At 40.7% G+C, this 491,144-nt stretch overlaps 2 protein-coding genes across 21 annotated transcripts; both read right to left on the bottom strand.

The window, feature by feature from the left end:
* Positions 1 to 29,799: 29,799 nt before the first annotated feature.
* SLC15A1 (solute carrier family 15 member 1) lies at positions 29,800 to 83,629 on the bottom strand (the record flags this gene model as incomplete). The annotated part of the gene is made up of 23 exons (XM_081304562.1): positions 83,308 to 83,629; positions 69,083 to 69,099; positions 68,625 to 68,706; positions 68,381 to 68,522; positions 67,726 to 67,845; positions 65,018 to 65,117; positions 64,708 to 64,798; positions 61,945 to 62,028; positions 59,999 to 60,081; positions 57,167 to 57,253; positions 56,565 to 56,654; positions 54,789 to 54,833; positions 54,631 to 54,663; positions 54,462 to 54,550; positions 53,891 to 53,972; positions 52,388 to 52,507; positions 51,077 to 51,223; positions 50,195 to 50,244; positions 33,180 to 33,287; positions 32,970 to 33,078; positions 32,071 to 32,214; positions 30,898 to 31,005; positions 29,800 to 29,991 (listed from the first exon to the last, which is right to left on the bottom strand). The coding sequence occupies exons 1-23, from the start codon at positions 83,309 to 83,311 to the stop codon at positions 29,800 to 29,802; spliced, it is 2,127 nt and encodes a 708-aa protein (XP_081160688.1). The 5' UTR covers positions 83,312 to 83,629.
* A 35,030-nt stretch (positions 83,630 to 118,659) lies between these two features.
* Positions 118,660 to 404,144, bottom strand: DOCK9 (dedicator of cytokinesis 9). Of its 20 annotated transcripts, none has more exons than XM_081290942.1 (55): positions 403,703 to 404,140; positions 278,674 to 278,790; positions 260,442 to 260,531; positions 256,227 to 256,309; positions 253,918 to 253,987; positions 252,046 to 252,141; positions 250,985 to 251,119; positions 237,952 to 238,126; positions 236,973 to 237,040; positions 230,056 to 230,130; positions 228,691 to 228,831; positions 228,013 to 228,213; positions 227,502 to 227,624; positions 223,544 to 223,626; positions 222,858 to 222,980; positions 212,956 to 213,035; positions 212,681 to 212,868; positions 212,476 to 212,541; positions 211,203 to 211,295; positions 209,752 to 209,875; positions 209,200 to 209,321; positions 208,339 to 208,425; positions 207,890 to 207,979; positions 206,336 to 206,451; positions 205,995 to 206,064; positions 204,999 to 205,124; positions 203,949 to 204,020; positions 192,667 to 192,813; positions 192,327 to 192,410; positions 191,540 to 191,651; positions 188,231 to 188,409; positions 187,882 to 187,995; positions 185,741 to 185,858; positions 180,953 to 181,086; positions 178,582 to 178,696; positions 175,292 to 175,358; positions 173,543 to 173,590; positions 170,918 to 171,054; positions 163,233 to 163,348; positions 156,378 to 156,515; positions 156,067 to 156,249; positions 153,857 to 153,970; positions 153,518 to 153,733; positions 150,734 to 150,791; positions 149,816 to 149,893; positions 148,300 to 148,406; positions 136,983 to 137,105; positions 136,253 to 136,366; positions 135,550 to 135,585; positions 134,571 to 134,717; positions 131,489 to 131,699; positions 125,000 to 125,190; positions 122,169 to 122,269; positions 121,911 to 122,049; positions 118,660 to 119,910 (listed from the first exon to the last, which is right to left on the bottom strand). In XM_081290942.1, exons 1-55 carry the CDS (start codon positions 403,829 to 403,831, stop codon positions 119,788 to 119,790), a joined length of 6,393 nt encoding a protein of 2,130 aa, XP_081147068.1. In that variant the 5' UTR covers positions 403,832 to 404,140; the 3' UTR covers positions 118,660 to 119,787. The 20 variants fall into 20 exon arrangements, 18 of the variants coding, with proteins under 18 accessions (XP_081147068.1, XP_081147069.1, XP_081147071.1 ...); XM_081290943.1 differs by lacking the exon at positions 403,703 to 404,140 and adding an exon at positions 298,090 to 298,409; XM_081290945.1 differs by lacking the exon at positions 135,550 to 135,585.
* Between the last annotated feature and the right edge of the window lie 87,000 nt (positions 404,145 to 491,144).

Below are 491,144 nucleotides of genomic sequence, written 5' to 3'. Positions count from 1 at the left end.
AAAATTCTTAGACATTCATTGAAGAAACTTTGGATATTTTAGAAAAATAGTTTTAAAGGAAAAAGTTTGTAATCCTAACACCAAAAGCAAGGCACTCATGTAACAGTGTTTTTTTCCCCCCTCAAATTTTCTTCCCGTGCACTTAAGATCCAACGTTGTGATTTAATTTTGTGTGCAGCCTCGTGCCCTGGTTCTTATTTTTTTTTTTTAGTTGTTGATGGACCTGTCTTTATTTTACTTATTTATTTATATGCAGTGCTGAGATTCGATTCCAGTGCTAGACAAGCGCTCTACCACTGAGCCACACCCACAGCCCTCATATCCTGATTCTTAGGCCTAATATAATGAAAACAACTTATCCTCTTAAGACTGGTGGTCTCAGCACAGTGACCCATCCAACAAAACACTGGGGAAACAATGTTGGACTTTACTCTCCGTATCTCTCAAGCAGGTAGAAGTGGAGGGAATGCTGAGGCAGGTACAATGAGTGCTCTATGGAAAACTAGAGCCACATGAGACGGGTTGGGGATGTTTTGTTGTGTTTCCATGATTGACTCTGCCTTCACAGTCCCTAGCAACAGTACCAGGATGATGACTCCTCCCTTAGCCTTCGGTGCTGGGTGTCCATGAACATCCATTCTGCCCTTGCTTGATGTGACTGGGATTATGGGTGGTGCCTATGGTGACTCTGCTAAAAACTACCTTTTCCAGAATGCTTTGTGGCCAAATTTGGGCCAATAGGGTGTGAGCAGAACTGCTACAGGGAAAGGGCATTTCCTGTTCTTCCCCTTCCACATTCTCCTTGACCTGAATGTGGGAGCTTGAACAATCCTGCACACTTGGGGCTGGGAGCTGTGTTGAGGATAGAAGGAAACTGGGGCCCTGCTGATACTGGGGTTCTCAAACAGCCTGCCTGATATTTTTCACCAGAAATACTAAACTTCCATCTTATTAATGAGAAGTTTCCTCACTAGAGCCGGCAAACCTATACCCTAACATACACTCCCCCACACGTCCCTATTCATTGGCTTCCCACTTGTTCAGCCCTTTGACCCACTGACCTGACATCTCTGAACACAGGGTTGGCCCATCCCCACCCTGCAGCCACCTTCCTCCCCCAAGCTCATCGCTGCTTTCCTTGTCGGGGTCTTGACCACAGAGCTCCTTTCCCTCTACCCTCAGCTCCAGATAGAAGGCCTGTTAAGCCTCTTATTATAATCATTAAAAACAGTAGAGATACAAAATTTTAGTGACTGAAAATACTCCAGAATGTTCAAATCAAAGCCTATCATTAGGTTTAGGTTGTTTCCAAAAGTTTGCCCTCACAAAAAAATAAATCTGCCCCCACCACTACCCACCTGCGTGGTCTGGGACAAGGCATTTCTGCTCTCTGGTGTTCCGTTTTCTCCTTCATGAAGCCAACGCCATAATGCCCATGTTCTGATCTGTTCTGGAGGTTAGAGACAATTACATGAATCACTAGCACGGCAGTGTGGTGGGCTCCACCAGGCTGGTCATCCACACAGGTGACGATGTGGTTTGCATAGTGTGATTTCTACACAGCATACTTTTTAAGTGATAAAATTCCAGAAGTAGGGAATTAGTAGTTCAGAAGATGGAACATTTTTTATATTCTGAATACATACTTAGTCATGAGTGATTGACTCCTGGATTTTGTTTTTTTGTTTGTTTAGTTTGGTTTTTCCCAAATGAAGAAATGAAGGATCAAAGAAGCTAAGCCATTCATCTGGAGGTTTAGTGCTCATAAATGGTAGAGATCAGATTAAATCCACATTTTCTTACTTTGGGTCTGGGGCAATTTCTATTAAAAGTCACAGAACCAGAGCTCTAACCTTACAGTACAGGAAATGGAATTAAACTCCTTTACAACAGGGCTGAGATTGTGGCTCAGCGGTAGAGTGCTTGCCTAGCAAGTGTGAGGCCCTGGGTTCGATCCTTAGTACCACATAAAATAAATAAATAAAATAAAGATGATATTGTGTCCAACTAAAAAATAAATATTAAAAAAAATCCTTTGCAAAAATCAGCTCTTACATAAGCTTTCTGTCTTAGTTCGTTTTCTGGAGCTATGGGTAATTTACAATGGGAAAAAAATTATTTCTCACAGTTCTAGAGGCTGGGAAGTCCAATGTCAGGGTGCCAGAGCTTGGGGAGAGCCTTCTTGCTGTGTCATAATATAGTGGAGGGTATCGCCTGACAAGAGTGAGAAAGCATGCGTGTCAGATCTCCCTTCTTCCTAAAAAAGCCACTAATGCCATCGTGGGAACCCCACACTCATGACCTCTTCTAACCCCAAGTGCTTCCCAAAGGCCCTGCCTCTAAGTGCCATCAACACTTGAGTCTGGGGAGTAGACTTCCCACACTTGAACTTGAGGGGAACATTCAAACCACAGCACTTCCTCTGTGACACCGCTGTTTCGTTCTGGCAGGTTCTTCCTCGGGATGGTTTATGGACCCATGGTAAAGGGGTGTTGTAAAAGCCATCAGCTTCCAGGGCTCGGGAGGCTGGGATTTCTCCCCATACCTGTCATCTGTACTTCCTGTTATCTTCAGAGAAAAGTCAACTTATCTGGGCCACGGTGGAGTTATCTGTAAAGTGAGAACTCTGGGTGATACCTAAGGTCACTTCTTGTTAAAGTCTCTGGATAAGTGGAGTGATGTGGACAGTTCTGAACACTGGAGTCAGAAACTGTCACCCCAGACACTCTCTGCTACCTTGCCACATCCAAAGATCTGTCGCCAACATGGGCGTTCACGTTTCCTCTCCACACACCACCGCACATCAAGAGAACATATGTGCTTTATCCCTTAAGTGTGTGTTTCGGGGGCTGGGGCTCAGCGGTAGAGCGCTTGCCTCTCATGTGCAAGGTCCTGGATTTGATCTTCAGCACCACAAATAAATAAAATAAAGTTATGGGTCCAACTTCAACTACAAAAAATAAATATTAAAAAAAATGTGTGTTGGAAGGTGGTGTTGAGAATTTGGGTCTATTTAAGAGGTTTGCTTTTTTTTTTTTTTTGGTTTGAGAAAAATATGTATTTGTGCAGTGAAGACTGGGAGGAAGTGAAATAAAGCGAAAATTACTTGATTTGGGAAGTTTGACCTAACAGTAGAAGTTTTTTTTTTTTCCTAGTTATCCTTAATGTCATTTATGCAGTGACGACGTCAACAACAGCAATACTTATTAAAATGCTGGTGACGAATCTTGGCATCGAGACCTTTAAAAAAGTAAAGTCTTATTCTTCTTAAAAAACTTCCAAATCCTGTTTAGTGTGAGTCAGAGCGAGCCAACCTTCAGGGGGTCCCTGGAATTGGCGGAATCTACCAACGGACAGAAAATCCTACAGAGAGCACATTTAAGAATTTGCTGCACAAACAAGTTTTGGGGATGCCATGGCAGGGGGTGGTCTGAGCCCTGTTTCAGGATAGACCTGTTGGCACCCACACTTCTCATACTCTGTCCTCACTCTCTGCACCCACTCGAAATCCCAGGTCCTGTGTCACCGCTTTCCTGTCCCCACCTCTTCTCTTCTAGATCTGTGATTCTGTGCCACGGGTGGCTTCGCCTGCCTTGCTCTCCAAGGCCTCACTGTTGGGAGACATTTTTGCCTGTCCTAAGCAGGGGAGGTATTGGCTAATGGCATCTAGTGAGCAGAGGCCTGGGGTCCTGTTAAACAACCTGCAGGTCACACAGCAGCCCCCCAGTGAAGAACCATCCAGACCCAAGTGTCAACAGTGCCCAGGCTGAGAAACCATGCTTTGGAGACAAGAGAAGCAAAGTGGGGAGGGGACTGCCACTCCAGCCCTCTATTGTTTACAAAGGGCACAGAAACTAAGCTAGGGTATTGCCAGTTGTGCAGCTCTGCCCAGCGATAGCAACTGCCCGTGAGCTTGGCTGGATAGAGACTGACCTTGCGGGAGTCCGCTCCACATGTGGACACAGGGGGTTGGACTTTATCCCAATTTGGTGCCTGACACGAATTCCTATCCTCGCCGGGCCTCTTCGTGCCAATCATCTCTCTATAAAGCCTCTTCTCACCGTAGCAGGCTTCCTGTGAAACCAGTTTCTCAGGCTTGCCAAGGTGAGAGGTGTTTGCAGAGCCCCCACGTGTCCAGATCTCCTCTCCCCGATTACATGAACTCAGGTGCAGACCACAGTCTGGACAAGGAGCCAAGTCCTGGGGAGAGGGAATTGGCAGAAAGGCCTAAAGAGAGCAGCTGCCAGCAACGACCCTCAGGATGAGGAAGTGCTACTAAAGTTGGCACAGAGTCAACCCAGACAACGACGGTAGAGTAAGGTTTCCATGGATTTCGTTCCGAGAGCTGGCTTGGCGCATTCATCGTAAAGGGACAGATGGAGAGAAAGGAATTGGTCAAAGACACGGGAATCAGAGAGGAAAAGGGTTCGTGGACAGGACAAGATACCATCCGTCTCTCAATAGTGGAGAACGGGAACGTGCTAGCTGACCAGGGCGTGGCGAAAATATTTCTTACAATATCTGGCTTTTTAATTTGGTATTCACCCTGAGGTTCTGCTCTTGATGTTTTTTTGTTTGTTTTGAAGTCATGTTTTCCTAGTGACCTACTACAATGAAGACTTGACTGCTTTTATTGTAAATTGATAAGTAAACGTGTTATTGAGACCTGACCATGTAAAAGGATGATTGGGTCATCAGAATTGTCGGAAGCGTAATGCTAAGGATTCTGGAGACAGAGCTGGAGGCTTCTGGCAACTTCCATGACAACGAGATTGGGGGGGGGCATGTTGCTTCTGGGTGAGTCCTTCAGAAACTAGTTTAACATTTTTTCAGCCACAGACCCACACATGGGTCTGTGTGGGCAGATTGGCAGCCCAGTCCTGCTCCTAAAGCCAAGGCCCTGATCCCGTCCTCAGGGGTCAACAACGTGATGGAGAAAAGTTGGAAGACTTGGGACTCCCTGGTGTTCTGTGTCTCCTTCCACAGAGGGTTTTGTCCTCCCATCAGTCCAACTGAGGACGTGACCATCTTATTAATTATGGAAGACAATAAGTAACTGGTTGGGGGAAAAGAGAGGGTCTTGTGAGTCATAGGAGTGGGCCACACAGATGAGCCTGAGCAGATCCTTGATATAAAGGCCCTTTCCAGGGAAGAACAAGCTAAGTGAGATTCCAAAGCAGCACATCCCGAGCGATCGATCGTCAGGGCTGGTGCGTTGCATGGTGGAACCAGGCCCCTGGGCACGGGCTTCAAGGAGGCTTGGTGGCCCCCTCTCTCCACGCGCTCACTCTCTCAGGGTCTTGCAAAGCAGGGCCTCCTGAGCTTTGGTGTACTTAGCACTCGCCTCAGCCTCCCCTCCCCTGGTGTTTGGGCCTTCCTCTTCCAGATGGTTCCAGAGGTTTCTGGAACACCTGACTTTTCAATCTTCTACTCCAGGATTTATTTGACTTTGCCTGGTGTTTTGAGCCTGCTCAGATCCTGGGTTCAATTTTCTACTCTGGATTTTCCCCACCACCCACTTGGCTTAGTCAAAGTAGGACTTGCCTGGAGAAGACGAATTCACTTTCAAGGTTCCCACAGAGGACATGACTGTACATCCCCTTGATGGAATGCTGTGTTTCTTTCTCTGGATCCCACACCCTTTATCTGAGATCAATGAAACCAGAGAAAGAATACCAGCTGGTTTGTCTGGGAAAATACCACCTTGCTGTGACAAGTGAATATTAAGATTTGGAAGCACAGTGGAGGCCAAATTATAGTTATGGAGCCGGCATAGCAACTGGGAAAGGTGCTTATGGCAAAAGTCCCAGTGAAATAGGGTCACCATGTACAAATGCCAAGAGTACAGCCCTGTATGGGAATTCCAGTCAAGTATGATGTTATCAAAAGTGTCTAGGTCTCCAGTCTCATGGTCCCCTCTGCTGAATCAGAATGTTTGAGGCTGGAGCCAGGAATCTGAACTTTAAATGAGTTTTCCAGGTGATGCTTCTGGACTCTAAAGAATTGGAATCATCATGCAAACAATTGTATGCTGAGGACCTCATTCTGTGGCAAAGATTTTCAGGAAAGTCCATCATACTTCACCAGATTCAGTGGGATTACTGGAGGTTCTGTCTTATCCCGTTTTCCTACTGCTGTTTCACCTTTACAAATAAAAATAAGGTAGTTTATTGTTTCGATCAAAAATAGAATGAGTGAGCTGGTGCAGGGGCACACATCTGTAATCCCAGCAGCTCTGGAGGCTGAGGCAGGAGGATCACAAGTTCAAAGCCAGCCTCAGCAACTTTAGCAAGATCCCATTTCAAAATAAAAAGTTAGGGCTGGGGATGTGGCTCAAGCGGTAGCGCGATCACCTGGCATGCGTGCGGCCCAGGTTCGATCCTCAGCACCACATACCAACAAAGATGTTGTGTCCGCTGAGAACTAAAAAATAAATATTAAAAATTCTCTCTCTCTCTCTCTCTCTCTCCCCTCTCTCACTCTCTCTTTAAAAAAAAAAAAAAAACAAAATAAAAAGTTAAAAAAGGGCTGGTGATGTGGGTCAGTGGTTAAGTGTCCCTGGGTTCAATCCCTGGTACCAAAAAACAAAAAAACAAACAAAAAACCCCCAAAAAACCAAAACAACAAAATGAGTGAACATTACAACAAAATATAAAAAATTAAAACTATATAAATAAAAAGGAGGAAAGATGAATGTCAAGAACTTGGAGATGAGGACACAGGCAGCAGCCACCTAATGGCCCAGGTGAGACATGCTGAAGACACCTTTGCAGTGGAGGTGTGGAAAGAGGGTTCTACCTAGACCCTAGGGAACTGGGTTCAATGCTAGCTCAGGGTTACTAGCTGTTAACTTTGGGTAAAATGCTGAGCCTTGGGATATTGTCCAGTCTGAATTTAAGTTACTGACATTATTAAGCACTTCCTATGTACCAGTCCCTGGTCTTAGTGCTTCACACATCATACAATCCTCACAGAGACCCTTTGAGATAGATTCCATTATAATCCTAGTTGTTCAGAAGAGAAAAGTGAGAAACAGAGAGGTTGAGTAACTTACCCAGTAACATTCAGATAGGAAGTGGCAGAGCTGGGAAATAAGTGTGAACATGCTTTGTGAAGTGCGTAACCCTATCCAATGTCAGGGGGTAGCATTTTTCTTTTTAAAGTGGTAGAGGAAGCCCTTGAGTCAAAAGTAACCTTTGGATTCTTTCCTGTGACGTCATGCAATGGCTGTATTCCCACCAGGTCACCCTTTTGGAGATCAGCACACGCTGAGACAGAGATACCGAAAGTGGATCAACTAGGAAAATGCTACGCTCACTGTGACAAGTCAGTATTGTCACAAGGAGGCCCAGGAGAGGTCAGCCTCCTGTGCTACCTGGGCCTTGTGATTCAGAGGTGTCACCTGTCCTTTGAGCTCGTAAACTGGTTCTGTGAGCCGGAGCTAGGGTTTCCCTGTCAGCAGATCTGGCAAGTCCCAGCCCTGCCACCTGCTGGCTGTGGGGTCACCTGCAACTCATTTTACCCTCTGGTCCTCAGCCCTGGCTGCTGAGCTGGGGTTCCAGGACCCTGAGCCCTGAACAGGCCTGTGGTGATTCTAGCCTGCGGAGCCCTAAGAACTCCAACCAACCTCTCTGACCTCTCCGAGCTTTCTGTGGGCAAACTATCCATGACAAAGCTTTTGGGGCAACTATCCCTAACAAAGACTTACTTATTAAGCATCTATATTGGTCATTTTCTCATTTTGCCACCAGAAAAAACCCAGGAGTCCAGAATTGTTCATGGTTGTTGCAGTTAGTTCGTGCCTAGCGCAGAGCCAACCCCAACCCTGCTCTGAGTCCAGGCCCAGCCTTTCCATCTGCCCCAGCTCATTCCCATCAACAGATGTTTACACACAAGAACTTCCTGAGGATCAACCAAGAAAATCCAAGTGCAGTCATGAGCCTGGCACCTGCCGCAGAGATGTGAAACACTAAGTTATCACGGGAGGTGAGAATTCTCCTAACTTCGGGCTCCAGGTGCCCTGGGGCTCATTATACATGGGTCTTTATTTTTTTTTGGTTTTAAAGACAAGGCAGTGTGTTCCTTTTCAGATCATAGGAAGCATACAGATTGGAAATCCAGTCCCTTACCTCCAGGCCTGTGTTTCCCGATCACCTTGACTCAGTCCACACCAGAGGATCCTCTGGGGTCTCTGCAGTGCAGTCTGTTTACCAGAGCAGAAGAGGACGAGGCTTCGCTGCTACCTGAGGAGGCCTGTTTGGTGATGCACAACAGCTGGAACCGAGCCCTTTGTCTTCTCAAAGGCCCTCTGCCAGGAAATCCTCTACGTATTGCCCACTGGTGTCCAGATGACCTCCAGACACAATCCCCAAGTCCCAGGGCTGTCCTCAGGACCTGTTGGCCTGAGGGCCCAGCTGAGGGCTGTGTCTTCTAGGGTGACAGTCTGCACCGCGGGGCAGTATGAGAAGGGCACCACAGGCCGGGGAAGCCTGCCCCTTTCCCTGGTGAGTACCAGAATCACCTGTAGACTCCTCAAAATGCAGGCAGCTCCTGGCTCAGGCCAGCCACAGGAGGGCCTGGCAGGGGTGTTTCTAACTAGTTCCCAGAGGCTGCTGACTGGGAGCTGACAGGGGCCATGCTCTGTAACATGGGGACTGGAGAGGCATCTGACCCCTCAGCTGAGCCTTGTGGGGTTGCCTCTTGAGTATTCCATGAAGTACCTGAGGCCTGGCCTGGCACAGGAACTCCTCCTCTTTGGTCACAGTGGAGGGACAGAGGAGCGTGGGGACAGGTAGGAAGCAGTAAGGTTTGGCAGGTGCGGGGCCAGGTCTCGGATTCCACCGTGTTGGGTCAGGTGATAGTATTTTAGCCAGCTTTCTGGCTGCGGTGGCTGAAGGACCCGGCCAGCACTACTATAGAGGAGGAAGAGTTGATTTGGGGGCTCACGGTTTCAGAGGTCTCAGTCCATAGAAGGCTGGCTCCCTTTCTTGGGGCTTGAGATGAAGCTGAACGTCATGGCGGAGTGCGTGGCAGAGGGAAGCAGCTCACATCATGGTGATGGAGAAGCAGGGAGGCTCCACTCTCCAGATACAGATAGAAGCCCAAAGCCACGCCCCAATTCCCACCTCCTCCAGCCACACCCCCCACTCCAGTTACCACTCAGCTAATCCCTATCAGGGATCAACTCTCTGAATGGGTTAAGACTCTCACAGTCCAATCATTCCTCCTCTGAACCTTCTCACACTTGAGCTTTTGGGGGAGGCCTCACCTCCAAACCATAACTCCGAGGCTGGACAGGAATGGTCTAGAGTCAGGGCAGTCTTACACACTGGCAGTGAACACCAGAATCCAGGGAGAAAAACAAGGCCCCAATGCCAAGAAAGTCCAGAGCCAGCCCGTGATGGCGGGGATCATGAATGGGCACTGGCACCAGGAGCAGGCTCAGCAGAAGGACTTGGTTTCTTGAAGTTTTTCACTTCTAGGTACAAAGGAGGGTGGGGTCCTGAGCTGAGGGGAATCACTGAAGCCCAAGGAAGAGTCGGAGGACTCCAGGTCATCCTGCACCGGATGGGGGCCGCAGAGGAGCCCAGAATCCTGGGACGCAACCCTGGCGCAGTCGTATGAAAATATCAGTGTGCTGGACATAGATTTTTGCCATAGGAAAACTAAAAATAAACGTCTTTTATCATGCTTACTGAAGCAAGAAATTGAGCTTGAGAAACTGGGTAAAGAAGTCTGACGTCAGTGCTTTTGCCCTCTGTAGGCACTTGGCACCCAGGTCTCTCTCCGGCTGCTCCAGAGGCAGCTACTGTGTTGTAACCACTGCTTCTGTCCCCACCCTGGAAGCATCCTCTTCATTCATTTTGAAATTGCGCTGTATTCTTCTGCAGTATGATTAAGAGGCAGCAAGATGGCAAAGCCAAGGTCGGGCAGGGCTAACTGCCTTCCCTGCAGAACACCACGAAGTCCCGGCAGAGCCCTGCGCCTCTTCCAGCTCTGCCATTAATCATCCAGGTTCCTCTGACATTTCCAGAGTAAATGAGGACACAAGGATTTAAATGAGAAAAGAATCTGACCTAGCCTAAGAGGCTTCATTTTTTATAATATAGGAAAAAACAACAACAACTGTACCCTGACTCATCATAATAGAAAAGTGTTTTCAATGAGCTGCTCTTCAACTGGTGAATCAATTGTCCTTGTTGAGCATCTTCATTTCCTTGGGCCACCATGTGCTCTGGCAGTCCCTGGTGTGCAGGTTAAGGGAGGCCCGTTCTCTTTATTAATGGAAAGAACCCAGGATCTGAATGCCCAGCATCCTCCATTACCAGGCAGCCCTTAGCTCTGTCTTTCATGGGTTTCTGCCTGATGCGGTTTTAATTGCACTGGAAACCGTATGGGCTAAAATAAGGTTCAGTAATAGACAGGAAGGGTAGGATGAGTAAGCACAGAAGAGGAACAGGAAGTGAGAGACTCACAGGCCAAAGCTGGCAGTGAAAAGGAGAGAGGCCCGGAGAGGCTCCCAGGGCTGACGATGGGCTTCACTGTCCTAATTATACTACCAGGGGCTTGGAGCACCATGGGAGAGATGGGGACTTTGGGAAAGTCAGCACTTCTCCCCGGAGGAATTTCTGAAAGCATTTTTTCTTGCTCATAAAAAAGGATCCATAAAGTGAAGTTCAGTGAGTTGGTTGAGTGTTCACGCGGGTGTTTTTCAGGGAACGTTCTCAGATAAGCCCATGTGTCTGTGGTCACCATCCGATGGGACAGCCCTGTGTCCACCATTGGCTTATTTCCCTGGTCAGTCTGAGGTGGGAGGAGAGGAGAATGACTAGGGAATCTGTCAGTTGCCAGTCCAGTCCTGGCCATTTGGGGCCCACTGTTAGAGGCCACTGTTGAGCTTCCTGCTGGAAGTGGAGGACTGACTTCCTACAAGTCTCCCTCAGGGACAGAGGTGGCCTCCTGAGCCAGCTGCTGCACACTGTGGGTGAGGGTCTAATTTTTATATGTGGTTTTGCCACACATTATTGCCTTCACCTTGTTGCCCCAGGTGACCCTAAGAAAGGAAAACAGAGACTGGGGACCACAGACACCAAGCTGAAGAGGTCCTTATCCCCCAACCCAAAGGTGCTGCCGAAGACACTGGCACCTGTGTCAAGTCATACAGTCTCTGGATATGAGTGACAGGCCAGTGTCAGCCAAGCAAGCACGGCCTGCTTTCACCTTAAATGGTTGTCTCTGTCCCTGCTGGTGGTGACCTTGCTTCATAATGCATTGCCCACAGGGATCCAGGATACCCATTCCCCGAGGGCACCCAGCCCTGGCATAACCCTTTCCCTCTCCAGCTTTCTCTAGTCCTCAGCTTCTCCCCCAAAGCCCCCTTCTCAAGGTGTGTCGTCAGAGTGGGCGTGGCAAAAACACGCTGACAGTTAGCCCCCAGTGCTTTCCCAGGTACTCTGATTTCAAAACAGTATGCCTTGGAAGGTAACAGCTCCCCTTCAGACAGTTCTGGGCTGTCATTCAGGGAAAATTCCAGGCAGGATGGGAGGAGGTCCCTTGGGGGCAGGTAATCTGTGTTCCAAGCAGTGGGAGCTTGCTAGAGTGAGGGCACCTTCAGCTCAGGGATCTGATGCCACCTGGAGGGGCACAAGCCATAGGACTTTGTCCACCAGCCCTTGCAGGTTGGAGAGCATTTGGCCAGCAACAGCTCTTCCAAAGTCCTGTGCCTGTGGATTTAGGCTCAGAGCTTCTCAGAGAAGCAGGCTCTTCCCACTGTGCAAAGTCTGCAAGTGGAAACGCTGCGACCAGTAATCTGGCAGAGAAGACATGGAGCACAGAGTCTTTACAGCCTTTGTTAGTAGAAAGGATCCTGTGTCTCTGACCTTGACCTTGACATGCAGGTCAGGTGCCCAAGGCTGCCTAAGGTGTTTGGGGAAACAGAATTAAAAACAAAATCCACTCCCAACCCAGAAACCGTGCCACTAAGGTAGGAGGAAAGACAGTAATTTAATTACTGCTTACGTATTTAAACCAGGGTGTGATGAGCACCTGCAAAGACGAACATATCTGCTCCTCAGGCAGGGTGGCCATATGGGTCCTGTCTCTTCCCAGGACATTGGACTGATGTTCTTTCTGGATGGTTCCATTTCTAAGATGTGCTCCCAGCTCCTTGGAGAAGAATTCTTGAATTGTAAGACTGCCAAGTGGCTTATTTAACTACTAAAAAAGTTCACATGTGTTTGAGAAGGACAGAAAAAGCAATTCTTCAACCAGAGGAATTTTGATTTGCCTGTTCAGAAGCCTCACCTGACTTCAGAGTCAGGGCTGGTTTAGGAGGATGCCGCGGGGACCTGTCAGACATCAAGCTTGGTGTGGATGTCACATGGGTCAGTTCCCTCCTTTCAAATGACTTTGTATCATTGCCTCTGCCTGCTGCAGTCCAGGGTCCTTGTCCTCGCCACAGAAGCCAAGAGGGGGAAGACTATGTGAGAGCCACTGTCACCCTGCCTTCTTCTCCCCACGAAGCCTAGTTCCCCCCACCCCCACTTCACCTCAGGTCCCAACTCGCCACACTAGGAAAACCAAGCAAAACCAGGTGTCAGGTGGCGAGTCAGAGCAGGACCGAGGCTACAGGAGCCTGCTCTCCAGGGACAGGGGCTGGCGGCGTTCCACAGAAGAACAAAAACCCTCAGGAAGGTCTGTGTTACACTCACAAGTTTTCTCCTCTCCCCCAAAGTAGTCTTTTCCCAATCTAGTCCTTTCTGGAAATCCAGCCCCTACCCTTCCTGATGCTGCCGGGTGCCGTGTGGAGTGGGTATCCTGCTATTTCTAAAACAGTCCCTAGACGCCTCAGGCTTCTTCTAGATGGTGGTGGGTTTCCAGCAACACTACCGAATATTGCAAAAAGATCTCAAAGCAGTCATGACTTCAAACCCTCTGCCCCTCACCTGAGGCCGTCGCCAGATGTCTTCAAGGCAGGTAACTCCTGGCCTTGCCCCAAACAACGGCCACATTGCCACAGTCCATCCACAATACACTCACTGACTGCCTCAGTCCTCTCCTGATAGCCCGCTCCCCAGGGATGTGCATGCAGGGCAGGTTCTGCCTGGTCCCTCTAGAGAAACAAACAAATATCAAGTGTGTGTTGGAGCCTTCCATCCCCAAGGATGCTTAAGTGAGCCCAGGCAGTGCCCAGTGACCCAGGAGTCACCTGGCCTGTGGTCTGAACCCTGCTGTACCTCATCTTCCCGAACTCCCCCAGTGGTGTCAGTCAGCTTTTTCACGGCTGCAACTAAAAGACCTGACCAGAATGATTGTAGAGAAGGAAAAGTTTATTTGGGGACTCACAGATTCAGAGTCTCAGTCCATAGACGGCTGGCTCCATTCCTCAGGGCTTGAGGTGAGGCAGAACATCATGACAGGAGAGTGTGGCAGAGGGAAGCCGCTCACATGATGATTGGGAAGCAGAGAAAGAAATTCCACTCACCAGATACAAAATATATACCCCAAAGCCATGCCCCCCAATGGGCACCGCCTGCAGCCACACCCTACCCACCTTCAGCCACCATCCAGTTAATCCCATCAAAAAAAATCAATTATGGGATTGGATTAAGGCTCTCATGGCCCAATCATTTCTCCTCTAAACCTTCTTGCATTGTCTCACACATGAGCTATGGGGGATCCATGACTTACGGGGGATACGTCATCCAAATCATAACAAGTGGAGAGACCAGGGAACCCTTCTTGAACGACGTCTGCAGCACGTAAGCCTACAGGAGGTTCAGCTTGGCCCTGGAGTTGGTGAGGCCTGTGCATTAGCTTTGCTCACCTTCAAATATGCCAACAACCATTTCACTGTCTTTTTGGACACCCTTATCTCATGCATCTAGGTTACCACTCACTCTAATCAGGGTAGTCACATAAACAGGAATCCTGTTTGGATCTACTGTTATACCTGAATTTATATCTGAATAACTGAGTTCAAATACGAGTGAATATTCCAGATAGATGAACGTGTACTGAAAACAAAGAACATGTTGTTAATCAATGCATGGGTCTCAGTGTGCGATGGCTCAGGAGCTGAAGAGTGCACCAGTCTTTACCTTTATCATTTGCCACTGGAGAGGAAGGGAAGGAACCTTCTTTCATTTCTCCTCTCTTTCCTTTGTGTGTGTATAAAATAAGAATGAAGATATTCTTTTACCTAACTACAGCAGAAGTTGTGAAAGTCAGGAGATTTAATAAGAATAATGCCATTCTATTTTCCAACCAAGTGTTAAGTAATGACCTTTATGGCATTTTTTTTTTTTTTAATCCAGGACCTGGTCCAGGAATAACTTGTGCTTAGTTGTCATGTTTCTTTATTTTGCTTTAATCAGGACCTGTTCCTCACCCTTTTTTTTCTTTCATAGTATCTTTTTATTGTTTTTCTTTAATGACATTGGCATTATTTAAGACTACAGGACATTTCTTTATAGAACATTCTCCCATTTTAGCATCGATTGTTTCCTTGTGATTACAATCAGCTTTCCTCTTGATTAGAATGGATCCTCATTTTGGGCAGGATTTCTGCTGAAATGATGCTGGATTCTTAGTACTTGGCATCGGGAGGCCGGTGACGTCACTGTGTCCCACTGTTACTGATTGCTCGGTGAAGGTAGTACCCTGCCATTCTCTCTATTGTTCTCCTGCTGCAATTAGTAAACTAATTGTGGGGAGAGACTTTGAAAGACAGATTGTACCTGTTGTATTAGTCAGAGGGTGGGAGGAGAGAGAGGTTTTTAGGAATCGGGTCATGTGGTTGTGGAGACAGTGGAACCCAAAGTGTGCAGGGCAGGCTGGAGGCTGGAGGCCAGGGACCAGCTGATGGCAGTCCAGGGCTGACTCAGCTGGGAGGAATTCTCTTTCTCTTTGGGGGGCCATGGACTTCCTCCTCTTAAGGCCTCTGTCTGTTTGGATGAGCACCTCTCTGCTATGGTGAAGGCAAATCTACTTTAAAAATCTTCTGATAGAAGTCTGGACCTCGTGTGAAAGATACTTTCACAGTGACATTCTGGTATTTCACCAAATATGTAGTCTTGCCAAGTGGACACACAGTGAGCCATGACACTGGTCAAACTTGCACCAGGGGCTTTAGCAGCTATGGATCATTTCAGCCTTAACCAGTCATTACCGTGATGGCTCAAAATGGGAAAGTTTGTAACTGTCCTGCCTTCTCACCTATCAGTCTTCCAAAAATTAGGACATTTTACATAAAGCTAAATCCCCACCACCACCACCACCATTTCCCAGTGGTACTGTACATAACAATTAATTAGTATTTTCATGTGTATAATTCCATATTGCTCCAATACATATTAGAAATCTTTGCTTATTAAATCTTTGTATTAAAGTATTTAAATCTTTCTTCATTTGGAACTTATTCTGTCCTCCAAGTAACCACCCCACTTTCCTATCACTGTTTGCTGAGAATTCCGTGTTTTCTCCCACTGATCCGATGACAGCTTTTTCAAATGCTAAATGCCCATGTAATTTGGGTCTGTTTTGATCATCCTGTTCCATTCTATTTGTCTTTTCACACACCCACCCACGTTCTCTGCCTCAGTGACGAGGTCCTACGACGTGCTGCGTCATCATCTCTTGGCAGACAGTCGTCTTTGGGTCTCCCACATTCTGCACCTCTTGTGACTATCTTTCCAAGGATATTTGTGTAGCAAACAGCCTTAAAACATGGAGATAGTGTCTCTCTGAAGCAAAGGGCAGATGTACATATGCCATTAACAAAGATTGGGGGGGCTGGGGGTATAGCTCATTTGGTAGAGTGCTTACCTCACATGCACAGGCCCTGGGTTCAATCTCCAGCATCACAAAAAGAAAAAACAAAAAAGAAAGAAAGACTGGGTTTTCCTAAACCAGATTCTTCCCCCTTCGTGAAACTTGGAGGGTATGTGGGGCTCTTCTATCAGGAAGCTTGTTAGAAGGATAAAACCCAGACTCCTCATCGTCCTTGACATGATCTTTTTTAGAGTTTTCCTGGTATTCTTACACATTTATTTGTCAATGTAAATTTAGAATTGTCTAGTTCAAAACAAAAACAAATCAATTAAAAACAAAAATGTCTAGTGTTCTTAAGTGCAGTGTGTAAACTTTATCAGTTAATTTAGGGAGAATCTACAACTTCATTGTCCAGTGTTGCTCTTTTCCATGTTCAGGGTCAAGTTTGTAATCCAGGTCCTTGTCAATTTATGCTTGAGTTATAGCCCTTCTTAAAATCAAATCTTGGATTTTGTTTTAAATAGGTGGTGAGAAAAACCCTTTAGCACTTAGGATGAAAATCATAATGGCCAAAATATGGTCTGTCATTTAACTGAGCTTGAGCTCCATCTGCACAATGGGGCAACAGAGCCAGTCAGGAATGTTGGAAAGAGTAAAAGAGTCAATGCATGTGGGTCAGGTGAGGCCAGCTCAGTACACAGTAGCTATTGTTATTGTAATTACCTCTCTCAGTTAATAGGATTGTTTCAGTCAGCTGTTAGTCACTGTGATCAAAATACCCTACCAGAATGATTTAGGGGAGGATAAATTTACTTTGGGATCACAATTTGAGAGACTCAGCCCATGGGTGGCCAACCCCGTCGCTTTGGACTTGAGGTGAGGCAGAACATCATGGCGGAAGAGAGTAGTAGAGGAAATGCTCATTAATGGTAGCCAGGAAACAGAGAGAGACAAAGAGGAGGCTGGGAGAGGGAGAGAGAACTAGGGACAAAATACGATCTCCAGGAGCACACCCCCAGAGACCTAGTTCCTCCTGTCAGGTTCCACCTGCCTACAATTACTTCCCAGTTAGTCCATTCCAATGATTATTCTAGCAAATGGATCAACACACTGATTATGTTACAAACTCTCATAATCTAATAATTTCACTTTTGAACATTACTGCATTGTCGCATGAGCTTTTTTGGGGACATCTCATATCCAAACCATAACAGTGATCTTTTACCTCAGTCACTCTTAAAAATCCCACTTCTAACCATTTTAATATGTTCAAATCTATACCGTGCAGAAACTCAGAATTCTTACAATATAGCACTATGATTTATTGCACCCCTATTGAATGTGGATTCATTAATTTGACCAATGTGGTTGTTATCAACTATAAATAAAGAACTCTCCCTCACATTTATCTTTTAATTGAAGACCCTTTTACATTTCTCATGGAAGCTACTATTTCATGGAATGAGAATGAAAGCCCTGCTTATTCAGAAAGGGAGAGTAATGGATGGTTTTGTTCTGTATCAGAACTACTATGATAATTCTGAGTCCTCTGTCCTTGGAAATGCTTGGTTCATAGATTAAAATTGATGGATGGCGGCACTGCACTTTTCAGATTTATGCTGGAATCTGGCTATTTGCTTTCTTCTAAGGTATATTTTTCAATTCTCTATATTTCATTTGGAATTAAAAGCCCTGCATTTTAAGTCATACCAGTGTCTGCATGATTTCCATGATAATATTTTTTAATCCTAAATCTGAAATGCAAGAGGAATCCTGAGCTGTTCAGAAGTTGCTGTGCACAGTGAACTTGTCCAGAGGCAAGAGAAAGGACCAGGCTATTTCCATCGGCTCAATCATTTACAGACAGGAAAAAGGCCTCTTCTGTTGGTGCTCCCTGCCACAGCACAGAAGCCCCAGCCTAAGCTGACCGAGGCAATGGGGGCATTCTGGGGGTTGGCATCACTCAAAGTCCAAAGGAAGACGGCCTTCAAAGTGGGTTGGCCTGGCGGTTCTGCAGTGGCATCTGTGACCCAGTTCTTCCGCCCCTCATTCTCTTTGTGTCCTTCTTCATCCACATGATTCTTGTCTCTTTCGGAGACTGATCCCCTTCGTGGTTAGGGAAGCTCATGCCAGCAACACTGCTTCCTAATCAGACCCCGTGAGTGTGAGGGTCGGGGTCAGCAACCCTGAGAGGCCCTTCACTCTGTTTGGGTGAGCGCATGTCCCGTACCCGCTGGTGTCTGAACTAACAAAGCTGTGAGCAGACTGCCACACACAGCTGGCTCGGGTCTGGGACTCAGTCAGTAGACCGAGCTGGAGAGGTGGCAATGGGACCAGGACCGAAAGAGTTTTCAGGGGGACACTGTGTGGAGTAATTGTGAAATAAGGAAGGAGAGAGCCTGATGATGGTGAGGGGGAGGAGGGCCTGGAGGGAGAGCAGGCATTATGTCCGTCAGGCCCTGAGGTGGGTAGAATGGTACTGCCACCCCCAACCCCCCAAAACTCCCGTTGAAGTCCTAACCCCTGGTTCTGTGAATGTGACTGAAGTAGGGTCTTTACAGGTATAATCAAGTTAAGACGAGGTCACGTCAGGGCTGCTGTCCTTATAGAAAGAGGAGAGACACAGAGGCAGATGTGCACGCCGGGAAGGAGGGCCACTCGATGTCGGAGGCAGAAAGCTCAGTGATGCGGCCACAGGTCAATGACTGCTGGCGACACAGAAGCTTCCCGGGCCCCTCAGCACAGCCCTGCAGGCACCTCAATCTTGACCTCCAGCCTCTGGACTTTAGGGAACACACTTCTGCTGCTTCAGGCCACCCAATTTGTGTTTATTTGTCACAGAAGCCTGAGGAAAGTAACTGAGGCCCCAGCAGAAAGCAGATCTTGAAAAGACTCTGCCAACCAAAGGCACAGAGCAAAGGGCTCCTCGATGCTGATCAGGGGGAGCAGCCTCCTGCACAGAGGGCAGGCTAGACTCGGGGTGGGTCCTGAAGGGCCATGTGAAGTGTCCAGCCAGGCGCTGGCAGGGAACCAGGTGTTGGCTGCAACCTCCTAGATGATCAGCAAGACCCAGGGTGCTTCACCTCCAAGGTAGGGTGCTGAAGAGAGAGAAGAAATGAACAGGAGCAATATTGGGGTCCCAGCCACTCCCACTTGTCTATTTCAGCAGGATTCTTCAGAAGAGAGTAGTGTCTGATTTCCCCAGGAGCACAGTACTGGGGTGAGCAGAGGGACAGGCTGCCGCAGTCTGGCTGCAGCAAAATAACCGGGGCGTGATGAGCAACTTGTGTACATTGATACAGCAGGCGTGGAAGCCGTTTATTGTAGGACAACAGAGGTATTTATACATTCCACACAGCTTATCTTAATTAACATAAACTAGATACAGCAGTCAACCAATAAGGAATCTCCACACTTAATGGCTCGCTGGCGTGACTTCACAAACCACTCCCTCTGGCATTTTGCCAGGTGTCATCCAGACTTGTTTACAGACTCTAACAACAGGCAGTGATAAGGAGGAACGAGGGGACCACAGAGGTTACCCTGGATAAGACTTGATGTCTCCCCAACTCTGATAACAAAGACAGTTATGAGTGTTCCTGTGGAGAAACGTGTTCTTCAGGTAGCTTATCATTGCTGACCAGCAAACAAATCAGAAAAGAAAGAAAAAGCAAATTTGGAAGAAACAGACTACACAAGGGAAGACAATTTACAATTATCTGTATCAAGAGTCTAAAAGTTTTAAGAAAAGATACTGTCGGGCTAGGGATGTGGCTCAAGCAGTAGCGCACTCGCCTGGCATGCATGCAGCCCAGGTTCGATTCTCAGCACCACATACAAAGATATTGTGTCCGCTGAAAACTAAAAAATAAATAAATATTAAAATTCACTCTCTCTCTCTCTTTAAAAAAAAAAGAAGAAAAGATACTGTCATCATGAACCACAAGCTGGGTATTATAATACAGAACAATTCAGATAATGAAAAAAGCAATTTAGATTAAGGCAGGATGGTAGAAATAACAAATACACAAGAAAGTCTGAAACACAGTTGCAGTCATCTCAAAAGAAAATTGAACAGAGGAAGAGGGAGGAGGAGGGTGGAGACCCAGAATAAGAAAATGTGAAAGCAGGTCAAAGAGGATTAACATCTAAATAATAAGAGTTCTAGAGAGAGCAGAGGAAATGGAAAGGAGAAATTAAAAATAAAATATTCATGAAAGTGTCCAACAATCAGAGGACATGAGTTCTCCATTTGGAAGGCCCCCTGAGCATCCAGAGAAATGGGCAAAAATGAACCCACACCAGACACATCATCATGAAATTCCTAATCACAGGTTGGACATCACTAATCCAAAACCCCAAATCTGGGGCTGGGGATGTGGCTCAAGCGGTAGCGCACTCGCCTGGCGTGCGTGCGGCCCGGGTTCGATCCTCAGCACCACATACAAACAAAGATGTTGTGTCCGCCGAGAACTAAAAAATAAATATTAAAAAAAAAATTCTCTCTCTCTCTCTCTCTCTCTCTCTCTCCCCTCTCTCACTCTCTCTTTAAAAAAAAATCTAGCTTTAAAAAAAAAAAAAAAAAAACAAAACCCAAATCTGAAATGCTTCAAAATCTGAAACACTTTGAGCCCTGACATAAGTAGGGAATTATGCCTCAAGTAGAACATTCCACGCCTGACCTCTCAGAACAGGTTGCAGTCTAAACACAGGTGCGTTAAAAGTGCTATATAAAATTACCTTCAGGGCACAAGTCATATATGAAACATAAGTGAATTACAGATTTAGACTTGTGTCCCATCCCCAAGGTACCTCAATATGTACATGCAAATATTCCTCAAACCCCACAAAATCTGAAACCCTTCTGGTCCCAAGCATTTTGAGTCAGGGATACTAAACTTGTACTAGAATCCAAGGAATGATCTTACAAGTGTCTAGAGGGAAATGATTTTCATATAATCAAGAAAGATGATATGGGATACAGAACACAGGAGGTGATAAAGTAGAGAGGTGAAGGAAATCCAAGGAGAGTATAAAAAGAATTTCTCTGAAATTCTGCTGTTTAACAGGCCTCCAAATTGGAGTCCTTGAAGAGGTGGCAGAAGAAACCTCTTCAGGATATCAAAGTGGAACACTTTCATGTTTGACTAAAATAGCAGCCTTCATTACTCTCTGTTCCGTTACTTTGTTTATTTTTGCTTTATAGCTTTTATCAACACCTGGCCTTATATTCTATATTTTTTAGCTTGGCCTACAACAGTATCTGCAAAATAGCAATGCTTGATTAATGTTTGTTGAACAAAGAAATGAACAGATGAGGATATAAGTAAAACAATGTAGACTCGAACCCTTGGGAAGTGCTCTGTAATTGTGAATCTCTTCCCTGAATCCTCCCAATTCTGTAGAGGCTGGTGACTGCCTCCTGAGCCTGGAGCCACCACCTGGAATCTTTGCCCGAGTCCAGGCAGGCCAAGTCCACTATGGTCAGTTCTAACATAGAAACTTATAGAAATATAAATAATCAGTATCTGATGAAGCCTTCTGATATGCATATTTTTGTGTATGCACAAAAATTCCCAAATATGATATTTCTGACATTTATGAAAGCCTTGTGTCACATTTCTCAACAAATGTGCTCTTCTGCCATCTTGTGGCCAAACCGGGGAACTTTGAGACAAACATTTGCCATGGCTTCAGTCAGAAGTTCAGGGCAGCTGGGACATTTGGCAAAACACCTGTGGTCATCTGATAGACCCTGGGGCTACCCAGCTTCTCAGGCTCCTACATTTTAGGAATAGGAAGACACCCAGGTGGCTGCTTTGTTTGGTGACTTCTGCTGGGGGACAGCTGAAATAAGTTTGAGGGCTCCCTCCCTATCGGACCTGTGTCCTGTTTAGACACAGCCCCTACCAGTCACCCAATCACAGACCCCAGGACTTGGTCTGGGTGCTCAATCAGTGTCTTTACACCCATGAAGGCAGGACTTTAACTCTTTGGTACCCTCAGTGTGTAAAACACCTTTACTAAATGTTTGCTGTTGAAGAAATGAAAGAACTACTAGAATGTACAGAGCACTTACTGTGTGCCAAGCACAAACCCTTTATATGTACTCTCACTAAATTAAAGCCACCAACCCACCCCAGTTTGCCCAGGGCTGTCTGGGAATCCCCTCAGTCCTGGACAAACGAGGAGGTTGGTCCCCTACCTTACATTTTGGTGACAGCTCTCTGAGGCTGACGTTACCATATGGCCCTATTTCTGATGAGAGAACAGGCTCAGGGTGTTAACAACGAGCCCATTGTCACACAAACTCCCAAGAAGCACAACGGGGACCTGGATGGAAGCCTCAGTTCCTCCGCCTGCGCTGGGACCTGGTCATGCTCTCCCTGGAAATGACGAGCAGGGCATTGTGGGCCTGGCTCCTCCTGCAGGCCTGTCTCTCGGGGTCTTCTCTGTCCCGTGACTGTGGAGCTGTGAAGGGGACTGTCTCTGTCCTTTCTGAAGAGAACTCTGAAGGTGGGCAGAGAAGGTGCTCCAGACGAAGTCCCTCCCCAGGGCCCCAGGAGACGGCGAGCTCGCACTTCTTTCTTGGGCCACAGCTCCTCTGTCTGACTGCGGACTGGGCTGGTCACTTGTCTGTTGGGAACAAACACAGACTCTCGGTTTCTCTCAAGTCCAGGTGTGGGCCCTCCCAGGATCTGGGAACACCGAGTCATCATAAAGCCCCAGCTGGGCTTGGGTCTGTGTCTGTCCCTTGCGGGGTGCTGGGCTCCGGGCAGGTTTCACCACAGATGTTCTGGTTCGCTCTGGATCTTGGGATGTCATTGGCGCTTCCCCGCAGGCTGCAGCGAGTATAAAATGAGATAAAACACTCGACACCCTTGGGACAGGCCGTGCTGGCCGCAGGCAGTCTCTTACCTCCAGTGCGCAGTCCACCAGAGGACGTGGGCTCTGTCACCTCCAGCACCCTGCCTCATCACCTCACTGCCCTCCCTGGGCTGAGCACCCTCTTGGAGGTCACCTGGGAGCCTGCTTCTACGCTTGGCCTCTTTCCATTTTTGGGGGGGACAGCAGCTGGAGGGACCCTGCCACAGCATCAGTCAGTTTGTGGAACTTCTCTGCCCCAAACCCTTGGGGACTTCTTAGAAGCCAGTGTCCTTCCCACTGCCCATGAAGCCCAGCATGCATGTGCGCACACACCCTTCCGGTTCTGCCCTCAGCAGCCACTGGTTGCGCCCTTGCTCCTGGCCCTGTGAGCTGGCCTCCTGCAGCTTCTCCAAGACCCCAAACATGCTCCCCAGTGGGCCTTTGCACGACTGTCCCCCATGTCTTACACTCTCTGTCCTCATCTCAAGCAGAGATGGCTTCCCTCACCTCCTTGAAGTGGTCACCTCCAGCCACCCTTCTCCAAATGGCACACCCTCCCTATCCTGCTGGATTTTTAAAGTCCATAGCCCCCAGCGCTTTCTCCCAGGCTGCACCGTTTCCATCATTTCTTTCTTTCTTTTTTTTTTTTTTAGAGACCACTAGCTCCCATTCCTAGGGACTTAGTATGGACTAACATCAAAGATATCAGGGTCTCTTTTTATTTTAAGAGAGAGAGAGAGAGAGAGAGAGAGAGAGAGAGAGAGAGAGAGAGAGAATTTTTAATATTTATTTATTTATTTTAGTTCTCAGCGGACACAACATCTTTGTTGGTATGTGGTGCTGAGGATCGAACCTGGGCCGCACGCATGCCAGGCGAGCGCGCTACCGCTTGAGCCACATCCCCAGCCCCTCCATCATTTCTTTATGGATCAAATTCGTTGTTTATGGTCCCTCTGCGGCTGCTAGAAGGTTTCAGATCTTTTTCTCTCTGATATATCTCAAGTGCCCTGGGTGGCGGCTGGCCCAGGTAGGTGATTCTAAGCAAGTGTTTAAAAATGGCACAGATTTGAGCTCCAGCAGGCTCAGTGTTGAGTGCCATAGATGTCTCAGGCCAGCCCTGGCAGGGGGCACTGTGGGTTCTCCCCTGGTCCAGCTTTCTAGCTGCTGACGCAGCCCAGGAGGCGGGGTTGCCCAGCTCCAGGAGCCCGCTGCCCCCAGCACAGTTACTGCCTCTGGCTCCTCCCGCCTGTGGCAGTTTGGCTCCAGTCACTTGCTCCTCGCTCTGAGTGCTCCATTTGCTTAGGGTACCTCCAGGGCCTCCCACAGAAAGCCCACACCTCCTCCGAGTCCCACATGGGCTACTGCTTGGCTTTGGGGCCACCGATTCTGTACCTTGCTTACCTTTGCTAGTGGTTTCTTTTGCTTCTCATTTCAACTTTCCTGTGAGCTCTTCAGGAAAGACTCTCTCTCTCTCTCTCTCTCTCTCTCTCTCTCTCTCTCTCTCTCTCTCTCTCCCTCTCTCTGCCTTTCCTTCATTCTCTCTCTCTGCGTGCTACAGGTCCTTAGAGAATAATTATTGGACAAACATGGGTTGTGACTTTTAGAAGCTGAGTGGGACCTATTATGAATGCTCTCCAGGTTTGCCAAGTGAGCCAAGGACCCAGGAAACACTCATGGCTTACTGGAGTTTTGGTCTTACATAAAGGTCATTTCTCAAATCCATCTTACTGAAAGTTGGTTTCTGAAGGTCAGTCTCTCTAAAGGTCAGTCTCACTGAAGGTCAGTCTAAAGGTCAATCTTCCTGAAGGTCAGTCTCTCTAAAGGCCAGTTTCACTGAAGGTCGATCTTCCTGAAGGTCAGTCTTACTGAAGGTTCATCTTATTGAAGACTAAAGTCCCAGCTGAACAGCAGGGGCTGCTAGAGGCTGAGGAGCCGATGCATAAACTGGAGACGAGGCTCTTGGTTCCACTTGGCCACTGCGCAGCTGGGGCTTGGCACCCATGGCCTGTGTTATGGGCCAGGCTGTGTGGGCAATGACCAGACAGACTCCATTTTGCCCTGAGACTCCACATCATGTAAGAAATGCTTCTCCTGTGGAAAGCCCAGCCTCTGCATCCATCAATAGCATGTTTGGCAACACAAAATGGCAATTCTTTTACAATGTAAAAGTGTTCTCTCTTTGGTTCCTGTTTTTCTTGGGCAATGTACCCTGTCAGAGACTGATGGTCTAGATGTTAGTAACCATCCTTTAACTTGTACTCAGCTAGGGACATTGTGGCCCACTCCCTTTTTTGCTTATGACTTTAGATCTCATGACATTCCTTTATAGCAACAGCCACTTATGCCTTAATATGGTTTGGGACTACAAAAGGTATGCTCAAGACCAGGAGGGGGTCAAAGGGTATAGACTTGCAGCCTACCCCTTGGCCCACCAGCTGGTGGATCCGGAATGCCAACTGGTGAATGAGATTCCGTCTCTGTTAACGTCCTTTAAGATCAACTTGGTGATTTATTGCAATCTCGCCTTAACGTGCCTCATTCCTTCTTTCCTGTCGGGAGGGAGACTGGAATCTTTGAGGAGGAACCTAAAAAAACAATTTCTATGAGACAGAAACTGTTCAGGGAACTTGACTCATCCCCAAGGACACACAGTTCCCAAACAGGGGGCTGTCCTCTATTTAGATCAGTCCTCTGATTCTCACTAAGCAGACAGCCACCACCACCCCTCGCTTCACCCCCCGGCCTCCAGAACATTCAGCCCCGGGAAGTGTTGGCTCTTTGTCTCAGTGCACCAAAATAGCAACCTACCAGATTCAGTTCCTGTTCCTTTTGAGTCTTTAAACACAGCCAGAGAGAGAAGGAGTCTCATTAGAACAAGCCACACTTGACGGCAAATAAAAACCCAAGTGATTCTGTACTGCCGGAGGGGAGCAGGGTGCTGGGAGACCGGATGAAAGCCCCTTGTCCTGCTGCAGAGGCTGGTGGTGGCCGTGGCCTTGCTGATGGACCCGGGAGCCCCTAGGCCCTGGTCTTGTCCCCAATTGCTGCCTTTGATCAGGGTTTGAGACGAAAGCCCCACAGACAGCCCACACGCTGACATCACAGGACAGGGCAGGTGGCAAGAGAATTGCCATTTTGTCTTTCCTACTCTGCTGGCCTCTAGGAGGAAGACGGATGGGGACTATTAGATGGGGCAGAACTTCAGTTCTGCAAGATGAAGAGTCCTGGAGATGGAAGTGGAGATGGCTGTCCACTAACTGAACGTACTTAATGCTGCTGAGCCGCACACGGACAAATGACCATTTTTCTCTTCTGTATATTTTGCCAGATTTTAAGATTAAATAAATGAAAGAGGCACCTCCTGTGGTCTCGCCCAGCCCTGCCTGCCAGCCCCTGCCCCTCAGCGTGGAGGCGCAGAGCTGTCACCGTGGCCTCTCTGGGGGAGCTACTGCTGGGGCCTCCTTGGTGGCACTCAGCACTCAGGTCACAGGAGGTAGCCCCTGGCTCCCTCCAGGAGGGCAAAGGAGGTTGATGTTTCCTGGTCTGTCCTTTGAGCCCAGCTGCGCAGCCTTGCCTCCCTTCACACAGGCCTCTAATCCTCTAGGCAGCCCTGGTGTCCAGGATGGGTCTCGGTGGACAGTCACCTCTGAGGCCTCTGGTGCCCACCTTGCCTTTCCCTTTTCCCCTCTCTGTGGCCACAGCCATCACAGGTTTGCTTTCTGTTATGGGAAAGGAGACATGTAGCCTTGGGTCCAAACCCTGGCTCAGCAGTTTCTGGGCCGTTGCTTTGGCAGCCTGCGTAGAGTGATTGTTCTTCAGTTCCCATCCCTCTAAAGTGGGCCTCATAAAGTGTCCTTACTATTGTTCTAGGATTGAGTTGATCTGTACTCTAGACTAAACACGGACAGAGAGAGGCAGCGGTGTATGGCTGACACCCTGGGCTCTGGAGCCAGATGATAGGGACAGCCTTGGGCAGGTGACTCCATTTCTCTGTGCCTATTTTCTCTTCTAAGGAATGGGGATAATAGTACCCTACTATTGCAGGATTGCATGCTCTACACTTAATTCAGAAGACTGTGAGCACACTTTCTGCCTATGTTTAGGGTTCAATACACGGTATTCACTATTGTTTATCATTAAGAAAAATGAGAATACAACAAAATTTCCAGTTAAAGAAATTGTGGTGTATATATACAAAATGGATTATTACTCAGCCATAAAGAAGAATGAAAAAAAATATGGCATTTGCCAGAAAATGGATGGAACTGGAGACTATCACATTAAGTGAAATTAGCCAATCTCCAAAACTAAAGGCTGAATGTTCTCTCCGTTATGCAGATGCTGACTCACAATGGGAGGGGAGCCAGAACAGAAGTTCATTGGATTAGACAAAGGGGAATGAAGGGTGAGGAGGAGGGATGGGAATAGGAAAGACAGTAGAATGAATCAGACATCACTTTCCTATGTTCTTATATGAATACACGACCAGTGAAACTCCACATCATGTACCACTGCAAATGGCATCCTAATTAAAATTCGTTACACTCCATGAGTTTCTCATATGTCAAAATACACTCTACTGTCATTCTATCTAAAAAGAACAACAACAGAATAAGCTGACATGAAAAGTATTTATAGGCGTATTGTAAACACTTTTGAAATTATTCTGGATTTTGGATATGAACTAGGAAATCTGTCCTAGAGGCTTCCTCCCCACCTGATGTGGAACTGTACTTAAACAGTCAATGTTCAAATCAGTGTGCTAGTTTCTACAGTAATCATCACGGGACTTAAAAAAGATGTAAAGCACACACACACACACACACACACACACACACACACACACACGCAGATCGACTGCCAGAAGGGAGCAGAAGAGCAGAGGATATGGATGTATTCCCCCCAACACCATTACCCTGTGACAACTGCAATTGTCCAAGATCTTGCAAATAGAGCACCCATGTTGGCATCTCTCAGTCTTGATTATGCTTGGAAAAGTGGTCAAACAAGAGCCAGGACAGGATGTTTCTGAAAAGTCAACCCTAAAGGGCAAAGTGTACGAGCTTTTCTCTGTGCCCTCCTTGTGCCCTTCCAAGGCCAAAGAAAATCCTTTAGGTGTCATTTTTTTTCAATCCATACACAAAACATGAAAAGTGTCAGTGTCAGATTTGGTTCATTCAAATATTTGAAGCCCATTGTATGCCAGACACTTTCAAACATGTCTAAGGCCTCAGATTACGTGGTATTTTCTTAATTCATAGAAGAAATGAGATCTAAAGATCAAGAGTCGCCCAACGTTACACAGCAGCTACAAAACAAGCTGGGATTAGAACCTCTCAAGGATTTAGGATCAGCTCTCTTTCAGTTATTGTCAAGAGTAGGACCATAGAAGTTGAGTGCTCCTTAATGCAACTTTTGGTTTCCCCCATGAAAGGTACAGTATGTAAACTAGGGGGTAGAAATCATCCAGGGGCAGAATTAGTGGTCCCTTACATCTAGTCTTCTACACCGAGTTTGTTGTTAGGCTCATTCAAATCGGACTCTGATTAAATTCCAATAAATTCGTTAGGTCTCTGCCTCTTTCATCTCATTCTCACAGTGTAAGATTTTAAAGCGTTTATTTAATAAATAGAAGAATGTCATGTTCTGAAGATGGGTGAACAGGTACATACAGAACTTTCAGTCTAGGGAAAGCTCGACAGTCACTATACATAGAGGTCCAAGAATCTTAAGGTGCATCATGGGAGTTCAGAGCAGAAACTCAACTGATATGACAGGGAGGGGTGGCAGGAAGAGTCCTGAAAATGAAAAGGGCTTAACCAGGAGGAGGGGGTGGAGGTGGTGGTGAGAGTGTGCCTCAGAATCTGATTTTTTTTCTTTGCCTTTGACTGAAAAGGAGAACTTGATATGTTCCAGGAAGAAAAGAAGCTCAATGTTGGCTGGATCCGAGTACGCAGAGAGAGTGAAATGTGGTCAGAGGAAAAAGAGCCTTGTGGGCTCTTGTTAAGGAATGGGACTTGATCCCAAGGCTGGAAAAGCGCTGAGCAAGGTTTGCTAATCACATCTGCATTTCTCACTCTGGCCTTTGAGTCTCCCCTTCTGTGAAGCCTCCATGGTGCCCAATGAGCCTGTGTATGAAGCATCTTGAGGTCAAACATAGACTGTTCCTCCTAATCTGGGAACCTGTTTCAGTCTTCAAGGGTGTGTTCAAGTTTGTTCAGGGGCTATCCCTTGTTTGTATAGGAATGCCAAAGTGAAATCGTTCTTAGTCTGATATCCGGGATGATTAAATGACCAGCATCTGTAGTATGAATTAGATTTTAATGTTAACAATTTTTTGGAAGAATTTTTACTTCGAGCAGAAAACCACTATGAGATCTATACATAAATGCACATAAAAAGATCCTAATAATAAAAGATACAGAATTTCCCCCTGGGAAAAATAGGACAATGAAGAAATAAACCTTGATGTTTCATGTCCCTGGGGTTTATCCCATGTGGGCACAGTTCTTGTTAATGCTTTTATCAACTTCTGGTGAAATTTTAGTGGACATACATTGCTTTTATAATTAGCCTGTTAAACAGCTACCCTACCCAAAGACAGGAATCTATTTCATACCATAAAAAACTTAAAAAATCATTACTGGCCTTCACTTGAGTGGTCTTTTGAGTTATATGCAATTTAAAAAGAGGTCGGGACTGGAAAAACTAAAGTAAAATCCAAAAGGTAAAGTTATTAGTTAATACCAGCTGGTGCTAACTCTATACCATTATGAAACCTGTGAATTCACTTTTGGCATTGGCCAAAAATTGGTCTCAGTTAACATTGTTTTTGTAAGAGTGTTGGAAAAAACTCTGTCACTCTTTCAAAATTGTTAGTGCAAACTACATTCATTTGTCAGGAGAAGAGATAAATGCAATGTGTGCTCTCCGAGTTTTTTAAAAAAAGGTGTGTTTTAAATAAGACTTCTTCTAGAGTTTTAGATCCATTGCTGGCTGCTTAGAAAATAGCTTTCTTGGTTCAGTTCACAATTCTGAAGTCTTCCCCATCAAGGGCTATCCAAAGGAGTGTCCTGCCCTGGGGACAGAGGCCAGGGCGCAGGCTGGGCGCAGGCTGGGCGCAGGCTGGGCTCAGTCCATCCTCGGCTTGTTTCCTGATCTTCATATCTGTGTCTGTGAGACAGGCCCCAGTGCGGGGTACAGATCATTCTTTTCTGCATCCTTTTTCTTTTCATCCTCATCAAACTGAGCCTCAACCTCCGCTGGATTGATGTAGGTGTAGAATTTAGCCATGATGGCAAATATCACACAGACGACCAGAAGCAGCGCAGCAAACAGAATGTACTCAGCCCACTGCGAAGGAATCAGAGTTGCAACAAGACAAAACCAAACAAAACAAGTCATATTCACGTGCATACTGTGCGAACATTTTCTTGCTATGTCTACGTAGAAGTTGCTATGGATTAAGTTGTTATGGGAAGTTGGTAGGAACCAATACAGATTCAGATTGGCCAGCTTTTCTTGAATGCTTAAGTGACTGACAACATTTTTCTAACAGCATGGAGGTGCAGAAACACAGGATTTTGGAAAGATGAAAGAAAATTTCTAAAATACTCAAGCCTTAAGATACATGGCTGGTGCTGGAAGGATGCGGACCAAGAGAACAGCAAGTAGCACCCTTATGGGGAAAAGGATGTGCTGAGTTTTACCAAGGTGACACCCTGTGTTCTTCCTGGGTGCACCCTGTGCTTGCGACCCTCCCATCCACCCCGATGGGAGCTGATCAGAAAACGATGAGGACAGTGGGAAGAGACAACTGTGATGCCCCAGTGCTGAAGACAGTGTTGCAGTGTCCAGAAAGCCCTCATTTTATTTTAGCTGAAAAAAAAATCAACCACTCAAAGATGGCTTTAACTTCAGGTATTATAAACATTTCTAGATAATAGGTCTAGTTTAGGGCTATTGAGCGGTATTAACTGAGGCTTGGAAAGTTAGTTTCCAAGTAAACCCCACTAAGGTGGTTTAACTCAACCTGGTTATTTCGGTTGTCAACTTCCAAAGTGTGGCACCAGGTGAAAATAAGAATCAGTACACACTTTGCCAGAAGGCCATTGATAGCAACCCTAACTGGTCAGTCTGGCCATTTTATCCAGCCACCAACCCAGTGACCACGTACTTAGAGGTGGCTGGGAAGGGTCTTGGGGACGATCATTAAAAGATTAGGCAGAGGTACATCCTCTTTCCTTTCCCGCCCCATACCTGCTCGCTGAAGTGGCCTGCCCCTGCCACAATAAGCACAATGATGTTGCCGAAAGCCACCGTCAACAGCCATCCGGCTTGGAGCACCGACTTCATGTTGGAAGGAGCCTGAGGAGACAAAGGAAAGAGAATCTCAACTGGATGTCAGCCTTGGAGCAGAACCCCGCTCACTGACTTGCTCCATGGGTGGTCTACTGCCCTAAGTGCATATTGGAGGCCAGCTCGCTTCATTTAACCATGAAACGGGTAACCAGGCACCCAGCCTCCCCGCTGCAGGAGCACAAAGAATCCCCGGGGTTCCTTCTCCTCCCGCACACTGAGCTCCTCTTGGTGAAAGGAGCAGAGCTCCAGGTGAACTGACTCAACCTCTGCAGGACAGTTTCCAGACCAAGCCACCCCTCGCACCCCTCCCCCCAAATGGAGGCTGCTCTCTGGGATATAAGCATGCTCTTTGCGGCTTCTTGGCCACGTCACCAAAACCTATCTCCCAAGTCTCATCACCTATGTTATGGTCACCCCGTCTGTTAGACTGTGAGGTCATCACAGAAAGGCATTATCCAGTTCACAGTTACCATCTTTACTACAAACTTAGAAGGCACTAGAAATTGTGGGTTACAGTGACTGTAAGTGCAGTTTTAAAAGTCTGGGACACTAAGCTCTGATGTGCATATCAACAAAATTTGCCTCATTTGGCTGCTGTGCTTAAAAGCAATATTTAAAACTTCTTAAAGCTAGGTCTTATTTGATGTTTTCACTGGTAGCCACAAAGAGATCTCAAATAAATCTAAAATATGATGAGGACACAGACCTGTAAATGAACACTTTCATGAATAGTTAGTAGCATCAGCTTATTTCAAATTGTAGAATCTGCCACCATGATCCTGGTAGCAGTCATGAATGTTGTTTTTTCCTACACAGAACTCATAACTTCTAGGGTGACCACAGGAATTCAGACACACAATGGACACACGCTCAAAAGCTAACAGCGTGGTGTCCTTACTCAGTGATCCTGTCAACCCCAAAGACCTTGGTCTGGGGAAAACATCATAATGCTTTCTAGAATTTTTAAAACTACAAACATACAGCTATTCCAGATTTAAATTAAGTTCCTGCAGCATTTTATGAATCTAGGGGCGGAGATGGGAGGGGTGGTAAAGACAATAGACAAGAAACCTGTGAATATGAGAACTCCAGTCCTGTAATGGAGAAGACCACCTCGCCACAGGTGAGAAGAAAATACTGCGGGATTTGCAGAGCCATGTTAACTGTGTTGGGTGGAATATCTTCAAACTCCTCCAGTTTGGGGCAGCCATTACCCTAAACCATGAAGGCAAAAGCAGGAAGCTGAAACTGAAGTCAGGTAGCTTCTAGAATAACAGTTCTTCCCACAGGCAAACTGGGCTCGACCTTCTAGGGTTCAGTCAAGCAATTTATGAGTAAGTATGTGTCTTAAATGTGCAAGTGAAGCATTGCCTGTTATGTTTGTGTGAAAATGGAAAATATGTTCACTAGCATTTTCCTTTAAAATAAGACAGGAGATTGGAAACCAGGTTTGTTTAAAACACTGCCATCCCTTTGAACTGCACACTTCTCAAGTCCATGTTAAATAGTCTGTAAGGAGCTGGGTGTGGTGGCTCTTGTCTGTAATTCAGCTACTCTAGAGGCTAAAGCAGGAGGATCGTGAGTTCAAGGCCAGCCTGGGCAATATAGCAAGACTGTCTCAAAATGAAAAAAATAAAAAGAGCTGGGTATGTAGCTCAGTGGAAGAGAGCTTGCCTAGCATGTTTGAGACCTTGGGTTTGATTCCCAGGAAAACGTAATAGTAATAGTAATAATAAGTCTATAAGTAAGCAATGGATACTGGCCAATGTGAACTTGTAATCAGTGTAAGTCAGTCTGAGGATTCTCTTCTAATGGTTGTCTTAAGTCAATAATTAATTAGAGAAATAACTGTAAGCCCATTTACAATACAAATCCTAATATTCCTCTCATTAAATGCATGTCCTCACTGGGAAGAGTCAGATCAGCACAAGGTGAGTAGAACTTCTCATACGATGCAATGAATTACTAACCTCCCTTTTGATCACATATGTATAAGCACTACCAAATTCAAGGTTGGAAGATTCAAGATCTTGTGTACAGTTTTGTGAAATCTCTGTTGAGTTCACTATGATGGTTTTTCTATGAAAAGAAAGAATAACATTGTTAATGTTCTTGGTATTAAAGCCTCAAAAAATACTTGACACTCTTGGACCAGGAGCCAAGTGTCTAGTAATACTTACTTGCCAGAAGGGAAAAACTGATATTCGCTGGCACTGTGACTGGTGATGTTTTCAAAAACTCTCCCATCCATTGTAATGCTGATCGTTTCATTAAAAGTATTTACAAATCTGAAACAGAAAACCGTGGTCTCATAACTGAACCAGATAGCAATTTTTTACAGTTCACAGGACACGCAACTGATATTGGTCTATGACCCTTTTTTGAAGAAATTGAAGATGCTTTCAGAAAATCCCTGGAGTCTAAAGACAGACAGTTTAGCAACACTAGGTTGCCCCTGCTTGCCCACTCATGACAACAACCTGGAGAGAATTGATTTAACACTGTATTTATACATGTCGGGTACTGTTCTAATTACTTTGTAAGTATTACCTAGTCTACGAACATTTGGGGATACCGAGGAGGCACCAAATAGGGACTGAGCTTTATGCTCCTTGCTTCAGAAGTGTTAAAGAAGTGAAGGGGGGTGTGATTATTCAGTGGTAGAGTGCTTATCCAGCATGCACGAGGCACTGGGTTTGATTCTCAGCACCACATATAAATGAATAAATAAAAAAAATATAAAGGTCCATCAACACTAAAAAAAAAAAAAAATTAAAAAAAAAAGAAGTGAAGGACCCCAAACAGAAGTTTCTCAGTACCTAGAACACAGCCTCCAAAAGGTTTTCTTCTGGAGGCAGGGAAGGAGACTTGTAATTTCAACTGCTAGGAGGCTGGCTGTGACAGGGAAGGGTCACAAGGTTTGGAGAGGAAGAAGTGGGACAACCCAGTAGACATTTCCCACGTGGCTCTGGAGAGACAGTTAGCACCCTGCAGGAGTGGAACAACTGATGAGCCTGGGCTGCCCCAAGTCTTCCAGCCTCAGCGAGTTCCCCTGCCTCAGCTTCATGTGGAGTCAGGTGAGTTGCCTGCCTTCCTGGGACCAGTCAGGTGGTGAACAGCAAGGACAGGTGATTAGAGATCACTTCCTTAGATGTTCCAGGCTACAGAAGATCCCAAAATTCTTGTACCACTCTAGGAATGAGGTGGGTGCTAGGACTGAGTCCAAATAAGATCAGCTCTTTTTTTTCCCAACAAATAGGTGAGTGAAGGTTTATAGCAGATTATCCAATTTAGAGGACAAAAAGTAATAATGATGTACATCTAAGTACTAAAAAGAATAATTCAAACTTTGTATTCCTAAAATACATAACCAAGTCTTATCAGCTTTGTGACACATATTGATTCAATACAGTAGTTTATATATGTAATTTATAAAGGATATAATATTCATATGTAGTGGGCTTATACTCACAATATTTTTTTATTTTATTTTTATTTTTTATTTTTTAATTTTTTTAATTTTTAATATTTATTTTTTTTAGTTCTTGGCGGACACAACATCTTTGTTGGCATGTGGTGCTGAGGATCGAACCCGGGCCGGACGCATGCTAGGCAAGCGCGCTACCGCTTGAGCCACATCCCCAGCCCCTACTCAAAATATTTTTATTAAAAGTGATCAAGAGTTTAAAGATCACCAGCCTAGAGAAACTTCCTACATTTAAACAAAGAAACAGGTAAGAATGTGAAGTAAATGTGAATAAATAAATTGTGGTATATCCATACAGTGGAATACTCTACAGTGGAAAAGTTAATGGATAAGAGATGTATATATCAATATGGCTAAATATTAAAATAATTTCATACTATATTTTATAATATTATAGAATAACATGCACAGGATATAACTTTTATATCACATTAAGCTTAAAAATATAGCAACAACATATTGTTTATGGACACTAGTATGGTTTAGATATTAGATATTAGATATCATTATATATATGGTTTAGATATTAGATATTAGATATTAGATATCATGTGTAAGACAATGCAAGGAAGTTTAGAGGAGAAATGATTGAGTTGTGAGAGTCATAAGTTAGGTGAATTGATCCCCTGTGGGATTAACTGAGTGGTGATGGAAGGCAGGGAGGATGTGGCTGGAGGAAGGGGGAAGGGGGGCATGCCTTTATATTTTATATCTGGTGAGTGGAGTCTCTCTTTCTGCCACTTCCCTCTACCACATTTTTCTGCCATGATGTGCAGTTTCACCCGGAGCTCTGAAGAATGGAGCTGGCGGTCTATGGACTGAGACCTCTGAAACTGTGAGCCCCCAAGTAAACTTTTCCTCCTTTAAAATTGCTCTTGTCAGGTCTTTTAATCACAGCAGCAAAAAAGCTGACTAAAACAGAAATTGGTACTGAGAGGTGGGGTTGTTGCTATAACTGACCTGACCATGTGGTTTAGAAGCTTTTGGAGCTTTATAGAATTTGGGGGAGGAATTTTGAGATGTTTAGCACTGCAAGCTGGAAATGCTGTAAGTGGACCTTAATGGACAATTCTGGTGGGAGCTCAGAAGACCAGAATGCCAATAGGACCATGGACAGTAGAGACAGGGATCAAGAGGGTTTGGAGGAAAGGGAGGACACTATTGGTAATTGGGTTAGAGGACATTTGTGTTATGTTCTGGCTGATAAGTTGCCTGAATCTTGCCTATTTCCTGAAACTTCTTGTGAGGCTGATTTAAAAAGCGATGGAATTCTTAACTGGTGGAAAAAATTTCTAGAGAGTATAGCATTCAGGTGGTGTCATGGACATTGCTGGTGGTTTTTAGCCAAATTTATTGTGCAGGAGCAGAAAGCAAAACAGAAAGATTTTAAAAACTTGGACTTGAAAGGTGGGAGTAAAACTGGGGCTAAGAAAGCCACAGTTTAAAAGAAATTCCTGTCAGTAAAGAAATGCTAAAGACTTTGCCAGAGACAGTAAGAAAGATGGCTTGAGGGCATCTCAGGAATTGGCAAGATCATATCCATCTCAGACTTACGAAATCACAAGTAAAAATTCTCTTGAGATGAGACCAGTGGGACACTCTTTTTGCATGAGGGGGCCAAGGAAGCTTTTTCAATGTGTTTACCCATCCAGGCACTCAGAGGCTGCTGCAGCTGTGGTCCCTGGAGGTTTGGCCACTGGTTAAGATGGCTGTAGACCTTGGCAGCAACCATTTTGTGCTGGTTCTGCAGGATTGCAGGATGCTGGAGTTAGGGGGTCATGGAGACTTCCACCAAGATTTTAAAGGAAGATCTGAAAGGACAGGCAAAGTGCAGCAGGTTCGGAGTCCCTGCGGGCACCCCTTGAGAGGGCAATGCATAGAGATGTGAGGAGGAAGCAGAATTGCAGTGGAGATGCCTAAGATTAAGAAATGCCAGTACCATGGAACATCTGCTGATGAGGCTGAAGGAATCAAGCTGAGATCAGCCAACAGAAAGGCCATTTGGGCTGCAACCAACAAGGCCACAGGAGCAAAGTGACACAAGCCCTTTGGACAGAACCTCACAATGCCATGTGCCCCAGATGCTGGACGTGGAGCTACTGGAGTTGTTTGTTCATGTGGATTTCAGTCTTGTTTTGATCCTTTTCCTTCTTTCTGTGCCCTTATTTTTGTGAATGGAAATATTTACTCTGTACCTTTATATATTGGATACCTGTAAATCACTTTTGGTTTTTATAGGATCTCATGACGCAAATTTTCCCTGGGTCTCAAAGGAGATTTTGGACTTGAACTTTTGGGCAATCTTGAACAACTGAGACTATGGGAACTCTTGGAAATGGACTAAATGTATTTTGCATTGTGAGATGAGCATGAGCTTTTCGGGGAGAGAGGTAGAATGTTATGGCTTAGAAATTAAGTGTCCCCTAAAAGCTCATGTGTGAGACAATGAAGTAGGTTTAGAGGAGAAATGATTGGTTATGAGAGCCTTAACCCAATCAGAGTATTAATCCCCTGATGGATTAACTGAAGGCAGATAGGGTATGGCTGGAGGAGGTGGGCCTTGGGGTTGTGCCTTTGAGGGATATATATATATATATTTTTTTTTTTTAAGAGAGAGAGAGAGAGAGAGAGAGAGAGAGAGAGAGAATTTTTTTAATATTTATTTTTTAGTTCTCGGCGGACACAACATCTTTTGTTGGTATGTGGTGCTGGGGATCGAACCCGGGCCCCACGCATGCCAGGCGAGCGCGCTACCGCTTGAGCCACATCCCCAGCCCAAGGGATATATTTTGTATTTAGCAAGTGGAGTCTCTCTCTGCTTTCTGATCATCACGTGAGTCACTTCCCTCCACCACATTCTTCTATCATGATTTACATCTCCCCTTGAGCCCTGAAGAAGATCTTGCTATTTATGGATTGAGACCTCTGAAACCTTGAGCCCCCAAATAAACTTTTCCTCCACTGCGATTGTTCTTGTCAGGTCTTTTAGTCACAGCAGTGAAAAAGCTGACTAAAACAGATGTATATAATATGTATCAATAGGTAATGTTAACAATGCATGAGAAGGATCAATATCAAACCCTCAACTAGTTTTGCCCTGAAGTATTATTATAAAGTTTCTATTTAAGGCAATCAATTAAGTCTTTCAACTTACTGATAACATGTGATCAAAAGGAGTATATTTGCTTAAACTTTTATATGTTCTTCCTTTAATTCACTTTCCTCAGAAGTCCAACTTGCTGAAATTCTTGAAGTTATCAGTTATTTTCTCACATTGGGTTTCTAGAGCTTCCTGTTTATTTTTTTTATGTGTTGTCTCTGGGACATTACTAAAATAATAAAACCCTTGATCCATTAAGAATTTTATATTTCCGGTTAGTAGAAAAAGGTTTCTCTTTTACCACGTGGTGGAGGTGATAGTGGGTTCAATATATTACTGATCTCATGTGTCTCTCTTCATTTCCAAGATTTCATCAAAGACATTTTTTTAAAAATAAGTTTTTATAGCATGGTACCAGATCAGGAAAGGATACCACAATCTAAATTTTCCAAAGTTTCCAAAATTAGGATGCTTTTGAAGAAATCAAAGCAAGGAAAACCATGGTCTGAGGCAAAAATGAAAGCCCAGAGGTGCTTCTGGCTCAGAACCAAAAACAGAGCCCAGGAAAGCACCAGGGGACTGTCCTCAGTGTATCTCCCTCCTGATCCAGGAGGGCCGCTGTGTGTATGTGCATGTAGGTAGGACAGAAGGACGTCTCCAGAGATCTGAAAGAAGGTGTTGTGTTCTGAGCTATATCCCTCCCAAATTCCCATGTTGGAGTGTGAGACCTCAGTACCTCAAAATGGGAGTATTTAGGGGGAAGGTCCTTAAAGAGATAAGATTAGGTCACAGGGTAGCCTTAATCAAGTAGGACTGGTGTCCTTGCAGGACCCGCAGAGCAGGACACAGGTATGCACAGAGGGAGGAACACATGAGGACACAAAGGCGGCCCTCTGCAGGCCAAGGAGGCAGGCCTCACAAGAAACCAACCCTGCTGGCACCTCCACCTCGGACTTCCAGCCAGAGGAACTGCTAGAACCCAAATTCCTGTGTGAATAAGGCACCCAGCACGTGGGAGTTTGTCATAGCAGCCCTAGAAAATTCAAATAGAAGAGAACAAAGAAAATGAAGGAAGAAATAAAAAGCTGAAAGGGACTTGTGTTGGTAGATGAATGACATTATACCCATTCGAGGTAATACTGCGGGGAATTGTGGGAGCGCCAAGAGGAAGAAGGCACAAAGAGCCGGAGGGGAATTTAAGTCAATTACAAGGACCAGCAAGTGCAAATTTTCTTTCTTTCTTTTTTTTCTTTTCAGTATGAGCAAGTGCCAGTAGGTAAGAAGCCATAGAAGCCAGCCTCCAAAACTCTGGGAGGAAATGGCATCCAACCAAGGAGCCAAATGTGAGAAGAGAAAAACACTTCCAGGTGAGCAGGGACTTGACTTCACCTTGTAGTTTCTGGTGGTGACATATTTGAGCATAGGCTGCAGCAAGACAAGAGCCCAAGAAAGGGACACAGAATCCAAGCAGGAATGTGCCCCCACCTGGTATACTGTGGAATAGCCGCTGAGGACCGTGCCACAGAGGGACACAGAGCAAGGGCTTCCAGGAAAGCTATGCAAGAGAGCATTCACCCGTCAGGGGACCTCGGGTGGGCCTGGTGGAACATAAGGGGAACAGGTGTGGAGTGGCCTGTAGGGAGCGGGGGTGGGGGGGTGGGGTGGTGGTGGTGGTGAATGCACTCAGGGCTTGGCCCAGGAAGGCTCTGCTCCCCAGCAGCAGTGAGCGGAGGACTGCCACGCCCTGCCCCATGACTGGATTTGGTGGGAGGCTCCTGAGAATCAGACTTGCAGAAGAGATTGGGTACTGCGTAGCCCTAGGGTCAATCTAGTCTTTCCAGAAAAGGCCCCAACCAACAAAGGCCCCAACCAACAAAGCCCCCGAGGACGAACAGACTTCAGGGCCACCTTCTGGACCTCTCCTCACAGACCACCGCAGAAACAGTACCCTGGAAGCGCACCCAGCTGGTCCGACTGACAGCACAGCCCAACACAGCCCACCTCACACTGTGAGAAGGAAGCTGAGTCTTCTACCAACGGCTTCAATCTCAGGCCACTACTACTGGCAGCTCAGAGAGCAACACACAAAAAGGAAGGGGTGCCCACCCCACCCCTTGCTCTCTCTATGGTTATGTAACACAAGACGAATTGGAAGGAGACTGTTGGACATAGACAGTGACCACCCAAACTGGGGAACTATTTTGGCTACCTTAGTGGAGACGGTTCCTTCATTCTTCATTAAGATTTTTTTTTATTCTTTCCTTGTGAGTGTGTGTGTGTGTGTGTGTGTGTGTGTGTGTGAGAGAGAGAGAGAGAGAGAGAGAGAGAGAGAGAGAGAGAAAGAGTGTTCTTGTTGTGCTGATTGGTTCAGGGACATATATAAATACACTTGTTATTTTTTCTCTCATTCTTAGCATTTTTAAAATATTTATTGTTAAGTTGTAGTTGGACACAATATCTTTATTTTATTTATTCTTATGTGGTGCTGAGGATCGAACCCAAGGCCTTGCATGTGCTACCACCGAGCCATAATCCTGACTCCTCATTCTTAGCATTTTTTAAGGTAATTATTTTTTCCTAGCATTGTCTTTTGAGGGTTCAGGAATTTGGGATTGTATATTTTAGTTTGGTTTTGTATTATTTTTATTTGTTTATTTTTCTTGTTTCTCTTTCTTATTTTCTCCTGCTAATGACCAAATTCTATTGTTTTCTTTCCCAATACTTTGCTTCTTCTAATCCCCCCCTCTTTTCATGTAAACATCACCTGCCACATCTCTTCTACATTCTCTGTTCACTTTTTGAAATTATAAATGCTTTTCTAACTTTCTAACATATTTTATTTCCCCCTACCATCTTTTACCATCTTTCAGAACTAATTGGCTTATAATAACTCCTACTCCCACTATTTTTTTCGGGGGGGAGAGGTACTGGGGATTGATTCAGGTGCACTCTACCACTGAGCCACACCCCTGGCCCATCCTGCCCCCACCAATAAGACTGATACACACATTACTGCTGTGAATGATAGAGTTGACACTTGCTGTTTGCTTTAAAGCCAGATCTAGTTTATGGTTATTATTTTTACTGTTGACAGTTGCTGAACGGGCCATTCCTGTTTATTGGTGATAATTAATGTTGAAGATGTCATCTTTGGAGCTGGGTATTTACTTTAATGCCATATATTGTTTGCAATGGTTGTTACTATTGTTTATTTCACTCCACTTCAGAAGGTTTGGGAACCTACATGGATGCTAAAAGTTCACAGATTAGAGACTGCTGCTGCTGAGCTGAGCATTCCCTGACATCACTCCAACTCAGAAGTAAGGGGACAAAAGCCCCCAACAACAACAGGATCCAAGGAGGAACAGAAAGGAACTTCAGTTCCCACCCCTTGGCAAATACTCATACACAAAACAGAGAGAAGTTCCAGAACAAACAAGGTAATTACTCACAGAAGGACATGTGCCAAAAAGAGGTAACGGAATCCACCTTAATCAACATGCAAGTCCAAGACCTCAACAAACATGAGAAAATAGGCAAAAAAAATTTTCCCCCAAATTCACAATCCCCCAACAAAGGATCACACTGATAGAAAGCCCAGAGAAAGACTATAAAAAACTGATTATAAGCAGTATGAAAATTTCTTGGAAAACTGCGAATGGAACCACCATTTGACCTAGCTATCCTACTCCTCATTCTATACCCACAGGACTTAAAAACAGCACACTATAAGGACACAGTCACAGCAATGTTTATAGCAGATTCACAATTCACAATAGCTAAACTGTGGAACCAACCTAGATGCCCTTCAATAGATGAATGGATAAAAAAATGTGGCATATATATATACAATGGAATATTACTCAGCAATAAAAAGAGAATAAAATTATGACATTTTCAGGTAAATGGATGGAGTTAGAGAAGATAATGCTAAGTGAAGTTAGCCAATCCCCAAAAACCAAATGCCAAATATTTTCTCTGATATAAGAAGGCTGATTCATAGTGGGGTAGGGAGTGGGAGCATAGGAGGAATAGATGAACTCTAGATAGGGCAGAGGGGTTAGAGGGGAAGGGAGGGAGCATGGGGTTATAAATTGTGGTGAAATGTGATGGACATTTTTATTCAAAGTACACGTATGAAGACACAAATTGATGTGAATACATTTTTGTATACAACCAGAGATATGAAAAATTATGCACTATAATAAGAATTGTACTGCATTCCGCTGTCATATATAAATAAAATAAATAAAAATGAGAATAACAGTGAAATTTATATCATGAGATTATTGTGAGGCTTTGATAACTCAATAAGTGTCAAGGGTGTGAAACAGACTGGTAGAGAACATCCAGTGGATGTGAGCTGCTGCCAGTATCATGACACCTCCTTCCTTTTCACCTTCCTACCTTCCTACCAAGTTGCTCTTCTCCGGAATAAATGCCCTTCACTTATTAGCTATAGCCGAGATGTGGTTTTGGCCTTCATGATTATGGACTCTCGTGTCTGTAAGGTCAGCATTTTAAAAATAATTGCTTTGTCCAAAAATAAACACAACTTTGGAAGTGTTGTCCAACTTAAAAAAAAAGTGCTTAATAAGCTACAAGAAGGTCTAAGGAAGAAATTAGGACAGCATATACAGGATGTGAAAGACCATTCTAATAAAGAAATAGAATAGTAAAAAGAAACCAAACAGAGCTCCTAGAAATAAATACATATAAAATAGTACCTCAGCTTCTCCAGGCCTTGAAGACAGGTTATGTGATCTTGAGTATACAGAATGTAAATTTATTACATTCAAGCCAGCCTCAGCAATTTAGCAAGGCCTGCAGCAACTCAGCAAGATTCTGTCTCTAAATAAAATAAAAATGGGCTGGGGATGTGGCTCAGTGGTGGAGTGCCCCTGGGTTTAATCCCTGGTACCAAAAAAAAAAAAAAAACAAAACGCAAAAAACTCCCACAAAAACCAAAAAACCAAGATCCAACTATATGCTCTTTACAAGAGACTTATCTTATAGGTAAAGACATGCACAAGCTGAAGGTAAAAGGATGGGAAAAAAAAAAATCCCATGCATACCGACCACAAAAACAAGCAGGAGTAGCTATTCTCATATCTAATGAAGCAGATTTGAAGCAAAAATTAATCAGAAGAGACAAAGAAGGTCATTATATACTAGTAGAGGTAAAACTCCAACAAGAATATATAACTATAGTAAACATTTATGCCCCAAATGTCAACGCACCCAATTACATGGAAAAAAATACTCCATGACATTAAATCCAATAGTCCCCAACAAAATAATACTGGGTGATTTTAACACACCCTTATCACCAATAGACAGGTCACCAAAACATAAAATCAATGAAGATATCTCCAACCTAAATAACACTAGAAATCAAGTGAACCTAATGAACATCTACAGAATATTTTACCCCCAACAACTGACTCTACCTTCTTCTTAGCTGTGCATGGAACTTTTCCCAAAATAGGTAATATTCTAGGGCAAAAAAACAAATCTTAGCAAATATAAAAAATTTTATATAATCCCATGTATCCTATTAGATTGTAATGGAATAAAGCTAGAAATAATAGAAACCACATAAACACACGGAGATTGAATAATGCTCTTTTAAATAAAGTATGGATCAAAGAAGATATGGGAATAGAAATCAAGAAATTCTTAGAAATGAATAATAACAGAGTAAACATATCAAAATCTCTGAGATAGTGTGATAGCAATTGAAAGAGGAAAATTTATAGCCCTGGTGTTATAAAAATTAGAGAGACTCAAAATAAGCAAGCTTATGTTTCACCTCATTGCCTTAGAAAAAGAACAAACACCCAAACCAGTAGAAAACAGGAAACAACTAAGATCAGAGCTGAAATCAATGAAATTGAGGATAATAAAACAATATACAGGATCAATGCAATGAAGAGTTGGTTCTTTAAAAGATAAATAAGATTTACAAACCCTTAGCCAAACTAACCAAAAGAAAGAGTGAGAATACACAAATAGGCAAGATCAGAGATGAAAAAGGAGATATCACCACAGAACCTTTTGAAATCTAGAGGATTATCAGAACCTATTTTGATAATTTATACTCCAGTAAGCTAGAAAATATGGAAGACATGGCAAATTTCCAGACACACATGACCTACATAAATTGAATCAGAAAATATATAGAAAACCCAAACAGACCATTATCAAGTAATGAAATTAAAACAGTAATTAAAAGCCTTCCAAAAAAAAAAAAAAAGCCCAAGACCTGACAGATTCTCAGCTGAGTTCTACCAGACCTTTACAGAAGAACTAACACCAGTCTTTCTTAGATTATTCTATGAAATTGACAGGGAGGAAACACTCCCAAATACATTTTATGGAGCCAGTATAACCCTGATACTAAAACAAGACAAAGACAAATCAAGGAAAGAGAACTACAGACCAATATCCCTCATGAACATTGATGCAAAAATCCCTAATAAAATATCAGCAAACTGCATTCAAAAATACATCAAAATGATAGTATACCACAATCAAGTGGGTTTCATTCCAGGGATGCAAGGCTGGTTCAGTGTATGCAAATCAATAAACGTAATTCAGCACATAAAAGGAATTAAGGACAAAAGTCACACGATCATCTCAATAGATGCAGAAAAGACCTTTGATAAAATGTTAAGGATCAAAGGAACTTACCTCAACATCACAAAGACTGTTATGATATACCAAAGCCAACATCATACTATATAGAGAAAAACTAATAAGAGAATTTCCTCCAAAATAAGGATCAAGACAGGAAGAGAAAATCAAAGGGATGCAAATAGGAAAAGAAGTCAAACTAAACTATCTCTGTCTGTTGACAATATGATCCTATATCTAGAAAACCCCCAAAATTCCACCAGAAGACTTGTAGAGTTTATACATGAGTTTAGCAGGATGGATACAAGATCAACACCCATAAATCAATAGCCTTCCTATACTCCAACAGAGATTCAGCTGGGAAAGAAATCAGGAAAAGCATCCCACTCATGATAACCTCAAAAATAAATAAATTAATTAAATAATTTAGAATTAATCCAACCAGGATTACCTTCTACAATGAAAATTATAGAACACCAAAGAAAGAAAATGAAGAAGACCTGAGACAGAAAGATAGACAGACATACCATGTTCTTGGATAGGCAGAATCAATATTGTCAAAATGGCCTTATTACCAAAAGAAATACACAGATTCAATGCAATCCCCATCAAAATACCAATGACATTCTTCACAGAATTAGAAAAAACAACTCTTAAATTCATTTGGAAGAATGAGAGACTCAGAATAGACAAAGCAATACTAAGCAAGAAAAGCGAAGCAGGAGGCATCACAGTGCCTGATCTGAAATTATACTATAGAGTTGTAGTAACAAAAACAGTGTGGTATTGACATCAAAATGGACATGAAGATCAATGGAGCACAAGAGAAGACAGAGACAAATCCACATACTTAGAGCCTGCTGGTATTTAACAAGGTGCTAAAAATATATTTTGGAGAAAAGACAGCCTTTTTAACAAATGGTGCTGGGGAAACTGGATCGCTATATGTAGAAAAATTAAACTAGACCCATGAATCTCACCCTGCATAAAACTCAAATTGAAATGGATCAAAGACTTAGGAATTAGAACAGAAACCTTACAATTGCCAGAAGAAAACATAAGGTCAATACTCTATCATATAGGTGCTGGCATCGACTTCCTTAACAAGATCTTCAAAGCACAAGAAATAAAAACTAAGAATCAATAAGTGGAATACCATCAAATTAAAAAGCTTCTGTACAGCAAAGGAAATGATTAAGAGTGTGAAGAGAGAGCCTATAGAATGGGAAAAAATCTTGGTCAGCTGCTCCTCTGATAGAGAATTAACATCTAGACTATACAAAGAATTCAAAAAACTTAACACCAAAAAACCAAATAGCCCAATCAATAAATGGGCAAAATAACTAGAGAGAAACTTCTCAAAAAAAGAAACACAAATGGTCAATAAATACATGAAGAAATGTTCAACGCCTCTAGCAATCAGGGAAATGCAAAACAAAGCTACACTGGGGTTTCACCTCACTCCAGTCAGAATGGCAAGGATCAAAACCACAAACAATAGTAAATGCTGGTGAGGCTGTGGGGGAAGAAAAGATACACTTGGACATTGTTGGTAGGACTGCAAACTAACACAACCACTTTGGGAAGCAGTATAGAGATTCCTCAAAAAACCTGGGATGGAACCACCGTATGACCCAGCTATCCCACTCCTTGGTATTTTCCCAAAAGATCTAAAATCAGCATATGACAGCAACATGGCACATCAATGTTTATAGCAGCACAATTCACAATAGGTTAATTAAGGACTCAGTCCATTCATCTATTGACAAGCATCTAGGTTAAGAAACTGTGATATATCATATATATAATGGAGCTTACTCAGACATAAAAATAATAAATTATGGCATTTGCTGATGGATGGAAATGGAGAATATCATGCTAAGTGAAATAAGGCAAACTCAGAAACTCAAAGATCAAAAGTTTTCTCTCATATGTGGAAAAATAAAGGAAAGAGGGAGGAAAGGATAGGATAACATTAGAACCACTCAAATACAAATCACTAGAGAAGCAAAAGGAAGTCTAGTAGAGTAGAAGAAGGAGAAAGGGAGGGGGAGGAGGGAAGGGAGGCGGAGGAAGAGGGAATCAAGAACTGAAACAGAGCTGAGCTCGGGTCAAGTGCAGTGGTGCAGGCCTGTAATCCCAGTGGCTCGGGAGGCTAAGGCAGGAGGATCACGAGTTCAAAGCCAGCCTCAGAAATTTATGGCGAGGCACTTAGCAAATCAGTGAGACCCTGTCTCTAAGTAAAATATAAAAAATGTCCAGGGATGTGCCTCAGTGGTTAGAAAGGTCACAGGACATAAAGACAACGACAACAAAAATTTCCATTACAAAATGAACAGCTGGAAACTGAACTTTAAAACCATATCATGCTAAGTGAACCAATCCCTGGGTTCAATCCTCAGTAACAACAACAACAAAAAAAAGGAACTGAAAATAGATTTCCATGCATGTATAAGTTTTTTGGGATGAACCCAACTACTATGTATAACTATGGAGCTCTAATAATAAACAAATAAATAAATTGGGCTTCACCAAAACTTTTTTTAATATTTATTTTTTAGTTGTAGTTGGACACAATCTCTTTATTTCACTTATTTATTTTTATGTGGTGCTGAGGATCGAACCCAGGGTCTTGCACATGAGAGGCGAGTGCTCTACCACTGAGCCACAACCCCAGCCCCACACAAAAACTTTTTAAAAAGTTAGATTACAGAACATTTTTAGTTTCAATGAAGTCTAATTTATCAAATTTTTATTCTATGGATTTGCACTTCTGGTTTAATATCTAAGATTTTTAATGTTTCTTACATAAATTTTGTAGTTTGGTATTTTAATATGGATCCATAATCAATTTTGAGCTGACTTGCATATAAAATGCATAAAAATTTCTATGTAATTTCTCTACAAGAATTTTATGTAAGACATGAGATTTAGTTCATTTTTTTTACATTTGAATGTCCAAATGTTTCAGTTCCAGCTGTTCTTTAATCCATATGATTATCTTTGCGCTTTTGACAAACAGTAGTTGGCTATACCTGTGTATATATTATATTATTTCTGGGCTATTTCATTGATCCATTAGTCTATTTCTTTGCCAATAATGTTTTGTTTTGAGTTCTGTAACTTTAGGTAGTCTTAAAATTAGTAGTGATGTGAGCACTGCAATTTTATTCTTTTTGAAAACTATTTTGGCTATTCTAATTCCTGTGTGTGTGTGTGTGTGTGTGTGTGTGTGTGTGTGTGTGTGTGGTGTGCTGGGGATCGAACCCAGGGCCTTGTGCATGCAAGGCAAGCACTCTACCAGTTGAGCTATATCCCAGCCCTCCATATAAATTTTTAATCATTTTGTTTATATTTACATAAATAATGCCATGTAATGATAGGGTTTACACTACACCTATAGCTCAATTCGGGGAGACCTGCCATCTTTACTGTTTTAAGTCTTCCCAGTTTGAATGTGGTGTTTCTCTCCATTTACTTTGCGGCTCCCTGGTTTCTGTTAGTTAAGTATTCTGCAGTTTTCAGCACTCTGAGGGGGGCCATCCTCAATGTGATTGGAGTTACCTCCCTGGCTGGGTGAGAGGCACTTAGGCACAGCTGTGTCAGAGCTTTCCCCATCCTTCTCCAGGGCTTGTCTGTGCAGAGGTGTGTCTGGCCACTGCCCTGAAGACCCAATCGTTGCCCCTGACCTCGGGATGCTGCCCCCCTTAATCTTCATTGGATGGGATTTTCCCCAGAATTTTTTGTTCCCCAATAAAAGCTCACTCCCTGGCGTGTTTTCTCTCTCTTCTCTTCTCTTCTCTTCTCTTCTCTTCTCTTCTCTTCTCTTCTCCTCTCCTCTCCTCTCCTCTCCTCTCCTCTCCTCTCTCTCTCTCTCTCTCTCTCTCTCTCTCTCTCTCTCTCTCTCTCTCTCTCTCTCTCCCTCCCTCCCTCCCTCCCTCCCTCTCTCTCTCTCTCTCCTCTTCAGTAACCTCACCACTGCATTAGGTGGCTGGAGGCTGGAGCTAGGAGGAGCCATCCTGGAGCTGGTTTAAAGGTAATTAGAATCTTGTCTCTTTAATTCAAAACTCCCTAGCGGTTTCTCACAACTCGAACCTTCTTTAATGAAGCCACGCTGGTCGCTTGGCAGAGCACTCAAATGCTGTCCATGTTTTGTTAGACTTATACTTAACGCATTTCATATTTTGAGGGGACATATTATAAATGATATGGTTTTAAAGTTCAGTTTCCAATTGTTCATTTTGAAATGGAAATTTTTTGCTGCTGTTGTCTTTATGTCCTGTGACCATTCCTAAACTCATGTATTGATTTTATGAACTTTTTGGGTCAAGTTCTGAGGTCTTTCTATTATAGACAGTAGTCAACTGTGATAGCTTTACTTCTTCCTCTCCAATCTAGATGCTTTTACTTCTTTCTTTTTCTTGTCTCATTGCTCTAGCATCCAGAAGGATGTTGGATGGGAGGGGAGAGTGGACAACCACCCTTGTTCCTGGTCTTGGGGGGAGTATTCAGACTTCCACTATGAAGGGCAACATACTTGAGTTTTTGCAGGTGTCCTGTTTAAGGGTAAGAGAGTTGTCTCCTATTCCTAGTTAGCTGAATTTTTTAAAATCATGAATGGATTGTGAATTTTATCAAATGGTTTTTCTGCATTAATTAATAAGAAGGTATGGATTTTCCTCTTTAGTTTCTTAAGGTGATAGATTATGTTGATTGATTTTTAAAACTTGTTCTTTTTAGATATATATGACAGTAGAGTGTATTTCAACATATTATATGTACATAGAGTATAACTTATTCAAATTAGTGCCCCATTCTATTTTGGGGGGCTATTAGGGATTGAACTCAGGGGCACTCAACTACTGAGCCACATCCCCAGCCTTATTTTGTATTTTATTTAGAGACGGGGTCTCACTGAGTTGCTTAGTGCTTTGCTGAGTTGCTGAGGCTGGATTTGAACTCGCAGTCCTCCTGCCTCAGCCTCCAGAGCCCCTGGGATTACAGGTGTGTGCCCTTGTGCCTGGCTAGGATCCCATTCTTGTGGTTGTACACGATATGGAATTTCACTGGTGGTGTAGTCATTGTGAACATAGGAAATTATGTCTGATTCATTCATTCATTCCTATTCTCATTCCCCCTCCCTTCCCTTCATTCCCCTTTGTCTAATTCACTGAACTTCTATTCTTCCTTCCCCTCTTATTGTGTTTTAGCAGCCTCAAATCAGAGAGAACATTGGCCATTAATTTGGGGGGATTGGCTTATTTTGCTTAGCACAATAGGCTCCAGGTCCATCCATTTACTGGCAAAATTCATAAAGCCATTCTTTTTTATGGCTGAGTAAGATTCCATTGTGTATATATACCACATTTTCTTTATCCATTCATCTGCCAAAGGACACTAGGTTGGTTCCATAGCTTAGCTATTGTGAGTTGAACTGCTATAAACATTGAGGTGGTTGCAGTGTTGATTGATTTTTAAAACTGAATGTTGAACTAGTCTTACATTCTTGGAAGAAATCCCATTCTCTCTTTCTATCCTGTCACAGCTGGGCTTCACTCTGGGTACACATTACTTCCATCAGAAGCTGCCAGAACTCAAAGTTTTAGAGAAAAACTCATACCAGTCCCCAAGAAAGCACGATTATAATTTTTTTTTTCTAACAAATTGAGTGGATGTAGTGTATTCTTGGTTATCAAAGATACTCATGTAGCTTTGGGATTTGAATTGGTGAATATTCATGACGTGGGCAAAAGCACGATACACACTACAATCCCAATCACACAAAATGTGATGCTGTGTCAGGCTTTTCCACATGCATGGCCTGAAGGGACTGTCCAACCAAGCTGCTGGTGCCTGGATAGCTTTTCTCTTTGCTTGTGTTTTTCTATTTCCTGTAATGTACATGGTAACTTTTATTTTAAAAATTAAAGTTATTTTAAAAAAAAAGAAGAAGAAGAAAGAAACACTCATACCTGATTCCATTTTCTCCTTTTTCTGGCTTCTTGTTAAGCCCATCCTTTACCTGAGAGAAAAAAAAAAAAAAAAAACAGAAAAACACTTCTCATATCTCAACCATTAGAAGCAATTCACGTGAACATTTCAGCCTTGAGGAGAAGGACACGGCCCTCATCCCGGGAATTAAGGCATCATGAGGACCGGGGAGGCTCCCTTCAGCCCTGCTCTTCTTCCAGGCTAACCTGTACCTTTAGGAGTCCTGATCCTCGACTGCCCATGGTGCCAAAGAACACTACTCCCAAGGATTTAGGACAAGCCACTCAACAGCTCCCTAACTAAGCCAGTGACCAAGGGAATCGGCTGCAGGTCGCAGTTTCGTGGAGGCTCACTTACACCCCTGTACAGAGGGCCCGAGTCTCCCTCTTGAGTTCAGCGCATCCCTCCTTTATGTGTTCAATGGTATCATGTGTGTGTCTCCATGTTCTTATCAGATATTTTATATGGATTCTATTGCTTGTATCTGAAATACTCTGTTTTTCTAGAGAATGCTCTAATTTGATGCAAATTTTTTTAAAAAAATGAAATTAAAGATATATTTAAAACTTTGTCTCAAAAAGACCCTGAGAACACCCCTATGTGCTATGTGTGACACACACAAATGTGCATACACAGCGCACACACATGTGCACACATACACATCATACCATGCCCAGTTCTTTTTTAGAAAATTAATTAATATTAGCCCTTCCTACCCACCAAACTGTTACAGGAAGTCAACTGACTTGTGTTCTTGAAAAGGGTAGAAGCTGAGGATTATCTGAGGTCAAACGAAGTCACACCAGTAGCAAGCTGTGTGGCCAGTATCGCAGTCACTAACAACATCAGTGTCAAGGACTCACCACTTGGTACTGACTAGGTGCCCACACTAGAAGGGTGTAGCGATGGCCCTTCTCAAAGTCCTGAGTTACTGTTGAGACTGGTGACCCGGTGGAAGAAATGTTGATGCTTGTCAGCTTGTTTACATCAAAAGGCATATATTCCTTGGTCTGAGGGTAGAGAGAGGAGTCAGAGTCAATACCAGGGTCCTGTTATGCAACATGCATTTGACTTTTGCGATAGCATGTTATTTGACATAAAAGTTTCCAAGTTCATGTTCACACACATCGAAAATGCCTTGTGGAGAACTGAAGTTTATTCCTCTTAGCCTCCCAATAACCTTCATGAACTGTCATGAAGTTTTTTAGTATTCCACAAGATTCTACTTTCCATCAAGCATTTTACTTATTTTTTTAATATTTATTTTAGTTGTAGTTGGACACAATACCTTTATTTTATTTATTTTTACGTGGTGCTGAGAATTGAACCCAGGGCCTTGCATGTGCCAGGTGAGCGCTCTACTGCTGAGCCACAACCCCAGCCCCTTACTTACTGTTTTATAAAAATAAGAGCTATGGAAATGATTTCTACCATTGCACAAACAACGGCATCAGGGGAGAAGCAAGAGCCCTGGTGGGACTCAATCCTGGCTATCCTAAGCATCGGGACTCAGACTCTTAACCTTCAAGGTTACTAGTTTGGCAGGGTCTAAGGTAATGGATCCAACCATGACTGATGAGGAATTAGAGCGGCTCATGTAATCTTGGGGTTAGGACCCAGGTATCAAAATTTTCAAAGCTCTCCATGTGATTCCAGTCTGGATTTAAGATTGAGAACCAGAACAATGCTGTCAAGAGCAGGGTTTTCTGACCTTGGCACTGCTGACCTTTGAGCGAGATAATTCTTTGTCATGGAGGACCATCTGTCAACATCACTGACTCCTACATATGAGATGCCAAGAGCATGTTCCTAATCACAATGACAAAAAGTATCTGTAGAGGTTGCCAAATGTTCCCTAGGGGAAAGTCACCCCTTTAGAATGTGGACCTTCCCTGCTTTTTTGTAGCAACAGAAGCAGAACCCAAGAGCTTGTGGGCACACAGCATTGCAGATGTGCTGACTTAGAACTGCGTTCTCAAGAGCTCCCAGGGCATCTGCACTTCCACAAAAGCTGGAGGCCTGCTGGTCTAGGGTACATGACATCAAGAGATTTGGACATTTCCCTCTTGGCTGGTCTCGGGTAGTATCCAAGGACCAAGAGAAACAGCTTCTCCAAATCCTATTATAACTCAGGCCAGAAGATGAAAAAGAAAGTGACATTTCCCTCCACTTACTTGAGACATTTGGCCAAGTGTCACCATCTCTCCAGGAAAAGATATATCCATGTTATCATTTCCTATATTCAAGACTTTAATTTGGACTTCGTTTCCTTGGGGGAAGACGGGAAGAGTTTTCTGAGGGGGAAAAAAAAGCAATAGACAGTGAGGTCTTTCTTCAGGGATCACTGAAGATCATCTACATCCACCTTCTGGGTCACTGAGGATCATCTACATCCCTTCAGCCCTTGAAAGCTGCACTGGCAGATACATGCCCTCACCCCACTACCCAAACTGATCATTCACTGGCCTCCTGGCAACCAGAGAAAAGGAGAATTTGGAAGTTACTGGAAAGATCTGCTCTTGCCTCATTTAGCCACCTCTAGGTCAGCAGATGCCAAGTTATGAAGCCTAATATTGGAGGGGGTCAGAGTAACTGCAGTCTTAAGGAACATGTCTCCATCAGGGCACCTGGGGTCTGCTCTCTCTGACTCCCGTGTCCTCTCTTACAGCTCTGGAAGCTCCATCCATGGCCTGGACATGGTTGGTACTTTGGCTGTCTTCTCACAAATGCTTTCTGTCCTTGTGCCTCCATGCCTGTGCTCATGATTTCTGGTCTTTTTTCTGCTCTGCTGTCTGTAAATGCAGCGCCACTGGGGCGATGCATGTCCACATCAGGCCTCGCTTCATCTTCCACCAAGCTAGCTATGGGCACGAGAGAAGGAGTACACGCATGCTCACAGCAGCATCTTTCACAAGAGCCAAGGGGTGGAAGCACCCAGGCGTCCATGGACAGATGAACAGATAAACCAAATGTGTGGTACCTACATGGTGGACTATCATTTAGCTTTAAAAGGAAGGAAATCCTGTTACAACCTGGATAAACCTGGAGGACATTATGCTAAGTAAAATAAGCCCATCCACAAAGGACACTTAGAGGAGGTGCCTGGAGACAGGAAGTGGGATGTGGTTGCCAGGACGCGTGGAGAGCTGCTGTTAATGAGTACAGAAGTTCATCTGGGAAGATGAAGTTCTGGAAGCAAATGGCAGGGATGGTGCTAATAGTGTGGATGTACTTAATGCCCCTTAAAAATGGATCAGATGATGTATTTCATGTTATGTATATTTACCACAATTAAATTTAAAAAAAAGAAATTAAAAGAGAAAGGTGGGGAGAGAGAGAGAAAGTAAAGACACAGAGATAGAGAGCGAAGCCCTCTCACCTCTTGTTCTGCTCACCACATGCCCCCCGCTTCTAGAACCAACGTCTGATCTCTTCTAACGAAGCCCACCCATCGACCCCCTTCCCAGCTGCACCCTTGCAGGGGTGAGTCCAGTGTTTATGGACTGACAGCGACTGTTCTGCCCCTTGCCTCTCACCATCTGCAGCTCCAGGGCTTAGACCTCCACAAAGCGAGAGATTCTGGTCTCCCCTAATCCTCTAGACCCAGAAGGAGAAGATCTGAGTGCGCTGCCTGAGCCTAGCAGCAAAGGACGCTGGAGACTCTAGGAAAAACTCACATCGATTTCCACCTGCACAATCGCAGCCACCACAAAGGCCATGGAAGCCAGGAACATCCCAACTGTCATCTTCTTCAAGGAGCTGATTGGGACAAGAAGAAAGTGAGCCTCAGCCAGTTCCACACGGATGCACTAAGGAGAGGCCCCGGGGGGAACGCTCCCCCAACAAGACTGGCTTCCTTATAGAGGCCCATGTGCTGGAAAATGTCTCTCCCCTTATTCCTACTGAGACTACGGAGGGCCCATGAAATGCAGCTTTTCATTCACGTTTTTACATTTAATTTCTAGAAACTACAGTTCAGGTGGTACTCGGAATTACAGTGAACATTTTGTCATCTACATACAAAGGAGAACCTTAATTAGAGGCCTTTTCAGGCTGCCATCAATACAATTTTGTTTTAAAAGATATTTTCAGAAATATCAGCATACAAATATCTGATTTATTCATTTCCTTTAAAACCCCGCCACTGAGGTGGCTGGTGGGAGGGACATCCTCCTAATGCGCTAGGGGGCAAAGAGGGCGCAGTCCCTGGAAGGTGTCTCAACCATCCCAAACCAACCAGGCACCTACGTGAAATTGAAGCCACATTTTGCAATCAGAGGGTACACCACAGCATCTACGATGGGGACCATGATGACAATCAAGATGGCATTCACAGTCTGCAGAGGAAGCGAGGAAAGATGTTAACAGAGGCTTGAGGGCCACCTGGATCTCTGAAAGCAACATGTTTTCTGCTTACCTGCATCTGATCCGGCTGAATTTCAATAACTCCCTAAAAAGAGGTATGAAGGGTCACATTAAAAAATGTCATGAAAGGGAAGGATGAAGAGGACAAAGGGACTAAAGCAGAAGAGCAGCGACCAGGGAAGGTGAACCACCACACGGGCCCAGACTTACAATTCTCCCGTTCATGGTGGTTGCTTGCAGTGTCCACCGGGAGCCCTAAACACAAACACAGTCACCGCATCAACCGGGAAGGTAGCTTTGCACATTTTACTAGTCATGGTGGATCTTTTCTAAATCAGGAATGAGGTCTGAAATGTTTAAAGTTGTTTGTAACATCAAGCCGGCCTCCAAGCTCCACTAAAACGCTAGGTACAAGGAAGCAAGAGCACTTCTGTTAACAAGGGACCCTGCACACAGAGCTCCAGCTCCTCGTGAGGGCGCAGCAAGCCCCACCCTGAGGTGAAGCCACCTGCAGCACATGCCAGCGTGCAGCACATGCCAGCGTGCAGCACTGGGCTGGAAAGCTCGGCCCACGGCAGGGAGGGCAGCTTTGTGCCCTGCACCAGTCCCCACTCTCTGGCGTCAGCATTAACAATGCTGGGATTGTTAAAAGCCAGTTTTGACAGTCTGGAAGTAGACCCACAGCAAGACAGTGGTGGGTATAAATTTGGGCAGCTGAGTTATAATCCACCTATTCTATGACTGTTTCAAGACTGAACATGCAAATGTTTCAATATGAATCTCAATTCCACCAGCAGGGAATCATGGAAAGCTGGGAAACTTGTCTGTTTGAGCTCTTAACACATCAGCCACTGAGTACTTTATAGACAGTCTCTAATTTGATCTCACTGCCTCGAGGTGGGCTCTTGTGACCTGTTCAGAGGGTTACAAGTTTTTACTGAGACTCCCAGCTACTGAAGTCTGATTCCAGGAGGCTCCTATCTAGCTGTGAGGCTGCTTCTCTACCCTCTATGGGGAGGGGGTCTAAACCTCATATTTACAAATAAGGAGATTAATGTGCATGTTCATTTTTTTTTCCAAGGGATGATTTACCCTTACAGTGATGCTTGCTGTACAATTAAAACATATATTCACAATTTTGTTTTTAAACTTCAGTTTCTAAAAGAAACAACATTTTATTGCTTTGGCCGCTGAGCCCCATGCACTGGGCTGACATTACTGTGCCAGGTTCCCGTGTATGTCCCACAGCTGTGGGACCAAGAGCAGAGCAACAAGCCACCCATCTGGTCTGGGTCCCTGCTCCGGGGGATGACTCTGGTATGGTCATTTCACATCACTGGTAGAACTTCTAGTTCAAGCATTCCATTTTAAAGTGGAAGATATCAGTCATCTCTCAGTCTAAATGTGCCATGAATCCTGTCAAAGGCCCTACCTCTTTTTGCAAGCTGCATCAGTAGGAAAATAAGCTCCTTTTCCCCCCCTCTCTTTCTTTCCCCATGGTACTGGGGATTAACCTAAGGATGCTCTACAACCGAACTGTATCTCTAGTCTTTTTTAAAAACTTTTTAAATTTTGAGACAGAGTCTCCATTGAGTTGCCCAGGCTGGCCTTGAACTTGTGACCCTCCTGCCTCAGCTTCCTGAGTTGCTGGGATCACCGGTGCGCACCAACACAATTAGCAGGAAAGAAAACTTTCTTAACCCTCAGTTTTGATTGGCCAGAGTGCTGGCTGCTCTGATGAAATCTTCCCCAAGGCTACTTTACTTGACTACACCTCATTTTCTTCGTTGTTTTGCAAGAGAAATGTGGACAGAAGCTTCCAGAATTTTTTTAAACAAATAAACTCAATGTGATCTAACAACTAAATAAAATGATACAAAAAAGAAATTGGAAGAGAATGTTTTTAGAAACTAAATACTAAGTATGACTCAGTACATGGTAGTGCCCAAAGTATGTTTGCTAAACAAAGATAATTGGAAGCATTACCTGCTGATCAAACAGGGCCCAGAACATCGGGAGCGGAATATACAGGAACATCACCCTCGTAACCATCTTAATTTGAGAGATAAGCCGCTCCTGTAGGGAGGGACAGATCAGCCACAACTGTGTCACTCAGAGTGTTCAGGCACAGCTTGGTTTCAGTGTTGAGATATTTGCATCTAGAGATGAGTGGGGAGGTGATTATTGTTCCAAAAAACACTAACACAAGTTTTGGGAAATTTCTAAGCTATTGAAAATATGAGAAAATATCTGTTTAGGAGGAAAACTCCAACTTGCTACATGTAAATCCCACCACTGCCATCACCACCCCTTAACTTCTATATTCATACGTAGGGTACAGGATCACAATCACCTATAACTACTGGCAGATTACATCAAACGGAAAGCCAATACTGCTTCAGATAAATTATATCCATCGTTTACCAAATTGTTAATTTTTACAAAGTAGTGCTCATGCCTACTCTTACTTGACGCGCTAACAAGGTTGGGAGGGTACAACTGGTCATTTTACCCATCAGGCTTCATGCTCTGAACTGTGCTTCTCGACACCCCCTCTCTGGAGGAGCTGTAGCAAGGTGGTTACTTACATCATATTTCTCCTTAGCCCAGTCCAGCCAGTGCTCTCTCTTGGGAAATTCCTTACTTCGGTGCCTAAACCTGTTTTTGATAGAAAACTAAAGGAAGAAAAAAATCAAATTTCAGAACAGAACCAACTACTTCATCAGAGGAATACAGATCAATTAATCTCCCCCCTTTAAGGGAAAAATATGTGAGAAAATCAAAATATAAAATTGTATATAGCAGGGCTGGGGATGTGGCTCAAGCGGTAGCGCGCTCGCCTCGCATGCGTGCGGCCCGGGTTCGATCCTCAGCACCACATACCAACAAAGATGTTGTGCCTGCCGAGAACTAAAAATAAATATTAAAAATTCTCTCTCTCTCTCTCTCTCTCTCTCTCTCTCCCCTCTCTCACTCTCTCTTTAAAAAAAAAAAAATAAAAAAAATAAAATAAAATTGTATATAGCAGCATAATGAGCACGTTGAAGACACAACTGATGCATTTGTTTCTAGACTTTTTTTTTTTCCCCCTGGAGATTGAACCCAGGGGTGCTTTACCACTGAGCCACATCATCCACAGCCCTTTTTATTTTTTTATTTTGAGACAGGGTCAAAGGTTGCTTAGGGCCTGCTGGAATTATAGGCATACCCATGGCACCTGGCTGTGTCTAGACTCTTTGTGATTAAGATGTTGAGTTGGGGTCAGCAGAGGGACTGTCAGGGTTTCTCTCCAGATCCTCTATAGAGGCCTGTTCAGCAGGAATACAATGCAAGACTCATTTGCAACTTAAGTTTCCTAGTAGCCAAAGCAACAAGTCAAAGTCAAACAGGCAAAATTTGTTTAAAATATATTTTATTGGGGCTGGGGGTGTGGCTCAAGCGGTATCCTCAGCACCACATACCAACAAAGATGTTGTGTCCGCCGAGAACTAAAAAATAAAAAAATTCTCTCTCTCCCCTCTCTCACTCTCCCTTTAAAAAAAGATTTAAAAATATATATTTTATTTAACTCAATAATCTCCAAGTATGATTTTAATATACAATATATTAAAAATTAATGAGAATTTTAAATTCTTTTTTCATACTAAGTCTTCAAAATTAGGGGAGTATTTTCTACCTATGGCATATCTCAATTTGGTTGCTAAATTTTTTTTATCAGAAATATGTCACCTATATTTAGATTTCATTAATTTTATGTTTGAAAAATTAGATTTACATACTAGGTTGTTCCAAACATACTTAAAAGCTTCCTGATAACTGAATTGAGCTTTGTTTTCAAATTTGAGTAAGAACCCACTACACAGAAATACATATGTAAGAAAATAAAGTAGGGTTGGGATGTGGTTCAGTGGTACAGTGGTTGCCTCACAAGTGAAATAGTGCAAAGTCCTGGGTTCAATTCCCTGTACTAGGAAGATAAAAAAGTTATAGTCAAACAAGTCAAACATATCTCATATTTATAGACGGTAACAGATCATAAAAACATGCTGACCCATCATGAAATGAGAAGCCACTGAGATTCCTCACCAGTGTTTCTCAAGAGAGCTCTTGAGGGAAAGCAAAGTGCATCTACAAGACACAGCAGGGAGGGGGGGGTGTCGCGGCCAGGGACAGGTGTGTGACCAAATGCAACAATCCAGACCTGTGGGCTGATTTTAGGACACAGGGCAGTACAGTTCTCACAACTCTAAGCAGTTCAAAGTTGTTCTTTGGAGGTTTAAACCAAGCTGACAGTTACTTTCCTCTTTGCCTGGAAAAACCTTTTTGGTGGGAATAGATGGAATGCTAAAGGAAATGGGAAAGCTGCCCCTGAGGCATTGTGTTGTTGTTGTTTTTTTTTTTTTTTTTTTTTTTTTTTGACAAGGAGGGGGCACACGGCAAAATAGACCACATAATCTAATGCAATAAGGCCAGGCAAAAAGGAAGAGCATGATTTCAAGTTATCTTAAGGCCACCTTTTCATTCAAAAGATAATCCACATATTTAAAAAATAATAAGTGACACATTTCCCCCCAGTTATACAAAATATGTGTTCACTAAAAAAGGAGGGTTCTATTGTGTAAAGATTCCTTTTCCCAGGACTGGGGATGTGGGCTCAAGTGGTAGTGTGCTCGCCTAACATGCATGAGGCACTGGGTTCAATTCTCAGCACCGCATAAAAATAAAGATTGTGTCCACCTAAAACTAAAAAATAAACATTTTTAAAAAAGATTCCTATTCTCAACATTTATTTCCTGCATATGAATGTACCTGAATGTACATATCTCATGTAGATGCATATGGAAGAAACCAAATTCTGCATATTCCCATCATTAAGTATTCTTTGAAAACAAGACTTGTGATGACTACATAAGATGTCAAAGATACACTGTCAGTTGAGCACCCTTTTCCTCTTTTCAGCAATTAGTTGTATATAATATTACAATGACATCCTTTGTATATGAATCTGCATCCATTTAAAAATTTATTTTCTTAGCCTTATTTCCTGAAAGTAGCATAACAGACCCTTAGCACCTGAGCACTCTTGATACACATTGCAAAACTGAGCCCCAACTTTGTTTTACTGCTCCTGAAAAAACAGAAGGTATTGTCTGCCAATTTGATGAAGAGTCATTTTATTGGCTTTTCTTTGACAACTTTATTTTAAAAGCCATTTCCATTCCTCCCTTTTTGAGTTCTGTTTGAGTGCTTTTCCATTTGGTGAGTTTCATAAAAAGTTTATGATTTAAATTAAAACTTATCAAAATAGGGACACTTAAAATATGTTTAAAGAAAGTCAAAGTTTAATTGAATTTTAACGTAAAGGATGTAGAAGGTTTGGGGGTGATTAAAATGTCATGGAGAGGTACTGAAATACTCACACCAATGCATTTGACCACTTTACCCATGATGTTGCCCTGTGGCTGGAACTTCTTGTACATTCTACTGCCGATGACAAATACAACTGGACAGGGGAAAAAAATAAGAACAAACACCAAGGCTTAGTACCATCTATCAACCTCACAGAACCTGGGGCAGCCTGCAGACACCCAGTATAGCTATCTGAGCCAGGCCCTGGCTGTTTAAAGGGAGACAATATGTGCAAGGTGAATGAATTGCTCTCAAAGACAAAGAACAGAGCTCTAATTTTCTGGCCACAGTGGCAAGTGAGATTTTCTTCTTATCATTATTTTTCTTTTTAATGTTAAGGAAAATAGAAATTAATGTGTTGAAACTTTTACTTAATCGTATGTGGCAGTTTTCCCCCTGTATTCACTGTACAGAAGCACAGTTATAATTAGGATCTGCAGTAAGTTTTGCAAAAGTTGGAAACAGCCATTTTTTCATGGATTTTCTTAACCAAAGCATAGTATGAAAATAATGTAGAAAAGAGCATCTCTACAAGAGATTCTGAAAACACAGTGCTTATGCTAGAATTGTTGATTATCTAATACCATAATTCAATAATTAAAAACACCAATGGATTCTTTCTATTCTTGCCCATGCCAACCTTCCTCAACACATGGATGGTAAAGATGTCCAATAGATCGTTGTCTACATGTTCTTTTGCAAAGGAATATTTCAATTTCTTAATAAACTGAAGCCTAACTCAAGCACAGAAATTCTAGAGATTGTGCTCATATATAGTATTTGGTTGGTTCTCAATTTTTCAATTAAAAAACAAGCATACTGGGGCTGGGGAGGTGGCTCAAGTGGTGATGCGCTCGCCTGGCATGCGCGGGGCGCTGGGTTCTATCCTCAGCACCGCATACAAATAAAATAAAGATGTTGTGTCCACCGAAAACTGAAAAATAATATTTTAAAAATTCTCTCTCTCTCTCTTAAAAAAAAAAAAAAAGGATAAACTTTACCTAAGAATGACCTATACAGACTCAATGAGAATTTACTCAAAGTGCTCAATACAACATCTGGTATAGTAGGATCTTTAAAATGCTCTCTCCTGCCCAGAATTTGAGAGGAGGAGCATAGACAAGCATTTTGGGGGAAGGTGGCAGTATTTGAGGATTATGGAAGAAAGAGCCATACTGAAGAGGGAGGAATTCTGAACTCACATAATTGTAACGACAAAGCAAAATTGCTACAGCACGAGCACAGGAGGTTAAAAAAAAATTAGCCTACTCAATTCTAGTAAGATCTGAAACAGAAATGGAAGAAAGCAACACCAATGCTGGCAGCTCCCTTGCTAGAAAGGAGAAGGTGCCAGGAAGATCCAAGACAGCATTTGACTATCCTGGCACTGCCATCTTCCTAGCCAGACCGCCCCTGTAGGAAACCTTCACGCTTCCTAAAAAGCCAATGCCAAGAGCCAATCTAACTGTATCTAATATGTACACCCCTTCCTTCGAGAGGAAGGAATTCCAGTAGAAGCATTTTGGGAGACTGGATTATGGAATTGTACATGCTCAGTGGAAGTATTTCAGTGGCCATTGAACCAGGTTGCCATTTCTTCAAGGGCAGGAGATGTGCACACGTTGACAGGAAGAAAAGCTTCTGGCCACAGGAACAGCCAGTCTAGCAGATTCTACCACCTTCACCTTCCTCTTCCTAATTGGTACCAAACCTTTCATGTCCAACTCAGATGGTTCATTTCCCTGCAAACCCTTTTTTGATCCTATCCACTCTGAAACGAGAGGCCAACTCTACTTCCTTCTCTCTGAGAGAGCACATTGAACACTGAATGGCAATGCTTCACACTATTTTTTTTTTTACAACTCATTACATGGACTTCAAAAATATTAGTCTCAATAATGAATGTGGGGCCTGATCTGGTTGTAGGCTGGTGTTAACTCAAGTAATTTCCACTTACTTAGGGAGACGGCCATGAGAGCAGCAGGAACCCCAAATGCCAGTGGGTAACATGCTTGCTGACTGTGAATTCCACATTGTTGAACTGGGGAGAAAGTATGAGATTAAAATTGATCATGGCATTGGTAATGCATGGATAGTTCCCATTTCTAAAAACCCCTCACTATTGAATTTACATAGTATATTTTTTTTTTAGAGAGAATTTTTTAATATTTATTTTTTAGTTTTCGGTGGACACACATCTTTATTTTATTTGTATGTGGTGCTGAGGATCGAACCCAGCACCCCACGCATGCCAGGTGAGCACACTACCGCTTGAGCCACCTCCCCAGCCTGCCCTGTTACATAGTATTTTCACTTAAGGTTCAAGACATCCATTTGCCTTACTGATGTCATTGCCAGCTGCATTGTAGAAAGAGCAGGAGATGGAGGCGGATTCTAATCTTAGCCCCTAAATAGATGTGTGTTTGCTGTATGGGTTTTCTAAGTGGGGGAGATAAATATGATCTGGGTACAATGACTCCAACATAAGGGACTCGGTCAATAAAAGCTATGTGCCCTGGAAAGTCAATATCGTATGTCCCTATACGTACGCCAAATAGGTAACAATTAGTTGATCTCGGGCAGGGGTTGACAATGCTTTCTGTGATATCTTAGGCTAGGTATCTTAGGCTTTGGGGACCATTTGATCTTGGTCACAACTCTTCAGCTCCAGTTTTTTTTGTTTGTTTGTTTGTTTGTTTTTGCTACTGGGATTGAACCCGGGGACACTTAACTACCGAACTACATCTCCAGCCCTTCTTTTTCTTTTTATATTTTTGTATTTTACTTAGAGACAGGGTCTCACTGAGTTGCTTAGGGCTTTACTAAATTGCTGAGTGCTGGCTTTGAACTTGTGATCCTCCTGCCTCTGCCTCCCGAGCCGCTGGGATTACAGTTGTGCGCCACTGTGCCTGGCTTCAGCTTTGCCTTTGTAGGAGGAAAGTAGTCAAAGCCAAACCTAAATGATGGTGTTGCCCAGATTTCTGGATCTGGCCCCAGGGCCATTGTTTGCCAGCCTCTGACTGAGGGTTATTTCAGCTCTGAAATCTTAGGATTGGTAAGGAAAACTATCAAGGCTTTGTAAGAAGCAAGAGAGATTACTAGAAATCCTTCCGTGGGAGGCTGTGGCCTCCACAGTGATCCAATCTTGTAGGGATTTTGACTCTGCCTAGCTATTTCACAATTCTTTTTTTAACTGTTTTTAGTTGTTGATAGACCTTTATTTATTTATTTATTTATTTATATGCGGTGCTGAGAATTGAACCCAGTGCCTCACACATGCCAGGCTAGTGTGCGACTGCTGAGCCCCAGCCCTAGCCCCGCTATTTCACAATTTTGTAGAGAAAAAAGTTAACTAGTAGAAAAGTTCTGGTTATGCCAATAATTCCTGTTTGTGGCAATGCAAAATAATTTCTCCCCATAAAGAATCAAAATCTGTTAGTCAAATCCTTATTTGAACAGATTGTAAGAAGTTCCCATTCCCTGATGAATTAATAAGTAATACAAAATCTCTGTCACATGCTCATTTTATATTTGTATGAGAGTCATCACTTTATTTCAGAAAATCATCCTTTAACATATTCCATTATTCAAACATGCATGTCTACTACTCCAGAAGAACCCGGAAGTGGGAGATGTATGGGGACATAACTCAAAAATGAAAGCTATTAATTCTTTTTTAAGTTGTAGATGGACACAATACCATTATTGTTTTATTTTTATATGGTGCTGAGGATCAAACCCAGCACCTCACACACGCAAGTCTACAACCCCAGCCCAAAGGCTGTTAAATCTTATATAAAACAAACTGGGGATGGAGCCTGAGCTTGAGGCTGGGAGCCCAGTGCAGTGGCACACACCTATAATCCCAGTGGCTGGGGAGGCTGAGGCAGGGGGATGTAGGCAGAAATACATGAAATCCTATAAAATATTTTATTTCATAACTTAATCTTATCCAAGTATGGACACCATGGTTTTGTTAATTTTGCCCTAAATAACACTAAATACTCCTTTCCATGTGGGAAATTGGTGAACTTTGCATTACCCATGAGCAAACACAGAGATCTGAGTGGGGCTGGTGGTTATTGACACTGTCTTGTTCTTTCTCTGGGTAGTTCCTTTTGTTCTTTGGAAATACTCAAGATGTCAGGAAAGTAAAAGGCAAAACTTTGCCTGCTAAATTCTTCCAGACTTACTGGGGAGCAAAGCTTGAGGGCTGTAATGCCAATCAGAGCCCACAGGCAAACACCTTCTATATAAATATATATTTATTTGTTTATTTTAGTTGTAGATGGACACAATATCTTTATTTTTATTTATCCATTTTTATGTGGTGCTGAGGATCAAACCCAGGGCCTCACATGTGCGAGGCAAGCGCTCTACCACTGAGCTACAGCCCGAGCCCGGCAAACACCTTCTTGATTAACCTCTCACCATGAATAAGGACGTCACATTAAGAAAACACTAAAAAGACTGATGCCTATGCTGGGGGTTTTAGTCTCTCCAGTGGTCACTGGAATACAGGAGGCAAATAAAATTAGGAAAGGAGAGAAACCTGAGAGAAAAGAAGCTCAGACTCTGGATTTTGATGTCCATCCCAGAATGAATTGCACTAGACTTTAAGGAGAGAAGAGACAACAGAACAACAAGAAAAGGTTCCCCTTTCTACCCGCCCCCCCCCCAATCAGTGAAGGGAAGACGGGCCCCGTTCCGATATTCTTACCCCTGAGTATGGGAGTGATGATGGTAGACAGCAGACTTCCAGCATTAATGGCCAAATAAAAGATGGAGAAAAATCTGTTTCTTTGCTTTTCCTGTCATAGAAAAGAGAGGTAAAACATGATGACCTGGGCTTGGGATCATCTGAGCAGATGGAGCTGTTATCTGACTTGACTTCTGACAGCTTTGGTCAGTGTCTTACTTTCAAGCATATTTGAAAATGATGGAGTGGAAACAGACTGAGTGCCCGTGGGTTTGATCCCTGGAGGGTTATTACTCATTGACGTGCTTTCTGCGGAGACATGTGTTCTTACCTGGCCCTCTTCAAATTGATCACCACCAAATGCAGACACACAGGGCTTGATTCCTCCTGTACCAAGAGCTATCAGGGCCAGGCCGATCATGGACAGCACCCTGGAGAGAGGAGGGTTAGGGCTAAGGTGGCAGGACTTTAGAAGAGGGAACCTGTCCCCTGATTCATATTTTATCTAATAACTTATCATCCAGAAAATTGAAAGCAATAGCTTGATATTTGAGCAAAGACTTATGTGTGGAGTCTTGTAGCCTTATCTCTTCTAGCAAAAGAATGGGTAAATGAAATGCTAATACAGGGACTGGGAGGATGCTCAGGGGTAGAGTGCATGCTTAGCATCACAAGGCCCTGGGCTCAGTTTTCAGTGTATATGCACACACACAGAATGTTAACTGGGCAAGTGTAAGCCCTGCATCTTATGCAATAAAAATGGACTCATAGTAGTCACTAAATGATGTTAGAAAACAGGATTTCATTACAAAGCAGAATATCAGTTTGTAGAATGATCTTAATTTGCTTACAAAGTACAGAAGACTGAAAAGAAATTGAGCAAAAGATTGACTATGCCAAGATCCCTGCCTATCTCAAGACTAGCAAAGATGCTATGTTCAGCTCCAGGGTCTGGACAGCAAGATGGTGCAGAAGACCCTATCTCAAAATAAAAATGAAAAGAAGCTGGAAGCCCAGTGCAGTGGCGCACACCTATAATCCCAGTGGCTGGGGAGGCTGAGGCAGGGGGATCATGAGTTCAAAGCCAGCCTCAGCAAAAATGAGGCACTAAGTAACTCAGTGAGACCCTGTCTCTCAATACAAAATAGGGTTGGGGGTGTGACTCAGTGGTCAAGTGCCTCTGAGTTCAATCCCCGGTACCAAAAAAAAAGAAAGAAAGAAAGAAAAAAAGGCTGGGATGTAGCTCAGTGGTAGAGGGTTTGCCTAGCACAACAATACCTTGGGTTTAATCCCTAGCACTGCAAAAAACAGAAGTTTATTTTTATGTCCAAGTAGTAGAATTACAGATTATTTTATCTTAATTTACTTTTGTGTTTTTCAGGTTATCTTAAGCATTTTGTTTCCCAAATTTAAAAAAATATCATGATATTTATCAGTTTCTTTGTAGTTTTATTAAATTTGCATTTGGGTACCACAAAACTCACATGACAAACATCAATCCTATATCTTCTTGTTGCTAGTGTGGCTTAAGAACACTTTTTAAAAAGTCATGAGACAGATATGGCATGGTGGTGCACACCTATGATCCCAGCCACTTGGGAGGCTGAGGCAGGACGATTGCAAGTTCAAGGCCCGCTTCAGCAATTTTTTTGAGGTCCTAAGCAACTACTGAGACCCTGTTTCAAAATAAAAAAATAAAAAGGGCTGGGAATGTGGCTCAGTGGTGAGGTATCCCTAGGTTCAACCCCTAGGACAAAAAAAAAAAAAAAAGAAAAAAGAAAAAAGAAAGAAATAGATAAAGTGAAGGCAGATATTACACAGAGAAAGAATCCTTTAAAAGTCATGCATCCCTAATTATTCTTCCTGAGTTCACTAACCCAAGTTCCTCTTTGAATCTGTTTGCCTCTTAATATAACTTATGTTTGAAGTGGTCATTCAAAGCATTTTAAAGATAACAAAACCCTGGTCAGTTGAATATTAGATCCTATTTTTACTCTTGTGAGAACTTTAGGGGTGTTCTAACACTAACTGCATGAAATAAAAAACACACAGCTAAGATCTCTTGAGCACCTGTCATCTCTAGGCAGTTCTGGGAGCTCTTCCTAGATTAAACCATGCAGCTCTAGCTGAGGTCAGTACTGATACAAGTGAGGAAACTGAGGCCTAGAGGGCCAGACACCTACTGAACACCACACAACTAGTAGGGCACCACCAGATCTGAACCCAGCCTGTCTCCAGTCTATGTTCTTAAAATGACAGTTTACTCAAGGTCATGTCCCTGCTCTGTGGGAGAGCTGGGCTCAGACCCCCAAAGTCTGAGCTGCCTACTGCGCTCATTGCCACTCTCCTCACCAACAACACTGTTCCTCCAGGCACAAGGGGAGGCTCCAGGGCCACCATCTGGTCTGGACAGCAATGATCAACTAAAGTCAGAGATGTGGGCATTGTGGATATGAACTTGAGTTTCAATTATATTTACCCAGCCCAGGAGATGGTTTACTCCTAGATCAAGGAGCTGAAGCGCAGGGCAGGAGACAATCTTCATAATTAGTCTCCAAGGCCAGGCAACAGAGAGGGGAACGAACCCCGGAGAGGAGCAATGTCCACACCACTTGCTATCAAGAGTCCAGAACAGATAGCTGGGATAAATATTTATAAAACGGAATTACTAAAAAATAAGCAGATATGTGGTACAGGAGAGGTACCAGAGTCTCAAGGAGACCTGTGGTGTCAAGGACCAAGGCCTGTGAGAGCCACGTCCCTCTAAGGAAACCCAGGGCAAACACAGGTACCCTGCCCACTGACCACGCATCAAGTGGGTTGTCAGGACCCAAGAGAGCCAAGTCAAAACAAGCAACTGTTAGGATGGAGGCATACTGCAAACCCAGCTCTCCATCCAAAACACAGCTTTTCTACACCACCAGAGGGAAGAGCAGCCTCCCTACTCTCGGGGGGGACTTTGAGGAACAAGATGAAGCATCAGGACACTGACGAGCAGCCAGTGGGAGGGCGGGGAGGCAGCAGCGACCCTCGACTCACACATGCACAGGGAGGCTGTCGAGGGTCCCGTCGTGGTTGTAGTCTGTGAGGTCATTAATTGAGCTGACTGCGATGATTCCTTGTCCAATTGTGTAGACAATGGATAATGATATAATTGTCCTGTGTTTAGAAGGGTTAAGAGAAGCCTGGTTAATGGTATGACGGCTGTCCATTTCCCAGCCTCCTTCCTTCAAAGTTTATAACAGCCCAGTCATGGACTCCTGTTTCTCAACTTGGGTAAAACTAGTCACCTCTCAGAAAGGTGTAGAGCAAAGTTTTGGCTAGAGGACCAAGAGAAGGGGAAAGTCGCATTGGCACACTCTCCGAACTCTTTCTGCAGGGCTGGGTAGGAGCTTGCCAAGGCTCCCTTATGTCATGGGTCAACTCAGCAGCCAGGGTGTGACCCAGGCAGGGTGATGTCCTCCCAGCCCTGAGCTCTGTGTCTCAGATCACTGATGATATACAGGACCCCTGCCTATCACAAGACTAGCAAAGACGCTGTGTTCAGCTCCAGGGATGTGGCGTCGAGCAGAATCAAGATTGCGGATGCTTTCCCCAAAGTCTGGATTCCTCGATTCTTCATTCCCCGATTCCACCATCCTAAACCACATGACTTACATTTTGGCTTGTTAACAAGAAAGTTCCAATCACTTACTTGAACTTCCCCAGCCATGAGTCGGCGATAAGAGCTCCGAGAATCGGCGTCAGGTAGCACAGGGCGACAAATGTGTGGTAGATGGCCGTGGACAGGTTGTCATCCCAGCCAATGAAATTTGTGAAGTACAGAATCAGGATTGCTTTTTGCAGAGGACAGGAAGAAGAGGAGGGAGAAACAGAGTCAGGACTGGCTACCACCACTCACGTCCTTCACCAAAGGGCAAGAAATGGCTAAGAGTTACCTCTCATTCCATAGTAGGAGAATCTTTCACAGAACTCATTGACCACGATGAAGAAGATGCTCAAGGGGTAACCAAAGCAACTCTGACAAAAAGAAACACAGTGGAGGATCCAGGTGTGCTCTCCCAGGCACAAACTAGTGCCAGTGGCGAGGAAAGTGGCCAGTGCATATTCAGTAAATTATCAGCGACTGTCCAGAGGCAGAAACTTGAATTTTATCATTTTTATTCCCTTAGATTAGTTGTTCCAGATAGAAATAGCAATGAGCTAAAGCAGCAAGGTTTACTGTTAGTCAAGCGGGAAGTACACAGCACTCCTAAGGAAGGCCAGCTCTGCTTGATGCTGGATACGCGATACATACATGTTTAGAGAATGAATCAAAGTAATGAAAAACTAGGAGTAAAATAGACTGTAAAATTAACAAAGTGAAGGCAGATGGAGAAGGAAAAAGCACACTCACCCATGGCTTGGACATTCCTAAAAGAAAAATGAAAGGCTGATATTAAATTTAAGTCAATACAATACTTTTTTCTGCAGCTTAACCCAGAGCCCTTGGCTTCTCGGGGCAGCCAGAAGAATGGTCCCCAACACAGCTGCAGCCCTCTCAGCCAACCCAGCCCCAGCCCCAGCCCTCATCTGGAGTGAGGCTGGGCCTCTGTCTTGTCTTTTAACGAGAGCCTCAGGCAATTCTCGTGTGTGGTTGGAAGAGAGACCAGAGCTCAAAGAATCCTGCCCAAACCATTTCCTCCCGAAAACACTTCAAAGAGCAACAGGGCAAAATGGAACCATTTTACTATGTTCCTTGGTATCTTACAAGGTCACCAGATACCTGTGAGGACAGTGTAGTGGAGGTGGAAAATGTTTTCAAGGGCCACCATGAAGGTTCAGCCATTGCTCCCTGTCCCCAGCCCTGCCTCCCTTCCAGTGACCTCGCCATGAGCGGACACTCCAATGACACTCCACTGAACACAGGCAGTGTGCACTCGCAAAGTCCTTGCCCTTCCTGCCCATGCTGGGGTCTAGCCTCTGAGGTCGTACATCACAGTGTGTAAACGGGCAGGTCACACTCTTGCCTCCATGTGGATTGAGTCCCTCACACCAGCGTTGCCACATCCCAGCCTTTTTCACAATGCCTCCCACTAGTAGGGGCTGCTGTCAGGGGAATGAATTCAAGGATCAGGAGGAAAAACTGGAGAATACAAGCGAGTCCAGGCAAACCCATAGACTCAACTGAGCCCTGCTTCTCTCTCTCTCTCTCTCCCCTGAGTTTTGACTAGTAGTGGCCTGAACCCAGAGTAGTCCTGGCACCTCCGTGCCCTGCTCCCTATACACATGTCGCCCTATATTTATCACTGCCAGTCACTGCTGCGCCCTTCCCCTGGGGGACCAGCCCCTTTTCCCTCCCATTGGTCTCATCTTAGAGTTCTGGAGCTGCTTCCATTAGGGATGTGTGGATCTTAAACAGAAGTGGGTCTTAAACTTGGGTGAGCCTCAGAAATACCAGGTGACTTGTGAGAACACTGCTGGGCTATGTCTTCACAGCTGCTAGCTCTGCAGGTCTGGGGTGGACATTTGAGTTTGCATTTCTAACTGTGAGCTCAGGCAGCATGCTGGGAAAACTACTACACTGGAGAATTAAAAATAATCCTTAAATCCCTATAGTGCCCCACGAGTTGCACACTGCAACAGAGTTGCCCATTTGAAGAGCAGCTTCCTTGGAAACCAGTGCCGGCCACCATGGCTTTTGCCTAAGGAAACTGACTTTTCTCTCTACTTAAGGATTGACATTTCTAATGAGTTCCAAGGAGGTGGGTGATACAGGTCCAGGGACCACACTGGGATTGAACCCATGGCCTTATACATGTGAGGCAAGCACTCTACCAACTGAGCTATTTCCCCAGCCCTAGGGACCACACTTTGAGAAGCATGTGTAGGCTGTGTTGTCCTGTTGCTCATGGATCTCCGTAAGTCAATTTCATCACTTCTCTGGCTCTGAGCACCAGAGAGACCAGCTGCCCAGAGCAGAGAGCAAATATAGAAGAAGGACACAGCTCCCCACCTCAGTTTCTGCACTGTTCCCATTTGGGGCCCTTCCTTGAAGATTTGTGCTGTATTTTCATTATGTGTAACTCCAGAGCCCCCATTCCACATAAACACAACCGCAGCTTCTCTAGGCAGCTCCCTTCTTACCCACGTGGCTCCGCACAGCTTCCAGACTGGTACCCACTCACCTCCTGAGCAGGAGCATTCCTGCCTGCCCCCGTCACACTGTGCTGGAGTTATCTTTCAGTCTCCAGCTCAGCATGGCCCCAGGGGCCTCACACCAGAGGGCCTCAGACTTTTGCCTACTTAGTATTTTAGGTGCAATCTTACTCCTTACTCTAAGGAGGGAAATACACTGTCCTGATCTCACAAAACCCTAATCCTCGACTTTTCCTGCTATTTAAGTTCTAGGTGGAGATTTCACATCACTACCAAACTGGTTTTCACCCTAGTTAGACTTCCTTGGGGGAAGGCATCTTCCAGTGACCACACATGAAGAATGAGGGCTGCTGACTCAGACTGACTCTCAGTTCTACTTGCCAGTTGTGGCCTTAGACCAGCCAGTCTTTCTTCTGAAGCCCAACAATCAAGAAGATCACACCGCCACCTTGTCGGGCTGCTGTAAGAATTCAGAGCTTGGTGCATCAGAATCAGGAGATGCTACCACCTCAGACTCTTCCACAGAGTGGAAATTAAATGCTGTTGAATAGGCCTCCAAAGAATCCACTCTATCAGTTACCAATCAAGGATCAGATTCTGGCTCTGCCACTCGCTGGTTCCACTCCCCCCATAGGGCCGACCTGCCTGGATCACAGCAGTGTCCCCATGGCCCACCATGGCTTCCATTAGGTTTAGCAATGGAGAATCCTGGGCAGATCAGAAGGAGGGAGGAAAAATCAGAGTATTCATTTTTTTCTGGCGCGCTCCTTACCAAGTCCCCTCAGACTGGCTGTGTCCTCAAGTGACAGTCACTGCTACTCTGAGGCTGTCCACTGCACCATGACTCTCTCTCTCTCTCTCCAAGTTTTCATGACTTCCTTTCCCCATCCCCCAGGTCTCAGGGTGGTAACAGGGAGACCCACTATCGTTTGTGGACCCTCACCCCACATTGTCCAAAAGGCCTTCTTTAAACAAACCGTCCTTTTGAGTATGCCACACGATTCCCAAGGGGACCCTGGTGATGCGGTGCACCAGCTGCAGACTCTACCTGCTGCCGTCTTGCACTATGAGACAGGAAGGAGTCTCCCTTGCTAGGGAAATTGGAAGGACCCATTGTGCAAACAGTTTTTTTAAAAAGCTGAACCATGAACCAGGCTATTGGTATCACTCAGAGCCCTATTTTGGTGCATTGGTTTTGTGCTTTCTCAGGACACAGCCATAGCCTGCAGCACCTGCCTACTTAGACTTCAGACACCCTGGCCTCACCATTGCCTCCAAGACAAAGCAAGGGGCGAGGCCCACACAAAAGCCTGCTCTGTTCTCACACTGGGCCATCCATGGCAAAGCAGGAGGAGGGCCGAAACCCAGCCAGGAGATAGCCAAGCTTCATCGTAACATCCTCCTGTGCTCCTCAGAATGTTGGTTCACACAGAAAGACTTCATTTCTCTGGGGTGACCGTGCTTTCTTGCTAAATATCACGTATCACCTAATATCTGCTAAATAATATTTACTTCAAACATAAATTGGAGTACAGAAAAGAGACCAAAGTGTTCAGGGAGCTTAGACCTTATGTGAACAATCATCACACTCAGAACCAAATCAGGAAAAAAATTCCTGAACTCACTCAAGCGTGAGCACTGGTCCTGGTCACCACTCAGGAAGTATTTTATGTTCTGAAAGGCAAGTATTACCGAGAACTACTTTTATTGTTCAGGGTGGAGGCTGCTGAGCTCATCTGTTATAGAATGCAGAGCTATCTGCTGGACCTCTGCTGCAGTCAGCGCTTCTTATCTACGAGACCTGCGACAACAAGGTTGCTATCTTGGAAAGGCCAAGTGCAGCACAGTGCACAAAATCCCAGCTGTTTACCTGGGTGCGATTGTGCTTGTAGCTGGTATCCTGGCAGTAAATCAAGTGGTCCCATGTGTTTGGAATGGCTCTTAGATCACTCAGGTTTCAGGACTGATTAGAGCCAAGCCTAGAATCCAGACGCCTTGTCTAGGGAGCTGAGCCGGCACCATGAACTCAGAACAAACGCTGGTCCTTACTGTTACTCTAAGCCTCGAAGTGGTTTTGCCTTTCTTTTGTTCAAAACAATTTCATAAGTGTATATTATACATTTCTAGATTATTGATTTGGGGGAGTGGTGTGCGGAGACAGAGAAAGCAGGAAGAAAATAAGAGACTCCACTGATCCCTACTACTTGGTAAAATCTCTCTATAATATGAATATTTCCTACTGTTTATAAAACAGCTTGCTTCATATTTTGAATCATTTAGGGACAGAATCTCCAGTTTTAGTGTTTTACTCCCTGGAAATCATTGGTCACGAGTGGACTAACAGTGGGAAGGTGTTGTGCGCAGTCAGCTGTCGTGTGAGGTTGGGGAGCGTATTTGCACAAACCAGGTGGGACAGCACCTAGGATCTAGGGACACCTTAGGGGAATGTATGCTCTGACATTGACCCGAACGTTATGTGGTACATGACTGAACTCCCTCAGCAGCACAAACAGCACAGACAGTGCGTTTCTAGGAGCTGGACTTATGGAAGTTGGAAGGAAGGAACGAGGCACTGTGCTGGGGCCTGAGAGTGCGCTCACCTTACCCTCAGGGGCAGGTGTCTCCTGTCCCTACCTAGCACCCAACTGAGGGAACAGCGTCCGCTCTGCATGTTTTAGGAATGGTTTTTTGAAGTTGTATGGTGGTGTAGACAGAAGAGTGTCCCAGAGATGTCCACATTCTAATCTTGGGAATTGGTGGTTACGTTTCCTTCCAGGGCAAAAGGCACTTGGCAGAGGTGGCTCAGGACCTGGAGAGGCAAAGTTGATCCTGAGCTACTCAGTGGGCCCGAGACAATCACCAATGACCTACAAAGAGAGAACATGAGGATGGAGGCAGGGGCGTGAGCAATTGCTGGGGGGCAGAATGAGCCACGGAATGTGGGCAGCCTGAGCATCTGGAAAAGACAGGGAAATGGACTCCCGAGAGCCTTTCCAGGGCAGCCCCAGTGGCCTCTTGCTTTAGTCCAGTAAAACCCCATATCAGACCTCCTGAGCTTTACAGGGCCATCGTCTGCCAAACCATACAGCTCGGCGGCACGATGGGAAGAAGTGGTTTTGGAGTTCTCAATGTGCCCTGCATCAGGAGGTGGAAGGATGCCAACCGCTGGAACTGGGAAGTGGAACTGGAGTGCAGAGACGTTCTTCCTAGCAGCGCAGCTTTGTTCCAAGTGCTTGACCCTGGGGTCTGCATTCCTTCACCCAAAGAAGGGACCACTTCTGCAAGTCACTTAACAAGACTTGTTATTTATGGCACTCACCAAGACAACAGTGTAGAGTTTCACCAAGCCTGGACTGAGGTTCAGAATGGACTGACTTGGAATTAAAAACAGACAAGAATTCACTGTGGGGTGGCTCTCAAAGAAAAGGCAGCTCCCTCCAGGGTCACTCAAATTGACCCAAAAGCAGAAGGGCCTGATGATGTCTCCCTGGGATGTGAGGCCACAGGATGCTGTGCCAGAGAAAGCCAGTCTTCCCCAACGTGGGCCACCTGGCAAACCTGGCACTTTCTGCCGAGCTGATCTCCAAGTGGACCGTGCTGCCGAGTACGACACGTGGATTCTGACAGCTGAGAAACGCCGCATGGCTTCATATCGTATGACCTCTCTCCCTCTCTCTTTTAAAGAAAGTAAAGTGTGCAGCACCTCAAGGAGACCCTAAAGGACACAAACCAGGCTAAACTGTGACTGACTGGAGGAGGGGGAGGGGGGAGGGCCTGAGGTCACTCACCACATTCAATTGTTTTCCAAAACACATAGGCTTTAGTCAAGTAATGAAAGGTGCTTTTCTTTCCTTAGATGGGCTCTTCTACCACCACAGCCAGGTCTGCTTAAGAATAAACGTGCATGTGTGACCTAAGTGCTTGCCCTGGACTGGCTCTGTGGACACTGTTTCTTGATTTAATTTTTTTTTTCCATGTTGAATTTGAACGTGTTGCCACCTTTCCCAGCCCCAAGGTCACTGCTAGTCCATATGGCATTTCTGTGTTTGGGAAGGCGTAACCTCTTAGGCTGATGCTGCCGGAGGTATGGCTTCACAAATGGACAGAGGCTCTGTCCTAGTAAGAAGAGGTGCCCCTTGGAGGCTGCGCTGCCTGGTGAATGGGGCAGGGGCTGTATCCACTCCCCTCCTAGCTCCGCCTGCTGGGACCTTCCTGTGGGGCAGGGCTTCCTGTGGGTTATATATTGTCCCTCCTGGAAGCACTGACCTCCATTCCCATTCGGGGTGCCTGTATTCCCCTGCTAGCTCCTCACATAGCCACTGAATGGCACATGCTGACGTGCCGTCTCCAGAGCACCACCTGCATCAATCTGCCCTTGGCACCGCCGCTCAGTGCCTGTGGATCATCAGGCTTTGAGGACAGGGAGAGTCGACAGAACCCACATGGCACGAAGTTACTTTTTAGAGCTACAGGGAAACCCATGCTAATGGAGGAGTGTGGGTCCTATTCAATGACCTTGGCATGATGCTACCAAGATCAGCTCAGCCCTGAGGACCCAGCACATGTCCACACATGCCACCAGGCGAAAGCTTGCCCATAGCTGATCTGAGTCTGGGTGGATGCCTGGTGGGTGAGAGGCCCTGGAGGGGCTCCGCTGACCCCTCACCAGCTGAGTCCTAACCAGGTGGGGCTTCCGCCAGCCCCAGAACTGCCAGAGAATGCAGAACATGCCACCACTTAGCTACCACTTTGCACCAGCTCCTTGGCAACACATTGCAGTGTGTCACTTACTTACTGCTTTAGGTCTCTGAGCCTCAGCACCCAACCACCTTTGGACATGTTCAGAATCTCACAACCCATTCATCAGCCCCTGTGAGGTTTTGGAGTCATCCTTTCCGTTATCTGGGGCAGGGACCTGGAGAGCTGGCATCTGGGGTCACTCCCCCTGCACCATATGAGGTGTGGGCTAGCGCACTGTGTCTTTTTCATCCATCTGTCAGGACTCGCTTGGTCTCATGTGCTCGTCCTTTCTTTCAAACACTCCCTTCCTCAACTTAGGCTGTCTGCTGGGCAGGGGCGGGGGGGAAGCTTTGGGTCAGTCAGTGCGTTTCCAAGGGCTGTCATGCAGAGTACCTTGAACTGGTGGCTTAAAACAGTACAGGTTTTTGACTCACAGTGCTTGAGGCTTGGAGTCTGGGAACAAGGCGATGGCTTGGTTGGTTCCCTCTGTGGCCTTGGGAGAAGCTGTTCCAGGCCTCTCTCCCAGACCTGGTGGTAGCATTCAGTCTCCGGCATTCCTGAGCTGGAGAAACAGCGCCCGCCTCTGCCTCATCTTCATGTGGCAACCTCCCCGTGCAAGCTTCCATGTCCAGATTTCCTCTTTCTTAAGGACATTAGTCACACGGGATTAGGGGCTGCTCCACTCCACTATGACCCATTTTAACTAAGTACACTTGCAACTATCCTATTCCCCAAAGAGGTCTCATTCTGAGGTTCTGGGGGGTTCAGGCTTCAAAATGTGAATTTGGGGGAAACACAATTCAACCTGTGACAGTCAAAGGCCATTTGCAGTGTGCTACTGATTGCTTTAGGTCTCTGGGGCCTCAGCACCCAACCACCTTTGGACATGTTCAGAGATCGCTTAATTTCAACCGCTCCACTGCAGGAGAAGGTCAGTCAGGCCAGAAAGCACTCTGGAGTTAATATGTAGCAAAACAGAAGGACCTGGGCAATAGTTCCAAGTTCTGCCTGGGTCTAGGTGGGAACAGGCGCGCAGATGAGATGATTTTCCTCAACGTTAGAACAAACAGTAACCCTTGCTCTCCCAGTTGGTTTCTTTATCTGCACTTGGGTATTTTAATTCTAGAACACCCTTAGCTCAGAACTTATAAACGCATGGCAGCAAAGAGCGAACGGACAACTATATTCTCAAGTTCAAGAGGACAGAGACCTTCCTCAGAGGAGTCCCCCAGAAGGAGACTGAGGGAAGAACAAGGTGGGCGGGAAGCAGCTGTTGGCCTCCTGACAACACCCTCCCTCCACACCAAGCTGCCCACACCCAACAGGAAGCAGAAACTCGCAGATTAGCATCAGTGTTGCACACTGATCCACGTGTACCACTGTACAGTATGACCCTGATACGGTCAAGGAGAAAACAATGGCAACCACACCGTGTTGCTAAATCAAAAGAAACCAATCTGCTGGTCTTTTGATTTTAGACACAATTAAGTTAGAGATCCTAACTTTTACACACCAAGACTTTTTACTCTTATATGATAAATCGTGTCTAGAAAAAAAAATGCTTTATAATCACATTAAGTATGAAGTTAGGCTACAAAACTTGGCTCAGCATGCACTTTTTTTTTTTTTGTCTAATTGATACTTAGGTTGAACATTCCCTATTGTTAACAGGAAAATATCTGTAAGAAAGCTCTAGAAGTAGAACTGATAACATTATGTGTATTTTAAATACTATTGGATATCATCTAATAGCCATCCATAGATGTTTTGGGTAATTTTTTTTTCAGTTTTTTTTTCTTTTTTTTAAAATAATTCTGGACTGAGCAAACAGAAAGAAAGTTATATTGGAAGAAGAAAAGGGGAAAAATGGTTAAACATTATGTGTAAAGAAACATACACAGAAACTTTAACCACAGATCCAAAGCACAGGGTCAGCAGAGTATGACCACAATCTTTGGAATTAATCCGAGGTAAACCGTCTGTGTTTACTATGCTACTTCAAGTGTTTCTGATCTTACCTGATTACTACACATGGGGGTTTTCTCCATACCACTTTTGTTACTAACTGGATTGTTTGGAATTGATTAGAATAAGACTCTAAATCCACCTGTCTTGCTGGGAGTCACTGGTCACCAAGCGCAGCACCTGAGCCCAGTGGCCTCAGCTTTGCACACCAAGAATATTTCCACCCAAGCCCACATGGAAGGGATGAGAACATCTCAGAACATTTTCTCGGTACCATGTGGAGGGGGTTCATGTTGTCACCTCCAAATTCACGTCCTTCCCAGAATCTCAGAATGTGACCTTTATTGGGAAACAAGGTGGCTGAGGATGCAATTAGTTAAGGTGAGTGGGGTCAGACTGGAGTAGGGGCCCCTAAATCCAGGGGAGTTAGAAGAGAGAAGAGGCCAAGGCAGATGTTCAGGAGGAAGATGGCCATGGGACAGTGAAGGCAGAGACTAAAGTGACCATCCACCAGCCAAGGAACAGCAAGGTCAGCCAGCATCCCAGAAGCTGAGAGAGGCCTGGAACAAGACTGAGAGCCTCCAGAGAGCATGCCCTGCTCACACCTTGACTTTGGACTCCGAGCCTCCAGACCAATGGGAAAATACGTTTCTGTTTGTGGTACTTTTGGTGCAGCAGGAAGCCAGAGCACTGTGTGAGTCGTATGTTTGGGTTTTTTCCCCAAGAATATCTCCACTTCATAAGTGTACCTCTCATATATCCTAGAGCTTATCATACAATCTTGTCACTCCAGACAGACTGTGGAAGGTCTAAGTGCTCCGGTTTGAGAACTTTGAATGGGCCTTCTTATCTAAGCACATTCTGTGAATTTTCTAGTCTTCAATCTGACTCTTGAACTAAATTTCCCTTGTGGGTACATGCTCATGATCATTTTCCCTGTGTAAAACTGGAGGATTCAAACCCCCACTCCAAGGAGACGCTCCTCCTGCTGCCTGTGGAGGCCTTGGGCATTTTCCGGTCTCCTCCCAGGAGGAACTAGATCTTCCTCCCTCTTGAGTCTCTGGGGAAGAGCTTGACCACCCTTAACTCAGATGTTGCACTTTCCAACTGCTGAGATGTCCTTTAACTCCGTCCTGCTTGCTAATGGCAGGTGTGCTTGTAAACCAAAGGACAAAGCCACAAAGCAGCGATTCCCAGGTCCTTCTGTTGCAACCCAGTGTTATGAGGCAATGATTCTCACTCATCTCCTGATGGCATTGCTTGCACTCTCTCACCAGGAAAGAATGTGCAGATGTTCCTCAGACCTCACCCTTGTTTTTATTTCCCTATCAGCTCACCTGGGATACCTACCCACTTTCTCCTCTGCAAGGGATAGACTCCAGATGCAATTGTGACCAGAGGCTTCTCCCACCCTGAGACAGAGCTGGCTAGGAAATCTTAGCCCTGTGCATGGTTTCATGTCATTCCCCATCACTAGCTACTCTACGCTGGGAACAGAATGACTGTTCCTTCTGCCAGCAAAGTTTCCTGGGGGCTCCACTAGCCAATGGAGAGAGCCATCCATCTGCTCTTCTCTGTTCTTCATGGAATGGTTCAGTAACTCAGAGAGCTGTAGGAAATTACTAATCAAAAAAATCCAAGTAAACAAAAAATTGAGTAATTCTGCTCATCCTTTTTTTTGGGGGGGGTATCAGTGATTGAACTCGGGGGCACTGGGCCACTAAGCCACATCCCAGCCCTATTTTGTATTTTATTTAGAGACAGGGTCTCCCTGAGTTGCTTAGCACCTCACTGTTGCTGAGTCCGGCTTTGAACTTGTGATCCTCCTGTCTTAGCTTCCTGGGTCCTGGGATTATGATTACAGGCGTGTGCTACCATGCCTGGCAGAGCCTCCATCTTTGACAAGTCACTGCTTGTTGCGTTCACAGGGGTCATTCACCTCCGCACAGCTCAGAGGGGGAAAGTTGTTTGTGGACTTAGATTCCTGCCCCCCAGGCTCTGATCTCTTCCAGGAAAGATTATTTTATTCCCGTGCTTGGGAAATAAACACCTGCATGAATACATGATTTAGGCCCACCCCTGCCGGCCTAGGCTGGGCCACGCTGATGGGGTACTGCTACCCATTGCTGTTCTGCCTGCACTCTTCAGGGAGCACCTACAGGCTCATTTTCTAATCCTTCCATGGATTTACTCAAAGCCTCTTCACCACAGACAAGTACCCACATGGATAATCCAGGGGCCAGGCTGTGTACTACAACCTACCACAATCTGACTTTTAGAGCATAGTAGTAATGTTTGGACAAAGGCAAGGGTGAGGAAGAAGAGAGTCCTGTCATTTACAGTCACTTAGGGTCATTTGGGTTTTCAAAATGTGGTTCTGGGACCAGCAGCAAGAGCAGCCTGGGAACTTGTCCAAATGTCCATCCTTGAGCCACGCCCCAGTCCTCCTGAACCACAGACTCAGGCTGGGCAGAAATCGGTGAAAAGAACATGCCCTCGGGGTGAGTCTGGTGCATGCAAAGTTTGAAAAACACTGGCTTAGTGCAGTGTCAGCCCAGCATCAGAAGCTCTCTCCTCTTGAAGCTGGCTGGAAGAGGTCAGCCCTGAGGTCACAAAACAAAGGTCCTCCAGTATGCAGCAACCTGGACTTCCAGCTGCATACTCTGAGCTTAGAGCAGGGACACCGGCTTCACCAGCACCTCAGCCTTCTCCTGGTTGACCCCCGAGCTCCTAGAGAGGGTGTGGGAGGACTTTCAAAGGGCCGGCTGTGAGTCACCTTCAAGGCTACTTTATTATCTAATACTCCAAAAAGAAGCTAACTTGGAAAACTCACTGGAAACACAGCCCGAGACACGGGGCACAGGCATAGCAGAGTGTCCTTTGCTAAGTAAGAACTTCTCAAATAAGCTGGAGGTCTTGGCAGACTGAGGCAGGAACTTGATTCAGACTTGACCCTGGTACCTCACTTTCAGAGTCAAATAGGTGGCAAGTGACATGGTAAGATCCATGGTTTTCCAAGACCAAAGTGTGAGAGCACCAAAGTCCACCAAGTTCCTTGCTAAATTTTGGATAGGGCAGGGGTGAGAGGAAAAATCTTCAGTGAAGTCATCACCAGCCCTCTGAAGGCATCAAGGCCTGCTCTTTCTTCTCTGAGGTTTCTCCTCAGTCTATAAAAATCTCTCTGTCATTAGGAGACTTCACCCACCCAGATGGCCCTCAGGAGAAAAGACTTCTCCACACTGGTTCTGAGAAACACACAGGTACCTTAAGGTAAGGGTTAGAAAACAACAGTGGCTCATGGGCCAAATCCAGTCCACTACCTGCCTTTGTATAGTTCACAGATCAGATTGATTTTATGGTTTTAAATGATTAGGAGAAAAGAGACTATTTTGTGGTGCATGAAATTCCACTGTCAGTGCCCACAAATACAGTCCTATTGGAACAGCTCCACCCTTGTGTTTACAGATTGCGGCTGTTTTCACAGTCCAAGGATAGAGCTGAGAAGTCATCGCAGACAATGTAGCCCACAAAGCTGAGAGTATCTATTACCTGGCCCTTTCCAGAAGAGACTACTGACTTCTGCTTTAAAACAGGGCTGGCAAAGCTAGGCACCTTGGTGCACACTTGTAATCTCAGTGGCTCGGGAGGCTGAGGGAGGAGAATTGTAAGTTTGAGGCCAGCCTCAGCAACTTTTGGGCAACTTAGTGAGACCCTGTCTCAAACTAAAAAATAAAAAGGCTGGTAAAGTGACTCAGTGGTTAAGCACCCCCGGGTTCAATCTACGGTACAAAAAAAATTTTAAAAAGTAAAACAAAACAGGGTCTATGGATCATGATGCCAACAAGATTCTGCAACCAGGTTTAGCGATGCATTGCCACATCCCAAGCAATAGTTTATCCTGTTTGTTGTTGTGGCTTCTCATTGCTTATGCTGAGTACTAAATTCCTTAATGGTACAGTTCTGGATCTCATTGTGTCCCTCCCTTTCCTAGTCACTCATCACCTTTGCCCCTCGATTTCCAGGGGGAGTGCAAGAACCTGCTGAGTTCCAGTTGTACAGTGCTGAAGCCCAGCTCACAGTACAGGTTTCTCTAAGAACAGGTTCCTGCTCTGTTGCCTCATTTGCCAAGTATTCCAAACATCACCTTATGGCACCCAGCACCTGAAACAATTTTGGCATAATCTATGTGCCAAAGATCTATTCTCAGAGGGCAAGTCACTACCACTTTGTTTCTTAAGAATCATCTTTTAAACTTTTTTATTTTTTGGCATTTACTCACCCTTGATATTGAAAAGTTGGGACTTTGCTAAAAATCAAACCAGTGTCTGAATGTACAATTGTTGCTATTCACATGCTATGCCAATCTCAGTTGCAAAAAACAAACAGACAAACAAACAAACAAGCACCAAAACCCTTAAGGACCAATTTGCAAATTAGAAAATGTTGATTGATTTGGAACTATGCCTCAAAAGCCAACTCGAATCATCTGCTGCTACCTTTGACAATTATTCCCATTTGAGCTGTTATGAGTGCTAAACGCATCTCACAGCATTCCAATTCAACACAGATTTGATATCCAGAGTCCAAGAAAAACACTTCAGAGAACCTCCCTGTTAACAGGGAGCCACAAGGGAACGGCGTTTGAGGATGGGACCCAGAACATCAGCCTAGGAATCCCCCCATGAAGCCGAGTGAGACAGGTACTCATGCTGGCAGTCTCCACCCAAGACCTCTTGAAGCAAGTTTCTGGAACAAGCACAATTAGCCACAATTAAATGTCCAAAGTGTGGCCCACTCACTGCTTCTACTTCCAAACTCTATGTGGCCTATGGCCTGGTGCAGTAGGAAGTGAGACCCCAAAGAGCCTACTTTATTGGGGCAAGAACGCGGGGGCAGCAAATGGCAAGGTGGAGATCAGAGTCCCTTCTCTCCCCCATGTGGCCATGTAGTCTTAAAAGCAAGAGCCAGGGCACGACCCTGGGGACCCACTGCCCCATCTTTAAGGGAGCAGAGGGTGTCCACTGGTGCTCTGCTCTCTGTCACTTCAGGAGTGGCTCTTCTGTGGCAGGTGGCAGCCAGGTTACCTCCAAGCTCTGACCTCTCAAGAACCAGCCCCTCTCTTTCTGTGCCTCTGCCTACAACCCGAGGACAGGGGCAGGATCTGAAGTCGGGCCCCAGAGAGATGACTCTCATTCCTCTAGGGCCAGCAATCCCTCCCAAACTCCAGGGCCGCCTCCCCAGCCAGAGGGAAGAGAAGTGTAACCCAGCTCGTGGCTGTCACCAGCTTCCTGACATCACAGTGTTGTGTCAGCATAACCAGGTCCCCTTCGAGGCCACAGCCCGCGCAGAGTGGGCGCACAGGGATCTGAGTTCCCACGGGTGGGCAGATCACGGTTACTGCATTCATTCTCCAAGCCTAGGACTCTGCGGGACTGGGCGCCCCAGCTCTCAGCCCACCAGTGACCACCGGGAAGGGGACGTGGAGCCCCACTACCTCCCGCGCTTGGCAGTCCCCGGTTGGCCTTTTCCCGCGGTGCGCACTCGCACTCGCACTCGCTGGCGAGGCCGCTCCCTCCCTCGCTCTCCCCGCCTTCGCCAGCCACCCCCCTGACAGCGGGGACGGGGGGGGGGCAGGGGGGCAGCCCGCTCACGGCCACAGCGCTTTGTCGCTGCAGCAGGAGCAGGACTGCGTGGCACCAGTGGCACCCCGGGCTTCCCCGCTGCCAGGACGGATGTGTCCTCGCTCCCCGGGGATCCCGCCTCCGCCAGCAGACTTACCCATGGTGGCGGCTCTGAGGGCTCCCGGCGGTGACCGGAGAGTGAGAAGAGTCCAGCACCACTGACTGTGGCAGGCCCTGCCGGGCTAGCTACCTGTGCGGCTGCAGGTGTGCGAGGCGGGGCTGCCCCGGGCTCCACCCTTGGAGGTGCCCGAACCACGCTGCAGGCGGCAGAGGTTATCACCCTTGATCCCCTGCAGGTGTCCGCTTGGGCGGGCAGGTGCCCCAGGCAGTCTAGGCAGGAACAGACCCAAGTAACAGGGCAGCAGAAGGGCTGTGGGGCCACCGGCTCCCCATGTGAGCCGTCATTAGTCACCTGGAGCGCTTGTTAAAATGAAGATTGCAGGTCCCACCCCAAGACCAGGATTGGGGCTGGAGCTGCATTTTTAACAATGCCTTAGGTGATGTGCGTGCTCCTGGCCACGCCCACACTTCCAAACCACCTTCCAGGAAACATGCACTGCTTCTCTGTGGGGGTGTGAAACTGGGTGGCACACTGGTCACTGTGTGTCTATGTCCTGTGTGTTTGTGCACATGCCAGGTATGTGCTTGTGATTGTTTTCAGAGAGAGAGAGAGAGAGAGAATTTTTTTTTAATATTTATTTTTTAGTTCTCGGGGGACACAACATCTTTGTTGGTATGTGGTGCTGAGGATCGAACCTGGGCCGCACGCATGCCAGGCGAGCCGCTACCCCGCTTGAGCCACATCCCCAGCCCTTCACCTGCAGTTTGAACCAATGCAAGCATTTATGAAGGATTCTACATCTCCACACAGAAAACAAAAACAAAAATGATGACCTAGCAATCCTCTTGGGATGACTGTTCTGTTTTCCTGTCTGACTTGTATTCTGCAAACAGAAAGGAACAGGGAAAGGGAGGTGCTCAGTGGTAGAGCGCTCGCCTAGCACACGCGAGGCACTGGGCATGATCCTCAGCACCACATTAAAAAAATGAAATAAAGATTGTGTGTCCACCTACAATCTAAAAATAAAATTTAAAAAAAAAGGGAAATGGAGGTGAGTTTCCACTCTTTTCTTTAAACCCTCCTTTCCCTCCTGGAGCCTCTGGCAGGACTGCTCCACCTTCTGCCTCTGAATTTGACTCCTTCAGGAGCCTCTGAGGTGGTTTGTACAGTACTGTCCTTGGTGCCTGGCTTCCTTCCCTTTGCTAATGTCCTCAGGTGCATCCCCACTGTAGCCTGGGTAGGAGCTCCCTTCCTTTGTAAGAGTGAAGGACATTCCAGTGAGTGGACACACCTCACTTTCCTTGTCCTCCCATCTGCCCCATTATTTTTGAGCTTTGGGAAGTCCCCAGCCACATGGTTGGGAGATGGTGGTGTGGAGGTGAAGCAGAGGGAGACGCTGCACCTGCCCTCTCTGGGCTTCTTCACTGTGTGTGAGGAGGGAGAAACCTCTTTCCGTCCTTGCCTAACTGATGCCCAGGGTAGCTGATGTTGGCTGCTGGGTCCTGCTGGGTCCTGTCAGGCAGGAAGATGAGCACTGACCAGAGGGAAGCCTCAGGGGCTCTGCAAGGCTTGGAAGCACTCTTCCCAGGTGTCACCTACTGTCAGCCAGGCTTGGCAGAGAGGGGAAGCTCCTGATAGCTCCTTTGGGTCCATTTTATCTGCAGGGTGGAATTTCTGTTGTTGAGTTTGTGAATCTTGGGATCCTGGGCCTGTGTAAATTCACTATTGTTCTGGACTAGAGGTTCTCGAAGTGTGGTCCCTGGACCAGCAGCATTAGTATCTCCCAGGAATGTGGGGGAAATGCAAGTTCTGGGCCCCAGCTCAGATCCACTGAATCAGAAACCAGACTTCTCAGTGGTTGTGAGGGAAATGCTGTCTCTTCCATATGCCTATTTAATCCTCCATTCAAGTACTATTGATTTATCACTTCAAGTGCTAACTACATGCTAGTGGCAGGGTTAGTGCCCTCTGTGTAAGCAGTGAAGGGACAGGCCTGCCACCACATAGCCTGCATTCTTTACTACCCTTTAAGCATGCCAGGAAGAGGCAAGATCCTCTAGAGAGGGATGCTTCAGGGAAGAACAAGAGCTAAAGGGGCAGAAGAAACAAGCTGTGCTGATCCTGAAGAGACCATCCAGTTACTGGAATCCACTAGAATTCCCAGGATAACGTGGCCCTGGAGAACAGGCAGTTCCTACTGGGCTGCTCTTTGGTATGTGGTGTGGGGGACAGCAGATCTGGGAACTTCCACGTCATCTACACTCCCTTGGGGAGTCACACTGGGTCAGTTTCTCTTCAATTCAATCTTTCCCCTCATTCCTCTTGATGCTGCTATGACAAATCACCACAATATTGGAGTTTAAAAGAACAGAAATGTATTCTCTCACAACTCTGGAGACCAGAACCTGAAACCAAGGTAGGGGCAGTGTGGCCTCTGGAGGGTCTACGGGAGAATCCTTCATTCTCTACTCCGGTTTCTGGTGACTCTAGGAAACACAGGCCTCTGTCTTCATACAGCCTTCTTCTCTGTGCCTTCTGTCCTCTTCTAAGGGTACTTGTCATGGGATTCGTGACCCCCCCCCACTCCAGGATACAGTCATTTTGAGGTGCTTAAGTCTACCTGCAGAGATCCTTTTTGCAAATAAGGCCACACGCACAGGTTCCAGGTCATCATATCATTAGGGGAGGGCACCCCTGAGTCTAGGACTGGAATATACAGAATTGACAATTGGTCCTGGATAAAGGGAACTGTCACTTGACCTCAAAGGATTGTTCTTATGAAAACCTTCGTGGGAGAAGCAAATGTCCCTAGTAATGGAGAGACCTGAGTCATTCGAACCTTGACCGTTCATTATTTTTGACTCCTAAAGCACTCAATGGCACAGTGTTCTGTTCCAAGAAGAGCATTGCCTTGAGAGGCGGCTTAAGAACTTTTTGGAGTAATTATGCCTCAGGTTGCTTAGCTGTAAAGACCTCTTAATTCTATCTCCGAGGGAAACTGGACAGAAGTGAACTATAAAGCAACTGGTATGGAGAGGTTGATGGTTAGGGGTAGATCTTATGAGTAAACAAGAACGGATCCTGCCGCCATCCATTGGAGGAGGAGAATCTGAGGGATGGAATGACTGGGGGTGGGGTGGGGGGGAGAGGTATAAAGATATGAAGATTATTTGGAAAATAGCAGAAGGAGAGGGAGGACCAGCAGCCAGCTCGTGTTCATTAAGTGCTACTTTGGAATCAAGAACTCGCAGGCAAATTTTACATGTCACCCACCAAGTTCTCAGAATATTAAGCAACTGAATCCAGGAAATGGTTGAGGACTCAATTCTGCCCCTGCCAGGCACTGGACTGTGCTGTCCTATTTATAGCCTCAAGATGACAAGGTGATAAATATATATGTTCATGTTTACCAGACTCACTTAAATTATAACTCATTTGGCAGATTTTGCTTTCAAATGTAGTTATCAACCTTAACTACCTCCAGTGTTGGGAGTGTCACAACAGTGCTCTGAATTGTCCCTGAGACTCAGATGATCTCAGTGCACTCTGCTTGCACCCCACTTGTACTCTACGGGCCCTGTGGTTAGACACTGCGCCACCATCTCGTGCAATTCCTTTCTCACCACAGTGCAGTGTGTCCTAGCATCAGGAGCATGCCTTTGTTCTGTTTTTGTCACAGAGAGTTTCAAAGACATGCAAAGAGGGACTATAAAGAGCCCTCGTGTGTCCGGTGTGTCTGCCACTGGCTCAGCTCATCTTCGGCATGTCCTCAGTCTTTGATGGGGAGCAGAAACTGCAGCAGTGCAGGCTGGTTAAACTGCCCAAGGTCATGCAGCTGGTGGACAGTGGACGGCAGGAGCAGGATTCTTCCCTCAGATGCCTGATTCTTAGCTATCAAGGGCTATCAAGCAATGGAATCAGATTATGTTTTTTTCTAGATAGTTCCAGGGTTACATTCCTACCTACGCCCCAAGGCCTATATTCTTGGTATCGCTGTGGAATGGATTCTTTTTCTAACTCTCTACCAGTTTGGGGCACACATTAGTGTGCTTTATACAACGGTCACATTGCTTTCTTCTTCTTTTCATAATTGGGCTTGCTTTCCCCTCTGATAGGATACATACATGCTTCCTTCTAACTCTGGGGGTCCTATGGCCTTCTGTTGTCATCTGTCCCTGGAATCCCTTTCTCTCTTACCTCTTGGTCCCTCAGGGTTGGCTGCCCTGGCAGCCAGGCACAGTCCATGTCCTCGGTCGCCGATGCCTTGGATTCAGATTCCTGGTCAGTCCCCTGACCTCCCTCCTTCCCTCCTTCCTTCTTCCTGTTCCTTTCTTCTTTCCATGTCCCCCCTCCACCCCTCCTTCTTCTCTTTCTTGGAGCACATCCTCAATAACATCACTAGAAAGGGGCTTGGGAAGTAAAATTCCTATGTTCCTGAAAACAGCATCTTTTTTTTCTAACTATGTTTTTTAGTTATAGACACAATATTTTTATTTTATTTTATATTTATATTTATGTGGTGCTGAGGATGGAACCCAGGGCCTTGCATGTGCTAGGTGAGCGCTCTACAGCTGAGCCCCAGGCCCAGCCCTGTCTTAAATCTTAAAGAATAAAATTCTTCATTGGAATTTGGTTTTCCTCAGGATGAAGATGTTACCTTTTGTCTCCAGCCTCAGTGTGGCTGGTGAATTTATTCCCAGTCTATTTAAAAATTGTGGGCTTTTTTTCTCTGTGGAAACTTGTGGATTTTTACCTTTTTTTTTTTTTTTTTTTTTGTGAGAAGGTGTCCAGATGTGGGTCTTCACCTTTCGCTTTCCTGAGTAGTTTTCATTTGATGCTTCGGGAGCTCTGGGCCACTTTCCTCTGTTGTTATCTCTGTATCAGGTCCTCCCTTCTATTTCTTGGTTCTTTTTCTTAGAAACCTGTTATCAAATGTTAGTCTCCTGAACTTCCTCTCCCTCTCTCTTCTTTCATGTCATGTTTTCTGTCTCTTGGTCTTATGGGAAACTTCTTTACCTTTATTTTTCATCCCTGAAAGTTTATTTAGCAAAAGTATTTTAAGTGAAAGGAGTATTTTTAATTTCTAAGAGATTTTTCTTGTTTCCTGAAGATGTAATCTCTCTCCTTAAATCTCTCTGAGGTGAAATTCAAAAGGAAATTCCCTTTTCTTGCCAAATCATGTTTTCCTCCAGGGTCTTCTACATTTTTCTAGGCCTTCTCTTTTAATTACTGGATTTCCTCGTCAGTTTGGAATGTTTTTTGGTTTGCCTTTTTAGAAGAAGGACAGCATATATAAATTCTTCCAGGCGCTGGCCTGGGTCTCCCCTGCACGGGCTTCTTTTTGGTCTCCTTCCCCAGTGGCCTTCCCTTTGATTGCAGAGGCTGATGGTGGCATTTGTGGTGCATGAGAAAGGAGCCGTGGCTGCCCGGCTGCCTCACACTGACCCACAGAGGTGACCTTGCATACCTTTTCCCAACTCCCAACTCCAGGCTGGTGGCTTGGTATCAGCCACCAGGGGGGACTAATTACAGAAATTAGCACCTGATGCTTGTCAGCACCTTTCAGGAGGGAGCTGCTTGCTACATATCTACCAGGACATCACTGGGAGGGTGACACGAAGCACTTGAGGATACGCGGGTGGGTTTCCAAATGACCGACACCACTGCGCACCTTTCCTGTCCACGACGGGTATTTGTATATCTTCTTCAGGGGAACACCTGCTGGAGCCTTTTGCCCATTTTTATTTATTTTTATTTTGTTCTTTTTAGATATACATGACAATAGAGTGCACTCTGACATATCATACACACATGGAGTAGAACTTCCCATTCTTGTGGCTGTACATGACGTGGAGTTGCACTGGTCATGGATTCATATATGAACACAGGAAAGTTATGTCCGACTCATTCCACTGCCTTTCCTATTCCCACTCCCCCTCCCTTCCCTCCGTTGCCCTTTGTCTAATCCTCTGAACTTCTATTCTCTCCCCCATTGTGAGGGAGAACATTTGGCCTTTGGTGTTTTGGAATTGGCTTATTTCATTTAGCACGATAATCTCCAGATCCATCCATTTACCAGTACAAATCATAAAATCATTTTTTTAAGGCTGAGTAATAGTCCATTGTGTATAATACCACATTTTTTTTTGCCCATTTTTAAAATTTGGGCTCTTATTTAACCGTTTTTTACATATTCTGCACACAAGTCCTTTATTTGCAAACATTCCCCCCCCCAGTCTGTTGCTTCTCTTTCTGTTCACTTAATGTGTCTTTTGAAATCCAGTTTATCAATTTTAAACAGAGCATGTTTTGTTGTCATAATGAAAAAGACTTTTCCTTTTTCAAGATCACAAACATATACTGCTGTGCATTTTTTTTTTTTTTGAGTACTAGAAATTGAACCCAGGGGTGCTACATCCCCAGCCTTATTATTTATTTAGAACCAGGGATTGAACCCAGGGCATTTAACCACTGAGCCACATTCCCAGCCTTTTTAGTATTTTTTATTTAGAAACAGAGTTTGCTAAGTTGCTGAGGCTGTCTTTGAACTTGCGATTCTCCTGCCTCAGCCTCCCAAACTGCTGGGATCACAGGCGTACGCCACCACGCCTAGCTGCTGCTGTGTTTTCTTTAAGAGGCTTTATATAATTCTGACATTTAGGTTAATGATCCATTTGAGTTAATTTTAGTGTATGAGGTAAGGTAAACATCTAAGTTTGTTTTTTGCATATATCAGATATCCTTACACCATTTGTTGAAAAGACTATTCTTTCTTTCATCAAATTGCAAGGGAACTTTTGTAATGAAATAATCTGTCATAAACATAAGGGTGATCTTGGAGCCTTTCCTTCTGTCCGTTGATCTGTATGTCTGTTCACCACATTCTCTCCAACTGTGTTCTTCACATACCAGATTGCTGTGGCTATTGTAGAGAAAGAGAGAAAAAAACGCCTAACTGGCAAGAATATCATAAATACCAATAGCAATATTTACATTAGCCTCAGACTATGCATTTTTCTTTGTTTTTGTTTCAAAAAGTAAAATCTATTATTCAAATTAAATTCTACCAATGTCTATGAAGACTGACTCATCTCTAGTATCTGCTCAGATAATTAGTCGAGTACATTTATTTCTTTGAAAAGAAAACACAGAATCAATTGTAGGAACCTCACAGGGTTAGGATCACCCTCGGGTGGAATGAGTCAGGCTCCTCAGGAGCAAATCTACGGAGTGGGCCAGGAGAGCCCGCAGGCAGCTGGCCCAAGGCCCAGGGAGCAGAACCAGGGCTGTAAATGAGTAACGCTGATAGGCAGCATGATTTTGTTACAAGGTTCACGATACACGTTTCTTTCTAATGATTACATCAGGCCTACAATCACAAGTTATTTATAAAGAACATTTTTAAAAACATGTTCTTTGTAATCCCAGCGGCTCAGGAGGCTGAGGAAGGAGGATCGTGAGTTCAAAGCCAGCCTCAGCAAATGCAAGGCGCTAAGCAACTCAGTGAGACCCTGTCTTTAATTAAAATACAAAATAGGGCTGGGGATGTGGCTCAGTGGTTGAGTGCCCCTGAGTTCAGTCCCTGGTATCCACACCCCGCCCCATAGCCGCAAAGTGTTTTCTTTAAAAACAACAGCAGTTCTGTTCTTCCACAATATCAATGTGCTTTACAGAGTGATCTGAAGCTCTTGCAAGGGATGAGAAGCACATTCTACCAACTGGCAAGCTTTGGCTTTCTGGGGACTGGAGAGGTTTGAAAGGAAAAGGAACTTGAGGTGGCTTTATCTTTATCATGCCATTGCTTTCAAGATAAGCCATTGCTGACCCAGGGGATTAACACAAGTAGGACAGGGTAGGACAGGATTCCCTGGTTGGTGGTGTTCTAGAACATTGTTATTTTTTCTCTACATTCAAAGAAAATTCTGGTTGAAATGGAAAGCGTGGCCCCTGCTGGTTAGTTAACCCAGTTGCAGATGTCACACCCCTACCTTGTCCTCAGTCACTGAATCCACCATCATGGGTCCACTCGGAGGCCCTGCAGACCGTGTGCCAGTGGGCAGCGAGGAATGGCGAAGGGCGTGCACCTGCTGACTCCTCTACTCACAAGCTGCTCCAGTGGCCCCTCAGACGTCACCTGCAAAACACAAACCGACAGGTTAACTTATTACGAATTCTAGGAAGGAGATGACAGAGCTTGGTGGAGTCCAGGGCTCTTCTGAGTGCCTGGTCCTGGGCGACGGCACAGGTTGCATGCCTGCCTGGCCAGCTGGGTGGTATTTGTCATCTAAAAAAGTATTAAATTGGGGATATAGCTCAGGTGGTAGAATGCTTGCCTCCTATGCACAAGGCCCTGGGTTCAATCTCCAGGAACACACACATACACACACACACACACACACACACACACACGTATTAAATTGTATAAGGGTAAATGGTTAAATTTAAGTGTTCTTTTTTTTTTTTTTCCTGTTACTAGGTTGTTTTATTACTGCGCTACATCCTTAGATCTGTCTTTTTTTTTTTTTTTTGAGAGAGGGTCTTGAAAGGAAAGTGACCACAACACTAGGAGTGACCAAAAGATCTTTATTGCAGCAGTGCAACAAAGAGAAAAGAAGGAAGGAAAGAGAGAGAGAGAGAGAAAGAGAGAAAGAGCAAGAGAGAGAGGGGCCTGGCAGGAGGGAGTTTTTATAGCCCAAATCTAATGGGGCCTCTGGGTCTGCAAGCTGCCTTGTTGGCCCAAGGGGGGTTGAGTGCTCAGCCTTGAGCGGGACTTGACACAAACAGGTGATAAAGGACCAGATAGAGGGGGGTTTGAGTGTGTGGGCTATCTTGCAGCCAACATCTGTTCAGCCTGCCCTGCAGACAACACAGTTCAGCCTGCTCTGCACCCAACAGGTCTTGCTACATCACCAAAGGTGGCCTTGAATTCGTGATCCTCCTGCCTCAGCCTCCTGAGTCACTGGTATTACAGGCAGATGCCACAGCACCCAGGAAGATTTAGTGCTTTAAGTTTAAGTGCCTCCCTGTCCTAACCTTTGCTAACAGCATGGCTGGTGACACACTGGACACCCCCCAGGTTTTAGTAGCAGTCTTAACTGATCGAGGTCTCAGTTTTCTTACTTTGTGTGAAGCTGGACAAGACACTCAACCTTTCTGAGCCTCAATTTCCTCAAATGTAACAATGTAGGTAATGACCCTCAATTCATGGTGGCTGGGTGGGTTAAGAAAAAGATCTTCGCCCCCCTTCCTTACAGCAGTAAGGAGTTCCCAAATTAGAGGGGGGAATGAAGCCAGATTTAAAGTTAGGTAGTCAGTATAGTTAGGTAAATCCGGTCTAATACCGAGTGAAATCTAAAATGGAGGCCATGCTGACAATGATTCCGGGGAAACTTATGGAATGTTAATGAAGTCCCGGAAAGGCCCTAGGCCAAAGTCCACCCCAAAGAAATGTTAATGGAGCCCAGAAAACAGCCCCCAACAGATTTGGAGATAGCCCATCCCAAAGAAGTGATAATGAAGTCCTTCCTGCCCAGATTACTTCTTTGGCCCACCTGTGTCCCACCCCTCGGGCCTTCCAACCTACATTCCATCACCAAAACTATGAAAAAGGGAGACAACTGCACTTCCACGGATTCCACCTCTTGGGTCCCCTTCTTCCTCTGGGAGAAGTCTTTTCTGCTGTCCTTTAATAAACTTCTAATTTCTACTCTGAAAACAAACAAACAAACAACAAAAAAAGAAATAATCTATGAAAGGTCTAGTTCTAGGAGTCCAACAGAATAGAGAAGTATTCAAAATGGCAGCAAGTTTTATCAAGAAGAGAGAATGATTTGCAGAAGCCTCCCCCTGACTTGCTTGCTCAGGATTATTCCTGAGGGAGCCATGTGGGAGACAGGGTAGGAGATAAGCAGGCCTGAAGACCTGAGACTGAATCAGCTCCACCAGCACCAGCTGTGTGAACTTGGGTAAGTCACCTTCCTTGTCCACATATGGGTTTCCCAGCTATAAAAACAATAATACTGCCCACTCATCAAGTTACAAAGAGGTTTCATGAGATAGCATAGATGAAAGTGCTCTGTAATACAGAGATGTTAAAAATACAGATGGAATAAGATTAACACACGTATTAGTCACTTTTTAATAAGAGACCATCAAATTTATTCAGCTGTGCTAGGCAAGATTGATTGATTGATTGAAAGATACTGGGGATTGAATCCAGGCACACTTAACCACTGTATCATACCCCCAGCCCTTTTTATTTTTTATTTTGATTCAGGGTCTTGCTAAACTTCTTAGGGTCTTGCTAAGTTGCTGAAGCTGGCTTTGAACTTGCAATCCCCCTGCTTCAGCCTCCTCAATTGCTGGGATTATAGGCATGTGCCACTGCGCCCCTCTGGGCAAAAATCATTTAAAAGAAGTTGGACTTGAGAAAGACATTTTGCCCACCCTTTTCTTCCCGATCTTTCACAACTGCTTCTTGCTTTGCTTTAGACGTGTCTCTTGCAAACAGCATGGCACTGATACCTGCTTTGTGAGCCCACAGGAAAGTTTTTGTGTGTTTTTTTTTTTTTTTTAAACAGGTAAGTTCATTTAGAGATGTTTAATTTTAATTCAATTACATTCTTTTATATTTTATGTTTTCATAATTTTAAGAAAGCTTCTCATTATGTGATCATTTTCCTTATATTTTAAAACAGCTTTAAAAAATACAGTGTACATACTACAAAATTCACCCATTATAAGCAAGCATTTCCATAAGTTTTCGATCTTTGCACTTTGGGGGACTTAGTTTTTCCTGATGGGGGAAGACCTGTATCCTTGTACTGGCGGTTACCTTACAAGTATAATTAGATAGCGCCCTTAGCCGCCCACCTCTTGAGGTAGTCTCCGTCACTCCCTAGGATGTGAGGCGGTGTCTTCCTCACCCCCCCCCCCCCAGAGTGGAGTCCTCCTTTTCAGTGTTTATGTGCTACCAACACATGTGCTTATGCAGCTGATTCTCCACATCTGTGGTTCCCCTTCTGTAGATTTAATCAACCATCGATTGACAATATTAGGAAAACATTGAACGTATACAGGGTTTTTCTTATCATCATTCCCTAAAGAACCCAGTGTAACAACTACTTACAGAGTGTTTACATTGTTTCAGGTATTATAAATAATCTAGAGACACTTGAAGTATATGGATATATGTATATTATATACAAATATTATGCCATTTTATATATGAGATGTGAGTAGCTTCAGATTTTGGTATTTGAAGAGGTCTTGGAACCACTTCCCCACAGTACTAAAGTGGTATGTTTTGACTCCCAGCAAGTAGCAACCAACAAATGTACCCACCCTACCATCCATCTCCTTTCCCGTGTTCTGGGAAAGGTTTCCGTCAGTGGTGTTACACATTCTGATCTGTCACTTCTCCTTACATTTGTTGTAGTTGCAATTTTATTCTTAAAGACATTAGTTCTCACCATTGGTCTTTTTGCCATAATTCCTCAGTTATCCTTTGGTGAATAAATTTCCTTCTTTTGTGGTTCCAGAAGTTTTCTTGGGAACTATAAATCTAACATTTTCTTTTAGATTTGAGAGTCTAAGACTAGAGAAGAAGAGTGGCTTTCACTACCTTAATATGTCACTGATCTCTGGAAACAAGTTTTTCTGGAACAAATCTTAGACCACTGTACCACTTTGGGAGTTCTACTTCCTGAATATCCTACAGATAAGCAGTAAAGCCAACACATGGACCATGACCCAATTAGTTTTACTTTTGATTTCACTGATCAATAAGTATAGAGTAAAAAAGAATTCTCTGGAAGTTTTCTTATCTGTAAAACAGACCAATACTAGTTTTTCATCTTTGGGGGAGATAATGTCCTAAGATCCTAATGTATTACCTTCAGTGACAATGAGCAGATCTAATCGAGATTAGAGAGGTATTAACACCCCTCTCCTGGCCAATTTAGAAGGTAGTATTTGCTCTTGACAGGAAGTGCCTGGGAAATTCTCTTTTAAGCATATACACAGGTTCTCTAAGCCCAGTGACTGGGAAAGGCTAACATCCTTCCTGGAGATAAGATAGTCATCCCCACATTATCAGCAAAATCAAATGGACATTTTTAAAAAGGTATACTTTGCCCTCTGAATGTGAAAGTAATATATTTTCATTATAAAATTCTTTATGAAAACTCTGAAAAGTGTTAAGAAAAAAATCTACATATAACTAACGTTGCCATTTTATTCTACTTCTTTGCAGAATTTTTCATCAAATAAATTAATAAACTGGGCAACATTGGCTCATACCACACATGTTCTGTGATCTTCCATTTTTATTCAGCTATATGTCATGAGCACTTCTCCACGTCTCAAAGTTGTCTTACAATTATTTTTCTAATGAGTGCAAGTATTTCATTGTCAATTCCTTTTATTTGGGCCTCTATGTTGGTTTCTACTTTGGGACCTCATCAACAACAATGCAATAAACATTCTGGTAAAGAAACATTTGTTTCTCCAGTGATTTCCCCAATATACATTCCTAGAATTGGATTTGCTTCATCAAAGGATATAAAAATGCTTTAGCCAGGCACAGTGATGCAGGCCTACATCTCAGTGGCTTGGGAGTCTGAGTGAGGCGGGAGGTTCACAAGTTCAACGCCAGCCTCAGCAACTTAGCAAGACCCGAAGCAACTTAGTAAGACCCTGTCTCAAAATAAAAGATAAAAAGGATTGCAGATGTGGGGATGTGGCTCAATGGTCAGGTGCCCCTGGGTTCAATCCTGGTACCAAAAAAACCAAAAAAAACAAAATCCATTCTCTTCATACACATTGCCAAATTACTTTCTAGAGAGATTTTTCTTGTACCCACAGTGTACAAAAGTAAGGAGCCAAATGTATTGAACATGCAGACAAATCACATAAACATAAGAGTATCTAATGTCATCACTGCTTTAGAGGATCTATTTCCAAGACTAGTAGTGGTGTCTGCTAATGGGGACCGTGCGGGCAGCATTACCCGGGCCCAGCCACAGATGAGACGTTCTGGACCTGAGCAAGAATCCCTCTGAGGCAGGTGCGGCTCTGCGGCCACCTGCCTTCCTCTTCCTTCATCCCCTGTCATCCTGGCGCCAATCTTGTTCCAGCTGGTGCTCCCGATACCACAGAAGGTGCGGCCCACCCTGTACACTGCAGCTACACATGCAGAGCACACAGCCACCGCCGAGTGCCCTCCAGCTGGAACTCCCAGGGCCACTGCTGAGCTTGTCAGCTGTGTCTGTGGTAACAGAGCCCCTGGATGGAGAAAGGGAGGCTCCAGTTTGGAGGACTCACAAGAAATCCACGCACACCCTTGGGCTGGAGGGGTGGGTGGGGGTAGCAGGGGGGTGTTCATATGAGGGGGAGGGGCAGAAGCCCACACATTTGGTCAACAGTGAGTGGCCCGGTGACTCTCTTGAACCCTCACTTTCTGTTCTCTGTAAACAGGGAAAATGATCTTTCATGCTATCAGGAAAGATGGTGTGTGTTCAGTGTGGGCATCTAACAAGCGGTCATGTCGTTGCTGTATTTAAGAAGGTGTTAATGGCTGAGGGGCTCTAACACCCCGGGTAGAATCAAGTCGAGTCACAGTTCTCAGAAGCATTGAGTGTCCCTGCCTGTCTGCTTGCCAGCTGTATTTCTCCATATCTAAGTTGCCAACCCTGGAGGGAAGCACCTTGGATCACCAAGGAAAGAACTCTCTACAATTAAGTGAAAACGTGAATCTTCCCTTAGATGGAAATGGAGTCTTAGAGTTGGTGAGTGCCAATTCACTGTGTTTTAACAGATCCTGGGACTTCTGGACTCTCAGGAAAGGTGCCAGGGAGAGGAGACCAGACAGAGGAGCCTCTGAATATCCAGCCAGAGGTCAAGTGGATGGACTGGGCAGTCTTTAACACGTTGCACACACGTGTGAACACACCCCCACCCTGAGCTGCGTAGACAAGTGGACTCTTGCCAGTGACTCCCCTCCATGTGTGCTGTGTGCTCAGAGATGGCGAAAGACATCTTTTTAGGAAGACCTTTTTTAAAACAGTGAAACATTTTATTTCAAGCAACTGGCAAACAAGTACAAATGCTATACATATCTTTATGAAATTCTTAAATTTTCCCATGTTTGACTTTTAAATTTTTTTAGTTGTAGATGGACAAGATACCTTTATTTATTTATTTTTATGTGGTGCTGAAAGGGTAAAGTTTCTAAGCTGCAAAGCCTGAGTTAAAATGTAAAGGACCAGGCATTGTAAACCTGCTTCTAAACTGCAAAGCCTGGGTTAAATTCCTGAGGCAGTTAAGACAATGCCCTACTGGCCATTTGGTTGTTTAATAACTTAGGGCTCTGTGTAGCCCGGCACGTAGGCTTCCAGGCCCCCAAACCAATCAGTTTGAATGTGTACCCCGCTTTAGAAGTGACCAATCACCCCTGCCCAGCCTGTTCCTGCCAATGAATGTACTAATCATGTCTAAGAGTTGTTGTTTGATTTTCCTGCACCTCATGATAATTTGTCCTGATGTATGCAAAGCTTCCGCCCTCCCCAAAAAGTGTACTTAATCACTGCTCAACCCCTGCCCGGGGATCTGGGCTGCTCTCCTTTCTTGAGTGGGCACGTGTCGGGAACTAGAAGGAAATTCTCCTTCAAAGATTAGCCTGACAGCCCCCTGGGAGACATCCTGCCCGGAAGGCATCCTGCAGCTACCTATCTCCCGGGAACATCCTGTGGTTATCAGGATCATCAGACATCTTGCAGCTGGCAGTTTTACCACCCACATCCAGCAATTGCGGAGACCTTCCCCATCCCCAGCATATGAATACCCGCCCAGCAATTGCTGATTAGAGAGCTTCCCCATCCCCAGCATATAAATACCCCTGTGTGAACAATAAAAGTTTGCAGCTTGATCAGAACTTTTGTCTTGCTGTCACCTTTCCTGTCTCTTGTCCCTTCATTCCTCCCCATCTAGGTTCGCTGCCCACGTTGATGTGTCCGGCAGGGACAGGCACGGAGCCCCAGCATGCTGGTTCAATAAATCCCCTGTTGCCAACTGCATGAGTGGTCTCTTGGTGGTCTCTTTCTCCGACGCTTCGCCGGACCCTTACAGTGCTAAGGATTGTGCCTCACACTTGCTAGGCAAGCGCTGAGCCACAACCCCAGGCTCCATGTTTGATTTTTTTAAAAGGATAATTTTATAGAAATAGCCTAAGTTCCATGTTTTCTGTCTTAAAGAAGTTCCTCTCTTTCAGTCAGTCATGGTTGCATGTGCCTGTCATCCCAGATTCTCAAGAGTCTGGGCAGGATTTTGTGAGTTTGAGAACTGCCTGGGTAACTTAATGAGACCTTGTCTCAAAAGGAAAAAAAAAAGTTCATCTATTTTATTCATTTTCTAATTCCTGCTGTCTGTTTACCATTTCCTTTTATGTTCTTTGAATTTACTCAGAAGTGGAAAATCTACTTTTTGGTATACAGTTTACAAAGATTTAAGTCATCAATCAGCTGTAAGTGCTATTAGAGGGAGGGGAGAGGGAGTGCTTAATGAGCAGGAAAAATTAAAGAGGGACATTGCCCACCTTACAAGTAGGTAATCTAAATGAAAAGCATAAATTCCTAGGAAGATACAAACTACTGAAACAGACTCAAGAGGAAATAGAAAATCTGAGTAGACAATAAATCCAGGAATTGAATTCGTCATCCAAGACTCCCTGAAACCGTGTGAGCACTCTAAAACCACAAAACAGAGACAAACAGAATATTCCCGAAACAAAGGCCTAGGCTCAGCTGACCTCATGGGTGATTCTACCAAACATTTAAAGAAGTAATACCAAAAAAAAAAAAAAAAAAAAAAAAGAAAGAAAAGAAAAGAAAAAGAAAAATAAGAGGAAACACGTAAACCCTTCAGAGGCCCGCTTTTCTTCAATATGAAAGCCAGGTAAAGAGGTCACCAGAAAAAAAGTTACACACCACTATCCCATATGAAAATAGAAATTTCCTCAACAAAACATTGGGTCTAGCAAAATATACAAAGGATTACCTGACACATCCAGGTGGAATTTATCCCAGGAACGTAAGGTTTAACACACAAAAATCAATTTAACAAAGTAGAATATAGGACAGCTGACATCATAATTTTGTTACCACTGTTGGCCAGTGACGAGTCCTTGCTTCCCCAATGTTGAAGAATAACACCAGAGAAGCACGCCAAGGCAAGGTCAGAGTAGAAATTAGAAGTTTAGTAAAGGACAGCAGAAAAGACTTCTCCAGGAGGAAGAAGGGGACCCAAGAGGTGGAATCTGTTGATGGGCGAATGTGTTCCCCTTTTTATAGGTTTGGTGATGGAATGCAAGGGGGAAGGGTTAGGACACAGGTAGGCCAAACAAGTAATCTGGGCAGGAAGGACTTAATTATCACTTTTGGGGATGGGCTTATCACTTCTCTGGGATGGGCTATCTCCAAATCTGTTGGAGGCTGTTTCCTGGGTTCCATTAACATTTCTTTGGGGTGGACTTTGGCCTAGGGCTTTTTTTGGGACTTCATTAACATTCCATGACTTGTCCTGCGTTTCCTGGAATCATTGTCAGCATGGCCTCCATTTTAGATTTCACTCAATATTAGACCCGATTTACCTAACTACACTTGTAGAGGTAAAATTTCTAAGCTGATTCTAAGCTGCAAAAGTCTGAGTTAAAGTGTAAAAGACCGGGCATTGTAAAGTTTCTAAATGGCAAGGCCTGGGCTAAAAAGTAAAGACTAGGTATTGTTAAAATTCCTCTGCTACCCCCGGAACCTGTAATCCCTGTAGCTGTTAGGACAATACCTGAACTGCCCAGTAAATATTTCTCCTGGTCCCCTGGTTGTTTAATAGCTAAGGGCTCCAAGTAGCTCGGCACGTAAGCATCTAGGCCCCAAAACCAATCAGTTTAAATGTGTACCCCGCTTAGGAGTGACCAATCACCCCTGCCCAGACTGTTCCCGCCAATGAATGGACTAATCATGTTTCAGATTTGTTCTGATGTATGCAAAGCCCCCCACCCTCTCCAAAAAGTGTACTTAAGCTCTGCTTGACCTCTGCTCTGGGCTCTGGGCTGCTCTATCTTCCTGAGTGAGCCTGGAACCTCAGCATGCTGAATTAATAAATCCCCTTTTGCCAATTGCATGGAGCCAGTCTCTTGTGTGGTCTCTTTCTCCGACGCTCTGCCGGACCTTTACACACTGACTACCTAATTTTAAATCTGGCTTCAATTTCAGTGGGCACAGAAGAAGCATTTGACGAAGTACATCTTCTCCTGTTAAACACACTCAACCACTTGGGAATAAACGGAACTTTTCAACAGGTCCTTTCTTCCTAAGATCAGAGAAAACACAAGGATGTGCCATCCAGCTCTGCAGCCAGCACTTCCACTCCTGGGTGTGTCACTAGGGAACTGAAAACACAAAAACTTGAACATGAACAGTCACAGTACCCTTGCTCATAGTAGCCAGGAAGTGAACGCTGCAAACATCCATCAGCTGATGGTCCTTCCACACCACAGAACACGATTCAGCCATTAAAGGAAGGACATGCGACACGCGCTGCAACCTGGACACTAGCTTAGTGCCTAGAACCACACGCACACCTAGGCCACATGCACACGAACCCGCCCACACAAATGCCCAGTTGGGCACATCTGTAGAGACAGAGTAGACTAATGGCTGCCAGGATCTGGGGGAGGGATCCGGGGTGACTCAGTGGGTACAAGGTTTCTTTAGGGAACATGAAAAAAAATGTTTTGCAGTTAGTGGTGAGGGATGTACAAGTTGTGACTATGTTAAAAATGATAGAATTGTGCACCTAGGTAAATTTTATGGTTGTATCTCAATGTTTTTAAAAAAATCTCTGAGTTAGAAAAATTGGAGGTTTTAACTGAATCATAAGCATACAGCTGGAGGGATTTTCACCCACCTGAGCCCATCCACCCAACCATCACATAAATAAAATCTAGAACATTCCCAGAGCCCTGAAGACATGCCTCACACCCTTCCCAGTCACTAATGCCAAAGATGAGTTTGCCTGTTTCTGAACTTGATGTAAATGAGATCACACAGTGTGTAGCCTTTTAGCATCTGGTTTCTTTCATCAGAATGATGTGTGTGTTGTTTGTGCACATGGACAGGTGTGCTCTCATGGGACAGCTTCCATGTGCAAATACTCCACAGTGCACTGTTTCAGTCAACCATGGATGGACATTTTGTGTTGTTTCTAGCTTTTGGTTATCAATGCTGTGAACATTGTAGATGCCTTTTTACAAACACCTGTAAAATATATTGTGCAGAATGCCAGGTTGTGAGATTGATTATATGTATGATCAATTTCACTGTGTAATGCCCAATAGTTTCCCTACGTATCTGTAGCAATCTATACTTGGTATAAAGTATAGGTATGGAACCATGATAGAGAGTACTATAGGGAAATAAGTGGTAAAATTCATTGCTAGAGGTGTAGCTTCCAGTTTTAGCTGTCTGCTACCTAGTGGGTGAAGAAAAGAGATGCAGGATCAAAAGCATTCACATTGTTTGTCTGATTTTTTTTTACTTGTTACATTTATTGTTAAATTTAACAGTACAAATGGGGTATAGTGTTATGATTTGATACATGTATACAGCATGCAATAATCAAATTGGGTAATTAACATTCCCTTCTTTCTAAACATTTAAAACATTTTTGATTAACATGTAATATTGTACTTATTTAAAAGAACAAAAACAAAAGCCAAAAATAAAATCATGCTGATTCACCCAGGGCAGTCCAGGCTTTTCTGATGTTAAAATAAAAGGGCTGGAGGTGTCCCCTGAAGTCACTGAGCCCAGGGCACAATGACCCTAAGTACAGCTCCTGAAGAGAAACAGGGAGAACAAAAAATCACTTTGCACCCTAGGGCTGCAGTGGAGGACAGCTCAGGAGCACAGCACCCAGGGTTCCTTGTCTGTGCACCAATGTACACAGCCGGCAGCAGAATATCAGAGCCCCAAGTAACAGGCACACACATAAAAACACGTGGACCTCAATATGTCAAGAAAGGCAGGACTGCAGCTGTATATTTTAACATGGAAGATAAAAGAGGCAGGAGGAGAGGACCGCATCCCCTGGAGAAGGACAGGCAGTCACAGAGGCCCATCTGCAGGAAACCCACGTGCTCCCAACTTCTGTGATATATCGTCTCCTTGTGAAGATGCCGCCGATTCTCTCGAAAGGGAATTCCTTTGTGTTAGTTACCTGGGTTGCCCTAGAATTCATCTCGGGCAGATATTCCTGCTGTGTCCACTGAGCCCCCAGCTGTGTAGGGCCCCCTATTCTGGTATCGGAACATGTTAGGAACAAGTGGTCCAGGAGGAGACCGGATGGCATTTAGGAATAGCAGAGTCAACAGAAATGAAACAAGCCCCCGCGTCCCATGACCTAGCCGGCAACATCCTACCTGACTCCTTGTGGGTTTCTCAGGCAATGAGTCGGAGTATGGGTCATAAAAGGCCCCACCGAGCACAGTGTGCAAAAGATGGGCCGGATTCCTAGGCAGAGCCATCCCATTTCCCAAGGTGCCTGCCCCGGAGCAGTCTTGGAAAAGGTTCCTAGGGAGAAAATGTGTGTCTGTAAAGTCTCTGCACCCCAGTCAAGATGGTCTGCGAGTCCATGCTGGGCCAGGCGCCACGACAGGTAGTTTCAGAGACACTGTCACACAATCTGTCCATGGGGTAGGGATTGTCTTCATTCTACAGTTCAGCAAATGGATAGGAAGACTAGGTGGACAGTCATGGAGACACCTCAGAGGTGGACCTGATTAGCATCCACACCCTCTCAGTTTTACTGAGGTGAACTTATTTTTGAGGACTCAGGGAAGGTCACATCCTTTATATCTCACCAGCAAGATAAAACCTCGCGGAGATCCCATTGGCCACAGGATAAATCTCAAATTCTGCATGGACACATAAGACTCTCCACACTTCAACGTCAGCTGCATGTACAGCACCAGGTCCTGTCATCCAACACACCTTCTCCCCAAATAACCATGTTTTATATATATATATTTTCTAGTTATAGATGGACACAATAACTTTATTTTTTAATGTGGTGCTGAGGGTTGAACTCAGTGCCTCACACGTGTGAGGCAAACACTTTACCACTGGGTTCCAGCTCCAGTCCAATAACCGTATTTTTGAGATCTTAGAAAGATGCAGAGGCTGCAACCTCTGCCAGGAATACCCTCCCCTATTTTGAAATGTCTGTCTTTGTTAAGTTGGTCTGACTCTCCTTGGTGCTATGTGTATTGTTCTGATTTGGACACTGATAATGTGGTATTGTCCAGAGGGAGTCCCCCATTGCAATACAGGATATGGCACATGTAGTGGAACCAGAAAAAGGACTTGGGGAGATTGCTGATGTAATCATGTGATCAGTTTGTCACTGTGCTGGTGTGGGTGGCTCCATTTTACTATGACCCAGGTGGTTTGTTCTCCTGATTTCCTTGTTTGCTTTTGAGAGAGGGTGGCAAACAGGGAGAGCTGCCAGGCGGAGTGATTTTAAGAGTAGCTCCTCCGGCCTTGAGGACAGCGTAGACTTTCCCAAATGATGGGAAATGGTGAAAATAGTTACTGAAAACAGTAGCATCTACGGTCATGACGGCAGGTTCTGTCTCATAGCCTCGGACGACTGTGCCCCGCTAAAACAGAACAAGTTAAAGTAAAACAGCTCACATCCAGTGTCACAAATTCATTGTCCATGGCCCAGAATTGTGAGAAAGGTTTTTACTGGGCTATGCGTTACTTTCCAAGGCAGCAAGTCCCACACCGTGCCACGCGCATGATGGCAAAGTCAGGGTGGCCTGGGAGGGGTCTCAGGCCTGGGAGTCAGGAGTCTCCGCCTGGGGGAGAGTCCCAGGTGAGGGGTGGCACGGGGGCCTCTAGGCGAAAGGGTCATATGGGGGTGGGAGAGAGCACAGGACCCCAGAGCTCCTGAGGTTCCCTCAGGCTGCAGGAAGAATTCGAGGCCATCAGGGTCCGGCATGAAGAGACAGGGAGCCTGGAGGGTAGGGAAGCTTGTTAGGGCACATCGCCTTAGGTTAATAGGGCTGCTTAAAAAGATCAAGACACGGCATGTCCTTCTGCCACCACAGAAAGGACCCTCAGCAGTGGCCAAAGAAGACACCCAGGGCAGCATCAGGGCAGCAGGCGCAGGCTGGAAACCATTGCAAGGCCTCAAGAAAGCCAGGGAGCCTCCACACTAAGGTCGGGGTGGGGAGAGAGGAGGAGAGGACGTGGGAGGGGTGGGACTGTGCACTGGAGGTTCAGGGAGAGCCACAGGAGACGCCCAGCTTTCTGGGTGATCCCTCTTCTTCCCAGAGTCTTACTAAACACTGTCACCATTGCTGATCTTTTGGGCTGCAGGTCACAGAAAACCTGGACTAAAAGTGGCTCAGCCTCTGTTGTCTCCCACCAAAAGGAGTGCAGCAGGGCTGGCCCTGGGTCCTCCCCTCCCTCGGCCCCTCACGGCCCGCAGCCACCTGGGATGGCTTCCCTGCCGCCTGGAAGCAAGCACTGCGGTGATTCCAGATGAAGGGCTGTGCTTCTAGAATCCCCAGTGGCCTTTTCCTCAGGACTGGCCAAGTGCCCATTCCCAAGGCCCTCACTGGCTGGAAGCGTGAGGCCAAAGTGACCAGCAAAGTCAGTCATGACCTCAACCCCAACCAGCAAAGCCAGGGCTCACCGCCCACTTCCTGGAGGAGGAGAGATACTTGGATGCAGCCTGAATTCCACTGGCAGGGACTGAGGAGGAGGAAATGGATGCGGGGTGAGCTCCAACATGGCTGCTGGCCAGGGAGTGTCTGGGTCACTCCCCGGCACTGACACTGTAGGTCCGCACCATCGACGTCAGTATTTCTTGCTGGAATTATGTCTTCTTTGTGCTATCAGGATTACAAACTTTATGGGGGCATGAACTAATCCATACTCAAGTCTTACAGTGACACAGGGACCCAGCACGGTCTGGGTGGCCTGTAGGTCCTCCTTAGTTACTTGACTGAACAAAGAAGAGTGTTTCTTGTCCACACCAAGAACTCATCAACAGTCTGGGAACAGCTGACATTAACTAGCCAGACGCCATGTCACACACCACGGGAACGGAAGCTCCATGAGGAAGAGGTGAAGGCCCCGCTGCACCCAGAGGCCTAGGACTAGGCCTGGCACATCACAGGAGCTCAGGAAGCGTTGGCTGATCGACAGCACCATCTCGTCTACTCTTCACCTGAGAACGGGAGGTGGACACTACCGCCAGCCTGCACTTGCTGAGGTGGAGGTCACTCAATCGTCCCAGTCACACACTCAGCAAGTGGCAGAACCAGGATTGGAGCCCAGGCCCCTCAACTTCCGGGACAACTTGCCTCTCATGGACAAATGCTTTGCTTCTGTCAGGGGCAGGGTGGGGAAGGAGGGACACTGGAGCCCTGGACGATGGAAAGCTCAAGGAGGAGTTGTTCCTGTGAGGTGGAGACTCAGAATCTTGGGCAACAGACTGGGGAGGAGGGGGCCAGCAGGTAGGAGATGGCCACGGTCAGACGTGGGCCTTTAACTGGTGATTCAGGTCTACCTTGGAACGGGCCAGACACACAGACAGGTGCCAGGATCATGTGGCAATCCCTCTTACAGGCTGGCTTTATTGTGCTGCCCTTTAATAGGCTGCCTCTTGGCTCTTGTTGATGCACAAGGTCAACAGGAAGTTTGTTACTGGGGTCACCATTCCTGGGGCCCCTGAGGAGAAGTCCATGTCCTTAGGTTCAGGATCACTTCAGCTTTCCTCCAGAGACTGTCTCATTCACCTACTGAAGATACTTTTTTTCCCCCACTGGCAGCTAAAAAGCCAAATGTGTGTCCTCTCCTGTGACAAGTGTGGGGTCTTAATTATGTGCACTGTCATCTCAGCCCACTCCTGCCTGTTTTCTGTCCCTGGCCTGGCTGTGATTTCTCCTCTCTTTCCACTTTCCACTTTAGACCTTACAACCTGCCCCAAATTATTTGTGAGGCAATGCGAAATGTGTGTGTGTGTGTGTGTGTGTGTGTGTGTGTGTGTGTAGCTGGGGATTGAACCCAGGCCATGTGCATGCAAGGCAAGCACTCTACCAGCTGAGCCGTATCCCCAGCCCTCAATGTGAAATATTGTGTGAGATGCATTAGCTACAAATTACTAAGAAGGAGAGATCTTTCTTTCCTCCTCAGCCCTGCAGAGCTGTTGGGGTTTCTCCTGGTGAAGGGACCACAGGTTCAGGGGACTTGTGGTTTTGGTCGTCACTCTGCCAGGGGTTCAGCTGCAGCCCCGTCCCCTGTTCCTGCCCCACAGCTCACTGGGATGGGAAGGGCCACAGGATGAGCCCAATACACCAAGCCAGTGTTCTGTCAGCATGGGGACGAGTGCCCACCGTGGGCTTTGGGCTCAAGTGTCCCCAAGGAAGGGCATCCAGAGCAGGCAGACAGACCAGGGACAGATTCAAGCTTGTGCTGGCTGATCACAGAAGTCATTATTCCAAAGGAGGAGTGCCGCTGTGGGCACAAAGGAGTCAAGCCCGCAGCCTACGACTTACAGACAGGCATTCGGAAGCAGTCCTGAGGCCGGAGAGACAGTGGTGGGGGCTGCCCAGCGCTGCCCACCGTGCCCTTCCCTGTTACCCTCTGAGAGTGGGAATGACCATGTGGGTGTCACACTTTACGGGCCTTATTCTCTTGGACTCCAGTTCTGTGGCCTGAATGTCTGGTGGAGGTAGGTGTCCTGCTTGCCTTTAAAGTATGTATGTTCTGAGATGAATCCAAAACATTTTAAAAAGAGGTTTTTCCATAGGAGAATTACGATTAGCTAGAGGGATAGCATAGAAGCTGGACCTCTTTCTGTGTCCCGCTTCCCAGGTGTGACTGACTTTGGAGCCCTGTGAATATTTTCCCATGTGCGGGAAGGACACTCCCCCCTTCCTCACCCTGGGTCCTTCTTTTCCACTCATTCAGCAGACGCCTGGTCTTTACTGGTTTCCAAGACTGTGCTGTGCTGGCCACTAAGAGAAACAGAATGATGACCAGGCCTCCTCTTTGCTCCTGTGCAGCTGGCTGCCAGCAGGTTATTCTGATACTCAGGACACAATCGTGGGCAGATGCACTGACCAAGGGCCACAGGGAGTCTCTGAACATCGGCGCACTCCTGAAAGCCTTGTGGAAATCCTCCTGTCTTGAGATTCAAAATCAAAATGATGGTGGCCCTTGTCTTTACATAGAGTATGTGTAGAATTTCATGAGGTCAAGCCATTTCTTGAAGTAAATATGTTGGTGCTATGAAAAGTATTTAGATAAAGAGCTTCTGTTGAGCACTGTGTTTAACTGGGATGCTGGACTTCTGTGCCGGGCCCCTCCTGGTGTGCCACACACACAGCTTCCCGCACCAGCTCAGAGCTGTGAAACCTGGGCCCATGTGTCTTTCTCTCCGTTCCCCATCTGCGAAGTGAAGCTCACGGGCTAATGGCAGCACTGGGGCAGGCTCACTTCACTGCTTCACCTTTGTAAAGTGCTTAACTAGCCTCTGTGCCATGGTGAGCACTCACTGCCATCAGCTCCCTGTTCTCTGCCACTATTCCTGCAGCTCCTCACTCCAGCTACAAGAACTGAGTGAACAAGCGCTCATAAGAAGGCACAGAGCACTAAGTGAGGCTAACTCTTTGTGGGGAGGCCCAGGAGGCTGACCACGGCTGAGAAGAGGCAATAGCAAGGGGCTGTGGGGGAGCCAGGCTGGGGTCGCTGGGCTGATGCTTTTTTCATTAGAGATGCAGGACCCTGAAAGGTCCAGGGGTGGGGGCGGAAGCAATAGTGACACATTCATTGGAACACAGTGGGGACAAAGGGGTTTCACGAGTTCTTAGGATGTTTCTGAAACTGCACCCTCAGGACAGTGAAGGGGCAGGAATAATGTGACCGTCCTAAGGGCTGACTATGTGCCAGGCCCTACATGCACTTCATGTAACAGCCCTCTGGGGTTGGTGTGACCAGAGAGTGTGAGTCACCTGCCCAAAGTCACGTTGCTGGTAAATGGTGGAGCCGGTGTTTGAAAGCACAGGCTATCGGTGTTGAAGCCCTGCGGGAAGCTGACAGGCTTTTCCCAGATCCCCCCTGGCCTTGGGAAACACAAATACAGCAGGTCCTGCATTCTGACTTTCTGACACGTACCTCATTTCCATGTAGTGATGTCACCAGCCGGCCCAGAAAGGCTCCTCTGGTGTGTTCTGACTGAACCCATTTCCAAGTGGAGCTGTTGAGCCGGTGGGCAGACAGAGGCTGGAGTCTGGAGTAGCCTGCACCAGGAACATAAATTTGGAAGTGGTCAGGTAGTTGGCATGTAGATGGCACAAGTCCTCACGTGGCAGGTCAAGGCTGAGGGAGACAAGGTCAGTGGAGACCACAGAAGTGAATGAGGCCTGTCTCAGGCACTCTAGATGGAGTCAGGGGGCAGCAAGCTCCCCCCAGAGGAGGACCAGTGAGTGGGAGGAAGGGAGGAGGGTGTGTCCAGGAGAAGGGACAGTATTAGGTTCAGTGCTGCTGATGGTCAGGTGAGGAGAGAATCTGGCAAGAGACAGGCAGCTGTGCTTTGCACCTCCAGCGTCATGTGTGACAGCTCTGACTTGGCAGAAGAGCAAGCCAGACAGAGCATCTCTGGAGAGCTTTGTAGGACCCACTCTCTGTCAGCAGCCACGGGAGACACATTTCCCAAAATGCCCCACACGAGAGAGGCTGAGATTCCTGGTGCGTTGCCAGGCTGAGGGCCTTGCCTACCGTGTCCATTGCTCCTCCCTGGAGTGGAGCTGAAGATCCAGGAACAGGCTAGTTGTTGGGGAATGGAGGGTGAAGGGACCTGCAGCGCACACCCGTTACCCTCTGCACCCACCATACCAAGGAGACCCTATCTCTCAGGGTGACTGTCTCTAAGAGTCCTAGGCAGGTGCCCCATGAAATTACATGGTGGCCCAGGAAGGGCAGCTGCCTTGTGGACATCTCAGGAGAAACAGGAGGCCAAGACCCTCCTCTCAGCATAAAGCAAAGGAGGGTGACCTTCAAAAGCAACCGGGAAAAGGAGGGCAACTGCTGGACTTCCCTGAATAGGGGTCTCCACTGGCAACTGGGCAGAGCAGGCCAGGCCTTCAACATCTCTCTCCATACTGTGTCCAGGGTCAGAGCCTCACTGAGGAGTCCTTCCTCCTTTCAGTTCCAAAGTGACTTCTCTTCTTTCCTTCATAGGTCTTCCTCTGTGCAGTTCATAACTCATGTGAGGGGGAAGAACAGATTGACAAGATTCCTAGAAAGATCCATTGATCGGATTTGTCTCAAGGTGGGATTTATAAAGGACATGTTTGTTTCTCTTGGTGGCAGAATTGCAAATGATGAAATAAGACAGGACAAGGAAATTCAGAGAGGTGAACTGGCCTCTTTGTGGAGTGGGATGGCAAAGCCTTTCTCAAAGCCTATGCTACCTCCATGGAAATGCCATGAAAGTAAGAATACATGTGAAAAAAAAATTACAGGGGCTTAGAACAAGGTTTCTCACTAGCCCAGAGTCTCCTGAAATTTGTAGAGTAGAGCCCATTGTGGTGTGGGCATTGGCAGAAGTGGACGCTCATGGGTGAGCTGTCCAGAGCCTTGTCCCTAGGACTCACTTGGGCAGGCAGGGCAAAGATGGCAGGAGAGATGGTTGCTCAACTCCTACGTTAAGGAAAATGTGCTTCAAGACTGGGAGAGGTTGAAGAGCTGGTAATTTGAGATGCTTCTACACCACATTTACCTGGAGCAAAAAAATTCTTCAGTTGAGGCAAGCCAAAATCCGTGGGTCAAGAAACAATGGGAGATTCAAAGGACACAGAGAAAAATACCTGAAGGAAGTCAGTGGAAATGGTGATGGCTGGTATCTGGAGGAAACTGGCAGGGAGGACTGGGGCATTTTTATTCTTACTCATAAGTATTTTTCAGTATTTTATTCTAGACTGCTTTTATAATTAGAAAAAAGTACAAAGGCTATTTTTTAATTGTAATTGGACACAATACCTTTATTTTATTTATTTTCATGTGATGGTGAGGATCAAACCCAGGACCTCACACATGCGAGGCGAGTGCTCTACCACTGAGCCCCAGCCCCAGCCCCACAAAGGCTATTTTTATGAAGAGAGGAGAAAAAAAAGTTGGCGGGTTTGCCTAGAACATGAGATTGTCTCTGGGAAGGGATGACAGTGATAAATTGATCTAGTCTCAGCTAAATAAGGCTGAGAAGTCTGGCACACCTAGAAATGTTAGGAATGTAGAACCTGGGTGTATTTTCTTCATATTTGGGATGTGCACATTGAAATAAAATTATCATTTTAAATATTGTATAATGTTTTACTTTAAAACAGTACAGTATCTTTTTTTTTTTTTAAAGAGAGAGTGAGAGAGGAGAGAGAGTGAGAGAGAGAGAGAATTTTTAATATTTACTTTTTAGTTCTCGGCGGACACAACATCTTTGTTGGTATGTGGTGCTGAGGATCGAACCCGGGCCGCACGCATGCCAGGCGAGCGCGCTACCACTTGAGCCACATCCCCAGCCCCAAAACAGTACAGTATCTTATAATCTTCAGTTGCCTACTGACTGATGTCAAAGTGTTCCACTTTTTTTCTTGGCTGCCAGGATGGTCAGAATGAAATTTTAATTTACAACCATCTCCTTGATCCTTTCATTAACTCCAATTATTTTATAGACGATTTTATTTATGTCTTTATCACAAACCTCCTATGGTCTTTTGGTGGACTAGATGAAAGCATAATAATAAATTACCTCATTTGAGGGAAAAACTGTGAAGAAGTAGACTTTGCTCACAGATGTCAAAGGCGATGTGTGGAGATGGTGATGCCCAACCTTTCAGACTCCTCATCCAAGGCTTCTTTCACTATGCCAGGCTAAGCTGTGGGCATTCGGGTGGCTTTGACACCACTTGTCTGGGATGGTGACAAGAAGGGCTGTATTACCTTCCAGTCGCGGTCACTAGCCCATCTGGAAGGTGGAAAGTAGTTTACTATGCAACATGTAACATGGCTGGTCTTCACCCCGAGGAAACACACTATTAAGAACCAGTCCAACAAGCCTGCCAGAGACAATGGTAGCAATTATTATTTCCCAATCTTGGTTTCACAGCAAGGGTTAGTTCCTCCAAAGACTTGTCCTCTTCCCTTTCCTGACGCAGTGACATTTCTTTTCTAACATTTTGTCCCCTCCCCTTGAGGGTCCTAAGTTGCCTGCATGTCTCTGGGGAAACTGTGGCTGATGGCCCTCCATGCTGGGAATTTTGCCACATTAGTTTGCTCAGGCTACATTGCAAGGCATCACAGATGGTGGTTTAACAAAAATATATCGTCTCATGATCTGGAGGCCAGAAGTCCAAGATAAGTGTATTGGTAGGATTGGTTCCTTAGGGGCCATGAGGGAAGGATTTGCTCTAGGTTGCTCTTTTTAGCTCATCAATCACTGTTTTCTCTGTCTTACATGGTCTGCCCTCCATGTTCTACTCTCCTTTTTTTATAAGGACATTAGTCTTACTGGACTGGGGCCACTCTAATAATCTCAGGTGAATCCGCTCAGTAAAGACTATCTCAAAATACACTCATATCCTGAAGTATTAGGGGTTCATATTTCAACATATGAATTTTGGGGGAATACAGTTTATTCTAAGAGATGGAATAATGTGGAGGCAACAGCCTCCACATTACTATGCGGCCCTCAGCAACCTAGGCTGAGGCTAGAGAACACCCTTCTCTCTTGATCCAGCGGCTGAGTGGGTCCCCAGGTCAGTCAAATCCCAATGTAACCCCAGCTCTCACATTTACTATGTGACCTTTGGCAATTTCCTCCTTTTCTCTGGATTTGTTTTTTTCTTACAGAACCACTTCCTATCTGACAGGATTGTTTCAAAGACTAAGAGTAAAAATGACAGCAAAGTGCCAGTCCCTGGGAGGAACACAATAAGAAGCCATGACATGTTTACACAAATCCATCAGCTTATATAGAGGATGACCCCAAGCCTGCTCCCCTCTCAGTTGACAGGTCAGCCATACCTAGAACAAAGGTTTGCCCAGGACTGTCTTGGGCCTGCTGAGTGACACACTAGCATCCACTGAGCATCTTTCAGAGCTCAGCTCAATGTCTCATTCCTCAACTTTTCTTGGCTTGGTTCCAGGCATTGATTTCAGGGGCAATGCTGCCCCAATTTCTAAGACCTAGCAAGTCAGTGTCATTTCTTCATCTGGGGCTTCCCTTACAAGGTTTATGTAGATAAATCCCAGGTGCCAACCACCAACACACCTAGAGATGCCACCACCCCCATCTCAACCAGAGGGACCACATTCCAGACAAATGTTAGCTGACTTTGACATCAAGGAACTGTTGTAACCATTGTTCTTACTTCTTCCAAATAAGAAGAAAGCATGCTTCTCAGCCTTGATGATCCCATGGATTGGGTCCCCATGGGGAAGGAGGTGAGTGGCTTTCTCACTGACTCACAGAGGGATATGCAGAGAGAAAAATAAATTTGCTTATGTCACATGTGGGACAAGGAAGGTGTCAGTTCAAGGCTTTCATGTTGAGATGCTTGTTCAGTGTTTGTGCAACATGACAAGGTCAGACTCTCACCAGACACCAGGCTGCTCTGTGACAAAGTGCCTTGCATCAAAAGCACAGGCTTGGCCCAGTTGGTGGGAGATCCTCTCCCTCTTTAGTCACTGCGTCTGGGCCAGGGAAGTGAGCAGATGACTCCAAGGTAGAGGAGAGCCCACTATCTCTGCTGTGGATTCTGGACCAGCATGGCAGAGCCTTCTCCATGCAGTACATGGGAGATCACATCTGATGTGGTCTGCAGGGGCATTTCTGTGGGACACTAGTTCTGGGATAGCTGCAGAGAAACAAGGGTGTCTCATCAATAAATGTGGGCAAATACCTCTTAGAAGAGACCTTTCTTGGGAGGCTCGGGGCTCAGAAGATGGCATCCCAAAACATCCTGCTATGGACTTCAAACTGAGCACACCTGCAAAGTAGTGGCTTTCTCTGAGGTTCTTTAATCTGCCTAAAGGCCATATCTGCCACAGGGGAACAGAACTTCCATCTTCCCACGGGCTTACTGGGAGCCAGTCAATAGTACCCAATTCATTGCAGCCTGGAGACCACTAGGTGCTGGGGACCATCATTATCCCCATTTTACAGGTGAGGAGACAGGGGTACAGGAAAAAAATAGTCTAAAGTCAAATAGCTAGCAAGGGTAGAGTGAATTAAGAGAGTCCAACTTTGGTGGCTTTATGTCCTCATTTCTCACTTTGCTCAAGACCAAATAATAGTGTCAAACCTCAACCAGGGGGATCCTGTAGATTGTAAATGCAAAGTGAATTGTATTTGGAGCATTTGTCAGAAAACATTCAAACATCACCACTAATCCAATAAGGAGGTGAAGTTTTAAAGTAGACCTTTGCTTTTGCCTCCATGTTGTTTCTTGGAGAACAGCTTGGTGATGTTGGTCAAGTTTGATGTATGCATTCCCTTTGACCCAGTAGTTCCATCCCCAAGAGCATATCCCTTGGGGATAAAGAGACACATGCAAAAATGAAGATACAATTTGCACGTTCCTTCTCTAACCCAAAGCACATATCACTTCACTAAAGTCCTAAACTGCCTCCACTTTGACAAGTTCTATGGCCAGGCTCGGGCCTCATTTTAGTCTCATTGGGCTGAGCTGATCTTGTCCTCCTTGAGCTATTTTATTCACAGGGCTTCCATGACAGCACTCTCTATTGATCCATTTACACCACTGGATTCTCTTTCTTGATCTTTGTTGGTTTCTCCTCATCTCTGTGTCCTCTTTACACTGGAGGGTGCTAACGTTCAGTCCTTGGACCTCTTCTCTCTCCACTCACCCTGGAAGCTGGATAAGCCTCCACAACTTTAACTGTCATCTAAATAGTACTGTCTCCTCCAGCCCAGACTTTCCCCTGGATCCAACGGTGTCTCTGAAAGTACCATTTACAGAACCCTCTCAACACTGCCATATCCAGAGGGGAGCTGCTCAGTTGCTGCTCCACTGTCTTCTGAATTTCACCCCCTGTCCCTTTAGGGGCCGAGGCCCAAATTTTTTTAGTGGGTTTACTGGGATGTAACTCCATCAGAAGTTGAAAGGTATCTATATATTGCCATTGACAATAGTTACCATGTTATATAATAGATGTTGTCTTTAAATTCTTGACATGACCCCAGGTGACCTTGCCAACTCCGTAATGTGTGATTTGAAAAGATGCTCCACTCACTGGTGACATTTTCTGCCCTAAATATGAAATCAACCATTCTCCAAGGGGCCCTGGTTCCTTTTGTGGGGGATGGTATGTAGAGGCCACACTTTGGGCACTAGGGGTGCTTATTTGCTATGGGGCTGGTCACTATTTTTAGGCTGTGAACCTAGTTAGGAAGCTGTGTGTGTTTAAGATAAACTATATCATGAGTTCAAAGTGATATCTCCATATCAAATTCAGAACTAAAGCGTTTTAATTTAATCCCTTTGTTCTTATAGATCCATCTCTTTTTTTCTCCTGTCTCAAAAACTTGGTTCCCAATTTACTTTCTTCAGTAAAAAACACACAACAGTTTCAGAATAACAATGCAATTTCACAAAACAGTACAATGTTTCCACAAACAAAATAATACTAGCAATAGTTTTGGTTCATCAATTATTTATTTACCTTTTATTTATCACCCCTTTTATCCTTAGAGTACATGCCACTAAGAAGTTCCTGTATTTCAAAGTTGTTTGAAATAATTCCATTCTGTATTTATGTCACCAAATTGATATATGACTAGGGGTTCATTTATTTCATTGTGCTTTTGATTTTTAGGAATCAAAAATTTTATTTATTTATTTATTTTCGCATTACAATTCTACTTTATATACAGTTCTGAAAAATTGTGCTGTGAATGGATAATTATGAATGTAATGCATTCCACTATTGTCATGTAAGAAATAAAAATTCATCTTAATAATTATGTAATTATTAAATTAATAATTAAGTTGTCCCATGGGTCATTGGTTCTAGGAACCCCACCCCCAAATACCAAATCTGTGAATCCTTCAATACCTTACATAAAATGGTATAGTGTTTACACAAACACCCTATGACCAAAATACCTCACAAGAACAACTTAGAGCAGCAAAGTGTTTTTTTGGAGATGGACATAATACCTTTATTTATTTATTTTTTATGTGGTGTCAGGGATAGAAACCAGTGCCTTACACATACTAGGCAAGTGTTCTACCACTGAGCCACAACCCTGACCCTCAAAGATTGGTTTTGGCTCACAGTTTCAGAGGTTTCAATCCATGGTTGGCTGGCTCCATTGCTTTGGGCTGTGGGGAGGCAGAACATGATGGTAATGGTCGTGGTGGAGGAAAGCTGCTCAGCTCCTGGCAGCTGGGAAGCAGAGAGTCTGCGAGTGAGCAAGGGGCCAGGGACAAGATAAACCCTTCCAGGGCACACCCCCAGTGACCCACCTCCTCTAAATAAGTCCCCTCTCCTATAGTCTCCTGTACCTTTCGTTGTCTATTCAGTCAAGATTAACTAACCCTTTGACAGGGTTAGTGCCCTCATAATCCAAACATTTCCTGAAATCCCACCTCTGAACATTGCTGCTTTGGAGACCAAGCCTTCAAATGAGACTTCAGGGACATTTCAGACCCAAACCATAACATTTACACCATTTTCAATCAGAAGCTGGTTGAATCTACTGGAGTAGAAATCCTGGATATGGAAGGTTGACTGTATTCACATGCTTCTAAAGTCAAATTATAAAACAAATTATATTGGAATGTTTACCTTATAACCTTGTCCCCTATATATAATTTCCCCTTTAAATTTTAATGATGATGATGATTTTTTTTTTTGCCTATAGTTAACCACACAGTATTGTGCACTTAAAAATTTAAGAGGGTAGAGCTCATGTTAAGCATTCCTACCCTGAAAAAAAAAAAAAAAAGGACACAAGGAAACTACTGGAGTTGATGGGTGTATTTTATCATGTTTATTACCTTGAGCACAGGCTACCATGGGTGTGTGCTTATGTCTGAACTCATCAAATTGTATACATTAAATGGCTGGTAGTTTTTAATAAGAATTATATATCAATAAAGCTGTTAGAGACTTTTTAACATTACGAGTATCACTCTATAGTAATCTAAAGAGATATTCTTAATTCTTTTTTTATAGCTTACATAGTACTGCATGTGTGGTTGTACTGAAGTTTATAACCTCCTGATGGAAATCAAATTTTTAATGGACTTTCTACACTGAAGAATTCTGTTGTAAGATTAAACAATTCTCTGATTGTTTTTTTCTATCCATAAGTTACCTTTCAATTTTTCATATCTACTCTGAGCAGATGCCTGTCATGGCAGAGACTGGCTCTATCCACGTTAATACTCTGACAAGGCACTAACTAGGGTTTCAACTCCATAGTTACCTCAAAACAGTATTCGAAAGGGTAAATATGAAGAAAGTGTTTAATGGGGACAGAGTTTCTGTTTCTGATGACAAATTTGTGGGAATGGATGGTGGAGATGGCTGCACATAATGCACATGTAGCCAGTGACATTGAGCTGTGGGCTTACAGTGGTTCTGAAAAATTGAAAGGTAACTTATGGATGAGAAAAAAACAACCATAGGAAATTGTTTCATCATATAACAGAGTTCTTCAGTGTAGAAACTCCATTAAAAATTGATTCCATCAGGAGACCATTTATATAAACTATCATACACAGTAGAGTGCTAGGTAGCTATAAAAATATTCAAGAATATAAGTCTTTATATTACTAAAGAGTGATATTCAGAATACAAATTTGGTAATATTTATAAAAATTGTAAATTTCATATACATTCTTTCAATTACAAAAATAATAGGTAGAGTCTATGTGAAAAACTCCAAAATGTACTGCTAGCCATATTATTTTTTCTAAGAAACTGTAACTTCATGTGGAAACTAAAATTCTGTGCATGAACTGAGGTTTTTGATTGGTAAATGTGTCTCAGAGCAGGGTGACAGCGGGTGCCCCACCCCTCTGCACTCTTCTCTCTGCATGGCAGCAGCAGAGGAAGGCTGGCACTCCCCAGGCACACACACAGGCCTCACCTTCCCCTCAGCTCTGCTGGGGCTTCCATGTTCACCATGGAGATGGTCCTTTTCTCTACCTTCCAGACCTAATCTTATCTACCATGGACTCTTTCTAGACTGCCATTTAGCTTACTACAAGAAGACTTGAATTTTATGGCTCCTAAATAAGGTGTTTATGACTAGGAAATTCAGTTCAGCGACAGACTCTTAAACCCACTCCTGACAGTGTTTGAGTCAAGGTTTATCACACTGGGCTGGGATGTCAAAGACTCAGCATAAACCTACACTGGGACTTTTCTGAATGAACTAATGAATGGGCTGTGGACTCTGGTCAGGGGCCAGGACCCTTTACCATCTCTTCTTTAAGACCTCTTCCCTGACCACTGATAAATGGAGACTGTTTCAGATGCCACTAGATCCTAGGTTATCAGGTGCTCAGGAAGTACACAGCACCACAGGCTATCTTTCCTCAACTGGTTATATAGAAAGAGTCTTCTTAATCCTTTGGTAGAAAAATGACCGTTTCATTCCTTGTGGAAAGTTTCCTTTCCATCACTGGAACTATAGGAGACTAAATAATAATGAATTGATTTGTCTACTGGGGCCACTGGGCACCCCAGAGGCAGGAGCAGCACCTGCAATCTGAGCCACTGATGACCCAGTGCAGTGGGATGATGGGGGGCCTAGTGTGCAGTATGCACATGTAGTTGCTATGAATCACTGGGATAAACAACCACCTCATTCCAGAGCATTTGCCTCAAAAGCAAGTAAGGGAGAGGGTAAGATGGAAGCCTTGCTACAGGTGAAGAGGCAAGGCCACAGTAAAAGGTGTCCATGGGTACTTGAGAGTAACTGGTTCAATTTGGAGCCAGATGATGGGTCAACAAAGCATTCACCCAAGTCCTCTGAACCTGCTTCTTGGCATCTGAATCATGGAAACCTCCACAAAAGCAGAGAAAGTGGTGTTTTGATTTTCCATTCACCCAGATTCGGCACCAACAATTACCATCATTTTGTCAATCTTGTTTTATCTACCCATCCTCTAGTAATTTTCCTTAAAAATATTAAGGAAAATTTCAGATACCACGTTATTTCACACCCTGAAATATTTCAATATCCTGCTCCCCTTAGGACTGTCAAACAATAAATACCCAGTGTTCATTATTGGAAAATCAGCAATGTTATTTTTAATACAGATGTGGTACAGAATGTGTAATTACATCAGGGCAGTGATCCAGTTAAATAAAACTAAAAACCTTTATTTTACCAAATATAAAATTACTAAATTAATGTCTTAAAAGAAAATATTACATGGTGAAAACTTTAAATTATACCCCCATTCACCACAGAATTTATGATTTACCAATCACATATTCCACCATTTTGGCAAAAGGATGACATTTTTAATAGTTTATAAACCTAATATAGCAAAGACTGTGTACATCTCCATATTGCACTTTTTTATATACAAGAATAAAACAGTAAAGTCAAATGTATTGCATATACTAAGAACAGCACAACTTTGTCACAATTAAACTTAATGCAGAAGCAGATGTATTAAAAATGTAGAAATGTAACACATATATGTACAGAATGCTGAGGCTGTATTAACAAATGTATGTACATAGTGATATGCTGTACTAGTTTTACTTTTTAGCATAGTTATGTTTGTTAGTACAGGCCTTTGGTTCTAAACTGTTTGACTAACTTTAAGCTCACATAGTTTCTTAAGCATTCACATGTTTTAAATGCAAGGAATAGTATAAAAGCACTAAATCTCCTTGTTCACTGGTACAAAAATGACAATGGTCAGTTTCCTTAGGTCATCAAAACTAGTCACAAAAATAGTTCTTGTATTCAACCTGAATGTGCCACAGGAAAAAATAGTATCTTCAAGATTTTCCAGCTCAGCCTAGAGACAGAAGGCCCCTGCCTCAGTTTCAGTGCTGCTGCCCCTGCCATCCACATTTCAGAACACTGTTTTTCTTTAGGACATTTATTTTAATACTACTCTGTACGGAAGAATAAAATTCAACTCCAGCTTAAGAGTGTCCACCACACATCTCTGTTAAGACAAAAGGAAAATTCTAAATATTGCCAGTGAGATTTAAAAAAATATGTGCACCCTTTTCCCACTCTTTAGAAAATCTGCTATGATATACCATTCCCTTTCTCTACTGTTCCCCATGGCTTCTCCCTGTGCTCGGTCTTCCCGGTGATTAGCTTTGGAAATCATCCTGAGTTTGCAAATGACAAAGCAAGTCCCCAAATGTGGTCCATGAGCCGAAGTCACACAACTGAGGATGAGCTGGTCAACCCGTGAACCATTGTGCTTGTTGGAGTTCCGCTGATGGCGTTGAAGATGTGAAGGGAATTCGGCAAAACGCTTGTCTTCTCTTCCAGCGGGCAAATCTCAAGGCACAGAAACGACACAATCAAAAGGTGATCCCCGAACATTTCTCAAAACTGCATTTCAGACCAACATGCAGAACTTGCCACCCTACAGTCACTCCACTACTGTTAGTGGCTTTGGCAGTTTGCAGACAGACTGTTTGATCATATCTAATAAGTAGTCATTTTCAGATCAAGATTTTAAAGAGAAAGACAAGAGCAACATGTTTTATTGTTTTTACCAGTGAGTAAATGAAGAGCACTCTAGACTCATCATATCTTAAGATGACTTGAGGTCTAGCTTACAACTTGATTGGGACATGACCTAACCTTGTTCCTTGACAGAGCCTTTTGAAATGAATTTCGAACCATTTATGCTTCTCTCCTATCTCCTTAAGGTCTTACGGATTTCCCTCTTGGGTAAGAGAGTGGCTGCCCTCTGACCTGAACACGCATCTTTTCACAGCCTTTGTCTCCAGGAAGGAAGCTGGATGTAGGCCTCTAGCCAGGCGGGGACTCAATAACAGGCCCTCAGAGAGGCTCCTCTTGAGGCAACTGAAGCGACTGCTCCAGTCCACAACCCATTTGCTTAAGTGTTCCAAGGGTTTCATCTTCACGGTTGTTGACACAACGGGAAGTTCAAGGTACAGTGGAGAGCAATATCACTGCAACTAACGTCCATATGATCTTGGAGTTTAACAGTCTCAGCCTATAATTTCTTCCTATTTCCATCTTTTCTAGTGCTGAAAGCTGGCACCCACTGATTGAGCTCTGCATTTTGTGGGAATCTAGAGGTTCCATGAAAAATTTTCTCCATAAACAGGTTCCTATTAGACCTTCTCCTTCTATTTAATTATTTACACATCATTTACTTATTTCATTTTTTTTTTTTCTTTTTTTGGTGCTGGGGATCTAACCCACAGCCTTGAGCATGCTGGGTAAGACTTCTACCACTGAGCTCCATCCCCTTGCATTTTTTCCACTTTTTAAAGTGCCCAGATGAGGGTGGTTTTCCTTTGCACATGCACTCTACAATGTCTGCAGCTGCTCAAACTTAGCAATAATCTTATGTGAGTCAGGTTAAGTGAGTTAGTTTATCAGAAAAAAAAATTTAAAAGTGACATTACCATCCCATCTGAGGTGTTAGCATGGAGGAGAAAAAAAGCAAGTGAGTTAAAGTTCAAATCCTGAAATTAGTTTTCTACTAATTGCAGAAAGAGACACTGTTTGAGCATATCTAGTAAGTGGGAAATCATCATGTAATAGGATAACTGACTCAAAGGGCCCTGGCTTCTATTCTGCAAGACCCACAGACAATAAAGTAGGGAACAGACAAAACCACCTATGGGGCTCAAGAAGCTAACACTAAGTATAAAGACTAGGACAGTGGCACGTATGAATGTGGATGCTGCTCTCTGATGTTTGCTTGGTACTTGGATCAGATGTCTCCTCTGATGACCACTGGGACCACAAAAATAATTCATATAGGAAGGAGACAGAGCAATACAATCAGGAACGAGGCCCATGATGATAGGAACATACGGGAAGTACCTATGAGGAACCCACTGGGACACCAGGTCAGTGGTCAATAGACAAAAAAGGAATCACTATGTATTTTTAAGCGATGTAAGTAATTTAGTGCAACAGATAATTCCTTAAACCAGGCTGGTAAGTCCTGTTCTTTCAAAAGATTGCGTATGTAAAGACAGTTGTAAGGACAGCATGGATGTGAGTTCTCCAGGCTAGATTACGTGGGGAGAGGCAAACTTCATGAAATGTGGCATCTCTAAAAACAAGAAGGAGGTGGGTGCTGCTCTCCCTGGTGGTTAGGTAGTAACAGATGGGCAATCTATTAGCTGTTTCCTAAGTAACCTAGGATCACAGGAGCAGGAGTGTGGTAGGTTACATTTTTCTTCAGATACTAAAACTCTGGGAAGATACTGGAAGGCTTAGCTCTTCACAGGATGCATCTGAGATCTCGTGAATACACATTCCCTCAATGAGAGCTCTGAGCCACTTACTTGCTCATGCATGATTTCAGAAAGCTCCTTTGCCATTTCCCTGTAGTTGGCCTTCATTTCTTCCTGATACTCTAACTGGTCTTCTTTAATCAGACGTTCATTTACTGCTAAGGCTTGGCCGCAAGCTTCCACAAATTGCCTGAAACGGGCAGAGAGGGAGGCAAAGCCATGTAGGGGACATAGGGTGGCAACTCTTTCTTCAGTGAGCACAGAAATGATCAATCTTCGAGAAGAAAAAGACATTTTTAGTATGCTTACCTGAAAACTTCCTTCAGCAACTTCACTTTATTGTCAGGGTATCGTTTTGTGTTTGTGTCATCTAAGAAGGCTCGTGCATATGCTAGTGGACCAGCATTGACCTAGAAAATAAGCAGAGAATTTAACTTATGTTAGGGGAAAAAAACTTACTATAACCACCTATTTAGCTTCAGGGGGCATGTGATAAAAAATAAGAGAGTTTGAGTGAGTTAATCATGATCCCTGTCTTTTAGGAAGTTATAACCCAAAAGGAAACCAAGAATAAAGTATACTTTCACATGTCACTTGCTTCATTACCTGGGCCATCCCTGGGCACTTGTGATGAAGATTCTTTATGTAAGAAGGAACCAATGCTTGAAATTTAAGGACTTGGTCAAGTCTGAACATCCAACTAGCAAAACACCAGTGCCGAGGCTTCCAATGCAGGCCAGGGATTTTAAAAAATATTTTTAGTTGTAGATGTACAAAATAATTAATTTTATTCATTTATTTTTATGTGGTGATGAGAATTAATTCCAGTGCCTCACACATGCTAGGCAAGTGTTCTACCACTGAGCCATAGCCCCAGCCCCAGGCTAAGGATTTTTACCACCAAGGCTTGAGCCCTCAGAACTACCTACATTATACTAAAGGCAATTGGGTGAATTCAGGTAAAAATGAAAAAAAAAACATACTTTAGTTATAAGCTAGTTTTAAAAAATCACCTATTCACTTTGCTGAACTGTATAGGCAGCCATTGGCAAAAGATTTGCTGTTCTCAGATGCAGTAACCACTTGAGGTGTGCTGCAAAGGCAACAAGAGTGTCCAGCAACATGGCAAGTGAGTCAGAACTCTGCATCTCTCTTCCAATTAGCTAAGAAGAGCTCTCTGAAGTTGGTAAGTCAGGAAATACAGAAATAAGGAGAAAAAGAAGGCTGGCAACCTGGGATGGTAAGAATGCTCTAGTACCTCAGAGCTTGGGAAGGAACTGGGCCACGTGATCAATGCATAATTTTTCCAGGAAGGTTTGGTGATTGGAAAAGTGGGAGGTAGGGAGAGCTGTCTGTCTGTCTGAGGTTCTGATCCAGGCTATGCAGAACTTGTATTGTAGTGGCAGGAAAACGGAGCCAGGGGAATTCAAACCAGAGGTGGGGAGATAGGAGGAACGAGCCACAGTATCAGGGGTGGGGCCTGAGATGTGACAGCTAGCTCACCTCCTGTGATGACTAAATGTATAGGGTAAGACTTGGCATTAGGCTTGCTGGGTGTGTGGGATCATGCTAATGGAGACCACCCTAATTACCAACTATCTATAAGACAGTCAATTTCACAAATACAAAGAGTAAAGCTGATAAGACTTCACAAAACCTAATATAATTAGATCTTGGAGTGCAGGGTCAAGAAGCTGTCCTGTAAAGCAGCAGTCTTGTGAGCCCCATAATGAATCACAGAAATACACAAATAAAATGTCAGAATTAATATTCTCTGGCCACAATGTTTTTGCTACCTGGGTGGGCACAAGTATAAGCTTAATCTCTTCATTTCAACATGGATTTATTTGCTTTATACAACACAGTTAGGTATTATATTATAAAACTTGAAGGTCACTGTCAAATGACAGGGCATATTTTGCCCTGTAGGCAGCTCAACCTGTACAGGCCCACGCGGTACTGATGCCCATACTCCTCCACAGCCTCTTGATACAGGCTGGATGTTCTCAGGTTAGGTTATTGAGTGATTTTGTTTCCAACTACAGAAAATCATGGTTTCTGGCCCTGCTTTGTAATCACATTGTTGGAATATTTATATTCACTTGCTAACTGATTTTGGAACATTTCCTTTCAGGACATAAGAGAGAAGGCTGGAAACATGAATAGTTCTGTGGTCAATGACATTTAGAAAAATTTTAGGCAAAAACTCATGTTTCTTTAGTATGGATTAGATGAATCACAGGCAAAAACTGATTTCAGAAAATAAAGCAAAAAACTTTCTTTGTAGAACAATCTACATGTAACTTTCAAAAACACATCTACTTGAAAGAGAAAACAATGAGATATAAGAATCTGTATAGAAATAAACATGTGGGAATTACTTATACACACTTTAGCCTACCCAAAAAAGCAAGATGCACAATAGTCACTGGAGGGAGGTGATTGAATTTTCACAAATTGAACATATCTTTTAATCAGTTTCTAGATCAAAGATGATCTTTTCAATAAATGGTGCACATCACTTGGGCGATCATATGGAAAAAAAAAATGTACCTGGACCCTTGCCCTACATATACAAAAATCAATTCCAGATACACTGCAAATCTGAATGTAAGTGCTGAACAAAAGAGGAAAACACAAGAGAACTTCTTTGAAGTCTTGGAAAGGGCATGAGTTTCTTTAAAAGGACACAAAAAAATGCTACCAGTAAAGGAGAAATTGATTGATTGGACTATATTAAAAAAGAATTTCTGTTAATCACAATATTATTGAGAGAGTGAAACTTCAGGTAGTTTTTCAGACACAATTTTCATAGAAACCAAGAAAACCTACTATTATCTGCCCTTCTTATATATAGAAGAGTCTTGGTGCTTCTAATAAGCAACCAAAACCCCATAAATTACTGGAAAATCAGGTGCTATAGAGTGATCTCTTGTCCTAGCAGACAGTGGAGTGAGGATGACATGTTGTAGGTGGGGTTGGGAGGGGCCACTACCTTTCCCTTTGATATTAGGAGAAGCTACATGGACACTGGGCAAGGTAACAGGGACTAAGCCAGACCCTGCTGGTATGAAGGACTTGACATTCACAAGGTGCAAGGGCTTTTGCCTCTCTTCCCTCAGCTGGCTTGCCTGGCTCACCTGGACGCTCACGCTGCCCTGGAGTTTGAGCTGCAGTTTGATCATGTCCACTTCAGCTGAGGAGCACAGCTGTCGGAGCTCAGCCACCTTCTTACTCATCTCATCAATGGCCACTTCAATGGGATTTAGGTCAGTGTGATGTTGGTACATGACAGGGATCCGCTTCTTTACGTAAGGGAAGCAGTGTATTGCTGCAGAGGAATGAGGCCCAGGATTATTCCACAGTCAGCACCACCTTTACTGTTGTTGAGGTAGAAGTAATTATTATTCCTATTTTATAGACAAGGAATCCAAAGCTTGCCAAAACTACATGCTAATACTTTAGCATGGAACCAGAATTTTTTTTTTTTTTTTTTTTTTTGTTTTTCTGAACAAATAAAATATTTTATTTTATTTTTTTTTTACATTTTTTTTATTGGTTGTTCACAACATTACAAAGCTCTTGACATATTATATTTCATACATTAGATTGACATGGGTTATGAACTCAGAATTTTTTTTCTTTATAATCTTGTTGTTTAATGGGTCCTATCACATGGAACCAAGAGAGCTGAATCCTTGTTATCCCTTTATGTGAGAAGCACATCTCTGAAAAAAATCATCTTATCATTCTGTGTTCAATTTTCTTATCCATAACTGTCTTACCTTCCTTGGAGGTGGTGAGATTTGTTATTTATTTATTTTGCTGGGGATCAAACACTTACATAATATGTGAGTGTTCTACCACTGAGCTACATTCTCAGCCAAGTGGTAAGACCTGAATGAGTTGGTAGGTATAGGTGGCTTTGAAAACATAAAAAAGACCAAATGGTTTTGAGATGTTATGTAAAAGATTAAGTCTGAAATAGTTCCATAAGATACCCCTGAGAAAGTTGCTTTTTCTCCAAACAACAACTTTGAATCACATACTAAATTTGCACAAATCTGAGAAATCAATAAAAACTAATAAATAAGAATATATCTCTAAGCAAAGCTATCATGAACCAGAAATTTGAAAACTGTTGTGAAACATACAGCAGCAAAAATATAAATATTTACTGTTTCTTATACTTTTTAGAAATAAAAACATCTGATTAATATTATTTTCACTTGTCATAAGATATCTGAACATATTAACATCAAAGAGTTAACCTAAAAATGAAAAGAGAAACGGCAGATTCTGATTTGGTCTGTTGCTTTCTATAATAATTGTATGAATAATTAATATTCTCATTTAATATATATTTACTAACAGACATGATATGCACTTAAAAGCTTATTTTATTTTTTAATAAGCAAAAGCTGAAGAGTGGTTGTTTTGATTTCTTTACTCTTTAGTAAAGGGCTGAGGAGAGTTTATTCAGGAAGGACATACCACAAAATGTGTTTCCATTTTGGGAGAATCAGCTCCTATAAGTCAGAAGTTGTTCCAAGGGGCCCACCAATGTCTGAACAAAAATGTGCAGCCCAAGACAACCTCATTGATCACATTTATATGCCTGTTCTATTCTCAAAATGTCTTACCACTTGAAAGCCAAGGGTTCCTGCCTTGGGTTTGTATCCTTGCAGATATACAGTTTTTAGATTGCAGTACTGTGATTGATAAAGTCTCTTTGAATGAAGTTCCCTTTACAGTGTAATAAGAACTGGGCATTGCTGTTTACCAGCTGGGGAAGTGGTGGTCTGACCAGAGGTATATTTGTATTTGGAAAGACTGATGTGCTAGATAGAGGAAAGCTAATATGTTCTCATTTTTACAGAAAAAGCACCTATGACATGTTTCATAAGGCCAATAGTCATGTCACAACGAATGTAATCAGTGTAACAGTATTCTTGAGAGCCACGGTGTGGTAGCACCACTATTTCAGAGAAAAACAAAACAAAACAAAACAAGAGATGTGCATGGATCACACTGATTTTGCTTAGTGAAAATCCTGAGACACTGCTGCTTGGGTTTGGAACTAGAGACTTGAAGAGAAGGAGAGATACAGCAACACTACTCAGAGAAAACTTGAGGTCTATGCCCAAGCTATTGGGTCCATGTGATCCAGGATAGCCTGCCTTGCTGGCTCACGCCCACTCCTCTCCCTCTGGCTCCATGGACTCCAGTTATACCAGTCCCTCTGTTCCCTGAAAACCCTGGGCACAGGCACCCCAGGTGGTGACCTCTGTCCCAATGGCTTCTTCTCTCTCCCTATGTTTGCATGGCCCACTTCTCACCTATCACTTTTTCAATGAGGCCTACCCTGGCCCCTCCATTTAAACTGCAATCCTCCCCCTCAATCTCACATTCCCAATCTCCTTTGCTTTTCCCCAGAACATGTGTTATGTTGTAACATTGATACATCTGCTCATCTTGTTGACTCTCTACTGACTGTCTCTTCTTGCTGGGATGGAAGCCGCACAAGGCCACAGAAATTTGTTTTATGAGTTTGAGATGCAACAATGCCAGGGCCAAAGGTACCTTGTTAAATGAATGAAAGCATTACTGCCCTAAAGACTATATGGGAGGGCACACTGGCCCTAGAAGGTGGACAGTCAGGTGACCAACTGACCAAGCCACTACATTACTGATAAACAATCACTATAGTGATCTGCAGCCCTGCAGGAAGAGGAGGAAGACACAGGGATATGTGTGGTGACTGTATGGATGGCTCACAGTGAACAGAAGTTGGAAGGTGAGTGGATATTTCTGACATGAGTGCAGTATGGGCATGGTGTGGAAGACTTTGGAAAGTGACTGGGCAGAAACCCCTTGGCATAAGACCCAGGAAAGAAGAAAGGCAGGATAATGCTTTGAGGCAGACTCAGACACTTTTGTTGGGGAGCGGTGGAATGCAAACCAATAACAGCAAGGTAACAGGTTTTCTTTAAATTACTTTTAAGGTTTTCTTTAAACTGCTTTTAAGGCAAAAGAATAATTGAATAACTAACAGAAAAATAACTAGTACATAAACATTGAGAATAAACAGGTGGAAAAGGGAGCCAATTAAGAAATATATCAAAAAAGAATGATTAATGGGACTAACTCCTGACAGGGTTGACTGGGTCACTGTAAAGTTAGAATTTATGGTCATAGGTTTCTCAGTATATTTCAGAAGAGAAATTTCTTTAGTAGAGCAGGTGCATCAGGGTAAATTCTGTCCAGCTATTGACTCCAATATCCACATCAACATAGGATTAGATGTAGATGAAGCCCCCTAAATAGGATGGCCACGACAGTTCAAGAGAGGACCAACTAAGGTCAGAAACTTCAACGCTGATGTGAGGGAGCAGTTGAATAACTGATTGGCAACTAGGAAAGATCAATACATTGGAAAAAACAATATTTCCTTTGTTGTTCTCTACTCAGAAATGATCCACACTCTCTTGAGAGTGCTTTCGGCTTGAGCCTTACTTTACTTTCACTTATAACAAAGTTCTCTTGCTTTGTTTTTCATGTCTCACTTTAAACTTTCTTTTGTTGGGACACAGAACCTAGGTTTGGAGCTGCAGCTCCCCACTCTCCTGTGAGACTTCCAACTAGGAAGGCTGGGAATGACCATGAGGCTTTTCCATGATGACAATCAGGTGCTATCCAGGAGGGTGAGCCTTGGCTGGTATGGAGGACAGGGGAGGCCAGGGCTCCTCTACAACTGTCAAGGTCAAATGTCAGGTTTGAAGCAAAACAATGGAAGAGAAATTTACGGCATCTGGGAGCTGAAGGGGAAATTCTCAAGCTAAAGTCTTCAGAAGGCCCACTGTCCACATCCTTGACTAAGGCCAGCACAGAGCACATGTGTTTTCTGTTGCATTTGTATGTCCCTTTCTCTACATCTACACTACACCTCAGAACCACCCTTTCCACATTTTGAAATATTTCAGGGCAAAAACCAATTTGTGTGTGTGTATGTGCGTGCGCGCATGTGCCTTTTATTATACTATAATCTCCTCTGTTCATTATCAGCCCCAAAAGAGCAAGGAACTCAGTGGTGGATGAAATTTAGCAAAACAAAGTAAGTTTTTCCCCATCCTGGTTACAATTACATTTTTATTTAATGTGAGAAAAATGGCAGAACTCTTCGGGCTGGGGTTGTGGCTCAGTGGTAGAGCACTTGCCTAGCACATATGAGGCACTGGGTTTGATCCTCAGCACCACATAAAAATAAATAAGTAAAACAAAGGTATTATGTCCAACTACAACTGAAAAAAAAAAGTAGGACTCTCACTTTACAGATGAGGAAACTAAGTACAGAGAGGTTTGACAACCTGCTCAAGTTCACACAGGGAGGCTGTGACCAGGGTGTGCAGGAGTCCCAGCTCAGGCTTCTTGCTGCCCTGTCGTCTCAGTCCCACAGGTGTGGGAAGTGGTTAATCCCCGACCAACCAGCTTGTGTCTATTCTGCCCATCTGGGCAGTGCAGTTACTCTTTGTCCTCTCTGTTCTGGCACATACAGAGCTTTGCTTGCTTCTTTTATCTAATCTAAAATAGTTCTGTAACAAATTTAAACTGTAACCCTTAGGGCATTTGCTCGGGGAAAACACCCTATCTTATGAATCAGTATGCTACGTCAATAATAATCATGATTAAAAAAAAAAAACAACCCTGACTTGGACTCAGCAGTGAACTAGGTTTTCTGTAAAGCAGCAATTCTCAACTTGAAGATGACTCAGAACACCCTGGAGGGCTTGGACATAAACAGCTGGGCCCCGCCCCTAGAGTTTTTTGATTCAGCAAGTTTGGGGTCTGGACATTTGTATTTCTACCAAGTTCCCAGAGGTTGCTGATGTTGCTGGTTCTGGAATAACCTTTGATAACCTGATTTAAGGAACCAAAGTGACATCATCGTCACTGTATAGATAAACACTGTATGTGTTGCTAGTTCCCATAAATATTCCAACTAGATATAAAGTTATTTAATTTAATGAGAATTTGCCAGGAACATGTACATTAGGAAATTAATGCATTTACATATGGGAGGGACTAACATCTAGGATGGTTTCCAAACATCTGGGATGGTTTTCCTTTCTAGCAATTCTTTCCCCCTCCATTATCTCCAATCCCCTTGGGCCATGGAGACACCCTGGTGAGCCACCAGCCAAGGTTCTTACCAGCCTCTTTGGAATGAACAGCCAAGGACCTGTGTAGCATGGAAGGATGGGTTCTGGGGATGATTGGCATCCCCACCCCCTCTATTGTCTCCTACCACCCCACCTTCCTGATACTTCCACCTCGTACATACCCCACTCCATCTTTCCACTATTATCCTAACAGTCTGTAAATGGCCCTTCCTTTCTCTACATCCACTATTTTCTTATGAGTTCCTCAGGAGTGCAGGAGGATCTATAGATTGCTATTAGTATCCATGTGGGAAGCTTGGTGTATATTATCTTCTATTATTTGAATGAAGCCAACTATTAAACGATCACAGAGGACTGGGGAAAGGGAAGTGTGTGGATTCTCTTCCTGTAATACACTGTCTTGAGTTTTTGATGATGACCCTTATTCTTATTTTGGTAACATCTCAACTAAGATATAATTTACAATGTAAAGCAAGAGCTGAGAACCACTTGAAATGAGGCATCTTAATAGTGCTCCTTTCTTTTATAACAATGTATAATTGTAACTTCCATTATTCTCCAGATGGAATGTCCACCAACATCAACCTTGAGGGAGACAGCGGGTCTTCCTAGTTCTACTTAATTAAGGCAGCTCATTGGAAATTGTGCACAAATGGTGGCTATGGAGACACCTGGCTTTCTAAATTGGCTTCTTACTGATTTTTTTTTCCGTCAAGAAAAACATTTTGTTTTTGGTTACCCTAATTATATCACTGATTCTAACCTAAGAATAAGTGGGTCAAGTGTCCCCTAAATCACCCAAAGAATGTAAAAATCACCCTGAGGGTGACTCTATACTTGTTAGGAACTGAGAAATGATACAAACCATATTTGCAAGAATGGGTTATCAATGGCTGAACAATGCCAAAGAGTCAAGTAAAACTCCCTGAGCTGAAGAGGTGGCTTCTGAAATCAGCAGGCTTCATGGGACTGGGGACTTTAAGCTGAGGTTCAGCAGCCACTGTCGGCAGGGGTAGGAGAAACCCAGCTTTACCCACCATTTATTCTGTCAGCCTAAAATTAATGAGCAGGTCCATGCAGCAGAGGTTGGTGACGTGGACAAGGTCTCAATGTGGTTTCTTGACCAGGTGGCCATGGCCAGGAGGATTCCAGATGGGCTTCGGGGGGCATTCCTGTATCACTTGGAATTGTGTGTGAAAGCCTCTGGGAAGAAACAGGACCACTGTTTTCCTCAGATGCTAAAAAGGGTAAGTGATCTTACATGGATATGAACTTCTGGTTGGCGGAAGAAGAAATAGAAAACAGACAAATGGAAAAATATGAGTGTTCAATGTTGAGCTGAAAAATGGGCATGGAGGACTACTAAGGTGACTAAGGATGCGTCCAATTCTCAAGGCCTCTGCATCCCTAATAGAGAGCGTTGCACTTTGACAACATGCAAAACCATACCTGTTAAGATGGTGCGCCGTTTGCACTGCTCTTCGACACCACCCTGCCTTTTCCCAGCCTGGGTAAAGGGCATCTCAAACATGAAGCGACGAATGTTGTGCGATCTTTCAAACTCTGTTTTCCTTTCTTGCAATTCTTTCTCATCAAAGAACGGGATCACATGAGTCACCTGGATATAGGCGTACTTGGAATCCAGGTCCTTAGGGTTGACCTATGAATGAGTAACATTGAAGACTGGTGCAATCTGGAGGAAGCTCTCAAGCTTTGCCTGAGCTGCATTTTCCAACCTTTTATTAGTAAATATTTTGAATAAAAATTCAGAAAAGTTGGAAAATATAGTACAAGGAACATCCACATACCCACTACTTAGATCAATTGCTAACATTTTGCTTTACTGTTTCAAACACACACATGCAGACTCCTTTCATTGGAATCATCTTAAAGTAAGCAATAACACATTTCAGCCAGTTTCTCCTCAAAAATGATATTCTCCGCTGTAACTATTATATATTATCATACCTAACAACATTAATAATAATTCCTTAATATCCAAATACTCAGTCCATATTAAAATTTCCTTAAAGTGCCTAGACATCATTTATACCAATGATCACACTTTACATTCAGTTGTCTCTATTTTTTTTTTGCAGCAGTGGGGATTGAGCCGGGGGCACTGCGCAAGGTAGGCAAGTGCTCTATTACTGAGCCCTAGCCCCCCCCCTCTTTGTTCTTGATTTATCTAGAATTCCCAACTATTTCTTTTTCATGACATTGAAGTTTTGGAAGAAACCCTGATAATTTTCTTGTTCAAACTCAGTATAGGTTTCTCTGATTGTTTCCTAAGATGCTTTTTCATATAGTTGGCTTAGAGAGAGAAATTTATTTAAGGAACAACAGCAAAAAGCCCCTGACATTATCATTAATCTGTAGACAGATCAGATGAGATACAAACAGCTGAAGACTATTAAATTTAATATAGTCACAGATTAAGAATAATTTAATGGCAAGTTAGTTTCTGCTTAACTCAGCACAGTATGAGAAATGGAGTGTTCTCAAACACAGGCATTTTTCATCTAGAAAGAAAAGTTAATTCACTAGGGGGAAAAAACCATTTTTCACATTTCAGTTGTATCCAACCTTCTAGAACAATAAAAATGGATAGGAAGAAATTACTATGAAGAGTGTTGGGAAGATGACATTGGTTTAAGGACAGGCAAATGAGTGGGAACGAGAGGTTTCACTGTCTCCTAACAGATGTTTGTAAAGAAAATACAAAACATATATCAAAGTGCCCCAACCTTAGAAGGTGAGAGAAATTGTGAAATTGTCTGTATTTTAGAAAAGCCATCTGACCAGTCATTATCATCGTATTTGAACCTATTAAATTTGAACTTTCTTTAGCAGAAACAATTTAAGGGTGGGGGGATGGAGCTCTGATGGCTGGTTTTGGGTAGCATTTCCCTATTCTTCCTGTTCCAAGGTACTTGTAGTAAGAATGGAGGATTGGTGCCTAGTGGAGGAGGGAACCCTGTAACTCAGCTGCTGCATCAAGGGGCACACATTAAATGGGGCAAAAGAATAACTGAGAACCAGGAGAAAAGGTTGTGTTGTTAATGTCACCACTTGACCGAGGCAAAAGTTTTAATATTAAGAGAAAAAGGCAAACTGGACCTGGATCATTTGGTCTTTGGAGTAAGTGGGCTTTAGTAAGGTTATATTGAGGTTTCAAGTTATAACATTTGTTGTTTCTTTTTCCTTTGTGCAACTTTGTTAATGACATCAAGAATTAACCCACAAGGAACCGGGAAGGAGAACAGAAGATAGTAGTGGATACTTTAATGAATTTTGGGAAGACAGGTATATGGAGGTGTGCCACCTGACTCAGCAGAGTACAGAGTGCTAATCTGTGGGCTAATGTGCATTGCTTAGAACCCATGGAGGACCAGCCACTAGGATTAGGGTGCCCACATAAGGTGTGAGGAAGAAAACAGGACAAGTGGCCACAAGTCTGCATCCGGGTTTGGGAATTCTGAGTTTCCTTTCCTAGTCCCCTACCCCAGAGACTGCAGAGGTCATTCTCTAAAGAAATTGGTCTAGAAATACTTGAAGTAGAGCTACTAGTCTCAGCAGAAAGCAGGGATAGGTACAGTGTGGAACAAGGGTGAGTAAACGAGAGGCTACTGGACAAACATGGGGCCTTCCCTCTTTCTCCTCTGCTGCATCCAGAATCTAGCAGTCAGACGTTCACCCCCTGCCTTCTTTGTTCCCTGCTAGTTCCCTAGTCACACAAGTAGGAGACTGGAAGACTCTTCTTTGAAGAAAATGAAGGACCCCCAGATATAGATTCCAGACTATAGGCACTCCAAAGGAGGGCTCAGGAAAGAAAGGGGATTACAGACCACTCCAAAATGGTGTCTGCAGGAAGAAACAGGGCTTATCGATGATGGAGAGCTGATGAGTGGAGCATTTTTAATGCAAAGAACAGGAAGGAGTGCTATCTCTGCTTGAGGTTCAGGAAGCAGAGGGACACCCAATGTCCTGGAGCAGTTCTGAACAGGGTAGGACATATAACTGCACAGGACAAATATGTAGGTTCAAGAAGAGTCATTGTGAAAGTGGAACACTAGAGGGCATCTACACTAAACAGAAAGATTTCATTAACTCAGCCATGGTAGCTGGAGAGTTCATTCCATGACTTGTCCATCTGTTTACCCATTTGTCTGTCCATCCATCTATACATCCAAGCATCAGTGGCAATGAAGTCACATGCACTGTCCCAAGTGCAGCAGAAAAGGGCAGTGAGGAACAGAGCCTTGGCCCTACACTTTTGGAATTCTGGAATACTGAAGTAAAAATAGCATGTTCCTTCACATGTTCATTATTTTGTAAAAGAAGCTTATAATGGAAAGCACAAAAAGGTAATTAGAAAAAAAAGCATTCCTGCACTCAAGGCCAAGTGTCCTTAATTTTCACAAGTGTTCTTTTCTGTACACATTTATGAATATATAATACATAACCAAATACATGTAATCAATCAAAACAATACCACATTGTTACAAAACTTATCCAAGCATGGTCATACCTTGCCAGAATCCTGTATCATTTTGACATTTTCAGAACCAAATTTATCTGAGTAAAGTTTAAGGAGTCTCTGAGAAATTTCTGACAGAGGTGTGAGTTTGGGTTCTTTGTAAATATACTCCTTTCCATCTTCATCTTCAAAGAATCCCTGTGACAGGAAGCATAATTAGTGTTGTCCCAAATATAAGCCCAAGGTTTACTACCAAGGAAGGGTTCTTTTGTTACAAGGTATGAGAGGATGATTCTAAAATAAAATCCTACACAGGCTGTCCAAACAGGGAGAAAAATTATAATAATGTGGAATTTAAGTGCAAAGATAAAGGAAAAACACAAAATTGCAAACTTGATTCAAGAACACTGTCATTAAGTGTGGAGTGAAATGAAAGATCTGGGATTCAAGACTATTCTCTCAGTGAAGTCTAAGATGGGACTCAAGCCTGTTTCACATTCCCAGGAAGCAGAACTCACAAAAAAGTGACCAGCAGCCTCCAAGAGGCAGGCCTCAGAAATACAATACATCCCTTCTTCTGACCTCTCCAATTCACATAGGATTTTTACAGCATGAAGTATGTAGGTCTGGAGTAGGTCTAGCAAAAATTCTGTAAAGTTTGAGTAAATCTGATTTTGCTTTATGGATGAGAAAAAATATTAAAGACCTGTAGCATAATATCAAATATTTTCATTATCACCTGACATAATTTGTTTTAGCACCAATTATGTTTAACTACAAAGTTTAGAATTGCATGGGAAGTGAAAAAGGTTGAAAATTAAAGAGTCCAGATTGGGGTTAATATTTGCAATAAATTTAAAATTTTTTTTCTCATCTAAAATAAAGAGAGAAAATGGCACAAAATCCACAAAATATGGAGAGAAAAAAAAAAGCAGGCTAACATGGAACAAAAAACATCCACATCAAACTGGGAGTTTAGATGCAGTAATTTCACTATATTACTTGCTTTTTAAGCATTTACTGTAATTACCTCCACATCTGTTTCACTGTCTGTAAACTGGTATTGCTATAAAGTTATAAAAGACAATAACAGAATAAAGTGAAGGTTATATAATGCTCACAGAAAATCACATACCCTAAATAAATAGATGACAATTTATACCACTTAATAATGTTAGAGATTTGAAGGTTAAAATTTAAGTTTAATTTAAATAAACCCTCTCTTTCAGGGTTTCTGAAATATTACAATGATAAATATACTCATGGAGATATTATATTACAAATAATAAAGATGCAAAGGTACAAAGAAAACCAGAAAGTCTTAATTTTGGTTTAAAACATGCAATACAAATGTATAAAGAAACAGATGATTTATTTCTGTGAATGAAAATGTTAATTTTTTTTGAGTTTGTAATGACTAGACAGATATACATACAGACTTGAAAAGGAAACTTGCAAATCACACGAAGAACCAAAGATGCTGCTAAGAATGCCTTATGGAGGAAGAACTTACCGCTGCCTTAAGAAAGTAATAAAGAAAGGATAGGAAGAAGAAAAAAAAAGCAGAAAGTTTACTATAGAGGAAGATCACCATACTAAATGATAAATTTTTCAAATTAGCATTTATAGAACACAGAAAATCTATAAGATATAACTTCATAAGAGTTTTCTTTTTTAAAAAAAAATAAGAAGAAAAGGACTCAGGACAGTCTACAGAATAAGGGGAGGCTCACCTGTCCAAAGAAGGCCACCCGGAAGTAGGTCCCCAGGAGCCTACGGCCCGAATGCATGACCTCAGTCACTTTGCTGTAGGCCCGGTGAAGTGTGTCATACAGATGAGCTAGCCTCTGGAAAGCAGAACAGAACCCATTTCTTGCAAATAGTAGAAACAATTTAAAAATAACAATTAATATGGTAGTGTAGGTATAAATTCCTATAAAGAATTCCTGCCAAAAAATAAGAATATATTTTGACCATAAAACTCGCAGTATTTGTAAGTCTAAAAAGGGCCAAACTGCTCATGAGGACCCACTGACATAATAGTAAGAGAAGGTCTTCTCACACGTTTTAGTTTCTACTTTTCCTATTTCATTTGATTTGCTAAGTAGTAGACCTCCTGCTTATGGAAGGATGGAAGGGTCACTATTTTCCCAAGCAGATGGGCCCAGGAAGAGTTCTAAGGAAAAGGGGACTTGGTGATTGGAAAATTCTGTTTGTGGCAACCTCCAAAAGTGGAGTGCTTTGGTGGAAATCCTGTAGTATGGGACACAGGGATCTGCACAGACTCTTGACTCTTGATTCTTGGGAGGTGGTAACTGATGACAACTTATAGCATAATGTGGAGGGTCAAAGATCACCTGCTCATCAGTGAACCGAAGTCTGCTCTCTTTGTATAGAAGTAGGTCTGAGAATGTGTCACATCACTCTTCTCTCAAATAGGAAAAAACGAAAAGAGCCAGATACCTCAAAATCCCTCCGCTTTTCATAAATTGGGATGATGAGTTTATAGATGTCTGCGATCAGCTCGTAGCGTTCTGCCTTCCAGAGTCCATCTGCACACTGCTCTAGAAGCTCCATCAGCACATCCTGATCAAAGAGAAGGTCACAGGCCAGAGAAGAGCGTTATGGAGAGTATGAGAATGTATTCCTTCTGAAATGCACAGTCTAAGATTGCTAGAGGGAAATTTCAAAAAAGAAAGAAAATTTTTAGATACTAACTCCATGTTTGTCTTGGGAAGCTATTTTTTCCAACCATGTTCACATGCATAAATAAAAAAGGATTTCACATTACTTGACTGCTTTATTAGTAACTTGCATGGAAAAACTGACATAGTTTTAAATGGGCTCTCAAATTTTGTTCTTAGTTCTCTTTTTACACATATAATTTAGAAATTTCTTTTTCCTTTTTTAAAGACCAATGACAAGGTTGAAACGTGGAGTTACTAGCATGACTTCAACCCCAACTAAACATCTTGAAGGAGTGTGGTGATGGGGTGTGGGGGTACCATGCCTGTACCATTTCTCTTTGAAATTTCTTTCTAGTCACTGTCTTTGTTAGCATCCTTGGACTTTTGAGGAAGGTAACACTACTCATGGCTCAAGAATCAGAGCATGGGCTCAAATTTATACTAATAAGTGGAACCCGTTTCTTGGCCACAGTCACTGCTTCATCATGGGAGACCTGTGACCAGGCCAATCAGTGTGAGTTTTAGGACCCTAGCTTGGAATGCTTGGACAGATATACTCCCACCAGACAGGATAGAAAGAAGCAGCATAGAGCCTAAATGGGGCTGTCATACACCTCATGGCCACAGAAGGTCTCTCTGCCTTAGTAACAGAGTGAAGAGGCCCCTTCTGCCCTGGCAAAGTTGACTTGTATCAATGATAACTTTGTTAAAGGTTTGGCCTCACTCAACTCAATCTCCATAGAATTTCCCAAAGGGATCCAATACTAAAGTTTTTTCTTTGAACACATCTAAGTGTTGTTTCATTAATAATGTTGAATAAATTTTCACATGCATATATATCATCTGAACAGCTTTGGTAATGTATCTTTTGCTCATTTTTTGTGATGGATTTTTTAATAATGGAATTTGAAAATTCTTTATGTATTCTGGATAAAAGTTCTTTACCGCATTTGTCTCTGAGGCATAGAAAACCTAGTCAGTGAAATAATAACAGAAAATTTCCCAAATGTTTGGAAAAGTATGGACATCCAGGTATGAGAGGCATTTAGAATCTCAAACAGACATGACCAGAAAAGAACCTTTCTATGTCATATTATAGTTAAACCGTCCAAAGTACAGAACAAAGAAAGAATATTGAAAGCTGCAAGACAGAAGTGCCAAAACACTTATAAAGTCAAACCCATCAGAATAACACAGATTTCTTAATAGAAACTCTAAAGGCCAAGAGGGTGAGGAATGATGTGTTTTCAGCCAAGAAAGAAAATAACTGCCTACTTAGATTGTTATAGCCAGCAAAGTTATCTTTCAGAACTGAAGGTGAAATTAAAACCTCCCAAGATAAGCATAAACTAAAGGAACTGCTAACCACTAGACCAGCATTTCAAGACATTTAAAGAAATTCTAAGCACAAAAGAGGAAGCAAACACAATCACAAGAGCACAGAAAATAAATCTTACTAGGAGTAGATAAGAAAATGAGACCTAAGGAAAAAAACATGATTGATTCAGTTATTTATGAATTATTAATTAATTCATCTCTATGATAAATAAGAGAGAAAGAAACAGATGATCAAAACAACCAGAGGAAAAAACTAAAACCAATAAAATGACTACCACACACCTTTTCATACTACCCTGAATTTTCCAACTAATGGTGTCTTTTGAAGATTGGGTGTTTTTTATTTTAAGTCCAATTTAACAAGGTTTAATTTTCTGGATTGTATTTCTGATGTTCTATCTAAGAAGTACTTAATCCAAGCTCACAGATATCTTCTCCTGCTTTCTTCCAAAAGTTTTATAGATTTATATTTTAAGACTCTGATCTACTTTGAGTTATCTTTGAATGAAGTGTGAAGGTTCTTTTTCTTTTTTCCCATATATGTATGCCCAATGTTCCAACCCCATTTGATGAAAGTCTATCCTTTTATCCTTTCTCCATTGAATTACCTTTGAATTTTTGTCAAAAATCCACTGACTATGCATGTGGGTCCATTTCTAGGGTTCACATTTTGTTCCACTGATATCCCTTTGTCAATATAATGCTGTTTTGATTACTGCTATGGCTTTATAAGAAAGTTTCTCCAGTGACACTGCTGACATCTTGGTCAAGTGTCTGTCGCAGGGGCTCTCTTGTGCATTGTAAGATATTGTTATCAGCATTCTTGGCTTCTGCCTACTAGATGCCAGCAGCAGTAGCATCTCCCCTTTCCCCAAAGTCATGACAATAAAAAATGTTTCCAGACACTGTCAAATGTACGCTGGGGGTAGAAGAGGCTGTGTGTGAAAAACTGTCCCCAGTTGAGAACCACTGCTCTATAGTAATCTTGAAGCTGGTTAGCATAAATCTTCCCATCTTTTCAAAATTGTTTTAGATATTCTAATTCCTTTTGTTTTTATATGGATTTTAGAGTCAATTGTCAATTTCCACCCAAACTCCTAATGGGAATTTGGCACTGCTTTGAATCTATAAATAAATTTAGGAAGAACTGACCTTTTAACAATATTGAGTCTTTTAGAGATTATATAAAATAATTTAATAATATAGTAAAACCATGGCATAAAAATCTCTAAATGTGAAGGTTAATTGATTAATGTATACTAATCTTACCTCCTATGATTCTGCTAATCTGATTTATCAGTGTAAGTAGCCTCTTTCGTAAATTCTTTTTCTCATGTGAATATTCAGCATGATGTTGAATACCAGTGGTGAAAACAGATATTCTTGTTTTGTTTTGAAATTTAGGGGGAATTTCTGTCTCTCATGATCAAATATATTTTTTCCCTAGATAATTAGAGAAGTTCCTTTCTAGTTCTAGTTTTTTTTTTTTAAATCTTGAATAAATATTAAATTTTGTCAAATGCTTTTTCTGCATCTATTGAGATGTCAAATGGTTTTTATGAGGGCTGGGGATGTGGCTCAAGCGGTAGCGCGCTTGCCTGGCATGCGTGCGGCCTGGGTTCGATCCTCAGCACCACATACCAACAAAGATGTTGTGTCCGCCGAGAACTAAAAAATAAATATTAAATTAAAAAAAATGGTTTTTATGAATTTATTCCATGGATATGATGAGTAACCTTGATTGATTTTTCCAATTTCAAACCTACCATTCTTTGTGGAATAAACCCCACTTAGTCATAATGCATTTCTCTTTTTTATATTTTGATAGATTAAATTTGCTAATATTTTGTTAAGGGATATATATATAATTTTTTTTAAGTATGCTTATATCCTCTGTAATATTGTAAATGAAAAGTAAGCTCTATGTTTTCCACAAGTGGTCTAATGTTTCATTAACAGTTTATAGAACCAAATAAAATAAGCATTTTTAAAGCAGTTGTGAATCAACTTACTGGAAAATACTATCTAAGCAAGATCATCTAACTCCTGTCCTATTTGTAATATACAAATAATAAAATTGTCATCTGTGTGACTTGACACCAATGCTTATAAAAGATATGCCATTTGCTTCAGGCTTTTATTATAGATCTCATTAAAGTCAGATATAGTGACCACTACCATAGCTATAGAAAAAGAAGAAATCAGAGAAGTTTCTAATGTTATCTTTTTGTCCTTTGCTTTTGTATTATGGAGAGGCATGCCTTTCTTACTTTTGTCTCAAATCTTTTCCAATAGACAACCTATGCACACTAAGTATGACAAATTCTGTATTCTTTTTTTGTTGTTGTTCTTGCCAATGGACCTTTATTTTATTTATGTATATGTGGTGCTGAGAATTGAACCCAGTGCCTCAGACATGCTAGACAAGTGCTCTACCACTGAACCACAACCCCAGCTCAAATTCTGTATTCTTTTCATGCTCCTGCTTATAAAAGTTAGATAAAAGAAAAACCTATGAAGAAAATTGTAATGCATTCTGATGTCATATATAAGTAAAAAATTAATTAAAAAAGAAAAACATATGAGTACACTTGTATAATTTCAATGACAGTAAAATTAAAATAGTGTGAATATATTTTAAGATGTCTGACCACGCTATAAAAGTAGAGATATTTAAGATAAGATTATAAGTTAGGGTACTAGCTATGTTTTGTAAACTTTCATGAACTTAATTCTTATTCAAATATTTTTTTTCCTCAATAAGTATATTTATATTGTCAAACCTGGTAGACTAAAGGCAATAAAATTCATTGTCTTGAGGCTAAAAAATTTTTTCATAATAAAAAAAATTATTCTTAGGTTTAACTTGTACACTAATCATCTGGTCCCTTCTGTTCTATTGGGCTTTTTCAAAGAGGAATACGATTTGTGTATGTATGTGTGAAAAACTACAACTGATCCTGGCATGGCAAGGTCACACTGTAAATATAAACAAATGTTCAATGATCACATCCTATTTACTGTCGATGGGATTAAAAAGCCCTGAAGATTCTTAATTCTATGCCATAGCAGAAAGTGGAGTGATTTAAATGCAATTTCATAAAAAATTGAAAATTCTTCTCAGTTATAAAAGTTATAACTATGTACCATTAGTATCACAACACTGATTCATTCATTCATTTATTTGAATGTTTGTTCAAACATTTTACCAAGCATCTACAATGTGCAAGGCACCATGCTTGACTATTGGGTTAACCTTTAAAATTAAATCCATAAGTAAAATTAAGTCTGTGTAATTTATAAAAATTGCTTGATAGATTTTTATCAATTGTTACAGCATATTTTGGAAGGTCTATTCTAAACAAAATAGAAATTTGTTTAGAAAAGAAGCCTTTGAAAACACTCACAGCCATCCTTTCAGAGCAGCCAGAACTGATGTACTAGAGATGCATGAGCAACGGGAAGGATGTGACATGCATGTAAGACATCAAAGAGAGGAAAACAGTGATTTCAAATGTGAACCTGAGCTACAAGTCACAGGGCATAGACTCTGAAATGACTGCAGCATTTAATAATAGTCAGTGGGTCTCTGGGTACTAAGGAGGCCAAATATCCTTCTCTCACAGAGCTCAGCACTTCCTGCTCTCCCAGCATCCAGAGTCCAGTGTGGAAGATGGAGCCATAAAGAGATTACAAGGATGGTAGTAAGTGCACTGATAAAGAAACTGCAGGGCATCAGTATTTGTCCAGAAATGAGGGAAAGGGGAAGCATGGAAAGCTAGAGAAATGATGACCGAGTCTTAAAAGACAGTCAGGAGAGTTTAGTGAGCAGAGGAAGAAAGTGGGAGTGGGGACAGAAGAAAAAGAGGGGACACACTCCATCCAGATACAGGGAACTGCCCAGGCAAAGGCAAGGGAGTGACAAGTAGTTTGTGGGTTGGAGAATAAAATCTGAATCAGAGTGTGGCAAGAGAAGAGGCTGGGAAGGGGGGAAGGAGTAGACACAATAAACCGTAACAAAGTTTTCAATGCAAAGATACAATTACTTACTATTATAACAAAGAAGGGTTATATAAGGAAGACATTACTTGATTCTCAAACAAGAGTCTGTCTATTCACATAAGTTATATGTGTACAGCAACCTGTCAGATACATTTTAAATAGCCCTATATTCTGTCACTTCATAAATATATATCAAGAAGAGAGTATTGGTAGTCTCCTGAGTCAAATGATCCTAATTTGTAAATGAGATTTGAATACTTAGTTTTACTCTTATTTAGTTAAGCTAGAAACAGGTGGAAGGTTTAATAACAATAAACCTGTAGTCAAGTAGTTTATGAGCATTGATATCTGATGTATAAATGATAAGGATAAATAAGCTCATTATAGAAAAACCTGTAATAGTATATTTGATATAGAAAGATGGACTTCAACCAGAGAGACTCACCAAAATGGTTGGGAAAATTCAATAAAGCAAATGGAGCTTAGTAAATATTATGAAATAAATATCACAATTCTTGATGGTATCAAGAATTCTGATTCAGGAAGCACTCAAGGTTTATAATTTATCAATTCAAATATCACTGATTATGCAAAGAAATGGTAATATGTACTATAAAAATGAAGTGAGTTCAGATTTTTCTAATAAAAAACTAAAAAATGGTTTTTACTAAAAAAGGTCAGTCCTCTCATAAAATCAGAGTGTAGATTACTGAATACCTTAATTTGGTAAGGTAAATTATTCAAGCTACTGTCAACTCTATATCTAGAAATTTACAGCTGGTGCATGAAGTAACAATTATCTGAATAGAAATAATAGACAGTAATCACAGAATTTGAGAGACCATATGTCAATACAAAATTATAATAAAAACAAGACAAAGTAACCATACATTGGAGTATATATGAATTATATTCTCAGCACAAGTTCTACTTATTTTAGTTTGCTTTGTTTCTTAGCAATCACAGCACCTGAAAGCCAGAACTGATCCAGAAAATGGTTAGAAAGCGATAACCTTGAGCAGCAGTCATACAAAATGCTTTATGGTTAAATTGCCATGTTTAACATTTAAACACCCAGATTTTTTTTTTTGTTGACATACGTAAAGAATTGGTTGAAGGGTGAGCTCAATAAACTCTATGCATACAGAAAGTATGCATTTTACTTTAGACTAGACTTAAAAAGATCTAAGTGCACGAAGTTCATAAGCCATTGAAGAAACTTTTAAAAATGTAGTTAGTTCCTTTTATTAAGTGTGACATAGTGAAGGAGCTGAAGAAACAAGCATCTATCTGTGGAAGTAGCATTTCTAGTGATATGTGTGTGTGTGTGTGTGTGCGCGCGCGCGCGCATGCACAAAAATACCCCTATGAACCTATATCTGTGCAGGGTATTTAAATTTTTTTAAAAACTTAAATGCTATTTGCCTCATCCTAGGATTGATTAATTCAATTTGAACCTTACCTATAAAGCTAGATGCTATCTCAGAATCTACCATGTACAAGTATTTATAAACCTGTGAGCTGGCTTAGGCGATGGCTTAATGGCTTATACTATTCTTAATGGCTATTCTCATAGTATAACTCTAAATACAACATGAACAGTGTAACTTCTATTACATCCTTTCTCAAGACACAGTTGAGGACCACTTGCATCACTTTTTTCCAACTAGGATCCTGGTGCTGTATCAGTCAAGAAGAGAGGAATCTTAAAACTGCATGGACCAAGTAGAACTCTGGCACCACAGGGAACTCAGAATCCTTTGATCTATACAGGTCCAGACTGTGAAACAAAACTGTAATTAAGAACTGGAGGGGCTGTGGCTATGGATCAGCAGTAGGGTGCTTGCAAAGCATGTGTGAGGCACTGGGTTCGATCCTCAGCACCACATTAAAATAAATAAATAAAATAAAGGCGTTGTGTCCAACTACAACTTAAAAAAAAAAAAAAAAAGAACTGGATGTTTTACCTCAGAAAACTTGGAATGGATCCACCATTTGACCCACTCCTCAGTTTATACCCAAAGGACTTAAAACCAGCCTAGTATAGTGATGCAGACATTAATGTTCACAGCAGCTCAATTCACAATAGCCAAACTATGGAACCAATCTAGGTGCTCTTCAACAGATGAATGGATAAGAAAATGTGGTATATATACACATTGGAATATCACTCAGCCTTAAAGAAGAATGAAATTATGGCATTTTCAGGTAAATGGATTGAACTAGAGAATATCATGCTAAGTGAAATAAGCCAATCCCCCAAAACCAAAAGTTGAATGTTCTCTCTGACAAGCGGATGCTGATCCATAAGGGGGTGGGGCCATCGGGGTAGGGAAGAATGAAGGAACATTAATTTGTGCAGAGGAGAGTGGGGGGGCTGTGGGGATGAGAAGAACAGTAGAATGAGACGGACATTATTATCCTATATACATGTATGATTACATGATTACACTATCGCAGTGATTCTGCACCACGTACAACCAGAGGAATGAGAAGTTGTGTTCCATTTGTGTACAATGTGTCAAAATGCATCCTATTGTAGAATGAAAAATAAATAAATAAATAAGGGTGGGGGAAAAACTGGATGTTTCTCTTTATCTAACCAAAAGCATATGTATGGGAGGGAGTCCACTCTTGGGATCAGAGTCAGGGAAGGTAGACTTGGTACTAATAAAAACTCATCTGAGGCCTGCTACTAAGACGACTGTGCAGTTTTAGGTATCTCCCCTAAAAGCATTACTTTAGGGGGCTGAGGATGTGGCTCAAGCGGTAGCGTGCTTGCCTGTCATGCGCTGGGTGCTGGGTTCGATCCTCAGCACCACATAAAAATAAAATATAAAGACGTTGTGTCCACCGAAAACTAAAAAATAAATATTAAAAAATTCTCTCTCTCTTAAAACAAACAAAAAAAAAGCAACAACATTTCTTTAGGAGAGCATCAGAGACATTTAATTATACTCACTAATGCAGATTAAAAAGGCAATGATTTTTTTTTTTACATTATGTTAGACACTCATTTTATTAGCTTTTCTCAAAACTTTGTTCTCCTGGCAGAGGACTTTGTCCTTGTTCTTTTTCTGAGCATCCAAGTAGCCAATAATGAACATGTACCTGGTAATCTGTTTTTTCATCTTTTAGAACATATTCTTCTTTCCCCTTCCTGTCAGTTTCAATTTTGATGACTTTATAACCCTGCTATGTCATATCCTAACTATACAGATTGTCATGTACTATGGACCTTGTTAAAGGTTTACCATCTTTATGCTTCAAGGACAGGGTGGCAAATTCATATTCTGAAACAGCTGATAAAGTGGTCCCTGTCACATGTTTAGCTCTTACTCAGAGAGGGTGCCATTCAGAAATCTTCCCAACAGTGTCTGCGCTTGATTTCATAGGCTCATTCATTAGACTCTTATGATTACTTCAACCCATTAGTCAGGTGAGCACATACAGGGCTCACTTTATTGTCTCTCAAGGATAGTTTACAGAAACTGTTTACCTTCAAATTTGTGATTGTTCTTGGCATAATTGCTCTCCTTATCTAATTCAAAATAAAATGCTGAACTTGAGAGGTCTGACTTGGCACTGGGTGCAAGGGTGATTTCTCCAAGGAGACAATACAATCATGCCAATTTCAAAGAAAAATTCAGTCAAAATTTGCCTTGAAGTGAGGTGCTCAACCAAGAACACAAGAGCCTGTTCCTTTGGTGAAAGGTTTCACACTTGAGAGTAAAAAGTAAAATAAGTGAAAAAAATTACCATATGTCTGGGCATTTCAGGATGGAGACAGTGGAATGGTTAATGCCATGCAATAACCAACTTAATCACCTTCCCCAGGATAATCAGAGAACTTTGTATATTGTATCTATCTATTGTAGTTTCTTTAAACTTCATGAAGTAGCCAGGCATGGTGGCACATGCCTATAATCCCAGCTACTTGGGAGGTTGAGGCAGGAGGAGCATAAACTCAAGGCTACTGGGCAACTTAGTGAGACCCTGTCTCAAATTAAAAAAAAAAAAAAAAAAAAAAGGTTGGGATGTAGCTTAGTGGCAGAGTGTCCCTGGGTTCAATCCCTAGTACCACCTATTATTTATGCATTTATTTCAATCCCTAGTACCACTTCATGAAGTATACTCAATATATTATACTTTTTATCCATATATAGTTTTTAATTTTGAGGATTAAGACTAGACAATTTACAACAGTGGTTCTTATACTTTTTGAGTTAAGAGCTCTTTATATATCTCAAATTTACTGAGAACTTCAAAGAATTTTTTGTTTATGTTGATTTTTTCTTTCAAATTTTACAACAGTAGAACCAAAACTGAAAAGGTGTAAAGTGTACAGATGAAAACTATAAACTAGAATATATTAACAAAAATAGCACTGTGAACATAAAATGGTATTTTAAAAAAGAAAAGTAGTATCCTTGTTTTACATTTTTTACAAACCTCTTTGATATTTGACTTTGTAGGAGAAACCTGGAGTCTCAAGCCTTCTACATTCAATTGTCTAATGTATAGCTTGGGTTGATGTAAACAAAGAAAATCCAGCCTCACACTGAGTTGGAAAAGTAAGGGCCTCAAAGACTGAAAGGGTTCCAGGACTACCTTTGATAACCAAGTGACTTTTGGACTAGCTCATGTCATGGGAGAGGTTTGCTCAGGGGCCCTCCTTACTGGCATGAAAATGGTTAAAAGCTGTAGTATTAACTGTGCACTGCCACACTGTGGACCCCATGTCAAGAAAGAACATGAAAAACACAGGCAAGGTAAGTACTCCTTTCTTCGTTGGTTCTTTCTTGCCACGTGAAGAACTGGAAAACTTTATTTTGCCTGGAAAGATGGGCAGGATTAAAAGCTTTCCCCTGAATGTTTCATTCTTCCCTGGGTGGGGAGAGGCAGATATGCCTGGAAAGGAGAATTCAGTGAATGCAAGCAGAAAATCAGCTCTTAGGAAAATTCCTAGCTTTATTTCAGAGCTCTCTGGTTATAGATAAGTGGTTACATGGATATGCTATTCTGTTTTGGCAAGAAGCTTCAGAATTGCTACTTTTATAATGTCAAACCTTCTGGTCTGCATGGGGTTGGGAGAGGGTGGTCCTGTTTCCTATTAGTCCCCGGAACCTGGGCTATAGCACCCAAGTAGAGACAGGAACTGGGCCCTACTTGGTGTCTCATGGTTTTGAGTGTCTGGGCCTGAAGAAAATGTCTACAGGTATAGACAATAATTGAAATAGTAATAAACTTCATGTGACACAGGAAATGTCAGAAAGACTGAGAAACTTTGTGGCCAACACACTGCGCCTCTGGGAGCAGTGCTCCAGCGCTCAGCCCCACTTCACTATGAACCAGACCTCAAGCCTCCAGAGAGGAGGAGGCATTTCACGGAAGGGACAACAGAGCAGTGGTCGCTGTTCAGCTGCCTGGGAGAATCACCTCAGTTAGGGCTTGGTGTGCAGGCAGCAGCTGTGGGAAGAGAACTGGGGGTGATGCACTGGCAGGGGATTAGCAGGCTCCAGGTACCCAAATATAGTCACCCATCACTCAACTAATGGGGAGTGTCCTGAGAAGTGCATGGCTAGGGCTCTCACCACCGTGAACATCGAAGACAGTGCTAAGATGGCTATGATGTCACTAGGTATAATAAGCTTACAGGACCATCGCTGCACATGGAGTCTGTCTGCTGACTGAGGTCATTGTTGGGTGGTGCACGATTGTACTGGCTCCCCCACCGGAGCTGCAGCACTCACCTCATTGAAATGGACATCCTGCATTCCGACGTCTTCCATCATGGAGGCCTCCTCGTCGATGTTGGGGGTGATGACCCTGAAGGCAGTGCATCCCTGCCTAAACATGCCTGGGGTTGAGAAAGCAAAGAAAGAGTGACAGCAGTTAACCTGGATGTGGCTAGACTCCAGCATTCTTCCTGCCCTGTTTCTGTTACTCTGGAAGCTTTCATGTGTCAGACCAGCACTCGCATGGGAGGCTGGGACCGCTGGGTGCTTTTCTTCTCCCTTTCCTCACATTTACCCCTTACCTCCCGTACTTCATTTCTCATCCTGTTTATTCCCTCCACCCACTGTTTTAAAAAATGCATTCGACCTTCAAATAAACTATAAATAAACTGAGAAATAGTTACTGAGTCAAATTAATGGTGGAAAAATATCAAGCAAATGAAAATTTGATTTGGTAAGATGACCCCTGCTCAGATATTGAGAAAAGTTAAGAAGCTGAAACCAAAGCCAATGAAAGAAACAGATGACTTCCAGGGTAGCTTTTCTTCAAGTAGTCAATCATCTTGCCCCTCTGGCTAGGAATAATCCATAACTCATAACTCAGATTACAACTGCCCCTTCCTCTCCCTGGGGCTGTCTATAACATGCAGATGGAACAGCTGCAGCTATGCACCAAGGGCTGCCTTAGCAGGCTCCCCACCAGCTGCCTGCGAAGAGGAGGGGCCTTCTCCAGGAAATGGACAGCAGGAATACTTCTGGGGCCTCAGCATCTGCTCCCCTAAGGGGAGAAGGTTAAGGTTGAGGGGGGAATCAAGGTCTCAGATAAGGATAAACTCTGAGCAAGAACAGCCCATCTGTGGTCCTTCCTCATCTTAAGACTCGCTGGGAAACATTTTAGTCAGCGGGACAATATGGACTGTGCAAAACACTCATGGGAAGAAGGACTTGAAATGTTCTGATAGGCTGTTTTCAGGTGCCTATTCACAATAAAACAAAAGTCAAAACTTTAACTGACCATCTCCTCTGTTTTGGGAAAAAGGAACACAGAGTATTTTGGAATCAAACCTTGAAAATGTAGAACCTAAAACCAGAGATTTTTCTGCTACATATTAGTCCAGGTTTCTATCTACCCCCAGGTTATCTAGCATCTCTATCATGGTCCTAGGGTAGCCTTGCTTTGATTTGGTTATATGGAAAAAGCCCCCAGTGAAAAGATTAATCTAGGAGTTTGAGGTTACATTAATATACACAAAATAAAGTAAAAGTTAACCACCCATGTTTAGACTGCAGGATACATGGAAAGTATGTATGTAACTCTACTCCACAGAAACAACAAAAATGATCGCCAAAGTGCTTTCCTTTCATTGCCCATAAGAATAGACTGCCAGCAACCTGGAGAGCCCAGGAAAAGGGAAGGAAGGAGAGCAAAGACTGTCCATGCAGAGTTGAAACAGAAAATCCCCACACCACTGGATGGCACATGAACAGAGCAGCTGGGGCCCCTGGGGAGCGGGGCAACCCTTAGGCTCACCTCCCCGGCTCCTCCTCTGGCAGGTGCTATGGCTGTAGGGGAAGAGAGGTGGCTCCCGCTGGAGTGCTAGTTCCGCTTCTAAACATGAGGAAATGTATCACCTGATCAAAGGCCTCAGCAGGAAACACTAAGTGAACATGGAACCTTCTTTAATTTCCTTCTCATTCAGGTTCTCATGTGTGACAAACCCAGACTCCCTTAAATCCCATTCCACATCGCCGGCCTTATCAGAAACAGACATTCCATAGCCTTGGCATCTGTGCCTTTTCAATGCTTCTCACTTTGTCAGTATACTCATTAGCCCAGATCTTGCATTGCTGTTCTCCAGTGTTACATGAGCAGACCACCAGCTTTTCTAAGAACCTCATTATCTCCAAAACAAATGCCACCCTGGGGCTGTGCTGATTTGGAAATGCTGTTTAACCATTTATTCTGGAAAAACCCATGGCCTGCTCATTTGGGAACAAATGCCTGATGCATAAATGAAGTCTCACTTGCCCCACTTCTTCCCCTGGGAAGCCTGGCTGCCTTCAACACAATAAAGCCAACTGGGCTGCATTCCAGAAAATCTGTCTGATAATCCATTACAACTGCCTTTTGATTGATACATAGCTCCAGTGAGAACTATCTTCACTCAGGATGGTCTCTCAGGGACAGCTAGATGCAAAGCTCATTAACTTTTTGCAGAATGGAGACACTAGTAAGAGGTCATATGATAACATGCCATCTAATTTTCTTAACACTGCCATTCCTGCTGTGCCCACCAAGTCAAGCAAATGTCCTGTCAGGGAATAAAATAGTGAGCATGCTTTCTATACACACAAACTTGCCACCTCCAGATCTGCCTGAACTGCTCTCACTGGTCTCTGCTACTTTGTACTGTTTTATTCTTTTAACAATTCAGGAATCATTCCTTACCCTTCCGTGTGAGATATTCTGCCACCAATGCTGTTACATGGACGTAGCACATTGCTGCCTGTAATAAAGACATATTTCAGAATCACTGTTTATAACAGGATGTCTAATGAACCTATGTACTTATACTAGGCACTAAACAGGGTTTCTTTCTTTTACTCAGGGCACTCAATCACCGAGCCACATCCCCAGCCCTATTATGTATTTTATTTAGAGACAGGGTCTCACTGAGTTGCTTAATGCCTCACTTTTGCTGAGGCTGGCTTTAAACTCGCTATCTTCTTGCCTCAGTCTCCTATGTGCCACTGCTCCTGGACCAAACAGGGTTTCTAATAGCCAAACTTTTACCATGAAAAAGAGATAGCACTCACATTAATTAAAGTTTTGAAATTAATTGGGAATTGAGACAAACAGCAGTAAATTTACTAAGCTTTATTTTTATTTAGAATTATTACATTTTACTACAAAAGATAAAAATGGCATTTTCCCCCGACACTTAAGGTTTCTGCATCTTTTCTTTTAAAGCAAAAAGAGGACTGTTAAAAAAAAAAAGCATGCTTCTAATGGCATTCTGAATGTAGTAAGTTCAGTGTAGCTCAGTAGCACAGGACATACTCAGCATGTCTAGGTTCAATCCTCAGCATCAAGAAAGAAAAATCTAATTCAACACAATAATTACTGTAAAAGAGGGGGAAAATTCTTTCACCGAATTGCCATGTTGTTATAAAAATCAAAGATTTTTAATGGGACTGGTTTTGTGGTTCAGGGGTAGAGTGCTTGCCTAGCAAGTGTGAGACATTGGGGTTGATCCTCAGCACCACATAAAAATAAATAAATAAAATAAAGGAATTGTGTCCATCTATAACTAACTATTTGTTAAAAATCAAAGATAGCTGTTGAGAGTGAAGCCACAGACAGGTTCTAATGCATGGGGCCCTGTTCTTGTCAATCACTATGTGGTGCCCTAGTCCGGGATCTCAATCTATGATGGCCAACCCAGCCCTGCACAGACTCTATGTGAGCATGTGTGCAAATATCCATCATCAGTATCACAGGCACTCTTATCTGTACCTATTATGTGTGGAGGAAAGTCTGTTATACAGTTAAGAGTCATGACTCTGTCTAATCATGAGATACACCTGACATGGTGTATCCCTTCCTACACTGCACAGCAAGAGAGTGCACACAACAGGTGTGCAAATATGTGATGACTTACAGAGCAAGTACACAACAGTAGACATGGTAGGAGCCACAAGAAATCCTGTGTATTAGCTGCATTAGTCCCTTATTACAGAGTGCTGTGGGTTGGATAGTTTCTTCCCCAAATTCATGACCTTCCTGGAGCCTCAGAAAAGTGTTGTCTTTTTTTAAAAAATATAATTATTGCAAATGTAACTAATTAAAATGAGGTCACACTTTTACTTGGGTGGGCCCTAAATTCAATGACTGTGTCTGTCATTAAAAGAAATACAAGAAAACAGATGTGTGAGGGAGGATGCCACCTGACAGTAGAGGCAGAGTGAATGGCTGTGGGTCCAAGAGCATCAAGGAATCCAGCAACACAAGAGCCAGGAGAAAGGCAAGGAACAAATTCTCCCCTGGCATGCTCAGAGAGCGGTTCCCCAACTTCTTGCCTCTAGAACTTTGAGTGTGAACTTCGTTAGTTTTTAGTGACCCATTTGTAGTACTTTGTTATGGCAGCAGGAGAAAAGTAATGCACAGAGGAACAACTCCAGCTCAGAGAATTCTTTTAAGAAGAGACTTGGGCCATACAAACCATTTAAAAAGTCTACAATTCTGAAGATGGAATAAAAATTACTACTAATACCAATTTCCTTATATTATGGCTAACAGGTTAGGTCAATTTTATGGTCATATAGAACTGTCATGTTATATGTACATTTAGGACAATGGACTCCTTGAATAAATACACAAAAATAGGTATATAAATTTTTCAGTCTTAGAATCTAATTGAAATAGTTACAGAAATGTCAAGGTTAAAGCAAGTTATTTTGTAATACTGCTGACATGCCCAATGTCACAGGCACAGACTTGGGAATGCAGAACTTGTGTAGAGTCTTGTTTTTCTTAATTTCCCATTATATAAATGATGTTGTTGAGGAATAGAGGGGTTTAAAAACTGGCTCAATGTCACTGAATTAGGCAACATCTTTTCTTAGATTAAAAGTCTGTTTCTCTCAGTAATGCTGTCTAAATGCTGAAATACGTCAACTCTGCACAGCAGGAACCCTTAAACATCTACTGCATCCAAAAGAGGAGAGTAATGCCCCATCATCACCTCACAACAAGAAAAGTTAGTTTTATCGTCAAATAGCTGAAACTTACAACTATGGAGGAGTTCTGATGCAGAGAAATTGGTTGTATTCTTTAATTAGCAAGCAGCTATATGAATATGTATAATTCTAAGAGCTTTCAACATTCTTTTGTGATAGAAATAGCCCTTACAAATCTAGGGGTTTTTAAAATACTTTTTTTTTTAGTTGTATATGGACATAATATCTTTGTTTTTAATTTAATTTAATTTTTTTTTTAAATTTAGTACTGAGGATCAAACTCAGTGCCTCACACATGGTAAGTAAGTGCTCTACCACTGAGCTACAATCCTGGCCCAACAATCTGTTTTAAATTATCAATGTGCTCAGGTAAATATTAAGTCATCTTACTCTAATAAAGTATATATTTAAAGTATTACAGTTTTAATTGGATTCTTTGAATGAACAGGGCACAACTAGAAAACCACGTCAAGAGGCTTGCAGGGCTACTTACCTCAGAGAGGTCCCCATTTTTGACGTGGATCCTAGCCATGCTGTCAAGCCACGTCTTCCTGAGCTCAGGGGTGCTGGCGTAGGACTTGGCTAGGCTGTACTGGAGGTCCACCAGCATCTCTGGATCATTTTCATGCTCCTTCATCTGGGCTGTGGCCATCAGGACAGTGCGGATCCTCTTGGTCAAGTCTTTCACGTCAGAGGAGAAGCTGGTGTGCTGAAACAAGGTGGGCCAAGGAAGGGCACATAGCTTTCATCCACTTTCTGCCTATTGGCATGTATGTCAGACAAGGAGGCAATGTTCTGGGGCTGAAAGGTAAAAACTGGCCGGGCCACTCACCTTGATGAGCCGGTCACTGTTGGCACAGTTGTTGATGATGGACAAGGACTGCTGGAACCTGGTTCCGCCGATGCCAACCACATCTGCAATCAGCTGGCTGACAGAAATGATCACCTTAAGGACATGGAAACATGAGCAAATCAATTTTCCTTCAGACGATTGTCCAGGATAGGTTTTTATGTTCAGTTACGATGAACATGAGGCCAGGGCAAGAGGTAGGTGTCACTCCAGTGAGGGAAATGAAGCGAGTCTTTTTTCCCCACTGGATAAACTTAAGAATTTCATTTGCAAAACAAAATGCTAATCAGAGGAGCACAGAAGAATGAGAAACAACCCCCCATCACTTGGATAGTTGCTTACCTATAAACTTTCTGGCAAAAAGGGAGAACTTAGGATAATTCTTCTTAAAATTGGGAGCCATCTCATAACAAAGACATGAAAAGCTAATTTCGGCTTTACTATAAATTACTGCAAATTCTGAACTTGCTTGGAATGCCTGCCCGTGCCTTGAACTCACCCATGCCTGGGCTCTCTCTGACCAGATAGCAGCCTTCTCTGAAACTTTAGTGACACCTCATAAATCTTGGACTTCCCTGGCCAGATAACGACCCTCTCTGAGGCTCTAATGACCTTCATAAATTTTGATGTCGGGACCAGCAAAAATGTAAACTAGCCTTTGTGTTATGCTCATCAGAGTTTTGTTATCTGTAACCCCCCCGCTCCCTGGCTTTGTGTAACTTTCTGGGCTATAAAGCTGGGCTGCAAGAAAGCTGCAGCGCTGTCTTGTTCCCACGATTTTTGGTGGGAGAGGCAGCCTGGCCAGTCGAAATAATAAGCTTGCTTTAATTTGATTTTAATTGGAGTCAGTGGTCTTTTCTTTGCGTCCTGGTCTAATACTTGTAATTTACCTCCCTGGGCTTTGGTTTGAGTTTATATGTATTCAAGAGGTGACCTGTCCCTTGCAATGTTTTTATTAGAACAGGTACACATTAACGGTGAAATGGTAGACCTGCCTTTTTGTGGTTTATGAACAGTGCTCCCATGCCTCAGTTGCTTGAGCTCAAGCATATTTTCTCCTTTTTCTTCACCATACCAGGTATAACTAATCACTAAGTATTGTCAACTCAATCCATTCTTCCTTCCAATTTTACCTTCCCTCCTCCAGAATACCATCCTCTCCCTCCTAGATTTAACAATGGTTTCCCTAGCTGAGATCTAAATCCTCATGATTTGTTCTGAATGCTAGGGTCCAGAATATTCCTCCAAATATGCAAAGATTTGGATATGTAACAATGTATCCTTCTCAACCCATATTCTAAGCTCCATACAGAGGAACTTCTCCAGTTCCCCAGATAGGTGAGAAATTCCTATGGTACACCCATGGCTGGAACATGCTCCCTGTTCTTCAACTACCACTCCTATATATCCTTTACATCCTCTGGGAAGCTTCACCCTAGTTCTCAGGATCCCCAGACAGATGCTCCTCCAGTGCACTCAAGCTTCTTCATAGCAGCATTGGCCACACTGCACTGTAAGGTCTCAGTTTGCCTAGGACCTCCACCCAACTGAAGGCTCCCTGAAGGCCAGGAGAGGGTTCTGTTTTGTTTGTAATTATATCTATAAATTCTAGCATGCAGTATGTATACAAAAAAGGAATAACTGAGAAATGGAGAAGGGACTCCTGCTCTGCTTATAGAAAAAGTATATAAAAATACTTAAGACTGATCTCAGTATCTTGCCTGGTTTTCAGAGAAATGTGTGCTTAATACTGGAGAGATAGCAGATGTTTTAGTAGATGGAAGACGGAAAAGAACCACTCTGGGTTTTTGTATCTTACTTAAGATGTTTACTACTAAGGTTCCTCAAATAGGTGTGTCTGTGTGTGTGTATTGGTGCTAGGGACTGAACCCAGGGCCTTCTGCCAGCTGGGCAAGTGCTCTACTACTGAGCTCTTCCCCAGCCCCTCACATAGATTCTAATCTTGATTCAGTGGAATTTCAGTAGTCCAATATTGATCCATATTTAAATATCAAGTCACCAACAAAAACACATCCTGGGCCAGGACCTTACTGCACAGTATGAAATAAACAATCCAGTACATGTTACTTCCCAGTTTTCCACTTTGGGGCCAGATGAAGTAAATAGTTCAATATGATACTCAAAGTTTTCTTGCTAAAATAGAATCAACTGGGTAATTAAACCACACGCACTTGCAAGTGTGTCCGGACAAAGGACTTCTTTCCAGTGTAGTCGAAGTTGTTTCTCATTAAGAAGTAGAGCAGCTGGGAGGCCTCGGTCCGGATGGAGCTGAGTTTGGAGTTACAGCACTTGAGGATCTCATAGCACAGAGCAGCACACATATCTGCCCTCCCCTCGTAGAACGTTGAGGGAAACTAGACGGAACACAAGGAGCAGGCAGAGCACAGCACGGTTAGTCCTTGGAGAATGGTCCCTTCAACTCCTGGTCAAAGGAGGAAAGAAAACTTTGACCCTCAATTATGAGTATTTAGATTTATCTTACCTTATAAATTAATGACCTTAAGGCAGTGAAGACATTTTTTAAAGCTGTTTCAGACTGATGTTTTTGAAGAAAACACAGGTAGACGTCAAAAACTTTTTTCATGAGAGGATTATGTCCATGATCTGCCAAGAGCTGGTTCTTAAAACACACATTGACAGGGGTGTCAGTGAGACATACCAGCACCTCCAAGAGGTTTCATATAATTTTCAGGTTCAAAGACCTATTGTCCAAGAATCAAGACAACTTACTTATAATTTAAATTATCTCTATTATGGGTCTCCTAGGAAAGCATAGAATGCTCTTATGGGACAAATAACTCTATTAATAAATTTATGCTTTGAGGATAAACTTCCCAGCAAACTGTAATAAACTGTTGCTTAGTATTAATTTGGCTTCTATTTATTTATTTATTTTTATTGTACACTGGCAACTGAGACAAAGGCAATGTTTGTGATGTCTTAATTCCAACAGAGGAGTGTTACTACAGGTGCTAGCTAATGAGTGGGGTAAAGAATGCTAAAGTAAGAAATATGAAGAAGGTCTTCTAAAAGTGAGGCCCCCATCCAGCCAGGCTTCCCAGGCATTCTGTTGGGAAGAATCAGAGAGTTTGGTAGGTGGAAAATGTACAGGCTTGGGGTCAGGTTCCACTTATCATGGGCATGGATTGCTCAGGTACACTGAATCCCAGCATTCTCATCTGTAAAACACTGACTCTAAGATTGACCTTGCCTAGCTACTGTGAAAAGTAAATGTCAAAGGTGGAAAATATCTGACACATCCTTGCTCTAATTTAGTAAGAGGTAGCTGGGAGGATTTCAACACTTCACAGATTTTATCAAACAAAAAAAGAGGACCACAATTAATCGTTGCCAATCATTCTTTAAAATTTCCTCCCCTCAGTCAAAAATTCACACTAATTCAATACTCTGGACAACTGGTTAGTTAAATCTTCTATTGGCTGCTGAATACATACAGCAGCAAGGTATAGCTCAGCAAGAAGCGAGCATGGAGTTTCAAATAAGACAAACCTGTATGTGTCTGGGTGCAATACATGTATACATTCTGCACACATAAGTAAACATGGTAGTAAAGAAAAAAATTCAAGAGACTGCTATCTCAAACCAACTACCATTTGGCAAAATGAACAGAAATAACTTTTATCTAAATAATTTTACTGCATAGCAAATTATGGATGGAGTCTTACTTTCAAATCAACATCAACCTCATTTATTGTTGGAGGGAAATTTTGACTCAAAAAATCTGACTCAAGGAAAACAATAGTTTTTTTTAAGGTAGGTCCAGTAGGTACAGATATATCACAATTGGTAAGATACTTGGCATTCACAGTGATCTTCATATCATAAAATTCTGAGGCATCATACTGAATTCTATCATGTGAAAGAGGAGCAATTTGCGTGCACATGAGAGCATGCACACGCGCACACACACACATACATATACACACACAAATTATTCCAGTCCTTGGGGTATGCTTACATGTTGTGTCATCTATAAACACTATTTTCCCTGGGAGCCCTAGTTTGGAAATATTGCTTTTCCCATTGAGATTAGTTTCCTAACTATGGATGTATTAAAGTTTGGGTGAATCTGGAAGTAAGTTTTCATTTTTCTCAGTAATCTTTGTTTGTAGCTTGGCAAAAAAAAAGAAAAAAAAGAAAGAAAGAGAAAGAGAAAAAGAAAAAGAAAAAAGAAAAAGAAAGAAAGAAAGAAAGAAAGAGGCCAAGACCCAGAGTCCTGCTTTCTGAATTGGTTCTTGTCACCAAGTTCTTACTACTTCAATTAAATTTCTCCCCCATCCACTCTCTGGTCAAGGTCTTTGCTTTCCATTTTCAGGATTTAATCCTTTTGGTTTCAAGAATGGTAAGAATGAAATTAGGGGGTTGGGGTTGTGGCTCAGCGGCCAAGCGCTCGCCTAGCACATTCGAGGCCCTGGGTTCAATCCTCAGCACCACATAAAAATAAATGAATAAAAAAAGATATTGTGTCAAACTAAAAAGTAAATATTTAAAAAAAGAACGAAATTAAAATTAATCTACATTAAGATGCAGATAATCCCTCATATAAGGTAAAGAATCTTCATCCTCCCCAGTTTACCAGCTACCTTCCTTTATTTTCCAATCATCATCTTACCTCTTTTTCTCTCTATTGCTGTGCCCTTCATTAGAAAGTAATATACACTAAATGCAAACAAATCTTTGAACATTTGGAAAGGTCCACAGGGGGAAATGGAAAAACAAATGTCCCCATTAACTTCCCAATTCAGAAATTATCACAGACACCAATGTAGCGTATCACATTTTGACTCTTAATGAGGATGGAAAATTTCCATTTAGGATATTAAATGAGACAACAGGACAATATAATGCCAAGACTTATTTCTAGCAATAAGGTAGAGACGAATTCTCCAGGAATTGTCTGGTGGGTTCAGGTCTGACTTTTGTAACATAGTCCCTTATGGTGTTTGACCCAGGAAATGGCATTTTCAGGGAATAAATGCTCAATATCAGTAATTCTCAAGATCCAGGAACACAGAGAAAACCAAACTTAAGTCTTGGTTACCAAAATGAGATATGTGGAACAAAGTTAATTTAGACAAGTCCTTCCTAGGCATAGGGCATTACTGTTATTTAAACATTGATTTTTAAAATAACTTGTAAGAAATTCAGTTTGGAGAAGAGCTGTTTCAGTTGCAGAGGTCCCACAGTCACTGTGAAAACCTAAGCCTAGTCCATCTTTGTAGGTCAAGTTCAAGTTGTCTCAACCAGACTACTAACAACCCAGCAAGACTCCAAATATTTACATGGGCCTTGCTCTTAGTTTCTATTGCTCCTTATGCTTATGTATTAGCTCTCACTATGCAGTTCAAACTAAGAAAAGGTGCTAAATGGGATAACTAAAAATACATTTTTTATATTAAATCTGTGAAAACACTAACAATATTGTAAAATACTTAAAGATCTACATTAGTTTGGGATGATGTTAATAATAGACATTCTAAGACAGTCACAGAAGAACCATCTTTCTACATGTGACTACCTCAGTTTACAAAATGCACCCTTTTAGGATTAAATAAGATAACCTATGTGTAAGTGTCCCGTACTATACCTGGCACCTGGTAAGTACTTGGTACTTTTCTCTGTATGAGAGATCATTCAAACACTTTGATAGTCACTCTTCTCAACACCCCCCCCCCCCCCACACACACACCTGGGTTGGTTGAGAATAAGGTCTTTGGACAGGCCAGCTGTGTAGTGGTCTTGGGTAAACTTCCTAACCTGTCTTAGCCTTAATTTCTTCACTATAAAATGAGGGATAATGACATCTACTAGGGAGGGCTATTGTGAAGATGATGTCTGAGGTGCAGGAGGCATTCAACAATTAGCAGGAAGCTAATATAATAATAACAACCAGAACTCAGAACTTAAATCTTTTAAAGCATTTAATCTTATTAAAAAATTGATTTCTGGGTTGTCTTTGGCAGTTCATTAGATGTGGTCAATTAAGAGAGACAGTTTAACAGGGCTTAATCTGTAGAAGATGATTTTCTTGCACATACTTATGTCAGCCAATTCAATGTTAAAATATGTTAAGGTTCTCCTCAAAAAACCAACTATATGACCCAACTATACCATTTCTTGGTATTTGTCCTGAAGAATTAAATTTATCTTACTAACATGCATACCCATGTTTACAGCAACACAATTCACAATAACCAAACTATGGACTCAGTCTAGGTGTCCACCAATGAATAAATGGATAAATAAAATGTGATATGTATTCACAATGGAGTTTTATTCAACCATAAAGAAAAATGAAATAATGTCATTTGCAGGAAAATGGGTGGAACTTGAGACCAATATGTTAAACAAAATAAGTTGAACTCAGAAGGTTAAGGGTTGTATGTTTTCGCTCATGTGCAAAAGTTAGAGAGGAAAAAGGAAAACAAAAGTGGGGTGTATCTCCTAAAAATCAAAGGGAGATCAGTAGAGGAAAAGGATCAAGGAGTGGGAGGCAGGAAGCGGGGGGAGGGCTGGGGAGTGATACTGGCTAAATTATATTGTTTTACTGTGTGCTGCATATAGATAAATCCCATCATTATGTACAACTATGATGCAACAAAAAAATGTGAGAAGAAAATCTGTTAAGGTTTGGATATGAGATATCCCTCAAAAGCTCCTGTGTAATGCAACAGGTGAAATGATTAGATTATAAAAGCTATAACATAAGCAGGGAATTAATCCATTTGATGGACTAATAATTTGAAAGGACTACTGGCTGGATAGTAACCGTGGGCAGAAGGAGTGTAGCTGGGGGATGTGGATCACTGGGGGTGTGCTCTTGGGATTGTATCTTGTCCCCTGGGCTCTTCCTTTTCTGTCTGCTTCTAGTTGTCATGAACTGAGCAGGTTCCCTCTGCTAGGACTTCCTCTGTGATGCTCTGACTTACCTCAGGCCCAGAGCAAAGAAGTCTGTGACCATGTACCGAACCACTTAAATCATGAGCCAAACTAAACTTTCCTTTCTCTAAGTTGTTTTTGTGAGGTGTTTTGGTCACAGTAATGAAAACCTAACTAATACATGCTCTTTCTGAGATGCTGTGACATGTGCCTCAGCTGAGCAAATATGTGCCAAGGAAGATCCCAGTGGTGGCTGCATGTGGGCTTCACATTCCTGTGAGTTTGAGCCATGTGAGCTCAAAAGCCAATGCCAGACTGCACCAGACCCTTGCTCATCTTCCCACTCTTGATGGGCATGCTGAGCTTCAGAGAGCACACATTTTTGCACATAGGCACATAAATGCTGGCAGAGATCCCCTCAGTTTTATATCTTAACCTTTCTGGGGCCTCTTAGGAATCAGGTCCATCACCATAGGGCAGGGAGGAGTGAAGCCACATGAGACTAGAGCTTACTGCCCAGCTAGAGCAAACACTTGCACTCCTGCTATGTTCTGGCCCCAGGATGGATGTTTTTGTAAACTTCACATTTGAACCTCAACCTTACAAAGTAGGTATAACTGCCATATTTCAGCTAATGAAATCAGGACTGAGATATCAAGTAGACCTAGCTCAAGGCTGAAAAACTGGCGAGTGGCTGGGACTTAAGAACCCATGGTGTCTTTGTATCCATGCTCAAGTCAGCTGGACCTGGTATGTAGCAGTAATGTGAAAGGCTCTTTTAAGGGTCATCTCAAAACTCACAACAGCTCTGTGAGGTAGATGCTATTTTTCAATCTTACACATGAGGAATTTTAGGTCCAGAGACATCAAGTATTTTTCTCAAAGACTGTTCAGTCAGGTAACAAATGTCATGACCAGCTTTCATCAGAAACTGTCAGATGCCATTTTTTTCTTGGGAATCAGAACCTACCTGGTAACCAGACATTTGGAAATCTGGGAACCCTGGCAAATACCTTCCTAAATATTAAGCAGGCAACAGAAAAGAAGCTGGATAAGAATTACAGGCAGTCCATGAAGAAACTGTCACCACTTTCATGGGTGTCATGCACAATGCACTTGTGCTGCATGTGCCCTTCCTGCCTGTGTGCCCGCTCCACCCCAGCCCTGACCTCCAAGGCTTCCTGCTTGTTGCAAGGTGGGCCAGGCAGAGGGTGCAATGACACACATGTGCATGGCTGAACATTCACATGTAGACCCTCCACTGTCTATATGACTAAGGCTTTTAAATTAAAACTATCCAAAAGAAAATAGAAGTTTCAAAACCTCTTCAATGGTTCTATTATGGTGGTAGTCCTTAAGCTGAGGGGTTTGGGTCTCATGCTCAGAGTTTCTGATACTGTAGGTCTGGGCTGGGGCCTGAGAATTTATATTTCCAACAATTTCTCAGGAGCTCAAGTTGCTGCCATCCTGGAGACCACATTTTGAGAGTTACTATAGCAGAGACTCCATGTAAGAAGACACTGATCCCCCATATTCTCAATTCCACAGTGCTCTGTGTTTGCTCATTTCTCAACTGGGTTCCCAGTAATGACATTTCATAGGGGAAAGGAGTGAGAATAAAGAATAAGGGTATATAATAATGAAGTGACATGTCAAAAAAAAAAAGTAGTTTTACTTTTCTTAGTACAGAAATGTGCTTTATAAGTAGAAAAGATAAGTAAAGCATGATAAAGAACAACTTTGGTTATATTTCCCAAATACCCTTGTAATGAAATATACTGTTTTGGTATTCATAGGATATTAACACTAACTCAATTTCCTCTTCCTATGCTGGAAATGAAGTAATCAATTAGCAAGAATGGGGAGTGTTAGGTTCCTAAATATAAGAGAGTGGGTGAAAAGTCTATCTCCAACTACTTGAATATTATTTGCTAAAACTGAAAAACAAGAAAAAAAAAAAGATTTTCTATTCCTGGAATACTTTTAGCATTTAATTTAGAAATTAATAAAATATTTTAAAAAGATGAGTTTATACTTATTGTTCCTCTCTATAAACATCTGATTTTAATTGCTATAACACTTGGATATATTGTGAAGACATTCATGATAGTAATGCCTACTGGGTTCTGTATTTATCATCTGAGGGGCTAGGAGAGCCCAGTTTCCTCGGGTAAATACTTGTTTCTGGCCAAGAATGAACTGCTTCACCCTCTCCAAGCACTTGGCACATGTGGACGAGTTAAGCTTTATTCCATTTCAGGTATTTCAAGCCATCCACCATGGAACACTTTCATTAAAGGTACTTAAGGATTAAATGGCTGCCTTATAGCAGCAAAAGCTGAAGAATACAAAGCTGTAAGTTTGCACTGGTTGAGTTTAGGAAGCTGAATGGATTAAACAGGTAAAACTCTAACCTGGAATGCTGTTTAATACTAACCTTAAATGCCAGTGTAAAGAGAGAGAGTGTGTCCAGAGCTGTAAGGCAAACCTCAGTTGCAATGTTGGCTTCCAGCAGCGACTGATGGAGAACATCTGCATCCGAGTGGCCATAGCCTGCATGAATTACAACACAGGATTACTGCCCAGTGGTTAGACAGCAAGGCTGGCAGGAGGGCAGAGTCAGTCAACTTTTGATTATTTACAGAAGGTTCCCTGAAGGTGTTATTAATACCCCTTTCGGGAGTATTAACAATGTTTCTATTTAATTATAAGTCTTTTTTGATTCTGGAAGGGCAACAACATTCATTGTCTGCTTGCTATGTGCCAGCCACGAGTCAAGGAACTTTACACATATTATCCCATCTAATCCTTCAATAGCTATATAAAGTAAGTATATTATTAAATTCTTTTTGCAGGTAAGGAAATAGAGGCACAGAAAGGCTAAAGAACTTGTCTAAAGTCAAGCAGGTAGTAAAGAGTGGAGGGAGGATTTGCACCAGGACAGATGATGGTCATTTTGACTAAGTTGTCAGAATGGTGAAATTATTGATAGAGAGTGAGGTTTCCTGAGCTTCCTGTATAGACAGCAGCAGCAGCACAGAAAATGAATATGAATATGAATATGAGCCTGGGATCAGGCTGCTGGTCAGAACCCATCTCCACCATTTACTAGCTGTGTAACCTTTTGGCAAGTTATTTGACCTCTTTATACTTCAGTTTTCTCATCTGTAGATTGGGATAATAAGCGCATCTACCTCAACAGGTTGTGGTAAGGATTAAACTTGTTAATATTTGTGCAGCTCTTAAAATAGTGCCTGGTACATAGTGAGGGCTATAAAAAAAGTACTAAATCAATAACATCAAGGTCTGTATTAGCTAGATAATGATAATGCATGATAATCAAGAGTTGACTGTACAGAGAACTGTTTTCTACTTGCTTTAATAAAAAGCATAAAAGCCAATGTCTGAAAGAAATGTTTAAGAAAAGGAAAGAACTTGAAGAATTTATCATGTGAATTTAGCTTAATCATATATAAACACAAACTAGTGGCTGCAAAATCAATTTAGTACTGATATAAATGCAGTTGACATACAATTTGAGATATTAAATTATGAAATGGTATGCATTAGCAGAAATATATGTAGGGATACAAAGATGTTACAGTATTGACCTAGATTATAAAGAAAGATGGCAGTATAATAAAACACAATGTAATGTCTTCCTCCAAGGAGTGAAAATAAATCCACACTTATTAATTGGCAATTTTCTTAAGACTCCAGAGAGGAGGACATTTTGTATATACAGATCAGGAAATGAATACAGAAAACCTAGGCAATGTCCTTGAGACCAGTAATGGGGATAAAACAACTCACACTCTGAATTCCTTATTAAGGTCACCATATCATAGTACATATTATCAGGAGGAAAAAAAATAGCATGATGTAATTTTAACTTAAACAAATGTTAGAATTATAGAATTATTTTTAAAAGCCTAAAAAAAAGTTTCTTTTAAAGCCACAGATGTGCTTTGTATCATATAATAAGAGCCTTTGACAGCCAGTGTTTTTCCTGGTGGGGATATGTAACACACTTGGCACCTTGCCAGTTCTGTTTCTTTTTCTTTTTGCTTTATGGGCATGAAATCTTTGGGCAAGAAAGGATAAAAAGATATTGGGGTGTGAATATTAACTGTACAGCCTTTATATAAACCAAGGCATTAGTTCATTCAGGGAAGTTTTTTTTTTTTTTTTTTGGTAAGATACAGAGACAATGAAAACAAACAGATTGATGATTATTCTTAAAGTGATAATTAACCATAGTAAGAGGGACCAAAACCAAAACCAAAACCAAAAACACAACACCTGTTATTAGACCAACCAAAATTTCACAGAGATAAAAGGGACCCTTTATAGAGGGCTGCCATTTATCCCAAATGAGTTTTAGTTTGGGTTTAATTTTAACAAGGAACTTGCTTTAACAAGGAACTTGCTTTGATGACTGTTAAAATTTCTTTTTTTTCTCTGCATAGAACTGTCTTTTTCTTTTTCTAGAATCTATTGGTTAGGTTTATCCAGGTGACCATTATAAATGAGATAGTACACTAAGGAGTTTTCCTGCCTTTGTCTAAAAGCCTAGGAACAATTAAAAAATTAGAATTTGACAATGTGCAGGCTTTTTTTTTTTTTTTTTTTTTTTTTTGTAGTATAGGAATTGAACCCAGAAGGGCACTCTAAAACCGAGCTATATCCCTGGCTCTTTTTATTTTGTTTTAGAGACAGAGTCTCAGAAGCTGTCCAGGCTAGCTTCAAACTTGCAATCCTCCTGCCTCAGCCTCCCTCATCTGACCAGTGACAATGTGCTGTTTTAAAAACATATGTAACCAATGTGCCATGCTAATTAAATCTACAATCATGTATATACATAGGGAAATGTAATGACAAATTTCTCTAAGCTATCACAATACCCATAAGCCAAAATACCATTTATCTAATCTCTTTTAGAAAAAGAGATTCATATAGAAATCTATTGGTCTTATATGACTCTGAGTCATACAGAAATCTAAAATAACTAGTCCCTTTAGCCACAACATGTCATAACTTGATTTCCTTAAACTGTTCCATCTCAAAAATCAGCAGGATTCCTGAGCTAGCACTATTTATAAAACTCTGTAAAAATAAATGGCAGCATGGACTGCCTCAATCACTGAGACTGAAAACAGCATGCCCCAAGGTCCAGGTTAAAGTTACACACGAAGGAAGACATTCAACAGTCACCGTGTTAAAGATCAACACAGTAAAATGAAATGAATTAGGAAATCCAGGAAAGTGGTCTTAAGAGACAGAAATTTCTTAAATCAGGGGTGAGCAACTTTTTGAAAGCGGATTCTTGCCAGGGGAAGTAAGGAGTGTGGCGTGAAAGATACTGATTTCCACTAGGGGGCAGTGGTGCCTTGGAGCGCTGTACACAGTCCCACCACCCTGGCTGGTCAGGGCAGAAGGGCAGAACTTCTCTACAGATAAGACATCTTGGGTAACAGTGCCACAGCTCCTTCTGAGTCTTTAGAATTCACTGCTTAAATTCACACAGTATTTATTCTGTTGTCAATGACAAAAGACTTATTCTAAAATCTTTTACCCCCTTTTGTCATCTGCTATGCTTAGATTTAATTAACATTGTTCAACTTTATACATTCATCTTACCCAAATAGATCTACTTACTAATGGTGACTACATATGGAAACTTTTCCTTATTCCTCACCCTGACATCAGAGGTGATGTGGTGACCTGGGCAGAGGCCCATTCCATAGTCAAAGGCCTATTCTGATAGTGAGAGGACGTTTGGGATAGCAGACTAAGGTCAGATCCAGAGTCTTACAGAATGTGCTTTCTTCCCGATAGCTGCCTTTCCTTTAAGAAATTTTGGACCAAAATACAAATCCAGAAAAAGTAAGAAGTTTTATGAGAAAACAAAATTAATGAATGATGAGAAATCTTGCTAAAAGAATTCCCCAAATGTGGAAGATCTACTGTCTTTGATATATTAATTCATGGCATATGGCTTTACTGAATGTAAACATTTTTGCCAAATATCAAACTGATCAACTTCAACAAATCCATTATTCACCTCTCTCCCACTTTTATTGGTAAGGTTTTCTTCAGCAATTGATAGGAAAGGAGTAGAATGTAGAATAAGGAATGATACTCCAAGGCAAAAATTATGTGACTTGCTTTCTGCTCGATTCACACACAAGAAAACAAATATGCTCAGAATGATCTGCAGACAGTCTGCAATCTAGGAGTCTGTAGTTGAGAAGTAGGTGTCATGCCATCAGCTTTCTCTTCGCTATAGAACACTGTACCTAAAGCTCAGCTGTTGTCTAAAATGGTGCCTAGCATGAATATGGACAGAAAACTGTAAGAACAGTTGGTTTAGACATATGATACTTTTAAATTTAAAGTGCTCTTTAAGGACACTAAGATGACTGACTTTAAACAAGCACTGTATCAGACTTTCTCAATTCTAAGACCCCTATCAACTATGAAAAACACCAATTAATGATAGACAAACTTATTAGATGTAAAATGAAGATACAGCTCAATTTCAGAAATGCTACAAAATGTGCAAAAATATGTCTCAGAATCAAGGAAATATGGCTTTACAAACAAACATTTAATTTGCTATCTCACATATATAAGTAAAAAGCATCTGAGTACATTTAACCAAATTTTAAAGATGTATTATATACACTTAAAAACTTTGGAAAGATTAATTTTAATTCAGAGATGCACACATTCTCTGTATTTTTCATATTAATCCACACCTAAATTCATTTTTTATACAGTAAATGAATTTAATTATCACCTATATTCATTTTCTTACTTGTGCTTCACAGATATCAAAGAACTTTAGAGCTAAATAAGGCCTCAAAAGCCATGTCCTCTCATTCCTCACACAATACTTAAATGACCAGGACAATGTCCCCATAGGGTCTCATTCCCTGTTTTCACACCCCAGCTTCAAGTGTTCACTCCAGCTTTATAGCTTTACAGGTAGCTCAGCACACACCACTCACCGACAGTTTAGTTATAAAATGCTTTCTCATCCTGACCTTAAATCAAATTCTCTGTAATTCAACCCAGTGATTTTAAATGCCTCTTGTACTGGGTTACATGAAACACAAGTTTTCTTTACATGTCCCTACCTCTTGGCTGGCTTTCCCTCCTATCCTACCAGCAGGAAAAATGAATTATCATGCAAGTGAATTTTGTGGGTTTTTTTTTTTTCTGGTAAAATATATCACTTACTTACAAACACCTAGTTTTTTCACCTAGTTTTCCCTTTCTTTGGGCGGTTACATATTTACAGGTAGCTATCACTCTCAATTTTTTCTTTGATACAAATTTCTTTTCTATTGCCAAACAATGAGTGCAAGTTACACTAAAATAGGTCAATAGTTAATTGGTTAATAGCTCATATACCCGGGCAAAGACCCAAACATTCTTTAAGAATGGTTTTCCAAATAATTAAGACTATTTGGCCATTGTGGGGGTTTTGCCATTTTCATGATTTCCTACCCATATTGAAAAATAAATTTAAGTTCCTGTGAGAATTACATGTGCAGCACATATGGTGTCTTCCCTGGTCCTACTCTCAATAGGTGTTGGGGATGGCAAGGGATGCTGCAAATGGCCAAACCTACAGATGACTAAGTTTTTCACAGGCCTCTGCTGCTCCCTGCTGGTCTAACTAAAGTCTAACAAACAATGATGTACAGGGGTTCTTACTATTTTTAGTCTTTTTAGACTCTGAGATACCCCTGGCAGGTCTCTCACATAATGGATCTGTAATGGATCTGTGTCATATGGTTGGCCCAACAGAAGGTATTGTATTTATTGGTAATAGGATTTTTAAAAAGATATCTCTACAAATTCCCCATAGGATACTTAGGTGAAGATGTAAATGAACGAGTATGAACATCTCCATATACATGTTCACACCCATACACGTGTATACATACATAGAGTATACACTCCCTTTTCTGTGGCTGTGGCTGAATTGATCATTCAGAGCTCAAAGAGCTACTGGAGGGAAAGGCTGAGGTCACTCAAGCACATACTCAGAATTAGAGATGGAAGGGAAGACTGAGTCCTAGGAGTAGATGAAATGCCTAAGGGGGCATCAGACCAACTCAGGGTGAGGAGGAACTGTGAAAACTCAGACAAAGGCTAAGAGTCAGTGATACACTGTTTCCTGCCAAAGCAGAAGAAAATGTGATTGATGACAGGGTGCCACTGAAAACTGATGAAAGTGAAAACGTGAGACAGAGAGAAGGGAGCAGGGGAGACGAGGTTCTCTATGGGTGGCAGGAAGAGAGAATGGAAGTCCACCATGTTAACAACATGGCTCTTGGCAGCAGCACAATACCAGCTGTCTCTCTCCTCCAATTCAAGCTACCACCACAAAATCCATTTGCAGCAAAAGGAGCTTCTGCATACTGAAGTAGATTAAGACCATTTCTTCGTGGGTTGATCATTAATTAAATTTTTGCTTGTTTTTTGTGTTTCATAAATGATTATCACTGGAAGTGGATCCTTGATCTGCTTTTGATTAAAAAAAAAAGGCTTTAAAATTAAAGCACTAATTTCAACTGACAGTGAATTAGTCTCTGTGTTATGTAAATTATCTGGGCAGAGGGAGTCTAGCAGGTCTAATATATCACCAGGGACTGAAATGCTATTGCCAAATAGGAAATGAAAGTTACAAATAAAAAACTTCAGGTTTTGTTTGTTTCATCTCCTTGTCCAAAGTTTTAAAAAATCAAATATTGTAGCCTTAATTCTGTCAATAAATGTGCATTCTACAGCTAAGTGTAGAACTTAGAACTAGCATTTTAAGGCTCTCAATTCACTGTGTGGTAGATTGACACAATATTGATTTAAATGAAGCCTAGAATTTTACACAGAGAGACTATACCTATTACATTTAATTTTGTTGGGATGGAAGTGTGAGAAGTTACTGGATTTCCATTCCTCACTTGTTTTACTTTGAACTATTATCAATACTAGACAATGAGAATATTGTCTTTACTCTTAGCACGTATTAGAGAGAGGTATGAAAATCACAGTGAATGGACATTTGTGATTAGAAATGATGAAAAGATATTAACAATCATGTATTAAAGACAGTACTTGGAATGAGAACAAACAATACAAATACAAATAGTCCAGGTAAAACAGCAGATAGGTAGGTCATGCTTGGAGAAGAGATGGAACAATTCAGAGAACACAACACTAACAGAAATGGAACTTATAGTAGATGGTCATATTAATTTTTCATGTGCTGGATGGTTTGTTTTCTGCTTTGAGAAACCCTTAAGCAGATGAAACAGGAAATTTCTAGAAACAGCACATGATGCCACGACCCTTCTGTTGACTGATAAAAGTAAATTTAAAATAAGCTCCCATGTTTTGGCAGAATCTCTATTGCAAAGTTAGAAAAGCCCCAAAGTTAGGAAGGCAAGATGAATAAAAAGATCTTGGTTTGCAAGTGAAGCGGCCTCATAAGCAGACTTCAACCTGATTAAATCTTACCATTGTCTACAGAAATTCCAAGCACACTTGATATCTTTCTCACACTGAAAACACAGAAAAAGTCACTTTGTTATTGGATGCTTTTCCACACCCTCGCAAATCGATTCACGGACTTTATGTTTTCATAGCAGTGTAAGGATTAATAAACATTCAGAGCCAGAATGTCAGAATGTGGACGCTTGATCAATTATATGCACGAGATCAGGAGGGCAAAGGAGTCTGTTCCAGATGCTCTTGGGAGGTGCAGGGGAAAATCAATGATAAGCTGGCTACAGGCAACGAATCCAAGCATTATGTTTAAAGTACTGGGAATATTAGGCTATTGGGCCTACCAAATTTTGCTTTGGGGATGGGGCAAAGGGTCTAGCTTTTAGGACTGGTGCTGTAGTTGATCATGTGCCACATTTTGTCACTCCCCAGGGCTCAGGATTCTCCTCCAATGAATGGAACTGTGCCAAGAGCTCTTCATCCTATTTGCTTCGAGCTGGAATAAAAATCAAGTCGGTGATGTGGTACGGTGTGGCTGGGGATCTCCCCTCTGAGATGGCAGAGAGATAGCTGGCTGTTACGATGGTATGTCATGGGACTTACTGTGGTTAAAAGTGACAGAGTTATCCAGGCTGCCCAGCTGCTGCAATCTGGCATGCATCATTCCTGTTCTGTTACGGGAAACAGGCAATGTCTGAGATTTTCGATCATGAACTATGGGTCCCAACCCCTCCTGGTTCCTGCAACATGAGTGAAATGGGATAGAAGCAAAAGTTAGATGTGTTACACTGCAGCGAGAGGGGAGCATTAGTGAAGCCAGGACATGGCACAGAGGGGACGAGCCATGCACTGACAGTGCAGTTGAACAGCCACAGACACACAGGCAGCAGCTCTTACAGTGTTCACAGCAAAGCACCTGATGACAAAGAAGCAAAAATCAAGCCAAAGCAGAGAACTTCTCATTTTTAGGAAGTACTACAGAGACACAACTTTCAAAACGTGAGCAGCACTCCAATGTGGTCCTAAAGGTCCGTGTTCTGACAACTGTCAAAACACTGTGAACCTTTTGGGATAAGATGTTATGAAAGAGCAAAAAAACCTTGTTTCTAATTTAAAAAATGAACTGGAAGAAACAGAGAACATACATGCAATGGGAGGGTTATATGAGACTAAAAGTTTTAACACCTTTATTCTTACCCAAGCAGGAAGAAGAGCCACACACTTTGTTAAACTTGTCAGCAGTCAAGTAGAGAAAACAGAAAAGTGATCTGGGTTAGCAGTCAAATAGCTGACTTCCTACTGTGTACCATCACCAGAGCAGATGGAAATGGGACCTGTCCCCCGTCCCAGAGCCAACCGTGCCCCTCACTATGTTACTGTGTGTAGGAGAACAGGGACATGCATGGACTATCATCGACGGCATGCTGCTGGGTGATTTCCAAGTGACAGAAAAAGGCACAATGTTCATACAACTGGACCATCGAGGATGGCAAACACTGACAATGTTCACATTATGGTTCAGGATCTTTATTGCATGCAGCAGAAACCATGGCAATTTTATATAAAGCAGGACATATCTTTCCACAGTGCATGGAACAAAGTAACAACACCTCCACTTCTATCTTCCTCTGATCAGCTAATGTTAAGGCAGTCCATATCATATGCAAATATGTACAGGGGCTTATGAAATCAGATTTTCTTTAAAAAAGTTAAATTTATGTCCACTGGGAAAAAGTAGCCTCTTTGCAAAACCCAATTCTAAAATATTTTGTCAGGACAAAAATCTTCAGCTTTCCATATTTGCCATTTTAAGCTCTGAGGCATTTTAGTCTACTTGATAGAACATTCATTAAATGCCATCTTGTGATGTAAGTGACAGTATCTGCAAAGAGGGTGTGAAGATCACCCAGCACAGTGTTTTCTGGTTATAAAATACACTCCTTGCCCATATTTGTGGGACAAAGTCAAAGAGAATAAAAGTCAAGGTAAGAAATTATTGGTATTGAGACACCTTGTATATATTTGCATTTGGTACACAAAAACTCAAATATAAAAATTATTGTTGTGAATAAAAAATGAAAGTTAAGATTAAAGTACTTTAAATGCTACATTTCAATTAAAAATAGAAAACATCCATAGAAGGAAAGTACAAAATAGTCTAAAATTTTCTTCTTTTAAAAAGAAAACACATGCTTTTATTTCTTAACATAAAACATAATATATGAATATTTCTCAAGCATCTCTAAATGAGGACAATGCTAACATAAAAAGCACCGCAGAATGAAGGCCAAGGACTAATACTTTATACTCCAATAGAAAGTCTATTAATGTCTGTTAAAGTTTATTGCTATAAAATAGAATTAGGAAAAACAGTTCTCCATTACAACTAAACTTTAAAGCTTTTCTTAAAACATAAATGTAATCTTACTTTAAACGGTTAAAAACAACAATAGAAAAATGTGCTAGGTAGAATAAGATCCCAGACCTGCACTAAGAGAATGGCCCACCACACAGACACTCCAAACGGCTACCGGGCAGAGTAAGAGCCTGGAAGGACAAGACGTGCTGTGGGGAAATGCTGTGTGGACACCTCAGCAAGAGCCTCCAGCTCTCCTGGGGTCTAGGAGTATGGCGCCCCAGGGCACTAGGGAGCTAGGACACTGAAGAAGAGTTCCAGTCAGATACAACACAGGCACTAACTGCTGAGTCAGAATAGGAGGAGGGAAGGCTCCATTTTAGAGAAGAATTGTGGCAATCCACACAATCTGAGACAGGCTAAAAAAATTCTTTCATTAAGAAAGGAGGGTGGTTACATGAGAACATAAGTTGGGAGAAAGAACTTATGTTCTTTGAATGACCTTTGAATGTGAAACAGGAAGAGAAATCATTGAGAAAATAAACTACATGAAGAATGGGAGAAAAGTAAGAGAAGAGACATAACAGAGCATGAGGAAGAATCTGGAATGAGGTGTAGAAGTTAGCAGTAGGCCACTGAAGACAATCCTTCCAAGAGAGGAGCACGAGACAAAACTAGACAGAAGGAATGTAGGAACACCAACAAAAGATGCTAACAGATTCTACGGTGGCAATCCAAGGCCTGCCACCTGTCTCCATGGCTGTTTATGTGAATCCCACCTGCCAATCACCACAGACGACCATTCCCACACATTCAGATCCAAGTAATATAGAAAGTGATGGGACATTTCAAACTAGAATGCCCCACAGTACCTGGCTATGTATCGCTTTCCCATGTACTGGAACTGGTGCAAGCAGACCCTGCAGATGGGATGAAAAATTATCAGGCAATGGGAAGATAAGACTATTATCAACACAATGTTTTATTTAAGCCGATTAATAATAATAAATTAAATATGTCTACCACTAATCCTGTACTTCCGGTTTTTAGAGATTCTCTGGAAGGTCCCTCTAAACCCAGAGAAATTATTACATTGTAAGAGGAGCCCACAGTTTAATAATTAGTACTGTGGTAGCTGGTGGAGCACCACAGAATGAAGGCCAAGGACTAATGGGACTTCCCATCCACTTGGGGCTGGCAGATTTACTCCAAGGCAGTTTGCCTTAAGACTATGTTGGAAGGGCTAGGGTTGTGGCTCAGTGGTTGCACGTGTGAGGCACTGGGTGTGATCCTCAGCACCACATTGAAAAAAAATAAACAACTACAATAAAGGTATTGTGTCCATCTATAATTAAAAATAATAATAATAAAAAAAAGAGGGGCTGGGGCTCAGTGGTAGATTGCTCGAGTAGCACATGTGAGGCACTGGGTTCGGGCCTCAGCACCACATAAAAATGAAATAAAGATATTGTGTCCACCAACAACTAAAAAATAAATATTAAAAAAAAGAGTATGTTGGATACCCTAAACACTAAGTTGCTTATCCATCCTCATTCATAGTACTCATTCACATCTGTGAAAGGAACTCTGTTTTGGCTCAAGCGTATGGAATAATAATACCTTACAGATATCAAGTATGTAGTTTTTTGTTTTATTTTACTGCACCTACAACACTTGACTCTTTTAAAAATCATGCAATAAGATAGTTAAAACAACAAATCCTTTGGAGCTGATTCTTCCCTACATGACAGGTCCCCTGTTTTACTCAGCAGAGGGAGTAGTCATGAGGCTTTGAAGGAAGCCCCTGCTAGCAGGTCAAGCCCACGGCCCTTTACTTATAATCCCCAAATACACAAAAGCTCTTGAAAACTGGGTTTCTGCTTGTTTTCATGCAAATACATTTGCCACCAAAATATGATCAAACTAACAGACATCAAGAGTTATGATTTATCCAATTATTGTGAATAATAATAGAACTTCAGTTTTTTAAACTGCAGATATTTATGTGTTTGTGGAGTGCTGAGATACTGCCACTCTCTATATAAATACACTCTCTATATAAACTTTTCAAAAAAATTTTAAAAATTCTAAATTTGAAAAATTATCTGCCCCTGGCAGTTTTAGAAGGCATTGTGAACTTGTGTTTCTAAAAAGAAAGAGCTTAAAGGTAATCAGAAACTCATACAAAGGAGATAAAATGAGACAATATAGTTATTAGATTCAACTTAGAGAAGCAGCATCAGCCCAATCCAGTGAGTAAATTTTGTATTATTTTATGAAAATGACTTAAATAGTCACTTTTTATCTAGAACAATCACATATCTGCAATAATTTAAAGTTGGCTACTGTTTACTAGCTCATAAGCTCTGAAAATAGGTGCTGGGGTCAGGTCCAGGAGAAAGAGCTTAAGGAATAAGAATATGTGACATAAAATTCATTCCTGGCTCAACTACACAGTGCTCTTCAGACCTCTTCTTCCTCTGGGAAGAATTATGAGGTAAAGCTTGAGAGTATATAGCTGAGGTGGAGCATATGTCTAGCATATGCAAGGCCCTGGGTTTGATCCCTAGCACCATGGGGGCAGGGTAGAATTATGAGGCAACAAAGACAAAATAACTCACTCAGATATTGTAAAAAAATCCATAAGTTCAGATGTTGAAGCCTTGTTCCAATATGTAAACAAAGCATCTAGAAAACAAATATTTATTTTGTCAGAATTACAATATATTTCATTTACATTATGGAAAATCACCTACTGTGATAATGGAAAGAGATGTCAGATTGTAGGTCTCCAAACCCTTCCTGTGCCCCAAGTCATAGATAATCAAAGGACAAAAAAAAAAAAAAGTGGGTAACATACATAACAGGCTTAAGTCAATTTATTTATGACAGCAAATTAACAGTATTTATTAAAGTAATAGAAAGAAAACAGAGTTCCTGTAGTGGGAGGGGCCCCAAGGGAGGGTTACTCCAGACTTATTCAATTTAAAGAAGCTACACTTGAAAACCTGAATTTGAATCTTATCATAAATCACCTGGTACTATATTATAGCATAAGGATTATTTAATTTATACAGATTGTGCTCTTGAATAGTCAAGAAAATTAAAAACAAAACAAAACAAAACAAGTGGGCACACAATCCAAAGTTAGGTTTTCATTATTTCCTACTACAGAATCCCTCCCCAGCAAGGAATCTGCAGAAACTTTCTACGTGATATACATACTATTTTGTCTTTTGAGTTTTAACTGAACAACATAGCTTCATCTACCTCAAACTTTTCCAAGATGCACAACATTCCTCTTTATGGATGCACCATAATTGGGTTAACCAATCTCCTTATTGACAGACATTTACTGATCTTTTCCTATAACATTTTCTACTATAACTATGTCTTTATGAATGTGAGTTTTTGCATATACATCCAACTACATCTTATAGGGAAAATTCCCAGAAGTGAAATAGTTTATTGCATGGTATGTATTTTTAAATTTATGTATGAACCCTTATCAATCTGGTATTGCACAAAGGTGCTATCACTTCATAGTTAAGCATTTTTTGCCCTCTTAAATTTTAAAATGTTGGAAAACAGATGAAAAGATTTGGAGCCTTTGGAACCTGAAATGAATGGAAAAGATGGCTGCAAACAGGCTGATGGCTGCATGCCCACATGCTTCACACTTATGAGAAGCAGTGACTCAGGGAAGACATGGGAGCTATAGCAAGAATTTGTGCCAGGCACTGTGTTAGTGCTGTCCCAATTCTCCATATATTGTGTCATCTAATCCTCACTCTCATTCCCATGCAGAAGAGTGCTGCCATTTACAGATGCACCAACATAGCCCTCAGACATTAAGTAATTCTCCTATTTACCTGCCTAAAAATATATATCTGAATGGAGATGTAAATCAATTGTTCCTAATTCTAAAGGCATTTGGCTCAGTAGACCAGTAATGAGGATGGGTTAAGGTAGTTTCTATTTTGGGGAGATCTTGTGCACAGAATTCAGATGGAGAGACTGTTTACTTTTGGCTGGTCATCCTGGCAAGCCCTTGAGGAGGCAAGGAGACCCTGGCAGGTCCTCCATAGGCACCGTGGCTGCCCCCAGCAAGCAGACACAGTAACCAGCAGCACACTTACTCCTCGCTCTGGACACTAGCTATTGAGCCCTACAGCTCTAAAAAGAGGAAGCAGGCACAAGAAGACACAAATAGTGTGGGGCCCAGCATTCAAGTACTCATTAAACATGGAATAGATAGAAGGAACACACAGCTACAGAAATACACAATTGATTTTGGTTGTCTCATAAACTATCTCTGGAGTTAATTTCTCCTTCAACCTATACCACATACAAATATCGATTCTAGGTAGATTTTTAGATTTAAATGTAAAAATTGAAAAAAAGAATCTTCAAAGAAAATATAGGAGAAAACCTTTATGGCCCTGGGGATAAGAGATTTCTAAAGTGGGACACATATAAACTTTAATTATAATGGGGAAAATGATAACTTGAAGGCAATTGAGGGATAAAAATATATTCTAAAATTGATTTTAAGGAGGGGCCCAGCATTGGTATCATACACATATTTTTCAAATGGCTACATTTTAAAAATATGTGTATGACTTTCCAAAGGGTTGAATTTAAAGGATAACTTTTACTTGGATGCAAAAGAAGTTATGTTCTAATTATTTATCATATTCAATAGTTGAAGTTTAAAATATTTTAAAGAAAACTTTAAGCCAAGAGGAAAAAGGATATAACCAAAACTACTAAAAGGCAGAATTTAGAACTTTTGACTTAAATTTCAATTTTATAACCCAAATATCAGAATAAGTACCCCATGCTGGTGTATTTGGTCATCAATCAAGAAAAATCTTGCTCATTTTGTCTTTGTTTTTTAAATTGCTATTTTAAAGTAACAAAATCACCCACTCCTTAAGCACTTTAAGGACGAGTGGGTCATTCCTACTGCTTGTGTTATAGTCAGGCCACTAATGCTGCTGAAATGAAAGCTCAATAAATAAAAACAAAAACATGAAGTTCAGGTAGAAAGACCTTCTTACCAGATTTGTAGCACTCATAACTATGGCCACCAGATACACATAGCACGAGTTCTCAAAAAATGGCATTTTGTTTTCAGAGAGTTTATCTTAATCCAGTGACTTTAAGGAAGCTCCTAACACATCTTCTAGTTTGTTGTTGGGAAAATAAGACCAGATTTTTGACCAGGATAAGAATTATGACATTGAATTCTGACATAATTTCCTGGGATTGGTTATATCACACCACCAGAGCTCAAACTGTGCTGTCACACATTTATAAGCTTTACACAATATAGGTAAAACAGGAATAGTTCTGCCTATTTCTATTAAAAAAATGTGGCTGTCACACTTTTAATCAGAAACATAATCTATGATAATACTATTAGAAAATAAAAACAACTTATCTCTCTCTTCCAGTTAAAGCCAGGAATATTATACAGATATTTCTAAATAGAAGGAATGCTTAGATCCATGAGCAACATATTTTTTAATTCAAAGACTGATCAATCAATACGTTATGCAAGTTGCCAATGTTTGTTTAGACAGATGAAATTTAAAAAAAATCAAAAGCTATTTCATTTATCTGCTTTTGTCTCCTTTAGTTAAGATAATAAGCCAAAGTTTAACATAAATGTTTAAAAAACAGGTCAATTCGAATTTTAGAATTCATTTTCTAGAATAAGATAATTAACAAAATTTTTTTCAAATTAAAGCTTTTATTTCTACTGCATTTAGTAAATTAACAAACATTTTAAGTAAAGAAGAAATCCTTTTATATCCTTGAGTTTTTTTAAACTGATTATAAGTTTAAAAAAATTAAATAGTGAAACAAGGAAAGCAAAACAGGAATCTTCATTTTTTTAACCTACCATCAGACATGCTTTTTAAGATGTACAGGAAACACATGAGCAGGCTCTTAATCTCCAACTGGTCAAGTTTGTCACAGCGAACCACAGAATTTCCCAAAGTGCTACCTTGTTGGTGCTAAAAAAGGAAACATTGGTAATATTTTTTAATTAATTTCATTATAGGAAAAATTCATTTACCTTTTATTCCTTGAAAGACAAATATTCATAGAACTAAGTTAAATCATAGAAACTGGAAAGTACAAGCAAACTACAGGCACAATTAAAAGACAGGCATACTTTCACCCAAATATAATACACACAAATGCTGTTTCTTAGAGTTCTGGCTTGTCTCCTTTGCACACTTGCCTAAGGCACAAGCCAGAAGGCACAAACCTGTCACAATGGATAGCCAGTCTAGAAATGCCAAATAAAACCTCAAGCAAAAAGTGTGTACACTGGGATCCTATGCAGAAGTGAGGCCTCAGAAGACACCACCCAGTCACCCAGCTCCTTCAGAGAACGGCATGGCTGCAACAGTAAGGAGAGCCTGAGGGGCTGTTGTGCGCCAGCCACCAAAGCCTGCAGCTGAGCTGCTGTCATTCAGGGTCACTGTGGGGCAGTCAGTGGGCACCACTAAAACACCTGGCAGGCTCCAAGGGGACAAACAGGACACCTCAGTACAGCACTGCCAAAGACCTAAACCGATGTGGTTCCTCCATCATCAGCTTAGCAGAACACAGCACACGTGAGGAAGGTTGGGGCAGAGGGGAAGGCAGTTTTACCACTAGATAGCAGGTTCCCATTTAAACAAAACACAACAACAATCTCATCTCATGATTAAAAACAAAGGAGATTTACAAAAATTCCAAGTTATATTTCCAATTAAAATCAGGAACATTTTTTTTTTGGCCAAATACCAAAGTAAAACCCAAAAACAGTGAAAGATGTTTCATTGAAGGTGTTGGTGGCCAATTGAAAAAATATATATATCTATATAATAAACAGCCTTAATTACTAAGATATATGAATATTTTTATTTAAGGAAGAAATAAAGATGCTATTAGTGGCAAAACAGGTATGGATGCATCATCTTGCCCATTTGCTTAATCAGAGCCACTAGAAATCAGTACTTCTCGCAGAGGGAGGGAGGGAACAGCATGCATCATTTCCTCTGGCAAAGGTGGAATGGTTAGAAGGGAAAAATCCACAGTGACCCGGTTTCTCCTGGCTGACTGGCAGCTCTCCTGCTCCTCTCCAGCACTGCGTATGACATAAGTAGAGTGCCTTCTAAGCAGCTTTTCCCTCTACACATGGAGGCAAGTTGGGATCAAAGAGAAAGTTCCACATGTCACAACTGAGATATCAAGCCTTGACACACTGTACTTAAAAACAATCACATCAATGCCATCCATATGACCAGATTACAAACCTGATGCTGTGGAATATGTTGGGGTCTGGACATTTTCTGATAATTAGGAATACATCCTTAAATGGTTCACCTGTGTATTGGTAGAAGCACTTCCCTACTGTAACTTTAAAGAGCTTAGGAACAAACAGTTCCCAGGGTGATACCAGTCTACCATGGTTCTGGATTTAAATTCAATCTCTATCCTTTCCCACAAAGTTCCAAATAGTCTGAGCCTTTAGTAACTTTAGGAAAAATGGTTACCTATAAGGAGGAAGTGTTGTTTTGGGGGTGGGCACAATGTGAATCAAGAGTGATTTCAAATCTCACCTGATTCCTGAATTGCTGATATAAACCATTAATCTTTTCTGGAGCTGGCTTGGATCTAATAAACACGTGTGTGGGTAGTTGTGTTATAAATGGTGTACTCCAGTGTAAAGACTGTGGGGATTCTAAAGAGGGCATTTTTTTTATTTGGTAGTGAGGACTAAATCCTGGGGTGTTTTATCACTGAGCTCCATCCCCAGTCCTTTTTATTTTTTATTTTGAGACAAGGTCTTATTAAATTGGTTAGGACCTCACTAAATTGCTGAGACTTGCCTTGAATTTGTGATCCCCCTGCCTCGGCCTTCGGCAATTACAGATATGTGCCACCATGCCCAGCTAAAGAGGGCATTTTAATTTAATTTTCTACCTGAACCACCTGCCAGAATTACCCAAGGCGCTCTATTGAAAGCATTGTCCTGATCTGAGATCTTGAAACAGAAATCAGAGTTTTAGGAGGCTAAGGATGTAGCTCAGTGGTAGAGTACTTGCTTAAGGTCCTAGATCCCCAGCACCACAAAAAAAAGGGGGGGGGGAATGAATCCCAACTTTAGACAAAAGCATCATCTGCTTCAGGTTTAATGAACTGTTTGAAAAAAACAAAAGGTCACATCTAACAGACAGGAGAATATGAAGCATGTTTACTGTAGGAAAAGAAATCACCTTATCCAGGGAATTACTCTTCTCACTATTTCTTTCTGGAAGGCTGTTGCCCGAATCTGTGCTTATGAGAGATCCTCTTGAGTCAGCATTTCTCACACTGTTGATGTTTGGAGTTGATGCTGTATATGGAGAAGCTATACAGAAATTGACGAAGACCAAAGTTTTGGTAAAAGAGAACAAAATAAAGTATTACACTTTAAAAGAAACTGCTTTTTTTTTTGGCATTTTCCCCTCCATTTGGAGGTTGGCTCACTTTTAAAGAGCCAGGTCATATAAAATGAGATAAAAAATAAACTTTTAATCAGAATAAATGTCAACTCACTTATTGTCAACTCATTTATTTGGTTCTAAGTACCAAATAAACACAACTGCTAGTTATTTGATTGCTCAGACTACAGGGGCATACATTATTCAGAATGGAATAGAACAAATATTGGAAAATAAATCCATCTACAACCATCCAAATAAGCCTCACAATAAGCCTATAATATGTAAGCTTTGTATTAAGGGACCCTACTCTGCATGGTTTCATGGTATATTTTAAATTTTCAGGAAAACACAATGATACTTGATACTAGCTGGAAACTGTGGTTTCAATACTGGATCATGCTATGTTGAATCTTGTTGAAGCTGAAGCTGAGTATTTGGTGGTTGCTATGACAAAAAGTAAGTACTAGAAAAAAAATCAATCAAAACAGGAAGTAAGAATGGTGGTAGAAAATCTGAGTCTGAAGTATGAGAAGCTATGAGCATCTATTAGGCAAACAAAACCCACTAGTAACATTATGGTTATTAAAAATGAAATACAAGCATTATTTTCTTTAAAATTTTAGGTGTATTGTTATTTTTACAAATGCCTATTAAGTTGTTAGATCATAAGTATTTATTAGTTGATTTGGTCCTAAGTCCCAATAAACAGAATTGCTAGTTATTAATAAACAGAACTGCTAACAGATAAGTTCTAATAAACAGAACTATTAGTTTTGGCCTAGGGATATCACAAAAAAATTACTGACAATAAGATCCACCCTTATTCTCTGTGAACTGAGAATATTTGGGAATCTCTGTTATAAACATTTACGGGTAGAAAGAAAGCTCAACTTTGAAATAAAATCTGTGATGGCCCTTAAAAATACATTGACTTCCTGCTTAGATAAGCTTTAAATGAATTATGTAATTTTAAAAAGACTCTTTGGACTTGTACATTCTGTGCTGAACCAAAAGCATGCCACCAGTAGAAAGGCCTGGCTGGTTTTGCAGATGGCACGAGGGGAGTTCTGGCACTGTGCTCAGCAGCTGTAAGCAGGCCTCACAGACCCAAACCAAAGATGCCATTATTGGCACCTCACAAAGGCAAGTTATTTTTCAGATTCAGCAGGCAAATTCACTGGCATGCATGGAGTGAGATGCTTCTAAGTTAAAAAATAAAAATTAAATAATAGCCAGCTTGAGTTGCACCAAAAATATTTTTTCACTTTTAAATTTGGTAGCTAATGGCATAAATTTATGTCTTAGGTAATGTCATGATGCGCCCCTGCCCAAGTGCTGTGGATGGAACCCAGGGCCTCACAAATGCTAGACAAGCACCCTACCTATGAGCTACCTCCCAGCCCCCAAGATAGTCTTTAATGTTAGAAGGAAGACCCATGACACAGAGGTTGTAAGTCCTTTCCCCTCCCAAACACTCAGATTTACTCACTACTATCCCTGAAAATGATCCAATATATTAAGTTCAAGAAAAGAAAATCCAGGGGAATTTGGAAAAATGAAGGCTGAAACAGGGGCCTTATTGTAAGCCCACAGGCTGCATTTCTCTAGCAGAGAACTGTGTGATCAACTGTCACAGGAACAGAAAAAACCCTACGAAAACACAAAAACCATTTTTCTATAAGAAAAAAGAAACATATACAATGACCAATTAAAATTATCCAAATATAACTGTACTTCATGATTAAGGTAGAATATATAACTCAGGATAAAGGCCCTCAATAAAGTAAAATTAGGCCTTAAGTTCTCGGATTTTTAGGCTTGATTCCAAAACTAGAATTCTAATTTAAGACAAACAGATGCAAGTGCAATAAATAAAAATCATCATGCTTAGTTTGTCGTGTGTGTGTGTGTGTGTGTGTGTGTGTGTGTGTGTGTGTGTTTAGTATCCTGGCCCAGGAAATGACCTTAAACATGTGAGCAAATAAAACATTTTGTTCATTCTTCTCTGCTTTGTACCAACAGCCCAATGTACTGTGTGTGGAAAATGGGACCCTCAACCCAAGAAGTCTTGCTTTTTTTAAAAATATTTTTTGTTGTAGATGGACACAAAACCTTTATTTTATTTATGTGGTGCTAAGAATTGAACCCAGTGCCTCACACATGCTAGGCAAGTGCTCTACCACCGAACTACAACCCTAGCCCCGGAAGTCTTGCTTTCTAAAATGAATGAATCTCGGAGTATTTTTTACCCAGGCAATAAATCTATTTTATAAATTATCATGCACCACATTCCAGAAACATTTAAAAAATTGGTGAATGGGCTGGGATTGTAGCTCAGTGGTAGAGCACTTGCCTCACACACATGAGGCCCTGGATTTGATCCTCAGCACTACATATAAATAAATAAATAAATGAATAAAGAAAGATATTGTGTTCATCTACAACTTAAAAAAAAAGGTGAGTGAACATTCTTAATATGTGTGGAAACGGAATTTCTTTTAGACAAAGATGCAGGATAAAAGTCTGCTCTAAAAGATAAGCACCAGGACTAAAGTCAACTGGAAGCTGACAAACAAAAAAGGAATTGCTACAGCTATGAGGAAAAAACTAGCAAACCCAGGTCCAGGTGGGGATTTTCTAGAAGGTACTCCTAAAAGAGAATAAGAATTTAATCTTCAAGATGAAAGGAAACACAGACAAAGTCTGACGATAAATAAGATTGTTGTGTGGCAAATTCCTATAAAAAGTAGATTTGGGTCTTGAAATTCCATGAAGTGTGAAGAGGGAGTGCATCAGTCTCAAGCTCTTTTCATAGCTACACCATGAGTGCAGAGCAACCAAAGGCCATTACCACTGTTCAGGCCACGCTGAGGATGTCTGATGACTCATCTCCACGTGCTCAAGGAATCTCAAGTCCTAATAAGGTGAATTCTGCACTGGACAGAGTCCACTGAGTTAGAACATTCCCTTACTGTGGTCTGATCATTTCCACAAAGTTTGGAATGCTTCTCTTATGGTATTACAGAGTACTGGTCACAGAGAACACAGCATTAAGATTTTCAACACATTTCTGAGCTTGTGGAGTCATCCAGTTGGCTATTAAGTGTGTATCAAAAAACATGAGTAACATAATATAATTGTGCTTGTTATACTGACAAAGAAGGTACTGAGTGTTTACCATGCCAAGCACTGTGCACACTGACAATGATTTTGTGTGGAAGTATGGATATGGAGGGTGCAGAGGGTGGACACCCTGCCCATGACACTAGTCAGCAGTCCAGATCCAAAGCCATGTGTCTGACATAAGCTAGTGCTATTAACTACTGCACATGAAACCCTCTAAAAAAGATCACCTCCTCACTACAGAGTGGCAGCTTGACATGTGGGTAGAGCAGGACAGAATGAAGGCCTCAGAAGAAAGGTAAATGGAAACTCAACAAGAGCAGCCAACATTTGCTGAGCATTTACTGTGCACTAGACTCTGCTCCAAACATTTTTCATACATTAACTCTTGTTACAAGGGAAATCTAACTATGAAAACCATACATGACTATAAGGAAATTAAGGATTGGTATTGGTAATGTAGGAAAAATTGAGGCATTCAAGTGAGTTTTCTAATCTTATATTCTACCCTGTTTCATCATCTACCATGAAAAATGGCATTAACAATACAAAAGGTAAGAACATATATTCAAAGTGACGACAGTCTGTAAGTTAGCTGAATAAATGGAATACACTTTTTTCTGCCATGAATTTATACCATTAATGGATAGTCCAACCACTAGCCATAGTAGGACATTTTATTTATTTAAAATGTGGTAAAGAGAGGAAGAAATAAAGACAGAAAAAGACTAAGCCATCTATGACAATCCCTTGAAGACAGATTACATAATATATAAATATAAATATAAATATATATATATATATATATATATATATATATATATATATATTATGTAGATACATATATTGATATCCATTATCTTCATGAAGCTATGACTCAGTCATCAGAATATAAATAGGTACATTTTCTCCGGCACTTTCTTATGAAAAAACTAAATGAATCTTGATTTATACCATCTGTTTCCCTCCCCATGGGGAATACTCCTTTTCATTGTTTCATATAGAAAAATATTGTAGGACAGAAGATTTTTGAAAGCTGATTTTAGGATTGAGTCCCAGCCACAAAATGTGACAGAATAATCCCTTCAGGAATCACTCTCACATTTCCTCTAAATTGCCAATACTACAACTTTTATCCCCTGCCAACACCTGCAAAGATATTCCTTTTCTAAAAGCATGAACAATCTAAGATTTAAAATACTTCACAAGAATTTTACAAAAAAGCAAACAGCACAAGCAAGTGATTAAATATACTATGTTTGGAATCCACAAGAATTCTGAAATCTTTATTACAGTGTATGGCTGAAGAATTTCAGTTGTGAAGTATCACACCATGAAAGAATACTCAAGGCAGAAACCCAGTCCTAATTTGTGAGTGTAATATGTTAAGAAACTGCTAAATCAATGACACCCAAGTGACATTGGAGAGAGACTGACAAGTGCATAGAGCATTACCAATGCCAGAGATGGCACCTAAGAGGTCTTTGTGCAGGCTGTGGTCCAGTGTGTTTCCCTTCTGTGGTGTCACCAGTGGGTTCCCAGCTGGCAAAGCAAGGGGTTCCTCCTTCACAGTCTGTCAAAGAGGGAAGAGAAGAAGCAATCAGATAATAGAGTGAGTTACCAACTATTCTCAACATGTGAAGGCACATGTAGGAATAAGCAGAGCAGCCTGACCTGGTCAAGGGCCTAAGGGGGAGAAGCAACCACAGGAGCTGTTCTTCCCAAGTGAGCTGGAGTTTTAGCAGTAATGACAACAGACTCTGGATGGTTGGAGCTCCATGTGAACTTATCAGAGGAGAAATGACATCATACTTAAAATTAAATCTCTTTTTAAGGGGATTTTACTTCAGTGAAATTCAAAGAAAGACCTCGAATTTGTGTTTTTCAGGGTTGAAACAGGACAGAGTGTCACATTCTGATCTGCATTACCTATTCTGCTTAGAAAAGCAGTTAGAGAATACACATATGGAAGGCAAAGTTGTAGAGGTGAGATCAGCAAGGGGCATTTAGGAAAGAAAGTTTATAAGAAAAAAAAATCTATAAACATGGATCACTTCAGGTAACAGTATTTAGAAAATATATGTGGAGGGGTAAAGAGGTAGTGTAATAAATGGGACCATGTATTGCTCTTGGGAAAAAGGGAAAGAAACATGCATGGAAATTTCCCAAGTATGTGTTACAATGATGAAATGGCAAGATTAATTCTTCATCAGTTCATGGTATGAATAAAAGGGAAAGGGAACTGGTAATATCTGTTCATATTATTAGCAGATAAGCCCTGAGGCCAAGAAAAGAACTTTAGGAAGACAACAAATACACGTTTTAGTTTGTAGAATTTTTATAAACTTTAATAATTAAAAATCATTATGGGTGAATAATTTAAAAGCCTTTTGCAACTGAAATGTGATAAGGAATTTGATTGTGTTAATGCTGAATTGTAAGATGCTACCAAGAATCTTTTTTTAAAATAAAAAGACAAATAGCCATGTATCAAAGACAGAGTATATAAACAAACCAATCTCTAGTCAAAAAGTTTTAAAATAATTTCTTGAATCATTCTTCAGTCTACTTAATTTCCCATGCCTCTTTAATTAGTTACAAATACAAACACAAATACAATATAAATTAAGATGGAAGGGGCTGGGATTGTAGCTCAATGGTAGAGCACTTGCCTTGCATGTATGAGGCACTGGGTTTGATCCCCAGTACCACATAAACATAAATAAACAAAGAGATATTATACACACACACACACACACACACACACAGAGTGTGTGTGTGTGTGTGTGTGTGTGTGTGACTTCTTGAAGGCAGGGGCTTCTGGTCCCTCATCTTGGCATTCCTGACATTCAGTCTAAAGAAGAGAAATTATAGCCTAGAGAGATGGCTTTTCCAAGACTACAGCATATTACTATCAGAACTGGGGCAGGTCTGGGCTCTAAGGAACATGGGTTAAAATCATGCCCTTTAATTTTGCTCCTCCTCCCACCAGAAATTTGTGTTGAATATACAAATGAAAATCCAAAAGGCTTACAAGATATTAGGCCATTAGGAGAGCAAGAATTGAAGGTTTACTGATTGACCCCATCTTAGCCAGAAATGTAATTTACCAAGAGTTATTACAAAGCAACTGCCAACTGTGGTGTTATTGCCAAAATAGAGGAGAGGGTGTGTACAGGTTTGAACTGTATCACTTAAAACTCGCCTAGAACCTCAGGATATAATATTATTTAGAAATATAATTTTTTCCAGATGTAATTAAAACATAAGTTAAGAATAAATCCCACCAATGGTGTTCTTATAAGAAAGGAGAGGACACACAAAGACTCAGACACACATCAGGGAAAAATACCATGTGAAGACAAAGGCAGAGATGGCAGTGATGCCACCATAGCCAAAGAAAAACTCCAAGGACTGCCAGCAACCACCAGAAGCTCAGAGAGAAGCACAGAACAGCCTCTTCCCCTGATGCCTTGATGCACCTTGATTTTGGACTTCTGGCCTCTCAAATTTCTGCTGTTCTACACCCCATTCGTGGCATTGTTACAGCAGCCTTAAGACAATATGGGCTATGTCCAGTAACTATGCTTACGTACAGTGCCTGGGTTCACAGGGAAAGGTGACACATCCCTCACATTGATCCGCTGGACATTTTCAATGAGCAAACCAAACAGAGGCAGGTAGAGTGTGGCTATTCTTGCCTGATGACTCTGAAACAAAGACACAAGTAAGTTTGTTCCATAGCTCTGAGAACAAATGACAGAGTAATTTGACACAGACTATCTTCTTTATTTAGATCCACCCTATAAGGACAAATATTAGATTTTATTCCGAAAACAGAGGAAAGTCTTGTACTAGTATCACGAATTTTCTAATTAGTACTCTCTTCATATCACTTAAAGGACATTTATCACTGCGTATTTGCTTCCTTTGAGGGCCACTCACCCTTGAAGCATATCTGTCATCAAAAGAATGCTTTATCAGCAGGTTCTTGAGCACACTGATGGCGATCACACGGACCTCCCGAAATTCCTGGAGGGCAGTGCCCACTTCTCTTAGTAATAGTCCTACCAAGAAATGGTTTCTGCAGAATTCATCTGTTAATGAGTAGTCAAGCTGGAGATCTGAAAGGAGGATATTGACTACTTTAGTCAGGGAGGGTCCAATGCTCTCTGAATAAAATAAAAACTGAATCCATCCTCTGCTTTCAGCCTGCCCTGCATCTGCCAATGCATGATCAGACCTGTTTTCAAATAGAAAAGGGTTGAATCTAAAATGCTGCTCTACTCCTTTACACATCAAACTCCTATATGAAAACCAAATTTAAATACAAATAAGTGCCTTGGATTTTGGAACACATAGCATCCTTCATGATTGAATATAAGTTTTAATACCAATTTTTAGAATATAAAACAGCATGTTACATTATAATTTTGTTACTGAAAAAGTTAAAAATAAGCTATTGTATTAATTAATATAAGCATAGGAGTAATTTGTGCATAAAATTATGTAATTATAGAATAAATAAATACACATGCCTTATTAAAATGATTTACTTTCTTAGTTCAATATTTATTTCCTGATCATCAATGCCTGCAGAGTCCCAATAAAACCCAATGTGTTCAAAGTGAATAAATTTGCACATAACCTATTTATTTTGCTATCACTAAAAGAAGAACTTATTTATTATAGTATTTTCTAAAATATCTGTTTAATACTTCCACACCTCTAAAAGCAAATAGATATAAACTAAAATTGGAAGGGACAAGCACCAAACCAAACTAGTAACTCACCAGCAAGCTAAATGAAAAAGTTGAAAGCTCTTCTGGAAAAGAGCTAGAAGTAAACATGGACCTTCCTGAGGGAGGTAAAAGCAGCTGAACATCACTCCAAATCTGCAACATTCCCTCTCGGGAAGCTTAAGACAGCACTTGATTTCTTACACTGACTCCATTATTAAAGGATGATCTACAGATACAGACGCCTCCTTTGACTTCAATCCATATCTGTTATTTATATTTAAATTTGCCCCAAATATTGACCTAGGTCCAGTAAAACCCTTTAGTAAAAGAGGAAGAATATTCATTTTCCCAGAATAATCTGTTCACTGTTTATGATTACTAACCCCAGTCTACCCAAACTGTAGTTCACAGTTTGAATTCACATAAATCTCTTTATGTGAAAAGAAAATGATTATGGCTTAACTGTGTGTGCTCTTACATACCTGTGCTTGTGGCATATGCATGTTCATACATGCACAGCTATGAGTTCATATGGGTAGGTGTGCATGGGAGAGAAGGTGAGGTGGGGCAAGTGAGAAGAAGGTAGAGAAGAAGAATGCTAAAAGAGATTAATTCCTAACAGTGAGACAAGGCAAAGGATCCATATCTTAAAGATGCCCACTTGCCTAGGGCAGCCCCTCTTGCACCAAATACCCTAGAAACACTCTGAAGGTGTGAGTCTGCCAGACACCTGACAGATTTCCGTTGGCTCAATTCTACAGGACAAACAACAGAGTCCTGCAGGCTTAAAGGGCAATATGGGCAGTAATACATTCCCTGCCCAACCACCAGACATAAACAGCTACCCTTAGCACTCTGACAGGGGAAATGAAGAAAAGAGGCCAGTGCCCAAGAACAGGTGACTGTGAGGTGAGGGAGGGCATGGATGAGGGTAGGGAGAGGAACTAACTCCATGAGGAGCTGGGAGAGAGTGAGGACCCTGCAAGGCCCCACCGGGACCTGTGGTATGGCTTCTGGGGAAGATGAGGACTTCTGCGGGAGGGACTATTTAAGAGGTGTTGGGGTAGGCATGCCATGTTTGGAAAGCTGGGAGTAAGCAGGGGTACATGGAATGTAGGGGACAGTGGGGTGTGAAACAGAGGTTAGCCAGCCTGGGATAGACTGCATAGCTAAATTCCTGCTGCTCCTTGGCCAGGAAGCTCCCTCTCAGACCTGCGGGTACTGGGCTCAACCCCTCACTTTCTCCCAAAACTCTTATCTAGCCACCCTATCTCCACTGTCACCACTTTTCATACCCTCCTTTCCAAGCTTTATTATTCCCCCTTAGCATTTATCAGTCTCCAACATTCTGTGTATTTCACATATATAAAACAGCCAAGGATTTTTATCCAGGTTGTCCACAACTGTATCCCAAAACTAGACTAGTTGGTGCAACATAGTTGGCTCAACCATTTGTTGAACAAATGATTGCCAACTCCAGGGCCACAATCTCCCTTCTTGTTCTTTATAAAGTGTTACAAATCTGTTTGGGGTGGGGGGAAAATATTTGTCTCTGCATGTTTCTCCAAATTTCAATGTGTCATTAATAGTTTGCTGGCTTCTTCCCACTTTTTCTGCTTTAGCACAAACAAACCTAAACACATTATAAGGCACTAAACTTAATGAATATTGCTTGATAGACCTGTCATTCTACTTTATTCAAGTTGATTTACTTCATGAAGATAAGAAACCTTTTGACCTCATTCCCTTCAAACTTAAAGACGATACAGAACAGTTAATAAAAACTCAACATGCAAACATAAAAAGCATGTGAAAAAGCCATGTTGCTTGTGATTCAAGCTACTGCCACCACTGTGGATGAAGGCTATGGAAGTAGTGGAATGCAATTTTGGGGTGAAGTAGGACTTTTTTGTTTGTTTGTTCTATTTGAAGAAACATCCCAGAAAATCTAGTAACCTTAGGAGCAAGATGCCTCCCTGGGATGTTATTGCAATGTCTTAGCTACAGTGAAAACAAATTCACCACTTCATCGTGAGTTTAAAAATGATCGAATGCCTAAACAAATAGTATAGGTAAACATTTGAATAGTCACTTGCATTCTTTTTCTTTTAAAGGAGGAAAATGCAAGAAAGCAGGCATCACATCCCACACCTACCTACAGGAGTGTCATTTGACTCCACAGTTGGTGAAAGAAAAGCTAGTTCATAAGAAAAAAAGAAAAGTGAAACAAAAACTACAGTAAATAAAATGGATTTCTATTTTTTTAAGCAAAGGAATTTTTCAATGAAAATGAGTCACATTGGCATGATCTGCAAGCTAATAAGTTTTATCAAAAAGTAAGTTTCCATGTTACACTTTATCAATACATTTGAAATGCAAATTTAACAAGAAAAAAGTTAATTCTTCAATGAAAATCAGAAAATACTAGTATCATATTTGAATCAATTCTCTTTTCTTATTAGAAAATGAATGGCTATCTCTGAAAAAATTAATGCATGTAAAGATAGGTTACCTTGGTATCTTTGAATCCTGCCTTTTCCAAATGGCATTGGTAAGTTCAAGGGAATATAATGTTCATGATTGCACACCACACGGAGAAATTCAAACTTGTATTCAAAGAGGGTCTGCAAGAAAAAATGTTTTGTCATAAATTCAATGTTTCACTAGATATTTTACATGGGACACTAAAAAAGCTTATCAGAAACAACACACCCAGGCATCAGCAACAGGAACCTGTGGGAAATGCACGTTCCAATCCAGTTTACAGATTTTAAAATGGCTGCAGGGACTTCTTTGACAACTGAAAACACATTTCATTAAACAATGTCCTCAGGTGATGTTTAGAGCATTTATTATTTATGTTCCTACTTCCATAGAGGATTTCACCTACCTTACAATTATAGACACAGATTCAATACAATAAAAAAGACTAGTATGCCAGAGCTTTAAAAAAAAAGAAAAGAATGAGAACAGTCATAATTCCAGCAGATAAAGGTTACATGGTTACTTTTTTTCTTTTCCTTAAGTAAACCGTGACTCATAACATTTATACTTTTCATTTTGTGGTTGAAATGTCACTGTGGTATTATAAGAGCAAAATCTATGGGTATGTTTATCTCTCATTCTGAATTACTATGTCCCTAATATCCCATATTAGTATAAGCAAGTGACAATATTTTCAAGAGGGAAGTGAGCTGTCCCTCTGGGACTGAAAGATTCATATGAGAACTGAGAGGATAGGTGGATTTTCAGATGTGCATCAGAGAGACACAAGGAACCTCATGCAATAGTCACACTACCTTTGGGTCTCCAGGAGCAAAGCAGCTGATATAGTTGTTGATCTGTTTAAAGACAAAGCCCCTGTCCATGAAGGTGAAACATCTCTGTGGAGAAAAACAACCCACAAAGGTCAGTATTTCAGGCCTATACTTTTTGGAAACTTAGGCTAAAATCAACACTTGTTAAGGATAAAAATCAGTGCTTGTTTAATAAGTTATAAACTTGTTTAGTAAGTTTATTTTTCAGCATAAAACACATCACTGACATTGTCAGAGCACCTGCTCTATGCACTCTGCTCAGGAAAAACTTAAAAAGCTCATCTTAGTTGCAGCTGATGCCCTCTCCCCTGGAGGTTCCCACCTTGATGAAGACCGCTAGGCTATGATTTGCGTTCTTGGATGCCTCCGGGTTATCTCGAAACTTCTGTGTGATGTGTGGCATCAGCATATTCACAACAGTTTCCACTGCATGATGGTAAGATGCAGGAAATCTCTGGTTTCGTAATAACTGAAAGGAATTTAAAGCAAACATTTACTATTTTTTTTTAGTTGCAATCCTTTAGGGGAAAATATCTTAACTTGGAGTCCATTTCTTAAAACCCAGAGTTCTAATCTTATTTGTCCGAAATTAGATAAAATGAATTACTCTTCTTTCTCTCAAAGTACTATACAAGTGTTCAAATATTTCAAATAAGTGCCATGGATACACTTCAGCATGATAAAGACCATCTATAAAAGTGGAGCTATAGTTTCTATTCCCAGAGATTCTGACCTAAGAGCTTGGCAGGGAGAAGGTATAGGAACCTGCATTTTTAGTTAACATCTTTGGGGATTCTAGTGTCTGCACCTCTTTTAGAAAACACTGGTCTAGGCTTATGCTCCAAGTACTCAAAATAAAAATACAAAGATTGATGACTGTACATGACCAGTTTAAACTGCTTACGAGGCAGCAGTCTGCTTCTAGTTAAATTTACATAATAATCTTTATCATTAATATTTACCTAAAAAATTATATTGACTACTTAGCAATTAACTACCATTTGTCGTTGATTATCTTTTACATTAGGTATGTTTTTATGCACTTTTTCATTCGAATCTTATGAGATCCCCATGAATTTAGTCCTCATTTTACAGAGGAACAGAGAGGTTAAGGAAATGTGTCCTCAGTCACACAACTAAAATGCTTCAGACCCAGCTCTACCATGAGTTTAAAGCCTGTGCTCCTGCTAAGGGAGACCACACTGACTCCTCCCCTGGACACATAAATAGAACCATCTGCTGAGAATCTGAAACGGGGTGGTGGGGTGGTATGAAATTACTTAAATGCTCCACTATATCTATCCATTGATGCGTTCAAAGAATTCTAACTGCCATGTGAGGGGAGTCTCATCATCCTCATTTTACAGATGAGAAAATTGAGGGTTAGCGTTCAGTAAACAGTACTAACCTCTAGTTTTAAAATTTCAAAGGGATTGTGTTCCAATGTGTAACCAATAATTCTATATCCTGAGGTGTTAGCATTAATATATGAGTGACTTCCAGGACTCTGGAAAGGACAACTAACCACAAGGCATGACTGCTAGTCATCCAAGCTGGCTACTCCCAAAAAAGTGGTATCCCTATGGACTTTGGGAGGGGGCTGAGTCAATGACTGCTAAGGCCATGAAAAATGGATGAAGAACTCTATCATGTATACATTAAGTGAACAGCAGGCCAACCTATTAGCTAATGTTGTTACTATCACTGAAGGTAGGACAACCAGACATAGAGGCCTCCTGAGACCATGCAGTAATACCAGCTATGAAGTATCGTTACCAGAAAGAAAATAAAACCGAAATCAAATCAGGCTCCAGACATAACCACAAATTTATAGGAAATTCAGGGATTAGAGAACCATGTAACACTATGAGATTCTAATCAGCCAAATCTAAAATGTGAGAAATTCTGATGGACCAATGACCCACTTTCTTTAACAAATATGTTCAATCAAAAAGTGAAGAGGGAACAATTTGAGAATCAAAAAAAACTCAGATTCACATCAATAATATGCAATATGTGGACTTTATTTAGATCCTGATTCAGCCAAACCAACTGTAACATGACATTTTGGGGACACCTGGGGAGAACCGAATACAGACTGGGTGTGAGACTATGATAAAGAAATATTGCTAGTTTTAAAATGTAATGCTATAAGAGTTATATCTTTTTCAAAATCTGTTAGAAATGACACACTAAGCATTTCAGAGATAAGATGCTGGTAAGCTGCTTTTAAAATGCTGTAGGCAAAAAAAGTGTAGCTATGTAAAGCAAGAATGGCAGAATGTTGCTAACTGCTGAAGCTGAACTACTGGATCATGTGAGAATCATTACACTACTCCCTAAACTTCTAGACTTAAATCTCCACTCTTAGTTTTTATTTTAAAAGATGTGAAGAATGATGGGTAATTTACATAATATCCCATAATTAATGCTGCTCAGTGATTAGAAAATGATAACTTAGGGCTGTAAAGGCTGAAAAGAAGTTTCCCAGCAGTGAAAAACAGTTATGGTACTGGTAGAGCTCTTGCCTAGTATGCTTAAAGCCCTGGGTTTGATCTACACACACACACACACACACATACACACACATCCTAATTTAGCAATAAAACAAATTAAAGTCTTTTTACAAGGCAAGACATACACATCCAAAGATAATAAAGACTTAGGTAATTAAATATTTTTTTATAAAGATTACTAAGATTATTATAAGCTGAAATGGAAAGAAAACCTCTGGGACAATGGGCTGGTGCCCAGGGTGGTAAATATATAAGAGCAATCAAAGGAGAGGACCCAACTTCTGGCCATGGTTGCTGGAGGGTCTGTTGTCAGTGCCACTGCAGTGTCCCCATTGAGCCAGCACCACCATCTGCTCCTCCAATGGAAACTGCCAGTGCGGGATCTGCAGCCCAGCCTATTCTCACAGGACCAGCCCCCTCCAGCCTACCTGCTGTGGAGCACTACGTCTATCCTGCTGGCTGTGACTCCACTACATGGGATCTCCCTGAAGACCCACATCCAACCTGGCTGCTGAGGCCCCTGTGAGCACTGCTGTTAAAGCCAGGGGTTTGCAGAGACTCAGCATGGGCTCCCTGCATCCTACAGGTCTCTGCTCCTCCAATCACTGCTGAGCTGGTGAGCACTTGGGAACAGTCATCAAATGTTCACTTTTGTGTTCCTTACTGAGTCCTTCCACTCTCTAGTGGGGTTTAGAGACTTCTTTTCTATGAATTGTTTTACTACTCTGTGAGACACAATAAATAAGACTTAATAAGTAAACATTTTGTTTAGGCTTTGTAAACAACAACAAAAGTAACAGGGCTAAGAACTTCATCAATGACTTTTGTCAGCAATCTGAGTTAACCTCTCCTTATCACAGTCCCTACATAACTACCTCTCCTTCCCAATTTTTCTACAACTTATTTTCTTCCACTTATCTCCTTATAATTTTCTGCCACAATAATCATTCTCTGTAGATTCTCCATGTTCATGTCCCTCTCTACCCAGATGGTGCCATGAGAACTATGCTTCAGATCTCCAATTGCAGTGAACAGAGGTGCCTGATGGACCCCTCTACTGTGCTCTGAAAGCTACTGCAGTGTCTGTGCCATCCATACCTTGTACTGTCTGCTCCCAGCCAACAACTGAGGGGGCAGAGATGCAAAGGCAGGCTTGTTACTGGGGGATGTGGACTCTGGCAACTGGCTTTGGTTCCAGGACTCTCTTTCTTAAGAGTCACACTGTGCTTTCAGAAGTTCCCTTCCCTTTCGCTCTCCTTAACCTGGAACAGACTGAACCCTCCTTTGATGGCTCTCCCACCATCTCTTGGGCTACTTCCTCACAGTCATTGCCTTAATAAATCTCCTTCATGGCTAAACTGATCTGTCAACTGAGACTAACACAATTCATTTTTCTCAGAGAAAAACTTAGGCTTACGATTTCAAGCAGACTAGCACTCACAAATCTATTTCCCTAGTTCTAAGCCTGAGTCTCCACCTGTGAACTGGAAATTGGTTCTCTGTGCCATTACCCCTTTTGACAGCTGCTGGCTGTCACCCAATATTGTTCCTCCCGCCCTCCCTCCCTCCCTCCCTCTCTCCCTCTCTCTCTCTCTAAAAAAGCAGTATTAGAAACCAAACCCAGCTCAACAAAACTGGAAACATGGATATCCAGACTAAAGACTTCCATCCCTTGCAGCTAGGTGTGGCCATGTGACTAAGTCTGGACAATAGGGTAGCAGTGGCAGCAATGTTTTCAAGTTTAATCATATCCTAAAAGGAAAAGGTGTGTCTTTCCCTTCCTACTGGCTGCAATGTGGATGTGGTGGCAACAATATTAAATCAGCACTCCAGCGGGGCAAAGCAATGAGAGGGAAGGAGCTATAAGCTCCTCCTATAAGTGCAAGCTGTAAGTTTACACTTGAACACTCTTGTTCCTTGTTTAAGTTACTGTTATGTCTTCATCACAGCACCTGAACCTACAGCCCTAAGGTTTAAGTTATTCTAAGTAGAACTCATCACTGCCCATCTCCCCAGTAAGTCATATCCCCTGCCCCACTCAACTTTGACTTTACTATGTTCTGTGTGTTTTAGGTTAGGGTAATGATGTATAATTTATATACAATAAAATCCAGACTTTTAAAGTGTGAAGCTGGGTAAGTCTTGACAAGTGAATACAGTGTGTAATCACCACAGACAAGAAGACAGTCCGCTTCTGTCACGTCCACTCTCCATGCCCAGCTCCCACGTCCACTCACCATGCTGTTTTCTATCCCCATAGATCTTCCTTTCCTAGAATGTCACATCAATGAACTTACTCAGTGTATAGTCATTTGTGTCTGACTTTTCTCACTTAACATAGCACTTCTGAGATTCATTCATTTTGTTGCAAGAATGAGTATTCTGCTCCTTTTTATTTCTAAGGGTATTCCATTATACAGGATTGCCACATTTGCTTATAAATCCAGCTGATGGACATTTGGGTTGTTTCTGGTTTTTGACTACTATGAATAAAACTTCTATGAAATTTGCATATGAGCCTTTGTGTAGATACAGTCTTTCATTTCTCATTAATATATACCCAGCAGGGAACTTCTAGATTGAATTCATAATTCTGTCTTAATACTGTCTCTTGTTCACTCATGATGCTATTCATTCTCAAATGGAATCCCACCTCATCTTTCCTAATGCTAGATTTTCATCAGCATCATCATAAAATGTCATTTCATGTCATTGCAGTTAATTAAAGAAAAGAGAGAAATATATATATATATATATATATATATATATATATATATATGATATATATATGGATATATATATGAATATGTACATATGTGTGTCCCACATAGGACACAACTCTAGATAGAAACTTGTGTATCAGTGAGTCTAAGTTACTTTGTTAACATTTATATCTTTTTTAACTTCATCATTCCTATTGAAGAACCTACTCTACCTCTCTCTGATCTCTCTACCAAACTGTCTGCTGCTTGGTTTCAAAGCTCCAGATAATCTAATCCTTATTTTTGAGTTAATCCTGTTTTTCACTCTCCACCCTCTAATCTCAATCTAGCCATCCTGAGCTCTGCCCCAGAGGCTTATAGCTGTCTAAGACTCATTCTTCTTTCCCTGAGTTGTGGCATCCTTCAAGGCCCAGGTTTCACACTAATCTCTTATCACTCCTGGAACTCACACAGACACAATCTTCCTGAATTATGCTCTGTTTGTCTAAAGCTGAATGTCTTCTTTTTCCAGTAATCATGTCAGCTTCAAGGTTGAGGCTGTGTTCTCTACTCCATTTGCATTTCTTCTCTGTGCTCTGTGCCTATCAACTGTTCAAAATACTCATAGATGGAAGTGTGCATATTAACACTCTGTCACACAGGTACAGGTGTGCATAAATGTTGGTTTAGGGAAAGTCAAAACAATCCATTTAGGAGAAGAACCATATCATCCTTCTTGCACTTTACAAATAAAAGTTCTTTTCTTGTGCAATTAAGCTAGAAATTAGTTGCAGGATAAACAAGTAACTAACTTAGGGGTATATATGCACCCTTTTCCTATGCCAGTTTCTCAGCCTCCTTTCCTGAAGGACACTTGTGGAATGCTGGTACTTAGCTGGATTCAGTGTGGGAGGAAAGGACATCAAATCTAATTAAAATATAGCTACTAAATATAAATGGTGTAAAGAAACACCTAAAAAATGTTGACCTTAGTAGCAGAAAGTTGGGGGAGAATTTCTCAGCAGCCTTGATGATATCTGTTTTATATTTTTTTTAAGAACTGTAAGTTCAAGTACCTGTCAACTATAAAGCTCTTGACTGGTTTAGTCATATATAACCAATCCAAACCTTGCAGGTCTATTGTTATAGTAAGGAAATTGCTTATATCAGATATTGGTTCAAAGAGAGGCTCTGATTTATATCATTTTTCAGTGAATATAACCAAGTGTGGTTTGACTGATTGGGGATGAAAAGTTGGACACTGGTAGTCACCTCCACCTTTTGCCACAATGCAGCATTAGAAGCAAGCATAACAGTGTGCACATTTATTCTTCCATATAAGTTTGCAATGGATGGAGTTACCCCACTACCACTGGGAAGGTACATGAATGTACACTGAAGCCATCAGCTCAATATACACAACGTCCCCAAATGCCAATCAATGTTAAAGTATCCCTGGTTAGAAGAAAAAGTTGGCTACGATCTACATACTGTGGGGTCGGGCTCCAAATTCCTCAATAGGACACCTATAGCACAAGAGTTAATAACTAGAATCAACAAATGGGACTTACTCAAACTAAAAAGATTTTTCTCAGCAAAAGAAACAATAAGAGAGGTAAATAGGGAGCCTACATCCTGGGAACAAATCTTTACTCCTCATACTTCAGATAGAGCCCTAATATCCAGAGTATACAAAGAACTCAAAAAATTAGACAATAAGATAACAAATAACCCAATCAACAAATGGGCCAAGGACCTGAACAGACACTTCTCAGAGGAGGACATACAATCAATCAACAAGTACATGAAAAAATGCTCACCATCTCTAGCAGTCAGAGAAATGCAAATCAAAACCACCCTAAGATACCATCTCACTCCAGTAAGATTGGCAGCCATTATGAAGTCAAACAACAACAAGTGCTGGCGAGGATGTGGGGAAAAGGGTACACTTGTTCATTGTTGGTGGGACTGCAAATTGGTGCAGCCAATTTGGAAAGCAGTATGGAGATTTCTTGGAAAGCTGGGAATGGAACCACCATTTGACCCAGCTATTCCCCTTCTCGGTCTATTCCCTAAAGACCTAAAAAGAGCATGCTACAGGGACACTGCTACATCGATGTTCATAGAAGCACAATTCACAATAGCAAGATTGTGGAACCAACCCAGATGCCCTTCAATAGACGAATGGATAAAAAAAATGTGGCATTTATACACAATGGAGTATTACTCTGCATTAAAAAATGACAAAATCATAGAATTTGGAGGGAAATGGATGGCATTAGAGCAGATTATGCTAAGTGAAGCTAGCCAATCCCTAAAAAACAAATGCCAAATGTCTTATTTGATATAAGGAGAGTAACTAAGAACAGATTAGGGATGAAGAGCATGAGAAGAAGATTAACATTAAACAGGGATGAGAGGTGGGAGGGAAAGGGAGAGAGAAGGGAAAATGCATGGAAATGGAAGGAGACCCTAGGGGTTATACAAAATTACATACAAGAGGAAGTGAGGGGAAAGGGAAAAATAATACAAGGGGGAGAAATGAATTACAGTAGAGGGGGTAGAGAGAGAAGAGGGGAGGGGAGGGGAGGGGGGATAGTAGAGGATAGGAAAGGCAGCAGAATACAACAGACACTAGTATGGCAATATGTAAATAAATGGAAGTGTAACTGATGTGATTCTGCAATCTGTATACGGGGTAAAAATGGGAGTTCATAACCCACTTGAATCAAAGTGTGAAATATGATATATCAAGAACTATGTATTGTTTTGAACAACCAACAATAAAAAAAAAAAGTATCCCTGGGTAGGGTAACACTTGAAGTAACAATGAAAGCTTTATCTGGCTCCTACTCCAATCCAGGGTATAGGTTTATACTTGGTCATGGCACTTTGAGAAAGACTCACTGATAAGAAGAAAAATAAGACCAGATCTGTGTTACAAATCAGAATAAAATAATCATCTTCAGTCTAAAAATAGACAGGCTTTGAGGGGATATGATCTAAGTTTTGGAAATCATAAATGATTTACAAAATTATTCTCTAAATTCAGAACAATGGAGTAGGGGACAAGGACACACAATTCTTAATGGAGTAGAGGACAAGGACATATAATCCTAACTTCCATGTGTAAATTCTCAATGACTACAAGACAAACATATAAACAAGTAACTTGAACATATAAAGTTCATCTCTCCTAAGATGTGAGGCAAACTGCATGAAGGCTTTAAAAATATTAGAGGAGTCCCTGTATCAATCATGTGTGGGAAGAGCAGCTGGCATCTTCAGTGAGAGGCAGAAGCCAAAGAAGTAGCCTAAAGTGAAAACATGAAGTACTCCCAAGGGGAAAGGAGGTGTTTTAAAATTTTTTTTTCAGAGTAAATTATGTTGTGGTTAAAGCTTTCTCCTTTTGGATGCCAGAGCTCTCTTTCAGACACAACTGGATAATAATTTTTTTTTTTAAAACAGTGACTTCTAAAAACACTCTGAATATTATTTTAGGACCAAAATATAATTAAGTTACGGAAAAGGTTGTTCATGGTAGCATTCGAGTGGTTTGGATAAAGTTCCAAAGAAAAATAAGCCACTTCCCAGAGCAGAGGTGCTAGGGAATCAGTCATAAGGCTGGAAATGGCAGGACATGTGGGAGGGGTTGACCACGACCAGTCAGGTGATCCTGGGCAAGTCACTTTGTAGGTCTGCACTTCCTCCTCTGAGAAAGGAGTGGGGGTTGGATCAGAAGATACCCTTCAGGTCCCACCACTCCTAGAGGGCTGTGGTTTAATTTGGCATCTTGACAATAAAAACATGCAATTAAATCCCTTTACTAATCTCTTAACATAGTTCTAGGAAAAATAGCACTGAGGCTTGGGTTATTTTTTTGGGGGGAGGCACCAGGGATTAAACGCAGGGGCACTTGACCACTGAGGCACATCCCCAGCCCTATGTTGTATTTTATTTAGAGACAGACTCTCACTGAGTTGCTTAGTGCCTCGCTTTTGCTGAGGCTGGCTTTGAATGATGATCCTCCTGCCTCAGCCTCCCAAGCCACTGAGATTATAGGCATGTGCCACTGCGGGTAAGAATTCCAGGAAGTGTCCATTCCCTCCTGGACAATCATTGCCATCATAAGAAGGGAGCAGGCAGCTGTAGTGCTCTGATGGACTTGGTTCCCAGCTCTTTACCACCACAGTTCTTTTTCTCAGCCCAGTATTCATTCTCCTCCTTCAGACCTAGCCAACTCCTACCTATCGGTCAGAACTCTCTAGTTTCACTATCCCAGGCAGCTTCTTTGCATTTGCACTCCATGCCCATCTCTCATAGTTTCACCATGAGACCACTGAGGTACTTATATATGCTTTCCCACTAACTTCCTCAATGGCACAAACCATGCCACATTTAATTTTTTAACACTTGAGCCTCACACAAATGAATGTTTGCTGAATGAATCAGTTATATTTTTAAATACAGTCAAGTCACCACTTGCTCTGATCACATTAATTTAGAAACAAAAATAACAAAAAATCCCCTGGGGCCTTGATACAGGCTGAATTGTCCCCCTACCCTTAAATTCATATGCTGAAGTTCTAACTCCTGAAATATCTCAGTAGGTGACTGTATTTGGAGATAGGATCCTTAAAGGAGTGATTAAGGTAAAGCAAGACCATTAGGGTGGCCTCAATCCAGAAGGACTCTTATCTTCAAGAGGAGAGAATATGACATAGACCTGCACAGGAGAAGGCAGCCATCCAAAAACAGAGGAGAGGCCTCCAAAGAACCCACGCATGCAGACATCTTGACCTAGGACTCCTCAGCATCTTGATTGCAAGAAAATAAATTTCTATTGTCTAAGTTACCTATTCCTTGGTTCTCTATTATAGCAACCCTAGAAAACTAATGCAGGTTATAATCTCATTCTGTACATGACAACATTTTTAACAGAAAAGTCATATATTCAAATATCTTCGCGCATGCGCGCGCACGCACACATGCACACACACACACAGGCATGTATACTGCCAAGGAGACAATCTGCTAGATTTTTTCCTTGGCAGGATGTTCTGGCATGATTTAGATGGTGCATTTCTCTGTGGAAGCAGGGCCCACTTCCATCTGGCATCTCCCTGTGCATTAAAAATCAGAATCTTTAAATTGGATTTAAAAGAAACATCTTCCTCCCACAAAATAATAACAACAACAACAACAACAACAACAACAACAACTACCCCACAATGGAGAGCCCACCTGGTCAGACACCAGTGCCTGTTCTACTGGAACAAAGTACGGCTTTGGGTTCTGAATCACCAATCTTCTGTCCAATACAATATAGCAAGCAGCCTTTCCAAAGGCTTCCTTTGAGTCCATACCTCTTGGGCAGAAGGCCTCAATCTGGACTTTCTGAATGTCCCTCCCTGTGAGTTCCCTCTCCTGCCTGTGAGAATCACAGCCCAGGAATTCACTGTGAGAGTGTGTGTGGCACTAAACCCTCACCTCCACTCTCCGCACTGTTCCTCCTACTCCTAACCAGACCCCACATCCAGCTATCCTATGGCACAGTTCACTGTTCTGTCTCATAAGGAATTCTTCTAAAACTGAGAAAGTGACATTGCCAGCTGTATTTATGCATTGGAACATTATACAGATTTAACTCCCTTAAGCCTTAGATAGCCAGTGGGCCAATCACATATCAAGAGGCACCGGCCTAGAGACCAGGTCCATCATTCAGGGATGAACCCTATAGGAACAAAGGGGCAGCATGAGATGGTGGGAATCAGGGGACAGTGTCACGGGCACACACATTCAGACACCACCAATCAAAGGTATTAAGGGACAAGGCAAATTTGAGATTGTACATTTGTGCAGAGATGGATTCTCTCAAAAAGTTCATTAATTGGTTCTAGAGGACACAGGATCCATTAGATACTCCCATCTAAGCCCTATAGAAATGTCTACAAAGGACAAGACACTTAATACAACTACATAATTAAATTAAAATTAACACTTTAACTACTATTCTCATTTCAATAAACCTCAAGCCTCCTATGCTTGTCAAAGGAAAGACATATTTTTCTCTGGATTTAACCACTCAGTGGTCAGAAATGAAGGCTGTGGAGCTGGACTATTTTCAAAACCTAGATTCCTCCACTCACTAGCAGCATGACCTTGGGCCTGTAACTCAAATGTTCTAGCATCAGTTTTGTCATCTATAAAATGGGTAAGAACAGTACTTCTCTCACAGGGCTGTTTATGAAGCTAAAATAGTTTCTTATAAGATACTTAAAACAGTCCCATAATTGGCACATAGAAAGCATTAATCATTGTCAGCCACAAACATATCCTTAGGGACTTTTCCCTAAGAATACAAACTCGCACATGGAATAACATACCTTCACTTTGGAGTTTTCTATCAAATGCTGAGCCATGGATTTTATCAGCACGTCAAAGAAAAACCAAGAATACTAAAAGAAAAAAAAATAGCACCCGAGTAAGAAAAACAACAAATTAGCAGATAGGAGGTGAGCGCTCTTAGGCTGACAGTGTTATTAACCAGAAGCAGGTGTCACCCTGAAACACAGTTAACAAGTTATCATGAGACCCAAGAGGTGAGCAGAGATGTCCTCTGCCTCCAAGCCCACAATATGTAACTCTATTCCACCAGGAAGTTGGATACCTACCCAATAAGGGGTACTGCTGGATTATTTGTGGAGTCATTCCTCTTTACTGGTCTCCTAACTGGTGACAACTGCCTATTCAGTAGGTAAATCAGCATCCCTCCACTGATTTGAGCATAATGACTTATACTCAAGAGCCAATGAGATTTTGAATGTGGTAATTCTTTACAGCTCTGATCTCAAGACACAATTAGCAAAGCTGGAATGGAGAACTAATTCTGTTCTCTTTTTTAAGGGGTGGTGATTATATCTAAAATCATACAAAAAGGGTAAACTGATCAGGCTGTGAAATCTGAATTTTTGTTCATTAGTTTTTAAAAATTAACGAATTAATTTTTATTTATTTATTTATTTATTTGAGATGAGGGTTTTGCTGTGTTGCCCAGCCTAGTCTCAAACTTGTAAGCTCAAGCGGTCCTCCTCCCTCAGCCTCCTAAGAAGTAACAAAATCCTGGCCCTTAACTTATTTTTTAACTGATGAATTGTACATATGAATAGGATACACCATGTAATGTTTCAATAAAGGCACATATTGTATAATATTTTAAAAAGGTTAATATATGTCTCTTCACTTTTAATCTCTTTGGAATACCTTTAAACTTTTTCTTCTAGTTTTTTGAAATGTACAGTTGTTTTCTGCCACCTTACTGTGCAACAGCACACCAGCATTTCTTGCTCTTAACTGTACTAAGCACCCACCAATCAATCTTTCCCTATTCCCTGCCCTCGTTACTGAAGAGAGCTAAACTGGTGATCCTGACATACCTTAAGTAGTTTGTTGCTGGTGAGGAAATCAGCAGAAGGCTTGAGAATGGTGGTCATGGATTTGGTCAGTTCTTCATGCACTGTCTTATATTCAGAAGCAATGTACGGCTCAGCCTTATAAGCATACTTTGAAGAAATGGGAAAGAGACATTAATGCATTGGTTTTCCAAGTTGGTTTGAAGGTTTGGGAGGCTCCATAGAATGGATATTAGGGACTGAGGTACAATTTCATGGGAAGAAGAGGAAGGAATGAAAAAGAAGGTGGGAAGGGTGATTGTTATGTGATAGAAAGAGGGAGCCCAGGATGTCTTCGGGGAACCCATCAACTACACAAATCATCTGACTTAGTCAGACCAGTGACCATCTATCCCATTACTCCATGAATAACAGGGACTGCAAGGAATGTACCACATGACACTGATAACTAATATCCTAAAGAATCCAATGTTATTTTTTAAACTATCACATAGCTCTAATTAATTCACAAAAGGGATCTTAAACTAAATAGAACATATGTAATTTTTTATAACAGTAACTGCCACCATATTTATTTAATGTTGTATTTACATAAAGCATCTGTTGATGTTTGTCCTAATGATATCTTTTGTTGTCCCACATAGTCATCTCATTTGATTGTGGCCAGAACTATCCTTCCTACCTTGGGAGAAGCCCTTTTAGATGAAAATTTTACATGGAAAAAGATACAATGAAGGTGACTAACTCTACCAGAGGCCTAGCCAAGAGCAACTTAAAATTCTTCAAACTTCTACACCATTTGAGTTACATACGTAGTTCAAAGGATGAAGTTAAAGGAGTGGTGCCTCTCCTCATACCTCCCCTTGCTTGGGTCTAAGTATTGAGGATAGAGACAGGAGAAAAGCATAGGCATAAATTTCAAGTACATCTGTAAGTAACCAGGCTTGTAAAAAGTAAGTCCTTAGAAGGAAAATTGGAGAGCCACAGATGTAAACAATTGGAACAGTTTGTTTTACATACCTTAACATATGACCTCAAGTGGCTCTCCAATCCTTCCTCATGGCACTGGGCAACCACATGAATAATGACCCTACACATCACAGGAATGAATAAAGCAATGAACAGTAATGTGAAAAATGGAAACATTTCATTATTATCACAGTAGTAGTAGAACAATGATGAAGCCATTGGCACTTAAGAAACAAGAAGATGAGGATTTAGATGGGGTCCCTACATAGGGATCAAAAGACATTTCTTCAATAATGTTCAGCACATACTAGCATCCCAGATATGCACGACTATGCTCCAGATGTGGACAGACTAGAAGGGAAGAAGCGTATCCGTCCATCCATCTCCCTTACCGAGTCACATTAACTGCCACTTCCTCCTGGGTGGCTCTGGTGAGGACTCGAAATAGCTGGTTCAGGATAGTGGGCAGGAAGGCGATCATCACGTGGCCTTCCATGGCATGCAGACTCTACACACAGGAAACGGCAGAGTTTATGTTAGTTTTTCAATGTAAATCGACCCCAGGTAATTTCCACTTAGCTTCAAATAAATTAGAAGAACTCCTTTTGGAAAGCCAAGTGGGAGGTACAGAATGGCCCCTCAAACATGTCCACGTCCCAATTCTCAGAACCTATGAATATGTCACATGGCAAAGGGGAATTAAGGTTGCCAATCAGTTGGCTCTAAGCTGTGGATTATTTAGGTGGGCCTTATAAGGTAAAAAGATCCTTGAAACTGGAAGAGGGAGGCAGGAGAGAAATGGGGCAGTGGGTAGGAGGAGAACTGTGACCAAGGAAGAATGTCAGAGACGCTGCACTGTTGCCTTTGGGGTGGACGAGTGGCCGTGAATCATCACATTTAAAAACAAAAACTTCAGTGACATATATTTATATATCCCCCCCTTGCTTAAACCAAAGAAATCTCTATCCTATTACTCACATTTCTTATTTTGTCCCCTGCCTGGAATGTTTTAGCTACTCTCTCTCATCAAACTGCTTTGCCACAATCATTCTAGATGACAGTCCCCTAGTGCTCTTGCTTCCCAGCCACACTAGAAACCTCCCTAACTCCTGCACAAAGCTAGGACCAGTTATATGTGTTATTTCCTTGTTTAATTTATCTTCCTAGCACACTGTCACCAAGTTTGCATTACCTCCTGCAATGGAACAGAAATTGCTTAAAGGTGAGGACTGCTTGGTTTGAGCATTTCCTGAAAAGCATGCATTGGAAACTTAATCACCAAGGCAACAGTGTTGGGAGGTGGGGTCCAAGAAGAGGTGATCAGGCCACAAGGGCTCTGCCTTTATGAGTGGATTAGTGTTCTTATTTATGGAGTGGATTCATTATGGTGGGACTGGGTCCCTTACAAAAGAATGAGCTTTTGTGCTCTCTCTCCCCTCTCTACTGCCCACTCTTGCTTTTGCTACAAAATGACACAGCAACAAGGCCTCACCAGATGTTGGCACCTTGGCCTTAGAATTCCCAATCTCCAGTTCTGTGGGAAATAAGTTTGTTCTTTATAAATTACCCAGGCTCAGGTATTCTGTTAAAGCAGCACAGTATGGACTAAGACAAGGACTGCTTCTTCTGTACCCACCACTGTGCTCAGTATCCAGTGAGCACTCACAGAGGCCTGGTCAAGTGGGTGGTTTTACATATATGAGAATAATATGCTTTAAGGTCCAGTTTTGAGAAAACATGGGACTGGCACAAAGGCAAGAGTGGTGCTATTCCCAAGTCCACTTCTCACCACTATTAAAAACCTCATGGAGACCACTGAGGTGATAGCATCCAGGTAACAGCATCCTTACAGAAGTGTAAGGACAAGAACAACAGTCACCACCAGAAAGAAGACCCTACTTACTTCAGACTCATTACAAGGGGCTACTAAGAAAGTCATCTGATACCTTAAGGTATTTTACAAGTTCATTCCCTAAGGCTTGGGCTCCAGATTCAGTTTTCTGACAGTACTGGAAAAAATTATGCAAATGTTGATCCTAGGGTGAGGGGAAAAGAAAAGGAAAGTCTATTAATATATATATATATATACTATATAAATAGGAATATTTGCTTCTTATAAGCAAGCATGCATGGTTTTTACGATTATGAAACTGACCACATAAAAATGAGAACATCAAAAAGATCCTCCAGCATAAGAGGAAAACTGTTGAAAATATTACTTGTACTAGTCATTTATATCAGTACATATGAGTAACTTCTATGTACCTTCTTTAAACAAAGATCCATAGAGTAAAAGAATATCTGTATAACATACTGCTGTTCTGTTTTACAAAAAGAAAAAGTACAAACTTAATCACAGAGCAATCACTGCTAATTTTAATGGACCAGCACATACCTGAGTATACACTGTAGAAACCAAATGAGTTGAAACTTTCAGCAATGGCTTGCCTCCATCTACCCATTTAATTTCTGGACCATAATGCTGAAAAAATATTCAGGGGAAAAAATTACAAAACATTAACTATCTGAGCTTCCAATATGATTATCAGTGAGGATACTGATGAGGAAGTGAGGACTCAAATAGCTATGCGTGGCCAAAGCAAGAATGCAGCAGATACTAATTTCTGTCCTTTCCTAAGAACAACACTTTTCTTACTGGAAGAGTCAAGTATCTGTGTTGATTTTAACTTCTGAAACCTCCTTTTTTGGTCACGTTTAGGTTTAAAATTATAACTGAAAGTTATATGATTTACCTTCTTTTGGCAGACCTTAACTATTTGTCCATAACTTATACTGAAATTTGGTATTATTTAAGTGCAGAGAAACACTGCTTTCATGAATCAGAAAAATTTCAGAATGGGCTTCTATGTGGAAAGAGATTTGCTTTTTGGATTCATAGTAAGCTGGAAGAAAATTCCTAATAATTTTCATGACCCTAAGAACTCCTCCTCTTTTGAGCATGACTGACTACTTTTCAGAGTCTGACTTCTACCTTCACCAATGTCTTCAAGTTTCTATTTCCCCACTGAGGCATTGCCAGTTCAAGGCTTATAAGATGGCCACACTATAATTCTGACACTGGGGTAAATATAAACTGAAATGGCTTCTAACTGCCAATATTTACATGATAATGAATAACAAAAATCAAAACGCTGGAAATGGTAAAAAGTTTGTGTGCTACTTTGTGTTGTTGTTTTAGATGTTCTTTAATGTTTTTTTTAAGGAACTGAGATAAATCAGTCTTCAAATCCCGTACCCTGCCCATCCCAAGCTCCTGGTAGCCAAGGTAGCCTGATGGAAGGTTAGCAGAAACAGGGATGTGCTGCTCATTGGTCACCACTCTTCCATCCTTCAAGAGAGGCAGCCAAGAATAGCCCACTGTTGAAAACAAAGAATAAAAACCCACTCTCAGTATGCAAAACCTTGTGAAAGAAAGACAAAATAATTGATTTTTTTCAGAACTGTTAATATCAATCAAAATAAGAAATTTAAAAGACTAACTATGATTGCAGAATATTTTCTAAAATGTACTTTGGCCTCAGAATTGTAAAATTCCTTTTATTCTGGCCACAGCAAAAATGCAGCCAATACTAGTTCTGCCCACTGCCCTTTTCTAAGTACAATACTTTATTGGCTGGGTTTTCTAAGTCATCTTTCGGTTTAGTTGCAGTTATGTTTAGTTGCATAAATTTATATATGCAACCCAGGAATGCTATTTTTGTGTTACCTACAAATCTCATACAAAACAATGCAAGTTCAGAATCAAAATCAATTTAAGAATCTAGTGTGGAAATGATTAAACATCAACCTTGTGTTTCAATAACATCCTTCTTCTTTGTGCTTCCTTTACTTGAGTTATCACAGCTGACATGGAAGAATGTGAACAACAAGTGGTGCTTTTCATGTAGCTGGGTGGGCAATTCTATTTTAATCTGCAAGGAAGACAAAATAACAATCTTTCCAACATTATAAAGCATCAAAAATTCTCTGCAAAAGTGGAGATATGTGTACAATGTACATTTTGTTCTCCAAACTGTTATTAGTGACTGTATTCAAAGACAGCTGAGCTGTAAGCAGTGCCAAGACAGAAATGGATCCTGGATCCACTGCCCAGAAAAAGAAGAGATAGATGATGGACATTTCAAATTTACAAGAACCAGAAAGCACAGGACTCTGACCATTATGCTAACTTAACACAACCAAAGCATATGAAAGACCAGGTTAGAACATTTCAAAGTAGATTTGAATAGCAGCTTTAATGAACTACCGTTGATCCTTGAATAACATGGATTTGAACTATGTGGGGCCAATTACATGTATAATTTTGTTTTCATTTTATAGTGCTAGAGGTTGAATTCAGGGCCAAGCACGTGCTCCACCAGTGAGCTACCCCCCCCCCCCAGCCCTATGCAGAATTTTTCTGGAGAGTCTCAACAATTTGAAAAAACTTACAGACAAACCATATAGCCTAGAAATATTTTTAAAATTAAGGAAAACATTAGAAATGTCGTGAATGCATAAAATATATATAATAGTTCATCTTATCCTTTACTACCATAGATATACATAAATCTCTTACAAACATAAAGATGCAGTAAATCATAACTTCATAAAATTAACTGTGGTACATGGGTAGGTAATCTCATAGCCACTTCCTGTTGCTATTGCAGTGAGCTCAAATGTTGTATGTTATCTGCTTAAAACACTATGTGACACTCATCTCTGTAAGAGGTTTGTCTCTCCAGTAAATTGTGTAAGGTAGTAAAAAGTGGTTCTCATGCATTTTCCCAATGATAAAAAAGGAAGACTCTCAGGTCCAACAAATGCAATTATACTCAAATATGAATTTGAAAGGAACTATGCCAGGATATTAACTGTGGTAGTAATGGTAGGACTATGATTTTTTTCTTTTCTATGTTACTTGCATTTTCTAAGTATATATACATATGTAGGCATTTATGTATTTACTTATTTATTTGTTTGTTACTGTGATGCTAGGGATCAAACCCACGGCCTCATGCATGCTAGGTAGGTGCTGTTCCACTGAGCTACATTCCCAACTCTAAATTTTTATTGTTTAACAGAGAAGACATTAAATATTAGGAAAAATATTTAAAACAAATATTTCAATATTCAGTTCTATTGCTATAATTTCATTATGGCATGCAGCTTCTCTTTACTTTTGCTATAGTAAGCAAATAAGTTGAAATATCCTTTAAAACTTTTGAATTGGGTTTTCCCCTTGAAAACATCACTTACCTCATCATAAAATTCTGGGTTCTGGTGATGGTGTAAAACCGCAGCAAAGGCGCTTCTTGTGAACACTGGGCCACCAGGTCTGCCATAAATGCACTGAAATAAGAGTTACCAAGGGCAAACACCAGGGTTCAATTAGAGGAGTAAAAAATTAAACTCAGATGCATTGTTAAGAAAATGGTGTCCTACAGCAAAAACAACACAACGTCCTCAGACAGATTTCTTCTGCCTAGGAGACTACTGGCTTGCAGGCCCTCCCAGACCACCCACCCGGGCATCTCCAGGACTATTTGCCTGCTCCCGTTCCCACTGCACCCCATAGATTAAGGACTTGCTCACAGTCCCCTTTTATACCTCCATACCTTTCCTTAAACAATCTCCCTGCCCAAAAGACCTTTGCCCAAGCAAACTCATGCATCCTTCGAAATCTGTTAACTCCTTCTTCTGTGTCCTCTCAGCATTTTTCCTCACTAATTATTCAGTTTTGTATAAAAATCTATTTCCATACCTTCTGTGTGCCCGGAGCTTTTTCTTCATGTTTGAGTTTCTCACTAAGCTGTAAATTTCTTGCAGGTAGATATTATATTCCTTTTTTTTGTCTCCTTCCCTTTTTGGAAGGTCATTTTAACACAGTAAAAAATTTGAGCTCTGTAGCTAGACTTCCTGGATTTAAATCTCATTTCTACTAATGTATGATATGAGTAATTTATTCATATTCTGTGCATTACTCATCTAAAAATATGGATCTGAATAATACCTAACTCAAAACACTGTTAGGAGAATTTTAAAAGTTTAGGTACACATAAGAGCAGTGCCTAAGTACAAACAGTATTCAATAAATGTTATCTAAAATCCACTACTATTGTACTGCTGTCCCATGATATGCATTTAATTAAAATCATTTGTTGATTATTAATTCCATATCAATATTACTAATATCATAATTCTTAATACCCGTATAATGCCTGCCTCATGACATGTACACAATATGGATTTACTGAATTGTTAAGAAAGTGGTGTCCTACAGCATAAACAACATACATATAAGAAATTTCATCCCTAAAGAGAATAACAAAACAGTCAATTAGGAGCAAGCATGTGTGTATTCCATATTCTACAAGGTTCAGCATATGTAGTTATATGATGTAACACCATATATTTTTGATTTATGTCAATTAAAATTGCTAAATTTGTTTAGTTATACAACAGCATGCAAATGCACTTTTAAAATGGAAAAATCAGAATATGCAGGTGACTATGCATAAAAAAATCAAACCTTTAGAGGCTGAGAGTCTTCCTCATCTGAATCTTTGAATTCAATGCAAATAGCAATATTTCTGGCCTGTGGCAATATTAAAAGAAAAGAAAATAACAAAAAATAACAACAAAAAGTTAGAATACGTAAATATAAAAGTACAAGGGAAGCCAAATCCTAAAGAAGAGTTTGATATCAAGAATGAAACTGCAATCTTCGCACTCACCTTGGCAAAAGACTTTTGACTATCATATTTCAAGTATTTAGGATAAACATAAAGATGATTGTTGTAGACAGTGTAAGGCTGAGTGTGTTTTGGTATGCAGGGCACAAATTCCTCTACTTCAAATGTGATTGGAGTTTTAGTACAGGCTTCAAATTGCTTCATGGGTATGTATGATGAATTCACATAATCTGAAAAGATATTCAGAACAATTCAACTAAAGTAAAAACCAATCAAACAAAAAACTTGTCTGTTTACTATATAGAACTTATACTTACTAGGGAAATCCGAGGAAACATTATCAATTGTAATGTCTAGATTGCCTAAAATCACTGGGAGTTTTGCCATCTTCTCAGGTCTACAAACAAAAGAAGAGCACATCAAACACTTATAACTTACTAACTATGAAACCTAAATTCGAGAGCAGCACTTCCAAGAGAAGTGCATTTATGAAGCAAGCCACAAAAGCAGTTATATTTTCTAGTAGCCACATGAAGAAACTGTAAAAAGAAACCAGCAAATTATTATTATTATTATTATTATTATTATTATTATTATTATTATTTTGCAGTATGGGGGTCGGATCCAGGTCCTTGGGTATGCTAAGCAAGTGGTCTACCACTGAGCCACATCCCCAACCTTTGGTAAAATTAATTTTAATACTATATTTTATTTAATCTGACAGATCCAAAATATTACAATTTCAGTATATAATCAGTATAATAATGTGCAAAGTCTTCAAAACCAGGTGTGTGCTTCTCAGTTCAGACTATCTATATTTCAAGTGCTCAACAACCAAATGTGTCATAAGCTATGGTGTTGAACAGCATGGGTCTAGATAAAGAACACCAACAAAACAGAAAGTATTATTTAGAACACTTATTTAGAACCATCAATATTCAGAATTAGAAATCATCAGGCCCCAATGGCTAAAAAAATGCTGGGTAGAAAGTAGACACTACTCAATGAAACAGTTGTTTGTCTTTGATCTGACTCAATCCAATACAGGCATTTCCTCTGATATTCCTGACAAGGACTGCTGCTCTCCAACCCTTCCCAGTGGCAAGGAAACTTTTCATACAGCCATTCCCATGGCAGGCTGCTCTTCCTCTTAGTATAGTGAAATTTACTTTCCCCAAGCATCTGTTCCTCAAGGGGGCTGGTTCTGTCCCTCTATCTGTCAACCACCTAGAGCCCCACATTCTCAAGTCCTCCATTCTTAGCACTTCAGTGCCTTCTTTTAATGCCACTTCTCTCCCTGAAGAACATGCTATTAAATCATGGTGCAGAACTTCACAGATTAGGAGCTGTGTGGTCTGACCAGCTGGAGTAGAGCAATTGTCTGGTTTGAGCAATAACTCATTTACTAATGCAGCCCCAATGTCATTACTTTTGATAACCACATCACCCTAGTGACCCACATTAAATTATAAATCACCTAAAATCCCAACATCTGTTTTCACATGCTTTATTATCATGCTCATCTCTGTGCCCTGTATTTATACAATTATGATTTTGGACTTCAGAATAGGACTTTATTTTACCTAATGAAATTTCATCTTTTTACATTTGAGCCATTTCTAATTGATCTGAATCCAGAGTCTAAGATCTAATGTATTAGATATTCCTAAGAGCTTTAAGTAATGAAGACATTTAATCAGTACATTATATCCTCATAAACATTATTGATGAAGATACTGCACAGAATATTGCTAAGAATAGGCTCCTTCTCAAATCTCCAGAGGCCCCTTTCCAGATGAACACTAGTCTGTTAAACACCCTTCCTGGTGTCTGATTATTCCAGCAACTGAACAACGCCTACTCACAAGTGTAACACTTTTCTGATTTGTTCAAAGGATATAAACATGATAAATTCATTCTGCCAGGGCCTTGCATTTCTCTACTTCACCAGCTTAGCAACCTTTAAAATAGGAAAGAAATGAGGGAGGTAGGAAAACTAGCTCAATATGACATGACCTATTCCTAGAAGACAGAATGCCACCACATGGCTCTTCATAAGCCACCTGTTTAACAATTTCTTTCAGAGTGTTGCCAAGGAACGTAAGAGCTTAGTGGCCAACAGACTCAGCATTTGGTTTTGATCCCATTTTTTAAAAGTTCCTACTTCTTATTTTTAAAGAATCCTCTGACATTACTGCTGTCCATTAAGCAGTCTCACATGAAAATTCTCAGTATATCTTGGAATCTTATTTATCTGAATTAGGACCTATAAAAATTTGAAATTCTTGCTTTCTTACAACCAGAGGCCATGTTGACTCGTTCCTTCTCAGCCCAACCCTTCCTGGTGCTAAGATGCAGAATTTCTTTCTCTGAAGGTCTCTCATTTCCACTTGTCTTATATTTGCACATGAGTTTAAATGTGCAATTCACTGAAATCCCAAGAGATACAATAATCAGGAAGGGAAGTCAATAATTTCTCATAAGTCAATAAATTCTTTCTTTGGTTAAAAAGAGTTCTAGCTAAGAGATCTCCAGGTACAGTGCAACATCTCCCTGCATTTTGCCTCTATGGCCACTCTGAGAGATGTTTCACACAAACACATTGTCTGTCTTTTCCAGCAGGAGAAGGGTTAGTGTTTCCTCTACAGTCACTTCCTGAGAGCTCCCAACTACATCCCAAGCGCTATGTATTACCACAATGGAATTGACCCTCAGATGCATGGGATTTTATGCAGGTGTAAATTTTCCTGGCACATTTTGCCCCACTCCACCTCTTTATTTGAGCAATTTAGCATTGCAACATCCCAGAAAACACTGCAATCCACAAAATCTTATAAAAACCTATGACATTGTGTCTGCTTCCCTGAGTTAGAAATATTCCATTTATTTTTTTAAATTTTTTTTAGTTGTATATGTATACAACATCTTTATTTTTATGTGGTGCTGAGGATCAAACCCAGTGCCTCACACATATGAGGCAAGCACTCTACCATTGAGCTACAGCCCCAGCCCAAAATATTCCATTTATTATAAACAACAGTTTTAAAACTAAGTATCCAAGAGTAGTGTTTTTTCACTTGCTCCTTGTTATTTCCATCTAAGAATGATTAGGCATCTTCTTTATTTTAAAAAAATCACTCCAATATCATCCACATTTAAATTTTTGAGAGAGCTAGACTTCTAAGCAGACAAATTTAAACAATCTTCACTGGAAATATTTCTACAACATATTATGTACTTCATACCAAAATACATCTATTTCTTACTGTTTCCTCTCTGCTGAGATCTTTTACTTGCAGTGCTGCTTCTACGCGGGCAGTATTTCCAAATGTTTCCAAGCACAGATCTGAGCTCAGTCTATACCACAAGGCTTTGTGAAAGCTGTTTACCAGCTTTAAGTTTTTAAAAACATGATCTTAAACCTATTTCAAAAGTTTATGGGTGTTGTTGAACCTGGCTTACTAAAAATCAAAATCTCTGCTGCCATTTTTTTATGTATTTCCAAGTGGTGCTGTGAATGTGTGTGTGCCACATGTGGTGAATTCTCTCATTACTGGAATCAGATGTTTTTATTGTTTTTAGTGCTAAAAAGTCTATATTTTATGTAAAAATTTACAAAATAATGCTTGAACATGAATACCCATTTTAAAACTGAATCAATCAAGTAAATGTGTGATATAGATGTACTTAAGATATCTGGCACCTGGAAACTGCTCCTGTCTGTGTATAGACTTAGGTGCTAGGATCAACCTTTTTCTTAGGAAAAGCTCTTTCTTCCAACAGCAAGAACATTCCTGCTGACTCAACAATTTTCACAGAGGGAAGGGGAATAGAATCACAAACTAGCAGTCATCCTGTGTCCCTGGACTTAGGGTCCTTCCCTATGTATTTCTGCAGCTTGGACCTCTCTTTTCTACTTTCTGGATTGTTCCATTACAATGGTTAATTGGCTACACAGGCATGCTTGTTGATGGTGAATTTAATCTAATAGCATTTTGTAAAAGGAAATAATCCCTAAAAGCTGTGGTATCATAAAACAAAAACAACAACAACAACAACAACAACAAAACCCTTCTATTTCTGGTTGCTCTGGCTGGAAGGTTGAATATTTTGAGTGTCTGGAGAGGTCAGACTGCTGTCAGGGAAAGTATACCAGCACTTTTCCTGAGCAGGAGCCACCCCCTTCAGTGGAGGCTGATCTCCACCAAACTTAAGATTCACTTCAAATATAGAAAAAGTTCATGTGATCATATGTATTCAAAAGCATTAATTCAAAAGCATTTTAAAAGAATCATCTTAAAAAAGCATAATGGCCCCTTGGACATGGAATGTGTACCTGAATATATTCATGGAAAACTGGAACTTCCAATTATAGACCATGGGGGATAGAAAAGACAACATTCGAAGTTTCACATTATATCAACATTCCAGGAGAAGCTGGCTGCAAAAGGGCGCAGGGGTCCAGGGGACTGCAGTGAAGCTTGGAGACAAATGTTTGGCTTTGCACACAATGTTTCCTTTGTTGGTGCATTACTCACAGGACTCAAATGGGGATTTGCTGCTTTTGTGGTAGCTGTAGGGGCCAAATATTATCTGGAGTCCCAGAAAAAAAGGATAAGAAGCCATCAATGATGATAGTGCCTGGAAACATCTTCGTGATTTCTTAACTCTTATAAAAATAAAATTTTTTCACTGTTGTCTGAGTGTTTGTTCTAAGTAAGAATGAGACTAAGCTTTTTAGATGTCTGTTTATTTGTATATACTAGTAAGGTTTAATAAAGTTAGAAAAACATAAAAAAATAAAAAGAAACATATGATTGAAAGAAATGACATGTTTTTGTTTAAACAAAAATCATTTATAAAGTTATATCTATGAGAAAATCCAATAAGCATTTATCAAGTGCTCAAGATGTTTTACAATGGACACTATACTCAGTACTATGAGCAGAGTACAAGTGAGATATACTTCCAGTCCTCAAAAGGCCAAAACCTCTTGAGATTGTCAACTACTTATGACAAAGGAGGATAATTACTCTCATTCAGCATGTACAAATCTCTACCAGAAGGTTTAGTGTCCAGCTCTACTTAGAAGCAACAAAGGAGATGAGACCAGCAGAGAAACACCACTCTAACATGGCCTTTTATTCATCTTCACCACTGCTCTAGGTGGCAAGGTTATTATGACCCACCCTTAAAAAGAAGACAAGACTTGGGCAAAGAAGCCAAGAAACTTGCTCCAGGTCTCCTCAAAAGGATATGAGCTGTGGACTGAGTACTGAAAAATGAGGAGAGTTCTCTCAAAGAAAAACAGATTGATGAGGGACATGCATGCTGTGTTTGTAATCTGTGTGCTACCAATGGGAAACGATGGGGACACAATTTGGACAGAGGAAGAGTATGGTAAAGTCAAGGTCCACAGTAGGTTTGAGAAAATCAAGTAGTCCTACCTAGCTTCAGTACAGTGTCAACAGAGTGAAGCAGAGGTGAGAATGTAAAATGGGGATGCAAAGAAAATAAATGTCTGAATACAGACACCTAAAAACCCTAGTCACATTCTTACCTAAACGACCTGAGGTAGTAGCATTTAAAAAGGTCTACATTTTAACGAAAATACTCCATTTTAATACTTATGCCTTTGGATTTCCAACAGAAGTTAAAGAGCACCAGGATCAAATAAAAATGTAAAATTTAAAACCCCAAGTCTTTCTTCTAGATACAAATATTTTCAGGGCACATATGTCAGCTTTACTATCTGTCTGATAGAACTATTTTGTTACTAATTCAGAACATATCCAGGAGTAATTACTACAAGGGAAAAGGGAAGAAAGGCTTAGGAACGTTGGCAGCAATTCTGTAAAAATTGGGGCAGTTTAAGAATTTTTTCTCATTTATATTATTAAATCACAGGAGCAGAAACAATAGCTTGGATTTAAGCTGGTACTCAAGCTACTGACATGAGATATTTCCCACAAAGAAATAAAGTGGAAAGAAAAAGAACAATGCTAAAATTTTGGTATATATCCTATATGACTATTTTTATGCTTGTTCATCTTTCCTAGCTGTTTGCCTGTTCATTTCTCTATTTGTATACAAAAATATATATTTTCTTCTAAAAAATAAGGACATATAGGTACAATTTCTTCTTCTTAATCAATTATGTTTACCTTCTTAAGTGAATTCATGTAGACCTACATCATGTTTATTAAGAGTTGCATGAGGGTCTAGGGTTGTAGCTCAGAGGTAGAGTGCTTGCCTAGAATGTGTGAGGTGCTGGGTTCGATCTTCAGCATCACATAAAAATAAATGAATAAAATAAAGGCAGTATGTCCATCCACAACTAAAAATCTTTTTAAAAAAGAAAAAAGATTTTCATAAAATCTAGTGAGATAAGATACTGTGATCTATTTAACTATAAGTAACTAGCTTTTCAAAAAATTAATTTATTATTTATAAGGAAGGTTAAAAACTTCCAGAAAAAAGTAAAAAAAAAAAAACCCAAAATGACAATAATTACTATATGACAATAAGGTATATATAATACATTTCCCATGATCATTATGATACTTTTTTTTAAAGATGCTAACTGTGGTTCATGTTTATAAACCTGAAAAATCAGAAATATTCTATCAAAAATTGAGGTAAAGATCTAGTCTATGGTTCACCTGCTCAATAGGTTATTATAATATTCATTAATAGGCATTAAAATTATATTTATAAAAATTTATTAACCTTCAGGAAATGCTTGTTATTACAGAGAAAAACATATGCTTAAAACTATATAAATATATGTGTCTAGCATGACTATAACTCCATAAAGTACATATAAAGAAAATACTCCTTCAAAGTTCAGCATGGGGGCTGGGGCTGGGGCTGTAGCTCAGCAGTAGAGCAGTTGCCTACCATGTGGGAGGCACTGGGTTTGATCCTCAGGACCACATAAAAATAAATAAATAAAATAAAGGTATTGTGTCCATCTACAACTAAAAATAAATATTTTTAAAAAATTCAGCATGGTCCTCTGTGAAAGGTAAAATTAGGAGTAAACCATTTCTCCTCCTCTTACTCTTTTGCATTTCCCCAAATTTCAATGATGATCATGTATAATATATGTTTATAAATGAAAGAACATCTTTTAAGTATAAAAATAAAGTGCTGTTCTTTCATTTCATCTTCTAAGAATGGTAGCAGATTCATAGAAATCTAGAAGCACTCTCTAAGCCTTATGTCCTTACCAGGGCACACTGTTGTTGAATGGTGACAGCAGCAAGGGCCACCCTGTGGCCCAGGAATCCTGGGAGGCTAACCTAGCAGTCTTCATTCTTTACCTACCTCCTTATGGACCCCTGCTTCAGTGACCTAAATGTGGGGGTAAAGGTTCATTTAGAAGCAACCCAATGGGTGTGTACTGTACTGCTGAACTGGCAAACCTTATAGATACAGCAGAGATAACTACCTTAGTGATAGCAAACTGAGGTTTTATTTCTCATTAAAGTCCCAAATAAACAGAAAGGCAATCAAAAACTGTAGAATCACATAATCAAAGGACTTTAAGAATCCTTCATCAGTTTCAAAGAGACCTACCTGGATCCATCTAAGATTTCTACCTTTTGAATTCTTTGACAGAGACTGCACATCATGGAAGGCTGAAGCCACCTGCTGACATGGGTGTGCTTAAATTCTCATTAATAGTACATCTCTATGGTTTTGGAACTTACTGAGCCTCTTTCTAATATCTATGTCTCTTCTATTCTTCCACTGAAGAAAGAGAAGAAAAAAGTTTAACTGAAGTTACAGAAAACTAAACAGCCATTCTTGATTTTCAGGCAAACTGATAATATTGGTATTTTGATATTTTATTTTCAAATAAAAATATGAGAGTCATTATTATTTATCTATGGCTATTATTTACCTATGAGTACACACTCTGGGCCATTACTTTCATTTTATTTCATTGTTATTCTGAGAGTTCAGCTAGAACAACTCTAAAATCAATCTCCCCAGAAAAGAAATCAGTTTCACAGGTTCAGAAGTGAACTTATTAGGATGGAGCTACAAAAGAGCACAGGTTAAAAATACAGACCCTCATGTCAGATGCAGTGGTGCACACCTGTAATCTTAGCTACTTGAGAGGCTGAAGCAAGAGGATTACAAATTTGAGGCTGATGTCAGCAACTTAGCAAGATATTGTCTCAAAATAAAAAAAAGGCCTGGGTATACAATCAATCAACAAATATATGGAAAAATGTACATCATCTCTAGCAATTAGAGAAATACAAATCAAAACTACTCTAAGATATCATCTTACTCCAGTCAGAATGGCAGTGTTGGCGAGGATATGGGGAAAAGGTACACTCATACACTGCTGGTGGGACTGCAAATTGGTGCAGCCAATATGGAAAGCAGTATGGAGATTCCTTGGAAAACTGGGAATAAAACCACCATTTGACCCAGCTATCCCTCTCCTCGGTCTATACCCAAAAGGACTTAAAAACAGCATTCTACAGGGACATAGCCACATCAATGTTTATAGCAGCACAATTCACAATAGCTAAACTATGGAACCAATCTAGATGCCTTTCAGTAGATGAATGATTAAAAAAATGTGGCATATATTCACAATGGAATATTATTCAGCAATAAAAGAGAATAAAATCATGGCTTTTGCAGGTAAATGGATGGCATTGGAAAAGATAATGTTAATCCCCCCCAAAACAAATGCTGAATGTTTTCTCTGATATAAGGAGACTGACTCATAGTGGGGCAGGGAGGGGAAGCATGGGAGGAATAAATGAACTCTAGATAGGGCAGAGGGGTGGGAGGGGAAGGGAGGGGGCAGGGGGTTAGCAATGATGGTGGAATGTGATGGACAAGTACATGCATGAAGACATGAATTGGTGTGAACATACTTTATATACAGAGATATGAAAAATTGTGCTCTATATGTGTAATAAGAATTGTAATGTATTCCACTGTCATGTATTTAAAAAATAAAATCGATTAAAAAAAAAAGGCCTGGGGATGTAGCTCAGCGGCAGAGCATCCCTCAGTTCAATCCCAAGTACTGCAAAAAAAAAAAAAAAAAAAAAAAAAGAGAGAGAGAGAGAGAGAGAGAGAGAGAGAGAGAGAGAACACGCCCCTCAGGCACACTGACTTCCACCTACTACCAGCTGTGTGATGTGGTAATAATACCGCTTAATCTCTTCATGAATCACTGTTATAGATTGAAATATATCCTCCAAAAAGATCTGGCAAATTCCTAATCCCTGAATGAATGTGGCCATATAAGGAAACAGGGTCTTTGCAGATGTAATCTGTTAACACAAGGTCTCTCTAGTTAGCCTGCTCCAATGTGGCTAGTATTCCTCCTAAGAAGGAAATCCAGAGATAGGAACACAGTTACATGAAGACAGAAGCAGAGACTGGAGGGCATTTGGCCATGAGCCAAAGAATGCCAGAGGCCACCAGAAGCTAGAAGGGACAAGGAAGGATCTTCCTCTAAAGACTTTTGAGGGTGTGGCCCTGCCAACATCTTGATTTCAGGCTGTAAGCCCTCAGCACTATGAATAAATATCTGTTTCTTGAAGTCATGCAGTTCACAGCATTATTGTTATAGAAGTTCTATAAGGAAAATGATACTCTCATTATTATTAAAAGAGCATTTAGAATAATTCGTGCAAAAAAGTAAATACTATGTAAGTTGTTATCTTTCCCCCAATTCCCCATCCCTTAATGGTACCATGTATCAATTCATCTCAAAAATCAGAAACCTAGGGATTGTTTATCTCAGACTACCCACCTCTCTCCGGCTCCTTCCACCCTAACACCCAATCAGGAAATCAAACCCAGTAATTGTGTCTTTCTGATGTCACTTGAATTATCTCTCTTCTTCCTATTTCCTCTTTCGAGGGCTTTGCTGTGCCCCTTCTCAACTCTTGATAGAGCCCCTCAACAGATTCCTTTTTTAGGCACAACTCTACCCCCTAACCTGTCCCTCTCAGCACCACCCCAAACATCCCATACAGAATTAAAATTAACCAGGTTACTCTGCTGGTTCCCAATCTTTTCTTCCTTCTGAAGGACTTGGGGAGATGTTCTGTGCCCACTCCCCATTCCCTCTGAAGTCTGAGGTGAGCAATTTATGTGACTGTTCCCATCTCTCTCCCCACACCATGCAACCTCTGTTTCTCAGGCGTGGAAACAAGTAAGAATTGAAACTCACTTCCGAAAGTCTGCAAGTAACTTGAGCATGTCATCATTCGATAGCTTATTACTGTCTTGCCTGTAGACTGCAGAAAATCTGGCATTTTTATCAAGGTTTCCAGATGCATCTTTAAACAATGTCCTGAAATAGCAAAACAAGATTCCTAAACTGGGTTTCCAAACCATCAAAATAAATTCATCATTTAACTCTGGTCCTCTGCAAAGCCTAATAACTATTCCATTGGCTGTGGTCAACAGAAACCTCATTATCTAAAAATATGGAAAATACTAATGAGGATGAATGTAACTAATTCAATTTACACAGAAAACAGTTCCAGCAGACAGGATTGTGCATAGGAAACAGCACACACATTCAAATGCATAAGAAGTAAAGACCACAGGCAGAGGCCACTGCAGTCCTCTCCAACTGCCCCCAGCTGCCTCCTACTCCTAGCTGGAAGCATGTGGCAGGGACCTGGAATCCCTCTTGAGCTGACCTCCTGCGCACCCTTTCAGTGCTAGATGGCTATGCTTTGTCCAACACCTTTCTTCTGTGTAAGTCTGCTACATGATTTTTCAGACTTAGGCTTGCTTACTCTCAGCTTTACACATTCAGATCCTCTTTGACTTGGATAACAAACCAAATAGGTCTATCTATTTATCTACCTGTCTATCTATTTATGTTATAAAAGTTGTTCTCCTTACCTTGCTGCCCAAGCAAATGGCATTCTATACTGTCCTAGTCTTTGGCATGCCTGCTTGGCATTCTTGAGCACCTTCTGGGCAACCTTGAAGACATCAGAATAAAGCCATGAGATGCTGAATCCTACTGACAGGAGAATTACGATCTAAAGAGCCATCATCACACATTCCTTAAATCAGCTCTCTCTGTAGCATCAGATGCATGGAAAAGCACATCCTGTAGGAATGAATATGGCTTACCCACACTCAGCACAGACTTCTTTTTTTAATATACTCTATGATTTTCAAACAATGTTGAATGATTACTGTTTCCAAAATGCATGTCTTTGGTCTTTGGCAACAAACATGTTATTTCACAGACTTTCATTTGTATTTTTAACTAAGGGCTACTTTATAAGTCCCATGAGTTATTAATAACTACTAAAATATTTGGATTCATGCTGAAATATACTGCATTACCAGAATTAAAGGAGAACATCAACAAACACACTAAACTTTCTCAGATCCTAATGTCCACCAGTTGGAGCAGATTCTCACAATTTAGGGGTTACTTATTAGTAAGACATTATTAGGTACAGACTTAGGCAATGGTTTTCAATTGCTGTGTTTTTGCTTCCTACATTTAAATAACTGCTACTTTTACTAACTAATGATCGATTTTGGTTTGTTGTGAATTGACTGATTAACCCTTGAGTACACAACAGGCATATTTGATTTTCGCCAAAGACATTCATGTCATATATACGGCAGGTCTATAAATGAGATGTTTGATTGATTCAGATAGGGTGGTGAGTTAAAAGAGTCCTTAACATTACTGAGGACATCAAAGTCAAACCAATTTTAGGAAATGTACTCTAGCATCTATGAACCAAAGTAGGTATGTCAAACTGCAGAGTCAGTGTCATTGTTAGAAATGCAATCTCAGGTCCTGCCCCAACCATCCTGGATTAGAACCTCATCCTGAAGAAACCTGCAGTGACCTGTGTGCACCATCAGGTGTGAGAATCACTTGTTAGAATGCTTAGTAATAGAACAATAGAGTTAAGTCACCCTGAACCCAGCTGTATGTCTCCACAGGCCATTAAACCTGTCTGAGCTCACCTGAAAAATAAAGGGCTTGCATGATACTTTCATGATCCGTTCCAGTTATAAAACTTAATGATCCTCCCACAATCATGCTATAGGAAGAACTGCCTGCTTGAGTGAACTGGACTTAAGTCCAGTTAGTTAGTGAGCATATGCAGTCCATGGATAAAAAAAAAAGTCTAACATTCCTGGAGAGTCAGTTTTACTTAAACATTTTAAGATTCAAGATTTTTAGATTCTAATAGTAACATATATTTACATTTATATAGTAAAACAGTGTTTGCATAAAATTTAAAGCTAGAATAAAGCTTTGATAAATTTCACTCTTCCCTGAAGCAAATAAGGCCATCTCCAAACTCCATCTCATTCAAACTCATTCAAACTAACCAAGGGTGCAAAGATTAAAAAAAAAAAACAAAACATATGAAAGAGTGAAAAATAAGATTTTGCCGCTTTGGCTTTCCCCCTACTCCTATCTTTTTTAAACGGTAGATACTACAAAGACTTTTCATATAAACAAAAGTTTATACTAAGTGACATTCTAGACCATCTAGATGAAAAACAGGAAGAGACAAATTTGATAGAAGAAAATAACCTTCTCACTGTATCATCCCCACCAAAACTTCTATGCTGATGTGAGATGGCTGAGTCTTAATTTCTGCTTTAATTTAAGGTAGGAAATGAATCCCTAGACGGGCTTTACATGGCATAAGTAATGAAAAAGCAGACTTCAACAGATGCTCAATGGACATTGGGGAGTGTGCAGAGTAAGGTTTAGCCCAGTGATACTCAATTTTTCACCAACATGCCAAATTTCAAATTGTGCACGTGGCAAGCAGTAGTAACAAGGCTGATGTGTATGGGCTTTGCAAGTATACTGCAACCACAGTTGGAAAGTAGATCTTAACTGAGCCTTCATTGATTATTATTCAAAACATAGAAGAGCTGAAAGAGGTTCTTATCCAAGGTTTAACAGCCTTGTTTTTAAAAAAAATAAAATGGCTTCTCTCCAGGGACCAAACTTTACTCAGCTTTTACCAGCCAAAAAGGCTTAATGTTTGAAGCAATGAGCCTGGTAAATGGGCTTTTAGTTGACTGGGGCCATTATAAATCACGATGCCTTGCATGCTTTCTGTGATTCATGGTGTCTACAGCAATGGCTCATACATTATCTTTTTGATCCTTACCCAGTCCCTGAGAGGAAGGCAGGGGCAAATAGTAACATCATCCTGCACCCACAGATGGGATATCTGGGTGCTAAAGAGGTGATCTGACCAAAGTATGCAGGATAGTTAGGCATTCTGCACCCACCCAGGTCTTCTGACACTTGGAGCCTATTCTTTAATGACCATCCTGCATCTCGGTGGACACATGTGATGTATGATGGCCACAGTGATGAACAGAAGAACTGAATCAACTCGGTAAACCTCAGCTGGACTCCCTAGTGTGTTCATTCTTATTGCAGACCAGTCCTTGTCAGTGTATCTAGGCTCTCTCTCAGATGACTACTTACAGCATCAAAAAATAGAGCTGGGAACAGAGGCACGTGCCCATAACCCCAGCCACGCAGGAGACTGAGGCAGGAGGATCATTAGTTCAAGGTGAGCCTGGACAACATGGTGAGGCATCATTTCAAAAAATAAAGTAACTAAAAGTATTGTAAAACTAGTAAGGGCAGCAATACTCAACAGCTTATTTTAACCTGGTGGCACAATGTGCTACAAAGTGATAGGAACACGTTAGCCACTATAGCTGTGGGACATTAAACAGGTAACCACAGCTTTGCAGGCCTTAGTTTTCTGAAGAATGAAAGGAGATCTTATATAAGATGGTTTCTAACATTTAACAATGCTGTGGATGTCCATTCATAGGCACTTCCCAAGTAACAAACATCTCTTTGAAAATACAACAAATATATATATATATCTTTGATGTTTCCCTAAGGTCCTATCACTTCTGTCACAATGACCTTGAGCCTCTAACAAAAAACAAGTGAACCTGAACCACTGGCACCACTGGCCAGACCATCTGAGCCAAGGCCATCTCCAAACTCCAGTCTCATTCAAGTATAAGTGGACTAGTACAATTCCAGAACCCACAAGACATATCAACAAGTGGAATGAACTCTGTTTGGCTATTATACAAAGACATATCAACAAATGGAATGAACTCTGTTTGGCTATAATACAAGTACCTTCTAATGATAGAAAGTTTACAATCAAGCTGGCACTTCCTTTGTGAACTACTTTAGGACATAAGAATAGACTAGTCAAACAAAGTATTTTATTTACATGCTGAACTACTAGCATTAAAAATTGGACACATAGGGTTGGGGTTATAATCAGTCGCAAAGTGCGAGTTTAGTATGTATGAGGCCCTGGGTTCAATCCCTACCACCAAAAAATAAAAAGTAAAAAAAAAAGGAACACATAAAGTTAGAGAATAAATATATGCAGTATTCTACATGTTTTAGACTATAAGTATGGCTTACCTTTTGTTTTATTAAAAATCTAATATTTTGATTACAGTAGATGGGGTAGAGAGAGAAGATGGGAGGGGAGGGGAGGGGAAGGGGGATAGTAGAAGATAGGAAAGGTAACAGAATACAACAGTCACTAGTATGGCAGTATGTAAAAATGTGGATGTGTAACTGATGTGATTCTGCAATCTGTATACAGGGTAAAAATGGGAGTTCATAACCCACTTGAATCAAATGTATGAAATATGATATGTCAAGAGCTATGTAATGTTTTGAACAACTAATAATAATAAAAAAAGAATATAAAAAAAGACCTTAAAAATCTAATATTTTTTGAAATAAAGTCCTTTTCTCAGATTGCTTTTTATCTTCATAAAACATGAAAGTCATTCATACCTTAGAAGAGTCTGAACTTTTCATATATGGCTCAGCACAATGTGTGATGCTCCCCTGAAGGACTTTTTCAATTCTGGCCACAAGAAATATGTCTGGATGAGGGCATGTGACTGAAAATATCCCCTAGGAAAAAAACAGTTTTCCTCAGTAAGTAGAATTCACAGCTGCATTAAACAATATCATGACCATTAAAGCAGCAAAGCACAGTGAAACGGTACAAGTTGTAGGGGGCATCAGTGTCCAGGTGATAATCAGTAGGTGATCATCTGTTCAAAACGTCTGTATGACAGGGGAGGCAGCTATAAAAAAGCTCAGAAAAAGAAATGAGAAACTAAAACCACTTCTCCCTCCATTTGCTTTTGCTGTCTAATTACATATTCTATCCATATAATTAACAGTCCAAGCTACCTCATTTGTGCATTACAAGGTTTCACTTTGGCATTTTCAATGTTTTTGTATATCATGTGCAAAATAATTCTGAGCATATGAGTGCTGGGCCCTTGTTCCCCACCTGCTTTGGATACTGCATGGCAGCTGCATGAAGGACGTCCTGAAAGGCAGGTGGACTCTGGCTGCCATTCATCAGAGGTGGGGATGTGGGAACCAGCATCTGCCGCACTGAGCAATGATTCAGGTCCACGTGGAAATCAGCAGAAATCTTTCTGTTGTACTTTATGTCAAACAGGGACAGGGTAACAAAAAAAGGCTCTACCTGAACAAAACAGAACAATCCAGATAATCATTGAGGTTCAAACGGTGGGAGAAAAAGAACACTGCTGTCAAAGAAGAAATTATGAGATCTATTTATGATTGTTGCCATAAATTACTACTATAGATAAACAGCCTTGTTTTTTGTCAGAGAATTAGGTTACAAAACACTTTAGGAAACAAAACAATTATTTTAACTTTCTGTGTTTTGCTACTTAATGTATCCACCACAGAAAACAGACAGTTGCTCTGCCTTAAGCATCTAAGATGAAATCTGCCTGCTTGAGCACTGAGCATACTACCATCCTTATCCTTTGTCACAAACATCCTGTCCCTGTAGGCTGCACAGCCCTCCAAAAGCATCTCATCTGCACATTGCACCTCTAGGACTTCACATCCAGGCTGCACTGTCCTGGGAAACCTGTCATATCTGAAATCTTTGAACATTAAAAAGATCTTTAATTTTAAAAAGGAAAATTACATTTGTAGTGGGTCCTTCTTCATTTTCAGCAACACAGCATTGCAGATTGAAAGATAAATCATTGCACTTGACAAGAATTCTTTTGCCAAACTTCTCTTCAAATGGCTTTACTTCTGGTTCAGCTGATGGGAAGTCAAGCTTCTTTAAAAGAAAATGTAAATATATAAATGCATTATTATCCTACTTTAAAAATCCATTATAAATGTATCCAAACAAAACTGCCTAAAAATATGGAAAAGTTATATACACTCATTTATTAACAACAGTGTTACAAAAAAAAAAAAAAAAATATATATATATATATATATATATATATATATATACCTTCAAATGTGTATACACACCCACACACAAATAAAATGGGAATATTAATCAGTCATTAAAATGAAGAAAATTCTGACAATATGGATGGACCTTGAAAATACAGTGTTAAGTGAAAGAAGCAAGACACAAAGGACAAATACTGTATGATTCCACTCTTATGAGATTCCTAAAATAGACAACTTCATAAACACAAGTAGTAGAACAGAGGTTACCAGGGGCCTGGGAGAAGGAGGAATGGGGAATTACCATCTGACAGAGTGTTTCAGTGTAGGAAGATGAAGAAACTCCAGAAATGGATGGAGACATGGTTGCACAACAATGAGAATGTATTTAATGCCACTAAACTATATACTTAAAAATGGTAAATTTTATGTTACATATATATTATATCACAATACACAAAAATTGTCCAAAGTTATTGTGGAGGTGGGAGTGGGAGGGAGGTTAGGAGGTTCATGAAGAAACAGAAAAATACTTATTCAAGTTAAATAGAAGTTTTATTAAAAAAAAAAACCAAAAAACCACAAATGAAGAGGGAAAATACCCAGGTTGAAATAGAGCAGAACCTTTGTCCCTTCTGGATAGCTCTCTGTGGTGCTCACTATCCCGGGCAGCCCTGAAGGTCCTTACCACATGTGTTTGGATTTCACTAAGACACAGATGTGCATCACAGCACTGTCAGGTTTGTATCTGGGACTGAGTCAGGCTGCTCAGGAGTTACCACTGTCTCCTGGTGTCTGCAGTGATACTTGCTATTTTCTAATGGTTACCTTAACAGGCAAATTATATGATCTTTGTGGACTTAAGAATGTCTTCAGCTAAATCTCAATATTCAACAATCTACTGAATATCAAACATTCACAATAATTATGCTATGATGATGAGAACACAGGTCATTTTAATTTTTCTTCTTTTCTCCAAATTTTCTACATTGTTACACTGCTTACCAACCCAAATAAATGAAGGAAACAAACAAGCATCAAAAATTTTCTCCTCCCCATCCACTTAGTTTTAAATCTTAAATATTAAAATGGTTCTTACCTGGGCATCTGGGTCTAAGTAAAAAAGTTTAACTCTGCTTTCACTTTTCAGTTTGATTTCTGCTTCTCTGGTACTCTGATAACAAGATAAATTTAAAAAAAATTAAACAATATCCAGAAGTATCCAAAAGTGTTTGAAAGCTTCCCCATCATTTAGATTCAGGCTGTTAGACAACCATACCCCACCTCTGAGAGAAAGCTGCATGTCAACAACAGATACACTAAGATGCAAACGGCATATGATGCAAATGCTGGGGGGCTGGGGGTGGAGGTCATATGTGAACCCTGACCTTATGAGGCCAGCAACCAACTGTGGAGTCAAAAGCAATCCAAAGAAAGTGCAAGAGAATAATTAAGCATCAAATTGTTAAGAAAGGCTGCAGATTTCTGGGATGGGTTTTGAACAAAGGCACAGAATTTAGATAGCTAGGGGAAAAACATGGACATTCCAGGCTGACTGCACAGACAGATGGACAGACAATGAGGATGGAAATAAACCCGGGCAATAGACAGGATTGAATAGGTTCCAGTCTAAGACTGAGGATACAAAAAGAGAAAGAAGAAAAGGAAGGAATATATTTTGAGTGGTAGAAGAAAATCATGATAGGTTTTGAAGGATAAGATGCAGATTCATTCATTCAATATCCATTGAGCACCTATTTACTATGTGCCAGATGCTGGGGACAGAAACATGAATGAACAAAGTTCCTACTCAGAAGGAGCACCAGTGGGGAGACAATAGATAAAGGAGTGAGAATGACAAAAGAAAGCATAAGATACGGTGGGCGCTCACCTGGACTAGGAGTGGCAGTCAGAAAGGACCTCCCACAGAAGGAGACCCCTCCTGAAGGACAAGCACATTTGGCCAGGAAAGGAAAGGAGAACATTCCAAGAGGAGGTACTACAGGTGCACAGGGACAAGTCACAAATGGTCAAGTTCTTCATAATAACTGAATGGTTGGGCATGGTGGGGAAAAGGAAAGAGAAATGAATCTGGGACTTGTTTGCTAAAGAAAATGGATTTCATTTAGAATTCAAAATATCCCATGACAATTTAACAAGAATAAAATAATGACTTTTGCATTTTAGAATCCTTACTTGAGTAGGTCTGGAGCAATATCCCATGACAATTTAACAAGAATAAAATAATGACTTTTGCATTTTAGAATCCTTACTTGAGTAGGTCTGGGCTAGCAGGCCCCCAGGAACTTTCCTGGATTGTCACAATAGCCTCCTAGTCTTACACAACAATGCCTATAACAAATCCCATGTTTTTACCTTGGGTAGCCTGCTGAATGGTGATGCCACAAACTGAGAGAAAATTCAGGCAAAAGAGCAAGTTTGTGGAAAAGGTGATTAAAAAAATGGAGCATGCCTGCAGGGTTTTCAAGTGGAAACATACAGTAGACATGGGACTTAAGCACAAGGCAGAGAACAAAGCTAGAGTTACAGACTCAGAGACATCAGCATGCAGGTGGAAAGGAAGTCTGGGGGGGCGGGGATGATACTGCCAGGGGCTCCGACACTGAAGGGATGGCAGAAGATAAACCATTAAGGGAAACAGACCTATGGAGATGTGAGATGTGGGATAAAACAGATGAGACTTCCAAAGAGATTCACATGATAGAAGTCATCTCTAACCTTGCTTTTTATCAGGCTCGGAACCTCTAATCCATAGCCTATTCTTGGCAGCCATGGCTTTCTATTACTCTCAATCTCCATAATAACTTCTGTGGAGTGAGAAGAGATTGTCCTCTCCCATCCATTACTTTCCTGAGTCACCTCTCAGCACTTGGTAATGGGGCAATGACAGCTATAGCGGGGAAGATGTCCTATCCTCTCTGCTGGTAGCTGAGCAAAGTTGATTATTATATTTCTAATCAAGTCTATTGAGAAATTAAACATCAATCTTGATTTTCTCAGCTCTAAAATTGCTTTAATAGATCCTTAGCAATGACCCAAACTGTCATAACTATACTTAATTAACTCTCTATGTCCAAATGAAATGGCTACTAGAATACTAAGAAACTGGTTCTAGTTCTAATTCAGTTGTTAACCAAGCCCTGCAAGCTAATGAGACTCTCTAGATTGTTTTCATTTCTAAATAAAAAGGTTGAATGAAAAGATGGCTCAAGTCTCTTGGCCCAGCAAAGTTTATTCTGAGGCTCTCTGAAGGAACATGAAGGCTTCTGGAGGACAAGGGCATTCCTACAAATGTCCTGCTCATGTTTTCAGGGTACAGCATGGGGCTGGTGTAGCCCCTTCCATACAGGAGATGAGATTGCTTCGTCTTGCTTATAACTTTTCCTAATTTTTCACACAGAAAGAACCAGAACATACACAAGGGGAATCTACTGAACTGAACCAAAGAACTTGCTTTACATTGTACTATGTTTCCTAATAAGACCATCAGTACTAGGTGCTGCAAGCTACCAGTGTATTCTACTTCTGAATCCTCTGCTTGAGTTCTTCGACAAAGGCAAAGACTATGATCTCAGATGCTACCATGGAACAATGGGTTCTTAATGCAGATGCAATTCCTGGTGCCTTTATGACAGATGCTCCTTGTATCAAGTTGACTGTGCTAGTTTAGGAGATGAGAAATTAATAAAGTAAGAAAAACTGCTATGGGCTCCATAGAATTAGAGGACAAGTAGGGATGCAGGCACCTACAAGAAACAGCAGCAGCAGCAACAACAAAACAACTAGTAGCCAAAATAGACACATAACATCCTAATGTTGCCACTAACATCCAATGAATTCATAGTCTTCATCAGAAACATGCCTTCTTGGGAAAGAAGGGACAGCTTTAGATGAATAATAAACTAAAAGCTCAATCTACTTTACATACATAGTTCTGCTGTGGGCTAGATAAAAAGCAAATTCAGCTTCTTTTAATGTTCCTTCCATCCCTCCCAAGGCTAAAGATGATGCATTGAACAGAGAAGAAGCCCAATAGGGGCTGAAGGAATTACCAAGGGAAGGAAGCATTTACTACAATTTAAAAATTCAGAAAAGATGTCTGCTAAACTGTCTGGGTTCTGACAAGTTCTGCTAGTTTGGCACTATGGCCCTTACTCAACCCCAGTGAGACTATCAAGTTTGAGACACCATTCTCTTTTATTTAACTGTGGAAGATTTAACTGGAAACATAAGTTCATTCACTTAAAAAGAATTTAAGGATATAGGAAGAATAATTTTGGATTAAGAAAACTCTGCCTCTCTTTCAGAACCACAAGGGGAGACTAAATTAAGAGTGAGCTACTGTTCTTTTGAGTATAAAAAAAACTCAAAAACAGGAAAACATAAGGGCAAGCATGAGGGTTTTCTTCAAACTATTTTTTACAAAATACAGTATATGTTTCTGAAGATGAATGCAAACAGAGAGAAATTAAACAACTACTGGTGGGGTTTACAAACTGATCATGTTACCCCCTGATTTTCTAGGGAAGAAACCAATTGACTAACCATACAGTTTGTAAATGTAATGTAAATATTTAGAAGACTGATGCTATACATTCTATTATCCCCTGAAAACCTAAGTCCATTTCATTCGTGCCATATGCAGAAGGCCCCTCCACAATATTCTAGAGTGGGACATGGGTTATTTTTGCATTAAAACAACTTCCTGACAACCATATCCTGTTTGGCTATGTCTCAGTCACAATGGAAAACAAAAGCCGGGGCAACAGAATGAGTGAGGCAGAAAAGAGAAGCTGACCAGAGAGACACTGCCACTAAATTACACCTTCAGTCACCTTTAGCCTTCTTCCCTTATCTAGGGCTTTCTCTGAAATCATACTTAACTGTGGCCCTGCCTCCTCCTGACCCTTTCTAGCATTTTCCTTCCTTGATACTGACCTTTTTACCCCTTCATCCCCTGACTGAACTCTCCCTCTGTGCACAGCTGTGTGTCTCCTGCTCTCTAGCCCCTCACACCCCATACACACTTAAATCTCTGATTCTGTAGCCATGGAATCCATTGTTCCTAAAACAGGATGACCATCATCAGTCAACTCTTCTGCTTTCCCAACAGATGCAAATGATCTTCATCCCAGGAACACCATAGGGAGATGATAAACATCCAGGTTTTGGGTTCTGAGGGACCAAGCACAGGTTTCTAATTGGTGCCTGGGCCCCTCATGCCAGGCCATTAAAGGCACAGGTGACAGATATCTCTTCCTACACTCCTGATGGCGGCAAGCTAGGTCAATGACAATACACCTTAATTTTCTTCTTTCAATTTCCCTTCAAAAATATTACCTTCTGCCCTTTACTACTTTCTTAAATAAAAATATTTTAAAACCGCTGGGAGCTAGGGGGAAACACACAATAAAGACAGTACCCTGCTTCATTTGTCAGGCTTTGATCATAACCCAAAGTAAGGAATATATCATACATTACAATGCATGCGCCCCCCCTCTCTCTTTGCACATATAGATAATAGATAACAGTGTCTATAATAATTAATGACAGTGTAGTTTATATTCTCTATTCAATTCTATTTAATTTTTTAAAAAAATGTTAGTCACATAAGATTGGGCCTGACACAACTAGTACAAACTGAATGGTTCTAAGCATAGGAAGGTCTAGAACAGCCAAAAGAAATCTATGGTGATGATCAAAATAATGACTATCAGTTGGCAAGGGGTGCAAGAAAGTCTTCTGGGATGCTATAAATGTTTTCTATATTATTCTGGAAAGTGGTTATATCTGTGTACAAATGTGAATTCCATCAAGCTGTATACTCCATACTTGAGTATCTTACTTTATTTAAGTTTCACCTCAGTCAAAAACAAATAAAAATTAAAACAAAAAGAAAGAAACGGGGGCTGGGGCTGTAGCTCAGTGGTAGAGCGTTTGCCTAGCACATGTCAGGCACTGGATTCAATCCTCAGCACCACATAAAAATAAATACATAAAATAAAGTTAATGTGCCCATCTATACTTTTTTTTTTTAAGTAAGAAATAGGGGCTAAAATCAACTAAATTGATTTAACCAACAAAAATGGCTTCAGTTAACTCGGTGGTAAGACATAGTTTGAAAATAATGTTAAAAGTTAATTTTTTTAAAACAATATAAGAATATATACAAGTGTGTGCATTTCTATAACTTTCCCTTGGTCTTAGGATCAAGCAAAGCTGAATTTTGTTGCCCCAGTAGTAAGAGAAGAAAAGACAGCATAACTCCTTTATGTCTTCATAGGAAAATATACAGATTTCTAATCATTCATCATTAGCCTCAAATAATAAATGTGTTTAGAGAAAAAGACTTTCATTCTGCTTCCCAGCAAGCATATAAAGCTATTTTATGAATTCTAGATTATAACACATATATTAACTGCTTTCAACAACTAAAACCCAAACAGGGTTTGCTTTGAGAAATTCTGAACACCCCAAAACAGGGAAACAAATCCAGAAATAAAATAGCAAATCTCAGTGCAAACTATGATCCTCAGAAGTTCCTAACATAATGGGGTGGAGAGCACAGTTCAGTAATACAGCACTTGCCTGGCATACACAGAGCCCTGGGTTTGATCCCTGGTACCGACGGGAAAAAAAAAGGAAGTTCCTAACATGAAAACACAAACATATAAGCCAAAACTCTTCCCAGACTAGGAGGAGTTATATGGTGGCTCTAAAGTTAGTTTTAATAGGCAGGTGCTAAAAAGATTCAGTGGAAACAGCCAAGTTCTGAAGAAAAATAATGTTCTCAAGTCCTAGCCAGGGAAGGAGATTTATATTTGAGAACAGCCATGTTGTCTTGAAATAAAGGTCAATGGTGAATGTCTGTCTATTTATAATCCTATATAGATAAACCATGTTTCTATTATAGTGTTTAAGATGTGGGTGTGTAGGGCTACCATTTCACTATATTATTAAAAAAAAAGAATAGAAAGTAAGGGCGAGAACATACAGGGCTAGAGAAGACAAAGACAGTTCTCTCATTTAAAAAAGAATCATTCATACACAGGACACAAGTACAAGGATATTCATTGCAGCATTGTTCATAGCAGAAAAATGGCAATAACAGAAGAGCTAAAATAAAATGTTTAAACAGTACAATAAAGGGGATGAATCAGATCATATACCAGAGAGGATGGATCTCAAAAAAAAAAAAAAAAGGCTGAACTAAAAAGCAAGTACAGAATAAAACTCATAGTAATTAGCATTTATGTAACATTTTTAATCATATGAAACAATCATATAAAACATTAGGATAAATATATATGTAAAGACATAACAGTGAGTGTCTATTGCTGGGGTTGTAGGGAAAAAGAAAATGGGAATAAGGACAGTGTTTAAAAAGAACTTCAACTGTAACTAATGTTTTATTTCTTCTAAAACTACACTAAAGACAATATAGTAACAGAGGGGAATCTGGGTGGTGGTGGTGGTACGGTAGTTTGTTTTCCTTTGTGCTTTTCAGTAATTTTTGAGATTCTCAAAATCACAATTTTTTCATTGACAGTGACCCCAGAAAAATTTCTATAACTTAGGCAACACCTCTTTAGGCTAAAGGAGAGATTAGCATGTCCACCCTCTAGAATTGTGTCTATTAATGTGAATAGAGGAAGCACAGGTGTGAACACAATAAGTACCAGATTATTATGAGAACACGCATCTGTGCACCCTGGTTATTGCTTCAGTAGGTGTGCTGCAGTATTAGGTACTATGAGGTAAAAACACTTAAAGAATAATGAAAAGAAAGTACTTTGCAGGGTACCCTCTGGAAAACAGACTGCCTTACTCAAGCCTGGAATGTATCCCACATCACCCCATATTCAGGTCAGACAGTGGCAGAGATTATAATGTTAACTGCCATTATTTCATGAGATCCCATTCTGGATAAACCCACAAAATAAAAAGCATATCAGTAGTGTTCAATGAAAAGCAGAAAACTTAAGATGATGTTACCTTTGCAAGTTCAGGCAGGTAGCTGTCTAAACCAGAACCAGAACCTTCCAATTTGCATTGTTCATCATCTGAAATGGCAAAACAGACTACCAGAGTTATTTGTAATTGAAAATATCTTATTTAAAGCAGGAAGAGGAAGACTGTTTCTTTTATATAACTTTGAGATTCTCAAAGTTACATGGTGGTTCATAATTCTGGTTGCATATTACAAACACTTAGGAGATTTTAAAATTGCTGGTGCCCAGGCCCAGTGGTGAGTCAGAGCACTGAATAGTTGGAACAGGCTAATTAGAACTGATGCCAAGTGTGAACAGACCCATGGCTATCCCAATTAGGATCTTTAGTGGGACCAAAGAAACATCATTTAAAAAAAAAATCTCCCAACCATTTCTAGGGGACAGTAGGGCTAGGAATCATCTAAGAGCTTAAGATATAACATGAATTATCAAAATCACTACCAGATTTTTCCCATCAATTTAATCTGAGATACCTAGCGATTCTAACTTTGTCTTGAAAATTCCAAGGATATTAATGACAACAATAACTTTCAACATTTTAAGTGTAGATTCAACACAAGGGACTTGAGATACATTGTTAAATTTACTCTTCCAATCTAATCAGTAAGCTTCATTTGTATTCTCCCCTTACAGGTAAGTAAAATGAAGATAAGAAAACATAACAAGTATATCCAAGGTCACACATTAAAATATTGGTATTGCTGGGACTCAGGTCCAGGTCTTTTTCTGTACCTCCAAAGCTGTGGTTCTTCTACTATACAATTTCCATACATAAAATTTCAGAGTAGTAAACTTTAATGTGGCAAAATCTTTGCTGACAAGCTACCTGTTCAAGGCTCACCTCTGTCCTACCTTCATATACCTGTGCAATATTTCTCCTTACATCCACCTGGTTAAAAAAAAAAAAAAAAAAAAAGATACACATAGAGTGTGTGTACCAGTGGAAAGACAGACCCGCCTACCTTCATGAGAGTCTCCATTTCGCTTTTCTTGCATTGCAGCTTCAAAGTTGAGCTGGAGAATCTTATTTAGAATTGTGATCCATTCTTCCATTTCTACTTCACTGTCTGCTGCCAAAAGATAACTACTTTTGTCTTGCATCTTAAGCTCAAAAGCAAAACGTCTGACTTTGTTGTTCTGAAATGGAAAAAGGATAAAGAGACACATTTGAAACTATCTTAAAATAATATCTGTCTCATCTGCTGATGGGTGCTGATTGGTATTTCATACAACTATTTAAAACTATAAACTCTTCCCCATCACAGTGCAATCTCCCTGATTTATTTTCTCCATACCTTTACTTTTCCATCTGACTCATTACATTTCTTACATGTTTATCTTATTTCCTGTCTGTCCCCCAATGGAATGGAAGCTCCTCAAGGGCAACAATTCCCATTCTTTTTAAAGTTCAATGCTATGGTCTTAATATTTACAACAATATCTGGTGGATAATTGGCACTTGAAAAATATTTGTTGAACAAATGAAAATTCATGTAAAAAACTCATATTTAATTAGCTCCTATTTTTTAAAAGAAAATGAAGTATGTGGTATTACATTTTTTTAAATTTTTTTTATTGGTTGTTCACAACATTACAAAGCTCTTGACATATCATATTTCATACATTAGATTTAAGTGGGTTATGAACCCCCAATTTTACCCCAAATGCAGATTGCAGAATCACGTCGGTTACACATCCACAATTTTACTAATAGGGCATTATGTAAAATTGTGGTATTACATTTTTAAAAGCTAAAATTCAGCTAAACAGCTATTAATATGTTTGACTGGCTTATCTGGACCTTTCTCATCATTTATGATTACCAAAGGTCTATAGCCTTGCCTCACATCTCTGGGTGTCATGCCCATAAGACGGTGAATTACAGTAGTCCATCAAAGAATACAGGCTGCATTACACCAGGATTTGTAGGCCTTGGTACTACTGACATTTGGGTGGAAATTCTTTGTTGCAAGGGGCTGTCTGCACATTCTATGATTTTTTAGTGACCTCCCTGGCCTTGACCCACCAAATATCAAGAGCATAGTCCTGAGTTGTGACCATCAAAAATGTCTCCAGACATACTCTGGAGGGCAAATATACTCTGGAGGGCAAAATCATGCCAGGTTGATGGCACTAGACAGTTCAGCTCTGAGGAACATGGTACAAGCCACAGACTCAGCTGGGCACAGTGGCAAATGCCTGTAATCCCAGCAATTCAGGAGGCTGAGGCAGGAGGATTGCAAGTTCAAAGCCAGTCTCAGCAAAAGTGAGGTGCTAAGCAACTCAGTGAGACCCTGCCTCTAAATAAAATACAAAATAGGGCTGGGGATGTGGTTCACTGGTCAAGTGCCCCTGAATTCAATTCCTCGTACCCTCAAAAAAAAAAAAAAATCACAAACTCCCCCCAAATCTGAGCCGGGCAGAATAACACCCCATACCCACGAAAACTCTAGTTGGTATCCACAGTCTGGTTGTAAAGTGTCAGTCACTTAATTTAGTTGCTGGGCCTCAGCATAGATCTCAGGCACCAGGTGACCCTGCCAAAGGTCCCTCTGTTTTCTGCAGCACAGTTCATAGAAATGTGAAGCCAACGATGCTCTTGGCAAAGTCTAACAAACTACTCTACACAGACTGTCTCTGTGGGCTCAGTAATTAGCACTTTGGATCTCACTTAAACATCAAGGCAATAATCAAGGAAGGAGTCAAGGCTGGGAATGGAATAGGTTTTCGCTCCCCACTCTCCTGCTCCTCACATATGATTCAGAAAATAAAATGTGAAAAATAGGGGAAAATTATTAGAACTTGATCAAAGATATTTCTCTTTCTGAGCCCAGTTTCTTCATTTGCAATATAAATGTAATTCACTTAAAGAGTTCTTTAGAGTTTTTTTAGGCTTTTAGGGTTTAAGATTCTAAACAGTCTTTCTTTCAGATCTATCTAAACTATGTTTAGGCATTCCTTTCAAATCACCACACTAACCAACTAATTTTTTATAGCATTCAAATATAATCTTTTTAAAAACACTTAAATCATGACTTTGATGCTTAGTATACAGACATGCACAAAAACAAATTAATCTTTTGAAGACTTAGATACAATTCACTAAATGAAAAATACCATCAGCCACATCTGAGAACAGAACTTAAAGGAAGAGACCTCCACTGCAGTCAGATCCTCAGATTATGAAATGCACGAGAGGCCCAACAGCAGCTCATGGCTGCTGTTTCTAAAAACATCTGTGTACTCTGCGAAAGACATGCAACAAAACTCTCTAATAAGACAAAAATAATTACTTCCTGTTCAAAATGAGTTGCTTTAGTTTTGCTTTAAACTTTTTTAAGTCAATGCCAGAAAATTCAGCTAAACAAGAAACTTAAAGGTCTCTCAACTTGAGAATACAAATGCAACTCCTGCTTGGGAATCACTCACAAGAAATTAATCAATCAATAATTCGATGGTATGACTTCTTTCCCATTGTCCATAAAACCACTTGATACAATTCAGATGTTTACAGTGGCACTTTCATCTGACCTTGAGCTTCAAGCTGAGAAACACCTATGTGCTGATTAGCTGTTGATGGAAACTAATTTTTCCATCAACATGAACACAGAGTAGTACTGTAGTCTGGATCTAGGGTCAAATACACTTTCGTGTATTCTACTATATTGTGCGGAGGCAAAGGGCTGGGTGTTGTTGCTACACAGAAGTTTTATTAGTATCCAATAATTAAAGATGCCAAGATTTAACTACAATAATCTATTTCTATTGTTTTGAAATGCCAGACAATGTAGCAGCACTGAGCCAGTAGCATCACCTGGGGAGGACTTTGGTTTGTCATGGTCTTCAGCATTCCCTGACACTTTACAACCAGACCTCTTCAGTCACTTAATTTAGTTGCTGGGCCTCTGAAGACATCTGATTTTGAAACTACGTTCTACTTCTGGTCAAAATGCAATAACAAGAGAGAGGGGTGGGAAAAGGAGCACTGGTCTCGGCGAGGGCAGGCAGCCGCGGGGTCGCGGTGTTGGGAGAAATGACAGCAGAAGAAAAGCCAGCAGAGACCCAAGAGGCCTAAGCGCGCGGTCCGGAGGAAGGAGAGTTTTACAGAATCCTTCTGTCTTCAGGACGCTAGACATCCTGGATCCATGACAAGATCAATTATCAGCAGAGAAAACAGCCACCACTGAGCTTCTGAATGCTGTCCAACTCTCCTTGATCCCCAGTTCTTCTCACCTCCCCATTTCTTACCAACTCCTCAGTGAAGGAAGTTTCTTTTGGATTCTCTTGAGGAACAAGAGAACTCAGATCTTATATGATAGATCCATTATGAGACATGCCCACTTCTCCAAAATCAAAAGATCTGAATTCCTTATCTAACACTCCAACCAGGCTGCTCTCATATCTCCAACTTTTCTTTATAGTAGGACATTCCCCCAACAAGGTTCTAGGGGCTATTTAGGAGTTATTAGGGCTGGCTTCCAGTACCTTGACAAAGTTCTAATCCCTTATCTAGTTTTATATTCTGTTCGCTTTCTCATTCATCCATGGTTCAACAACAGCAAGATCTGCTTCCAAGAAAACATTCCTGATTCCTATGGGTTCTTATTGATCAGGTCCCTTGGTGAATAACCCATCTCTTCTCTTAGAAGGGCCAGCATTTTTCCAGTTGGATCCTGCTGAGAATCAATCCTGGTTATTGTTCTAGTGGCCAGCAGGGAAGGTGAGAGCGGATTTCGAGAAGACATTGTCTTGTAAGAGATTTGTCACCATTTAAATCTCTTAATATACCTTAGGCAGAGCAGTCTACTCTATTCTAGAAAGGATTACTAGAATACTTTTCTGTACTCTAGGCAGAGAGGGATCAGGGGAATCTGATGATTCAGTGTTTCCAGGTATACACTCAGATGTTTTTATTCCAAGTCTCAGGATCCCATTGTTTCCTCTTAAGACTTTGACTTTGGGAGATAACTTCATTGAAACCTGCGGTTACAGGTGTTTAATTCCCTAGCCTTCCCTCTCCACAAATCGGGGAAACCTTAAGTTAAGGGCCCCTCCCAGCTCTCCCGTGAGCGCGACAGCCAGACCGAGGGAATCAGAGGTGGCACAGGACCGCGGCGCGGAACTACCGCTCCCACCAGTGCTGACAGCTGAGGTTTCTTGCACCAGCTACCGGGGGCGTGGCTATCAGAGGGCAAGTAAAATTCGCTGAGGATTCTCAGCCCCAAGCTCTACAAACTTAGGGTCTGAGGGAATGGCAAACTGGAAGAGTGTGCCCAGTCGTCCATGAAAACAGGGCTCCCGGGAGCAGCAGACCGGACCGAGCGTGTAGCCAGTATTGTGGTGAGCGGCACCCGTGAGAGGGGCCTAGCTAGAGGAAAAGCGGGAAGTGACTAGACACAAGAGGAGGCCCTAGGCACTCAGGATTGGAGACTCGCCCAGTCTGGGAGGAGCTGCTGCACAGTGATTGGTTCCCGCGTATTGACAGGAGAAACTTGACCTGGTGGGCACAGTGCCACTTACTGGAAGAGAAGTTAATCAAACTCTAAGACTGCATTTATTAGTTTTTTTTTTCTTTTTTCTTTTCTCTTTTTTTTGATTTGGGTTTTTCTTTCATTTTCATTTTTCTTTCTTGTTTTTTTAAATTTTTTTTTACAATTTTTTTTAAAATTTTTTTTCTTCTAATTTTAATTTTAATTTTTTTATTATTTTTTAAAAACTTTTTTTATTTCCTATTTTTTACTTCTTTTATCTTTTCATTTCTTTTCAATTATCTTATCCCCCCTTCCTTGAATTGTACCTGCGTACTCTCATTCTCTTTAGTGACTTCTTCCCTTCCCTTCTAATACCTTTCCTCCCAAGCATCTAATAAATTTATAGGAGTAAACAGTAACTCAGCAGTCAAACAGAACAAGAAGTAACATGAGCAGCTTCAAAAAGCAACGAAGAAAAGGAGTACAAACAATGCAGGACAGCCTAAATATTCAGGAGGACCTAGAGTCATCAGAAAAATGGTCATATAAAGAACTCAAGGAACACCTTAGACAGATGAAATGGAACCTTAAAGAGGATACAAGACAGCAAATTCAAGCAGCGAAAGAACACATTGAGAATGAATTACAGAAACAGATAAAAGAAGAAGTTAAGCATCTTTATCAGGAGATAGAGATTATAAAAAATAATCAAACAATAATTCTAGAAATGAAGGAAACTATAAACCAAATTAAAAACTCAATTGAGAGTATCACTAACAGAGTGGAGCAAGTAGAAGCCAGAACGTCAGATAATGAAGACAAAATATATCATCTTGAAAAGAGTCTAGCCAACTCAGAAAGGCTGGTAAAAAATCACGAGAAAAACATCCAAGAGTTATGGGATAACATAAAAAAACCAAACTTACGAGTCATCGGGATAGAAGAAGGTACAGAGATTCAAACCAAGGGAATGAGTAATCTGCTGAATGAAATAATTACAGAAAACTTTCCAGAAATAAAAAAGGAAACAGATATACAAATTGAAGATGCATACAGGACACCGAGCACACAAAATCACAGTAGACCAACGCCAAGACACATTGTTATGAAGATATCCAATATACAGAACAAAGAGAAAATATTAAAAGCTACAAGAGAAAGGAGACAGATTACATTCAGGGGTAAACCAATAAGGTTAACAATGGATTTTTCATCACAGACACTGAAAGCAAGAAGGTCATGGAACAATGTATTTCAAACACTGAAAGACAATGGATGCCAACCAAGAATTCTGTATCCAGCAAAATTAAGCTTCAGGTATGACAACGAAATAAAAATCTTTCATGATACACAAAAGTTAAAAGAATTTGCAGCCAGAAAACCAGCATTGTAAAGCACTTTGAGCAAAACACTACACGAGGAAGAAATGAAAAACAATAACCAAAACCATCAGTGGGAAGTGCCTCGGTAAAGACAGAGGGCGATGGGAAAGATAATCATGGAGAAACAAACTAAATTTTTTTAAAAAAAGGATAAATAATCAAACATGGATGGAAGTACAAACCATATATCAATAGTAACTCTGAATGTTAATGGCTTAAACTCTCCAATAAAGCGACATAGGCTGGTATCATGGATTAAAAAAACAAATCCAACAATATGCTGCCTCCAGGAGACACATCTGATTGGAAAAGACATACACAGGCTGAAGGTGAAAGGATGGGGAAAAATATACCACGCACACGGTCCTCGTAAGCAAGCAGGGGTGGCCATCCTCATATCGAATAAAATCGACTTCAAGACTAAGTTAATCAAAAGGGATAAAGAAGGACATTATATACTGTTAAAAGGAACCATTCACCAACAAGACATAACAATTATCAATATTTATGCACCAAATAATGGTGCTGCGACATTCATAAAACAAATTCTCCTCAAGTTCAAGAATCAAATAGACCACAACACAATAATTATGGGTGACTTCAACACACCTCTCTCACCATTGGACAGATCCTCCAAACAAAAGTTGAATAAAGAAACTACAGAACTCAATACCACAATCAATAACCTAGACTTAACTGACATATATAGAATATATCAACCATCATCAAATGGATATACTTTTTTCTCAGCAGCACATGGATCCTTCTCAAAAAAAGACCATATATTATGCCATAGGGCAACCCTCAGTAAATATAAAGGGGTGGAGATAATACCATGCATTTTATCTGATCATAATGGAATGAAACTGGAAATCAATGATAAAAGAAGGAAGGAAAAATCCTACATCACATGGAAAATGAACAATAGGTTACTGAATGATCAATGGGTTACAGAAGACATAAAGGAGGAAATCAAAAAATTCTTAGAGATAAATGAAAATACAGACACAACATATCGGAATCTATGGGACACAATGAAAACAGTTTTAAGAGGAAAATTCATCGCCTGGTGGTCATTCCTCAAAAAAAGAAAAAACCAACAAATAAATGAGCTCACACTTCATCTCAAAGCCCTAGAAAAGGAAGAGCAAAACAACAACAAATGTAGCAGAAGGCAAGAAATAATTAAAATCAGAGCGGAAATCAATGAAATTGAAACAAAAGAAACTATTGAAAAAATTAACAAAACTAAAAGTTGGTTCTTCGAAAAAAAAAATAAGATCGACAGACCTTTAGCCATGCTAATGAAGAGAAGAAGAGAGAGAACTCAAATTACTAACATACGGGATGAAAAAGGCAATATCACAACAGATGCTACAGAAATACAGAAGACAATTAGAAATTATTTTGAAAACCTATATTCCAATAAAATAGAAGATAGTGAAGACATCGATAAATTTCTTAAGTCATATGATTTGCCCAGACTGAGTCAGGAGGATACACACAATTTGAACAGACCAATATCAATGGATGAAATTGAAGAAGCCATCAAAAGACTACCAACCAAGAAAAGCCCAGGACCGGATGGGTATACAGCGGAGTTTTACAAAACCTTTAAAGACGAATTAATACCAATCTTTTCAAGTTATTTCAGGAAATAGAAAAAGAGGGAGCTCTTCCAAATTCATTCTATGAGGCCAGCATCACCCTGATTCCGAAACCAGACAAAGACAACTCAAAGAAAGAAAACTACAGACGAATATCTCTAATGAAACTAGATGCAAAAATCCTCAATAAAATTCTGGCAAATCGAATACAAACACACATCAAAAAAATTGTGCACCATGATCAAGTAGGATTCATCCCTGGGATGCAAGGATGGTTCAATATACGGAAATCAATAAATGTTATTCACCACATCAATAGACTTAAAGATAAGAACCATATGATCATCTCGATAGATGCAGAGAAAAGATTCGACAAAGTACAGCATCCCTTTATGTTCAAAATATTAGAAAAACTAGGGATAACAGGAACTTACCTTGACATTGTAAAAGCTATCTATGCTAAGCCTCAGGCTAGCATCATTCTGAATGGACAAAAGTTAAAGGCATTCCCTCTAAAATCTGGAACAAGACAGGGATGCCCTCTATCACCACTTCTATTCAATATAGTTCTCGAAACACTGGCCAGAGCAATTAGACAGACAAAAGAAATTAAAGGCATAAAAATAGAAAAAGAAGAACTTAAATTATCACTATTTGCAGATGACATGATTCTATACCTAGAAGACCCAAAAGGGTTTACAAAGAAACTACTAGAACTAATAAATGAATTCAGCAAAGTGGCAGGATATAAAATCAACACGCATAAATCAAAGGCATTTCTGTATATCAGCGACAAAATTTCTGAAACGGAAATGAGGAAAAACACTCCATTCACAATATCCTCAAAAAAATAAAATACTTGGGAATCAACCTAACAAAAGAGGTGAAAGATTTATACAATGAAAACTACAGAACCCTAAAGAGAGAAGTAGAAGAAGATCTTAGAAGATGGAAAAATATACCCTGTTCATGGATAGGCAGAACTAACATTATCAAAATGGCGATATTACCAAAAGTTCTCTATAGGTTTAATGCAATGCCAATCAAAATCCCAACGGCATTTCTTGTAGAAATAGATAAAGCAATCATGAAATTCATATGGAAAAATAAAAGACCCAAAATAGCAAAAGCAATTCTAAGCAGGAAGTGTGAATCAGGCGGTGTGGCGATACCAGATTTCAAACTATATTACAGAGCAATAGTGACAAAAACAGCATGGTACTGGTACCAAAACAGGCGGGTGGACCAATGGTATAGAACAGAGGACACAGAGACTAATCCACAAAGTTACAACTATCTTATATTTGATAAAGGGGCTAAAAGCATGCAATGGAGGAAGGATAGAATCTTCAACAAATGGTGTTGGGAAAACTGGAAATCCATATGCAACAAAATGAAACTGAATCCCTTTCTCTCGCCATGCACAAAAGCTAACTCAAAATGGATCAAGGAGCTTGATATCAAATCAGAGACTCTGCGTCTGATAGAAGAAAAAGTTGGCTCCGATCTACATATTGTGGGGTCGGGCTCCAAATTCCTTAATAGGACACCCATAGCACAAGAGTTAATAACAAGAATCAACAAATGGGACTTTCTTAAACTGAAAAGTTTTTTTCTCAGCAAGAGAAACAATAAGAGAGGTAAATAGGGAGCCTACATCCTGGGAACAAATTTTTACTCCTCACACTTCAGACAGAGCCCTAATATCCAGATATACAAAGAACTAAAAAAATTAGACACTAAGATAACAAATAACCCAATCAACAAATGGGCCAAGGACCTGAACAGACACTTCTCAGAGGAGGACATACAATCAATCAACAAGTACATGAAAAAATGCTCACCATCTCTAGCAGTCAGAGAAATGCAAATCAAAACCACCCTAAGATACCATCTCACTCCAGTAAGATTGGCAGCCACTATGAAGTCAAACAACAACAAGTGCTGGCGAGGATGTGGAGAAAAGGGTACTCTTGTACATTGCTGGTGGGACTGGAAATTGGTGCGGCCAATTTGGAAAGCAGTTTGGAGATTCCTGGGAAAGCTGGGAATGGAACCACCATTTGACCCTGCTATTGCCCTTCTCGGACTATTCCCTGAGGACCTTAAAAGAGCATGCTACAGGGATACTGCCACATCGATGTTCATAGCAGCACAATTCACAGTAGCTAGACTGTGGAACCAACCCAGATGCCCTTCAATAGATGAATGGATAAAAAAAATGTGGCATCTATACACAATGGAGTACTATGCAGCAATAAAAAATGACAAAATCATAGAATTTGCAGGGAAATGGATGGCACTAGAGCAGATTATGCTTAGTGAAGCTAGCCCATCCCTAAAAAACAAATACCAAATGTCTTCTTTGATATAATGAGAGCAACTATGAACAGAGCAGGGAAGAAGAGCAGGAGGAAAAGATTAACATTAAACAGAGACATGAGATGGGAGGGAAACGGAGAGAAAAGGGAAATTGCATGGAAATGAAGGGAGACCCTCATTGCTATACAAAATTACATATAAGAGGTTGTGAGGGGAATGGGAAAATTAACAAGGAGAGAAATGAATTACAGTAGATAGGGTAGAGAGAGAAGATGGGAGGGGAGGGAAGGGGGGATAGTAGGGGATAGGAAAGGTAGCAGAATACAACAATTACTAATAGGGCATTATGTAAAATTGTGGATGTGTAACCGACGTGATTCTGCAACCTGCATTTGGGGTAAAATTGGGAGTTCATAACCCACTTCAATCTAATGTATGAAATATGATATGTCAAGAGCTTTGTAATGTTGTGAACAACCAATAAAAAAAAATAAAATTTAAAAAAAAATAAATAAACTTGGGAAATCAGAAAAAAAAATGCAATAACAGGATCTGAACTTCTCTCCAGCCATACTTACTAGAAAACTAGACAAAAGTTATGAAACAACTGTTTCAGACAAGGGCAGGGGCCTATGACCCCTGCTAGAAGGGAAATGAATGAGGTGAGTCCACCATCATCTCAGCTCTCTGCCTGGAGGCAGCATCCACATCTAGGCATGGGAGTCTCTGCCATCTCCCAGAGTTAAACATACTGGCCAGAATTCAGAAAAAACCAAGCTAGCCAAAATATACAGTTTCCAAAATGAGACAAAGATAAAAGACGAAAGACGGTCAAACAATATTCTCCAAGTTGCACATAAAGTTTACTACTCTCTGCCAAAGGAAAAAAAAATCAAAATCAAGACACACAACAACCTAAACTTCAGAAGATGATAGGCAAAGAGAAGATCACAAAGAATAAGGAATATGAACACCACCAAATGCCCCAAACAACACAAGAATCTAGAGGACAGTGCAAAAGTTAACATTTCCAGGTCAAACAACTTCACTTTGGATTTCTACAGTCAGTCAAAAGTATGAGCCAAGAGTGAATGAAAACAAAACAAAAAAAAATTCTTACAAATATTCTAACTAAAAAAATTACTACCAATTTCTCAGGAATCCACTGAGGATGGACTCCTCCAATCAAGAAGAGAGAACAACAACAAGGCAAAGGGTCCTGAAAGCAGGGACTCCTACACAGGGAGGAAGAGAAGAGAAGCTCTAGGATGGTAGCTGTGCAGAGCAGAGAAAGCAATCAGTCTAGATTAGGACAGGAAGTGGGGGGTGACAGGAGCTAAAATTCTACCTACCAGCAGAGGAAGTCATTCAATTAGAAGAAAGAGTAGCGAACACTCATTATCTAGCGATATGAAGACAAATTCCATAATGAATAGTGAAAAATGTTGAGGGGCTGGGGTTGTCGCTCAGTGGTAGGGTACTCGCCTAGCACGTGTGAGGCCCTGGGTTCGATCCTCAGCACCACATAAAAATAAATAAATAAAGGTATTATGTCCATCTACAACTAAAAAATAAATATTAAACAAAAGAAAAATGTTGAAAATGATTGTTTCAGGGGAGTGGGGAGTGAGATGGGGGAAATGAAATTATGCTAAATTATGCCCTTTAGCATAATTTCATAGTTACAATTAGATAAATGTATTATTAGAATAAAAAAGCAACTTAGTTTTAGGTAAACATATAAATACATAAACAAGTACGTCCATAGTCAAATCAGAGAGCTGTGTCTCTCTCTTTATTCACAATAGCCCCACTACACACTGTCCTGACAGAATCAATGTCATCAGCTACCATGGAGTCATTTTAAGGAAGAATCCTCTGAGAATGGTGACTGCATCTATTGTAAGGAGTTGTCAAGGAAACTGCTCATTTGTCACAGAGCCCTCTGTCTGAAGGCCTCTAGGAGAATGCTTGATTGATCATCATTCTGAGAATATATGGGCAGTTTCTACTAACTAGACGGTCTGTATCTTGTGTGCAGTGCAAATTATGAGACTGAGCAGGTCTCCATGTTTAGAAAGCAAAGAGTTCAGTGGTGGCCCATCCAGAGCCCACCCTTTAAAATATATTTCTGTCTCAATTTACTTTATCTCACTCCTACCCCAACCCCTCATTCATCTTTCTGCTTTCAGTCCCACTTTAAATGTATGCTACCCTAGATTTTACAACTCCTTGTAAGCTGCTTCCTTAAATCCCCCCAGAAAATCGCAAGGGGATGGCATGCATGCATGCATGCATTGATAGATGGATGGGAAAAGCAGCAACATGTTTTTTAGGAACGGAAGGATGCATACTAAACCAGTAACAGGTCTCTAGGAAAAGGCAGAGATAAGAGGAGAAAACAGGGAGCCTAGGGAAATTTTCACTTTATTTGTATTGTCTGATTTTTTTTTTTTTACAATAAGAATGAACTCTTGCACTATATTCAGTTAAAAATAATTTTTAAGAATAGTTCTACAATTGTAATAGCACCAAACCACAAAAATACCTAATGTTCACTAAAGGCTTACCATTTGCCAGCACTGTTTTAAGCTCTTTAAATGTATAAATTAATATTAACAGTAACCATATTTGATACTATCATTATCCCTGTTCAACAAATGACAAAACTGGGGTACAGAGAGGTTAAATATCGTATATCGTCATCAAGGTTTGCAAAGCTGATAAGTGGGATTTGAACTCAGTGTGCATCGAAAATCCAATCTGTTGACCAGTGTGCTTGTCTCACCCCCACTGGTGCCATGATGGTAGTGATGAAAGTCATCACTGAGATGCTAACTAAATATTGCCATGTGTTACTCCTCCAGTCTTCTCATTTATCTACCAAAGGAATATTATTACTACCCATGTTTTGCAGATGAAGAAATTTTAAGTAGCTTGTCCAAGGTCACGCAGCTAAGTAGTAGCCAAGAGAAGTTTTGGTCATAAGAACTCATATATCAGAGCACTCATGCCTACCACAACATAGTCCCTGTTATCTTCTCAAATGATAAAAATAATCACAAGATTATGATTTATTTTAAAAGTTAGATACTCATTTCTACCATGAATGTTGTCATTTTTGGAAGTCTTCACTTGTATCTGCATAATGGTGCACACAGTACCATTACTGACAGAAAAAAAAAACCCTGATATAACTATTTTCATATTTACCTGAATCACGCCCATGCAGGAATCCAGAAATATTGATCCTTTAGGTTCCTTGGAGATCTTTTCATCTTTATAAAAATTCAAATTATAGGATCCATCACCAAGTTGAATCAGGTGGAAAAACCGTCTCTTAAACGACTGGGAGAAAAATACATGTACAACAATTTTTCAAAATGAAAAGAGTCATAATCTCTACCAATAACTCACAATTACACACATCCATAAAAACAGTTTCAGTTCTCTCCCAAACTAATCTAATCCTAGCTGGCACTCTAGATATCTGTACTGGGGAAGATTTCTCATCACATCAAATGGGCTCATTCTAAGGAGGTGATTCACTTAATATCCACCAGTCAGTTTTCTCATCCAGAATTTGAGAGTTTACATAACCACCCAAAAGCAGGGTTGAGAGTTCCAATTTGGGACACAGCACAGAAGATGGAAACTTTCTCTCAAACCCCCAGGGCTTCTTGCTCACACAGAATAGGAACTCCTTTCTGCCCTGTGATGTTCAATGGCTTTCCAGCCTCAGGAATAGGACAGTCAGCTTTCTCCTGATTTGTCACCTCCTGTTGGTACTACCTCCCTTCCATTGTTCCTTTTCTCTTTATTATCCTGATCTTCTCTCCTGAATAGCTTATTACTCCAGTTTTACTCTTCTCTTTGCAAACTTCTTCCAATTTAATCACCTTCCTTGTCAGTCCTCCATTTTTACAGTGCATCCCCTCATGGCAGTGTAGCTACACAGGGGTGCTTAGTTAGGGCATTTAATGTAGCCCCTCCATGATGCTCTGAGGTACCAAGAAACACTGTGTAACTGCTATAAAGAAAGCCCATGTCAGTGAACATTCTATACTGCTGTCTACATTGGCGGTCAGAGGACAGTGAAGACAAGGGGGTGGACAGGGCTATAGCAATGTGGGTGCTATCACCAGGAAAGCATCTCAGTAACCAGACACTATCTCTTTTGTGGAGAACAGCATGCCCATTCATACTGAGCATTATTCTCAGGACCAACAGCAGAAAGGTTTCAAGAGGGGAAAAGCAGTGATGAGCCTCCTCACCCTCATGGTCACACTGATGGCACTGTTCATATTGCCTTTGTACAGCCATCCGTGCTTGGTGATCCCACCCTTCTGAGAACCAAGGGAGGCAGCATCCTAGGAGAAAAGAAACACAACACCACAGTCAATCTCCTGCTGTTATCTAGATTATTAGTTTGAATCTGTTCAACAAGAAAATTCCACTTGTACCATACTGGCCAACTATCTCTATATTGGAACAAGTTCTGATATTAATATCTACAAGTCACATTAATGTCCACTTTAGCAGTAAGACAGAAACTAGCCTACATTTTTGAAAACCCTATTCCATTAAAATCAAAGTTAACTTCCATCCAAAATTTTATTTTTAAGTGTTTAATGAGCCACAGAAAGCACATACCATACTTGACCACTCAGTTGTGAGGTCCTGCCTGGATTCATGCAAAATGTTTTCAAATTACACTCCCCTATAGTTGGAGGACAAAAGAAAATTCCTGGAAAACTTCCCAGAGGCTTAGTTCAGGGAAAGGTGAATTTTTAAAAAGGGAGGAAATATGAGACAATGCAGAAAGAAGATAAAATGATGGAGCAAAGAAAAAAAAAGATGGAAAGAGAGGCAAGAATGCAAGCAGAATTAGAGGAAAAAAGAAGTTAGAAAAGTGAGGAGAGATAGCCACCAATATAGAAAAATGTTTCTTCAAGTTCAGACCCCACAGTGAGATGCTGATTTAAGGAGGTAAGCATGGAGCTGCCAGCTATTGCTAAAAACATGTTAGGCATATATCAGTACAGATCATAACCAGACAGAAGAAATACATACATGTACAAACAATCTGGCAAATTTTTTGGTAATCAAATAGGCAATTAGAGAAAGATCCATCCTCTGCTTTGTTTTGAACCTTCTCAATATTAATCTTGGTGGTTTTATTACTATTGTTATTATTGAAACTAACAGAAATAATTAACTGTCAAGGATTTTATAGGTCATTATGTGCTTTTAGATGCATAATTTCAATTGGTCCTCCTGTCCCTATTTATTAGCACCAAGTTCATTTTAGATGACCACTTACTTTTCTCAGAATTATTTTAGAAGTGGTTTCTAAAACAATTTGCTGTGTGCTTATTACTGAAGTTCACAAATGGCTGGTGTTATAGGCCAATTAGCGATTAAAAAAAAGGAAAAAACTAAACTCACAATGGTCATTCAATATTTAGTGGGAGAATGAGAAATGTAGAATGCAGAAATAGGTAGCACTATTTTTTTGTTTTAGGTGTCCCCTGCTCTGTGGACACACTTATCTTTATGTACTACGTTCTGTATGTGCTTTTCTTTTAAACATTTTTTAGTTGTTGATGGACCTTTATTTTATTTATTTATATGTGGTGCTGAGAATTGAACCCAGTGCCTCACACATGCCAGGCAAGTGCGCTACCACTGAGCTCCAGTCCCAGCCCTCTGTATGTGCTTTTCTAGCCATAATCTTTTCTCTAAGAGCAGTGAGCATGTAAACAGACTAAAAGCAATCATTGAAGAAATAGCTACTTTAAATCTACTGGCTGACAATTTAAAAGAACTTGCTTAAAAATAAGTTAAATTTAAGGTCAAAGTAGTCTTGATATCCTTTAACAATGTAGCCAAATCTGATCCAAGTCTTTGAAAATGATCTCAGAACAAATAAACATGACCCAAAGAACATTAGATGCTAAGCAGTCAAGATGAAACAGAGCTTATTTCAATCAGCCCAACAATATATTTTTAAAAACTTCTCCTGCTTCACAAAACATTTCAATTCCTGTTTTGGCTAAATGTTGATAATTTTAAAAATAATCTTCAAAGCTTCTAAAATCAATGTTTAAAGTAAAAAGAGAAACAATAGCAAGCAAGTATCCCACCTCATCTTTGTCGACCTCCTCATCAACTTCATAGACATGAACTGGAAGTTTATCCAACTTGGCCAATTTGCTTTAAAAATAATAAAGAAAACTTGTTTTAGAACTGCCTAATCAATAGTCTGCATTTCTTCCTCCACTAGAGGAACCGGGCTAAGTAAACCCCAAGCTGGCCCTGTCAGATAAGGAATGCGCAAACCCACGCGGTTGCTTTGCAGTGAGTGAGCCCAAGACACAAGTCATGAAGTTCCACAGTGTGTGAGGAAAAGCCTGCACAGCTTGCTGGGAGCCAGAGGTATATCAAAAATAGGAAAGTGGGTTAGGCATTAATAAATAAAAACTTGGTAGGATAATTTTTAATACAAAATTTATGAGAGAAAATGGATATGGGGGTCATTGCATTAAAGTGATTAGTGGCAATGGTATTAACAATAATAGCAGTGGCCAGCATTTATCAAACAGTTATTATGTGCTAGGCCCTGTGCTGTGTAGCTTATATTTGTCATCTTGTTTACTCCTTTAGATGGTGGAGGCTGTTGTTAAGGCCACTTAATAAATAGAAAAATGAGCTTACAGAGGGTGGAGTTGACCCAAGGAGAATAAACAATCAGAATCCTTACCAAGTTACATACAATCCTCCCTTTCTGTCTCATCATACATTTGAAGATTCTTATTAATGCCAAAAGGAAAAATCTACCATCAGTAAAAGTCTACCATAAAGTAAGTATACTATATGTCACAGTCTGTTATCTTTCAACCACGAGAATAGTAGTGAACAAGAATCAATGAAGATGGGTCAATCCAATCAAATGGGAAATGCTCAGAAACCTCCAAGTGAGTATTGGACAAATACAGAACTAAAGAGCATACCCATCTGGAGAAGATAATGCTAGGAGGGATTGTTCTCTGCAGAGGTTTAAAAAGAAGCAATCAGGAAGTTGGCTGAACACTCTTAAGGAGTGGCTGAGCCACACAGATAGGAAAAACAAACAGCTAGGTCTACTGAGAATAGTATAAAAAGATTCAAATTCATAGATGCAACAAACAAAAAAGATATATACATTAACTGGTTCTCAAGTGAGATTTTCATGGGTAATTATTACTTTTATTTTTTTTTTGATTATTTAAAGCATTACATAGCTCATGATATATCATCTTTCATACATTTGACTCAAATTGTGTTTTGAACTCCCATTTTCACCCCAAATACAGATTGCAGAATCACATCTGTTACATATTCACATTTTTACATAATGCCATATTAGTGACTGTTGTATTCTGCTACCTTTCCTATCCCCTACTAATTATTACTTTTAAAGCACAATCTCTGGGGCTGGGGATATAGCTCAGTTGGCAGAGTGCTTGCCATGTAAGCACAAGGCCCTAGGTTCAATCCCCAGCACCACACACATACACACACACACACACAAAAAAAAAACCCCACAATCTTTCACTATTTGCTTTCAATTTTCTAATCAATTATTCTTCAATATGCCAACTTTATCATTTCAGGACACACCATTTTATTCTATATATTTTTTTAGTACCAGGGATTAAACTCAGGGTGCTTAACCACTGAGCCCCACAATTGCTTTAAAAATTTTTTTTTTTTTAATTTTGAGACATGGTCTTGCTAAGTTGCTTAGGGCCTTGCTAAATGGCAGAGGCTGGCTTTGAACTTGTAATCCTCCTACCCCAGCTACCTGACCTGCTGGGATTACAGGCATGTGCCACTGTGCCCAGTTGGATGCACCACTTTATAACAGTCTCTTAAGGCAAAACCTATTTACTCTTGGTTCACTTAAACTACCACTACCTATGTTTATATGTATACTTTTGGTATATTCTAGAATGAGTGATTACTTCAAAGGAGGTAAAGAACTTATATGGGAAAATACTTGTTCCTTGATTTACTTTTCTTCAAGTTTACTCAATATAAAATACAAATCTTTTGTTCAAATATTCTTTTTTAGAAAAATAACGTACTTATATTCTCTTTGTTCTATATTTCTCAGTGTAAACTGCACCTATTTATGTTTTTTATCAGTGGTACTCTGAATAGAATCCCAGGACATAATTAAACTATCCATGTGATTTTGTTACCATCTACCAATACCAAAGTACCATATTTGAGTCTTATAATCAAAGGTCCTGTACACAATAGCTACATCACATACACACAAACATCTAGAAGTAATTTCTGTAATTATTCTGACTGCATATGAAGTTACATACTTCCCTGAGCATTTCAAGTACAAAAACTTTTCCCCATGTGGATAATCCCATCTTGTGTGGTCTGATAGTTTACTCACTTTGGAAGCTGTCGAAACTCTCCTGAGTAATCTTCATATTTATAGGTCACAAGATGCCAGTCAGAGTTGTAGGTTTTGATGCACTATTAGTAGGGAGAATAAAAAAATGTAAGAGGAGAACAGAAACAGGTGATGACTTCTGGAGAACATTCAGGAAGGCACACCCATACAGACATCAAAACAATGTTCCCCATCAACCAGCTAATGCCTGAAATTCCTCCACCAGAGGATCCTGTGAAGCTTGAGTCTTTGAACCACTGGGAGATATATCACTTTAAGTTATCATCATTAATGATCTGAGGACTGATTTTACAAAAACACTAATCTTTGCCTAATCTTGTACATTTAAATAAAAAGGTACTGTTTCTAACTTAAAAAGTACTTGATTCTCAAGAAGCCATATGTTCCCCACTGGCACAAAAAGTGAACACAAAGGGTAAACCTAAGATACTTTCATGATACTTAATATTAGAACTATCACCATTACTTAGTATTATCATACAAATATCTGCCCTTAGTTTTATCTTTCCATTCACCAAGAACAGAGTGAAATTATTAGGAGGAAAGATTTAGATTTTAATTCATAGTGGTACCTGACATTTTTGTGTGTATGCATGTGTGTACACAAAATATATAGTGTACACAGTACTCTGCTGACAATGATTCTTCTGGTGACACCACCCTACACAGATTGCATTCAAACCACTTCACTACATATTAGGGTCAAGGGGTCAACACAGTTTCTTTCATGTGTCTACTCCTTAGGAGCCATCCAGTGTTGTACAGGATCTTAAGATAATAAGCCCACATCCACCTCATATTCAAATATGAATGAGTCAAAAATCAATAAAAAAGTTTCAGTTACCATTATCTTAATTCAAATTATGTTCTCCATTGTTAGCTCTTGACTATACACATGCAGACTTGGATGTAGCAAAAAAAAAATTTGAAATAGATGAAAACACTTGGGAAGTAAATCCATTTATGTTTTACCTAGTTTATTTGACTCTGGTGTAACAAATATCATAACAAAGTCTCTATTCTGCTGATTTCACTTCAGAATTTAAACTGCCAACCTTCTTCCCCTGCACCCCACCTTGGTACGGTGGATTGAACTCAGGGGCACTTGGCCATTAAGCCACATCCCCAGCCCTATTTTGTATTTTATTTGGAGACAGAGTCTCACTGAGTTGCTTATAGCCTCACTTTTGCTGAGGCTGGCTTTGAACTCATGATCCTCCTGCTCAGCCTCCCAAGCTACTGAATTACAGGCATGAGCCACTGTGCCTGGCTAAACTGCCAATCGTCTTATCTTAGTCATGGCCTACACCTACAGACCTTCTGAAGCAAACTCTCTTCCACTCACAAACTCCTGAAAACAATAACAGCAACAGTAGCAGGTGCTTATTTTGCACAGGGCTCTTTGATAAGCACTTTAATTGAAAGGATGCAAAGGGAAGGTAGGGTAAGTATTTTATATTATCGTTCTGAGAGGTAGAATGAATAGCAGAGAAGAGCTAAGAGCAGAGTCAAGTATGGGAGCTCAGCAATTTTTCAATTTTTTGACTATGTACTTACAAACATTTTTAAATAACTATTTTATTCTTGTAAATGCTTTGTAAAATTTCTCAAAGCATTTTCACATTTAGAAAATCAGATATTCACATTCAAAATTACATTCTAAAAACAGGAAATATGATTTCAAAATTAGGGCTGGGAATAGCTCAGTTGGTAGAGTGCTTGCCTCACATGAGCAAGGCCCTGGGTTTAATCCCCAGCATCACAAAAACAAAACAAAACATGATTTCAAAATTATCTGCAGCTTTGGACTTTCCCACTATGCTCCTAGGCCTACCAACATGGCTGAGGCAGCCCTCATTCTGTGACATGCTCCTGTTCTCTTTGTTAGGCCATCATGGTTCTCATAAAGCACTATAACTAAAATACCACCAACTCCCTTGCAGGCCCATCCTGAGTACAGAATGCACTGCCAAATTAAAAACTAAGAAAATAAGCATATGCTTGCATATGATGAATGCTTTTATGAAAGAAACATCTGAGTATAAAGATTTTTAACGTCTCAGGAAAAATGGGAATGATAAGAATGCTTAAATATTTAAAATTATAAGGAATTGCAAAAAAAAAAAAAATCGTCAAGACAATTAAGTACTAGAGAATCATTCAACATGTCCTTGCTCACTGCTCACACACCAGGCACTCACTGAATTCCATGGAAGAGGCAGAGAATCAGACAAGCAAACTCCACCCCATTGGAGTTTGAGACAGTCTGGGGGATAATAAGTTCCATCAGAAATTATATTCAGAGAACTGTCCCTCCAAAAAGACACAGATATGATTGACTACATGATTACCTTTCAAACTTGGGAAATTCAATAATATTTTAAAACTACACTGAAAATTTTATGAAGTTAGGTTTTTGTTTTGTTTTGTTTTGTTTTAAGTCATTAGATCATTCTCCTCCAGACTAGAGAATGGAGAGGAAGTGATATTTCACTCCACCCAGTGGAACAGTCCTCAAAGGGTTCGGTTGTATTGGTTCCAGAAGCACAGGGTGAAGCACTGATTGCTCAACCTGCGGCGATTCAAGGACTTACTAGCAAGTTAGGCCCCCAAAACATATTTTTAAAATTAATTGGTAGAACTAAACAATCAATAATTTTGCTGCATGTTTTAAAACAGAAGTCAAAAAATTTCCTGCAAAAGGCAGAACAGTAAACATTTTTATCTTTGCAGTTCATATTATTTCTGCTGCACCACTCAACTAGTTGTATTGCAGCAGCAGCCATAGACAATATGTCAACAGATGGGATGGCTTTATCACAATAAAACTGTATTTACAAAAACAGATTCCAAGCCAGTTTGTGCCTGAAGTCATAGGTTGCCTACGTCTTGTGTGTGTGTGCGCGCATGCATGTACTGGGGATTGAATCCAAGGGTACTTTCCATTGAGCTACATCCCCAATCCTTTTTCTTTTTTATTTCAAGTCAGAGTCTCACTTAGTTTGCTTAGGGTCTCACTAAATTGCCAAAGCTGGACTTGAACTTGCAATACTCCTGTCTCAGCCTCCTGAGTTGCTGGGATTACAGGCATATGCCACCATATCTGGTTCTTTAGCTTTTAAACAAATATGTTTGCCTACATAAATATAATATGACTTTACTTTTCTGTAATTAACTTTACTAAATAGTGCAAACCACACTTGAAAAATTTTAAATACATATTTTATTTTTCACAAATCTCAAGGAAAACTAAATATCATTAATTAACTGGTTTTCCCTTAAAATGCATAGTTTCCTTGTAGTGGGCAACATTGTTGATGGGCCTATTTTTCATCTAAATACCAACTAGAAAAATTGGGTTAAAAACTCTTTGTTGGGGGGCAGTACTTAGGATTGAACTCGGGAGTGTTCTACCACTGATACATCCCCAGCCCTTTTTGTTTTTCATTTTGAAAAGAGGTCTAAGTTGCTGGGCCTAGTCCTGCCTCAGCCAACTAAGTAGCTTGGATTACAGGCATGAGCCATCTTATTGGCAAAACTCATAATTTTTAAGTGAAGGAGAACTTTGAGAAATAACATTAAGGCACCGAATTAGTTGGCCCTACTCCAAGGAAAACAAAAAAATAAGCAACCTGAATTACAATAATTACTTTCCTCTGTAACAAGTAGATTACTTATATGTTCAAACAAGAGTAACAATAATCACACAATGATCAGGGATAGTCAAGTCAGGCTTTGCTCACGATCATCTGGCAGTTCTTGAAAATCATTTGCAAATATAAACATGTATGTAAAATAAATGAATACATAAATGTATATGCTGAGTCAAACCATTAAACATTAAACCATTAAAACAGTATCAAGACAAAGCTTTCAACAGAGTCTTCCAGTAAATTCATTCACAAGTTACCCCTTATTCTAAGACCATGAGACAAATGCTGTGGAGATGATTTTTTTGGAGTCAGAAATGAAACTTGGGGACATTTCTGTCCATTTCAGATTCTGAAAACTTTATCTATTTTGACTTCCATGATAAAACTATAATGACCTCTTTGGAACTTTTTTGAAAATACTGAAATTAAGGAAAAGTGCAAAAGTGCATTAGAGGAAAATGACTTTAAAATATAAATAAATGTAGGAAACAAACAACAACAACAAAAAAAAAAAAACAAAAAAAAAACAAAGAAGTCTTACCTCTGTTACAAATAAGCTCTGAGCTTCTTCCTCTGCATTTGTAGGAACTGTGGAACATATGTAGCGACCCTGCCGCCTCAGGATGGCCGTCTGTGAACAAAAGCACGAGGAAGAAACTTGGTTAAGATGGAAGGCTGGTCCTCAGGATGCAAGTGAACACCCTGCAATAGGGTACCCACACAGACCCAATCAGTCCCTCTGATTTCTACCAGCAGGTGGGTGCAGCTGCCTCTTCATGTGGCACACAACACATTCCATTTGGCATCCCAACATTCCAGAGCCAGGCAGGGAAATAGCTCCTGCTTCCTTCTGAATTGGGGCCCTGATACTCCCTTCCAGACCCTCCCTGGTCCCCTAATGCAGGGTAGAGGCTCATTTCCTAGTCCCAAACAACACACCCCCAAGTGCTTGAGACAGTTTCATTATACAGCCTTTTATTTATCTTAATTGGCTTTTTTCCATTGTGGCAAATATATATAACACAAATTTACCACTTGAAGCATTTTTTAAGTGTGCAGTTCAGTGATACTATACATTCACATGGTTGCACAATCATCACTTCTCATTTCTTAATTATTATACTCATTGTTCACTGCCTCATCCCTACTGCCTAAGAGCAAAGAACACAGATAACTTACATACATAAAGGTCCTCAGTCAATAACTGTTAAATGAACCCATGAATGCTATTGCTTCTCCTATGAACATCAGAAATGTTCTTATTTCAATGCCTTTTTTTTTTTTGGTGGTGGAGGTGGTGGTGGTGGTAGTACTGGGGATTAAATCCAGAGGCACTTAACCACTGAGTCACATCCCCAGCCCTTTTTAATTTTTTATTTGGAGATAAGGTCTCGCTAAGTTACTTAGAGTCTCACTAAGTTGTGGCTGGCTTTGAACTCACAATCCTCCTGCCTCAGCCTCCCAAGCTGCTGGGATTACCACCCCAGCTTCAGTGCTTATTTTAAATAATTAAATAACTTCAGACAGCTTCACATGTATCCAGTAACTGCACTTTTAGGTTTTGGAAACTAATGTTCTAAATTTTTTTTTTTCTCGCACAGATTGGAATTCTTTGGTATTATTAGTAGATAATGATTATAAAAACAGCATACACTGAAATATTTAACTAACAGAATCTAAGTACTAAGCTGGGCTCACAGCATCTGTCCTGCTATTTTCCTTTTTCCCTGGTTGGAGGCAGTTTTCGATGAAATCTATGATTCTCTCCCCTTTCCACGCCATGGAGAACTTCAAGGGCATGAATTTGTGTGTAACTTAATTTTATTTCCTCCCTACATTTTCTCTGTTGTACCTGCTTTGCCTATATTTATTCTTTTCGTGCACTGTGTCCATCTTTGACAAAAAGTATAAAGTCTATTTTTAGAATATGGCTTCCTTATTCTAAACAAAGGGAAGGAAGCAACTTTGTCTTCCACCAAAGTCCTCTGCAGGTGAATTATTCATTCAGTGTCTCCAGAAAGGCTTTCAACACTGTGGGTCTTGGTTTCCTCACAAATATCACTAATGGTTACCTTTATTACACACCTGTTCTCATGGAATGCCACAGAGAAAGGGACCACAGGCATGGAAAAGAGGCCCAAACTATTCAAAAAGCTGCAGAGCAAAATATTGATTATAGACTGTCAAAACTACTAAATATCAGGAATGAGATCAGTAAGGGGACTTATTTATGAAATCCTGCATACTTCAAAGGAGACATTCTATATCCCCACTTACTGTATCATATCTTGATTTATCTTTTTCAAGACTTTCAAAACTAATTATCATACTTTGAAAACATTCATGAAACGCTCATCTAAATACACCTATTAGAGTTATTTCTAGCCCATTTCTTACTGTAGCACTAGGAAAAAAGAAAATTTTTTACCAAATTTTCCCTGTGGAATTGCCAACTCTAGTAGTTGTAATTATGAGATAATTTTCTAAACACTCCCTCCTCTAAGGTGAGAAAAAAAACAGTAAGTAGTTCTTTTTGATTCTCATGTATCAAAGTGCTATCATGTTCTCACTTGAAAAAGAAAGCAATTTTAAATCATTAAAGAGACTTGAGTGTTAACAGATAAGATGGCATAAGGTTTCTCCTGTTTAACTTAGATTTACACATCAATCATAACTGATCAATTCCTAACTCCAATTTGACAAAGCAGAGTTTTCTAACCAGGTAGAGCATGCTTGCTCCCCCAGAGACTTTATCCAAATAAACTAAATTAGATGTGCTTCTTTAGTATGTATCTAGTTCAAGTGCTATTTTTTAAGTGTTTTTCTTAAACTACATAACATTAGATCTGTTTTAGATAATCTCCAAGGATAGCTGCTATTCTTCCCCACATATGCATGTTGCTCCTCATGACAAAAAGTGTTAGTTTATTTTCCCTCCCCTTGAATCTGGGCTGGCAGTGACCAATAAAACAAGACAGAAGGGACACTGGGTCAGCTCCAAACACAGCCTTCAGAAAAAGTCAGCTTCCTTCTCCTTAAAATCCAATTGCCATATAAAAAGTTCTACTATTTTGAGGCCTCCATGGTGAAAGGAAATATACGCTTTCATGTGGAAGAATCATATATACAGAGAAGAAGCCACACTCAGCTCCAGGAGGTTCCAGGCATCCCAGGTGGGAGAGTACTGTGTGAATGGAGAAGCCATCCTGGACCTCCCAGCCCCACAGACATTTAACTCCAGAAGAAGAACTACCTACCTGACCCCGAAAGAGAATTAGGAATGAAGAAGTAATAAATTATTGTCTTAAGTTACTAGGCTTTGGGATACTCAACAACAGACAGATGAGACAAGGCTATAAGAAACTAGAAACATCTCCAAATTGCAGTACTGAGGAATGCTGCCATTTTCATGAAATACTACCATAGTACGAATAGGATGGGGCCGTGAGGAGACACACTATGCTGCAATCTGAGTTTCCTTCCTTTCAACTTCTGCTTAGAGCCCTGAAAGAGGTCAAGCATATACTACAGTATCTTCCCCTCCTGAAAAACACTCTACTCATCATTTAAGGGCTCAGCATAAATATCTCTTCCTCCATGCATCCAAGCTTTTACTGGCTCTCTCCCTCCCACAAGACACTGAACTAGTGGCTGAAGACACAACATTTGATCAAATGTAGTTACTATTCTTATCTACCATGAAGTCTAACAAAAGAGAAAGATGAGAAAATAAATTATGAGTTCATGATAAGTACTACAGAAGGGTACATATATAGAAAGGGCACAGAAGCACAGGATACCATGAGAGAAGATGGTAGGAGAGTCTGATAAAACAGGGAAAAGAGGACATTAAGAAAAGGCATATGAAGGGAAAAATGCTTAAGCAAATTTTAAAGGATGAATCTAAGGTGTATTCAGAACAAAAGAAAGAGGAACTTGGAAATATGCTTTAAAAACTAAAATCAAGATATAATAAATGAGATTAACTCTACTTAAAAATCCATTAAACCCTACAACTAAAACTATACCTATGTCAAAATTTTCTAGATCTCCATTTGGCCTTAAATTAACAATAAAACCCCATCAACTTAGTCAATCAGCATAAACAACAGGCCAGCAGAAAGAACAGGGCTTACCAGTTTGGAGCAACTTCTCTAACACTACATAAAAGGAAAGCCAGGGATCCATTAAGGGCCCCAGGGGGCTGAGTACAACCGACACCAAGCAGGCAAACACTGTAGATGCCAACAGCTGCCAAGGTCTTCCCATTCACTGCTCCACTCTAAGTCCAGCCTCACCATGCCACTGTTTATAACTCATGTCCCATTTAGACTTGCCTACCAGGAGAAGATGCACAGCCAATAAAGGTATTCTGATCCTATTTTCATCCTAGTTCTCAATGCACATTAACAAAATGGTATTCTGATTTATTTTCTTGTGGGGCTGGTTGCTGTAAATCAGTTCCCCAGAGTCTGACCAACTCTGGTCATACTGATCAAATTCAGTCCACAGACTTGCAAAACTGAGATCTGCCCCTGTACCATGGTGACCTTAAAACCTCGACCCTGAGACTTCTTCGAATAGCTGATTCCATTATCCAAACTCTCCTGCAGGCATAAGCCCTCTTTCCTCTACCAGATTTCAGATTCTTTTGAGGATAGGAAGGAGATATGTTGTAACTGATCTAATTGTATCTTTGTAATAAGTACCTGATAAATGTTTCAAGAATGAATGAATAAAACAGCCAATGGAGACAGAAATAGGAACCTACCATTACTTGCATATAAGGATTTTTTTTCCTATTACAAAAAGTTCTTTGGCCCATTATAGAAATTGACAAGGGAAGACTAAGTGAATGTTCTATTTTAATTTCTCTGCAGATTTTACATGTTAAAAGTCACATTCAGAAATTCTACTTTATGCCAAACCAATTCACCTTAAATTTCTGTAGTTTTACTTCTCTGGCTTATAACAGAGTCCAAGTCAACACCAAGAGATTTATACTTAATGAGCACTAAAGCCCTTCTCAGCAATGAACTAAATTTCCTTTCTCACTGCTGTGGTATTCTGTTCTACTTTTCTTTCAGTTACAAATATATTCCACAAAATATGCATCCAAGATAATATCCAAGATACGTAAATCAGTATGAAGATGAGCATTCAAAGAATATCAGACTCATTCTTTGCCGTATTTGGGAGACTGGTTCTAGGATCCCCATCCCCAACCCCCGCATAGATAACAAAAATCCAAGGATATTCAAGTCCCTATATAAAATGGTACAGTATTTGCATATAACCTATTCGTGGTCTCCTGTATACTTTCAACCATCTCTAGATTACTTATAATACCTAATAAACTGTAAATGATTCACAAATAGTTGCAGTACTGTGCTATATAAGGAATAATGACAAGGAAATGTCTATACATGTTCAGTACAACTTTTTCTCCCAGATCTTTATGATCTGCAGTTTTTTGAACTCACAGATATGAACCTAAGGAAATGGAGAGCCAACTGTATTTATTCTACTAACAAAGCTTTCAATTTGAAAGGTGAAGGGGAAAAACATTTCATACCATGAAATGTGAAAAGCACCTAAAATTAAGCCTAAGCATAATAAGCAGATATTTTAAACAACCACTGGGATGGAAATCTCATAGTACAAAACACACACATAAAAGCCTTCCAGCTACTATAATAAATTATTTTCAGTCAGTACCACGACCGAGTTAAACACTGGTAGTCTCTGACACACAGAAATCCTTATTTACCTTGGCCAGGAATGGATAGGAGTCTTAGAAGAAGTTCCACAAAAGAGCCTGGGGCAAGTGCTCTCCAAAAGTGGCACTTAAGGATGCAAGGATGCCTGACAGCCAGGTCAATCATCCATGGAAATTTTTTATTTTAAAGGAGAGAAGTGGAAAAAGTGCAGCACGGCCCCCAGATCCAAATAGGAAGACTAAAACAACCTCATGTCTAGTTTGGAATAAAATTTCATTAAACTTCCTATGAATCATTTGAGAAGTGACACTTCAAAGAGTTTTCAATGGAGAGCCAGGAAACCCGATTCCCTGTCCGAGCTCTGCTTGTTTCAAACAGATCCTTTTACAGAAGATTTCTTTTTCTCTTGATTAAAATTATTCCCCCCAAAGATGAGGGCCTCTTTGATGACTCGGAGCTACACACAGAAAGTGTAGAATTGTAAGCTGTTTATAGAATTGTGAGCTCCCAAGGAGGCAGGGCAGAGGCCACCTAGAGAAACACACAGAGGTGCCAGACTTCTCCCAACACCGGGGCTCCTGGCAAGTCCTTGCCCCTATCAGCACCCTTTGGTCCTCACTGCTTGCTCTCCTATCCTGCTGCAACCTATTTCTTCAGATTAAACTCATTCCCCTAACTCAATTCCTGATCCCAGCAGGGTCAGATTCTGTCAACCCCACCCCAACCCCCCCAACCCTGCACATGACCTTGATCTCCCTGAGGCTGGGATACTGAGAAGTTCATGTTTCTAACCAAAAGTAATGTGAAGCGAATCATTTCATTAAACTTCCTATGGAATCATTTGAGAAATGACACTGGAAAGAGTTGTGAATGGAGAGCCAGGAAACCTGATTCCCTGTCGGAGCTCTGCCTCTCATTAGCTGTGTGAGCTAGGGGAAAGCTTGAACTTTCCACATCCCATAAAAGAGTCTTCTAGGATCTCCAGGTTTCCTTTGTGGTTGAAAAAATTCCATAGTGCTGTGAACATGGAATTCTAAGTCTCATCCCTTTCAAATGGTTTATCTAAGTGTTAGGAATTGCTTTGTTAGAAACCAAAACACAAGAGGCATCCAGAAAAAAGAGAAAAAATGAATACTGTATTTGCTTTGACTTGTATTACCCTACTTATTTTTCTTCATGGGAGGAACTGCTAGAATAAAAGGGGAAAAGATTTGCTACATAGATTTCAATAATATGAGTCTTAACAAAAGGCATGCTGTTGTAGTATTTATTTATTTTTCAACCCTCTCAGTGCACACAGCACTGGATATTTTTTGAAATCACTCTATAATGGGCATTAAACTATTAAAAACCAATGCTCTTAATTCCTGGTGGGAAGTGTGCATATCCACTGGGTATTTAAAACATCATATTTTGTGACTTTTAAATTAAAACACTGAAACAAAAAGTCCACCTTCCCCTGGGACCAGGTGAACAATAAGCTAAAAACAATAGCCTAGAGAAGTGGGTGGGCTGAAACATGAGCCAGCTGCATACATCAGTGACAAAGTACCCTCTCTCCTGTCTTCACAGTTGAAAGGAGAAGAGAGCTGGGAATGTCCTCCCTGGGACAGAAAAACAAACATCAAGGACAGCCCACAGAGGGAGTGTGGGCTCTGAAGCAAGATGTTTGGGAGGTGCTAAGCAGTCAACTCCAAGGAAAGACAGCATCACTGAGACACTGAGCCAGAAGAGCGGAATGCCCTTCTCTTCAGGAGCACAGAGCTGTTAGTGAGAGCAGGACTGTGGCCATGGAGAGCCTGAGGGGGAATTTTTAAGTGCCTGGTTTTACCTCTAAAATGTCCTAGAAAGAAAAGGGCCCAAGGCCCATAGCAACCATCTGTTAGCCAGAAGAGCCCACCAGGCCTCAGAGCCCAAATCCACCCTGTCTTGGGGCTGAGATGTGGACTTACTTTGTTGAGCACTGATCCTCCCCTCTCATAAGGCATGCCATATTTGTGTTTATTTTCATTTATTTAGTAGAACTATTCTTCAAACCTCTGAGGACTCTACACATTTGGCAGAGAAATAGTACTAGAAGGACAACATAGTACTAGAAGGAGGACAACTCTCTGGTGGACTCCCGGTAGTGGGGGAGGGGAGAGAAGTGGATACAGTCCAAGAGCAAAGCCCAGTAGATCCAGTGGGGAGTGGGCTCTTCAGGCCATTGCCTGGCTCAGCCCATCTTCTTCACTATATAATAAATCCTTGCTTGAACTTTATGTGCTCAACTGGATCAAAGGATACTAAAACCAAAATTAGGCAGATAGGCAAGGATCAGATCCAGAGAATGGAGGGATTGAAATTTAATTCCTTCAGAGCCCTTCCTCCACCTGCCCCTGCTCTAACCTGTTGCTAAGGTAACCTGTCCCAGGGACTGTTCCTCCCTTCCTGCCCAGATCACTCCACTTTGACCCTTCCAGACTGCTTTTCACCTTTTGGCCATCACACCTGAGCATCTCCTGGGCCTAGTCACATTCTCAGGAAGGAAAGAGATAAAGGGAAGAGAACAAAGGAAGAACAAAGGAGAACAAAGGAAGCCTTAGGACGTATGAAAAGGTAGAACACTCTCATTTCTTAGGATATCAGCTATGGCCCCCTTCTCCCTCTTGGGAGAAGTCTATGTGACCCCTTTTAAAATAAACCCTGCTTTATATGCTTGCCTTGGCGTGCTTCTCTAATGTTATACTTCAACATGTCAGGGAGCAGAACTCATCACATAACCAATGGCATCAATAAAATACCTTATCAATGTTTTAAAGTATCTCCAGTTTCAAACTACTCCCTATTGGATGGATGGCTCCCAAAGTATAGCTCCTTCCCTTCCTCTCTAGGCTTGAGCCAAACTCTTTGCTGAGTCACCTGTCTGCTGAGTTCTGCCCCTCTGATGTCTGCTGGAAACCCATCAGGCTGCACTGGGTCTGTACATTAAATGTTTTGTATCCACACAGTATCACAATGTACTGAAACAACTCTGGAACTTTACTGTGACTTATTGACAACACCAGTGATGGAGCCTTTCCAAATATCTGGCAGATGAATTTCTTTCAGAGCACATGACTTTTTTTTTTTTTTTTTTTTGAGAGGATTCAGTACCAAGGTAGGCTAGAAACAAAAATTCACACAGAGTGTTCCCACAATTCACCTCGCAGTTCATGTCTTGGTTATTGGCAGCTAACCCACAGCATCTATTAACATCAGACAATTCCATTTTCAGGGAAGCAGTGGCCTGAGGATTCTCAATGTTTAACTCACTAATAATTAAGAAAATTAATGAAGTATAGTAGAAGGCAAGTGTCTAGAAAAGGAATTCCATTTAAGTTTCTGGAGGAATTTAATTAAATAAAACTACCAAGAGACAAATTAAAACAGTAATACAAAGGCTGAACAGATACGGGCAGAGCAAAGTATATTTCTCATGGACTTTCTGAGCCTTATATCACCTAACAAGCTTTCTACAAACCTGCCCTTGAAGAGTGTGGGTATTTCTCACCCTAAACGCTCCTCTTTATTGGATATTGAAGGCCCCAAGTGTCCACCTTTAACTGTCTTTCTCTGTTCACTTAGCAGTGCCACCCTTCGCCTTATGTGACATACTACAATGCACTAATTCAGGGAACTCTCCTAAAAACCACAGTGTAGCACCCTAAGGGCAAGGCCACCTTCCGGCTCTCATCTCTTTGCAATTCTCAGCACAGCTGCCAGTTACCTTTCTAAAGCTTTCATTTAGGCATCAGGCCTCTCCTTACATTCTTTCCGTGACTCCTCACTGTCATCACAATAAAGTCCAAAGGCAGCATGACCTCAGATCTTTCATGACCAACTACATAGACTGTTCTGGACTCTCTGCTCTTTTCAATGATTTCTGAATCCCTAATACACTGTGACTGCAGTGCTCCTGCAGCATGCCAGCCTCAATTAGTGTACAATCTATGTTACTGAAATTACCAAAAGACATATCCTACAAGACCAGAGAATACAGCTAGTTGTTCACCTTTGCTTCTCCAACACCCAACACAACACTTAGCATAAGATAAATGCTCGCTGATTGAATGGGCAATCAGTTCAAAATGGGACTGAACTACAATCACAAAGGGTTCCAGATGAAATGGTTTTATGGTTTGGGTCTGGGTTAAGTGTATCCCTCAAAGGTTCATGCGTGGAAGCCTAGTCCTCAGTGTGGCAATGTTGGGAGATGGAAATGTCCTTCTGTCACCAGGAAGGGGTTTCCTGAGGAGGCCACAAAAGTGAGGTGGAACTCAACTCAGGACACTTGAACTCAAATCAGGATCCTTGAGCTGTTTCAGATAGGAATTTAAGGACTGGCCAAACCAAGGCGGAGATTGATTTTAACAGAAATCAAGGTGCAGAAGGTGGGTGTTGGAGAGGAAGGGACGGCTTCACCTTAGCAAGACAGAATTACATGTGTAAAAAAGCTATAGTAGAGATGTGATCTAGGAGGGAATTTTTAGTTCTCCTCTGTGTTCTTTTCTTTTTTCAGTTCTCCTTTGTGTTCTTTTCTTTTTTTTTTTTTTAATAGAGATTTGATGACAAATCTCTATTAATTTCCCTGTCAGGGGTTTGCATCATTCTACTTTGAGAATTTAAAAAGTACTACACTTGCGAGTATTGAGGGTTTCATCAAGGAGAGTGACATATGGATCGAGTAATTGAATCCTAAAAATATAAATTAAAGAAAAATCTATTTGTTGAGCAAAAGCATTCTCTGAACTGTTTTTCTTTAGGCCCAGGTCAAGAGCAAGGTTATTTACCGACTGTGGTTAAATAAGGTCTGGTAATTAATTTAATAGTGTTGTATGTGATCAAAGTATGTGGAAGATGAGTTTAAATCTGGAATTTTAAGTCATGATGTAAAAGTGAACTTTAAACCTGGACTGTGAGACACGGCCACTCTGTTTTGTCCCTTTCTACCTGCTCTATCTTCTATCCTAACTTGCTTCTTCCCCTCCTTAGATCTATGTTTTTCCAATTCTACCAATTAAAAAACTTTAATCCCTTTGATCTATTTAAGATGGGAGCTAAATGTCATTTTTTAGAAGAAAGAAGAAAAATGGTGGAAAAATAAAGAATATGACCTGACATAGAGAATACAAAAATACTGGATTCATCTAGTGCCCTTCATTCTACAAAAGAGAATAAAATCCTAGATTTCCTTCATTTGTACATGTAACATTTTATTTATTTGTGTTCTACTGTATCTAGTTATTTATACAGTCAATCTCAACTTCCTGCTTGATCTTGAAGTTTCCCAAGTATTTCATGGAACAAAAATTATGTCACATGGCGTCTGCTACAATAAAAAGGGGGGAAGGGAAGTTACCTTACCTTAGCACAGTGAGGAAAATGATGAAATGCTTTGTAAACATAAAAAAATAACAGCCTTTTACTCTGTTGTTTTAGCAGGAGTCACCACAGTTATCCCACTCCTCAGGGCAATGCCTGTGGCATTTGGTGTGAATCCCCAGCCTCCTAACTTGACATGGTCAGTCACATCACCTAGAGCTGTGTGCCAGGGGGCACCGAGACACAGGTACCCACATACCCTCCCTGATAGGCTCCCCTGCCTGTAAAGAGCATGAGTTTCCAGATGGAAATCCTTAGGTCAGTGAGCAAGATGTAGTCCCCGCCCGGGGTGCTAGGTTTGCTGAACCTCACTAGATGGCAGGGCTCACTGCCAGATTCCCCTCTTGTCCTATGTGGCTACCGCCCTCATTTAGAAAGGAGGGCCCAGATTAAAAGTTAATTATAGTTCCTCAATGCATTTTTGCAGTTGCTGATCTGGACTCTGATACAAAAGTTGCTTTCCAGAAGCAATTTTCAACTTCATCCAACATTTGTTTCTTAAATTGAGGAAAATAATGCTGAACTGGCACAGTTCCAATTTTGCTGAGCAAAGCAAGATGTTTAACAAATAATTAAGGGGCTGGGGTTGTGGCTCAGTGGTAGAGTGTTTGTCTAGCATGTGTGAGGTACTGGGTTTGAACCTCAGCACCACATATAAATAAATGAATAAAATAAAAAAGTTCAGCAACAACTAAAAAAAAATTTTTTAAAAAAGAAAGAATTAATATAAATAATTAAATCAAACAGTCAAGGCAACAGTGATTAGAAATGTTCCTAAATTACTCTTTTTCTGGCGTCCATACAACCTTCATTCCCATTCCCAACATCCCCACAGGCCTTGGTACTCTACTGCTGAGCCACCTTGCCCCTGTCTGGTTTCCTGGTTCTTATCCTATCTTTCTCTCTGCACCTCCCGCCCATCTTCTTAAGTGAGGGGGCACCCCAAGCTTCAATCCCCATGGAATACTGTCTCATATTTCCATGAATGAACCAGATCTTCTCCTTTAACCCTGACCTCTCTCTCAGGCTACACTTCTGCATTTCCAACCTCTTAAAGGGATGTACCATTGAACTCTCAAACTGACAAACTTAGGATAGATTCCTACGGGACTTGATTTATGTCATGACATTGCACTTGATTTTAAGTCTCCTGCTTATTATTAATGGTAATACATGCCTTTATGTTCTCTCCTAAGTTTTGAGCAACATGAAAACAGGGACTCTGTCTTATATTCATGGTCTCAGCAACATATAAATCTGCACAAGTACAATTATTAATATAAATTAAATAATAGATTTTTCAACTTAGCTGATCAGTGCTATCTGAAAAGTAAATTTTACTTTTGAAGGCATATTTAACAATTAAAAAAATCAGTCACTTTTCTGTAAGGCATAATTTTCTGTAAGGCATTATAGAATTAAAATTCTTATCTCCTGAAAGTCTGACCAACATCAATTCAGTAATATTATTTATCTGGATTTTTCAGGTATTTCCAATCCTGGACATAAACTATAATCTCAGAAACCACAATGTTCACAGAAAACTACATTGTTGGCTACTACATTCCAACTGACAGAAATTTTGGGGAATTTATAAAAAGAGCACTTTTCAATAGAAAACCAAAAACAAAGTATTGAGAGATTTTTTTTTTTTGGCAGCATATATAAAAAAGCAAGGCAAAACACCATAAAAAAATATTTTCTTTTCAAAAGGACAGATGGGAAATGAGATCAGGGACTTCCAGGCCTTTGTAAGTAGTGGGGCTTGGCTTCCTCTCCAGGTCAGTGGTTTGTAGATCATTATCAGTCCCATGTAAGTAGAATAGGAAAAGAACCAGAGGAAAAATAAAAATCAGGATGTTATTGAAGGGCAAATGGACTAACCACATTTTTCTATACAATGCTGAGAACCCTCTAGGATTCTCTTGCATCTAAACATTTCCAGAAGGGAAAATTTCTAGGACTGTCAATTAGTAACAGTCATTGCTCTGTATTCCCATCTTTCATTTTAAATTCTCTTCCTAAGATGGCTACTGATAATACATCATGAATGTCAGTAGGAAATGCACCTGAGCAACCTTTCCTGGTTCTGACATTGCACGGTTCCAGGGATGTGAGTTCACCCCCATCCCAGAAACCCTATACCTTCATGCTCTTTTTTTAAAACTTCATGGCAAAACACATCAAACATAAAATTTACCATTTTTAAGTACACAGTTCAGTGCTGTTAAGCATATTCTTCTTGTTGTACAATCTTTTTTTTTATTCAGCATTGATTCTTTTTTTAAAATTATGTTTTATATCTTCATTTATTTATTTTTATGTGGTGCTGAGGCTCAAACCCAGTGCCTCACACATGCCAGGCAAGCACTCAACCACTGAGCTACAGCCCCAGCTCTTCTTGTACAATTTTTACCACTATCAGTCCACAAAACTCCATCTTCCCAAAGACAATCTATGGACTCATCAGTGTCTCATGCCCTTGTCCCTGCACACTGGCAACCACTGTTATGTTCCTGTGATGACTCTAAGTAGCTCCTGGAGTAGGGTCTTAAACTGTTTGTCCTTTGGTGGCTGGCTTATTTCTCCTAGCATAATGTCCTCAAGGTTTATCTACAATGAAACATAACAGGATTTCCTTTCCTTTTAAGGCTGAATGATATTTCACTGCATGTAAACACCATATTTTGTTTATCCATTCATCCAAGGATGGATACATGAGTTGCTTCTACCTTTCGGTTATTGTGACTACCACGGGGTCATGGTGTAAAGTATCTCTGTGTCCTTGCTTTTGAGTCTTTTGGAAGTATATTCGGAAGCGAAATATAACTTGCTGTTTTTATCCTTTCATACAAACACTATTATGGTTTGGATCTTTAATGTCCCCTGAAAAGCTTATGTATTAGGCAATTCAAGAATATTCAGGAGGGGCTGGGGATGTGGCTCAAGCGGTGGCGCGCTCGCCTCGCATGCGTGCGGCCCGGGTTCGATCCTCAGCACCACATACCAACAAAGATGTTGTGTCCGCCGAGAACTAAAAAATAAATATTAAAAATTCTCTCTCTCACTCTTTCTCCTCTCTCACTCTCTCTTAAAAAAAAAAAAGAATATTCAGGAGCTGGGGATGTGGCTCAAGCGGTAGCGTGCTTGCCTGGCATGCACGGGGCACTGGGTTCGATTCTCAACATCACATAAAAATAAAAAATAAAAATACTGTGTCCACCTAAAACTAAAAAAATAAATAAATAAAAATAAATATTAAAAAAAAGAACACGTTCTTCTCAGCAGCACATGGATCCTACTCAAAGATAGACCATATATTATGCCATAAGGCAACTCTTAGTAAATATAAAGGCGTGGAGATAATACCTTGCACCATATCAGATCATAATGGAGTGAAATTAGAAATCAATGATAAAAGAAGGAAGGAAAAATCCTATATCACATGGAAAATGAACAATATGTTACTGAATGATCAATGGGTTACAGAAGACATAAAGGAGGAGATAAAAAAATTCTTAAAGACAAATGATAATACAGACACAACATACCAGAATCTATGGGACACAATGAAAGCAGTTTTAAGAGGGAAATTCATTTCTTGGAGTTCTTTCCTCAAAAGAAGAAAAAACCAACAAATAAATGAACTCACACTACACCTCAAAAACCTAGAAAAGGAAGAGCAAAACAACAGCAAATGTAGTAGAAGACAAGAAATAATTAAAACTAGAGCAGAAATCAACGAAATTGAAACAAAAAAAAACCATTGAAAAAATTGATAAAACTAAAAGTTGGCTCTTTGAAAAAATAAATAAGATAGACAGGCCCTTAGCCATGCTAACGAAGAGAAGAAGAGAGAGAACTCAAATTACTAACATACGGGATGAAAAAGGCAATATCACAACAGACACTACAGAAATACAGAAGATAATTAGAAAGTATTTTGAAACCCTATATTCCAATAAAATAGAAGATAGTGAAGATATCGATAAATTTCTTAAGTCATATGATCTGCCCAGATTGAGACAGGAAGACACACACAATTTGAACAGACCAATAACAAAGGAAGAAATAGAAGAAGCCATCGAAAGACTACCAACCAAGAAAAGCCCTGGACCGGATGGGTATACAGCAGAGTTCTACAAAACCTTCAAAGAAGAATTAATACCAATACTTTTCAAGCTATTTCAAGAAATAGAAAAAGAAGGAGCTCTTCCAAATTCATTCTATGAGGCCAACATCACTCTGATCCCGAAACCAGACAAAGACACTTCAAAGAAAGAAAACTACAGACCAATATCTCTAATGAACTTGGATGCAAAAATTCTCAATAAAATTCTGGCAAATCGAATACAAAAGCATATCAAAAAACTTGTGCACCATGATCAAGTAGGATTCATCCCTGGGATGCAAGGCTGGTTCAATATACGGAAATCAAAAAATGCTATTCACCACATCAATAGACTTAAAGACAAGAACCATATGATCATCTCGATAGATGCAGAAAAAGCATTTGACAAAGTACAGCATCCCTTTATGTTCAAAACACTAGAAAAACTAGGGATAACAGGAACTTACCTCAACATTGTAAAAGCTATATATGCTAAACCTCAGGCTAGCATCATCCTAAACGGAGAAAAACTGAAGGCATTCCCTCTAAAATCTAGAACAAAACAGGGATGCCCTCTATCACCACTTCTATTCAATTTAGTTCTCAAAGTACTAGCCAGAGAAATTAGACAGACAAAAGAAATTAAAGGCACAAAAATAGGAAAAGAAGAAATTAAATTATTGCTATTTGCGGATGACATGATAATATATTTAACAGACCCAAAAGGGTCTACAAAGAAGCTGCTAGAGTTAATAAATGAATTCAGCAAAGTGGCAGGTTATAAAATCAACACGCATAAATCAAAGGCATTCCTGTATATCAGCAACAAAACCTCTGAAATGGAAATAAGGAAAACCACTCCATTCACAATATCCTCAAAGAAAATAAGATACTTGGGAATCAACCTAACAAAAGAGGTGAAAGATTTATACAATGAAAACTACAGAACCCTAAAGAGAGAGAGAGAAGAAGATCTCAGAAGATGGAAAAATGTACCCTGTTCATGGATAGGCAGAACTAACATCATCAAAATGGCGATATTACCCAAAGTTCTCTACAAGTTTAATGTGATGCCAATCAAAATCCCAACGGCATTTCTTGTAGAAATAGATAAAGCAATCATGAAATTCATATGGAAAAACAAAAGACCCAGAATAGCAAAAGCAATTCTAAGCAGGAAGTGTGAATCTGGAGGTATAGCGATACCAGAGTTCAAACTGTACTACAAAGCAATAGTAACAAAAACAGCATGGTACTGGTACCAAAACAGGCAGGTGGACCAATGGTACAGAATAGAGGACACAGAGACTAATCCACAAAGTTACAACTATCTTATATTTGATAAAGGGGCTAAAAACATGCAATGGAGGAAGGATAGCATCTTCAACAAATGGTGCTGGGAAAATTCTGTAACTGCTTAACTATTCAGGTTCCTTGGCCCTGGGAGAAAGGATGAAACTAAATCAACTCTATGTGGGAGGTTTTTGTTTCTGTTTTGGGTTTCCTAGGTAATTTTATCTCAAGCCTGCAAATAAAACTTTGCATTCTTGGTAGCAAAATTCAAAAAGTTTTGCTAATTAGCTAATACCATGAAGAACACATATTCGTATGCTCAGAGAACTCAAGATAACCTTTTGATTCCTCAAAGAATGCTACAGGAAAAATTTGTCAATAGAGAGTATAACTTGTAATCACTGGATTTTGCTTTGCATTTGTTGACAACTCCCAGGCAAAAAGCGTCATTCTAGAGTGCCCTTTTATTTGCCCTTCAGCTGTGTAGCCCTATTCATGAAATTAAATTTTCAAAGCATGGTATTTTTTGGCATGTTCTGAACCCATTTACCAATGGAACACATTTTGGCAGCAACATCACACAAATGGTTGATTTAATTCCTATGGTATTCCTTTTTTTTTTTTTTCCAGGAATGAACTAAATAACAGTCATTTTTAAGTGTGTGTATCTTTAGCAAGTTAGAAAGAGAAAACATTTGTGAACATTCTCACGTTTGTTGTAAGTTTGAGTCTCTTAAATTTAGTAGAGAAAAAAAAAAAAAAAAACTTCAGAGCCAGGCACAGTGGTACACGCCTGTAATCCAAGCAGCTCAGGAGGCTGAGACAGGAGAATTATGAGTTCAAAGCCAGCCTCAGCAAAAAGTGAGTCACTACAGAACTCAGTGACATCCTTTGTCTAAATAAAATACAAAATAGGGCTGGGGATGTGGCTCAGGGTTGAGTGCCCCAGAGTTCAATCTCTGGTACCACCTCCCCCCCAAAAAAAAACACTTCAGGATTATAATTTAACAATTGTCATTAAATGGAAGGTTCTACAGACAATTCACTATGAAAACACTGGTTATGTTGAAGTGATGAAGTGAGTTATAAGAGTAAGATTATGTTCTGGGAATGGCATTGCAAAGAAGGTTGGGGGAGGTTTTTAATGTCAATTATTTCTATAGTTCCCTGTTTCACTTATTTATTTTTATATATGGAAAGCATTTTTAAAACTAAATAAAAAAGAATGAAGTTTGAAAGATAAGGCAATTTAGTTCATAAAGACAAGGTTTGCATGGTAACAGCACCAGGTAAAGAAGCATCCGGGTGGGCTGAGGCTTAGCTCAGTGGCAGAGTGCTTGCCTAGAATGTGTGAGGCACTGGGTTTGATCCTTAGCACCATATACAAATAAAATAAAGGCATTCCATCCATCTACAACTACAAAAAAAAAAAAAAATTAAACAAGAAGAAGAATCCTCCTCCTCCTCCTCTTCCTCCAGGTAAGAATATGGAGGTAGAGAAGAAGGAAGTACCAAAACCAGGTCCCAGAAGAGGAAGTCCAGTAACTAGAACCTCTGAACAGTTTGAGGAGGCTCTGTGTTGCTGGGTACCTAACACCATGGGGTTTGCTGGAGGAAGGCTTGTTATCCTTGCCCCTAAGCTGCCTCAAAGCTTTCAGTGGGTCACTCTGCACAGGCCACAGGCAGAAGACTTTACACATGAACCCAGATGGCAACTCACAGCAGGAGCCGCCAAGTCCTCCACATTTCCTCCCAGGAACAGCACCCATATTACACAGAGTACAGACTTCATGACATTCCTGCTAGCCCCAAGTCCTTCTCTGGGAGCCCATACACAGTTCAGGGATTCTCAGGGCAAGCTCCCTAAGTGTCACCCTAAAAGGAAAAGTGACATAAATCTCCAGTGTACTTGAGATTTTGACTGATGCACTTGGTCAAAAATCTGAATCTAAAACAATCTCATAAGACTTGAGAGAGACTTGTGCCCACTAAATCAACCCAGAGTCTTAACACTTTTATTCAAGATCATACAGGATACACTCCTTTTTGCATATTATGAATATATATGCAAAAATATAATCACTCAAAATATGACTATATGAAGGAAGTATATAATAACTTTTCTCTCGAATAACATCTTTTCACCTTTTAAAAACCACTAATTAACTAACCAAAGAATAAATCAAGAGATGGAAAAGTTTGTAAAGATCAGTACATGATTCTGCTGACAGAAACCCAAGTCTTACCTGAAAGTCATCATAAGGGAAGAGTAGCATCTCCCTCAAACAGTCGTTCAGGATCTGAGTTTTCTTCTGGACAATGACATTTTCATAATCAAGTGGCTCAATTAGCTTTGGCTTGGCCTGAAAGACAAAAAATAAATCAAATAAACATTTTATAGATAAACTCAATTTCTCAAGATTAAAAATCTTTATACATTATACACCATATGTTTTCCAACTTTTCTTCAATTTACGTATTAGTTTTGCTATTGGAAGAAACAAATAAGAGAAAAGTTGTTTTCAAAGGGAAAACAAGACCCCTTACATTGTAATTGTACCCTGTCTTTAAGAATGACACTTATTCAGTTACTTAAGCACAAAGGAGGTTTGCATTCTGCAAGACTTCCAATTATTTCTTGGGTCACCAATGGCTAGACTGGTCCCCTTCCAAGTCTTCAGGTCTGCCAGAGCTGCCCTGATTAGGGAAACCAGCCAAGGCCTGCCAATGAAGGCTCATCCCTCCTGGCAAAAAACCTAAATATGGCCACAAGATTATTTCATGCAAAGCTCCATGGAACCCTGAGTCTCCAAATATCCCTACTGAAGGATCTCTATACTTACATATATAATGCCTGAACACAGAAAAATATGAGCTTGATCAAAACCAGGCAAGCATATACCCAGGGCTTGTGGGTAAACCCTAAGGGACATGAATATTCATCTCCAGCATGCACTGATTAGAAAACAAATTGGGAAAGAAGAGATAATATGCCTTTTCTAGCTATTTCCAAAATTTATCTTCTCAGTAAAAACAATCTCTTTTCTACAGTATCACTGTCACCATATTTATGGTCACTTTCATTGTGCAAGGCACTGACCGAGCTAATTTAGGGGTGGAAATACATACTCAATTAACTATAATACCATATGTCAAATGTTAAAATAGGCACACACACACACACACACACACACACACACACACACAGTCAGAAGTAACAATCTATTTTATCAATAGTTATTGCAAGATTATTCTTCGAAATTTAATTAAAAAATCATCTGATATACATGATCTCAATAAATGCTATCTATACTAGAGTGACAATTCATATATAGGAAATACATTAAAGACATCTGGGCCAGGCATAGCGGCACAAGCCTGTAATCCCAGTGGCTCAGGAAGCTGAGACAGGAGAATCACAAGTTCAAAGCCAGCCTCAGCAACTTAGCAAGGCCCTAAGCGATTCAGTGAGACTCTGTTTCTAAATAAAATATAAATGTGGAGATGTGGCTCAATGGTTATGCACCCTTGGTATCAAACAAAAACCAAAAAAACAAACATGCATCTGGTATGTGGCATTTACTTTGAGAACTGTGACTGAGACTGCTATGTGTTCTCCAAACCTGTATCCTTTCCTTTCCAATATACCTAATCTCCCTGTGGTTAGCTATGGTCAAATGATGGTTTTCTGGCCAGTGGCATGCAAGTAGAAGGGACATGGCCACCTTGGCCCATAAGATTCCCACATGACCCCCTCCTATCCCCACTTTCCACAGCCAGCCACACACACAGGATCCAACAGTGGCTTTGAAGCCCAAGCGGGGGTGGGGGTGTGTGCAGCCCTAAAATGGAAGGCCTCTGGATCCTGAATTGCCCTGTAGAAGGCTGCCAGCTTAAACAGGCACTGAAATACCCATAAGCAAAAATGAAACTATCTGCTATGTTCAGTCCTTGAGATTCTGGATTAGTCTGAGGCAGCAGTCAGCTTGCTCTGCCTAAGATACAGATAAATGCTCATATTTAACTTCAATTACTTGACTTAAGCAGACTCTACCAAGAGTTTTGACATTCTAAGAAAAAAATGCCATGCCCAAACAATTGCACAATTATAATTAGGCAAAATATGTGTGATGGACAGAAACTAAGCTATATACAGTGAAAGTCTAGGTAATTTGTAATAATGTAAGTGTAGGTTAATTCCTACAAAATATAACATCACGTTGTCTTTACTTTCAAAAAAACTTATACAAAGAAATTATTTTTAAAATAAGAATTGTAACAGGAAAAAAGTATTCTTCAAAATATGTGAATTCAATTTAAGAATAAAATTCATCCCTTTATTTTTGTTTGCTGTACTGCATTTAGTAATCAGTCAGTTAAGGCTAGCTGGCAAAATGAATGGATGTCATAATTAACAAGATTTCCTTAGGAACTATTTCCATATTCCTAATAAAACCCAAATAAGCACATGGCAAAAAAGCAGCAGGGATAATAAATAAACCAATGGAGGTGGAAGTGTTATTTACAAAAAATAGGCAACAGCCAGATTTGGCCCAATGGCATAGTTTGCTGACTCATGCTTTGGAGTTATCTTTACTTACCAGTAGTAAATAACCTTTCACCAATTTAATAACTCTTTATATTAAGTTTCCATGTTGAACTACTAATATGTTTTCCTTCCTATAGACAAATAAAGATATCATGCTTACAAATCTTAAGGGTATTTAATGATTGTTTCTCACCTATTTGACTAAACTTGGGTTGCTTACAAGGTTTAATGATTTTAAAATATTCATAATTATACAAATCATTGTTTTCCCCTAAATGTACCTTAGGGATATTCAATGACTGGATGCAAAGTTATTAGTAATACCTTGCTTTTGTGTGCCAGAGTGTCTCTTTCAAGGGCTTCTCAGTCAGATCACAATCGACTCAACAAGTGAGGCTCATCACAAAATCAGCTAATTTTCCAAAGCATCCCACCAAGTTTCCAGGGGGGCTGAATTAGGACATAGCCCTTCGTCAAACAGAACCCTCTTTTCCCACACTGGACTGCCTTTTAACCCTCTGTGCTCACTAGTGAATGATCAGAGTAAACGTGGAAGAGAGTTCATAAGCCACTATTTCTGTGAAAGACAGAGGATGCTCATCAAGCTGATATCAACAATCAGGAAATATCATGGAGCAATAACCTGTATCAAGGAATGTAAAAAATTCAAACTTACAAAAAACCCTAAGGTCACTTTATGAATTAACTCCTAGTGACCTGATTGGGTAGAGATCTTCGGTAACTGCAGGGAGCAAGGTCCACAGCAGAATGACTGATTTCAGAGAAAAGGGCCTATTGACAGTGACCCACCTGGTCTCCTACGTTAAGAAAGCAAAAAACTCCTGCTTCAACTACAAAACTGTCACAGCATCCGCCTTCTACAGAAGGCCTTGAGTGGGGCGGGGGAGGACGGAACTTTCAGAGGAGAAAGGCTGGGAATCAGAAGTGGTGAGGGAAGGAAAGGAAAAGGGACCAGACACAGCCACAGGGGTGGGGGTGGGGTGGGGAGACAGACAGATAGGCCCCTTAGGGTGCATAGGCAGAGATGAGGGAAGAGGAGGAGGAAGATAAAGAGAGAAAAAGAAGAAACACAAAGAAATGGCAGAAGACAGACTTGGACTTAGAGATGGATCCTTGGGAAGTCATGCTGCTCTTTTCAACCATGGGATAAGAGGATAGTGGCCTATTTTCTATTCTTCTTTAAATGGATGATTCACTGCCACAGCTGTTCACTGTTCTTCAGTGCCACTAAGCTTTTCCCCCATGCTCACAGGAGCAGGAGGGGACAGCCCACTGGGATAGAGAACTGATTGCTCTGCATTAAGATTGAGGGCAAGAACATCTCACTAGCAGCAAAATGAAGACTGGCTAATTATCAAACTAGCAATCCCCAACTCCTGGTCTAGAAGAAAGGCTTAACACAGATCTGACACATGGTCCTGGCTTTAAAGCCCATGCTCAGGATCAGTTATTCCACTGATAACAAAGCTCCAAGGGCAAAGTTCTTAACTTTTTATCTTCAAAAGAAACCCAGAATTACCCAAATCAATGGATGCATGAACCTACTCGTGCATGAACCTACGCAGAAGTCCTCATACCACCATGTTTTGAAGCCCTGAGAATTCATCAGTTTGATTTTTAATACTCCACGGTGCTGTGTCTCCCTAGGCACTGCGGCAGGTGGCCAACACCAAGAACTTATATTGGGTTAACTGCTACTTTTATAGTGTATGAAGAATGTAACTCAAGCTATATACAAGTCCTTCACCTTAAAAGATAGGAAGTTCTTGACTATGAACATTCATTTATCTTGCCACTTACGAAATCAAAAAGGGAGAGATACCATGTGACTTTGGGTCCACAAAATGTCTATAACAGAGGTTCTAGAAGTGGGTTCCAGCTGATTCAGCCTCTCCTACAAACTAGTTACAAATATAAATTCTGAGGTCTCACACCAGAGCTGAATCAGAAAATCCAGGAGGGGTACCAGATCTCCAGGGATGTTTGAACAAACTCTCCAGGGATGCTAGAGATCTCACATCTATGATGAACCAGGAACGGTGTAAGAATTTTGAAATTCACTGAGGAACAACAAACAAGCCCAATGCTAAGCTTCATAATCTCCTCAAGGTTACAGACCCCTTGGAGAGCCTAGGCTTGATCTCTCCTTCCCCACAAAATGTGGATACAACTTGCTCTCCAAACTTATATTCAGTTTTGTGGGGTGGCTGTAATGTTCTGGAGAATGACTACATGAAACTGAGTTTAAGAAGCCCTAGACTAGTAGGAGAGGCAGGCTTGTAAACATCCAACCCAAGGCCAGGAGAGGTGCTGAGGAATAAAATGCAGAGTTAAGGGAGGAGGGTGAGCCAACTGCCATTTGTGAGTCCTGAAGTTTCCTCACTTTATTAAGGAAGTGGTGCTTCACAAGTGTGAATGAAGAATGAGAATCATGGGGGGACAAAGGTCTGAACCCCTAACTTGACAATGGAGCCCACCTTAGTCAGGTATGAGCCTCTAAGCCCTGGGCCCAGGAAGCAGGCAATGCTGCATCCATTGTTTCTGACATGAGCCTCCTCCTGGCATCCCTCTCCTGGAATCACCTCCCTCCCACCTCCAAACTATTACAATCCTCAAGCCCCTATAGCCAGTGGTCTACAAACATCATTGTGGCATCAGAGTTCTTCCTCTAAAAATAAATCTTACACAGAGAGTAAATATGGTGAAAAAGTTAAAGCAGACTTGCCCCAGACCCTTTTCAACCACCTCCCTCAACCCAAGGACAGACAGCTTACCTTTCCCCTACTGCTACTTGGATAGCTGCAATCCTAGGAATACATCTCTTTGGACCATGGGGTACAGCAACCTTCGAACAGCTCATCACCTCCGCTATCAGTGACTTGGGGCAGGGCTGGATCTTGTTATTTCTGTGCAACCTCAGCACCCAGGCCAGGACCCAGAGACATAGTTATTGTGAGGCTAATTAGTGCTCCTTACTTGTGTGGCACTCTCTCTAGGGGGTCCCAGTATAGTTTAATGGTGGCTGGGCATCTTGGCTTAGAGCAACTTCTGGGAACATGTACGCTGTCCAGCCAACATCATGACACAGAAGTGCAGGAGGAAAGATTTATGGAGATAAAGACACTTCCTAAGGTGCTTACCAGAGAACTACTTGGTGGTGTGTATATATATATATAAGATTAGTTAACTGAAAATGCCCCCCAAATCATATGGCTCACTAAGTTAGGAAGAAACTTAATAAAGATTTTTCCAATACTAAAAATTCCTATGACATTACCAAATGTGAAGCTGGAAGAAACTTTCCTAAACTCTCAAGGATGCCACATGAATCTTGACTAATCACACCAAGGGAAACACTGAATCATCTGTCCTTGCAATAAAGAATGACAACACAAAATAATAATCATATGAAGAGGTGATCAAAGAACATGAAGCCAAAAATATGTAGGGAAGAAAGTATTACAGAGGTATGTCCAGATTTCATTGATAAAACATGTTGCTTTTCCTGAACTGCTGGGTTAGGTTAGCTTTTTTAAAATTTGTAGTTTGCAGGGGTTTCTGTTCAAATTCTAAATAAATATTTACTTTCATGCCTTATTTCAATTTTCAAATTTTATTTAGACTTCAAATTTTTTATTTTTCTTAAAGAGGTTTCTAGAATTTTTTTTTTTAAAATTATGGTTTCTCACAAAACCTGGATCTGCCCTGGTTAGGCAGATACCTGATAGCGCAGATAACACAAATTGATTTGTTGGTCAAATCAAAGGCAAGACAGTTCAGTGAGTTGGGGAGCTGAGCTTTGCAGTCATAAGGGGCTGCTGTTGGGTCAGCAGAGTTAATGCATATTAAAGGCAGAGCCTGACAAATTGTAGATACATAATAAATGTAGCTTACTGTTATTATTATTAAATATACTGCTTGCATGACAAGGTATTTTCCCTTTATATTTTTAGGTTAATGCATCACATATATTCAATTATATCAATAGTTTACAAAAACTTTCCTCTACTATCCAGGAACATACGAAATAAAAACAGACAACAATAGTGGGGAGATGCACCAAAAAAAAAAAAAAAAAAAAAAAAAGACCTAACATAGAGAAAACTGTACAATAGAGATGACACTGAAATTCAAGGGCTGAGCCCAAAGAAAACATAAATAAATGCTTACATTAAAAGTTGAATTGAGTATTGATGAACTCTGTGTCAGGAGGGACTGAGAAGAACAGCTGGCGGGTAGGAGTCAAGGTATACACAGCAATACTTTAGACCCAACCCAGTATGGCAGCTCCAATGTCCAGGATTCAGAAGTGCTGCTCATGTAGGGTTATGTGGCACTTAATCAGGAGAAAGATGGAGTCAAGCTCTGCTATAGAGTCAGGGAGGCCCAGGGCCTGCAGACAGTTCTCCTATCAAAGAATCAAAACCCTGGCTCTAAGAAGGAGACCAGCAGGAACGGCCTGAGGCAAGGGTCAGAGGTTACCCACAGATAAACCATGCTTTCCCCATGCCCATCTACCAAGCATAGCAGCTGGAAGCATGGAAACCTCCAGTAATTTTGCTTTCCTCCCACTCACCAATGCTAAAGAGCATGCTCCCATGAGGCTCTGACACCAATGGCTCTTCTAGGCCTTTTGAATTCCCTCCCTCCCACAGACATGGGCTGTTTGGGGCCAGGTGGCCCACTCTCTTGCAAACTGAAGTTCCAGATGGAAAAAATAATTTGAAGTAGGGAGTCTCAGCACCAGAAAAATGAGATTCCACAAAATTAATTCATATGTATGAAGCTTTGGAATCATGCTAAAAGCTAAGCTCACGTGAACAGAGAATAATAAGGATATTAGGCAAGAGAGCTGCTTATGAACTTTCCAGACTTTCTTGCCTATTTGTCTCTGGTTATTGAATGTTAACATAGCTGAAATCCTGAGTGCTACTTCTTGAAATAGCACACTAAGGAAATGGCAGTTCTATTTTAAGAAATGAGAAATTCATCGTTCCCGCTTATAAAGAATTTAAGACTTCCATGATTTCTCTGCATAACATTACAAGCTACTTGATGGGCTGTGACAAAAATTCTTCATGAAACTTTTTCCATTTACAAAGTGTTTCTCAATGTTGCCAACAGGCACCAGCACTGTTGCTGGGGAAGGGGATATGGCAGGTTGCAATCAAAGATGGGCTTCTGAAGACAAGTGCAGAAGTTTATGGTGCTAATGTTACTGATCCTGCTGCACATTTTAAAAAAGCATGCTTCCAAACAGCTTCTAGATCATTCTCCCTATACATACAAATGAGCAGTCCAGAGAAGAACATACGAAATAAAAACAGACAACAATAGTGGGGTGCACTATTGGAAATAGAACAGACAACAACAGGCGGGTAGCCTGGAGTGCACAAACCTTTCTGCACTCCAGGCTACCACCAATGCATAACTCTCACTACAAACTCCACCAAGAATGTTTTCTTCTTTTTTGTGATACTGGGGCTTGAATCTGGGAGCTTTTTTCTTTTCTTTTTTAAAATTTTGAGACAGGGTCTCACTAAGTTACCGAGACTGGCCTTGAACTTGTGATCCTCTTGCCTTAGCCTCCTGAGTCCCTGGATTACAGGTGTGTGCCACTGAACCCAGCAAGAACTTCTGAAGTTGGCAGATTTGAAGAAAGAATCCTCATTTTCCCCTAACTAGGGTGGGCACAGGAAATTAACAGCTGCTTCCCCACAAAATATCATGTGCTGTTCTGTGTTCCTTCTCTCCACAGATATTTACTGAGCCTGTCCATGTGCACTTTTGCCTGTCTTTGATACCAATAAAAAGTTTGCAGGCCTTGCCAAAAAGAGCTCACAGTCAAAAGGAAGACATGTAAAAAAGTAGAGCAGAATGAGTGACAACGGTGGGAACCCAAGAGTGGTGTCTGAACAGCTAGAACAAATGTGACCTCCAGCAGCTAAATTATAAACTCCATGAAGGCAAAGCCTTCTCTGTTTGATATGCTGCTTTCTCCAGCACCTAGAACTGCATCTAACAAGGTGTGGTACTCAGTCACTATGTGCTGGACAAATGAAGGAACCCAACAACGTGGGGTGCTTCCCAAAGGGAGCTGCTAGAGTGGAACAACTCGGCCAGGATTCAGGTGGAGTGAGAAATTCAGGGACTGAAGTTTCAGGATTGCAGAGAAATAGGAGACTGCAGCCCCCAGTCTCTCCTTGAAAATGGAAGCAAATATCTGAAGAGAATTCATTTGAGGGGGTGCCATTGATTAGCTCACCATGGGGTGCTCACCCCTAGACTACAAACTACAGGAAAAGATGAGGCCAGAATGGCAAGTGTGCCCAGTAAGAAAGGCACAGATATTCAATAATGTCCCCGCTCCATCTTCCAGCCAGAGTAAGACAACCTCCCATCATCTCCTAATAGATACGCTCCTCTGCCCTTAACTGAGGACTTCAAAACTAGGAGATCACGGCAATCAAGATAAAATCCCATTCTCATTTGGTAATGCAGGTTCTTCTCTGGACTGCTCATTTGTAAGTATAGGGAGAATGATCTAGAAGCTGTTTGGAAGCATGCTTTTTTAAAATGTGCAGGAGGATCAGTAACATTAGTACCATAAGCTTGTGCAAACCCACCCTGAGATTACCCAGTATAGGCCTCTGGTTTTACAGATGAGGCGACTCTGCAGCATGAGAGGGAAGGGACTGTCCTGAAGCCCTAGGAGGACTTTCTTTTGCCCTGGCTCAGGCTCTCCCCTCAGCCTCTACAGAAACATTGTCTGCATTTTGATATTTTTACTTTCACTGACAACATGCATCAATACATGACAGAACAGGAGGAAAGAGAAGTTACCTAAGCTTATTTTTAGAGGAATGCTCCACCTAAGCATTAAGCCACACAGTTAATGACTTGGAGACTGATGAAAGATGTATAAGGAACACTAAACTCTCAGACATCTAAATATATTTCTCACCCTACAATGTGGTGTTATCCTCAGAAAGACTAATACCAATGATGAAATACTTGCAAATTCAGTTTTATATTATAAATACTAATAAGATGTTGATTTCTCCCTTTGAACAGCACTTTAAAAAGCATTGTAATTTAAAAAGTTGTCACTGAATGAAGATTTTATTTCATAAGGCATGTCCATATTAGTAAACCTTGTACACTCAAAATCAATTTGAGAGAAGGAAAAGATTCTCACTTCTGCCTGGCACAGTGGCACATGCCTGTAATCTCAGAGACTTGAGAAACTAAGGTAGGAGGATGGAAAGTTTGAGGCCAGCCTCAGCAACTTAGTGATACCCTGTCTCAAAGTAAAATAAAATAAAAAGGGCTGGGGATATGCCTCAGTAGTTAAGGGTCCCTGGGTTTAATTTCCAGAAAAAAAAAAAAAGACTAAGTTTTGTATTTGTCATTTTTATAAGCACCCATGGCTTTCCAAAATTATTAGCCTATTATAAAGACTAAAAAACTGTCAAATCAACAGCATATGGAAAATGTATAAGAGAAACATAATGGAAATTGAAGTAATTAAAGATAGTAATAATGTTAATACCAATCCACTAGAACTCATTTCTTTGCTCCCATTTAGTCAGCTTTAGTCAGCTGTGCTCAAATGGGGATGCTCCTGAGAATGTTAATGAAGAGAGGAAGACAAGGCAGGAATTTAGGGGACTTACTCCACGTTCCATGCCCAAGGAGCCACAAGGAGAGGAAGAGGGACAACTCTCTTATAGTGCTTAAAACGTCTTTCTTCAGACACAGGGCATGGGTCAAAATATGTCAAGGAAGTGTATAAGAAAAACAGAGAGGTAACAAAGCAGAGAGCCTGAGGGCAAGCCCGGCATCTCTCACGTACATGTTCTCCTAGACACTAATCTGTCTGCCATTTTTACATAGGTGAGAAGCGATAATGAAAGCAATAAAGAAAAAGATGCAACATGGAAGCTGCATAAACAATTCTTAAAATTTATAGTACAGATTCTTTTTTATCCACTATTTTTTTAAGCATATGGCCGAAAATTCTCAGTTCTTCCTAGATCAATGAAAGGTATTTTTGAAACTTTAAAATTGCCAAGAAATTAAACTAAAGCAAAAGCCAGATTCAGTCAGATTTCAAAACAACTGACTTTAAGCTACTTATTTTAAGTTGCTGGATAAGGTGTGGGATGTTCATACACATAACTAACTCCCAAACGAGTTTCTGCAGACTTTGATAGAAAGGCACCACAGAGACTAGTGAAGGGCAGGTGCTGAGAGAATTTAAATCCTGGTTCCCAACATGTCTACCATTATTGGAGAGGGTACATAGAGGTTCATTATACCAGTCCAGTGGGTCTCAAAGCTCAGTTCCAAACCACAGAATCAGCAGTATCTAGAACTCGTTAAAAATGCATTTTAACCCCAGGACCCTAGAATCAGCAGCTCTGAGTGGAGCCCAGCACAACAGAAGATTCCGATGCCCACTCAGTGTGACAACTATTCTACTTGTTCATACACTTTTGTGTATGTTCATATGTAGTTCAAATTCAATCTAATGTTAGCCCCAGTGACATACATGCTTTTACCAGATTACACACATCTTATCTCATTAAAGTTCCCCCAAAATCTGTGTGGTGACATCATCACTATTTCTCCGATGAGGAAACTGAAGCTCGGGCGCAAGATGATTTAATAAAAGTCACACAGATGGTGAACCTTGGGTCTCCTGGCCCCCAGCCCAGGACCTTCCCCACCACACAGGAGCAATGAGCATGATGTAATTCCAGATTTCTAGAACCAGAAGCACCTGCCCAGCGCCTCGTTTCCTCCTGCTCTACCCTGGGATGCTTCCACCTCCACACCACCAGAGTCAGAACCCCAGGGCTTTCTGCCCAGCTCCAAGCTGGTTAGGCTTCAGTCTCGCCAATGCGGAGGAGATAAAAGACAAAAAAGACCCTGCTTGAATGACTCTCATTTCCCTCTTCAAGAATATTAAAAATCTTACTCCAAAATACTAAATCTCCCCACCAAAGAACAGGTTTGAACGCTTGGACAAACATTAATGCCATTAGGTAACAGATCATTTATGATTCAATCAAATTCTTCAGGGCACGATCTTTGCAAGGAAAACTTAACCCTACTCTTAAAATCTTTTCTCCCCCTACTGATTTACAAATATGTTACCTCATCCAGAAATGAGGTAACTCAACTCCCCAAATGACAACTTCCTATTTTGAGACTTTTAAGCTACTAAATGTGTAAATTTATAGAACTGTACTACTAAGTTGGGCAGATACTAGCCACATGTGACTGCTGAGTACTTAAAATGTGGTGAGTCTTAATTCAGATGTGCTATGCCTAAAACACACACTAAATATCGATGACGTACTGTAATTAAAAGAATGTAAAATACCTTTAACATTTTTATAAGCATTTATATTTTAAATGCTGAAACAATTACCATTTTGGAAATACTAGGTTAAAAATCACATCATTAAAATGAATTAAACCTGTTTCTTTTTACTTTAAAATGGTTACTAGAAAATCTAAAATTATATATGTAGGTCATGTTATTATTTCTATAAATTATTACTAACTTGTGAAATTTTAATACACAGATATTTTTAAAAACTTCATGGTAAAACAATGGACAATCCAATTCCTTAAGTTTTTACTTAGGCAGGTGAGGCCAACAGGCAAATTCAGAGGCAACCTCTGAGAAGCAAGGAATCCATTGCTTTCTCTTCTCTGCAAAGGAGAATCCAAGAAAGGCATTAAGCAAGAGATTAACAATGATCCCCATGCTCAGAAAAAAATGGAGTAAGGAAAGACCAGGCGATTGAGCCTTCAGAGAGGAGAGGTCTGAGGGCGATCATCATTCCTTCCTCCATCTGAACAGTCTTGGATTTAAGTGGCAAGTGGGTCTCCTAAAAGTGAGCACTAGGGCTCTTGGATATCTTTCCTTTGGGAGGAAACTCAACAGCAGGGGAATCCCCAGCACCTCCCCAGGAAGCTGGCAGGGCCCTCAGAGATCAGACCCACTAGTAAGTGACATGTATATCTGTCAGGAAAGAGAGCACTGAAAACTTCCAAAGCCTCAAAATGTCACTTTAAGAGAAACTGTACTCTGGTTATATCACATTACAGGGCATTTCAAACTTGTGGTAAGTTGAGGAAAAACTATAATTTGCAAGTCTTCTTGATTCTAAAATTATTCTCCATCAGTCATCTGCCATCTGTAGGCTCCTGTCTAGTGTTCCCTAACTCCAATTTCTGTTGCCCTTTTACTCATTTCCAAGTGGCCACCCCTTTCACCAGTCTTAATGGGACATCCCATTTTGCAGCTCCAATGGCCCAAACCCCAAATGATTTTGAATACATAAGCTTAAAACCTGAAAGTAAAACTCTGGGATCCTGAACGTGACTCCATCATAGGTTATGCTGGGATCAGACACTAACATTGAAACACAGAACTCAGGCCCCAGAAGATACCTGAGAGAGTATTTACTGCGTGCTTCTCATTTTACACATGAGAAAACTGAAGCCCAGGAGGGTAGGGGGATGGGAGTGGTGATCTGCAGAGACTTCCAGGCAGACAGGGATGAAGGTTAGGTCTCTGCTCTCCAAAGTGCTCTCTACTGGGCCACCCTGGACACAGCTGCCTGGTGGGCAGCCACCACCTTTCACCACTAGCACACACCGAAGTGAACAGCAGCCCCTTCTAAACACTTTGGGGACAACAGTGCTCATTTTACTGATTAAGGAATAAACATTTCAGGATCATGCTGCAATATTTTTTTTAAAAAAAGAAAGGGAAAAAAAAACCCAGAAAGAAAAGCAACATGCCTCTGGACTCTCAGATACTCCATCAATTGATGCTGCTTCGTGCAAACACTTCCATTCATGCTTCCAACTTCCACTCCCTTTCTCTGTATTTCTGTTGTTTGTAAACTGGATTTTAATCATTTAAATTTTTTTACTTTGCTTGTTCATCTTTACATTCCCAGTGCCAAGCCCAAATGAATAGACTCCTTTTTGTTAATATGTCCAAGCGTAGATCTTAGAAAACCTGACCAGAAGTCTACAATCCTGGCTCTGCCACTCATTAAATGCATTACTCTGAGCAAGTTACCTAACTTCTCTGTGCTCAGTTCCCTCATCATCAAGAGAAGAGTAAAGACAGCACCTGCCTCTCAGAGCTGCAAGGGTTAATTGAAATAATGTACTTAGTGGGCATAAAACAGTGTTTGGTCAGAGCAAGGCATTATGTTTTTATTATTACACCCACATAAAAGACAACAGGCACACCCTTGCTATTTAAAAAAAGAAAAGAAAGAAAGAAAGAAAGAAAAACCAGCCACAAGCCTTTTTGCCTCCACACTGATGACAAAACATCAGAAAAGAAACACATTAGCATAAGTAAGATTTTAGTTTTCTACATAAACAAGAACCCCTAAAGAGTGGCTCCGCATTACAATAAGGTGGGAACACAAGTTATGGAAGCTCCTTCTCTGGGATGGTTTTGCAAGCCAGGCACAGTTAATAAATTTACTCCCACCACTATCTTAGCATACACTCCCCAAAGATTCTTTCCACTGACCACTCCACAATATGATTGTGTGACAGTGGGAATCCCGATCATGCAAACTATTCCTAGGAAATGTGGGGGTCGCTGTACTGACTGCAAAGACAGCAATCCCTGCTTTAAGTGCTAAAAAATCCAAGAGTATGTCATTCCTGAAGCTGATATTATTTCAGTATTACCTTTCTGGGAATTTGGAAAGAATGTGTCTGATTAACACTCATTAGGCCTAAAATACATCACACAAAAGCTTTTCTTTTCTTTAATTTTGTTGTAGTTGTAGATGGACAGAATGCCTTTTTTTTTTTTTTTTTTTTAATGTGATGCTGAGGATCAAACCCAGGGCCTCACACATGCTAGGCAAGTGCTCTGCCAATGAGCCCACAGCCCCAGCCCTGTGAAAGCATTTCTAAGGAACAAACCCCTTGCCTGGGGAGAGGAAGGCTTCTGAATCACCATTATGTGATCCTAAAAGTCTAGGAAATCTCAGGACTTAAAAATATGAATGAAATGAACTAATAATGAATAAGCAAATGAAAAGGATTCACCAAGAGCACAGTGTGAAGGCTCCTGGCTCTGAATAAGTCAAATTCCTGCTTTTGTCACATGGAAATGTGTCTACATAAGGCTTACAGGATCTTCCTTCCTACACCTGCCAGTATTTTAAAACAAAGAAACTACTTATTAAATATCATGGATATAATTAATGAAGTTCTTCTAAAGTAGTTTATGCAAATACAAGAAAACCTATAAAGCAGAACAGTTTCCTAATTTAATCAAGTTAATTTAAAGTCTTACAGGATATTAACAACATGATCATCACTCATCAGGGTTGGTGTCTTCCTTCACTTAGTCTACTATTTCTAAAGCAAATAAAACTTTATGGACAAAAAAGACTCTCACCTCATTCTTCCCCTCTTTGGGAGAGAGGCTTTCCCAGAAATGGGCTGCCTTGTCCAATCAAAACCCAGGTGCTTTCTGGTCCACTCTACATTGGGCACATGCGCGGACATCTCAAGTAGTCATTTAGCTAGAGTGGCAGTGTGTTTATTGAAACACTAAAGAACTGAAGTTCCATTTTTAACACTTGATGATCCCAGAAAAACAAGAAAAACCCAAAAGATGTCTCTCAAAAGATACTTTTCAAACAATATTGGAGTACACCTTACATGTGAAAATTCAACTCCTCTCTAGTTTCTATTTTGTGTACATACCTCTCAACCCTCAAAATTCCCAAAAGACCTGCACTGAGTCCTTACCTGCCTAGGAAAGAAATCCAATGAAGTGGCCACATTAATAATTTAGAACCCAGCCATTTTTGACTCTGAGGTCCCACCCTTTTCCTCTAAATGACTGGGCAATAACAATTAGAATAAATTATTTCCAGGAACTACTTTACAGAATTTGGAGTCAGAAATAGTTGTTGAAATGTAAGCACAATAACTAACATGTAGACATAGAGAGTATTCTGATTGTTCCTGTTAGTCATCCACAGCCCACAGCCATTTTTCAATGGGTTTGGCAGCAAGCCTGGATAGGCACAGCAAAGTTTCCCCATGCACTTCCTGCATGGCTTACTGTCACAATGCAGGGGACAAGACCCACTTACACAGGTGCCTGTTTAGCCTCTGGAATTTTATAATGTCCAAGTCGAAACATTTGACTTTACCAGCCTTGAACAAGCAGCCAGTGCTAAGGACAAATCCTAAATGTACACCTGGCAGAAGGAGAAACATTATTTCCAAACAGAGGAAACTTCTAATAGAATGTTTATAGAAAAAGTACAGCTTCTGGTTTGCATAAGTGCTTTAAGATATATTTACCAGCACATTCACTGTTACATTGTTACTAACTGTAAAGAATTTGTAACACATTGAATAACCACTAAATTGTGGTAGAGACATAAAATGGAATACTATATAGCCATTAAAAATAATAGCATAAAACCACATACAGTGACAAAGAAAGATGTTCTTTATGTGTTCTGGAGAAAATTAATGCAGAAATCTATTGTACATTCTCAAACACACAAAAACAGCTATGCTTTCATATGCATAAGAGAAAGTCTGGAAATATAAAGAGCAAAGTATTAAGAATGGAGAAAAAGGTTAAAAGTGCTTCTCCCCGCATATGAAAATTCAAGTGAGAGCCTTCTTATCTATTAATGCAAATATATTGGAATAAGAATATTTTGGAAATTGGGGGTTCATAACCCACTTCAATCTAATGTATGAAATATGATATGTCAAGAGCTTTGTAATGTTGTGAACAACCAATAAAAAAATAAAAAATAAAAAAAGAACATTTTGGGTTTGTGTTTTTAATGAATTCATATTTACTTGATTTTAGAAAATTATGCTTTTATCAGTAGAGAAGTAGCAAATGAAGATGAAATAGAAGTAAATGAATGTGACGGGGAATATCATGGAATTTTATAAATAGATAAAATATTAGATATTATCTAATTGAGGCCTTTGATTTTGCAAATGAAAAAGTAGGCCTAGAGTGGTGGCATGTTTTGCTAGTTATACAGCTAGTTGGAGAAAGGGCTTGAAATAGTATTCAGCGTTAGCGAAATCCCAAGAATCTGGCAGTGATACCATAACAACTGAGAAGCTAATTTAAATCTGCACTGCTTACTGGTTGATACATGTGGTTCTGATATTAATAAAAAAAATAAAATAGCATACATAGTGATTACAATAAAATACAAAAAGCGTATTGATTTCTAGCTGTTTGAGATAATAAAAGTGAAACAAAGCCTATAAAATCATTGGAAGACTTGGAAAGTCATTTTAAATAAAAAAATCACATATAATTAAGCATCAAAAAAAAAGTGCTTCTCCCCGCCACTTCTACCCTCTTTTCATTTCTCACTATATGCATTAAGTATTGCTCTCCTTTCCAAACTAGGTAATATTTTCTCCCAAAGGCTATTTTGTGTACATAACTAAAACAAGCAAAACTAGATTTCAAAATGCTACTTCCTGAATAAAGTATGTTACCTATATTTAAATGTCTCTTGGTATAACTCACTCAAATTATAGACTTGGTGATTCTTGCTAAGCACAGGGGCCACTGACATTATACATGAATAGAATTTCAACAAACATCTCAGGGCTGTGTCTGCAGAGTTTAAAAAGTCATCTTGAGAAACAAGTGGCATTCCCAGAAGCTTGCTGAATTCACATTTGCAGTGGGCAGCAGTAGACGCAGGTAAGGAACAGGGCTGCGGGCAGAGGCTCTGTTTACATACTCTGACTTCTCTTATCTGACACAAGTTCTTTCTATCTTTGTTCCCTGCTAGAAGAAGGGAAACAGCAGCGGGTTGACTTCTCTTATCTGACACAAGTTCTTTCTATCTTTGTTCCCTGCTAGAAGAAGGGAAACAGCAGCGGGTAAAAAAGGTGTCTTGTATCTCTGTTTCCTTGCCTCTCCTTCACATCTCTGTGGGTGCACAGAGCTGAAGGCTCCATACCACCAGAAGCTTCTGAACCCTGGAGACAGTTCCCACCAGGTGCAGTCTTGCACTGCAAGGGAACAGGACCTCCATGGAACTGCCTGCAGTGAGATTTGACCTAACAAGGAACTGAAACATAAGCACAGGAAAAAAAAAACGGGGGTGGGGTGGGGTACTAGGGAGTGAATCCAGGGGTGCTTAAACACTGAGCCATATCCCCAGCTCTTTTTTGTATTTTATTTAGAGACAGGGTCTCACCAAGTTACTTAGGGCTTCCCTAAATTGCTGAGGCTGGCTTTGAATTCGCAATCCTCCTGCCTCAGCCTCCAGGTGAGTGCACTACCACGCCTGGCTAAACACAGCGCTCTCGCTCTCTCTCTCTCTCTCTCTCTCTCTCTCTCTCTCTCTCTCTCGCGCGCGCTCTCTCTCTCTCTCTCTCTCTCTCTCTCTCTCTCTCTCTATATATATATATATATATATATATATATATATATAGAAGGAGAAGCAAAATATTTTAAAAGTAACTTAAGCGATTAAAAACAAAATCACATGGCATCTCTTTACATGTATTCAATCCTCTAGACAAACATTCCTCCACATCTGGAGAATCATTGAGAGAGATATTTAAGACTATTCACAAGGGAACTGAAACCACACAACTTCCTCCAAGAAAGTCTAAGCTACACTGGCTGGGAGCTTTGAGCAGTTAAATCTACATAGCATGTAAGGAGCTCAGGCAACTCAATAGGTGAAAGAACTTAGACCAGCAGGAAGGAATCCAAGATATACCAGCGGGTGAAGAAAGAGAAACCTAAATCTCTAAGATGAAAATCTGCAGGGAAAAGACATACTTTATGATTTCCTCAATTCAGGTTAGCAACATATTTTTTTTTTAAAGAGAGAGTGATAGAGGGAGAGAGAGAGAGAAAGAGAGAATTTTTTAAATATTTATTTTTTAGTTATTGGCGGACACAACATCGTTGTTTGTATGTGGTGCTGAGGATCAAACCCGGGCCACACGCATGCCAGACGAGCGCGCCACCGCTTGAGCCACATCCCCAGCCCAGGTTAGCAACATAATTTTGAAGGCAATACAACAGAAGGCAGCCTCACCTGTTGCAGAGGAAAGCACTTCGGTTCAAATCAAGTTTGTTTTAGGAAATTTAAGTTCAGATTCTTACAGATGTTAATTGAAAATTAAGTAAACTAGTAACCACATACTTTATAGTAACAGCAATTGATCCTCTGTGTTTAAAAAAAAAACAAAACACTATATAAAAGGAGTAAGTACTAGTTTAACAATTCCTTTAACAGATCATTTGAAAGGCTCAATTGTCCCCTTTGCAGTGCACGCTGGTGCTTTTTGCAGCTTGCTTAAAAAATTATGTGCCTTTATTGTACTAAAGAAATTCCGGGAGAGAAGCACAACCTACTCATTGATGATAACAACACAACCGTTTTTCACATTCCTCCCTTACAAAGTCCACCAAAGCACTTGACTTCATCCAAACTGCTAAGACTTAGCAAATGTTAAGAACAGAAACTTCTCTGTCAGCTGGCTCACAGTTTAGGTTCTTTTCTATTTTGTTTAAGGCAAACCTGCTAAAAACAAGTGAGAAAGAGCACATGGAATTTCAACAGTTGTGTTTCTTTAAAACCCCCAATGGTACCTACCCTGTTTTCTTAAAAACATAAATAATATAGAAAAGGTTTTAATTTTGCAAAGCAGACCTTTTCTAAACCCTACAGTTGGATTTAGAAAGCACCTCCCTGAGTTTACATTTGGAAGCAGCCAGGTAGGACATAATTTTGAACAATACATAACTGTTCTATACAAAGAAGCCTCCTGGAAACCACGTTTACCCACAAAATATTAACATTTCTTTCTTTACAAAGAGGAATCAAAGTGGAGCCTAAATCCATCTAAAGAGAAAGAGAGAAGAGGTCCCAAGAAGCAAGCACAGCAAGTTTTAAACTTGAACAGAGGTAAGAGGTGTTAACCCACATACACAGCACAGTTAAGAGACAGCAATGGTCTACACAAGACCTCTCACAAGCAAAGCCCCTCTTACCAGCACAGGGCCTGGGCTCTCTGCTTCCACCTCTCCTTGAGCAGCATCCTTGTACTGCAGGGGGGACTCGATCACCAGTTCCTTTTTGACACTTCTACTGTTTGTCCTGCATTTATCAGCCTGCATTCTCACGGAAAACACAAGTCAGAAAGCCTGCACCGAGGACAGCTGCGAGTCCCTGGCTGTGCACGCATGCCAGTGGCCTGAGGAAGGAAAGGAAACTGGCTTCCCAGGCACGAGGGTCAGCAGCATTGGCTGGATCTGTGGAGCCTTTGTGGAGCCTGCAGGGTGGGAAGGCATGACAGCAAAGGCCAGCCTCCAGGGGTGTTACTACTGCTCGGAAAATGGGAGGCTCCTGCTAGCTGGCCAAAGAAAAACAAACCCCAAACTGAACAATACACAGTGTACTGACTCTTCGATAAAGACCGGCCTTATTGTGTCTGTTCCACACGGTGTGGGCCAAATCAATCCGAATCCAAATAGTGCAGTGTTTAAAAGAAAACCAGTCACAGTGAGATTCCTTCATAATTACTTCCAATCTCAAGCTTACAGAGCTTGGAAGCCAGCTAGGTCGTCTGGCAGTTCCAAAGCCTTATAGTTGCAGAATTCTTTCATTTGTGTTATGGCTAAACACCAACTGCTTGGCTGATGATCAAAGAAGGAACCAGCAACCAGCAGGGGTGTTCCCACGAGGTACAGGAGTAGGAAGAGCTTCTCCCTGAACAACAGACTCCCAAATCTGACATAGCTACAGTTTAAAACATGCCAGGAAGATGACACTATGTTTAATAAATTCATGTTCTGTTCAGGAAAGCATGTACGTGATGATGGGCACTTTCATTAAACAGAATATTCCTTTAAATATACCAACAAAGGTGCAGGAACCTGAGGGTAAATATGCCCAGTATTAGGTACTGAGAAGACCACAGAAAACATAGGGAGCTTGGGCCAGCTGGGAAGGCAGGGTGAAAAGATATCATCAATGACAAAAGAATAGAATTAATAGGGACACACATAAAACCCAGAACAGTAGCTGAGTCATCATTCCATGGTTCAATGCTAATAGCATCCAAAATATGTCCTACCCAAAAGTCTGCTATTTTTATTATTTCACATATTGATGGTAATTTTTTTTTTTTTTTTTTTTTTGGTACCAGGGACTGAACTCAGGACCCTTAACCACAAAGTCCCATCTACAACCCTTTTATATTTTTTATTTAGAGATAGGATTTTGCTAAGTTTCCTACAGCTGTCTTTGAATTTTCGATCCTCCAGCCTCAGCTACTGGGATTATAGGTGTGCACCACCACACCTGGCATGTAGATTGATTTTTTTTATAAAAATCATCTCCTAGGGGCTGGGGATGTGGCTCAAGCGGTAGCGCGCTCGCCTGGCATGTGTGCGGCCCGGGTTCGATCCTCAGCACCACATACAAACAAAGATGTTGTCTGCCGAAAACTAAAAAAATAAATAAATATTTAAAAAAATCATCTCCTAGGAAAAATTAAACACAGGTATTAAAGTATTTATTAAGAAGTTACATGGAAAATCAGCACTAATGATGAGATTCAGTATTACTCTGGGATATTCCTGGGACATTATCCAGCTTCTCCCATTTAATTTTGCTTTTTATTTCCTTGACCGGAGGAAGCATTTAGTAACAGTAGGCAACAGTAGTAGTGGCAAGGAAACAATGAATCTAGTTGTCATACAGCAACAATAGTTGCCTTAGGTACCCTGCCCTGGAGGAAAGAAAGCAACTAGTAAGTATTTGAGATCAGGCAGAGGGTCCCACTTTCCAGGTAAAATAGCTGAGACCAGGAGGACTCAGTGCAGTCTGTGCAGAAGCTGAGAAGCCACCCTGTGCCCACACAGCCTCTTCCTTCCCACCAGCGCCAGCATTGGCTGTTTCCCTCCAACAGCCAAGCTTGATCACTTAAATAGCGGAGATCTTCTGAGTGTGGATATTAATTTTTTAACAAATCACAAGAGATTAATGAATCTCTTATAAAAATAGTAGTGGGCTGGGGCTGTAGCTCAGTGATAAAAATCTACCTTTATAAAGTCACAAGAGGACAGAAAAAACAACAGAGTTTCAGTTACATATACACAGTTTGAAAGATCAGTTAAATCAAAATTCAGAGATGTTCTCGACACCCTAAGAAAGGACGATGCCACATACGCAACACCCACTGGGCCTCAGTAGTGCTCGGCATGGCCAACAACTTCAAGACCTCCTCCAGGTGATTCAAGACTCCCACATAGTCCAGTTCTTCCTCAAATACCTGTCAACATTAAGCTACCAGGATTTCGCACTTTGAGAAATGCTCTCCTATTTGTTGAGTCAAAACACCCTGGTATGTGTAAAAAATGGGAAGGAACTTAAAAAAGGTCATTTGACAAAAATGATTAGTGCTCACAGTGCCCAAGTCCTGTTCAAGCCCTGCATAGATGGCCATTTATTTGATCTTCACACCTCTTTGCAACAGCATCCCCATTTTACAGAAGAGGAAACTCATGCAGAGTTTACACACAGACAGAAGGCTGCATGACCAGCGGTGGGGACAGGGATTCAGTTGCACACTGAAAATCATGGCATGATGCTGAGCCAGTATTTTATTCCAACTGTGCTAACCTACTAAAAAGCACAGTACCTACCGATTGCCAGCCAACCAGAATTGATAACCACAGCATCTGGCTTCAATCCCCACAAACAGAATTTAGTGAAGGGGTTAAAAAGTCTTTAAATGGTCTTTAAGTGCCTGGTACATAGTAGGCATTCATTTAATGGTAACTCCCATTGTTGTTGTTGTTATTCCAACCTGAAGAAATTAACCTTGGTCTTAAATTCAGGACTCTGGCTGTCTGGTCTAATATGACAATTCTACCAATTGTGTTGCTGCAACACATTACCATATCAGCAATGAAAAATCAACCGTTCTTCCCTCTTTGCTACTTGATTATAAAAGAGGTCTTCAAATATTCATCTAGAACCTCACTTGTTCACTACATGAGCCAAACACCTTCTTCTTGATGATTTTCTGTGTTTTCAAAAATGTTCAACAATGACTCTATATTTCTTTTGTAATTAAGGAAAAACCTTTAAATTAGCTCTGAGCTTCTAAGCAGCCACGACAAAAAGGCAAACATCAGTTCCATAATTTATATTATCAAAAGGGGAAAACATGCCAATTTGTAAAGCACATAGTTTTTTAAAAGTTTCTCACAGGGAGATTTATGTAGAGGGGTCTGATTAATGTAGACAAGGTTCACAACATGTTTGTAGGAAACATGGCAGTAAAATTCACATAGCCATTCTTACTCCATCTCGGAGCATTATACTTAAATCCCAGATGAAGGAAAGCAATTTTGAGAGCAAAGTTCTAGTCTGTCGCCTTCAAGAAGGCCCAACTTATGAAAAAAGGAAATTCTGAGGGCTAGAGGAACAGATCCTCTTGTCAGCTGTTCCTCTAGGTGACTTCTCAGGTCATTTGCAGTGCTGGCAATCTATCTTGCTCATAAGACTGATCACTGAACAAGTCTGACCGTCCCAGAGAGTCCTGCGTGGCACAGCATCCCACCTCAGACCCCGACCTCCGACTAGGATGTGGTTTCTCTGACAGACTCATGAGATCAATGTCTGAGGGCATGGAGGATGACATCTGGTCAGCACAGCCACCAGAGGAAATACCACTGTAGAAGAACAGGAAGTATGTGGTCAAGTTTTCCTTTACAATCCTTCTAAGAACAAGGTATGTGTTGGGCCTCTGGATTCAAACTCTAATATGACTGAACACCTACTATCTTCTATTGAGTTTTCACACAATAATTTATTCAACCCTTACAATACTAAACACAACTAGGAGCATGTATTAAGGGTACAAAGGGTACAACTTACAACAGACCACAGTGAGCCCTGTGAGAAAACAGGAACACTTCAAAGCAGGGTGGAATAAATGCTTCTATATAAGGGTTTTAGTTCTCAAATTTTAATGTGCATACAAATTACCATATAGGCTGGGCACTCAAAACCATGAAAACTTTAGAGGAATTTAAGAAATTTTCCAAGGGCAATTTTTGAGTCTAAGGAAACTAACTTCAGACCTTGCAATCCCATCTTTCTCTCTCTATGGTAGGAACTTCAATCACACTCAGAGAAGCTAAAGCTTCCTACTCATGTCCAGCACCCAGTTTTAATGCCCCTTCCTCAGGAAACCTCCCTTGATCCTACCAGCCAAGATAAGTCAGCTCCTCCTCTGTTAACCTCTAGGCACTACTTGTACCTCTGTTAAGAAGTCTTTCAGAATCTACCTTTTATTGTATTTGTTCTTGTTAACTCTTTAGTGGTTCTGGACATTCACTGAGGACAAGGACTGTATCCTATCCATCTTAGAGTCTCCACCATCTCAGAGACTGAAAGCACTCAAAATGCATTGCTGAACTGAATGTCATGTCAGTTTGGGGACACTGGTCACTTTTAGCCCTAGAGTGAAAATACATATTTGTAAAATATGCACACATCTTCATTTGTTAAAGGCCTGAATTAAAGCAGCAATTTTCAACTGCTCATAAATCAAAACTCAACTATTTACTAACAATTAAAATATTCCTTTCTTCCAGCTAAGGGCAAAAGAAAAAAACACACACATACACATATACATGTTTATATGTATTTTACATCTCTACTCCAAATGATCATTCCTTTTTTCTTGTTCTGGGTAACAAACTGTATATAAAAGTTTTTTAAAAACTGCAAAAGGGGCTGGGGATGTGGCTCAAGCCGTAGAGTGCTTGCCTGGCATGCGCAGGGCCCTGGGTTCTATCCTCAACACCACATAAAAATAAAAATAAAGATATTGTGTCCACCTAAAACTAAAAAATAAATATTTAAAAAAAAAACTGCAAAAGGGAGCAAATGACTAAAGATTATCCACAGTCTATTGTTATTGGTCAGCCTGCTGGCCAAAGAAAAGAAAAGGTGTCAGGAAAATGATTTGCTCTGCTGAGAAAAACAAAAACACAGTAGATAGAAGGGACAAGGAGCAGCCAAACAGAAGAACAGCACTGAGGGCAGATTCAGGGGGGAAGGCAGTAAGTACACAGTGAACTACAGCAGAGGAAGAGAAAGTCACAAAAGGACAGCACAGACACGGGGTAGGCAGAGATGAGAGGAGAAGAGTGAGTTCCTACCAAAAGTTGTGAGGGCCTATTAGGAGAGTTGATAAATGAAGAACACATTCTGATATAAAATCTGAAGCTTGCCTCAATTATCTTTATCATTAGAGATTTAATCAAATAAACACAAAGATTTAATCCACATTATCACCTACTCTATAGTGTTTTTTAGCCTGGAAAACAAGGCTGAACTTGAGGGAAAGGTGGTCTCCAAGCCCTCTAAAATGACACACAAAATTTTGTGTTCCTGTGAATTCTCTGAGGAGAGGTCCACAGACTTCACCTAGACCTCAGAGAAGGCACCCATGGAGGAGGTTTGACTCACAGAATGAGGAACATGAGGTCTGCAGAGATGAGCTAGAGAGTCAACCACACTTCTGGTGACAGGTTCAAATTTTCAATAGTTTTCATGTTGGCAAGTTCAAACTCTATTTAAGTAGGGATAACAATAGCAATTTAAACAACCATTAGATGGCAATCAGCAGTGTCAATGTGTGCACAGTATAATTTATTGCCTGAAGGCTAAGTCAGCAAATGAATGGATCATAGGAAACTAAAGATTGGTAGACAACTCAAGACCAATATTTTTCTCTCCAAAACAAGGCCAAAAATATAACCAATAAAAATTGTTATCTGAGCTGGGGTTGTGGCTCAGTGGCAGAGCACTTGCCTCGAACACTTGAAGCACTGGGTTTGATCCTCAGCACCACATAAAAATAAAATAAAACAAAGATATTATGTCCATCTATAACTAAAAAATTTTTTAAAAATTGTTTTCTAAGAACTTTTAATGATATTGAGAAAATGTTTACCACATCATACACATGTAAGATTTAAAAAATAATAATCTGATTATTGATTACCTCTGGAATACAGGACTATTTGTGATTATTTTTCTCTAAAGTCTTCTATATTTTGCAAATTTTCTTCAAAAGCATTCACCACTTCTTTAGTCAGAAAATAAATTAATGAGTTGGATTATGAGATAACGGAATAGAGGAAGCTCACACTGGGATTCTGACCCCACTAAGCCACTCCACAGTTATGTGACATTATAAAAGTCACTTCACCTTTCTGAGCCCCATAAACTTCACCTATAAAAGGTAAAATGAAGGACTTACACCAAAAGATATTTCTAGCTCTATATATTTATAATAATAACTATTAAAACTTCCATCATTATTGATATTTGGGGGGGAAAAAACTATCCAAAGGAATGCTAAATGTTTAAAAGTCTTGTTATACTACTACATACCAAAAAAAAAAAAAAAAAAAAAAAAAAGACTGGGCTGGAGATGTGGCTCAAGCGGTAACGTACTCGCCTGGCATGCGTGGGGCGCTGGGTTTGATTCTCAGCATCACATAAAATAAAGATGTTGTGAAAACCAAAAACTGAAAAAATAAATATTTCTCTCTCCTCTCTCTCTTAAAAAAAAAAAAAAAAAAAAAAAAAAAGACTAAGAGGTGGGTATATTTCTAAATATGTCAGATTCTACTTCTAACAGAGCAGGGAGGAGCCAAGAGGCTAGCAGACATAAAAACTAAAGCGCATCTGTAAAGAAGGGTTGTAGGGGAGACAGGCTACCCTTCCCTTTACCCAGCTCTCAGGTAAGCCCACAGTGCTGGGACTGTGGGGGACACTGGGGGACTGGCCCTTAAGAAGTCCTTGTTTCTAGATGAGGAAACTAAGATAGGGAGAGTCAGGTTGACACTGGATGTGTCCCACTGCGTCCAGAAGGTTTTGCCTGCTGCTGAAGAATATTCAGGAGGCTTCTCCATATTGAGAACCCCAACTGTAACACTATCCCCAACTTTCCCTACATTATTTTTCTGTAGCCTCTGTCACCATCTAGCATTCTATATTCTATTTTTTTTATTTGCTTAATACTCCTGGAAAAAGCAGCTCTGTTAAGTCTGTAAAGGCAATGACTCTTGCCCATTATGTCCAATGCCCTATCTCCAAGTCCTAAAGCAAAGTAGGTGCTAAAAAGCAACAACAACAACAACAACAACAATGGTCAAATGAGTTTACTGAAGGCTCAAGATCTCCTTGGTTGGGAAATAAGAGGACTCTTTTTTTTTTCCTTTTTTTTCCCCCTCTTTTTCTTTGCAGTAATGGAAATTAGATCAGGGCCTCATGCATGCTAGGCAAGCACTCTACCACTAGGCTAAATCTCTGGACACCAAGATTTTTTCTGTAAACTATCAATGTATTTTGATCATGATAATACTAATTTGGCCAGCAGAGTCAATCACTTATTTTAGAGACAGGTTTCTACAAAGCTAAGGAATATATAATGTGCATGGAATGTTTCTCCAAAATAAGCTCCCAGGACAGGTTACTGAAACCCAGCCTCAACCATGTTTGGAATTACATGCCACCCTTTGGCAGCTTTAAGCACTGGAAAAGGAGGGTGGGGGCCTTGTCCCGTACTATGTGCACAGTAGGCAATGCCTAAATGTTTACTTACAGAACAAATGATAAAGCTTCATCACCTTGTTATAACTTATCAAAGACCCAAACCTCAGAGGAGTTCACATTAGCTTGAATTTTCTAATTTTATTCTATATCACAAATACTGAGGTTAAGGGTTACAGACATGTTCTTGATGGGAAGAAAATCAAAAAATTTTTAAAAACACTCAAGGTTTCCTTCCTTTAAAAAGTGTATCATTCACATATAAATGGAAGACAAATGTTCATTATTTTACTCCTTCCCATGTCCACCTCCCAAGGCACCATAATGAAAAGCACATATTACCAGCCTCTAAGTTTATTGGCTTTGTAAAATCTCTATTTGTGTCTGTTAAATTTACCTAAGGCAAGTTCCATCGGGTGTTACAAGGGGCAAAGCTGGAAGACTGATTTATAAGTGACAGGAATGGAATAAGCTGGCAGGGGTCACATGATTCTGATTACTCCCAGGAGACACAGACCATGGCAATCAGCTATTGCATTGGAGGAGCAGAGAGGATAGGCCTCCAGGGGAACTCAGGCACCTACTTCTGCACAAAGGAAAAGGGGGAGGGCTAAAGGGGAAAGTCCACTGCATGGAAACTTTGCATAAGGGACTGTAACATTTCCTTTACACTTTTGGTTCAATTTAGCTTGCATTTAGAAGACAATGACTGTGGGCAGTTCCCTAACAATAATTGGGAAGTCCTCTCATTTTAAAAGCATCTCCATAAGGAAATATCATCAGCAGCAAAGATGATGCATCTCTTCTCATTCTGTTGCCTAAAGGAGGGCCTGCCATTTCCTCCACACTCATTGTAAGCAGTTTCCTGTAAGAGACTGCCCAGGAACAGAAATCAGAGCTAGTCTGAAGGGGCTCACATGCTGTTATTCCTGGGCAACATGACCTGAGAAGTTATACTCCCTTGTATCCCAGAGCCTATAAAAATAGGTAAATACACTAAATGAATTTCTTCACTGATAGGCTGCAAATAAAGGTGACTGGAGTTGAACATATAAATGCAGCTTAAGGGGAAGGTGAGTTCAAGAGAGGTCATTATGCAAAGTTTCCCTTATGCAAAGTTTCCACAGAGTGGACTTTCCCCTTTAGCCTTCCCCCTTTTCCTTTGTGCAGAAGTAGGTGCCCAGAGTCCCCCTGGAGGCCTGTCCTCTCTGCTCCTCCTATGCAATAGCTGATTGCCATGACCTGTGCCTCCTGGGAATAATCAGAATCATGTGACCCCTGCCAGCTTATTCCATTCCTGTCACTTAAAGGTTCCCTTCTGATAGCTGCCAAATCAAAACATACACTATATACCCTAGAAACCAATGATGATGAGGAGGATGGTGGTGGTGGTGGTGGTGATGGTGGTGGTGATAATGGTGGTGATGGTGGTAATGGGGCTGCAACAATCTTTATTCATTTACTAAAGCTATTAACATTTCTAGATTATTTCAAAATTCCTTGGAGTTTAGATTTTAAATGTTGTCTTGCCACAAAGAAATATTAATAGAAATATGAGGTGATGGATATGCTAATTATTTTTGTTTGGTCATTCCACAATATAAACATGTATCAAAACATCACATTGGAGCTGTGGTTGTGGCTCAGTGGCAGAGTGCTCGCCTAGCATGTGCGAGGCCCTGGGTTCAATCCTCAGCACCACATAAAAATAAATAAATAAAATGAAGGTATTGTGTCCAACTACAACTAAAAAATAAATTTAAAAAATAAAAAAAAATCACATTGGACCCCATAAATATATAATTATTATTTGTCGTTTGAAATAAATGTTTAAAAAACTAATACATACAACAGAATGGGCTTCATCTTTCCCCCCTTAATAAGGAGGTGGGGGTATTCAGGAAAAGTATGATTAGAAAAGAAAGTGAGGTGATTATCAAACTCTGTAAAATCAGTGGATTATAACTATTCCATTGGTCTTTCCACATGAAGGACCATGTCTTAAAGCCTTTCTATTATTTAAAAAGTAGCAAGTTAAATACAAAATAAATGGGGCTTCTACTGTTACATAAGGCCTTGAGGAACTCTCTAGACAAATGCTTTCATTTATGTTCTGGCAAGACCTAAAGCAGGAAATAGGTCAATACTTATTATTTTACTATAACCATAGAAGAGATGAGTAAAGACAACATTTACCAAGCCCCAGGCATTTGACACACATTCTCATTTAATTCAATTTAACCCTTGCAATATAACACTAGGTGTTATTGTTTACAGAAACTGGTACTTGTATAAATTAAATAGCTTACCCTAAGTTCATTATGTTTCAGAATTAACCTTAAACTTGGTAGTTAAACAGATCTGAATATTTCAAGTTTGGGATCAAATACAATCTTTTCTCCCTTCTAAGCATACTTTACCTTAAGGGAGCCATAAGGAATATTGGCAAGTTTTCTAGGGCCTGAAAATATGAGGAGATAACAGGATATAATAACTGAAATTGAATGCTAATAATGATAGAAAAATAAGTCATTTGTTCCATATTTCATTCTACTTATCTGTATTTTAAAAACATTCCTTAATAAGCATGAATTACTTTAAACACATTTTTTTAAAAAATTTCAAAGCCATTTATATCATTTGGGAAATACCTGAAAATAATGCATGAAAATAGCTAATGCTTACATGGTGCTTCCTCCAGGGCTGGGTGAGCAATGTACTCACTTAAGGAACAAAATTTATAAGAGCATTAAAAAATTCAGCAATCAAAATAATAATGCTTTAATTGATTTCTAAGTAAAATATCAAAATTAGCATTCACAAAAGCCACGATGACAAATCAAACTTGAGATAAAGTAGGAGAGGTGTGACTAGATGTTTTCCTTTTGCTCAGGTCCCACTAGGGCTTGCTGTCTGTCAGGTGAGGGGTAAGCATTCTATTCCTCCAAGGACCCTGAAATAAGTGTTTTATTTTACAAATGATAATTCTGATGCACAGAAGATAAAGAACTAGTTGACCCAGTCAAGAGCTCTTATGTGACAAAATCATTCTAAACATATTATTGAGAGGTAATTTTTACTTTCCTTGGCCATGAAGATAAAATCAACCAATCTTTGAAGCTACAAATGACCAGATCTTCAGATAGCTCCTACAGCTTGAAAAACTTAAAACTAAAACTCAACATAAGTGCTTCTCCCTTAGAAGGAATGTAATGTCTCTGTGACAATCTGGCAAACAACTCAAACCCCGCTCTATTGAAACCTTTTTATTTTCTTGTCCACAGACAGGTGAACTTCCTAATGGCTGAAGTAGGGAATGCTATAAGGGAAAGGGGTCTTGAGGAGTAAGAGCAGAAAGACCTTCCTTTTCAGCTAACTTCCCAAAAGAAGAAAGGAAGAACAAGACAGTACATCAGGGGTCCAGCTCTCTGGGCAGGACACTTCTCCAAGTGCCCAGCTACTCATATACATCACTGGCAGGGTCAGCCCTTCACCCCCACGGCCTCAGGGGCAAGGAGGCTGGACTGTGGGCAGTCTCCCCTGGATCTCCACAGCACTCCCTACACCAAGGACACTGCATGTGTTGCCTCCTCATGCCTCACCTTCCTGTCTCCAGAAATGCTGTCAATCTGGAATATTCCCCTGTCTCTTCAGAAGCCTGCTCACCTCTTAAGGCTCAGCTTGAAGGCTTTTCTTCCCAAGGCCCTGAAGAATGTCTTCCTGCTGTGTAGTTCAGTTGAAATGAGGTCAGGCAAGATCCTGTCCTAAAGAGGTGTCAAGCCCAACTGTGCAGCTAGTCATTACAAGAGATTTAAAATAATAATAATGATATAGATTTCAAGATCCCACCTGGACCTTCTGAAGTGGAATCTTGAATTGAGGCCCATTTTTCATAGCTCCCCAAAATGTAGGAGAGAAAAAATTTAAAAATAAGTAAAAGGAAATAAAAGAAGGATAAGGAAATAGAATTTTAATTTAAAGTTTCACATCCCTTTTCAGAACTCTTACTCCCCATCCAAATTCTCTCCCAGGCCTGTCATTCCCAAATTCCTGGGAAATCTGTATATCTTAAAGTTACTGCCAGTTTACCCTCTTACAAAAATTACCATGTGCACTATTAATTAGCACCAATAAAAAGATTAAGCAAAAAATGATGCAATATTTTAAGAAACTTATAATTTAGGAGATGTTCCAAAATTACCTATTGGTCAGATCATGGAGAACACATCATCCTAAGGATCCTGAAAATAACCAGACTACCAAAAACTGTCCTGTGATCAACAGACTGGTGTCATCTGCACATAGCTCACTATACCCACACCTCACCAAGTTTCCTTTAAAGAGGAGTCTGGAACCCCAAAAGCATGTCTCCCACTCAAGATAGGCAGTATTCTCCCTTAAATATGTATCCCTTGCTTTACCTCAAAAAGCATGTCTCTCTAGAGATAGCCCAGATCCTCCCTTAAATATGTATCTGTTTTCTTAAATGTATCTCTGTGTGACCGGCACATGCTGAAAATCTTCTGTCACCTACACTAAAGACACCACCTGTCCTGAGTGGAACCCATTCCTTCCCCAGAAACTCCTTGGACTGCTTCTAGGGACACCCAGGTGACAAGTATGATGCAGGCTTTTACTACCCTATGTTTCAGAACCACTGATCTTAAGATAACTTATGGTTAAAAAAATAAATAAATAAATAAATACCCACACCACAGATCCTGAGTTCCCAGCAATATTACTGCACAGGTCTAACACAAACGATGGTATTTGGCTGAAAATGGGCAGACTGGGCTGGAAATTAAAGCCAGAAGTTTAATCTCCTCCCCAGGATGGATCACACATCTTAGCCTGCTTATTTAAATGTCATAGAAGATTTCTACTCACTCATGAGTGATCATTTTCTATTCAGCAAACCTCTCTGGAAAGAAGAGAACTTTGTGGAGGTTTCTTCTACCAAAATCACCAATCTCCCACCTCCCCATTATTCCACCATCCCCAAGATAAAACACTTTTCGTTTTCAACCTATAATAAAAGACCCACAGAACAGTACAAGCATCACACATCCCTCACATATTTTCAATACCTGGAAATACCTGTTTAGCAGTATACTTTTCGGCAGAGGGTCTAGAGCAAAAACAACCCTCACATTTTGTTGTCTGCAATCCTGTCACAAATACCTTTCTTGCAAGGAAGAGTTACAAGCTTTCAGTCAAGTTCAAATTTATGACCAATCCTGACTAAAAGCAATGAAGCAATCTATTTGGAGAAAAGCTAAGGATTTCCTTTCTCCCCACCATAAGAGGAATAAAATGCCAAAGTCACATCCTCCATATGCATCCTCCTTCATTCATTGCAATTAGGTCTGTAATGAAAAAATAAATGTACCATCCGATGTTACAAGCTTAATGTACTATTATTTTCCTTTCAACAGAATCTGTTACTCAGATTTTATCCATATAAAATCCATATAACTTTATGTTTTATCCATAACTTTAATGAACTTGTCTGTTCCCTGGCATCACACTCAAAAACAAGATAGTAAAATAAAAACTTTTAAATAAGTTTTATTTGGCAGCATTTTAAAACTGAGATAATGTTAAAACAACATTTTCCCCAGCATTTCATTATGAAATAACTGCAGCATCACTACCATAGGTAGTCATTGGAGGGAGGGGGGACCAAAAATTTTAGCCAATCAGGCACCCCCAAGCTAGTGCACCACCCCCCAGGTTGCCTCTTATCTCTGTGACACATGTCCACAAAAAGAAAAAAAAAACAGATCATCTGATCAAGCTCTTTTCCAAACTCTGCAGTTCAATGACACACGTTAGTCCCAATGTTAATAGGGCTCATTTTATCTTCCGCTATGACAATAATTTTGCCATATTCTGTAAAACCAACACTATTACAAAACAGAATCCTTATGCATTTTCACCAAAGTAATCTAAGAATTAAAATGAATGCTCTCCTGTATTTAATGATTAATTCGTTCATGTTTTCAACACTTGATGCTCAAATCAGTCAGCAAGCATTCCTTAACCACAGAGCACTGTGAGACACAAGAGACATAAGGAACACACAACTTAGTGGGGGAGAAAGTGTCTAAAGTTAGTCTAAAAGGAACACAAATAGACAATCTCAATACCAACTGTGGCAGGAATTGGCTGGACCTGCGGGTCCATTATGGTAGCTACTAGCTACATACAGCCACTCAGTATTAAGCTAGCAAATCTTGAGGTGCTATACACTCTGGAATTCAAAGATTATATGACAAACAATGTAAAATATCTTATTAATTTACAAGTTGAATAGCATTTTGAATTTACTAGGTTTAACAAAATATATTATTAAAATCCATACCATCTTTTTAAAAATTTTTTTGTATGTACCTATTAGGAAATATATAATTACAAATGTAATTATAAATATAGGTATAAATATATATACAATTTTTCATGTACAATCACACATGTAAAAATATTAAATTTTATTGGACAGTGCTACACTACAATGTCCCCAGTTCTGTTGCTTTTTCTTAGGCAAAAAGAAAACATTTTCTAATTTCCTTGGCAATTAGGTTGAAATTATATAATTAGGCTCCAGCCAAAGGAAATGTAAAAAAAACTAGGATAGCAAAGTATAGGTGTGGTCATAAAACATGCTGCTAAGTCAACCTTGCTCTCCCACCCTCCATCTGGGGGCACTGAATGCAGGGAATCCAGAGGAGGCCTTCATGTAGGGCCTAACAGTGGAACAACCACAGATATAAGGAAACTACTTTCTTGAATCATCACAAGGAAGGCCACCCAATGGATACCTCATGGGGTCTTACAGCCAGTGAGAAAAACAGTGAGAGTATGAAGTTACTATAATTTGGTTATAGCAGTTAGCCTTCCTTGCCCAATTACTACCTTACAAAAGTGGAGATGAGGGGTCATTTGAACAGTTATTAAAGTGGTGTTTCCAAGCTCCATCATAATCACTGAATGAACCTTTAAAATAGACTTTTGAGCCCTCTTCCAATCCTCTGTAGAGTGATTGAGCTATGGAGGTCTACATGGGAGCACTGACCTCTAAGGGTACCCAGGTTTCCCCCAACCCTTCCTCTGAGCTGCCATCCACCTCCCTCCCATGCTACTCAGTGCATCTGATTCAAAGATGTGGAATGCAGCTGAGAATCCTTCTAATTAGCTACCTGGGTGCTGATGCTATTGGTCCTTTAAATGTGCTGGGGCACACTTGAAAAGCAAAACCTTAAAGGATAGGCAAGATTTTGCCAAGCAATGAAAAGAATAAAAGGCACTCAAGGGAAAAAGAACTACCTATCCAGAAAGGCCTGGAGGGTTAGAGGAGCACAGTGTGATTGGCAAGACTTTGGGTGAAGTAACACCCCAAGCATAGGAAAGAAGAGGGAGGGGAAAGTCAGAAAGGTAGATGGAGTAAAATAAAGAAAGCTGTATTCTGTGGTCAAGAGTCTGGGTTCTACCAGCTTTAAAGGAACTTCAAAGCAGGCCTTTCTTCCATAGCAGATGTAGTAATAAAGATAATTTTGCTAAAATAACCAGGAATATCAATCTTTTGGTTATCTACAAAAACAGTAGGGGATAACTCCATCATTATGGACCAAGTATGAGACTGCAAAATCATAATTCTTGAATCAACCATCCCTACCTATATTATTATTATCTCACTGTGTGCCCTGAGAAACAATCCACCTGCCCTATGATGCTGCGCCTGTGCTCCTAAGCACAATAATACTTGCCTTTCATCTACGTCACAGAAATCTTTGGGGGATTAGACATGGAAGTTTTTTTTTTTTTAAGTGGTCCTAGAAAGAGGAATTATTTACTTTACAAATCTTATTATTTTAACAAGAATTACTCAAACCTGAAAAGGTATGAATGGCTTATCATCTTGGAGAAAAGCAAACAGCATGGACAAACCATGATAAGAAAAGCAGGCAGGTGGGCCTTTCAGGTGCACCTTCAAGCATGCTGCAGCACACTTGAAAAGCAAGGCCTTATATAAGGTAGGCAAGATTTTGTCAAACAATGAAGATTAAAAGGAACTCTTTCAGGAAGACAGTGACTTTCCAATAGTTCAGTTCTGTGTGGCCTCCTTCCCACTACTCAGAGACTAAGACAAAACAACATGAATGTGTCCCAACCCACCAAGCTGGATTAAAAGCCAGATGTTAGTGCCCTCCAAGTATCAGTAAAATATGGCAGTAGAATAGATAACCTCTCAGTTTACTGTGACATCATTCTACAAAATCACAGCTTAAGTGTATGACTAGTCCCAATTTTGACCTTCACAAGAGTTTGCACATACAGGCAACATAACAATTGCGTGGTGAAAAGGGACTGCTACGCACAAGGCGCTGGACTAGGCCTGCTCTGAGCACTGTACCCTGATGAATGCCGGGGGAGAGATTTTAGTGGTTTCTAATAATGAAGAAGAAATCTGTGAGCCAAAAATATTCTTTGCTCTATATAGAATCCAATAGTCTCCTTGTCCTTTGTCCAGCAGTTAAATGGAACCAGGGCTTTGTCATTGGTTTCTAATAGTAATTTTGCCCAACAATACCAAAATACAAAACCAAACCATAACATTAACCTTTAACTAACACTGCTTCATGAAGAAAAGCTATTAACACACACACACACACTTTTAAAATTAGAAATGGCATTTTTAAGAACTCACTAGGAGGTAGACAATCAAATGACCAAAGAAGCAAATGGGTGATCAAAGGAAGAGCTCCTTGCAAAGTTGGTTCTTAGAGAATAAATAATAATTGTATTGGCGTCAAGTGACCCTAAAAGAATAAAAATTAAATTGATGCTTTAAAATTTTTTAAAAATCAATGAAGCAACTTTTACTTAAAAAAAAAAAAAATCCAGAATGGAATGCCCACTGCTGGTGGGAGGCCATGCACAAAAGGACCAACAGATGCTGGGACTCCCACAACCTCTCCTAGGATGGAGACTGATGTAGAAGGGCTCCGGATTCTGCCTACCTTGGCAGAATACATAATGGTACATAATGATGGGATTTGTTGTTACATATTCACAACACAATATAACAATATAATTTTGTCAATATCACTCGCCAGTACTTTCTCCCTCCCTTCCAACATCCCACCTTCTGGTCCTTTCCCCCTACTGATCTCACTTTGACTTTCATGAGATCCTCCCACCTTTCTTTTCCTGTTTACTCTACAGCTTCCAAATATGAGAGAAAACATACAACTCTTGACCCAGCTTATTTCACTTAATATAATGGCCTCAAGTTCCATCCATTTTCCTGCAAATGACATAATTTCATTTTTCTTTATGGTTGAATAAAATTACATTGCGTACATTTACCACATCTTCTTTATCCATTAATTTGTTGGTGAATACCTAGGCTGGTTCTATAGCATGTCTATTGTGAATTGTGCTGCTATAAGCTATGCATTTATCACTATAGTATGATGACTTTAATTCTTTAGGATAAATACCAAGCAATGAAGGGTACAGCAGGGTCTTATGGTGGTTCCATGTCTTCTGCAGAAGTGGTTATACTAATTATAATAATTAGTTATAATAATAAGTGGTTATACTAATTTACAATCCCACCAACAGTCCACACATTCTTTTGTATAACTTCTGGAGGAAAAAAAAAAACTAGGAACATGTTCAGAAAAAATCTAGGTCCTATATATGGTAATTAATTTTTGTGTCAAAAATATATTTTGCAATAGTACATTCTAGAAGTTCAACAACATTAAACACTGAGATTTTCATTTCTTTTCACATTAAGTTTTAAACAAGTAAAAACATATAAGAAGTTAATGAGGTGTAGCCATTAACATTTTACAAAAAGGATATTGTGTAAATGATCCAAGTGGTCTAAAGAAAGGTACACATGGGGGAAAGTCACTAAAATGTGAATCCAGTGACTGCTAGAAGGACAACAGCTCCCAACTATTGGGGTCTACTTGCTCTAAGTCATAACAAGACAAAAACAAAACATCTTTGACAGGAAGACCTTCTTTGTGGATACTCTATTAATTTATTTCACTTATGTAAAACTCATGTTGGGTATTTATTGTCTGAAATAATAACACTATGGTGGATAAGCATGTACACCAATAGGGGGCTGGAAGAAAGGAGTGTTGGGAGATACACTGACTGTCCAGCGTTTCTACAAGCATGCCTAGAGAGCACCATGTAATCATTCAATAAGCGGCTAGGAACACAATTACTAGTTTATTTACAATTGTGATAAGTTCAATGAAAGAAAAGTAGAAGATGCTTAACTAGCCATATAAGCCTTCTTGGAGGAAGATACAAGCATGGTTAGAAGGAAGGGTAAGACTAAACTAGTGCAAGTTGAAGGGTGTAGGGACATAACATGCAAAGGTCTTGAGTCTGCCCTGTCTGAGGAACTGAAAGGTGGTCCATGAGTTTTCACTGTGGTGGTTCAGAGGAGTATAGCACACAATGGGCCTGATTAAGCAGGGTACAGATCATACAAGCCTTGTTGGTTGTGATAGGCAACTAGGTTCTGTATTTCAACCTGAATTAAATGAAAAGCCATTAAAAGGCTTTACACAAAAAACTACATAAGGCCACACATGCATTGGGATAAGATACAGGGTTTCAGAGGCAGATATAGAAGACAATATATAGGCAGGTGATGGCTAACACAATAAAAATGAATGACATCACCAAGAGGATGCTGGTCAGTGATGGAGAGCTCAGTAACTCATGGTAATTATGAAATCCTTCCTTATTCACACTGTGTCCATGGAACAATTCAGAACCCAAGGATGAAAGGAGTCACATATCTTTTATCAGATCATGAGTACATATAGGATGAATTACTAACTTCTGCTACAGTCATCTTGAGCTAAGAACAATACTATATTAGATAGATATTTAACTCTTCCCATATTATATTTCAGACACCAAGTGGACTATGCCTTATAGGTGCTTGCATTACCATATATCCTAGGCTGCAGACATAGCTCAGTGGTAGAGTATAGGATGAACAAGGCTCTGGGTTCACTCCCCAGTAGGAAGGAAGGAAGGAAGGAAGGAAGGAAGGAAGGAAGGAAGGAAGGAAGGAAGGAAAAGAGGGAGCGAGGAGGGAAAGACATATCCAAGCATTATCTCTATATCCTAATAATTGGTTTCAAAATAAAAGTTCTAAGCTGGAGGGGATAATCTAATCCTTTACCTCCCTTTGTCTTATTGTTTATGTTTTAATATCATATGACTTAGAACTAAATTGTTCTACAAGTAGCAAGGCTCATAGCTTTCCACAAAAAAGTGGCTCTTCTGAAATCCAAAGAAATTCCACATGTGCAGTCCAATCCGTATGCATTATCCACTGCCTAACAGAAATAAAACAAAATGTGTGTGTCCCCTTCCACAACCTACAAAGGGGGAAAGAGACCTCCCTGAATGTGTGGTCAATGTGTGCAACAGACAGCACAGGCACTTATTCTAGAACACACCACTTCACAGGGTGCCTGTCTGTGCTGCCCAGGGGTCCATCTGAGGAACTTCGGGAACACAGAGAAATCACACTTTCCACTTGTTATTCAGGCACGGTTCCTTACCCCTCAGTCCAAATATGAATAATATGAAAACTTGGGGTAAAAAAGAGCTCATTTGGTTCAAATTTCTTAAAAAAAAAAAAAAAAAGCTTTTATTTGACCACCTCAGTCCTACTGGGCCCCCCAAATCAGAATTTCTTTGCCTAAAAATCTCTGTAAAGAAGACACCTCTACATGGCTGTGATAACACATCTCCTGGTTCACCACTAGATTGCTGCTTGCCACATCTGAAATCAAAGCAACAGTAATGAGGTGAAATAAGGTTTGTCTGCAAAACCACCAACTTGACTCTGTCCTTGTTCTCTACCTTCTTACCCTCCCTTCATCCATATCAGACTATTTCCCAGGGATCTGCCATGCACAGCCTTCACTGTTTCTGGGTGGGAATTCTTTTCTCCTCGCCTGTGCACTACAGATTCACAGCTCATGAGGACAAAACATCCAAGCTGGGTGGTAAGGAATACTCTGGTCACCCCCTGATTTTGTACATTTTTGTTATATAATAGAAAACATTTCCATGTGAGGATCATAGGAGAACAATTCAGAAGTATGCTGCTTTCCAACCTCGCGGTTAGGGAGGGGTTTGCTCTGCCTAAATGTGGTACAGGCCAGCCACACCCTTTACCAATACAAGAAATCCCTGCTAAGTCCCAAGGATCTGAGGCAGAGGCCATCCAGCTTTTCCAAGATGTACTGCAAACTCCAGGAATATAAGCAGGACAGTGGCAAAAGTGACAACACACTGCACACCAGATACTTTCCTCAGCTTTTCCCATGTACTTGATGGACCTCTATGGGTGAATCACATATGAAAACAGCTCATGTGGGACCTGGACAGGCAATGAAGCCTTAGGGTAAGGTGATGGATGGTGACTGGTTGGCACTACCAGAGAAAAGCCAATGGTGCAATAAGGCCTGGACATACCCATATGCATACCTCATCTCATTAAATGAAACAGAAGCCCCCTGAAGGTAGGAACTACCCAATCTTTGTGTTTCAGATCATGCTCACTCTCTGGGTATCAAGTGAAGCTAACTGTTTGTCTAGGCAGACAGACAAATGGAAAATGCCTGTCACCAATTACATGATGAACACTTGAAGTCCCTTTTTAACCTCAAGAGCACTTACAACATTCCTGGCTTTGGTTTCCATCTGAATCATGCAGGCACAGAGTCCCAAGCCCAGCTGCCAAAACTCTTTTAAAAAAGAGTTTTTGACCCAGAGACTTGGTAAAATACATTAAAGAGGAAGACCTGTGGTAACAGGAAGTATGGTTTTGGTCAGCACCTCTTTCTCTGACCAACCTCCCTACTTGCCAATCCAACCAAGCCACTCAATCTACCTGCTACCCAACATTATAAGAATAGCACTCTCAAAAGGGAGGTCACAATTGGGCACATGCCTGTAATCCCAGCAAGCTGGGAGACTGAGGCAGGAGGATTGCAATTTTGAAGTAAGCTTAGGTAACTTAGCAAGACACTGTCTCAAAATAAAAAATAAAAGGGGTAGAGCACCCCTGAGTTCAATTCTCCAATGCCAAAAAAAAAAAAATAGTTGGGGGTGGGGGTAGGTCACATAACTGCTGATAACCCAACTGCTTAAACTCAAGGCGCACAAAGCTACTCTCCATTACAGTCCAAGCTGCCTATCATAGACAACCCAACACCATCAAGATTTGCCTATGAATCTCAGCAACCAGATTCATCTTCCTATTAACGTTTCACTTTGAGCTATTATCAAAATCAGTTTATGATCCCAAACACCCAGTGAGTGGGTGGTAGAGAACACAGCCGTCACGTCCCTGGGACAGAAGGAAAGGGAAAAAAGCTTAGAATCACAGTTTTGGTGCATAAATCACTTGTCCATAGCTAAAAGGTGAATAGGAAATCAAGGAGATGTATCAACACCCCCTTTTACTTTAGTGATAAATAGACTGAACCCAAATTAAAAGAGCCATAGGCTCAGAAAGCTCAGACAATACACAGTTTGGAAATAAAAACCTATTGTGGCAATTCCTTGAATTCCTTCAACAGCCTTTCCAACTAATTAATCTTGTTCTCGTGCTCAGAGGGTGGTTGGCCGGCCAAGAACATGTGTCATAGGAGCAGCTTATGAACATGAACAAACACACACATGTGACCAAGGAAAGGATAACTTAACTCTTTCCTAAGAAGGAAAGCAAAAATAATTTTAAGCTGTTCTTTTAAATTCATTTCCTTAGAAGAAGAAATTCTTAAATAAATTCTCTTACTTGTTTCAATATCATCTTTTATCATTTCAGGAAAATTCAGGCCTTTTCCTGAATTCTCTAATTGCCTCCTTCAAGCCAGTCCTACATGTCCAGGGCTGCAAGATAGACTAAAACTTACCCTCAATGTTTCTTTATTTTTCAGTTTTTTTTTTTTTTAAAACAGAAAGGATGATTATAATTTATAAAAATGATTAAGGTTTTAAATTTCTGATGCAGCTAGAGATTGTTTTTAAAATTAAGACCATTGCCACATACTTTGCCTTTGGACTGTATCCAGTATTTTTTAGGTAAACATGCATCTGCACAAACTATCAGAGTTTCCACTTATTTTACAACATAGGTCACAAGAGAGTATGATTTGGACAGCAGCCTGCATCCTCTGTAACACAACAGCCAGTTTAAGAGGTGGCTAAATACAGAGGATGAAAAGTGAAAACAGACACTCAGCATCAACTCTATTGCATCAAATTTCCCAGGCACCTTCAACATAGCTTTGTTTATTATTTGGCAAAGAAGAATGGATGAAATCCCACCCACGACAGTGGCAAAGAAAAACCCAAAATGAGACAATGAAACCGATTTGGGGGAAAAAGCTAAAATATTAAAGGCTTTACCTGCCTTCAAAGTCCCACACCACCAGACCCCCAAATCAGATCTACAAGCACAAGATGGTCTGGTCTGACTGAGGGGTTTGGGAGAAAACACGTACAGAAGGAGATGCTTCCCACTAACTTCCTTTCCTCTCAATTTTCTCCTGTACTTTCTGTACTGCCCTGTCAGGTCCTCATGAAGACGGAGCACTTGGTTCTAAACAGAGAATCCAGAGCACCAGCGGTCATGGATTTCAATTAAAAAAACATCATCTTAGTGCTCTCTCTTACAAAACCCCCAGGATTTTAGGCTCCGTTTTGTAATATGTAGGTATTTTCACTTCAGAAGAACAGCAGCCAATTTTCCCAAAGCAAGGTGCTAGGTTTCCAAAGTCATCTTTCTGAGAGTTTGGTAGAGAAGTATGGTAGAGGACAAGTTTTCAGGGAGCAAGACACGATGGGGAGGCCACTCACTAAAAGCCCAATGACTTCCCCGATTAAAGATTTGCAATTTGCTCCAGAAAAATCAAATGCAAAAACTGTTACTTATTTAGAAAAGCAAGAAATAAAATGAGATAACATTTTCCTTCAGTAATTAGAATAAAACCCCACAGTCACACAAAGAGGCTCACTGGCATACAGACTCCATTCATTCGGCAGTTTGAAAATGAATAACAAAATGCTCCAAAGCCTCCCAGAATCACCTCCAGTGCCACCCTTAGTTAACAAACTCCCTTAGGCAGATATCAGTCTGTTAGCTATATATACAACAGTGTGACTTCATAAAATCAGACCAGAGCCTAACATCTAGCTGAGATCATTCACACACAGAACTGTTAAGTTCTGAGAGTGAAGAGAAAGGAGGGCAGGTGGAGCCTGTGAGCACCTAGGGTGGGAGGTGGCCACCAGAAAGATGAGGCACTGATGGAGGAGGGAGAGCCCTAAGTTATTAGTGGAATAATTACCTATATGTACTGCCTCTCTTTTGCTGGCTAAAATGCAGCCAATGTTTTGTTCTAGGTGAGAGGATTTTGGCAAAATATCTCCTCAGAAGTCTTTAATAAAGGAAACGTGGGAAGTGCTACATTGCCTAGGTACAAAGCCCCCAATTCCTATAGATGGTTTAAATAGAGAAAAGTATATTTCCATCCACTTTCCAGAGGGGATAGTGATAATAGAGCCCTCATCCCACAACATGAGCCTTTGTGGCTCTTCCTTTTGGTTTCTCTTGTGTGTTAGGAAGAGGAAGAGGGTACTTTTTGTAGAAAAATCAGAAGACACACCACAGGCACCATGGAGTAACCTGAACTGATTCTCAAGGTCTAAATAGGATGACAACCAGCAGATGGCTGCGATAGAAGAACCTGGGGCCTTCCTGACATCACACAAGATATGGCATTGAGCCACTAGGGGAGAGCCACAGGAGACTGAGATATCTGCTATGAGACAGTGGCCAAGTGAGGGAAGCTTCGGGATCTCCTTTGCAGGGCCTCCACCCAAGGTCCTGTATCTCACTTGGCATTTGTCATTTTGTATTATTTTCTTAAAGACAGACTCCAACTTGGAAAAACATCACAGCCCTTCAAAAGCTGAACCTGCTGTATCTGATCTGAAGGCTCCTCGGGCATTCAAACTCAGGGAGCCTGACAGTAACTCGGGAATTCTCTCCACTCACCACCTATTCTTGGATCTGCCCCTCTTGTGTCTGCATCTAATTAATGGGTCGGAGGACTGGGCAATGTCATGCCCTGCTCCCTGGTCTACTTTCAGGGTGCAACAGTCAAGTAAATTCTAGCTCCAGAAAGTATCTTGACCTTCCATTTGATCCTCTCCCTCCACCCCTCAATGTTAGGGTGTGAAGGGTCATGGGGCTCAGAGCTTTCATCCCTGGCCCCCCAGCCCTAGTCTATGCCTTTCTGATCCTGATCCTACTCCAATATGACAAAAGGGTCTAAAAACACCCTGAGGGGCCCCTGCAGCCTTCCAGGCTAGAACACAAACTGCTTAATCCACACGGGCAGCTCTCTACAAAACAGCTAGCTCATCCTGACCCCAGGCTCTGAACTCCTCAGCCTTCCTTGAACACCAGAGAACATGCTCCTCACTTCAGGTGCAACATCTCCCATCCAAACCCACACCCTAACCTCCCAGACACTGTTATTCACCCTTAAAACCCAGCTCAAACATCACCTTCTCCTTAATGTTGCTCTGCCACTCCTGGTAAGCAGGTTCACACAAACCTTTTCTCTCTCACAGAATATAGCATTTTTTTCCCCTATCAATGTTCATTTTTTTGTTTCCCAAGCTAGACCAGGCTCCCTATTCATCTGTATATGTCTTTTTCTTACTCTTTGGCTGTTGCAGGGTTCATTCATTTCTGAATGCTTCTCAGCGCAACCTGACTCAGCCTTTACACTGCATATGCAGTCTGACAAGCAGGACTATGTATAGAGGTTAAGAACACACCGTTCTGGAATTAAATGACTGGTTCCAACCCTGGCCCTCTTACTAACTGCACAACTTTAAGCATGTTTGCCCTTTTCTTCCTTCCTTGGTATCCTCATCTATAAAATAAAGGTTAAGCAACCACAGTATCCACTTCACTGCTTGTCACAAGGATTAAATGAGTAGGAAGACATAAAGAGTTTAGGACAGTGAGTGCTAGCTAGTTAACACCAATAAATGAGAGCTACCTTGATGGAGGGATGGGAAAGAAGGAGTAAGAGGCAAAAAGATGGCTTTATTCAATAATCAGTTATTTCCCCCAGTCTCCTACATAAGCTCCTTCTGAAGGGCAGAGGGGATACTTAGGAATTCTGTGGCATCTAGAAGGGCATATAACATATTTTGTTAAAGGATTCAATGAACAATAAAGATGATGGTGTTGGCAAATTAGAGGCAAGAGGCTTAAACATTCTCCAGCAAACTTCTTTAAGCTCTGAGTAATTCATTCACTATAATACAGTTTCTAAATTCAAAGCAGGCTGTCCTGGGCCTAACAGACCACAAACTCCACACACCTTTTCCAATTCCTTTTCCTAAGCCCTTCCCAGGGTCCTGGGCATTTTTATATCTGAGCCCCTTTCCAGCAGACCTCTGCTCCTGTGCCTTCCTTACCAGATATCCATCTCTGCTGAGATCCTCAAGTCATCCCCCACTGACTCGGATATGCCTCCATTTCAATATGCAAAACCTCACACACAGCATGTCTGCAGATGGAATCCTCTCCATCCCAACTTCCCTCAACCCATTCCTTCATGTTCCCAGTTCAGCCATGGCACCCTAGGAATGTCCAAGACAGAAATGCAAATACTCTCAACTCCTTCCTTTCTGCTTTAATTGCCAGATCTCATTATATTCCCTCTTAAATCCTGGTACTTCTCTCCATCTCCATGACCACTTTAATTCAGGCCACTGTCACCTGTCACCCTGTTAGAACAAGCTCCTCATTAGTGGTTCTATTTTCAGACTTCCCCTGTCCCTAATCTACTATTCATACAGCAGTCTAAATGATCTTTTAAAAAATGAATCTGACCATGTCTTTCCTTGTTTAAACCTTCAGTGTGTGGCTCCCCTCTGATACAGGAATGAAGTTTCAATAAGACCCATGGTGATCTGGTACCTGCTCCTCTCTCCAGTCTTTGTGCACCTTGCTACCTGCCCCCCAGTTGTTCTCCAGTCCAATAAGTCCTCTCCAGCACTGTGGAATTACTAGTAACTCTAAGAAGGCCTCAGTTCTGCTCCCTGGGACTTTGCTCCTCTGCAGAACTGTCTCTCTACTACCCCTTCATCTGGTTAAATTCTCCTGTCATGAGTTCTTGTGGGTTCTACTGGTACCTGTGCTTACCTCCATCACAACCACATCCTTCTTGCAAATTTTATGGAATCTCTGAGACCAGAATTGTGGCTTATTCATATTGTATCACCTTGTGATTACCAGGAACTAGGTGGTTATTTGATAAATACAGAAATAGGGAGTAAAGTTTGATTCTAACCCAATTGCTCTTCAACAAAAAAGCACAGAGAAATAAAAATAACCTCTAAGACTGATTCCTATTTCATAAGCCTAGAAAAGGCACAAGGAAAACCAAACATGCCTAATGGTAAAACTATTTAGCACACAACACTGCCACCAAGCCCACATCTGAGAATCCTATAAACAAACTCTCACCATGGAGACACTGACAAGGCAGAATCTACTCAAGAAGAGAAAAGGAAACCTCAGTTGGCAAATAGCTCCAAGCTATTTCCTCTGCTTAGGTTAACAAGTCACATATATTTGTGTTTTCCAAAATATGTGCCTTTCCTTGACCGGGATTGAAATGCATCCTCAGATTGATTATTCATGGACAATTGAAAACCAGTAAAATGCCCCTTCATCCAATATTCTAGAATTTAACTGACAGCAAAACTATACAGACACAAACACACGGTCATATGTGCTTTCACATACACACATACTCACACAGAAACCTTCACATATGCATGTAAAATCTAAGTGAGAAGGGATATTAATTATATTTAGAATTTGTAGAATGTATAAAAGACTAAACTCTATGCTTCATCTATAAAGAGACAGACAGAGCTCATGCAGACACATGTGCACTTTGTCTGGGAACCCTAGTAGCTCCCCCTGCTCTTATCTTGCTGAGACCGTCTGTTAGTAAAGACCAGATTACAATAAAGCATAGAATCAAGGTTATTGTAGAATCCAGCTGCCATGATGGAATTCTTCTTTCATCAAAATGCACCAGAGTCCATATAAAAACATCTTGATCTGCTTTTTGAACAGGCTATTTCCCAAGGAAATAAATTTACAAATATATTTAACTCTGCGCTCAAACCTTAACCCTTAGCTTCTAAATCTTAGCCAACATATGCTTTATAAGACTACTTAATTCACAATCTTGTACGGTACATTTCTATCTTTAAAATGTAGATTTTATGTCTTCCTCTTTAAATTTGTTTCCATTTTTCTTGAACTGCTATTAAACTGACAACTGGGTAAGAACTTTGTTTTTATAAAACACACAGAATAGTACTCAAGCAAAGCGTACTAGATAAAAGAATATAAAATATCATAAATGTAGAATCACAGACCAATGAGTAAAGTAGGTTATTCAACAAATAGGATTAGGAAAAATAAGTATCAAATTAGGACCTCAGTTAAACTATACACCCAAATAAATTCTAAGTCAACTAAGGCAGTGGTCAGCAAACTTTCTGTAAAGAGACACTAGCAAATATTTTAAGTTATCTAGTAAATATGATAGCTCTCTGTTATAATGATTCAACTTTCCACTGTATGAGCACACAAAGACAATAAAATAAATAAATAACTATATGCCAATAAAACTAAATTTACAAAAATAAGTGGCAGGCCAGATTTGTCCCACACACTATAGTTTGCTGACCTTGGAGAGAGTGAAGGGGTGGGGCAGGGGGGAGGACAAATAAACTACAAAAGAAAATGCTGGTGAATATCTCAGCTCAAACAGGAAATTCTCAGCATAAATGTCCCAGAAGAAATCACACAGGACAAGTGTCTATGTATTACATATACATTTAAACTTCTTATAGTAAAACAAGTACCATAAACAAGTTAAACAAAACAGAATATCTTAAATGAATATAACAAAGGATTTAAAGTATAACAAAGAATTGAGTTTAAAAAGTATATCTTCTGTCTCTTGAACTGGCCCAAATGTTAGCAATGACTATATATAAAACAAACATTTATAGTCACTGCTAGGAATATAACTTGGATCAATCATCACACAAATAAAACAATATGCCTTAAATGGTCTTTTAAAAATTCCTTCCTGCCTTAACAACAACTTTACCTTTAAAATCTAACCTACAAAAATTAGAGAGACACACATGTATTTTGGGGTCAAAATGCCCTCTAGGATCCTAATTTACAACAACTAAATGCCTAAAAACAGGATTTTTTTTTAACTTCTAGTACATACATACATTATAATGGACATAACATGTGTATATTAAATTATGTTTTAGCAGAACATTATAGGCATAAGAAAATGTCCATAATAAAGAGTAAATTAAAAAGGCATCAGGAATTATTTATGGGATATTATCCCATTTCTAATATTTGCATATACAAAGAAAAAAATATCAGAAAACATACACCACATATGAAGCAGCAATGATTTCTGAGTTGTGGGGTCACAGGTAATTTTTGGTTTTCCTTTTATTCTGCTCTGTAGTGTCTGGATTTTCTATAATAAAGATGTATTTTAAATATGAAAAACAATAAATGTTAACTTCTAAAAAGCAAAAAAAGTTGTTACTTCTCACTAAGGCCATCGGAGAAATACAAACTGACAGCTCTAACTATAGAAAAAGTCAAATTTGAGCAAAGTAGCAACAGCTTCACTTAGGTTCCTCCTACTCAGTATTTCTGCTCTTTTTCCCTTTGAATTTCCCTGAAATAGCAATAACAAGTCTAAAAGGGCGAAGACCTCCCAAATGCATTCCAGCCCCACAATGGAACATTTCAGAATTCTCCTGGGACACTCTGTGGCAGTGGTCTTGCTTCCAGGAACAGAGGCAAAATGGATACTAATTCGAACCTAAATATGGTGATGCTACTTGCCTACATGTATAGCAATCTAAGTCACTACACTCTGTTCAATAGCTAACCCCATCATAGCTTCATAAAGAACAAAAAAGAAAACACAAGGACACAAGGGGAAAACAAACTTATTTAAGTTTTTAAAAACTTTAACACAGCCTTTCCTAGAGGATCATGCCATCCATATAGGATATACTAAAATACTTTGTAAAGTAAATATACTTTGATCTAGCTGTCCTAGGTCCAAAAATCTGCCAAGAAAACAATCTGATAAGTGTTTAAAATGCATATGCATAGACATTTATCATGCCATTAACAATCATAAAGAAATGGAATAGTAAGTATAAATTTTAAAAAATGTTACATCCACAAAGGAAACTATACCATTAAGAATAAGATACAAATGTATACTTATTGAAATGGAAAGATGAGTTAATAATACAGTCTCTTTAAGGCAAAATATAAGAGTATATGCCATAATAACATTCTTATTATACTTGTGTATTAGCACAGGCTGCCATAAAAAAAGTGTTAACTATTCGCCTGTAATCCCAATGACTTGGGAAAATGAGGTTCAAAGCCAGCCTCAACAATTTAGCAGGGCCCTAAGCAACTCAGCAAGAACCTGTCTCAAAACAAAAAGGGCTGGGGATCTGGCTCAATAATTAGGCACCCCTGGATTCAATCCTCAGTACTAAAATAAAATAAATCATAGACCAAATGGCTTAAACAATAGACATTTATTTTCTCACACTCAGGACTTTGGAAGTCTGAGATCAGAGTGCTAGCACGGTCAGATTCTGGTGAGGGACCCATGTCTTGGCTTCTCCAGGTGTTCAGAGACAGAATGAAGCAGAAGACCAAGGTCTTCCTCTTTTTAGAAGGCCACAGTCCTATTAGATTAAGGGCCCACTCTTTCACTTTACTTAATCTTAATGATCTCCTGAAGACCATCTCCAAATTGAATCAGTCACATTAGAGAATAGAGCTTCAAAATATGAATCTGGTAGGAGGAAGACACAGTTCAAACCACAGCCACTTGTTATACATTTTCTATGAACAGAGATATTTGGTTTTTTGTTGTTATTGTTGTTGTTTAGTTGTATGTAGACACAATGCCTTTACTTTATTTATTTGTGGTGCTGAGGATCAAACCCAGCACCTCATCTGTGCTAGGCAAGTGCTCTACTACTGAGCTACAACTCTAGCCCCCAGAGGGGTTTTTTTGCTCTTGCTCTTTTTGTTTTGTTTTTGTAGTATTGGGGATTGAAGGCACAGGCGTTCTACCATTGAGCTATATACATCCCCAGCCCTTTTTATTTTTTGGAGACAGGTTCTTGTTAAATTGTCCAAGCTGGCCTCAAACTTGTGATCCTCCTGCCTGAGCCTCCTGAGTTGCTGGGATTATAGGCATGGGATACTATGCCCAGCTGAACAGAGCTTTACAAGGACAAAATTTAGGATGGTTTTTCCTGAAAATATTTAAATCACTAGTTATCTCTGTTTAATGGATGTGAGATTGCTCAGTTTCTATGAAAAACATTTATTACTTGTTTAAAATTTAATAAATATTAAAATAAATGAATTTTAACAAAGTGAATTTTAACAAAGTTTTGGGGGAAGGCCCTATCCTCTACTGCACTAGGTCATGTTGGCTACAGTAAAAAAAAAAAAAAAAAAAAAAAAAAAGCAGCAAATTGAGAGCAGGGCAACCTCAACTGTAATGCAGGAAATGTATCTAGGAATCAGAGCAGATTGTTCCTTGAAACATCAGCTTGATTTACTGTTGTGATCAAAACAGACAGCAGAATCTACCAGCCACCATTAGGATGATATTGGAAGTAAAAGGAAAAAGATAACTTACCCAACACCAAGGTCCCACAATCAGACCTGGAACACAGTGTTGTTGGTCCTAGTGACTGGCATTGAAGGGCAGGATCCTGCCCTCCTTACACCACAAGTCATGTAGAACAGGGCAAGAGGACATGAAAGAACACCTAAAACAATCAAAACCTAGTCTTTACTTTCCCCAACTGCCTCAAGCTGAAAGGCATTCTGCCATCTTTCAGATACCACTCATCATTGACAATATCACTTTCCTCTGTCCCCATTCCAAACACCCCCACCACCACCATTACACACAGACACAAGACAAGGGTCCTGCTGGCTGGAGATCAAACTGCCTTCAATTCTGTTCTCTTTTCACACTGTACATATTCAATAAACAACTATTAAATAAGTGCATGCTAAGTCAAAGCATTTTCATAGCCAATAAATTTTTTAAATTAGGAAGAACTGTTTGGCCCAGGGAAACTAAAGTAGTTTGATAAAATTCTACATGGTAATAAAGTCCGAAGGCATCCTGAAGACATTTGGCAAATTCTTAATAGCAGAATCGTGAAAACCTTGAGAGCTCTGAGGCAATAAGAACAAAAAATATTAAATATTAACTCACAATGGATAAAATTAGAGCTGCATTATCCCTACATACCACAAAAGAAATTGAAGACAAGTAAGTTCGTTTATTGCCCTTGTGACTTCAAGCAGTTTGCCTTCATTATTGTTCTTTATTAAGCAGGTAATAGGGTTTCTAGGGTTCTAGAGGCTGTCAAGGTTACAACTAAGCAACTTATTCCACTTCAGTTAGAATGGTAAAAAAAAAAAAAAAGAACATGTCACAGAATAACCTCACCTATATTCACTTCTTCCAGAGTCACAATAAGGGAGTAGAATATGACCTTGCTGGCTATGAGTAAAAATAGGTCAATTCTTAGTTGATAAGGTGAGGTCCATCACAAACCTTCCCAGACGTGGAAAAAACGCAACAAGCGTCCCCTCATGAAAGGACACAGGCTGAGCCACAGCTTCCTGTCCATGGATAATAACTGTGTATCCTACAGGTCAGTGCCACGACAACCAGGATGCCAGCACCCCATCAATTCTGTATGCTCAGCACAAATAAGCAATAGGTAATTTCCTGAATGAGCTGAACTAATACACTCAATTACTTAGAAAAGAAAAAAATACTTTAGGAAAAAAATCTATACTTGGGAATAAAATCTATCCCAATTTAAGTCTTGCGCCTCATTATGGTAGAATTACTACTGGTCAAAGGCTGGGGTTGTGGTTTGCCTAGCATATGCAAGGCCCTGGGTTCAATCCTCAGTACCACATAAAAAAAAATAAATAAAATAAAAGTATTGTGTCCAATTACTTATAAAAAATAAATATTTAAAAAAAGATAAATTTTAAGTGCACTAAATTTGAAATTCAGTCATTCCACACCTGTCAGAGAAGTCCATTTCCCAGTATACCACCCATCATAGGGCTGATTCATTTGTTTAAACACAAAAAGAACCTTCCTGCAGGAGACTGTATGGTCCCCGCCTTTGAAGCTAAAGTCTGCCCTCCAAGCATGGTTTTTATTTCAGAGCCATCCTCAGTGATGGTAAAGGGGCTTTTCCTTTGCTATGTGCTTCTCTATTAGCTTATTAATTTATACTGGCTCATGCCAAAACGATTTAAAGTGATTTAATGATTTATACATACCAAGTAAGATAAGGAGAACTTGAAGAAGCAAATAAAAGAAAGCAGACAATGATAAAATGATAACACAGGAAAACAGGAAGCAAAGTGTAAGGGCATTCTGAAAAATTCATTTTGGTATTTCCAACTACTCAGGATTTGGGAGACTAAGCTGGGAGGATCCCAAGCCCAGGAATCAGACTAGCCTGGGTGGACAGCGAGACCTTGTCTCCAGGGGCATGGGGAGGAATCATTCTTAAAGAGCCTACATATCTTGTAGAACTGAGTCCTACATTGGGAGCTAAGCTTTCTTTTAACAGTTAACTGAAGGCTAAATTCAGTTACAAGAATCAATATAGATACAGATATAAATGTATAGAGATAGATACACATACACATATGTGAAAAACAAAGGAAAAAAGCAGTCTCTCAGGAAAAACAAAATGATTCAGAATAGGGAGAAAAAAGATTTCTTTCAGGGCTCACCATAAAGGAAATACTAAAAAATAAAGATAATAATAGTTTACAATTCGCACTTATGTCCAAGACACTGTCCTAAGAGCTTTAGGCATATTCACTCATTTAATATTCTGTTGAAGTAAGTACTATTATCCTCCTTTAGCAAATAAGGAAGGTGTGGAACAGAGTAGTTAAGCAGATTACCCAAAGTGACACAGCTATTAAGTTGTGGATGTGGGCCTCACACATCAAAGACTAGCTCAAGTCCATACTCTTAATCTCTATACTACAGTGCTTCTTAGTGCTCTGAAAGCAAGTAAGCAATGTCCTCAAGATCCTTCCATAGAATCTTTCTTATAATGTGCTTCAGTACAGGCCAAACAAAAACACAAAGCTTTGTTCAAAAGCAGAAATTCAGCTGAGATCAAAATGAGGCAGTCCAGGCATGCAGCTTTCTGCCTGATGGCAGAGGATGGGGATATTTAAGAGTCTCTGGAAGAATGAGTGCCTCAAGTCCTTCAGGCTATCCTTCACACATGGTACATTCCCTCCACCAAGGACTGCACTGAGGGCATGAGGGGAGCTTGTTCTTTCTGAGGCTCTTACCCACTGATACTTTAGGCAGAACCACAGGCGAGAGTCACCACCCAGCTGCAGGTGGGATAGACACCTTCCCAACCAAGGCAAAGGACCCTGATAAGTACCAATGTCTGCTTGAAGATAAGGTTAGCCTACCCTGGGCATAGAGGTGACCCAAAAGAGTGGCAATGAGCAGGGCTCCCTTAAGAATGAGTTTGGATGTCTCAAAACGAAGGACAATAAGGTTCCCAAATGCCTGTACCATGGAAGAGGTCTCAACAGAGGTAGCCTGAATTATATGGAAAGACTGCATAATAAAATACCAAATCATGATCATCGTAAACCCAGGGAATATTCAACCTTGAACCAGCTCCAGGATAAAAGGGTTGGCAAATATAACCTTAAGGAGCTGGAAGGCCAACCAACTAGAAAAGATTTTTAAAGGTAAGCCAGTTATTATTTGAGAGAAGATATGATTTAAAAAAAAAACTGGGTATAGTGGCACATGCCTGTAACCACAGCTGCTTGGGTGATTAAGGTGGGGGAAATCCTAAGTTCAAGGCTAGCCTCAGCAATTTAGAGAAACCCTGCCTTGAAAAAAATTTAATAAAAGAGCTGGGAACTTAGCTTGACAACAGAGCACCCTGCTTTCAAACCCTAGGTCAAACAAACAAACAAACAAAAAACTTTAGTTTTAGAGTAATTGTAACCAAACTTCTTAGCAGCTTCTCCGAGTTCAGGACCATAAAAATCCGAACTTACTCATTAATTGAGTTCTTACAACAAGATAGCTACTAGGAACAGAACTGTGACAAGACAGACAAAAATCCCAGCCACCATGAATCTTGTTCTTCAGTGTACTCTAAGTAACACTAATTACTGTAAGTAGACATATGCTATTATTCTGGATGAGGAATATGTCAGGTAGAGATCTATGTTACCAGGACACAGGGAAAAGGTTCCCTGTAGGTGTTGCAGTGTTACACAGTGTGCCTCACTGAGAAAGGGGATCTGAGCAAAGATCTGGAGCTCAGGTAAGGGTCAGGCAATGCCTAGGTGAAGATGCCTCACCAAGAGAGGACAGTAAGGCAGCCTAAGAGACCAGAGCAAGGTGAAGAATGAGGAGAAGGAAAGTGAAAGAAGCAAATGGGTGGAGAGAAGGAAGCTTGGTGGATGATGCCAAAGACGAACTTAGACCCTGAGGTACCAAAGGATCCTGCTCAGAGAAGTAATGTGGCCTTACATTCCTTTCCAAAGGACCATTCTGCCTGCTTCATGGAGCATAGGCCCTTGGGAACAAGGACAGAAGCAGGAGACCAGTTAGGATCTTTCCGTCCAGCAGCATCTTGGCACACATACAGGTACAGGTGAGGGTGAAGGACAGAGAGCAGCCAACCCACTGCAAAGCAGCAGCGTCCGTACTCTGATAAAGCCCATGGCAGGCTACAGTTCTCTCTTGCAATTATGGGGGTGGGGGATGGAGTTTTCCTAAAGTCAGTCTGGCCAAAGAAGCACAAGCCTGTGGCATGGGAGGGGCATCACCATAACTGACCCAAATAGGTCTTCAGCTGTGGTACACTATGGAACACTACAGTGTACACTGTGGGTACATTATGGAACAAAGCAGTATAATGAGCTACTCCTCCTAATCAGATACCAGCTATTCTCCACAGTATATTCCAAAATACATCAGAGCTTAAAATATTTAACAGTTAATATAGCACCACTTAAATTCCATACCACAAACACATAACATGACTTCCAAAAATGCATCTGACACCTCAAATAATGCTCTCCTTTCTTCCTCCCAAGTATTTGGAGTGCTGACATCCCATAAGCTTCCTCACAAAATGCATCCTCTCTCCCAGACCCTGCAGTCTGTGACAACCAGATCTGATCCTAAGGTACACATGGCACACCCTGTGCTCAGGCTCCAATGACAGCTTCACAACAGAAAGGGTTTCTGTGTTTCTGCACACCTCGCCCTGCCTTACGATTGCGACCAACACTCACTTACTCACTAAAACACATGTATTTGTCCCCACTCATTTTGACAAAACTGTGATAAGAACAGAAGGAAAAATGGCAAGGCATCCAGAGGGAAGAAGAGACCAACTTGTGGCTTCCTCAGGCCTGTAATACGAAGGCCATCGAGGGGCACACCCATCTGTGACTTGACACCTCTTGGAACTAAAGGGAGAATAGAACACAGACCTGTGGTGTCAAACTAAATTTCCTGTTACTCTCATAAATTTTCACGCATAAAATCACAGTTTGGTTTTTAAAAAAAAAAAATGAAACTATAATTATTCTTCTCACACCCATTACAGTTTTCTTTCATGCTCCCTTTAAAAATTCCACCTGAACCAAAGGACTGACCACAAGCCATTAGTAAGAAAAACCTAGCCAAGTAAGAGGCTAAGATAAAGGGACTGAGTAATGTACTATCACTGGAAAAGGGTCACATATATAATACCCCGAATATACACTCTGCCAAGTATTATTTCTGGGACTGTATCAATAACACACAAGCTCACAAAGCTACCTCAGAAACTACTCCAACATAAAATACCTTCCTCATGCTCCTCTCTGTATGGATTTAGCTTTGATCAATACATGACATTCTCAAACATGTAGGCATCTCAAAATTTAAATACAAGGTCACTAATTACCCATTTATACAGAGCTATACATACATAAACATATTAAAATAAATATATTTGCTTTACAAATAAAGACTAGTTTATCCTATCATCATTAAGCTCCTTGTTAATTAAGCAAAACAGCATTTACCAGACAGGAAGAAATCAATAGTTCTGAATCTTCTTTTGTCCAATTGTATGCTGTATAATCAAGGGCATTATTCTCTCCTTGCTGTTTGCACATATAAGCACAGTTTCTTTCAAAAACGGTGCGGATGCCTTTGAACAGAATCACACTGGTAGTGCAACCCATCCCCAAGGTGTGGATGCTCAGATTTCTAGCAATCTCTACTCCATTTCCACATCATCTTCCTTGGCTCTTCAGACACGGTCTCCCACTGTACCATCTTCATGATAAGCAGTTACCGGCACCGGAACAGAAGGGAAGCTCCAAGCTGTCACACTAGAATCTGCTCCTGCCCAACAGCCTGACAAAAAAAAATCCAGACTCCGGGTATCAAACAGGAGGGGTGGGTGGTGCAAAAATAAGAATGACACACCTCAGATGCACCAAGACCTTGAATGTATCATTTTCCAGTGGACTGCTTCACTGTTAATACGAAGAACAAATATGCAAAAGGTTTACATGGAATTATTGAAAAACTGCCGGCTCCTGTGATTTGCTTGGGATTGTTCTGAATCTCAGAACCTGCCCAAAATGAAAAAGACAGTGCCAGACAGCCACACTGCTGCAGATGCTGCTGGAAGGCACAAAGAATGTTCATCTGCTGCAAGAAATCACTCTCCCAGAATGCTTAGCCTAGCATCTATATTAGCAAACATCTCTTTCCTTGACCTAAATGTGCTGTTTGTTTAATCCTGCATCAGCAAGGAAAAGAGAGCAAAAGAGAAAAAAGTCCAAAACGAGTGAAATTGCTAAGATGACTGCTGCTATGGAAACACACGTAAGTGCACTTCAAACAACCTTTTGCATGTATGAGTAACAGCCTGCTGACAGCAAACCGCAAGGGAACACAACATTGCCGTGGGGATCTTGACTTCTACCTACCTTCACTCTTTGCTAAAAAGGAGTAGCAAGTTTACACTGCTTAAGGTAGTCTGCCATCTCAGATACCAAAAGATGTAAATGAGAACATGGATAAAGGAATATCCCATCTGGCTGCACAGGTGCCTCTGAAGCAGTGCTCCAGAATGCAATGGCAAAAACATGCTGAAGTCTCAAAGTCACCATGGCTATTATTTTTGGTGCCTAATCAGTTCCTTCCATTGCAAACTGAACCTAGTAACACTACACTATCTCATGTGAATCCTTGGGAGTGGCTCATAGAAAGTTTGTCATTAGTACATCACATTGCCTGTTGCTATTTTCCTTCCTAAAAAATAAAAAGCCAACTATATAAAAACAGCATGATGCACACACAGGGAAACCCTGTCACTCACAACATGAATCTAGGAAAAAAAAGGCTCTGATATTATTTCTTATTTCACAAGGCAACAGTTTTCATTTTCTACCTATAGATTTCCAAGTGAAAGTGAACCTGAACAACTGAGAACTGAGGAAGGTAAGAGAAAAAAAGCAGAACATTAAATCATATGATTTCAAAATGTATATTTTGCATAGTTAGTTTAGCCACAAGGAAAAGCAAAAATCTAGGCTTATTATCACTCCTGCATTCTTATGCAAAGTGTATCTAACAGCCACACAAGATCAAAGGGGTGGAGATACTGGCCACATGCACAAAACAATAACTCGATAGGGCCTAGAACATTCCAATTCCAAGTGGTGATTCTATTAAATGAAAACTGAAAGACTCAAGATTACTCCCTCATCTGTTACCAGGAAATACAAATCTTCACAAGATATTGCAATACAGGCAGATAAACAGTGGAAACTCATTGATACAGAAACAAAACTAGAGGCTATAAAACACTAAACACATGGGTTAAATTGTCTCTCTTGAGAACTCAGAAATATCCATGAATTAACCTCACTTCCATACTTCAAGGAACACCTTAAATGGCAAGTTTGTTCAGTATAAAGATGATACCTAGAAATTTAAAAGTAATTTAATATTGTTACCTATTTCACACATCCTGGGTATAGAAGCTAAAGAATATTATTTGAGAACCAAAAGACAACATTTGAACTTTACAAAGGATTATAAATGATAAGCAAGCAAATTTGAAACTGGTGATAAATTCTATTTGATTTATTTTTAAAACTCTAAATTAGCATTTAATGGTCTTAAGTGTCCTCACCACTAAAAATAAAAGGTTAAGTGATACATGTGTTAACTAACTTGACTCTGGTAATTATTTTGACAGATGAAATCATCACAATGTATACTTTAAAGTTACACAATTTGGGGACTGGGGTTATGGCTCAAGTGGTAGAGCACTCGCCTCGAATGTGCAAGGCCCTGGGTTCGATCCTCAGCACCACATATAAATAAATAAAGTTATTGTGTCCAACTACAACTACAAAAAAATAAATATTTTGAAAAATTAAAATAAAGTTACACAATTTTATTTATCAGACCTCACTTAAGCAATTTGTATGGATTTTAAATATTTATCTTTTTTCAAGCAAAAAATTAGTGGGCAAGGTAAAACAAACAGAGTCAAAAGGTCAAAAAGTGGGTTTCAAGTTAATAGAAGCAAGTCGAAACAAACAATTCAAGAGGTGTGTTATCTTTATTTGGTTTCACTGATTTTTCTGCATCAGAATGATTCTGGGTTGCTGAAATGATAATTACTATGAATTTCATCAAAGAACATGAAGACATAGATGGTATCTATTGGCAACGAATGCAGCCACCTGAAGAGTACATGTTTCAATTTGGAGCTCACATTTACTCTTATATATTTAAATATCACATCTAATTTACAGAGCTCCCAGGACTGGATGTCTGTCTTTCACTCCCTTTTGAGATCCAAACACCCTCTTCCCACTAATAATGAGACTCTCCCATCATCACATCAGCTGCAAATCAATCACCTTTCAACAAGACAAACTCAAATGGCATATTCATACAGTGGAGTATCATTCAGTCATAAAAGAAACAAAGCACCAGTATTCCTGTAATCCCAGCACATTGGGAGGCTGAGACAGGAGGATCACAAATTCAAAGTCAGCCTCAGCAAAATCAAAGCGCTAATGCAACTCAGCGAGATCCTGTGTCTAAATAAAATTCAAAATAGGGCTGGGGATGTGGCTCAGTGGTGAAGTGCCCCTGAGTTCAATCTCCGGTACCAAAAAATAAAAAAAGGAACAAAGTACCAATGCATGCTATAACACAAATACATTTGAAAAACATCAAGGTAAGTGAAAGTACCAGTCACAAACTCAATTGTATGACTGCATTCAAATGAAATGTCCAGAATATGAAATCATACAGAAAGAAAATGGATTAGTGCTTACCTAGGAAATGGGAGAGAGAATATGGGGATGACTGCTAATGGGGAATGTTGCTTTAGATAATTAAAATGTTCAGAAACCAGTGTTTCTAATATATAGAATTTGTATTGATTTTAATATTAACCTGTGGCAATATATGTACACTTTTTTTTTTTTTTTTTTTTTTGTACCAGTGATTGAACTAGGGGCACTTAACCACTGAGCCACATCCCAGCCCTTTTTTTTTTTTTTTTTGTATGTTATTTAGAGACAGGGTCTCACTGAGTTGCTTAGCACCTCACTAAATTGCTGTGGCTGGCTTTGAATTGACGATCATTCTGCCTCAGCCTCCTGAGCCACTGGGATTACAGGTACATGCCACCACACCCAGCTATATACACTATCTATACAAAACATGCGATCTATAACTATACTAACAAAACTACTGAATTGAACACCTTAATAGAGTGACTTACATGAAAGGTGAATGTGATAAAGGCCTTGATTCCATTTTTGATGTTTGATGCAGGTAGCTTTGAAGCCTTACCCCTTCTGTGGCACATCTGGACATGTGGATAAGAAAATCCAGGTGCTGCCTCCTTTTGGCACCAGAAGGAAATTCAAAACACTCAGGGGAACCCTCACCCCCATACCACCCTACAGATGATTACAAAAACCCCAAGACAGTCTCTTTTCCATATCCACCCAAGCCACTCATTCCAGGGACCTACTTGGGACCTGCACTGTTGTCCCCAGAAACCATTTCATGGGGGTATATATGATGTCATTAGGCTCAACATCCAAAAAAAATTTGGTGGTAGAAAACACAGTACCCACCCTGTCTGCAGAATGGTCTCAACAGTGTATTATATTAACTATTACACTTAGGGAAGGGAGAGGAACGACACCTTCTCTCCTGATCCCATAGGTTACCAGGTTCAGATCAGATAATAGGTAGAATACAACTGAGACATAGCAAGTACCTACTGTTTTATGCTTCGCAAGGATTTTCTGTAAAACTTAAAACAACTACTTTGCTTGAAGAATTTAACAATTCCTGGATGTTGCTTTGTCCCCAGTTCTCAGGAATACACTAAGATGGCTGGGGCTGCCCTCAGGGTATGTATTACAGACCTGGGTGAGGGGCTATATGCTATATAAACCACCAGAAAGCCTGTAGGGTTAAGATCTGCTGGCCTCCCCAGGGGTCACAACAAACTTAGCCATGCAGCCACAGACCACAGTAAACAGGTCCCAAGCTCTGAGCCCTCTCAAAAGGAACCATCTGGAGCTTCTGCTCCCATCTGCAGCTCTCTCCTTGCCAACTGTCACTCTGTTTTAAATGTCTTCTAAAAGTCAAATTAATTTGATTGGTGGATTTACTTACTACTTCCCCAAAAATATATGGATAAAGAGAAATGCAAAATAACACCTAGAAAAGCTAGAACTACAAACTGAAATTAACATTGTATTTCAAACAGAGATGTCTTCTACTAGGTCAGACCTTTGTTCTACCTTGAAGACTGGGAGGAAAGCAAAACTTTCTCCATTCTGCAGTGGCTGAAATGAAGATCTCACATACTGATAACATATCATACATGATAAAGCCACATATCACAAAACCTAACTAAATGGAGTATGGGTAGAACTCAACATGTCATTCATTCTACTTAAATCTCATTCTGATAGCCAGTCCACAGGAAGAGCTTGTTTTCATCCTTGACAGTCCATATTTCTTTTCTTTTTCTTTTTTTTAAAGAGAGAGTGTGAGAATGAGAGACAGAGAGAGAAAGAATTTTTTAATATTTTTTTTTTTTCAGTTTTCGGCGGACACAACATCTTCGTTTGTATGTGGTGCTGAGGACCGAACCCGGGCCACACGCATGCCAGGCGAGCTCGCTACCACTTGAGCCACATCCCCTACCCAACAGTCCATATTTCTTACAGCAGTGCAGTGATGAGCAAAGAAATCTTAGGTAAGTTGGCTTCCCAAGGCCTTATTCATTTGATACTCAAACAATACCATCAAATATAAATAGAGTGCATTGCACATGACCTAGTATATATCACATGCTAAAGAAGTGTTTTATCTTCCCTTTCTGTCCCACGTTAATTTTCTTTCCTCAGTGCTGGGGATTGAACCCAGGGCCTCATGCCTAAGAAGCAAGGGTTCTATTACTGAGCTATACGTCCAACCCCCAGAGATAAAGTGTTTTTGTTTTGTTTTGTTTTTATTCCTTGATATTAAGACTAAAATCAGGGTAATTCCTCTAAAACTACAAATATCTCTGACACAAAATTCAAAGATATCAGAATTTAAGATTTAATAAATTCAAAATACAAATTAATTCTCTTGATAAAAAATTATTAAAAGAGAAAAATGGGGCTGAAACATGAAAAAAGAGTTAGGAGTTAGGAGAGGTGGTGGAAAAAAGGAATCAAATTTTCAGCAATTTTTTTTAAATAAGGAAAATTAAAGAATGTTATTAAAAACAAAGAGTTGGGCGTGGTGGCACACGCCTTTAATCCCAGGGCTCAGAAGGCTGAGGCAGGAGGATCACAAGTTCTAGGCCAGGATCAGCAACTAAATAAGGACCTAAGCAACTTTGCAAGATCTTGTCTCAAAATTTAAAAATTTAAATTAATAAAAAGGACTGGAGATTTGGCTCAGTGGTTAAGTGCCCTGGGTTCAATCCCTGGCACCAAAAATAAATAAATAATCTTATTTATTTGTTGTGTTTTTTTTTTTAAAACAGTGAACTACCTTACCATTGTGTATTTCAAGGACATAAAACTAAAAATTTAGCCTTACAGCATATCTAACTGTATCCATCATCAATTACCCCCATCTCAAAACAATCGCAGAATCAGAGCATTTTTAAAATGCCAGTAGTGACAGTTACCTTTAGGTGAACAGAGAGAACAGGCAGACCCGAAAGGCAGGAGTGTAGATGGGAGCCTGAGACTCCCTGAGAGCCTCAGATCTGCACTCTCCACCTGTTTCACTGCTGTGAAACAAATTATTTTTTTCTAAAAATGTATTCTTAGAGAGGTATGACCACATAAAATATTGGAGTGGGATCTGTTGCTAAAATAGTAATTAAATGTTATCAAAAGCACAGAGCACAAAGCAACATAGGTTTCTTCTTGCTAGTGCTGAAATGCTAGGGAGGAGAACAGTCTCTGTTGGATACCAAGCACCCAGCAAGCCGAGTGGCCATGTGAAAAGAAGTTAAAGCAACCCAACTTGACTCCATGGACAAAAGGTAAAGGGAAGTGTTCTTCCAGGGTTGGCCAGAATCTCTCAAAAGAAATGAGTGAGTGAGTTTATTTGTTTGTTTAGACAAGAGACCAAGTTAAAGTTTTTTAAAATAAGAAAAATCTCCAAAAGAAAAAAAGTGTGGGTTAAGAAAATCAACTTATTTTCAGATAAGAATGTAAAATGGTACAACCCCTGTGGAAAATAATATAGCAACTCCTCAAAAAACAGAATTATCACAAGCTCCAGTGATTCCACTTCTAGGCATATACACACAAAAAATAAAATAAAAATAAAGACTTAAAAAGATATGTACACACCCATGCTCACTGCAGCATATTCACAACAGCCAAAGGTAGGAAAAACTCAAGTGTTCATTGAGCAATAATTGAATGAACAAAACGTAGTATGTTCATACAATGAAATATTATTCAGTCTTAAAAATGAAAGAAATTCTGAAATATGTGGTAACATGGATGAAATTTGAAGACAGTATTCGAAGTAAAATAAGCCAGACACAAAAGATAAATATATATGTACTTATATCAGGTGCCTAGAATAGTCAAATTCTTAGAGACGGAGTATAGAATAGTGGTTGCCAGGGGTTGGGTGAGGGGAAACGGGGAGTTGTTTAATGGGTAGAGTTTCAGTTTGGGAATTTGAAAAAGTTCTGGAGATGGAGGGGTGGGGATGGTTATACAAGAATAATGCACACAATGCCACCGAACTATACACTTAAAAATGGCTAAGATGATAATTTTTATATTAGATATACCTTTCTATAATTTTTTTGTAGTTGTAGATGGACAGCATGTCTTTATTTGTTTATTTTTATGTGGTACTGAGGATCGAACCCAGTGTCTCACATGTGCAAAGCAAGAGCTCTGCCAATGAGCTACAGCCCCAGCCCTATAATTTTTTTTTTTTTAAAGAAAGAAACCCAACTTACTGAGTACTGTTTTCCCATCACTTCAGGAAACAGGCGAGGTAAAAAAAAAAAAACAAAAAACAAAAACACAAAGCTGGGAGGGCCCCCTCAGCCCCTCACAAGGGCAGAGAAGCTAGAGGAACAGGTTTCATAATTTTATTTTCTATTTCCTCATTCAATTTGTTACTGACCTTCTTGGAAAAGTCCTCCTAACTATGCACATCATAGAAAAAAGACAGCTATTTAAATTTCTGATTTGTAGACAACTTCTACCATTTTCTTTGAGAGCTATAAAGAACAAACTAACTCAGCCATGTGGATTGACCTCTCAGCTTGGGAAGCTGCAAGCAGGGGCTGAACTTCAATTACTGTTATGGGAGTTCATGGAGGAAAATCATGGCTTCTATAGGAGCTCAGCTCTGTGAAGAAAAACCAATAAACCCCTATATGCTGATTCAGTGTCAAATATGAGAAGCTGCCAAAGGAGCTCACCTATTGGTCTAAGCACCTCCCTGAACACCTCTGCAGGAGGTTGCTGGTGGAGGGAGACTGATGGCACAAAGGATCACAGTAAGTACAGGAAGCACCAAGAAACGCACCAGCTGTAAATGAGACTAAATGAAGAACAAGGAAGCAAAGCAAACTCACAATAGCATAATGAAATCAGAATTTCACAGTGACCTCATCTTGGCCTCCATCAGCCTCTTCCCAGGAAATTCTATTTTAGGCAGTCATCTGAACAGATCACATAATATCCAGCTATAATAAATTTAAACAATAAAAAATGTGTATGTGTGCAGCACAATGACAATACAAATGCACCCCTGAAGCAGTATGTTCTTCAAATATGGAACTTTGGCTGACATGTAAGAGACTAAAATTTAGATTCTACCTACTTAAATTACTGTATTTTACATTTTTAGCAGTTATCTTAATTCTTTTATTGTCACTGTGACATAATAGAAATATTGTCTCAACATAAATATTTCTTGGGGACAAACAGGAAAATATAAAACAGATTGAGTTTCACATTTTTCAAAATTATTGTAATTCAGTCAGATTTTCAATTAGTTTAATCAAAAAAAGTAGTAAGAAATAAACATTAGGAGAATAATAATGCTTCAAAATAGTCTTATGTTTTTTAAAAGTGAAGGGGAAAAAACCACAAAGTATATATTCCCTTGTCCATGCTTCTAGTCATGTAAAAAGAAATTAGATGTATCCTATACCTCTTCTTACAGACACTCATTAAACCTCATTCTTATCTGAATCTTTCAATTTCTTAATTTATTTTTCACAAAAATACAAAATTCAGAACCTTCATTAGATTCTCTTATAATACAACCAGCTAAGTTATGGTTTAATTTTGCCTGTATTTTAAAAGAGTGCTACTTTGATCAAATACTCTCTGATGCTTAAGTGGATTTAAATAAGTCAGAGAAATGAATAATTTAAGGCAAAAAAAAAACAAAACCCTGAACATAAGAACTGAACAGATTCCAGAATTTGCCATCCCTCCTTTATAACTAAAAACAGGAACTAAGAAAAAAAAAAACAATAAAAAAGTAAAAAGTCTTTGAGGAAACGCAAGTCAAAACAAGGAAATGCTACTTCGTAACCAATAGATGGTTAAAATCAGAAAGGCAGCTATAAGCATTGGTGAGAATGTGGAGAAACTGAACCTTCATGTACTACTGGTAGAAATGTAAAATAGATCAACCATTTTAGAAAATAATCCAGCAGTTCTTTAAGTGGTTAAAAGAGTTATATTCTATTCAATGAAAGAAAGAAAGAAGATATTGGCATAATACCAAGTATCCTTGAAAATATCATGCTGAGTGAAAGAAATCAGTAGTGAAAGATCACAGGGTCCTTCATAAGAAAGTCATATATAAAATGTCCAGAGCAGGCAAACCTATAGAGGCAGGAAGTAGATTTGTGGTTACCTAGAACTACAGAGCTGAATGGTTGGGGGTGATGGCTCAGAGGTCCAGAGTTTCTTTGGGGGATAATAAAAATGTTCTAAAATTGACTATGGTAATGGATGCACAACCCTGAATGATACTGAAAATCTTCGAATTTTTTACTTTAAATGGGTAAATTACATGTGAATCATATTCTGATAAAGATAGTTTTTAAAGAAACAGGACATATAAGGGGGTGCATCCTTACAAAACTGCATTTCTCTTGAAGGGAATCTATGCTTGATACAGTTATCTTTCCAAAACACATCACTACATCTAACACAGTGAATTCCCAAGAGCATTCCTGGCACTGTGTATGCAAAGGAGAGTACAGAAGAGAAGGGTAAGATGATTTCTTCATCCAGAGCCAGTTAAAGCTATTGTGTTTTAAATTCATAGAACACTTTTAAAAATTCATAGAACGTTTAACAGAACCCTTTTGTCTGGTCAATAACTTCAGTTCATTCATTATGTAAGGCAAGGTCTGAGTCTGAGGGCCAAGTCATCTATCCAAATTCATTCAAAGAAATTTGTTTTGCAGATATTTTCTCACAGATTTTTTTCATCTGTACTTGAACCACAGGCTCTCAAGATCCAAGAAAAAATACCATTCAGAGAAAAAAAAAAATCAGAGAAGGGATAGAAAGAGATTAACAGAGGATATGAATTTTATTTAAGTCAGAAACTTAGTTTCATTTAGGCCAGTCTAGTCACCTGACCTATACAAGAATTTTAAACCTTAAATATAAATTTTAATGTAAAATTTAAAGATTAAAAATTATATAAAGAACATATATAATTGCTGGGAACATATAAGTGCTGGGAACATCTGTTTAATAGTGTCGCATATGGGATATTCCTGCTACATGCCAGATATTGAGCACAGAATTCAGTTTCATGTTCCCAATCTTTTAAACAACTTGAAAAGTTGCTTTATAGGTGATCCATCTTTCAGGGTAGCCATCCTTAGATTTTGTTCCAAACAACTAAAATTTTCAGAGAAGCCCATCCTCATGTTCAGGCCCACTGAAGGACTGTGGCCAACACTGACACCATGTGGAGCAAGACTGAGAAATAAACACAGGTTAAACCAACAGGGATTGGGGAAAAAGAAATCAGAAGTTCAAAAGTCTCTTTAGACCAGTAACTTTCAAGTATTGTCACCATGGATCATCTCAAAAAATGCCTTTTAAATTATGATGCAGTAGCTGGGTACAGTGGCACACCCCTGTATCCCAGCAGCTCGGGAAGCTGAGGCACGAGGATTTCAAATCCAAAGCCAGCCTCAGCAAAAGCGAGGCTATAAGCAACTCAATGAGACCCTGTCTCTAAATAAAATACAAAATAGGGCAGGGGATGTAGCTCAGTGTGGAGTACCTTAGGGTTCGATCTCTGGTACACCCTCCCCCCCCCCAAAAAAAAAAAAACTATGATGCAGCAAATATGTATAAAAATATTTACCTTGACAACCAAGTGTTAACCCTGTTGCTTGCTATTCTGAAGGCTTCCCTAGTCTATTACAGTTCACTGGAAAAGAGAGGGGAAACAGTTCAGAGCCCACCAACCTATTTTCAGGACCACAGAGGGCTCATGGCCTGAAATTTAAAACCCACTATAGGTACTAGCTATTAAGGAGCATCTCTCAGCACTTGGAATTTCCAGCCTTGTCATATAACCCATCACCTGTAACAGCTGGCCCAGAAGAAAGGCATGGCCTATTGAACATGGAGCTATAAGAAAACATTCTAAAGAGTGAAGTTTATCTCACGTGATGCAGTATTTGCTCTGAATTAGTTACTTCCCCAAAGTCAAAGACCTGATCTAGGAATCAATGGGTCAGTCCCTCTCACTATTACCCTAATAAACCACTCAAAGAATTTCCGCTTCCCATCCCTAGTGGTATAAAGCTCCTAGCTGTAAAGGGGAAAACGCTCCCATTAAAAGCAAACAACAACATTTTCAGTGAGACTGTCACTTGATCATTTGGAACTCCTTAAGCTACTAAACCGAGAGGCAAAAAGGAGGACACCCTGCCAGATGGGTAAGAGGAAACCGGGTTGCTGCCTCCCAAAGGATCAGGAAGGACTTATGGCTTCCTTCTTCAGGAAAGTTTGGTACTTCTAACCCCAATTTAAAAAGTTCATTAGAAACTTTAGCAATTTAAACAAGTTCAGAATTCAGACCTTCAGCAGACTTCAAATAAAAAACCCTAAGAAGTTGAAGTCCTGGCTGGGGGCAAAGGAAACATGGGGTGAACAAGAGGAAGAAAGATATAAATATTAACTACCGCCAGGTGGGCAGCTATGCATGTCCTCCTTGCTTGGGGGGACTGGAGGCAGGGGTTTAACGCCAAATTCTCTGCTTCTTCCTCTTGTACTGTTTTATACCAGCATTGTTAAGACTCTACAATTTAGACACAATATTGAAGCAGAATTGCAACTACATTTAAGGACTAATTAATAAAGCTCAGAAATGGATAACATGACTCTCTCCCAGAGACAGATAAAATGACTAAGAGACTGTGACGCCACATTTTGAGGAGTTGGTGAGAACATTTTTACTGTGTAAAGGATATTCTAATTAGGCTGAAACACAGTAGTTTTTGTTCTGTACAAGTTCAAGTACGTTTAGAAGGGTGGGTCTAGAGGCTGAGAATCCAAGGGGGTGAGTGCCAGATATTAAGTTTCTCTTAGCTCTGGCCCCACCCTTCCAAACTCAGATTTGTGGTGCTGGGCTGGGACTCTGAACCCATTTGTTTCACGGGTTGGCTCCATTATGCTCAGCCACCAGGAGACACTAGGGAGAGACTGCAAGGCCTAATCCTTCCCTGATGCTGCTGCTTCCGGCTCCCAGTGTCACCCCAGCAGCACTTCTTCACCCAGGCAGCAGCAGTTACTTCCTGTAACAGGTGAACCAGATTTGGGGGTCTGCAGGTTTGTAGCACTAGAGAGAATAAGCCTCATTGAACCCCCTTCAAAAACACCATCACTGGCTGCCCATCACCCACATTGAGGCCTGGGCTTCAGATTTTTAAGATTTAATAAAACAGTAATAGCCCTATAGTTGACAGCTGTTTGTGCAGCCATTACCCCTAACATCTTAATGGTTTTGACCTTTATATTTAATAACACTTTTCTATATTTAATTCTGGGGTGATTTATGTTTTCTGAATGGACCTAAGTGGCGTATTACATTAGACTATAAAGTTTTTAAAGACTCCTAGTCGCCAAAGAAGTTATGCAAATAACCACATAAAAAAAGATGTTCAATGTCACTAGTCATTAGGGAAATGAAAATTAAAACTACAGTGATGTCCTACTACATACCTATTAAGATGGCCACAATTTTCAAAGATTGGTCATACTTATTGGCAAGGATGTTGAACAAGAAGAACCTTCTTCACACACTGCTGATGAAGCTACTTTGGGACAGTTTGACAGTGCCTCAAAACATGAAATAGAGCTACCAAAAGACGTAGTAATTCCACTCCTGGATTTTATTCAAGAAAAATGAAAATATGTGTCCATACAAAGACTTATATACAAATATTCATATCAGCACTGTTCCTGATACCCAAAAAATATAAAGAACCCAAATGTCCATCAAATGATCAATGAATAAATAAAATGTGATTAATGAAAACAATAGAATGGAATATTATTTGGCAGTAAAAAATGAAGTACTGAACCATGCTAAAGCATGAAGGAATTTCAAAAATATTAAGGTAAGAGAAATGAGTCAGATGCAAAGACCACATGTTGAATGATTCCTCTATATACAACGTTCAGAAACGGTGTAGCTAGAGACAGAAAATAGATTTGTGATAGAAGAGTATCTGCTAAGAAGCATGAGATTTCTTTTGAGATTAACAGAAATGTTGTAAACGTAGATCCTGGTGATGACTGCATAAATCTACAAATTTACTAGAATTCAAATTGTACATTTAAAATTTAGAATGCACTGTGGGGTATATAAATTCTACTTCATAAAGCTGTGAAATAAAAAATGAGGAATAATACTTGAAGAAAACCTTTGTCATAGACAAGTGAAATAAATGAAATTATACTGCACTGACAGGTGAACTTGCATCTGCACATACATACAATCTTATGTGATAAATACAGCATTCCTAAGAACTAAACTATTTTTGTTTTTCTTGCAAATGCTTAAGAATAAATTTTGTATGAGACATTAAAAATTTGTCCAGCTTCAGTGAAAGATGGTATGCTTGCTTCAAAACACAACAGATGGGACAGTTTAAACATTCAGATCTAGCTGACATGGTGAAAGAGAAAAACAACATTTTGAAGTTGAGAAAAACTCCCTTGCATAGAGATAGCTTCCCCCCCTCCCACTTTAGGAATGTATATTGACAAACAGGGACATCGATAAGGAAGATAGACTGATGATAACCTCACTATAAGCAAAGCCTGACTGGCCATGGGCATCAAATACATCATGTACATCCTAAAATTGTTCTTGACCTAGAAAACAAACTTGAATTTGAACTCAAGTATCATTACAATGTAAAAGTAAGAGATCCCTGAAGATGGAACCACTTCTTCTACCAGACTAACCATTCAAAAAGACAGGCTTGAGCTGGGGTTGTGGCTCAGTGATTGAGCAGTTGCCTAGCATGTGTGAGGCACTGGGTTCCATCCTCAGCACCACATAAAAATAAATAAAATAAAGGTATTTTTGTCTGTCTACAACTAAAAAATTTTTTTAAAAAGACAGGCAAATCCTTTCCCTCCCTCCCTCCCTCCTTCCTTCCTTCCTTTCTTTCTTTCTTTCTTTCTTTCTTTCTTTCTTTCTTTCTTTCTTTCTTTCTTTCCCAAATTTGGAACTCGTTTGTTTATTTCTGGATTATGAAAAAAGTCTATGCTTACTATGGAGAGTTTAACAGGAAAAGAACTAAATTTTTTTTTTTTAAAGAGAGAGTGAGACAGGAGAGAGAGAGTGAGAGAGAGAGAGAGAGAGAGAGAGAGAGAATTTTTAATATTTATTTTTTTTAGTTCTCGGCGGACACAACATCTTTGTTGGTATGTGGTGCTGAGGATCGAACCCGGGCCCCACGCATGCCAGGCAAGCGCGCTACCACTTGAGCCACATCCCCAGCCCAAGAACTAAAATTTAGCCAAAAGTTCAGTGCATATTTTGAAAGCTCTTCCCCCAAAATTCATATAAAATATCTCCAAAGGGAATATTAATAATATAGATTGTACAATAAATATCTTGTTTCTCTTAACTAATATTTTTAAGGTATTATCATTTTTTAAGATTAATTTTTGGGTGGTTTGTGCTACCAAATTATTTTCTGCAATAGAATCCAAATTTGTAACATTGTGCCTAAAGAAAATGCAAATTTAGAAGAATCACTTCAAATGTTATCAAGAAATTAAAAATTAGGCCATGAGACATGAGGTTGCCTGAATACTCTCCCATCACAGAACACAAACCAGGTTCAAAGAAGAAAACTAACTTGACCAACATCATGGTGCTTGTATGTGGGATATGAGCCAGTGTTCTCCAGCTCCAAAGTCACTGTTCTTTCTGGCATGTTCTTTAAATTATAAAGTATTTATACATATAAGATTCTGAAGGTAAACATGAACTTATAGTTCTTTATTCATATTAGTTCTTTAAAACAGATGTGGCTCTGTATTTGAGAAACTGAAGGAGGAGGTTAAGTCTCCTTTATCAACTGAAAGAGCAGGTAGAAACCAGAATCAAAAGCACATCAGTGAAAATGTTCAGTAAGTGGTCAGGTATCTCTTTTATCATCCTAGGCTCTTATCAAAACTTCTAAAAGAGCAAACATGCATAGCCAATGTAAAACTTCTATATTATGGACCTGCTTAATGTTGTGTTCATTTCCATGAAAGGTGAGGAACTGTTCCTCCTGTTCCTGATGAGAACCACAATTCAAAGGCTGGTATCACAGCTACCTGCTTAGAACACTATAAAACACACCACTGATGGGAGAGAAATCCTCCAACTTCCAGAAATAAACTCAAGGTCACTGCTGGAAAGATATACTTCTTAATTTCATAATAATCTCTAGATAAATCTAATACAACCCAAGAAATACCTTGATGAAGGGTTGTGGCTCAGCGGTAGAGCGCTTGTCTAGCATGCATGAGGCCCTAGGTTCGATCCTCAGCACCACATAAAAGTAAATAAATAAATAAATAAACAAATGTGTTGTTTCCAACTACAACTAAAAAATAAATATTAAAAAAAAAGAAATACCTTGATGATCCAATATTTCCTGGGAAAAAACTAATGAGGATAGTCTTCTCTTAACCCATGAGAGTCACAAACAGCAGGTCATTAGCAGAGGGTACCAGGAAATTAAGGTATGTCTTTGTGCTAAGCAGCTTCAGTCCAAGGTGTGACCATAAAATTACATACTATTAAAATTAAAATCCATTCAGATATATGAACCCCTAAATTCCTCTATTTGAAAAAAGATAAGACTATAGATAGGCCTTTATCCTCAACTGAAAGGGGAGATACTATAAATGTTTAAGTTTATATGCTATAAAGTAGGGTTAGTCTTCTTTTACCTTTCCATTGATGATACCAAATCTGTGAAATTTTAAAGGAATTCTAGAGAGTCTGTTTCCACATATTACAAACTCTTCTGTCCTTGGTAACCAATAAAAATGTTAACCTATGTAGAAGTCTTCAATTCAGCAGATGTCTATTTAATTAAAAATTAACAGAAAGTAGGAATGGTGAAATTACATATTCCCATGGAAAGTCAAAATCTACCTAAAAATGAAAGTTTAATTTTATTTCATTAAACACTTAATTGCAGATTCTAGTTTTCTTAGATATCAATGGCTTTTATGAACAAATAAGTCAACAGCTGTCTAAGAATAGCTATTTACTATGAAAGTTAAAAAATTCAGGGCATATGATATCTTAATATAGCTGAGAATAGATGACAGACTTAATTTTAAATATACACAATCACCTTCCTAGCCACTGAGAGAAAACTAAAAACTGAAAAGCACTTTGATGATATTTTCTATTCCTCCTAGATCATTTTATTCAGCCAGGCCCAGCAGCAGAGAAGGAAAAGACAAACATTCAATCTTGGTTACAAAACAGAAAATCTAAACATGGAAGACAGATTAGATTATAAGGAACAAGCTGCTCCAGAAGGGACAACCAGGACCAAAATGGAAAATTCTATTAATAAGTAGTATCGTCCTTAAGTTGGATGGGCTGTTTGGAGGGTGTTTTAGTCAGTTTTTTTTTGCTCCTGACTAAAAGATCTTACCAGAATAATTTTAGGGAAGAAAAGTTTAATTGAGGGATCATGGTTTCAGAGGTCTTAGTCCACAGCAGGCCAGCTCCATTCCTTGGAGCGCAAGGTGAGGCAGGACATCATGGTGGAAGAGTGTGGCAGAGGGGGAGCTGGGGTTGTGGCTCAGCAGTAGAGCACTCACCTAGCACATGTGAGCCTCTCGGTTCCATCCTCAGCACCACATAAAAATAAATAAAATAAAGGCATTGTGTCCAACTACAAATAAAAAGAAAACATATTTAAAAAAAGAGTGTGGCAGAGAGAACCAGCTCACATGATGATCAGGAAGCAGAGAGAGAAAGAGAGACTCCACCTGCCAAATACAAACATATGCCCCAAAGCCACGCCCCAATTCCCACCTCCTGCAGCCAAACCCTACCACTTCAATGACCACTCAGTTAATCCCTTTGGGGGATTAATTCACTGAGTGGGTTAAAACTCTCAACCCATCATTTCTCCTCTTAATCTTCTTAAGTAGTCTAACATGTGAGCTTCTGGGGGACACTGCACATACAAACCATGACAGGAGGAATTGAAACTCTCTCACACAAGTGAGAATGCCAGTGCATGAGGGAACTATTGTAACGGCAACTGAATTAATGCAACCAAAGGCCCCTTCAGGCCTGCAATGTGATGGATTCTCCACTTTATAGGTGATGGCAATGATTTCCTTCAGGCAAAATGGGAACTGATGCATCTCTGGTCCCCTAGGTAACCTGAAAGGACAGCATGGATGGCCCAACATACCTGCCATGTATGGGCTACATCTCATAAACTGCCTAGTATAGCAATGCTGCAAGTGGGAACACTGAGGCTCCAAGATGGTTAATAATGACATGACCAAAGTCACAGGGTACTGAGTATCTGCACCAGGACATCTAGTCTCACATCCAGACTTCCACCTCATACACAGATGTGCTGACAAAACATTTTATATTCACAAAGAAAAAAAATGTAAATGTCAGGTCAACTTGAGGGGTCTACAATAGGTCTCTTATGTGAAGACCCAACTCTTCCAACTTCTAATCATAAAATATATTCAAACCAGGTGCTCCATCTAGTGGATTAATGGAAGAGCCTCAGGATGAGAGTGCACGTTTTTAACACTGTTCAGTTCACATAACCCTGAAGCATTCACTTTCATTCCCATACTTCATAGCCAAAATAACAGCACTAAAAAGGAGATAAGAACGATTATAAGTTTTGTACTCCATACTTTATATCCATGGTGAAAATAGTGACAGTAAAAAAGAGATGACAAAGATTACAGACTTCCTGGAGTCGGGGACGAATTTATTCCAACTTGTTAAAAGTGTATTACAAATTTGCTTCCTCCCCCATTTCCCCCAATTTAAGTAAAAAAGAGTCAGCAATGCAGTCACTTCATATATAATAAAGTAAAAGCTCTCTGTGGGCACACACCCAACAGGTGAAACTCAAACCTGACTTTGAAGCTCACGGAGATTCCACAGCCCCTTGATATCCTGTTACTAATGCTCACTGTAATTTGAGGAGCAGACCTTCCTCTCAAAGGAAGAACATGAGGTAGGAAAAACTCAAGCTAAGAAGTCAGCCCAAATTCCTGGCTCTGCCAGTTTCCAACTGTTGTAAACTTGAGTAAGCTTTTAAACTTCTCCTCAGTCCCTCACTTGCAAAACAGGGACAAAGCTGTGGAAGCTGTTCTCGCACGTGATTGGGCTACCTTCCTGACTGGGTGTGAGGCACTCAGACCAGCTGTGTCAGAGTTTTTTCCCCACACGGCTTGTCCGTGTGGGGGTGTGACTAACCACTGACCTGGAAACCAATCACTGACCCTGACCTTGGAATGCTGTCCCCCTCAACCTTCATTGGATGGAATTTTCCCCTGAATTTTTTTGTTCCCCAATAAAAGCCCACTCTCTGGCATGCTTCTTCCTCTCTCCTGCTGGTCTCTTGTGTAAACCTCACTACCACCAGGTGGCTAGAGGCAGGAGCTGGGAGAAGCCGTCTCTTACCTGGGCAAGAAAAAAGGTAAATTGAGTTTTATGTGTCTTTAATTTGATCTCACTAGTTAACTTCTATGTTTCGAACCTCTAGTACGAAGCTAGCGTGTGATCGCGTGGCAGATTTGGCGCCCACAAGGGGACATATTGAGTGGGAGCTCGCTATAGAAATAAGGAATTGGTGACAATTTTGGGGTCACAAAGCTGTGAGGCAGTAAAGGGATAACAGATGGGAAACGCCTAGGGCACCTCCTAGAGCACCACAGTGTTCAGTGAATGGCTGAGGTCCACCTCGCTAGGTTCACTCCTCCAATTGGGGGGCCCGTTTTGTTTTCACCTACAAATTTCTTTCTTTTTCTTCTCCCCATTCAATGCTGGGGATTGAAACTTGAGCTGGGGAAACTTTACCACTGAGCTATACCCCCGGCCCCTTTTTATTTTATTTCAAGACAGGGTTTCACTAAGTTGCCTAGGCTGGCCTCAACTTGGTATCCTCCTAGCTTGGCCTCCCTAGTTGTTGGAATTACAGGCAGGCACCACCACACCCTGGCTCCAAATTTCCATCTCAAAAGGGTGATACAAATGGCAAGCAAAGTTGCTAGAAGTTATGGAGGTGCATAATCATAAGAACAGTCAAGGAACTAACATTCATTCCGTGTGGCTAGAATATGCAATAAGGGCAAATGCTGGGGGTGAGGTGAGGTGAAGCAATAGGGTAGGTCCTTGTAAGCCATATCAATGTGGAATGAACCTAGCAGTCCATGTGGAGCCACCAGATCATCTACTACCCCAATCTGTCACATTTCAACCCCATTCCAAAACTTTCAGTTAACCCATCTCCTAAAGAATGAAGTAAAATACTCTTAAGATGGGTTTCTGCATCTGTGTTCCTTTCTTCTGCCTCAGCTTCCCACTTGGTATGTCAACTTTCATGTACATGTTCACCTAAGGATTGTGTGTTGAGTGCTGGAGAAATATCAAATTCAATAACATCAAAGATGAACCTTACGTTGTGTCATGACTTCCAAACTTTAAATGAGCATATTTAATACAAGCAGGAGACACCCTTAATTCCAACTAAACTATGAACTGCAATTTAACACAAAATGTGAATCAAGATAGCAGAAAGTGCTGAATGCTTCCCTCACTCCAACATCTATACTACCTTTTTGAGAGAGTAACAGAAGTATTAGTGGGCTTTGGTTTCCCAGTCACACGCTATGCCTCTCAGCCTCTCTTGCACTAAAGTGTGTACACACAAGTAGGCCCCAGCAACTGGAGGTAGTCAGAGGTGAGGTAAGATGACCCCACCATTCTATTATAGATACGTACTCTAAAACAAATTTAAACATTTATCTATACAAAAACTTGTCCACAAATATTCATGGCAACTCTGTTTGCAATAACCAAAAACTGGAAACATGACTGAAATATTATAGTGTGTATCCAGATAATCAAATTAATTCATCAAAAAGGGAATGAACTATTGACACATATATATCTCAAAAAGAACTACACTGAATGACAGAAGACAAAGAGTTCATACTGTATGATTCCATTTTTATAAAAATTAATTTTTAGTAACAGTAGATCTATAATTATCTAGAGATGAAGGAGGACGATGAAGGATGGATTATAAAAGGGCACAAGGACATTTCGAGGTGTGATGTATATTTATATATATGTTCATTATCTTGAATGTGTGATGGTTCATTATCTTGAATATGTGTCAAAACAAATTAAACAGTATAAATATTTGCAGTTTGTTGTAGATCAATTATGCTCAATAAAGCTATTTAAGGACAAATGGCCTTTATGGGAGAATTTTCACAATAAATTATCAGATGTTTATTCACTTGTTTAAATTTTAATTAATTCATACTTTGATATTATCTTCATAATGAACTAGCAATAGTTGTTAAGCAGAAAAACTGACTTTATACAACTTTTAATTAAAAATAAAACTGGCTTCTGAAAAAATGTAAGAAAAACACATTTCACACTCTGTCCCTTGCAAAACTAGAGGTTTCAGTTTTCCCATTTGGGGTATCCCCATGGGAAAGTACATTTATACTCAGCCCATGCACATGTTTATTCTTTAAAGAAGGATTAAGAAAGGAAAGGTTAAGTACTTCTTAGAAATTACTGAGCATTAATGGATGGACCAAGGTTCTCCTAATTCTAACCCAAAACACAATGAAAAACTTGAAAGCTATGCACATTTGCAGCATGACATTATTATTCTATGTCATCCTCTGAGTGATTATAAAACAAAGAATAATTTAAGTTCTTAATCTATTTGATTTATATTCACTTACTTTCCTAGATAATTTCTAAACAAAAATTTGTGCTATATTGCATTTTACTATAAACATCATGGACTACAAAAGCTTTCAGGAAACCTCTTTCATAGATTAATTTGAATGGCTTTTTTCCCCCAGTACTAGGGATTGAACCCAGAGCCTAATAGGCTAGATAAGTGCTCTGCTACTGAGCTACATCCCCAGCTAGCTAGCTTGCTTGCTTCCTTCCTTCCTTCCAACAGGATCCTGCTAAGTTATACAGATTGGCCTCAAACTTGCTATCTAACTGCCTCCATCTCCCAAGTAACTGGGATTAGTCATGCCCAACTGCATCTAGCTAAAAGTTGTTTTGTTTTTAACTACTAAAATAAAATTGTGGGAAAATGTTACAAAGAAGAAAACAAATTATAGGAAGTCATACATCCATATAAGACTTTGACTATCAATGGTAACAATATAGCACAGTAGCTATTCTCAGCAAAATGATGCCATCAGGTTACCATTATTTCAACAAGCACTATGCTTATATTCAATGATAGAGGAGACCTTCAGGGTCTCTGTCAGTATCAAAGTTTTCTATACAGGTGGTGACAATGAGCCCATTCTTGATAACAGACTCTGAGTGCGTCCCCCTGCTCAACCTTCAGCTCTCCATCTTTAAGCACCACCAAACCTTAATTCCTTGATTACCAAATCTGTCTGGACCTCCTCTTGGAGTAACATACTAACACACTTTTGAGTACTGAGGGGTGCTCAAAATCTGCAGTGCACCAGGTGTGATGGCACACACCTGAACCCAGTGGCTTAAGAGCCTGAGGCAAGAAAATCGACAGTTCAAAACAGCCTCAGCAACTCAGCAAGACCCTAAGAAACTCAACAAGACTCTGTCTCTAAATAAAATGCAAAGATAAAAAGGGCCGGCAATGTGGCTTAGTGGTTAAAGTGGCCCTGGATTCAATCCCCAATACCAAAAAAAAAAAAAAAAAAAAAAAAAAAATCTGAAGTAAGTTTGGAGTCTGGTGGCCCTGGCTTGAGATACTCCAGTTCTACTTCTTACTGGCATGTAACACTAAACAAGTTACTGTTAAGTGGGAACAATAATAGTACTTACCTCTACTTACCTCTAGCACATTAACTACTCCATAAATGTGAACTACAACTACACAGTTCTGTTATGGACTGAATGCCTATATCCTCCCAAAATTTACATGAACCTGATCACCAATGTGATGGTATGTGGAGATGGGATCTGGAAAGGCCATGAGGGTGGAGACCTCACGATAAGATTAATGCCCTTATAAGAGGAGAGAGGAGAGTGGTTGCTTAATCTCTGTCTCTCCCTTCCATGTGAGGATATAATGAGAAGCCCTCTGGAAGTCAGGGAGAGGGCCCTCCCCAGACACATGCAGGTGCCTTGAACTTGGACTTCTAGCCACCAGAACCATGAGAAATAAATGTTTACTGCCACTCAAACTATGGTATTAATTTGCTTCAGCAGCCCAACTAAGACAAGTTCTTTTTACCTCACAGTTAGCAGGAACATTATTCTGTGAGTATTACTGAGATCTTAATGTGAAAATGGGGGGGAAAATTGACACAGACTCTTTGAGAAACTAAAGATCTCATAGAAATACACAAATTTCAGGAAAAAGTGCACACAGTGATTATGTAAATAAAATGTTCCACTTCAAAAGTCAAACCAAATACCAGAGATTTATTGGGAGCATAAATCGTTTGTGAATCCCACAGAACTCAAGTAGTCATTCGCCAAACATTTACGAAGAGCTCCTATTCTTCTTCAGAGGAGGAAGAATCCTCACAGAGGTAAGGCCTGCCCTGCCCTAAAGGAGACCAGAACAATGGGGTGGAGGGGTCAGGGGACAGAGGGAGGTCACAAATCATAACAGAATATGTCTGATCAACCCCTTCCAGACGTGGGCTATACCCAGGACCCTCAAAACATGGCTGGGTGAAGACTATATTCACTAAGTCAGCAATGTAACCAAAAATGGCTTTATCCCTCTAAATCAAATAAAATGAAAACTGGTTTGGTGGTCTGCACATGTTCTGGTTGCTAGTCATTCTATTAATGCCCAGGATGGGTTCTGGGGGCTCCTTTTTCCAGTGGTATCTACAAGTTATTGGTGAACAGTGTAGGGCTCTGGTGTGGGGCACTATGCGTCTGTGGCCAGAGTATCTAAGAAAGGAGTACAGAAAGCATGAAGATGGTCAAGCAGGAGAACAGGTAGAAACAAGCTATGTTCTGCTCCTGCTCTGCTAGAGAGAACAGATACTGGTAAACAGATATGCTTTTCCCAATTAAGAATGAACTTACGGGCTGGGGTTGTAGCTCAGTGGTAGAGCGTTCTCCTAGCCTGTGTAAGGCACTGGGTTGGATCCTCAATACAACGTAAAAATAAAATGAATAAAATAAGAGTTAAATTCTTAAAAGAATGAACTTACATTATCCAAAAGCCAGGTGTTCTCCAGAAGTGAACACCTAGTGCAGGCCACCGAGTGCCTGTAGTATACTTTCTATGTGTCAGGACTGATGGAGACACTGTTAGGTTGGACAGTGTCCCCCAAATAGATTCATCCATGCCTTAACCCCCAGGACATGTGAATATGACCTTATTTAAAAACAAGGGTCTTTGCAGATATATGAAGAATCTTGAGATAAGATGATATCTAGGTAGGTCTTAAATCCAATGACACATGTCCTAAGAAAAGAAGCTGGGCATGTGGCTCAGTGGTAGAATGTTTGCCTAGTAAGCACAAGGTCCTAGTCTGATCCCCAGCACCACAAAAGAGAGAGAAAGAGAAGGCCCAGACACAGAGGAGATGGCTATGTAGGGACAGAGGCAGAGACTGAAGTGATAAAACTACAAGGAACAACACCAGAAGCTGGAAAAGACCCAGAGGGAGCACAGCCCTGACAGACTTGATATTTCTGGCTCCAAGAATCCAGAAAAGATAAATTTCTATTGTTTTAAACTACCAGTTAATGATAATTTGTTTTAGCAACCCTAGGAAATGAATATAGGGACCAACCTGTGGTTGTAAGAATTTTCTGGAGGTCTTTCATTGGCAGCCTACCCTAAAGTCAGACATAATTTCTGTTAACCAGAGTGAATGAGTAATTCTTACAGCTATAAGGTAGGTATTATCTCCTTCCTACAGATACACTAAAAGTTAACTTGCTTGAGATCAGGCAGCAAGATGCTATAGGGCAGCATTTCCCGAGATGCTCCAAGTGTGGTCTTTATTCTACACCTCAATATCTTCCAGCCAAAAACTGCATAGGCTGAATACACTGCCACACCTCCTCTCCTGCACAGCACCTGCCTCCCCTTGTTCCTGCTGGGCAGCATGATCCTTCTCATTCTTCTAGATGGAAGCAAAGAGTCCCATTGGACTTGAGTATCTGGGAAGATCATATTGCTACCAACTGACACAAGGCAGGTGTAGGGGGCGATGACTAAGTTTAGGACATGTATTGGAAGTACCTAAGGGATATCTGACATCCTGGGGCCAGTTATTCCCTGTCAAAAGAAGGAACTAAGCTGGGCTTGGTGGCACACACTTGTAATCCCAGCTACTCAAGAGCCTGAGGAAAGAAGATCACAAGCTAAAGGCCAGCCTGGGCAACTTTTCAAGATCCTATCTCAAAATAAAATTAAATTAAATTAAAAGCGCTGGAGATATAGGTCAGTGATAGAGCTTCCTTTGGATCAATCCCCTGTAGTAGGAATGGGGGAGGATGGAGGAGGAGGAAGAAGAGGAAGCGGAAGCAGAAGAGAGGAGACGAAATATTTTTAAACTCCAACCGAAATACCTTATCACAAATGAGTTACTATTCCCTGTGCATTTACATTTTTAGACATTTTACTTTAAACTGTAGTACAGAAAGATTAGTCACTGTTATATAAAAGGGCCAAAGATAGTTTGTGGGCCTAGGTATTTCTTAACTGCAGGCTGAGACCAGTTAGCTCAAAAGTCTTCTGGCATCAAATTCAAATCTTTACACATCCAATCACTTAAAAAATAACCCAAACAAGCATATTTATATCCATTTGGCCTTTATACATAGTCCCATGAACCTCACCTGACAGTCATGACTCACTCATTACATAGGGCCCTATATAAGCCCCAAGCAGCTATGACCCTTCTGCATCCTCTAAACTGGAGACTCATCAACAAGGCACACGACACCATCTGAATGATGCCCCTTATCCCTGGGAGCTTTCTTGCCCACCACCCATCCTGACTGGTGGCCCCTATGCTATAAGGCCTCTGCATAGTCTAAGGCCACAAAGGATAACCCCTCCTGTACAACCCTGTCCCAGGACATAGAGCTTATGTGTCATTGCCTCTCATGGTCACTTCTTTCTCCCTGGTCAACACCAAATTCCTCAAACCTCCTATAGTTACCTCAACAGACTTTTAAGCAAAAGAAAGAAAACAGGAGTTATAATGGATTTTCCTTGAAAATATCCTGGGTCTTGTCCTTGACTTAGAAATCAAACTTCCCTTGGGCTGGCGTGGAGACAGCGGGTCCTGAGGGAGCAGCTGCAGGCTATCTGAATCTGCACAGGTTTCACAAGGCTCCCTGGCAGCACCTTGCTCCAGGCCAGCAGTCCCACTCAGGCCCTCTTCTCGCCACCTTCAGAAGGTGCAGCCCATCCTGTTTCTCTACAGTTTCCTTTCCTGGGATGTCACCCCACTGCTTTTCCATTACTTAAGGACATGGAGACTAAAAGCAGGGCACTCAAGGGCTTTCTTGTATGCAGGAGAATGGAAGAAGGCAGCCAGTCAGGTACACCAAGACCCCAGGAAAAATATGGGATTGTCTACATTTCTTATCTACCAAAGTAAGGAAAAGGAGCCAAGGACATCCCAGAATGAATATGGTGGTTATAGAGGAGACTGATTCCTTCACCCTGTATCATCTTATCCATAGCCCTTCCACACTGGGCCCATTCCCTTTGGAACCCTCCACAACAGGATTCAAGTGACTTCGGTATTTGCCTATCCCTGCCCCACAGCCCTCTATATATACCATTACTGTAGCTAGGACAGTACTGGTATGACCATCTCTCCCCAAAGGCCTCAGAAGAGCACCTCATCACTCACTGCCTGGCGCCAGAGGCCTCCAATAAATGGTTGTTCAGTGAATGACTGTGAGCCACTTACCATTTACATTTAATTATTGTGTAACCCAACTGCGATTTTAATTTATAAGTCAGATTAACGCTGGTATAAAGTTATCTGCTAACAATAGCTCAAGGAGGCTAAGTCATGGTTTGCTGGTCACAAGACATGTTCAACTGCTCAAACAACACTGCTAAACTTTCACAACTAGAAAGGCAGGGCCAACCCCAACTGCTTACTGCCCTGAGTTTTATTAAACAAATTGATCCTAGACACTGAGCAAAGCCACCAGCAGTCCTCCTGTAATTGATTATGCTGGTCTCTAAATCAAGAACCTTGCAGGCAACTCAGCAGCAAACAGAGGGTTTTATTTATGTTTGTTCCCCAAGCAGTCAGCAGGATACCTGGTATGCAGTAGAACATCAATAAATGCTTACTGTGAAGTTTCCTGAAGCAGCAGATGCTTCCTACAGCTGAGGTACTTGGATCTCTGGAGATCACAAGTTCCCCTACATGGCTAAGAGCCCCAGCTGGATTCACAACATTCAGGACTACTATATGATGGTAACTAAAAAGAAACAATAGACCATTATTTATAAAAGCCTGGATTGCTGCCTAGATCTTATTTTAAAGTGATATAGATTAACTACTCACTAACACTTCATGAATGTATAAATTTTGCCACCAAAAAAAGAATTTTGAAATGCAAAATCTTAGAACAAAAAGCAACTGAGTTAACCTAAAAGACACATATCATGGGCTCCCTTGGACATCATTTCCACATTGACAATGGGTTGAAGGTAAGAGCAATCCAAATTACGTTACGTGTTTAAAATGATGAATAGAATCATGAATAGAGGTAAACACAAAAGAACGAAATAAAGCTGCCACATGTCACATACCTCCTCCATTGATTACTCCATGTTTCTCAGGAACAGGATGAGAATTTATCATCTTGAGAACAAAAGGGGGGAAACCTCTACCTTAATTCCATTCTATAAAAATATCCACCCATAAAACATATAGTAGCAACCAGGAAGACAGATCCCTCAAGAACTGCTTCAGTATGAGGATGCTGGTAGGAAGGTAAATTGGTACAGCCTGGAAAACAATATGAAGGGTCTTCAATAAATTAAAAATACAACTACCATATGATCAGTAATCTCACTCCTGGGCCTATATCCAAAGGAAGTGAAATCAGTGTGCCAAAAAGATATCTGCATCCCTATGTTCACTGCAGCACTATTCACAATAGCCAGGATCTAGCATCAACCTAAGTGTCTATGGTTGGAAAAAGAAAATGTAATTCACACAATACGTGTATATACGGACTCAAAAAAAAAAAAGGGAAAAAAATCTTGTCATTTACATCAGCATGGAAAAACCTGGTGAATATTATGGTATGTGAAATAACACAGGCACAGAGGAAAAAAATATCATATGATCTCACTCTTAAGCAACATCTTAAAAATTCAAACTCATAGAAGCATAGAGTAGAAATAGAGTTACCAGGGGCTAAAAAGATATTGGTCAAAAGTCACAAATTTTCAACTAGGTAGGAGAAATATGTTCAAGAAATATAATGTACTCTATCGTAACTATAGTAAATAACAATGTACTCTATTTTGAAAATAGCTAAGAAGGTAAATTCTAAGAATTCTCCATACAAAAAAATGTGATGGAAAAGAATACATATTAATTAGCTCAACTGAGTCATTTTGCAATGCATATATCTTTCAAAACATCCAATTGTCTTTAATAAATATATTGAATTTTTGTCTATATATTTGTCAATAAATATATAGTGTTTGTATATATATGTACACATATATGTATATATGCCAGAGATGCCTCACAATGTTAACCATCACTTCTTTTTTTAAAATATTTTTTTAGTTGTCAATGGGCCTTTATTTATTTATTTATTTATATGTGGTGCTGAGGATCGAACCCACTGCCTCACACATTCCAAATAAGCACTCTACCGCTGAGCCACAGCCTCAGCCACTCATCACTTCTTTAAACAATGTTATATCTCTGTCTAACAAAACTACAAGAAATATCTGAAGCAAAGTCAGGAAAGGCGGGAGCCCTGGCCTCAACACTGGGCCACCTGTTGCTCAGCAGACAGAACAGGGCAGAAACCAGCTAAGTGGCTCTCTCAGCTGACAAATCTTCACTGTGGAGGTGGGGGCTCACCAAAAGGTTTTGCTGGATTGATGCCCATCTGATGATCCTCTGAGTGGAGGATCCCGGCCTCCAAGGCCATAACACATTACCTAACTAAAGGCTTGGCCTTGTCACCTGCTCATCAGAGTTTAACAGAGGAAGTAGTTTGTTAATTTTGAGGCTTTCAAAAGGAGGAAGGATTCTACACCCAGTGTGCTAACCCTTTTAGCTTCATCCTGGCAAATAGCAATTAAAGAGTTGCCCAACTTTGGGGACTTGTCTTGGCAGTAAACATCCCACAGAACTTGCCTGGTTACTAGGAGGTATACCTGACAGGAACCAAGGGCTCACAGATGGTCCTAAAGAGTGCTCTGAATCATATATACCCTCAAAAACTATTTCATTCTGGATACTAGCTCAAATATAGATATCTGTCTCTATTTGAACCTACCATTTAGTTTTCATATTTATATTCAACTCCTGACTCACCAGCTCTCCTGAAGATAAATGAAAATGGAGCTTTGGGTATGTTTCTCAAAGGTTCCTCTTTAGGTTACACTCCACATGAAAATCCAACTTGAAATGTCCTCTCCAATAAGGATGAATATGAAGACAGCAAAAGTTGGGTGAGTGGAAGTTTAATCTCTTATATCCCTAATAATTAATATTCAAAATATTTATCTAAAATAATGTCAAAGAGTCTCAGAAATCATTGCTGTTCCTGGTCGCTGTGGTGAACATACATATAGGGGCCAAATAAACAAAATAAGTCTATTAATAAACTTTTCTCAGTGATAAAACTTCCAAAGGTGACATGCTAATTAAAATATACTCCAGCTAATCCTGGAGATAAAGCAGTCTATTTATCCTCCACCAAAATTTTACACACACACATGCTCGCTCACGCACGCACTCAATATTTTTTTTCTTGGAGTGGTAGGGAGAAATGAGTCAGAGTCATATATGGTCTTGATTTCTTCAGAAAATGCAGATTTGCTATGGGGCCACCTTGAGGTAAATGACTGTACAGATTCAGGCCCTCCCTGAGTGGAGCTAAGAGCCACCAACTGAGAAATAAGGGACTGAATAGAGCCTCTTATCATCCCATGGGTTTCAAATGAGCATTTTTGTCACTGCAGCTTCAGTGACCTAGAAAAGAGGTAATAGAACTAGGGAATATCTTCTTTGTCCCATTGTAAAAATATCTTCTTTGTCCCATTGTTTTTCTCTCCTACAGTGATGACTAGAGTAATCAAACAAAAAATTTGAATTCCACGAACTTCTTAGAATCAGTGGTTCTAAGTACCACCACTTGAAAGTATCCACCTTTCCTGAAAAGTGTCCTTGGATGCCAACTCAACATTTCTCTCTCGTTTGCCTTTTGCAATTGAGTTCTTGCTTTTCTATATAGCACCCACCAACAGCAGAGCTCATACTAGTCAAATAATCAATTAGCTTGTACATAAATTTTTAGCCTGGCAAGGCCATTCTCCAGTGGGCAGCACCAGGAACGAGGGCAGCAAAATCATTAAACACTGATGTTGGGTGACAGTTTTCGCTAACAACGTATTCTGTGTCAAGGTTCTGAAAAAACTTCATGCAGTGTTAAAAAGTATTCACTTTCCATTTCTTGGTTTATAGTTTTTTGTATTTTGTTTTCTCCTGGCTCAGAGTCCTGACAGGATTTTCACCAACTTTATAAGTTTTGGAAAAAAAAGAGACAGCCTGAGATGGCCCAGATGCTAAGCTTCTCCAACCATCATTCTTCACTCCTATTGTTCAACTTTTCACCACTTTGCTGCTATATGCTCCCTACTCTAGAAAATAAATAACAGGGAATTCTGACTAATGAATGTCTCATATTTATCAAAGCAACACACGTACATAACTAAAAGTGTGCGTATAACAAAAAGGCTGTAATGGAAAGCAAGTGTGGCCCAGCTCCCAGCCACTCCCAGCCCTGCTCTCCAAGGCAAGTCTTTTCAATGACTTCATTATATCTATTAGTAGACCCCCCCACACACACCATTTCCTAGTTTTATTCTTTTCAAACATTTTCAATCAACTTTCTACTGTAATAGATGAAGACAGCTCACATTCAACCCTCCCATCCTCACAATGCCTCTATTTTTAGCTCTCTAGAGTTCTCTAAGTTTAAGAAGTAATATACTCGTACCTTTATTATTCCATTACTGATAGTTTCCCATGACTGTCTACCTTGGAAAGTAAAAGTGTCAGTAAAAATTTAATCACTGAAATTTTGCTTTGCTACTAATAGCAGTTGATAAATGGATGAAAAGGGAAGAAAATGAGTAGTTAAGAATTAAGTTTTGTGGGGCTAGGGTTGTAGCTTACTGGTAGAGCACTTGCCTAGCATGTGTGAGGCACTGAGTTTGATCTTCAGCAACACATAAAAATAAACAAACAAAACTAAAGGTATTTTAAAAAAAAAAAAAAGAAGTTTTGGCACTGCACGGACTTTACTGTGTTTCTCACACCTCTGGCAATATCACCTATGGCTCTCCTTACTCTCTCTTATTACTTAAGATTTGGGAGTTGAAACACTACTGTGAAGCACAAACTCATAAATTGTACCCATGTTCATTCAAGTATGCTCACAGTACCTCAGGACTCACAAACCCTGTTCACACCCACCCCTTCCAGCCTCAGAATACTGGTTAGAAGGTTGCTATTCCTCAGAGTAGTGCTGAGCTTGGTCAGCCTGGTACTTCAGAAGCTTGTAATGGCCATAGAGTAAGAACATGCTAGAAAAAGGAAAATCTGATTTGAAGGGGCCTGCTAAAGTCTGCTAGTATATAAATTTTTGAAAGTATGACATATACCATATTACTAAGTAATGCTCCCTAACACATAAAATTAAAATTCATTAGGAAATTATTGATTTTTTTTCCATTGATCAATGATGCAGGTATTTTCCCAGGCCAACATCTTCAGCATATCTAAAAATATAAGAAACAGTTATGTTATAGATAAAAAAAAAAAGTTAAATATGTGAGTGTATTTGAAGCTATGAAGCTGTCAGTCTATAGAAGATACTTAGGTTTCCAAATGTAAGATGACACCTGCTTACATGTTGTATCTTGTCTAATATTTTCAAACAGTAGATTACAAATTTTTAAAAAAATCAAAGACAGGTAGAATGTGCAGTTTACATATGTCATAGAGCAAAAAATTAATGTCAGTAATACTCTGATTATAGGTAGGTAACTATAGTTCATTCCATATTTTCAGTCCTATAGGAGAAAAGCAAAGAATACCATTTCCCTTGTAGTGACATACTAGTAGAAATATGTGGAGACTAGAAACTGAAATCACGTTTTCTCCCAGTCATTCAATGAACTTGAAATAAGCACCCATTATGCAGCAGACACCATGGACAAGTTCCACAGCCTTGATGCATCTAGCACCTGGAGTCCAGCAGCCCAGGCACTTTAAGGTGTTTTGCTGTAAAAGGAGATTCTACTTCATATGCAGGACCACCCCAAATGCTAGTAACCCTTTGACCCAAATTTGCCAGACTCTCAAAACTGAAGGCCAAAACTTTTCAGAGATGGCTGCCAGTTCCTATGGCCAAACACACCAGCTCATCTCCCAGAAGTGGACATAAGAAAGGTGGAAAGCCAAGTAGGAGACTGCCAGCCAGCCCCCTGCCCCTCTGCGAGGTCTGCTTCATCCTGAAATACAGAGCTGTGTGAGCCACTGTGTTCTATGTGACTTCCCTTCTCCCGGTATCTCTTGAAGAAACAGGGGAGGAAGAATGACCTTGAAATGCTAAAGAGAAACCCCCCAATGTCTCCTTTGCCTAGGAGACAACAGCCATACGCCAAAACTAGACACTTCCTTTGCTAGCTGTGAGCTGGCAACTGGAACTACAGACTCTCCAGGTCTCCAATTTCCCCAAAGTTCAACTACTGCACCTTAGCTTACTAAGGGCCACATGAACTAATGTTCCTGCACAAAATACTTGCAATTCCTCCATGTCCTAAAGTAGACAGAACCTAAGGATATGTATCTTCACCCAGAGTTTGGGGTCAAGATCTTAAGGATTAATCTTGCATTTCCCACACCCAGCCCACTTCTAACCTTGTTAACAGGAATCTGAGATCTGCAACTTTCATATTAAAAAATATGAAATATATACATACACCCAAATAAGAAAAGTATGTCTTTTCACACCCAGAACTTTGAGCTGGTCAAATACTTTACAGCCATTCACAGATATAAACATAAATGTTCTAAGCAGCCTGGGGTGGTGGCCCATGCCCATAATCCCAGCAACTCAGGAGGATGAGACTAGAGAAATAAGTTTGAGGCCAGCCTCAGCAATTTGATGAGACCCTATCTCAAAAAAAAAAAAGGGGGGGGGGCCTGGGGATGTAGCTCAGTAGCAAGGCACTCCAAGATTCAATCACCCATACCAAAAAAAGAAAATAAATATACTGGACTGGGGTTGTGGCTTAGTGGTAGAGCTTGCCTGGCATATGACAGGCACTGGGTTCGATCCTCAGCACCACATAATAATAATAAATAAAGGTATTGTGTCCAACAACAACAAAAAAATTAAAAAGAAAAGAAATATCCTGAACAAATCAAAGAAAGCAGAAATGTGAATGAAGAACACCATCTACAGAGGACTTGACTCCACTGCAGGATGAGTCCTTCATGTCACCACACTCATCCTCTCCACCTTCGGCCACCTCACCCCTTACACATAGTGGGCCCAGTCCAATTGCTCAGGTTAACCCTCTCAGAACGGAAGAAAGAAAAACTATGCTTACAGTCTAAAGATAGAGAACATGTTTCACTTCACCAGTCGCTTTAAAAAAAAAAAAAAAAACGGAACTCACAATCTACTGAATTTCCTCATAATAAATTTGCCCACAAGAACCACAGGAAGGGGCTGGGGTTGTGGCTGGCTCAGTGGTAGAACACTTGCCTAGTACATGTGAGGTCATGGGTTCAATTCTCAGCACCACAAATAAATAAATAACAGTCTATTGATAACTAAAAAAAAATTTAATTGATTTAAAAAAATAATTACAGGGCTGGGGATGTGGCTCAAGTGGTAGCGCGCTCGTCTGGCATGCGTGCGGCCCGGGTTCGATCCTCAGCACCACATACCAACAAAGATGTTGTGTCCGCCGAGAACTAAAAAATAAATATTAAAAATTCTCTTCTCTTCTCTCTCTCTCTCTCTCTCTCTCTCTCTCTCTCTCTCCTCTCTCACTCTCTCTTTAAAAAAAAAATAATAATTACAGGAAGGAAACATCTCATAGGAAAAAGAAACAAGCTGGATTTTTGAAAATAAAAAAATTCAAGGATGAACAAAAACCAAACTGATACTCAGCCAAGTATTATCCCTGCTTAAAGATTCAAAAAATCCCTAATAAGTAATTAGCTCTGGCATGACCATTTTTTCTCCATGGAAATGCTTGACTACAGCTGACCTGGGGCTTCTGGTGGAGGTGAGAAAACGGATCCACAGCTCTAAGCCCATGCAGAAACACCAAGGGACTTGCAGGGAGCCGTGGAGGTGCGCCACAAGTGGGTGTATGCGCTGCCTGGTGTCAGTGTCCTCCTCCTGCATGGGACCCCCAGGCCTGGACCACCATCCACTACCTACACATGGAGCAGGATGGAAGCAGCTCAGAGTAAACAGATGCCAGCGCACAGCTTATTTCCCCTGCCTGAACTTAGCCCCTATCTCCCCAGATTCCTCAAAGGCTCAAGAGTCAACACACAAAATATTCTTCTAGCCTGAGCAATTTCAGAGGATTTATTTCTCCCATTACAAGCTTGCTACCATCTTCAAGGAAGAAAGACTACAGGTTTTATTGTAACAATTTTTTCTTTCTTTTTTTAAAATTGTACTTAGTTCTACATGACAGTAGAATGTATTTTGACACATTGCACACAAATGGAGCATAACTTCTCATTCATCTGGCTGTACATGGTGCTGAGTCACACCAGCAATATAATCATACATGTATATAGGGTAATAATGTCTGTCTCATTCTACTCTCCTTCCCATCCCCATCTCCCCCCCTCCCCTCTTTCCCCTCTGCATAATCCAAAGTTTCTTCATTCTTCCTTACTTCCCCCTAACTATGGATCAGCAACCTCTTATCAGAGAAAACATTTGGCCTTTGGTTTTTGGGGACTGGCTTATTTCACTTAGTATGATATTCTCTAGTTCCATCCATTTACCTGAAAATGCCATAATTTCATTCTTCTTGAAGGCTGATTAATATTCCATTGTGTATATGTACAACATTTTCTTTACTCATTCATCTATTGAAGAGCATCTAGGTTGGCTTGGCTTTTTGGCTAAGATCAATTGTTATTGTAACATTTTTACCAAGAGGTCTTTGCCTTTCATTCCAAAGATTGTTAGAGAGTAAAACTATATTATTTGTCACTGATAACTACCAAAAATGTATTATTTTTAGGGGGCTGCATAAGTTCTATACCTACCATATATCAAAGCTTAAATCAGTTACTTCATATATACCAGTTTCCATCACCCCAGTTTAGAGCATAAAGTCAGTATGGATGAAAAGTTGCCCTGCATTCTTGCCAGAAACAGCTGCCTTGAGAGTAAAGTTCCAATCTTTTCTCTCACTCAGCCATCAACTGAGGAGAAACCATAAAGTTTATGAAGTGGTGTTCCTATCCCTATTCACCATGTTGGAGGAGAGTCATGCCTTAGAAAATATAGTCAGAAATTCTCATAGAAAAATTAATTCACACTAAGACATTAGTGAGTTAAGACAGTATTAGAAGAAAAAGGAAGAGAAATTAAACTGGGCACAGTAGCATGCACCTGTAATCCCAGCACTTGGGAGGCTGAGGTGAGGGAATCACTTGAGCTCACAAGCTTGAGACCACCTAGGCAGCAAAACAAAAATACATTTTTGGCAGGATGATACCAGAGATTGAACTCAGGGGCACTCAACCATTGAGCCACGTCTCAGCCCTATTTTGTATTTTATTTAGAGACAGGATCTCACTGAGTTGCTTAGCACCTCACTGTAGCTGAGGCTGGCTTTGAACTCACAATCCTCCTTCCTGTCTCAGCCTCCCGAGTGGCATGTGTCACTGTGTCTGCCAAAAAGGTCATTTTTGTTCCCAAAGACATATACTCAATAAAAGCAGATCACAGGAAGGCAGCTCAACTTATCACAAATGAATTTTTTTTAACTCCTCCTATTTAAGATTTTGTGTCCTTTGACCAACATCCCAGTCTCCCCACCTCCCACCACTGGTAACCACCATCTGTTTCTATGAATTTGACTTTTTCAGATTCCAAATATAAGTAAGATCATGCAGTATTTATCTTTCTGTGTCTGGCTTATTTCATTTAATATAAATTTCTCCAGGTTTATCCATGCTGTCAGAAATGACAGGATTTCCTTCCTTTTTGAGTCTGGAAAGTAGTCACGTTTTCTTTATCCATCTGTTGATTCCAGATCTTGGTTACTATAAATAGTGCTATAATGAACACAGGAATACAGGTATGTCCTCAACATACTGACTGCTTAGCCTCTTAATAAATATCCAGTAGTGGCATTGCTGGATTACACAATAGTTCTATTTTGAATAGCCTAAAGAACCACGATCAATTTTCCATATTGGCTGTGTTAACTTATGTTCCTACCTACAGTGTACAAGTTTCTCCTTTCCTCCTCATCCTCCCTAACATTTATCTTCCCATTTTTTTAAAGATAGAGATAGAGATAGAGATAGAGATAGAGAGAGAGAGAGAGAGAGAGAGAGAGAGAGAGAGAGTTTTTTAATATTTATTTTTTTAGTTTTCAGTGGACACAACATCTTTGTTGGTATGTGGTGCTGAGGATCGAACCCAGGCCGCACGCATGCCAGGCGAGCGCGCTACCTCTTCAGCCACATCCCCAGCCCTATCTTCCCATTTTTGATAAGGTCATTCCTTAGAGGTATGAAGTAATATCTCATTAAAGTTTTAATTTGTATTTTCCTAATGATTACTGATGTTGAGCATTTTTTCATATACTTGTTGACCATTTGTAAATCTTCTTTTAAAAAATGTCTATTTAGGTCCTTCACTTTTTTGGAAGATGGGCAATACTGGGAATTAAATTCATATCCTCAAGCATGTTAGACAAACGTTGTGCTACACACCCCTAGCCCTTCTTTTTTATTTTTATTTTATTTTTGAGAAACGGGGTCTCACTAAGTTGTCCAGGTTGGCTGGCCTTGAAGTTGCAACCCTCATGCCTCAGCCTCCAGAACAGATTACATAATGTGCTGTTATGCTCATTTTTAAATTGGATTGTTTGTTTTCTTATGAGTGAGTTGTTGGAGTCCCTTATGTATTTTGGATATTAACCCCTTATCAGATGTAAGACTACAAATACATCCTTCCATTCCATTGGATGTATCTTCACTCTGTTGATACAAATAAATCTTTAATAGTAGATATTTCAGGCCTCAATAAGGATTGCACAATGGGGCCAAGTCTTTCCCATTGCCTCTTCAGCCAAAACACTCTCCCTAACCCATGCCTTGCTTGTCTCCAGGATCCTAGTTCTTCAACAGTATTAAAAATACCACCTCTGACCAGGCACCACCTTCCTTCACCATTAGCAGGCCCCTTGGTTCTCTGAGCAGAAGGATGAACCTTGAACAAACCAAACCAATAAAACTAGGGTCTACAATTGCAAAAAAAAAAAAAAAAGAGAGAGAACACCTGTGAGCAATGTCCTCTCCACTGTCCCCACAAACAGATTACTATTGACATCACTCCTACTCCCTCTCCCAGCTGCTGTGTTCACTTTCTTACTACCCTTTTTTATTGGCATCGAATAAGAATAATATTCATGATAACTTAACCATGAAGATTTCAAGGACTTTGTTAAATAGGAAAGGTAAAAATTTTACAAACCTATAAAAATCTGCAGGATAGCTAAGGAAGATAAATTTTGTCATTCATATATTATTCAAAACTGCAGCAGTAGCTGCAAATCACATTTAAAAAAAAAAAACAGCAATTCTGATACATATTCCCAAAATATCACATTACACTTTAAGAAAAACTTTAAAATATCAATATAATTATTCAAATTTGACAAATTTGATTAAATGCAATTAATAGAATTATTTAATTATTTTCAAATATATTCTTTCTGTAACCACTGGACCGAAAAATAAATAAATAAAAGCCACATGATTTTATTTAAGGCCAACAGTAAGGACTTTCTGAGACAAAAGAAAACCTCTATAACTCAGACACTTCTACAAAGGAATAAGGAAATTAAAATGAGGTCCGGGTTTCAGTAACTACTGGAAGATTCTGCCTCCTACCATGGCCTGGAGTGAGGATCAGTTACTGTAACTAAAAAACCTCAGAATGCTACCTGCCCCCAGTAATAGTACAACATGAGGCCTGGGCCCATCAGATAGCACAAACTCAGAGGGTTATTATAAAGGGAAGCAGAGCACCCCACACCCTCCTCCACTCCCCACCTCTTGCTGCCCCCCCCAAAATAACATCAGTTTTGGGGACAAGGTTAATTCTGCACTGAAAAAACACAAAACAGATGGAGCTGATGTGGTCTGAATACCACACCTCAAAGATTATCTGCTTAACACAATAACAAGGAAGGGGAAATCAGGAACAGGTAAAAGTCAAAATCTAGGGGGAATTTCTATGTAGATCATTTTGTACCTTCTTCTTTCTCCACTAAAAAAAGACTTTGTGATGCTCTGCCACATCTCAAAGGATGTTCTGGTGGCTCACCCTCAAATCTAGTTCATGGGATTACCCAGGACTGTTAAAACCAAAGCTCTCGCCTAGAAAAAAAGCAGCCTCAGTTTTAATCATAACTAAAATGATACCCTCCATTCTCTGAGATCCTTAAGATGAGTTAATTTCTGACCTGGCTGAAAATGTGAGAGGTGGGCCCACAGAGCCCACTATAACCTCTAGCTCCAGGCCAAGACAGCCTCACATAAAATATTAGTATATCCTCAAGACCAGGCACAGTAAATTCATAACAGCAGAAATAGCACATATAAAGCAGGTTTTACCAACTAGCTGGAGAACCCACACAAATCCACATAAAACAATTAGATTCCCAACTACAATAAATCTAAAAACCTGGCTTTTTCTTTGTTTACTGGCTTATTTGGCAAGGCTTGAGGGTAAAAGGGAAGACACAGACACCAAATAACAGCTAATTAATTTTACTGCTATTGTTTTACCCCAGGAAGAAAGCATAGAGGCTTGATAAAAACCTGCTTCTCTTTCTACCCTTGCTACTTATGTTCTCTCTCCTCTGCTGGGAGATGTGTAACTACACCAGTATCACCCACAGAACAAGTGCTATCAAAGATACCATATCTTGAAGTTAGGGGATGAGACTGAAAGAGAGAGGATGGAAAGATCAAATCGCTTTTCATCTGAGCTTGTCTTTAATGTAAGCCATTTTTAAAACCAGAATCCCACAGAGAAGACAAATAAGATGATACTTCAGTACCCATAAATACCTTCTCTACATTAATTTCCTAACCCAAGAAAGAGGTTTTCATCAATCATTTAAAACTAAGAAACTAAACCTCAGTCATGACTTGTTATTAACAGATATGAAGCAGAGAAAGATTCTCATCTGGTTTTTTATACAAAAGGTTCTGCTATGAAAATTACTTTAATGAAAATATGAATAAATAAATGAATAAATGAACCATTACTCGACCAACTGGGATTTAAGTGATTTCAGTGACTCTGTTAAACTTACACAGACACATGGCAAAGTTGGAGGATGAACAATTCCATTCACAGGTTTATACCCAAAGAAAATGGAAGCAAGGATTTGGATAGAGACCTGTACAATATTCAGTGCATTATGCACAGTAGCCAAAAGGTGGAAATAGCCTGAATTGTCTGTGGACAAATGAATAGATATAGAAAATGTGTCTATATACAACAGAATAATACTTAGTCTTAAAAAGGAAGAAAATTCTGACACACGCTATGACACAGATGAAACTTGAAGACATTACACTGAATAAAATAAGTCAGTCAGAAAAGGTCAACTATTGTATGATCCACTTATATAAGGTCCCTAAAATAGTGAAATCCATAGAGACAGAAAGTAGAATGGTGGTTACCAGGAACTAAGATAAGGGGGCGTTAGTATTTAATGGGGACAGAGTTTCAGTTCTGCAAGATGAAGAGAATTCTGGAGATGGATGGTGGGGACAGCTGCACAACAATGTGAATGTACTTAGTGCTGCATAGCTGCACACTTAAAAATGATTACCTAGCTGCTGGGCAGAATGCAAAGCACAAACTGGGGTTGCTTCACTTATTTACTTCTGGGTCCCTTCCTTTCTTCCCTTTTTATGACCCCAGCCACACAAGTAAGAGAAACACCGTGAGCCACCCTACCACCATAGTCTCTTCAATTATTTTTGCAACCTGGTACACAAAGATGAATGGGAGAAAATAAATTTCACAATAAAATCATAATTGTATTCAGCTACTTAGTAAAGTTCTTATTAGCTCTGCACTAGGAGTTCCAAAGGATGCAACATTAAGTACTACTTGACATAAGTACACAAATACACACTAGATCAAATTAAGATCAGAGCTGGGGTCAGGGTGGGGCCTAGAAGAATCAAGAAAACAAGGGACTTGAGAATGAAGGAAAAGATCATATATGGTTTGCACCTTTTCCATGTACTTTTAGGAAGATGATTAATAACACTTTGCTTTCATGTAAACTGGGATATCTGAGTAAAGGGCACAGTGGGACTTCCTTGCACTATTCTTGCTTTTTTGTAATAAAAGTTCCAAAAAACAGAATAGGTACAAAGTATCTATTAATTTGCCGGGAAGGGTTCACTGGAGACCAATGCCAAAGGACCTTCCAGAAACTTTGGGGAAAAAAAATTGTGTCCCTGTGTAGAAGCAGGAATTGGAAAGGAAAGAGGGAATAGGAAACGGAAATGTTTGTGTTGGCTGGGGATGCCCTGGCAAGTGGCGGAAGGCATCGCCTGATAAGAGAAACTGGGCTCAGGGTGCTGAGATGAATGGCAGGGATCAGAAGAGAAAGCAGTGTGGCAAGCGCTGCGACACTGCAGCTGTCAAAAACACAAGGCAGAGCTGCAAGTGAGGCAACAGGAACCTGGATGGGGTTTTGATGGAAACCCATATACAATTACGTGTGACATAAACTGTATGTAAGTAATCCCATTAATTACAACTATGCATATGGTTCTTAACTTTTCTACAAGCTTCTAGCAACACTGCCTAATAAGCTGCATGGCTCTTCCAGTCTCAAAGGAAGACAGATACTAGATCCCAGCACAAACAGCTCATAGCATACACTGGAAGCCTGAGTGACTAGATCAGGATGGGAGGTATGTTGTAAATTCCTAGCCCACAATATATGGGCTTTTTCTGAAATAAGTCAAGCTTTCTGAAAGCCCAGACAGCACCAAGTATCAGCTGCTCTGGCATCACAGGGACATGGAATCTTAATAACAAGAGTGCCTTTGTAGCTGAATGAAACAGAACCTGGTCTGGTTACTGTATTCCACACCAAATGCTTTGAGGATGACAAAATCAAATTCCAGAAGGTCTTCTTCTAGTTTAGCGAACACAAAGTATTTTCCTGGAAAACTTCTTTGTCCTACAGAGAGCACCAAGTATACTTTTCATCATTTTTAGAAAATACGCGTAAAAACTATTTTTGAAAATGTAGTTGCAAGATGTTTTGCCGCACAAACTAATAAGAGGCAATTCAGCTGCCCTAGACATCCAATTATTCTCGTTTGACAGCTTTTAGCACATTGAAGTCTGCTGATAAAGTTGTTTTACAGCTTGTCTTTCAAAATAACAAATCTTAACAGAAAATATTATCAAAAGATTTACATACTAAATATTCAAAAGTATTATAATGATACATTAGTGTCTTTATAAAGGACAACTAATATTTTATGTAATTTAACTCTGTGGAGGAAAAAAGATGTTCTATCTATAATGATTCAACTAGCTGTGGTACAGGCTTTGCTATGAGTAAAAGCTAGCTCCCAATCATTCAAGACCAAAAAATGTGCAATTCAAAAGTCATTTATGAATGTATTTATGTTTGTGGGCAACAACCCCTCCTGGCCCCTGTTCTGTTTTTCTAAGCAAAAAACAAGTTTCAAGGTGGGAATGTGGTTCAGTGATACAGTACTTGCTTAGCATGTATGAGGCCCTTAGTTCCCCAGCATTGCACCAAAAAAAAAAAAAAAAAAAAAAATCGTGGGCTAGGGATGTGGCTCAGTGGTAGAGCACATGCCAAGCATGTGGGTTTAATCTCTAGCACTTCAACAACAAAAAAAAAATTTTCATGATAAACATCTATTGGAGTGGCTGCCTGACACTTCCCTTTCCCAAAATACACCTTTTTTTCTAAGATGCCCTTGATCCCTAATCCCCTGTATGAAGTGGGGATTATTCATGCAAGACAAGGTGAAAGGCTTTCCTTTTCTGGAAAGACAGGGCCTCTGCAGGACCCTGGGTATAGCAGTGGGGCTCCCAGAAGCCACATTCCTACAAACAACCCTACAGTCCAGACCACAATGGAGGGCTCTAAGGGTGGACATCAGATCCAATGTGGATCTTCAACTAGAGGGGTTAGAGCTGGGCCTGAGAGATGAACCTGTTTCTTGCCAACCAGCTGGTCTCTCAGAGAGTCATTTCCCACCAAAGCAAAGACTAAATCTCCAGTAGAGAGAAGGGCCTCAAAATTTAAGGACAGCAGAAAAGGGAGGCAGACCTGAGGCTTAGGAAAGCCCTCATTAAATTCAGCTTGACCCTGCCTTGGAGTTCTGGCAGACATTCTGTGTACCTATAACACACATCCCTCTTTTGCTTAAATTACTTGGTTTGAGTTTTTGCAACCAACAGTTCTCACTAATACATATAATTCCTAACATACACACTAGAAACAATAAGAAATGGTCTCAAAAATTAGGATTGATATGTTGGGCATGAAATTTTACAGCACAAAACAGAACCATGAAATAAAAAAGGAAAAAAAGGGGGAGAGTGAGCAGGAAAGAGAGAGGGGGAGAGGAGAAGGAGGGAGGTAAGGGGGGAGGAAGGAAGAGAGGAAAAAGAGAGGAAAGAATGAGAGAAGAGACAGATTTTAAATCCTAACTTTTAAACAACCATCCTGCCACTCAGATAGGAAAAGTCCTGGCAGAGCTGATGACAGGACCTTCATTTCCCCGATTTCTTTACTAAACCACTGACTTAGAGGCAACTTTGCATGTGGGGGATTTCCACAACTTGCTGTGGCACCATATTCCCCAAATAAAATATATATTTTAGCACTTAAAAGTTTCCATAATACTAATATGATACCTTAACTAAAGAAATAACTACAACTTGTAAAACAAAGGTTAAAAGTGCAAAATTATACATTTATAGGTGAAACAGCTTCAAAGCTCTTTGAAACAATAACTACCTTCTTCTTAAAGAACAGCAATTTTGAAAACAAAGATAAGAAGTTCTAGAGTTCAATGCAGGCTTACAACACACTAAATGATGAGCAGGCACTCAGACACTCAGCTAATTGCCATACATTTAACTAAATTTGAAGACAGTGCCATTCACATTGATTTTTCTTACACTAATAATAACTATAATTGTGTTACAATGAAAACTTATGAGACCTAAAATCATGAGAATTATACAACTTTTATTAGACAATATTTCAAAGCGCAAAACACTATGCCAAAACAGAAGGAATGTGAGAATTACTTCCAAATATTTGTACAATATCTCTCTCAAAGTTGAATATGACCAATAAATCAAGAAAAGTAAGAAATATCCCAACTTAAAAGACCTGGAGCTCAGTGATACAGACCCACAACATAAGAGCACTTGGTATCTTGATACAGACAGTATGTGGGCCTTGAAGCACTGTGCTGAGCTCTATCAGGCTCAGTGAAGGACAAGAGGGGCCATCTGCTTGTGTTAGCAGAGCCCAGGATACTTTCTAAGCCAGTTCTCTGTGCCCCATAGACCCAGGCCAGCTCACTAAGGGTTCTTCTCACTCACCCTTACACTACAGAAACCCTGGAAGCACCTGCAGTGCTCAAATGAAGCCACCAAGGGAATAGAGCAGAGCCAAGAAAAGCAGGCTGGGAGGTGCTGCCTACCAGCACAGCAAAGAACCCACCTCTTGGAGGACCCACAGACCACATGTGGCAACCACACACCAGCCTTGCTCTGGGGATGTCTCTTGTCCCCATGGCCCTTACCAAATTCACAACTATGTTAGTAAATCCAGTGCACATTTTGCATCTCTTACTCAACCTCACAGAAGCTGATGATACCCTGAAATTCTTTTTCCCTGGCCTCCCTATTGCCCTGTCTTCCAGGGGACTTTTTTCTCTACCTCGATCCATACTCCTATGTCTCCCCTTCCACTACTTGGATCCATAAGTGGTGACAGAACCACTTCTCATCTGTTCTATACACTCCATTAGAAATCATATCCACTACTGTGGTTTCAAGGCATGTCCACAGTAGGCCTCAAATTTTAGGTTGATTCACTAAAATCAGAAGTTCTTGGCACAGGTCTGGGGTAAAGCCCAAGAATCAGTACTTACAACCCCATGAGATTTTCAGGTTCTTGAGCTCTATGTCAGCTACCTACTCAATACATCTGTGTGCCGGGTAAAGGGACATCGCAATAGGTCTGGTTTCAGACATGATGACATCATCTTTCCACCCTATCCTGCTTCATCTCCACCTGTGGTTTAAGTAGGCCTACGGGCACTGTCCTCAATTCCTCCCTCCTATATCTAATCAATCATCAAAATCTGTTCAGGGGCTGGGGTTGTGGCTCAGTGATAGAGTCCTTGCCTAGCATGTGTGAGGCACCGGCTTGACACAACACATAAAAGTCCATGAACAACTAAATACACACACACACACACACACACACACACACACACACACACACATATATATATATTTAAACCTCTTCAGTCTTTTTATTTTGGACTTGATTACTTCCTGTCATTCCCATGGCCATTTCTATAGTTAAAACCACTCAGTCTCTCATCTGTATTACTCCTAACAACCTCTTATTACTCTATTATGCAAACCATGGGAGACTTCTGGGTCATAGAACAGCTCCATATTTAACTTGTCGAAGAACTTCCAAACTGTTTTCCAAAGTGGCCACACCATTTTATTTACAATCCCACTAGCAACCTATGAGAGTTTAAATTTCTCCACATCCTTACCAGCAGGACAATAATAGATTGGGGTTATTGCTTGTCTTTATATTTTAGCCATCCTAGTAGATGTGAAGTGGTATCTCAGAAATGAGGATTTGATTTGCATTTCCCTAAATGGCTAATGATGTTGAGTTTGTTTCACATGCTTATCTATCATTTGTATATCTTCTTTAGAAAAATGTTTAAATTCCTTTACTTGTCTCCTGCAACTTTGCTGAATTTATCTATCAGCTCTAGAAGTCTTCCGTGAAGTTTTTGGGGTCTTCTAGATATAGGATCATGTGATCTGCAAACATATGTCATTCGACTTCTTTTCCTATTTGATCCCTTTAATTTCCTTCTGTTGTCTGATTGCTCTGGGTAGAGTTTTAAGAACTATATGAATAAGAATGGTGACAGTGGACATCCTTATCTTGTTCTGATTTTAGAGGAAATGCTTTCAGTTCTCCATTCAGATGTTGGCTTTTAGTTGTCATATATAGTCTTTAAAATGTTGAGGTAAATTCCTTCTACCCCTAGCTTCTCCAGAATTTTTAATTTTAATGAAAGGGCGCTGGATTTTCTCAAAGGCTTTTTCTGCATCTATTGAGATGATCACGTGATTCTTATCCTTAATTCTATTTCTGTGGTGAATTACACTTATTGATTTGAATCATCCTTGCATCCCTGAGATGAAACTCATCTGATCATGGTGTACTATCTTCAGAATGTGTTGTTGAATGCAGTTTGCTAATATTTTATGAAGGATTTTTGTGTCTTTCATCAGAGATATTTGGTCCATAGTTTTCCTGATTTTTTTTTTTTCCTGGTTTTGGTAACAGAGTGATACTGTCTTCATAGAATGAATTTCTGTTCCTATTTCATAGCATAATTTGAGGAAGATCGGCATTAGTTCTTTAAGAGTTTGATACAACTTGGCTAAGAATCCCTTTGGCCTGAGCTTTTCTTTGATGGAAGGCTTTCAATTGCTGCTTTAATCTCATTACTTGATATTGATCTGTTTAGGTTTCCTATGTCCTTATGGTTCAGTCTGGATTGGTCAAATGTTTCTAGATTTTACCTCACTCTAGTCAGAATGGCAATAATCAAGAATACAAATAACAATAAATGGTGGTAAGGATGTGGATAAAAAGATACGTTCATACATTGTTGGTGGAACTGCAAATCAGTATAACCACTGGGAAAGCACTATGGAAATTCTCAAAAGACTATGAGTGAAACCATCATATGACCCAGCTATCCCAGTTCTTGGTATTTATCCAAAAGAACCAAAATCAACATAATATAATGATATAGGTACATTGATGTTTACAGCAGCACAATTCACAATAATCAAGGTGTGGAATCAGCCCAGATGCCCGCCAATGGATAAATGGATAAATAAAATATTGTATATATACACAATGGAGTTTGACTCAGCTATAAATAAGAATGAAAGTATGATATTTGCCAGGAAATGAATGGAACTGGAGAATATCATGCTAAGTGAAATTAGCCAGACTCAAAAAAAAGTCAGGGGTAGAATGTTTTCACTCACATGCAGAAGCTAGAGCAAAATAAGAGGGGATAAGAGGTAGGAACACCATGAAAATGGAAGGGAGATCAGTGGAGTAGAGGAGCAGGGTTGAGGGGAAGGACAGGAAGGAGAAGGAAGATCGGAATGAGGCAGACCAAATTATGCTGTGTGCATTTGTGAATGTATCATGGTGAATTCCACCTTTATTCATACCTATAAAGTACCATTTTATAAAAACAATAATTAGATGAAGGGAAGGCCAATGGAGTAAGAAGGAGGATGGGGGTGGCGGGAAAAGGGAAGAGGTACTGGGGACTGAAATGGAACAAATTATATTTCATGCATGTGTAATTATGTCAAAATGAACCTATTATGTACTAATAAAAACATTTAAAAGTAAATAATTCCTTCAGTTGGGTTAGTTATCTTTTTATTAATAAGTTGTAAGAGTTCTTCATATGTTCTAGCTATGTCCCTTATCAAATATATGATTTGTAAATACCTTCTCCCGTTATATGAGTTATCTTATCTTTTCCCTTTCTTGATAGTGTCCTTGGAAGTATGAAAGGTTTTCATTTTGATGATATCCAATTTATCTGTTTTTTCTTGTGTTGCTTATACTTTTGGAGTCTAAGAAATCACCACCCAATCTAAAGTCAAGAAGATTTAAACCTACTTTCTTAAAGAGTTTCATAGTTTTGGGTCTCACATTAAGGGATGTGCTCAATTTTGAGGTACTTTTAACAAAAGGACCCAACTTCTTTCTTTTGCACAGAGTTGTCATAGCACCACTTGATGAAAGACTATTCCATCTCCATGAAACGTTCTTGAGTCTCTTGTTAGAATGGCAATTATAGCTCCAATTCTTTAGTTTCTTATAATTTTTGGTAAACAAATCTTACACTTATTTTGTTAAATTTGTTCTTCACTATTTTATTACTTTTATTTTATTTATTGTGAATGTAATTATTTTAATGTCATTTCCAGTTTGTGATTACTAGTGTATAGAAATAGAATTGAGTTCTGCATGTTGCTTTTAGGTCCTGCATCTTCACTGAACTCTTCAACTCACACTTCTTAAAATGTTCTACGATGGGGCTGGGGTTGTGGCTCAGTGGCAGAACACTTGCCTGGCATGTGCAAGGCACTGGGTTTGCTCCTCAGCACCACATAAAAATAAATAAATAAAATAATAAAATAATAATTTTTTTAAAAGTCCTACAAAGCCCTTCATGTTGGGCTTCCACTACCTGTTCAGAGCTCTTCTTCATCATACAAGTATAGGCCATATTGACCAATTTTTAGTTCCTATATGATTCCATTTTTTTTTTTTTTTTTTTTTTGCCTCTAGGCCCTTGAGCATGCTGCTTCCTTTGGCTAAAATAAAATAAACCTTTTAGAATTCTCATTTCTTCTTATCCTTCAGGTCTCAGCCTAACTGTCACTCCCTCTGGTCCAAAGGTGCCTCTCTCTCATGCCATCAAAAAATTCTCCATGTGCCTGTTTCTGAAGCCCTTATCCTACTATATTGGAAATGTCTGATAACCTATGTTTGTCCAGACCAAGCTATAAGGTCTTCAAGGTCAGAGACTATGTCTGTCCTATTTACAGCTCTATCCCCAGGGGCTGGCCAAGTGGCTGATGTGTAACAATACTCAATGACTATTTTGTTAAATGGTAACACCAAAGTCAACAGATTATCTAGTCTAAGCCTCCCCATTGTATATATGTTAATCCTACATTAACTATAATAAAATAATTAGTGGATTTGTTGGTAAATTTATTTTCACAGAAAAAAAAAAAAAAACTCACAACTCCAAGGCAGCTTAATCCCATGCCTTACAAGGATCTCTCACTCTCTTATAAGCTAAAACTGACTGAAGTATGCTCTGTTGACAGCTGCTCTATAAATATTTACTGAGATAAAACAGTGGAGCCCAAGATTCTTCACCCCATACAGCACCTAAGCATTTGTCAATACAGCAAGACACTGGGGGAATTGGAAGGTCAAGAAGACAATCAACAATGATAGAGGCTGTTGTACATTTCCTCCTCCCCAAAAAAAAAAAAAAAATTATTTTATTCTTCCACAACTTCTCTTTTATATTCTCTTTTATCTACCTTACATCCAGGGTTCTCAAAGATACATACACACACAAACCACTCACTCTATTCAGAGAATTCATGCCCATTGTTCCTCCTTGACTGACAAGATGCAAAATGCAGTCAATTAATGGACCTTTTGACTTGTCATGCACAGCTTTTCTAGTTTCAAGCAAACCTAGAAAGCTCAGATCTAGACCTTGTCAGACCAGGAGGCAGCTTCAAAGGGTTTCAAGCCATAATAGACGGTATGGCATATGGGCTACTGATCTTCCCTAGGATCAAAGGAGGTCTTCCTGACTCTCTCCCCAGCCCTGCTGCTCCCTGCTTTTCCTCCTATCACACTGCTCCAATTTTCCACTAGTAAACACGTATTGCTCTTGTAATAAAAGGAAAAAAAATTTTAAGTACCAAAGAATGGTCCCCTAAGAGCATATGAAAAATCATCTTCTTATAAACCTAATTTGGCAAAAATTTTGCCACAAAATTTTAAGGGATTTTAAACTTAAAAATAAATAGAACTTGTATAAAGTTTACATGAGTTTTATAGTTCATTGCCCCTTCCAGGCAAAGTTAGAATGACCTCATAAAGAAAAACAGGGAAAAAAATTGTTTCATTGTTCTAACTTGTCATTTTATATTCTGACAAGTTTTTAAATCACAAAGCATACACTTATAACCTCATTATTAAGCATCATAAATAAAAAGGAAAACCATTTGGACTCGGTCTGCAGAGACTGATTTCCTTCCCATCCCCTCGTTTTCCTAAAGACATGGAAAGAATGAGGTACGCTGTCTGCATTTGCCCAGCAAGCCTTCTTCAACAGGATATCACCATCGCTGCCTGCTTTTCTGCTTTTTGTTCACTGCTTGGAACAGGAAAACTTGCTTTCCTGCTTTCTCAATACCAAATGGGTAGTCCTATGAGGGAAAACATCCCCTCAGAATCCACCCTCGACTGCACAGAAGGCAAGAGAAACAAAAGCTGGTCCATTCTCTCCCCAAATATTCCCTTGGCAGGCAGCCGAGGACTGCACCAGTTCAGTGGCTTGATATCCTGTCTCCCTGGCAGAAAAGAGAGGAAGAATTATGAAGTTACAGGCTCAGAATCCCAGAGTCTGCTCCACTAGTGTGAAGATCTGCTGGGCATCCATCATGACTCCATGTTTCTCAGAAAGTCAAACCAGCCACTGTGAGACAAGGGGCAGAATTAGGAAAAGGCCTATGTGAAGGTGCCCAACCTAGAACACCAGAGATCCACAGTACTCACTCTACATAACAGAACTGTAAAGAAGGGACTGCGGAACAAAAGGAAGAACCAACACTGAGACTTGTGCAAGGGCCGGAGATGTAACACATATGAAGCCATGGGTACCATCCCTACATCCCTAGAACCACCAAAAAAAAAAAAAAAAAATTGTGCAACATGTCTACTTAGGCAGAGTCAAGGTATGAAAGGTAGGAAAGAACAGGGACAAGTAAAAGATGAAAAGCAGATTTAGGGGTCACCAAAAAATGTGATTCCGTATTCATGTCTAATAAGCCAAACCCAAACAATACTACTTGGTGGGGACCCAATTGCCCTGGCTCAAACTGTGGGGAACCCCTTCCCAGCCCAGAAGGCCTCACCCAGCAGGGAAGACACACATTACTAGCAATGCTGGTGCTTGGCCTCACCTGTATGGGTGCCCACATGTCCACACTTTCCCGGACCCTGAAACTCCCTCAAGTCATAAGATTCCATGTGGTTAGGGTTTCCTTCCTGTCAGGTACTAAGATGAGCATACACCTGCCTCCCAACCTGTAGACTTCTCATTCCTGCTGCCCAAACCAACCACTTAAAACACATAAACCACAGAAAACAACCTTCAACTACCTTCTCCACAAGGCTTCTCAGACAACATACAGGGAAGGTCCACCTTCTCTTCTGATCTGCTGGAGACCAATACTTTTATAAAATACAAATAGTAACAATTAATAAATTAAATAACTGAAGGCATACAAAAATATAAGCCCTGATTTTATTAGATTCAACATATTTAGAATTACCCCACCAACTACTGTCCCTATCTCTTCACAGGTCAGTTACAAACAGTTCACAGAACAATCCATGTCTGCAGATCTCACAATAAGGAGCACACCTTAAACATGAAATGGAAGTTCAACACCTTCACTTCCTTAATTCCTGTTATGCTTCTCCACAAAGACCTTCGGCTCTTCTTCCATTTGTGGTAAACTCTCATTTATCCTCCTCCTTTTTCATTTATCAGCTCCCTTCACTAAGTAGCTCCCCATTAACCCTCAAAAATGTCTTGGTAAAGACTAGATATAAAGACTTGGAAATACATCATTGACAAAACTCTGAAAGGTAAGAGAAGAGGAGGCTCTTGTACAGGACAGCTCCAGAAGGAAATAAGACATGAAAACACAGTTATCATTCTAACCTCTGTCACCAAATTAACTAATAACCAAGTAGTAATAACAGTACTTAGATATCAAAGGTCGATGGGATTTCAAAGAGGAGATATCTATAGTTCTATGAAGCAAAATAATCCAAGACAAGCACTTTTACATATATAATTTAACAATCTACGCAGTGACTTTGCTTATATTTGAAAATGCCAAAGAAGTTCATGTGCAAACATGAACTAGACCCCTGTTGCACAAAAAAAATCATGTATTTTCTCTTATCTAGAATAAGTAAACCATAAAAACATGCATGAAAAAGGTAACCAATGACCTAACTACATATCCTATCTCTAAATAATATTTTATGAACCTATCATTTTTTAAACCCTTCTTAATTTTTCCCTTAGAATGGGATAGTAGAAAGGACATTCTAGAAACTGATATGAAGTCAGAACATCAGCTCTGAAGACCTAAGGGTAGAAAAGACAGCTGTTAAGGGACTTCATAGTTAAGCACACACTGATTATGACTGGGTATTTTAAAAAGGACTAGATACATGGGTTTTAAAGCGCTCTCTAAAAACTGAAGGCTCCTGATAGCTCATTGCTAGCCATTTTCTGTGGTGATGGTTTATAACAGGAGATGAGATTCTCATCTGTCGGCAATGGTTTATCCTAAAGCATCTGAAAGTGAAGAACCTGATAAATTCTACACTCTCCTCAAGGCCTGTGTGACAGGGGTGTGTGTTCTCAGATTTCTACCTCACTGATCATGGTGAGGCACAGCTGAAATCAAAGGTTACATTCAATACCTCCTGCCTCCTACCCTCACCTTGCCAGGGAGTGCCAAGCTCACTAAAATATTTTTTACACATAATTTACACAGTTTCAGACCTCCCTCATTACCTCTTCCTTCATCAGAGGGGAAAAAGTCCATCTGTTCAATGTATGTGAGAAATAGTTTTCAAACATTGATAAAATACATATATTCATTACCAATCAAATACCTGCTCATTTCTTTTTTTTTAAAAAAAAGGGCATTCAGTTTCTTTTCTTAGGTTCTTTTTTTTAAGTTGTAGATGAACACAATACCTATATTTTTATGTGGTGCTTAAGATGGAACCTAGTGCATCACACGTGCTAGGGCAAGCACTCTACCACTGAGATACAACCCCAGCCCCCTTGCTCATTTCCTTACCCAGAGAATTAGCATAATCCACACATGTCCTGGTTAGTAGAAAGGAAAATAAAGAAATAAAGCCAAACAAAGCTCGAGTCTAACCTAACTAACATCTAAATCCAAGCTCTCTGCCCCCATCCATGTCTAAATCAATCAATTCCAAGGACACTTGTCACTATACTCCCACAGCTAAGTTCTGATTACTTACGGCCTTCCAATTCAAAAGTCCACATCAAAGAATAAAATCAACTCTTCACACCTGGCCCTGTTCACCCTCCTCAGTCCCTGAGTTACCCAAATTTGTTTACTCCTAAATATCCCTATACTTCATCAGACTCTACTATTCACTGTTTCCCAAATATTCCATGATTTCCTTTCTCAAATCCTTCACTCCTACAAGTCTCTCTATCTAGAATAATTTTCATTTCAGATCTACTTTCAGCTCCAAATGCCATCTCCTTTGTTAGGCTCTTTCTGATTCCCCACTTTACTTATAATTTCCCAATGATACAATCCCCTACTTAGATATGTATAAAGCTTATTTTGTAATCTTGTCTCCCATATTTGTCTGCCAACAAGATGGGACATGAATCATCCATCCTGATTCTTCAAAGTACCTGGCACAGTGCTAGGCACGTAACAAGATTGTGCATGGCACATAGGAGGGACTCCACAAATGTGCTCACTTAATTGACATGCATGTAAAATTAAAAGTCTACCCATTCAGGGTCAGGCACAGTGATGCACACCTTAATCCTAGCAACTTAGGAGGCTGAGGCAAGAGGATCATAAGTTTGGGGCCAGCCTTAGCAACTTAACAAGAAGATCCTGTTTCAAAATAAAGAGAGCTGGGATATTATAGTGATACATGCATACCCATGTTTATAGCAGCACAAGTCACAAGCACCAAACTATGGAATCAGCCTAAGTATCCATCAGCAGATGAATGGATAAATCAAATGTGGTATATATACACAATGGCTGAATTGCCATAAAGAAAAATGAAATTGTGTCATTTGCAGGAAAATGGATAGAACTTGAGACCATTATGTTAAGTGAAATAAGTAACACTCAGAAGGTTAAAGGTCATATTTTCTCTCATATGTAGAAACTAGAGAGGAAGAAAGAAAAGAAAGGTGAGAGTTGATCACATAAAAAGCACAGGAAGATCAGTGGAATAGAGCAAAGAGACCAACAAATGGGATATAGTCCAAATTATATTGTTATATTATGTGCATGTATGAATACATAACAACAAATCCCATCATTACGTACAACTATAATGTACCGATTTTAAAATGTGGAGGAAAAAAATGGCACCGATAAATAAAAAGGGCTGGTGATATCCTCAGTAGTAAAGTGCCCGTGGGCTCAATCCCTAATACCAGAAAAAAAATGTCTATTCAGATTATGTGAGAAACAGTTTTCAAACATCTATAACATACTTGTTCATGTTTATTCATTTACCAAATACTTGCTCATTTCTTTACCTAGGGAATTAGCATGATCCACACATGTCCTGAATGGCAGAAAGGAAAATTTAAAAATATATAAAGATTAAAAAAAAGCTCAAGTCTAACCCAACTACCTGCATCTTTACATAAAAACAATCTTATTGTTTTATGAATAAAGATGTTTCTCATCATTTATCTAGAAACAATGACCAGTAGTTCTCTTACTAGTTATACTATTACCCCAACTGCTTCCAAAAGCCCCTAAGCTAAATATTCCTATCTATCAAAATATTACTATATTTTAAAACCCCAAGCAATAGTACCATGCAAATCTATGTTCCATGGAGCTTAAAGTCACTGATTATTTATATACAAAACGGAATTTTTTCATGCCCCATTCTTACAATTCGGATTATTTTTAATCTTGAGCTCAACAAAAAAAAGTTTCAGTTTCAAGTCTAAAGAAAGCAGAGGTTTTACAGTTCTGCACCTTCATACAGTATGTAAAGAACTACAATATTATAGTACTTTTAATTCATGTAACAAATTTAATGTCAATATATTGTATTGTTGAAGTTTAATATGGCTTTTGGGGTTAATTAAGGACATAGTCAAGATTCAAATTCCTCCATATTTGGGAGATCTTTACACCTAGGGAACATGTTCTAGATGCCAACAGAAAGAGATCTATTAAGTGCCATTTTCCCTAGTAAGCTTAAAAGAAAATTACCTGTGTCCAGCTTTAAAAAAAAAAAAAAAAAAAAAAAAAAAAAAAAAAAAAAAAAAAAAGCTCTTAATTTTAGGACTCCTTAGGATGTTAACAGCTACATTACCATAAAATTAAAAGCCTCCAATCCCACCTTTCTAGCCTGTTCCTCCACTGTTCTGACCCTCAATTCTCAATGAACTCTTATCATTGATGGCAGTTTCCTTTGTCCCTATACAATACCTTCACAAGACAGTCCACCACTACTCCCACCAGTAACATATCAATAGCTCCATATTTTCTGGACCTCAAGAAAACTGAGTAACTGATGTAGGTCTCAGCATGCTTCTGCTTCCCAGAAAGCTGACTTCAGACTCAGTACCTTCTTACAAATTCCATCCAGCTGGTCACAAAACTCCCTTCTTTCTTCCAAGATAGAGGCAGAGAACTCTTAAAGGGAATATCAACACAAAAGCTTCCAGGGCCCCATCTCTGTTCCTTTCCTTTTCTGGAATCCTCACTCCTTGGGGACAAGGTCAGTGTCTTAAGCAAATGTTCATCCTTTAATGTCTGTTAAGTGAATAAATGATCAATAACAACCAGAAATCACCTGAATACTAAAGAACTAGAGCCTTAAAAAACTATAATAGTGTTGCATTTTTCTCAGCTAATGTCATCCTTCAAACTTAAAAATTACTCAGAATCTGCTAAGATCCTCACAAGGCTTCAGGGCAAGATGTCCTGGCCTAATAATGTAGGAAATACCACAAGGGAAACATGGAGCCGAAAAGACTAACTTCCATCTAGCTCTGCCATCTCTTCTCCCAGAGGTCACTGAAGATGGACATAGGCTGCAAGTCTGCACCACACCAGGCTCAAAACCCAATGACTTGGTCAGAAAGGAACCAACTCTAGGCTGGTTAGTGTCTTCCCATTATATAAGTGACATGAGTAGGCACCAGGCCAAGACCACAAAGAAGTACAATGGGCAGCACCAGTCTTCCTGACCTGAAATGCAATGCCAGTTCTCCCAGCAAGGTGATGGGGAGATGGGAGATGGTGATGGGAGATGGGGAGGGCGAGTTTGGGGCTTGTTAGAGGATATCCAAAATACCTAGTCTTCATGTTATAAAGACAAAAGTCAGCATTTTTTTTTTTTAATTCTAACAACTGAAGTCAAAGGGGAAAAAATATCTCTGATTCTCTCAAATTATGGGAGCTATTCCAAATCCCCTCCCTCAAATAGAGTCCTCTACACCTACCAAAGGAGCCCATCTCCACCACCCCAAAGGGTCTCCAAAGTCCACCATCTTCAACCCTTCTCATCTTCAGCACTGAAATTCTAGCCCATGATATAGAATTTATCAAATGTAACTGTCCCAATTCAAGAAACCATCTACTGTTGGTGATCTCTCCTTCCTCATGCCACCTCTTACATATTACAGAAAGTTCAACATCAATGGATTTAAGCTGCCCATTATTAACTCTTCCAGAAAAAAACAATGTTGATCAAGAATCTGAGTTTTCGGTGGCAAACTATTAAAAATTAATAACTTTTAATACCTTCATTGGTTTTTCACAAAATCACCTCCAAACAAGTCAAAAAAAGCACACACACTCTTCAGTCTCAAAAAAAAATCATATAATAGCAATTTTCTAAAAAAAATAAACATTCTCTCATCACACATATCAGAAGGTTCTTAAAAGAATAAAGAAAATAAAAATGGAAAATGAGCATAGTAAAAGCCTGGGAAGAAAAACGTTAACTTTAAGAGATTTAATATTCTGTAAATTGTAGCTAACATAATAGTTTATAAATGAATCTAATAAACTATAAATATTATGGCCTTCTGCTATCACCATAGGAACTCTGCTTTCTACTGAAGAAAGCAGCACTGTGAGAATGACAGAATAAATAAGTCCTCCGGCTGATCTTAGAAAAGCAACTCTTTCTGTAATAAAACTTGAACCAAAATTGCCATTTATAACTGGTTTTGTTTGTTTGTTTGTTTTAGAGAAGGCAAAGCAGCCTGAAATGTAAATGCCCTAGATCAACACGCCTTATTCTACAGTAACAAATTTTAGGTTAACAATGCACAGGAAGGTATTTTTCCTCAGGTCACTTAATTATTGGGATGAAAGTACATGTAAAACTATGATCTTTCATCCTTAAATAACATTATTTGATTACAAAATTAATTCTTCTTGAATAAGTTACTGTCAAGATCTCTTTTAGATTAACTTTGTAATTCTTGATTTTATTTTTTTGTCTATTTCATCCTAATACCTTTTAAACACAAATGCAATACTTCTTTCATGGTTGGTGGAAATATGAATGTCATTTTCACTACAAACTGGTCTGGGATCAATGAAATGTAGAAGCAAGGAGGAGATCCATCATACAAACAGATGTTTCATATTCTGCTATTGTCTCATTACCCTAGTCAGTAAAGACACTTGATGAAATGAGGAATAAACAAAATAAATTAAAGTCTTTCTTATACTCAGGGGAAAATCCACTGGATCATGAGTCAGCAAACTAGTTCTTGTCTCCACTGCTAACTAGCTATTACCACAGACAAGTCAGTTGCCATGATGGGCCTCATCTCCTCTGTAAAATTAGGGAGCTAGACAAGAAAAGCTCGAAAAACGCCTTTCATCCCCAAAACAGTATGACCTCATCTTCATATCACACGTTTCCATCAACCCTGAGAACTCATGGTACTTTCCAAAAAGACTGGTGTTACCCAATTACTAGTTTTCAAGAAACTCTGATTTTTAAATTATATCTTAAAATATTCTTTTAAACAATCCCTGCCTTTTTGTCAGGGGACGGGATGATGGGGGCGCTATGATGAGTGACCTTAAATAAATTATTTCATTTCTCTGTTCTTCAGTTACCCCACCAAAAAACAAAATAATAAAACTATCCATGTCTGGAGTTGGAATTGTAGCTCAGTGGTAGAGCATTTGCCTAGCACATGGGAGGCACTAGTTCAAGCCTCAGCACCCACAACCAAAAAAATTTAACAACAACAACAAAAAAAAAAAAAAAACTATCATGTCTACCAATCAGATTTCCCAGAGGCACAGACAAGAATGGTTTTCAAATAAATAAATAAATAATGATGAAATTGTCAAATACAAACCAGGTATGGTGGTGCACAATGGTAACCCCAGCTCCTCAGGAAGCTAAGGCAAGAGGACTGCAAATTCACAGCCAGCCTGGGCAATTTAGCAACATCCTGACTCAAATTAAAAAATAAAAAGGGGTAAGGATGCAACTCAGTGGTAGTGTCCCTAAATTCAATCCCTACTACCAAAAAAAAAAAAAAACTTTCAAATGCAAATGTTCATTATTTCACATGAGCCTCTTTCTTCTACTAGCACTGAATGCAAAGCTCTTAACTGATCAGCGATATTTTTGTTACCAAAACATATGTGTGTGTCCTTGCTTCAGGAACGTATGCAGCATTGCCATGCATATCTGTATAGGCACTAAGATATACAAGAGTAATTTTCAAAGAATACCAATTTTAATGTCTAAGTGTAGTACCAAACTTTCCTTACTATATTCACTGCATTTGCTTTTTTCTTGATAGATCATCTACTCATTTATGAAAGTAAAGCAACTGCAAAATATTAGAATATATAAAGAAAAAGTCACATTCCTATGTTTTTGTGTATTTCCTCCCAACTTTTTTCTTATACAGAAGTTATATTTTACACGATTATGACCATACATATTTCTATACACTACTACTTTTTTTACTACTTTTTGTCCCATGGTAGAAATTCTCCATCAGCAGCACTTTCAAGAGTTAAATGATATTCCTTCAGATTGCCCTCCTAAGTAATAACAGTATGCACTTAGTAGGGATTTCCTGTGCGCCAGGCTGTATTCTAAGTGCTTAATGTGCTATTGTGTGCTTCATCACAAAGATCTCTGGGATAAGTGCTATTAAGATGCTCATTCTCTGGATGAAGAAACAGAAAGTAGAACAAGGAAATGCAAGAGCTGGGACAGGAGTCTCCTGAGCCCAGGTCATACCCACTGTGTCCTACTGCCATCCCTAGCAAGAACACGCAGGAACTGTGCTCTACCACCATATTCTATTTATACTCTACTCATATTCTATTTATATTCTATTCATATTCTATTCATATTCTACCACCATATTGCTATTTAATTTATTCCTGAAACAAAACAGAAAGGTTTACTAAAGCATCTGTAAGATCATAAAACCTTTTCATGAACAAAATACTGCTTTTTAAAAAAAAAAAAGTGAACCATTGCTATATGACACTACTTATAATTGTTTTTAACTTAGCATGATTAACTTTAACATTTCTATATCCACATCCCTGAACATCTATTTTCTATTACTCTATTTTCTATGAAAACAGAGTATATGGATCTCTATTACATACATTCAGAGTTTCAGAATAAAGTTCAAAGGGTCAATAAACTTCTGGATAGTTCATGGCCAACAGCTTCAGATACACTTTCAGTTTAATATTCCATAAATGAGAGAAATCTCTTGTCACACCCTCACACTGCCTTAATTGTATTCATCCCTGTCAATTTCAAAGAGAGGGAATGGGAGATTCAAAGTTCTAATCAGATTATAAGTCTCCTTGCTATCAACTAACTCTGAGTCAAAAAAAAAAAAACAGAAAATAAAATAAATGCATGAATAAGGAGCCAGAAAAGAAATAGAAAATAAAACTGTAAAAAAAAAAAACAAATAACTTTACCATCCAAGTGTTTCTTGAGGGTTTTTAAAACTCATTATTCAATGAATTAACAATACTTCCAGTGGTTTTTATCAGTTGTATTTTTGCTTTATTTTGTTTTTATCTTCTGAGAAATAAGTTACTAAACACCTAACCAAGAGTTAGATCAGTGTGTTCTTTTACATCTGGGGGCTCTAAGAGCCACTGGTAAAAATGAATGGTTCCCAAAAAGGAAATTCTTTAGAACACTATGCAAAGATCATATGGAGATACTGATAATCTGACCAGCTTTTTCTACACTAAAGCAAATCAGGGCCAGCCTCAAAGTGTAATAAAATTCTTAAGTATAGGGAATATCACTGAATTTACCACAGGTGGCAATGAGAAACTCATAAGATGAAACCTGTGCATTGGGAAAGTGGAATGACTGAAAGGGACAAAGGGAGAGAAATTAGGGGCACTGGGGCCTCAAAAAAAAAAAAAAGGACGAAATAATGAGGTATATAATCTTTGGGATTTGTTTATTCATCAAACAAAAAAAAATTGAGCCACTGCTATATGCCAGGCACTGGTGAACCCATGGTGAGATGTTAGTAAGGGAAGTCTTATTACACAAAAATGAACATAAATAGTGCTGAGCCGTACAAAGAAAAGACATGACAGGCAGACAGGTTTTAGTTTGGGTGAACAAGCTAAGACTGTGAGTACAGTTTCCAGAGACCAAGGGGAGTGTCTTGGCAGCTGAGGAAGGGTGTAGGGGGTGATTACTGACCCTGGCAGAGGAAAGTGCTTCTGCTGAGGCCCTGGGGCTTTAGAGAGGCTGGCACATAGGACCATTTAAAAGCCCGGCAAGTAAGGAATGGGAGGATGGTGCCCCGTAAGGACAGCACCTACAAGTCAAAGACAGTGGGCAAGCACTTCTTCAGTATTCAGAACTACCCTTATGGATGGAGTAAGAATGGCAACACAGAGACCAGACAGGAAGGACCCTGCTATTGTAGGGACCAGGACAGAGCAGGAGATGGAGAGAAGGGGATGCCAGGCTGCAGAATACCTTAGTGTTGCTCACTCAAGATCCAAGTTATCCTTGCAAATCATACAGAAAGGACTGTCCTTCCCTGCCCTCTGAAATTAGATGTGGCCTTTGGGCTTGCTTTAATCAATGAAATGGGAGTCACCACATTTTGGTTGTCCCTACAAAAACATGCCATGTTCAAGATGATGGCTCTCACCAATCCAGGTCCAGGACAATATGAAAGTTGGTCTCCAGACCACCCTTCAGGGATAGTGGCGGGTAGAAGTAAACTTTGATGGTAGTGTAGGGGAGAAATAAACTTTGCTACTTTAAGCCACTGACAGCTGAGAGTCCTTAGCCAATAATGAATGACTCATGATATAACAGAACATAATGGAGATAACAATGCTTGGGTGGCAAAAGCAAAAGGAGATGAACAGCTGGGCACAGTGGTGCACAACTATAGATCTCAGTGACTCGGAAGGCTGAGGCAGGAGGAATGCAAGTTCGAGGCCAGCCTCAGCAACTTAGCAAGGCCCTAAACAATTTAGGGTGACCCTGTCTCAAAATTAATAAATAAATAAAAAGGGCTGGTATGTGGCTCAGTGGTAAAGTGTCTCTGCGTTCAATCCCCAATACCAAAAAAAAGGAGATGAAAAAATAAACAATGAAGGAAACAGAGAATTCACAGTTGGTGGTGATAAAATGTTGTTTCTCATTAAAGAAAAAAAGAAAGCAAAAAGGATCATGAGGTTAGGAATGAAAAGTGACAACTTATGTTTCATAGATGCTGAACTTAAGAGGCCAATAAGAGAAACACGTACAGGTATCAGGAAGGATAAAAGAAAAGCAGGGCTGTGCTGGGGAACTAAATTATGGAAATCACAATGACATTCTGGTGCTCCCTTCAGAGTGAAATTAAACACTTTTGAGAAGGTGAAGAAGACTCCCTTTAGGAACGACCCTGTGTGGTGAATGCAGCAAGGGGAGAGAGTGAAGAGTCAAAGGTAGAGATATCAGGAGGAAGGAGGAGACTCAAGATAACCCTGTTTCACAGAAGGGGACCAAGGAGTTCAGAGTGAAATTAGGGACACTAAGGATAGAAGTAGGTCACAGGGGCCAGGAAGCTGTGTATATAGAGGCAGATCCAACAACAACAACAAAAAAAAAAGGATGAAATAATGAGGTATAAGAAGAGAGTGGGGTCACAGGATCAGAGGAAGGAGCCACGGCCAGGAATGACAAGGGCAGGGGGAGCAGACAGAGTCTGACAGCCCCAGGAGTGTTAATAAACTCTCAGGTTCTCATCTCTTCCTCACTTACCAAAATCTGAGCAACTTTTTTTCAGATGAAATAAAATTACAAGACAAATATACAACAGAAATTAAATTAACTATTTTGTAAAAATAAGTGGCCTTCCTCTGAGGACTATAAGAAATGTGGTCTGTGATAAGAATCCATTTATCATAGCACATTCTCAAAATCATTTCTCCTGTCAATCTTTTTCAAAATAGTAAAAGTAATGCATGCCAACTGTAGAAATCTGAAAAGAACAGAAAATCAAAAAGACAAATTGTGAACTTCTCCATAACCCCGTATCAAGGGATAAACACTGGTAACATGCGGCATTCTGGTTGGTGCAGAAGGCTACACGTGCGTCATGCAGATGGCTAGTCAACAGATGTGCAGATGGATTTATGCTAAAGAAAAATGATTTTATGACAGGCACAGTTTTTAAACTTCATTCTTACCAAAGCTAGATTCCATATCACATAGAATGTCTTATGTCCGAAAACCAAAAATTTTTTTTCAATCTTTGAGTTTTGTGGGAATTAACACGCCTGATCAGATACTGTGGCTAAACAATTTTGTTTTGTTTATTTCTTTACATCCCTCCCAGTCTTTTTTTTCTACACATACACTTTGTAAAAACACAACCTTGTTCATATTGTGCTTATAATTTTGTAACCTGGGCTTTACTCCCTTTAAGAGTAATTTTAAATATAACCAGCCACATTTATTGCCAGAGTTAACAATTCATTCGTTTAATCCTAACAACAACCCTATGAAAAGGTAGTATTATCATCACCATTTTTCTGACAAGAAAAACAGGGGCGGGGGAAGTTTAGCACCTTGCCCCAGGTCATACACCGTTAGTAGCAAAACAAAGGGGACCTGGAACCTAAGCAGCCTGAATCTAACACACACACACACACACACACACACACACACACACACACACAGCTTTCCAGTGCCATCATGTAAGAATTTTCTCAAGTCATTATTCTTCTAATACAAAAATCTGATGGTTTTATAAATGGTCCACATTCCAATTTATTTAAACCACTATTAGGACCTTCAGATAATTTGCAGTTCATCGGTAGTTCACATTTTCTGCCCTGAACATTTCATAGTGCTTGTGAAGCCAGATTTAAAGTTAGGTAGTCAGTGTAGTTAGGTAAATCGGGTCTAATACCGAGTGAAATCTAAAATGGAGGCCATGCTGGGAATGACTCAGAAAAAAACACAGGACAATGGAATGTTAATGGAGCCCAGGAAACAGCCCCAACAGATTTGAAGATAGCCCATCACAAAGAAGTGTTAATAAACAGCCCCCAGCAAACTTAAAGATACCCCATCCCAAAGAAGTGATAATGAAGTCCTTCCTGCCCGATGACTTCTTTGGCCCACCTGTGTCCCAACCCCTCCCACCTACATTCCATCACCAAAACTATAAAAAGGGGAACACATTTGCCCGCCAACTGGATTCCATCTCTTGGGTCCCCTTCTTCCTCCGGGAGAAGTCTTTTCTGCTGTCCTTTAATAAACTTCTACTTTCTACTCTGACCTTGCCTCGGCGTGCTTCTTTGGTGTTATTCTTCAACATCGGGGAAGCAAGGACTCGTCACCGGTCAACAGCGGTAACACTTGAAGCCACATTTTCAACACAGTGATTTCAGGCACTATGCTCTGTGTACTGGCCATGGCAGGGGAACCCCTTAAGGTTCTTGATACATATATATAGCCTCACTGCAAAAAGGTTACACCACCCATCCATCATGTTATACATTTCCAAGAGCCATAGTTCTCAAAAAATGCCATGTGAGTTGCCCTGGAGTTGGAATTGGGGGGGGGGGGGCTGCAAACAAAAGTGCTCAATTCACCCCATCATTAAAAATATATTTTCTATCTTTGCAAATGTGTTTACCAAGAATGGCAGGTTATTTTACTTAATGTTTATTTAATCATTAGCAAGAGTGAATACTTTTTCTCTGCTCTTTATTGGCTAACTATATTCCTTTCTTTGAGGAATTGCCTATTATTGTCGTTTCCTATTTTTCTTTTTTTCAACAATTTTTTTAAATATTTATTTTTTAAGTTTTAGGTGGACACAATCTTTATTTTACATTTATGTGGTGCTGAGGATTGAACCCAGTGCCTCCCACATGCTAGGTGAGCATTCTACCACTGAGCCACAACCCCAGCCTCCGATTCCTATTTTTCTACTACAGTGTTTCTCCTTTTAAATTGATTTGTAAGATTTTTTTAAATTTAACTTTAAGCAAGAGATTGAGCGCTGGATAAATAACCAGAAGGCAAATGCTGCTTCTAAGCTTACTGATTGATTTTAACTGTACAGTACTGATGACACACAGAACAGACTTCTGTTAATATGGGAGGCAGGAGGCTAAAAACCTAGGCACGAAGTCACCATGCTTGCATTCAACACCCAGTTCCTCCACCTATAGTCATTACCTTGAGGTGATTCCATCTCCCGTATGTGAAGCTCACACCCATATTCTAGGAATTATATGTGCTCAATAAATGCAGTTCCCAGAGACAATCAAGATAATCAATATTTTCCTTTATGAACATAATAAAAGTTTACATTTATTAAGTTCTTACTACTAAGTACTTTACATGCATTACCTTATTTAATATTTATTTTTTAAAACTCCTTAAGATAAAAACATCTAACAACCCCAATTCTCAAATGAGCAAACTGAGGTTTAAGTAGAGTTAGTTTCTCAAAATCCTTTGCTCAACAGTGCAAAAACCAAGACTCACTTCCAAATCCTAGGCCAAATTGGTTTTCTCCTGTATCCTCAAGCTTTAAAAATACCTCCACATTTATATGATTATTGGTTCTTTTTATGCTGTTTCTTTTACATTTATTTATTTAGGTGTGTGATGTAAGGTGGGGCTCTGACATTTTTTCAACACTCTTTAATGAATGGTGCACCCACCATATTTGACTACTGTTCCCCCAAGGCATCCTAAAATGCTTACACATGCATAGGTCTGTTTCTGGGTTATTCTCACAGGTCTCTTCTCATTCCTAGGCCTGCATAATACAAACAGTCACATTATTGACTTCCAGGATTACACTTAAGGGAAGATCTCTCTAAGAAGCATATGTTCATGGGCTGGTTTAAACCTCTGTCCTAAAATAGGTTTCAAAAAGACAAGAAAAAAAAATCTGTTTTGTGATGTGTCCTCAGCCAATACCTGAATATATACCCAAATTTAGCAACTATATTTCTCAAAGCTTCTCTCCCTTCCTCTTAAAACTTGCTCTTTTTTTTTTTTTTTTTTTTTTTTTGGCAGGAGCGGGTATTGGGGATTGAACTAAAGGGCACTCAACCACTGAGCCACATCCCAGCCCTATTTTGTATTTTATTTAGAAACAGGGTCTCACTGAGTTGTTAAGTAACTCACCATTGCTGAGGCTGGCTTTGAAGTCACCTCAGCCTCCTGAGCCACTGAGATTATAGGTATGTGCCACCGCACCCAGCAAAACTTGCCCATTTTTGCCCAAGTTGCCCAAATAGGCTTTCTGGCCTACCTGGGCATTCTAACCATTTGATCAATTTCTTTTTTTTTAAATATTTATTCTTAAGTTTTAGGTGGACACAATATCTTTATTTTACATTTACGTGGTGCTGAGGATTAAACCCAGTGCCTCGTGCATGCTAGGCGAGCACTCTACCTCTGAGCCACAACCCTAGCCCCTCAATTTCTTATTCTTTCCCAGAAAATAAAAACTTTAAAATCTCCCTTATCTCTGTATTTTCCAGGTCCAATTCAATTCTTCATAAAACCATTGCGCAAGTACATGATTTCTCTGTGAGTTCACCTTCCTATTCTCTGAACCACATATTTTATTCTTTCAATGATGCTACTTTGTACAGTTACCATATTTTTGTTGATGTCCACCTGTGTAGATTATAAATCCTTCATGAGCAAGGGCCCACTGACTGATACATCATATTCTCAGCACCTAGCAGCAAGTCCTAACTTAGAGCAGGCCTTCAGATATGTGGATAAAGATTTCACAATTCTGTCCCTCCTAGTTCGAATGCCCTCTTGTCTAATAGTCATTGTACTAGGAACCAAAGAAATAGAACCTGTTGTGGATTATCTTGTTGGAGATGGGCCTCCACCCAGCTTCCTGTATTTTAGGACATTTCTGTTTGTTAGGACTCTCCGAGAGGGTGGAGAAACAGTGAGTTTCAGTTGTCAGCTTACTAACATATCTGATTTTAAATTACAGCCAAAATGAGGTTTTACCTTACCTGGGGATTTCAAAGAACACCCCTACTAAGGGTCTCACATTACCTCAGATAACACTGGAATCTTGAGTTCATGGAGTGGAGCGGGGCAAGGGAGGCCTCAAGAAGAGTGCAGTATATTATCTTCCTGCCTTCTATCCACACTCCTTCAGTAACACAAAGAAATATTCAGCAATGACCTGAATTGGTGTCATTTCGTTTCATATTGCTGGATCTCAAAGGGGTGTGAAATGGTACCCTTGGCAAGGGACTGACATAGAAGGAAAGTCTGAAGCTGAACACACCAAGATAAGATCAGTAAGGAAGATGAGCAGCCAGATAACTTGCATATTAATACCCAAGTGCAAGATAGTCTGAGCACCCATGCAAAGTGTCACAATATTTACACAAATCTTTCAGGGGAAGGATATTTTTAGGCCTTGGGTGATATATTCTCTTAGATCTACACCATTATGATGTTGCCTTTAATATATCTGAAAGACCTGAGCTAAAATTCCTTCAGGAATTCTAAAAGAAATCACAACTCAATCCTTGTCAGGGAATTGTGGGGGGTGGGGGGAGACTGGAGAATGAATTCAGGGTCGCTCCATTACTAAGCCACAACTCCAACCATTTGTATTTTCAGATAGGGTCTCACTAAGTTATTGAGGCCACCCTGGAACTTAAGATCCTCCTGCCTCAGTCTCCGAGTTGCTGGGATTATAGGAGAGCACCCCTGAATCTGACTATTTCTAGCTTTTCTATTTGGGTCACAGACATTTTGAACATCCACCCTTTCTGACTACTGTAAATTTGTGGTAAGCTAATTCTGAATTTGTGAATATTTTTATTCATTACCAAAAAAATCATAAATTACTTTTCCTACAGCTAGGAATAGTACTAGTAGTACTTCTACTACTCTTACATAAGTAGCTTAGAATGAAAGTCTGTTGATAGGATAAAAGCCTCAATAAACAACTTGTACAGCTCCTTATTTAACAGAACAGGAACTCTGAGGTTCTAAGAAGTAAATGTAACTATTCCAAGAGAATTAAATAGCTGGCAGCATGTATGCTTCATCTGTACTGCTCATTTAATCCTCCCAACAACTCTATAAGGTAAATACAATTATCATCTCTACTTTAGATGAGAAAACTGAGATCCTACAAGGTTAAGGTATAATATCGGAGACAGCACAGGTGGAAAGGGCAGAACTGGAATTATAATCCCTGCCCTGAACTACTATCTAAAGGATTAAAACCCAGAACTTCTAACCTCATGAACGCTCTCTCAGTCATAAGTCATTCTAAGGCTCACAAATGAGCAAACCACATTTGAAAAAGGCTGCAAAATTTTTCTGGGTCTTAATTAGAACAAACTAACAATCAAAGATATTATTTAAAAATCTAAAAATTGGGAGTTCATAACCCACTTCAATCTAATGTATGAAATATGATATGTCAAGAGCTTTGTAATGTTGTGAACAACCAATAAAAATAATAAAACCAAAAAAAGAATATTAAAAAAAAATCCACAGCAAAAGGTAAAAAAAAAAAAAAAATCTGGGAAATCAGAATAACACATCAATGAACTATTATTACTTGTATCATATGACATTATATAAGAAAATATTCCTGGTTTTTTAATAATATATACTAAGTGTACAGGGTAAAATGTTATAAGGCTTAGAACTCAAGATCACAACAACAACAAAGGAAAACTGGGACAGATTGAGCAAGTGTGACAAAATCCTTATAATCAGTGAATCTCAATTATGGAACATAAAGGTTCATATTATTCTTTCTACTTTTTTGTATGTTTATTTTCAAGTTTGTCATATATATTAATGCAAAATAATTTATAAAGGCACATAAAGCTGAGTCCAAGAAAAATGAAGCTATCAAAAATGATAATTATATGAACACATATCACTCATATTTTAATGTTTATTCTTTAATGGCAGTCTTTATTACCCATTGAACTATTTAATTTCATCGTTTCTGATCTGATCTCACAATGGTCCACTCATCAATATTTGAAGTGTGGGAAGATATAATTAAACCCACACATTGTTAATTTCTTTTTAGGCCATCTGCAGAACTACTTTATTAGTCAGCTAGTTAAGAATATTCATTGAGCATTTATTATGCTATGGGTATTGTATTAGTGCTGACCCAAGTTATCAAAGAGACAGAGCAGAGTAATAATACTTCTATCCAAGGTAGAAGGTAAGGTTTGGTTTGAAGCACTGTCTCCAGAGAAGAGCAGGGTTACTTTCTTAGATCCTTATTCAACAGAGACAGGCCAGAATTTATGTGGCAGGTGTACCTGCTGAGACTTCCTGGCACACTGAGCAGCAAGAAGCAGCAAGAAGTGGCAGAAAATCAGGTAGGAGCCGAGGGGCAGGAGGTTTATGGGTAATTCTGAGTGTCTGTAAGCTCTCCCAGATTTCTCCTTCTGCAATGCAGAACCACTATAATGCATTTTCCACTCAGCCAGGAAGCCCCTCATGCACCTGAGTAGGCCCACTGCTTTCCTGCATTTTATAATTGTTTCATCACAGGTTCCATCAGACAAATGATCACAGGCAGATAAGACTAAGAATTGAGACACCAGCCAGGCATCTGGTCATGCTTAAGGGTGTCCAGGGAGAAGGGATGTTCTACTAAAATGTCATGAGGTAACAGCAGAAGTGTATGGATATGGGAATGGTCACTATCGGTAGGCCATCCATTGTCAGAAAGGACATATATTCAAGGACTGCTGTATATCAGTAATAAGAGGTGTAGTACCTGTGTAGGCACATCTATGCTCTATCTAAATGTCTTATTAAGCTCATTCCTCCTCTTCATCTGGGTCTGTTATTGCACAGCAAAATGTCCTATGGACTCTTCTTTTGCCTCAAAACCCTTATGAGCACAAAAGGCCCCAGTTTAAAAAGTTCCAGGTGAGGGACTGGGGTAGTGGCTCCCTGATAGTCCACCAACGAGGCATTGGGTTCCATCCTCAGCACCACATAAAAATAAACAAAAAATTTATTTAAAAAAATAAATATATATTTTTTAAAGTTCCAGGTGAGAAAAGAAAAGACACCACAGAGGTTGTGGGCTTTATCATTAACATGCTCTCATTGGCAAGTCAGAAAGATGCAGGCAGTCATACTTAGGCCAAAGCAACAGATGTTAGCTGAGGTTTTGGAAGATATGGCCAGGTTCTGCTCTACTCCTTACCATCAACTAATCAGCTTCACTATGTTTAGAGACCCAGAACGTCTGGACAACCCCTCACACACAGCACCACAGAAGCCAGAGAATCGTTTTGAAGGCCCATCTTCTCTCGCAACGTTCCAACAAACAGCACAAGTCACCTACCCACAAACAAGTCCCTTAAGAAAACAAATGACTGGGACAATGAACGCAAGGAGCGGCTAAAAGTTTCCAGCTGCCCCGCAGAGCTCGCTCCTGCTCATACACAGCTACACTCCCGCACCATGCAGCCACGAGTGTGCTGCTTTTCCAAATACAGCAGGACCAGCTCTAGCTGTGGAAGAGTTGATTTAAAACTTCATCTTCCTCACGTCCTGAGGCCTATTCGTTTAAGGCATTCCACCACGGCCAGATTCGTCTTGGGCTGCTTGCTTTGCCTGCCTCAAATCTCCAAACTTTACAGTAATTTGCACGAATGCTGAAATACTACGAGTTCCTATGGGCCCCCTAAGCCTTCATAAGAGGGGGCCAAACCCTAAGATGCCAGCTTAAGGCACCAGGCGGAGGAGAGAATGTTGAACCCCTTACATCCCGAAGTTCAGCCCACCCTAGGGATCCGCGGGGGCTACCGCCCACTCTTGGCGGACTGGTACAGGAAAACCCCACCTCCACTCTCCGCGCCGGACCCCTCCACAGGTGCCGTCCCCACCGTAACACGCCAAGAGTGGCAGGCTGCGGGAAGGACGGGGGTAGGGGATAAGCGAAGTAATTTCCCAGGCGGCCGAGTAGATAAAGCCGGGTGGAGAGTTGAGGCAGAGGGCGATCTCACTCGGAGGAAAATCCCCAGGAGGGAAGGGGCAGCAATGGGGAGAGAGCACGCGGACTTGGGAAGGGTCTGCGAGTTGCTGCCCCTCCAAGATCTTCTCTTCTCCCCAGTCCAACCCCCTCTTCTTCTTTCCCCACAACCTCTAAATCCCGCGGATCCAGCGCAGCCGATTTCGAGGCGCCCGGCCCCGGCGCGCCCGGCTACCTGCGCCGCCTCCCGCCTCCCTCCTCCCTCCTCCCTCGGTCGTCCCCGGTCGCCGCGTACTCACCAGGAGCACCGAGCCGCGTACCACCTCCGACACGCTCTGCCGCAGCTCGGCCGCCGTGCCCGGCTTACTCAGCGCCCGGGTGAACTTCCGAGTCTCCGCCGAGGCGGGCAACAGCGGCGGCTGCGACATCCTCCTGCCGCTGCCGCCTGCTCCTGCTCCCGCGGTCGGGCCCGGCCGCGCCGCAGCCAGGTGCGCCCTCGCCGCCCGGGCGGCTCCGCACACTGCTCCCGGCGCAGCCGCCCGCCCGCTCCCCCCTCTGCCGCCGCCGCCGCCGCGCGTCCAGCCGCCGCAGCCGGGGCCGCGCCCTCCGCGCCGTGTCACTCCCGGAGGCGCCCTCCGAGGCGCCCGCGGCCCTCAGTGTTCTGAGCAGCGCCCGGGCTCGCTCGGGACGACCGTGTGTGTGGAGACGGCTCCCCCATGCCACCAGCCTCCCTCCGCGGCCGCTCGCCGGGCCGCCTCCTCGGGGCGGGGTGTCCGGCGCGGCGCGGAGCGGGGCGGGGCGGCCGGCGGGCGGAGGAGGGGCCGGCGCGGCAAGACGGCGGGCTCGCAGGTCCGCGCGGCCCGGAGCAGTAGCGAGGCGGCGGGACTGGCGCGGGCAGCGCGGGACCCCTATCCCAGGAGGTGCGGGGCGCACGTCCGAAGACCCCAGACGAGGGTCGCGCATACCGCCCGCGGGTCGCACAGCTTTAAGAGCCCCGCCGCGCTCGTGGGGACCGCGAGGGCCCAGTGGGGTCGGGACTTAGTGACACCACACCCAGCTGACCGTCCCGGCCGAAGCCCGGGACGGAGGTCTAAGGAAAGTGGCCTTCATGCAGCACCGAGAGCACAGAGCCCTCCTGAGACCACGGCTGGGGGGACCTGGACGGAGCGCTCTGGCTCCGGACCAGAATCCGCCGGGTCGCCCCGGAGGCATCAGTAGGACCAGGATGACGAGGACGGGACCACCGTGTGAGACTCGCAGACCGGGCCCGCCTGCTGCGTCACCTTGGACGTGGGCAAACTTCTGGGCCTCACTTATCTCGTCTGTAGCCTGAGAACAACTGCCTGCGGGGTCGAAGTGACCCGGCGGCACCGACTGGTGCCCCTCCGCAGCCCGACAACCGGGCTCGGTGCCGGGAAACCCGGGATGCGCCCGCCTGCGAGCCCACCGTGACCCCGAGGGCCAGCGCTGCTTGTAACCGCCTTCCCTTGCGAGGAACTTCTCACACAGCCTGTCCCGCTTCCCATCCCTAAGGGGCCCCCGCGCCTCCTATTCCTTTTTCCCTCTTTTCTGAGGAAACCCTGCGCAGCCTCAGCCTGTCCGCGCAGCAGAGAAGGCGCGCGGGCAGATTTGCACTTCGTCCGCTGCGCATGCTCGGTAGTCTTGGTTCGGGCGGGTTATGGGGCGGGGAGCCTATCATAAGGGGGTTCTTCTGATTGGTCGGGCTGCTTAGGCCACGCCTGTCGGCTCGATGGACAGCTACTCACCTGCTGGATTGGCTTCCGCAGTGCCCTATGGCCTTGAAAACCCGATCTTGGGGTATTCCTAGGCTCACCTCCTGCGCAAATTCCCTGAAGCTTCGTAACTCGCGTCCCTGCGTTAAAAGAAACTGCCCCATTGCGTCCCATTCCACCAGAAAGCCAAACACCCGCCTTAAGCGTAATCTTAAAGCGGTAGGGGAAAATACCACATACTGCAGAAAGCAAAACACCACCGTTCTGGACTTAATGAGCAGGTCTGGCACATAATAAGACTGGAGATTAGGCATGCAGTAAGCACTCAATAAATGCTTACTAGATAGGATTGTTTCCTTAATGGGTTGGTAACCCTGAGTGAGCCTGACAGGTTGGAAGATAAACAAAACAAGGCATGTGTGATAAAAACACTAGGGACACATACCAACCCATTTCTTCCTCGAGAAATGAAGTAATGGCTAACACATGCCCAGGCCTCTGAGAAGTATAGTGGCCCCCAACACAGCCGGTGGCAGGTAGAGCAGTCTGCAGGCCAGCCTCCCACTGCCTTCTACAGGGAAACTGATACTGTTTTGTATAATCATGCAGATCTGGCATTTACACCTCTGAGCTGCTCTGGGATATGTCAACCTTGTTCTTTTCTGAACTGTTAGATACTAGTCTGAATCATGAATTAAGTTTTTCTCTTTGAACTTCTGACTCCTTTAAATGTCCTAAACAATATAAACTTTTCCCCAGTTTTGTTACTTTGTTCTCTAAACCACATCTTCTTTCATAGAAGGCAAACAGATTATATATATATTTTTTTTTTAAACTCTTTTTTTAATATTTATTTTTTAGGTGTAGATGGACACAACATAATGCCTTTATTTTTATGTGGTGCTGAGGATCGAACCCAGGTCCCCCCAGTGCTAGGCGAGTGATCTACTGCTGAACCACAATCCCAGCCCCAGATTTTATGTTTTAATTTTAAAAAAAATCCACTCTGACTCATGGTATTCTAGAGGAATCAGTCCACAACCTTAAGTGGAAAGTTCTTTTTTCTGTCCATTGTCAGTGTTTTGATGATGGTGTTCAGCTTGCCAAATATCACTGATAAAAAAAGAAAAGAAGCAGCCAAGTCACCCTACGTTCTAGGGTTTTGTTTTCTTTCTTTCCTTTTGTTTAAGTGCAATATTATAAAAGAAAAGAATATCTATTTCATCCATGATCCTACAACTTCTGAATTCTGTACTTCTGTACTTGCTTGCTGGTTCAGTATATCCTGAATTCATAATTTTTCTTTTCTTACTGTTAATGTGCTAACAGTAACTATTGACAATGTCTAACCAAGTACAGGTTCTTGCAGTCATGGAAATGTGAACTAAGCCCAGGAAGGCAGATTTGCTTAGCCTTTTCTTCCTGGTTAAGAAGTGAAGTGCAGGGCTGGGGATGTGGCTCAAGCGGTAGTGCGCTCGCCTGGCATGCGTGCGGCCTGGGTTCCATCCTCAGCACCACATACAAACAAAAGATGTTGTGTCCGCCGAAAACTAAAAAAATAAATATTAAAAGAAGTGAAGTGCATTGGTGACAAATAGAGCATTCCTCATGTTTATGCTTCAGCAGAAACACTGTATGAGTGAATTGTCCTCTCCCTGCAAGAAAGTCCTAACGCTGGCACCTGTAAATGTGGCCTTGTTTGGGAATATGTCTTTATGGATACAATCAAGTTAAATGAGGTCCTATGAAATTGAGTACAAATGGCCTCCTTATTAGAAGAGGCACAGATAGCAACACTGGGGAGGGACACGTGAGACTAAAAAGGTAGGGACTGGAGTGATGTATCTACAAGCCAGTGAATGCCATGAAGCTGGAGAAGCCAGGAAGTTTTCTTCCCTAGTGCCCTCAGAGGGAGCGTGGCACTAGTGACACCTTGATTTCAAACTTCTAGCCTCCAGATTTGTGAGACAACAGATTTCTGTTCTAAAGTACCCAGTTTTTGGTACTTTGTTACCAAAACCAATATATTTTAAATGCATTTTTTAAAATTCCCACCAGAATGGGGTCATAATTATATGAGTTCTTCTGACATTGACTCTTCCCTGGGGAGAGAGGCCACATGATAGGAGGAGATGTATCAGCTCAGGTAAGTACCTGCCTGGGATGAAGTTGACATCTAGGCAGACCAGATGTAGGTTGTTTAAGGTGTGGCAGAAGATACAGCCATCTCCTTTGGCTTGAGGGAGGAACCTAGACTTTGTTTTTCCAGAACTACAGGAAGCAAGCTTTCCTTTCTGTTAGGGTGAGACCAGTAAGTTGTGGAGATGAAATATAATTGTAGCCAGACTTGAAATTTCAACAACTGTTCAACACCCAAATATTTATAATCCAAGCATTGCCCAGCTTTTAATGATAACCTCTTACTATGTCACTTCCTTGTTAAGTTTGCTTTAAGATTTACATGTCTTAAAATAAAAACAATAAAATAAAATAAAAGATTTACATGTCTTAATGACACATAATTAGTTTAAAATCATTTCAAAATATATCTTGAAAAAACATATCTGGTTTTATCAAAAACAAACAGTAACCTGTAAAGTAGGTACTCCTGAGGATTGTAGCATCTAGGGAAGGGGACTTGCATTACTTTGTCCGTGAATTAATTGAGTTTTATAAATAAACATCTACTAGTTTTATACTTAGTAAAAAGCATAGTGAACAGACAGCTTTAGCTACTAGCTCTTATCCAGGTCTGCCACAGCTACAAAAAGGATCATTCATACACTTGCCAAGGAAGCTCACATTAGGTGAATTAATGAAGTAGGAGCAGAAAGGCTTGGGCAGTCAGGCTAATAATGGGAACATTCTCATAGAACATATTTCTTCCAAATCTTTCTGTTGGTTTGGCAAAGCATCACTGGTCCATTTCTTCCTCTACCCACAACTATACCTTTCCCTTCCCCTCACAGGTATTGATCCCTAGTAAACATCTCCCCAAACTTGCACCCCAAACTTCATCTCAGCATCTGCTTATAGAGAACTCAAGATTGCAGTGCAGAGAATCAGATGGAAGTATGAGGAAAAGGTAGAGTAGGAAAAAAATCTAACATGAAATAGAAGAAGGAGAGAAAAAGAAATCCACACCTAGACACATCATATTGAAACTGCAGAACAATGCAAAGAGAATCAGCCAGAATGAAAAGACGGACTACTCACAAAGATAAATGACAATTCAACAATAACAATGAAAGCTAGAAAACAATGGAATAATAACACCACTATGCTGACACAAAATAGGTGCCAACTGAGAATTCTATGCTGAATGAAACTACTTTTTCAAGGCAAAATGCAAAGAACCAAGATGATATAAAAAGAGAAACAAAAAATCTAAATAGGCCTGTTACCTTAGTGGTTGAATTAGTATTATAAAACTTTCTATAAAAACATGATGTGGTTTTATAATAATAGAGCTAAAGGAAGTCACAAAAAAAGTAAGAGCTAATAAACCAGTTCAGCACTGTTGTAAGATGCGAGATTAATATATAAAAATCATTTTTAATTTTATACACTAGAAGAGAACAATTCAAAAATGAAATTAGAAAAACAGTGTTAATTACAATAGCATCAAAATAATAAAATTTTTAGGACTAAATTTGACAAAATGAATTTAAGAATTGTAAACTGAAAACTCAAAAGCATAAATTAAGTAAGACCTAAATAAATGGAAAGACATACCATGATATTAGACTGCAAAACTTAACATTGATAAAATGAAAATATTCCCCAAATTAATATACAGTTTCAGTACAATTTCTATTAGATCTCAATTGGCTTTTTACAGTTTCAGCTGACAAACTGATCCTAAAATTTATGTGGAATTGCAAGGAACTAACCAACACCATCCTGAAAATAAAACAGAATTAAAGGTTTCACAAAACTTACTGTAAAGCTACAGTAAACTGGACTATATAATTTTGGCATAAGGATAGAAATGTAGATCAATAAATATTATAGTCCAGAAATAAACTGATACATTATGTGCAAGAGTGTCATGGACATCCAATGGGCAACAAATGGTGGTATTCTTTTACATCCATATGTTAAAGAATAAAGTCAGGCCTCTGTATCACACCATAGGCAAAAATTAACTCAAAATGGACCAAAACCTAAATGCATGAGCTAACACTATGAAACACTTAAAAGAAAATAGAGGGATTAATCTTTGTGAAGGCAATGCCTTCTGAGATATAACACCAAAAGCACAAGTAGTCAAAGAAAATAGATAAATTGAACTTAATCAAAATTTAAAAAAAAAACTTTTATGCTTTTCAAAGGACACTATCAAGAAAGTGAAAGGATAGAGCTGGGGTTGTGGCTCAGTGCCCATATATAAATAATAAAATAAAGGTCCATCAACAACTAAAAAAAAATTTTTTAATATTTATTTTTTAGTTTTCAGCAGACACAACATCTTTATTTGTATGTGGTGCTGAGGATCAAACCCAGGCTGAACGCATGCCAGGCGAGCACGCTACCGCTTGAGCCACATCCCCAGCCCTAAAAAAAATTTTTTTTAAAAGAAAGTACAAAGAATAAAACCTTTTATAAATCACATTATTTGATAAGGGTCTAGTTTCCAGACTATATAAAGAAATATACACAATAAAAAGAAAAATAATTTGATTTAAAACTAGATAAATGAACTTGCTATGGTGGCATAAACCTGTAATCCCAGTGACTCAGAAGGCTGAAACAGGAGGATTGCAAGTTTGAGGCCAGCCTTAGCAATTTAGTGAGGCCCTAAGTAACTTAGCAAGACCCTGTCTCAAAATTAATTTTTTTAAAAATAAATAGAGTGAAAAGGGCTGGGGATGTGGCTCAGTGGGTAAGCACCATTTAATCCTTGTTACTCTCCCCAAAATAGACAAATGATCTGAGCATATGTTTTCCAAGATAAGCAAATTAGCAATAACATGTGAAAAGATACTGACCATCATTAGCCATCAGAAAAATGCAAATCAAAACTACAATAAGATACCATTTCACATGCTCTAGGATGGCCATAATAAAAGACAGACAATGACAAGTATGGGTGAAGATGTGGAAAAACTGGAACCCTCATACATTGTGGGTGGTATTTTAAAACAGAGCAGCCACTGTGGACAACAGTTTAACAATTCCTCTAATTTCTAAGCATACAGTTACCACATGACTGAGCAATTCTACTCCTAGCCATATGCACCAGAGGACTGAAAACATATGTCCACACAAAATCTTGTACACAAATGTTTGTAGCAGTATTATTCATAATAGCCAAAAAGTGGAAATGACCCAATGTCCATCTACTGATAAATGAATAAACAAAATGTGATATCCCCATGCAACAGAATATTATTATCTATAAAAAGAGACGTACTGCTTTATGCCATAATTTATGTGAACCTTGAAAGCATTATGTTAAGTGAAAGCAGCCAGATACAAAAGGCCATATACCATGAGGTTATATTTAAATTAAATGTCCAGAATGAACAAATCCATAGAAATAGAAAGTAAGTTTGTGGTTGCCAGAGGCTGGGAGAAGGGGCACATGGGGAACACCTGCTATTGAGCATGGATTTCCTTATTCGGGTAAGGAAATGTTCTGGAATTAGGCAATAGCGCTGTTTGCACAACTTTGTGAATAGACTAAAGCCCACTGATTGTACATTTTAATGAATGAATATTAGAATATATGAATTATATCTCATTAAAATAAAAAGGAACTGAAGGCAAGAATCAAGTGACCCCAAGATGAAAGATCTGAAATGCAAGAAATAATAGTGAACAAATAAATTAATAAATGCTGAGAGCCATAGCCGAGTAGGAATGACACATGGCATTTTTGGTTGAGAGGTGATGCCAGCAAGCTATTGAGATAATGGTTATGTTAAGATGTGTATTCAATTGGAGATTAGACCCCTGCTGTCCGCCTGGGCCTGCTACTTTGGAGCTCTCTGGGGATTCCCAGAGAGTTCCCATTGGTTGGGGAAGTGCGGGAGGAGGGATTTCCAGAGGAGGGATTTCGGTTGGTGTGGTGTGTCCCGGAAGAAGACCACGTGCATGGCGTTTGTGGGAGTTTTGGAAATAAAGTTTGTTCCTGCTTGAGTGGCTCGTGATTTTGTGCCCAGCCAGACTGCGGCAAATAAATCCGTGAGAAGATCTAAATCTAAACAAATATTTACCATACCAAACAAAAATAGTTGTGGGACTTAAATCAACAAAGAAAACTAAACAGCAGTGTATAAATAAGGATGGTGTTTGAATGTCTTGTGTCATTCATGAGGAAGAGATTGATTCTAGAATTTGTTAAATGTAAATAATAAAATGTCTATGGTGTTCATAACATAGGCATGGATTGTTCCACAAGTAATATGGAAAAAAACAGAATGAAAACTGAAAAAAAAATTCAGTATGAAAGGAAAGAAGAAAGAGAAGAAGTGAAAATCCAGGAAAGCACAACATATGGGAAGCATAAAATAAGCTGATAAAGGGAACATAAATATATCAGTTACCAAATAAATATGAATTAATTTAATGCTATCATTAAAGACCAAAATTGCCAGTGCAATAAATAAATAAAAGCCACATATGTGCTATTTGTAAGAAATACACCTAAATTGTAAAGATCATAAAAGATCCAGTTGTGGTGAAGCACACCTGTACCTCCAGCTACTCAGGAGGCTGAGGTAGGAAGATCACAAATTTAAAGCCAGCCTCAGTAACTTAGTGAGACCTTGTCTCAAAATTAAAAGAATTGGAAGTGAAGCCTAGTGGTTAAGCACCCCTGGTTTTAATTCCAGGTACTTCAAAAAGAAGGAAGAAAGGAAGGAATCAGGAAATAGAATGATGGAAAAATTTATACTAGCCAAATACAAGCCAAATAAAGCTTAGCACAGCTAGATTATTGTAGAGTAAAGAGATTTAGGGTAAAAAAAGCATTACAGAGTTAAAGATATTTGCTAAAGGATGATAAAAGGAGAAGTTCAATGCTTCAATTCCCTGGGAGGATTTAAGAATTCTAAACTCATGTGCATCCAATATTTGCCTCAAATATGTAAAGGACACTTTGGAAAGAATAACATTTCCCCCAAATTATCAAATGTGCTTTTTCCCTGAGGCTTTCCATTCAGACTATACTCTAAAATCTCTCGGCAAGATCCAAGGGTTAATAAAAAACTTCAAAATATTATCAAATGTATTCTCTAAAATGATTTATGAAGTGTTTCAGTATACTCTGAAAGTGGATTCAACAAAAACAGAACTTATTAAATCATAAAAGACCCTCAAAAGGAAATCATTCAATATTCTTTAAAATGTAGTCATTATGACCACATGCAGTGGTCATATATATCTCTATATTTCTTATAATTGTTAATGTTTGTAATTCATCTGCATTAATTTGGGTTTGAGCTATCCTTTTCATAGAAAATAGTTGCTTTGTTCCAATTTTTTGCTAAATTATTTAGAGTGGAAGGATTAATCAGACTAAATTTTGGCAGTTCATATGGAACTGCTAACTGGAGAATGGAGTTAGCTTTAAGCATTTTCAAAATGCTGTAGGTTTGGGGCTGGGGTTGTGGCTCAGCAGTAGAGCGTTTGCCCAGCACATGGAAGGCCCTGGGTTCGATCCCCAGCACATAAAAATAAATGAATAAAGATATTGTGTCCAACTAAAAAATAAATATTTTAAAAAATGCTATAGTTTTGATGATAGGATTTTTAAATCATGCTGTTTGCCTAAACTTGTCTAAATACACATATCCTAAGTCATAATAGTTTGTTTTTCCTTAATTAAGATGAAGTGAGTATCTCAGAGAAAGTGAAAGTATGTGATGTTAATCAAATTTAAGTATTTAAAAACTAAATCAATGTAATACATTAACAGAATGAAGACCGAAATCCTATGATCATCTCAACATGAAAAAGCATTTGTGAGGATTTGACACCTTTCATGATAACAGACCCTCCACAAAAGGGGAAGAACTGGGGTATGAAGTTGACCAAATTGTGCTACACCCATGAATGAATAGATCATAGTGCATCCCAATTTAACACCTAACTATTAAAAATAAATTAGGGGAGGGAAGACCAATAGAGTAGAGGAAGGGGATCATGGAGATAAAGGAGGGGAGAGAAAGAGAAATTGCTGGGGATTGAAATGAAGCAAACTACTTTTTTACATTTATGAACATGTGAAAATAAACCCCATTATTATATATAGCTATAATACCTTAATTTAAAATAACTTTTAAAACTCTCAACAAATTTTGTACAGAGGGAAGGTACCTCAACACAGTAAAGTCCATATATGACAATCCCATAGCTAACTTCACACTCAGTGGTGAGAAGCTAAAAAGTTTTCTTCTAAAATCAAAGTCAAGGCAACGATGCCGGCTTTTGTTACTTCTATTCAACATAGCACTAGAAATCCTAGCCAGAGCAATTAGGCAAGAAAAGGCAACCAGAACCATCCAAAGAGTATATGAAGAAGTAAAATTTTCTCTTCATGAATGGCATGATCATTTATATATATATATAGCATTTCTTACCAGCCAGATTAATTCTATACCTCTTTCTTTCAAAAGCAGCACCAATAGTTTGAGGGTTTTTGTTTGTTTGTTTGTTTGTTTTTTAAGGAAATACATTTTGCATTAAAAAAAAACTCATGGAGTAAGAGAAAGGTACTGTTTGATTTTCATCTACATCCCTAAAATACTCTGTAATATGCTTCAAAGAATAATATATCAAAATATAGATCTTCCAAAGTATTACCTTGGGACTGTGATTAAAGTTGCAGATCCTCCTCTCCACCCTCATAATGAACAACCAGAAATTAATCCAGAGCTGGTCCAGTGTTCTTCTGGCCCAGGCTAAATATTGGGAGAGGGGACAATTCTGATGCTTCCAGACAGAATTAGAGATTTCCTTCATAAGTCTGTAGAGTATCCTTTCCTCTCTAAAAATAAGCTAGTCCCAGCTCTGGGCAGGCAAGTGCACTCAGATGAAAAGAAGGGTTGGAATTCATGATTAACTCTTCCAAATGTACTAAACATGTTCCTGGAAGTGGTGGACAGTTCAGAACTCCAAGGGAATGGACTTGTATCATTTCTGAACTTCTGGGGCTAGGCTGGCCAAGGAAGTCTCACAACATAGGAGTTCCTGAAGGTATTCCTAGAATTCCAGTTTGGGAGAGCTCTGTAGACTGAAAACAGCAGAAATTTACGACCATGCCCCTTTGTCACAATTTCTTGGATACCTTATATACAATGAAACATGGGAGAATAATGGTTCTTTGAAAACTAATAACTAGAGTTATGGATTTGGGTCAATTTTGTCCAATAATGCAAAGGATAAAACATGGGAAAACACTCAGGAAGAAGGAAAAGATAGAGAAAGAGAAAAGAAATAACCATATATTAATGGAAAAATACAGATACTTTAACTGGGCACAGTGGCTCACGCCTATAATCCCAGCAACTGGGGAGGCTGAGACAGGAGGATGGCAAGTTCAAAGCCAGCCTCAGCAATGGTGAGGCGCTAAGCAACTCAGTGAGACCCCGGCTCTAAATAAAATAAAAAATAGGGCTGAGGATGTGGCTCAGTGGTTGAGTGCTCCGGAGTTCAATCCCCGATACCTCCCCGCCCCCGCCAAAAAAAGAAAAATACACATATATTACATAAGAGACAGGGAAAAGAATCTTGCATAAACCAGTTTGATTACTAGAGTCATAGTTGTCAAACTTCCCAAACAGTGTCCATTTGCAACCAAATATTTATATAAAGACAGCTGCATTGAGTGACCTCAGTTACTATGGTAAGCACAGAGGGTGTTACTCTGAGAAAATATGTGATCAAATATTCTGGTCATATGGCCTGTACTTCTTGATATTTTAAACCACATTTATTATAAATATTTTCATTCAACAAAATAATTTACCCAACAGAAAACCTAATGACAGCTCTGGCACCTACTGTAGTTTCTATCTTGATAAAATTCCAAGTCACAGATTCCTCCCTTGTTATGCTACATCCTGAGGGTACAGGAGAAATAAAACAGCTACTGAGCTCCTAAGATCAAAACCGTCCTAACCTGTTCTCTTCCTGCTTACCTACGGGCACATGGAATCTGTTACCCAGCAACTTTTCCTCACTTGGCCTGACACTCCAATGTCATTACTTCTGCCATCCAATAAGCAAGGGAAAAAAAAAAATCCAACTGCCTCAACAGCCAACTCTGAATAGATGAAAATGTATCATAAAGCTGAAGGGACAGGTAAGCTGCAAAATACAAACGGAATGTGAGGAATTGGTAGTGAAATGTTTCTATTAACTTGTAAAGGTTTATTTTTTAAGTAGGTGATCTGGAGTTAGAGAAAGAGGCAATCAGGTGGGATTTCCTGATTCATTTTTTTCCCTTTTATTTTAACACTTTACTCTTTTCTCATTGAAAACTTCTTGGGTTGTTAGAGTGATCTGTAATTTTCTAACATACATCAAAATATAAATGTATTGTTTTTCTATTGTCTATCATATATGGAATATTTTTAAATGATAACTAGCAGTGGGAAATGCCTATCTCTATAATCGACATTAAGTTTATCCTCATCTTTTATAAGCCTACACTAATTCATTCATTTGCTAAACATATATTGAGCACCTACTCTGTGCTAAGAAAATTCTAAGCACTTGAGATATAATGTAGTTTTTAAAAGATCAAAATCCCTGCCCTTTGTGTAGCTTACATCCTAGTGCAGGAGACCTCAATACCCAATTCCAAACGACAAAAAAGGCAGAGAATTCTGACCAAGGTTAAGTGCTAAGATAACAAAGCGAGAGGGGGTCTGTGATGTTTTGGGGTTGAGCTAGGTTGAAATTCAAGTAGTGAGGCCAAGGATGGTCTCAATGAGAAAGGACTATTGGATAAATAAAGGCAGGGAAGGAGTGAGCCACGTGGGTGTCTGGGAAGAACACATGGGACAAGGGAAGAAGGCAGGAAGGCACCAAGGCAGGCCAGACCTGGAGTATAGAGGGCAGCCACAGCCAATGGGACTGGGGTAAAGGGGAGTGAAAAAGTAGAAAGGTAGAGGACCCCAAGCCAGAGCCCTAAGGTTTAGAGAGTAAGGTGGTATCTCATAAGCCACCGTGGTGACTTGAACTTCTGAGTGAGCTGGGAAGCCACAGTAGGGTTCTGAGCAGAGGAGTGATGTCACATCTCCCTGGGCCCACAGGCACAAGACTGCATTTCCCACCCCTCCTCGCTGTGAGTCGGGCTGTGCAAGTGGGGTCTTGTCAATGGAAGTGGATCAAAAGGCTGCACACCACTTCCATCCTAGCCATAAAGATCCCTGTGTGGTCCTTCACGCCCTCTCCTCATTGTGCTCCAGTAACCATGGGAACCACACATTGCAGATGGGGCGGGGGGGGGGGGGGTACTCACAGTGGAAGGATCCTGGGCCTCTGAGTTATTACTTAGAGCAGAGCACCTCAGGAACGCTTCCTGGCCAGGAACATCCAGATTGGGTTTGTATGATCCAAACAGAAACTGACTGTGACTCTGGTGCTGTTTGTTACAGCTGCATTCGGAATAGATTAGGGTTGGGGAAGGAGAATGCATGCAGGAAAACCAGGTAAGGGATGACAGTACAGCCAAGGGATAAAGTGTCTATGACTATTTTTTAATTGGTTCATAAAATCTAATATCCCATGCTTCTGAAAAGCTGTTCACGGTCTAGGGCAAAAGGGAGACCCAACCTGTGGTACAATGGGCCGGAAGATGAGCCTACAGAGGAGGGGCAGCTAACTTTATGTGGATGAGCCAGGTGGTTTCACAGAGAGGGTGAAGTTAGAGGTGGAACTTTTACTGGACACTGTCCTGCAACTCGCATTGACAACGGCATGGCATGTGCAACCTGAAGTGTGACAGGTTTGTATGATGATACTTGTAAAACATGAAGATGGGGTCTCTCACAGGAAAGGATCAATAATTATTAACTTAACAGCTAATAAATAATAAAGTGTTTCAAGAAATTATCAGCAGAGCTGTTTACTAAACATATAGAGAGGGTCCAGACGCTGAAATGAAACTCCCTACCCCATGAATAGGAGATCTCTTTATCAACTTTTCTCTTTTTAGATTTTTGTTCTTGCTCCGCCACTTATAACTAGCAGTTTTGTTCTTATTTGCTCATATTCTATATAAATTGGATGACCAAAAAGAAAATGGTATTGCTTGATTTATTTTTTGATCTGTAATGTGTACTTCAGAACAGTATTAATATTCTTTGCAGCAGTGTGCATTACAAAGTCTAACCCTGACATGTCATCATGTAATAGAAGGGTTGGTGACTGATGTTGAGTGACAATTGGTCTTTAATACCACTGAATGTCAGTACCTTGTTATCATTTCTGTATTATATATAATCACATAATGATCATATATAATATAATAACAGTGCATGCATAATCATAATAATTTGGTTTATAACATGCTGTATGTAAACCATTTTTACTTTATCAAATGAATTCTCACAATATTTTTGAAAGATAAGTAAGTTAAAGTTCATGTCACAAATGAAGTACACAAACAGAAATAGAGATATGTTCCTAAGTAACTCAATGTTTCTTAGACAAGCGAAATGGGACTTGGATATTATATTAGCATTTTCCAGAGAAACAGAAGTGTGTGTGTGTGTGTGTGCATGCACACACACACACACACACGCACACACACCCATGTAATGAAAATTATTAGGCTCACATGATTTTGGAGGCTATCTGTTGTCTGCAAACTGGAGACCCAGAGAAGCTGGTATCATAATTTGAAGGCCTGAGGGCTGGAGAGCCAATAGTGTAGATTCCAGTCCAAGCTGGAAGGCCTGAGAATCAGAAGCACTGACAGCAGAAGATAAATGTTCAAGCTCCAACAGATAAGTTTTCAGCCTTTTTGTTGTTCACACACCCTCAACAGAATGAATGAGTCCACTCATACTGGGGAAGGAGGGCATCTGCTTTACTCATTCCCCCAAATCAAATGCTAATCTTTTCCAGAGACACCCTCACAGACACACCCAGAAATAGTTTCATCTTCTATCATGGCATCCCATGATAGTATTTAAAACAAAATTTCATGGCTATGAAGGTCATATCCTAGGAAGTCATTAAGTTTCTTCCTTAATTATTTCCACTGTACATAAGGCTCTTCAATGAGTAGACACAGCAGAGATTAAGTAGCAATTCTGCATGATTTTAAAGCAAACATCTATATCTGTGTTAACCAGTTAAAATAGGACCCAAAGCCAGTTTCCTTTGGAAAAGATCTATTTAGCAAAATTTGCATATTTTTTCCTAGAGAATAGAGTAAAAATATAGACTTTTAAAGGGGTGAGAATCAGGAAAAAAAAATCGAGCTTAGAAAAAGGTTATGCCTCTTAAAATACACTACTTCTCATAGCAGAAAAATGTTGATCTCTAAATGTTTTTTTCCAGGCATGGTTTCTAGAAGAATGTTGGCCAGGAAAAATGCAGAGGATCAGGGCCAAAGGGAATCCGTGGTTATGGTGTGGCATCCCCTGCATCGTTCCCTGGAGGCAGAATCCCTTTTCCACTTGGGGAAAAGCTCCTGGATCTGGAAGGACAATGATTCCAAGACTTGCCACATCATTTACGGAGCTTACTGCACAAGGAGAATGTGGAGCCTCTGAATCAAAAGTATGCCAGATTTCCAGAGCACAGAGTCCCCTTGAAGCATGACCCCCTTCTCCATCAGCCATTAACCCTGTTGATACTGAATCACGGAGGATCCTGATGGAACAATCCCCAGGTGGTAGGGAAGCCTCAAGTTTCGAGGAAGTAACTATTTACTAGCCAGTAAGTACACAGTCTAGTGCTTTAACAACAGATCCTGGGGTACCAATTAACATCAGCCAGCCACAGAAAGAGCATCACCATTGAGTATACGTGGGAATGGTACTTGAAATTTTCAGATAGATGGTGAAATGGACAAGGATGCAGAATAGATCCTTTGGCCTGACAGAACAGAAATGTGTATATATATAGTAAACTCTAAAACAGAAATAAATAGTAAACCCACAGACTGAGATCTGGAATATCACTGAAATATCACTGAAAATCAAATATGAATGAGCTGCCACCAAGAACTGCAAGTCAGGGGAAAAGGAGAACAATACAAGTACTGAGCAACAATGCTGAAAGGCTCTGTAGAGTGGTGTTCTAAGTGTGACCACAGAGGTGGCCATGAACACAGAACCAGTACAGCTAAGTCAGTGACACTGTGTAAATGCTTGCTCAGCAAAACCAACCCCAGCCATGACTTAAAAAAAATATATATTAAGGGGACTGGGAATGTGGCTCAGTGGTAAAGTGCTTGTCTAGCATGCATGGGGCCCTGGGTTTGATCCCTAGTACTGCCAAAAATAAAAATAAAGAAAAAATTAAAAGTCCACATAGCCATATGACCATTAGGATGGCTACTATAACAACAAAAATATTGGTGAGGCTGTGGTGAAATTGGAACCCTGCGCACTGTTGTTTGGAATATAAAGTGGTGCAACCCTATAGAAAACAGTATGGTGGTTCCTCAAAAAACTAAAAATAGAATTACCACATGATCCGGCAATTCCACTTCTGAGTATATATATCCAAAGAATTGAAAGCAAAGTCTTGAAGAGATATTTATACACCATGTTCATAGCAGCACCAGTCACAAGAGCCAAAATGTGAAACCAAACCATGTCCATCAATAGATGAATAGATACACAGATATAGTGTACCCATACTATGCATTTTATTGGGCCATAAAAAGGAAGAAAAATTGTGGCATATGCTACAACATGAATGGACCTAGAGGACGTCACACTAAATGAAACAGCCTTTCCCAAAAAGACAACATACCTAGTAATAGTCGAATTCATAGAGTCAGAAAGAAGGAGGGTGGCAGCAAGGGGCTGGTAGGGAGAATAAGGACTTCCTGTTTAATGGGTACAGAGCTTCTGTTTTGCAAAATGAACAGAATTCTGTGGATGGATAGTGGAGATGGTTGCATAACAGTATGAATGCTCTTAATGCCACTGAACTACACACTTAACATGGTAAATTTAATTATATTTTACACAATTAAAAGTTACATATGTAGGTGTGTATGTACACATCTACATGTAGTTATGCATCACTTAATGACAGGGATATGTTCTGATCGGTAAGTCACTAGACAATTTCATTGTTGTGTCAACATCACAGTGTACTTAGACAAACTAAGACAGCTATGATGTCACTAAGTGATATAATCTTATGAGATTTGGACCATCATTGTCGATGCAGTCCTTTGTTGACTGAAACATTTTTATGTGGTGCATGGCTGTAATTATATGTGTATATGTACTTGTTATTGCATTTACGCTTTATCTATCTCCAAGAAGGGAGCAGCAGTCAAACAGAAAAGTTGGGAGTATGAAGTTGTTGTCCAGTGTATCTGAGAGGGACTGTTCTTAAGATAGTACATCTAGAAATTTATGGGAAGGGACAAATCCCCTTGTGTGGGATCTGAAGCATAAAAAAAAGGAGCCCTCTTTTTTTTTTTTCCTTTTTCTTTACAGTACTGAAGACTGAACCCAGGGGTGCTGCCACTGAGCTACACCCCCAGCCCTTTTTATTTTTTATCTTGAGGCAGGATTTCATGAAGTTGCCTAAGTTGACCTTGAACTTGCAATCCTCTTGTTTCAGACAATGGAGTTGCTAGGATTATAGCCTGTGCCACTGCACCCAGCTGCTAGCATCCTTCTTTTAGAAACAGAATGCACTATTTTAAATAACCAGTTGATTACTAACTGGATACTTAGGTCAAGAAAAACCACACAAGTTACAACTTTTTTTCAGATTTTTATTGGTGCATCATGGTTGTACATAATGGTGGGATTTGTTGTTACATATTCATATGTGCACACAATATAACAATATAATTTGTACAATGTCACTCCCCCTGCACTTCGCCCCTCCCTCCCCACATCTCACCCCCAGACCCTATCCTCTGTTCTACTGATCTCCCTTTGATTTTCATGAGATTCTCTCCCAAAACACACACACACACATGCCTCTCTTTTCTTTTTACCTCTATAGCCTCCATGAGAGAAATCATATGACCCTTGACCTTCTGAGTTTGGCTTTATTCACTTAACATACTGGTCTTGCATTCCATTCACTTTCCTGGAAATGACATTATTTCATTTTTTTATGCTGAATAAAACTCCTTTATGTATACATATCACATTTTCTTTGTCCATTTATCTGTTGATGGACACCTAGGCTGGTTCCGTAGTTCATCTATTGAGAATTGTGCTACAATAAACTTGGGTATGCATGTATCACTATAGTATGCTGACTTTTAATTCTTTAGGATAAATACTGAAGAATGGTATAGCTGGTCATATGGGGGCCCATTCTTAATCTTTTAAGGAACCTCCAAACTAATTTTCATAAGTGGTTGTACTAATTTACAATCCCATATCAGACAAGGACCACAAACATCACAAAATAATAAAAAAATAGGCGTTTTCATTAATTAATTTTCTCACACATCTTGAAAATGCTTTTTTCCCCCTGTAATTTTTGTCTGATACACTCTGATAGCCTTCTTTGAAAGATGGTTATTTTATAATATTTTCTGTAGTGAGAACAGAAAGAAAATTCAGTCTTTTCTTAAGCATGGTTAATTGAAATTTTTAGAACTATTGGTAGTGTAGAAAAACTTTTTTCAGGCTGGGGACAGTGGTACAGTGCTTGCCTAGCATGTGTGAGCCCCTGGGTTTCATGCCCAATACCACAAGGGGAAGAAAGCTTCTTTGAAATAAACTAGTGGTCAATAATATCTTAAACATTTCTTGGATTTCATCAAACTTGAAAAGTCCAGTTTATTTTATAAATATGAAGCTACAGAGTTTTCAGAATGCTTTGTTTTTGTGTGTGAGTCAATGTCCTGAATTGATATTAGATTGTGGTCAAAGTCCTCATTCTATGGGAATATTAAGAGTTTTATGTTCTCCTTATCAGTGTTGATGTTTCATGTTTAACCTATTACCTTCTTTTTCAATGAGTTAATATAATTCATAACTCTCGATTAATCAGATTTCTAAATAAACCAGATACCATCCATTTCTTCTAATAGAATATTCCTTCCTTGGAATAAATGATTGATTTAGGTAGATCTGAGAGGTATTATACTTTCCTTCTTGATAAAATAACTTTGGTTGACAATCACTCATCTAAACTGCTTTGTTTTATAAATAATTATTTTTACCCAAATTTTCTCTCAGACTTTTAATAAATGTGAAGAATGTAAAAGAAACTGCCCTTCATATAATTTAAGTAGGACTTTACAGCTTCTCATGTGTGTTTATTAAATGTTTTGAAACAACTTTCTAAAGTGCAGTTAATATGGTCTATTCCTAACTCCATCTCCCCTTAGCAAATACTAAAGCTGTCCATGAGGCAAGTCAGGAGGAAGGACACAGTGGGCTTAACTGACTGCAGCTAAAATATTTGACATTCTCTAACTTTGTAAAAACTGAAGACCATCTGAACAGGTTTTTAGGCCCTTCCCAGAAAAGTGCAGTGCAGGGGCACTCTGAGGCTTAGGCCAGCCCACCTCTGCCAAGAGCCCCAACAGAAGCTGCTCCCAAGAAGCAGTGTTCAGAGAACAGTGTGCAGTTTGCCAGTTGTACCACACTCTCATTGTTTTCTTTTGTTTCATGACCATCTCTTGCCAAACGCCTCCTATTCCTGCTATAATTTGGTATAGTTAGGAATTCTTTGCTTCTTCCTACTCCCCGCCTCTCTCCTTCTCTGTTGGCTGCTTTTCCTGCTCCTATGGCATCCTGGGAGAATATGCCCTGGGTCCCCTGCTGTTGCTGACAGGTTTCATTAGCCTGATGGAAATGCCTCTCCTCAGCCCCTCCTTTGGCAGAGTCTCAGCTCAGGTCAACCCCAACCTGAGCAGAGCTGTCGCAGCTGACGTTGTGCACGTGACGGGTTAGCAGGTGGCAGGCAGTCAGTGGAAATCCAAATGTGGATCTCCCTTTAATTCACAGGAAGAAAGAATATATTTTGACCAGAGAAAACAAGAACACAGCTTCTAATGTCCCACACCTGGGCTCTGTTTCTTGACCACTCTGCCTTTTTACATGTCTGTCATGGTGTCTAAGAGAACTGAAGATTCAGGGCACTGCAGGCTTTAAAATAAGGTGATATCCAACTGTCAGGGGCCTTTTCAGTCTCACAGTCACAGTTTTTAACATATGTGAAAGAGAATTCCACTCTCAGTGCCAGGAAGAGAAGGTTTCTGTGGGGAGCAGGCTGTGCCCTCTCTGAGTTACTCCACAATGTTCAGAACAGCAGTTTTCAGGCTGTGCCTAGATCACAGTTACTCCATTTTGTGCAGCGGAGTTTGCCATAAGCAGTTCCAACTGGAGGTGTAAGTGCTGAGGTAGAATGACTCCACACCTGTTTGCACAAGTGGTCAACGGAGGCAGGAGAAAGGGTTAAAATGGAAAGGCAGGAAACCTGGGTTCCTTTGAGGTCAGGTATCTGTGTTGCAGGGCTGAGAAACTGCAGACACAAGCGAAATCTAGTCAAGGTCAGGCAGATGCCTATGTAAGCAGAGAGAAAAAGAACTGATAGTGAGACATCTACCGCCTGGTACCCAGACCCCCACCAAAAAAAAAAAAAAAAAGGTACAGTAACCTGATTGGACCAAGAACATGGAAAGAACTAGTGGATACTGAGTGCTTTACCCAGGATTGAGCAGGGGCTAACTTCCTGAACCTTGTAGATCCAAATAAACCCCCAGTCAATAGCCACTCTCCAGTATCCCTGTCTAGGGACACCTCCCCTTTGGGATCTCTGCTTGCTTTCTTTCTATTACTCTAATAAATCCTGTCACTTTGCTCACATCCTTGTGTCCATGGATTTCATTCTTCAAATTTGCAAGACAAAGAACTCCATCCCATGCCCCATGCTACATACACAACCACCATCTACCTGACACAGCCATAAAGCACAAACCGATAAATTAATCATGCTAAGAAGAATGACCTCCTGCGAACTTACCAAATTAATCAGAAGCACAGTGGATGCATGACATACCAAACTCATATTGGAAAAACCAGGTTCATGGGTTTATCAAACACACCAGACCACCAAATGATGCAACCCCCTCACTTGAGACCCATAAAAGGGGGAGCACTCTAAGACTGGGTACATTGGCACCCTGACCCCGTTACCTGGTCACTTGTCATGAACCTTGCCGAGGAAAATCACCACAGCCCCAAACCTCCAAATCTCCCTCCACAGGCTTTAGCAGAATGCAGTTTCTCCTGCCCTTGATGACCACACAAGTCCCACTCCAAGTGACACCTGAAACTTCCATCAATTTTAACCTTGACCCAGAATAAGTTCCTGCACCTTAACAGCCCTGTGCCCTGAAGAAGTTCTTTGGTTCTAGTTGGTGATGTTACCTATCTACCTACAGTGATTCTTTTTATTCATATCTGCTCCCTGGTTTTGCTCTCATTTCAGACTCCAGACTCCTGAACCCCTGCGGCCACTTGAACCCTTGCCTTGCCTTTCTGTAATGTGTGTGTGTGTTTGTGTAAAGTATGACTTGAATATCACAGATATTAGAAATTAAGGTTGAAATAAAAGAGCCTGTGATTGCCTAGCTTATGACTCCAGATGACCCACAAATATTCAGGAAACAACCACTAATAAAAGTGGTATAACCTATAAATTTACTGTTATTCAATAAATTATTAATAACACAGCATTCTCACAAAGGTTTCAAAAGGCAGTCTAGGGCTGGGGGTGTAGTTCAGTGCTAGAACTTCATAGACACTAAATAAATAGTAAGTAAAATTCAGTTTCTGGATGGATGCATTGTGGCATGCCAATACTCCCAATGGCTTGGGAGGCTGAGGCAGGAGGATCACAAGTTTGAGACCAGCCTTAGCAATCTAGCAAGGTCCTAAACAACTTGGCAAGATCTTGCCTCAAAATAAAAAGGACTGGGGATGTGGCTCAGTGGTTAGTTGCCCCAGAGTTCAATCCCCATCACCAAAAACAAAAACAAAAACAGTTTCTATTCATAGAAAAACTCCCAATTTTCTTGTTAGGCTTCAATTTAAGTGTCCTGAGTAAAGCACAGGAGCGATCTAAACAGAGACAAACAAGCTGCAAATGGGACTCTAGGAAGTCATAAAACAGCATCCACCGAGTATGCCTGTCTATCTTACATAACTGTCTTAAGGCAGGTAAGATCCATGTTTGTGCATCTTGGAAGTGAGCCCAGGAGTTTATGGACTTCCCAAGGTGTTTCCTTCCTGTGGCATTTCTGGTTCTTTCCTCTTCCCTCGGTTTGGTATGTGTTTGTGTCTATTGTGGTGACAGTGATCTTGGTTTGGAGTGGGTGTTGCTCTTTGGGATCGTCCATCTAGAAAGCAGGGCTGTTAGTTGTCCCACTTTTGCATACTTGTCAGAACAGTGTCCTGAGAAGGGAGGAGAAAGAAAAGGCAATGGGAATTTATCCAGCCCTGGATCAGGGCTCCTCTAGCCCTGGCTCCGTTGCCCCAGAGCTTTGGACACCTGAAGGCTCCCACCACTGCTACTATGGCCGGGATTGCCCAAGGTCAATGGTTCAAAAGACTGGAGAAAAGAAGACAAAAATTTAAAATTAATATGGAATTTCACCCCAAAACTCTCTTAAGAGCTATAGCTATAGCTGTTATAGCCAAAACTCAGAGATTTTCCTGGAGCTCTTCCTCTCCATGGGTTGGGCATACTTCTGCTTTAAGACTACCCTAAGTCCAGGTATGGGGGCTACTGAAGGGGCAAAAACAGGAAACTCATCTCTAGTTGGTAGCTCAGATTCTGGTCTTTTCCCTCAATCTATCTGCTACCATTTACTTTTCAGAGTCCCCAAATAGCTGCTTCATGCAGATTTTACAGCTACAGTCAGGGAGAGATGCTGGGCAGGACATGCTTTCTCCATCCTACCTAGGTCCAGAACTTCTGAACAAAGGACATCTTATACAGTGTTTTAGTATAGAGTGCTGTTCCCAGAAATGCACCATGTAAAATCAGGAGATAGTATACTTGATTTTGTTTGGAACTGTACAAAAATGTGTTTAGCATCTTTGAAAGTCACACCAAAGGCAATACCACCAAAGTACTTGGATTGCTAGCACACACACCCACTGGGGCCTGCAGTTGCAGTTTTGTATCATCCAGGATTATAAACACGCACGCACGCTTCCTTATGTCTACATTTTGTGCTTTGTCTAAGAAATCAAAATATTGAAATACCTGTAATTTTATTATAAGTTACTTAACTTTTATTTTCCTTTCTATTATAGATTGGGCATCATCTTGATGTTTTTGAAATGATGTGTTTCATCAGATTTAAGATGGCTTTCAATCTTTGGACACTGCCCCTTGTCAAGAGGCATTTTGGGGACTGAGCAGGCATCTCCATCTTCATGTAATTTCAGGGACTCTCTCTGTGTTCTCTTAGCATGGTGGTCTTGGGGTGGCTAGACTACCTGGCACCTCAGAGCTCGGTGAGTTCTAGAAAGTTGCTGCAAGAATTCTTTTTTTTTTTTAAATTACTTTTTAGTTGTCAATGGACCTTTATTTTATTTATTTATATGCGGTGCTGAGAATCGAACCTAGTGCCTCACATATGGTAGGCAAGCACTCTGACACTGAGCCACCACCCCAGCCCCTGCTGCAAGAATTCTTCACTGGAAGTCCTCAAAGCATTGTGTGTGTGTGTGTGTGTGTGTGTGTGTGTTGCTAGGAGTTGAACCAAGGGCCTTGTGCATGCATGCAAGGCAAGCACTCTACTAAGCTATATCCCCAGTGCCCCCAAGCATATTCTTTTAATCAAAAAGGTCACTAAGGAGCAGCCTAGACTCAGGAGAAGATGAAGGAATGCCCAGGATTGGCTGGTGGATAAGATAGTGTCCTGGAAGGCCAAGACTCCCTGAACTCCAGTCAGTGAACAAACCATTTAGCACTGACTCATCTTGATAAGTCATAAAACAAACAGAGAGGAAATTCCCTTTTGTTGGGTGAACTTGTGCATATTGTCCTTGATCAGAGCTGCCCAGGATGTGCTTCGAAAGCCATATACACAAAGCAAGTATTTATTTATTCAATAGCACAGCACAAAGCATTGTGGGTGATGAAGTCAATTTCTGGTGTTTGCTCTTTAAGGTTACAATGCTGCAGATATTTATAAATAAAGCACTATATAAAACTGCAGTCAGGGAGGGTTGAAGAGCTTCATGAACTCAGAGAAAAATAAGTATTTTCATCTCCATTTGTGACTTCACATTTGCTTTTCATTGGAATCACCTGGCTTTGTTTGTTTGTTTGATACTAGGGATTACACCTGGGGGCACTTTACTAGTGAGCTATATCCCCAGCCCTTTTTCTTTTCTTTTTTTGAGACAGGTCTTTCTTAGATGCTTAGAGCCCTGCTAGGTTGATCCTCCTGCCTCAGCCTTCCAAATCACTGGGATTACAGGCAGACACAATGGCCTGCAGGGCAACTGGGGGAACTTTTTAAACAGAATTCTGATTTAAATGCATTGACTTAATCCATCAGTATTTATAACAAGCTCTCTAATGATTCTAACAGGAAGCCAGCTTTGTGGCCACTGCCTAGGATTTCTCTACTCTATTGATAATCTGACTCAACTGGATTCCATTGTAAATAGTGTAGTTTCCCTGGGAGACAGGGATGTAGCAGGTCTTAGAAGGGCCAGGAGTTTGACATTTTAACAATTACCCAGGTGAGTCTTATCAGTAGGGATATTTGCTTAACACTGCCTTGTTCCAGTTGCTTCCTAGGATTTAATGCAAACTGCACTCTGAATCTAAACTCTATCCTAATCTCAGATATGGAGTATTCCCCACCCCAATGAAATGCTAATTCTAATGCCAGCCATAGACTGAGACTTAACACAAGATTTACTTCAATTCCCACCCTAAGAAAAATTCCCAACTATTTGGGAATTTTAATTTGGGAATTTTAATTCCCAAATCCATTCGCCTACATCTTCAGGAAAAGAGCCCATTTTTAGTCTTATTTCTTCTACTCTTTCCTCTCTATCAGCTCATTTAGCCCAACATGGAAGTCTTTTGGTACTTTAGCTTTAGAGACAGGCAGCCCTCTGCTTGAATCCTAGTTCCAATTTCAGCAAATTGTTTAATTTCTCTAAGACTCCCCTTTCCTATCTGTAAAATGGGAACTAAAATACCTGCCTTATGGAACTGTTTGGAAGAACTGAGAGAGTAACTTCTGGAGGGCATTTGGGGTTAGTAGGTACAACGAACATTCTTAGAACTCCTATGAGGTCTGTGCCAGCCTTCAATCACAGAAGCAACCATCTACATTCCACTTCAGAAAACCTGAATAAGATATATTTGGTAGTACGAAGGTGACAGAGAAATCTTACCTTACTCACAAAGAATGGGAACAATTATGAGACAAGGACAGTTTGTTGAGATTTCTGCTCTCTTTCCCTTTTACCTATTAATGAAAACTTAGAAAGTAAGCTTTAAAAATTTAGGTCCACTTAATTTGGAAATTCTTACTACAACATAAGCACTGGATGCCTAATATCAATAAATGTTTCAGGGCTGGGGATGTGGCTCAAGCGGTAGCGTGCTCGCCTGGCATGCGTGCGGCCCGGGTTCGATCCTCAGCACCACATACCAACAAAGATGTTGTGTCCGCCGAGAACTAAAAAATAAATATTAAAAAAATTCTCTCTCTCTCTCTCCTCTCTCACTCTCTCTTAAAAAAAAAATAAAATAAATGTTTCATATTATTTCTCTTTTGACCTCATAAATCTACCATAGTTTGTTCTGTTTATTTATTTATTTTGAAGAATTTGTTTTTCCTTTTGTCTTTATCTCTTCTCTTTAGGTTTCATGAATTCACATTTCCCTATTCTAGAAGAAACAAAAAATCATGTGATGGATGATTTCAGCTTCACTATTTCCAATATTTTAGAAAATAGAGAATGATGATTTTTTTTTTTACAATAGCCCCTTTCATATATTCCTTGGCTTGCACAGGATCCCCTCTGGAAGTAGGACATAACCTACTTTTATGTCCATTATTAACAAGAATTAAAGGAAAGTGGGGAAATGTTCCTAACCTAGTTTTAAAATGCTTGCTTCTCTAGTGGAATGGGATTGATGAGAAAGAGCCATCGATGAAAGCAGGAATGAGGAACCATCGCATGCGGAAGAAACACACCTGCACAGACCATGAGCACTAGGTACATATTAGTCAGATTCAGGGCAGTAGCATTAAGGAAAAGAAAATGCTTTATCAAGACTGACATCCTGTAGAACGTGTGTGTGTGTGTGTGTGTGTGTGTGTGTGTGTGTGTGTACATTCTCCAGATTTAAGCTTTTAAACTACATTGTTAATGGAACTGTGATTAAAATTTTATGACTGCGATATCTTACATTATTCAAACTCCAGTAACATGAATGAGAGGTGACGACAGCCACGTGTGAATTGAGAAAGAAGAGGCCAAAACCCCACGTCTCCTGACTATTTTTTTGGTAGGAAAGAAAAATAATCCCATCCCCCTCTACACACCTTCGTGTGTGTGTGTGTGTGTGTGTGTGCGCGCTCGCGCGCTCGCGCACCTGATTTTCTTTCCCACTCGTTTTCTCTTTTTGTGTGGCTGCCCTAACCAGAATGCAGCATTTTTAATTCTCCAGTAACCTGTAAGCATACAACTAAAATGAAGTAGAAAAATGTTTAAAAGGCACATACTCTTTCAGCCAAACTTTTCAATTCCTATTTATAACTTCTAGGTTAATGACATAGGCCATCACCTGTCTGTTTTTGTGTATGGATGTTAGGGTGACACCAAAAAGCAGAGCAAACAACAAAAGGCTGGTTTTGTAATCCCAGCAAGTCTGGAGGATGAGGCAGGAGAATGGCAGGCTTGAGGACAACCTGGGCAACTTAGTGAGAATCTGTCTCAAAATTCTTTTTAAAAAGTGTGTGTTGGTGGGGGGGGGGTTGCGGGGGGTGGTGGTGTTGGGGATGTAGTTCAGTGGTAGAGTGCCTCTGGGTTCAATCACCAGTATCACAAAAAAAAGGAAAAGAAAGGAAGGAGGGGGAGGGGAGGAGCAAATTTTCAAATCTTAATTTATACACATTTGCAAAGAAGAACCATAGGGCCTGCTTAAGTGTGTGCATCATGTTATTCATTCTTAAATATGCTGTTTGGGCTCAAATAATGGTAGAAGTTTTGGTTTCTCTTCCTTTTGGCTGCACAGAATGAGAGGGCAGCATTGGACTTCATTCTTGTGCTTTATCACCTAACATGCAGAGCGTTTCTGCTTAAAGATTCCTTATGCCTTAAACTCCAGATAACAAAATGAAAGAAAGCCCTTCTTTGTCGATAGGACAGCCTGTATTTGTATTTGTGTCTGGATGTTAGGATGGTACCAAAGAGCAGAGCAAAGCATATTTTTTTCAACAAGAGGAACCCGAGCAAACGTGGATCACATTTAAAATTCTGTAAGAATGGCCACGGCTGAAGAGGGAGATCCCAGTGGGGCGTGCAGTGGCAGACCAAAGGAAGGAGGAAACGTTTCTGTTGGGGCCAGTGCCTGGCACTGTGAGCCTGAGATGGGAAGCAGAAGGTCAGGGGTGAAGCGTTTGGCAGGAAAGCACTCCAGACACTACCTGAGTCCATTGCATTCCCAGAAACATACGGAAGAGAAGAGTCTAGCTAAAACCAGGGAGGGGACGTTAGTCATAATTTTGTCATGAGCTTCCTCATTTCCACAAGGCACAAATACCCAAAAGGAAGTTTTTTTGTTTTTTTGTTTTTTTTTGTTTTTCAGCCATGATCCAGGCACTGCATTGACAAAAACCTTTTGGGACAGGTAAAGGAATTCCACAGGGCAGCAGCAGGAGGTGAATTTCAGTGCAGCTCAGAAGAGGGCATCCTAACAGCTGGAACAATGGGCCCCAGCTGCCTTGCTGTGGAGAGTCACCTCCTGCTGCCCTAGCACCCGGCAGCTCCCCCCATGACTCTGCCTTTTCCCAGCTTGGCCCAGCCAGGGCTCATACCCAGATTAACCCACAGCAGCTGGTTGTCAGTGAACCCTCCCTGCAAGCAAGCAGGCTCAGGCCAGTCTGGGCGTCCCTTGCTCTGGCCCGTGTGCCACAGAATCTGGGGAAATCACTGCCATGAAGCCTCTCTGACTCCCCCTAGCCCTGGGCCTCGCCTGCCCCGCTGGCCTCCTGGCAGGTTTAACTAGTTCTCCCCAGGGAGGGGCAGCAACTGGAGGTCCTGACCAGCCCAAGGTTTGGCCCTGCATACCAGAGTTTTTCACCCCGGGGGAACAGCCATCTACTCAGCTAGCCAGGACTGGGAGGCTGGTGTTTCCCTGTCATTCCCGACTGTTGTGTTATGTGGCACCGATGACGAGTCATGGTATGATGCCATCTAGAGCTGTAGGTCTCCTCACTGCTCATCTGCATCCCAAGGTGACTCAGGGTTTGCCCATGTGCTCTCGGACTCATCACCTCCCTTGCCCCGGTGTCTATACCCCTCCCTACCCCGGACACGTCTGGTGTGAATGTCCTTACTTTTCCCTTCAGATTGAAAGCAGGGGGGGAGCGTAATTCTTTCTGTCTTCCTGTATATAGAGGGGCTGTCACTGCCCCCTCCCAAGGGCTCTGACCCCCCATATCTCCACTCGATGGCTTTTTTTCTGGCCCTGGGAATACACTATACCTGTGCACAGGAACAAGTTGTTCCCCTGAAAGCATCCTAAACCTGTGACAGATGGAGAACTGGCAGATAAACATGCCAGCTCCCTGGCCCTCGGGTTGGGTTAATTCCAAGTCCCAGTTTTCAGAATTTCCTAATAGAGGCTGGGCACAGTGGAGCAGACCTGTAGTCTCAGCTACTGGGAAGCAGTAGGACCTGCAGTAGCTGAAGCAAGGGCCCAGGAGTTTGAGGATAGTCTGCTGGGCAACATAATCCCCATCTCAGAGGGAGAGGGAGGAAGGGGGCGGGGGGGGGGGAGAGAATGAATGTGAATGAGTTCCCTAAAGAGATTGAGCTCTAGTTGTCCACAGTGGTCACTTGCTGGCTTGATAATGTATCCTTTATTGGCTTCCTCCCTTTCCCTCTCAGGACTGCCACTGCCAGTGCTTCCTAAGATGCTCTCTTAAATAAATGTGCTGCACTTTGTGTCTTTTTCTTAGAATCTTCCATGAGATATGTGTCTAGCACATTGTAGGCGCTCAAGTAATTGATCAATCAGTCCTCAGCAGGTCATCTGACCATATAGCAGATGGCATTTCCTCACTGAGAGAGAGTCGGTCACCTTAAGATCACAAAGGATTCTGTCAAGAGCAATAATCTTCCTCTGTAGAAATAAACGGTCTTCCAGCGAGGACTCCTGAAAAAGGAGCTTGAGAGGAAATGTGAAAAAAAAGGTGATTTTCTCCCCTCTGTGCCAATGTGCTTTCAGATGTGAAGGGAAGTGAGGCTCCCAGGTTGGCTATGAAATCATTCAATCCCTCCAGCCAACATGTTGCCTTTTATGGATGCTGCAGCCTAGACTGCTGTGCAGGGAGTGATTTTCCATCACGTTCTATATAGTTCACAGCAGAGCCAAAAATAATATAAGATATTCAAATCCTGGAGTGTTATATTATAAATACATCTGATCAAAATCATATACGAGATAAAACTGTAAATACCCTGTGACCGGCGTTCTCCTAACATTCTTTCCTGGTCGGTTGGCACTGCTTCAGTGTTTCTGTGTTTCAAATGAGGAAATGAGTCACAGAAAGGACAGGCTGAAGACTCCGCAGCTGCTGTCTGAGAAGAGCTGGAAGAGAATGTTCCTGACCACTCAGATGCTCAGGTTGATGCCAGTTTCAGACTCTCAAATCTTTCTGATATGTCCTTACAAGACTTGTGGCTACTGGGCTATAGAACGACTATTTGTGAAGGGGAATTTGATGCAAGTATATATGCTGAGGTCAAATGAGAATGTGAAAATTTGATTTTTTTATAACAACTGACTATAAAATAGGATTGAGCAAAACCAGATTTTTTTTCGGAACAACTAAGATTTCAATATGGTTGAACATGTGCAAAATGAGGTCCCCACTTCCTAGAAGCTGCCCCACTGGGAAGTCTCTGAATTCCACATCTTATGTATCCAAATGGGAACCTATGGATGGAGTTGATGAGGCAGGACAGCCCAGGAGGGGTCAGTACCTGGAGTCTAGCTATGCTCATGGGACAAAAGCAGTCGCTTGTGGCAGAGGACCCACGTGCAGGCAGCACGTCACCCAAGAGGACTGTGGCTGGCAGTGGACTGGGCAGTGTCCAGCACTTTAGAAGTTCAGTAATATGTAGGTGTTGTGTAGCCCGAGGCATGGCAGCAGGAGGGCATAATATGTGTTCTCCAAAGAGACAAGCAATAAAGGTCTGGCAGCCAGAGGACGGACTGAAAGGAACAGTCACTTGTCAGATTAGAGAAGTGAGTTTGCAAGTCAAGAAACACCAGGACTGAGGGCTAAGAGAGGGAAAGGAGCTTAGTCACCAGAACCAGAGCAAGATTCAAGAAAACCCAGCAGCCTAGCAGGCTTGGCCAAGACTCCCTCCAGCTACTGAATAAGCTTTGGACGTTCCCGGAAGCTAAAGGCAAGCTGGCCCCAAAGCCAAGGGGGGAAGTGGGAGTTGTTCACCCTGCTGGGGCCCATGTTAGGTCATTAAGAGATGCGAGGGCAGGTACAGAGGCAAAGAGATCTGTCAGGTCACACTACAATGAATCCCCAAGAAAGAAAACATCCATTTCTGAGAAGTAAAGGTAGAGAGGTTCCTCTCTCTTTAAAACTGAGGCCCAGGAAGAAAGCGTCACCAAGGTTCCTAAAGCCGAAGGAGAACAAAAGTCAACTTAAACTGGGCGCAGTGGGGCATACCTGCAATCCCAGCAACCATGGCGCTGGGGGGAGGTTGGTAATGGCGGAGGCTGTGCGTAAGTAGGGGTGGGGCATATATAAGAAATGTTGGTACTCTCACCTTTCCTGTCAACCTAAATTGCTCTAAAAAATAAAAATCTATTTTCTAAAAGAATGCTGATAAGAACTTTGGGGAAACAATATCTTAAATATGCACTACTCTGCTCCCCTCCCAACTCCAGCCAATACCAAGGAAGCCAAGAAGACAGAAAGAAGGTTTTCAGCTTGATACAGCTGGCCAGGACCTCCCCACGCCTAGAACAGAGAGGTGCTAAGGGACCAGAAGCACAGCCTTGGGGTGAAAGCAGACAAGACTTCTTGGGGAAGGTTTGGCCCATGGAGATCCATGAATCCTGAATCACTCAGGGGTTTCTAGAAAAATAGATTGAATAGCATGATATTCTCTCTCTCTCTCTCTCTCTCTCTCTCTCTCTCTCTCTCTCTCACTCTCGGAGGAAGCCTCGAGGACCCTGTCATTATATTTAGGGCCCATATGGCTAATTCAGAATAATCTCCCATCCCAAGAGCCTTCTCTTAATCACATCTTCAAAGTCCCTTTTGACATGAAAAGTACTATTTTTGTAGGTTTCAGAGATTGGGATGTGGATATCTGTTGAGAGCCACAGCCAAAGGGGCCCCAGCAAACTTCCAGCTGCCAGCAAACCTTCAGACTGCCAGCTGATGATTGGCTCACAGCGCCCCAGCAACATCTAGCTGATTGGCTCCTCTGCGGTGATGTTCATTGGGCTGTTTCCCTGCCCTTCAGACTGCCAGCTGATGATTGGCTCACAGCGGCCCCAGCAACATCTAGCTGATTGGCTCCTCCACAGAGCTGCTCATTGGGGGACTTCTTTGGCTCCGCCCACACAACCCAGCCAATCGGCCTCAAGAGCAGGAGGATTGTGGGAGGTGGAGAGGCTGGTGTGGGGGTGAGAGGCTTGTGGGAAGCCGGTGGTGGCAGTTGGGCTCTGAGGGTTTTTTCCTGAGGAGCTGTTTTGTTTGGTGTTTGTAGTTCTAAAAATAAAGTTCGTTTCTTTTGACAAGTGGCTCCTGAATTGTGCCCAGCCAGACTGCGGCATCTGGTGGCTCGCACGGGGAGCGACTGAGGGTAAGTAAACTGCTCGCCCCTGAGGGCAGGGTGAGAGGATGGGTAGCCATTCTAAGTTTCCTCTTTTGTTTTGCTTCATTTTTGTTTTAAGTTGCCTGTCCCTGGAGATGAGTGAGACGGAATAAAAACCACTCACATCTGAGGAAAAACTATTTGCGTCTGAGGAACAGATAGGGAGAAAGGACGGATGCACATGTCAGGAGGATAGAAAGGCTATAATGAATTTTTATTGTTCCCTTTTTATTTCATTCTGTCTCGGTTTTGTTTGGTGTTATCTTGTTGGGTTGTATTATAGTAGAAATACGGGAACAGAAATTAGTAAAAAAACAAACCGAAAGACTGTTAAGTAAATTGTTAGAGGAAGGAGGCTTCCCAGTAAAATCAAGAGCAGTCAGGGCATACGTTGATACAATACAAAAATGTAGCCCATGGCTTTTTAAGGAGGAGTTGTTAAATATATCACAGTGGGACCATCATGGTGAAGATTTAAAAAGAATAGAAAAGAACAGCCCAGGGACTCTGCCAGTTGGCACATTGCCATTGTGGGTGTTGGTATCTGGTTTGCTTAGTCCAAAGCCTTCAGTTCAGACAATGGTAGAGGAAGGAGAAGACATATTGATTCAAGTAAAAGAGAAGGTATCTCAAGTTAGTCAGACAGAGGAAGAAAGTGTAAAGCAGAAAAAGCCATCAGGGGAAAAGTTACTACAGGAGACTGCTAATAACACCTTTCTATCAGAGAGCGTAAGTGTCCAACCAACAGCACCACCTCTACAGGAGACTGCTACTAACAGCATTCTATCACCAGAAGGCACAAGTGTCCAATCAACAGCACCACCTCCATATGCTAGGAGGCTCCCAACCCCCGCAGTTGATAGTTGGGATCCTGAGACAGGATCTCAAGTATTAACATGCCCTGTATTTGAGGTAGGAGGGCAGCGAATTTACCAGGGTTTAAATTTCAAAACAGTGAAGGAGCTAAAAGAGGCTGTAACAACCTATGGTCCTCAAGCACCCTTCACTGTAAGCTTGGTCGAATCCATTAACAACTTGAACATGACGCCAGCAGATTGGGCTAATATTTGTAAAGCTATGCTAAATGGAGGACAATACCTGTTATGGAAGGTTGCCAATGAGGAATTTTGCAAGGAGACGGCTAAGCGAAATGCAGCAGCTGGTTATCCTCAGAGAAATCTAGATATGTTGTTAGGAAAGGGACCTTATGAAGATCAGCAGCAACAAATTGCATATGATCCTGGCGTATACTCACAAATTGCTGCAGAGGCGATTAGGGCATGGAAGACTTTACAAGGACATGGAGGTTTACAAGGTCAATTATCTAAGGTAATACAAGGAGCTAATGAACCTTACGTTGAATTTGTAGATAGGCTTATTCAAACAGCTACCAGAATTTTTGGGAATACAGAACAAGCAATGCCATTAATAAAACAACTGGCTTATTACCAAGCGAATCGTTGGTGCAGAGATATCATTAGACCATGGAAACAGGAAGATTTAAACACATATATTAAATTATGTAGAGACATTAATGAACAAGAGCAAGTCATGGCAGCTGCAGTAAAACAGGCTTTAGATGCCAGAGACATTAATGAACAAGGGCAAATTGTGGCAGCTGCAGTAAAACAGGCTTTATATGCCAGGCCAAGAACATGCTACAATTGTCAACAAACAGGACATTTTAAAAGGAATTGCCCCATAGGAGGAGGGTTTAACAAAGCTAGATATCAAAGGAGTAGAATACCGGGTATTTGCCCACGATGCCATAGAGGGAGACATTGGGCTAATGAATGCCATTCTCAAACCACCATAGAGGGTACTCCATTACATTGGGCTAATGAATGCCGTTCTCAAACCACCATAGAGGGTACTCCATTATCAAAAAACGAACAAGGACAAGGTGTTTATCCACAATATCGTGGACAAAGGCATCGGGCTCCATTGCCAAAAAATGGACAGGGGGCCGCAATGCTCTGGGGTCCCAAACCACAAATATATGGAGCACTGGAGGAACCCAGCAACCCCATCAGGGTAGTGCCCAGGACACATTGTCCATCAGATCCCTCATCAGACAAACCAGAGGGAGTGCAGGGTTGGACATCTGCGCCTCTGCCAGAGCAGTACTAACTCCAGAGATGGGAGTTCAAATCATTCCCACAGGGGTAAAAGGACCTCTTCCCAAAGGAACAGTAGGCTTATTATTGGGACGCAGCTCTTCTACTCTAAAAGGACTTTTGATAAGTCCTGGGGTAATTGATCCCGATTATGAAGGTGAAATAAAAATTATAGCCAGTTCTCCAAAGGGTATAGCAGTAATTTCACCAGGAGATAGAATAGCACAGTTACTAATAATACCAAGCCTACATGATAAATTTTCCAGTCATGCTGTAGAAAGAGGTTCCAAGGGATTAGGCTCCACAGGTGTAGATTGGGCTATGCTTTCTTTAAATTTAGATTCTCGCCCCATGCTAAAACTAAATATTCAAGGACATGAATTTAATGGGCTACTGGATACAGGTGCAGACCTTAGCATCATCTCTCCTCAAGAATGGCCAAAACATTGGTCATTACAACAAGCCACTCAAATGCTTCGAGGCCTAGGAGTGGCGACTAATCCCCATAGAAGTGCAATGGTATTAGATTGGAAGGATCCTGAAGGATGTGAAGGAACTATACAGCCATATGTATTGGATCATCTTCCCGTAAATTTATGGGGACGAGATGTCTTAGATCAATTAGGTTTGACATTAACAAATAATATCAATCAAAATGCACCCACTATTATGGCTAGACAAGGTTTTAGGAAAGGAAAAAGATTAGAAAAACAAGAACAAGGTATAGCAGCACCAATACAAATAGATCAAGGAACAGACAGACATGGGGTGGATTTTCACAAAGGGCCACTGAGACAATAAAAATTACATGGAAATCAGAAAGACCAGTATGGGTTCCTCAGTGGCCCTTGACTAAAGAAAAGATACAAGTAGCCCATGATCTGGTCAAACAACAATTAGTGGAAGGACATATACAACCTTCTGTATCTCCCCATAATACTCCCATTTTTGTCATCAGAAAGAAATCTGGTAAATGGAGATTATTGCAAGATTTAAGAGCCATTAATAATGAAATGGTCATTATGGGACCTGCTCAATCGGGGATTCCTCAATTGTCTGCTTTGCCAAAAACTTGGTATGTTTTAGTTATAGATATTAAAGATTGTTTTTTTTCAATTCTAATTCATCCTGAGGATAGTCCACATTTTGCATTTACTATCCCTGCACTGAATCATGAAGGTCCTGATCAGAGATATGAATGGAAAGTACTCCCTCAAGGGATGGCTAACAGCCCAACTATGTGTCAAATTTATGTTAACAAAGTAATCCAGCCACTTAGAAATCAAAATCCTGAACTACAAATATTTCACTATATGGATGATGTATTATTAGCACACAAAGCTAAAAACACATTGCTAGAATGTTATGCCACACTTACAAACTTATTAAAAAATTATAATCTAGAGATAGGAATAGATAAAGTACAATTAAATTTTCCAATTAATTATTTAGGAGTTCTATTATCCTCAACCATGGTCCGTCCACCAAAAATTCAAATACGAGTAGATCAACTCAAATCACTTAATGACTTTCAAAAGTTATTAGGAGACATAAATTGGATAAGGCCTTATCTAGGTATTCCAACAGGAGAATTGGGACCTTTATTTGATATCCTAAAAGGTCCATCAGATCCAAATTCACCCCGAATGTTAACGCCTGAAGCAAGAAAGGCATTAAAAATCATTGAAACATATATGGAAAATATGCATTTGGATAGAATTGATATAAGTTTGCCTTTATTATTTATTGTACTACCAACAAAAAATATTCCTACAGGAGTATTTTGGCAAGAAGGTCCAAAATAAAAGGTTTAAAGATTCTGTATTTAATTTATTTTCTGATAGTCAGTATATAGTTAATGCTATAGTATCCCTTGAAGATGCTGGTAGGATTTCCCCTTCTTCTACTGTTTTCTCTTTGTTTTCCACTATACAAAGTTTAATCTGGGACAGAAAAGATCCATTCTTTATAGGACATATTAGGGCACATACAGGATTGCCTGGAGCCCTTAGTTTGGGCAATGATTTAGCAGATAAAACTACACATGACATACATATTTTCTCTACACTAGAAGAAGCTATAAATTTTCATAAAAGGTTCCATGTCAATGCTAATACTTTACAAAAGCGTTTTGAAATAACTAAGGAACAAGCTAGACAAATAATAAAACAATGTCAAAATTGTGTGACCTTTTTACCACAAGTTAATCTTGGAGTCAATCCTAGAGGATTGATACCTAACCATATTTGGCAGATGGACGTCACACACTTGCCAGAATTTGGAAAATTAAAATATTTGCATGTTACAGTTGATACTTCTTCTGGATTTTTGATGGGCTCCCTTCATGCCGGAGAAAAAACTAAAGATGTTATAGCTCATTGCTTACAAAATTTTGCCACTGTGGGCATTCCAAAACAGTTAAAAACAGATAATGCCCCTGGTTATACTTCTACCTCTTTTAAACAATTTTGCTCATCATTTGGCATTACTCATATAACAGGAATCCCATACAATCCACAGGGACAAGGCATAGTTGAAAGAGCTCATCAGACTATTAAAATGTACTTATTAAACAAAAAGACGGAATTGGGAAGGGGTATATATTCCCCAAAGATAAACTTAAAATAACCCTTTTTACTCTAAACTTTTTAAATTTGGATTCATCAGGACTTAGTGCTGCAGAAAGGCATATGTGTCCAAAAAATGTACATAAGCCCAAGGTACTTTGGAAAGATATTCTAACAGGACAATGGAAAGGTTCTGACCCAGTAATTGTCTGGAGTCGGGGGTCTCTTTGTGTTTCCACAGGAAGAACAGCAGCCGATTTGGATTCCAGAGAGATTAACTAAAGCGATTTCTACAGACCAAAAAGAAGATGATTTGGCTCAAATCCATAAGAGCTGATATCCAAAACTCCAGTTTGGCTATTCTTACATCTGCAACAGAACCAGGATGCTTTTTTCAATATCTATTTTATTATTGCCCTTTCCCATATCATGAAGTTCTAAGTTTGTTTTTTGAGCTCATACAGACCTAGGTTAATATTTTGCTGATCAGTTCTATTTTTTGACTATAGAGTTTTTAAACATTGCAATGGAGATTTCACCTGTAAAAAGTTATAAGGCCTTTACTATTATGTTATGTGTTGTATGTATTATATTATGTGTGCACACTTGTGTTTTGTGTTATATGTTTGAATGTACGTATGTCCATATATCATTTATGATGAGCGCTCATGAAAAAATGGATCCAAATTTTTTTTTATTCACATGATTTAAATGGTTTAATTTAAATTGGGTAAATAACTGTTAAGGATTGTTTTAATATGTAAACAAAAAAAGGAGGTTAACAGATCTGTTTGTTTACTTTCACCTTTCCTTTTCATTATATTTAATAATTCTCACCTTACCTTTTCATTATATTTAATAATTCTCTTCAAGATAATGTAAATTGTTAAGAAAATTGTTTTCTTTTAGTGTCTTCTGGAATGTTACACAATTTTTTCTTTAGCCATTATTGCCAGAATTCCTATCTTCATCCCAGTGCCGGTGAAGACAATGTAAATTGTTAAGAAAATTGTTTTCTTTTAGTGCCTTCTGGAATGTTACATATTTTTTTCTTTAGCCATTATTGCCAGAATTCCTATCTTCATCCCAGTGCCGGTGAAGACAAAGATAAAACTAATCTACAGCTTCTGCAATAGCCATCACTGAACTGCTTGCAGAAATTGCCTAGACTATGTGCAGAACTTGCAGAACTTGCCTAGACTTGCCTAGACTATGCATTGTGAACTATCTGTTGGTGCAGCGACTTGTGGTAGTGTTGGGGTATTTTTGCTGATGATGTCATTGGTGGTATAATTTTTCCAACAAGAGCCATCAGTTGGCTTGGTGTATCTTCCTCCCTTCTGCTTGTCATGACAAAGACCTCTCCACAGGTGTGGCTGTATACTGGACTGGTAGTCAATGACGGGTAAGATCCAATTACAATGGTACCAACCTAAGACAGGAGGCTGACGCCCTGAGGTCAGCTCATCCGAAGACGGGTAGGACCATATGTAGTATTGGACAACCTAAGGCAGGTACGGTCCCCAAGCCACATGCTTGTTTTTTAAACAGAGAAGGGGAGATGTTGAGAGCCACAGCCAAAGGGGCCCCAGCAAACTTCCAGCTGCCAGCAAACCTTCAGACTGCCAGCTGATGATTGGCTCACAGCGGCCCCAGCAACATCTAGCTGATTGGCTTCTCTGCGGTGATGTTCATTGGGCTGTTTCCCTGCCCTTCAGACTGCCAGCTGATGATTGGCTCACAGCGGCCCCAGCAACATCTAGCTGATTGGCTCCTCCACAGAGCTGCTCATTGGGGGACTTCTTTGGCTCCGCCCACACAACCCAGCCAATCGGCCTCAAGAGCAGGAGGATTGTGGGAGGTGGAGAGGCTGGTGTGGGGGTGAGAGGCTTGTGGGAAGCCGGTGGTGGCAGTTGGGCTCTGAGGGTTTTTTCCTGAGGAGCTGTTTTGTTTGGTGTTTGTAGTTCTAAAAATAAAGTTCGTTTCTTTTGACAAGCGGCTCCTGAATTGTGCCCAGCCAGACTGCGGCAGATATCTTTGCTGGAAGAGGGTATTGTCACTCTAACCACAATACTTAAACAGAGGCCATCTAAACCCCAATGTGAGACATAGTCTCCGACAAGAATGTTTGAAAAAGGGTCATTCATGGAAACTTGGGACCTCTGGGGGGTTTCAACCTTGACACTATACACACTTTGGGCCAGGCAATTCTTTGTTTTGGGAAATGCTGCCCTGCACATTGGAAAGTGTTTCCCTTGATTCTCCTCTCCTTCACCTGCCTATTTTACTTCAGTCATCCCCAGGGTCAGATCTGTAGAGGCCCTGCACTTGTATTTTTTGTTTTGTTTTGTTGTTTGTTTGTTTGTTGTTGTGCTGGGGATTGAACCCAGGGTCTCCGACATGCTAGGCAAATGCTCTACCATGGAGCTACCTCCCAGCCCTCTCCAATTTTTTTTTTTTAATTATTTCATCTGATCTCATGACTACTCCTTCGAAGTACCTAATTCCCCATGCATCTAATTCCCAACATGATATTGGAAAGAGTTGGCTCCTGGAACAGTACAGGGATTGGGAGTGCAGCCATACATTGAGCTGACCATCCATTTGCAGATGATCTTCTTTGTCCCTGAACTCACCTCTGAACTTCACACCCACACCTCTAAACAAGATCTTGCTCAGCATATCCACATGGATTTCCCTCTGGGGCTGTAAGATCAAAATGTCCAGGAATGACTTCTCTCCCTCCTCCAGAATGTGCTCCCTCTTTGTTGATGGGTTCATGATCTTTACTGTGCCTAGAGTTACAAAACTCTGGAACACCTCTGACTTTTTCCCTACATAGGCTTTTGGTGCTCACTGGGTCATTCTGTCTGTGGTGAGCTCATCTGATCCTACATCTGCAGCTGGCTCCATGTCCACGCCTTCCTTCCCACCCACCAGTACTGGTCAGATCCTCTTCTTCTTCTAAGGGGATGCCTTTCTCTCCACTTCCATTTTCTCTCAAAACTCATCCTTCCTACATATTGGTATCAGTCCATCCTCCAGTTTGACCCACCAATGCTCAGAGGTAGCTTCTCTTTATTTTGGTGTCCAGGGCTCTCTATACTTGCACTTTATGGCCTTGGGTGCTGCTGGTGTTTATGCTCTGTATGTTCCCCTCCGCATGATAGAGGGTGGGACCTGTAATTTCCCTCCAAAGGACAGAATATGCCAAAAGTGAGGGTAGCACTCCTGTGACTTCTATACACCCCCATTTCCCAAAATAATTATACAATGGCTCTGTCTTGCTGGAGAGACTCTGTCTTCATTGCTGGTTTAGGAGGAGCACCTGCTGTGTTGTGAGACGCACGTGGTTGCAGAAGGCTGGTGACAGAAACCACTGGTGGTCTGTCGGGGCTGAAAGCAATGCTTGACCAACATCTAGCAGGAAAGCCAGGACCTAAGTTCATTGGAGAAGGACTCCATGAGGAGATAAAGCTTCCAACAACCTGAGGGACCCAGAAGTGGATCTTTTCTCAGTCAAGCCTCTGATGGGCCTACAGCCCTACCAGCACCTGAATTTCAGCCTGGTGGGAACTTCAACAAGGATCCATTAAGCTGTGCCTAGAAGCTAGAGATAATAAATCTGTGATGTTTCAAGCAGCTTAGTTTATAGTAACGTGCTACACAGCAATAGAAAACTAATATGGACCTTACTTCCTCTCAAATCTGTGTTCCTAAATTTGTAACAAATGGGAAAAAAATGAATGAATGAAAATGGCCTGGGGTCAGTGATATATCCTAGAAGTTATAGAACACATACAGGCTATAGGAGGACACCTGAGAACCAAAAAATTTCAGAGGTTTGGGAACTAATGCAAAGTCAGCTGACTTGGAAAGCCCATTTCAATGGGCCGTGTCCTACATTACGTTGGCAGGAATGAGAGGCAGTCTGGAAAGGGAGATCTTGCAAGATTGCCACACAAGATACCTGTGTCAGCAATCCTGAATGACACAGGTGCCAGGTACGTAATGAAGGCACAAAGCCATCTGGAATATGGTGCAAGGCTTAGGAAAAGACTAAAGCAGACGCAGAAGAAAGGCATGTGTTGAGGTCAGAAGGGTAGATCCAAAGATGTGACCACGTCAGCACCCCAGGCAAGGAGGAAGACAGGAGGGCCGCAAGGTCTCCAGGGAGCCTGCCACAGGCACGCCTGCTCTAGCACTGGCAAAACGAACTGCATTCCTCAACCAATTGCTCACTGTTTTATTCAGCCAGCCAACTGGAGTTTTCGAGTACTTTTTGTATACCAGGCACTTCCTAGTGTTACAGGTGAAAGCCACATGGAACCCTGTGGTGTTTTGAAAGCAGCTCATAGGCACTAAACGCCTGTGGTTTTTGATGATATATCATTAAGTGATTGTGGGGACAGAGGCACAATTTAGAAGGGCTCAAAGAATCGAGGGACAAAGCTATAGCAAAATTCCTTCCTTTCCCATCGACTTAATTACTATGAATGTTTTCTCATGCTTAACATTTTAAGAAAAGGAGAATTGGCATGAAATTGATGGTTAATCTAAACATTAATGCTAGCAAGATTAGCAAGAATTAATATTCCCTCAATACACAATTGGTTGAAGAAATTCTCACCTGAGAAAAACATTTCAATAGTTTTTTCCAATGTTTTATTATGAAAAATTTCAAACATACAGAAAAGTTGAAAAAAATTGCAGTGAGCACATATAGCCATTACCCAGATTCTGCAATTTTTCTATTGCAATTCTATTGCTTTTTCATATATCCGTTTATATGTTCTTCCCTTTTGTCAATCCAGGTAAGTTTCAAAGCAATTTCATATTTTCAGCATATGAAATTTTTAAGATAAAACTGACATATGGTTAAATGTTTGCATCTTAAGTAGACATTTAAGGTTGCTTAAGTGCAGACACATGTAGAACCCAACTCCTGGTTACACAGTTATGATACCATCACCCAAAAAAGATGCCAGAAGGAACCCGCCCTGTCAATACCTTAATCTTGTACTTCTAGACTGCAGAACTGTAGGAGAATGCAATTTTGTTATTTTAAGCCATCTCATTTGTGACAAATAGCAAGCAGACCTAGAAAACAGATAAAGGAACTCTCTTGAGTTAGGCAGGGGGTCTAGACCCTACCTGTTCATGAAAGCACTGTCAGAGAGTTGAAACTTCCACAGTCACCGTGGGAGTAAACAAGTGACTGAATTTCAAGCATTTATTATACTGGTAATCAATAGATAGGTCATAATTAAAGTGTAGGAGAAAACAAATCTTTTGCACATAATATAATTGCAATGCTCATACAGAATTTCAGAAATTCAGAAAAATACAAGTCTTGTCCCTGATGCCTGTTACCAATTATCCCAACCCGAGTTCTGGCTCTCATTCATCACTCCCTAGCTGTGACGCTGTGGGTCTCTGAGTGCTTTGAGAACACTAACAATTAGGCAATCATCCTGGGGAGGCTTGGGTCATATTTTATATCTTAGAAAACTGAAACTGAAGTGAGCACTGTGGGGGCCAATTGCAACCCAGATGGCCCATCGATGCGGTTTCATTAAAATGCCCTTGTAGCCTTGATCTGTGGTCCAGCTCTGACCCCAAAGTGGAGCTGAATTTACATTTCAAAGCCTTGGCAGGGAAGATCGCTGGTCTCCCATCATCCTCTTTTTCCTGTTTCTACCAGTGTGGCTTGGATTGCGCCTAAGGAAATGGTAAGTGTCCTATCATTGGTCATTCCTTTTTCCTCTGAGACACCCTCTTTTTGCTGGACCTGAACATGCCACAGATTGTGCTACAGAAAATAGAGATTACAGGATTTTGCAGGTTCCTGGCAGATTATGAAAAGAGCTCATTCATTTCTGAAAAAAAAAAAAATACTGTAAACGTGGTGAGAACTGCATTAACAAAACCACTGACTTTTTAATTTGAACATCCCAGAGCCTCACTGAAACTTACCAGTCACAGTTGAAATTGTAGAATCTGGGTAATGGCTATATGTGCTCATTGCAATTTTTTCAATTTTTTTTTTTTTTTTGCAATTATTCTTCTGGGAATGTTCACATTTTACATGTCAAGATTTCATATTTAGTGCATACTTATTCATAATCATTGAATCTGTGTCTGCTTCCTCCTCAAAGTGGCTTCCTGAAGGCAGCCACTGTCCAGCCTTCTTTCTGTTGCTCACAGTTACAATCACTGGACTAGGCAGGCAGCAGATGTGGAATCTGGGGCTGAAGGTCAAAATCTTTCACAGCTGGCCAGTTAGAAAGAATATGGCCATAGCAATGGAGAGCCGCCAGCTAGGCCAGTACAGTGTTGTTAGAAGGTAGGAAAGTCCAGAGAAGGACCAGGGAAGAGACCTAAGCAGACGGTGGCACTAGGGGCACTAGGGGAATGGCTGTACCACCCACAACAACTTAAGTACATAGCAATCAATGTGTAAAGGTACCCACAACTACCAGCTCAATATCAGCCCAGGAGAGTAGACATTCAGGAAAAAAAATAAATAAATGAAGCCAATGTCATTATCTTCTATTAAGGGAAGAGTCACCTGAGGCCCCAGAGGCAAAGCTATATTCCAAAGTTAGACAAGTTAATAGCAGGACCAGCAATCGGCAGCCAGTTCCTTCCTTCTTTCTTTCTTTCCTTCCTTCCTTCCTCCCTTTCTTTCTTTGCATGTATGATATGTGAGTGAGAGAGATTGGGATTGAATGAGGGGTGCTTGACCACTGAGCCACATCCAAAGCCCTCTTTAAATTTTGTTTTGTGCTAAGTGCCCAGACTGACCTCCATCTTAGGATCCTCCTGTCTCTGTGCCTGAGTCTTTAGGATCATAGGCATGCACCACTGCACTCAGCCGGTTTTCTTTTTTCTTTCTTTTTTTTTAAAGAGAGAGAGAGAGAGAATTGTTTTAAAAAAAATATTTATTTAGTTATTGGCGGACACAACATCGTTGTTTGTATGTGGTGCTGAGGATCGAACCCGGGCCACACGCATGCCAGGCCAGCGCGCTACCGCTTGAGCCACATCCCCAGCCCTCAGCCGGTTTTCTTGACTAAATTTCACAGCCCAAATAATTTGATCTATTGAGTGACCTTGCTCTGCTCCTATCCTCTCAAGTCCCTTTTTGTCATTTTCTTCCCATTGGCCCTGGGGGTGCTCTTGATTTTAAGCATATACTATTGCTCTTTGATGCAGAATTACTATTGGGGGGATAGGGTTTCCATCACTGTAACAAATACCCGAGATAATCAACTTATAAAGAGAAAAAGGTGATGTCGCCTCACAGTTTGGAGGTTCCGGTTTGTGATCCATTGGCCTTCTTGCTTTTGAGCCTGTGATGAGGCAGCACATCATGGAAGGGAGCAGAGCAAACTGCTTGCTTCACGGCCAAAACGCAAAAGAGAGAGAGAGGGAGGGACCAAGGTCCCATAATCCCCTTTAGGGCACACCCCTTATGAGACCTAAAGACCTCCCACAAGGTCCCTCCTCTTGAAGGTTATACCACCTCCCAGTACCACTGTGCTGGGGACCAAGCCTTTAATATATGGGTCTTTGTGGGTCACTTACAATCCAAACTATAGCAACTACCTTCTAGTTACTGGGTGATCCCACTTGCCTGCAGATGAAGTCTTAGGAGGCGGTCTGTATTCTGATGGGGAGCTTCGGTAAGAAGCCCAGCCCTTCACCTGGGGCACCCACTCAGCGTCCCTGGGTCAGGGATGGCTCTGGGGATTGGCATAGTTGGCACCCTTCCAGGGATTACTTTCCTTCTCTGTCTACTTCCCCAAGCCCTTAATGATTTCACTTGTGTGCACTTCCTTGCCCAGTGACTCCCACACCAATCGCATTCTGCAAAATCAACTGGATTTGCTTTCTAGGACTACTGTAATAAGGTACCACCAATGGTGGCTTAAAGCAAATTCATTCTGGGGACTTGAAGTCCTAATTCAAGGTGTTGGGCAGGCCCTCGGGGGGAGAGTACTCCACGTCTTTCTCTTAGTCTCTGATGGTGGCAGCAGTGCTGGGTGTTCCTTGGCCTGTAGACACACTGCAGCCTCTTCCTCTGTTTTACAGGGTGCTTTTGGGTGCAGTTCTCCCCGTCTTATAAGGACAACCAGTAATATTGGATTAGGGCCCATCCTCATGACCTCACTTTAATTCAATCACTCTATAAAGACATTTCTAAATTAGGTCACATTTGAGGTGCTGGGGATAGGAGTTCAACATATGAGTGGGGGTGGGGAGAACATTCAACCCACAACACCAAACTTAGACATTTTATTTATTACTTTGATACCTCATGAAGGTTAAGAATATAAATAACAAAAAATAGTATGTACTGTATAGATAACACAGTACTCATATTCACCAATTGTTATTCAAATATCTTAAAATACTATTTAATTTTTGTCTGAATCATTGGCTATAAAATCAGGAACAGTAGTATGACTTTATTTATGAGACCTATGAATTTATGACATATGTGTTTTTATTTCCTATAGTTAAGGTTGGATTGTTTTTCTAAGTACCTGACTTGAAATGGAAATTATGTGCCCTAAAGTATTGTTTTGTGAGAAACAAATGAGTCATTAATAACACAATAAATATACCATGCAGTGGTTAAGATGTGGGCTGTGACGTCAAAGCAGTGAGACTGCATCCTGGCCCCATAACTCATAGCCCGCGATCTTAGCCAAGTTAATTAAATTCTGTGAGATTTCTTTCATCCCTTAGCCTATAATGGGGGAGGTGAGCCAGTGCTGGCATTTCGAAGCACTTTGTAAAGTGTTTATTTAAAAGTCAACACTAACTAAATAGTAGCTATTTTTTTGTCTGACGTATTAGTTCATATACAACAATTTTTTTAATGAAAACATGTAATAAACTAATTTTTTATTATCTATTTAGGCAAATATTCTCACTTTTCCAGAAAAGTATTACTAATATTTTCCTTTCAAATGACAGATCAGGGTCCCAGGTATATCTGCAAGGCCCTGGGCACATCAAGAACAACAACACAAAGACAAAATATATAACTAATTCTTTTCTCTTAGTCTTAATGGTTTTACAAAAAAATAGGTAATTCTTGAATATGATACAAATGCAAACATCTAAACAGGAAATAAAACAGTAAATCTCTTCTCCTTTATACAAAGTACCACCGTGGGTATTTGTTCTGTTACACAGTATATAGTTGTATATTTATATTCATAAGCAAATATCAGTAAGATAAATTCATAGATGTGGAATTGTTAAGTCAAAAGAGAGCGGACAGGCTGCTTTCCCAACAACAATGGAATCAGACCCCTTATAATCATGAGAGAATGATTAAACTTTTTGAATTTTTAAAAAATATTTATTTTTTAAGTGTGGATAGACACAACACAGTGTCTCTTTATTTTTATGTGGTGCTGAGGACTGAATCCGGGTCCTGCCCGTGCTAAGCGAGCGCTCTACTGCTGAGCCACAATCCCAGCCCCCTTGAATTTTTAATCTTGTATCTATATCTTATTAAACTTTGAATTTGTATTTCTCTTATTAGACTGAGATTGAGCATCTTTTTATTTATGAATTCAAAATAATTCCTTTATTAGAAACTGTTTAAATAATTTTCTCATCTATCTACTTAAGTGTTTATTTTCCTAACAATCTGTATTAGCTATTTACTTATTAAGTAGTCTAAACTTGATTATGGGTTTTGTCATTTGTTATTAATTTTTTAAAATATATTTTTAGATGTTGATGGACCATTATTTTATTTATTTATTTACAAGCGGCGCTGAGAATCCAACCCAGTGCCTCACAATATGCTAGGTAAGCACTCGACCACTGAGCCACAACCCCAGCCCCTTTTTATTGATTTTGTTATGGTAATTTTTTGTCTTACACAAATGTCTAATTCTTCCTTTTTCTCTGGCTAAATTTGTTAGTAAGGTTGAGGCTATTGTGCAATGCTCTGCAGATAGGAGGTCAACTGGCTTGGGTTAGAGGATGCTGTGGACACAGCATGAAGTGGTAGGTCAAGGGGGGATATTAGGAGGCTGGAGCTGTTGAGCTTGGCTGATGTTTAAAATATGGTGAGGCAGGGAGGCGAGGCAAAGAGAGGCTGACTGCAGCTTCTGTCCTGACCAGCCAAGTGGACAACGGTGTTGCTGACGCAGGGGCAAGTCTCTGGGAGGAGCCAGTCTCCAACCTGTCTCGGCAACAGGCTTCCACTTGCCTGGTTGCATGAAGCGATGCGTATCGAGCCTGCCCATTCATTGTCTGCTGAGGTTCTTTCCATCATAGTAAAATGTTAAGTCAGACAAAACTTCTGGCACGTCTGGAATAGTCATCATTATGCTGCGTGTATACCTAGGTGATGACTCAGATACTGGAGAGCTAGCACCGTCCTGTCCTATAGGGCGGCACCTTGTGTCTACTTTTGATCTTTTCTGAGGACTTTAGCACACTCTGAAATAATTGGGGACATACTGACCCCTCTCTGTGTCTGGGATCTATTTAAATCAGTTTGACTTGTTTTTCCTGAATTTGCAGGTATTTAACTGACAAGTTATGTTGGTTTAGCAACTTGGCCCAGTAAACCAAAAACAAAAAAGAAAAGAAAAAAACCAGACTGGTTTATACAAGTCCACAGGGCCATGATCTTTGAGCTCAGTTGGTGGAGGCAGGGGTGAAGGTTGATTTTTAAGAGGCTAAAAATATGAAATTCCATAAGGATGATTAATACTTCTGTGCAGCATAATGGGTATTGGCACACAATATGAAGAAAATCTTATTGAAAGAGAAAAAAACAACAACAACAATGTTATGGAACGATCTCCTCTGAGAATTTCATGGAAATATTTGAAAGTCTCTTTTAACTCCTATTTTTTCATGAATCCCTTTGGCAGTCAATTTAGTGCATAGCATTATTGGACATGCTTATGGCTAACTAAAAACGTGGTTTAACTGCTGGAGTAGATTATCAACTCTTTATTTGTGATCATTTTGCTTGGTCTCTGGTTGCTCCCATGCAATCTGTTTTATTTCCTGACATGCTGAAAGATTTATTTATTTATTTATTTGGCAGTACCAGGATCAAACCCTGGGTCTTACATATCTCCATATCTGCAGGGTCCCCATCTACAGATTCAACCAACCACAAATGCAAAATATTGCCACCTGTACTGAACATGTATAGACTTTTTCTTGTCATTATTCCCTACATAGTATTTACATTGTACTCATTATTATAAACATCAAGAGATTACTTGAAGTATATGGATGTGCAAGATGTCTGCTATGGACATGCTTGTTTTAACTTGGAGGTTAGGAAGACCTGGTAAGTCACATATCCACATAAATGATTGACTAGAATTGACTCTCACCTTGCCAAATAGGTGTATCGGACACCAGGAGTCCCAGGACACATAGAAGACCAGTTCCAAGTGGAGAGTACTGGATAGCCAGTGTCACTGGCAGGCTCTAAAAACCCCCAAGGAGAGAAGCCTTGAGTGCATTGTCCACAGCAGTGCCTTGAGAACCCAAGCCACACAGGAACACGCCAGTGGCCCTTCTCCAGCATTAGTTGAGTGAAGAAATGTACACTGGGCAAAGGGAGGAGAGCGAGTATCCATAAAGGGGCAGAGAGCACAAGGGCCTGCTCTGTCCCAGCACTCCCTACTCCACACTTCCCTGTGACCTGGCTCTGGAAGCAATCTGCTTGGGTTGGGAAAAAAAAAAAAAAAAGAAAAAGAAAAGAAAAGGGTGTGATGACAGCTTCTCGGAAAATGAGAAGAAACAGAATGACATCTGCAAAGAAAATCAGAAAAAAATCATCTGCAGGGAAAAATTGGTAACAATCTTGAAAATTTTTTTTACTATTAGAGTGAGAAAATATGCATAAAGTATATTAATCTTAAGGGAATGGCTCTAGGAAGACTGTTTAAAATGACAGTTTTAGACAGGCTGTAGGCTTGCTTTCTTGCTTGCTGGATTTCACAAAAGTTCAAGTGAAATACTTAGTTTTACAGTCTGGCAAGATGTGCCTATTCCCCTCCTTGGGCTTTAAGTACATTGTTATGGTCTACGTTTCTTTATGTCTCCTTTCAACAGATATTTTTTGTTTGTTTGTTTGCTTACTTATCTGTTTTATTGAGTCAGAGTCTCAATATGTTGCCCAGGCTGGTCTTGAATTCCTAGGCTAACGTGACTCTCCTGCCTCAGCCTCTTGTTGGTTGGATTACAGGTGTATGCCTCTGCACCTGGCTCAACAAGTACTTGTAAAGGAGCTTTTATGAGCTACGAATTATGCTCAATACTGGGGATGAAGTGCTGAGTGAGACAGACCTTGTCCCCGGGGAACTTGCAATCAGGATCTCGTGAAAGAGAGACGCTGGGAAGTAGGAGCCATGCAGAGGTAACTAGAAACAAGAGGGTAACAAGAAATGAAGGATCTAGAAAGAGGTCATCAAGAGCCTGTGGAACTTGAAGGTCAGGAAAAGGTTACTCATGGCAGAGGGCAAGGATTGCCCAAGCCAAATTCAGATCCCCACCTCCCAAACCCTTGACCTCTCTGTTATTTTCCATCCCGAAAGTGAAAAGCCTCCCCATCCACTCCTCACATTGTCAGAGTCCCAGGAGCCATCCTGACCACTCACTCCACCCAAGTCCTACATAGCTTTCCACCCAGTCCTCTTCTTCACTGTTCTGTGAGCAGTCCTGTGCCATCCCCACCTAGGACAAGATATTGACCATCCCCAGCATCCCTGTCATGTTCTCTAAGTGAGGGAAAAGAAGAATGTCATTATTTAAAGAGTGGGTAGCTTAGTTACGATGTTTCAGTCTTTTCCTGCTGCTGAGACTAAAAGGGCTTGACCAGAACAACTGTAAGGAAGAAAGGTTCATTCAGGGGCTCACTGAAGGGAAAGCGAGGAACAAGAGGTAAACAGGCAGTGAAAGACGGAGACGAGGCAGAGATACAAGAGATACGAGGCAGAGAGTTTATCTGTCAGAGCTGGCAAATAAAGGCCATCTCTACAGGAGAGAGGCAAAACTGGCTTGAGTTCTGGGACTTTTATGGGGCAGGCTCAGGAATCAGAGCTGGGCAGGTCCTAATGCAGGTGGTTAGGGGTTGGGTTGGTATGAGGGAGTGGTGAGCCTTTCTCAGAAAGGCCCTGGGGTAAGAAAGTGGAATTTTTTTCTTAAAATGGTGGCTGTCACTTAAGATGGCCGTCCGATGCTAAACAAGGACCTTATACTCACAGTTTCAGAGGTCTCAGTCCATAGAGGCAGGCTCCATTCCTTGGCACTTGAGTTGAGGCAGGACATCATGTGTGGCAAAGGGAAGCAGCTTACAAGGTGATCAGAAAGCAGAGAGAGAGAGAGAGAGAGAGAGAGAGAGAGAGAGAGAGAGAGAGAGACTCCACTTGCCAGATACAAATATACGAATATATACCCCCAAGCCATGCCCCAATTCCCACCTCCTCTAGCCACACCCAACCACTTCAGTTACCAATAAGTTAATCCTATCAAGGGATTGATCCACTGATTTGGTTAGGACTCTCACAACCCAGTCATTTCTCCTTGAACCTTCTTGCATTGTCTTACACTTGAGCTTTTGAGGGAGACCTCACATCCAAACCATAACATATGATACTTGCTTTTATATTGTGTTGGTTCTGAGCTACCAAATGTTCTCCGCTCTCATCACCAGTTGGCTTTTCTAACAGTGTTCCAGATGCCAAGCGGGTAGAACAGATATATCTACTGAGGAAGCCTAAATTTCTCACCAGATAAGTTAGAGGTTAGTGTCACCCTAGAGTGAGGACGTACGTATTATCTGCCTTAGACAATTGCATTTCTCCCAGTAGGTTTCATACCCTGTGCTCCTCTGTAGTGCCATTTTGTCACTCTCTCATCAAGAGTTGGGGTTATGTTCCCTTCCTTCCAAAACTGGACCAGGCTTAGTGACTTGTTGTCTAAAAAATATGGTAAACATGATATTCTGGGACTTCTGAGGATAGGTCTTAATAAGCCTTGCAGCTTCTCCTTGGGAGTCTTGGATCCCTGTCTCTTGGAATGTTCCTCATTGAACCCAGCTGTTAGGCTGTGAGGACATGTTTGGGTGATCTTGTCAACAGACCCAGCTGAGCTCTGGGCCAATAGCCAGCTTCAACTGCATTTCATGAGAGTGAGAGAACTTGGGTGTTCATTCCAATTCAGTCTTTGGAGGACTGAATCCCCAGCTGACATCTAATTGTATGACAGACCCCAAGTGAGAACTTCCCAGTTGAGCTCAGTCAACCCAAAGGATGGTTAATGGCGTGTCAAGTAGTAATATAGAACAGAAACACCTGCCATTGTGGATGCAGTAGGTGATGGGGGAAAAATTGACAAAAATATATTAAGCATATGACTTCCTGGAAGATGCAAACATGTATGTAGCTGAGATGGGAAGAAGGGATATTTACATAAACGAGTAACAGACAAGTCAAGGTAGCATATGATACTTAAATAGAGACAGGTATAGAGATTAAAAGACCAGTAAAGGCTGGAAAGTCTTCATGGGGGAGGAGGGACTTGAAGTGCAAATTAGTGGGTCTGGGACAGCATTCAGGCTGAGAAGCATGTGGCATGGGTACAACATGGATATATACATATGGTTTTATAAATGTGTCTTAGCTCAAAGACCAAATAGATTCACTTGACTGGAACACAGAATTTTTGAACTCACATAGCAGATGATAAAGTAGGATGGGTCTTGAATAACAAGCAAACCACTTATCAAAAGAAAGTTTAGAGCAAGAGTTGTAGATTGAAAAGCCATCTGTGTATCAGTGAGACACAAGGCCATGAAAATGAAGGTCTCCAAAGAGAGAACCCCAGGATAATTTCAGTTGTTTGTGGGGTCTGCATAATCCAGTAAGCTGACCATTTGCTTTCTGTAGAGACTAATTTCCAAAAGCAACTCCATATTGTTCAGAGGAGGAAGGAAGCTCTTTCAAGGAAGGAGAAGAACTCAATTTATCATCCTTAAGGATAAAGAAGATGGTCATGAGTGGTTCCATACCCAAAAGGAAAAAATTGGGGGTCAAAATTAATCTTTATTTCATTTTTTTATAATGTGGTGCTGAGAATCAAACCCAGTGCCTCACGCATGCTAGGTGAGCGCACTACCACTTGAGCCACAGCCCCAGCCCTCAAAAGTAATCTAACTGGAGCTAAGGCCACTGATACCAGATAATGATAACAGACCAATCTAACTATTTCAGTTTCTGGATAATTTATAAAGGAAAGAAGTTTATTTGGACTCGTGGTTTGGAGGCCAGGAAGCTAAAAGGCATAACGCTAGCATCTGTTTGGCTTCTGAGGGCCTTTGTGCTGCATCATAACATGGTAGAAGGGAGAAAGGGCTGGCAAGTGGACTCCTGCAAAAGCAAAAGCATGAGAAGCAGACTTGCTTCCTAACAATCCAATCTTAGAATAACCCACCCACTCCATTAACATTAATCCTCATGACCCAAGACCCTATCATATGCCCCACCTCTCCAAACTGTTGATGTGAGAATTAAGGTTCCAACACATGAATTACTCAAATCACAGTTAAGACTGACATCTTAAATTCACCTCATTATAAATCTGCCGAAGTCTGGCTGGGCTAAATAACCGAGGGGTGACAAGCAACTTGTGAAGGTTGATACAGCAGGAGCCACTTTATTACAGGACAGAGAAGTATATATACCTAACTAATTACACACAGCTTAACTTAATTAACATAAACTAGATACAGCAGTCAAACAATAAGGAATCCTCATCATCTTAATGATTACACACAGCTTAACTTAATTGAGATAATCTAGACATAGCAGTCCGTCATTAAGGAATCTCCATTATCTTAATGGCTCGCTGGCGTTACTTCTCAAACCACTCTCCCTGGCAAAATGCCAGGCGCCATCTTGACTTGTCTGTGGTCCTCAACATTTCCCCCTTTTGTTTAATTAAACAACAAGTATGTGGCTTAGGGACCGTGCCTGTTTTAGGTTGTCCAATACTACATATGGTCCTTACCCTTCATTGGATGGTCTGACCTCAAATCGTCAGCCTCTTGTCTTAGGTTGGTACCATTGTAATTGGATCTTACCCGTCTTTGACTACCAGCCCAACACACTTAGCCACACTTGTGGATACACAAACACCATAAACAACCTGCTACAAGCAGAAGGGGAGGATACAAAATGTCACGATACCAAGCCAATTGATGGCTCCAAGTAAGAAGCCCTTGGAAAAATTGTACCACAAATGACACCATCAGCAAAGATACCCTGGTACTACCACAATTTGTTGAATCAACAGATAGTTCACAATGCATATAAGTAACACATAGTCCAGGTAAATCACAGTCCAGGTAAGTTCAAAGCTCAATAGATTAATTAAATCACAGTCCAGGTAAGTTCACAGTCCAGGTAATTAAATCACAGTCCAGGTAGGTTCACAGTCCAGGTAAGTTCTGCAGGCAGCTAGCTTGATCTGAAGTCTCGTCCGGTTTTCAGCAACACTGGAAATCCCTCCACCCTCGTCCTCACTGGCACTGGGATGAAGGCAGGAACTCCGGCAATGGCTAAAGAAAATCCTGTAGCATTCCAGTAGACACTAAGAAAACAACCTTCTGAACAATTTAGTACATTATCTCAAGGTTTTTTACACTTGAAATAGGCCTTAATGGTGCTCATTATTCATTAGCTTCCAGGTGTGGAAGAACCATTGTAGTTATTGACATTGGAAATGACCAAACTTCAGGGGCCCCAGGTGCGTCTTCTGTTGCTGGCTGCAGCGTCCCCCGGGTGGCCCCATGGCTGCGGACCCAACTGTCGCTTGGAAAGTCCCTGCCGTGTTGTGACTGGTTTGTGCACACAGCAGCCACTGTGTCGCTTCATTCACCCTCCGGTAACGAAAAGTATTTAGTAGTAGCCTTTTACTGCAATTTCTTCCCTGATAGTCCTTCTTTCTCTGAACTTTCTTCCTCTTTCTGACTAGAGTTCCTGGGTTTTTACCAACGTATGCCCTAACTGTTCTTGGTTCCACTGGGGTGCCTTCTTCCCTTAGTAATTTACTTAATATCCCTTCCATATTTTCTAACAAAGACAATACAACACACCAAGACAAAACATGATAAAAACACACTGTATCAATCTTCTCCATTTTCTCGAAATGGCCATTCTTCCTTTCGCCCTATCTACTTCTAGGGACGAGCAGATTTGCCCCTGTCCTATCTATCTAGGGATGGGCAGCTTTTCCTCATCACTTACCCCCGAGTGTCCCGGGGCTCCCTGTATGGGCCACCATCTGCCACAGTCTGGCTGGGCAAAATAACCGGGGGGTGACAAGGAACTTGTGAAGGTTGATACAGCGGGAGCCACTTTATTGCTGGACAGCAGAGGTATATATACTTTACTAATTACACACAGCTTATCTTAATTAACATAAACTAGATACAGCAGTCAACCAATAAGGAATCCTCATCATCTTAATGATTACACACAGCTTAACTTAATTGACATAATGTAGACACAGCAGTCAGTCATTAAGGAATCTCTATCATCTTAATAGCTTGCTGGCATTACTTCTCAAACCACTCCTCTTGGCAAAGTGCCAGGCACCATCTTGACTTGTTTATGGACCCTAACATCTCCCCCTTTTGTTTAATTTAAATAACAAGTATGTGGCTTAGGGACCGTGCCTGTTTTAGGTTGTCCAATACTAAATAAATCCATTAAATATGTAATAAATAGCATATAAAGTCATCTTGCTGTATGGGTAACAGAAAGTTGAATGCAATGCTGTATTAATTAGAGTTCTCCAGCGAAACAAAATTGATAGGATGTATGCCTCTTTGTGTCTTTATATGAATGAGAACTAAACACATATTTTATTTATAAATACATATATATTTATATTCATTTATTATAGGAATTGGCTCACATGATTATGAAGGCTGAGAAGTCCACCATCTACAAACTGGGCAACTAGGAAAGCCACTGTTGTGAAGGAGAAGATGGATGCCCCAGTTCAGGGACAAACCCTTCAAGCCTTCTCTCAGTATCTCCATGCTCTGTCCCCCAATCAGCCTTCCTGGGCTGAACTCCAAGAGCTCCCTTGCCACTATTTGTGCTGCAGACAGACTGGATCATCCTGTTCCTGTACTCAGTCCTCACTCTCCTCTGATTTGGTGCTCTTCCCCTCCCTCCACCTGGAATGGGTCTCAACCTCCTCTTTGTATTTGCCAGTTGAAATCCCATCCATAGAATGGGCTGAGAGAAAGGGTGAATCCACCTTCCTGTTATCTTTATGTTTTATTCAGGCCCTAAACAGATTAGATGATGCCCTCCCACATCGGGAAGAACCATCTGCTTTACCTGTTCATGAATTCAATTGACAATCTCTTCTGGAAACACCTTTGCAGACACACCCAGAAGTAGTGTCTTATCAGCAATCTGGCAGTCCTTGGCACATTAAGTGAGCCATCCCATATCTTCATCATTGAGGGGAACATCAGTTCTCCTAGGGATAGGAGACGTCAATTAAGTCAATAGCAAAATACTCCACAGAGGAGGTTGGACCAAGTGTTACGGAGATTGAGATAGATCTGGGGAGACCTCGAAGAGGAAGAACCATTTATCCTGGACTTTGAAGAATGAGTGGGATTTCAACTGCAAATGTGAGAGAGGTGGGTGAGGCTCATTCCAGGTGGAGGAAGTGGAGAGTGCAGAATCAGAGGAGAGTGAGGACTGAGTGCAGGAACAGGATGATCCAGTCTGTCTGCAGCACAAATAGAGGCCAGAGAGTTGCTGGAGCTCAGCCTAGGAAGGCTGGCTGGGGACAGAATACAGAAACCTTAGCCACTGAGAGAAGGCTTGAGGGGTTTATCCCTGAAAGAACACGATTAGAGGAGTTTCAGGACGATTGATCTGGAAGCATTATGCTTCTGCAGTATTGAAATACAGAAGACATTTCCTTCACATGGGAAGATAGCTAGTTGTTATTTCACAGATAAGCTTACTACTTGCCTTGGGCCAGAGCCAACTCAGACGCAAATTCCATCTCAGTATCATTTTGAAAGATCTCTCTGCCACTCATGATGTTTTCTGGAAAGTATAGGAAACCTGAAAACCAAAGTCATCTTCTAAAAACATTGTGTGTTTGAGTGTCTTTAACTTCAGTTGTAGCATCTGTAGTCACAGGTAGCAACTTGAATTTGGCAGTTGCCTATATAGTGACAGATATCAACACAGCTCTTAAAAATATTAACTCACATGATTATCATAACAATCCCTTGTAGGGGACTGGGTCGTCAGATAGGGAAAGGCCAGTTATGTGCTCAAGGCCTCACAGCTAGTAAGTAGTGGGGCAGGAGTTGGACTCCGGCATCTGATTCCAGAGCCCATACTATGGGTCCCTGTGGGACCCACTGGGAACTTGGGGAGGTTAAAGGCACCCCAGGGTTGGGAGGGTATCAGGAAACCAAACATTAGCTAGAAAGAGCTGCTTTCGTTTTCTTGCAGAAGGAGGCTAATAAGAGGGGCACACTTTGACCTATTGTGTTTCCCAGAGCCTAGAGGGTCAAGACCTTGTGACTGTCACACCCTACCACAGCGTTCTCTCTCTCAAATCCCTCCCCAACTCACCTAGAACCTCTATTTAAGATGGATTCAGATAGGATGGTTCCCCTCTAAAGAACAAGAACACCCCTGAGAAGTTTAATTTACCTTAACTGTCGTTCATATTTTGAAGAGACATTTTATTTACACTTTATTTTATTTTACTACTTTTTAATGGACCTTTATTTTTATTTATTAATATGCAGTGCTGAGAATCGAACATAGTGCCTCACACATGCTAGGCAGGTGCTTTACCACTGAGCCCCAGCCCTATTTATACTTTCTGATTATGTAAAATCCATGGAACCCAGGGCATTTTCTTCAGAATTTATCAAATGATGGATAAAGTCATCCTTTGAGGGCAGGCTTAAACTAAGTGACTACAAAGAAATGAACTCTATTTTGTCTCCAAGAGAAGTTTGAGGAGGGAAGTTCCAAAGAACACTTTGGCATCAGACTGCCCTACATGAATGACATATATGTTTGCTTTCAGTGCCTGCTTTGATATGCTTGATTTTAAAATGCATTTTATTTTTTTATGGGACTTGTGTAAAAGAAGGTGCTAGTGTTCCGTATTAAGCTCGCCTCTCCTTGCTCATACAATCAAACTGTACTTCCTGGGCTTCTGCTGTCTAGGTGAGGTCATATAGCTAGTCTTGGACAAAGGAGTATGGAAGTGCAGTGTTTGCCTTCTTTGATTTCTCCATGTGTTTGTCTTCCCCTGACAGTTGGTCAGAAAATCTTCCAAGGATGCCTGGGTTTTCTTCTAGAAGAAGCAGCCTGGGACCTTGAATGACTGTGTGGAGCAGAGCCCCTTGTTGCCCACCAATGCATGTTGAATTGTGACTCCTTTTTGATTAAGCCCATCAGATTTGAGCATTGTATGTTAAGGAGTGAGTTTCTCCTGACAAATCCACACCATTCCTCATAGATTCTGAAGACATTGTGAATGGTGTTATAGGAGATACCTACTTTGTGTCTGAATCCTACGTCTGTGAGCACTGGACTCAAAGGCTGTTCTTGGATTTATCTAATACTGGTGCTATCCCGTTTAGTCCCCAGGGTAAGTTCTTCCCAATTCAGGCTGTATTTCCCTGGTAACTACTGACAATCAGATCACTGCCTTAGCAGTCGTGAAGACAGTAAGCTGTGTTTCTGGTAAGAGGCTCTATCCAGGGTTCCATTTTACCAGTTTGTTATAGTTCAGCCTCTTCAAGTGGCAGTCACAAGTAGTCACGCACAGAACTGGAAAAAAAAAAGATAAAGGTTTCTAAGTAAAAAAATTTAAAACACCTCCAGATAAGTTATTGGTGTGATATTCACAAATGTAGGCAAATTTATGTCTCTACAATTCTGGTTAAGTTTCACTCTCCCTAAAATGTGTCCTGAATCTTTCCCATGTTTTCTTGAATGTGTGCTTTGAGATTACCAACTATCAGTACATAGTAGAGTCTAACCCAAAGTGCCAGAACTTTCCATAACATTACCTGGCCACAGATTTCCCAGAGAATTAGAAATCTATTTTCATGTCACTTTTACATTCTCTTCTTGTGTCCTCAGGGAGAGATGTACACAAATTCATTCTATGCTTGTTGGGTAATGAGGCAGAGTGCAGACCAGTCATTTGAACACAAATGAGTAAATTCTCATGTATTAAGCTCAAATCCAGTAAATGAATGGATTTCTCTGGCAGCTCAAATTTCCCAAATGCCTATCTTTATCTATAACCAGGTAGATTTCACTGGTGTAGGGAAAACTTAAGGCAGATAGAAGTCTGTACATTGTTGTCTACAGGTCTCCTAAAAGATTATGAAGCAAAACATAAATAATCTTGTATATAAATGCAGGCTATGATTCTGCAAATTAGCTGCTGACCATCATGATGAGTAAGAATGCTTTGTGGTATTTTGTTTGGTGGTATCAAAATCAGAGTGAGCTCAGGGGCATATATTCTCACTCAAAACAATTGAGAACTGTTTATCTGCTTAGCTCTGGATTAATTGAGACTCTAGTGTTCCATGTCACTGTGACCAAAATACTTGACAAAAACATCTTAGTAGAAGAAAAGTTTATTTGGGGCTCATGGTGTCCGAGGTTCAGTCCATCCTCAGCTGGGTCCATTTCTCTGGGTCCAAGATGAGGCGGAATATCATGGTGGAGGGGCATGGAGGAAGAAAGCCAGGAAGCAGAGAGTGAGCAAGCCATCAGGGACAGAATATCAACTTCAGAGGCACACTCACAGTGATCTCTTCCCTCCAGCCACACACTACCTGACTAGGTGACCACCCAGTATGGTAGTCCTTTCGAATCATTTATCTACCAAAATGGATTACTTTACCAATTAGGTTCCAGTTCTCATAATCTAATCATTTCACCTGTGAACATTCTGGACATTTCTGCATTGCCCATAAATAAGCTTATTGGGGGCACCTCATCTCCAAAACCACACAGTCAAACACCTTTGTGTATTTATTAATTTCAATTGCTTATCACTTTATCAGAACTGCATTCTTTTTATGTGAATACTGTGATATAGCCTGAAATATCTTAGAGACGTTGTAGTTCAATCTCTTCAAGTGACAATCATACACCTAGTAATGCATGGAACTGGGAATAATTCAGGGAATATGAGTCAAAACTCCAAAGGAGATGTTATTGCTCCAATATTCACAAATATAGGCAAATTCCTGCCTCTGAGGATTTAAATGGGCTCTAGGAGGGATATGATTGCATATAAAAGAGGTCCAAAAGCTATGGAGCATTATATTAAATAGTTATAATTTCTTCTTTTATTATAAACATTTATTGAGCATCTACAGTACTCCAGGTACTGCTCTTAGTCACTTAGATTCCCCAGCAGACAAATCAGAGTCCATGAAGCACATATCCTAGTGCTGGACAGATAATACATAATAGATTTCTAATGTAAGGTCAGGAGGTAACTGATGAGGCTGTGATATAAAATAAAATGTGGAAAGTGATAGGGAGGGATAGGTGCTGCTCTCTTAAGTAGTGGTCAGGCAAGACCTCACTGAGCAGATGCACTTGACCAGAGGCCTGAGAAGGGAAGGAGTGAGCCATGAGGCTACATGAAGGAAGAGGGCCAAGCTAGAAATGTGGGGAGTTCAGCATAGGGTTGTCATTCATAACCATGGACTTGAATGATGCTATCTAGAAAGAGCTGTTGTTGCAAGCATCTAGAGAGACAGGAGAAGAGCTCTGAGGCATTCTATCACTTAGAAGATGCAAGGGGAAGAAGAGCCATCAGTGGAGACCAGGAAGAAACAAGTCAGAGGGGAGGAAAACCTGGAGCCCCTGTTGTCCCTGAAGTCAAGTGAAGAAAATGTTTCGGGAGAGTTGAGCAAGTGTGTCCACACAGAAACAGGCATAATTAGTTCCCCACTTTCCCTTACATATAAAAACAGATCTCACTTGGATTAAACACCCGAATGTGAAGGGTAAAATTCACCAAAATTTTTAGGAGGCACTGTAAGCAGATATCTTTGTGACCTCAATGAATAAAAGTATGTCTCTAAAAAGACATAAATAGCACACACCACAATGGGGAAAAACTAATAATTAAAAAGTTCTATTCATCAAAAACACTTTTAAAAATGTAAAAAGACAAAGCACAACTGGGAAAAGATACCACCAGAAGCTTCTTAGAAATCCCGACTATGTGAAGAATTCCTGAGCTGGGGTGGTGGCTCAGTGGCAGAGCGCTTGCCTAGCATGTGTGAGGCACGGGGTTAGATCCTCAGCCCCCATAAATAAATAAATGAATAAATACATACATACATACATACATACATATATTGTGTCCATCTACAACTAAAAAAAAAAAAGAATGAAAAGAATTCCTGCAAGTTCATAGGACAAAGACATGAAGCCCAATAGAAAAGCAAGTAGATGACAAAATTAGGTGTTTCTCTTTAGGGAAAACATAAATGGACAGATAAACATATGTAAACATGTTCTACCTCGTTAGTGATTCAGAAAAATGCAAATTTAAATCCTCAGAGGTTATACAACATTGACAAGGACACAGAGCATGTGGGAGACATCATTCACTGTGGGTGATCATATAAATTGGTACAACCACTTTGGGGAGCAATTTTGGTATTTTCTAATAAATTTGAAGTTGCACATACTCTATGGCCTGGTAATATTCCTCTAGAGAAACTCTTGTCCATTTACACCAGGAATCCTGAGCAAAAATGATCTTGATCATAACAGCACCATATATAATAGCAAAACAAAACAACAAAAAAGTAAATGTCATCAAGAGAATGAATAAATTATGATGTAGTCAGGGTAGTATCCAGCCTCCAAGGTGCCTCCAACATCACTTCCTGATATCCATGTGCTTACATAGTCCCCTCCCACACAGAGTAGAGCTGACCTGGATAACCAGTAAGATATTCCAAGGTAAGGTCATAAAAGTCATTGTGACTTCTGCCTTCCTCTCCTGGATCTCTCTGACGGGAGGAAACCAGCCACCATGTTGTAAGGATAGTCAACCAGTCCACGTAGAAATAGCCACATGGAAAGGAGCTGAGTTTTTTTTCCCAGCACCCAGAAGCAACTTTCAGTCACATGAATAAGCCATCTCAGAAAAGAATCCTCCACCCTAATCAAGCCTTCAAGTGACTGCAAACCTAGCCTATATCATGATGATCACCTCGTGTGAGACTCTGAGTTACAACAACTCAGTTAAGTCTCCCCTAAGTTTTTGACTTATGGAAGCATTTTATTGTTATTTTGAGCTGCTGAATTTTGGAGTAATTTGTTGAAGAGCAAAAGATAACTCATTCAAGCATGTAATGGAATATTGCACAGCAGTGAAAACAAGCTACAGTCACAAATAAAAAATAATGTTCAGAATAAAATCAAATTAAAAGATATGCACAATTGCTGGCACTTATATAATAAAGTTCATAATACTGTTAGAGATATACATATGTATAGTACAATTATGTAGGATGACAAGGGAATAAAAAGCCCCAAATTCAGGAGAGTACAACCACCTGTGAGGGAGTAGGAAGGTACAAGCAATCAGAGAGATTCATGAAGGTTTCTAGTAGAAATATTCTACTTTTAAGCTTCCTGATGGGCTCAGTGATGTTTATGATATTAATCTTTATAACTTTGGAGTCTATGAAAAAAAATGTCATAATAACTTTTTTTTAAAAGGTGGGAATGATCAACTATGTCCAAAGTTTCTGAGAAACCAATGACATTAAGGACAAAGGACTGACCATTGGATCTGGTAAGACCTCAGCCTTACCTTAATGAGCAGGAGTTAGTGAATCGTAGGTCAAGGCTTGCCTGGAGTCAGATGAAGAGAGAATGTATGTGAGGAGGTAAAAAAGGCAAGTACCAACAAATGCTATGAGACTCTGCAAAGAAGGGCAGAAAAATAGGGTGAAAGCGAGAGTAGAACAAAGGATATACATTTTGCATAGGAGATTTTATAGGGCTCAACAGAAAGTTAAAAAAAAAAAGGATGTTTCAGAAAGACACATGAGATCATATCTGTTCTTGAATGGTTGCAAGATGATAAGACATGATTCCAAAATGAGAGATGGAGCCCGCTTTGGATAAGAGCACAAGTATTATACATTGATATTATTAATGAATTCATGGTAGTGCCAAGGCTAGGCAGCAGTTTTCATGCCAGGAACAGAGCACAGACTCAGGCGATCTTAATTAAGGCAAGACAATGGGTGATGAGGAAGACATCAAAACCATCCCTATTATTGTAGAACAGGAATGAAGACAAAATCATGAAGCAGATACTTTGTTTGCAGAAGCCACCAATGATCTTTCCTTTGTCCTTGCTGGCCTCCCTCCTTTTCAGATTCTTTTGGCAGACTCAACCTCTCACAACCTGATCTAAGTTGAGAAAGTCACACTAAGGTATAAGAAGTAAGCAAGCTCACATGGTTGCCTTTCTAGGGAGTGTGGACACTTGAATTCTGTTCCATAGTTGAAGGTCAAATTTGGAATCTTTAGGTCTCTCTTTCCTCTAATATGTGATTCCATGAATTTGAAATCCTAAGCAGACATCATCTCAACACAATTCGAATCACCTGGAGGGCAGGTGTTAATACTACAATTTAAATGACGAGATGTGAGACCCATTTATGAGGAAGCCACCCTTCTTCTTTGTATAGGTGTAGTTGAATGGATATGTCATGAACATCATAGAATTCAGAAATTACACAACTGGACCAGGGCTAAAGATGGCACCAAACCATCTCTATGCTCAGGGATCATACCTGAGAAGGGAAGGCAGGGTCACCTGAAAGGTGAATGGTTTCCTGATGTCAAATGCCTGGGAGAAGACAAATTCTTGTTAGCTTGAGTCCATCTCAGTGATAATAGAGTCTAATTTTACTAAGCACATACAGTGTTCAGGCACTATTCTGATTTGCAGATATAAAGCCATTTGACAAGGTGAGAGACGTCCTACCGTAGGCCAGGGACACTCAGGAGACACAGAAGCCCTTAGACCAGTCACTCCGTGCACTACACTCTCATTCTGGGACTAATCTTCAGAGGCCCTGGTATGTCCTTACCAAGGGCCTGTGAGATCCACATAGGAAAACCTGAGAGCTAAGAGGGACAACTGAGGCCAGAACAAGGAAACACCAGAGAGAAAAGGAAGGTTCAAGAAAACGTATTCAAAGACAGACCATGAAAACTGCTGTGTCCCCAAAGTTCATGTCTTGGAAAGTGGTTCCTAGAGGCGGGACCTAATAACAGTTGGTAGGGTCATGGGGGCTCTGCCCTCAGTGGAGCATTAACGCTATTATCCCAGGAGTGGGTCCCTTATCTCTGGACAAGAACCTCTCTTACTCTCTTGCCCTCTCTTTGTCTTTCCACCCTGGATGATAAGTCGAAGGTCCTCAGAAGATGCTGTCTCCTTGATCTTGGATTTGCCAGTCTCCAGAACTATGAGCCAATATATTTCTTTTTCATTATCAACTACCTAGTGTGTGGTATTCTGTTTTGGCAGGACTAAGACCGTGTTGATAAAACTACAGTAACAAAGAGCCTAGAGAGGATATTCAAGAAGGCAGTGCATTACATTTAAGTAAAAAAGGAATTATTTTCCTAACAACATTAGAGGTTTGAAATCAAATATTGGTAGGCCAAATCTTAGATTTTTCATGTTTAATACCCTGTACTTAAATCTAGTTTGGAAATGAGTAGCTAGCTCTTCTCCTACATCAAGAACCACTACATAACCACTCACAAAGTGTTCTACATTCCCCAAACCAGTTTCGGAATCCTGGAAATATTTCGCTGATTCTACAGGTTTTTAAAAGGGCTTTCTCATCAAGGTTCTCACACTTTGATCTTTCAGCTCTGCTGCTTCAAATTCATTTGACTAGAATCCGTCCTCGTGTCCTAGACAGAAATAAGGTCAGTCCATGTGAAGTTTTGTTCTAAAAATTTCAGTTTCTATTCTTGTTCCAGCAGTAGGCTGATCCAAGTAGGGGGATCTGTGGGCTTTTTCTTTTTTTCAGTCTTTTCTTCTTTCCATGTCATAGGTCAAAAGCTGTAGCTTTTTTTTTTTTTTTTTTTTTGCCTCTGAGCCAGTGAGAAGAAAGAAAATTGTGACTGTGACAGCCGCCTCCAGTGAGGGAAGGGGTCATTTCTTGGTCCCAAAGTGTATCTGGCTATGCTCCCACAAAGCATCATCTGGTCATTACTTTTTTGGAAATAGAGAAGCAAAAACTGTGGATGGGGGCGAGAGTGGTAATGACATTCCACAGCAGAGCAGAGAGGACTGTGGGAGCAGAAGTCCAGGACCGGCCACCCCTTGCTGCAGGCTGCATTCAGCAGGGCAAACACGCTTCTGTGTGAATCCAGGTTAATTGCTGCTAAAATTATACTGAATTTTTTTTCACTCTTTATTGTCAAAAGAGGAAAAAAATCTATGAAATTCTGCAATTAATTGCTTAATGAACAAGAATAAAATCAGGAAATCTTCAGCACTTGTCTTTAACAAACCCTGGAAAAGAGTTTTCTTCACGGACAGGCTCAGGCCTGCCTGGTTTGGGGAATCAGTGTTTACGAGGGCAAGAGTACGTCTAGATAGCTCTACTCATTTCTAATACCATTGATGCCAGCTTGGGTCAAGAATCTGTTGTGCTGTTGAAGACGTGTCTCCTGTTACATCCTGTGTGGGCTGAATTGTGTCTCTTCAAAATCCATATATTGATGTCCTAACTGCTTTTTCAAATAGGGTAGTTAAAGAGGTAATTAAGGTCAGACGGGGTCATTAGAGTGGCCCTAATCCAACATGACTGGTCTCCCTGTGAGAAGAGATCGGGACACAGATACACACAGTGAGACTAAGTGAAGCTACCATAAAAGGGGCTGTTCAAAAGCTAGGGAGAGAGACCTCAAGGGAAACAAGCCCTGCCACACCTTGATCTCACTCCTTGACCTCTTGCCTCTTAGGGTCAATCTCTGTCCTGAACCCATCCCTTAAATTGGAGGCCAATAGATTTTTTTTTCCCTAGAAAACCAGTTAGTAAACGTTTTAGTCTTTGAATAACAGAGGGAAAAGAAAGAATATTATGTAGGTGCTATGTAACAATAGCACTATTCACAACAGCTAAAAGGAACAGAATCCAAAAGTCCATCAGTGGATGAATGGATAAACAAAATATGGCACATCTGTACAATGAAATGCTATTCAGCCTTGAAAGAGAAGGAAACTCACAATGGATTTTATTACTCAGCAATAAAAGAGAATAAAATCATGGCATTTGCAGGTAAATGGATGGCATTGGAGAAGATAATGCTAAGTGAAGTTAGCCAATCCCCCCAAAAAACAAATGGTGAATGTTTTCTCTGATATAAGGTAACTGACTCATAGTGGGGTAGGGAGAGGGAACATGGGAGGAATAGACGAACTTTAGATAGGGAAGAGGGGTGAGAGGGGAAGGGAGGGGGCAGGGGGTTAGCAAGGATGCTGGAATGTGATGGTCATCATTATCCAAAGTACATGTATGAAGACATGAATTGGTGTGAACATACTTTATATACAAAAGAGTTATGAAAAATTGTGTTCTATATGTGTAATAAGAATTATAGTGCATTCCACTGTCATGTATTTAAAAAATAAAAGCAATTTTTTTAAAAAAAAAAAGAAGGAAACTCTGACACAGGCTGAAACACAGGTGAAGACATTATGGTAAGTGAAATAAGTATCATGTGACCCCACTTGCATTAGGTTTCTAGAATAGGCAGATTTTTAGAGACAGAAACTAGAATAGTGGTTATCAGAAACCGGGCCGAAGGGGGAATGGGAAGTCATGATTTAATGAATACAGAGTTGAAACTCTATGGGACGAGGGAATAGATTTGGAAATAGTGGTGGCTGTCGCTCAGTGTTGTGAATGTACTTAATTGCACTCTTAAAAATGGGTAAATGATAAGTTTTATGTTATATATAGTTTACCACAACTTTTAAAAGTCTATTAAGAAACATGAAAGCGAAGGCAGGGGGCAGGGGGCTGGGAGAAGAAGCAAGTACAGCCCATTGACTGCAGTTGTTAGAGTCCCTCTTCTATTCAAGAAAGATACCTGTTCTAAAACAGGCAGATCACCTGTAACGATCAGCACCTGTCATCCAGTGTAGTAACTAATGTCTGGAAGGTCCTCATATTTGTCCTCTGGCATGGCCTAAATTCCTCACATTCCTTCTTGGTTGCTCACTTCTGGGAACAACTCTGTGCTTGGTGGTTCTCAAACTCAAGCCTCCGGGTATTTGTTTTGTCTCTTTCCCTATCATCCTGCACTGCAGAGGTCTCTGAGGGCTTTGAAGCCCATCCATCAGGGCTACGATGGAGATGCCTGAGGGGAATGCTTGGGGAATGACTTATCCATGAGAGATATGAACAAGTTAGAGAAGACAATTCTAGTTCGGTTGCAACAGGACCACTACTTAATTCTTGAAATAAGAAAACAAAACCAAATCTATTGCTTACCATAGCAAAGGAGAGCTCTGCTGGTTGGGCTCAGTCTCTCCAAGCCAAATAGAGTGCTGAACGAATTCCCATGTTTACCGCAGCACAACTTTACCATCCGTCAGGACAAATGGTAAAGAAAATGTGGTGTAGATACACAATGGAGTTCTGTTCAGCCATTCAGAAAAATGAAATTATGTTATTTGCAGATAAATGGATGGAACCTGAGACCATTATGTTAAGTGAGATCACCCAAAGAAATTCAAGGATTGTATGTTTCTTTTCTTATGTGAAAGAGGTGGGTGGGTGGAATATCACAAAAATAGAGGGGAGACCAGTAAATAGAGGAAGAGGACCAGGGAAGGGGTGAGGGGAGGAAAAGGATGGATAATGGAAACCAAAATTAACCAAATCATATCATTATATTTGTGTGTATATTTGAATATGGAACTATGAATTCCACTATTATGTATAATTATAATCCACCAATAAGAATTAAGAATGAAGCTCAAAGAAACAAATATATATATTTGTATTTATTTATGTATGTATATATATTTTGTATATACACCTATATGTATATTATATATAAATATATGTATAAAAGAAGAGGATTATACACACACACACACACACACACACAGGGTGGGGGAGGGGGAGAGAGGGAGAACCATCTTACAGGGTTTGGAAAACAGCCGCTCAGAGGCATAAGTGGGTTGTCCTCCTCTGTGGAGGTTTGGCTTCCACCAGAGCTGTTGTTCATTGATTGACACTCAGAGGTGTGTTTCTTTAAGGCCTGCAGACCACGGATTGGTCAGCTGTTGCAAGTACGCTCACTGAGGTAAGTGGTCATTGATTTATTGACCAGATGTAAAACCAGTTCTGGTGGTGACTTCTTGCTATGCTACGGGACAGTCAGTCCTTTTATGGCTTGCAGGAATTCTAATTCTAAGACATAATCTGTGCAGTTGGCTCCCTAGCTGCCTTCTCTTTTTTTGTGGTCCCATAGAGGTGACAACCACTTCAGGATGAACCTGCACATCTCCTTGTTAGTCACTGGCTTCCAGAAACTTACCAACATGGGTGGTGAAGGCAAACTTCAGACCCTTTTAAAGAAACACACGACCACAGAAGTTACTGCTGACAATCTGGGAGAGGAAAGGAAGGGTTATATGGCCAACTCACTAATGGGAATAATGAACAAGGATTTTCCAAGAACCAGGTGTTTTGATCCATGGCTATGTCTGCCTGCTACTGAGTAAGAGGCTTTCCAAGGAGAAGTGGAAAAAGAAAGCACAAATCTGGTTGGATTTGCATTGTGGATGCCCATGAAAGTACTCTAAGTTTGGTTATTGTAAAAAAGGGAGAGGATAATCTTAGACAACTGATACCACTGTGCCTGGTCGCCCAAGGCCCAAAAGACCTGGCCAAATCCAAACTTTTGGACCTCTCTGGAGAAGATTATATCTGCCAATATGTGGTTAGAAAACTCTTAGACAGGGAAGGTAAGAAACCCAGGACCAAAGGGCCTAAGGTTGGGCGTCTTGGTACTCCATACATTTGTATTGCTCTAAAGATAGAGCAAACTAAGAGAAATAAAGAGTCCACAGAATATGCTGAACTTTGAACCAAGAGAAAGAAGGAATCTAAAGAAAAACACCAAGAACAGATTGCCAGGAAACAGAGGTAGTCTCTCTAAGGGCTTCTGCCTCCAAGTCTCAGTCCAGTTGAAAAAGAAGATTTGCTAAAAGTAACAGATAAATATGACCAAAAAACCCCCCAAAAATCCATGGAGCTGAGGCTGTAGCTCAGAGGTAGAGCGCTTGCCTAGCATGTGTGAGGCACTGGGTTCCATCCTCAGCACCACATAAAAAAAATAAATAAATAGACAACAACAAAAACAACAACAATTTAAAAAATATATCCAAAGCAAAATAGTAAAATAAAACCCTACCCACTCCACCTATCCTCATGGCGAGGACTCAGATCAAAGGGAACATTTGGAAAGCCGTTTACTCCAAAAACACTCTGGATAGCCAGGGTGTAGAAATCTTGGAGATTTTCCAGAATATAGAGATCCTGGTAACCTGTTCCAAGAATCTCCACAGCAAGAAAGATGTAAGAAGATTCTTAAGTCTGTGACAAATGTGACCAACACCTCAAAATCCTGCAGGAACCTCGAAGCCACCAGCGATGCTCCTGGGGGCTGAGAATCATGAGCACCTCGCTAGATATGCAGCAGAACTCAGCCCCTGATGCCACCTGTCACAATGCAGCCAGTGTGGCACCAGAGCAAGGGAAGGAAGCCTGGTGTGGAGCAGAAAATGATGGGACATTACTTCTTACTGAGGAAAGGCTGGGGATCCTACCTGGGTCTGAACTACAGGTGAGACAACGCAAGACCAGGTGGAACACTAGGGGGTGATAGAGTCCCATGACTAAGAACAGGCTCCGGGACACAGCCTGCTTCAACTTGGCAGAAAGGTGACCCTGAAATGAGTCACAACCTGTCTGAACTTTAGGCTCCTCATCTGTAAGATGGAAATGATCATAGTATGGACAACACAGGTGAATTGTGGGTAGTACAGCTGTGGCTCTGGCATATTTGTAAATACTCCATAGTAGATATTCTTATCTGCAGAAATAGCTTATCATTCGTCAGAGTAATGGAGGGGAATGCTGCCTTCGCACACATACACTGGGGGTAGGTGTGCAGTGGGGCTGATCAGCGCATAGCACTAGGTACTTGCTCAGCAAAGTCTGGAAAATGTTGCTCACCAAGATGAGCTGGGGAATGAATTACTGTGGGAAGATGGGGGCATGTGTCATACATCAGGCTGGGGGCTGCCCACCCATATCCTCTTTAACCTTTGTTTAGTTTTTTTTTTTTTTTTCCGGTACCAGCAATTGAACTCAGAGGCGCTCAACCACTGAGCCACATCCCCAGCCCTTTTTTTTTTTTAAAGAGAGAGTGAGAGAGGAGAGAGAGAGAGAGAGAGAGAGAGAGAATTTTTAATATTTATTTTTTAGTTCTCGGTGGACACAACATCTTTGTTGGTATGTGGTGCTGAGGACCAAACCCGGGCCGCACGCATGCCAGGCGAGCGCGCTACCGTTTGAGCCACATCCCCAGCACCCCCAGCCCTTTTTTAATTTTTTTTTTTAAACAGCGTCTTGCTAAGTTGCTTAGGGCCTCACTAAGTTGCTGATGCTTTTGAACTTGTGATCCTCCTGCTTCAGTCTCCCTAGTTGTTGGTATTACAGGCATGTACCACTGTGTTTCTAGTTCATTTTTAAAAATATTTAATTGTGGACTTGGATCATGGCACAGTGGTAGAGCACTTGTCTAGCATGTATTAGGTACTGGGTTTGAGTCTCAGCACTGCATATAAATAAATTTTAAAAAAAGGTCCATTGACAACTGAGAACATTTTTTAAGAGCCATTCAAATATTTAACTGTTGTCAAATACACATAAAACTTGCCATCAACCTTCTTCTTTTTCCATGTGACAAAGTTTCATGGGTTCTGAGTAGTAGCCTCCTACAGCCTTTTCTAATCATGATGGAAAAGAGAACCAAGATCTCTACTATAACTGCTAGCACTGTCTTCATCACACAGAGTGAGAAGAATTGGACTTGGTAGTAGAGGTGCTATGGTGACTTGAATTCAATGAAAGGCCAGAATCCAAGTCTGGTTCCTCAAAAAGCTGAAAAATTTCCATTGGATCAAAACTTTCCTTGGTGGCCAATGACAATAAGTTTATCTCATCAAATATGTTTTCTTCAAGGTTTTACAGAAAGCCTTAGCTTGTTAGGTTCCTCATCTGGTTGTCAACAGGTGGCAGAACTCCTGTTTCTGGAAGGGTTTGCTCAGGACTGGAATGAAAACTCAACTGCAATAATGGTGGCTGTGTCTGTGAAGTCCTTGCTACTGGAACTCTTCTTACGTGGTGTTGGGATACGGCAATATGGCCTCATGAAGACTGACACCATGACTTACAGCCTGGGTAAAATTCACATTTGCAATGTGCTGAAGAACTCATGCCATCATGGATACTGCCTGGGCCATCCACCATTTATTTCCAAGTGTACAGATGAGTGGCATTTATTACATTCCCATTATTGTGCAACTATGACCACTATCCATCCAGAGGACATTTCTCATTTTGCAAAAGTGAAACTCTGGATTCCTTAAACAGTAACTCCTCTTTTTCCTCCCTCCTACCTCTAGCAACCATCAATCAACTTTCTGTCTCTAAACTCCACATAAATGGTATCACCAAATATCTTTCCTATTGTGTCTGGCTTCTTTCACTGAGCATACTGTCAAGATTCAGCCATGTTGTCGCATGTGTCAGAATCACTTTTCTTTTTAAGACTGAATAACATTTTATTGTATGTATAAACTATCTGATGTTTACCCATTATTCATTGATAGACACTTGTTCAGTTGCTTTTGAACCAGGAGACCCATCAGGAATTTTCTGGAGAAGGGTAAGTAACAAAGGGAACCAGGGACTGGCCCCTGGAATAAGAAGGAACCTCCAATATGTCAAGGGCTTAGGAAGGCAAGATGTAATTGACAGACATCAGAGAAGAGAAAGTCAGCCAGTATACAGATTCAAGTGCATGGGTAGTTCCTAAATGTCACGTGTGGCTTTGTATATTTTCCATGACAGTTCTTGAATTGATGCCTCTCAGCTCCAAACCAAGGCTTCTCTGCCTGGCTTTGTGATGGGCTGAGACTGTACAAGTTACCAGAGCTGCGTAGGAAGGAGGGACCTGTGACCTTCCTGCTTGAGGCCCCTCTGAGTAAGCAACACCCTGGCCACACTCTTCATCAGCAGGGGCACTTCCTGCCTGTGGCAGTAGCTGATTCCAGTTGCCAGAGTTTCCAACCCTTACAGAGGACTCTCCACTCATCACTAGTAATTGGACACCCCTCCTTAGAGATCCCGTTTCAGTCCCAGGGGACCGCAACTCTGTTTCAAGGCTTTAATAATTCTAACTGCTTCTCTTTGTTCACCCAGCCCATTCCAAGAGGTGGTAATTGCTTATTCTATGATATCTTGGTTTTTTTTCTTCCTTTTTTCTTACCCTCCCAGTTACCTAGTTAGCGTTATAGGTTGTTAGCGATTATTTTAATAGTCACTTATATTAATTACTCACAGAAAAAAAAATAGTCACATGCTGCATAAGGATGTTATGGTCAATGGCAGGTCACACATGATAGGAGTCCTGTGAGATAAAGAGGGAGCTGGACAATTCCTATCACCGAATGACAGGGTCACTGTTGTATTGTCAGAGCACAGTGCATTCCTCACACATTGGTGGTGACGCTGCTGTAGACAGCTACCGTGTTGTCAGTCATATAATCTATAGCACATACACCTGTGTGCAGTACCTGACACTCGATGCTAAATGACTACTCTGGCTTATGTCTTTACTATAATTTTTATCCTGATTTTAGAGTGTATTCCTTCTAAAAGCTCCCTATAAAACCTTATGGGGTGATACAGTAGCAGCTTCATGTATCTCCTCTCTACAGTGAGCCTTGATTCCAGGGAGAGGCTATGTGAGTGACTCACCTGTACCATCTGGGTTTGGTTAGCACCCTTTGGTGTTTTTACAATGAAATCTCCTAATGACACAGCTCCCAGCCCACATCCCCATTGTTACACTTAAAGATGTGGGACTCTCCACTCATCACTAGTAGTTGGACACCCCTCCTTTTCCGTTTTTGCTGTGCTGCTGGTCCCCTGATACAACCCCAACTATGGTCTGAATGTGTCCCCTCAAATTCATGTGTTATAAATTGAATCCCCAGTGCAACTGTGTTGGGAGGTGTTTGGCAGAGCCTTTGTGATTATATTAAGACTGCTACAAAAAGGGCATGCAGAGCGGGTTTGCTCTCTCCCACTCTTCTGCCACAGGAGGACATAGCAAAAAGCTCCTCATAGATACTGGCTGGCATTGACCTTGGACTTCCCAGCCTCCAGAACTGTGATAAATAAAGTTCTGTTCTTTATAAATTATTCAGTGTCAGGTACTCTGTTACAGCAAGACAAATTCTCACCACCATCTCAAACCTTCAGTGCCCTCCCCAGGCATCTAGGAAGGATGAGCTGGTCTCCTGCTTTACTCAGAATATCAAAACCATTATAGGTGATCTTAAACCCCCTTCCCCACTCTGACACCACCATCCATAAACATTCCTGAAGTCGGTTTCCTTTCCTTCAGTCTCAAAAGATAAAGAATTTTTTTCTAGTTCAATGCCAAATCTTCCACAGATGCTTTTGAGTCCAGCCCCTTCCCGTGCATGTCCTCTGGGATCTTTCTCTGATCTCAGATCTTAACAGAGTGCTTTCTATTGTCTCCAGGAGGAACAGCTAAGGACAGGTGAAAGGATTGGTGGGTATTTCTCTTCCTGTTTCCTATGAATTGCACCCACATTTTCTCCCTCTGCATACCACATGCAAGATCTGAATCTCATCATCTAGCATCATCCCTAACGGAGTGGAGGCAGGGAGATCATACCTGGTAAGTGTTTGCTGAATGAATAAGACCACAGAGGAGTTACTCTCTTATCCACCTGCTGAAGGAATCCCTGACTGGGCAGCGTTCCGTATTTAGCCACTTTCCCACAGTGTGGCCTGGGACCACCTCCATCCATATAACGGAGGAGCTCATCACAGAGGCAGGCCGAAAACCCACATCGATGGAGGATTATCCAAGGGACACAGGAGATCACAGAAAGAACTTTCAGTGGCCAACGTTGGAACAATTTGAGCAATAAAACAAAGTAGTATTGGATTTTTATCCGAAGTATAAGATAAATATCCATGAGTCCATACTGATATAAACAAGAGGGGGAAAGGAAGAGACAAATCTGTGCAGAGGATTAGTAATTTATGTAGATTCTCTGTCCTCAAAGCGGTGGAATCAAACTCACTCTGTAAGTGTGGCCGTGCATTTTGACTTCTAAGGACTGCCACGTGGAAGGCAGAGTGTTTTTTCAGTAGAGAAACTGGACAAACACCACCTCAGGGAGGCAATCAAGGTCAATGTCAACAGTGATAAACCAGGTTGATAGTGTGTATCCTTGACAAGCCAGGAGGAGCCCAAGGTGACACAACTACAAGGGTAATGTGGAAGCCTGGATGGTTCTGGAATAGGAAAAGAACATTAAGCAAACAGAAACCCTGAATAACATATGGACTTTAATAATGAAAGTATGGGCTTTAGTTAATAATGTATCAGGACTGGTTCATTAATTGTCATACTAACATAAGGTGTTAACAGAAGGGGAGAAATTGGGTTTATGGGAACTCTTTTGCTCAAGTCTCTTTTTTATAAATCTAAAACTGTTGTAGAAAATAAAGTCTATTAGAATTTTTTTTTTTTTTTTAGATATAGACTCCAAGGCTCTCCCTCAGAATATCAGATAGTGAGTCTCAGGACAATTATTATAGAGGGTTCTTGTACACACTAAAGTTTAAACAGTGTCTTGGAGAACTCTGCTCAGAGACATAAAGAATCATTGCTTATTGTGGCTGGTGGAATCTGGGTCACCATGCTGCACCAGCTGGGGTAACCATGGACACTCTGTTCAATTGCAATGTTTGTGGTGTCCTCTGAGGCTATGGAGTGGGCATCATGGATGCTCATCTGCTGCAGGTCTGCCTGTGGCATTAGTCTGGTTGACCTACATATATATTGATGTGAGTCAACATTTAACACTTGGAAGATTCTTCATTAAAGTCTAAACTCTGAGCTGCAGTTTGGATCCCCCATTCCCTTGTGGCATTCCCACATAGAGCTTAGGAGTGGCTCAACTCTTTAGAAGGGACATGTGTCAATCAGTTCAACATGATCTCCACCACTCCCCATTGCTCCCAATGCTTTAAGGGAGGTTTTGACATGTCTGGGTTGTTAACTTTTAAGCTGGGGAAAATAAGAATTCTCTTTTTCTGTGTTACTATCAAAAGTGGAAAAAATAAAAGTTAAGCACTTAAGCCTGTGTTTTTAAATGCTGGGAGAGAGCATTTTTAGTTGTGTAAATGGAGGCTCTTACTATGTAATTGACATACAAGAGAAATATGTGTGCTGACTGTTCATACCACCTGTGCTCCTTGTTTATAGCACCTGTGGCCACCTGGGTGTGCCAGGCTCCATGTGGACCTCAGGCTGGTGAGGGATGCTGCATCCATAAACAGACCCAAGGTGGAGAGCAGAGGAAGAAGGAGGAGGGAGAATGAATCTTCTGTCTCCTGTTTTATCACAGCTTGGGAACACTACAGGATGAGGAGCCTGACTTGCCAGAGAATCAGGATCCCTGGGAGCTGTGTTCTCAGGTCCTTCTTCAAATGGAAGGATCATTCTGTTCTAGATCTTCATTTCTAATTACCACTTTAGGAACAAACAGTCTCATGAGCATTCTGGCAGAAATGGACTTGATTTTCAGATCTAATTCAGCATCCTTGCCAATGTTCAGAGCATAATTACTAAAATGACATAATGGTAATAATAAGAGCAAGCACTTGCTGTGGGAAGGACCTGTCCTGAGTGTGTTTTAAATTTTTTTCTTAGTGTGTTTAATGCTCGGAAACTCCTAGAGACAAGCATCATTATTATCATTATTCCCTGTTTACAGATGAGGAAACCAAGGTGCAAGGGGAGCCAAGTAGCACTACCCAAGCATCTAGCTAGTGAGTGTGGAGCTGAGATTCGAACCAGGCTATGATCCCAGCTATCTAAGGGACTGAAGAGGTGTCTAGACTATTCACTCCGACAGTGTATCTAGGGCATGAACAACATAGGTGGCACCACTGCCTGTTTATATTTTATATACATTGGGAATGGGGATGTAGCTCAGTGGTAGAGCCCTTGCCTAGCATGTATATGGCCTTTTGACCTTGATCCTCAGCAAGGTCAAAAAATAAAAATAATTAATTAAATATGAATTTTATATTTATGATATACACTTGTGTCCACATTTGAAGATGATATATACTATATAACATATGGCATCAGAATATGAATAATTTTTTCCTGATTGGAGGTTATTTCATTTTTTAGTTTTTTCCACATTTTTTTGGTGCATTACAGTTGTGCACCATGGTGGGATTTGCTGTTACATATTTACACATGCACACAATGAAACAGTATAATTTCATTACTATTCCTCCCCAACACTTCCCACTGTCTCCCATCCCCTGATCCCTTTCCTCTATTCTGCTGATCTCCCTTTGATTTTCATGAGATCTTTCTTTTCCTTTTCCATCTCTAGCTTCTACATATGAGAGAAAACATACACAACCCTTGACCTTCTGAGTTTGGCTTATTTCACTTAACATAATGATCTCAAGTTCCATCCATTTTCCTGCAAATGACATAATTTCATTTTTCTTTATGGCTACATAAAACCCTTTCGTGTATATGTACCACATTTTTTTTTTATCCATCATCTGTTGATGGACATCTAGACCCGTCCATAGTGTGGCTATTGTGAATTGTGCTTCTATAAATGTGGGTATGCATGGATCACTGTAGTAGAATGACTTTAATTCTTTAGGATAAATACTGAAGAGTGGCATAGCTGCATTATATGGTGTTTTCATGCCTAATCTTTTGAGGAATCTCCATACTTATAAATTGTTGGGGTTTTCAGACTTGGTGTGATGGACTCTTGGCTGGAATTTCTGTAAACTACAATGAAAGGTTCTGCTGGGAATTTGCTTGGAATAGTTTGTTTTAAATAGCAACTGTTGTCTTAAAAATTCAAGTATATTATTTCCCTTACCAATTCAAACTTTGGGTTTCTTAGCAAATTGAGGCAGAGTCTCTTTCTTTCCCTTAGGAAATCTGGAGTAAGGGATTAGAACTTGCCAGTTACCGTCATAAATGTGTCATGATCGGTGACATCTTACGGGTCTAGTTTATGAGTAGAGTCTCATGCACCATTTAAATGCTCTGATGTAAGAATAATAAGGAAAATTGGAGAGGATTCAAATAAAAATGAACATGATCAAAGGGTTGAAAGTCAATGTTTAGTCTGGAGAAGAGAAGGCTGAAAGCAGTTTGAAAAGCTCACTTCAAATAGATGAACAGATGAGTCAAAAGGATATTGAACACAAGCTTTAGTCATCTCTGGCTGGTGGAGCAGGTTTGGTCAAGGGCACTACATAGAGCAACTGCAAGGGAATAAAACTTGATGCCAGAAATGAAGGCATATTGTAAATGGAAGAATAGTCAAAGCACATAGGCAGTGGTTTGTCAAGGGTACTTAGCCAGGTGGACACACAGACATCAGGACCAGCTAAGGTTCTCTGTCCTTGAAATCAGACTCCTTCACACAGGTTCCATCTGAGTCCCACTCTGTCCACCTGGTATGTTGCACAGGGCAAACCCTCTTTAACATGCATTTGGAGGCTGGGGGTGCAGCTCATGGTTGAGTACTTGCTTAACATGCATGAGGCCCCAGGTTCCACCCTCAGTACTGCAAACACTAAAACAAAACCAAAACCCTGTCAGCTGGCTCAGAAAGCCCAAGCTGCTATTCTTTTGTATTTTGGGGGCTTGGTGAGGTACTCAGTGATGTATCATTTCCTTATAAACAAGTACTGGAATACTAGCAGGACTAAGGAACATATTTGGCAAATTAGAGCAACCATTTCACTTTAACGTTTTTAAGCAACTCCAGCACCTACACATACATGACATCACTGCAACAACAGAAAAGGCGACCAGCCATAGACTCTTAGATACTCCTGCAACATAATTCATCTTCCAATAGTTCTGGAAATCCGTTAGCCATACTGTGGGGGAGAGCTGGAGGGTCCAGGGTCCTGGGACTCATATTTGAGTCACCTGTATGACAAGATGAGGACAAGTCCAGTCAGTCTCCACACACAATCTGGGGAGGGGTATGACTGTCCACAGGCAGTACCTGTCAGCACACAATGAAAAGGGTGTTGGCCCATCAGAGTGCAGCAGAGGGAACACAGGAGCACACCGTATTTGGAGAGCCAAGCAGATGGAGATCCCCTGTTAGCTAGGAAGCCAACAAGACTGGCACTCCCAGTTATTCCTGCAACATATGCATTTTAAGAACCTACGGAGTGCCAATCAGTACACTAAACCTTGGGGAATAAAAATAAAAGCATTCACTGATCACAGTTGAGCAGAAAAGATACAATCACATGATGACCACTGGAAAATATGTCCTTACTTTGATCAAGAAATATAGAAGGCACAAAAGGCATGAAATTCAGCAGAAATGGCAGAACAGTGGGTGGGATTTTCTCTACTTTCCTTGCCTGGGACCAGAATTGGTCCTGGTGCCTGGACTGCAGACTCACCAGCAGAGGGAGAGGTCATTGCCAGCGGGCTGAAGCCAGGTGACTCAGTGACCGAAAAAGTCTTTCCTAGACACTGGACAGATCAAGAAAAAAACAGCTTTTACTTAAATCAATTTTGGATTTTTTTTAAAAATCGTGGGCAAAAAGATTTACCTGCACAGCTTTTTGTTCCATGATTTTATCATAAAAATGGCATATGAGTTGGCACACTGTGTCACCTCTGGGATGATGGGGTTGCTATGAAGAGCATGGTGAGCTGTGCCTTGTGGTTGCTGGACAGAAGGGAAGTGTCAACATAGCTTTTACTTAGGTAGAAATAAGGGAGAGGAAAGGGGATACAGATAAGGAGCAGACAGAATAAGACATTTAAAAATAAGAATTAAAGGCAAAGCTGACTGCATTACTTTCCCAGGACTGACATAAAAAGCTCCATAAACTGAGTGACTTAAAACAATAGGAATTTGTTCTTTCACAATTGCAGAGGCTGGATGTTCAAAATCTAGGCTGTTTCCCCTGAATCCTGTTGAGAAGAACCCTTCCATGTCTCTTTCCAGTTTCTGATTGTGATCTGCAGTTCTTGGAGTTCTTGGCTTGTGGCTGCATCATTTGGACCTCTGCTGTCACCACGTAGCCTTCTCTCCTTGTGGGTCTGTATCTCTTCACAGAAGGACACCAGTCATATTGGATTAAGGGCCACCCTACTCCAGTCCAACCTCATCTTAACTAATTACACGTGCAACAACCCTATTTCCACAGAAGATCACTTTCTGAGGTACTTTAATGTGTCTTTGAGGGGAAATAATTCAACTCATCACACACAGAGAATTGAAGCTGTAGATGAAAGAAAGGCCTGAGCTTAACTTTCCATTAAAAAAAATGGAAAGTCTGAAATTAATAAGCAAAATTAACTGGGCAGTTAATTATGGGAAGTTTTTAGTATTTCATTTTCAACTTATTTTCTGAAATTTAGAAAATATTTTTTCTAAATGTGTCTTTTTAAATTTGTTGCTGTGGTAATGATGCTATCTTTATGTGTATTATGAATGTATATTTTGATTGCATTTCTATGGATTTACAGTAATCAATATTGTTAAAATTGGCACAAAAGGTTCTGAAGGATTTCCTATATTTTTATTTAACCTTGGGAAGAAGAGAAATAAAAATTAAAATGCATTTTGCTTTTGAATGTTATGTTAAGTACCTGAATTTGAATCAGTGTGATGATTAGCATGAATTGGTCACAGACATGCACAGCAAGATTAAGCATTTGAGCTAATAATGATCCTTGCATCTCTGAGTAGACCTTAAAAGTAAATCAAGGATGCCAATGTTTTGGCTGGGCACAGAATCACGAGCCACCACACACCTTGTAGATTCAAACAGCAATTCTTTATTCCCGAACTCACACCGGCCTCTACACACATTCTGGGGCAATCCCCGTTCTGCCACCGCCCAATTCACCTACTCCACGAGGCTTTTTTCCAATATCCCATTTGAATCTCACGAGAACTCAACGGGAACAAGCAGCAGGAACACCCTAATCCCGGCAGCAATAATCTTCAACCTCCAACTTCCCTAAAACCCCTATTGTCTTAAACCGGGAACGCCCTAAACCCAAGGACCGGGATACTTCCTCAAACCTGATCAGCTCTAAACCCGGATCCGCCTTGGTCCTTGAGCAAGGTCACCTTACATGCAATGTCAACAGCGAAATCCATTTAACATGGGGTACGCTAGCAAGGAAATTTTGATGCTTCATTCCTACTTGGCAATGGCCCTCAGCAAAGGAGAGACCAGCTCGTACTTCTGTTGAAACCACCTGGGGGAGGTTTATCTTCAGTGTTGTTCTTGCTGTGATGGACAGGTGGCTGGGCAGTTCTGTAAGAGGATACATCCTGCTCAGGGATGAGATTGCTATGTTTGGCATATCTTTTCTGTTTTGATGATTCTCGTAAATCCAACTTGCACCTTGGCAAGGATCCAAGGCAGCCTCATCGTGGTCCAAGAGGAGTCAGTTACATAGCACCTATCAGTAGCCATCAAGAAGAAAATGTTGGCTCCACAAAGATGTCCTGCCTGGGACCAGAGGGAAAATGGGAGAATATGCAATTTGAACATACTTCTTTCTTTTTACTTGTAGGAGATGCTGCTGGTGTCACAATCATGACCTCTTGCCTGTTCTGGCAGTCAGCTAGAGCTTCCATGCACAGTTTTCATACAGTATTTCTTCCCGAGGGCTTTCTCTGGACCTGGGAGTGTGCTCAGCCCATGCATGAAGCAGGCTGAAAGTGTAGAGGGGTTATAATCCCCAGAGCCCTTCAATCAATGAAGGAAGTGTTATGGTTTGAATAGGAAGTGTTCCTCAAAAGCACATTCGACAATGTAGCCATGTTCAGAAGTGAAATGATTAGATTATGAGAACGTTCACCTAATCCATGCATGAATCCATTTGTTGTATTAAAATTTTGAATGGATTACTGGATAGTAATGGTAGGCAGGTGGGATGTGACTGAAGGAAGTAGGTCACCAGGGAGGTGCCCTTTGGAATTATATTTTGTCCCTGGCTCCTTACTTTCTCTGTTTCCTGGCTGTCGTGAGCTGAGCAGCTTCCTTCTACCATGATGTCTGCCTCAATTCAGACCCAAAGCAATGGACTCAGCCAACATGGACTGAACCTCTGAGACCATGAGCCCCCAAATAAACTTTTTTTCTTCTAAGTTGTTCTTGTCACGTACTTTGGTCACAGAGATGAAAAGTTGACTTACACAGGAAGGAGCTGGCAAATAGTCCAGCCTCTCTGTGCACTGGTAAGACAGTTTTGGGATGTGTTCTACCTCTCTCAGAGGGTCCTTAATAGGACTTACTTCCAGGTGACCACAGATGATAGTCCCTGTCCCCCTTCCCCAGTACATCACTAGACTTCTTAGAACCTATTAGAAAGGTGGAGTTTACATCCAAATCCTTGTCTCAAGAGCAGCTTTTGGGAGAACATAAACCCATGGCATTATATCACATTCCCCTTTATGTACAGTAATTTATTCAGTATGGATGGCTTAGGAAACGAGCCGGTGGTATCAACAATGATGCAGGGGAGGCAGGTATCATTTCCCCCTTCATCACTGCAGCATGACTGTGAGCATGTGTTAATTGAGTTTCTATTGCTGTGACAAAAGACCTCAGATAATCAACATAAAAGGGAAGAAAGGTTTATTTTGGCTCATGGTTTCAGGGCTTTCAGTCCATGACCACTTGGCCCTGCTGCTTTTGTGCTTGTGTATCATGGCTGTGGAAGGCTTTTCACCTCATGAGGGGGGAGGGGGCAGGAGAGACAGGAGGAGCCTGGGTCTCAATAGCCCCTTCAGGAGCAAGCCCCCCAATGACCTAACTTCCCTTCATGAGGCCCGACCTCCTAGTTCCACCATCTCCCTGTAGTGCCAGGGTGGGCAGTCACCCTTTCACATAGGAAAGTGATATGTGAAAGGAGGGATATTTAAGAGCCAAACCATGTGGAACCAACCCAGATGCCCTTCAATAGATGAATGGATTAAAAAAAATGTGGCATCTATACACAATGGAGTACTATGCAGCAATAAAAATGACAAAATCATAGAATTTGCAGGGAAATGGATGGCACTAGAGCAGATTATGCTTAGTGAAGCTAGCCAATCCCTAAAAAACAAATACCAAATGTCTTCTTTGATATAATGAGAGCAACTATGAACAGAGTAGGGAGGAAGAGCGGGAAGAAAAGATTAACTTTAAACAGAGACATGAGATGGGAGGGAAAGAGAGAGAAAAGGGAAATTGCATGGAAATGAAGGGAGACCCTCATTGCTATACAAAATTACATATAAGAGGTTGTGAGGGGAATGGGAAAATTAACAAGGACAGAAATGAATTACAGTAGATGGGGTAGAAAGAGAAGATGTGAGGGAAGGGGAGGGGGATAGTAGGGTGCTGAGGGCCATTACCAAGTAGAAATGACGCATCAAAATTTCCTTGCTAGCGTACCCCATGTTAATGATTTCGCTGTTGACCTTGCATGTGTGTTTGAGAAAGGTGACCCTGCTCAACGACCAGGGAGGATCCAGGATTAGGGTGTGTCCTGCAGTTTGAGGAAGTATCCCGCTCCTTGGGTTAAGGGCGTTCCCAGTTTAAGACCTTGGATTTTAGGGAAGTTCGATGTTGAGGATTATTGCTGCTGGAATTAGGGCGTTCCTCTTGCCTGAGCTGCCGTTGAGTTCTCGTGAGATTCAGAGAGCACTTTGGGAAAAAAGCCTCGTGGAGTAGGTGAATTGGGTGGCAGAGAACTGGGATTACCCCAGTACGTGTGTGGAGGCCGGTGTGAGTTCGGGAATAAAGATTTGCTGTTTGAATCTACAAAGCTGTGTGGTGGCTCGTGATTCTGTGCCCAGCCAAGACTGCGGCAGTAGGGGATAGGAAAGGTAGCAGAATACAACAGTCACTAATATGGCAGTATGTAAAAATGTGGATGTGTAACCGACGTGATTCTGCAATCTGCATTTGGGGTAAAATTGGGAGTTCATAACCCACTTCAATCTAATGTATGAAATATGATATGTCAAGAGCTTTGTAATGTTGTGAACAACCAATAAAAAAAAATAAAAAATAAAACAGGAAAAAAAAAAGAGCCAAACCATAGCAAGCAAGATCTCCTCCACTAGAGCAAAATGATACTAGGGAAAGAAAAATACACAAGGAACAGGATAATCTTATATTTGTATATAAAATATAAATAATCTAACTAATGGTTGGTATTATGGGATATGGCTAGATGGCCATATTAAGAGAATTAAAAGCTCCTGGGTCCCCTATTTGTATGTCATACCTCTAAAAACAAGGTCTAAGAAAATGTCTTATGTAACTGATTTGTAATTTTGAATATTATCTACAGTTGTATTGCCTTTATATTGTGTTAGGCTGTTCAGAACTCAATTACTTTGTGCCCTAGTTGGGCCATCTCGTCCAACGATATCCAATCATCGGAAATCCAACTCTGCCTTTTATAACAAATATTCTTTTGTTCTGCTTTTAATATCTTAAATATGCAATATATAATTTTGATAATCAACAGAGCATCCTTGTTTTGATATAAAGAAGAGACAAAGGAAAATTTATAATAAAATTATACATCTTTTGATTTGTAGTTCTTTGGGTGTGATGATGTAGAAGAAAATGCCTGCTCCCACCTATAAATATGTTAGTTTATATATAAAATGTAAGAAGATCAGAAGCCTCCACACCACGAATAGAAAGAGGAAAGAGCCAAGGTATGATGCATAGCAGAATAAAAACTAGTGTAAGATGAGTGAACACACATCTGGTGCCAACAGATGAGACATGCCTGCCTGTGGGGTGATAAAGGGAAATCACTTATCTCCAGCAAAAAGCAGACTGTCGATTGAGATGAGGAAGTACAGTAGTCTCACACATGTGATGGACTCTGTACAAGTGGCTTGAAAATGTTTCCCTGTTCTTAAGGGATAGTGATAAAGTGACTCCTGTTGTGAAATCTCACCATCTGTGAGGGCATCTGTTCATTTCCAGAATTTAAAAGACCCTGCAGACCACATCCTTTGCAAAAGGATGGGGAAAAAAAGAATTGGAAAGAGGAAAGTCTCTCGAGACACAGTGGTGGATTCTAAGATGTGTGCTTCAGGAAGACTGGGTGAGGAGTTGGACAACCCCCTCCCTCCTCTTCAAATCCCCACACCATAACTTCCATATTTAAGTTTCTCAGCATGTCTTTCCTATCACTGTAGTAGAAAACCACGAAGAGCCCAGGCAGCTTGGTGCAGGAGGTACTGTGGGGCCCCACTACATCCCCAAGTCTGTCACCTCTGAGCACCATTCCCAAGTGTACCTCTTAGCCACCTTTCTGCTTACTCACATGGCAGACAGGAGTGGAATTGCCATGGGGAATAGCCTCAGTACCAAAGGGAATCAGTGGATAAACGCCCCAGCTCCCTCACTCCTGTGGGCTACCAGGATTTCCCACTGTGATTAAGCTCCAGTTGCGCTAGCTGGTTGATAATTCATCTCTCACTTCCTGTTCTTCCAATGTGAGGTTTCCAAGACAAACTGTACCTAAAACTTTGTCCTAGTCTGTAGGAGAGACCCAAACTGAAACTTGTAGCACTAATATGAAATATTTTAATTTTATTGGTGGAATTTAATGAGGTGCTAAAAACTGTTAAAAGAATGCCAAATGTTCTGTTACATTTTGTTGCTTTTGCCCTAATGGCTGCACTGCATTGAAACCCTTTTCACCTAAATGTGTGGCTGGAAATACTATCCTAAATAATGTTGCTCTCATTTTAAAGGACAGATGAAAGTTTTAGCTGAATTCGATACTTTTTGTAATTAAGTAATTCCTTTGTGCCCTAAATAAGTTTTTTAGCTTAATTAACATTTCCTGCAAGCTTGGCTTACTATGTTGCATCACTTTCAAGTGGATTAATCATATCATCTGGTATCACAAATTATAGTGCCAACCCAGTGGCCTTAGAACTAGTCTTACCTGCTGCAGACAATAGAACTGTGAAAATTAGGGGCAACTTTCTCTTAAAATAATTGATTGAAAAATCTTTTTTATAACTCTTTTCTCCTCAATAATATTAATCTCACTTGCTTGTAGCTTAACTAAATGTGTGTGTATTACGATTCTTAGGGTTTGAATCTGAGCTATCCCCCAAAAGTTCCTGGGTTAATGCAGGAATATTCAGAAGTGAAATGATTGGATTGTGAGAGCTGTAATCTAATCAGTTTATCTAGTCTGATGAACTTGAGTGTGGTGACTGTAGGAATGTGGGGCGTGGCTGGAGGAGGTGGGTCACTGGGGGTGTGCTCTAGAAGGGTGCAAATGCCCTTGGCACTCCTCTTTCTTTCTCTGCTTCTGGGCTGCCAGGAGCTGAGCAAATTTCCTCCATCTCACCCTTCTGATTCACCTTGGGCCCAGAGTAATGGAATTGGCAGACTATAAATGAAATCTCTGAATCCGTGAGCCCAAAATAAAGTTTTTCTCCTCTAAGAAGTTCTTGTAGGTATTTTGGTCATAATGATAAACAGGTAACTGATTGTTTAATATTATTTTGATATCACTATTCAATTTCTCATTTATTGAGAAAGAAATTGTACATGTTAAAGAATAAATATTTAAAAACAGTTTTCTATGGAAAGTTATCTATTTTTCCTATTTAAGACAAGACAAACTCTTCATAGTCATCACAAACATTACAAAATGATCTTTTAATGAAAATATTGGAATTAATTTTATTAGTAGCACTAATAACATTCATTAACTTGTGGGTCTTTAGGTTTTTTGGTGACTGAAGTTGTCAATGAAAATTCATTGGCTTGCTTGGTAACTGTTACTACTTTTCAGTTAGTTCATAAACCCACTATATCAGTTGATCATAACTGCTGCTCCATCTGTTGCATAATGACATTGAAAAAGGAAGAAAGTTTTCCTGTGGAATAATTTTTAAGAGTTTCACTTTTTGGCAACTCAGTATCCATTGTCTGTACAGTTGGAAATAAATTTTCCATTTAATGTTTTCATTTTCCACAAACCATACATTAGTTGTCAGCAAAACTTCATTGTTATTCAGATTACTTAAATTCACTTGCAACAAAAATTCTGACAGCACATTTCTTAGCTGATTTCCTACCTTTTTGTATTTCATATAGATCCTTCTACATATATCATTGCCCAATAAAATAATTTAAATTTCTCGCCATAATAACCTCATCCTCACCCAGTAATATTTTATCCAATTTTGTTTAGATTATTACATATTGTTATCATTGTGCTATTCTGTAAGAAACAGGACCTTATATCAGATTAAACTTCAAAACAAATTTCAGGGACAATAAAAGTTTTAAAAAATATTTTTTAGTTGTAGTTGGATGCAATCCCTTTATTTTATTTATATTTATGTGGTGCTGAGGATCAAACCCAGGCTCTCACATGTGCTAGGCAAGTGTTCTACTGCTGACCCACAACCCCAGGCCCGACAATATAATTTTTAGGCTTTCCCTAAATTTCTTTTTTTTTCAAATTTCTTATTGGTGCATTACAGTCATACATAAAAGTGAGATTCATTGTTACATATTCATATGTTAATACAATTTGTCAATATAAGCTTTTCCTAAAATTCTAAAGTCTCCATCTTTGTCAACTCTTTCTTTATAAAGGGTTCACTTAATCATGATGGGTTCATTTCTTAGATGAATTTGGTGGGGGAGTCTCGTCCTATACATACATTCAATCTGATGCCAACTTTCAATCCAGTCTGACGCCACAGTACCTTATGAAGCAAAGAATTATGGGGAAGAACATCACATTTTGGCAAATGTCTTTAATGTCTGGTTTAACAGAAGTCTACTGGAACTTCCTATTTGCTTCTGCTTTTAGTTTGTTGCAATGCATTCTTTGGGATGAAGTTTATGAAGAAAATCCTATTTCACATAGAGTTGAAAAGCAAGCATTTTAAGTCTTTTCAGATACCCATACTGATACTGCACCATAATTTTTTTTTTTTTTAAAGAGAGAGTGAGAGAGGAGAGAGAGAGAGAATTTTTTATATTTATTTTTTAGTTCTCGGCGGACACAACATCTTTGTTGGTATGTGGTGCTGAGGATGGAACCCGGCCGCACGCATGCCAGGCGAGCGCGCTACCGCTTGAGCCACATCCCCAGCCCACTGCACCATAATTTTACAAGTTTTTTCCTTTTTCTGTGACAGGGTCTTTTAGTATGGCCCAGGCTGACCTCTCCAATTCACAATCCTCCTGCTTCAACCTCCCAAGTAGCTGGTATTATGACTGTACGTCACCATGCCCAGATAAGTGCTGGTGGTAGTTTTTCAAAGTGCAATGAGGAGCCTGAAACCATATGAATGAACTTTTTGTACTGTGTACACTGAAATTTATTGTTTATCTTGCAGTCAAATGGCTCTTTCATGATTTCATAACATTAGGCATTGATCACTGGATATTTTGTTCACAAAGTTATGCAGTTTTTCCAGCTGTACTGTGGAAAAAAGCTGTTACATATTTTTGAGTGAACAAAAGTGGAAAAGAAAAATGTCTTAGCATCACTAAGAATATAATCCTGTCTTTTGAACCCCATGAATGGGTCAAGGGGCCCCATTCGTACTTTTGAGAACTACTGTCTTATACTGGCTATAGGTTTTGTAGCCAATCAATAACTTCTCCAAACATCAGGGACCTTTAGACTATTATTTTCCTGAACTCTCCATTAAGTTCATTTAACTCAACTGAACGAACCTGAACCTAAAGTTAAGTATGCAACTCATTTTGAGATTGTAGACAAACAACAAATTCCACCCAAAGGAAATAAAAATCACCTATATTTTTGCCTTCCAGAAATAATGTGAACATGTTGACCCACTAGAATCTCTCAGGTTGTGTTTTATTGATTTATGAATTCCAGATTTAGCCACTGGCTAACACTCCTAAGGTCCCCCCCCAAAAAAAAAAAAAAAAAAAAAGAAACCGTTTTTAAAAAGTATGTTGTCCACTGTACCCTGTCCTTTTCATTTAGATGTTACTGAGGTCAATTCCCCCACATGTTATTTCTTTCTTTCTTTGGAGGCCGGGTCTCGCTGAGCTGCGAGGCTCACAGGCGATCCTCTGGCCTCGGCCTCCCCGGCGGGGATTACCGCCTGTTACCCGCCCAGCTCCCAGGAGTCCCGGCAAACCTTCAACCCGCTGGGGCTCGGCGGCAGAGCTTGCCTAGTTCGAGTTCGCTCCTCAGCCCAATAAAGGGAGGGGGGCACACTGCCAGTAAAAAACATTTCTTACGACTGCGTAATTTTCGAGCTCAATCTCCCTTGAAAAACCGCGTAATCTCATCTCACAAAGGGGGAAAAAAATTGCAACGACACGGGAGAAAGGGCGCGCTGTACCACTCGGCTCCCAATTCACAGAGAGTTGGACCAGACGGATGGTCTCGTCGGGCTCCCTTCCCGTCAACAGCCTCCCGGACGCCTCGGGACACCAGAGGGCAGG

The sequence above is a fragment of the Spermophilus citellus genome (assembly GCF_964194105.1).
Source record: "Spermophilus citellus genome assembly, chromosome: 1".
Classification (NCBI taxonomy): Eukaryota; Metazoa; Chordata; class Mammalia; order Rodentia; family Sciuridae; genus Spermophilus; species Spermophilus citellus.
Note: the sequence above shows the minus strand (reverse complement) of the source record. Positions and strands in the feature narration are given on the sequence as shown.

Excerpts from the sequence above, each read along its gene's own strand:
- DOCK9 (XM_081290942.1), bottom strand. The coding sequence starts at position 403,831 with ATGTCGCAGCCGCCGCTGTTGCCCGCCTCGGCGGAGACTCGGAAGTTC. Across the intron at positions 171,055-173,542 it reads GGAAAGCGATACATAGCCAG|GAACCAGGAGGGGTTGGGAC; the intron begins GTACTGTGGGGC and ends CTCATGTTGCAG. Across the intron at positions 122,050-122,168 it reads TTGCTGAAGGAAGTTTTCAG|GCAATTTGTGGAAGCTTGCG; the intron begins GTAAGCATACTA and ends TGCCCGTTTCAG.